At 35.4% G+C, this 576,716-nt stretch overlaps 7 protein-coding genes, 7 non-coding genes and 1 pseudogene across 27 annotated transcripts; 11 read left to right on the top strand and 4 right to left on the bottom strand.

Annotated features, from left to right (window-relative positions):
- The first annotated feature begins 11,611 nt into the window (after positions 1–11,611).
- Nop58 (NOP58 ribonucleoprotein) lies at positions 11,612–42,212 on the top strand. Of its 4 annotated transcripts, XM_027941895.2 has the most exons (15): positions 11,612–11,857; positions 18,531–18,607; positions 21,252–21,304; positions 24,824–24,945; positions 26,864–27,000; positions 29,491–29,555; positions 30,418–30,552; positions 31,297–31,442; positions 32,168–32,294; positions 34,328–34,491; positions 36,258–36,392; positions 36,814–36,875; positions 39,033–39,166; positions 41,199–41,338; positions 41,935–42,212. In XM_027941895.2, the coding sequence occupies exons 1-15, from the start codon at positions 11,813–11,815 to the stop codon at positions 41,983–41,985; spliced, it is 1,593 nt and encodes a 530-aa protein (XP_027797696.1). In that variant the 5' UTR covers positions 11,612–11,812; the 3' UTR covers positions 41,986–42,212. The 4 variants fall into 4 exon arrangements, with proteins under 4 accessions (XP_027797696.1, XP_071475000.1, XP_071475002.1 ...); XM_071618899.1 differs by lacking the exon at positions 21,252–21,304; XM_071618901.1 differs by lacking the exons at positions 11,612–11,857; positions 18,531–18,607 and adding an exon at positions 21,515–21,630 and having other exon boundaries at positions 21,262–21,304.
- LOC114097999 (small nucleolar RNA SNORD70) lies at positions 20,508–20,596 on the top strand. Its single transcript, XR_003583662.1, has one exon. It is a non-coding gene; the product is annotated as a small nucleolar RNA SNORD70 (small nucleolar RNA).
- Positions 21,409–21,495, top strand: LOC114097998 (small nucleolar RNA SNORD70). Its single transcript, XR_003583661.1, has one exon. It is a non-coding gene; the product is annotated as a small nucleolar RNA SNORD70 (small nucleolar RNA).
- Positions 31,495–31,578, top strand: LOC114098003 (small nucleolar RNA SNORD11B). The gene has a single exon (XR_003583665.1). It is a non-coding gene; the product is annotated as a small nucleolar RNA SNORD11B (small nucleolar RNA).
- On the top strand, positions 32,386–32,465 carry LOC114098001 (small nucleolar RNA SNORD11). Its single transcript, XR_003583663.1, has one exon. It is a non-coding gene; the product is annotated as a small nucleolar RNA SNORD11 (small nucleolar RNA).
- Positions 42,213–53,688: 11,476 nt separating the features above from the next.
- LOC114097935 (fatty acid-binding protein, heart-like) lies at positions 53,689–54,138 on the top strand. The gene has a single exon (XM_027942020.2). It carries the CDS (start codon positions 53,714–53,716, stop codon positions 54,113–54,115), a length of 402 nt encoding a protein of 133 aa, XP_027797821.2. The 5' UTR covers positions 53,689–53,713; the 3' UTR covers positions 54,116–54,138.
- Positions 54,139–98,269: 44,131 nt separating this feature from the next.
- Positions 98,270–271,137, top strand: Bmpr2 (bone morphogenetic protein receptor type 2). 4 transcript variants are annotated; one of them, XM_071618897.1, is made up of 14 exons: positions 98,270–99,595; positions 185,487–185,657; positions 186,520–186,690; positions 228,940–229,050; positions 229,689–229,780; positions 231,371–231,601; positions 232,716–232,830; positions 237,619–237,779; positions 238,541–238,688; positions 243,757–243,792; positions 244,731–244,867; positions 257,502–257,674; positions 261,048–262,327; positions 263,619–271,137. In XM_071618897.1, exons 1-14 carry the CDS (start codon positions 99,520–99,522, stop codon positions 263,864–263,866), a joined length of 3,150 nt encoding a protein of 1,049 aa, XP_071474998.1. In that variant the 5' UTR covers positions 98,270–99,519; the 3' UTR covers positions 263,867–271,137. The 4 variants fall into 4 exon arrangements, with proteins under 4 accessions (XP_071474998.1, XP_071474997.1, XP_071474999.1 ...); XM_071618896.1 differs by having other exon boundaries at positions 98,271–99,595; positions 263,616–271,137; XM_071618898.1 differs by lacking the exon at positions 228,940–229,050 and having other exon boundaries at positions 98,271–99,595; positions 263,616–271,137.
- On the top strand, positions 197,477–197,549 carry Trnam-cau (transfer RNA methionine (anticodon CAU)). The gene has a single exon. It is a non-coding gene; the product is annotated as a tRNA-Met (tRNA).
- Trnav-cac (transfer RNA valine (anticodon CAC)) lies at positions 256,185–256,256 on the bottom strand. The gene has a single exon. It is a non-coding gene; the product is annotated as a tRNA-Val (tRNA).
- A 39,043-nt stretch (positions 271,138–310,180) lies between the features above and the next one.
- Fam117b (family with sequence similarity 117 member B) lies at positions 310,181–401,464 on the top strand. 2 transcript variants are annotated; one of them, XM_027941871.2, is made up of 8 exons: positions 310,181–310,874; positions 365,890–366,041; positions 372,347–372,439; positions 373,836–373,949; positions 389,728–389,871; positions 391,579–391,804; positions 393,569–393,689; positions 397,532–401,464. In XM_027941871.2, exons 1-8 carry the CDS (start codon positions 310,268–310,270, stop codon positions 397,848–397,850), a joined length of 1,776 nt encoding a protein of 591 aa, XP_027797672.2. In that variant the 5' UTR covers positions 310,181–310,267; the 3' UTR covers positions 397,851–401,464. The 2 variants fall into 2 exon arrangements, with proteins under 2 accessions (XP_027797672.2, XP_071474996.1); XM_071618895.1 differs by lacking the exon at positions 397,532–401,464 and adding an exon at positions 396,215–396,388.
- LOC114097843 (transcription factor BTF3 homolog 4-like) lies at positions 321,631–322,112 on the bottom strand (annotated as a pseudogene).
- Trnaa-agc (transfer RNA alanine (anticodon AGC)) lies at positions 358,541–358,613 on the top strand. Its single transcript has one exon. It is a non-coding gene; the product is annotated as a tRNA-Ala (tRNA).
- Positions 401,465–407,946: 6,482 nt separating the features above from the next.
- Ica1l (islet cell autoantigen 1 like) lies at positions 407,947–475,497 on the bottom strand. The gene is made up of 12 exons (XM_071619366.1): positions 475,452–475,497; positions 457,479–457,647; positions 447,478–447,550; positions 442,994–443,117; positions 441,230–441,428; positions 439,134–439,259; positions 437,345–437,443; positions 436,015–436,100; positions 433,464–433,507; positions 413,722–413,982; positions 410,361–410,438; positions 407,947–408,481 (listed from the first exon to the last, which is right to left on the bottom strand). The coding sequence occupies exons 2-12, from the start codon at positions 457,638–457,640 to the stop codon at positions 408,366–408,368; spliced, it is 1,368 nt and encodes a 455-aa protein (XP_071475467.1). The 5' UTR covers positions 457,641–457,647; positions 475,452–475,497; the 3' UTR covers positions 407,947–408,365.
- A 9,061-nt stretch (positions 475,498–484,558) lies between these two features.
- Wdr12 (WD repeat domain 12) lies at positions 484,559–510,910 on the bottom strand. 2 transcript variants are annotated; one of them, XM_027941997.2, is made up of 14 exons: positions 510,776–510,910; positions 510,424–510,535; positions 506,334–506,428; positions 503,753–503,847; positions 502,512–502,618; positions 501,262–501,377; positions 500,447–500,601; positions 498,970–499,015; positions 494,900–494,985; positions 489,393–489,533; positions 489,174–489,279; positions 488,914–489,046; positions 486,965–487,037; positions 484,559–485,332 (listed from the first exon to the last, which is right to left on the bottom strand). In XM_027941997.2, exons 2-14 carry the CDS (start codon positions 510,462–510,464, stop codon positions 485,255–485,257), a joined length of 1,272 nt encoding a protein of 423 aa, XP_027797798.2. In that variant the 5' UTR covers positions 510,465–510,535; positions 510,776–510,910; the 3' UTR covers positions 484,559–485,254. The 2 variants fall into 2 exon arrangements, with proteins under 2 accessions (XP_027797798.2, XP_071474995.1); XM_071618894.1 differs by lacking the exon at positions 510,776–510,910 and having other exon boundaries at positions 510,424–510,654.
- Positions 510,911–511,226: 316 nt separating this feature from the next.
- On the top strand, positions 511,227–574,755 carry Carf (calcium responsive transcription factor). Of its 6 annotated transcripts, none has more exons than XM_071618889.1 (17): positions 511,227–511,275; positions 514,890–515,053; positions 522,882–523,000; positions 527,903–528,023; positions 528,515–528,742; positions 533,296–533,416; positions 534,443–534,572; positions 535,627–535,711; positions 538,053–538,242; positions 556,794–556,914; positions 559,172–559,315; positions 561,619–561,852; positions 563,565–563,727; positions 565,023–565,086; positions 569,260–569,390; positions 569,750–570,116; positions 571,926–574,755. In XM_071618889.1, exons 4-17 carry the CDS (start codon positions 527,946–527,948, stop codon positions 572,021–572,023), a joined length of 2,154 nt encoding a protein of 717 aa, XP_071474990.1. In that variant the 5' UTR covers positions 511,227–511,275; positions 514,890–515,053; positions 522,882–523,000; positions 527,903–527,945; the 3' UTR covers positions 572,024–574,755. The 6 variants fall into 6 exon arrangements, with proteins under 6 accessions (XP_071474990.1, XP_071474991.1, XP_071474989.1 ...); XM_071618890.1 differs by having other exon boundaries at positions 533,254–533,416; positions 563,565–563,601; XM_071618888.1 differs by having other exon boundaries at positions 533,254–533,416.
- Positions 574,756–576,716: the final 1,961 nt, after the last annotated feature.

The raw sequence follows: 576,716 nt of genomic DNA, 5'->3' as shown, positions 1-576,716 counted from the left end.
CCATTAGATCTCTCATCAGACAAACAAGAGGGAGTGCAGGGCTGGACATCTATGCCTCTGCCAGAGCAGTACTAACTCCAGAGATGGGAGGTCAAATCATTCCCACAGGGGAAAAAGGACCTCTTCCCCAAGGAACAGTAGGCTTATTATTGGGACACAGTTCTTCTACTCTAAAAGGACTTATGATAAGTCCTGGGGTAATTGATCCCGATTATGAAGGTGAAATAAAAATTATAGCCAGTTCTCCAAGGGGTATATCAGTAATTTCACCAGGAGATAGAATAGCACAGTTATTAATAATACCCAGCCTACATGATAAATTTTCCAGCCATACTATAGAAAGAGGTTCCAGGGGATTAGGCTCCACAGGTGTAGATTGGGCTATGCTTTCTTTAAACTTAGATTCTCGCCCCATGCTAAAACTAAATGTTCAAGGACATGAATTTAATAGACTACTGGATACAGGTGCAGACCTTAGCATCATCTCTCGTCAAGAATGGCCAAAACATTGGCCGTTACAACAAGCCACTCAAACGCTTCAAGGCCTAGGAGTGGCAACTAATCCCCATAGAAGTGCAATGGTATTAGATTGGAAGGATCCTGAAGGATGTGAAGGAACTATACAGCCATATGTATTGGATCATCTTCCTATAAATTTATGGGGACGAGATGTCCTAGATCAATTAGGTTTGACATTAACAAATAACATCAATCCAAATGCGCCCACTATTATGGCTAGACAAGGTTTTAGGAAAGGAAAAAGATTAGGAGAACAAGAACAAGGTTTAGCAGCACCAATACAAATAGACCAAGGAACAGACAGACATGGATTGGGTTTTTAGGAGCGGTCACTGAGACAATAAAAATTACTTGGAAATCAGAAAGACCAGTATGGGTTCCTCAGTGGCTCCTGACTAAAGAAAAGATACAAGCAGCCCATGACCTGGTCAAACAACAATTAGCGGAGGGACATATACAACCTTCCGTACCTCCCCATAATACTCCCATTTTTGTCATCAAAAAGAAATCTGGTAAATGGAGATTATTGCAAGATTTAAGAGCCATTAATAATGAGATGGTTATTATGGGACCTGCTCAATCGGGGATTCCTCAATTGTCTGCTTTGCCAAAAACCTGCTATGTTTTAGTTATAGATATTAAAGGTTGTTTTTTTTTCAATTCCAATTCATCCTGAGGATAGTCCACGTTTTGCATTTACTGTCCCTGTGTTGAATCATGAAGGTCCTGATCAGAGATATGAATGGAAAGTACTCCCTCAAGGGATGGCTAACAGCCCAACTATGTGTCAAATTTATGTTAACAAAGCAATCCAGTCACTTAGAAATCAAAATCCTGAACTACAAATATTTCACTATATGGACAATGTATTATTAGCACACAAAGATAAGAACACATTGCTAGAATGTTATGCCACACTTAACAAACTTATTAAAAAATTATAATTTAGAGGGGCTGGGGATGTGGCTCAAGTGGTAGTGCTCTTGCCTGGCATGCATGCGGCCCGGGTTCGATCCTCAGCACCACATACAAACAAAGATGTTGTGTCCGCCAATAACTAAAAAATAAATATTAAAATTCTCTCTCTCTCTCTCTCTGTCTTTAAAAAAAATTATAATTTAGAGATAGCAATAGATAAAGTACAATTAAATTTTCCAATTAATTATTTAGGAGTTCTATTATCCTCAAACATGGTCTGTCCACCAAAAATTCAAATACGAGTAGTTCAACTCAAATCACTTAACGACTTTCAAAAGTTATTAGGAGACATAAATTGGATAAGGCCTTATCTAGGCATACCTACAGGAGAGTTGGGACCTTTATTTAATATCCTAAAAGGTCCATCAGATCCAAATTCACCCCACATGTTAACACCTGAAGCAAGAAAGACATTAAAAATCATTGAAACATATATGGAAAATATGCATTTGGATAGAATTGATATAAGTTTGCATTTATTATTTATTGTACTACCAACAAAAAATATTCCTACAGGAGTATTTTGGCAAGAAGGTCCATTATTATGGATACATTTATCTTATTCTCCTAACACTATTCTTACTAGGTATCCTGAGGCTGTAGGACAATTAATACTCAAAGGAATAAAAGCAGCAAAGGAAGTGTTTGGAATTTCTCCCAATAAAATTATTACTCCATATACAATGGATCAAATTGATGAGTTAGCTAATGAGTTAAATACTTGGGCAATAATCATGTGTAAATCTAATGTTTCATTTGATAACCACTTACCATCCAATCCTTTGTTGTCTTTTTGGTCTTCTCATCCTGTAGTTTTTCCAAAAATGACCAGAAAAACACCTATCATGAATGCTCCAAATATATTCACTGATGGGTCAAATAATGGTACAGCAGCAGTAGTTGCCCCTGATCAAACTTTTACATTTTTAGTACCCAAACAATCAGCTCAAAAGGTAGAGCTTAATGAAGTATTACAAGCTTTTGTGATGTTTAAAGATTCTGTATTTAATTTATTTTCCGATAGTCAGTATATAGTTAATGCTATAGTATCCCTTGAAGATGCTGGTAGGATTTCCCCTTCCTCTACTGTTTTCTCTTTGTTTTCCACTATACAAAGTCTAATCTGGGACAGAAAAGATCCATTCTTTATAGGACATATCAGGGTACATACAGGATTGCCTGGAGCCCTTAGTTTGGGCAATGATTTAGCAGATAAAACTACACATGACATACATATTTTTTCTATGCTAGAAGAAGCTACAAATTTTCATAAATCCTTCCATGTCAATGCAAATACTTTTAAAAAGCATTTTAAAATAACTAAGGAACAAGCTAGACAAATAATAAAACAATGTCAAAATTGTGTGACCTTTTTACTACAAGTTAATCTTGGAGTCAATCCTAGAGGACTGATACCTAACCATATTTGGCAGATGGACATCACACACTTGCCAGAATTTGGAAAATTAAAATATTTGCATGTTACAGTTGATACTTCTTCAAGATTTTTGATAGGCTCCCTTCATGCCGGAGAAAAAACTAAAGATATTATAGCTCATTGCTTACAAAATTTTGCCACTGTGGGCGTTCCAAAACAGTTAAAAATAGATAATGGCCCTGGCTATACTTCTACCTCTTTAAAACAATTTTGCTCATCTTTTGGCATTACTCATATAACAGGAATCCCATATAATCCACAGGGACAAGGCATAATTGAAAGAGCTCATCAAACTATTAAAATGTACTTATTAAAGCAAAAAGAGGGAATTGGGAAGGGGTATATATCCCCCAAAGATAAACTTAAAATAACCCTTTTTACTCTAAACTTTTAAAATTTGGATTCATCAGGGCTTAGTGCTGCGGAAAGGCACATGTGTCCAAAAAATGTATAGAAGCCCAAGGTACTTTGGAAGGATATTCTAACAGGACAATGGAAATGTCCTGACCCAGTGATTGTCTGGAGTCCAGGGTCTGTTTGTGTGTTTCCACAGGGAGAACAGCAGCCGATTCGGATTCCAGAGAGATTAACTAAAGTGATTTCTACAGACCAAAAAGAAGATGATTTGGCTCAAATCCATAACAGCTGATATCCTTACATCTGCAACAGTGGTTCTCCCACACCTGGAGGCTAATGAATAATGAACACCATTAAAGCCTATTTCAAATGTAAAAAACCTTGGGGCTTGCTTGTGGGAATCTTCAGACCCATATGCAAGTTATAGGAAGAAGGATGAGATATCAAAAGAAGAATCAAACCCAGGTGGTAACCAGGATGCTTTTTTCAATATCTATTTTATTATTGCCCTTTCCCACATCATGAAGTTCTATTTTATTTTTTGAGCTCATACAGACCTAGGTTAATGTTTTTCTGATCAGTTCTATATTTTGACTGTGGAGTTTTTAAACATTGCAATGGAGATTTCACCTGTGAAAAGCTACAAGGCCTTTACTATTGTCTTATGTGTTGTATGTTATGTGTGCACATTTCTCTTTTGTATTGTATGTCTGTATGTGCATATGTGCATATGTCCATATATCATATATGAGGAGCGCTCATGAAAAAAATGGATCCGAATTTTTTTTATTCACGTGATTTAAATGGTTTAATTTAAATTGGGTAAACAGCTGTTGAGGATTGTTTTAATATGTGAACAAATAAGGAGGTTAACAGATCTGTTTGTTTACTTTCACCTTTCCTTTTCATTATATTTAATAATTCTGTTCAGGATAATGTAAATTTTTCAGAAAATTGTTTTCTTAGTACCTGTTGGAATGTTACATAATTTTATTTTAGCCATCGTTGCCAGAATTCCTATCTTCATCCCAGTGCCCGTGAAGACAAAGATAAAAACAAACTACAGCCTCTGCGATAGCTATCACAACAAACTGTATAAACTGATGCATCAATGAATAATGTAACTCAACAAGTGATGCTCAATCAAGGAGTCGATTTACTTTGGGAGAAAATGAACATATTAATAGATTCCTCTGCTTTGAACTGCTCCCAGAACTTACCTGGACTATGTATCATTTGTATGCATTGTGAACTATCTGTTGGTGCAGCGAATTGTGGTAGTGCTGGAGTATCTTTGCTGATGGTGTCATTGATGGTACAATTTTTCCAAAAGGAGCCATCAATTGGCTTGTTGTCGTGGCATTTCTGTATCCCTCTCCTTTCTGCTTGTGATGGTCGTTCAGCTAAATTCTGGGGGCCAACAGAGGTGAGGCAAAGAACCTCACCCCCCCACTGGTGCAAAGGCCAAATTTGGGGGCCAACAGAGGTGAGGCAAAGAACCTCACCACCCCACTGGTGCAAAGGCCTGTCCACAAGTATGCCTGTATGCTGGACCGGTAGTCAATGACGGGTAAGATCCAATTGCAATGGTACCAACCTAAGACAGGAGGCTGACACCTTGAGGTCAGTTCATCTGATGACGGGTATGGTCCATATGTAGTATTGGACAACCTAAGACAGGTACGGTCCCTAAGCCACATGCTTGATGTTTAATTAAACAGAAGGGGGGAGATGCTGGAATGGCCCCTGGAATTTTGCCAGAAGTAATGGTTGAGAGGCAAGCCATTAAGATGATGATAATTAAGTTAAGCTGTCTATAATTGCTGTGACTGGATGATGCTGGATTGAAACAGGCTGTGTATTTAATTGTATATAGACCCCTGCTGTCCGCCTCAGGCGCCTGCTACTTTGGAGTTCTTGCGGGGATTCCCGGGGAGTTCTTGTTGGTTGGTGAAGTTCCCGTGGAGGGAGTTCCAGTTGGTGTGTGGTGTTCCTGGGAGGGCCGTGTGGGTGGTGTGCGCAGGAGTTCGGGCAATAAAGGAGTTCCTGTTTGAACCTACAAGTGCCTCATGGCGGCTCGGTTATTTTGTGCACATCCGGACTGCGGCACATACCATCTTTCATCTACTGATATCAAATTCATTGTAGTTTACCATGACATGCTATATTAATGGTGTATGTTTAGTTATGGTTTGTTTTTGTATTTTTAAAATTTACTTCAAGCCATTAATAAAACCAAGGAAAGCCTCTAACTTTATCAAGCCTACGTTTTAGAGAATTTTTCTAACTCTTCATATAATTTTATTTTAGGAAGATAATGTTTGTCTTAAAATGCACCCAGGGTTTTTTTTTTTTTTAATAAGATGCAGGAAGACATACAAACACTGTCATAAAGGAAGAAGTTTTTATACTAGCAGTTTCCTAGATGTTGGAGGCACAGCATGTGATGCAGAGTCACTGACACCAGGTTAAGAGATGAAGTGAGAAGACGAAAGCTTGGGTAAAATATTTTATTGTGGTTTTCTCTGTAAGGACACAGGCAAGACAGGGTTAGCAAGCTGAGCATGTTTAAGATTGGACAGTCTGAATAAATCAGAGACCTCTGAGCTACCAGAATCATCCCTAGTTGTCTGATACCTAGACATCGCCTGAATTAGAGTTGGATAATAATGTTCCAGACTGCAGGAGTAGTTGGTGTTATGGTTTCACTATTAGGTGTGCCCCCAAAATTCATGTATAAAACAATGCAAAAACATTTAGAGATGAAATTGTTGGGCTACAAAAGGTTTAACCTAATCAGTGCATTAATCCTCTGATAGAGATTAATTTGTTGGTGATTGTGGGCATGTAGGTTATGGCTGGACTAGGTAGGTCCATGGGGGTGTGACTTTGAGTTATATATTTTATCTCTGCTTTCTGATCATCACACCTTGAGCCAATTTCCTCCACCACACCCTTTCACCACATTGTTCAGCCTTATCTCTAGCCCTGAGGAATGGAGCTGGCTGTCTATAGACTGAGACCTCTGAAACTGTGAGCCCCAATATAAACTTTTCCTCCTCTAAAATTGTTCTTGTCAGTATCTGTTTTGGGTTGAGGCAAGGAAAAAACTGACTAAAACAATTGGTTTGCATATCAAAGTCATGCTCTCAGAGAAATCCTTTACCATCTCTAGGAATTGGCTAACCCTGAAAGGAGCAATCCCTCCCTGGGTTCTCAAGTTTCCAAGATGTCAAAGCATCATTAAATTTTAAAAAATTAAATAATTAGTACATCACTATTCTCTTAGAATAGAAGACCATCTCATCCTACTACATTATCCCTGCCTTTTTTTCTATACATACCAGGGATTGAACCCCAGGGTGCTTAACCACTGAGTCACATCCCTAGCCTTTTATTTTTAATTTTTAATATTTATTTTTTTAGTTGTAGTTGGACACAATACCTTTATTTCACTTATTTATTTTTATGTGGTGCTGAGGATCGAACCCAGTGTCTCGTATGTGAGAGGCGAGTGCTCTACTGCTAAGCAACAACCCTAGCCCCTATTTTTAATTTTGAGATAGGGTCTTGATAAATTGCTTAGGGCCTTGCTAAGTTGCTGAGGCTGGTTTTGAACTTGTGTACTTCCTGCCTCAGCCTCCTGAGCCGCTGAGATTATAGTTGTGTACCACCTTGGCCCTTTACATGGATCACCCTTTTCTATTTAGCAAGACTCAAATCATAGGTCCTTTGGCCCATCTTCTAATTTCCAAATACACATAATTCAGATTAAAAAAAATCAAGACTTTGCCCACTTTTTTCTTCCTGTCCTTCTCTTCCTCTTCCTCCTTCTCCTTGCAGTCTCCTAAATTATTTTAAAGAAAACTCCAGACATCATTTCATCTCAGAAAGCATTGTTTAAAAATGGATAGTGTTGTAAATTACCACATTTTTCTAGGTAACTAGAAATAAAATGATTCTTCTTTTCTAAAAGAATAATTAGTCAGGTATGGAGGCACATACCTGCAATCCTAGCAACTCAGGAGGTTGAGGCAAGAGGATCATACATTAGAGGCCAGCCTGGGCAACTTACAGTGACCCTGTCTCAAAAAAACTTTAAAAAATGGGCTAGGGGTAAGACTTAGTGTTAGAGTGCTCCTGAGTTCAAAAATATTTTGAAAGAGATTATAAACTCCCGGAGGGCAAGGAATCTTTAAGGTATAGCAGAGATGGTAATGCCATCAGGGCTATACCATGATGTGACCAACAGAGATCAGAAACTCAGTTTTACCCATAGACCTAGAGTTGACTAGTTCAGAGGAAAGATCTTAAGAAACTGATGAAAGAATGTTACTATGTTTTAGGTGGTCAGAGATGAGATCTTCTTGTATTGCTTGGTAAGATTAAACAACACAGCTCACCCATATCCTCTGTGTTTTCTGGGTAGACTAACCTCCAGACTTTTACATCTGAATGTTGAAGAAACTTTTTAGCTAAAATAGGAACTAAATTGAAATAGATACCCTTGATTTACATAGAACCCACAGGGTAAAGTGAGAAAAAGACATTGAGATTCATACAAGGACTAGCTTGATGGCAGGAAGATTTCAGAAAATGCAGGACTGGAGAGAGAAATAATAGAGTCAAGTGAGGAAACCATCATGCATCCAGGGCGTGGTATCTATAATCCCAGCAGCCAGAGAGGCTGAGGCAGGAGGATTTCAAGTTCAAAGCCAGTCTCATCAATTTAGCAAGGACCTAAGCAACTCGGCAAGACCTGGTCTCTAAGTAAAATATTAAAAAAATAAAAAAGGGCTGGGAATGTGGCTCAGTGATTAAGTACCCCTGGGTTTAATCCCCAGCACCGAGAGAGAGAGAGAGAGACAGAGAGAGAGACAGAGAGACAGAGAGAGAGAGAGAGAGAGAAATGACCAGAAGTTTGATCATGTTTCTGTTCATCTTCCAACATGTGTTCTAATTGCCTCTGTTTCCTCCAAACACCCATGGGCTCTGGAAGAAAGGAAAGGGCTTTAGCCAAAAGAAAAAATGTCACAAGTGGCCAACACCTCTGAAAGAACAAGATAGGAAACACAAAAGTTGCTTCCCTGGAAGCTGGGGAGGTATGTGCAATAGATGATGATATAGATATGTGCTTGTATTTAGTAAAGCGGTAGCAGTTGACCAAGCATAGGACTGGAGGGAGTACTAGCAGATAATAGAGCAAAGGTATCAAAGCTATAGGCAGTAGGTCAATAATTATATGATACAAGTGATCGCCATGTCTATCTTCTGAGTATTCCTAAAGGAAACAGTGAGGGAGGTTGTGTAATGCTGGATTACTCAACTTTTCTGAGGAAAATGAGGGTATACCTATTTCTTAGTATAATAAGTATACCTATTTCTTAGGTTTGTTGCCTAGGATTACATCATATAACAAACACTTGAAACAAACATATCAGTTGTTACATCAATAAAAACGTTAATTTATTAAAATGGTTACAGTGACTTACAGTCACTCTAATGCAGGTCCTACTATTCTGGGAACATACCAGACACACTCCTGCATCAGTGTTTGACTATGACATTCTTTTTGCCTGGAGAACTCTTTCTCTAAATACTTTCATGGCTAGCTCCTTATTTCCCTAAAGTCATTTACTCTAATGTCACTTTATCAAGTTCTTTCCTGATCATCTTGGAATACTTTATTTTCTTATCCTGCTTTATTTTCTCTGTAACATAAAGTTTCATCTAATATACTATGTATTTTACTTTTGGTTTTCTGTTCCACTTCACTAGAATATAAATTCCATAAAGTATGGAGATTTTTAAAATGTGTATGTGTCCCCTCCTCACCAGCCACTGCTAGGTCTTTAGTGCCTGAAACAGAGTTAAGACAGTCAAATATCTGTTGAATATGCAAAAGATGTTCACTAACCAGAACATTCTCTACCTGATACTAGGCATAAGGGGGGTCTGTGAGCATAATGATATCTTTTATTATTCTCATAAAGTCTTGAAAAGTACCTGAAGCTTCTACTAGCCCCTTGAAATAATTTAAACCTTTGATTCATTCATTCTACTCACTCATTTATTCATTCACTAGTCACATTTAAATATGGCAGATACTAGCTATTACCAGGGATTAAGTGACAATTTTTTTAAGAGAGAGGAGAGAGAGAGAGAGAGAGAGAGAGAGAGAATTTTTAATATTTATTTTTTAGTTTTTGGCAGACACAACATCTTTGTTTTTGCTTGAGCCACATCCCCAGCCCAAGTGACAAATTTTTAAAAATTTTTTTAAAAAATATTTTTTAGGGAAGCGGTTCAATGGCAAAGTGCTTGCCTGGCATTGAAGCTGTGGGTTCAATCCCCATTCCGAAAAGAAAAAAAAAATTTGACAGATAAATGAACCCAAAGGGCTGGGATTGTGGCTCAGTGATAAAGTGCTCGCCTAGCACTTGTGAGGCCCTGGGTTTGATCCTCAGCACCACACAAAAATAAATAAATAAAATGAAAAAAAGTTAATAAAAATTAAAAAAATATATATTTTTACTTGTTGATGTACCTTTATTTTTTATTTATTTATATGTGGTGCTGACGATGGAACCCAGTGCCCCACACATGCTAGGCAAGCGATCTGCCACTGAGCCACAACTCCAGCCCACAGTGACAAATTTTTATGACAAACTTATATTCTAGTTGGAACAGAGATGGAGTTGAAGTGTACTGAGAAAACAGAAGAACCATGTGTCTCCTTACTGTCATTTCACTGTGTGAGGTATATAATATATATATATATATATATATATATATATATATATTTTTTTTTTTTTTTTTTTTTTTTTTTTCCTTGAAGCCCTGGGGATTGAACCCTGGGCCTCACACATGCTTGAAGCAAGTGCTCTATCAGAGCTAAACCCTAAACCCAGGAATAAAAGCCCTTGTTATCTATACTCATTCATATTTTATTTCTTATACTTCTCTATGCTATCTCCCCTTGACCTAGTACTATTTAATAAAGCATTAAGACTCTCGTTTTTCCCTTGCAAAAGGGAGTTTCCAGACAATTACTGCATTTGGCTGAGATCCAAATAAAAAATCAGAGTCAGCTCTGAAGAATCAAATCGAGGTGATTATGTAAATGGCAGTATGCAAGAGCAAAATCTAGGAGATGCATGGTGAAGAGATTTTATTGAGTAAGTGGTTTCATTTTATTTTAGATAAATAAATGATACAAAGCTTTACATGCAAGGAAAAAAATCTTACTTCCTGCAGGCATTCATTCATTAAAAATTTAGAATTACCTAATGAGATCCTAGTTCACAACTAGCACAACATAATGCTCTATATGAGCACACACACAAAAAAAATGTAATTTAATAGATTCCACTCTGTAGCAAATGGCGCTTTTGTTAAGGAGACAAGGCAGAAAAATATCATGAAGATAAATAAAACTATAGAGAAACAGTGCATCCACCTCAGCCCCCATTCGTTGAGCTATTTTGATTTTTCTTGACTCTCTGATCACACTGGATTATAGCTAAGGCTACAATTAATCACTTTGTCTTCTCTCTATATCCCCCATCCTTTGATTTTACCTCACTTTCATCTTTTCTATTACTCAAATCAGGATTCTTTTGATCCCAGGCTGTGGAGTTGGAGAAAAATCAAATCATTTAGTGTTCCGTAATCTTCAGCAGGTTTCAATTTAATGTTTACAGGTAATCTGAACATAGGCTTGGTAAATGAGGTAGGAAATTTTAACAACTATTGGAAAACCTTAGGTATTTAAACCCAGTCACTAAGAATGAAAGGTCCCAGAAAAGCAGATTACATTGAGACAAGGAGACAAAGTCTAAATTCATACCCTGGAGTCATTTTAACAAATACAGAAAAAACAGGAGACTTTTACATATATTTGAAAGAAATTTGTGCTATAAATCAGTTTGGGCAGACAGAGTAGACCAAGAATTCTCGCATATACCGTCATGGTGTCATTCGAGGCGTTCCCTTCAAGGTAAGGCTTGAGAGGGAGGAAATCTAATGGTACTATCTAGCATTTCGAATTCCAGATGTCTGAAACAGACTTGCACCGAGACGGCTCCACACTTCTTTAAAGGTGCGGGAAGAATTTAAAAATAATAAAACGCGAACACTTTTCCCTTTGATAACGCAGCCGGGTTGCAACAAAGCTCGTTTGGAGCCCTGAAATATCTCGCGATATTCTCGTGGCCCACTACTCCACCTCCTATGGCGGGAACATTCCGGAAGTGACTGCATTCTCTGCGGCAGTCTTCTGTCGGAAGTGACGTGAATATCCCAGAATCCTTGGAGGAAGGGACGCGCTTACCTGCGTTCCTCATGCAGTCCAACGTGGGACGTTTAGCCAGCGTGGTCTGAGCTTTCACGGGAAGGCGTGGACGTTTGTGCTCTAAGCTTCGGCTTAGCGGGCCTTTTTTGGCTGCGAAGTTGGTGGGTCTTTTTGCACTGGTACAAGAGCTCGTGGCGGGCTGCGCGGCGCCCTGACCTGGCCTCACTATGTTGGTGCTATTTGAAACGTCGGTTGGCTACGCCATCTTTAAGGTAGGTGGGAGATTGAGCCGTTGGAGGGGAAGGCCTGTATTGAACAAGCCAGAAGAGGGATAAAGGAGAGGCCGAAAGAACAGAGGATCGTGTGGATGCCTTTTAGGTTGCCGGGCTCGGAAAGGAAGTGAAAAGCCTGAGGGTCCGGTGTTGCGGTGAGCACGTGGCCCTGCCGTTTGGGCGACCCTTTCTGCTTTAGAGAATTTGGCTTAGTTGAAGAGGTGGACAGGAGCCGTGTTAAGGAAAGTTCTGTATTGTAAATTTAAAAAAAAGAAGGTTCTGCACTTATTTTAAAGAGATCGAGTTTTATTGGGTTCTTTGAGCAATGATGGAAAGCTTTTAAACAGAGGAGTAACCTGATGTAATATGTCTTTTGACGAAGGTTATTCTATGTAAAGACTATGTTACAGGGAGGGAAGCAAGGATGTATTTGCATTAATTAAAACAAGTTAAGATTGCTTGTGTTGAAAGTTATGGAGGGGAACGGTGAGGACAGGTAGGAACTGTCAGTTGGCTGATGGATCGCATGTGGGTTCTGGTTTAAGATGGTTAAGTATGAAGGCTCTTGGCCATGGCTGCTGGAGATTTGTGGATCTGGGGTATGTGAAACTTGCATTGTCTTTTAAACTTTTAAATTAAATTGTGTAGATGGTACACTTCAGAATTTCAGGTTTGAAGATTAGAGGAGAAATCTGAGCTGGTGATACCAATATGAGACTTGGTTGTTTTAATAGGAAAAGTTTGCACGGAAATGGTTTAACAGTGAGACATTTGTATAGTGGAATGTTATTGGGGTCTTAGAAGGAAAGAGCTAGGTTGAGTGCTCACCATGTGCTAGTCAGGAGCTTTTCAAATATAGCAACGAAAAACAGTTTTCATATTCTAAGTGTGTGTTGATGTAAGACAAAAGTGTTAGAACATGGTACAGTTTCAGTTGTCAATCAAAAAACTCAAAAGTTTGTATTTGTCGTAGGAATCCGAAAGTACAGAAAACTTAACTTTTGACATTTGAAAATATACTTTTATGTGCATTTGTTATGTCAGATACTTATTTTTTTAAGGAAACCAATGAAATAATAATTTAAAGCCAAAATACAGCTTTGCTTATTTTTCTTGTCATTGGAGTAATCTGTAAGTAATTGCAGTATTAGCAATTTTAAGGAACTTTTAGAGCCTTCGTTCCCATTAGAGCTCTAAAATGTGTTTATTTTGCCTTTCTCCAGTCTTTTGGAATCTAGATTCTTTTTTTAGAATTCTGGATATGCCCTAAATTCTCTTATTCATATGATCTGTCATATTTTGAATCAGTGTCTATCAATGAGTCTGGTGGATTGATTTTAATGCTATTCTGAACTGGATGTTAGGAGGAAGCAGGTTTGCACAGTCTACTGGATCCCTCTGATTGTGTGAAAGGGAATTGGTTTTGCAACTGTCTGATTTCTAGATGTGGGGCATAAAACTAAAGTATACAACCTTGTCTCTTGATGAGTTTCTGGTTTATATTAATGGCCTATAAAAATAAGTATTTTGTTACAGTTTTCAATGTTATTTCTCTGCAAGTTACTGTTCAAAATTAATGTGGTTATTGTAACCTAAAATCAGGCTTGAATATAGAAATACTGATTATTTTATGACTTTTAGCATTAATATTAGTTATTGATTTCTTCTGAATAAAACAATGTTCTGAAGTTAAATAGCAGCAATGATCACAATTTTGTGAAACAAATTATGTACTTTCAGAAGGTAAATATTGTATAACGTGAATTATCAAAAAGGTAGATATACAGTACATGTTTATTAGCTTCCCATAGCCTTTAAAAATACTGGGGTATAAAGTTATATTGGTTACAAGAAAATTCCTGTTTTGAGAATGCTTTAAGAAAATTTTTTCACCTCAAATTATGTGGAATGTTTAATATACAACCCAGTGTACACATAAATTCTATATATATAGTAAAAGTAATTTCAGAAGTTTTACTACTCATTAAGAAGATTATATAGGGCTTGGAGGTATGTCCTAGGTGTCCTAGTACAGGCCTTACATTCAATTTCTAGTCACACACACACACACACGAGTTTTTTTATATGTACTAATGCAAAGATTGTTATAGCAACTATTGTAGTTACTTTGGGGGCAGGGTACCAGAGATTGAACCCAGGGATGCTTAACCACTGAGCCGCATCCCCAGTTGTTTTTATATTTTATTTAGGGGGGGGTGGGCCTGGGGTTGTGGCTCAGTGGTAGAGTGCTCGCCTAGCATGCACGAGGCACTGGGTTTGATCCTCAGCACCACATAAACGTTAAAATAAAGATATTGTGTCCACCTAAAACTTAAGAATAAATATTAAGAAAAGAGAAACAGGGTCTCGCTAAGTTATTTAGGGCCTTGTTAAGTTGGTGAGGCTGCCCTTAAACTTGTGATTCTCATGCCTCAGCCTCCCAAGCTGCTGGAATTATGCCTGGCTATTAATTATAGTTACTTCTTTTTTTTTTTTTTTTTTAAAGAGAGAGTGAGAGAGAGAGAGAGAGAGAATTTTTTTAATATTTATTTTTTAGTTATCGGCGGACACAACATCTTTGTTTGTATGTGGTGCTGAGGATCGAACCCGGGCCGCACGCATGCCAGGCGAGCGCACTACCGCTTGAGCCACATCCCCAGCCCAATTATAGTTACTTCTATTATTGCTTATAACTAATATAGTTCTAGAATGTTAACAAAACTCAATTTGTGTCACTTGGGGCACAGCATAAGATGAACAGACAGCTGTTAGTATTGCTAAGCCCAGGCCTTTAGCTGTGCTGTCCAATATAGTAGCCACTAACCACATGTAAAGCTTTCATGCTTGTCATATAGCTAGTATGAGGGGATGATTTTTGGGGGGGGGGTCAGGGGTGAAGTGGGACTAGGGAGTGAACGCAGGGAGACTGTCTCTTACATGCTTACAGCTGAGCTGTATCCCAAGACCCACGCAGATTTTTTAAAATAAAAATAACTTTAATTTTAATGGTCACATTGTATAGTGCAGCTGTATAGCATAGCATTCTGTTTTTTCATTTTCTTAGAACTTAGGAAAATTTCTGGTGCGCATACCAAATGCTTGTATACAACAAAATTACTGAGTAATATATTTTTCCAGCTGTATTGAATATACTTTGCATGCTATATAACTCACCTGATATGTTTGTTTGTTTTAGTTGTTGATAGACCTTTATTTTATTTATTTATATGCGGTGCTGAGATTCGAACCCAGTGCCTTGCACATGCCAGGCAAGTGCAGTACTGCTCAGCCCCAGCCCCTCACCTGATAAGTTTTAGGGGGGAAAAAATGCAGTTGTGCCATCACCCCTGCATTCTAGGATGCTTCATCTCAGGAGCCTCTTCTGCCTATTTTCTTTTTTTAAAAGTTTTTTTTTTTTTAGATACACATGACAGTATATTTTGATATAGTATACATACATGGAGTACTGCCCATTCCAGTTAGGATCCCATTCTTGTAGTTATCCATGATGATGAGGAGTTTCACTGGTGGTTTATTCACATGGGAAAGTTATGTCTGATCCATTCTATTGCCTTTCATATTCTTATCCCCCATCCTCCTTCTGTGTTGGCGTCTGCATGTCAGAGAGAACATCCATCCTTTGGTTTTTTGGGGATTGGCTTATTTCACTTAGCATGATAGTTTCCATTTCCATCCATTTACTGACAGAAGTTATAAAGCCATTCTTTTTTATGGCTGAGCAATATTCCATCGTGTGTATATATACCACATTTTATTCATTCATCTGATGAAGGGTGCCTAGATTGGTTCCATAGTTTAGCTGTTGTGAATTGAGCTGCTATAAACATTGATGTGGCTGTGTCATTGTAGTATGCTGATTTTCTATATTAAGGAGTGGGACAACTGGGTCAAATGGTGGTTCCATTTCAGTTTTTCTGAGGAATCTCCATACTGCTTTCCAGAGTACACCCACCAGCAGTGTATGAGTGTACGTACCATTTTCCCCACATCCTCACCAACATTTATTGTTATTGTATTCTTGATAATTGCCATTCTGATTGGAGTGAGATGGGATCTATCTTCTGCATATTTTCAAGTTGATCCCAGCTGTAGGCAACCAGTGATCGGCTTTCTGTTTGTATAATTTTGTGATTTCATGTAAATGCAGTAGTATTTTAATCGTTGTGTTTGGCTTTTTGCACTTGGCATAATGCTTTTGAAGTTATTCATGTTGCATGTATCAGTTGGTACCTTTTTTTAAAATTTATTTTTAGTTGTTGATAGACCTTTATTTATTTATTTATATGTAGTGCTAGAATCAAACCCAGTGCCTTACACATGCCAGGCAAGTGTGCTACCGCTGAGCCCCAGTCCCAGCCCCCCAATTGGTACTTTTTTGAGTAATTTACATCTTACACTATTAAATTATTGATTTATCTTGTACACAAACAAGTTTCATAAAACATTACTTGTCCATGTTGTCTGTGATGAAGCAAAACTTTAAAAAATACCATCAACTATCAAGTAAAATAGAAAATCCCAAATAATAAGAAATGCAAATTAAGATAGTTTTTGGTGTACTGGCACTCTTTCCTAGTCAGAGATTATTTTTTGTCTGGAATAGAAAAGGATGCTCTGGTCATTTCTGGCACACTAAGGAATTTTTTTTTTCTTTCTTTTTACTGTAAGAATTTTCAAGTAGCAGGGGCAAGGTTAGTAATAAGCTTCCCTGTATCCTGTCACACAGCCTTCATAGACTCATTTTATATTAGTGATCACTCATCTCCACTAGATTGTTTTGGAGCAAATCTGGACATTTCATTTCATTTGTAAATATATGTGTCCATAAGATAATAGACATGTTTTAAAAATAGCAAGCAGTATAAATAGCAGTTCTAAAGATTTACATATATGTATATATATGTTTTAGTTATAGGTAGGCACAATACCTTTATTTTTATTTTTATGTGGTGCTGAGGATGGAACCCAGTTTCTCACGTGTGCCACTGATCCACAATCCCAGCCCCTAAAGATTTTTTTTAATGGTAATAGTAGTTATATACTGATTCTACTTAGAAATGGAAAATATTACTGTATTAATCCAAAATAAACTTAAGATGGATTTTGTTTACAGGTGTTTGAAGTTTTCTTATCTAAAATGAATGTTTATAAATTTGAGGCAAATGTAAAACAAATGTATTTTTTTGTTCACACAGCTTTTCTGTTTTTATTAGTAATATTATCTTCCATGTTACTTCATGGTTTGTTTTCCTTAAGAAAGTCTTTTCAAACCTTTTGGTTAGTCATGAATCACTGATTTTATGACATTTCCTTTGTTATTTTAACTTCAATTTAAGGGTGATGATATATCTTCTAATATGCCAATTTTGTTACCCAAATGTTATCTTCATATACTTTTCTTTTCAGCTAGAACAAAAAATGTGAATTGTATGAGTTATATCCCTTATTTGATACACATCCTTTTGACAGTTGGTGACCTTTGGATATGGTTCCTGCAGTTTCTGAATAATTTTTAAAAGTTGGGATTATTATATAAGCCTCCATTAAAAAAAAATTTCAGTAAATATTTTAGTGAAGTCATGAATTTTTGGATTCCAAAGCTTCATGTTTTGTAAAATAAAACTAGTGTAGTTTATAGTTTTTTCATACCAACAGTATACTTTGTAATGTTTACAGCTCCGTAACTTGTGGTTCCTTTAATATTTTCTCAGTTTGATTTATTTTGACCAACTTTTCAAATTCTGTAAATATATCTAGTTAAGCTGTGTCAGGTTTAATTTGAACAACAGATCTTTTAAAATTATCTTACTCATCTGAAAACTTAAGTTTTACACACTTTGCAGTATTGTTTCTTTTTTTCTTCCTTTTAAGGTACTAAGGGTTTAACTCAGGAGTGCTATACAACTGAACTATATCGACCCTCCCACCCCCCTACTCATTTGAAATAGAGGCTCACTAAGTTGCTGAGACTGGCCTTGAACTCACAGTCCTCCTGCCTCAGCCTCTGGAGTAGCTGGGGAATTGCAGGCATAGGCCATAGTGCTGGGCTTTTATTTACTGATTTAAGTGAAACTGATAAGATCTCTTAAAAGCAGTGTGGACACATCTGTCAACATAAGCCTATTTTACATGATCAATTAACTCTACTTCCAATCGCTTGTCTTATTGAATATAATGTGTAGGTACAAAGGTCTTTTTGTTTTGGTACTGGGGATTGAATCCAGGGATACTTTTCCACTGAGCCACATCCCCATCCTCTTTTTATTTTATTTCTTATTTTGAGACAGAGTTTTGCCAAGTTGCTGAGGCTGGATTTGAACCGGCAATCCTGCCTCAGCTTTCTGAGTTGCTGGGATTACAGGCATGTACCACTGCATCTAGTTCAAAGATAATTTTTTTCTGAAGCATTAAAAAGGAAAAATTAGACATCCTTAAAGCAAAAATCGTGGTATATTCATACAGTGTAATTCCTAAAAGTATGCATGAACTAGTAATTTGATCAAAAGTTTGTACTGGGTTAGAAACCTAATTCATTATTTCAGTTAGAAAAATAGCCTTCACCACCCTCATTTTATATGTATAGTACTTGAAGAATGTAGCAAATGCCTGCATTGGTCCATTTGAAGAAAACTATTTAAATATTTTATTGTAGGTTCTAAATGAGAAGAAACTTCAAGAGGTTGATAGTTTGTGGAAAGAATTTGAAACTCCAGAGAAAGCAAATAAAATGTAAGTAATCTTGAAACCTAGAATTTAACACTTAACATTTAAGATTGTGGCCCCCACGCCATTAGTATAGTGTTACATTCAGTTTTTTGTTTTGAAATCTGCTTTATGAATAATGGTAATATGAGCCTAATTATTATGGATGTTTTATTTGGAACATAGGCCATCTCAGCTTATTAGTATTATTTGCAGACTAGAGTGGACAGCACCCCAAAATGAATATTTTATAGGTATTTGAAAACAGTTGATTGAATTAAGTATAAATTTCTGTTAAAAGTAATTGTATAAAGCAAGGAATACTGATTTTCTTGCATTGATATTCAGATTTTTTTACTTAGCATATTCATTCTTTCTTTTTTTAAATATTTCTTAAAAAATTTTTTTTTACATGTCTTTATTTTTTTATGTGGTGCTGAGGATCGAACCTGGGTCTCGCCCATGCTAGGCGAGCGCTCTACCGCTGAGTCACAATCCCATCCCAGCATATTCATTTTTTTTTTTTTTAATTTTTTAATATTTATTTTTTAGTTTTTGGCGGACACAACATCTTTGTTTTTTGTATGTGGTGCTGAGGATCGAACCCCGGGCCGCACGCATGCCAGGCGAGCGCGCTACCGCTTGAGCCACATCCCCACCAGCATATTCATTCTTAATGACTTCTACTTCCTAGTAAAATAAAATAACTAGCTAATAAATTCTAGATAAAGTCCTGTCTTGGACTCCTCAAGATTTCTTGGCAAGAAAGTAGAGTATAACTTTGATAGCTCAACTGAAGAAATGAGTGGTGGGAGGGACAGCTGGCATTTCCTCAAGGTAGAGTCAATATAGTTATTCCACCATCTCTGAATCAACTTGTGAAATATTTGATAAATGTGTTCCTAGGAAGAACCTCTGATCCTCTTGATACTTGTGGTTTTGGGAGGGATCTGTATATGATTATGTCCATGGATGCCAACGGGTATTTGATAATACTTCTGTTATTGCTAACAAAAGGCAAAAGAGTAAAAGGAAACTTCTTTTTGGAGGAGGGCACTTCTGGAGATTAAACAGGAGAAACTTGCTACTGCTATGAAAGAATGTTAAACCCAAAGAAATGGCATACTAAACAATTAAAGAAGCAAAATATAGATTGTAGTATTAGTGGTAGAACCCCCCTCCCAAAATTAAAACAGCTTGAATGTCCATCAGTAATGATATTGTTGCATAAACTGTAGTATATAAATCTCTTCACAGTACAGAGTGATGTTCATGAAACTCAGAAAACCAAGCTTCAGGGTAATTTGTTTAACGTGATTTCATTTTTTGTAGTGTCTTTGTTTATATGCATTTATTCAAGTATTGAGAGACACAAACAAATGCCACTTCAAAAAAGAGACGTGAGGATAAGGTGGGGCAGAAAAAGATGAATTTATTACTTATTACTTTTCCTTCGGATTTTTATATTTTTAAGTGATTTTAAATTTTTTTACATATACGTTATATATATATGTATGTGTATACATATATATTTGTTTTGTTTGGTACTGGGGATTGAACTCAGGGGTACTCAAGCACCAAGCCACATCCTCAGCTCTAATTTGTATTTTATTTAGAGACAGGGTTTTACTGAGTTGCTTAGCACCTTGCTTTTGCTGAGACTGGCTTTGAACTCAAAATCCTCCTGCCTCAACCTCCAAAGCTGCTGCAGTTACAGGCGTGAGCCACCACGCCAGCTTTTTAATTTTTTTTTTTTTTTTAAGGGATCGGCATGTTCCCTTGTCAGGTAAGAAAATCTTATTTAACACTGTAATGTACAATTAATAATTATTAATAGTTACAATTTTTTGAACAAAACAGTTGTTTCAGGCAAATAGAAGACTGATTTTCCTTTTTCAAGGGTCGTACTTTTGCTGGGTTAAGGTAATTCATGGTTGTCAATGATGTATTCCAATTGAAACTGAATCTTAGTGATCTAGCTCAAATATTCGTCACTACCACTGAGACAACTATGAATTAACCATGTACATTTCTTTCTACATAAAATGTAACCCTGCGTATAAATGCATATGGGATAAAAGGGGCAAAACAAAAAGTTAAGGAAACAGATGTGACAAACTTGGGGGGGGGTACTGGGGGTTGAACTCGGGGGCACTCAGGGCCCCACTGAGCTCTATTTTCCCCAGCTCTATTTTGCATTTTATTTAGAGATGGGTGAATTCACAATCTTCCTGTCTTAGTCTCCCAAGCCACTGGGGTGGTGTGGGGCAACAGTAGACTTTTTAAAAGGTATTTGTACTGGTTAGACAAGTGAATATCTTAAGATACCTTCCTTAAGAGGGCTTCAAATATTTTTTCCTTGGGTCAGTTCTGTGTTGTATAGTAAAAGTCATCTGTGTCCATAGCAGCGGGGATTATGTTGAAGCTTCAACATGTTTGTTCTTGGCCTAAGTTTTCTTCAAAGTGTATAACTTTGTTTGTACGATTCTGGACATTACTAGCCCAACATTTAGAAGAACTGGTCACTTTAAGAAGAATATTCTAATTTTGTACCTTGATTCTCATCGACAATTTCTTTTATTGCTACACACTTTGGAACACCAACACTTTTTTCATGGCTTTTGTAGAATAGTGTGCTTCCATAATATATTTCTTTTCTTTTAAATTCTAGAGTAAAGCTAAAGCATTTTGAGAAATTTCAGGATACAGCAGAAGCATTAGCAGGTAAAGTAAGAGACTAGAAGCTTTTTTTCTTAATTTATTTTGGTGTTGGTAGTTTATTTTCCTTATTAAAAGGTTGTTTGCTTCAGTTGCCTGAGTTAACCTTATTCAATGTTGTCAATGATGCATTCTTAATGGAACTGAATTTAAGTGATCTAACTCAAATTCGTCACTACCACTGAGACAACATTGAGTTAGCTTTTTTCACCATAGGGCTGGTTTTCCCCATGTGATGAGAGGTGAGAAGTGGTTAAATTGATCTCCCTGTGGAAACCAGCAGCATAATGCTGAAGCACAATTCAGTAAAAGCTGTTCTGCAAGGGACCAAGGTAATGTGGTCAAGTACACAGCTCTCTGATAGTTTGATCCAAAGGTAAAGTTGAGACTAGCTGGGATTCACAATTAGGAAAAAAAAAGATAAGGCTCTCCAGGGGTATACATTCAGGTAAGCATATGAATATAATTAAAAATTGTAGGAAAACTAATAGTTTTTTTGTTTTGAGTAAACTACAGAGGGGCACAATAGTTTTTATATTAAGTTAACAAAAAAGAAGAAGGATAGATAAAGTTGCTGAAATTCTATATTGCAAATCAGCCAACTACTTGGGTGATAAAATTAGGAAATGAACATCTGTAAGGAAGAATATTAAAATTAAGAATTTGACAGATAAAAATAATTTATTCATCAATCATGGGAAAAGATATGATTCTGAGTGAAAATTGAAAATAAATGTGCTTGAATATTATTGGGCCACCTATCCTTGAAGAGGGTAGGCTAAATGAGGATCCAATAATGAGGCCAGTTTGTTTGTTTGTGTATTTATTTATTTTTGGTACTGGGCATTGAACACAGAGGTGCTTTAGCCACCAAGCCACATCCCCAATCTTTTTATTTTTTATTTCAAGACAAGGTGTTGTTGAGTTGCTGTAACTGGCCTTGAACTTGGGATCCTCCTGTTTCTGTCTCCTGAGTTGGTGGGATTACATTCCTGCACCACTGCCTGCCCTGGTTGTTTCTTTTTTTAAATAAGTAGTTCTAAGGCTCCTTCAGCCATATAGCACAACAATGATATTGTTGCCCTGGAGAATTCTTTAAAAGATCTGCTTAAGTATGGGTAGAATTTTGATAAAATCCCAAGCAATATTGTGTTAGCTATACTCCAACAGTAGGGGGCATTGTTTGCATAGATCATGATATTACCGGTTCCTCCTCAAATTGTGAAATGCTGCATCCTTGATCCCTAGTATCTTCTTGTGAATTCTTTTTTTTATATCATTGCTAATGTTTTGGAGATTTTTTTTTTTTAATATTTATATTTTAGTTCTCGGCGGACACAACATCTTTGTTTGTATGTGGTGCTGAGGATTGAACCCGGGCCGCATGCATGCCAGGCGAGCGCGCTACCGCTTGAGCCACATCCCCAGCCCTGGAGATATTTTTGACCAGCTGTTATTAAACATATTAAATGGATGAGTCAATCTTTGCCTAAATGCAAAGCAAGATTTTACTATTAATAGCTAATAGGTTTATCTCATAGTGATTCTCAAATTTGTACTCATTTAAAGTCATCATATGACTTTATTTTTTTTTTTAAGAATTTTTTTTAATATTTATTTTTTAGTTTTCGGCGGACACAACATCTTTGTTTGTATGTGGTGCTGAGGATCGAACCCGGGCCGCACGCGTGCCAGGCGAACCAGGCGAGCGCGCTACCGTTTGAGCCACATCCCCAGCCCCGATCATATGACTTTAAATAACAATATATGTTATCACATTGTTATTTTAAGTCATATCTCTGGCTAGGAAAGTATATTAATAGTAGAGTGCATACTTTGCATGTGTTGGGTTCTGGGTTCAATTCTTAAAACCACCAAAAATAAAAAAAATTAAGTTGCCCTGGTCTAATCTCCACAATGCAGAGATTGCTATAAATTGGCAAATTTTTAGATTCTAGGACAGCATCTGACTATACAGGATTTATAATCATGGGGTATATGAATTCGAGTAAGTTCTCTAAGGAATCCAGTCATAGAAACCTGTGGTACCTTTTCCTGTTTTTACCAGTAAGGGAAACATCCCCTTAGAGTTTTGATTTGCAGTACTGGGGATTGCCTCATTCCAATTTTGACATTGATAGCACCAAACTTGTATCTGTAAATGTCACTATGTATATTTTAAATCCCATAGCTTTAAAAATTAGAGTCTAATGGAGTGTGAAACCAAGATTCTGTATGGGTACCAGAAGTTCACATATGCCATTAGTATGGAGAGGCTTGTTTTTAGTCTTGCTTATGTTTTATATTAAATATAATAATAAATTTTGATATGGGGAAGATACGTATAATTATTAGAGTAGGAATTTTTAACTTAAGAAATGAGGATGAACACTAGGTTATAAATAAAAGATGATACAGAAGATTAGGAACAGGAAGCAAAAGTTAAATTTAAACTTTTCAATTAAGAAGTTTTTCTATTTATGTACATGTAATAGGTAGGTAGGTAGGTACGTGATGCTCAAACCCAGAACCTTAAGCATGCTAAGCAAGTGCTCTGCCACTAGTTACATCCAGTCTGAGGGTTTAAAACCTTACATAAGGAAAAAATATAAAGAAGACCTTTTTCTCTCTCTCTTTTTTTTTTTTTGTACTGGGGATTGAACCTAGCAGCCCTCTACCACTGAGCTACATCCTTAACCCTTTCTATTCTTTTTATTTTGAGACAGAGTCTCACTAAATTGTTTAGGGCCTGAGCCTCCTGAGTCAACTCGGGTTACTGGCATGCAAAGAAGACTGTTGTTAGAAGGATAGATTTTAAGGAATCAATGTAAAAATTATAAGAGTTTAGAAACCTGCAAAAGCTATGTGAGAGCCAGATGCTTTTTGTCCTCACCTTGAATCTTCCCAGATAACTGATGCAATGGACTTGTAATTCAAATGGATGACATGGAATCAGGAGGGAAGAACAGGTACCTGGCTAATGAAGGAAACTGCTTGACATTAGAAACTGGCAGGTCTTTCTTTCTGCTAGGCATACTTTTAACCTCAGACAAAGTGAGAAGTACATATGGGTCTGGAAGTACATATACTTATCTAAGGAAGGGCTTGTTAACAGGAGATTTACAGGCACAGGCCTGATGATACATCTGGTTTGGGGATTAGCAAAAATAAGGCTTCCCTCCACTCAAACATGCTTACACTGTTGCACAGCCTTCCTTTTTTCTAATACTCATTTTGATATGATTTTAGGGTATTTTGCAGTCAAGGACATCAAGCCAGTCTATCTGAAATGACAGGAGAATGAATCTAAGACTTTACTATCCTCTCCTAGAGTTTGTGAGAACATTTGTGTGACGTAAAGATAGAAACCCTTCCTATAAGATATGTAACCATTCACATTGATTGTTTCAGAAGTGACATTAAATTTAGGCCTTTCAAAAGGAAGTATTTTGCTTTAAATTTTAAAATACGTTCTTGCAGTTAAAAATCTGAGGTAACTCTTGTGTTTTTCTTTTTTCTAAAAAGCATTCACAGCTCTGATGGAGGGCAAAATCAATAAGCAATTGAAGAAAGTTCTAAAGAAAATAGTGAAAGAAGCACATGAACCTCTGGCTGTAGCTGATGCTAAACTAGGAGGAGTCATAAAGGTAAAGTAGGGGTGAGGGTTTGGCCTAATGATAAGAGTATGTGCTGAGTATGCACAAAGCCCTGTGTTAGGCCCGCAAACACTAAAATGAACATACGAATGAATGAATTTAAAGTCATGACTTTCTTTTATGCCTGCTAGTTTGATCTCACAGGATTCTAATTACAAAGCCTAGCCTTTGTAATAAGTTGTTTGTCGTAAGTTCTCATATTACATCTTTTTTCCTAAGCTACATAATAATTTCCATTAGTATTAGCAGAACCAAACATATATATATAAGTAGTTCCTGTTCATTGTAGAAAATACAGATTAACAAAAAAAGATTAAAATTAGCCCTATCCCTGCTACTCATAATCTCTTTTTTTAAATTTATATATGATATTGGAATGCATTACAATTCTTATTACACATACAGAGTACAGTTTTTCAACAAAAATGGGGTCATGATTTTATTTTTTGGGTGTTTATTAGAAATCTTTAGTAGGGGGATATACTTGCTAGAAATAGTGAGAGTGGAAGGAAAGACTGGAAAAATAGCATACCAAACTCAAAAAGTAGAACAGTGAGATCCATTCATGATAGATTGAAGTTTAGTAGTTAAAGTAAATATTTCTGCCACAGGCTAATTGTTGTGATCATAAAACATACCTCTGAATCATGAAGTCAGGAAAGAACTATGTGAAATGGTAGCAAAGTGCTAAGATTTAAGAGCTTTAGTAATAAGTCAATGGTTAATTTTAAGAAGTTCATTTAAATAGATTACTTCTAATACTATTGGGCAATGAGGTTTTCGTTGATGATTTCAGTCTCTCCATCCTTTGCATTGTACACAGGCTTAACTTTTTTTTTTTTTTTTTTTTTTTTTTTTTTGTTAAAGGCTATAACTTTTAGCACATTAGGAAGAAACAGACATTTTCAGTATCTTTATGAACTGAAGTATTCAAATTCCAAGTTGAGTTCTGAATGTAGACTTTGTACTCAAGAGAATGAAAGCCTGAGAGAATATAGTAAGCAGTACTTGAATCAAGTGTTCATACTTGTGGTATAAGAATACCTACAAAGGCATGCAAAAGGGCATATTGATGATGGGTATCTTTTAAAATTATTTTTATTACTTAGTAAGTTTTTATACAGATTATCATGTATAATACACTAAATTGTGGCAGGGGGTGGGGGGCATGGATTGAATCCAGAGGCACTTAATCACGAGTCACATCCCCAAGCCTATTTATTTTTTATTTTGAGACAGGGTCTTGCTAAGTTTCTGAGGCTGGTCTAGAACTTGCAATCCTCCTGCCTCAGCCTCCCAAATTGCTGGGTTACAGGTGTGTGCCACTGTACCCAGCTATATATTTTCTTCTTAAATGAGTTTTGCATACCTGTTAATATTTGCATGAGATAGACTAGAACTATGTAGACCTGTGTGAAGTAGTTAGCCAATACACTGCAGTATGGAAAATTGAAGGTGTGCAGGGGAAAAAAAAATTATCCCATTGTGGATAATTTGAATTTGGCAATCCTCCTGCCTCAGCCTCCCAAGCTGTTGGGATTATAGGCGTGTCGGCCTCATTACAATCTTACAAGTGTATTACCTTTATACTTTAATTTTGTTTTTAATTAATTACATTTGAAAGTCAAATAACAAAGTAATGAAAGATCCTCAAAGCTTTTTTTAAAAAAGGGAACAAAACTACTAAGTCAAATTATATTCATCATTTACAGCTTTTAATTCGATTAGTCAAGCTGTCTTCCAGGAAGTTTGTACAGATTTGACTTCTATCCACAATATACTCGAGTATTTATAAACATATAAGAAACTTCATCAAACTGAAAATGCATGTGCTCAAATCAGTACATTAACATATAAGAACTAATTTCAGGAAATCTCTTATTTATTAGAAATGTTCTTATTCTTGTAGGAAAAACTGAATCTCAGTTGTATCCATAGTCCTGTCGTTAATGAACTTATGAGAGGAATCCGATCACAAATGGATGGATTAATCCCTGGTGTAGAACCACGTGAAATGTCAGCCATGTGTCTTGGGTTGGCCCACAGGTGAGAAATACTGTAAATATAAAGTCAGTTACGTAGAACTGTTCCCAAAATGTTACAGATATTAACTTAATCCTCATATTAACCTCATGAGGAAACTAATATTGTGAAATAGTAAAGCTGATAAATGATAAAGCCAGGATTTGAACCCATACAACCTGGCCCTATTGCTGGGTTCTTAAAACTTCATCATAGGAATTATTTACCATTCTAATGTTGGATCCCTCATTTTATTTTATCTCTACCAACTCTAATACTGTGCCTCCACCCACTGCCACTTCCCAGAATTTTCAAATCTGCTATATTTCCTTCCATTTTGTATGTGTGTGTCAGTTTCCATTTTGTATATGTGTGTCAGTGTTGATTTTTTTACCGTTTTTTAATAATTTTTTAGAATAAGGCATCTTAATTCTCCCACGTTTAATGACAGGTTCATTATTGTGCACATTGCTGCTGTGCTATGTTCACAAAAAGCTTGATATTCTGGTGTACTAAAAATAGTTTGTGAAGAAAGTAAGAGATTATAGGTAGAATACTTAAAACCTATGCAACTGTATAGGTAGCACTATCAAAAATGATTCTATGAGCTAAGTTTGTAGATCAGTGGTAGAGGGCTTGCCTAGTGTGTGAGGCACTGGGTTTGATTCTTAGCACTGCACATGAATGAATAATAAAGGTTCATGAACAACAACAATATATTTTGAAAAATGATTTTTTCTATATGTGGTACAGCACAATTAAAAAGTCTTGTGAAGTTTATATTAAATAAATACTACATGCTGGGCATGGTGATGCACACTTATAATTCCAGCTGCTTGGAATGCTGAGGCGGGAGGATCGAAAGTTAAAAGCCAGCCTCAGCTAAAGTGAGGTGCTAAGCAACTTAGTGAGATCCTGTCTCTAACTAAAATACAAAATAGGGCTGGGGATGTAACTCAGTGGTAGATCACATCTCTGTTCAATCCCCAGTAATGCAAAGAAAGAATTATTACAATAAATAGTAGTCTCTAACACAAATTTTAAGAAGTGAGCAGAGGACTAGTCTAGCATTTTTGAGGCCCCGAGTTCAAACTACAGAGTAGGGACAGGGGTGAATATAGACTAATGAAAAGGTTGAAGCTGCTGTATTATAGACATAAGAGTAGAGACCAGGAAGAATTTTTAAATGAGCTTCTCTAAGAATAAGTATTGAAACTGAATCATTACCCAAATATAGGATTAAACAACAATGTGTATACCAGTGGTTCTCTTAAGGACAATTAGATGTTCCCTTGAGTTATTTGACTATCTAGAGATATTTTCAGTTATCGCAACTGATGCTGTAATAGAATATGCCACCAACATCTAATTGGTAAATATCAGGGATGCTGAAAATGTCCTACAAAGCATAGCTTGGCACCCTCCTATAAGTAATAATTATTGTCAGTTTTGCCAAGATTTTTTTTTCTTTTTATACTGGGAATTGAACTTGGTGTTAATCATTGAGTGACATCACCAGCCCTTTTTTATATTTTATTTAGAGACAGGGTCTCATTGAGTTGCAAGTGTCTCACTAAGTTTCTGAAGCTGGCTTTCAACTCCCGATCCTCCTATTTGAGTCTTCTGGAATTACAGGCATGCGCCACCATCCCCAGCCAGTATTGCCAAGATTAAGAAATTGTTCTATAGCTTTGTTTTTAGATGTTAAGAGACTATTATAAATTTTTTTAGTTGTCAATGGACCTTTTTATTTATTTATATGCAGTGCTAAGAATTGAACCCAGTGCCTCACACATGCTAGTCACGCACTCTACTACTTAGTTACAACCCCAGCCCTAGAATATTTCTTGAAAGAGGTGATATAAAGCCTTGATGTGCTACCAAAAAAATCATATGTGCCAATATGACTTTTACCTCTACACAGCATTATTTTGTTTGTTATTCACATATAAACTAATTCATGTTGCAGAAGTGCAGGTTGTAGCAAATGTGTGCTTTGTGATATTTCATAAGTGCATTTATATTTGACTTGGTTTCCTACTTAGAAAAGCTGAAAACAGTATAACTGAGGACAGAGATTTGGATTTGAATTTAAGATGTTAATTTTTCTCATTCCACCATCTTTTACCCTAAGTACATGTATGAAGACATGAATGGTGTGAATATACTTTGTATACAACCAGAGACATGAAAAATTGTGCTCTATGTGTAATATGAATTGTATTACATTCTGCTGTCATATATAACAAATTAGAATTTCAACATTTTTTTAAAGAAAGATGTTAATTTTTCTCATCACTGCTAGGAACTAAACATAAGGATACTCTACTACCCAGCTGTATCCCCAAACCGTTTTATTTTTATTTTGAGACAGGGTCTTGCTGAGTTTCCCAGGCTGGCCTTGATCCTCCTACCTCAGCTTCCTAAGTCACTGGATTACATGCATGCTCCAGCACACCTAGAATGTTAATTTTAAATGCTTTACTAATTTGCCATTTTCTCTCTCCTCCTCAGCTTGTCTCGATACAGATTAAAGTTTAGTGCTGATAAAGTGGATACAATGATTGTTCAGGCAATTTGTAAGTATAGTACATGGCAAGGTCTAATCTGTTTCTCTGTTCTTGATGTTTTTGTTTCTATGGAAGCTATTTGTTGAGAAAGGAGTTAAGCTATTACTGAGTTGATAGATCACAAAAATAGTAAAGAAGGAAATTACCCATAATTTGATTAGTATAGGATAACATGAATCACAGTATTAAAATGTAAATTGATGTGTTTTCTTCTGTAATGTGAAAAATGGGGTAGGATCTATTTAATTGTCTTTTTTACTTAGCTTTTAAATAATGTGTTATTCTCCACGGAGAACTGTTTTTAGTAACATTGTCATAGCTCTTTGAATCTTTAAAATTCCTATAGTAATTCTATTCCTTTATACATACCCAAGAGAATTGAAATTAGTGACTCAGGTTAGTCTCCTGTATTGTTATACCCATGTTTACAGCAATATGATTTACAGTAGCCAAAGATGGAGAAAAACAAAATATCTATTAACAGATGAATGGATAAATAAAACATCTGTATACTTAAAATGGAAGGTCACATCAGATACATTTTACAATGTGGATAAACCTTGAAATAAATGTAAAAGGGAAATAATACCGGATTCTACTTATGAAGTTCTAGAATAGACAAATTCATGGAGACAAAGTAGTATAGATGTTAGTAGGGGTTTGGGGAGATAATAATAGGCAGTTATGTTTTAATGGCTATTGAATTTTCAATTTCATATAATGAAAATGTTCTGGGAATGGAATGTAAATATGAGAGTGTACTTAATGCTACTGGATTGTAATTTTGAAAATGGTTAAATGTGAATTTTATTATACATATATTGTACTGTAATAAACTTTTTTTTTGTGTCCTCATTTTTATCTACTACAGCCTTGTTAGATGACTTGGATAAAGAACTAAACAACTACATTATGCGATGTAGAGAGTGGTATGGCTGGCATTTTCCAGAATTAGGAAAAATTATTTCAGATAATTTGACATACTGCAAGTGTTTACAGAAAGTTGGTGAGAAATTTGTATATCCTTAAAGACATTGAAAATAACTAAATTTGGTTGCATGTCAAAACAAATTTTAGTAACTTAATCTGTTTGATTTCAGAGTTAAAATCAATTTTTACTTTGACCTATACAACAGAGAAAATGGTTCTCTGAGTTTTTCTTTAAGTAGCTTCTTATGGTAAGCTAATTAATAATAGAGGCAATTGTAGACTGAGGGCATCCTATAGTATATTAACTGTATCTAGTATTTACAGTAATATAGCTGTCTATATTGTTGATGTTATATTCTGTACTGTGCAAATTGCTTGTCTCATTAACATTTTCAGAATTAATGGCCCCATCTTCCATATAAAATTGACATTAGTCCTGTACTTACTTTTGCTACCTTTCTGAACTTAAGTTTTTATGGAATGTTTTGTCTTATTTTTATCACAATTATATTTTGGAGGGAAATAGTGGGGAGAAATTTATCTCTAAAATCAAGCATTTACACATCAGGATAACTAGTAGGTATGACTTAGTTGTTTTTTGTTTCACTCAGGCATCCTTTTTGGGGGTGGTGATGGTGCTAGGAATTGAACCCAGGACCTTGTGCCTGCAAGGCAAGCACTCTACCAACTGAGCTATATCTCCAGCTCTCATTTAGGCATCCTTTACATTGGCTTATATCTACTTTTCTTTTGACTGTATGGTGGATTTTATGTAATTTGTTAGAGTGATTCTCCCTCATCCTCTGCAAACATTCTGTAGGTGATAGGAGGAACTATGCTTCTGCCACACTATCTGAATTTCTGCCAGAAGAAGTTGAAGCTGAAGTGAAAGCAGCAGCAGAAATATCTATGGGAACAGAGGTTTCTGAAGAAGATATTTGCAACATTCTGCATCTTTGTACCCAGGTAAATTGTATCCATAGTGAATCCAGCTGTTTCCAGCTTTATAATAATTTTCTGATGGCAATGATGATTTTTATTGTTATTGTTCACCTGATAAAAACATGAGGGTGTTCAGTCACTACCTCATCTGATGCCATCTTATTTGGTATACTTAGAAGGGGAAGTACATAGTGGAATGAAGTAATTTGTACTACTAGCATATTTATTAAGAAGCACAAGAAATATGGCTTGAGTTATTGGAGTTTGTGTTTATAGCCCATGATAATTTTTTGCCCCAAATTTGATAGTTATATACAAAAAATTTACAGATGACACAAATGTGTAGCTGATGGAATTTTTTGAAAACTATTAGAATAGTATTGACAAACTTTTTTTTTTCAGAAGCTATACTGTAAGTGGTTTACATACATTTGTTTAATTCAAAACTTACAGAAGTCATTTTATAGAAAACCAGTCTTAAAAGTAAATTTACCTAGGGTCAAGCAGTTCTTTGATAATTCAGGAATCCAGACCTTTTTAATTTGAGATTAGGGTCTCAGTATGTAACCCACACTAGCTTCAAGCTCCTAACCTTATATGACCTACCTGCTTCAGTCTCCTGAGTAATTAGACTAGAGGCACATGCCACTTTGCCTAAGCTGTTGTACTTGAGTGTTTTAGTCATGTAAATTTGACACTGTTTTTACTGATAGGTCTTTATTACTTACTCATTTTATTCCTTTTGTTAGGTGATTGAAATTTCGGAATATAGGACTCAGCTCTATGAATATCTACAAAATCGAATGATGGCCATTGCACCCAATGTTACAGTTATGGTTGGAGAATTAGTTGGAGCAAGGCTTATTGCTCATGCAGGTGACTGTTTTAATGTAATTTGTAAACATGAGTATTTAAAGTCATTTTTTCTGGATTTTGATCTTTACAACTATTAAAAAGTAACAGCCAAGTGTTCAATGATGATTTTTGTTTGCTGGATTTCCTTTTGGATAATGAAGGCATCTTTAGTCACTACCTCTTCTGAGACACTTGTGGTTCTTTTTTCAGATGTTTGCTCTGGTTAATCAGATAATTACAGAAGAATATAATTACTTATCATTTTTCATAATATTAAGAACTTATGAATCCAGGCACAGTGATACACTCCTGTAATCCCAGCTACTCAATAGACTGAGGCTGCAGATTACAAGCTCAGGGCCAACTTGGGCAATTTAGCAAGAACTTGTCTCAAAAAATTAAGTTAAAAACGGCTGGGGATATAGCCTGGTAATAGTGACTGTGGATTCAGTCCTCACTACTGCCCAAGAAAAGAAAAAGTCATGAGTTAAGAGTATGAAAATCAAAAGGAGATTAATAGAGGAAAGGGAATGGGGTAGGATGGAAGGAGGGAGGGGGGTAAGATCTGGGGAGTAATATTGGCCAAATTATATTGTTATGTTGCGTATATGTACAAACATAAAAATTTCATAATTTTATATAAATATAATGCACCAATAAAAAAGATGTGGAAAGAAAAAGTCATGAGTTCGGGAGATGTAGCTCAGTTGTAGAACATTCACCTAACATGCACAAGGCCCTGGGTTCAGTTCCCAGTACCACAAAACAAACAAAAACCCACATCAGACCAAGATGAATATAGTTCAGGCAATGTATATTCTTGATAAATTATGTGAATTTCATTGTTGAATATGCTATTTTAATGTATTTGACTTTCAAAGTGTTTTGAAGAATCAATTTATAATAAACTTAATGTGTATGTAGTAAAATTGTAAGGGTGATATGCTACAACAAAAATCACTGTATAATTGAATACCTTTAGTATAGTTGAAGTACCAATTTATTTTTTTAAAATATATTTTTAGTCATTGACAGACCTTTATTTTTTTATATGCGGTGGTGAGAATCGAACCCAGTGCCTCACACATGCTAGGCAAGCGCTTTATCACTGAGCCACAACCCCAGGCCCAATTTATTTTTATCCTATTAGAGACATTGTTATAATCCATCACAGTTCTTATTTATTATCTACATCAAAGTGTTTAAACTGAAATAACTCTCTTAGCTACGTTTTTAATGAGACATAATATTCCATTCAAGTACCCTTCACTACAGGATCACAATCATCTAGCCTGGTTTCCTTGGCTTCACCCAGTTTTGTAGATGTATCTAAACTTATGGTGGTAACACATGCATACAGAGATTAACAGAAATATGAGTTTTTTTCACTTTAAACATGTCTTCAGTAATTGAGCTCCTAACATTAACATTGGGTGTGTAGTGTTTTGTTTTTGTGGTACTTGGTATGCTCTGCAAGCATTAATACTACTAAGCTGTGTACTCAGCCCTTGTTTTGTTTTTTGATACAAAATATTCTTTGCAATATATCCAAGAAAGCAACTTAGTTTAGTTCCAGGCATATTGCTTCTTAATCCATATCTGAAATAAAGTTAAATGAAGTGAGAATATTTTTTCAGTTAATACTAGTGAGATATTCATATAGTTGATACTACCTAGTACATATCTAGAACAATGGAATATTTGATGTCCAAAATCTCAGGAAATGGGGGATAGATTGATGTGTGTAAATACTTGTGTTTATATATTAATCACTTGGGGAATGCTAATGAATATACAGTAGAAATACCATCTCAGGCAAATAAGTTTAAGTTAAGCTTAACCTTCACTTTGTCATAGACATCACAAATCTCTGCCTCAGAGTCAAATGAAGCATTAGAATTTTCAGGGAATTTATACAAGATTACATAATTCTGCATCATTTGAGAATTTTTTAATTTATTACTCTAGCTATAATAAACTATGTCTTTTATTTAATACATGGAATGTACATATCTGGTAGTGCTTTATTAGTGACTACTATTTATTTTTTGTAGGTTCTCTTTTGAATTTGGCTAAGCATGCAGCTTCTACAGTTCAGATTCTTGGAGCTGAAAAGGCACTCTTCAGAGCCCTTAAATCTAGACGGGATACCCCTAAATATGGTCTTATTTATCATGCTTCACTTGTGGGCCAGTCAAGTCCCAAACACAAAGGGAAGGTGAGTTACAACTTTTCTGAAGTTAAGCCTTTTCCATCTATCGTCTATCTATCTATTTTTATTTCTAAAAACACACATTTCTCCTGTAATTATAGTGCACATTCAGACTTTCTATTGTCTTTATCATTTAATTTTGTTTAAATTAAAAGCATTTGTGTGTACTGAAAGAAAAGATTAGAAGAAATAGTTTATTGGTCCATCTGTAGCCATTTTCTTTCACTATTATTTTTTTCCTAGGATTCACCTGTGGGTGATTCACAAAAGGATTTTGCAAGAAAGCCAGTCTAATGTTTATGAACTTTTTTTTTTTTTTTTGAGAAGAGAGAGAGAGAGAATTTTAATATTCATTTTTTAGTTTTCGGCGGACACAACATCTTCGTTTGTATGTGGTGCTGAGGATCGAGCCCGGGCCGCACGCATGCCAGGCGAGCGCGCTATCGCTTGAGCCACATCCCCAGCCCCGCATTTATCAACTATTAAAACTAATAGCACATAGGCAGGCATGGTGGTGCACATCTGTAATCCCAGCTACTCAGGAGGCTGAGCCAAGAGGATCCCATGTTCAAGGCCAGCAACTTAGAGAGACCCTGTCTCAAAATTTAAAATATGGGTTCGGGATGTAGCTTAGTGATATAGAGAACCTCTGGCTGGGTTCAATCACCAGCACTGCCAAAAGAATAATAATGGTAATAATAGTATGTACTTTCCTGTTTTACAGATATTGAAAACAGACTTAAAAAATTAAGTACTTTCAGTGTTTAAGAATTCCTAATTTAATAGAAATAACTAAAAATTTTTTTTCTTTTTTAGAGAGGTAATTTATTTTAATACTTATTTTTTCGGTGGACACATCTTTGTTTTATTTTTTTATGTGGTGCTGAGGATTGAACCCAGCTCCCAGCGGATGCCAGGCGAGTGCGCCACTGCCCGAGCCACATCCCCAGCCCCAGAAATAACTTAAAATTTTATAAACTTAAGAGCACAGTAATGGAAATAAAGTGTTCAATGAAACAATGTCAGTTTAAAGAAGTACCTGCGATAGTTAAGACTGTTATGAGAGAAATGAATATAGTTGTTCTAGGGGACCTCTTACGGCATTGAAATAGTATCACTGTGTGAAACTAAAGGTAGACATTGGAAGATTAGTTTTAGTTTACTTTATTTTATATTATGTTATTTTTGGTACTGGGGATTGAACTCGGGGGGCATTCAAACACTGAACCATATCCCCAGCCCTATTTTTAATTTTATTTAGAGACAGAGTTTCACTGAGTTGCTTAACACCTCACTTTTGCTGAAGCTGGCTTTTAACTTGTGATCCCCCTGCTTCAACCTCCCTAGCTGCTAGAATTATAGGCATGCGCCACCATGCTTGGCTAATTATTAGTTTGAGATAATTTTAAACACAAATTTATTAAAACGTGTTTTTGTCCACCAAAGTATTAACAGTGATGTATAACCAGTAAGCCATTATACTGTAGCAAAGATGAAGAAATACAGTAGGAGATTTGAGTTGTATGACTTATAATACTTTTGATTTTGATCTTAAAATGAGGTCTAGCAGATGTAGTTCAATGGTATAACTGCTCGCATACCATACATAAGGCCCTTGGTTTGAGTCCCCAGCACCCCCACCCCCTCAAAAAAAAATCTAGAATGAATGGTAATATGCTGATTTGGTATAATTTTTCTCATGAATAGCTGAGAATTTTACATCTGAGCTTGGGATATAGTTTGATTGCTTCTAACTTCATGTTTTCTATTAGATTTCTCGAATGCTAGCAGCCAAAACCGTTTTGGCTATACGTTATGATGCATTTGGTGAAGACTCCAGTTCTGCAATGGGAGTTGAGAATAGAGCTAAATTAGAGGCCAGATTGAGAACCTTGGAGGATAGAGGGGTAAGAACCATATTCCACTAATTGCACAATGTTTCCTGTGATTTGTTAATAAACAATGATAGTCTTATGAAACTGTTGTTTTGTGATCCACTTTAGTATGTGATATATTTTTTGTACCTGCTGTTAAGTTTCTCTTATTTTCCAAGAATTAATGTATTGAATCACATTTGTCATTAAGATATGCTGTTCAGAGTAAAGAAAAATTATCAGATATTGCTGCCTATTGGTCCACTGAACTTTCTAGACATAATGTATTATACAGATATTATGCTTGGGGGCTGGGGATATAGCTCAGTTGGTAGAGTGCTTGCCTTGCATGCACAAGGCCCTGGGATCAATCCTCAGCACCACAAAAAAATAAAAATTAAAAAAAAGATATTATGCTTGGAATTTCATTAGTAATTTCCATTTTTCTTCTCAGATAAGAAAAATAAGTGGAACAGGAAAAGCGTTAGCAAAAACAGAAAAGTATGAACACAAAAGGTGAGTATATTTAGGGGAATAGATGAACACATTGTTTATTAATTATCAACAGCATGCACATACATGGCCCCCTTACATCCCCTAATTTTTTTTTTTTTTTTTTAATATAGGGTTTCACTAAGTTGCCCAGGGTCCAGGCTTTCCTCAACTTTGCAATCTACCTCAGCCATTCACATAACTGGGATTATAGGCATGCCTCACTACAACCAGCAACAGCAATTTTTCAATTATAAACTTAAGCACCTAATTAGCTCGCAATCTTTTTAACTATTAAAAAATTATATACATTTATCGTATAAGTGTTGTTTTGCCAAGTATGTATATTGTGAAATGGCTAAATTAAGCTAACATGCATTAGCTTACTTTTTTGTGTGGTAAGACACTTAAAATTTACCTGCTGTGTTTGACAGTAGTCACCATGTTACACATCTTTTTTTTTTTTTCCTTCTCATTTAGTTTTTTTATACTCATTTCTATTTTTTTATCCCCAGTGCTTTATATTTTTTATCTTGAGACAGGATCTCGCTTAGTTGCTTAGGACCCAACTACATTTCTCAGTCTGGCCTCAAATTTGTAATCCTCCTGTCACGGCCTCCTAAGTCATTAGGATTAGGTGTGTGTCTCCATGTCAAACTCATTTCTACTTTCTAATCACTTCTAATTTCTAGTTTCTAACTTCCAGATATTAGTACTAAATATTTTTCGTATAAAATTCCTCTATGAATTATGCTATTTATAAAAAAGAAAGTTTATCTAGGATTAATCTACAAAGGAAACTCTTAAAAAGAAAGTCAAAGATGGAAGATAAGTTTAAAAATGGTTCATAGGCATGATGAAATACTCAGATCTCACTGTCAACAAGATTTGTGTATGGAGGGTTCTTTGGTTATCATTTGGTTTAATGCTCCATATTCACATCAGGTTGTGGTGATAGAAGTCAAGTGATACAACTGTTTTGGGAAACAAAACATTATGACATTATGTATCAAGATTCTTCAAAGTGCTCCTAGTCAGTCATTAACCTAATTCTACTTTGAAGAATTTTTAGTTGTAGAGGACACAATACTTTTATTAACTAGTTTATTTATATATGGTGCTGAGGGTCCAACCCAGGGCCTCACATGTACAAGGCACAACCCCAGACTCATCTGTAAAAAAAATTTTTTAAATATATTTTTAGATGCTGATGAACCTTTATTTTATTCATTTATTATGTGATGCTAAGAATTGAACCCAGTGCCTCACACATGCTAGGTTATGCTGTAATAATTGAACAGAGAAAGCAATATATAATTATGTATCTATTCATACATGCAGGTATTAAAAATACATGTTTGAAAATTTTTTCCTGTATACTTTGAAAAAGCCAAATGCATGCACTGTGGACATTAACACTTTAATTGTAAATTTCTAAGTTGTTTACAATAGCTGCATATTCTTTGCGGGAGTGGGATATTGGGGGTTGAACACAGGGACCTTCAACCACAGGTCTACTCCCTCAGATCTTCTTTCTTTTTTTTTAAACAGGGTCTAGTTAAATTTAAGAGACTTACAGTTCTCTTGCCTTAACCTCCCGTGAAGCTGGGATTACAAGCGTGCAACCACCATGCCTAACTTTTAAGCAATCTTTCTGTATCTATCCCCTTTTATTCCTTTGCCCTGTGGGATATTGTGATGAAGATATCTGTATAAATTTTGGTTTTTATTTTATTTCATTTAATTATACAACTTTCTCAAAATGGGATTCAGTTTTTACTTTCTTGCTAATTGTGGAGATGTTTCTCCATTTGTGGGGGGTGAGTTGAGGTACTGGGGATTGAACTCTGGAACACTCAATCACTGAGCCACATCCCCAGCCCTATTTTGTATTTTATTTAGAGACAGGGTGTCACTGAATTGCTTAGCACATTGCTGTTGCTGAGGCTGACTTTGAACTTGAGATCCTCCTGTCTCAGCCTCCCAAGTTACAGGTGTGTGCCACCACACCTGGCAATGCTTTTTACCTTTGGGAAAACTTAAGTCCTCATGAACGACATCAAATCCACTAAAATAAAGCTATCTTGTATGCTTGTGTATCATCTAGTGACATTCTCTTTTGTCTTGAATTATTTTAGTTACAGATATTTGTAGGGATTTTCTAAAATTCTTTTCTTTTAGTGAAGTGAAGACATATGATCCCTCTGGTGATTCCACACTTCCAACCTGTTCTAAAAAACGCAAAATAGAACAGGTAGACAAAGAGGGGGAAGTAACTGAAAAGAAAGCCAAGAAAGCCAAGATTAAAGTAAAAGGTTGGTTGAAAAATTTTAAATGCCACTTATGCTATTATGATGATACACTCTTGTACTTACTCTTACACTTAAAAATTACAGACTTTGTGAATCTTGGAATAGTATCCACCTTTACCATTGAGTGAAAGCCAGTGGTGTTTCAATATGTCATTATGTTCCGTGCGAGTAAGTGGAATCGTTAAAGGCATCAGATTTCATAGGAATGTGAGAACATAACTTCAAATACATACAATTATGTGTTTAACTAGGTTTACCAAAATACTTAGTTTCTTCTATGTACATTATTTTAGCAATTAAGAATTTTTAAAAAAGAATAAAGTGATTTCTAAGTTGGATGTTAAGATATTTTTTAGTCATGAAAATGACTAAATGAAAGTAGACTTATTAACATCAGTGGTTTTCTTTGTTATTTGGTTAATAAATTGGAATATTTGCATGCTAGGTTGCTATTATAGTGATATTTAATAAGTACTCACCAGACAACCAAACTGTCTTATGAAGTTGATTAAACCAGTGCCCCATTTGTTAGATGCACCTGTTTATTGAGTTCTTGCCAGTCTAGAAAGAGTAAAACACAGTATCTTTGTTTATTTTTAATATGGTACTAAGGATCAAACCCAGTCCCTCACAGTCAAGGCAAGCGCTGTACACTGAGCTACAGCCCCAGCCCTTCAATTTGGTTTCTAAATGGCTTAGTTGTCAAAAACATACTGTCATCAAGAATGGACACAGGCAATTATTTAAATTCCTTTTGTTTTCTTATTGAAAAATCAAGAAAATCCCTAAACTCATTGCTAGAATTTGAATCACTGAATTCTAAATTTTATCTCCCCACCTCACCAGTTTTTGTTTTTTTTTAAACGATAAGCTTTTCAAAATTAATGTGACTGGATCTTTGTGTATTCCTAATATTTTGCCTGCAATTTTTCCCATGCTCTAAGTAGCAGTTTTTGTTATTTTGGCTGTAAACTTCAACTTTTTTCTTATAATCCAAATCTATTCTGGCATCAGATCTTCTCTGTTCTACTTTGAAAATATGTAGTGGCCATAGAGGTAATACTTACTTCACATTAGTTTTCTGTTTGAGTTCTAAATTTCTACTCTATTCCAGCCACATTGACCTATTTGAAGTTTCTTAAATACCCCTCCCCAGATATTTGGAATCTTACCATTTTCTCTTCTTTCTCCTTGGAGTATTCCTTTCAGATATACCATCATTCATTTCCTTGTCTTGATGTTTGCCTGACCACTCTGTCTTACTGTCAATATGTAATTGCCCTTCTACATTCCTCTTCTTCCTGTTTTATTTTTATCCTTAACACTAATTCCTATTGTATATAGTATTATTTGCTTTGTATTTTCATTTTCCCCCTAAAATAAAATTCATAATAGAGGCTTTAAATTCCCGTAACAGTCCAGTAAGGTAAATATTTTTATTTGTTTGTTTGTTTATTTGTTTTGGTACCAGGGATTGAACCCAGGGTCACTTAACCGCTGAGCTATATCCACCCCTTTTTATTTCCTAAATGAAATATTTAGAATATTTTCCCTGAGTTTCTGTGGCTGGCTTTGAAACTTGCAATCCTCTTCCTCAGCCTTCCCAAGTTTTAGGTGAGCACAATATCTTTATTTTACATTTATTGGTGCTGAGGATCGAACCCAGTGCCTCGTGCATGCTAGGCAAGCACTCTACCACTGAGCCACAACCCCAGCCCATCTCTTAACCATTTCTAATGTAATTGCCTCCTTGCCAAAACAATGGCATTGGTAATCTGATAGCCTTTGTTTTAGTCCTAAGTTTTATATGTAACTGCATGATTAAGAGAGAAGTATGTGTCTCTGAGCTGTATCTGTATCATTTGTAAAGTTTATGGCATTAGAAAAAGTAGTCCTTGAAGGACATTTTCAATTACAAGATGGATATAAATATTGAATAGTTGACCAGAATGACCAAAAAAAACCAAGAAGATTTTGGGTGGATTGAGGTCTGGTTGAATGTTAATTGTTAGATCTTTGTACTTACCCAATTCAGTTGAAGAGGAGGAGGAAGAAGAAGTAGTACTAGTAGAAGAAGAGACATCTACCAAGAAGAAGAAGAAAAAGGATAAAAAGAAACACATTAAAGAAGAACCAGTTTCTGAGGAAGAGCCGTGTACCAGCACAGCAATTCCTGTATGTTTAAATAATTCCTGTTTTTTAACTAACCAGTACTGTCTCAGTGTGGGCAGAGTCTCCATATTTTAATCTCTTCTCTATGAGAAATGAGTAAGCATTTAAAAAAATGGTTTTCATTGATGGGGGAGTAAATAAAATTGTCTTATTTGTACTATTAATGCCCAGGTTTTTATTTTGTTTTCTTTGATAGAGGGTCCTACTAAGTTGCTTTGGGCCTTGAAGAGTTGCGAGGCTGGCTTTGAACTTGGTATTCTGCCTCTCAGCTTTGCGAACTGCTAGGATTGCAGGCGTGTGCCACGGTTCCCATTTTAAAGACCATTTTCCAAATTTATTTTCTTATTACAAAAAAGTTGGCTTTGAGGAAGGAAGAAAACATGATTTACTTTTTTTTTTAAGTGCTCAGGATTGAACCCAGAGCCTTATGCACATAAGGCAAGTGCTGGGCCACTGAGCCACACTCCAGGGTCATTTTTATATTTTAATCTTACTCCCAAATTTGTGTTTAAGGGACATTGATCTATTTTATAATGAAAAGTTATTCCTCATGCATACAATTGCAGCTCTTTCAAAAGCATTCTTGTTGCTTATTTCAGAGTCCAGAAAAAAAGAAGAAGAAGAAGAAGAAGAAAGACATTGAGGACTAATGGAAAAGGAAACAATTTTGGCACCTGGAAACATCATGCTTAAGATTCGGTTGGGAGTATGCCAGAGATGCTCTCTAAAATCATCAAGGAGAGGTTGAATGAAACAGTGATTAATCATCTCTAGCTTTTCACACTTGTGTCTTTATGTCAACTCTTGTTAACCTTATTATGTCAACATTTGTTAGAGTCTTTGATATATAAATAAAAATATTTTCTTTGTATTTTAAGGCAGGTCTGTGATCTTTTGACATTTAAGTAGTGAGTCTTTGGTCTTTTCTATATTTTATTTGACATCTGGTGATTATTGTTTTGATCATTATAGTTGAAAAGTTGTTAATGGTATGCTTAATTTGAAACAGTCTTTTGGAAGGCTGTAATTATGATAAGATGGACCGATTTAAGTACCTCATTATTACTTTTTTGGACTATTTTTCATAACCTACCCACCCACCCACGCTCTGTATTTGTTTAAATAAAGATTTGTTTCATGTTCAGATTTAAAATTAGGTGAACAAACCATTTCAGGGTCTCTTCTAGAAAAAGGAAGAAACTGTGTTTGTAACTTACTAAAACACCCTGGTTTAGTTTTCAGTACCAAAAAGAAAAACAATGTCACTTGGAAAACAGTTGGAGAGAAAAAAATGTCAGTAGAAATGAGGCATAAACTTACAAAAGAATGCTAGAGAAAGATCTTTACCTTTTTAAAATAGTATTTATTATGCCAACAGAAACTTGTTTTCTGTATCATCATGACAGTCATAAGTTTATCAAACTATTATATCTTGCCTCTTTATATCCTGTGGACATAATGCTGAAGTAAGATTCAATAAAAGCATTTGGCAGACAGAAGAAGCTAGAAGCTAGAGACTCTAGCTTTGATTTCTGCTTTTCTTGTGACCACAAGCAAGTCAATAACCCTACTTCAGATTCCTAGTTTGCTGTTAGCTTTAATAGTGCGGTTATTTTGCTTTGAGAAAACAATGTCGTTTTGTAGTACCCAGTAGGATGTGTCCCAGATTGTATGAGGCTTTTGTTTGTTTGTTTTGTTTATGGTTTTTGGTACCAGGAATTGAACCCAGGGGTGCTCAACCACTGAGCCACATGCCCAGTCCTTTTTATATTTTATTCAGAGACAGGGTCTCACTAAGTTTCTTGGGACCTTGCTAAGTTGCCGAGGCTGGTTTTGAACGAAGATCCTCCTGCCTCAGCCTCCTGAGCTGCTGGAAATACAGGCATGTGCCACTACACCTTTCATGAAAGTAATTCATTGATCTACCAAGAGTGGTATATTCAAAAGCTTTTACATCTGAAAAAAGTTTAGACTGAGAATGCTAACTAAAAACTTCTAGTGGTTTTGCATAGTTCTCTACAGGCCTGAGAAAAGCCTTAAAGTCTGTCTCATATGATCCTTAAATTTCAGCCTTTCTGTGTTAGGTGAGACTATAGGCTCATGCCACTGCACCCACCTATACCTAATTTTGGTGTTTTTTTTTTTTTTTTTTTTTATTGGTTGTTCAAAACATTATAAAGCTCTTGACATATCATATTTCATACATTAGATTCAAGTTGGTTATGAACTCCCAATTTTACCCCAAATACAGATTGCAGAATCACATCGGTTACACATCCACATTTTTACATAATGCCCTATTAGTAACTGTTGTATTCTGCTACCTTTCCTATCCTCTACCATCCCCCCTCCCTCCCCTCCCATCTTCTCTCTCTACCCCATCCACTGTAATTCATATCTCTCCTTGTTTATTTTCCCATTCCCCTCACAACCTCTTATATGTAATTTTGTATAACAATGAGGGTCTCCCTCCATTACCATGCAATTTCCCTTTTCTCTCCCTTTCCATCCCACCTCATGTATCTGTTTAATGTTAATCTTTTCTTCCTGCTCTTCCTCCCTGCTCTGTTCTTAGTTGCTCTCATTATATCAAAGAAGACATTTGGTATTTGTTTTTTAGGGATTGGCTAGCTTCACTAAGCATAATCTGCTCTAGTGCCATCCATTTCCCTGCAAATTCTATGATTTTGTCATTTTTTAGTGCTGCGTAATACTCCATGGTGTATAAATGCCACATTTTTTTTATCCATTCATCTATTGAAGGGCATCTGGGTTGGTTCCACAGTCTAGCAATTGTGAATTGTGCTGCTATGAACATCGATGTAGCAGTATCCCTGTAGTACGCTCTTTTAAGGTCTTCAGGGAAAAGTCCAAGAAGGGCAATAGCTGGGTCAAATGGTGGTTCCATTCCCAGCTTTCCCAGGAATCTCCATACTGCTTTCCAGATTGGCCGCACCAGTTTGCAGTCCCACCAGCAATGTACAAGAGTACCCTTTTCCCCACATCCTCTCCAGCACTTGTTGTTGTTTGACTTCATAATGGCTGCCAATCTTACTGGAGTGAGATGGTATCTTAGGGTGGTTTTGATTTGCATTTCTCTGACTGCTAGAGATGGTGAGCATTTTTTCATGTACTTGTTGATTGATTGCCTATACCTAATTTTGGTTAGCAAATTTGAATTATTTTCTATGAACCCACATAAAATAATCCTTTCTTAAAACATTTATTCTATGGCTAGGAATGTGGCTCAGTGGTAGAGAACTTGGTTGGCATGTGCACAGCCATGCGCAATAACCAGCACTACCCGAAAAAAAAGCTTGTGACTTGGATTCATCCTTTATCCCAACTCTATCACTTAGAATGACATGCAGTTTGGCCAAGTGTCTCAAACTTATATTGATCTGAATCAAGTCTAGGTTAGCACCCATGACAGACAGCATTTTTAGCAAGGTCTCAGGTAGTGTAAGTTGAAGGTGCATACAGTAGCCAAGTACTAGGGTAAATAATTTAAACTCATAGAACCTGTTTTTCTTTATCTGTAATTGGGTTGTTTAAAGGAATGAGGTATTTGTGAAGAGTTAAAAAATTCCTTCTGCATTACTTGACATCTTCAGTAGAACTCTTCTTACTATCAGCAATTGTTCCTGGCATAAAATAGGCTTTAATGTTCACTAATGAGTATATGGCTCATGGAGAAATTACTAATTTTATGTGTTATTCTGATTAAAGAATGCCCTTTCTGGTTTTTCTGCAGATGCCTTGAGAACAGCATGAACTTTTAAAAAAATAAGAATTTTTTATTTATTTTCTCATGTGGTGCTAAGGATCAAAACTAGTGCCTCACCTGTGCTAGGCAAGTACTCTACCACTAAGCTACAACCCCAGCCCCCATTAACTTAATATTAAGGGCATAGGTGGTTGAGCCAGTATTAAGGTTTTTAATCTGCTTTATCCTATGGCAACTCATCACCAAAAGTCAAAACTTAACTATTTTTTAATTATAACAACATTATAAGTACTTTTTTCCCCCTAGCACTGGGTATTGAACCCTGGGCTTTATGTGCATGGTGAACAACTGCTTGTAGATGCTAATTTATAGTAGATTTTGTTTTGTTTGGTACTGGGGATTAAATCTAGGGGTCCTTAACCACTCAGCCATATCCCTAGCCCTGTTTACTTTTTATTTTGAGACAGGGTCTCACTAAGTTTCTTAGGGCCTCACTAAATTGCTAAGGCTGGCTTCATTGTGGCACACATCTGAAATGGCTGGATTATAGATGTGTCCTATCATGCCTGGTTTCAGTAAGTTTTTGTTCAAAAACATTTATTAAAGCAAGTGTCAGATTCTCCTAGAGATCTTCTGGAGTATTTAATAATTTTGATGCTTGGGTTGGTTTTAAGGAGAAATTTTTTAGAAATGTACGAAAAGCTTTGGTAGGGATTAGATATACCCAGAGGACATGGGGGTAGGGGAGGGTTTAAACTCAGGCCCTCACACTTGCTAATCATGTGCCTTACCATTGAACTACAACCCCAGATTTTTTTTTTTTTTTTTTTTCTTTGAGACAGGATCTCAAAGTTCCCCAGACTGGTCTCATCCTGCTTCAGTCTCCCAAGTAGCTGGGATCACAGGTGTGGACCACCAAACCTGGCAAGAATTCTCATTTTTGACAAATTCCAGCTCATGATGGTTAAGGGACAGTACCTTTTCTAGGAGGATTTCTTTCCATTATCTTACCTAGCTCTGCAGTTCTCCAAACTAGAACCTAATTTTATGGCCAAGATACCACCATCAGGCCTCAATTGAACTGTTTTGCTGTCAATTGTTCAGAAGCACATTGGGACTGGGCACAATCTGACTAATGTTCTTCCTACATAGTTAAAGAAAACTTGGAATTATTGTTTCCTGTGTATCAGAATTTAGTTTTTGAATTTAATTCCTGTTTCTGTGAGTGTTCTGTGTACATTTTGTATAAAATGAGGAAAAACCAGTTGTTTAAATTTGTGGGCTCATTTGAAACAGCACGTAACAAACAGCAAAAAGGTCACATGTAATGCAAAATCATTTGAAAGAAACATTAGTTAGATAATAAACTTATGACTAGTCCCACAAATGTAAATGACCAAGCATATCCTTGACTTATTTTGGTTGATTATAAACAAGGACTGGTGCTTCATATTAGTTATGGTTTACATATTAGGTGTCCACCCAAAGCACATGTGAGACAATGCAATGACTGCGCTATGAGAGCCTTAACCCAATCAGTGAATTAATCCCCCACAGAGATTATCTGAGTGATTACTAAGTGGGTAAGGTATAGCTGAAGGAGGTGGGTCATTGGGGCTGTGCCTTTGATGTATATATTTTGTGAGCTTAGTCTCTCTCTGCTTTCTGGTGTGATGTTCCCAGTTGCTTTCCTCTGCCACACTCTTTGGCCATGATGTCCTGCCTTACCTTGGGCCCTGAGGAGTGGAGTCAGCCATCTATGGATCCAGACTTCTGAAACCGTGAGCCCCCAGATAAACATTTCCTCCTAATTGTTTTTGTCAGGTCTTTTGGTCACAGCATCAAAAAAGCTGACTAAAACAATATTCAAGCATCTCTACTATTTAGTACTTTTCTTTGAAGTTTAGTTTTGGGATTTTGTTTGTTGCCATAAAGCTTCAGTGAATGCCTTTTGTGCATTTATCATGTGCTTGTGTTTAAATAGGATAGGGCTGGGGTTGTAGTTCAGTTGTACAGTGTTTGCCTAGCATGCATTAAGGCCTAACTTCCATGTCCAGCACCGCAAATTTTTTAGATGTAAAATTATTGTGACAAAGGGAATAGATAAGTGTAAAATAGTGATAGTTTGCTCAAAACGTAGTAGTAATTTTCAGTCCAACCAACAATATTAGAAAGCCACTATTTCAGAAACTCATCTTTTTAAGAGAGTTGTCCCACCTACTCATTACACACTTTTAGACACAGCAGCATTTTTTTAAAATGGTATTTTAATCAAATGGTTTTAAACTGGATAGTGTCCTCTTAAAATTCTGTAGTCTAAGATGGATAAGAAAATTCTACTTTATCAGTACAACATTGAAATCATACTGAAGCTCATACACTCCCACTCAGCCTTAACTACTAACCCAAAGAGGGAATTTGTGACTAGAAAAAGGTATCCCTTCAACACTGTAATGCTGAAGTACCAGAAGATTTTGGGGAATATAAGTCAATGACTAGGAGGTGTCTGCCCCTGATTTTTTGGTTTTCTGCAGTGAACATCCTGCACTACTTTTAACAAGCAGTAATTCTGGTCTACCATCACTTAATTGGAAAATTCAAAGTAATAAGCCTAAAAGGATAATTAACATTTTATTGATTACTACTCTGTATCCAGCATTCCTCAAGCCCTTTAATTAACTTAAGTCTAACAACCCTTTCTAACAGATTCTATCATCTTGCCTGCTTACACATGAGGAAATTGATAACATGTTAAGGAACTTGTTTGATGCCATTTAAATCATTGGGAACAATGGGATATGGGAATATTGAAGGCATTTTGCCTCTAAGGCCAGTGGCCAGTGATTCTGAAAAATGCAAGCTACTCTTATGTTGGAACATTTTTCTTAGTAGCCTAAAGAGAATCTTATAATTTCAAAATAAATAAATAAATGGTTTGATTCTAGAAATAAATTGTGTGGGCTACCCTTGCAGAGACAGGTTGAAATAGCTGTCACCAGAGCTTTTTCAGTGAACCTGAGGATCCCAATGCTAGTATTTTCTATTCTGTGATTTAAACCAAACCCAAAGACCTAGCAGGCCACCAAGCAATAATAGCTTTGGATGTAGTTCCCAAGATCTGGCCTAGTGTGTTTGTACACCTGTGGTTCCACCGGTCAAGTCAGCCATTACAATGTCAAGTCCTATATCATAGCAGAAAATGCAGCCTTCAGAGTTGGAAGACACACTATTATTAGCATAGCTTTGATGACATCCCTTATAAAAGTGACCAAAGGTGAACAAATGCTCATAAACACTACAACCCCTGATTATGTAGATGTCACGATACTTAAGGAAATGAGACAATGGAAAATGACAATAAATTCCTCAAAAAATTTGATGTGTCTGTTAGTACCAGCAGAGGAGAATAGGAGATTTTAGAGGCCAAAGGAATCAGATTGTCTAGTACAGCTCTATCGCTGCAAATGAAGATTTTGGTCTGAAAGAGACCTTCATCACACTTTACCCAGTGTGCTGGCATATTCCAAGGATTTTAGGTTTGCCCTTTTCTCTTAGCAATATGGAGAAAATAGTTTGTCTTATAAAAAGTGTTGGCTGAGCATGGTGGTACATTCCCGTAATTCCAGCAATTTGGGAGGGTGAGCAGGATTGCAAGTTTGAGGCCAGCCTGGGCAACTTAGTGAGAACCTATCTCAAAAGGGCCTTGGAGATGTAGCTCAGTGGTACAGAGCTTTCCAGTCTGTGAGAAGCCCTGAGACCAATCCCCAATATAATTTTTTTTACACATTTAATTGAACATTTGAATCCATCTATTGGAATCGCAGAAAGCAATCAGATCAGAATATGTAACATTAAAATGGGGACAGGCTACTTATGATTGCTGCTTCAGAATTAAGGGGGGTGTGGAGGATATAGGACTACTGGTTTCATTATGTCATTATTAGTGTATATATTGCTTAGAAAAAAAAGTAATAATAATTTTTTTTTCGGTATTGGTGATTGAACCCAGGATCTCACAAAAGGTAAGCAAGTACTCTACTGCAGAACTACATCCTCAGTCCTTTTTAAATTTTATTTTGAGACTGTCTTCCTAAACTGTCCAGGCTGCCCTCAAACTTGCCATTTTACTGCCTCAGCATCCTGAATAGCTGGGATTAACAGGTGTGCACCACCACACCCATCCTGAATTCAAATTAAAAAAAAAAAAAAAAAAAATATATATATATATATATATATATATATATATATGTGTATATATATATATATATATATATATATATATATATATATATATATTTAAAAAGAAATAATGTGGGGAAGAGGGGCTTTTCTATATCAGGTGGGCAAAGTACAATCTGAGGTCCAAATCTAGGCAAAGCCAACTTTTACAAATAAATTTTTAATACTACATAGCCATGCCCATTCACTTCAGAAGTATCTATAGCTATATGTCTGGCTTGTGTTTCCACAGCAGAATTTAGTATTTATGAAGACATATAGCTCATAAAGCCTAAAATCTTTACTATATATTCCTTTATAGGAAAGATTTTCTGACTCCTGCTTTGGATTAAAAAGGAACTTGACAGAGTCAAATGCAATGTGTGAACCTTTATTTACTCTGGTTCCAAAAAACAAAAGCTTGGACAAGGCAAGTTTTTTTTTGTTTTTGTTTTTGTTTTAAATTTTTTTAAGTTGTAGTTAGACACGATACCTTTATTTTATTTTTTTTTTTAATTTATGTGGTGCTAGGGATCAGACCCGTGCCTCATGCATGCTAGGCAAGTGCTCTACCACTGAGGTACAACACCAGCATGAGACAGGGAAATTTTAATTTAAACCATGTTGATTGATTTCAGGAAGTTAGTTAACTTGTTTTGTATGTGGTAATGGTACTGTGACAATTGGGAGAATGTTCTTAGTTTTTAAAGATGCATTCTGTTGGAGAGAAATACCCTGTTGTCAATCATTTTCTAATGGTTTGGCAAAATTGATGAATATATAAATAGATGAAGCAAATATGGCAAGCAACCTGTATTCCCAGTGGCTCAGGAGGCTGAGATAGGAGGATCAAGAGTTCAAAACCAGCCTCAGCAAAAGAAAGGCGCTAAGCAATTCAGTGAGACCTTTTCTCTAAATAAAAAATAGGGCTGAGGATGTAGCTCAGTGGTTGAGAGCCCCCAAGTTTAATCCCCAGTACCCCGCCAAAAATGGAAAACAATTGTTGAAATATGTGGCATTTGGGTATATGGAATTCATACTATTCATTTTTTTCTGTATACTTTAAATGATCATAATAAAAATCTGATTTTAAAAAGCAAAAACATGGTATTTATTTTGCTTTAATTCTGAGTTCTTTGAAAACTTCCAAGGTCTTTATGACATTCTTGGCCAACAAGTATTTGGGACACTCACTGGGCCAGGCACTCATTAGATAGCAGGGAGAACTGGAGCAATTTCGCCTATAGGGAGTTCCCAGAATGAACCTCAGACCTCCAGCCATCCTAATGAGTAGACATGTTCTCATTTAAGCCCTTCTTGAGGAAGGGGGAAAGCAGGGAAGCAGCAGATAGAGATCTCAAGTAAAGAATTATGAAATTATGCAAAGCAGACAAACGCTATGAAGTGTAAGTTGTGTTATGGAAAAGAAACCATCCTTCTCCCCTCTCTTCTAGCCACAAGATACTACACATTTAAAATTAGAGAGCAGAAGAGAGCCATGCCAGGTAATAGAGCTGGAAATACAGCAGCAACACATTGTACTCCATCTCCCCACCCCAAACTTGTCCCTGGAGCTCTGGCAATTTGGTACTGACCTGGAGAGCTTTTCTGTGCCATAAAAATGAAGGGAGCCCATCAGGTGCATTCTTGGGGCCTCATAAAGCTACCTTTTTAACCTGAGCCAAGAAGGGAACGCCTTGGTTCCTAGCAGGGTTAAATGTGTCTGACTCCAGGAAAAGAATCAAGCAGACAACAAGTGCATCTATTTATATCTTAAAATCTGCTGGGCCAGCAACAAGCTAATAACCAACTGAGCATGATGGAGAGGCCACAAGATGGCTGTCAGAAAGGAAAGAGCCCTGCACTAGTGGTCAAAGAAAATAGTACATGTTAAAGTGCTGCATAAACCAAAAGTCGCTATGGAATGTCCTTGCTATTGTCATGAACTGATTTCACCATCTATTAATTTGTGTCCTTAAACAAGTCAACCTGTGCCCTCTCATTTCCCTATCTGTAAAGCAGACATAAATTTCTGTTTATCCAGGAAACATCATTTATGCAAAAGTTCCTTATAGGGTTGGGATTGTGGCTTAATGGTAGCATGCTTGCCTAGCTTGTGTGAGGCAGGCACCATATAAAAAAATAATTTTTTTAAAATTTGCAGCACCATATAAGAAAATAGTAAAAATAAAGATATTGTTCATCTACAACTAAAAAATATTTTAAAATAAGTAAATAAAGATATTGTGTTCATCTACAGCTGAAAATATGTTTTTTTAAAGTTCCTTATAAACTGAACACTTAAGTATTATTATTATTCAATCTCTGTTCTACTTAGAAAACAGGAAAATGCAAGAGTTAAAGATTCCAGGGGAGAAGTCAATGGGAGTATGTTTTAGTCAGGTTTTTTTTTTTTTGGGGGGGGGGGGTCATCGTGACCAAAAGACCTAATAAGAACAATTTTTGAGGAGGAAAAGTATATTTGGAGTTCATGGTTTCAGAGATCTCAGTACATAAACTACCAACTCCATTGCTCTGGGCCTAAGGTGAGGTTGAACATATGGTGGAAAGCAGCTCAGGACATGAAACCAGGAAGCAGAGAGAGAGAGACTCGTCTCTCCAGGGACAGAATATATATATCAAAAGCATGTCCCCAGAGACCCACTTCCTCCAGCCACACCCTACCTGCCTACAGTTACCACCTAGTTAATCCATTGAAGTGGATTAATGCACCAATTAGGCTAAGGCTCTCATAACTCAATCATTTCATGCAATTTTCTTGCATAGTTTCACACATGAGCTTTTGAGGGATACCTAATATCTAAATCATAACAGGAATTAGGTCAATTTTTGTGGTATCTAGCAGCCACCTGTTTATTATACTCATTTTCTTTATTTCTGGGCATACACCTACACTATTCCTCAGCCTTGCATTTAGATGTGGCCCTGTCGATGAATTCTAACCAATGGGATGGTAATGGGTGGCAGCCATGCTCATCACTTAAGGTCTGTTTCATAAAAAAAAAAAAAACAACATTACACTCCTTAAGTCTCAATCTTCAGATGCTGGCCCTTGCAGACACAGTGACTTTGGAGATACTGTCAAAGAAGATACAAGGTAGAAGAAGCCGGGTGCGATGACACACACCTGTAATCCCAGCAGCCCGGGAGGCTGAGACAGGAGACTTGCAAATTCAAAGCCAGCCTCAGCAGTGGCGAGGTGCTCAGCAACTCAGTGAGACTCTGTCTGTATAAATAAAACACAAAATAGGGCAGTGGTCTAGTGCCCCTGAGTTTAATCCCTGGTACCAAAAAAAAAAAAGAAGAAGCCTGGGGTCCTGAATCAACAGTAGTATGGAGAAGAGCTCCTCACAGATCAGGAGCATCCAACTTAGACTTTTGCTACGTTTGTTCCACTTACATTAGGTTGAACTATGTGAAATTGTCAATGTTTGACTACTTTTGACCTATAAAAATGGTAATTTTACATAATTCAACCTAAGACATTTTGGATTGTTTTAGGAGCATTGTAACTGTCATACACCATCTTTTTTTTTTTAATATTTATTTTTTAGTTTTCGGGGACACAACATCTTTGTTTGTATGTGGTGCTGAGGATCTAACCCAGGCCGCACGCATGCCTGGTGAGCGCGCTACCGCTTGAGCCACATCCCCAGCCCCACCATCTTAAACTAAATCTTTTTTAACAGTCACATTTTCAAAGATGAGAAGGAAAATTAGGATTCTTGAGTTCATGGATCAGAGATTGTAAACTGCCTACTTTGGGTCCAGATTTGTGTACAAAAATATTTTTATTTGCTTTATAAAATGTTGGCCCACATAGTTTTTAAAAAGTCAAATTGGAGCAAGCCTGTAATCCCAACGGCTTAGGAGGCTGAGATAGGAGGATGACAAGTTCAATCAGCCTCAGAACAGCAAGGCACTAAGCAACTCAGTGAGACCCTGTCTCTAAATAAAATACAAAATAGGGCTGAGGATGTGGCTCAGTGATTGAGTGCCCCTGAGTTAAATCCCCAGTATTAACAAAAAAAAAAAAAAAAAAAAGTTGTTGAATCAAATATATTTTCCTGTCATGCACTCAAAAATATTTTTGTCTGTTTTTGTTTGTTTTACACTTAGAATTAATGTAGCAAAGCAGGGTTGGATTGTAGTTCAGTGATAGAGGGCAGGCACAAAGCCCTGGGTTCAATTCATCAGTGCCCCCAAAAGTGTAGCAAAGAAAAAAATTCAAACCCAATTTTAAAAGCCCAAGGAACAAAACTTAATAATTAAATCATTAAGGTCTTCAGAGGGAGAGAGAAAATTATAATTATGGGGTGAGAAAGCACAACATGAAATTCAGAAAACAGGGCTGTCCCGGAGTCTACAAGCTTCTTCTCGCAGCTTGCTTCTCAGCCTAGCCCAGCCTCACCATGGTGGACGCCTTCATGGACACCTGGAAACTAGTGGACAGCAAGAATTTCAATGACTACATGAAGTCACTTGGTGTGGGCTTTGCTACCAGGCAAGTGGCCAGCATGACCAAGCCCACTACAATCATCGAAAAGAATGGGGACACCATCATCTTAAAAACACAGAGCACCTTCAAGAACACGGAGATCAGTTTTCAGCTGGGGAAGGAGTTTGATGAGACTATAGCAGATGACAGGAAGGTCAAGTCCAATGTGACGCTGGATGGAGGAAAACTTGTCCACGTGCAGAAGTGGGACGGGCAAGAAACTTCGCTTTTGCGGGAGCTAAATGATGGGAAACTCATCTTGACACTCACCCATGGCAGTGTAGTGTGCACTCGCACTTACGAGAAAGAGGCATGACCCACCAGCACTGTCACTGACTGTTCCTCTGTCAACTGGCCACCCCTGGACTCAGCACCACATTGCCTCATTTTTTTCCTCTAGCATTTTGTATAAACCTACTTTGGGGAATTCTTCTGGGATCAGGTGACACCAGCCTGGATCCCCAGTTTCCATTGTGTATGTATGTGTTTCTTTTCTTTTTTTTTAAACTGTATCCAAATATGCTCTAAAGTCAGTAAAGCAGAGCAGAGGCCCTGCAGTTGCCTCTGGTGATGTGAAAAAAAAAAAAAGAAATTCAGAAAATAGGAAAAAATTCAGTGATAGAGTATTTGCCTAGCATGTATGAAGTCCTAGGTTTGGTTTCACAAAATATAATACAAAAGGAAGAAGAAATAAAAAGATTAATAAAATTGACTATATTAAAACTTTTGGATAGCCAGGCATAGCAGCACCTGCCACATGGCATATTCCATTATCTAGAGAGTCTGAGGCAAGAGGATTGCAAGTTCAAGGCCAACCTCGACAACTTGGCAAGACCCTGTCTTAAAATTTAAAAATTAAAGGGCTAGGGCTAGGCGCAGTGGCACATGCCTGTAATCCCAGTGGCTCAGGAGGCTGAGGAAGAAAAATCGCAGTTGAAAGCCAGCCTCTGCAATTTGTGAGGCCCTATCTCAAAATATTTTTTTAAAAAACAGGGCTAGGGATGTAGCTCAGTGATAGAATGCCCCTGGGTTAGTCCCTAGTATCACAGACATTTAAAAAAAAAAAAAATGTGTAGGAAAAATACTTCTTGGTTAGCAAAAATACTGTAGGATAGTCAAAATATAAGAAATATTTTCTTTACTATGTAAAGAGAATAAGAAAATTAAGATGAAAAAAAGTAACAGGCAGTTCTAGGATAAAAAGTATACATAGATGAATGATCAAAGAATGTAAGAAAAGTTATACTTTGTTAAATTGCCAAATAAATAATACTCTTTGTTGTCCAGAGCACTGGGAGAATATTTCTTTTTTTTCTTTTTCTTTCTTTCTTTTTTTTTCTCAGCAGTACTGAGGCTTGAAGGGAGAATATTTACCTAATAGCTATGAAAAGTAAAAATACCAACCAAGCAATGCTACTGCTAGTTTTGTACATATATAATCACGCAAGTCACTAAAGCACTTGTTTATAATAGCAAAACAAACCAGAAACAACTATAATATCCCATAAATATGGCTAGTAGTTCATCTTATGACTAAAAAGTTTAGCCATTAAGGGACTGGAGTTGTGGCTCAGCGGTAGAGCGCTTGCCTAGCACATGCCGGGCCCTGGGTCGGTCCTCAGCACCACATATAAATCAGTAAAATAAAAGTATAAAAAACAAGTTTAGGGGCTGGGTCTGTGGCTCAGTGGTAGAGTGGTCTCCTTGCACGTGCGAGAATCTGGGTTCAATCCTCAGCACCACATAAAAATAAATAAGTGAAATAAAGGTATTAAAATACTTTTTAAAATTTAGCCGTTTAAAATACAAATGGATTTCCTAGATGAACTATTATAGTGGGAAAAGCAAAGTGCAGAGAACAGTATGGAACTAGTTTGTAAAATATTTTTTTTTGAAAACATTTTTTAGTATTGATTTTTTAGTTTTAGGAGGACACAGTATCTTTATTTTTATGTGGTGCTGAGGATCGAACCCAGTGCCTCATACATGCTAGGCAAGCACTGTACCACTGAGCCACAACCCCAGCCCTGTAAAATATTTTGAAAGATATGTGTACTAATTTGTCTTCCATTACTACAGCAAAATGCCAAAAGCTGAACACTTATAAAGAAAATAAGTTTATTTAACTTACAGATTTGGAAGCTGAAGTTAAAGTGGATGGCCCTACTTGTTTGGTTTATGATGAGAGCCTCGTGGCAGATGGAATCATGGCAGGAGTGTGTAGATAAATAGTGATCACATAAACAGGAAGCCAGAGGGTGGGGAGGATCTTGCATTTTTACTACAACCCCTCTTGAAAGAATTAACCCAAGAGGACTGCCTTAAAATTGTATCTTCAACATTGCCACACTGACCACCATGTGAATCTTTCAGGCATACACTCACCCATATCCAAACCATAGCAATGTGTATGTACCCCTATCCCTATGACCTGTGTACAAGAAACTATTAACATTTGCCACCTTTGGAGACAGGGATTTGAGGTTTGGAAATCAGAGGGTGGTAAGATTTTTGTTCTTTGTTCCCTTCCATAGTTTCATTAAAAAAAAAAAAAAAAATGCCTGTGTCATTGTCTCACATTTTCATTAAAAAAAAAAAAAAGACAAAAACATAAACTAGCCAGGCACGTGGTATAATTCCAGCAACCTGGGAGGCTGAGGCAGAAGGATTGCTAGTTAAAGGCCAGCCTAAACAACTTAACAAGAACTTGTCTCAAATGTAAAAAAAAATAAATAAAAATAAAAAGTCAGGGGCTGGGTTTGTGGCTCAGTGGTAGAACACTTGCCTATCACACGTGAAGCATTGGGTTCCACCCTTAGCACCACGTAAAAAATAAATAAGATAAAGGTATTGTGACCATCTACAACTAAAAATATTTTTAAAAAATAGTCTGGGGATATAGTTCAGTGGTAAAGCATTCCTGGGTTTAATTCCCAACAGCAAAAAAAATTTAAAAAATAAACAAAGCTATAGGCAGTGATGCTGGCTGTTCATCTTATTATTGCTTGTTTGTTTTTTGCCTGCAGAGTTCATGAGGGAATTTGTTGTTGTTTTCTTTTTTTTGCGGGGGGGGGGGGGAGCAGAGGTACCAGGGATTGAGAGAGGGGGTGCTTAATCAGTGAGTCACATCTCCAGCCCGTTTTTATTTTTTATTTTGAGACAGGATCTCTCTAAGTTGCTCAGGGCCTCACTAAATTGCTGAGGCTGGCTTTGAACTTTAGATACTCCTGCCTCAGCCTTCCGAGCTTCTGGGATTATAGGTATGTGCTACTGCACCTGGCTTGTTTTCAAGATGTGGTCTTACTAGTTTGCCTAGGCTGCCCTCAAATTCCTTAGCTCAAGCAATTCTCCTGCCTCAGCCTCTTTAGGCTGAACTGCAAGCACATGTCACTGAGCCCATCTAAGAGGCATTTTTTTTTTTTTTTTTGTAGTTTAGTTTTGTGGTTTCAACAATGTTATCAGTAGGGTTTTTCCAGTAAGAAACTTAGTTGGAAGAGAAGTATGAATGGACAAATTCTTTGAGTTGCATCAGTTCTCTGTACATAGTTCATAAGCTTCCAATTATTATTCTTTATACCTCAGGCCAAAACATCACTTATTAATTAATGCCTCATCTTCATTTTATAGCAGAAGAACTGTAATCTCAGAAGAGTTATGGTGACAGAATTACAACTGCAGCTCCCACCTGTTTAATTTGTTGAAGAAATATTATGTTATGCAATGCTGATTGGAATTAATGCAAATGACCTGATTTGATCTTACATGATCTGTAATGATTGAAACGAAAGCACAAATAGATATTTATGACTTTGCTCTTCATTCTCTACGTGCTCTAGATGTGCTTTTCTCTTTCTCACATTCTTCCTCAGAGTTTGCCTTCATTTCTCATCAATTCTTGTGATTGGGTTTTCTTCTCCCTTTCCAAATCACAGATGTTTTCCCACCCTGTGAAAACTAGGGACTGGCTAGCCAGAGCATTACTGTAATTGTGTTCTGGAGGAAATCCTTTCTTTTACTGCCAGGAATTTCAGGCTCCAAAAAGGGGGAGGTGGGGGTGGGGTGAGGCTGGCACACTGCCAGGTAATTGCCTCCTTCTTCCCTTTAGCCATCTGTAGGCGACTGGCTGGAGCCCGAGGGTAAAACCACATCCTCCAGGCTTGGAAGGGAGGGACTTTCAGGGATCCTGAGAGTTGAGTTGATCCTGGTCATTTCTCTACCATACAAGCAGGACCTCTATTAAACCACAGTCTAGCAAATTTTAATGCCTTCTAAAAGTAGAAACCATATAAATTCTGTTGATCACAGATCGCCAATGTTAAAAACCCAATCATGAAACCTTTTCTTTCACCTAAACTAGGGGTTGGGGTTGTGGTGTATCTTAATGGTAGAGCACTTGTCTAGTATATATGAGGCCTTAGGTTCAATCCTCAGTACTGCAAGAGTAAAATAAACCAAAGACTGGTTTTGCAAAGAACCAGTACATATTTTAGGCTTCACAGACCACATGATCTCTGTTGGGACTACTTACTTAATTCCATCATTGTAATGCCAAAGCAGCATTGTGATACCAAAACAAATGAGTGTGGCTATGTTCCAATAGAACTTTATTTATGGACACTGAAACATAAATTGAATTTAATTTTCATATGTTATACAACACTATTCCTTTAATTTCCATCCATTAAAAAATGGAAAAGCCTTTTTTAGCTCATGGGCCACGTAAACTGTGTATAGTTTGCTGATCCCTGATCTAAAGGAAGTGGTTTTCAAACTGCTTTGGCAACCCATCTGAGGGGGAGAAAGACTATCTTGGCTACAGAATATGCCTCCCAGGCTTCCTTTTTCCATTTTTTTTTTCTGTTTTGTATTTTGGCCTCCCAAGTTTTGCTTTATTTACAGAGTTTCATAGTTAAAAGTTTAAAAATCCCCTGATCTAACCAGAATCGTTTTTTTTTTTTAATTTCAGTCCAGTCCATTTTTTTTTCTTGGTCTTCCCTCAGTAGAGATGGAGAACAGTTGGTCATCTAGTTCATTTTAAGGACCTCTTAAGGAAGTTATCATGAGGTAATTGAAAACTCAAGCTTTGTCCTTTTCACATACTTCATAAATCTGTCAGATACCCCCCGCCCCCATCCTCTAATTCATATTGTTGCCCTTCTCTCCAAAGTCCTATAAAATTCCACAAACTGAACTGGGTCTGGGGGCATACACCTGTAATCCCAACTACTTGGGAGGTGCAAGCCGGAGAATTGCAAGTTTGAGGCAGCCTGGGCAATTTAGTGAAAGACCTTTCTCAAAAAGAAAGAGTCTAAGAGGGAAAATTAAAATCCTGGGGTCAGAATTCAGAAAATCTTGAATTGACAGGAAGAAAACTGGGAAGTAGGTGAAAGCAAGAGTCTTGGGATTGGAGCTCTGAACAACCAGGGGTGCCTCTGGATCATCCCCCATGCCTCTTTTATACACAAATAATGCAAATACGTTCATCACAGCAAATAAAAGAAAATTAGAATCACTCAGATAACTACTGTAAAAATCACGGGTATAGGGACTGGAGTTGTGGCTCAGTGGTAGAGCACTTGCCTAGCACATGTGAGGCCCTGGGTTCGATCCTCAGCACCACATAAAAATAAATAAATAAAGGTATTGTGTCCAACTACAACTAAAAAATAAATATTAAAAAAAAATCACTGGTGTATGTCATTCCAGAACTCTTTTTATATGAGCATACATATGTAAAAAAAAAAAATTATACTCTGTAGTGTCACCTGGACATCTCATGGGCTATTCAAATTTACTGTGTACAAAACAAAACTCTTCATTTTATCTAAGCCTGGTTCATTGACACTAATTGTCCACTTCAAAACCAAGTTGACCTTCCATCTCCCTCACCACCATTCCAAGTATCACTAACTTTCCTTGTTAGATCTTCACTTAAATAAAAATTATACTAAGTCACATTCTGACCCATTCTTTCTAAAACTGGTCTGATTTTTTTTTTTTTTTTTTATAAATACCGGGGATTGAACCCAACCCAAGGGCATTCTACCACTGAGCTATGTCTCTAGTCCTTTTTAATTTATCTATTTATTCTAATTTGTTATGCATGACAGCAGAATGCATTTCAATTCATAGTACACATATACGGCACAATTTTTCATGTGTCTGATTGTACACAAAGTAGACTCACACCATTCATGTCTTCATACATGTATTTAGGGTAATGATGTCCAACTTATCCCCATGCCCGCACCTTGTTTTTGTTTTGGTACCAGGAATTGAACTCAGAGGCACTTAACCACTGAGTCACATCCCCAGCCCTTTTTATTTTTGAGACAGGGTCTCACTAAGTTGCTTAGGGCTTCACTAAGTTTCTGAGGCTGGCTTTAAACTTGCGATCCTCCTGCCTCAGCCTCCTGAATTGCTGGGATTATACACACATGTGCCACTGCAACCCACAGTCCTTTCTGTTTTCTATTTTGAGACAAGGTCTCACTAAATTTCTCAGGCTGGCCTCGAACTTGTGATCTTCCTGCCCCAGTTAGTCACTGGGATTATAGGCATGTGCCACCACCATGCCCCAGCAAAGTCTGATTCATAAGCAAATATAAAACATGTTCAAAGACAGTCTTTATATTTGCATAACTTAAAATGAGGCCCCCCAATGAAATGTGCCCAGTGTCCCTACCAGCTGCCTGCTGGACTTGAAAATTGTCATTTTTCAGGGAAATCTGAAATTATGGTTTAAGGCCATCCTTAGTTCCTATGAAGTCAGATAAGACAGATGTTCAGGCTTGAGAGTTAATTTCAGAGGCTCCTAGGCTTCATGAAACAGAAGAGGTGCATCCTAGCTCTAAAATAAATTGGATACGAAGGTGTCAAAATATAATAATGCTGAATAATCATGGTAATTCAGAATCTAAGGAAGGATGATTTGAAAGTGGGCAATTAGTCTTAACTAACACTGGCTCCACTTCCCTTTATAGTCTGAGGAATCTGAGGGAGGAGGTATGCCCAGATGATAGGAACACTCTTAGGCTCTGCTGCACTAATAACAGTAGACTTTCTGAGCACTTACTACATATTAAGCATAGTGCTAAAAGCTTTGTTTTTGTTCTCTTTCTCACATGCCACTGTCAATGAGGCATATGTAAAGGAAGAAGACAGACTTAGAGTAAGTAGTTCATCTAAAACCACAAAGCTGGGCTGGGGATGTGGCTCAAGTGGTAGTGCGCTTGCCTGGCATGCGTGCGGCCCAGGTTCGATCCTCAGTACCACATACAAACAAAGATGTTGTGTCTGCCGATAACTAAAAAAAAAAAATAAATTAAAAAATAAAATAAAACCACAAAGCTAGAAAGTGCAAGAGCTGGGATTAGAGCCCAGGCCATGTGGCTTCAGAATTTTTTTTTTTTTTTTTTAGTCATAGATGGACACAATACCTTTATTTTATTTATTTTTATGTGGTGCTGAGGATTGAACCCAGTGCTTCACACATGCTAGGCCAGTGCTCTATCACTGAGCCACAATCCCAGCCCCAGAATCTTAATTCCTATGACATTTGGTTCTTGCTGTCAAAGATTTCCCAGTAAGGGCTATAGTCAGAGAAAAAAGGAGGTTACTTAGCAGGGCCACTCCTGTAGACTTGTAGGAACTAGGATTTCTACTCCAAAGGGAGCAAAATTTCTCAAGCCAAACTGTGACCCTACAGCTTCTGCACTTGAACAAAGGCCTGAAACAGACATCCACAACGGCTGGAGCTGTTGAAGAGATTTTGGATAGGGAGTGAGCTACCCTGAAGAAAAAGACCTGAAATTTGCAAGTTCCTCAATTTCCCTGTGTCCACTGCTATCACCGCCAGTTTTTCACCTGCTGTTCATCTCCTAATTTAGCAATCTATATGGAGAAATCTTTGGTATTTCAAAATATCAAATGTGTGCTACATTTAACACCATCTTTACATAGAGCATTTACTTTGACAATATATTAACCTTGCAAGTTCCCACATGACTGAAGATCATATTCACTCAACAATTATTTATTGAGTACTAACTGTGTTCCAGGCACTGTGTCAGATGCTGGGGATTTAATAGTGAGAAAAAAAAGTCCTGATTCTTAAGGAGTATAAAGGAGAAAGTAAGTGCACTTGAGAGGAATTTTTAACAACATATGAGTAATGATATGAGAAAGTTCAGGACTCTATGAAAACACATATCAAAGACACTTTCTGACTCAGAAGCCAGGGCATGTATCCTTGAGGAAACAAGTTTTGTTTTTGTTTTTGTTTTCTTTTTATGATGACTGTTCTTCATAGACTATCTGTTTACAAAAAAATTCTCCAAAAACTGGAAATCATTTTTAAAAGCAATTTTTAAAATTACGATGTTAAGTTGATCTCTACTTCTACAAAATTATATGACACGGGTCTTTTAAAGTTTTACTGCATTTCAAGATTGTTCTTGAAGAGATATTCTGCCAGACATCAACAAGATCATCCTGTTTAACCTTCCATACTCAGTCAGACCCTGCGTTAAGAGTTGGCATTAGGTAGGTCATTAAGTCTTTTCTCAGGGGAATTAATTGAGCCAACAGTAATTCTCTCTATTCTTTTCACTTCCTCTAGTTGTTTATGAAGAAGTGAACTTTAAGTTGAGACCTGAAGAAATAGGCATTAACCAAGTGAAGGAGAGGTAAAAGAAGATGAGCAGTCTAGGTAGAGGGAAGGTGGCTTTGCAGGAAGAAGGTAAAGAAACTTCCAGAGAAGGAGACTGCGATCAGCAGTTGGAAGGGAAAGTGGGATCCAGACAGAGGTCTTTTTATTGTTGATGTTTTGTTTATGAGATGTGAGAAGTTCACGTGTGTGTGAAAAGTACGTGCGTGTACAAGAAGTACTTGTGTGTTCCTATGCTAATAGGAATGAGCCAGTTGAGAGGGTGAGACTGAGAGATAACTATCCATAGCACAAAATCCAAAGAGGACATGAGAGAAAGAAAGACGGAAATCTCCTTTAACAGGTACAAAGAAAAGAGGAGTTGTGAATTTGGGTGGATTTTTCACTTGTCTGTGGAATTGAGTTGGATTCTTTTTTTTTTTTTCCTGGAAAGGAGAGAGATCATCTATTGAAATTAAGAGTTGTCTAAGAAATTGGAGATCTGGATGTTCGTATATGAATATGCAACCAGGGTAAGTTCACATCATGTATAACCACAAGAATGGGAAGTTATACTCTATGTATGTATAATGTGTCAAAATACATTCGGCTGGCCTAGCATGTGCGAGGCCCTGGGTTTGATCCTCAGCACCACATAAAAATAAATAAAATAAAATAAATAAATAAAGATATTGTGTCCAACTAAAAAATATTCTGCTGCCATGTATAACTAAAAAGAACAAATTTAAAAAATCTAAAAAAAGAAAAAGAAATTGGAGATCTGGGGAAAAGGGGAAAGGTTGGAAATAGCCACTGTGAAGTGTTGTGTTCATGAATGTAGAGGGATGCAGGTCAGCCCAGGTGTGCCACATTTAACAGCCCAAGTGTGGGTACCTGGGAAGCAAAACCTGGGAGTCTTCCAGGCCAGGAGTGTTTCAGGCAAGGGCAATGAAGAGACAAAGGGCAGAGGAGTACAGGGTATTGGCTAGAGAATGAGGGAAGATAGGGCCTAAGGAATGTAAGTTGGGGGGTCAATGGGCTAGTCAGCAGAGAACTAGGGCAGTGCGGATAATTGAGCAACTCTGCTCTAAGTATACACATATCTGTCCACCTCTAACCATTTCCATATTTAACCATTTCCATTACCTGTTGTAAACTACCATCATCTCTTTCTTGGTCCACTGAAATGACTTCTTCCTTCTTCTGTTCCTATCATCTTGTAACCCTCTCTCCATTCAAGTTCTAATTATCTTTTTAAGTGTAAATCCATGATACTGTCAAATCAGGTGCCTCCTGATGATGCACTGAAAAGAACATATCACTTCTGCAGATATGCTGATAAAAATACATAATCTGAATAGAATCTTGAGGAAACATCAGACATACCCAAACGGAAGAACATTCTACAAAGTGACTACATTCTTCAAAAATGTCAAGAAAAGACAAAGAAAGACAGAGGAACTGGTCTAGATTAAGGTGACTAAAGAGAACTAACAACTGGGTTGGGGCTATAGCTCAGTGGTAAAGCACTTGCCTAGTATGCATGAGGCACTGGGTTCAATCCTCAGCACCACATAAAAATAAATAAAATAGGGCTCGGGTTGTGGCTCATTGCTAGAGCACTTGCCTAGCACGTGCTAGGTCCTGGTTCAATCCTCAGCCCACATAACAATAAGTAAAATAAAGGCATTTTGTCCAACTACAATTGAAAAATAAATATTTTTTTAAAATTAAATAAATAATAAAATAAAGATGTCGTGTCCATCTACAATGAAAAAAAAATCAAAAAAAAAAAAAAGAGAGAACTAACTAAGTATAATGTCTTGTCCTGAATAGGATCTGGGACTAGGATACAAGTAGTCATAAGGAATATTAATGGGAATACTGAAATTTTAATATGACCTGCAGATTAGATAGTAGCACTATTTCAATGTTATATTTCCTGATTTGAACTAGATGCAGTGGTGCTTACCTGTAACCAATGACTGTCTCAAAATGAAAAATAAAAGGGCTGGGAATATTACTCAGTGGTAAAGTGCTCCTGAGTTCAATCTCCAGAACCAAAAGAAAAGACAATGAAAGGCAAGGGGTGGTGCCTGTAACCCCAGCTACTTGGAAGGCTGAGGCTTAGGCAGGAGGATTGCAAGTTCAAGGCTAGTATGGGCAACTTAGGGAGATTCTGTCTCAAAGAAAAAAAATAAGAAAGGGTGGGGATGTAGCTCATTAGCAGTACACACTTTGGATTAAATCCCCAGTAGTGAAATATTTATTCAATATATAAGAACAGAATGAAAGGAGATGAAGCCAGATGAAGCAGGGTCCACATCACAGGGACCCTGTAAGTCCTCATGAGGAGTTTTCATTTTAACCATCATGGGAAGCCATTATAGAGTTATAAGCAGGGGACTAACACAGTGACTTTTCTTTGGAAGAGATAACTTTTTCCATGTACCCTTTACTCAAATTCACTAATTGCTTACAGTTTTTAAATTTTATTTGTTTGTTTGTTCTAATCAGTTATGTTTGACAGCAGCTCTTTGATTCATTGTACACAAATGGAGCACATTTTCTCACTTCTCTGGTTGTACACAAAGTAGGGTTGTAAGGGTAAAAGAAATTGAAGTTAAAGTGTAAAAGTTAAAGTATAAAAGACCGGGCATTGTAAAGTTTCTAAGCTGCAAGGCCTGAGTTAAAATGTAAAGGACCAGGTATTGTTAAGTTCCTATGCTACCTGAAATTCCTGTAGCTGTTAGGACAATACCGGAACTGCCCAGTAAATATTCCCCCTGACCATCTGGTTGTTTAATAACCCAGGACCCTGTGCGATCTTGCACATAGGCATCGCAGGGCCTGAACCAATCAGTTTGAATGTGTACCCCGCTTTAGAACTGACCTATCACCCCCGCCCGACCTGTTCCCGCCAATGAATGAACTAATCATGTTTAGGAGTTGTTGTTTAATTTTTCCCGCGGTGTATGATGATTTGTTAAGGGAGACTGTGATGTATGTAAAGTCCCCGCCCTCCCCAAAAAGTGTACTTAAGCATTGCACAACCCCTGCTCTGGGCTCTGGGCTGCTCTCCTTTCTCTAGTGGGCACGGAGCCCCAGCATGCTGGAATCTCAATAAACCCCTTTTGCTGTTGCATGAGCCGCGGTCCCTTGGTGGTCTCTTCCTCCGACGTTCGCCGGACCCTTACAGGGTCACACCATTTGTGCAATCATACATGTATTTAGGGTAATAATGCTGGTCTCATCCCACCATTTTCCCCATCCCATCCCCCTCCTCTCTTATGTTTTAGCCTCATTTATTTGATTGGGTTGTGTGTGTGCGTGCGTGCGTGTGTGTGTGTGTCCTTTTCATTCTCTCTCTCACACACACACAATTTTATATACAATTTTTTTCTCCATCATTTGAGAGTAAGTTTCAGACAATTATGCCCCTTCACTCATAAATATGCTTCATGAATTTCCTAAAAACAAGGACATTTCCTTAGATAACTACACTTTTGTCAAAATTATAAAATCTTTCTTTTTCTTCTTCTTTTGCAGGGACACTCTACTACCAAGCTACATCCCTAGCCCTTTTTATTTTAAGTTTTTTGAGATAGGGTCTCACTAAATTGTCCAGGCTGGCTTCCAACTTGCAATCCTCTTGCCTCAGTTTCCTGAGTCACTGGTCATAGGTGTGTGCCACCACACAGTATATACTATACCGCTTCTATGTTTAGACACAGATTCGCAAATACTTGCCACCATGTTACAATTATCTATAGTCTTTGGTAAAGTAACCTGGTGTACAGATTTGTAGTTTGGAAACAATAGGCTGTACCAAGTAGCCTGAGTCTATATTAGGGTATACCAAATGAGGTTTATGATATTTGTACAGTGACAAAATTGCTGAATGATTTGTTTTATTTATTTTATTTTGTTTATTTATGAAGTACTAGAGATTGATCCCGGGGGCCTATACCACTGAGCTACATTCTCAGTCCTTTTATTATTTTTTTTTACTTTGAAACAGGTTCTTCCTAAATTGCCAAGATTGTCCTCAAACTTGCAATCCTCCTGCCTCAGCGTCCTGAGTAGCTGGGGTTACAGGCATGCTGCTATGTCACCTGATTAAATGATTCATTTCTCAGAACAGATCCCCATTGGTAATGGACCCATGACTACTCCTCCTCCAATTCATAGGGTTAATTTCCCATCATTCAGTTTGTTTTTCTTGTATTACCTCCTCAAAGGAGGTGACATTGCCCCATTCCCCAACCCTTTTCATTATCCAGTTATTTATTCCGCACCCCCCATCCATTTATGCCTCCTCTGATCTCCTATAAATCTCCAAAAACTGGGTCAGTTTCATCTTGTGTATCTCCCTATCCCTTGCACCTAATTAAGTATAAGAGGATGTGCTCAGGCTGGGTGCACAGCTCAGTAGTAGAGTGCCTGCTCGACCTGAGGGTTCGATTTCCAGTACTGTGTGAAACATACACACCCTCACAAGATGTGCTCAATAGCTTTCCAATGAATAAATGAACAAAGGAGAAAGGAGGCTGTGACCAGAGAGCACATTAGTGAAGGAAGTGGACCAGGAATGATGAGGTCCAATGAGTATAGGAGTGGGTGAGTCCCTGTCATGCAGTAGAGGCAGCATTCTGCATGATGAGTGAAGTAAATACCTATGAAATACAGGACAAAGATGTGTAAGAAAACCATACTATTTCTTTTGCTTCCCTACTTCCCTCCCTTCCTTGGAAGGAAAAGAAGCTGCCAAAGATCAAGGCATTTGTCCCGACTCATTTTAGAAACAAAACTGCGTCTGATTCTTTGCTGCACTCCCAGAGTTTAGAGGCTGGAAAATAGCCCAAGAGCGTCAAAATCCTGACTTTGATTCATAAACATGTTTGGAAAAAAAAAAAAGATGAAGAAAGAAAGAATAAATGGATGAAAGAATGAAAGAAAACCAGAAACTGTAGTTATGACCTAACCATAGTAAAAAAAAAAAAAAAAAAAAATCTCTTTGACTTCCATTGGTTTGGTATTAATGGAAGCCTTTTATCTCTAAAACTTTGTGCTTGTGCTGCCAAGCGGAGGAAGGAAAAATCGGGCAGAAGGCTCTGTGTGCATAATCATGCTCCCACTGGCCCTCACTAAATGCAGGGCAGAGCTCCGCTGGAAGGCTCACCCCCCTGATTCTAGGAGGCCCCAGGCTAGCCTGAGAAATCAGTGGGAAAATGTTCTCTTAGAAGTCAAATCCCAGCTTCTATCAGAAAACAAGGACAGATGAATAACGCCACAGGCAAGGACAGGCTGGCCCTTATGTTACTTATGTGAACATTTAAAAAAAATCTTCATAAATGCTTAGCCTGGAGTTCTTAGATCAAATGCTAATCTTTTCTGCCCTAAAATACAGTTTATGAAGTTAAGAGATCCTTAACTTTAGGCACTAAAGGGCACTACACCCTTGTAGCCTCTTTCTTTCTCCCTTGTTAGGACCATTTTAAGGGAGGAATAATTTATTTAAAAGTGCATTTTAGGGCTGGGGATGTGGCTCAAGCGGTAGCGCACTCGCCTGGCGTGCATGTGGCCCGGTTTCGATCCTCAGCACCACATACAAACAAAGATGTTGTGTCTGCCGAAAACTAAAAAATAAATATTAAAATTCTCTCTCTCTCTTTAAAAAAAAAAAAAAGTGCATTTTAACACCTGTGGCTCCCTCCAAAGAATTACCTTTTCTCTCATTTCCTATAAGGATTTTTTTTTTTCTTCTAGTACTGAGGATGAAACCCAGGGGTGCTCTGCCACTGAGCTACACCCCTAGCTCTTTTAAAATGTTTTATTTCAAGACAGGGTCTTATTAAGTTGCTGAGGCTGGCCTTGAACTTGTGGTCCCCCTGCCAAAGCCTCTGAAGTCACTGGAATTATAGGCATGAGGCACAGCACAAGTTTTATAAGGATTTAGGGCTAGGGAAAGAGCTCAGTGGTAGAGTACTTGCCTAGCATGTGTGAGGTCCTGGGTTTGAGCTCTAGTACTGGAAAAAAAAAGTTTTTAAAAATAAATTTTATTTTACATTAATATTAGGTTAATGAAAAAGTTGCAAAGGTAACATACTTCATATCCCTCATTGTTAACATATTATTGTACTATGGCACATTTTCACAACTAAGAAGCTAGTATTAGTCTATTAACTATTAACTAAACACACTTTGTTTGAATTTTATTAGTTTTTCCCTAATGTTCTTTTCTGTTGCAGATTCCATTCAGGGTATATTACATTTGGTCATTATGTCTGATCAGATATTTTGTAGAATTTCCCTCAAATCAAGATTCTCCAATGTTTTCTAACAGATTGTTTATTTTCTAACAGATTGTTTATTTTCCCTGATTATTTGCTCACTAATATCTGTACAAACACAGATATACTTATTTTACATTTTGGGTTACAGTCCAATACTATGTTATTTATTTTGTCACTCAGATTGTTCCAGCTTTTGCTTTCTAGAGCTCCTTCAGGTTGATCTCTGTGTCCCTTTGACACATTCCCATTTTAATAAAATTTTAAAAACATACAAATGAAAGATAATTATTTATCTTCTAAAGCACTTTATTCTTAACATTATATACATGGACTTGACCATTCCTCGATGAGTCCAAAAGAGATGTCATTTTAGCTGGGCATGGTGGCATACACTTGTAATCCCAGCAGTTTAGGAGGTTGAAGCATGTGGATCTCAAGTTCAAAGCCAGCCAGCCTCAGCAATTTAGCAATATCCTAGGCAACTCAGCGAGACCCTGTCTTTAAATAAAATATAAAAAAGGACTAGGGATGTAGCTCAGTGATCAAGTACCAGGGTTCAATCCCTGGTACCAAAAAAAAAAAAAAAGTCATTTTAAAAGGTAATGATTTTGTGCTAGGGTATTGGCTCAGCAGTAGAGCGATCGCCTAGCACGTGCAAGGTGCTGGGTTAGATGCTCAGCGCCATATAAAAATAAATAAAATAAAATAAAAAGGTATTGTGTTCAACTACAGCTAAGGAAAAAAACAAACAAACAGGTAATGGTTTTCTAGCTAGGCACAATGGTACACACCTGTAATCCTACGTACTTGGAAGGCTGAGGCAGGAGGATGACAAGTTCAAGGCCAGCCTGAACAATTTAGCAAGAACATGTCTCAAAATAAAAATTCAAATGGACTGGGTATATAGCTCAGTGGTAGAGCTCCCCTGGGTTCCATCCACAATACTTGGGCAGGGTGGTTGAAAGGCATTGTTTTCCTAATCTGATTGTGTTGCTATTTTAATGACTCATGGTTTACATTTAACTCCTTTTATTTATTTTTTATTATTATTTATTCATTTTTTATGATGCTGGGGATGGATAGAACCCAGTGCTTCATGAATGCTAAGCAAGTGCTCTACCAATAGTAATGTGGTTTTATTTATTTATGTCTTTATTTATTTTTTATTGGTACTGGGGATTGAACCCAGAGGTGTTTAACTAATGAGCAACATCCCCAGATCTTTTTTTTTTTTTTTTTTTTTTTTTGTATTTTATTTAGAGTCAGGGTCCCACTGAGTTGCTTAGGACCTTGCTGAGTTGCTGAGGCTGGCTTTGAACTCAAGATCCTCCTGCCTCAGCCTCCTGAGCCACTGGGATTATAGGTGTGCACCACTGTACCTGGCAGTAATGTGGCTTTTGTTTTTATTTTTGTGGTGTTGGACATGGAATCCAGAGCCTCATATTTGCTAGGCAAATGCTCTACTATCGAATCACACCCACAACCCTATCTTTAACCACTTTGATTCTTTTACTTGTTAAAAAAATTTACATTAGTGGGCTGGGGTTGTGGCTCAGAAGTAGAGTGCTCACCTAGCATGATTGAGGCACTGGGTTTGATTCTCAGCACCACATAAAAATAAAATAAAGATATTATGTCCACCTATAACTAAAAATTAAATATTAAAAAATTTACATTAGTAATCTGGATTCACTGTAGGAAAATTCAGGTAAGAAGAAGTGAACCATAATCTTATTATGTAGAGAAAATTACTATTAATACTTTGTTGTACACTTTTCTCATTTCTGGTGTGTGTGTGTGTGTGTGTGTGTGTGATTCACACATCTTGTTAGCATCTTTCCCAAGTTAATATATACCCTTAATGGATATTTAACTTGCTTTCTGCTTCTTTACTATTAGAAATATTCTTCTACATATTTAAATCATTAATTTGTGCCATAGCAACTAAACCAAACTTATTTCCAGACTGTCAAAGTTCACAAATTCCATTCTCTTAGGTCTTAACTGAAATTCTTTAGCATGATTTTTAATTTATTTATAGTGCCTATATTATAGGCTGCACCGTGGTAAATATCAAAGCAATTAAAGAATGTGATCCCTGCTTATGATATAAATATAGAAGCAGAAGACATAAATCTAAGATAATATATAATCAAATATGATGAAACATGATATGTAAATACTGAAGGAATTCCAAAGAAAGAAAAAATAGTTCCTGACTTAGCTGACATTGTGTCGCAGGTTTCCTTATATGTAGCAACAACTATGGGTGCTCACAGATGATTTTGTTCTCTTTTTCTGACCCAAAGCTAGAGTACATTTTCCAACCTCCACTGCAGTTAGGCTTGGTCATGTGCCTGCTCTGGCCCATGGAATGTGAACAGGAGTGGTGGTGGACACCACTTCTAGGTCCATGAAAACCTCTCAAGCACAATCCTTACTTCTCTGCCATCCCTTCTGCTGAGTGGAAAGGATAAAGAGAAGGACAAAGAAAAGGGTGGAGCCACAATGTGGGAAAAGCCTGGGTCCCTGAATGACTATTTGGAGCATAGCCCATTCTCCTCTTTACGCTGCTCCTTCTACCCCTTTCCTCTGTCTCTCCTCTCTTACTTCTTTCTTTCTCTCTTCCTTCCTCTCCCCCCTACCCTTCCACCAACCCATACTGGACTGTGAACAAGAGAAGTAAACTTTTATTAAACTGCTAGGTCTTCAGGGTTTATTTATTGTAGAAGCTGGGGTTCTTTACTTATATAACACACAGTGGAATATACATTTGGGGGATTATTTCCTTCCCTGAGATGTCCTTCTTATTTGAGAACATTTCCTTTTCTGCACAAATGGAAGTGGTTCTTTATAGTAATGAACCTTATCCAAAGAGAGGATTTCCTTGTTTACTGCTTGCTACAATGTTTGCTCAACCCTTTGCCCTTGGCCCCTCTTCTTCTTCTTTTTTTTTTTTTTAAGAGAGAGAGAGAGAGAATTTTAATATTTATTTTTTTAGTTCTCGGCAGACACAACATCTTTGTTTGTATGTGGTGCTGAGGCTCGAACCCAGGCCGCACGCATGCCAGGAGAGCGCGCTACCGCTTGAGCCACATCCCCAGCCCCACTTGGTCCCTCTTCTGTAATGCAACCCACTGCTGATACAAGTGTCATCCCAGTCTTTGGCATTGTCCTGCCGGAACTTTGGGGCAAGATGAACCAATGCACATATGCTGATGCTCATGTTATTTGCTGTGCCATGAGTGATAAAGTACTCTGCCTTTGACTCAGGAGTTTCATGTCTATTGCCAGCATTTGTGAAATAGCAACAGACTAACTTATTAACTTGCAAATAGCCTTCACAGTTCTTGTGCCTTCTTCTCTTGTTCCACTTTTGTACCTACCCAATCTCTGATGCTCTGGGGATAGGGTTACTAGACTCTTGGCATATTTAGAGAAACTAGGAACTTCAAAGGTCTAGAGCTCTTCACTCATGATTCATTCCACAAATATTTACTGAGGACCTATGCCAGCTCTATGCAACAATGAACAAAATAAACTAAGTGCCTTTACTTATGGAGACTGCATTCTAGTGGGAGAGACAAACCCATAAATAAATAAATATATTTTTATAGCAATAAATGATTTGAAGAAAAGTAATTCAGAGTAAAAGAATGGAGCTCTATGATGGGGTGGCCAGAGAAGGACCTCCAAGGTGATGTCATTTGAGCAGAGGCTGAAGAAAGTGAGGGGGTGAGACATGGGAAAATGGGAAAGTAGAGAAAACATTCCAGGCAGAGAGAATAGCAATAGTAAAGGCTCAGAGGTGAGAACATGTTTGGTGTAAAGCAAGAAGGGAAAGGTTAGGCTGATGGGTCAAAGTGGAGAAGTAGCTATGGTTCCCACCCCCGGCCCAAGTGGTACTAGAGACTAGGGGCTCTCTACCACTGAACCACATCCCCAGCCCTTCTAATATTTTATTTTGAAACAGGCCTCACTAAGTTTCTGAGGCTGATATTGAATTTGCAATCCTCCTGCCTCAGCCTTCTGAGTCACTGGGATTATAGAGATATGCCAGTGCACTTGGGCTAGTTTTGGATTTGATATGAAGGCCTTATAGGCCTTTTCATTGAACTTGGCATTGAACATTACAAGGAATTAGTAACACAGCAATTTCCCAAAGATCTCTTTCCTCTCTGATTTTGGCTTTTTTTTTTTTTTTTTTTTTTGGTACTGGGGATTGAACTCAGGGGCACTCAATCACTGAGCCACATTCCCAGCCCTATTTTGTATTTTATTTAGAGACAGGGTCTCACTGAGTTGCTTAGAGCCTTGCTTTTTGCTGAGGCTGGCTTTGAACTCACGATCCTCCTGCCTCATCGTTCCAAGCTGCTGGGATTACAGGCATAGTGTCCCTGGAAAAAGAAAAGAAAGAAAGGTAGAAGTGGAAATGCTAATGATTAACTCTCATCTTGGGGGAGCTATGGCTTACAGAAAATTTCTGGTTCTCAGTCAATACATGATGACAGTGAAACTGAGATTGATATTAATCTTAAGGGTAAATAAAGGGTGCTAAGTGATCAAGACTGATTTAATAATGGTGATTTTGGAGTAAAAGAGTAATAACAGTATTTTACCTTTATATAGCATCTCAGAGTGTTCAGTGCATTTCTGCAACCACTAATTTGATCCTGACTGAAGCAGTGAGGAATAAGGACATTAACACTCAGAAAAAGTGTTTTGATCACTAGCCCAAGGATCACTCTCCTAACTAGCAGAGCTGGACTAGAATGTAAGCATTTTGATGATGTCTGGTATTATTTTCATTGCACTTCTGGAACAAATCTGACCCTCAGGAGGACTGATGAGAGACTTATAAAAGAATCCACAGGAAGGGATATATCTAATAACAGAAAGTTCAAGGCAAAGATTATGAAAAATTATAGTGTTCTGAAAAACAAGGGCCCAAACCATGTAATGCTGGATGATTGTTTTTGAATTCCCTTGATTTCCTATCAAGTTGAGTCCTGCTCAGACATTGAGACTCGCCCTTTGTTTATTACTTGGCTTGAGTCACCATAGGCAGTTGATCACACAGCTGTAGTGTGCAGCCCAAACACCTCCAGGCTGATTTCTTCCCACCTCTACTTTATAAAGAAAATTTCTCAAGTGAGTAGGTGTTATTTGCCAAAAGAGAGCTTCACTTAAAAACGCCTAACTGGGAGCTGAAAAAAAAAAAGCTGTTGTCTTTTCTCAAGAAATCCTTTTTTTTTTTTTTTTTTTTGAGGCAGGGTCTCACTACTTTGCCAAGGCTGGTCTCAAACTCCTATGCTCAAGACATTCTCCCACCTCAGCCTCCCCAGTAGCTGAGACAAGAGGCGTGTGCCACTGTGCCCTGCTTGCTCAAGAAACTTTTAATAAACAATTAGATAAATTTAGGTGATGTTTTTTCTTTTTCTTCCTGCCCATTTGTGTTTATTCATTTTTTTTTTTTTTTTTTTTGTGGTACTGGAGATAAATCCAGGGTTGCTCTGCCCCCAGCAACATCTCCAGCCCATTTTATTTTTTATTTTGAAACAAGGTCTCCCCAAGTTGCCAAGGCTGGCCTTGAACTTGTGATACTCCTATCTCAGCCTCCCAAGTAGCTGGGGTTATAGGGATTTGCCACCACTTTGGGCTACTAAGTTGAATTTTTTTATTATAACTCATAAATTCTACATATTTGATGACTCTTCATATCCTTCTATTGTATTATAGCTTTTGTATTCAAGGGTCTTTGATCATTTTGGGGTCAACTAGAATACTTCTCAGTAACATCTTTCTGCAAAGTGTACATAGTATATTTTATGGGCCTTTGAATGAATGAAAACTGTGTGATAATACTTTCAGTTGTGCTGCTTAGGAAAACCAGCCTCTCTTGGTAAAGGATTCTTGGATCACAATAATTTTCCCTCAAAGTTTGCAATATTACTTTATCACGTTCTGGCACTTGGTGCTAACATGGAGAAGGGTGATGATATTGATGTTTTCTGTGAAGTTGGCTTTTAAAATAAAATGTCACCAGGCACAGTGGCACATGCCTGTAATTGCAGCGGCTCCAGAGTCTGAGGCAGGAGGATCACAAGTTCAAAGCCAGCCTCACTCAACAACTTAGTGAGGCCCTAAGCAACTTGGCGAGACCCTGTCTCAAAATAAAAAATAAAAAAAGGGTTGGGGATGTGACTCAGTTAAGGGTTAAGTGCCCTTGGGTTCAATCCCTGGTATCAAACAAGCAAACAAAAAGATAAAATAAAATGCCTCAATATTTCTTTCAGGTTTCTTTTTTCTATCCTTAAACTATTTAAAAATTCTGATTACAAATGTAAGATCGGAGGGCTAGTGGTATAGTAGAATGCTTGTGTAAGTCCCTAGGTTTAATCCCTAGCATCTCCAAAATTAAATAAATAATAATACTTATAATAATATACTTATAATTCTACATAGACTAGACAAAATTTCAAATTATGAAAGTTTGCAAACAATTCTAAGATATTTATTTTATTTTTTCAATATTTATTTTTTAGTTGTAGTTGGACATAATACCTTTATTTTACTTATTTTTATGTGGTGCTGAGGATTGAACCCAGGGCCTCAAACGTGCTGGGCGAATGCTCTACCACTGAGCCACAACCCCAGCCCCTAAGATATTTGATGGTCCTTAGGATCTTGCAGATATGGAAAACCATTGACAGTGTGGTAAAATATGAACACTCTAGCAAGTATACTCCAAACATTTCCAAAGAAAATGAATATATAAAGCTCCTCCATATATTCCAAAATAAGAAAACTTGATAATAATGAATAGCATTGTTTGGTTTGCATCTGGAATGTATCCCAAAGTCTCATGTGTTGAAGGCTTGCTCCCCAATGCAGTAATGTTCAGAGGTGGGGGTTTTAGGAAATGATTAGATAATGCAGGTTCTAACCCCATAAGTGGATAAATTCATTTGATGGATTAATTATTTGAAATAATTTGAATGGATTATTGGGATGCAGTGGAAACTGTAGGAAGTAAGATCTGGTTCGAGGAAGTAGTCACTGGGAGCATGCCTTGGGACGATATTTTATCCCTGGCACCCTGCCACTTTTTTGTAGTTGTAGATGGACAGAATACCTTTATTTTATTTGTTATATGGTGCTGAGGATCAAACTCAGTGTCTCACATATGCTAGGCAAGCACTCTGCCACTGAGCCACAACCCCTACCCCTCTCTCTCCTTGACTGCCATGAACTGAATAGCTTTTTTCTGCCACACCCTTCTGCCAAGATGTTCCGTTTCACTTCAGGCGCAGGCGCAAAGCAAAGAAACTGTCCAATCATGGACTGAAAACTGTGGAGCCATAAACCAAAGTGGATCTTTCTTCCTTTTAAGTTGTTTTTTTCAGGTATTTTGATTGTAGTGAGGAAAAGCTAACACATCTATTGAGTTATTTCTGTATACTATGCACTCCTCTAAATGTTTTACATGTATTAACTAATTTAAGATTTATCATGCCGGGGGTGGTTGTGTGTGCCTGTAATCCCAGCAGCTCAGGAGGCTGTGACAGGAGGATCACGAGTTCAAAGCCATCCTCAGCAAAGGTGAGGCACTAAGCAACTCGGTGAGGCACTAATCAACTCAGTGATCCCCTGTCTCTAAATAAAATACAATACAAAATAGGGCTGGGGATGTGGCTCAGTGGTTGAGTGCCCCTGAGTTCAATCCCCAGTACCAAAAAAAAAAAAAAAAGATTTTTCATAATCCTATGAGGAAGATAATATTAGCTCCATTCTTCGTATCAGGAACTTAAAACATTGACAGGTGTTTAGTTAGCTTTTATTACTATATCAAAATATCTGAGGTAATTAATATAAAAATAAAAGGTGTATTTTGGTTCCTGTTTTGGAGGTTCCAGTTCATGATCAGTGATCTAGAGACATCTTCCATGGCCCCACTTCCTCAAGTCCTAAAATCTCCCAATAGCATAACTGTGGTAGCAAGTCTTTAACATAGGAACCTTTGGGTGACATTTAATATCTAAAATTTAGCAACAGGTTAGTTAATTTACTCAAGGTCACACAATTGAGAAAGTGTCAGAACGCTTAACCATTAATCTATGTACCTCAACTGAGTTTTTGTGAGAGCTCAGTAGAAACAATTTTTAAACTCAGCGGAGAAAGTTCAACATTGTGCTATATCTAGGCTGGCCCATAAACTTGGGAATCCAACTCAATGTGGCTTCCACAGAGGTCATTCTTCCAGATTAACCATTAATAGAGGTCATAAAAGGAGCTTTGCTGTTCTACATACAGCCATCAATTTTTAGTTTTTTTTTAAATATAATATTTATTTTTTAGTTGTAGTTGGATACAATACCCTTATTTATTTATTTTTATGTGGTGCTGAGGATCAAACCCAGGGCCTCGCTTGTGCTAGGTGAGTGCTCTACCACTGAGCCACAACCCCAGCCTAATTGTTAGTGTTTTAAAATATATTTCTAAATTTTAAAAAACTCCTCTCACTGAGTGGTGTCCCTTGAATCTGGATGGGTCTCTGTGACTCCACTGTGACTATGTATAAAGAGTAGCTAGGCTCGATGACAAAAATGCCATGCAGCTTGCCATGCTCGGCCTTTTGGGATGCTCAGTTTTAGAATCTGGTCATCATATTGTGAGGAAGTCCAAGGAGCCACAAAGAGAACCACATGACAACCCCAAATGAGGTCCCATCTGACAGCCAGAGTCAACTACTCAGACATTTGAGTGAGAGAGGCTTTAGAAAATTCTGGTTTCAGCTGCCAAGTCAGCCTTTAAGTCCCATCACCTGAGTTTCCATACATCCTGAAGCACAGATGAGCCATTTCTACTGAATCCCTCCCTAATTACAGATTTGTGAACAAAATGAATTGATTTATTTCATTATTATGTATTTATTTTGCAGTGCTGGGAATCAAATCCAGAACCTCATACATGCTGGGCATACTACATCCTCAACCTGTCAGCCTATTTTTTTTATTATTATTATTGTTGTTGTTTTGGTATAAGGGACTGAACCCAAGGGTGTTCAACCACTGAGCTCCATCTCCAGCCCTTTTATTTTGAGACAGAGTCTTGTTAGATTGCTTACAGCCTTGCTAAATTTCTGAGGCTGGCTTTGAACTTGTCATCCCCCTGACTCAGCCTCCCGAGCCACTGCCATTACAGGCATGCACCACCACCTCCAAATATCTGTTCTTCAGAGTTCAAACCTTTTCTGACCATAGAAACATCAAGTGATTTATTTTAGGCCAATGGAATAAATAAAAAAGTTGCTATGAGTATTGAGTTATATGTGTAAAGCACTTAGAATAATGCTCAAAACATAAAAATTCCTCAGTGTGAATGAGAGAGCTGCTTTGGACCTGAGGACATTGCTGATTGGGAAAATTTGACCCAAAAGTTTTTTTTTTTGTTGTTGTTTTTGTTTTTGTTTTAAGTATTGAGGATTGAACCCTGGCTGCTTTGCCACTGAGATACAAACATCCCCAGCCCTTTTTATTTTTTATTTTGAGACAGGGTCTTGCTAAGTTGCAGAGACTAGCCTCAAACTTGTGATCTTCCTTCCTTAGCCTCTCAAGTCACTAAGATTACAGGTATGCACCATTGTACTCAGCTCTAAAAGTTTTAATGATGCACAAGAATAAGAAAACATACATGGTAGGATTGTTTACAAAGAAAGGGAAATTCTTGCCACGATAAGGTATGGTCAACTCAGCAAATCAAATGAGTATACAAATATGCATTGCCTAGGATCCTAAAGTATTATTGTTATTATTATACTACTATATGATGTATTTCAAAGTGTTAAATCCAACATTCTAAAATATATTCTACATGCATGCATTAGGTATTAATGCATTAGGTTTTAGGTGATATAAGGGAAAGTAATTTCAGAATCATAATTTAAGCAAGGACAGTTTAGCATTAAACTACCTAAACAAATTAAATTAATTCAATCAAATCATAAATTCATTTTTATATTACATTAAGATGTTTTATGAAGTAAGATGTAGAATTTGCTTATTAACTAAAATACCTTTCTTTTTGACTTTACCAAACTATTAGGGTTCTCTTATGCAAAAAAGAGTATACTACTATGTAAGAATTTAAATCTCAGTCATTTGACAAATGAACTAAAATGAGAGGACAGTTTTCAAGGTAAGGATGGTAAAACAAATAACATAACATCTGATTTACATTCTGGTTTCTGGATATGGGCACATTGCTAAGTTACATTTTTGTTTGATATTAAAGGTTCAGTATCTACAATACAACCAAGTATTGTGATGTTTGGCATCTTTAGACCACTAGGATAGAGAAGATAAGTATTTAGAGAGTCCCCAAATTCTGACTTTCTTTATTTGTTCTAAAGATGGGATCTACCTCACACTATATATAGAAACAACTTAAAATGGACCAAAGACCTAAAAGTAAGAACTAAAACTATAAAAACACTTAGGAGAGTCCGGCGTGGTGGCACATGCCTGTAATCCCAGCAGCTCAGGAGGCTGAGGCAGGAGGAACATGAATTCAAAGCCAGCCTCAGCAAAAGCGAAGCACTAAGCAACTCAGTAAGACCCTGTCTCTAAAGAATATACAAAAATAGGGCTGGAGATGTAGCTCAGGGGTTGAGTGCCCCTGAGTTCAATCCTCAGAACTGCCCGCCCCCCCCCCCCCAAAAAAAAAAAAACCTCTTAGGAGAAAACTTAGACATCAATGTACATGACCTCAGAATGGGCAATAGTTTCTTTGACATGACACCAAAAGTATAAGAAACAAAAGAAAACATAGATAAATGAGACTTCACCAAAATTTAAAACTTTTGTTGTTTCAAAGAACAACATCAACAAAGAGAAAGACAGTCCACAGGATAAGAAAAAATATTTGCAAACCTTATATCCAATAAGACTTTATATTCAAAATATCTGAAGAATTCAACAACAATAACAAAAATTAGCAAGGGATCTGAATACACATTTTTCCAAAGAAAATATCCAAATAGACAACAAGCACATGAAAAGATGTTCAACATCCTTACCATTAGGGAAATCTGAATCAAAACCACAATGAGAAACCACTACATACCAGCTAGGATGGCTAAAATTATAAATGACAGAAAAATATTTACATAAATGAATAATATATGTAATTGTGTAAATTGGTACAAACTTTTAAGAAAGCATAGAAATATGGATATATACATATGTATATAAGAAGACCTTGTTTCAAAATACAGTTCTAAAAAAAAAAGGGCTGAGTATGGAGTTGAGTGGTAGAGCCTTGCCTAGTGTATGTGAGGCCTTTTAGGTTTAATCCCCAGTACAGAAAAGAAGTATAAAAATAAATAAATAATATAGTTTGATGTACTATCTGTGTTTGATTATTGAATTGAGAGCTTTGTGTGGGGGTGGTTAGTACTACATAGATACTGTGAGGGATGAAATAATGAAAAAAAGAATATTATATGCTTTTGAAACATGTATTTTAAAAGTTGTATAACATCATTTCCTCTGCTAAATTACATTCTTGCCAAGTAGAAATTCAAGTTACACAAGCAAGAATCAATTTTAGCTTCTTCCATAGATGCCTTATCTATCTCTCCTAGATAAAGATCAGAGTGTCTTTCATATAGGAATTTCAAAGCAGTTTGAAGACTTTAATTAGGTCTCATAACAATTCTGTGAAGCGAGTGTATTTTATTATGTGTATTTTCCACGTGAGAAGACTGACAGGCTGAATGATTTCCCAGTATCCCTTGCTTCCTTATTGTTAGTGAAACTAATAATGTTATTACTTCATTAGCCATTGTTCTTTTTATTTATTTATTTTTTTGAAGTGATAAAGCAACTGTTTGGTTAATAGACCAAACTAAAATAATTGTTTACATGTCAAATATTTTTATTTTTTTTATTTTTTTTATTTTTTTTTTTTTTAATTTTTTATTGTTGGCTGTTCAAAACATTACGTAGTTCTTGATATATCATATTTCACAATTTGATTCAAGTGGGTTATGAGCTCCCATTTTTACCCCATATACAGATTGCAGAATCACATCAGTTACTCAAATATTTTTAAAACACAGTATTTTTATTGTTTGTACTACTAAGCAATCTGGAGTATTTTTAATTTATTCTATACCACAAAGGTTGATTGGAACAATGTTTTAAAATTGAATTCTATTTGAAAATCCATAAATAAACAATCAGAGATAGAGTCTGATTACAGTAACATCTAAAATCTGCTTTGGGTATTTCTTCAGTTACAAGAAATGTAGTGGCATGGGGTGTAACTCAGTGGTAGAACACTTGTCTCCCATGTCTCCAAGGCCCTGGGTTCAATCCCTAGCACACAAAATAAATAAATGAAGCACAATAAACAAAACAAGAAATGTACTTACAGATGAAGTAATGTGGTTCAGTGTGTAGGAGAGTGAGTTTTAGGATAAATGTCCTGGCACATCTTAAGGCTAAGACACAATGTGTGTACAAGGTTTTGTGTGGTGCTGGGGCCGTTCTACCACTGAGCTACATGCCAAACCCTTTTTTAAAAATTTCATTTTGAGTCAAGTTCTCACCATGTTGCCAAGGCTAGCATCAAGCTTGTGATCCTCCTGCTTCAGCCTTCCAGGCAGCTGGGATTAAGATACAGTCTTGAAAAAGACAGGGTTAAAATGCCTTTCACTTGTGCCAGGTACTTTAATCTATAAAATGATGAAGTAGTTCCAACCATTATACTTCTCATTTCACAGATAAAAAGAGAACCTGATAGACTTATTTAACATTACATAGGAGGTTTAAAAGGCAGGATTCTAACCATCAAATCAATAATGCCATTTGTGTGTGTGTGTTAGTTGGAGTGTTCTGCCTCTGCCCAGTTCTTTTTATTTTTTTTTTTAATTTTTATTTATTTATTTTTTAAGAGAGAGAGAGAGAATTTTTTAATATTTATTTTTTAGTTTTTGGCGGACACAACATCTTTGTATGTGGTGCTGAGGATCGAACCCAGGCCGCATGCATGCCAGGCCAGCGCGCTACCGCTTGAGCCACAGCCCCAGCCCAGTTCTTTTTATTTTTGAGACAGAGTTTCACTAAACTGTTGAGGCTGGCCTCAACTTTGTGATCCCCTGCTTCAAACTCCTGAGTAGCTGGGATTACAGGCATTCCTTTTGCCCCTGAGCCTAGCAATAATGCTTTTACTTTTATTATTTATTATTTTTATTTTTTGGTACTGGGGATTGAACCCAGGGGTGCTTAACCACTGAGCAATATTCCTAGCCCTTTTTATTTTTTATTTTGAGGCAGAGTCTCACTAGGTTGTTTAGGGCCTCACTGAGTTGCTGTGACTGGCTTTGAACTTAGAATCCTCCTTCCTTAGCCTCCCCAATTGCTGGGATTACAGGTGTACGCCACTGCACCCAGCTCAGTAATTCTATTTAATGCTATATTATTTTCACCTCCCCATGTTCCACCCTGTGCTTGAACCCTTGAATCAGTTGTGTGATCTTTTTTTTTTTTTTTTTTTTTTTAATTTTTTATTGTTGGCTGTTCAAAACATTACATAGTTCTTGATATATCATATTTCACAATTTGATTCAAGTGGGTTATGAGCTCCCATTTTTACCCCATATACAGATTGCAGAATCACATCAGTTACACATCCATTGATTTACATATTGCCATACTAGTGTCTGTTGTATTCTGCTGTCTTTCCTATCCTCTACTATCCCCCCTCCCCTCCCCTCCCCTCCCCTCCCCTCTTCTCTCTCTGCCCCCTTTACTGACATTCGTTTGTCCCCCTTGTATTATTTTTCCCCTTCCCCTCACTTCCTCTTGTATGTACTTTTGTATACCTCTGAGGGTCTCCTTCCATTTCCATGCATTTTCCCTTCTCTCTCCCTTTCCCTCCCACCTCTCATCCCTGTTTAATGTTAATCTTCTTCTCATGCTCTTCGACCCTACTCTGTTCTTAGCTACTCTCCTTATATCACAGTTGTGTGATCTTAACCTGTTATGTTTGTTCACTTGTTAGTTTTGCAGTGCTTGGGATGGAACCCAATGCCTCAGGGCTTCATGCATGCCAGGCAAGTGCTACCACTGAGCTATACTCCCAGCCTCTTGCCGTTTAGAACTGTATATTTATAAGTATATCACTTTAAGCTATTATTATAGCCAATTTAATTTTTGATAAAATTTTTTATGCATTACAGTGAGGCTTTCTATTTTTTCTATTCCTGTTTTTACTTTATTGAAATGTCTATTCTTAAGATAAATTTTTTCATGTACATTTTAAAATGAAATTCATTTAAATCATTGGGTGTTTGTTTGTTCTGTGGTGCTGGGGATGAACCCAGGTCCTCCTGCATGCCAGGCAAACCCCCTAACGCTAAGACACATCTTCAGCCCCAAGTCATCAGGTTTTTATCTTCATCAAACTGTCAATTTTATCTACGGCTATTGTGAACTTTCTTTTATGGCTATGATTTCCATGAAGTTTGATTTTTCTCTCTGACTCAGTCAAAACATTCATCAGGTTAAAATGCTGGGATCCACACTTTTTTTTTTTGGCCTGGGATTTAAGAACTCTGCAAGGGTGATTTCTTATGACAGACCTGCTCTAGCCCATCCATGGAGGCTCCAATGCAAATATATGTGGAAGTGCTTTGTAATTTGCAAAATTAAATGTATTTCACTTCACTGACTGTTAAAATAAGTCATAGAAACCCATCTTCCTGGAACTGTTCTGAAGGTGTTCCAGCACCTTCTTATTCCTGAAGTGACATTCTGTGCAAAAATGCCTGCAGACTTCTGCTGATTTCCTAAGGATATCCTAGCAAGGCAGTGACTTGTCATTTGTTTTCCATTCTGATCTCCTTACTTTTTCTTCTCTAGCCCTTACTGAAATGCTCTGTGAAGTATTCTTTTGCTATAATTGTTGCATGGGATTGAGTGCCAGCTTTACTGGCTGGCAGTTCTTTGAGAAAAATTAAAACAAACCTGTCACCAAAAAGATGATATCTCAGCAGGGGTCAGACGCACTTTTATTATGAGATATTCTCCTCTTATCGCAAGTCTGTCTCTTGCTTAATACTCCATTGAAAGAGTTTTAAGGGGAGTAGAAAAGCCACTGGTAATTTAAAGCAAAGTTTACAAATTCCAGGATCTGTTTTGAGACCTCAAATTTACAGGTTAAGGTTTTTGTTTGTTGTTTTTCCATCATACATCTTAAAACAGGATAAGATTTCAGGTATTATTTTCAACAAGCCAAATTGTTTATAATATGATAATATCAGGTAAAGGCCAATGGGAAAGGAGTGATCTAATTTCATCATCTTGATCTTCTCCTGCTTGTAAGATTAATATAAGGACTCTTTGTGTGTGTGTTGTGTTTTTATTCCCCATGCGGGCAATCAAACCCAGGTCCTTGTGCATGCGAGGTAAGTCCTCTTCCACTGAGCTATATCATTGTTCTTAGTAATTTAACAGTGCTACAAGATGTCTTCTAGTTGCTTTTTTTTTTTTTTTTGGTACCGGGCATTGAACCCAGAGTGCTTAACCACCGAGTCACATCCCCAGCACTATTAGTATTTTATTTAGAGAAAAGGTCTCACTGAGTTGCTTAGGGGCTTGCTAAATTGCTGAGGCTGGCTTTGATCTTCCTGCCTCAATCTCCCGAGATGCTGGGATCATTTTTTATTTATTTTTAAAATTTTAATATTTATTTATTTATTTTAGTTTTCGGTGGACACAACATCTTTGTTGGTATGTGGTGCTTGAGGATCGAACCCAGGCCGCACGCATGCCAGGCGAGCGCGCTACCGCTTGAGCCACATCCCCAGCCCGAGATGCTGGGATTATAGGCATGAGCCATCACACCTGGCTTCCAGTTATCAGTGTCAATAGCCAGTATCTCTTTCTTTCTTTCTTTTTAAGAGAGAGAGAATTTTAATATTTTATTTAGTTTTCGGCGGACACAACATCTTTTTTGTATGTGGTGCTGAGGATCAAACTGGGGCCGCCCGCATGCCAGGCTAGCACGCTACCGCTTGAGCCACATCCCCAGCCCCCGCCAGTATCTCATTGGAGGGTTCTTCTTCCTGCCCAGGATAATCTAAGTCACCCTAAAACTTAAAATCTCAAATAATTAGTGAATAACAAAACACACATATTCAGAAATATATTTACAATAGGTGAAGCCCCTGATAGATCTAGTCCTCATGGCTTCTGGAGTTAGACAAAGAAAAGATGGCTCCGGTGGTTTATTTAAGGGGGTACATCAAAGGCAGGCATAAGGTTTCAAGGGTGGAGTCTTGCTTCCTGATATCTTGTAGTCAGCAGGTTGATGGACATCTTGGCAGGTCACACCTGTCTCAGGTGCTGTGTGGGCCATGGAAGAATGGGATAGTAATTCACATTGTCCCTGGGCAATTGACAAGAGAAAATGTCCACTGGTCATTCCCAGACACCAGATGTCTCTGTCCACTAAATTTCCATGTGCAGTGACCCACATGCAACCTGTGGACCACTCCTGACATCCAGTTGCTTTTTTTTTTTTTAACAATTTTTAAAATTTGTTCTTTTTAGATATACATGAGAGTACAGTGCTGCTTTTTAAAACACTTTTGTTAAGATGTAATTCACATAGAACACAGATCACCCATTTAAAGTGGACATTTCTAGTCTTTACCGTATTCATAGAGTTGTGAACTATCACCACATCAATCTTAGAATATTCTCATCACCCCATACAGCAACTCTTTACCCAATAGTAGTGACTGACTCCCTGTTTACTACCAACTCTCCTCCACACCCTCCAACCCTAGGAAACCACTAATATAATTTGTAGATGTGAAAGGATCTTATTTTTGCCCTCTGGATGCTCAATAAATAAATGAGTCTGCAAAAAAAAAAAAAGATAATATATTCACAGGAGAAAAGGTATACAAGTTTATTACACGTAAGGGGGCATCATAAGAAAGTGCCCAATAATCCACAAGATGTAGAAGCTTATAAACCTTTGCTGGGAGCCATTAGCCAAGTAGGTATGACAATTTCCTTGCCAGCGTACCCCATGTTGCAGTGACATTGAATGTAGGTGACCTTGTTCAAGGACCAAGGCGGATTAGGGCGTTCCCGGTTTAGGTTCCAGGTTTAAGGTTTAAGATTATTCCTGCTGGGAATAGGGCGTATCCTGCTGCCTGAGTTCCCCTTGACTTCTCACGGGATTCAGACAGTAGACAGAAGCCCAGTGGGAGTGGATTTGGGCAGAGAACGTGGATTTCCCCAGAACGTGATTGTAGACGGCTGGTGTGAGTTCGGGAATAAAGAGTTGCTGTTTGAATCTACAAGCTGTGTGGTGGCTCGTGATTGTGTGCCCAGCCAGACTGCGGCATTTGTGCCCAGCCAGACTGCGGCAAACCTTCTTCCTGGGGGAGAGGGAAGAGGAGGATGTTGACAGTTTTAGAAAAGTAAATAAGTTTTCGGAGAAATGAATGGACCCTGAGAACAGACAATATCCTGGGATAAAGTTTGTCTGGGCTCTGAATGTGGTGTCACCTCTAGTTTTCCTTCCCATTAATCTCCCCTGGTTGATGAGGTATTTGGGGAAGGGATTCACAAAAAAGACTATACTTTGGAGGGTTCAGTCTTTAAAACAGGTAGGGGAACTTCAGAGAAAGCCCTCCCCTACATTTTCTGCTTTCCAGGTGCTCTCAATTAAAAGTCCAAGTGGCATATTTTGGCATATCATTTTCTGATCCCTGACAAATTTCTGTTTCTAGATTTGCCTATTCTGGTCTTTTCATATAAAAAGAACTATTTGCAGAGGGTCCCTGAACCATGAAGTTTTGACTTATCAATTTTATGATGATGCCAAAGTATACCTATATAACCATTCTGATTTTTACTTTCACTGCAGTATTCAATAAATTACATGAGTTATTCATCACTTTATTATAAAATAGTCTTTGTGTTAGATGATTTTGCCCAGCTGTAGGCTAATGTAAGTGTTTTCAGCATGTGTAAAGTAAGCTAGGCTAAGCTTTGCTGATCAGTTGATTAGGTGGATTCAATCCATTTGACTTACAACATTTTTAGCCTACAATGGGTTTGTTGGAATATTGCCCCCTGGTAAGTAGAGGAGCATCCATAATTTGTAACCTTTTTGTAATTTGCTTCTTTCACTTAGCATGTCTTTTGTTGTTGAGGTAAGTTCTTGCCATATTGCCAGCTGGCCTTGAACACATGATCCTTTTGCCTCAGTTTCCCAAATAGCTGAGATTACACGCATATACCACAGTGCCTGGCTAGCATATTTTTAAGTTTCACCCATGTTAAGGTGTGTAGCATGTACCTTATCCCTTTTATAGCTAAATAATCTTTCATTGCATGTCTATACCATTTTTATTTATCCATTTATCACTTGGTGGACATTTGGTTTGTTTCAACTTTATAGTTATCATAGATACCATATAGTTATCATAGTGCTACCATGAACATTTGTGTACAAGTTTTTATGTTGTTATCTATTTTTGGTTATGTTTTTTGCTTACAATCTGGAGATTGAATGGAGGGCCTTGTACATGCTAGGCAAGTGCTTTTGAGCTACATTCCCATTGCTAGGCATCTAATTTCACCTCTTTTGTTATATATGTAGAATTGCATCTTTTTTTTTTTTGGTCAGGGGGGTGGGTACCAGGGACTGAACTCAGAGGCCCTCGGCCACTGAGCCACATCCCATCTCTATTTTGTATTTTACTTAGAGACAGGGTCTCACTGAGTTGCTTAGCACTTTGCTTTTGCTGATGGTGGATTTGAACTTTCCATCCTCCCACCTTAGCCTCCCAAGCTGCTGGTGTTATGGGCGTGCACCACTGCACCCAGCAAAATTGCATCTTTTGAAGAACTGTAAAGTTGCTTTCCAAAGAAGTTGAATCATTTTGCATCCCTATCAGCAATGCATCGAGATTTTAATTTATCAACCTTATTATTCTTTTGATTCTGTTTTTTTTTTTTTTTTAATTTTAGCCATTGTAGTGTGTGTGAAGTGGAATCTCATTGCTGTTTTAATTTCCCTAATAAACTCATGGTGTTGAGCATCTTTTTTTTTTTTTTTTTTTGGTATTAGGGATTGAACTTAGGGGCATTCAACCACTGAGCCACATCTCCAGTCCTATTTCATATTTTCTTTAGAGACAGGGTCTCACTGAGTTGCTTAGGACCACCTTGCTTTTGCTGAGGCTGAGTTGGCCATTTATACATTTTCTTTGTAGAAATGTCTATTCAGATGCTTTGCCCTTTTTTTTTTTTTTTTTTTTTTTTTTTTTTTTTTTGCGGTGCTAGGGTTGAACCCAGGGCCTTGTGCAAATGAGCTATATCCCCAGCCCATGCTTTGCCCATTCTTAAATTGGGTTTTCACTTTTACTTCAGGAAATTGTTCATATCTTCAATTTATTTGAGAATTTTTCCTGATGTTTCTCTGCTCCTTAGGAAAATTATGCTTTATTTTCACTTATTTATTCATTCATTGAAATAAGCATTGAATAATTGAGGACCCAAGATCCATCCAATTTATGCTAAATCTTAGTGCTAAAGTCCCAGACCTTAAGGAACCCACAATCTCTATTCCTAAGGAGATAATTTGTAACACAATGCTATAAATACTATTGTTGATTTTGCAGTGTGAGATTTAAAACTGCTCAACAGTAAAACCCCTGTAGAGATACAGACAAGAAGGTTTTAACTAATGTTGCAGTAAGTACAATGGAGTTTTTTGTGTTAAGTGGAAAAAGTCATAGTATACCAAGTTTGGCTCTCATCAGTCAAAATAGTACAGAAAATGCTGATCACATCAAACATGAAGGCAGCTGAATGAAAGATGCTGGCATCACAGCAGAGTTTGCAGGGTAGAACAGGAGAAAGGTCATTTCCTAGGATTAAATAAAACAGGAACCTTTTGCAAAGCAGTGGCCAAACACCTCAACAATACACTGATAGAATCTTTATTTGATGTCATCATTCAGAAATTATAGGATTAGAAAATATCACTCTTCTTTTCCCCCTTCCCCCTACCCTGGGATAGAGCCCAGGGCCTCAAGTATGTTAGGCAAGCGTTCTACCACTGAGCCACATCCCCTCACTGTTTTCACAGATAATAAAGTCACTATCTTGGAAACCACCTTGCATTCTTAGCCAGACCTGCACGTGTAAAAATAGGACACACGAATGAAAATCAGCACTGGACAACACAAGAAGATAAATTCATATAGAAAACAGAACTTAGCCACGTATGCCTAAGGATTTCCACTATTGTATAATGACAAGAAAATGGAAATAAATATCAGAAGCTTCTACCTATCACTTATAGTTTGTTGCATATAGACATGTTTGTGTTGACTATATGAAAGTTCTTTTATAGTTTGTGTTGGAGTTTAGCCACTTGGTTAGTTATTTTTGCTATTTTCATTAGTTCTTGCTCTAAGGAAGCATTCTTTTTTAAAATACTTATTTCTGGGGCGGGGGATGTGGCTCAAGCAGTAGCGTGCTCACCTGGTATGCGTTCGGCCCAGGTTCGATCCTCAGCACCACATACAAACAAAGATGTTGTGTCCGCCGAAAACTGAAAAATAAATATTAAAAAAAAAATAAAGGAACTCACTTTGAGTCTTTAAAAAAAATACTTTTTTTACCCATCAGAAACAATCAGAATTCTGGTACTTGGAATAGTTTAGTTATACCCTTTCTATTCCACCAAGGGCTTTAGGAGGCTTACTAGAATCACACAATATGATAAAGTAATCATATTTTTTTTTAAAAGAATAAAGTTATAAATTAGAGTGCTACACAGAATGCTAACATACCCAGAAGGCTTCAATAAATATTAAGATATGGAGCTTATAATAAGAATCATCTGTGAAGCAACTGAGTTTTGATAATGAGCAGAGAGTTTATATATATATTTTTTTTCACTTCCTTACCTTGAGTATAACTTTTGTTCTGGACATTAAGGACTACATTTTATTTTTTTCCCCTTTGCCCTGAACTAATATTTTAAAATAATTCTTATTTTAAAAAATACATTGTAGGAAATTAACATATATAGAAAAACATACAGAAATAAAGAGCCAGACACTGTGGCTCATGCTTGTAATCCCAGCTCCTCAGGAGGTGGAGGCAGGAGGATCATAAAGTCAAGGCCAGCCTGAGCAATTTAGTGAGACCCCATTGCAAAATGAAAACTAAAACGGGCAAGGTATGGGGCTGGGGTTGTGGCTCAGTGGTAGAGTGCTTGCTTTGCACTATGAAGCACTGGGTTCCATCCTCAGCACCATCTAAAAAATAAAAATAAAAAAAAAAAATGAAGATATTGTGTCCATCTACAACTAAAAAAAAGGGCAAGGGATGTAGCTCAGTTGTAGAGCACCCCTGGGTTCAATCCCTGTTGCTAAAAACAAAACAAAACAAAACAAACTTATTTTAAGGAAAAGGTCATACATTCAAGTGGAAGAAGAAATCTACATTTTAAAGCACGGTTAGTTTTGTGTTTGAAAAATAAAAGCATCATATTCAGCTTGAAATATCTAATCAATTTTAACTATGATAATTCTAGATTAAGAAAGAAAAAAGTAAGTTTTGATATGGATATTTATGTGTTTTAGGAGCCTCTAAAAAAGGATGAATATGTACTTATCTTTCCTAGAATGAAGGTTATGAGGGTGTGTATTACAGTAGCTTCATTATTACACAAAAACTGCTCTTGAGATTATTTGTGTAATTTTTGCAAGCCGATAGTCCAGCACAGTTATTTGGAGGTCATTAGGAAGGGCCAGATAAATATTTATCAAAAGTCAGAAAAACTAGAATGCAAGGCCATAAGAAGGTCTTGTTTTTTAAATTCAGTGCATTTCAAATGCGTATACAACAGCCTTAGCCACTAAGTGAGAAAAATGTAGACATGCTTAATAACTGAAGAAAGTACTGGAAATGTACCAAACATTTGTAGAATGTGAAATAATAAAATATTCATTATGATTTTTTCCCTAATCCTCAAGATACAAATAACCTTACATAGGATTAAATATTTGATTTGTTTTATGTCCTCAATTGGCTGGCTTTTCACTTCAGTAACTATTGAACTTTTTCTGGGTATGTAACAGTATATGATTTAGTCACTACTATAAATCTTTCTAGGAAATAAGATTTTCACACATTAAATAATTATACATGAAATAATTAGAGGAAAAAACTTAACACTTTTATCACTTCTTGACAACATGTCATGTTAATCATACTGAAATAATAAGCTTTCAAAGATTAACACTGAGCTGGGCACAGTGGTGCATGTCTGTTACTCTAGTGACATGCAAGCTGAGGCAGGAAAATCACAAGTTCCAGACCAGCCTCAGCAATTTGGCAAGGCCTTATGTGATTTATCGAGACCCTGTCTCAAAATAAAAAATAAAAAAGGGCTGGGGATGTGGCCCAGGGTTAAGCACTCCCTGGTTCTCTCCCTGGTTCTCTCCCTGGTTCCAAAACAAACAACAACAACAAAAACAACAACAACAACAACAAAAAGCAGGAAACTATGTTACCTACTCCTCAGACAAGGGATTAATATCCAGAATATATAAAGAACTAAAAACATTTAACATCAAACCACAACAACAAAAACCTAAACACCTGATTAATAAATGGGCAAAAAGAACTAAACAGACATTTTTCAAAAGAAGAAATACAAATGGCTAACAAATAAATACATGAAAAAATGTTCAACATTTCTAGCAGGGAAATGCAAATTAAAAGTACATTGAGATTTCATTTCATTCTAGTCAGAAAGGCAATTATCATGAATACAAATAATAAATGCTGGCAAGGATGTGGGGAAAAAGGTACACTCATACATCGTTGGCGCGACTGCAAATTAGTACAATCACTCTGGAAAGCAATATGGAGATTACTCAAAGAACTAGTAATGGAACTACCATATCACTCAGCTACCTCCACTCTTCGGTATTTATTCTAAAGAACTAAAATCTGCATACTATAGTTATACAGCCACATCAATATTTATAGCAGCACAATTCACAATAATCAAGTTATGGAAACAGCAGAGATGCCTGTCAAAGACGAGTGGATAAAGAAAATGGCATATATACACAGTAGAAGTTTTACTCAGCCATTAAGAAGAATGAAATTATGGCATTTGCTCGGTAAATGGATGGAACTGGAGAACATCATGCTAAGTGAAGTAAGCCAGACTCAGGAAATCAAGGGTCAAATGTTTTTTTCTCATATGCAGAAACTAAACTCAAATAAGAAAAAAAAAAGTGATGGTGGGGAAGTCCTGTGAAAATAAAAGAGAGATTAGTGGAGTGGAAGAAAGGTATTGAGGGTGAGAAGGGATGGGAGTTTCACCTTTATGTATCTCTATAAAGCACTAATTAAAAAAAACAAACTGTACATAAATAGAAGAAAGAGCACTAGAGTAGTGGAAAAGTTATGGGGGAGGGAAGAGGGAAGAAAAAGGGAAATACTGGGGAGTGACTTGGAGCAAATTATATTCCATGCTTCTATTATGTTAAAATGAACCCTGATGTTATGTGTAACTATAATGCACTAATAACAAAAAAAACAAATAAAAAGTTAAAAAATAAAAATAGCAAACCATTTTTTCCTGATTACAAAGCTCTATCTAGTATTACAGAAAATATCAGAGTATAAAAAAATAAAAATTTAGGGCTGGGGATGTGGCTCAAGCGATAGCGTACTCGCCTGGCATGTGTGCGGCCTGGGTTCGATCCTCAGCACCACATACAAACGAAGATGTTGTGTCTGCAGAAAACTAAAAAAATAAATAAATATTAAAATTCTCTCTCTCTCTCCATCTATCTTAAAAAAAAAAAAAAAAGAGCTGGGGATGTGACTCAGTGGTTAAGTGTCCCTGGGATTAATCCCTGGTAACAAAACAAACAAACACAAAAACAACAATAACAAACAACATCCCTCTTCCAAAAAAAAAAAAGAAGAAGAAGAAGAAGAAGAAAAAATGGGAAGGAAAGGAACTGAGCACCTATAGGTAATGATCTACACACTTATTATGGTCTACTATCCACTTAGCACATGCCTACCTTTCAAACTTCATCTCCTGTGCTCCAATAATCTGGCTTCTTTTCCATTCCTAAACCATACCTGCATTGTTTGTTTTTTTTTTTTTGCGGGGGGGGGGGGGGAGTGAATATCAGGGATTGACCTCAGGGATATGCAACCACCGCCCCACATCTCCAGTCCTATTTTATATTTTCTTTAGAGACAAGGTCTCACTGAGTTGCTTAGCGCCTTGCTTTTGCTGAACCTGGCTTTAAATTTGTAATCCTCCTGCCTCAGCCTCCAGAACTGCTGGGATTATAGGCCTGTGCCACACACCCAGCTCAACATTGTTTTTATTATCTCAGGACCTCTGCCTATTTTCCAAGTCCAAAAGTCTCTTCTACTAGATCTCTGCCAAGCCATTGGTTCCTTTTCTTCATTCATGTCTCAGGTCAAGTCTCATTTGCTCAAACAGGCCTTCCCTGATGAGTCTTTCTAAGGTAAAACAGCTGTTTCTCTCATAGTCTCTTCTTGCTAAAAGACAACATAAGGAACATCCTAATGCGATACTCCCCCTCACCAAGATATTTATATTCTTGCATAATCCTTTCCCCTTGAGTGGGAGTAGAACCTGTGCCTTACTTCTAACCATTAGACTACGGCCAAGGTGATGGGATATCACTTCCATGATTGTTATGTTATGTAAGATTCTGTCCTTAGCAGAAGGAAATAAGATAGACCCCATTTTGAAGAAATAAACTATTATATTTTGAGAATGCCTGTGGAGAAGTCCACATAGGGAGGAACTGTGGGGGCCCTAGAAGCTAGAAGGAGCTCAAGTAAACAACCAGCATCTAAGTGATTAGATTCTTCCCCGTTAAGCCTCCAGATGAGAACATAGCCTGGATGACCCATAGATTACAAACAATCTCGTGACCCTGAACAGACAGCCCAGCTAAACTGCTGACAACTGCCTCATGGAAACTGAGACAACCAAATATGTTGTTTTGAGTTGGTAAGTTTATGGTAATTTGTTACCCAACAATAGAAAATGAGCATAAGTCAGTATCACGAGAGGATGAAAGGAAGGAACTTATCTACCTTGTTCCTAGCTTTATCTCTAATACCTACAACAGTGACTGGTTGACTGTTTAATATAGCCAGACTCTGTCTCAACAAAACAACAACAACAAAATTTGCTGATTACATAAATTGATGGTTGAATGGAGAGGATGGGACTGGATCCTAAGAATATGGTTGTTGGCTACAGGTTAAGGAATAATAGTTTTGAAGAGGAATACACATTTTTCTCCTCCTCCTCTCCTTCCTCTTTCTTCTTTTCTCCTTCTCCTTCTCCTTCTTCCTCCTTTTCTTCTCCTTCTTCATCTGCAACCATCTTAAAACAAATTAACCACCCAAAATTTTAACCACATATGGGCATAGAGTAGCTTGGAGACTAAATGAAAGGCCCTGTATCTATCCTCTGGAGGAATGTTAAGCTCAGTGTCTAGCATTCGCAAGGAAAAACTCTTAGAATATGTCCATAGAGAAGTCCAGAGCAAATCAAGTAAAAGTGTGGTAAATATTAGTTTTCCTTGGGATTTTTTCAAATGCTTGAGGAGAAGCTAGGGTTTTCTGCTGACAGTCACTCAAGATGGGAGGCTCAGATGATTTTGTTTTGTTCTTGAAGGAAAGGGTGATCCTAGGTTAGTTGAGCTAATTAAAATTTCAAAAGATAGATGAAAAGGAAAGGGAAAAGACAGGAATATAGATTTAGGTTTCAATAGCTCTTCTTATTTATTTATTTACTTTCCTTAAAAAGGTTTGAGAGAGATTTAAAGCTGTTTTCAAGTCTTGGGATGTCAAGGAGGTCAATCTTAATTTCATCTTCTTACCTCACAATTGGGTTTTCCTATCTCCCCATAAGTATACCTTGATCTGCCAAAAAGAGACTATACCATGTTCTCAGTTTAAGCCTAAAGATTAAATTCTAAAGTTCTAAGCAGCTTTAAGTTGTCTTCTGTTATTCTGATTTAGAAAGATGTCCCAGTGCTAACCTCTGGGCATCCATATTGTTTTTCTAGTAGAGTTAAGAATTTTTCTTCTACTTTTCTCTGATACTACCCCTTTATGGTCACAAGTTTATTCTTAGAAGTACTCAGTCTTTCTGGGCCCAGGTAACTCCTGTGTGTTCTCATTCATTTAACAGAAATTCTGCCTGAGTTCTTACTCCAATTCTTATTCTAAGAATCTGCTTAGTAATTCTGTCTTTTCCTAAAACCATGTCCATTTGCTTTTGCCAATCCTTCCAATTCAAAGGAAAGATATAATTCATGAGGGGCTGTAATACATAGTAAGGATCTATCAGTCTTGTTGGTGCTATTGGTCTGTTCTCCTGGATTTCTGTGTTGCTCCCCTTCGATATCTGGTTGAGGATAATACCATTCTATTTGTTGGACTTTTGGTGATTAGTGTACTAGGTATTATTTTACCCTTGGATATCATAGTAGTCATTAAACTATTCATAAGTATCCAGGTGCTCCACCTAGTATCATGGCATAATTGCCGTGTGACTTCAATGACCAATAAAATGTGAATGGAAGTAAGGACATTATTTTCTAGGTGGAAACTTTTTAATGGCTAGGGCAAGATGATGCAGCCCTAGGATTTAAATTTTCTACTGTGACAATTCTAGAAAGCATATATTCCAGTGAAGCCTCTATCAATCTGGGAATCTCAGTAACTACAATGAGCAGGGTCCCTGCAGTGGATATTATGCTGAGCTCCCTAGATCCACCCTTTAGATATGAAGCATTTTTTTTTTTTCTCCAAATACTGGAAATGTTGGTGGCTAAAAGCTGAGTCCTTCTCCGAGATTGTTCTGGCTAAGGTTAACTTCCTTCCCTGGGTGCAACCCATAGCCAGTAACTGGCTGCTGAAAGGGCATAAAGACCTAACCCCCTGACTCAATGAAGGACAATGCTGAAATTGGGTGAAGGATCATTTGCAATTGTATTATAGTTCAACTTCTCCCTCTACTCAATCTTGCCTCCTCAGTCCCCAAGGAGCATTACTCAATAACCTCCTGCATACAAATTTCACAGTTTTAGGGCTTGTTTCCTGGTGAACTTCATTCATGATAGGTTCCTTGATGACTTGTATCAAAGAACTAATCTGTGAGAAATAAATCTTTGTTGCAATAAGCTGTTTGTTGAAATTTCGGGGATGTTGTTACAATCTACTTATCCTGATTTAGTATAGATGCCAGACCTCACTGCAAGTATGGGTCCTTTGTTCTCACCTAAGCTTGACTTGTATTGTCTGTGTATGTAGTGGCTAAGTCATTGCCAAGTTCTGATTCTTTGATGTTTTTTTCTCACTGTAGTGAATAACTATGTCCCAAGTGAGATATTACAAAGACAACAAAAAGGAAAGGGTTTAATATCTAGTTGTTTACTAATTATTCCTACCAAGTTAGTGTCATGTATTTCTTCATGTGAATTTCCTAAGACCATTTTTCTCTTTTTTATATAATTTACCCTATATATGTATAAGGGTAGTTAATGTTTCTTAGGAAAATTTTGTGTAAACAAAAATAGAATAGGGCTGGAATGTAACTCAGGGTTACAGTGGGATGTAGCTCAGGGTTAGAGTGCTTACCTGTCATGCATGAGGCCCTAGTTTGCATGGAGCCAGGAGTTCCATCCCCAGCAAATAAATACTTAAGTTCTTGATCCCAATTTGAAGGAAAACAATATACTACCAATTAATAAACTTTCTGCCCTTCTAACATACTGAAATCCTGTTTTCCTGAGTGTTAGATATAATTTCTTGAAAGCCAAATGTTAAAGTAATACCAGCTTCTTATTTTAGACATTTTAGGCAAAATAAAATATAGTAAATAAAACTAATGAATCAAAGCATATGCTCCTCTCTTTTTAAAAAGGGATTTTACTATATAGAAAAACTTCTCTTTGCCTGAAGGGTAAACAGTATAAAAATATTTCAACTAAAAAGAGTCTTAGAGTTCTGTGCAAGTATTACTACAACCCCTAATTATAGCTGATATATATGATAACAGAAACCAGTTTAAGGAATGTGGAGATTTATTTACATCAAGTTCAGATAAAGAGATTAAAGAAGACTTGAACAAGCAAGCAGAGAGTGTGATTTTCGGAGTGCATTTATGAAGACCTCTTTGGAACTGCCCCTAGCTATAAGGAAAGACCAGCAAAACCAGCCTTCAGAATAACCCTTCTGCCTACTAAGAGAAGGGACGACTAGACTTCACCTCTTAAGATCGCCCTCCCACATAATTTTTCCACCTTGCAGCTAAGAATTAAACCCAGACTTCCGATCATGGCGCCAGACACATCACCTTCTCCCCTCTCCTCCAGCAAAATCCCACCCAAGTTGGCTGACCCTGCAAGGTGTTGGATGGAACTCCCTCCCCTATCCTGGTGCTTGAGTCAAACCAAATTTGCAAATAGGAAAACAACAAAACAAAACAAAACAACAACAACAAAACCTAAACAGACTACGGAACTGTGGTACCAACAGAACCTCCTGAATTCCAAGGGTGTGAGGGCTTGATCTCACTCTCTACCCGGAGGCATTAACTCCATTGCAATTTTCCTTCCATATGCCCTAAAAAGCCCCTAAAGACCCGCAGTCTTTGTGAATAAAAGCCCTCCCTCGGAGATGTGGAAACCGCGTTGCACAGACAGACGTGCACGTAGGGCAAGACGTTGTGTAGAATTTTCAGAGTTTTCTTTTTAGCTTAGCATCCTCGCAAATGCTCAATTATTCCTGTCAACTAAAAAGGACTAAGGCGGAAAGGTGCCTGAGGAAAACGCGGCGCCGATTAGAGCAAACACATCAGTTTAGGGGTGGTCTTTCCAATTCGGGCTTTTGTTTGAGCAGTAAAAGGAGACCAAGGAGGCCAGGGTCTCCGTTCTGGGAAAGGCAGGTCCGTCCGGATTCTTTGGGTTACGAAGAAAGAGGCTCTGGCTGCATGAAACAACGGGGGTAATTCTGCCCCTGAAGCTTTTCTCCAGGGGACTTGGGGCGACAGCGACGCCTCAGTCCAGCTAAATGTAGGAAGAGTTAGCCGAATGCTGGACAAAAGATGTAGTGTACGTACACACACAACTGTCTAACCATCCGCGTACGGAAGGCTTGTGTGTGTGAGGCAGAAGGGCCACTGCTGCCCGCGCGGGTTGCCAGCCCCACCCTGCCCTCCGCGGCTTTGGTAAGAGACACTGCGCGAGGCTTCGGATCTCGGGCCAGCCCGGGAGCCAGGGGCGGGGCCGGGCGGGGCCGCGAGCGCGCAGGCGCAGTGCGGCTTCGTCGCGCCGCCGCCGCCGCCGCCGCCGCCGCCGCCGCCGCCGCCGCCCGCGTTGCACCACAGGCCCGAGACAGACTGGGCCGGGAAGAGCTGGAGACTGAGAAGGAGGCGGTGGCGGAGGCGGGGCGACTCCGGTGACCGGGAGCGCCGCAGACTGGCAGCTGCGGCGACTCCCCCCTTTGTGTCTGGTCTGCTCCAAGCCACTGGAAGTGCTTCCCGGAGAGGCACGGGGTGTCTCGCCGGCTTGCTGCCCACCCTTTTTCCCAGCAACCTACATCAGCCCTCCCGCCGCCCCCCGCCCTCGGCCCGCGACGCCCGAGCTCCGCCCGGAGCCTAGAGCTGCGGGAGAACGAGGCGGCGGCGGCGGCGGCGACAGCAGCAGCAGCAGCAGCAGCTTCTTTCTCGAGGGTTTGTGATTCGTTCACAGGAGCCATTGATGGGCGAAGACGAAGCTTTCATGGTGGAATTCACGTCAGGCAAGATCGAGGGGCAGGAATAGCCTCAAGCGAGAGAGAAGGCGCGCGTTCGGCACGGAGAGAAGGGGCAGCTTTCCGTACCTCACCGCGACGCGCCGCCTCGGAGCTCGGGCCCTGCCTGCCGCCCCCCCCCCCCTCCTCGCGCCGACCGGCAGCCCGCGGCCGGGCCTGCGCGACCCTCGCGCGATTGTTCCGCGGGGTGTGTAGGCTTGGGCTTGCCCATGGAGGCAACCACCGTTTTCGATCTCGTCGAAGGAGAGGATTTGTTGTTCTCGAAATCGGAGTGAAGGAAGCACCGAAGCGAAACTTTAAAAGGAATCCTGCTTTCCTCGAGCTGCGGGCGATGCGACTCGGGCCGCCGGGCGCCGCTGCCGCCCGCCGGGCTTCGCCCTTCGCGGCAGTCCGGAACTTGTTCTGATCCTCGGCCCCCCATCGAATCCCCGCCCTCCACTCCTCTGCTCCTTGGATATGTTTTCTCGCAGACCTGGATATTTTTTTCATATCGTGAAACTACGAGGAAAATAACTGCCGGGATTCTTTCTGCTCCCCCTGTTTCTCCCCACGGACATGCCTTCAGTTTGGGGGGCCGAGGCACCCCCTCCTAGGCGAATGAAGCCCCCCAGTCGCGAGGGAGCGAAATGAAGGGAATTTCTGCAGCGGAATGAAAGCTCTGCAGCTAGGTCCTCTCATCTGCCATTTGTCCTTTCAAACTGCATTGTAATACGGGCAGGATAAGTCAGACGGGAGAAGACCAGCCTCCCTGCCGGATTTGTCTGCCCGTATTTACTTTCCATATATATATTTTTCCCCCTCCTGCTTCTTGACTGGTCCAGGGATGACTTCCTCGCTGCAGCGGCCCTGGCGGGTGCCCTGGCTACCGTGGGCCATCCTGCTGGTCAGCACTGCGGCCGGTGAGTAGCCCCGGGTAGCGCGTCCCGGCCACTTGCCCAGCGGTGGCGAGGGAGGGAGCCCTCGGAGGCCCAGGCCTGCGCTCGCCCTTCGCGACACGTCCCCTTGGGTCACTGTGGAGGGGATCTGCTGCCGGGTACCTGCCAGCGAAATCGCCTTTAGTGTTTTCGTGTAGTTTCATATCCTCACTCCCATATTCTCACCCCCATCCCCCTCCACTGGGGGGGAAAAAGACATGTTGGGTGTGGTATCTTGACATTTTTAGCTGTGAGGTAATGCAAGGAATAAAAATAATATTTTAATCACCAGTGAACAGTGTCTATTAGGAGATCTTTGGAAACAGAGCTGTAGTCCCCCCCCACACACACACAACAAAAAGAAGCGGATTTGGCTTATAGTAAAAAGAACATCAACTAAACACATACTTGCATTTATTTTTAGATTTCCACCACTCTTTGGGAATGCATGTTACTTTTCATTATTGAAAAATGTTACTGAATGAATAGAATTAATGTTGAGGAAACCAGACTGGGATTCTTGATACACTCTATAATATTATTCATTACTGTTACCATTAGTATTAATTTGCTACCAAATAATTGTTCTAGCAATTATATCTCCATCTTTTTAACTTGGACACACTCATTTAATGTGTTTCTGGAATTACTGTTGAGCATTAAGTATTTTGATCACTTTTATTGGTCACCTGTCATCTATTGACTTCCCTGTCATTGAGACAACTTTAACTTCATGTCACACTTCTAAGAGATTTGACTCCTGAAAGTACTTTGACATTTTACTGAAATGTAAAAGGAAACAGTCATCCTTTTCTTTGGCTATTTCTTTTTAAATTCTCAGCCACCTTAAGAAAAAGGCCCATGTTCACAATGCAACTGCATTTTTCAAGCAGTCTTTTGGTGATTTGCTTTTAGACATTTTCAGGAGTGAATTGTACATATAATTCTTAAATTTGACAAAGAATAGCCACATGGATTATGCATTTAAAGAAAACGAAGGACAAGAGTGTTGGCTTTCCAATTACTTTTCTTTTTACAAATGTGTAGTTTTCACATTGAATAAATTTCTCATTGCTTTGTTAGAGAGGTTATAAAAATCTGTTTTGGGAAAATACTGAAAGAAAATTTAAAGTTTTCTACTGTGCTTTTGGTATTACTGATTCATGTCCATTGTTAATTATGGTAAGTTAATTAGGGTCTGTATTTTATATTAAACTCATGAGCTTCTGAATCGAATATGTTTTGACACTGATTTTAATATTTTTAGTCATTGCAATTATTTTTCAAGTAAAAATGAACACTTTTTTCTCTAAATTTGTTATTTAGCTCTTTAAATTCTCTAGCCACAAGCCATGTGGTTCTTGTAAAATAAGAAGAATAAAAAAGGCCTTAAGCTAACCAGTCATTCTTTGAGCAGAAATTTCAGAATATTTTTGTTCTTTTTTAATTCTTTACCCTTTTGGAATGTAGATTCTCTTATAGTGACATGCTTATCATTTTATGATCAGAACTGACAAAAACAAGAGAAGAAAACATTGTTTTTAAAATAAACCATTTATATTTGGCAAAATAAATATTCTTAGAATAGTGTCCCTTTAAAGGGGATAGATTAATAAAAATGGTGTTAATCTTTTTTCTTTAGTATTACCTAGCACCTGATGACAGTGCTAGGAAGCTGGGTTTTAGAGCTGTAACAATAATAATAGTTAGTATTTATTGAGTGCTTTCTGTGCACCAGCACATTTTCAAATAGCTTTACTTTTTTTTTTTTTTATCCTCTTGACAATTCTGTACTGCAGGTTGTTATTCCCTTTTTAGAGAGGGAGAGAAAAGTACAGATAATTTAAATAACTAATTACACAGTCAGGAAATTATGGAGACAGGATTATAGCCTGCACTCTTACCCACCACATTAATTCTAACAGCAACAGAGGCAACAACTACTTCTCAGTCTAATTGGAACATGAAGATAGAGTAATGTTTCACCTTTTTCACCTTTGAAAAGTAGTGGGGACATTACAGAGAATAATAGTGTAGGCACTGGTTATGCAGATGTCATGGTTCTGAATGTATAAAACTTTGCCTGATATTGGAATGGCTAGTGCAGTTTTATTATTTTAAGTTCAAGGTGACCAGAATGGGTTTGGGATATATGGATGTCATGATGTAATTGGACAGATGCACATAATTCACCTGAATAGGAAAAAAAAAAATGTACTGGAATACAGAGCATATCCTTCTTTGGGAACATGGATAAATTATTTTTGAATTCCTCTTTCCTACTTACTCTATCTTCTTGGACTTCTTAATTCTTAAAATAGTTGGTATGCAAAAAATTAGGATTTATGAAAAAATAAGATGTACTTTGTTTATAAATGACTTAATTTTAACAAAATATAAGTGTTTAAGTGTCAGCTTCTGTAATGCATTTGAAATAATTCTCTTGACTAGATTTCAATTACATACATCTCCTTTGGGAGCACACATTGTTTCAAGTGAGTCATCTATTAGTATTGTTGAGCAGTTATTGAATATTGTTGAGTAACTGGAAGTTTAGTAATCTTAATTTCAATGTTTCTAGAAATGTGGACACTGCAACAGAATCAGTCGTGATTGAAAAAGTGATCTTTTTAGTCCTGTAGTCTAGTTGTTCTGAATGAATCTCTCTGGGACTCCAGAGAGTATCAGGTAAATTTGAGAATGAGTGCTTTATATCATCAGTCCTGATTAGATTTTTTAAATATGGTGATTCAGTCACCTCTTGCTGCATAATAATTTGCAATCACAAAATCTTAGTGGTGTGCAACAGTAAGCATTTCTTCTGCTCCACTTCTCTCATTATGGAATCCATGCTGGAAGCAGGGTAACATCTACCTGGAAAAAGCTTGTTATCAGTGCTGTGGCAGAAGTTGAAGAGAGCAAGCCCAACCCACCAGCACTTTTCCAGACTCTGGTTCTCTAACATCTCATTGGCTAACTAAGTCTTACTGCCAAGCCCAAGACAAGGGAGGAGTTGGGGGGTGTAGAAGTACATTTTTGCCTCTAGTTCCATTGCACAGGAATGAAGATTAAAACTTTCAATCTACCATTTGAGATGAGGAAGTGGTAGATTGAAGGGAAGAGGCTTTCCTTAACATTTGAATGGAGCTAAGCTCTTAAATAGGCTTTTGCATTAAAATGACACCAGGTTTGGTCTCTACAAAAGCTGTCTTGGAATGTGGCCTGTGGTATGCAGTATTGATGTTGGTGTGTCTATGAAATGTGTGGAAAGAGATGTCTGTGACAAAGAAAGACATTGTTTTTTTTTCATTAAAAGTGTGTGTGTGTGTGTGTGTATATATATATATATTTTTTTTTTCTCCTCCACCCTCCCTGCTTGGGGTACAACTCAGGGCATGCAATTACTTTACTACTGAGCTACATCCTCAGCCAAAGGCCAACTTTTTAGTAGTAAAGAAGAAGAGCCTTCATGTTATTGTTTTTATGTATTTATCTTGTCCTCCCAATTAGTAATTGTTTCTAGAGGATAGGTTTCATGTCATTTTGGCCAAGGAATCCAACCCAGGGCCTCTGGCATTCTATCACTGAGCCACCCCCTAGTGCTCATATCTTAAATTGTTTTGTATTGTTCCATATGGCTGTACACATAAGAGATGCTTAAGAAATACTTGGTGAATGAGTTATAAAAAGCAATTGGAGCTTATTGACTCAAAATATTAGTAACTTATTCTTTCTTTGACCTAGTTTCTTCAACTGTAGAGCAGTTTAAGTGGCATAGTGGGAAGACCACTGTCCTGAGTTAAGGCCTGGATTCTGACACACCTAACATAGTTCATTTAGTTCTAATTTTATGGGTTTGGACCACATTATGTTTCAAAATGCGAATTCCTGGATACCACTTTAAGTCTTAGTGAATCCAAGTACCTGGACATTAAAACCTAAGAATCCATATCTATGTACTCTTGAGAACTGGATCTAATTTTATTTCTAATTCTCAGCTTCTACAACTTAATTAATTATTTTTGGGTACTGGGGATTTAACCCAGGGATACTTTACCACTGAGCTACATCCCCAGCCCTTTTTGTTTTTTATTTTAAGACAGGGTCTCACTATGTTGCTTAGATCCTCACTAAGTTGCTGAGGCTGGCCTTGAACTTGTCTGAGTCTCATGAGTTGCTGGGATTATGGGCCTGTGCCACTGTGCCCAGCTATTTTTATTTTTACTTTTTGTGCTAATTATACCTTATTCTGGAGCTTTTAGTCACCATCAATACCAAACATTTCTTATTTGTATTTTAAGCAACTACCTTTTTCTTTTTACCATTTGCAGTGTTTTTAATTGCCTTTTTTTTTTTTGGTCTTAGGGTGATATATTACATAATGAAAAAGGCTTTATTGACCCAGTATTATTTATGTATGCTAATTTAGCTCATATTTTTATGTTGGTCATTTTATTCTCCTTCTACTTCTGTCAAAAGGAGAAATTACTTATTAGTAGAAAGAAGAGTTTTAGTAAATTTGGATGAGAATTACTGATGAAGTATAAAGGGATTAGTGTTAAACTTAATTAGACTAGACAATTTTGTTTTGATTTTAGTTACAAATTAATATTCAGTTGAGCCTTTTCCAGGTGGATAAACTGCATATAGTATTTGATCAATGTGTACTAGAAAAAAATAAATGTGGGTGCTGTGATATCTAGGAATTCATGATTTTTTTTTTTTTTTTTTGGTACCAGGGATTGCACTGAGCCACGTCCCTAGCCCTTTTTGTATTTTATTAAAGACAAGATCTCACTGAGTTGCTTAGCACCTTGCTAAATTGCTGAGGCTTGCTTTGAACTCGCAATCCTCCTGCCTCAGCCTCCCAAGACACTGGGTATTACAGGCATGCGCCACCTGCCCAAGTTAGGATACCTTGTTGGAATTTAAGTACACTAGTTTTGTTTAAATTCTTTTTTTCTTTTTTGTTTGTGAGATGGATATGATAAGAAAACACATAATTTATGTATAATCTGTGTGGAGTTAGAAATAAGCAAGTAAACCTAATGTAATAGTATATACCTGTAATCCCAGCGGTTTAGGAGACTAAGGCAGGAGGATTAGAAGTTGAGGCTAGTCTCAGTAACTTACTGAGGCCATAAGCAATTTAGTTAGATAGGTCTCAAAAAAATAAAAAGAGCTGGGATATGGGCCTGGAGTTGTGGCTTAGTGATAGAGCGCTTGCCTAGTATGTGTGAAGCACTGGGTTTGATTCTCAACACTGCATATAAATAAATGAATAAAATAAGGGACCATCAACATCTTTTTTTTTTTTTTTGGATCATTTACTTATTGAGAAGCATTTAATGTTTTTTTTTTGTTGTTTTTTTTTTTAGGAAAGAAACAGATAATTTAATAAATTCATTCTAATGATCATTAAAAATGAAAACTAAGCAAATAACACACCATCATATAGCTATTGGCATCAACTTCCTCTGATTTGGGATGAAATAATAAGTGGTGAATGAAAAACAATCGATTTTTATGTAGAACCATTATTAAAATCAATCATATTCTTTTTTTTTTTTACATGTGTGCTGCAGGAGGAAGAGCAGGAAGAAAAGATTAACATTAAACAGATACATGAGGTGGGATGGAAAGGGAGAGAAAAGGGAAATTGCATGGTAATGGAGGGAGACCCTCATTGTTATACAAAATTACATATAAGAGGTTGTGAGGTGAATGGGAAAATAAACAAGGAGAGAAATGAATTACAGTGGATGGGGTAGAGAGAGAAGATGGGAGGGGAGGGAGGGGGGATGGTAGAAGATAGGAAAGGTAGCAGAATACAACAGTTACTAATAGGGCATTATGTAAAAATGTGGATGTGTAACCGATGTGATTCTGCAATCTGTATTTGGGGTAAAATTGGGAGTTCATAACCAACTTGAATCTAATGTATGAAATATGATATGTCAAGAGCTTTATAATGTTTTGAACAACCAATTAAAAAAAAAAAAAGGAAGGAAAGTAGGAAGGGAGGGAGGGAGGAAAAGAGGGAGTTACATAATGGCGTGCATGGAGTTGTGTTGTTGCTACTGTTTTGGTGCTTGGTGGCTTCTGCTGGTGAAACTACAGTTCTAGATCATCTGGTTGGCAGAGAAAGGATACATATTCTTAGAGAAGCTGAAAAGAAGAAAGAAGGAAGGATGAAAGGAAGGAAGGAAGGAGAAAAGGAAAAAAATAAGAAAAGATTAATTTTAATAAATTTATCCATAATTTTATGATCAGAAATGTTTCAAAAAACATTTTTTTTAAAAAAATTTTTTTTTTTATATATTTATTTTTTTAGTTTTCGGCGGACACAACATCTTTGTTTGTATGTGGTGCTGAGGATCGAACCCGGGCTGCACTCATGCCAGGCCAGCGTGCTACCGCTTGAGCCACATCCCCAGCCCCCCATCAACATCTTAAAAAAAAAAAAAAAAAGCTGGGATATAGCTCAGTGGTAAAGTGTCCCTGGGTTCGATCCCCTCAAAAAAGAAGAATGTAATAAATGACAGGAACATTTTGGAATGCATTGCTTTACCAAAACTATTAGTATATAACATGTACTATTTGTTCTTAATTACATTAATTCATTGTCTGGTGGGAAGTTTTTTATATTCTAGACTGTTTCTATTTAAATACGTACCCAAAGGAGTAGCCAGAAGGGCAGGGGAGCACTAAGAATAAATAGATAACATGGAGGGAGAGCTGAAATATTTGCACAACCAACATTTATTATGTTTCCTGTGTGCAAGATTCTTTTCTAAATGCTGATACAAAGAAAATAAGAAAAAAAAGAAAGATAAATAAAAAATAAATTAAAAATAAAAACAAAGGAGGCTGGGGCTGTGGCTTAGCAGTACTGCACTTGCCTGGCATGTGTGAGACACTGAGTTCGATTCTCATCACTGCATATAAATAAATAAAATAAAAGTCTATCAACAACTAAAAAAACAAAAAATTAAAAAAAGAAAAAAAGTCTGCCTTCCTCCCTACCATCTCATGCTTCATAAGGATGATACAGAAGTTAGATATACTATTTGGAGCAAGGGTGAACACTTTGCAGACCTTTAGCATTATTTTCTTTCTTTCGTCTATCTTTCAGGATATCCCTGTGTCTTCTTGATCATCTCCACCCTCTTTTAGATGGACAGCATGCCTTTATCCTATTTGTTTACTTTTATGTAGTGCTGAGGATCAAACTCAGTACCTCACACATGCCACACAAGTGCTCCGCCACTAAGCCCCAGCCCCAGCCCTCCATCCTCTTTTACAATGTTTCTTCTCAGCTAGCCTTTTTGAAAGAGCACTGAAAATTTCCCACTTTCATATTTTGAACTCCTTTGCTCCCCTCTCCCTACAGTGTGTATTAGGTCAGTAGTGACTTCCTAATTGCCAAATCCAGTTATTTTTCTCTTTACTGAACTTGACAATTTTGGTTATCCCTTTCTTGATGATTTTACATTTCCCTAGTTCTGTATCTTCTCCCCTCCTTTCTCCTAAATGTTTACAAGTAAGTAAGCAGTTTGATCTTCATAAGTATATGGTTTGTTTGTTTTGTTTTTTTCAAATCCTGGGGGTTGAACCCAGGGCCATTAAGCTATGCTCCCAGACTTAGTATTTCAAGTTTAGCTTAGGTTGGGGGAAACTGTGCCGCATTCTAAATTTGTAAAAGCACTATTTCAAGAAAAAAAAAAATCTTTTGCAAAGACATTTTATATCTTGATTATATATGTTGAATTAGCACAACAAAAGTATAAAGAAAGGCTCTTTAGAAATATGCTTTAATGAAAATATAAGAATAGCCATGCATGATGGCTCTTACCTGTAATCCCAGGGATAGGGATGCTGAGGCAGGAGGATCATGAATTCAAAGCCAGTCTCAGCAATTTAGTGAGGCTCTAAGCAACTCAGTGAGACCCTGTATCCAAATAAAATACAAAAATGGACTGAGGATGTGGATCAGTGGTTAAGTTCCCCTGAGTTTAATCCCTGGTACAAAAAAAAAAAAAAAGGATTCCTAGAATTTTAGGGTTAGGAAAGGATCTTTTAGTGGACTTTAATTTTAAAATAAAAAGCTTCAGCTCAGTCTTTGACCCAGTTGTCATACCTTCTACATCAGTGATATCTAGTTAATGCCATTTAGACTTTAGTTTAATGTTTTTTCATTTAAAAAAATTTTTTTAGTTGTAGATGAACACAATATCTTTATTTTATTCATTTTTTTTATGTGGTGCTGAGGATTGAACCCAATGCCTCATGCGTACAAGGCAAGTGCTCTACCACTGAGCCACAACCCCAGCCCAGTTTTTTTATTTTTAAGCAGCTTTATTGAGATATAATTTACATACCATACAATTCAACCATTTAAGGTATGCAATTCAGTGATTTTTTTGTATATTTTAAAATTGTGGTTAAAATATGTATGTGTGTGTATGTATACACACACACACACAATATTTGCCATTTTAAACTGTTTTTGTGTGTGTGATCCTCCTGCCTCAGCCTCCTGAGCCTCTGGGATTACAGGCGTGTGCTACCGAACCCAGCAACATTTTCACAGTTCAGTGTCATTAGTTATATTTACAACATTACTAAAACCTTTTCATCACTCCAAGTAGAAACTTTTAAAAATATTTTTAAATTATAATTTTTTTTTTTTGTACCAGGGATTGAACCCAGGGGTGCTTTACCTCTGAGCTATATCCCACCCCTTTTTATTTTTTATTTTGAGAGAGGGTTTCCCTTTTTTCACTTGGAAATCCAGTTGTGCCAGTTCCATTTGTTTATGAAACTGTTCTTCCCCTGGAATTGGCAGTCTTGTCAAGAATCAACAGGGCAAGGCTGATTTAACTAAGTGGTATAGCATTTGCCTTCTATGCATGAATTCTTGGGCTCAATCCCCAGTACTGCACAAACAAAAACTAAAACAAAAATGACTAAAGTTTTATGAATTTATTTCTAGACTCTCATTTCAACTTGTCTATAGGTCTGTCCTTATGCCAGTATTATTAGTATTTTGATTACTGTTGCTTTGTAGTAAAATTTTGAAATTGGGATAGGTAAGTCCTCTGACTTTGTTTTTTTTCAAGATTGTTGTGGCAAATCAGAACCTCTTGCATTTCTATATAAATTTGAGAGTTGACTTTTCTATTTCTGCATAAAAAGCTGTTGGAATTTTGATAGGGGTTTTTGGGTCTGTAGACCACTTTGGGATTGACATCTTAATATTGAGTCTTCCTATCCATAAATAAGGAATGTCTTTCCATTTATTTAGGTCCTCTTTAATTTTTGTCAGTAATGTTTTCTAATCTTCAGTGTACAAGTGTTTAATTTCCTTTGTATTTTATTCTTTGGTTCCTTGAGTATTTTTTTTTTTTTTCAATTTGGTGAACTAACTCTCTCTCTCTCTCTCTCTCTCTCTCTCTCTCTCTCTCTCTCTCGTGTGTGTGTGTGTGTGTGTGTGTGTGTGTGTGTGTATGTGTGTGTATGTTTTGGTACTGGGGATTGAACTGAGGGGCACTTAACCACGGGAGTCACATTCCCAGCCCTTTTTTGTATTTTATTTAGAGACAGTGTTTCACTGAGTTGCTCAGGGCCTTGCTAAGTTCTGAGGCTAGCCTTGAACTTGGAATCCTCCTGCCTCAGCCTCCCAAGTAGCTGGGATTACAGGCATGCACAGCTGTACCTGGCTCTTGTTTTTATTCTTAAGTAATTGATAAAATAATTAATTTTTTAAATATATTAAGGCACTTAAATTTGTTACTAATAAGATAGTGATTTTGGTTGATTAACTATTTTCATTCTGAAAAGCTGAGAGAATAACATTAGCTAATTACTTAAATTTTACTTTATGTTGTTGAAGAGGATTTTGATTGTTATATCTACTAGACCTACTTGCCTAGTAGGTCTAACAATTAGACCTACTAGAATAGCTTAAAGTTTTTTATATCTTCTGATAGGTATTTTATTACTTTTTCATTGAAGTAAACTGAAATAACTTTTGTTAGGCATATGTGAATTAAAAATAATTTGTATAAATGTACTGCTCTTAAATAAACCATTAGGAATATCTTAGAATTTCTGTTTTGTTCTTATAGATAAGGTTTAGATGGAATTTGGCATGTGGTAATCTCTATTTAATAAATAATGAGTTTGTTTTCTGTGTTTTGATTTCCTGTTTCACAGTTGTACTAGTTAATGGGATTAGGCAATCTTGATTTGTTTCTTCTTTAATTTAATTAAAAGGTTTGAAGCATCTAATAAATATTTCTGTTATTTACTCCTTGTCATAACATGCTCTTTGGACAGCTCTTTTGAATAAAGATCTGTTGCTAAAAATGAAGAGAATTTTCTGTCCTTTAAACTTTGATAATTAAATTAATTTCTCAGGCTGGGGTCGTGGCTCAGTGGTTGCCTAGCATGTGTGAGGCACTGGGTTCGATTCTCAGCACCACATATAAATAAACAACTAAAAAAAGATATTAAAAAATTAATTTCTCATATCTGCTTTTGCTTTTGTAAAATTATTTTTAGTTTACTGATAATTTGTTTTGGGTGTTGTTGAGTCACATCCCCAGCCCTTTTATACTTTATTTAGAGATTACTAATTTGCTGAGGTTGGCTTTGAACTCATGATCTTTCTGCCTCAGCCTGCTGAGCTGTTGAGATTACAGGCATGTACCACTGTGACTGGTTGGTTTTCTGTTTCTTGATTGTACATATTCAGCACTTTTCTGAATCAGTAAGCCTTTTTTTTTAATATTTATTTTTTTAGTTGTACACAATACTTTTATTTTATTTCTTTATTTTTATGTGGTGCTGAGGATAGAACTCAGGGCCTCGCACATGCTAGGCAAGTGTTCTGCTGAGCCACAACCCCAGCCCGGTAAGCCTTTTTTAAGAAAATACTAATGATAAGGGTAAGTATTGTCTTTGATATAATCTGTCATATTAATTTTTTACCATTATGCATTTTTTAAAAAAGATTTTTTGGTTGTAGGTGATCACAATACCTTTATTTTATTTTTATGTGGTGCTGAGGATCAAACCCAGTGCCTCACACATGAGAGGTGAGTGCCCTACCACTAAGCCACAACCCTAGCCCCATGCATTTTATTTTTATGTAAGTCATTTGAGGTGTTGAATATTTGGCAGAGGAGTAGAAAAATATCCATAGAAAATATGATGTTCAGTCAGCCTGTGACTTTTTGTGAAAATACAGTAATGAATGAGATAAAATAAAAATGAAAAACATAGTAAAGATATAGAAAATATAGCAAATGAAATATTTAATAAAGACATAGTAAATTTTATATGCTGACCAAGCAAGTAAAACTCTTATGCCAGCATTTAAAAATGAAGTAAATGATAACCAAAAAGTCTTTTATTAATATTATAGAAATCTTATATTCTCACGTGAAATCTACTAATTAACTTTTTCATGTATGTAAAAATCTTAGAATATTTTTTAGTTTAGGAATCTTTGACCAGGTTATAAGTTTTTGTTTTTTTTAAATTTTTGATTGCAGTTTGCTTTAGTTTTTAATATTCATGTTTCCACTGAAATTTGGAGCTATTTAAGACTATACTGTTCATTTAATACTTGATAGCATCTTATAAGTGTTTTTAGTTTTGGTATTTTACTTCCCTTGGCATATTTATAAATCCCCCTGCCCCTGGTGCTCAGAATCCAACCCAAATCTCATGCATGCTAGGCTAGGCAAGTGCCATATTTATAAACTTTTTGAAGGAAGGTAGCTTTTGTATGTTTTTAACAGAGATAATTGTGCTATGCCTTAATCCCATGGTTCTCCAAGATGCAGTGTGCATTAGAATTACCTGGAGAATTTGTTGAAACAGAATTCAAGGCCCTACCCTGGAGTTTCTGATTCAGTATTTCTGGGTGGAGTTTGGAAGCTGGCATTTCTAACAAGTTCTCAGGAGTGATTGGTTTTGATAGTTTGAGTTCTATACTTTGACATTCACACATAATAAATGTCTGTTGAATGATGTAGGTTGAGCCAACACATATTGGTTATGGATGCTGTTCTTGGAAACCTCTCCCATAAGGATTTTTCTGAAGATTTAAGTACTGATTTATTTGGTGTAGGCTAATAATTCTCAAAGTTTGGTTCCTAGATTAGTGGCATCAATATCACCTGGGTGCTTCTTAGAAATGACAATTTTTTGAATCTGAGGCCTTTGAATAAAAAAGATCAGATCCAGTAATGTGTATTTTAGTTGGCTCTCTAGGTGATTCTGATGAACTCTAAAGCATAAGAACCACTGATTTATACAATGAATTTAGAGCTTCCATTCTTTTTTATTTTTTTAAAATTTATTTTTTGGCAGTGCTAGGGATTGAACCCAGGGCCTCATACATGCTAGGCAGGTGGTCTACCACTGAGCTACATCACCGGCCGTTTTTTAAAATTTTTTTTTACTTTGAGATGGAGTGTTGCTAAGTTGCCCAGGCTGGCCTTGAATTTGCAGCCTTTACACCTCAGCTTCCACAGTTGCTGGGATTATAGACATGTGCCACTGTACAGACAGGAACCTCCATTCTTAATCAGAGGTTTATATCAGAATCATCTAGAGGACTTTTATAAAATGTGCCTGGGTTTGATTCCCAGCAGTGCAAAACAACAACAACAACAACAACAAAACAACTACATGGCAAGAACATGTAAGGAGGGGAATCATTTCCAAGAGAACTAATAGGAACTGGGCTTAATGTTGCACACCTGTAATCCCAGTAACTCAGGAGGCGAATGCAGGGAGATCACAAGTTCAAGGCCAGCCTCAGCAATTTAGTCAGATCCTGTTTCAAAATGAAAAGGGTTGGGGATGTAGCTCAGTGTTAAGAGTGCTCCTGGATACAGTCCTTAGTACTAGGGGGGGAAACCTTAATAGAAAGTTTATGCACACGCCTAGAATCCCAGTGTCCAACACTCTATATTAATTCTGCTATGCGCATATTAAATCTCATTTAAAATGCATTACTCAAATTATCAAGATATAATGTAGAATTTGTATAATCATTCTCACCTTGAATGCGGATGGAGGATTTATGGGACATGATAAAGTATTGTGCCACAGGCATTGGCTATTAAAGTATTAGGGAGAGTTAAGTGTTCAGGGGAATAGGAAGATAAGACACACACTTATCTGTTTGTGTCAATACCACATTTGTTTCTGGAAGTTTAGATGAAAGTGGAGATTGAGAAATTTCATGTTGTTAAAGTCAGACTTCCTCTTATAGGCAGTTTTACCCTTATAATCTGTGTCAGAATACATATGATAATATATTTTCATTCTTTTCTAACAAGTGCAAGATAGGAAGATTTAGAACAAAATGTGACTTATACAAATGATAGACGTGTGAAGGAATATTTAAATGTTTGATTAATAATCTAAACTCTCCAATTGTTTCATTTAAATGAAGAAATAAATAGCTAAGACTTTTCTATCACTATTAATCTGTCTTCAGTCTTTGCCTTTGTAGGTTTATCTATGAACAAAGCTATATAATTGTACTAGGTGCTCCAAGCTAACTGTTTTTGTTTTGCTGTGCTGAGGATGGAACCCAACGCTTTTCAAACTACTAGGCAAGGGATGTACCACTGACCTACATAAAACCTCAGGCTAACCTTTACTAGAAAGTTTCATTTGTGTTTTTATTTGAAAAATACAAAAAGTACTAATAGCCCACAATCCATGTATTTCCTTTTAAATATAAAAAGTATATGTAATTTTGTATGGATGTGATTTTATAATATCTTTTAATTATGTCTTGGATTTTTTTAGTAACCAGTAGTATGTCGTAAGCATGTGTGTGAAATCTTAACTATCATTTTAATAGTTGTATATATTCCATTGAGTATATTTGTTATTATTTATTATTTCCTATTGGGAGGTGTTTAGGTATTTTCTGATTTTTTTCCCTCTAATAGTGCTTTATTGAATACTTCTGTGCCAACATCCTTTTTGTATTTGATTTATTTCCAAGTTCTCATCTTCACCTATCAGCTAGCTGCATTAGTCAATTTAATCATTTTTCTTCCTTGAAATACTATATTTTTTTTGATAGTTCCTTATTTTGCACCTGACCCCTAAATGTTTTATTGTCCCAAGATTCAGTCCTTGTACCTTTTCTGTAACTACACTTACTCTTTTAATGATCTTAAACAGTATCATGGCTTTAAATGGCATCCAGAGGCTAAGTTTTAAATGTATTTCTATCCCAGATCTTTTTCCTTCCTTGAAATCTGGTTGCAGGTAGCCAACTGTGTATCTACCATTTTCACTTGGGTAGCTCTTTTTTTTTTTTAGTATTTATTTTTAGTTGTAGTTATATACAATCCATTTATTTATTTATTTATTTTTATGTGGTGCTGAGTATCAAACCCAGGGCCTCACATGTGCTAGCTACTGCTGAGCCACAACCCCAGCCCATCACTTGGGTATCTCAAACTTAAAGCATCCAAAACTGAACTCCTGAGCTTCCTCTCCAGGCCTGTTCTTCCCATAAATTTAATTCAATTCAGCAAATTGCAGTTTTGTTTTTCCTGTTGTTTAGCCCTAAATAAGATATGTTTTTAGTCTCCTCTCTTTTTCACATTCACATTCACATTCAAGTTGATAACAAAATCTTTTGGCTCTACCTTCAAAATAATAGTCTGACTACTTTTTTACCCCTTCTACTGCATCTTAATCTAAAAGTCACAATCTTTTCTTAGTTGTAACTTTTCACTAGCCTGTTTCTCTGCCTTTTTCTAGTTGTAGTCTTTCAACATAGTAGCCTGGGTAACCATTTTCAAATATAAATCAAATCATGACATTTCTTTAATTTCTCCAGCACTTCCCCATATCACTTAGAATAAAAGTCATAATCATTTAAAATATTCTACATAATCTGGTCTCTACTGTTCATGACTTTATGTGCTAATCTGTCTTGCTTAATTTTAATTGTGCTTTTAACTTTATATAGAACTAAATTCAGAAAATCAAATGTTTTAAAAGTGGTTATATTTAAGATGCCTTATTTAAGTAATTTGACTACAATTAGTGAGTAAATACATATATTGGAGTAAGGGAGAGGTCTCGTGAACATTTTTTGAGACTTTAGTATACTTACTAAGTTCGTTACACACTACTATTTACTTTATTGTCACATTGCCCTCTAAACCCATTTTGTCCCAGTGACCCAGATGTGGAACACCTATAGATCTTAAATTGAGCAACAATATACCACTTATGATAACTTTGAAATAATTTCATTAAATTAATTGGAAATTTGGGACTTAATGGGTCTTAAAGTATAAAATATTTGAAATATTTTATTCATCTAAAAATCTTATGGCATTCAAATCATCATGAATAATTATTCAGGCTGAACTGTGTTTGGTTATAGTCTTTTATTTTGCTGTAAATGACAGCAGATATTTTCGGTTTTAGTTTTGTGTTTAACATTCAAATGTTGGTGGATAATAAAGCATTTCATTGAAGATTCAAAACTTCAGTTTTGGAAAAGAGCACCAGATAGATTAGAAAAAAGATGATGACATATTTAGTCAATGATAAGTTTTTCATGTGTTGTTAGTGATTAGAACCCCTAGGGGCTACTCTGGGGCGAAGAGTAACTTTTTATATTTAGTTACTACACAAAGGACTGTATTATGGTGATAAGAGAAGCAAGATTAACAACAGTCAAATGATATCTAGAGATGGATTTATTCATGTTACTTTTTGAAACAAAATTTTACATTTGACAAAACTAATATTTTCCTGTGACTAAAATGCATGTGTTAGCTTAATGAAATGTATCAAGAATGTTAGTCTATAAATACACTTTAGCTTTTAGCATCAAGTTGTATCCATTTATACAACTCTTAGGTTTATGAGAAACTTAGGTTTATGAGAAATTAAGTTTGTTGACTACTTGCTGCTAAGTCCCTTTTTAAAAAAATATTTACTTTTCAATCATAGTTGGACACAATACCTTTATTTATTTATTTATTTATTTTTATATGGTGCTGAGGATTGAACCCAGGGCCTTGCACATGCTAGGCGAGTGCTCTACTACTGAGCCACAACCCCAGCCCCTGCTAAGTCCCTTTTTAATTAAAAACAACAAACAACAACAACAATAAAGCAAGGTATTGAGCTGCAGATGTAGCTCAAAGTTAGAGTATTTGCCTTGCATGCAAGAAGCCCTGGGTTCAGTCTCCAGCACAGGGGGAAAAAAATTATTCTTAGACTGGCACTGAACTCTACTGTAAGTACATATAGTAAGGTATTTTATTTCATACCACCCTATTGATGAAAATAGAAATTCTAGTGTGTTAATGCATGGTTTATGGAACTATGCCAGTTAGATAGGCTAGGTTCTTCTACAATAATTTTCTTTTTGGGGGGCTCCTGGGGATTGAACTCAGGGGGTGCTCTACCACTGCTACATCTCCAGCTGTTTTAAAAATAAAAAAAAAAAAACATTTAAAAAAATTTGAGATAGAATCTTGCAGTTTCTGAAGTTGGTCTCAAATTTATGGTCCTACTGCTGGGATTACAGGCCTGCCACCATGACTGGCAACAATGGCTATTTTTTTTTTTTTCTTTGCTTACATTGTATATTCATTAAAGGTTTCAGGAGTACTTTATTTGTTGTTCAAGGATCTGGGCTGAAGAAAATACCATCTTGAAAGTTGCTGATTGTGCCAAAAGTAAAAAATAATATGTGAGGGTTTTTCATTGCAATTATGTTCTACCTAGAAATGATTCATATCACTTCCACCTAACAACTAAATTGTTCAATTTCATGGTCTTCCCTAACCTCTAAAAAGTGTGAATCCCCCACTCCCCGCCCCATATGTCCAGAAAGGAAATTTGAGGACCAATGACCAATGATGACTACAGGAAGTAATAAGATAAACTTGTGTTGACTTTGTTTTGTATTTTAAAACTTGTCTTTGCTTTAAGACTTTGATTTTATTTCTTGAACTTTAAAAAATCCTTAAATTGTAAGATCATTTCAAAAAAGATTTTTTAATGATAAGTATAGAAATGATAATGAAGTATAGAAAATAAAAAGATCCCTTCTCTCTTTACTTTTTCTCTAATCCCATTCCTTGGATATAACTATTGTTAATAGTTTGGAGCATAATATTCCATATGTAAGCATATGTATGTACTATTAAAAAATCTGTGTGAATACACACACACACACACACTTTTTTTTTTTTTTGTACCAGGGATTGAACTCAGAGGTACTAGTCCACTGAGTCACATCCCCAGCCCTATTTTGTATTTTATTTAGAGACAGGGTCTCACTGAGTTGCTTAGTTAGCACCTCACTGTTGCTGAGGCTGGCTTTGAACTCGTGATCCTCCTGCCTCAGCCTCCTGAGCCACTGGGATCATAGGCATGCACCACTGTGCTCTGCCCTAAAACAAGTTTTTAAACAAAATAGAATCACATATTATGTGTATTTTTTAAAATTATTTGTATAGGACAGTTCTAGAAGTAAGATCATTTAGTCAAATTTGGACATTTAAAATTTTGATATGAAAAATTTTCCCAAAAAAGATTGTATCAGTTTTAATTTCCTCCAGTAGTGTATGAGAATTTCCATTTTCTTTTACCTTTTCTAAGTAGAGTATCTTATCTAACTTTTCATTTTTTTGCCAAAGCAAAATAGTCATGTTCTGTTTCCGTTTTCAGGGCTTTAATTTTTAGTGGAGCCAAACTTTTTTCTATACACTTTTGGCCAGTTGTATGTATCTTAATTTCCTGTTCATATATCATATTAATTTTTCTGACTAGTTTTTATTATTTGGTTGATGTTTTATAAATATTTTTTGGCAATTAAAATCATATTTTTGTTCCCTTGTAACATCTAGTCCTGAGTTATCTTAGAAAAGTCTTTACCATATCCACAATTAACAAAAATTCTATCTTTTGGTTCTATATGGTTCTATTTTCTTATTTTTAAAATAGGTAATTTAATCAATCTGCAGTATTCTTAGTGTTGTACATATGTTAACTTATAATGAAAGTCTGAAGTAGATATTATGATTATTTACATACACAGATAAGGAATTTGTAATAAAGAGAATAAAATTGTTTTCTTTCTCAGTGCTAGGGGTTGAACCCAGGCCCTTGTGCATGCTTAGCAAGCCCTGAACTGCTGAACTATTCCCTAGCCTCATCTTTCATACTTTTAACTGACTGCCTCTTATGTAGCAAAGGTTGTCTTTTTTTTTTTTTTTAATGTACTGGGTGTTGAACACCGGGGTCCTTTACCATTGAGCTATATCCCCAGCCCTTTTTATTGTTTCAGAATTTGAGACAGGATCTTGCTGAGTTGCTTAGGGCCTTGCTAAATTGCTGAGATTGGCCTCAAACTTGGAATACTCTGGCCAGAACCTTCTGGGTTTTTGGGATTATAGCCACTGTCCTGGCCAGTCAAATTATCTTTTATTCGTAGAATTCCAAGAGGAGAAAGTGTATCATTTGGTTTGAAAGCATAATTTAGGGACAATTAATTTGAAAAGCATAAAATATATTTATGACACAATAGATTTTATGCTTTTATTGGTAAACAGGTGACTAATACCCGTTTCTTAAAATACCTTAACATAGGAACCCAGACATTTTTGGCTCTCAGAGCCTTAGTTTTTGTGATTGGGGATCAAATCCTGGGCCTCACACATGCTAAGCATGTGCTCTACCACTGAGCTAAACCCCCAGCTCAAGAACCTTACTTATTTTAATTTAAAAGTTTCTAAGAACCTTGGTTGTTTGGATTTCTAGTTTATAAAAGTTGAGGAAAGTCAGGTGTGGTGGTGCAGGCCTATAATCTCAGCAATTTTGAGAGGTGGGTTGGAGGATCACAAGTTCCAGGCCAGCCTCAGCAACTTATCAAGACTCTGTCTTAAAATAAAAAGGACTTAGGGCTGGGGTTGTGGCTCAGCGGTAGAGCGCTCGTCTCGCACGCGCAGGACCCTGGGTTCAATCCTCAGCACCTTTAAAAAAATAATTTAGTGAAATAAAGGTATTGTGTCCAACTATAAAATAAATATTTTATTAAAAAAAAAAGGACTGTGAATGTTACCTCAGTGGTAGAATGTCTCTGGGTTCAATACAAAAAAAAAAAAAGGAACATCAAATAGGTAAATAGATAACTCATATTAATGACTTACAATGCCACAGCATGTATATTCATTTAATGTATTCAGAACAAATTTGAGTTAGACCTTATTCTTTGCAGTTGATTTATGGAAATACATTTTAAATGTAGTTTTGATAGTGAAAATCTTGGGGCTATTATTTGAAGCAAAGAATTATATTTGAAAAGAGAATCTGAATAATGAAATAAGTGACTATCAAAAGGACGTTAACAGGTAGTCAGGAGTACTTTACTAAGAAAATGTACTCTGGGCTACATTTACCATTAGGAACTCATTTCTGGTATCTTTTTAGACCATTTTACTTACCTAAATCAGTAATTATAGAATTCGTTGTTTAGAAGATGGCTTCTACTAATGGTGTTGAGAGATTCCTGTGAGATTCAACTGAGTCATGTCCTTGGTAATTGTCTTGAGAATTGTGTTAGATAAGCAGTGACCTTCTGCAGCTGATAAATATTTCATTATTGCTTAAAGGAATCTGTTGAAAAATTTACCAAAAAATACTTGATATTTATAAAGTAATACTTGTATATGGAGAACTATATTAGATGCTATTGAGAGTAACACTGAAGAAAAACAGCTATTGTTTAATAGTAGTAATTTCTTCATTTATGAGTGTGTGTCAAGGACAATGCAGAGTATTTTTATTTTTATTTTATTTATGTATATTATATATTTACATATGTATATAAATATATAATATATGTAAACATATATAATATATAAATGAAATATAATGTGTGTGTGTGTGTGTATGTGTGTGTGTGTGTGTATTTCCTAATCCTCAGAATAGCTAAAAGGTAGGTATTTTTCCTATTTTAGAGTTAGGGAAGCAACCAACAGAATAAATACTTTGTTCCATGGTGTATATTCTCCACCCTGCTCCAAGCTGGGGATTGAACCCAGGGCCTCACATATGCTAGGCAGCTACGCTACCACTGCATTACACACCAGCTCAAGTATGGTTTATACTTTTAGTAATTACTAATTATCAAATTACTTATTGACTACCTCCTTGTGACAGGTATGAAGCTAAGTGCTTTACTTTTTTCTTGACTCATTACCATTGCTGAAATAGATACTGAGTAAATTTTTCATACATAAGTATAATGACAGCTAGAAAATGGCAGAACTGTATTTCAAGCCAGTGACTTCTTGTTTTCTAAAAAAATCTCTTCCTTCCTTTTTTTCCTTTCCTTCTTTTTTCTTTTTTTTCCACTGGTGCTGGGGAGATCGAACCCAAGGGTGGTATGGGCTATATCATCAGCCCTATTTATTTTATTTTGAGACAGGGTCTTGCTAATTTCCCCAGGATATCTTCAAACTTGGAATTCTCCTGTCTCAGCTTTCCTTGTAGCTGTAATTATAGGGGTGCACCACCATACCTATCTAAAAATCTCTATTCTTAACCAGTTTTCCTCACAAGACCTATTCATGTTATAAGGGACAAAAGTGATCACATTGAGGTGGAGATTCTGTGAATTTCTCTCTCTGAAAGCAAGTTAGGATAAATTGATTAATATCTCCATACCAATTATGTAATAGGAATGTTTGATTCATTAGTATAAAGATTTCTATGGCCCCATCTATTTTTTGAAAGTTAGCATGTATTCATTAAATATCTACCATGTACATGGGCTGGGGTTATGGCTCAGTGGTAGAGTGCTTGTCTAGCATGTATGAGGCCCTGGGTTTGATTTTCAGCACTGCATATAAATAAATAAAATGAAGATCTATTGACAACTAAAAAAATATTTAAAAATACCATGTACAACTGTGTTAGGATACAGAAGTATGAATTATGGTTCCAGTATCTGAGAAACTTAAGAATATAAACATGATGGTATACACTCAACTTGCTAAATTGTGGATTAAAAAAAAAAAAAAAGGTCCCAATTTGGTCAGATGTGGTGGCATAACTGTAGTCCCAGTTACTCCAGAGATCACTTGAGCTCACAAGTTTGAGACCAGCCTGGGCAATATAGTGAGACCATGTCTCAGAAACAAGCAAAACAAAATACAGATTCAACAACAATATATTTCCTTGATGTGAATGCTGTATAGTTTTCTTGAGCAAGAAACTTTATCAATATCTTAAATTTTTAGTATAAAAATATTTAGAATATGGTCAATAAATAAATTTTCCTTTATTATGAACTGTAAAAGCCACCATTAGAAAGACTATACTACCAATTAGATTATGAAATTATAGTGATTATAAGACTAATCTCAGTTTTAGAGATGTTAAAATGTGAAACATGTTACAACAAGTTAATTATTAACCGGTGTTGAGCTTTTAGAACTTTTGATCAATAATCTTATTTAGAGAGATCTCAGTAGTATGAGAAAATAAAATGATTCTCTGGCTTCAATATTTTATGACTGGATTTTAGAGAAAAACATAGATAATTTGTTAATGCTTCTTTACAGTGCAGTCATGTGATTTTGAGAAATTTCTTGTTCAGCTCTTTTAAAATGACATGTGGGGGAAAATCGTTAACTGTAAAAAAAAAAAAAGAGGGGGTATGTGAAACGAATTGAATGCTTGTAATGTACTCAGTATTCCCAGGTATATACAGTTTGTAAAGGAGCTGGAAGGCCATTTAGCCATTCAGGGAAGTAAGTCAGCAGTTTCCCTGCAAGGGAAACCATTAAAATAAGTTAGAAGAAATTAGATATTTAAGAAGACAAGTGTGTAACACTATTCAAATAAATTAAAATAAAATACTTATCTGCAGCATTCTGAATATTCTTGTGGTTTTCCCATGTCTTCTGGCATTTGAACATTGTTTAGTAGTGTTGTAAAGAGATACAGAATGTAGATTGGAGCTATTACATTCTGTTGTATTTATGAAGATTAGGTTAGGTTAAGAGAATACCATAGTATTGTATAGTCATGAACAACGCATCTGGATCCCTGCCTTCAGTGGCACTTGTATACTTATTGAGAAGGCAGATCATAAATAAGCTTGTTCATTTATGTATTTACTTATCATAGATTAAGATAAATGCCACAAGGTTGTATTAGAGGATAAAAGGGGAAGCCCACTTTAGGTTAAGGTGGTCAATGAAACCTTCTTATGAGGTAAGAACTGAAGAATTAAATGAACCAGATATATATGAAAAATTACAGGAAGAACACTCCAGGCAGAGAAACAAGATACGTAGGCTGGGAGGTAGGAAAGAGCTTGGTATTTTTCTGACTCAGAAAGGATACTGGTATGGGCTGGGGTTGTGGCAGGGGTAGAGTGCTCACCTAGCATACATGAGGCACTGGGTTTGATCTTCAGCACCACATAAAAATAAAATAAAGATACTAAAGCTAAAAAATAAATGTTAAAAAATAAAAAAGATGGCTGGGATTGTGGCTCAGCGGTAGAGCGCTCACCTAGGTACGGGCGCGACCCAGGTTCCATTCTCAGCACCACGTAAAAATAAAGGCATTGTGTTGTGTCCATCTACAAAAAAAAAAAAAGATATTTTCTCTCTCTCTCTCTCAAAAAAAAAAAAAAAAAAAAGAAATAAAAAAGAAAGAAGGGAAAGAAGGGATATGGTAGGGCTAGAGCATAGTGAGCTAGGGAGAATTGCATAACAAGTTATTAGGCAAGCAGGAGTCAATTCATGTGGGTCCTTGTAAGCCATGATAAAGATGAAAAGTTTTAATTGCATTCTGAGAAAATGGCAAATGCTTTTGAAAGATTTTATGCTGGGTAATTTTATAATCTAATTTTCATTTTTCAAAGATCAGTCTGGCTTATGGGTATAGAAGGATTGGAGAGGAGCTATAGGAGAAACAGGAAGATTGACTAGGCAGATGCAGTAGTCAAGCTGGACAAGTGTACCCATACTTGGTGGCCTATGCCTATAATCATAGCTACTTAGGAGGTTGAGGTATAGGGATCACAAATTTGAGGCCAGACTGGGCAATTTAGTAAGACTATCTTAGAATAAATTAAAAAGGACTGGGATGTAACTCAGTGGTAAAAGGCTTGCCTAGCATGTGTGAGGCCCTGGGTTCAATCCCCAGTACTTGGGGGAAAAAAAAATAAAATGGATAAGGTGGTGACAGTTGCCTTTTTCACCCTGGTGGGCCAGGTGGCATTTTTTTGTTATCCGTGCATGCCTACTTTTGTAATACAGTGTCTAGAAGACCATTTCTTGGATTTAGAGTGTATAGTTTAATTGGTTGAAAATCCTTATTTCCCTCAAGTGTTTATTTTAGATGTCTGGGTTATTCAAAGATGTTATGTACTACAAATGCATATTAGTGTTATTTATTTATTAGAAAAAATATAAGCATGGAAAGTACTTTGCCTTGAGTAATAATTCAAAGATTAGAGACCATGGTTCTGTCTCCTTTTATTACACAGGCACTAATTTCAACTTATATGGTCCTTTGTAGATGAGGACTTTCCTGTTTTTCCTGTTCTTGAAAGTCTATTATTGCAGTATTTGAAGACTGTCTCATTTATATTTTTATTTAGAGAAACGTTTGTTTTTTTTACTCCAGTGTGAACATATACATATTGTATCACTTTGAGATTTTTGTAGTTTTTGTTGATAGTCTTCTCTTCCTTGCAGTATCATAAGGAAGTGCTCACTTATATATCCTTGTAGTTCTTTGTTCAACTTTTCCTTATCTGTGATTATTTTCAAATAATATTGGAGTTATTTGGAGCTGCTAGTTTTCATACTTGGATTCTGGAATAAAATTGTTATGACTGCAGAATCTATTTTTTTTTGAACCCAGGGTCACTTAACCACTGAGCCACAACCCTAGCCTTTGTTTTTTATTTTGAGATAGAGTCTTGCTAAGTTATTGAGGCTGGCCTTGAACTTGCAATATTCCTACCTCAGCCTCCTCAGTACCTGGGATTACAGGGGTGCACCACCATGTCCCACTGAGATTAGCTTTTAAGAACCAGATTTTATCCATATTTGATTTTTTAAGGTAAGTGCAAATATCCTAAGGGCATAGCACAATAAATTTTCATTAGGTAACCGTTATAAGTGAAAGCATTCCTGTAATACCCAGTCCATTTACAGAACTTCAGAAACTGCATCTTTGTGCGTGTGTGTGACCATCCTGACTTCTATTGTAGATTAGTGTGGAATATATGAGGCTGAATATTTTTTCTTAAGTTGGTTTCATCGTATTTGAACTTTACTTACTGAAGTATCACTATGTAGGTTTTTCCCTCTTAATTTAGTCTAACAGTTAAAAATGAAAACTTGCCTTAGTAGAGAGAAGCAATTACTCAACTCCTCCCCTATTTAGCATAACATTGACTAGCTATCCAACATTTTTTTCCTAAATAACTCTCCTTTCTTTATTTTTCTTTTAGTTCTGCAATTATTGCAGTTATTATTATGCTTACTTAAAGGTTGAATTATCATTTATCTCTTGGGAAAGTAAGACAAATTGGAGATAATACAGAAGTTTGAAAGAAAACTAAATGGGAAGAATTGCTTTTTTTTGATGTTTTTGAAGGTGTAAAGCAAAATATAAAGATCATTAGATAATATAAGAGAGAACAAATAGAAGGGGGAAAAAACCCTGTTTCTTGAATTTCCCATGGCTTCAATGTTCCTAAGAGCCATGCTTAGAGAAACTTTAGAGGAAAATGAGAGTAAGAGCAAAGATGACACACAAGTAAGCAATTGTTAGTGTAACAATAGCAGCCATTTTCCGCCAAGTGTAAAAGTTTTATTTAATCAGGTGATTTTTTAAAAATTCTCATTAAAAAGACCTCAAATTCTAAGGTACAATAATTATTTGCAGTCTCAAAATGATGTTCATTATGGTTTATGTAGCTCATTATGTAAATCGCTCCACAGTACATAACATGTGCACCAAACAACCATTGGATTTCATTCAAGAGGGTTCACTGAAGTGTGATTGCTGAAAAAGCAACACAGTTATTGATGATTTTCTGGAGAAACATGTATGGTATATTTTATAAAGAAGATTAGTTTATAGTGTTTTCTTTTTCTTTTTTCTTTAGAGAGAGAGAGAGAGAGAGAGAGAGAGAGAATTTTAATATTTATTTTTTAGTTTTCGGCGAACACAACATCTTTGTTTGTATGTGGTGCTGAGGATTGAACCCAGGATGCACGTATGCCAGGCGAGTGCGCTACCGCTTGAGCCACATCCCCAGCCCTATAGTGTTTTCAAAAGCTTAAAATGCAGAGAACTAAGATGCTTGTCAAGTGGAGAAGATTTTCTATAAAATATTATGTTTATCTGTCAGCAAGAGGTCTGGAATTACTCCCATACAGTTTTATCAAACTATACATCTGCATAATATGCAAAAAAACTTTGAAGAATTATTGGCACATCAAACTTATTTTCTGATTAACTTTCACTCTGATGTATACCCTTTTTGGCTGCTTATTGTTCTGTTGGTGATCTTAAATCACTATATCCTTCTGTTTCTCTCCTCCCCATTGTCTTGCTTATCAGTAGCTTCATAACTGTCTTAAGAAAAGCAAAAAATCGAATTGGACCTAAGTAAATACACTTATCTGTCTTTTTCACACACACACACACACTCACACACACACATACACACACCTTGTTGCCCTTTGTTTTGTGTGTATAAGTGTGAGAGTACGTGTGTGTGTATTTTTTTCCCTTAACTTTGCAATTTAGCATTCAGTCTTAGTAAAACTAACTAAGATTGCATTCACAGTGTTATAAAATACAGTAACTGCTGGTGCTGAGTTGTTCTCAGACCGTTGGTAAGTTACAATTTTTATTTGATTTTAAATTTGAAGGTATTATAACCTGTGCTTTCTGCAGATGGAGATACCTGCAGAGACTTATTAGGTACCAGATTCTTTCTGAAGTCAAACAAAATAGTTTCAATTATAATCATTTACCATATTTTTGTATCTTAATCTGTTCAGGCTGCTAGAATAGAGTACCATAATTGGGGTGGCTCATAAACAACAGCAATTTATCACAGTCCTGAAGGCTAGGAAGTATTAAGATCAAGGCACCTAGTGAGAGCTTCCTGGTTTATAGATGGCTGTCTTCTCACTGTGTCCTCATGTGATACAAGGAATAAGGGAGTTCCCAGAAGTCTCTTTTATAAGGACACTAATCCACATCCCCAGCCCTATCTAGAGACAGGTCTCACTGAATTGCTTAGTGCCTCACCATTGCAGGTGCTGGCTTTGAACTTTCGATTCTCCTGCCTCAGCCTCTTGAGCCACTGGGATTACAGGCATGTGCCACTGTGCCCAGCTACATTGCAGAATTTCAACATGGATTTTAGTGAAACATAAACATGTGGTCCATTGTACCTTGCTATTTTGAACTTGGATACTTCACCATGTCCCCAGACCTTTTATTTTTTATTTTGAGACAGAGTCTTGTTGAGTTGCTTAGGGCCTGGCTGTGTTGTTGAGGATGGCTTTGAGCTGGAATCCTCTTGCCTCAGCCTCCTGAGAAGATGGAATTTAAGGCAGGAATTACAGGCGTGCATCACTGCACCCCAGTCCAACTGACTTTTTTGTTAGTAAAAGGTATTGCATTTTCACTTTCCACCAAGCTGGTCCTTTTTTTTTTAACTTTTTTTTTTTTTTGAGAGAGAGAGAGAGAGAGAGTTTTTTTAATATTTATTTTTTAGTTATTGGCGGACACAACATCTTTGTTTGTATGTGGTGCTGAGGATCGAACCCGGGTCGCACGCATGCCAGTCCAGCGCGCTACCACTTGAGCCACATCCCCAGTCCCAAGCTGGTCCTTTTAATTTGTTCATAGTTCCTATAATGTATAACTACTGCAGCGTTGGAAAGTTTGTTTAAAGTGTCTGTAAGTATCCTGCACCCTCAATGCTTAATTCTGTTAAGCTGTCAAATGCTCTCATTTTTCTTTAGCATACCATGAATGAGTCCCTAGGACACTGCTTACATGACTCTTTCTGGATTAATGAGTGTCACTGCATTATTGGTGGAGGTAGCTTCATTTTTAGACCTAGTGTTAGTGATGTTGGTGATAACCTTTTTTTATTTTGAAATTATTTCAGATTTTTAAAAAGTTGCAAGAATAATACAAAGAATTCTTGTATATTGTTACTTAGCTTCCCCAAATGTTAATATTTTACATTGCCTTTATTCATTTTCTCTACATGTACATATTGTCTTTTTTTGGAACCTTTTGAGAGTAAGTTACTGACATGGTACTCTGAAACTCCTAAATTCTTCAGTCTGTTTCCTAGGAAGCAGAGACATTTTCTTATATAATCACAGTGCAGTGTTTAAAATCAGGAAATTAATATTTCCTAATCTGCAGGCTGACAGACAACATTAATTGTTCTAATAATTTTTTTATAGAAAAAGAAAAAAAATTTCTGATCCAAAAAATTTTTTCTGATTGATTGATCCAAGAGATCAATCCAGGATCATGTGTTGCATGTAATGTCTCTTTTTTCTTTTAATCTTTGACAGTTCCTCAGTTTTTCTTTGTCTTTCATGATTTTGACATTTTTGAAGAGTACAGATTATTTAGTAGAATGTCCCTCAGTTTGGGTTTATCTAATGTTTTCTCATGATTAGACTCAGGTTAAATACATTGGAATACCACAGAAGTGACATTGGGTTCTCAGTGCATCACATCAGGGGGCACATGATATCAATTTTCCCCATTATGTTGATGTTAACTTTGATCATTTGGTTAAGGTGATATTTGCCAGATTAAATTTCTGTTTTTCCCTTTGTAATTAAAAAGCCACTTTTGAAGAGATATTTGAGACTATATGAATATCCTGTTTCTCATCTGACTAGTTTCAGCAGTCATTGATTATCATTTGTTGCCAAATGATAATTTTTCTAAATCTAATTCTGCATTGTTATTCTACTACAAGGAAAACCTTTCCTTTTTCCACATTTATTTTGTTTATATCAGTCAAATTTCTATTTTATTCATTTGCATGTTTCTTAAGTGAAGGAGACCTTTTTAGTTTCTTGTTAATGTGTGTGATGCTCACCTATTTCTCAAGGTGTTAAAATGATTCAATCAATTACATATGTGAAAATGTTAGTAAAATAAATTAGTTAATATAAGTTTGTAATGTCAATGAATTTTTGAAGTTTGAAACTGTATCAACAATATTTTGTTAGCTTGCAGCATCCTCACTGGGTGGCAAAAGTAGGTCTGAACTGATAAGAGCCTTTTTACAGTTTTTATCTAAGTGCAAATATTCATACTTTTTGCTGTAGAAATACTGATAGATTTAATTAGTTGGTCCTTATACAGATCCTGCTGGGAATGTTGTGTAATATATGGCATGCATGTGGTGCTTTCCTAAAATCGGAAAAAAATTCATAATTTACAACATATTTGGTTAAAAGGATCTCATGTAAAGTACTGAGGACTTAATATTTATAACATTTATATTTATATTATATTGAGGATATAATGTTTATATTACATGCTGTGTATTTGTAAGTATATTTTACTAAGCATTTATCACTAGTTGGTAAAATTGATGCTACTAATTACACTATTAACTGTTAAACAATCAAAGAATAGTTTTATCAGCATTTGCTTGAAGAGAAGAGAAAAGAAACCCAAGAACTACCTTTGCTATCAGGTAGACTTTCTTGTGCTATTTTAAATACAGTTATGGAGATCAAATTCTCTTGTGCTTTTCTTACTCATTTACTCATGAGCCTGCTGTTCTTTGTGTATAGTACTTTGCTATTTGTTGCTCACTTAGGCAGATTCAAAGGTTCAATTAATGCAGCTCTATAATATAGGACATCTTGCCTTTCCTCAACTGTGCAGTGGAGTTAATTAACATAGTATTCTTTGTAGAATTAAATTCAAATAGAATGATACAAAGACAGATTTTAATTATACCTTCACTGAAAAGTAAGTTCTTTTTAGAAGTCTGACAGAGGAAATAGTCTTAGATTTTAGGAGATGATAATAGCACACATTGCTATCTTTTCATAGCTGATGAGCATGAAGATTATATGGCATCTAATGGAAATGTTTAAATTTATGTTTTTTATTCCTATATGGTGATTTTCATAACAAGTAATACTTAAGCTCAGACTTCAAAATAAATTATCTAGCTCTTCAACAGATGAATGGATAAAGAAACTGTGGTACATACACACATGGAATATTACTCAGCATTAAAAGAGAATAGAATTATAGCATTTGCAGGTAAATGGATGGAGTTGGAGAATATCATGCTAAGCAAAGTAAGCCAGTTTCATAAAACCAAAGGCCAAATGTTTTCTCTGATAAGTGGATGCTGATCCATAATGGGGAGGGGTTTGTGGGAAGAATGGAGGAATTTTGGGCAAAGGGGAGGGAGGGAAGGAGAGGGGATATGGGGGCAGAACGATGATGGAATGAGATGAACATCATTACCCTAGATACATGTATGACTGCACATGTGATGCAACTCTACATCATGTACAACCAGAGAAAGGAAAAGTTTTGCTCCATTTGTGTATTATGAGTTAAAATGCATTCTGCTAACATGTATAAACTAATTAGAACAAATAAAAAAAGAAAGAAAAAATAAATTATCTAAGTAGTGTATAGTTTTAAAATGTTTAACTTGAGAACTAGTAATTCACTCAATTTTTATTGATTGTGAAACTCGCCCCCCTCCCCCAGTCTGGTACTAGGGGTTGAACCTAGGGTCACATATGTACTAGGCAAGCTCTCTTCCACTGAGCTACAACCCCAGCACTTTTTATTTTTCATTTTGAAACAGGGTCTTGCTAAGTGGCTCAGGCTGGATTTAAACTTGTGATCTTCCTGCCTTATCCTCTTCAGTAGGTGGAATTATTTAGGTCTGTACCACTGTATCCAGTGTGAATTTATTTTTCATCAGTAGTTTGTGTTCTTTTATTAATGTATCGATTTGAACTTTTCTTATTTAAATTAATTCTACTTCTACAGTCTATTCCAATCCTGAATTTTGAACTTCTTTAAGTTGGATGGCATGTGGTGATAATATCTGAAAGGAACATAGTTCTAAGAGTAAATTAAAATTGTATATGTTTTACTCCATTGGATGCAAATTTTTTTGGTAGCAGAAACAGTATGCTAAGAATAATGCTGAAGCATTTCAAGGGAAAAGTATTATGAAATGAGAATAGATACAGATAGTTTGTTTTGTTAATGAATTTTATAGATAATGTTTAGTAAGGCCAAATTTACCAAGTTTTAAATGCCAACTAAAATATCTTCATCTTGTATATAGATTGCTAATCCTTAATATGAAATATATATTTACTCTTTTCTTTGGTATAAGTCAATAAGATAATTCTTCATTATATATTTTAAATGTGCAATATTTTAGAGATGTATGTATGTAGTACTAGGTATTTAATCCAGGGTCACTCTACCTCTGAGCTATATCCCCAACCCTTTTTATTTTATTTTTGAGACAGGGTCTTGATAAATTGCCCAGGCTGGCCTGGAATTTGTGATCTTCCTGCTTTAGCTGCCCAAATTTTTGGGATTACAGAGGTATGCCCCCACACCTGGTTTTCAGTTTTATTTTTAAAGCAAAAGGGTGAACCTAGAATGTTAATCTTTACCTGATTTGTGAACAAAAATTTATTGAGATGTTCTAGATTAAGGAATCATATATCATCAAGTAAGGAGTCTCAATATAATCCAGCTTTTTTTTTTTGGTAGTGTCAGGGATTGAACCCAGGACCTTGTGCATGTGAAGTGAGCATTCTACCAACTGAGCTATATCCCCAGCCCTACATAATCTAGCTTCTTAACAAATATATATAATTTAATTTTTTGTTATTGAATGATTTTAGGACTACATTTTTTGGGGGAGGATTGTTCTGTGATTATGATGTGGTAAAACGCTGGAAATTGGGGCTGGGATTGTGGCTCAGCTGTAGAGCACTGGCCTGGAACGGGAGGGGACCGGTTTGATCCTCAGCACCACATAAAAATAAAGGCATTGTGTTGTGTCCATCTACACCTAAAACATAAATTTAAAAAAATGCTGGAAATCACAATATTTGCTTAAAATTGAACATGCTGCAAAAAGAGACCAAGAGTGCTTTTTGTGAAGAGTTCTATTGTTAGCACAATTTTGCCGGTAGGTCTTTTCTTTTTCTTTTCTTTTGGAGAAGGTTGTAGTGCCTAAAAGTTGCCAGGATTTCATTAAGCCAAAGATGTATTTTTTAAAAAAGTATTTATTTTTTTAGGTGGACACAATATCTATATTTCATTTTTATGTGGTGCTGAGAATGGAACCCAGTGCCTTGCGCATGCTAGGAGCGTGCTACCACTTGAGCCACATCCCCAGCCCCCAAAGATGTATTGTAGCCAGACGTTCAGTTGGTCAAGACTCCAAACTTCTCTGAAACCCACCCAACAGGAACAGTTGAGAAAAGAAGTCAGGTAGAGTGAGAGAGCAAGGGATGGTGGAGGGGAGGTGGAATAGGCATTTTTACTCAATTTTTATTTATTTATTGTGTCAAATAGTTTTAGCAGACTTTTAGAATAAATCTAGTCTTTAAGCTCCGTTTTTCTGTAGTCACATTCCTACCATTCTGCTCAGTTTTTTCAATTAACAAGTAATAATACTGATAGCAAGATTTGCATTTTTTCTTATATAACATTAACAAAGTAATTCTTTTTTAAAATTTAAATTAGAAATCAAATTAGAAATAATATCTCTAAAAAGTTAACATTTGGCTCATTTTAAGAAAGCAAAATTAAAGGCCAGTGATGTAGCCCAGTGATAGAGCTCTGGCCTAGCATGAATGGGGCCCTAGTTCAATCCCCAGTACCACCAAAAAAAAAGAGAAAGAAAGTAAGTTTATAACAGAGTAATATTATTTGTTTAGATTCTTTAGATTTTTATAATTTTATTTTTAAGAAGTTTTAAGTCTTCTGCTTATTTTATTTTAGATTTATGTGAATGTCACTTAAAAGTGAGATATTAAGGGCTTTTGCTTTCTATTTTTTACACTTCTGTGATAGTTAAATTTTATTTTTCCAAATCCGTACATCTCACAATTATGGTATTATATGTACAGTTTTGAAATGTAATAAAATGACTTATTGATACTCATTTCAGAGTTAAATTTTTGTTTTACCAGATATCTGGATTTATAGATGAGTGTCTGGTAGCAATTCATTGTTCATTTAATAAGTGAATAGTTAATGAACCTCAGATATTTGTTATATAGTGGAAAGCTAGAAAAATGATGTATTTCATTTTCAGGTTTATAGTTCAGAAGATCAGGGATTCATATGTGTATGTGTGTGTGTGTGTGTGTGTGTGTATATATATATATATATATATACACACACACACACACATACATATATATATACATATACTTTTTTTTTTTTTTTTTTTTTTGGCATCTGGAAATGGTAATGTAGCTTAGAGTGCTTACTTAATAGTTTGAGGACCTGGGTTCTATCCCCAGCACTGGAAAAAAGTTTTTGCAAGTCAAAATATTTCACTTAAATAAATGCATGTGTTAAAAAACACACTTTAAAAGAAATTTTTAAAAAGTAGATAATAATAATTTGATTAGAGTAGACACTGCTGAAAAGATGAGTTCCCTCTTGTTCCTTCCTCCCTCCTTTCCTTTTGAGGTGGTTGGAATTGAATCCAGGACCTCAAGCATGCTACACAAACATTCTGCTACTGTTGTATCTCCAACCCAAATGATGTTTTCATATACACAATAAATTTACCTCAAAAAAGGTTTCTCCAGGGCCTGGGGTTGTGGTTCAATGGTAGAGTGCTTGCCTAGCATGCACAAGGCACTGGGTTCGATCCTCAGCACCACATAAATGTAAAACAAAGATGTTGTATCCACCTAAAAACTTAAGAATAAATATTTAAAAAAAGGTTTCCTCTAGTGAGCTAGTGAGTGAATGAGTGTATGCATATATATGTGTATGTATGTGGACGAACACTTGAAAAAGAAACAGATTTCATAGGCAATGATATCTGCACTGTTAGTTTGAGTAATACATGAAGTCAGAAGTGTGGGTTATGGATTCCTGAGATAGACGTGGGTGTCCCTAGGTCACTTTCAGGGAATGAGAGGTTATATATTTCTTCATAGTTCTAAGATGTTATTTGTCTTTTTCATTATGTTGCTTATTTGTACCCATTATGCAAAGGCAACAGCAGATAAAACTTCTGACTCCTTAACACAAGTCAAGGCAGTGGCACCAAATGTAGAAATTTTCCCATTGTGTTTTTTGTTACTAAGAATTATAGTTGGAAATAAAAGCCAGTTTTACTTAAGAATACCCCTTAATTGAAACAGAAAAAATCATTAACTTTATTAAATGTAGTCCTTTGAGTTATATTTTGTGCAGCAAAATGGGAAGTATTTCTGCTGCATTCCAAAGAATGATTGTTATGAGCCAAAAAACTTGTGTGATTGAATTGAGGACAGAATAAGTTTTTTCATGGAATAGTGTCTATAGAGCACTTATTAGTGCATGTGTGAGGCACTGGGTTTGATTTTCAGCACGGCATATAAGTAAATGACAGGGTCTCACTGAGTTGCTTAGCGCCTTGATGTTGCTAAGGCTGGCTTTGAACACGGGATTCTCCTGCCTCAGCCTCCTGAGATGCTGGGATTGAACCCAGGTGCTCTTTATCATTGAGCACATGCCACATCCTCAGCCCTTCATTTTGAGACAGGGTCTATCTAACTTGATAAGGCTGGCCTTGAATTTGAGATACGCCTGCCTCAGCCTCCCCAATAGTTGGGATTACAGCTGTGCACCACCATGCCTGTCCTGACAGACATTTTCTTCAAAATAGGTGGTTTTTGTCATTTCAAGGAAATCAGCTCATAGAATTTATTTCTGGTGATAAAAATTTGAGCTTTCATATAAAATATTAGATTTTTGGAAAAAGTTTATTTTGTAGCAGGAGGTTACTACTTAAAGACTTTCTTGGGCTGGGGATGTGGCTCAAGCGGTAGCGCGCTCTCCTGGCATGCTTGCGGCCCGGGTTCGATCCTCAGCACCACATACAAAGATGTTGTGTCCGGCGAAAACTAAAAAATACATACTAAAAAATTCTCTCTCTCTCTCTTAGAAAAAAAGTTAAAAAAAAATTTACAAAAAAAAAAAAAAAAAGACTTTCTCATGAAATTAGTGGTGATATTAGCAAGTGTGGTTTTTTTAAAAAAATATAATGTATAATGAAATGTGCCCACATTTGGACTAGCTGTGTAGCACAATGAACCAGTGTTTTCTAAATGACCAGTGTGTAATGTTATAGAATTCTGTATTGGTAAAAGATCCTTTAAAAGAACAGTGGATTTTAGCTAGGTGTGGTGGTGCACACCTGTAATCTCTTGGCTTAGAAGGCTGAGGCAGGAGGATCACAAGTTCAAAGCCAGCCTCAGTGAGACCCTGTCTCAGAAAATGAAAAATAAAAAAGCCTGGGATGTGGTTCATTGGTTAAGCACTGCTGGGTACCCAAAAAAAAAAGGCAATAAAGACAATGAATCAATGGATTTTACAACAGTATGAAAAGTTCATCAGTATGTTTTTTGATTCAACTTTGTATCTAACTTTGAAGAAATCACTACTTGTCAAGTTTTGTTACAGTATTTTAAAAAAAAAGAATTTCCACACACATCTGAAAGGCTATTATATTCCTTCCTTTTCCAATCACATGTCTTCTGTATGAGGCTGGGTTTTCTTTCTTTCTTTTTTTTTTTTTTTTAATATTTATTTATTTTTTTAGTTCTCGGCGGACACAACATCTTTGTTTGTATGTGGTGCTGAGGATCGAACCCGGGCCGCACGCATGACAGGCGAGCGCGCTACCACTTGAGCCACAGCCCCAGCCCGAGGCTGGGTTTTCTTCAGATACTTCAACCATAATAATATCAGAACAGGTGGAATATAGAAACAGATATGAAAATCTAGATTTGTGTTTTTTTTTTTTTTTTTTTTTTGTGTGTGTGTGGTATCAGGGACTGAACTCAGGGGCACTCAACCACAGAGCCACATCCCCAGCCCTATTTTGTATTTTATTTAGAGACAGGGTCTCACTGAGTTGCTTAGTGCCTTGACATTGGTGGGGCTGACTTTGAATTTGTGATCCTCCTGCCTCAGTCTCTTGAGTCACTGGGATTATAGGAGTATGACACTGCGCCCAGCCAAAATATAGCTTTTTAAAGCCAAATATTAAAGAAATTTGTGAGAATGTTAAGCAGTGCCATTCTTCTCACTAAATATTTTTTATTTTTGAAAATGTATTTTTCATAAAATATGGTATTAGTTATTATATATAATATTTTAAAGGAATTATAAATATTGGAAAACAATAAATTTTAATTTCAAATATTGCAAAATTGATAAATGTGGTTCACATTACAACAGCTCTTTGGGATACTCAAAAAGGTCCTGAGACCCAAAAGTTGGAGAATCACTCTAAAACTTTCATGTTTAGAGAAGATTAAGCCTTCTGCCTTCTCCATTTGAACCCAAATGTAAAATTCTGTATTGAGGCTAACAGCATGAAAACAACTTTGAATAGTTATGAACCGTGTAAGTTCCCATGTGATTATAATTTGAAATGATTAAACTGAATAGTCTAGGAGAGTTTTTTACTCAGCCTGGATTGATTTCCCTCTCTTTTTTTCATACTTTTCTTAAAATAATAATTATAATAAAACAATTTCTGGGTGTTTAAAAGCTCTTAAAATTAATAATATTCCTACTTTTTAGTTAATTTAGTATGATATATCGAGCAAAAAGGACATTGGACCCAAAATGTTTGCATGCACATTCTTACTATGTCACCTTTCTGTATCTTAAATTTTCTCCCCTCTACCCCCACTTTTTTTTTTAACCTTGAAGGCCTTGATTTTAAAAGATACTTATTTCTATATGACTTGATAAATTATTTGGGTAGTATTTTAACTTAGGAATTAATCTGTTTCTAGTATTTCTGTTAATGCCTGGTTAGGCTTATGTTTGTTTAAAAAAAATTGTGTGGGTGTATCCTAGTGTGGTACTAGGGCTTGAACCCAGGGACACTCTGCTGCTGAGCTACATCTCCATCCTTTACATTTTTGAGACATCGTCTCACAAAGTTGCCAAGGCTACCTGGAACTTGTGATCCTTCTGCCTCAGTCTCCTGAGTTGCTGGGATTATAGGAATATGCCACTGTGCCTGGCTTAAAAAGTTTTTTTATTGGACATTGATAAATTACTATATATATTAATGAAATACAATGATATACATGTATATATAATGTGGAATAATTGAATCAAGCTAATTAACATAGTCATTACTTCAAATATTTGTTATTTATTCCTCAATCTAACCAAAACATTGTACCCTTTGACCAGCGATCTCCCCTTTCTCCCCAATCTCTGGTCTCTCTTCCTCTGTTTGTGTGTGTTCAAGTATTTTAGATTTCATATGTAGGTGAGAATATGCAGAATTTGTCTTCCTGTGCCTGGCTTATTTCACTTAGCATAATTTTCTCCAGATTCATGAATATTGTCACAAAAGGCATAATATCCCTCTTTTTAAAGGCCAAATAGTATTCCTCTGTGTGTGTGTATGTGTGTGTGTGTGTGTGTGTGTGAGAGAGAGAGAGAGAGAGAGAGAAAGAATATTTGTGTATCACATTTACTTTTTTTTTTTTAAGATTTCTTTTAGTTGTAGATGGATACTATCTATTTTTTTATTTTTATGAGGTGCTGAGGATCAAACCCAGTGCCTCATACATGCAAGGCAGGCACTCTACCACTGAGCTACAGCTCCAGCCCCACATTTTCTTTATTCATTGGTTCACTTATGTTTGATTCTTTAACTTGTCTATTATGAATAATGTTACAGTCAACACATGAGTACAGAGATCTTTTTGATAAACTGGTTTTAAATCTGATGACATATGCTCAGAAGTGTAACTCTGCTTTTAGTTTTTTGAGGAACTTGTACGTTCTTTTCCATAATAGATGTATGAATTAATAAGGCAGATATTTTATAGGACTACTTGAATAAAGTAATATTTTTACTATAATAATTTTAATAAAGTAGAAAAAGACTATTACAATTCAAGTTCTGTTAAAGGCAGTCTACTTTCCTCCCTTATCTTTTTAAAAAAAATTTTTTTTAGATGTTGATGAACCTTTGTTTTATTCATTTATTTATATGCAGGGCTGAGAATCAAATCCAGTGCCTCACACATGCTAGGCAAGTGCTCTGCCACTAAACCACAACCTCAGCCCCCTTGTTATCTTTCACCATTCAGGACTATGTCTGGGTACTTCTCAAATTCCATTTAGAGCATTGGTCCCTAGCTTTTTCTTATTTGAACACTAATCAAGTTTTGTGGTCCTGAAACCTGAAAAGAAAGTCAGATATAGTAGTTAGTATTTAACTTTTTTGTCATTTCCTCTTCTATCATGTTTTGATTCATTCATTAGAAGTCTAGACAAGGGAAATTTGAGTGTTGGCTGAGGGACTTCCTTATTTGTGGGGCCTGAGGCAAAATGGAAATGCAGGTTCTCTTGTTCAAAGAGTAGGGGAAAAAGTGCCGTTAAAGGTTCTAAAATAAAGCTTTTTCTTTGTTGTCTCTCCTTTGACTTGTCATATTTAAAAAGATTTATCTTTTAATGTCATTTGAAGAAAAATGAAATTTTAAAATGTAAATAAATATAAGAATATTTAATTCATTTTTTGGAATCACTGGAATTGCATAGTTGTACTTTATATATATATTTTTTAGTTGTAGATGGATACAATATCTTTATTTTATTTATTTTTATGTGGTGCTGAGGCTTGAACCCAGTGCCTCATGCATGTGAGGCAAGCACTATACCACTGAGCTACAGCCCCAGCCCAGTTGTACTTTTTTTTTTTTTGGTACCAGGGATTGAACTCGGGGGCACTCAACCACTGAGCCACATCCCCAGCCCTATTTTGTATTTTATTTGGAGAGAGGGTCTCAACTGAGTTGCTTATCACCTCTCTTTTGCTGAGGCTGGCTTTGAATTCGTGACACTCTTGCCTCAGCCACCTGAGCTGCTGGAATTACAAGCATGCACTACCGTGCCTGGCACATAGTTGTACTTTGTAAAACCTTGTACTTGCATGTGTAGTTTGAAAACATTTAAAAAAATCTTAATGGATACATATATCTGCCAATATTCTACCTTCAGTTTACTGATGATAAGTAAGGGAGAACTGAGACGAGGAATTTCTAATTATCCTATCTTTACCTTTCCTTTTATGTCGCCATATTCAGCACAAGTGGTTGGCTAATATAAGCAAGAAAAGTACAGTAGAGTTCCTTGATTGTTCATGTTTCACAAAATATCACTGCCTTCTTTCTGTGTTTTAAGCAAGTTTGGCTTCTCAGGGCTGTGAACAACCCCCTCCAATAACATTTGGTAAAATTTTCTTTGTACTCTGTGGCTGAGGAAGAGACTGTTATTCTTTTGAGAACCTTTGCTGAACTTTGTAGATCCTTGTCAGAAGGACCCCAGGTTGTAACCTGGGTTTAAGGAAATTGATTATATGCTGTAAACAGTTTTATAGGAATTTAAGAACCAGGCCAGAACAGGAGCCCCCACTGTTCTGTTTTCTGAAAAGTGAACACAGTTTCATGAGTGTGTAATATTTTGAGCAAATTAAAATTGCTCTCTAGGTACAGCTAATTTATCCATTATTGTTTTATCCTTTTTTAAGGGGCAGACTTTTCATGTCATGGTATCATTCCAAGTTAGGGTTAAGTGTTAGTTAAAGGTTATGACTTGGTAATTCAAGTGTTTCTTTGTCACTGATGTGTCCTGGCTGCTCTGCAGGAATAGCAAGAATGGCCTAATAAAGCTGTGGTGATGCTGTATTGATATTAGTAGTGGTTGAGACCTGGATTAGTGTAACTGAACTAATTATTCTGCATGTTTATATTTGTTGTATCCATTTGAATTACCTTGTTGATTATTATAAATGTTGGTGTGATCCATCTAGTTCAGATACTTCTCTCTAATGCTGTGTTCACATTTTTTTATCTACATAAAATTTTTACACTTAGTATTTTATGAAGAAAACAAGATTGAAAAAAATCATGTCTGTTTAACTATATGAAACCAATGTATAGTGCTGACTATAATCTTGTCTCGGGTGATAAATGAAGCGCTAAAAGGCATATACCTTCTATGGAGTGATTTTTTTTTACCTTTGCACTTTCAGATGGCAAAATAATTTCATTTCCTTAGGGAAACCATTGTCTATTGTTGCTTCTTAGCTCTATTAAATATGTGTCTAACTGTACCAGTAGGTTAAATTGTTTATCTTAAAGATTGGCATAGGGGTTGGGGTTATTGCTAAGCGGTAGAGTGCCTAGCTCGTGCTGGGTTCTGGGTTCGATCTTCATCACCACATTAAAATAAAAAAAAAATTGTGTCCAACTACAACTAAAAAATGTTTTTGTTTTTTTTAAAAAAGATTGGCGTTGACAAATTTTTGCTGGTAGCTTTTCATTATCACCAGATGTTTCTTTGTCACTGGTGTGTCCTGGCTGCTCTGCAGGAATAGCAAGAATGGCCTAATAAAGCTGTGGTGATGCTGTAATTGATATTAGTAGTGGCTGAGACCTGGATGTTGACTATACTGGCACAATGGTGTATAAAGTCTAGGGAGGAAACAAATCACCGTGAATCATAGCAGAGTTAGTGGATCTTTCTCAAAGCTCTCATTTAGTTAGATAAATAAATATAAAGTACTTAGCATTGTGCCTGGTACAAAGGATGCATGCGACAAGTGTTTTAGAAATAAATAAAAATTCAGATTTTTGTAAGAATTAGTACTAAATATATGAAGACTTTCCAGGCGCTGTAATCAGTCTTCTTTCTCTGAGATCTGAAAGAAGCAGGAAACAGGGCGTAGGACCTACAAGGGAACAGGAAGATTACCCATGTTTTTATTTCACATTCCACTTGAGCTATCTTGGAAACACAGAGGAAAGCATAAAACAATGGTTGTATAAGTGTGCGTGTGTGTATCACTGTGTTTATCTACTTTGTATTATATTATCATTTTAGGACACGGGATGGGGTATTCTATGTCTGGAATGTCTTGAATTGATTCATTAATGTCAGGAACCATGTGAGTGTTTGTCAAGGAGGCATGAGTTTTCTTTCCATTTCCAGTTCATTAACCAAAGAAACAAAATATTCTTAAATGTTCATTAAAACAATTATATTATCCCTAGAATAAATAAGTCTCCTCATAACCAGGATGTAGGGAGAACCCAAAAGTTATACAAATAGTAGCAAATCAGCCAAATTATATTATAAGTGAATAACATGTGAGCAAGAGATTGTGTGTGTGTGTGTGTGTGTGTCGGGGGTGAACTAGCCAGAGGTATTTTGGAAAACTAAAGCTAAAAACAAGTTTAAACCCAAACAGTGAACTCTAGTTAGTTTCTTTCTCTTAGAGCCATGAATTAGCAATTATGAATTACTGTTGGCAATTTAACTATATACTTGTATTGAACAAATAAGTAAAAATATTGTGGATCATGACATCTAGGTTCCTAATTCTCTTTTCTGGTCTGTGTTGTGAGGAGGATGTGCTTAGGATTGAACCCAGGCTAGCTTTATAAACACAGTTACATCCTCATCCCTTTTTATTTTTTATTTTGAGACAAGATCCCACTAAGTTGCTGAGGGTCTTGCTAAATTGCTGAGGCTGACCTTGAATTTGCAGTCCTCCTGTCAGCCTCCTGAGTCCTTGTATTACAGGTGTGTGCACCATTGAGTCTAGTTCTAACTACCTTTAGTGAGATGACTGAGTAGTTGTGACTCTATAGTTCTGCTCAAGTCATAGTTTCTAATAACATTCTCCAATTAAATAAAACAGCAACAATAAAACCCTGGAGAAGTGGTGATTCCAGGTCTAGGACAGAGAAAATCAGAATGAACCTGGAACATTTAATGGTATCAGAAAGTAAGGAAATACTAAAAAAATGATGGCACATGGAAGGACACAGCCAGCTCTAAGAGGTACTTCCACTGAACAAAGATAGGACAAAAAAGTATTGCAACAGAGTAAAAGAAATGTCTGAGAGTCCATACAAGCATAAACAAGGGAGGATAACTCTCCTTTAGAATTTTTTTAAAATATTTTTTTTCGTTATTGATGGACTTTATTGTCTTATTTTTATTTAGTGTTAAGGATTGAACCCAGTGCCTCATGCATGGTAGGTGAGCATGCTACCACTGAGCCACAACCCCAGCCCCTAGACATTTTTTAAACATCAATAAACTTTATCTTTTAGGGAAGTTTTACATTCATAGTAAAATTGAAGGATAATTTGTTTATATGGTAGAATTCCAGTTAATAAATATAGAAGGAATGATAGAAATAGAAAATAATCATTAGGCAAACACCCTCGCATGTTCTTTGTTGCAGGCAAGAACCAATAAATAAATTAATGGGTATGGGCTGTGGATGTAACTCAGTGGTAGAGCACTTGTCTAGCGTATATGAAACCCTGAGTTTGATCCCCAGTAGCACAAAATAAACAAATTAATTAATTAATGGATAGGTGAAAAATAATTAATTAATAGATAGGTGAAAATGTGGTAAAAAACATGGTATGTGAGACACTCAATATTTACCCATAAGACACTTATTAAAGTGTCGAAATCTAAAGACACCACCCTATGTGACACATTGACATCTTTGAGAAAACAAACTTTTAACAAATTGAGTCTAAAGTTTATGAGCAATTAATGAATCAGGTAGCATCCCATCTAAAGTTTTACAAAGGTTTTTGGATAGCTGAGTATAAAAGGCAGAAAATGACTATAGAAAGTAGAAGCAAGGATCAAAAAGTGGGTTGATCATTACAAAATTACTTTCCTTATAGGGTTAAAACAAAGGACTTGTTAGCTATCACAGTAGTTCAGGTAAATGACTCTCTTCTGATTGGTTGCTGTGGATCTCCTGCTTTTCGGAAAACTAGCCTGTTTTAAAGTTCAGTTGGATTATGTAGCACCTACCAATGAGTTATTCCATTTTGATTTTGTTTTGGCTTGATCTATTGGGGCTTAATGCAAGAGCTAAGCCCAAAACAATTCAGATGCCTCCTGATACAATGCATTGAGAAAGATATAACCTTACTTCTATAGTGTTCTTTTTAAAAATTTTTTTATTTTTATAACTTTATTATATGGTGCTGAGGATCAAACCCAGTGCCTCCCATGTGCTAGGCAAGTGCTGTACCACTGAGCCACACCCCAACCCCTCTATAGTGTTCTTTCCAGGAAAGCATAATCTCTGTCTAATCGTGAGAAAACAGGCAAACCAACATTAGGGCACATTTTGAATTATTTACTAGAACTTTAAACAAATCTCAGTAATGAAAAATTGAAGAACTAAACCATATTGGAGAAGATTAAAGAAGTATAACAGTTTGTGGGATTTAGAATTGTATACTGAATCAGAAAAAGAACATTAATGGGAAAGCTGATGAAATTTAATAAGATTTGTTAATTGTATTGTATCAGTGTAAATGCCCTGGTTTCCATATTGTACTATGATTAATGCAAAATGTTAATATTGGGGGCAGCTGTTAATATTAGAAGCAACTGTGTAAAGATTATACAAAACTCTGTATCTTGTAATTTTTCAGATATTATCAGAATAAAAAATATTCCTTATAATCCTAAAGAAATTCAAGGTGGTATAAGGAGTTCTTGATGAGGAAGAAAATGATGAAGTTCCCAAAATTTATGGCTACATTTAGGCAGATTAATTCATTCTTGACACATTTCCCTTAAAACCATCACGCAAGGTGTCTTTTCCTCTGCAAGACTCATTATAGATAGATAGTGAATTCTCAGTTAAAATATTTTATCTTGGGGCTGGGGATGTGCTCAAGCGGTAGCACGCTCGCCCGGCATGCTCGAGGTGCTGGGTTCGATCCTCAATACCACATAAAAATAAAAATTAAAGATATTGTGTCCACCTAAAACTAAAAAAAAAAAAAATAAATAAATTTATCTTTACGTATGTGGTCTTATATTCAGTTCAACTTAAAACATTGGATTAAGATCCTAAAGGTCATAAGTAGAAAACAGAACAATACTATAGATAACAAACGATGTTTGTGGTCAGTAATTTAGAAATAACTCTACTCCTTTACCTTAAGATATGGTTCCAAAATATAGAGGATAGGTCTCATTTGTAATTTATGTGCTGAATATTCAGTGTTCTATTACACTAAAACCACCCTGTGTTGGCACCTTTTTGTCCCCCCCCCCTTTTTTTTTTGGTGATGCTGGGGATTGAACCCAGGGCTTTGAGCTATACTCCCAGCCCTTGTCCAATATCTTTGGCTCCTGTTTTGAAGAATGGAATTTTGTTGGAGTCTGCTGATATGCAAATAATCATATTCTGAATATTCTCTATAGTGGACCAACATAATCTACTTACTAAAATGTTATTTAGGGCTGTGGATGTGGCTCAAGCGGTAGCACGCTCGCCTGGCATGCCGGCGGCCCTGTTGGATCCTCAGCACCACATACAAACAAAGATGTTGTTTCCCTGAAACTAAAAAATAAATATTAAAATTCTCTCTCTCTCTTTTAAAAAAATGTTATTTAAGTGTGGAAATGGACTGACTGTAAGATATATAAGGCTCCTTTAATACCTACTACCTCATTTTGAAATGGCAAATTTGTTAACAGGGCTACTATCCTATAGGCTTTGAGCCAAATAAGGTAAATTTTCTTACCTAGATTGTATCTCAAGTTTGTTACTATTTGAAGTCATATAAAAATATCTATTATGCCCTGAGGGACTTTGCTGAGAATAAGATTATTACCACCATGAATTTTAGCAGTATTTTGCAGTATTCAAAATGTTCTCACAAGTTTTTTCTCATATGCTAGTTTCCACCCCGCACCCCGTGGTTCGAACAGTAGCCCTATCTATCATCACTTAAATTATGTTCTTTTGTAATCTTTTTTTTTTTTTTTTTTTTTTTTTAAGAGACAAGGTCTTGCTTTGTTGACCAGACTGGCTTCAAATGACACTCACACAGCCTCCCAAGTAGCTAGCACTATAGGCACATACCACCATGCCCAGCTTCTCTCAACAAGAAATTTTAGTTTTGTTAATTTTATTATCAGGGGATAATAAATCTTAAAGTAAAACTAGAGTTTAATCATTAAACACAATTTTAGAATTTTTTTTTGTAGAAACTTATTTTTTTATGTTTATAACATGGTGGATTCAACATCTTAAGTAATTACGATTTCATTGTTGTAAGATTATGTAATTGAAGTAGGAAGTAAAGAAATATTATTTCAATGTCTAATATCATATATGTGTATGTACATATATATACATCACTGATTCTCATTGTTTATGGATTCTACATTTGCAAATTTGCTAAATTTCTTTTGTAACTCCCAAATTAATAGAGTGGTTTTGTGGTTATCTGAGGACATGTATAGAACTGAAAAACTTAAGTTACTTGAAGCACATGTTCTCAGCTCAGGTTGGAGAAAGCTTTCTTTTTTCTTTGTTCATACTGTAAATGAGTGTCCTTTTTATGGTCTGTAATGCTATGCTTTTTTCATTTTGGGGCTTTTTGCTATGATTTCACTGTTCAAAATGGCAAATATATGTAGTGCTGAACTGTTATCTGGTCTCCCGTTGCAAGAAGGCTTTTCACCCCCTCACCTTACACACTGGGGATGGAACCCAGGAGTGTTAATACCACTGATCTACATCCCCAGTACTCCCCCTCCCTTTTTTTCCTTTTTGAGACAGGGTCTTGCTAAGTTGCCCAGGCTGGCTTTGAACTCACAACCCTCTTACCTCTTGAGTAGCTGGGATTATAGCTGTGTGCTGCTGGGCCTAAAACAGGCTTTTTCTCTTTGTGAAGAAAATATTTGTGTTAGATAATCTTAATTCAGACATGAGCTACATAGGTGAGTGATGGTACTGTTGGCCATGAGTTCAATGTTAATTAAGCAACAATTTGTATATATTAAATAAGGTGCCTTTAAACATAAACATAAACAACTTCATGTACTGAGCTAAAGATGAAATATGACTGAGGCTAACAGGAACCTAACCCTGCATTTTTCCTAGGAGCAATGATTCAGTGTTTACTAATTCATTGTTTGCAGTCACCTTATAGAACATATAAGAATAAACTGTGTGTATGTATGATATATATGTCTAATCTAATATATATTACATATTATATTTTGTTAATTACATATTAAGATGTTATTTATTATATTAAATATAGTTATATGTGATACATTTATCTATTCTTCCAGAAGCATCTAAACCCTTATAGATGGGGAAGATGAGGAGAGACAATGATTTGTCTAATATAAAAGCCACAGGGACTGGGGTTGTGGCTCAGCACATGCGAGGCACTGGGTTCAATCCTCAGAACCACATTAAAATAAATAAAATAAAGTCACGTGTTCAACTAAAACTAATATATATATATATATATATATATATATATATATATATATATATATATATATATATATAAAAAGCCACAATTCAGGGTCTTGTTCCAAAAAGCATATGTAAATGTATCTTGGTACCTAATAGAATTGTAGGAAATAACAAGATTTCCCTCATATTTTTCTATTTGAAAATCAAATTGCCTATTTCTATTTGAAAATCAAATTCAACATTATTGGGATTTTGTTTGTTTGTTTTAATAGTTTGCTTTTTTCTTCAGTAATTGATTTACTTAAAATTATAAGTACTAATTAAGGGAACTTTTTCTAGGCAGTTTTTGTTGTTTCTCTTTAGTGTCTTAGGTTTTCAATTTTCACAGACAAATGCGAAATACCAGAGTTTCACTTTCTTTAAAGAAGATCTTACATGTTTATTGTGTCTAATGTCTTCAGAAGATAAGAGTATCCTGTTGATTCTTTTTTTTTAATACCTTTATTTTATTTTTATGTGGTGCTGAGGATTGAACCCAGTGCCTCACGCATCCCAGCCCCTCTTGTTTATTCTTTAATTTTTCACTGTTGCTTTTTTCCTCAAAAGTTAATATGAGGAATTAGAAAAATCCTTGTTTAAAAAAAATAAAAAGGAGGGGGTTGGAGGTTTAGCTCAATGACAGCTTGCTCAGCATGCTTAATCTTGGCAGACTCAATCCCCAACACCATTAAAAAAAAAGAAAAGAATGGAATGGAATGACATGCATTTGTTTCAGAAGAAATCCGAAGATTTTCCTAACAATACTTTCCCTTCCATTTTTTCCTGAAATTAGAATTGAGTAATTTATTGCCTAATGCTGTTTATTATTTGGAATAATTAGAGCCATTAAGATGTAACTAACTGGGTTGGGGTTGTGGCTCAGTGGTAGAGCACTGGACTAGCACATGTGAGGCCCTGGGTTCTATCCTCAGCACCACATAAAAATAAATAAATAAAATAAAGTTATTGTGTTCAACTACAACTAAAAAAATAAAAATAAATTAAAGAAATTAAAATTTAAAAAAAGAAAGTCATTGGTCATGATCAAAAGTAAGTTGATATTAACATCTATTCAAAATACATTTAGTCAAAGGAATACCGAGCAACTAGAAATTAAACTTGAAGGGAACATTTTTACTAAATAGGATAGCATAACTAATTAAAATAATTTACACAGAGAAATTTTATCGTTTTCTTTGACACATTTATACTCTTTTCTAGCATCATTTCTAGTTCTGGCTTCTGGATTTAAATTGGAGTCTGGACCTGCTGGTATTCCTGAATATGCATTTATAACTATATCCTGCCTGTAGTAAACATCTGTAGAAGGGGGAGAAGTTTTAAAGACACTATTTAGCATTTAAAATATATATATATGTGATCCAATTAAAGAAGAAAAAATGTTATCAAGCTTTGTTTAAAAACAAGAAATGGTGTTACTGTATTTCTTCCTTTTTTTTTTTTTTTTGTGGTAATGAGGGTTGAACCTAGGGCCTCATGCCATGCTAGGCAAGCATTGTACCATTGGGCTATATCCCCAGCCTCTCTGTTTCTTTTAAAACCAAGCAAGGATATGTTTGCAGTGTACAGTTACCATCACCAAAGGGTTTTCACTCAGAAATTTCAGTCTCTATTATTGTAATACTCTTAGCACTTTCTATGGGGTTTGGTAGTAAAGCTGTCCCCCTTTTAGCAAGTTTTACATGATTTGAGACTGAATGGTGCTTAGAGAAGAATTTTAGGAATTTGGAGATAGGGAGGTGAGTAGAACCAGAGTTGTCACAGACAAGAATCTTTTCCTTCTCAGTACCTCACCCCCAGCATGCCTCCCCCAAACAGCTCCACCAAGAGATTCATAGATATTGGGAAAACAGGAATGGGGAGAATTGTTAATTTTGGAGCATGGAGGTGAGGAGTAGTCCTCAATAAAATGATAGGTTTGTATACAGAAAATAACATGTAATATCATTTAAAAGTTCATTAAGTATTTTTCTTAAGTTCTGTGCGGGTAGCATAAATATTTTCAAAGAAACGTGAATGATATCTGCTATTTAACTTATTCTATAGCTAATTTAAAGTACTTACTAGAGGTTTTTTTAGTCATTTCCAGTATCTGATCTTCAATGAAGTTTGTATATTATTATGATATAATATTGATAAGGAGCTAGATATTGTTAAGAAAGTAGCAATAAAGATATGAGGACCAGGTAATGACTCAGGGATGGTTAGTAAAGGTGTGTCCAAATTCATTCTTTGCTGTATGACCTCTTTCAAAAACAGCAACAAGTGAGATTAAAAAATAATTTGGGTAGGCTCAAATTCAAGTTAACATCCCAAAATAGAAAAGCAAAGTATTATATGCAACCAAACTCTGGGGCCAGAAGTTGCCAGTGGAGCAAGAACTAGTTTTCTGCAGGATTAGCAGGGTCAACCTGTGACCTTGTGAGAAAATGAGAACCATGCTCCCTCCTTAAAGACAGGGGCTCACTTGCTCATACTCACATGTTCCTCTCTCTCTTTGAAAGGAAATAAACAAACAAACAAACAAACAAAAAGACCACCTTGCTTCTTGGGGTAAAAACCTTTTTCATAGGCAGTGGATCTAAGGTATAAGAAAATAAAGACAGGGCTGGGATTGTAGCTCAGCAGTAGATCGCTCACCTAGCAAGGGCGGGACCGGGCTCGATCCTCAGCACCACCTAAAAATAAAGGCATTGTGTTGTGTCCATCTACACCTAAAAAATAAATATTAAAAAATAAAGTAAAGACAGTCGCTCTTATGACCAGGGACCAGTTTGTCCTGTGATTCCATTTTTAACCTCCCCAATGTCTTCATTGAGTTGAAGTCTCAAAATCTCATTGTAAGACCTATTTCTGGACTGAGAACAAGGAATAGATATCAAAGAGAAGCACCTGGAAATGTGCTGGCAGAGGTGGTAAGTAGAATTGAAGAGAGGGAGAACAAACAACAAATCTGAGCCTGAAAACTCATATTTCAAAATATAGGGGGGAAATCTAATTCTGAGGAAGGTCATTAGGAATGATACAGAACTGACACATTTTTGTTTTGTTTTATTTTTTGGTACTAGTGATTGAACCCAGGGTGGTTTACCAGTGAGCTAGCCCTTTTTATTTTGAGATAAGGTCTTACTAAATTGTTTAGGACCTTGCTAAGTTGCTGAGACTAGCTTTGAACCTGTGATCCTCCTGTCTCAGTTTCCTGTGTTGCTGGAATTACAGACATGTGCCACAGTACCTGGCTTGACACACATTCTTACATGTGGGAAAAAAATTTTTTTTTCATGTGGAAAATTAAAGCTTTGAGAAGAAAATATGTATCACCTTGAACTTGGTCTAAAAGAAAATTTCTTTAAAAAGTCACAGAATAATAATAAAAGAAAAATTAATAAATTGCATTTAAAATTTCATATAATAGGAGATACTACAAAGTGAAAAAGCAAAGCTACAGATTGAGAAAGATATTTTATTTAAAAAAAACATGTTGGTACTGGGGATTGAACCCAGGGGCACGTAACCACTGAGCCACATCCCCCGCCCATTTTATTTTTCATTTTGAGATAGAGTCGCTGAGTTGCTGAGGATGACTTTGAATTTGTGATCCTTCTGCTTCAGAGGCCCAGCCCCTGGGATCACAGGGAAAAGATATTTAAAACACATCATCAAGTAAGAATTATCATGTAAAATATGAAAAACACTTTTTAAAAAAGTAATATTCCAATGGTAAAATGGGAAAGGATTTGAATAGGCAATTTACAAAATAGGAATCTTAAATAATTAATGAATATCTGAAAAGAAGCACAGTTAGTCAAAGAAATGCTAGAAGAAGGTATAAAAATTTTTGGACTTTATCACATGAGCAATTAAATGTTGTGATTAGAAGTAATGCATCACTTAGAATTTGAGTTATAAGAAAGAGCAGAATGTGCCTGCTGACCCATAGGACATGAGCATGAACAAGAGAGTGGGGAGAACCTCTGTTGTTTAAAGTCACTGAAGTTTTGTAATTCTGAACTTGTTATTGTATATAATCAGTTTGTTTTTACTGATATAGAAAGAATTAAATGGTTTAAGAACTGAGATGATGGATAGACTTTGAAGTACATGTCTTGGTATGAGTGAATTTTCTTACTATGAGCATGTATTACCTAATTTAAATAGTAAAATTGCTCATATCTAGACCAGATTAAGAGATGATGTGGACAAACCTATAAAGAGGCTGTCAAAGTTGTTCAGGCAAGAGATGATGACAGTTAAGACTAGCATGGTACATTGGATGGGGAACGGTATATATAGGTTGAGTCTAGAGAGATATTGCCTAAGCCACAAATAGAGGAATGATCTTTGGTTCTTATTTCCTGAACTCTCATGTCTATATATCAGAGCATCCAAGATGATCCTATTATTTCTAAGGTAATTATCTAACATTATCTAGAGATAATTATGGTATATGTAATATATAGAAGTTATTTTCTGTATCTTAACAATAACTTGCTCAGGAAGCTGAGGCAGGAGGATCATAAGTTCAAAGCCAGCCTCAGCAACTTAGTGAGGCCCTAAGCAACTTAGCAAGACTGTGTCTCTAAATAAAATATATAAAAGTACTGGGGTTCAGTGGTTAAGTGCCCCTGGGTTAAATCCCTGGTAGCCAAAACAAAAAGGAAAAAAAAAAAAAAAAGCAACAACTCTTGAAGGATTTTTCTTATTCCCATTGTATAGGTGAGGTGTTTAAAGAAGCTAAGGAACTATGTACAAGAACTAGCGTTAATTTTTTTTTTTTTTTGGCATGACGAGAGCTCTGTGTTAATTCTACTTGGTCCCATAAATATCTCTGTAATTCATTCCCTTACTGTTTTTCTCTGTCTTTGTCAGTTCTCCCCCTATACTACTGTAGTAGCTTTCTAACTGATGCAGTGCTCCTCTCTCTCCCCAATCTGGTTTTTATGTTCTGCCAGGGTACTTTTCTAAAATACAAACCTATTCACTTTATTCCCCTCTTAAAGTTAATCATGGTTCCCTGTGGCCTACAAATGAAGTTCAAACTTATCATGGCACATCCATCATCTGTTCCTACTTACATTTTCAGCATAATTTCTTACTACCCTCCCTTCCCCATTCTGCATTCCAGTGCTTTTGAACTATTTATGGTTACTGGAACTTAACATTGTCTCTCCAAACTTTAGCTTATGATATTCCTCTTGCTTTTAATTTCTTTTCTTTTGTTCTGTTTTATGAAACCTTAGTTATCTATAATAATTCAACTCAAGCTATATGTCTATGATATTGTCATTTCTTAGTATTCTTTGATGTTCTGTAGAGGGATGTAGCTGTGTTAGATTTGTCAAAATTTTCTTCTCTTTCTTCAATTACTACATTGTGCTTTGTCTCTCTTACCTGTTAGACAGTGGGGTCCTCGAGGGTAGAATTTGTTTCTTTAATTCATGGTGAATATCTTTTTAACTTTAGTCCTAGTATAGTGTCTGGCACAATAGGGATTATTATTCTACTAGAATAGGTGGGCTAGGTAACAGAAATTTGTTTTCTCACAGTTCTGAAGGCTGCAGGTCTGAAACAGGCTGTCAGATTCGGGTGAGGACTTCCTCTTCCTGTTTTAAAATGGCAGCCAGGTGGTTGCCAACTCACCATGGCCTTTCCTCTGTGTGTCAGAGTGAAAACAAAGAAATCCTTCTTGGTCTTCTCATAAGGTTTACAACTGTAATTGGAGATAGGTAATTAAGGTTAAATGAGATTGTAGGGTGGGAATCTTAATCTAGTAGCATTGGATTAAGGAAGAAAGCCCTCACCAGAACCTGATCATTCAGGCAGCCTGTCTCAACTTTCCAAAACTAAGAAAATAAATTTTTAATTGTTTAAGCCACCTATTCTATGGCATGTTGTTGTGGCAGCTCAAGTTGACTAATACAAATACCTTTTATGCTTGACACTCTTCTAGGGGCTAGAGTTAAAAAGAACTCATTATGAGTTCAAAAAATAAATTCTGCCTGATCCCATTGTCTAAAAGGTGAGAGAAACAAAGTATAGCATGGTAAACTCTAATTTGGGAGAGTTTTAGTCTATAATAGCATGCAATATTTGTTAGATTTCTTTTGTTTTATGATTCTCTATTTACATGATTGTTTTTCCCATTAGATATACAGTTCTTGAGAGTAGGGGTAGTTTACTATTTTTATATTTTTTTGGAGTTTGAATATGTGGGGTTTTTTTTTTTTTTTTAAGGAATTGTTGAGCTGGGTATAGTGGTATAATCCCAGTGGCTTGAAGGCTGAAGCAGAAGGATCACAAATTTAAAGCTAGCCTCAGCAACTTAGCAAGACCCTGTCTCAAAGTAAAAAATAAAAAAGGGGCTAGTGATGTGGCTCAGTGGTTAAGCGCCCTTGGGGTCAATCCTCGGTACCAAAAAAAAAAAAAAAAAAAAAGTTTAATGAGCTAAGTTAATTACAATATTGAATGAAATTGTTGATTTATGATTAAGTCAGGTGTCTAAGTAGGGCACAGTTTGACATTACTGGTAAAGCAGTTTGATCCATTCTTTTTTCCCAGTTTGCCAAATTGATGGGTCATTTGGCAATATATACAAAGCATTTTATAAAATAATAAATTGACACACTTTATTTTCAGAGTATTTTGATGCTGCCAATGAGTCTACAGAATAACCCAAGGCTAACTGGGCACTGTGGTGCACACTTACAGTCTCAGTGAATTGAAAGGCAGAGACAATAGGATTGCAAGTTCAAGGGCAGCCTGGGCAACTGAGCAAGACCCTGTCTCAAAATAGGAAAAAAAAAAAAAAAAGGGGGCTGGCGATGTAGGTCAGTGGTAAAGTGCCCCTGGGGTCAATCCCTAGTACCATAAAATAAGAAAAATAGTAATAATACAAGCCTAGATTTTTATTTTTATATTACTTTTCAGTAACCATGATTCATTGACTTAAATCTCTTTTGAGTTTCAGTTTTTTCATCTGTAAAATGTCTGTATTACAATTTGGGTTATTTAAATGACCTTTAAAGTGGAACATGTGGAACATTCACTTATTAAAAAGTTCTAAGACTACAAAAAAATATACAATGAAAAGTCTTTACAACCATTGGTCTGGCTCTAGCTCAACGGTTCCTTGGACAGAAAATTTACAACCATTTTTATTAGTTTCTTATGTCTTTTTAGAAGTATTCTATTTATGTATAAGTACCAGTACTTAACTATAGGTATATGGGGTATTGTTATTAAAAATAATAAATTGTATAAAAGAATAAAATAGTGCAGTACTCTTCAGTAGATTTAAAATGGCAAATGTTAGTTTCCTTTCCCTTCTTTTTTTTTATGTTTATTTTTTAGTTTTCAGGTGGACACAATATCTTTATTTTACTTTTATGTGGTGCTGAGGATCGAACCCAGCCCCCTGCGCATGCCAGGCAAGCCCGCTACCGCTTGAGCCACATCCCCAGCCCTCCTTTCCCTTCTTTAACATGATTTCTTCAGGACTCAGGCAACCAGAAAATTTGCGACTTATTTTCATTTATAGTTTAAAATACTGTTAACTTTTAGATCACAAAAAATTCACATGTAAGTAGAAAAGTCATTAATATTTAACATGAGTAATGGTTCATTTCTTACCAGTTATTGAGATTATTTTTCATCATGCTGTTTAATTCCATTGTCACAGTGGTTTTAACCAGGGGTAATTTTGCACTAAAGGACATTGGCAATATATGGAGACAGTTTTGTTGTAGTGACTAGAGGTTGATATTGGCATTTACTGGATAGAAGGTGAGGATGCTGCTAAACATCCTACAATGCATATGACAGTTCTTACAGCAAGGAATTATTTGGTCCCAGATACAAGTAATGCTAAGATTAAAAATCCTGAATTTGTGTAAATAATAATGAATTGAGGATAAGTGATGGCTTTTCTTATTGTTTTGAATTATAGTCTGTGTTGATTCTTTATTTTGTGATTTTATAATTTTATTTTTTAAATTAATTTTTTAAAATTTATATGTGACAGTGGAATGCATTACAATAAGTGATCTTAGTTTAAATGTTATCTAATGTGCAACAGATGTGGACATCTGTTATTTCTTAGAATGTAATCTTAAAATATTTAAAGTAATTTTATTATATAGTGTTGGCATTTGTTTTGCAAGTTTTCAATTTAGTTAAAAATATATTGAAGGCAGCAGAGATCTGTTTTTTCTTAAACTAAAATGATAAAGCAAAGTGGTTCTCAATCGTTCAATCGAATTTTCAGCTTTGAGGTTTGACCTGGCCCTGTTCCATAGCAGTTTGAGGCTGAAAATCATCTAACCATCTGCCATCTGGTAAGATGGCATCTGTCTAGGGTATTCTAAGAGTGTTGCTTTGCCAGATCTAGAGGCAACAAGTCCCATGTCTAAATCTCGGTATTAGTCTTATATTAGTCAGTATTCTCCAGAGAAACAGAACATATATGTTTAAGAGGAACTTTATTATGGAATTTGACTTATGTGATTATTATTATCCCATGATATACCATCTTCAAGCTGAAGAACCAAGAAAGCTGATAGTCTAATTCAGTCTGAGTGTGAAGATCTGAAGACCAGAGGAATCAATGGTATAACACCTAGCCCAAGGCAGGAGACTTGAGAATGGGCACATCCTGGTATAAAGCCCTGAAGTCCTTAGGTCTGCCATCCAAAGACAGGAGATGACCCTGCTCAAGATGCATGAAGGAATTTATTCTTTTGCTTTTTAAATTCTATTTAAGTCCTCAACAGATTGGATGATGTCTGCCCACATTGGTGGTGGTGGTGGAATCATCTTTATTCAGTCTGTTGATTCAAATGCTGATCTCTTCTGGAAACATCTTATAGACATATCAGAAATAATGTTTTACCAGCAGTTTGAGCTTCCCTTAGCCCAGTCAAGTTGACACAAAAAATTAACTATTACCTAACCATTAGTAATATAATTTTTCTTTGGAAATTGGCAATTAGATGGTGAAGGTGAGATCTGTTGGAAGTGAAGTCATGAGGGTTAAGTGAAATGAACATCTCTGTATTGAGTGATAAAGTTTCAAGAAGATGAGAGTTTCAGGGAGAATATGACAGATTGGATATAGTGATATCATATTGTAATATTTGGCTTAACTTTTGCTTTTAGAATCACAAACTTCTAAAAATGCAGGATCACACAACTAGTAACTGCGAGTGGGATTTAAACAGATGTAGTCCCAAAGTCCAGACTCTTAACCTTCATGCTGCATTGCCTCTCATTATCATCTTTCCACTCCTCTCCCCTCAAAGATGACCCCTCACTACATTAAAAGAGGAAGAATAGTTTGGGGAATGGTGAGAGAGGAAAGATAATCAATTCATTTTGAGAGATGCTGAGTTGTTTGAGACAACTATGGATATTCCAAGTTGAAATGTCTAGAAGGTTATTTGATTTACAAGTTTGGAGCTAGGGAAAATGCGTAAGATTGAGATTTGCAGGTCATTAGAGAACTATTGGTATATGAAGCCAGTGCATTGTTCTAGGGATAAAGTATTGAATGAATGAAACAATGTTCAGAATAGAACCCTGGAGATTACCAACACTTAGAAGATCCATAGAAGAGGAGTGGCTTGCAAAATAGATATAAAAATAACTAGAGATATAAGAAAATTAAGATTAAAAAATCAGGTTCAAAGCCAACAATGAATGTTTGCCTTTTAATGCTAAACATCTTAGGGATAATTAATAAAAAGATTAAAAAGTGTCCCTTGATGCTGGGTACAGTACTGCCTACCTCCAGTCCCTCTACTTGGAAAACTGAGGTTGGAGAATGCTTGAGCCCAAGAATTCAAGACCAGCCTGGGCAACATAGCAAGACTCTGTCTCCAAAAAATAAATAAATAAAATAAAAATTTTTCCATTGAGTTAAAAAGTTATCCTTAAGTTTGTTGCAGTGTAGTTTATTCACATTTAAGATACATAAACAAATTTCTGCTTATAAATAGTTTCTCCTACATATACACAATAGAATGTTACTCATCTATAAAGAAGAGTGAAATTATGGCATTTGCTGGTAAATGGATGGAACTGGAGAGTCTCATGCTCAGTGAAATAAGCCAATCCTCAAATCCAAAAGCCAGAATACTCTCTGTGATATGCAGATGCTGACTCACAGTGGTGGGGGGATGGGGGGGTGGCTCATGGGATTGCACAGGGAGAAGTAGGGGAAAGTGAGGGGAGATGGAAATTAAAAAGACAGTAGAATGAATCAGGACATAATTTCCTATGTTCATATATGAATACACAACCAGTGTAACTGCACATCATGTAGAACCACAAGAATGGGAAGTTATACTCCATGTGTGTATAATATTTAAAAATACATTCTGCTGTCATGTGTAACTAAAAAGAAAAAATAAAAAAAAGTCCCTCTTAAAACATTCATTAATTGAAGAACTTTTTAGAAAATAGGGTAATCTTTCCATTTCTATTTTAATTACTTTCTTGTAAAGGGCATGGTAGTGCTTGGGTTAAGATTATTTTGTACAGCACTATACAGTCTTATGCAATAATCCTGGTAGAAACTGGACATAAGCTTGTGCATGACTGTTAGTAGATAAATGGTCATTGTTGTAAATTGAGTTATATTCCCCAAAAAGTATGTTTAAGGCCTAAACCATTGATACTGGTACCTGTGAATATGACCTTATTTAGAAATTGGGTCTTTGCAATGTAGTTAATTTGAAGTTGGGGTTGGCACTAGTTCAGTATGGTTGAGGTCCTGATAAGATAAGAGGTGGAGACAGAGACATATAGAAGGAATAAGATATGATGGTGAAAGTAAGAGATATTTATAAGCCAGGGAATACCAAGATTGTTGGCTAAAAGTTAGAAGAGTCACAGGATTCTCCCTTCAGGTTTCAGAGGCAACACAGCTATACCAACACCTTGATTTTGGACTTCTACCTTCCAGAACTGTTAGACAATGCATTTCTGTTGTTTTAAGTCACCCAATTTATAGTACTTTGTCACCACAGCAGTATGAAACTATTACATTTATATTGTTATCTTTAATGATAATGAAGAATATTAACAGGATTGAAGAAAATTCTGAATTATTAAAAAATTTATAGAGTCTTTTGAACAAAGTTGCCTGATCTTACTGTTTTACCTAAATCCAGTAACATCTAAGGACTTGTAAGAATTCCTGACAAGGGAGAGACTGATCTTCCCATTAACTATAGAATTATTAAATCAGACAAATTGCCTGTCAGCCAGTGGGGAGTTTTTGATCTGAATCATAAATAGTACTTTTTGTATTTTACATTAACTTGCTCTAGTCTAAATTAATGTTTCTTTGTTGTGATTGTTTTGTAGTGAATTTTGTTGTTTTTATGTGCTCTACTATTTTAGTTAGCTTTTTTGCTGCTGTGATTAAAAGACCCGACCAGAATAATTTTAGGGGAGGAAAAGTTTATTTGAGGACTCAGGATTTCAGAGGTCTCCATCCATAGAAGGCCGGCTCCATTCCTCAGGGCTCGAGGTGAGGTAGGATATCATGGCAGAAGAGTGTGGCAGAGAAATGCAGCTCACATGATGATCAGAAAACAGAGAAGTCTCCACTTGCCAGATACAAATATATATCCCAAAGTCATGCCCCCAATGCCCTACCTGCTCCAGCCACACCCACCACTCTTCAGTTACCAGTTAATTCCACCAGGTGATTAATTCACTGATTGGGTTAAGGCTGTCATAACCAAATCATTTCTTCTCTGAACCTTCTTGCATTGTCTCACACATGAGCTTTTGGGGGACACCTCTCTTCCAAACCATACCATTTACTTAATAAATGTTCTTTAAGTCATGGTTCAGTTCTTCTTCTTCTTCTTCTTTCTTTTCTTTTTTTTTTTTTTTTTTTTGAGGAAAAGGAAAAATAAGGTTTATTGCTTTGCTAGTGAAGGAGAAACACAAGGGACTCCTGTCCCAAAGGCTGTGATTCTGCCCATCAGCAGGAACAAGGGTTTTTTTAAAGAGGTGATTCAGAGAAAATGAGATTAGGAAGGAGAGATCAGGAAGGAGAAGATCAGGGAAAAAGAAGGTCAGGGAGGAGAAGGTCAGGGAAAAGAAGATCAGAGATAGAAGATCAGGAAAAAGGTTAAGGAAAAGATCAGGCAGAATATCGGGAAGGAGAAGATTAGGGAAAAGAAGATCAGGAAGGACAGGGAGGAGAAGATGGTTCAGTTCTTTCAAGAAATGATGTAGTTTGTGGACAGCCAGCAGTTCTGCTCAATGAAAAGATCATCAGGTTTCTTTGTTTACCATATCTATCATGCCTTCAGGTTTTCTTCTTTAAGATGAAAGCTGTGACCATTTTTCATGTAGAAAATTCTGAATCCTTTAAGTTTAGAACTCCTGAAGTATGGATTAAGACAAAGGTCAGTTCGTAATAGATAGAGTCTCAATTATGGTGGTTGTGGTAGAACAGACAATAGGATTTGGAAGGAGGAGATTTTGGAAGGAGGAGCAAAAATGTTCTTTGTGGTGACATTTTTCCTGATAGGAACCATGGTCTCAGTCCTAAGGTTTTCTTTCTAGAGTCCAGGGCCTACTCTAAATTAACATCTTGGTATTTTCAATTGTAGTGTTAATTAAAATAGTTTTTCTATTAGAAAGGATAGTTGAATTTTCATCAAAGACTGAAATTTTTAAAATTTATTTTCTGAAGAAAAGTAGTATAGGGGTGGAGACATCTTGTTGCAAATCATGAGAGTATAATTTAAAGGAAATTATTTGCAAGTGTACCTGTGTTTCCTGAATTCAAAGCATGTTGTGTTTATTCTCAGTAACATTTGTAGATGTGACTATACATAGAGTTTATAGCATAATGATAAATAGCAGACACATTATTAGAAGTATCAATTCTAGGAAATGATTACCCATCTATCTTTTGTGTACTTATGCTGGATGTGCATGTGTGTTAGTACTACATCATTGTAAGGAATGGAAAATCACTCCCCCAAACCTACCTGCCCCCCTAAATTCTGTGTGCGTGCGAGCGTGCGTGCATGTGTGTGTGTGTGTGTATTTGGTGCTGGGGATTGAATCCAGGGCCTTATGCATGTGAGGCAAGCACAGGAATAGGAGTCAACTTTTTTTTTGGTATCGGGAATTGAACTCAGAGGCACTTGACCCCTGAGCCACATCCCCAGCCCTATTTTGTACTTTATTTAGAGACAGGGTCTCACTGAGTTGTTTAGTACCTTGTTTGGCTGAGGTTGGCTTTGAACCCTCGATCTTTCTGCCTCAGCCTCCCAAGCTGCTGGGATTACAGGCATGTGCAAGCAGGAGCCAATTATTTATTTAATTTTAAAAAATTTAATTTGTTTTACATGACAACAGAATGCATTACAATTCATATTACACATATAGTGCACAATTTTTCATATCTCTGGTTGTACACAAAGTAGAGTCACACTATTCGTGTCTTCATACATGTACTTAGAGTAGTGATATTCATCTCATTCCACTGTCTTTCCTACCTCTGTGCCTTCTCCCATCTCTTCCCTTCCCAGGAGTCAATTTTAATTTGATCCACAGTATAGTCATTTAGCAGCCAAAGATTACTGCAAAATCCTTTGCAATCAACAAAGCCAGTAGGACTGGGGAATTCAATTGAGCAAATTATGTTAGGTGCATGTACAAATACCACATAATGAATCCTACTATTATGTATACTTATAATGCACCAATAAAACTAATTAAATAAAAAAGCCAGTGAATTGGGAACCATGAGTTTTTCTTTATTCCTATTTTTATTTTTCCCCATTCAAAAAGATACAGTTTCTTTTCTCTGCAGTACTGGGAATTGAACCCAGGTCCTGACACATATTAGGCAAGTGCTTCACCACTGAGCTACATCCCCAGCCTTCTAAAATTTTGAGACAGGATCTTGCTAAGTTGTCCAGTCTGGCCTTGAACTTGCCATCCTCCTTCCTCAGTTTCCTGAGAGCTGGGATTATAGGCACCACCACACTCCACTGTGTCTGGCTTCTTTCACACTGTACAACATCCTCAAGATTCATCCATATCATAGCATGTCTAATATTTCATTTCTTTTTATTGCCTAATAATTTTACCCAATAGTATCAATATACTACATTTTATTTGTTCATTCATCATTAGTTGATAGGCATTTTGTTGTTTTTACTATTTGGCTATTATGCATAATGCTATTATGAAATTCATGTAAGAAGTTTTTGTGTGGACTTGTTTTTATATGTCGTGGCTCTGTATCTAGAAGTGGAATTGCCGGTCTGTATGTTTGAGGTACAGGAGTTGTTTTTTTTTTTAATATTCTGGATAGTAGTCCCCCATTAGATATATGACATGTAAAATTTTTTACCCTTCTGTGAGTTATCCTCCCTTTCTGGATGGTATACTTTGAAGCACAGAAATTTCAAAGTTTGATCAAATCCAATTTGTCTTTTTTTCCATTTGTTGCTATAGTTTTTGTTGCCATAGATAAGAAACTGTTATCTAATTCAAGGTCACAAAGATATACACCTATATTTTCTTCTAAAAGTTTCATAGTTTTAGTTCTTAAATTTAGAGTCTGTGATTAATTTCATGTAGAGGATCCAACTTCATTCCTTTGTATGTGGATATCCAATTGTCACACTACTGCTGACTGCAAAGGTTAATTTTTACCCCATGAATTGTCTTATTATCCTTGTTAAAAATCAATTATAGGGCTGGGGTTGTGGCTCAGTGGTAGAGCGCTTGCCTAGCAAGTGGGGGCCCTAGGTTTGATCCTCAGCACCACATAAAAATAAATAAATAAAGGTATTGTGTCCAACTACAACTAAAAAATAAACATTTTTAAAAAAATCAGTTATAGGGGCTGGGGTTGTGGCTCAGCGGTAAAGTGCTTGCCTAGCACACTAGTGCGAGGCCTGGGTTCGATCCTCAGCACCACATAAAAATAAATAAATAAAATAAAGGTATAAAAAATCAATTATATATATATATATACACACATGTATATGTACATGTATATATATATAAATTTTTGAACTCTCAAATTTTTTTCCATTGATGTATGTTTTTCTTCATTCTGGTGTCACACCATATCACAGTATCTTGATTTGTTGATTTCTTTTTTTGAAATCAGGATATGCAAGTACTCCAACTTGTTCTTTTATGATTGTTTGTCTATTCTGGGACTCTTGTATTTCCATATATTTTAAAAGTAGTTTGCCAGTTTTTGCAAGAAATGTAACTAGTGTTTGATAGGGATTGTATTGAATATGTATATCAATTTGGTGAGTAGAAGATCTTAACAATATTGTCTTGAAATCTCTCAGAACAAAATGTCTTTCCATTTGTTTAAATCTTTTTGACAATGTTTTATAGTTTTGGTGTGTAAAGCTTACATTTCTTTTGTTAAATTTATTTCTAATAATTTATTTTTTTGGTACTATTATAAGTGGAATCATTTTCTTAATTTCACTTTTAGATGGTTCACTGCTGGTGTATAGAAATATAATTGGTTTTTGTATATTGATCTTGTATTCTGTAATCTTTCTGATTAGGTCTAGTAGTTTTTTTTGTAGATTCCTTAGCATTTGCCATATGTAAGACCATGTCATCTGCAAACAGAGATGGCTTTACTTCTTCCTTTCTAATGAATTCCCTCCCTCCTTCCCTCCCTCCCTTCTTTCCTAATTTCCCAGGATATTATTGATTAGAAGTGGAGGTGCCAGCATCCTTGTTTTGTTCCTGATCTCATTGGAAAAGTTTTTAAAAAGTTTTTTTTACCATTAAGTATGATATTTGTTGTACATATTTCATAGATGCCTTTCTCAGTTTGGGAGGTTTTCTTCTACTCCTTGTTTGTTGAGTATTTTAGTCACAAAAGGTGTTACATATTTCTTAAGACATTGAAAAAATTGATTAGTATTTATATATTTTCCCACATAGAAAATATTCATAATACTGATCTTTCAAAGTTTTCACCAATCATTTTCTCTCGTCTACTCTAAGAGGAAAATAGGTAGACATAAGAGTTATTTGCAATAAATTATATTTTTTGAAATTCAAAATACTCTTGAATAGTTAATGATATTCTTTATTAAAAATTACTGGGGATGTAGAGAAGTAGCATGCATGAGGCCCTGAGTTTTATCCCCAGCACTGCCGAAAAGGAAAAAAAAAACTTTAGAAATGTGTTGAAATGGATTTTTTAGGAGATTCATTCATTTTTTAATCCCTTTTTAAATAAAAGGGATTATTTTAAGTGAATCTTGAGATTCTTATCCTAGTCAAATTTCAGTGATCTGTGATTTTATAGCTCATATTTATCATATGATTTTCCAATATGAAACGTCTTACTCAGCAATTATTCCATTTCCCTCCTCAGAACCTGTTTCACTCCAGTTATAGGCAACTACTAATCTATTTTCTATTTCTATATTTCTACCTATTTTAAACAATTTATATAAATAGAATCATACAACTTGTGGTCTTTTATGACTAGCTTCATGTTCATTAACATTACAGTATACATCTATATTTTCTTCCTTGTTTTTCTTTACTGTTGCAAAAAAATGTATAATATAAAATTTACCCTCCCACAATTTCGAATATACAGTACAATATTGTCAACCACATGTTCATTGCTGTGTAACAGATCCCCAAAATCCCCTATCTGCATGACTGAAATTCTATATTCACCAAACTCAACTCCCCATTACCTCTTCCCCAAGTCCTTGGATACTACCGTTTTACTATCTGTTCCTATGAGTTTGACTGTAGGTACTTCATATAAGTAGAATCATTCAGTATTTGACCTTTTGTGACTGGCTTATTTCTCTTATAATGTCCTGGATGTTCATCCCTGCTGTAGCATATGACAGGATTTACATATTTTTATTGTTGTAGTTTTTGTTTTTGGTGCTGGGAATTGAACCCAGGATATCACACACGCTAAGCAAGCACTCTACTGTTGAGCCACACTCCCAGATCAGTTTATTTTTTTAAAATGACTGAATGATATTCTATTATATGTATATGTCACATTTTGTTTATCCATTGATAAACATTTAACTTGTTTCCATCCCTGACTATTATGAATTATATTGAAGTAAATATGGGTGGTATAGACAGTATTGTGCCCTCCTCAAATTTATATGTTGAAAGTAAATTCCAATGTGACTATGTTTGGAGAATTGGACCTGTGAGGAGGTGATGAAGGTTACATAAGATCATAAAATTAGGTCTCATCTATTAGGGCTGATTCCCTTTTAAGAAGCACAAGATACCAGATCTCTTTTTTAACACCATATGAAGACAGAGAGAGAAGGTGGCTGTCTGAAAGATGGGAGGTGGGAGTAGGTGGGGAAGGGATGGGAGTCCTCACCAGGAAATGATGGCCAGCACTTTGACCTTGGCCTTCCCTGATTAGATTTTAGTACCCAGTCTATGGTATTTACAGCTCAAGCCGACTGGATATAATGAGTATACAAATGGATCTTTGAAATTCTGTATTCAGTTCTTTTGGATATATACCCAGAAGTAGAATTGTTGAATTATGTGGTAGTTCTCTTTTTAATTTTTGAGGAACTTCCATACTATTTTACATAGCATTTTACATTTCTACCAACAATGCACCAGAGCTAGTTTGTCCACATCTTTGCCAACACATATATTCTGTTTTTCAGATAGTGGACATTCTATTTGGTATGAGGTAATACCTTATGGTTTTATTATGCATTTCCATGATAATTAGTGATGGTGAGCATCTTTTCATATGCTTTTTTTTCCATTTTTATATCTTTGAAGAAATGTCTATTCAAGTCTTTTGCTCATTTTTAATCAAATTATTTTGTTGTTACTGAGTTATAGGAGTTCCTTATATATTCTACATATTAACTCCTTATGTGTGTGTGTGTATACATATGTGTGTGTATATATATATATATATATACACACACATATGTATATATATACATATGTATATATATATAGCTTATAAATAGTTTTTCCCATTCCGTAGATTTCTTTTTCATTTTGTTGATTTTTTTTCTTCGTTACATAGAAGTTTGTAAGTTTTGTTTGGTTCCATTTGGTATTCCATGTGTGAAATCACTGAGAAATGTAATATTACAAAGGTTTTCCTCTAGGAGTTATATGGTTCTAGGTCTTACATTTAAATCTTTAATATATTTTAACTTTTTGCATATACTATAAGGGTCCAACTTCATTATTTTGCATGTGGATATCCATTTTCCCAGCCATCTGTTGAAGAGGCCACCCTTTCTCTGTTTTTAGTCCTTGCATGCTTGTCCAAGGTCTTTTGACCATATGCAAGGGTTTATTTCTGGACTTTCTGTTCTGTTGGTCTGTATAACTCTTTATGCCAGTACCATACTGTTTGATTTCTATAGCTTTTATGTGTTTGGAAATCAGAAAGAGTGAGGCCTCCAGCTTTATACTTTCTCAGGATTTTGTTTAGGATCTGTTGAGTTAACATATGAGTGCTTCATTTCTTTTTAGTATCAAATAATACTCAATTGTAGGAATGTAACCACACATTTTATTTTACATTTACCAACTGATTTGGGTTGTCTTTACAGTTTGGCTATTATGAATTATGCTGCCATGAACATTTCTGTGTAAGTTTTTATGTGGGCCTATGTTTTCAGTTCTCTTAGGTATGTATGTAGAAGAGTAATGCTGAATTATTTGGTAACTTTATTATTAACCTTTTGAGGAACTTCGAGATTGTTTTTCAAAGTGGTTGTACCATTTTATACTCCCAACAGCAATACTGAGGTTTCCAATTTTTCTATAACCACACCCAAACTTGCTATTGTTGGCTTTCATTTAGTCTTCTAGCATAGGTGCTACTGTAATTTTCTTTATATAAAAGATAAAAAAAATTTTCAAAATTGGTACCATAGAAAAAGTACTTTTTATGTTTATTCCTATTTCCAAACAGGTGATACTTTCTCTGCCTACTCCTTTGAAGATGTATTACATTGTAATTCCCTTCAAAACAGCATTTTCTTCCTTTAGCACTATTAACATCTTTTGCCAAACAAATTTGTGTGTGTCGGGTATGGGGGGCACATGGAGATATATGTCCATTGTAAGATTTTTAGCAGTTTCCCTGACCTGTGCCCACAAATGTCAGTGGCACCATACCCAACGGTTGTGACCACCACAAAATGTCTGCAGATCTCTTCAAATGTCTCCTGGGAAATAAAATTGTACCTGGTGGAGAACTTTATCACTTTAAAGAGAAAGATAGTTTTATTCTTCATTCATATATTTTTATTTGACTAGATTTTGCTTTTTTTCCTCATTAACAGTTATTTAATTTTGCTCAGCAAAATTTTAATATTTGAAATGTACAAAATAAGTTATTGCCTTAAATTCTTGCCAAATAATTCTTAGGGGAGTATTTCCTCAGTGAATTTGAGCATATATTCATAGAATAGAGATAGACCGTTTTCATTTTATTTATTTACCTTTTCTTAGGAAGTTTGTTTTTGAAGTAAAGATTTTGGGGGAGCAGTTAGAGTTTTGAAGAAAATTTTAGACTTTTATAACCAGAGGCATTAGATGAGACATTAAATACAATTTAGATGAGTTAGATGAGACATTTAAAGACATTAAAGATCAGAAAAGTTATGTATTTTGTTTCAAGTAAGCTTGTAACCTGATTGGTTACATAGATAAGGCTGAAAAATACATGGTTTGATTTCTTTGGGAAGGAAAGAGATTTGCAGCTACTGCCTCCTCCTTCCCTTACTCCTCCTTCTCCTCCTCAGTAAACTTATTTAATGCTAAGGTATGGAAAGTTCATTTATAGTCACACTTTGCTTCTCACATGAAAATAAATGGTAGGTGGATTATAATGATTAACATAAAAAAGACAATGAGAAAATAAAATAAATTTTATTTATTTACCAGATCTCTGGAAGGAAAAGACCTTTCTATATTTAGGGTCATTGAAAAATAAACTCAAAAGGAGATCCTGATAGATTGACTATATAAAAGTTGGATCTTTTGCATTTTAACAAAACAAAACCTCTATGTTCTATTATGTCATCTGGAAGAGTTATTTTCCAGTTCAGTACTTTATCCATTGTACCATGGAAAACACCTTCCCCCCAGTTTAATTTTTTAAAATTATTTTTGGAGTGAATCATTTTATGAGAAATATATTTGTTCCTATATTTATTCAGGCAAGGATTTCATGTGAAAGATCAGCTGGATACAGTAAAAACCTAGAGTTTACTTTTAAGAATAAGGTATCCAGCAGTATGAATATTCATTTATTTGTATTTCAATATAGATATTGTAGGTATCCACATTATCTCAATAATGTTTGACCAAATAATATGGTATAACTAGGTCTTTTTTAAAAAATAGTACTGGGGGATTGAATTTAGGGCTTTGCACATGTTGAACAAGTGCTCTAGCACTGACCTATGTCCCCAGGCCTGGGCAACATTTTACCAGTACAGTCGATAACAACAATTTATCATCCCCACAATTTTCCATTTTGCCTGTTTGTTCCTGCTCCCACCCATCAGTCCAAAGAATTATCAGTGTGTTTTGTCTCTCTCTAGTTCTCTTTTCAGTATTTTATATATGTGAAATACATTTATAAAGTTAACTAATATAGAATTAACTTAAAAGTATATCTTCTGCTTTTTCATCTTAAAAATCACTTTTGTAATGCATTCGACTTTTTCATATTTGTCTCTAGTATTTCATGTGTGCATGATGGGATTATATATTTTTAGAGACATTTCATGTTTCCCTTTCTGGTCTTAAACTCATGATTTCAATTAATTTTCCTGCCTCAGCTTCCCACATAGCTGGGACTATAGGCACACCACTTCACCCAGCTTATTGTGCTGTCTTTTGTGTTTAGTTCATTCTTTTTATTGCTAAGTAGTAGTATTTAGGCTACTATGAATAATGAGGCTATGAATGAATCTTATATGCTAGTCTAGATATGAACATGTGTTATCATTCCTTAGAGAACTTTGGAATGAAATTCCTCAGTTGCATGGTAAGTATATATTTTTATAAGAAATTGCTTAAATTTTTTGTAAAGTGGCTATAATATTTTTCATTTTCAGTAGTGTATTCCAGCTCTTCCTGGATTTGTTTTTATATAAAATTTATAAAGATTTTAGTAAGTTAGTGTAATCTTTTTTTTTTTTAGTTATAAATGGACACAACACTTTTATTTTGTTTATTTACTTTTATGTGATGATGAAGATCAGACCTAGTGCGTCATACATTCTAGGCAAGCACTCTATCACTGAGCCACAATCCCAGCCTCAGTTAGTGTGTTCTTAAGTGAAACTCTTTTGGGTGCAGATGTTTTGTGGAGGTTGCCAGTATTTTTTAGAGAATTACAAAAGTGATCTTGTTACTTTGGATCAAATAGTCAACTCTTTTACTAAACCTTCTTTTTTTTAAAAATTATTTTTTAGAAGTAGTTGGACATAATACCTTTATTTTATTTATTTATTTTTATGTGATGCAGAGGGTCAAACCCAGGGCCTCACACGTGCTAGATGAGCGCTTTACTGCTGAGCCACAATCCCAGCTCTTAACCTTCTTTTGCACTTTTTAATCTTCAAAATCAATCAATCTCTTAGGAAACTAGATATTTTTAAAAGAATTGTAAATAGTGACAGACTAGCTGTGTTGCATCACCATGTATTTCATAACATTATACAGATCCCTTTTTTATAGGTACCCCTCAAGATATACAAATATAATTTTATACAGCAACTTTAAGCTAAAAAATTAATATATTGTGGAGGTCATTATATGTGTAAAATAATTTAAAATTTCTAAAATTTTCTATTTGCTTATTTTTTGAATTGAAAGTATAAATCATAATGATGGGCCTATTAGGGCTTCATTTTTATATAGTATCAATTTAATTAAAAAGTATTAACAGTAATATAATTTAGTTCTTCTAGAAATTTTTTTGTATACATACACACATAAATTTACAAAAATGAAGTTGTTTTGTCAGCATTTAATATGGTCTTTTCAATTTAAAAACAAATTATAGGTTTTCCCCCCAATTCAGCAAATCAAACCTAAACAATTTTTTGTGGCTGCATAATGTTTTGGGATGTACTATAATTTTGATAACCTGAATGTTTATTGATAGAAAACTTATATATACACACATATATATAAATTTACCATTATAAATAATGCTCCAGTAAGTGCATTTATACATTTTTGTATATTAGTTCTTTATTTCCTTAGTATAAAATTTTGAAAGGGAATTTGGGATCTTAAGAGTAGGTACATTTAAGGGCTGGGGTTGTGGTTCAGTGGTAGAGTGCTCGCCTAGCACATGCGATGCCCTGGGTTCGATCCTCAGCACCACATAAAAATAAATAAGTAAAGATATTGTGCCCGACTAAAAAATAAATCTTTAATTTTAAAAAAAGTTTTTACTGATTTTTAAAAAAATAAGTGATAGTGGAATGTATTACATTTGTTATTACACATAATTTGTTATTACACATAATTTTTCATATCTCTGGTTGTATATAAAGTATGTTCACACCAATTTGTGTCTTCATATATGTACTTTGGATAGTGATGTCCATCATATTCCACCATCCTTGCTAACACCCTGCTCCCTCCCTTCCCCTCCCACCCCTCTATCCTATCTAGAGTTCATCTTTTCCTCCCATGTTCACCGTCCCTACCCCACTATGAGTCAGTCACCTTATATAAGGGAATATATTCGGCATTTGATTTTTTGGGGGATTGACTAGCTTCACTTAGCATTATCTTCTCCAACTCCATCCATTTACCTGCAAATGCCATGATTTTATTCTCTTTTATTGCCGAGTAATATTCCATTGTGTATATATGCCACATTTTTTTTTATCCATTCATCTATTGAAGGGCATCTAGGTTGGTTCCATAGTTTAGCTATTGTGAATTGTGCTGCTATAAACATTGATGTGGCTGTGTCCCTGTAGTGTGCTGTTTTTAAGTCCTTTGGGTACAGATCTAGAAGAGGGATAGCTGGGTCAAATGGTGGTTCCATTCCCAGTTCTCCAAGAAATCTCCATACTGCTTTCCATTTTGGCTACACCAGTTTGCAGTCCCACCAGCAATGTATGAGTGTGCCTTGTTCCTCACATCCTTGCCAACACTTATTTTTTTTTTTTTTTTTTTAAAGATAGAGTGAGAGAGGGAGGGAGGGAGAGAGAGAGAGAGAGAGAATTTTTTTTAATATTTATTTTGTAGTTTTCGGCGGACACAACATCTTTGTATGTGGTGCTGAGGATCGAACCAGGGCCGCACGCATGCCAGGCGAGCGCTCTATCGCTTGAGCCACATCCCCAGCCCCAACACTTATTGTTGTTTGTCTTCATAATAGCTGTCATTCTGACAAGAGTGAGATGATATCTTGGTTTTGACTTGCATTTCTCTAATTGCTAGAGATGATGAACATTTTTTCATATATTTGTTGATTGATTGTATATCCTCTTCTGAGAAATGTCTTTTCAGGTCCTTGGCCCATTTATTGATAGGGTTGTTTTTTTTGGTGTTCAGCTTTTTGAGTTCTTTATATATCCTAGAGAGTAGTGCTCTATCTGATGCGTGAAGGGTAAAAATTTGCTCCCAAGATGTAGGCTCTCTGTTCACCTCACAGATTGTTTCTTTTGCTGAGAAGAAACTTTTTGGTTTGAATCCATCCCATTTATTGATTCTTGATTTTAATTCTTGCACTATAGGAGTCTTATTAAGGAAGTTGGGGCATAATCCCACATGATGAAGATTAGGGCCTACTTTTTCTTCTGTTAGGTGCAGGGTCTCTGGTTTAATTACTAAGTCCTTGATCCACTTTGAGTTGAGTTTTGTGCATGGTGAGAAATAGGAGTTTAATTTCATTTTGTTGCATATGGATTTCCAGTTTTCCCAGCACCATTTGTTGAAGAGGCTATCTTTACTCCAGTGCATGTTTTTGGCACCTTTGTCTAATGTATGATAAATTTAATTTTGTGGGTTAGTCTCTGTGTTCTCTATTCTGTACCATTGGTCTACCATTGTTACCATTGACACCATTGGTCTTAAGAGTAGTTACATTTAGGGGCTGGGGTTGTGGCTCACCGGTACACGTAGCATATGCAAGGCCCTGAGTTCCATCCTCAGCACCACATAAAAATAAATAAATAAAGATATTGTGTCCAACTAAAAAATATATTAAAAAAAGAGTAGTTACATTTAAAAGTTTTATTTTATATTTCGCCAGTAAGGTTATAGCAAAGTATATAGGTAAAGAATATTTCCAGCACCAGGTAAGGTGGTGCCCATCTATAATGCCAGCAGCTCTGGAGGCAGAAGCAGGAGAATTGCGAATTCAAAGCCAGCCTCAGAATTTAGTGAGGCCCTAAGCAACTCAGTGAGACCCTGTCTCTAAATAAATCATTAAAAAGGGCTGGGGATGTGGCTCAGTGGATAAGTGCCCCTGGGTTCAATCCCTAGTACGGAAAAAAAAAAAAGAGAATATTTCTAGGATATTCTAAAATTCACTCCTCATTTAAGAGTAGTCAGTAGGAATGACACCTTTTGCAACATGAGTGTTAAAACTTAAGCCAACTACAACTAAAAAATAGATATTAAAAAAAACCTTAAGCCATCCAAAGTCTTCCTATGAAGTTCTTATTTACTTATTTGTTGATGTGCTAATGACATCTGCTTACATCACTGAATATAAACACCTTGAAGGTAGGATACTGTTTTATTCCCACTGTATTTCCAGATTTAGAAAATTGCCTGGTACATAGCAGGCACTTAATAAATATTTGACTTTTTAATGGCTGATCATTATTGAAGCCTCCAAGATATAAAAGCCTCTGATTAAAGGTTTGGGTCTGGCTTATCTGCTTTTGTGTGGTTTAGCTTTGCTCTGAACTAGGGGAGAAAAGAATGTTTTATTTCTGTTTTAAAGAACCAAGATTAACTGACTTGTATTGTCATCTTAGAATTGATTTGTGTGTGGGGGGATGGGGGATGGACATGAATCACCTTTTGGTTGCCTTTCTCTTTAGGCATCTGTGCAGAAAAGGGTTAAAATTATGGGCCTGAGACTGCTACACTTAGAAAGAGCACTATTTGGCCTTTGGCTGGCATCTGGGAATTTAGACTTAGAAAGTTTTCCCACCATTCCTAACCAATAAAAGTAGTTTACTATACCTGAATTGTTTGTGCAAAAAAATATGGTTGATGTTGAACATCTCTTTTTCTTTGGGGGTGGGGTCTGGCATTTTGGTATGTGCTAGGCTGAGTATCTGTACATGACCAACCCTCCAATAAAAATTTTGGACACTGAGTCTTCGATAAGCTTCCTTAGACAATATTTCACATGTTGTCACTATTCAGTGCTAGATGAATTAAGTGCATCCAGTGTGGGTCCAGGGGGAGAATACTCTTGGAAGCTTGCATATTATTTTCTCCAGACTTTGACTCTTGTGGCTTTTCCCTTTGCTGATTTTGGTTTGTATTTTTTTTTTTTTTTTTAAATATTCTTTTAGTTGTAGATGGACACAATATCTTTATTTATTTATTTTTTTTATGTGGTGCTGAGGATCAAACCCAATGCCTTACACTTGCAAGGCAAGTTCTCTGCCACTCTAAAGCCCCAGCTCCTTGGTTTGTATTGTGTTACTGGAATAAATTATAACCTTGAGTACGACATTGTGCTGAGTTTTGAGACTCAGCATAGCAGATTTAGGAAAATCCCAAAAGCCTTACGAAGATTTTAATCATTTTCCAACTGTGCTCTTTCTCTGATATTGTGGAAATGCTCAGCAGAATGACAGTTTAATGTGGTGTAATCTGGATATAGAAATATATAAATTAAGGCATAATTATTTCATTTTAATAGGATTATTTTCTTTACAAAAGTATTTTTTGTACTGTCAGAAAATCAGGGACTTTACTTGATTTTTATTATCTGCAATTTTGAGTTTATACCAAAATTAATGGGGATATTTTGGTTAAATTAAGATACTTTCTCCTTTGTACATTTCATAACAGAATTGTAGTGATTCTCTGAAATCCCAGTTTTGTTTGTCCTGAGAAATTTGTTTTCTGGGAAAGGGATATTATTGCTTCAGTTATTTGCTCCATTTCTGCAAGGTTCCTGTTTTGTTTATTTTAGATAGTTCATTTTGACACTTAGATAAACAGAAGCCAAACATGCAGCATACCCAGAATTAGTCCCTGAACTTTGTTCCAGGGTAAAGATAAGGCATTTAGACTTTTGCAGTACAGATAAATATATCACAGCTACTGGAAAATGAGTGTTATGTGACTCTTAGATTGTTTAGATATAGAATGATAATGAATATCTTTAAAAATTCCTGTCAGCAAAACTAAAGGAAAAATTTATATTCATCCATAGTACCTACTTTTAAGAGGATTATAGATTAGATACAAGATTCTGGGACATAGTAAAATATCTCTTTGTGTTTAACAGATGTTCTAAATAGATGATAACCACTAGTAATCATTTCTTTCATTTTCACATTTTCTTTATTAAAGAAATTGACTTCATTTTTATTTGACATGTGTATTTTCTGCATTCTCTAAACCAGTTTTCTTATTAATTTGATTCTTCAATTTGAATCTGCCTGGAAGTAAACATTTTTTTTTTGTTTGTTTGTTTTGTGGTACTGGGGATCTAACCCAGGGACATGCTAGGGCCTTGCACATGCTAGGGCCTTGCATATGCTAGGTAAGTGCTTTACCACTGAGCTACACCCCCAGCACCCCCCCCCCCCCCCCCAGTGGCCTGGAACTTACTATCCTTCTTGCTTGCCTCCTGAGTAGTGAGTGTTACAGGTGTACGTTACCACCCCAGCTAAACTGTCATTTACAATTATAGTATCTGTGCCTGTCAAATCTTTCCAGTATATAAATTAGCTAACATCAGAGATTTTTTTGTAGATTTAATGTGAAAAAGCTGTTCTCTTCTATTGTGTATAACTTAGAAAGTTTTAGACTTATGGATCTAGCTTGGTTGTTGGAAGTGTATGTAGGGTTGTAGCTCAGTGGTAGAACCCTTGCCTAGCACTGGTGAGGCACTGGGTTTGATCCTTAGCACCAGGTTCTATCCTCAGCACTGGGTTTGATCCTTAGCACTGGGTTCGATCCTCGGCACCACATAAACAACAAGCACATAAAAAATAAAGGTTAAATTCTAAAAAAAAAAAAAAGACTTCCCTATTGATTGAACAAACTTTCTTCATTGTCTTTCCTAAGCTTACAGTTTTTTGGATACCCATTTATCAAACTTTTTTCCAGCTGCTACCTGGTAATTCACTTCTACAAGCCTGACACTTCTTTAGCTTGTTTTTAGTTATTTGGCAAAGTTATCTATATTTTTGCATAACTTTTAATAAACATGAATATCATAGCTCTGTTTATTTCTTTTTCTTTTATTTAAGAATCCACTCTCTTTTTATTATTATTATTATTATTTTTAGTTTTAGATGGACACAATATCTTTATTTTATTTGTTTATTTTTATGTGGTACCAGGGATCCAACTCAGTGTCTCATGCATGCTAGGCAAGTATTCTACCACTGAGCCACAACCCTGACCCCAGATCTGTTTATCAAATGAATAAAAATAATAACAAATTAAATATTATTTAGATTTTTTTTGGGGGGGGGGACATGGGTTTCACTCTGCTTCCTTGACTAGTCTTGAACTCTTTGGCTCAAATGAATCTTCATCCTCCCAAATAATTGGGACTTTAGGTTCATTCACTGCATGGCTAGCATTCTTAGATTGATTGTATATCTGAACATTATTTGAAATTAAACTAAAAAAAAAGTTTAAGTTGTTTTGTATTTGGCATTAGAATATTCACATTGTTAAGAAAAAGAAAACTCGTGTGTGTGTGTGTGTGTGTGTGTGTGTGTATATAAATAAATAAATCTGTTAGCATTTGCAATTAGTTCAGTCTTCCTAGGTTAGAGAGGAACTAAAATCAAACTTCACCTCTGAAAGTCTACTCCTGAGAATGAGCTGTGCAGTTGACACAAAAATGTTAATTCCAGGATAAAGAAGAAATAAGAAAATAGAATTTTGAATCAGAGCAGCAGTTCATTTGACCAAGTAATGATTGGCTGGATTCTATTGTCTGCCTGTGGTAAAGAAAAGAAAAAAAAATCAAATCCCTTTTCCATCCTCTTATTTTGTAAAACATGTCTACATAACTTGGATTATTATGTATATTTTAGTTTTCCTGTCTTCTTTTTTTTGTTGTTGTTGTATGCCTTCCATTTGTATCATAGTAAGAATGGACAGACAAGTCAAGAACAGTTATTCAACTCCAGTAGCAGTATTCAAATCTTTTCACACCATTGTAGAAAGGATATGTGGTGGGCAAATTAACTTTTCCTGACTTCTTAATTTTTGTGTTTCGTTTCTAATTTTAATCCTTTTAGTAGCAGGTGTTGTAGCATTTCTTTCTTTTTTTCTTTTTTTTTGGTGACAAGAATCTTGCTGTGTTGCGCATGCTGGCCTCAAACTCCTGACTCCAAGTGATCCTCCCACTCAACCTTCTGAATAGCTAGGATTTACAGCTGCATGCGCTAATATGTATGGCTTAGTTGCATTTTTAATGTAAAATTCACATTTTTTATTTGAAAGCTTATTTGACAAACACCTGATTCCACCTCCCCCCCTTGGTGCTAGGAATTGAACCTGGGACCTTGCACAGGCTAGGCAAGTACTCTACAACTGAGGCATAACCCTAGCACTGATTATTTTTAATATAGGGAAAAAGAAGAGAGAAAGTTGGATGGACAATCTTTGATCTTTGGCATGCTTCTAGGAATGGCTGACCCACACAAGAGTTTTATATTCAAGGGTCCTAGGCATCAAAGGGGAAAGATTATGCATTTTGTTCTCTTAACCTTATTACAAAGGATTAGTCTTTGTTCAAATAACAGCTACAATAACAAAAATTCCCAAATTATAATATCTCAGATATTTAATGCCATAATTATCTGATATTTTGTCATATTTAATTGCATTTACAGATGAGGACTACCATGAATGATTCTGCAATACAAGATTTCATGGTACAAGACAGTTTATTTTAGAACTACTTTATTGAAGGAAGTTAGGAACTTTGCATTTCTCTAATTGCTAGAGATGATGAACATTTTTTCATATATTTGTTGATTGAATGTGTATCCTGCTGAGAAGTGTCTGCTCAGCTCCTTAGCCCATTTATTGATTGGGTTGTTTGTTTTTTTGGTGATAAGATTTTTGAGTTCTTTATATATATCCTGGAGATTTGTGATCTATCTGTGCTTGTGGCAAAAATTTGCTACCAAAACGTAGGCTCTTTCTTAACCTCATTGAGTTTTTCTTTTGCAGAGAAGAAGCTTTTTAGTTTGAGTCCATCCCATTCATTAATTCTTGATTTTATTTCTTGCACTTTAGGAGTCTTGTTAAGGAAGTTGGGGCCTAATCCCCTGTGGTGAAGATTTGGGCCTATGTTTCCTCTATTAGGCGAAAGGTCTCTGGTCTAATTCCTAGGTCCTTGATCTACTTTGAGTTGAGTTTTGTGCAGTGTAAGAGATAGGGGTTTAATTTCATTTTGTTGCATATGGATTTCCAGTTTTCCCAGCACCATTTGTTGAAGAGGCTATCTTTTCTCCAATCTATGTTTTTGGCATCTTTGTCTAATATAAGATAACTGTAATTATGTGAGTTTGTCTCTGTGTCCTCTATTCTATACCATTGATGTACAAGTCTATTTTGGTGCCAATGTATTTTGTCAAATGCTTTCTCTGCATCAATTGATATAATCCTTATGATTCTTATCTTTAATTATTAATGTGATGAATTATATTTTTTGATTTCCGTATGTTGAACCAACCTTGCATTCCTGGAATGAACCCCACTTGATCATGGTGCAGTTTTTAAAATATTTTTTTGTATGCAATTTCCCAGAATTTTATTAAGAATTTTTGCTCAATGTTCATCAGGGATATTGGTCTGAAATTTTCTTTCTTTGATGTGTCTCTACCTGGTTTTGTATCAGGATGATATTAGCTTCATAGAATGAGTTTGGAAAGGTTCCTTCCTTTTCTATTTCATTCAATAATTTGAGGAGTAGTAGTATTAATTCTTTTTTGTAGGTCTTGTAGAACTCAGCTGTGAATCCGTCTAGTTCGGGGCTTTTCTTGTTTGGTAGGCTTTTGATGGCATCTTCTATTTCTTTGTTTGAAATTGATCTGTTTAAATGTGTATGTCCTCTTGAATTAGTTTTGGTTGATCATATGCCTCTAGAAATTTGTCAGTGTTTTATTGTTAGTTTTTCTATTTTACTGGAGTATAAATTTCAAAATAGTTTCTAATTCGTCTTCTGTATTTTAATAGTGTTTGTCGTGATATTTCCTTTTCCATCACAAGTTTTAGTAATTTGAGTCTTCTCCCTCCTTTTCATTAGGGTGGCTAAGAGTTTTTCAATTTTATTTATTTTTCAAAGAACAGCTTTTTGTTTTGTCAAAGTTTTTAATTGTTTCTTTTGTTTCAATTTCATTGATTTCCCCCCCTGATTTTAATTATTTCCTGTCTCCACAACTTTTGGTGTTGGTTTGTTCTTTTTACAGGGCTTTGAGATGTAATATCAGGTGGCTTATTTGTTGACTTTTTCTTCTTTTAATGAATGAGGTTAATGCAGTGAACTTTCTTGTTAGCACTTTCTTCAGAGTGTCCCATAGATTTTGATAAGTTGTATTGGAATTCTCATTTATCAGGTATTGGGGTAGGTTCTCTTTCTAATTTTATCTTTGATTCCTAGTTCCATTCCATTATGGTCAGATAGACTAATGCAGGGTAGTATCTCTCTCTCTCTCTTTTTTTGTATTTGCTAAGACTTACTTTTTGGCATAACATATGGTCTATTTTGGAGAAGGATCCATATGCTGCTGGGAAGAAAGTATATTCACTCATTGATGGATGGAATATTATATATATGTCTGTTAAGTCCAAATTATTGATTGTATTATTGAGTTCTGTAGTTTCTTTGTTTAGTTTTTGTTTGGAAGATCTATCCAGTGGTGAGTGAGGTGTTTTAAAGTCACTCAGTATTATTGTGTTGTGGTCTATTTGGTTCTTGTATTGAAAAGGGTTTGTTTGACCTACATAGATGCCCCATTGTTTGGGGCATAGATATTTATGATTGTTATGTCCTATTGATGTATGAATCCCTTAAGCAGTATGAAATGTCCTTGTTTATCCCTTTTCACTAGCTTTGGTTTGAAGTCCAGTGTATCTGATATGAGGACGGAAACCTCTGCTTGTTTACACAGTACATGTGAGTGGTATGTTTTTCCACCCTTTCACCTTCAGTCTGTGGATGTCTGTTCCTGTGAGATGAGGCTGTTGAAGGCAGCATATTGTTGAGTCTTTTTTAAAAATCCAATCTGTCAGTCTATGTCTTTTAATTGATGAGTTTAGGCCATTCACATTCAGGGTTATTATTAAATTATGATTTGTATTTCCAGACATTTTGATTTATTTTTGTTTTTTAACTTACTAGGTTTCTCCTTTGATTGGCCTTTCCTTTGGTGTAGTTCCTCCCTTTACTGATTTTCATTGTTTTTCATTCCTCCTCCTGGAATATTTTGCTGAGGATGCTCTATAGTACAGGCTTTCTCGCTATAAATTCTTTTAACTTTTGTTTATCACGAAAGGTTTTTATTTATAATCATTAAATCTGAAGCTTAATTTTGCTGCATATAAGATTCTTGGTTGCCATCCATTTTCTTTCAGAGCTTGGTATATGTTATTCCAGGACTTCCTGGCTTTGAGGGTCTGGGTTGAATAATCTGCTGAAATAAGAACTGGTCTCCTCCTATATGTGATTTGATTTCTCTCTCTTGTGGCCTTTAAGATTCTATGCTGGGCTGGGAATGTGGCTTAAGCGGTAGCACGCTCGCCTGGCATGCATGCAGCCTGGGTTCGATCCTCAGCACCACATACAAACAAAGATGTTGTGTCCGCCAAATACTAAAAAAAAAAATAAATAAATATTAAGATTCTCTCTCTAAAAAAAAAAAAAAAGATTCTATGCTTATTATGTATGGTACGCATTTTCATTATAATGTTGCCTTGGTGTAGATCTGTTGTAATTTTGAACATTTGGTGTCCTATAAGCCTCTTGTATTTGATTTTCCAATTCATTCTCATGTTTGGGAAATTTTCTGATATTATTTCATTGAAGAGATTGTGCATTTCCTTTGGTTTGAATCTCTGTGCCTTCCTCTATCCCAATAAATATTATATTTGGTCTTTTGATGCTATCCCATAATTCTTGGATGTTCTGTTTGTGGTTTCTTACCATCTTCACTGTGTGGTAACTTTATTTTCAAGATTATATACTTTGGGAAGGAGACCCTCATTGTTTTTACTTATAAGAGGAGGTGAGGGGAAAGAGGAAAAAAAAAACAAGAGAGAGAAATGAATTACAGTAGATGGGGTAGAGAGAAAAGATGGGAGGGGAGGGGAGGGGAGGGGGGATAGTAGGGGATAGGAAAGGCAGCAAAATACAAGAGACACTAATATGGCAGTATGTATAAACGATGATGTGTAACCGATGTGATTCTGCAATCTGTATTCAGGGTAAAAATGGGAGTTCATAACCCACTTGAATCAAATGTATGAAATATGATATGTCAAGAGCTTTGTAATGTTTTGAACAACTAATAAAAAAAGAGTAAGTCATTAATTGACTTCTAATGCCATTAAATAGTTTTGCCTAGTTTTAATATATATGTATATTAAAATATATATAAACAAATTATGTAGTTTGAAAAAAAAAAAACGATTATATACTTTGTCTTCTTTATCTGACATTCTGTCTTCCAAGTGATGCTTTCTATTGAGTTTTTATTTGGTCTATTGTTTCCTTCATTTCAATGGTTTCTGATTTTTTTTCCAGAATCTCTCTTGAAATAATCTTTTGCTACCTGTATTTGCTTCCTTATCTTTTTGTTAGTGTGATCAATGATTGCCTATAGTTGCTGTCTTACCTCTTTGTTGGAGTGATCAGTTTTTTCCTGTATTTGCTCACTTAGGTCATTCTTTAATTCACAGATAATTTTAATTATGTATATTTTGAACACCTTCTCTGACATTTCATCAACTACACTGTCCATGGATTCTAGAACGTAGTATCCTGATTTGTTTGGGGCACTTTCTTCCCTTGTTTTTTCACGTTGTCTATGTGTCTTCCTTTCTTGCAATGCAGATCTGAGGTATTATAGTTTCTACCTTGTAATCTTGTAGTGTTCATGTAAATTACCTGTACCTCACCTTGGTGTTGGGCTTCCTGTCCCTGGCCATTGTCCTGCGATGGATCCTACTGCAACTAAAGGTGGTAGGAGCAATAATGGAGGTAACTCAAGATAGCAGTGTGGATGACCCAAGATGAATGCAACCTACTTTTAGAGATGGGGCTGAAAGGGTGGGCCTTACAATGTTGTTGGGCTTCCTGTTCTGAGATGCAGCTGCTTCTAGGCCCTGTCTGTTGTCTCAAGGTGGAGGCTTCTGTGTGGGGAGGGCTATGACGATGGCTGCAGTGTCCTGAGATGGAGGTGGGGTAGGCCTGGGTTCTCAGGTGGGCTGGTGGGGTGTGGTGGGCCTGACCTGGGCTTGGGCTCTGGAGTGGGTCTGCTGGTCAGTGGGATAGATCTGGGCCTAACCTGGGCCTGAGCTTCTGTGTGGGTTGGCCTGAATATCTTGATTGGGATGATATATGACAAAAATTGTGTAGAGGGTACACTCACACTAACGAGTACATGATAATTGGTGGAATTTAAATAAACTCTCTTGGTTGTGCTAGTATCAGTATTCTGGTTTTGATACTGTATAGTTATTATATACAATTGATATTGAAGAAAGCAGCATGGGACTCCCCTAAATGATTCTTTCTAGTCTCCTGCCTGTGAATCTGCAATTATTTTTTTAAAAAAATTTAATGTTAAAGTTGAAATGTAAACGCTATTTAAATTTTTGAAATATATAATACATGATTATATTTCATGAACCTTCAGACAATAATAACAGTATTTGGTTAAAAAAAGGAATACTACAAATAGTTACTATTTTCATAGTAGCAATTTTTTTCCTTTCTCTCCTCCTTTCTGAAGGCAGGTAAATGGTATCTTTTACTGTTTGCATGATGATGATGCTGATTATGTCTATAATGACAGTTAACCAATGCAGAAATGATAAAATTATGCCATACCATCACACCCTACTTTCTTTGTATAGTTTCATGTCAGTTGAGTGGGAAATGCGGAATAGCTGTCACATCTGTTCCTGGAAATTAAATACAGCATATTATTAGCAAGTATTGATCCAGGATGTTTTCATTTCATTCTCAATAATTTGGCTATACATGTTGGGGGAAATAATAAAATACTATAGAAAAATAATATACCATTTTCAGCTTCATTTTTAGTAAAGTGGTAGAAAGACTAGATTATTATTGCTCAGATTTTGTAATATTTGAATTAGAATATGGTATTGAATACAGTGCATATTGATAGGAAAACTTTCTGCCTTTCACACTGTCAGGGGTAATTGCTGTATTAAAATAAATTAAATCAGTTTGTTCTTTCTCTTAGAACTAGTGAAGTAACCCTATAGCTTGTTAAGGGAGACAGGCATGTAAGCAGATAAAATACTATAATACCCTGTGGTACAATGCTGGGACAGACATGAACTTTGGGAGTGCAGAGCACATAATATAACAATTTGTAGATTTCACTGAGAAGTTGATATTAAAGCTGGGTCTTGAAGATGAGTCTTAAGTTTTTCCAGAAAAATGTCATTCTGAATACTAAGAACATTATGTAAAGATCATTATGTATAAATAAAGGTCATGAAAGGCCTCAGCATGTGAGTGTGGTTGGGGATGGAAATTGAGGAGTGGAGTGGTAAGAGAAGTAGATTGTGTGTCCCAAGGATGACTTATCCATTAGGCACAGTAGACCTCCTGCCCATAATATTTCTGGAAGCTCATGAGATGTTTTATTTTTTTTTAATCTAAAGAAAAAATAAACTTTTAGGTTGAAGAAATGTTTATATTACCTTTTTTTAATATTTATTTTTTAATTGTAGTTGGACACAATACCTTTATTTTATTCATGTATTTTTATGTTGTGCTGAGGATTGAACCCAGGGTCTCCCATGTGCAAGGCGAATGCTCTAAGGCTGAGCAACCACCCCAGCCCCACATATTATCTTTATGAAATATAATTTGAATGTCTGTTATGGGGGAAAGGCCCATGAAAACAAAAATTCCTAGGACCCACGAAAGTAATTTTGTGGCACTATTGGGTCTTGATTATGAAGACCCTTATATGCTAACCAAGAAGTTTGGATTTCTAGGAGCATCAGACAATAAATTAACAGATTTTAAGTACAATCAGCATAGTCTTTTGTGACAATGCCTTTATCAGCAGTTTGGATGAGAGTATTTCCAGTTTATTGTGGTTATGCTCAACAAAATTGTTTTAATGTTTATATCCAAATTTCACCTGTTAAAAATTAGAAGAACATGAGCATGGTGGTGCATGCTTGCAATCCTAGCTACTATAGAGATTGAGAGAAGCTTACAAATTTGAAGACAGCCTGGGAAAGTTAGTGAGACCCTCTCTCAAATCACTTGGTCAATCAATCAATCAATCAAGAATATTTTTAAAAGATTGGGGATGTAGCTCAGTGATACAGCCCTTGCCTATCTTGCACAAGGCCCTGGGTTCAATCCCCACTACTGCAAAAAACAAAAACAAAAAACCAATAATTTCTCTTTCAAGACCCATGTCTAAACACTGATTGTCTAAATATGTCCCTTAAAAGAATTTATTGACAGTATATGTCTAATCAAAATTTTTCTAGTTATTGACAAATTTAGACTACCTACATATAAATAACCAGTCTCTGTATGTAATCTGTGATGATATAATTTTTCTAGACTATACTGTTTCTAATTGTAGTCTTAATTTCATCCTTACTTTTCCTACATTATTTATGAAGAGTTCAAAACCTTATTATAGGTATGTGTCTGAGACTGATTCCAATAAATGGCTTTTAGAAAGCTACGGACACTGGTTTACAAAATGAATTTTTCTTGGTTTTGATTAGGCTAGTAAGTTTTTGCAATCTTTATGTTGGTTAAGAATCATAATTTGAAAGTATTATTTTTTTAATATTTATTTTTTAATTGTAGTTGGACACAATACTTTTATTTTTAAATTTTTATGTGGTGCTTAGGATCAAACCCAGGGCCTTGCACATGCTAGACGAGTGCTCTACTGCTGAGCCACAACCTCAGCCCAGAAAGTATTATTTTTAAAATAACAAATATAATTGGCCTACACTGATGCCCTCATCACCAAATAATTTCTTAGAAATGCACTGAAATTATTTTAAGAAAAATAGTTTAGGAAAATAGAGATGTTAAAGATTGTACCTTTATTGCTTTAATATTAATGTAGCTTTTTTTTTTTTTTTTTTTTTAATTAGGGGTGGGGAGTAGTTAGGAGAGGTTGGATTATTTTTGGTTTTTTGTTTATTTGCTTTTTGGTACCTGGGTTTAAACCCAGAGGCGCTTAACCACTGAGCCACATCCCAACCCGTTTTATTTTTTGAGACAGTATCTCACTAATTTGCTTAGGGCCTTGCTAAATTGCTGAGACTGGCTTTAAACTTGTGATCCTTCTGCCTCAAGTCTCCTGAGCCTGTGGGATTGCAAGTATCTGCTACCATGCCCAGCCAGATTTATTTTTTGTCTAGCTCTATAACAACTTTAGATTTCTGTCACCAAGTTATATAATAAGGGCACTAAAAATTATATATGTGTCTATTTTTCATGTATTCTTTTACAAAGATATATCTTTTCTTTTTATTCTTGAATAAGGCATGTTTTGATCTACCTGCTTCCAGGTACAGTCCGATCCCTACTTACTTACTCAATATTCAGTATAAAATCCTAGTCGAAGAAAGTAGCAGAAGAGGAGAAGGTGTAAAATTAAGTTTATCTTGGTTGTGGAAAACTAAAGTTATTAAATTCATAAATTTATTCTAAACTTTCTAACAATCAAGACAAAAAAAAGAAACAGTAGATTATGTAACTTTGATGTCTAGTAGGAAGTAAGAAGGATTTTTACCTGCGCAGGATAGGGAGAAGGAATTATGCCTCATGGATAGATGCCTTTCAGATTTATAAGTTTTTTGTTTGTAGTTAAATTTCATAACTGAATCTTTGTGTCATATGTAAACATATATTTAGTTTTAATTTTTATAATAATTAATTTGGTAAAATTTGACAATTAGGGGATAACCTAAGGAAATGCTGTTCATTGTTAAATGGAAAAGGTAATATAGTAAATATGATTAAGCTTGTTGTTAAAAGAATTAGAGCATGGACCAACTTGATAAAAACTGTGGTAGAATCATTAGACTAATGTCCTAGAATTTGTTTTTATAAATAGGTAGCACTATATATTTTGGCTATTTAGTTGATACTAGTAAATAACTTCTAGAGGACTACCTAAAGTGATTTTATTTTATTTTATTATTTACTTATTTTAAATTTTTATTTGTTCTTTTTAGTTATACAGTATAGTAGAATGTATTTTGACATATCATACATACATGGAGTATAAATTTCCATTTTGTGGTTGTACATGATACGACGTTTTACTGGTCATGTATTCATATACAAACATAAGAAAGTTATTTCCAATTAATTCTACTGTCTTTCCCATCCCCAACCCTCCTTCTATCCCCCGACTCCTCCCTGTCCAATACAGGTGAAACTCCATCCTACCCTATCCCCACATCCCTGTCTATTGTCAGTTAGCATCCACATATCAGAGAGAATGTTCTGCCTTTGGTTTTTTGGGATTGGCTTATTTCACTTAACATGATAGCTTCTGAGATGAGACGAGATCAGGCGCATTCAGGGGGTATGGCCATAGACCACTTAACATGATAGTCTCCAGTTCTGTCCATTTACTGGCAAATACCATCATTTCATCCTTTTTTATGGCCGAGTAATATTCTATTGTGTATATGTGCCACATTTTCTTTATCCATTTGTCTGTTGAAGGGCACCTAGGTTGGTTCCATAGTTTAGCTATTGTGAATTGAGCTGCTATAAATCTTGCTGTGGCTGCGTCACAACAGAATGCTGATTTTAAGCCCTTTGGGTATATGCCAAGAAGTGGATAAGTGTGTCAAATGGTGGTTCCATTCCCAGTTTTCCAAGGAATCTCCATACTGTTTACCAGATTGGTTGCACCCATTTTCAGTCCCACCAGCAAAGTATGAGTGTACCTTTTCCTCCACATCTTCGACAATATTTATTGTTTCTTGTACTCTTGATAATTGCCATTCTGACAGAAGTGAGATGAAATCTCAGTGTAGTTTTAATTCACATTTCTCTAATTGCTAGAGATATTGATCATTTTTTCATATATTTGTTGACTGATCGTATTTCTTTTTCTGTGAAGTGTCTGCTCAGATCCTTTACCCATTTATTGATTGGGTTATTTGCTTTTTTTGGTGTTAAGTTTTTTGATGTTTTTATATATCCTGGAGATTAATGCTCTATCTGAGGTGCTAAAGTGATTTAAAACATACAAATCAAGTCTCATTTTTGTTTTTCACTAATTACTGTCTGTGATTTGGTCTATCCAAGTAAGATGCTTGAGGGCTAGAACTCTACTACTTGTGAATATTCTTTTGCCTACCCCAATTCTTTAAAAGTACTTTCCATTATAGGAAATATAGCAGTTTTATGTGTATATATATATATTGGCTTAGACACTTTCATTTCTTCTCCAGAATTTTAGTTTCGTTCAGAAGCATTTATTTTAATAAATTTTAATAGATCATTTCCATTGCTAAAATTCTTGTGAATTATGCCATAAGAGTAGATACATAAAATGAATAGAATGAGTCAGAATCCCAGGAGGAATATATTGGCCAAGTGGATTAGATTAGTCTTCTGACTGATCAAACACATTGGCAAAGGCTACTTTAAGTAACTAAATAAAGATCAAATGTTGCATTTGATAACATTTTACTTCTTTGGGATTCTCACCAATGTTGATAAATGTTTGTTAGCCAGGAAGTTGTGTGACAAATATTGAATAGAAATCAGTTAAATTATTTTATGTGCACAGAGAAAAATGAATTGGTATTAAAATTACATTAGTTTGTCCCTTCAGTATGAAGAACTGTTGAGCAGTTCTGGCTGTTGATATTTTAAATAGTGGAAAGTAATTTTTTTCTTGCTCACCTAGTAGATTTAGTTTTATAAACAGATTTAATAAGGTTTAATTTATATACCATGAGATTTACTCATCTACATGAACAATTCCATGTTATTTATTTAGTAAATTTATAGATTGTGTAACCATTATCTAATTTTGAAATGCATGTCACTCCAGAAAGAAACCATGTGCCCATTTTATAGTCATTCTTTGCATCCTTAGTATACCATGCCTAATAATTTAACTTTCTGCAATACACTATAAAACACGATCAAAATGAGTATTGTAGAATTTTCCAAAAATTTTAGGCCTGTAAGTTTGTGTATTTCAGCATTGGAGATTGAACCTGGTGCCTTGTACATGCTCAACAAGTGTTCTATCACCAAACTATGTCTCAGCCATGTTTTTTGTTTGTTTTAAAGATCGTTTTAGAGCATGGACATTTTCTTTGATGATATTTCCTTGTTTGGACACCAAATTATTTAATAGAAGAAAGAGCAGTGTAATAATATGAGGAAAAGAAGATTGTTTTTGGGAAATGAGGGTTTTTTTTTTCATATTTGCTTCTTACTTGGGTGTTACAAATTAATTAATTACCAGAAGGAAGTTATCGAATAAAGTAAAATTTAAAAATAAAATATTTGAATTTGAAGGATTCATTAGGGAAAATTATGTCATTGAAATAACCTGGCTTTTATATAAAGTTTTATAGAGATTATAACAAATTAATTCATCATTGTTATTCTCTTTATTTTAGCTTCCCAAAATCAAGAACGGCTATGTGCATTTAAAGATCCATATCAACAAGACCTTGGGATAGGCGAGAGTCGAATCTCTCATGAAAATGGGACAATATTATGCTCAAAAGGTAGCACCTGCTATGGCCTTTGGGAAAAATCAAAAGGGGACATAAATCTTGTAAAACAAGGCAAGTAATGCTTTTCTTACCTGACATGGAATTTCATACAATTGAAGTTTATCTAAAAATGTTATAAAAATAGATTAAGATCTTCTTCATAAAAATAATAAATTTAAAAGTATGTCTTGAAGTATTCCCTGAAAATATTTCTAACCTCTATATAATATTTCATTTTCTTTATGTATCACAATTTACTTACATATCATTCTATTGTTGGACATTGTTTTCACTGTAATATATACTGTTGCAGTAACAACTTTGAACATAAATCTTTGTATCTGATTGTTTCCCTCATGTGGATTTGTTAGATTATAAAACACATCATGGGCTGGGGATATGGCTCAAGTAGTAGCACGCTCGCCTGGCATGGGTGAGGCACTGGGTTCGATCCTCAGCACCACATAAAAATAAAAAATAAAGATATTGTGTCTACCTAAAGCTAAAAAATAAATATTTAAAAAAATATATGAGTATTTTAAAGACTGTATAAAAAGTGCCAGGTTGCTTTCTAAAAATGCCATCATTTGCATTCCTTTTAGCATTGTATGAGAGTGTCTGTGTTACTGAATCCTTGTTAGGATTGCATATTATTATTTTTTAAATCTAGAACTATTTAATTGGTTACCTTACTATGGTTTTAATAATTCTTAAATTAATGATGCAATAAAACATTTTGTTCATGTTTTTCCCCCATGAAATGTCCATTGTTTCCTTTGCCATTTTTCTGTTTGTCTTTTTATTGATTTGCAAGACTGTCTTATAACTTCTATATTTACTCTTAGATTTATTGCGGTTATTTCTTAGTTTGTTGTTTTCCTTTTAGTTTTGTCAAATTGTTTCCTAACTTGTTTTTATTAATACTGGTTTATAGGATGTTGGTCTCACATTGGAGATCCTCAAGAGTGTCACTACGAAGAATGTGTAGTAACTACCACCCCTCCCTCAATTCAGAATGGAACATACCGTTTTTGCTGCTGTAGCACAGATTTATGTAATGTCAACTTTACTGAGAATTTTCCACCTCCTGACACAACACCAATCAGTAAGTAGTTAAAGTAACTTATCTTTGTAATTCCTTTCTCCAGAGATTTTGAAAATATAAAATAAAAATTCAGGGTTGATAGGAGTGGGAGACTTGCAGCATCTTAAAATGATATATGGCTAACACTTGAAATCCAGAGATGCACCAGAACTGGCAAGACATCAGTATATTATCAAATAAGTTTGAATCAAAATATAGTACTCCTAAGGAGGGGAATTTGACAATACTAAGGAAACTGTAGCTGGGCTAAGTGGCAAGTGCCTGCAGTTGCAGCTACTTGGGAGGCTAAGGCAGGAGCATCACTTGTGCCCAGGAGTTTAAGGTCAGCCTAGAGAGACTCTTGTCTCCCCGCAAAATCCCAGAAAATTACATGGGTGTTTTCTCTTCCACCCAGCATTCCCATTTCTAGAAGCTTATTTGAAAAGATAAATCATTAGTAGTATGAAAATACATAGACACAGTTATTCATTGTGGTATTATTATTTATAACTAATTAATATTGGAAATTACCTATGTAGTTTTTACTTTTGGTATAATGTCATTAGCTACATATGCAGAAAAATTATATGCAAAAATTTAAATCATTTTAAAGGTAAAGGAACTAATATAAGTAACTTACAAAAGCATTATTTGAGTATATATATATATACACTCTTTTGGGGAAGATGATATATGAAGGGTTAAGAGGAGAATTAAACAAATCTTGAACTCTTTTTAGAAGGTTTTTGTTTTAGTAGTATAGTCAAAGCAATTCTGAAACAGTGTAGGTGTATTGTAGTATTATAAATATATACAGTAGTGTTCTTGGGAGCCAGGTTTCTTATTGAAGAAATAGGGATAAATAGTTACCAAACAGGGGAAGACAGAAGAGAAGCCTGTGCAAATAGATTATAATTCTGGTTACTGATGTGGACTTAGGTCTTTTAAACTATACTTGTTGGTATGTTAAATACATATATACATGGTTGTATAATAGATATGCATATTTGTATATATTCGTATGTGTATAAATTTATTTATATATACACACTAATTTTTTGACCTTTTTGTTTTTGTCTACTTTTCTATTTTTGTCTTCTTTCTCTCTTTCTACCTTTTTTTTTTTTTTTTTGTGTGTGTGTGTGTGTGTGGTGCTGGGGATTGAACCCAGGGATTGAACCCATGTGAGGCAAGCACTCTACAACTGAGCTATATCCCTAGTCCCCTTTCTGCCTTTCTTGTTTTATTTTTTTCTTTATTTTTATTTCTTTCCTTCTTTTCTTGACCTTCTTTCTTTGAACCTGGGACTTCACACATGCTATGCAAAAGCCCTGAGTTACATTCTCAAACTACATATAAAGCATTGCTAAAAAGGACAAAAAGCCAAAGTACCCCAGTAGCAGTAATAATGTTTAATGGCCATATTTTTGTCTCTAATACTATCCTTCACTAGAAGAACTAGGGCTCCTTGAGAGAACAACTTATTCTAGGATGCAAGCAGGGTAGTAGTTTATGACAAGCATGAAATAGAAAGTATTGCCCCCAAATATAATGGATAAGCCTATCATAAGAATGCAGGAGCTGGGGCTGGGGTTGTGGCTCAGTGGTAGAGTGCTTGCTTGGCACATGTGAGGCCCTGGGTTCAATTCTTAGCATCATATACAAATAAATAAATTAAATAAAGGTCCATCATGAAAAAAAAAAAGAATGCAGGAGCCAGCTTGAAATAACTTCCACAGGCTAAATCTGGGGCGACTTTAGTGCTAAAATAATTAAATATAGTAATGAATTATGAACCATTGGAAGGAAAATGAATTCATGAGTAGAATGTCAAGTGCTAACTGGTAAATATAGGAGTGTTGGAGTTGGCAGATCTGGGGTTAGGGTTGTAGCTCAGTGGTATAGCACTTGCCTAGAACATGTGAGACACTGGGTTTGATCCTCAACACCACATATAAATAAGTGAAATAAAGGTATTTTGTCCATCTACAACTAAAAAAAAATAATTAAAAAAATCACACAAGAGTTATCAAAGGATTGTAAATCAAGAGTTTTAATGAGGAACCAGGATATTTGTATTGTTTAAAAGTGTCTCCAACATAATTGTAAGGGGAAAATTCAGAATATATAAGTGGAGAAATTGGATGACACCTTGAACAGGTCATGAAAATTAACATAATTAATGAAGGGCAGATGGACATCCACAGTACTTAGGGGATACAACATTATTATAATGTTATATTCTGGCCAAAAATGGATATCCTGAATCTCTATTACCAAAGTCAGGGGAGGTTATATATTTTAAAATTGTCTCTGTCATATATGACAAAGAAAAGCTATGGAAAAGGTATACATTAAAAGAGATTTAAAAGACTTGACAGATAAGCAGTACACCTAATTGTCCTTCTGAATGGGGAAAATATGGTAAAGGACATTGTTGGGTCATTTGACAAAAATGGATGATTAGAGATCAGTTTATTTAAATATTAAATTACTGAAGCTGATAACAATACTATGGTTTTACAAGAATACATCATATTCTTAGAAAATATTCTTAAGAAGTATTTAAAAAATAAAGGGCCATGATATATATAACCTACCATCTAATGATTAAAAAACAAACATAATATGCATGGGTGTGTATGTGTGTAGAGAAAGAGAATAATAAAGCAAATGGGGGTAAATGATAGCAAAGAGTAAATCTGTGTTAAGGTTTGTTTACTCTTCATCATATTTTTGCAAAATATATTGTAAGTTTTAAGTTTTTCAAATAAAAAGTTTGAAAAATTTTAAAGCTTTTTAAAATTTAAATATAGCACTTTGTAAGAATTCTCTCAGTCAACAAATATGGTGAGTCTATACTCAAAGACCTTCTGTTTGGGATTATTTCCTTTGATTTATTGATGAAACACTAAACTGAAAGCAGTAGAACATTTCTCTATGCAGACCATTAGCTTTAAAAAACATTTTTTTGGGTTGTAGATGAATAAAATACCTTTATTTCATTTATTTATTTTTATGTGGTGCTGAGGATCGAACCCAGTGCCCTACACTTGCTAGGCAAGCACTGTACCATTGAGCCACAACTGCAGCTCTGACCGTTATCTTTTATTAGGAGATTATTCTGAATTGGGTACATTAATTTTCCTCTAATTTTCATTTGTACATCTGCCTAGATGAAAGAGGTGAAGTACATTTGTATATCATTTTCCTCAAAGATCTTTACATTTATATTACATTTTAGATTACTACCTGGATCTTGGTTTCTGTAATCTTTTGATTTAAAAGCATGAGTATTGCCAACTAGGAATCATTAATTCCCAAGAAAAAGGCAGAGTGTTTAAAGTGCTCTAATTTGGGAGCATTAGCACAGTTTATGTATTTTATTCTTTAAACAACAGTAACAAAATCAAGTTAGTTGAAGTTAGCAAACAAGGTGAATATTGGCTTTTGCATTAATTTCAAGGAAAATAACACTAAAAATAATCACATTTAGCCTGCAAGTGCTAAGTGTTTAACCAAAATAATAAAATAGTTTTAAATATTGAAATTTAAAGAAAAAACCTAAAATATAAAATTGAGAAGCAGAGCTTTTTGTTCATGGCCACATAATAATAAGTAAAAAGTTTGCTGATGGTGATTTTTTTTCTTCTTTCAAATTTTATTTTAAAAGTGTATATATTTTAAAACTACTAAAAACATAGCATAAAGTTATCAGAAATAGAAGAAGAATAATGTAGGATGACTATTGGTGGGAAAGGATACATATTTCTACATTTTTGAATTGGTTGAGTCTTTAAAATGGGCATGTATTTGTGTATTACTTATATAATTAAAGTATCACCTGCTTGTTAATTTGAAAAAAAATAATAGAAAAATGACCATATGCCTGTGGTACCACCTACTCTGGAACCTAGGACCCCACCTCAAAAACAACAACAACAGCAAAAAAGAAAAATGACATAAGTAGAAAGGAAATAAACAATTTCCAATAGTCTCTACACCCATATGCGATCATTGCTAATATTTTCAATATTTTTTCCCAATATTTTCTTTTTAGTTTTTGTATAGCTGTATTAGTAGTATGTATTTTACATTTGCTTTTTTTGTTTAACAAAACAAGTATTTTCCAGATTATTATGTTTCACAGTTGTTAGTTTATAGTTACATAGTATTTCAAATCAACTAGATATTTTCCTTGTCCCTCCTCTTGCTTTTGGGCATTTAGGCTTATTTCCAGTTTTTTATTCCAATGAACATCTTTGTATGTACAGCTGTGTGTAGCATTATAATTCCCTGAATTGGTATTTCTGTAGCCAAAAGTAACAGTGTTAAAGTTATGTATATATCATTAAGTTGCTTTTCAGGTAACTGAAATAGTCACATACATCGGTGATGTATGAAAGTGCACATTTCATCATATCTTTAGCAGAAGTAGTATTACTAAAATAAAACTTTATTGAGAGCATTTTGCAAAATGATTTTCAGTTTTTATTAGAGATTCATGTTTATTTTTAGTTGTCTCATATTTAGTGTCCATTTATAGTATTGTTATTTAAGAATTTTTAAATTTAATTTGTTTTATATTGTGCCTGTTATAGGGTACCATTGCATGTATGTTTTGTGTAATGTTTGAATCAGGTTTAGTGTATCTATTTCCTTAATGATTATTTTTGAATAAAGAAGCAAACTAACTTTGAGAAAAATGATTTTTAAAATAGTCTGAAATCTGGTCATCTAACCCCTTTGTCAGTTTGCAGAATCTACATTTTAAATGATAATAATAAAAATATTTTAATATGCAAAATTTTTGTTTATTGCAAAATCTTTGAAGTTCAACTCTTCCTAATGAAACACCTTTAATATCTATCTTTCAATAAAAATTTAATGCTCATTTTATAGTGTGAAAATTATACTTTAATTAAGGTACTAAAATATTCATTACTCAATCTTCTGAGAACAGTATTAATGAAACATTAGCTCCACACCTCACATATCATTTTTGTGATGGATTATAAAACCTCGTTTTTGTACAATATTTTATACTTTCAGAGTTCTGTCACATAAATTCTTTTTTTTTTAATTTTTAAATTTTTTTTTTAGAGAGAGAGAATTTTAATATTAATTTTTTTTTTTTTTAGTTTTCGGCGGACACAACATCTTTGTTTGTGTGTGGTGCTGAGGATCGAACCCGGGCTGCACATGCCAGGCGAGCGCGCTACCGCTTGAGCCACATCTCCAGCCCCACATAAATTCTTTTAAGATGTCATCTTAATATTTAAGTAGTTCAATCAGAAATTAACCCTTCTGTCCTAATGAATAGGCTTACTATTCAGGAGAAATGGTCAATGAAGTGGTTGTATTTCTCAAGCAGAGCTGATTACAGCTTATTTTTCTTTAACTTTTTGCCTGTCATTTCACTGGTAGACAACAGTAAGTGTCAAGTGTTCATATATTACGCTCCCTGCAAAAATTTAATTTTTTTTAAAATTTGAATTTCAAGCTCTATAAAGGGTTACAAAAAATTGTACAAAGAACTATCCTTTACCCAGATTTACCTGTTGCTAGCATTTTGCTTTATTTTCTTATCATTGTTCTACCCTGTAGATACATATACATTTTATTATTTTTTTCTGAACATTTTCAAATAAGTTGCAGGTATTACATCTAAATTTTAACATGTTTTGTAATTGTCTCTTTACCTACCTTTTCTACTAAACTTTGAAGTGCGTGGTGATAAGGACTTTTTAAAATGCCCTTTTGTCTTCATAATGACTAGTGCAGTGTTAGGAACATGGAGGGCAATAAATGTTTGTGGGATATGTATTAATTAATATGTAAATTCTGAAATATTGTCAAATGCTGGGAAGTAATGTTTTCTTTTTAATCTGTCAAGATTAAATAGATCCATACAGTGGATCAGTAGTTTTTGAAAGCTGGTCACTGCCTGACTCAGTGGCACACACCTGTAATCCCATTGACTTGGATGCCAAGGCAGGGGGATTGCAAGTTTAAGGCCAGCCTAGGCAACTGTCTCAAAATAAAAAATAAAAAGAACTTGGCATGGTGACTCATACCTGTAATCCCAGCAACTCAGGAGCCTGAGACAGGAGGATCACAAGTCAGACTCAGCAGCTTAACAAGACCCTAAGCAACTCATTGAGACCCTGTTTCAAAATAAAAAATAAAAAAGGATGGGGATGTAGCTCAGTGGTAAAGCACCCCTGGATACAAGAAGAAAAGAGAGAGGTAGGGTTGTAGCTCAGTTCAGTGGTAGAGCACTTGCCCAGCACATGTGAAGCACTGGGTTCCATCCTCAGCACCACATTGAATGAATGAATGAATGTACGGATGGACGGACGCACGGACGAATGAGTTGTGTCCATCTACAATGAAAAATATATTTTAAAAAAAGGAGGGCTGGGGTTGTGGCTCAGTGGTGGAGCATTCACCTGGCATGTGCGAGGCCCTGGGTTCAATCCTCAGCACCACATAAAAATAAGTAAATAAATAAAGGTTTTTTTTTTTTTTTGTGTGTGTGTGTGTGTGTGGTTTTTTTTTGTTGTTGTTTTGTTTTGTTTTTTAAAGGAAAGCTAGGGGAAGGAGAAAGGGAGGGGAAAAGGGAGGGAGGCAAGCTGGTTGTTGTCTTCAACTAAAAGGGCAAATGCAGCAAAATAGTTTATGGAATAGCAAGTGCAGATAAAAACAAAAAACTAATTATTAACTCCTTCATTTTGATTCATATTTAGTTCCCCTTATCCCCACCTCAAAAAGGAATCATCAGTTTTCAACTTTTAAAGTAAAGCGAAATATAGGAAAGTTTTCCTAAGTAGTTGCTATTATGTGATCTCATTTCCAAACAAGCCTACTTGTTATAGCTTGTTTTATTACTGGTAAGGAAAAGGGTTATAAGTTTAATGGCCACATAATGAGGTTATATTCTAGGGAATAGCAAAGGGCATTTAATGTTCTCTGTTAAATCCCAATCATTTCCCTATTGTTTTCAGCTGAACAATTTACTTCCTTAGTTCAGTCCATTCATTGCTGTTTGTTGGAATGACATCTTTCTTATCAAGTATTCACTTACACAGTCACAACCCAACTTAGCAGCCTTCTTACCTCTATAACCTATATGTTCAGTGGTCAGACCAAGTAACAGTAGAAGAATATATGACTCACTGAGCATTATAGGTTAGATTTCTCTTGAGAAAAGGCCTTTCTTCTTTCAAGTTCAGTTGACACTGAAGACAATAAGGTACTTAGTAATAGAAACTAGAGCATATAATAGCAGTGATCCTTGAGAATGATACAACAGGAGTTTTTTGGGGAAATATGACAGACCAACCACATGACCATAAATGAATATCTGTAATTGTGCTGAACTAGGGTCTCACATTATAATCAGTCCTATCTGTAAATCTCCTATCTTGTGTTTTTGTAACTCAATTATAATTTTTCAAAGATTTTCTTTTTTCTGGTGAGTCTATGTTTCAAAGTTGTTTGTCTCTCTTAAGGGAAATAGGTATTAAATATGACTGCTTCCATTATATGGGAATGTTAAAAAAAATAGAAGCCAGTAGTTCTGAACTTGTTTAGTACAGTAATAAGTAGACCTACCTTTAGACAAAATGATGTAATTAAGGAAGATTAGGTTCTTTACTTCCCTTGAGATCTTATTCTCTGACCGCCCCACCCCTTTTTCCTTAGAAAACTCTCTACTGTGCCCAGTGCCCTGGTTTGAATCTATTAACTTTTTCAGTCACTTTCTTGCTTTCCCTCCCATCAATTCATCCTGTTCTTAGTCCTGTTTCCCTGGTCTTAAGATGCTGGTGGTAGATAACCATTTACTGGGTCTTTATTCATAAAATACTTGCATTAAACTTAAGATTCTTAAAGAATGTTATTACAGATAGGATAAATCTAGTAGTGAAACTTTAATTTACTATTCAGATTGTAGATTATGCAGGATTATAGAGTTATTAAACAGACTGAGCAGTCTCTTTAAAGTAAACCTTTAAAGGGAAGATTTAATATAAAATCTTCTCTAGCTGATCTAGTTAAGAAGTTAACAAGTGAACTCTTACCTCATGAATAATATTTTGAGTACCCAGTATGTCCCAGATACTGTTCTTTTAGTGTTCTATATGAATTAATTTTTTTTAATTTAACCGTTATAGAAACATTGTGAAATGATTACTACATATTCTTATTTTATATTGACTCCACTGAGGCAGATATGTAAACCTAATTTACTTAAAATTGCACATTTTATAAGTCACAGAGCAGGATTCAAACCCAGATGTTCTGGCTCCAGAGTATTTGTTATTAACCATTATATTCCATACACAAACAAGGGACCCATTTATGTTTGTTTCGTTTGGCTAGGGAGAATTTTTTTGAAAAATTCAAGGACCCTGCATGATGTTCACCATAATCTATACATGATTAAGTATTATAAAATATTTTCTATATTCACATGACATGTTATTTTATTATTTAATATTTTCTTCAAATTATCTTATTAAAATTTGTATGTATTTTAAAAGGAAACTTCCCATCATTACTGTAAGTGGAAAGCCAGCATCATAAGTAGATAGCAACTTTAAAATTTATTTAAGAATAAAAGTGATGAAAAAAAGAAGAAGAAAAGTGATGAAAACAAAACTATATTAACTAGCTAGAGATTGCTTGCTTAAATATCTGAGGCTTGAAACTTTCTCTGTGTTAAAAAGAAAGGATAGCAAATGTTTGACAAGTCATGAACTTCTACCAGGTTGAGATTTTTCTTCTCAATAATAAGAAAAGAGAAAGAAAAACTTTCACTAATACAGGTCCATGTACTACCTAAAACCAGAAGTCTTGACTCTGCAGAGCTGAACTAAATATATTTTGAGGTATCTTCCAATCATGAGTTTTTGTAGTACCTACTCTGTTTAAAAAGAATGTCAGTCTTTAAGTAAAGATATTCATATCTACAATATTCTTTTATTTTCTTATACCATTAAGAAATTTTTAAAAATGTTTTTATTTTAGTTGTTGATAGACCTTTATTTTATTCATTTATTTATATATAGTGCTGAGAATCAAACCCAGTGCCTCATACATGCTAGGCAAGTGCTCTACCACTGAGCCACAACTCCAGCTCCCATTAAGAAATTTTTATGCTTATGAATTCCCAGAGTTTTAAAGAAATGTATAATTATTGCAAACTTTAAAAACTTATTAGAACAATTTTGTGAAAAGATTTCTAGAATTGATATAGTTAATGTTTCTACCTATAAAACCAGTAGTTTTGTGTATTTTTAAAAAATTAAATAAATCTAATTCATTCTATGGAGTAGTTTTTGGTGAAAGTCAGGATATAAATGTAGAATATTTTCATTTTCTTTTATTTAGTTATTAATAATTTTGATGGTCAGTTCAAATTGATGAGAAACAAAGATCCAAGTTGCGTCTAAAACTAGGTTTAAGAAATTACATTCTAATTTATTCTGTGCTCTTAAGATTAGAAATGTTAATTTCCGGTATCTGGCAAGAAATGTCTTAATCTTATACAAGCTGGAAAAGCAGGCCTTCTTTCAAAAAAGCTAATATTGGTATAGGACCACTGGTGGGTTAAGAGCTATTGTGCATTTAAAGTATTTTTTTCAATGTTACATTTTGTTGTTATTATTTGTTTTTGTGGCACTGACATTTGAACCCAGGGCCTTGTTCATGCAAGGCGGGCACTCTATGGTTATATTCTCAACCCACTTATTTAGTTTTTATTGCTTCTGTGACAGCATTAAAGTGATTGAATAAACAGAAAATGAGAAATAAGGATGGCTTAAAGTCCTCGTTTATTACATCAAGAAGCAAAACAAGGTGTTTTTTTAAATATTTTTTGTTTTGTTTTAGATGGACACAATATATTTTATTTTTATGTGGTGCTGAGGAGCGAACCCAGTGCCTCACATGTGCTAGGCGAGCGCTCTACCACTTGAGCCACAACCCCAGCCCAAGGTGTTGTTTTATGCTTATTAAAAGTATTGATATAGAAGAAACAGAACAACATAAATAAAAAAAGTATCCTTTAGGAAAATATGAATTCTTTAATGTAGTAGTAACAAGATTATATATTTGCACATTATGTGATGTTGATCTGATACTTTTCATTCTGCAATTTTGCTCGCTGTGCGTTATTGAATGCCAATTGCATCCTGTACCACCTATGTGTCTTGCTCTCTGCTCTCAAAAAGTAATTCTTTTTTTATGTTTGTGTTTTTAAAAATTTATATTATTTTACGGACAAAGTAAAACATGTTGACAAACCTGGCTTTTGCTAACAAACTCAGTGGAAGCTTTTCATCTGCAAAATTTAAGTCCCAAGCATGTTTGGTGAAATTGAATAGTATTTTAAAATAAGTGTCTTCTGAAAATTAGATGTAGATCAAGAAATAATTTCCATGTCTTTATTTCAACAACTGCAATTTTTCTTGTCTTTAAGGATTTCCAATTCTATGTGTGTTCCTCTTTTAATGACTTAACTGTGCCCAATTTTTTTGTAAACATGCTCTCTGCCTACTGAACATTTTCTATACATTTTCATATAGAAAAACTAATTATCCATTTAATAAATATGTAATGGTTTCAGATGGAAATATACTATGGTCCTCTGACATGAAAACACTTCAAATACAGTCAGAAACAAAATGAAGCTAGCCATAATTTAAATAGCAGAGGTTGTTAAAATAACATTAAGTCGTAGTTGGCTGAGAATGTACTGATAATTGCAAAAATATTGTTAAAAGTACTTCTTGGATGGGCTGGGGATATAGCTCAGTTGGTAGAGCGTTTGCCTCATGTGCACAACGTCCTGGGTTCAATCCCCAGAACCACCAAAAAAAAATAAATAAATAAAAGTACTTCTTGGGCTGGGGCTATAACTTAATGGCAGAGCACTTGCCTAGCTTGTGTGGGGCAGTGGGTTCGATCTTTAGCATAAAAACGAACAAATAAATTTTTGTCCATCTACAACTACAACTAAAAAAAAATTACTTCTCAAATTGTTTCTTTTTAAAATGTACATTCTCTACTAGCCATAATATGAAATTATTTCAATCAACTGCTAAAAAAAAAAAAAGAGGATCATCAAATGGAGAGAAGCATAGTCACTTGATTCTTTGGGAAGCTATACTGAATTAAGAGCATAGGCTATCAGTTCAGTGCCTGATAGCCTAGGATTTTTCTAGGAGAGAACTGTCTTTAAATCTTTTTAGAAACTATTACAAATATCTTTCCTAATTTCATATTACTTTTACCAGAAAGAACGCTTTGTTGCTAATTTTTATTTCTTATATATTTGAACTTACATTCTGTGATTTTTTTTTTTTTTAGTTGTGGATGAACACAATACCTTTATTTATTTACTTTTACGTGGTGCTGAGGATCAAACCCATTGCCTCATATGTGCTAGGCAAGCATTCTACCACTGAGCTACAAACCCAGCCCTGTGGTTTTTTTACTCAAAGTTTTGCTGTTCTCTTTCCTATGAAATATACAGTTCCTGTGCTCTTTTATGTAGTTGAGAAACAGAACAAAGATAGTATTCCTCTATCTTTCATACCCAGGAAAAAAAAAAAGTGTTGTTTATTCTTGAACAGAGGATATTCTGCTTTATTTTTCTCAAGTGTATGCTTTTTTGGGGGATACCAGGGATTGAACTCAAAGGTACTCAGCTACTGAGTCACATCCCCAGCCATATTTTGTATTTTATTTAGAGACAGGGTCTCACTGAGTTGCTTAGCACTTCACTGTTGCTGAGGCTGGCTTTGAACTTGCTATCCTTCTGTCTCAGCCTCCTGAGACGCTGGGATTACAGGTATGCACCACTGCACCTGGCTTCAAGTATATTATTTTAAAGGTGTTTAGCAATAAGTAAAATATAATTGACCTTATTACTCCTGGATTCTGCATTTTTTCTGTTAATTGCTAAAATGTATTTGTAACCTCAAACCAATACTTGTGATGTCTTCATGGTCATTCAGAGACATGTGCAGGGTAACAAAAATTTTGATTTGCCCTAGGTACACATTCCTAGCTGAGGTCAAACAAGGCCATGCTCTGCCTTCTTCTTTCAGTTCTCATGTTGTAAACAAATGCCTTTTCACAGTAAATGTAGTGCCACTTTTTAAATTTTTTTCATTTTTGTGCTTTTTGTTGATGATTTTAAGGTTTAAAATGGCCCAGAAGCATGATTCTGAAGTGCTTTCTAGCATCTCTACGCAAAAGAAGGCTGTGATGTTCCTTCAGGAAAATGTGTGAGTTTTAGTTAAGCTTCATTCAGGCAGGAGTTCCAGTGCTGTTGACTGTAACATAAATGTTAATGAATCAACAGTATACTATATATTAAATAAGGTAACTTTAAAAAATATAAAAGAAGGCTATATATTGATGAGTTGATGAAATTCTGTGTTTTAGTTAGAATTTTTACTGGTGTGACTAAAAGACCTGTCAAGAATCATTTTAGAGGAGATAAAGTTTATTTGGCTTATGTTTCAGACTTTCCAGTCCATAGACGGTCAACTCCATTGCTGTGGGCCTGAGGTGAGGCAGAACTTTGTAGCAGAAGGGTGTGGAGGTAGAAAGCAGCTCCTGATATGGCAATCTGGAAGTAAAAAGAGAGAACTCCGCTCACCAGGGCCAAAATATAAACCCCAAAGGCATAACCCCAGTGTTCTCTTTCCAGTCATACCCCACCTGCCTATAGGTATTGCCCAGTTAATTCATATTAGTGGATTAACGCACCGATTAGGTCAAGGCTGTCATAACCCAGTCATTTCTCCTCTAAACTTTCTTGCATTGTCTCACACATGAGCGTTTGGAGGAATCTTATATGTAAAACATATAACATATTGTGACTAGGAGTTCATAGGATTCTTTATTTTTTTCCAAAAGTAGTTGTTCAGTATTTGTGTGTGTATATGAGCCTTTATAAAATATAACCACTGCAAATAATGAAAACCAAATGTACCTATATTGTAGTTAGCAGTTCCTGACATGACTCACATTGACCCCTGCTTTCTTTTATAATCCTCTTCCCCTGAATGGGGGCTAGACCTAATGACTTGATTTTACCAAACAGAATGTGACAAAAGTGATGGGTTCTCATTTGTGTATGTAGATTTTTAAGACTATGTCTGCTACCTTGCTGGTATGCTTTCTTTAACTGTCCTTATATGTTTATTGTAATGATGAGGAGCACCTGACAAAGAACTGAGGTCAGCAACCTGCTAAAAGCCAGCAAAAACAAAAAACAAACAGAGGCCTAGTGTCTGACAGTTTGTGAGGAACTGAATCCTATTGACAATCATAGAGTGAGCACAGAAGCAGATACTTGAGATGAATATGGCATTGACCTACACCTTGATTGCAGACTTGTGAAAGATCATCTTTGAAGCACTTAGCTAAACTGTGCATGGATTCCTATAGAAACTAATATAATAAATTTTTTACCTAAAGACTTATTAAAAAAAAAAAACCAGCAGTGTAAGTTCCCAATAAAATTGAGTGGAAGGTACAGAGATTTCCTATATACTCTGTTCCCACATGCATAGTCTTCCATGTTATCAATATTCCAATTAGAGTGGTGCAAAATATGGTTAAATATTTGTATGTATGTATTAAGACCTCTAATCATATGCTTTAGGTGGGGTGGGCAATAACAAGCAGCACTGTACTTTACCTGTTGACCCTGTTGGCAGCTTTTCCCCCTATTTTAATTGTTATTTTCACCTTCATCTTCTTTTTTATTTTATTAGTTGTTGATGAGCCTTTATTTATTTATATGTGGTGTTGAGAATCAAACCCAGTGCCTCACACGTGCTAGGCAAGCACTCTACACTGAGCTACAACACCAGCTCCCTTCTTTTTTTTTTTTTTTTTTAACCCTTTCTATTTGAAAATAGTGGCCACAATTCCTTCCTTTGTATTCCTGCTTTTTCACGTGAAAATTTCTGAATATGGAGAAAAAAATTAAGAATATTAAATTACATTTTCTTACATTTCTGTGTAGATTCAATAAATACTAACATTTTCCAAATTTTCTTCTTATCTTTCTGCCTCAGGATAGATTTATAGTTATACATATAGGTATGCATACATTTGTTTTTGTTGTGGTTGATGTTGAATCATTTGAAAATAGCTGTAAATAACATGTATTTCTTAAAAATACAAGACACGTACCATTGTCAAATTCAAAGAAAATTAGCAACATTTATATTTTCTGGATCTATTTATGTTACAGATTATAAAATTGATGTTTTGTCATTCTGTCCCATTTATTGGTTGTCATTCTTGTGTTAAAAATATTTTTTAAAAGTATTACTGTGGACTTGTATATTTTTATTTTAATGTTTAAATTACCCTGAATTTGGTTAGAAAAGTCCCTTTAAGCTGGTCCTATATCCATTTTTTCAATAACATTTTTTTGAGATATGGTTCACATACAAGATACAAGATGTTAATGTATACATTTAGTATACGTAATTCAGTGTTTTTTCATATATTTACAGAATTGTTCGAAAATAGGCTCCACCTATTTCCAGTACATGTTCATCACCTCCCAAAAGAAACATTAGCAGGCCATTATTATGCATTTTCTATTATTTCTTGCCCCGCAAGCCCTAGCAACCACTCATCTACTTTTTGTCTGTATGGATTTGCTTGTTTTTGTCATTTCCTGTGAAAAGGTATGTGGGATTTTTATGCCTGACTTTTTCCACTTAGTTAGTATGGTTTGTATCACTGTGAAAAATATCAAAGAAAAACAGCTTAAAGGAGGAAAGATTTATTTCGGCTCTCAGTTTCAGAGGTTTTAGTCCATAGTTGCTTGGTTGCATCACAATGGGCTTGTGGTAAGGTAGAATATTGGTAGCAAAGCTATTCAACTCTGGATGGCCGAGGGGGGTGGTATTGAGGGATTAGGGGCTACGGATAAGATTTACCCTTTAAAGGCATGTCCCCAATGACCTACTTCTTTCAACTGGGTACCACTTCCTAATAGTCCATTTAACTACAGATTCATCAATGTAAGCATACATTGATGAAATGAATGCCCTCATCATACAGTTACTTCCCTAAAGTCTCACCTTTGAACATTGTTGCACAGGGGACCAAGCCTTCAACACCTGAGCCTTTGGGGAGAAATTTTAGATCCAAACCATAACACAGAGTATGTTCAAGGTTCATCTGTGTTTTAGCATATATTAATATTCATACTTTTTATGGCTAAATGTTTCATTGTATTAATACACCACTTTTTATAATTTATCTACCAATTGATGAATATGTGAGTTATTTCTGATTTTGACTGTTATGAACATTCGTCTACAAATTTTTATGTAGATATATGTTTTTATTTCCCTTGGTCATATACTCAGGAATAGAGTTGCTAGGTTTTATGGTAACTATATTTAGCTTTTCATGAATTGCTGTACTATTTTCGAAAGCAGTTATACCATTTTATAGTTCCACGAACAATACGTAAATTATTCAATTTTTCCATTTTCATGCCAACATCTATTATTGTCCATATTTTTTTATTGGTTGTTCAAAACATTACAAAGCTCTTGACATATCATATTTCATACATTAGATTCAAGTGGGTTATGAACTCCCATTTTTACCCCAAATACAGATTGCAGAATCACATCAGTTACATATCCACATTTTTACATAATGCCATATTAGTAACTGTTGTATTCTGCTACCTTTCCTATCCTCTACTATACCCCCTTCCCTCCCCTCCCATCTTCTCTCTCTACCCCATCTACTGTAATTCATTTCTCTCCTTGTTTTTTTTCCCATTCCCCTCACAACCTCTTATATGTAATTTTGTATAACAATGAGGGTCTCCTTCCATTTCCATGCAATTTCCCTTTTCTTTCCCTTTCCCTCCCACCTCATGTCTCTGTTTAATGTTAATCTTTTCCTCCTGCTCTTCCTCCCTGCTCTGTTCTTAGTTGCTCTCATTATATCAAAGAAGACATTTGGCATTTGTTTTTTAGGGATTGGCTAGCTTCACTTAGCATAATCTGCTCTAATGCCATCCATTTCCATGCAAATTCCATGATTTTGTCATTTTTTAGTGCAGAGTAATACTCCATTGTGTATAAATGCCACATTTTTTTTTATCCATTCATCTATTGAAGGGCATCTGGGTTGGTTCCACAGTCTAGCTATTGTGAATTGTGCTGCTATGAACATCAATGTGGCAGTATCCCTGTAGTACGCTCTTTTAAGGTCTTCAGGGAATAGTCCGAGAAGGGCAATAGCTGGGTCAAATGGTGGTTCCATTCCCAGCTTTCCCAGGAATCTCCATACTGCTTTCCAAATTGGCCGCACCAATTTGCAGTCCCACCAGCAATGTACAAGTGTAACCTTTCCCCACATCCTCGCCAGCACTTGTTGTTGTTTGACTTCATAATGGCTGCCAATCTTACTGGAGTGAGATGGTATCTTAGGGTGGTTTTGATTTGCATTTCTGCTAGAGATGGTGAGCATTTTTTCATGTACTTGTTGATTGATTGTATGTCCTCCTCTGAGAAGTGTCTGTTCAGGTCCTTGGCCCATTTGTTGATTGGGTTATTTGTTATCTTATTGTTTAATTTTTTGAGTTCTTTGTATACTCTGGATATTAGGGCTCTATCTGAAGTGTGAGGAGTAAAAATTTTTTCCCATGATGTAGGCTCCCTATTTACCTCTCTTATTGTTTCTCTTGCTGAGAAAAAACTTTTCAGTTTAAGTAAGTCCTATTTGTTGATTCTTGTTTTTAACTCTTGTGCTATGGGTGTCCTATTAAGGAATTTGGAGCCCGACCCCACAATATGTAGATCGGAGCCAACTTTTTCCTCTATCAGACGCAGAGTCTCTGATTTGATATCAAGCTCCTTGATCCACTTTGAGTTAACTTTTGTGCATGGCGAGAGTAGGGGATTCAGTTTCATTTTGTTGGATATGGATTTCCAGTTTTCCCAACACCATTTGTTGAAGATGCTATCCTTCCTCCATTGCATGCTTTTAGCCCCTTTATCAAATATAAGATAGTTGTAACTTTGTGGATTGGTTTTTGTGTCCTCTATTCTGTACAATTGGTCCACCCGCCTGTTTTGGTACCAGTACCATGCTGTTTTTGTTACTGTTGCTCTGTAGTATAGTTTGAAATCTGGTATCGCTATGCCGCCTGATTCACACTTCCTGCTTAGAGTTGCTTTTGCTATTCTGGGTCTTTTATTTTTCCATATGAATTTCATGATTGCTTTATCTATTTCTACAAGAAATGCCATTGGGATTTTGATTGGCATTGCATTAAACGTATAGAGAACTTTTGGTAATATCGCCATTTTGCTGATGTTAGTTCTGCCTATCCATGAACAGGGTATATTTTTCCATCTTCTAAGGTCTTCTTCTATTTCTCTCTTTAGGGTTCTGTAGTTTTCATTGTATAAATCTTTCACCTCTTTTGTTAGGTTGATTCCCAAGTATTTTATTTATTTTTTTTGAGGATATTGTGATTTCCAGTTTCATTCCATTATGATCAGATAAAATGCATGGTATTATCTCCACCCCTTTATATTTACTGAGGGTTGCCCTATGGCATAATATATGGTCTATTTTTGAGAAGGATCCATGTGCTACTGAGAAAAAAGTATATCCACTTGATGATGGTTGATATATTCTATATATGTCAGTTAAGTCTAGGTTATTGATTGTGATCTTGAGTTCTATAGTTTCTTTATTCAACTTTTGTTTGGAGGATCTGTCCAATGGTGAGAGAGGTGTGTTGAAGTCACCCATAATTATTGTGTTGTGGTCTATTTGATTCTTGAACTTGAGTAGAGTTTGTTTTATGAACGTCGCAGCACCCTTATTTGGTGCATAAATATTGATAATTGTTATGTCTTGTTGGTGAATGGTTCCTTTTAACAGTATATAATGTCCTTCCTTATCCCTTTTGATTAACTTAATCTTGAAGTCGATTTTATTCGATATGAGGATGGCCACCCCTGCTTGGTTACGAGGACCGTGTGCGTGGTATATTTTTTCCCAACCTTTCACCTTCAGCCTGTGTATGTCTTTTCCAATCAGATGTGTCTCCTGGAGGCAGCATATTGTTGGATTTGTTTTTTTAATCCATGTTACCAGCCTATGTCGCTTTATTGGAGAGTTTAAGCCATTAACGTTTAGAGTTACTATTGATATATGGTTTGTACTTCCAGCCATGTTTGATTATTTATCTTTTTTTTTTTTAATTTAGTTTGTTTCTCCATGATTAGCTTTCCCCCCGCCCTCTGTCTTTACTGAGGTACTTCGCACTGTTGGTTTTGGTTATTGTTTTTCATTTCTTCCTCGTGTAATGTTTTGCTCAAGATGCTTTGCGATGCTGGTTTTCTGGCTGCAAATTCTTTTAACTTTTGTTTATCATGAAAGATTTTTATTTCGTTGTCATACCTGAAGCTTAATTTTTCTGGATACAAAATTCTTGGTTGGCATCCATTGTCTTTCAGTGTTTGAAATACGTTGTTCCAGGATCTTCTCGCTTTCAGCGTCTGTGATGAAAAATCCGTTGTTAACCTTATTGGTTTACCCCTGAATGTAATCTGCCTCCTTTCTCTTGTAGCTTTTAATATTTTCTCTTTGTTCTGTATATTGGATATCTTCATAACAATGTGTCTTGGCATTGGTCTACTGTGATTTTGTATGCTCGGTGTCCTGTATGCATCGACAATTTGTATATCCGTTTCCTTTTTTATTTCTGGAAAGTTTTCTATAATTATTTCATTCAGCAGATTGCTCACTCCCTTGGTTTGAACCTCTATACCTTCCTCTATCCCGATGACTCTTATGTTTGTTTTTTTTTATGTTATCCCATATCTCTTGGATGTTTTTCTCGTGATTTTTTACCAGCCTGTCTGAGTTGGCTAGACTCTTTTCAAGATGATATATTTTGTCTTCATTATCTGACGTTCTGGCTTCTACTTGCTCCACTCTGTTAGTGATATTCTCATTTGAATTTTTAATTTGGTTTATAGTTTCCTTCATTTCTAGAATTATTGTTTGATTTTTTATAATCTCTATCTCCTGATAAAGATGCTTATTTGCTTCTTTTATCTGTTTATGTAATTCACTTTCAATGTGTTCTTTCACTGTTTGAATTTGCTGTCTCATATCCTCTTTAAGATTCCATTCCATCTGTCTAAGGTATTCCTTGAGTTCTTTATTTGGCCATTTTTCTGATGCCTCTAGGTCCTCCTGAATATTTAGGCTGTCCTGCATTGTTTGTACTCCTTTTCTTCCTTGCTTTTTCATGCTGCTCATGTTACTTCTTGTTCTGTTTGACTGCTGAGTTACTGTTTACTCCTATAAATTTATTTGATGCTGTTGCCGCTTGTTATCTCCTCCGCCGCATTCTGGTGACGTCAGTTCTCTGCCTATTGTCCATATTTTGTATTATACTACCTTAGTGGATGTGAGGTGGTATCTCATTTTTGTTTTGGTTGCATTTACCTAATTATTGATAGTGTTGCTGTAGTTTGAATCTGGCCTTTTTCTCAAAGGCCCACATTTTAAAGGTTTGGTCCCTGCTTGATCAGTTAGGAGGTGGAGGAAACTTTTGGAGGTAGGCCCTACCTAGTGGGACATTTTAGGTCACTGGGGGTGTACTCTCAAAGGAATTCTGGAACCCCGTCTCTTCCTCTTCCGACCCCCCCAAAAAAAAATAAAAAAAGAAACACCATGTCCTGGCCATAAGATGGCCAACTTTGCTCTGTCATATGTACTTGCCTCCCCACAGGACCAAAAGCAATAAGGCCAACTGAACATAGATGAAACCTCCAAACTGTGATGCAAAATAACTTTTCTCATTATAAGTTGACTAACATAGGTATTGAGCATCTTTCCTTGTACTTATTTTCTTTAGTGAAAGTTAATTCAAATGCTGTGCCCATTTTAAAATTGTGCCTTTGTCTTTTTATTGTTGTAAGAGTTCTTTTTGCATCCTGGAAACAAATATCCTGTCTGACATATGATTAGAAAATATCCTTTTTCTGTTCTCTTGCTTGTTATTTCACTTTCTTGATAGAACACTTGGAATTACACAAGGTTTAAATTTTGACAAAATTTGGTTTATCTATTTTTTTTCCGTTTGTTGTTTGTGCTTTAGAAGTCTCATTTATTTATTTATTTATGGTATTGGGGATTGAACCCAGTTTACCATTGAACCACATCCCCTTTTTATTTTGGATAGGGTCTTGCTAAGTTGGTGAGGCCACACTTGAGCTTGTGACCCTCCTGCATTAGCCTCCCACGTCCCTGGGATTATAGATGTGTGCCACCATGCCCTTGAAGTCATATCTAAGAAACCATTTCCTAATACATAGTCATGAAGACTTACTTCTTAGGGTTTTATAATTTAGGGTCTTATATTTACATCTGTGATCCATTTTGAGTAAATATTTGTATATTAAATAAGGTATAGGATTTCAACTTTATTCTTTTGTTTGATATCCAATTTCCCAGTAGCATATATTAAAAAGACTATTTTTTCCCCATTGAATTGTCTTTGTACTCTTGTCAAAAATCAATTGGCTGTATACATGAGGGTTTATTTCTGAACTCTCATGAATTAGGTGAGTAAACACAGGCCTCTGCTGTTTTCAGCATTTTGTAGAATGAAAAACAGTTCCCCAAAGATATCTGTGAGGTTACCTTATTTGGGAAAAGCATCTTTTTGTATATATATGTGATTGATTATTAAGGATCCTGGGATGGGTGATTATACTGGATTATCTGGGCATGTCCTTATAAGAAAGAGATATTTGGCACACACACAGAAGAAGGCAAATGTGACTAGGAAGACAGAGTTTAGAATGATGCACCCACACAAGCCAAGGAATGCTGGCAGACACCAAAGGCTTGGAAGAAGAAAGTAATGGACCTTCCCCTTAGAGCCTCTGAGGGAATCGCAGACACTTTAATTTGACCCAGGAAACTTAATTCAAATTTCTGTCCTCTAGAACAAAGACTTTAATAAATGCATTGAGTTGTCTGCAGCTACATTAAATTTGGAATCCTAGCCATATGAGAATCTGGAAAATGTAGGGTTTATCTTCCTAGCCCCTGTGAATATTAGGAAGGCACAGTAGAATAAAGGCAGAATGGATTTTGTTTGTTTGTTGTGGTGCTGGGGATTGAACCCAGGGCTTTGTGCAGAATGGATATTAAGGAGCAGTTTACCATATCCCTCAAAATATTTTTCCTCAGTGACACAATGTAAATTTCTGGTATTATGACCCTTATAGAGAGGAATCAGGAAGTAGACCAGAGTGAAAAATGGATGATAGAGGGTGTTTCACTCCAGTTTGAATTTTTGAGTCTCTCTCATTATTTTTTTTCCTAAGAACCAGTCACAGTCTAGTTATGTCATTGCCCTTCTGTGCCCTGAATTTTATTTTTCATCTGCTCTCTGCTCCTTCCTGCAGACACATTTTAGTGTTTCTAGTCCCTGGACTCTGATGATATGTCTCTCTAACACACATACAAACATCTTTGGGATATTGTCATGCACTTCCCTTTTTCCTACCACCCTACTGCACCTTCATGCTTGTGATTCAGCATGTGTATCTGCTCCTACTGTTGGCAGCATAGGGTCTTTAGAAAGTTTTTAAACAGCTTCAAAATATCTGAGCAACATTTCTCAAGCATTTTTTGTTTGTGTAAATTTTGGAGAAACAAATTAACTGACTTAGCTCTTTTACATGGCATATAATACAGTAGCCTGAATTAACTCTGCTACTTAAGCATTTTAGAGTCGAAGCACCCAAGACATACAAACAATTATGTTGTTCTAATATATAAAAGTCTTATCCACTAAAAAATTATGGCATGGTAATAAATAAACAATTAGCTATGACACAGGACATGGTGATTATGTGATTTGACAGGTGTTAAAATTGTTTAGTAATATTCTATGAGCATAATCCATGTGATTACAGATGGCAGAACAAATATTTCAGATAATCACAGAGACCTTCCAGGAGTATAGTTGATATTACATGTGCTGTGATGATTCTGATTCATTTATATATTTTGTGATTAATAACTGTTTGAAAGTGTTGGGATAAATTGCATCCTATATTTTTCTTTTCCTGAATCCATTAAATGGAAAGAAAAACCGAGAGAATATATCCAGCAGATATTGGAACTGTATCAGATTTTATTTTTTAATCATTATATTCCTCTGGAGTTAAGATATCTAAATTCCCAACCCAGAATTTCCATCTCTGAGGTGTGTATAGAGGGGTGTGGGCTGATGGGGGATAGGAGAGTAAAGGAAAATTTTCACTGAATATCTTGAAGTTTTCATGTCAGTGTATCACCTACCCCAACATATTAAAAAGATGTTTAAACTTCAGAAATATTGTAAGTGCAGAATATATCAAGACCTAATCTGGATTAATAATATTATACATCAGAGAATGGAATTTATACCGAAAGATTTATTTGCAGATAGTTTCTTTTTAAATATATTTTTAAGTTGTAGATAGACACAATACCTTTATTTTTATTTATTTATTTTTATGTGGTGCTGAGGATAGAACCCAGTGTCTCACCCATGCTAGGCGAGCACTCTACCACCGAGCCACAACCCTAGCCCTTGAAAGATGTTTTATTGCGCTTGAAAGAAATGTGTGATCCCACGAGTAAATAAATACAAGACATTTTTTTAAGACTTACAAGGAAGGACGGTAGAAAGGGACAGACATTATTGGCCTATGTACATGTATGATCACACTACTGGAGTGACTCTGAATCATGTACAGCCAGAGGAATGAGAAGTTGCATTCCATTTGTGTACTGTATGTCAAAATGCATTCTACTGTAAAATCAATCAATCAATTAATTATTATTTTTTTTAAAGACAGGAACTAAAAAGAACCGTGGTAGTGGGGTTTGGGGGAGCACAAGAGTATTCCCAACAGGTTGTTTGGGACCCATTGGTCAATCTTCCAAACTAGTGAGTCACTGATATGACATTCTCTCACTATTCTAGTGTACTTATTTCCAGTGTGATCTTATCAGTGCTCTCCACATTCATTCATTGATTCATTCATTCAGTAAGCAGATATTGAATAATGTTATGCATGTAAGTCACTGTGTAAATGTGAGGTGTAAGAAATGATACACTTTGTTTTCTTATTCTCTTTATTAACCTCATCTATGAACTTATACCTGTTGGGGATGGGAATATAGGGAAGAATACGGAATGGGCAGAAGTCATATCAGTAATTATAATATTATGAAATAAATGCTAACATTATCTATTAAGCACTTTATTTTTTTTAAATTTTTTATTGTTGGTTGTTCAAAACATTACATAGTTCTTGACATATCATATTTCACACTTTGATTCAAGTGGGTTATGAACTTCCATTATTAAGCACTTTATAAATGCTGAAAATTATATTATTGAGTTTTATCTTCGTGTGTACATATATACCCTTAATGTTTTAAAAATTAAAAATTGTCTTCTGAAAAAAGTGAGATCCATCCTTAGATTTTTTTTTTTTTTTTTTAGTTGTAGATGGACATAATACCTTTATTTTATCTGTATGTGGTGCTGAGGATTGAACCCAGTGCCTCACACATATGAGGCAAGCACTCTACCACTGAGCTACAACCCCAGCCCTCTCTTAGATCATTTTTTAAATTGTGATAAAATACATGTAATGTAAAATTTATCATCTTAATCAGTTCAGTAGTAGTAAATACATTTATATCGATGTGTAATGTATCTCCAGAAATCTTTTTTTTTTTTTCCTTGCAAAACTGAAACTCTGTACTCATTAAAAAACTCTCTGCTGTTCCCTACCTGTAATCCCTGGAAACCCTCTCTCTTCTACTTTGTCTTATGAATTTGACTACTCTAGTTACATCAAGTAAGTGAAGTCATACAGTGTTTGTATTACTCTTAGGCATTTTGTATACACTATTTTTTTGTTACCCTTAGACATTTTGTATATACTATTTTCTTTTCATATTTGAAAGAGAAAGTTATTTGAAAGTAAGAGAAGTTATTTAAAAATTGAAAATTGTACAACTAAGGGAACAAAGGCAAGGAGTATGAAATTTAAAAAGTAAAACTCAACTGTAATTAAGAAATTTAAGTCATGGTAGATGGAATTTCCTAAACAACCTGAAGAAAAAAATCGGTATATAATTGGGCTAGGAAAATATGCTAAAGATAAAGGTAGATCAGAATTGCAGTTTAACATTTATGTACCTGACAAAAGGTACATAAATTATTATTTTATATCTTAACCCACAAAACAACTGAAGTGCTATGCTTTAAATAAATAAATGTGATTAATGTTTCTAATGTTAAAAATTTATGCTAGGCTGGGGTGTAGCTTAGAGGTAGAGTGTTTGCCTAGCATCATCATTATTATTCTGTAGCTAATAACAGGTTTCTAGGCAGTACTTGTAGACTCCTTTGTTTAGGTATCAATATGTTTTCAATTGTGAGAAATACATGGGTAGAACCAAAAAATTTTATTCTAAGCTCTTCCTAAATATAAAATTTTAGAATCTTGAAAGTTATATAAATTCACATACACCTGTGTCAGATGTCACATGGACAATAGTAGATATACTCATTATTTGTCAGCTATTGCAAATGATGCATCATCAATAAGCCAGTCTTTTATTTGGGGGGAGGGAGCATCAGGGATTGAATTTGGGGGCACTCAACCACTGAGCCACATCCCCAGGCCTATTTTGTATTTTCTTTATAGAGACAGGGTCTCATTGAGTTGCTTAGTGCCTTGCTGTTGCTTTGAACTTGTGATCCTCCTGTCTCAGCTTCCCTAGCCACTGGGATTACAGATGTGCACCACAGTGCCCTGCAAGAAGCCAGTCTTAAGCTTGGTGGCTTTAGCAGTAAACATTTATTCTCATGATCATAGATCTGTAGATCAATTATTATTTGTCTGATCCAAGACTAGATTCAACTTCAAGTTACAGGGTCAGTTCACATCTTCTCTGAATCCCAGGATCAAGGGGCAACATTTCTTCAGGACCACTTCTAGTAGTTGACAAGCTCAACTACACAAGCATTTTAGATTCCTGCTCACTTTATATTTGTTAACTTCCCATTGGCCTAATCAAGTCACATGACCAAGTTCAAAGTCAAAGGACTGGGAAGTATACTACCTAAGGCCAAAGCAAAAATGTGGATATATTTCTATCACAGGAAAGTGAGAATTTTAGGAAGCAAAAAGAATTTACCTTTTAAACTTAAAAAGTATACACATGCACACATATACACACATTCATAAGAGGTGGTACTAAATACATAGAGGCTAATGGATATTTTTAGCAGCTATCTGTTACCACCTCTTTATTGTGCATGGTATACATTCCTCAGTTTTTTAAAAATAAAACTATTATATATAAGAATCAACATGCAAAATGTTCCCACAATGGCATAAATAAAAATATTTCTCCTTCTGCTGACTTCCACTGTATTTTAATTATACAATCTTTGTCTGTTTTATTTTAAAACTGAGATAGAGTTGGACTAAAAATAGAACTTTCTGTATATGCCAGAATTTCTCCAGTGCTTCTAAGCAGGACATGTGGGTGCCTGTAACTTTATCTTTCTGTCTTCACTATCTAAGGAGTGTGGTTTGTAGGAACTGAGCAAATACTTGTAGGTAGTTTTGGAGAAAATAATCAATAATGATCTGGCAGAGACACAATTCCTTTTAATATCTTTTCATTGAAGATCAAATGTGCATGTGTAGTAGGAACCTTTTTAAAAATTGTTGGACAGGTTAAGATAGGTGCTTTTGGAGGTGACAAAACAATGTGGGTTAAGAGGTTAAGGATTTCAGTGATTTTAAAAATGAATTAAGGGTGGCTTTCTGAGCAGTGTTTATTTCAAAAAGCTCTCCATAGTTTATGTTTAAGGCATATTCCCCCCCCACCTCTTAATTCCCATCCTTTTCTGTCCTCTCTGTTCCTTACTGTATGCTCATCTCCTGTTAACTCTTGCCTTCTTTATTGCTAGCTACTACTTCTGCCAAAACATTAGAAACAGCAAGAGGGTGTACAACCTATTCATTTGTCTGCTTTGTTTAATATTTTTCTCTTGGCAACAACCAATGGATACCTTAAAGTACTGAATGTTATTGAAAAACCAAATGTATATAGTTGTGAAATGTAGTAGTTATTATATATGGTGGTTTTTAAATTATTGTTTTAAATCCCCAGACTGATTACAAGGAAAAATAACTACATATGTTATATACAAAAACAACTTTGAATAAGTTCAGCCATGTACAACAACATGGTTAAATGTATTATTGAACAAAAGAAGAAAGGCATAAAAATTCTATTTGTGTATTCAGAAACATGCAAAATTAAGCATACAGGATGGTAGTACTATTAAGAAAAGCAAGGAAATTATTACCACAAAAGTCAGGATAGTGATTATTTCTGGGATTGATAAAGGCTGTTAAGACCAGGTAGGAGGCTTGGGGATCTTGGGTGTTCTATTTCTTGGCCCAGGTGGTAGCTACATGATTGGTTTCTTCATTAACTATACATCTATGTTTTTAAACACTTTTTGTTTATGTGGGTTATATTTTGTAATTAAAAATAGGTTTATAAAAGAGAAATAGTTATGCAAAATAACAAATTAGAACAAGAGAAAAAAACCTAGAAAACAGATAAGAAATTTAAAGGAAAAAAACTAAATCTTTTTCTCCAACTAAATATTTTGCTTTCCTAATGAGAATGAGTAAAAGTTACTGTCATAATTTTTTTAAAAATTTTTTTTAATATTTATTTTTTAGTTTTCGGTAGACACAACATCTTTATTTTATTTTTATGTAGTGCTGAGGATCGAACCCAGCACCCTGTGCATGCCAGGCGAGCGCGCTACGGCTGGAGCCACATCCCCAGCCCTACTGTCATAATTAAAAGAACATAAAATGCGGAAGGCAGTACTTGAACAATATAATTTATATTTTGTTGTCCAATTGGTAAATTATAAGGTGTAACTTTCAGTTTTTATAATCAAATTATTTCATGGTCGTTTTCTGGGAATGCAGGTCTTCAGTATGAATTCTGGATTTACAAATATCATTTATAGAACACTTAAGAAAATTGACTAGGAATCTTTAATACTTTGATTTGATTCTTATGAATTTTGTGAGTTTCCTGTAGTGTGAATTTTGCTTTGTTTTATTTTAAATAATGAATTATTACAGTGACTAGATTTCCATTTTCCGAGTGTAAATTTAGGCTCAAATTGACTTTTCTTTATTAGGTTTTTGAACTAAGAAGTATTAAATAATTATTTTGAGCAGTTGTTTGGTGTAACAAACTCTTTATTTTATCATATCTAAAAAATAAAATTGAACAGAATAGAAACAGTTAAGTCCTGGTAGAATTATACCAAAATATTTTGGGAGCATATTTAATGTTTTTTTTTTTTTGTTGTTGTTGTTGTTTTTGTTTTGGTACTGGAGATTGAACCCCCCAGGGTTTTTTAAACCACTGAGCCACATCCCTAGCCTGTTGATTTTTATTTATTTATTTATTTTTATTAGTTACACATGACAGTACAATGATCTTGACATATGATACATTTGAATCAAATGGGGTGTAATTTCTCATTTTTCTGAGTGTATAGGTTGCAGAATCACATTGGTTGTACAGTCACGTATATACATACAGCAATACTAGTATCTATTTTATTCTGCTGCTCTTCCTATCCCCCCTTCCCCTCCCCTCCCCTCCCATCACTTCTCTCTACCCAATCTAATGTGACACACTTCTTTTTTTTTTTTTCCCCTCACATCATCAAACATGTAAGCTCCTTCCATCTTCCGTGCAATTCCCCTTTTCCCTCCCTCCTCTCTTCCCTGTTTAGTGGTAATCTTCTTCTCATGCTCTTCCTCCCTATCCCATTTTGAGTCACCCCCATATCAGAGAAGACATTCAGCATTTGTTTTTTAGGGATTGGCTAACTTCACTTAGCATAAAATGCTCTAATGCCATCCATTTCCCGAAAATGCCTGTTGATTTTTTTTTAATATATATTTTATTTATATTTTAGTTTTCAGCAGACACAACATCTTTGTTTGTACATAGTGCTGAGGATCGAACCCGGGGCGCACCCATGCCAGGCAAGCGTGCTACCGCTTGAGCCACATCCCCAGCCCCAACCTATTGATTTTTTGAGACAAGGTCTCACTAAGTTGCTCAGGCCCTCACTCTGTGGCTGAGACTGGCTTTGAACTTGTGATCCTCTTGCCTCAGCTTCTCAAGCAGCTGGGATTACAGCCATGTGCCACCGTGCCCAGCCTTTAATGGTGTTTTCTTTGTACTTCAATGCAGTTTTTAAAATATAGAATAATTTACAGATTCTCATATTTTTGTGTGTGTGCTTAATGAAATTCTTAATGTGCTTTTTGTACTTATTTGATTATTTTATTCCAATCACATATAATTATCTATTTTAATTCATTCCTTTTTTAAAATCTTTTTTAGAGGGACACAACATCTTTATTTTATTTATTTTCTCTTATGTGGTGCTGAGGATTGAACCCAGTGCCTCACTCATGCTAGGTGAGCACTCCACCACTGAGCCCCAGCCCCAGCCCTAATTTATTCCTTAATAAAAGAAATCATGCTGAAACTCAGTCTGACAAAACAGCTATTTACTTTTGCAATACTTCAGATTGAACCCAAGAGTGCTCTACCATGAACTATACCTCCAGCCCTTTTTATTTTTTATTTGGAGCCAGGGTCACTGTGTCAGGCATGAAATAGCTATACATTCTAAAGAAATTAAAATTACAAATACTTAATGAAGCTAAAAGTTAAACAGGACATACATTATCTTTTCTTTTATTACCTTTTTTGTTTGTTTAACTTCAGACTATCGTTTGTTTTTATTATTATATTTAATTTTTTTTTTTTGGTAGATGGACACAATACTTCATTTATTTTTATATGGCGCTGAGGCTCAAACCAGTGCGTCATACCTGCTAGGCAAGCACTCTACCACTAAGCTACAACCCTAGGCCCTATTTCTTGTTTTTTTCCCTGTTTTCCACCATTCCTTTTATAAATCAGACATAAATATGCCTTGATTCAATTAGCGAAGTATGGTCTGATTGTGTTTACTTGTTTATTTGCTTGTTTTTTTAATAATCTAAGATCTGTTGAGAATGTTTAAGGAGACAAATTAAATTTAAACTGCTCTCAGGATTAAATATTTGAAAAACAAAAGCAAATGAGAAATCTGCCCTTCACCATTTGTTTTTAGGACACCAAACATAAACATTAATCTGATTATGATTCTTGTATAGTTGCCATCCCAAACTTATTAATTAAATCAACTTTGTTTATTCTGTATAAAAATATTTGTCCAAAACATTGGGCTGCATGCTATATCATTAGTACAGAAATGACATTTTAGTAACATGTATTATTTTGCTAGCTAATTCATTGAACTCTGATCACATTAATTGCTTTGAGATATTCTTCTCTGCTTTTATGAAAAGTAGATTGCTTTAAAAAAACCCCAGCTAATCCTTAATTTGCCTTTCTCCACTGAGTGGTAAAAGATTAAGGAGCTGACATAACCACTAGTATGTTTTATTTAAACTTCCCTTTGCCCCTTGCTGCACATATAACAATGTTGTTCTTTCTTTGACACAGACCCAGACAAAGGCTGAGTGTAGTAAGGAAGCAGACAACACGCCTCCAGTAGTAGCCCCGGCCTGGCTCCAGGATTTGTAAACAGAAACATCCCAGGCTCCAACCAGGCAGACAGCAGTTCCCTGTCTGTTCAGCATTCAGGAAGTGCTTGCTTGTACAAGCCCAGCCATTGCACACAGGCATACATACCAATGTTTATATTTGGCTGAGTATTTAACTGAGAAAACTAATAGGGAGGGAAAAGAGGGTTTATTAGAGCTAAGGGGAAAAGACAATTAAAGTATAGCATATATATAACTACATGATATAAAAAGGATTTTTTTAAAGAAACAACAACAAAAAAGAATTTTTTAGTTAAAGACCTCTTTTATTGAACACAAGTGTGAATACACATACTTAAATATTTTTCCTGGCAGTTTTTCAGTGATATCAAATTTTTAAACCATGTGACATAACCTGGAAAGTTTTTAATTTAAAATATTTAACCATTAGTTTGGTATTTAACATGTTTAAAATCTATTATGGCATTTTTTTATCCTCTCTGTTGTATCAATTAATAATTCATATTTTAGAGTTTGAGTTAATTCATTGTAAAAGTTATGGTATATTTTCTTTTGTAAATTTGAGAATAAAAACAAAGATTGCCGAACCTTCAAAAAACATTAGAAAATTCATATAGAATCTTGACTTTAAGTCACCTACTATAACTACTTTATATTTTTATAGTTTAATGCATTTTAATAGTGCTTACAAGAACAGCACAAAAAACAGACATTAAAGGCATATACTTGCATGTAGCACAACTCAGAAAATTATAGTGAATGAATAGAATCTACTGATGATAAAAATGCTACAAACATCATTTAATTGTTGTCAATAAGAAATTTACTTATTTAAAAAAATCTGAGTGTTGTAATTGTCCAGAAAAATTTAATAGGTTTCTTTTTGTAATTGTTGAAGTTGAGTGCTGAACTTATTCACTGAAATGTTTTGACTTGTAGTAATGCTTTATGTCCCCACATTTATATAAAAATTTATGCACAAATGAAAATAGAAAAACCTCCAATACCTAATTTCTGCACCTATTTTTCCATTTCACAATCATATATGTATTGACTCTAAGGGGGGAAATATATAATGTTCAGAACTATAACAATATAAAGAAAAATTGGAAGTCAGACAAAATAATAATTTTTAAAAACCTCAATCTGAGAATCCCCACTGGATCCTGAAAGTATGAGTGTGGACTAATGGATGTTCACAGTGATGACTCTCATGTTTTAGATGTTTACTATAATATATTTAGTTTAGGAAAGCAGGAAAAATTTGCTCTGTATTTTTAAGAACATATTATGATGGAAAATGGTACAAAGTAAGAAACATTTAATTTCTAAGTATTCATTTGCTTCTCTTTCAATAGTTTTTGCTCTCCTGTACTAACAGAGAAGAGAAGTTGGTTTATGGGTGAAAATGATAAGGAATTTAATTGTTTAAATGTCTCTAAAATATTCAATGGGAAATATAAAACATATTTGTTAAAGAAACTCTGTATCTGAATGAATGCAGTTATTTAATGCAATTTTTAAATTCATGTATTCCCAAAATCTCTCCAACTGGTATATGCCCACATCTAAAGAATTTTTATTTTCCTGGTATGCCTGTTTTTTCCTATCCAGCTCTACAGTTTGAGTCAGGCTGAAGGCAGAGACTTCACTCCCTACGTTCAGTTTCTAAGCTTGTTCAAAGCTTGTAAATGCCAGGTCTTCACCATTGGTTTAGATAATCAGTATTTGACTCTGTCACTAGTGCCATAAGAATGTCTTCATTCAGGCCATGTGGAGAATGTAGTAATTCACATTTCTATCCTAGTAATATTTCTCATGGTTTGTCTATATCTGACATGCACAGGAGAAGACATCACTAAAGGTGATCTTGCCTCTTATGCCAAATAAAACCAAACGTTGTGTTCTTTTAAAGCATGTTCAAATCATGCCTTTTACAACCATTTTCTATGACTTGGCTATCATTTTTTTTAAAGAGAGAGAGAAAATTTTTTAATATTTATTTTTTAGTTTTCGGTGGACACAACATCTTTATTTTATTTTTATGTGGTGCTAAGGATCAAACCCTGCGCCCCGCGCATGCCAGGTGAGCGTGCTACCACTTGAGCCACATCCCCAGCCCCTCGGCTATCATTTTTAAGAGTGGCTTTTGTAATCTTAGCTACTTCAAGTTTCCTTCTTGGTAAGACAACATATGATGACTGCAAAATCTATTGAATTCTAGAATAGGAAAAAAAGAGGGGCTTTTATTTAGATTGTTAGCTCCCCTTCACTTTTTTTCCTAATAGGTGCTGTCCACAAAGAACTTGGCCCCATTTGTTTTAGAGATAATGCCATGTTAATTAATTTGCAGAATAGGATTAGGGTCTTTTGCAGAAGATAACCTATTTGATCATATATTTTTATACTAGTAGATACTTTGTAATCTAGAAAAGTCATTAACAAAGTCATCAACATTTGTAGATAATGCTGAACAGATTGTTGTTTGAACAAACATACATGAGGAGCATTGACTTACAATTGCATTTATTCCTTGCAGAATGTGTTGGCAATTTTTTCATTGGTTTCAGTAGTAATTCCAAGTTTCAGCTCATAAAGAGCATACAATACCTCCAATACTCAGGGATGCTTTACCACTGAGTTACAACCATACTCCTTTTTTATTTGAAACAGGGTCTCAATAAGTGTCTGAGTGACTTGTGATCCTCCTCTTCCTCTTGAGTCTGCAGTTGACACAAGCTTCTGTTAAAGGCAAAAAGTTTCATAGCCTAAGTTGTTACTATTATTATTATTTAAATTATTTTTAATTTATATATGACAGTGTAATACATTATAGTTCATATTACACATATAGAGCACAATTTTTCATATCTCCGGTTATATACAAAGTACATTCACACCAATTTGTGTCTTCATACATGTACTTTGAATAATAATGTCCATCACATTCTACCATCATTTCTAACCCTATGCCCCCTCTCTTCCCCTACCATCGCTCTGCCCTATCTAGAGTTCGTTTATTTCTCCTGTGTTCCCCCTCCCTACACCACTATGAATCAGCCTCGTTATATCAGAGAAAACATTTGGCATTTGTTTTTTGGGGGGATTGGCTAACTTCACTTAGCATTATCTTCTCCAACTCCATCCATTTACCTGAAAATTCTCTTTTATTGCTGAGTAATATTCCATTGTGTGTATATGCCGCATTTTTTTTTTATCCATTCATCTATTGAAGGGCATCTAGGTTGGTTCCACAGTTTAGCTATTGTGAATTGTGCTGCTATAAACATTGATGTGGCTGTGTCCCTGTAGTATGCTGTTTTTAAGTCCTTTGGGTATAGACCCAGCTGGGTCAAAAGGTGTTTCCATTCCCAGTTCTCCCAAGAAATCTCCATACTGCTTTCCATATTGGCTGCACCAATTTGCAGTCCCACCAGCAGTATATGAGTGTGCCTTTTTCCCCATATCCTTGCCAACACTTATTGTTGTTTGTCTTCATAATAGCTGTCATTCTGACTGGAGTGAGATTAAATCGTAAGAGTAGTTTTGATTTGCATTTCTCTAATTGCTAGAGATGATGAACATTTTTTCATATACTGGTTGATTGATTGTATATCCTTTCTGAGAAGTGTCTTTTCAGGTCCTTGGCCTATTTATTGATTGGGTTATTTACTTTTTTGGTGCTTAGCTTTTTGTGTTCTTTATATATCCTAGAGATTAGTGCTGTATCTGATGTGTGAGGGGTAAAAATTTGCTTCCAAGATGTAGGCTTGTATATTAAATCATTCACTGTTGTCTCATAGATCTTGGATATTTTTGTTCTTTACCCCCTCTGTTTTTCTCTTTGTAATTTAGTGTGGATAATTTCTGTCAGTGTATATTCAGGTTCACTGACTCTTTTGTCAGTTGTGTCCTCTCTGTTAATAATCACATCAAAAGAATTCATATTTATTTACATATTTTAAAGTCTGATAAATTCACTATCTGAGATATTTCTGGTTATTTCTACATCTATTGACTATTTTCTTTCTTAATGACACCTTAGTTTCTTTTTTTTCCCCTCTATATACACATTTATTTGCTACTGAAAATTAAAACAGCACATCAAAATTTCTTTTTATTGCAACTCAAATTTTTGAAAACCAGAAAATCTAATTATCTACTCTAATTATTACACTCTAATCAAACTATCCAATATTCTCTTTACATCTCTTCCAGTTCCTGAGTTTTATTTCAGATTTCAGGCTTTTAAAATCTCCAGGAAGACTTGAGACCTATTGGTACTTCTTTGAGTCAAACAGAAAAGTAAAACTAAAGTATACTGAAATCATTTATGCACATTTTAACTTCTCAGATTCCTTATAAATTACTGGCATTAAGGCATGAAGGGATCCCTAACACACACACACACACACACAAAAAAAAAAAGTATGCAAAAGAATAAAGACATCTCAGAACTCATACATAAGCTATTCAAAATCATTGGTATGCAGTCTAAGCATAGAAAAGTGTTCCTAAAATTACCATCATGAAGAACAAGTACAATTTATGCCTATATTGACTCTGTTTCCTAATCATACCCTATTCTAGCATTCTCAGAAGGATCCCATCCATGATATACGCAAAAACTGCAGGTACATTTGAATGGTACACTTCGTGATTCATTCTGAACTTCCTTAAGATTGTTGTCTCTTTCTTGTTTTTGAAGACTTAGGAGATGTCTCCATCTTTCCACATGGTCTTTCCATGCAGATAACAATGTCCGGACTCCTCGACGCCTGTTGGGAAAGCCCTTTCTGACCTCCTGTAAGACCCTCTCACTCCTGTCAAGTGGTTGGGGTGGACCTTCTGGCAGAGGGGATGGGCATTTAGCACAAGTATTCAGAGTTAAGTCATGAAGTTTCTTTACTAGCATTGAACTGACCGGATGAGAGTCCACTGAATTTTCTTCATTTTCAGACATCGGAAAAGACTCCTGGGTCGAGGTTGGGTTAAATTTTTGCACTGGGTCCATTGGGAGGTGAGCAAACCCTCAAAAAAGTTGCTCCCACTGTTGCTTGGGAGGAAAAAAAACTGTAGCCCTGAGACTAAAACCTCAAACTTTATCAGCTGGTGAGACAAGTGGAGCCAATCTAATACACCTTATTTTCTTGCTACATTACACATCTTTTTATTTTTATAACTAAAACTAAATATTGCAGATAAAATCAGAGTAGAGTTTAAAGTAAATAATGCTTACATTCAGAAAAGAACACATTCCTTTTTGTCAGAAAGAACGTAGTCATAGCTGAGCTGGTTTGGGGCTTTATTATTGCCTTAGTTTAATTAGGTTCACCATAGATTCCAAATGTTTCGAGGATATAACAAACATCCTGTTAGCAAGGTTTGGGATCTGAATGCCTGGAGGACTTCTCTCATTTCTTGGCTTTGCCCTCAGGGTTTAGTAAGCCCCTTACCATGGCACTTCAAAAAGAACTCTCAAACTTTCACCCTTTGTCCAACTACAGATAGATATGATCTTATAGTTGTAAGGATTTGGAGTGCCTAGAGGATTGTCTCAGTTCTGCTGTCTATAGACCTTTTATTTTTTCTCCTGTTCTTAGAGTTTAACAGGTACTATATACCTATGCCTTAGGGTGTTTTCTCAGCTTTCCTGTCCTGCTTGCATTCCTACTTGGGACTACTTGGTGAAGGCCTGCTGAAGAGTTGGCAGGTGATGGTTAGCTCTTTTTACATCTGGGGCCCCTATATACTCTTAGTTGTCATGCCATCCTGTACTCAGCCTTTACGAAATTGTGATGTTAAGTTGTTTCTTCTTACTCGCATCTATGATGGTGTTTTCCACCCGCTGGCTCACCTAGGTTAAAAGCAGTTCTGAAGGCTAGATTTCCAAGATGAAGGTGACAGGGTGGTCAGGTTCTAGTGAGGCCTCTCTTCCTGCCTTGTAGATGGCCATCTTCTCACTTTGTCTTCACATGCTGGGGCAAAGAGAGTGGGTGGAGAGGGGAGAATAAAGAAGACAAGAAGGGAGAAAGGGCTTTTTGGTGTCTCTCCTTATAAGGCACCAATCCCATCATGAAGTCCCTACCCTCATGACCTCCTCTAAACCCAATTAACTCCCAAAGTATCTCTCTCCAGATCCCATCATATTGGGAGTTAAGACTTCAATATATGAATTTTGGGGGAGAGGGCATAGTTCAGTCCATAGCACAGACTAATGGAAGATATTAATTTTAGGAGAACCTGGTACTAGAGGGGGGAAGAGTCAATTGGGAACTCTTAGGACTTTCTTAGTAATTTTTCTATAAACCTAAAACTATACTAAAAAATAACATCTATTAAAAATAATAATAAAGGTAAGTCTAAAAATTAGTAATTTTTACTTAGAAATAGAGTTGTGGCTCAGTGGTAGAGTGCTTAACTGGCATGTGTAAGGCCCTGGGTTTAATCCTAAGCACCGCATGTATATAAATAAATAAAAATTTAAAAATAAAATGAAAAGATCTATTGACAACTAAAAATAAAATAAAATAGATGAAACCAGTTGAGCATTGTGTCCACACACCTGAAGTCCCAGCTACTGAGGAAGCTGAGGTAGGAGGATCATAAGTTCTAGCCTCAACTTAGTGAGACCCTGTCTCAAAATAAAGAATGACTTTATGACATTTGCCAGAAAACGGATGGATCTGGAGATTATTATGCTAAACAAAATAAGCTAATCCCCCAAAACCAAAGTTGAGTGTTCTCTCTGATACGTAGATGCTAACACACAACAAAGGGGGAGGGGAAGAATAGAAGTTCAGTTTATTAAGCAAAAGGGAATAAAGGGAAGAGAGAAGGTTCAGAATAGGAAAGACAGTGTAATAATTCTAACATAACTTTCCTATGTACATATATGATTATACAACAGTGAATCGCTACGTCATGTTCAACCACAAGACTGGGATCCTAATTAGAATAAGATGTACTCCATGTTTGTATAAGTCAAATTATACCCTACTGTCATGGATAACTAAAAAGAACAAAAATAAAAAATCAAATAATAAAAATTTAAAAATAAAAAGGGTTAGGGATGTAGCTTGGTGGAGAGCACCTCTGGGTTCAATCACTAGAAACAAACAAAAAATTTTATTTGCTATGCACAGCTTAACAGAATGCTAAAAATAACAAGACATTCTTTCAAATCCGTTTTCACCATAGAACCCCTTGTGATCTTCTTTCCCTTTCCTCTCCCTTCTTTGAATTTCTCTACTTTAAATGGCACTATTTTTGTTACTTCTGTTTCTTCTTTTTGTCCTCCATTTTCCATTTCCCATCTTTTTTCTCTTTTGATCCTGATAAAATAAAATGTGAGCCAAGTGTGGTGGCACATGCTTGTAATCCTACCGGCTCCAGAGGCTGAGGCAAGTTCAAAGCCAGCCTCAGCAAAGGTGGGGCACTAAGCAACTCAGTGAGACCCTGTCTCTAAAAAAAAATACAAACAGGGCTGGGAATGTGGCTCAGTGGTCAAGTGCCCCCAAGTTCAATCCCTGGTACATAAAAGCAAAACCAAAACCATAATATGAGCATTATTTGCCAGTGTTTAAAACAAAATATCAAGTTTTTTGTTCTTACTTTGAGAACATTCATTTTCCTCCTTAAAAAATTTGTTAAATTAAAAACAAGGTATGACATTCCCCTTTGTCCATGGTTTTATTTTGCAAGGTTTTAGTTGCCTGTGGTCAACCATAGTCCAAATATACTAAATGGAAAATTCTAGAAATAAACAGTTCATAAGTTTTAAATTCTGTCTGAATAATGTGATAAAATTTAACACCATCTCACTCCATCCCAGGTGAGACACGAATCATCCTTTTGGCCAGCATATTCACAGTGTGTGTGCTCCTACCTGCCTGTAGTCACTTAGTAACCATCCTAGGTCCCAGATTGACTGTTGCAGTAGCACAGTGCTGGTGTTTGAGTAACTCCTATTTAACTTAATAATGGTCCCAAAGCACAAGAGTAGTAATGCTGGCAATTTTGTTATGGCATATTGTTATAAACTATTATATTTTATTATCAGTTATTGTTTATCTCTTACTGTGCCTAATTTATGAATTAAACTTTACCATAGGTGTGTACACATAGGAAAAAACATAGCTTTTATACAGTCATTTTTCAGGATCACCTCACAGATGTCCCAAACATGACTATATGTACTATGAAATGGTGTAATTATTTGCATATAATTTGTGCACAGTCTCCTGTATACTTGAAATTGTTTCTAGGTTACTTATACTATGTAATACACTGAAAATGCTATATGAATAGTTCTTATACTGTATTTTTAGGGACTAATGACAAGAAAAATAGAATGCACATGTTAATTACATCATCATTGGTCTAGCTAGAGTAAATTAACAAGACTTGACATGAACAATGCTCACATAGGAGCTGGGGAAAGACTGAATATCTGTGAAATGGTCGGAGGCCATAGCAGGGTATGTGTATATACTACTTAATTTATGTGGATTTAATGTAGTGGTTGGTGTTTAGCAAATTGAAGTTTTACTCTTTGGAAATTTCTGGAACCTCTTTTGAATATACCCTATGAATAAGGAGAGCCAACTGTATAGTGTTCTGTGCTATCAGAGATTTTAGGCACCCAGTAGGCATCTGGTAATGTATCCCCCAGGGATAAGGAGAAACTGTTGTATTTGACAGTTTTAATAATAAGAAAAGATGAACAGTAAGCACATGAAATATTTGTGTATACTACTTAAAGTGTTAGTTAGTTTTGTGTGTGTTTGAGTGCATTGAAAATAAAATTTCTTGGCTGGGGATATGGCTCAAGCGGTAGTGTACTCGCCTGGCATGTGCCCGGCGCGGGGTTCCATCCTCAGCACCACATACAAATAAAGATGTTGTGTCTGCCAAAAACTAAAAAAAATAAATATTAAATTTTCTCTCTCTCTCTCTCTCTCCCTCTGTCTCTCTCTCTCTCAAAAAAAAAAAGAAAAGAAAATTTCTGGGCTGGGGTCGTGGCTCATTTTCCTAGCATGTGTAAGGCATTGGGTTTGATTCTCAGCACTGTATATGAATAATTAAATAAAATAAAGGTTCATCAACAACTAATAAAAAAATTTTTTAAAAAGAAAATAAAATATCTCTTGGGTTAGGAAAATTCTGAAATGAGTTCATTTAATTTGTTGTTGTTGTTTTGGTACTGGGAATTTAACCCAGAGGCATTTAACCACTAAGCCTGTCTCTAAATAAAATACAAAATGTGGATGTGGCTCAGTGGTTGACTGCCCCTGAATTCAATCCCTGGTACCAAAAAAAAAGACAGGGTCTTGCTAAGCTGCTGAAGCTGGCTTTGAACTCGAGATTCTCCTGCCTCAGCCTGTCAAGCTGCTAGGATTATAGGTGTGCACCACAGCACCTGACAAGTTGAGTTTTTTCTTTTTTATTGAAGTAAAATTCATATAACAGAACTCACAATAGTAAAATGAGCCATTCAGTACATTCACAATGTTGTGCAACTATCACCTTTACTTAGTTCCAAAACATTTTCATCTCCTTACAAGGAAAATCTTGTATCTAATAACCAGTTCCTTCCTTTTTCTTTTTCCACCATTGCTAGCAATTGCTAATCTGCTTTTTGTCTCCACAGATTTGCCTTTTCTGAATATTTCATATAAATATTTCATAACATGTGATCTTTTGAATATCATTTGTGTGGATAATACCACATTTTGTTTATTCATTTGTCAACATATGAACATTTGTGTAAAAGTTTTTGTTTGAATACCTGTTTTGAGTTCTTTTGGGTATATGCCTGAGAGTAGAATTTTTAGGTATAATGGAAATTCTGTATAACATTTTTCCCCCAAAACTGTTTTCTAATGTATGTATATCATTTCATATCTCCACCAGCAATGTATGATAGTTCCAGTTTCTCTTCATCCTTGACAAACTTTTTTATTTTCCTTTTTTAATTGTAGCCAGGCTAGTATCTCGCTATAGTAAGGTAAATTTTTATATGTAGCTTTTCTGCATATAACTTACTATATATGTTAAAATTATTTTAAGTTTTATTAATTTATGTTAAATTTTTAAAATAAATATTCAACAAATTGAAATATTTCAGTTCTTTGAGTCTTTTTAGAAATATTTTTGTGACATTTAAATATGTAACTGTACTTAATTTGACTGAGATAAATTCATTTAGAACAGAAATACCCATCAGAGGAGTTCTCTGCCATAGAGGTTTCTTACTTTGCCATAGAAACTTATAGTTTAAATATGGCATATAATTATAATGTCCAAATCAAGAAAGTTTTAAAATATAGTATGCTTTATTTTTATTGAATATGAAGGATGATTAGCTGGGTGTGGTGGTGCACATCTCTAATCCTAGCAGCTCTGGAGGCTGAGGCAGGAGGATCATGAGTTCAAAGCCGGCCTCGACAATGGCAAGGTACTAAGCAAATCAGTGAGACTCAGTCTCTAAATAAAATAAATAATAGGGATGGGGATGTGGCTCAGTGGTTGAGTGCTCCTGAGTTCAATCTCCAGGACCCCTTCACCAAAAAAAAAAAAAAAAAGATTAAATAAGGAAATTAGTAGTCATTAAGCCCAGCCTCTAGTGAGTATCACCAAACACTGTATGAATGCCTCTGGTAAAATAATTAACAGCTATTTCATAGGTAACTCATTTAATTTTAGACAGCCCTATTTGTAAGTCATAAGTTCTGTATTCTGTGCCATAGACTTGTCTTGAATGTTCATTAATCGAATCTCATTATTCTCCCTAGCTATTCAAAACAAAATACTTCCATTTTTCCACAAGAGACAGCTGAATTCTCCCAAGTTTTTTTTTCCCTCTCTCTCTTTTCTTTATATTGGACACTTTCAGTTCTTTGTACCTACACAATTCAGAGTCATTTATCTTTATGTTCTACTTGCTTTATTTTGGACACACTGCTTTAGTTTGTGGACATCTATCCTAAAGAGATTTGTTCTAGATATGATCTGACCCACAGAATTAAAATAACACATAACGTGTTTACATTGTAATTATAACCCTTGATATAGAAATATGTGTCCGCATTCTGCAAGTGAGTAAACTTATGTTCGGACAGATGAAAAAAATTTCTCAAGTTTATGCAATAAGTGAAAGAAATGAGTTTAAGGGGACTGGGGTTGTGGCTCAGTGGGAGAGCTCTCGCCTAGCATGTGTGAGGCACTGGGTTTGAGCTTCAGCACCCCGTAAATAAATCAATAAAGGTATTGTGTCCATGTACAACTAAAAAAAAATACTAAAAAAAAAGAAGTGAGTTTATGTCTAATTCATATTTAATTGCCTGCAAAGCCATATTCTTTTCATTAATATTAATGATGTCATATTGATTAATATACCTAACATTAATTGCATAGATAATATATGCTTGACACTGTAGACTCCCATCTAAGCCTCAATTGACATACAAGGTACATTTTTATAAATGAGAAAATGGAGGCACTAAAAGTCATAATTTTCAGAATCCCACAGAATGAGTTGTCTGATTCTAAAGGCTGTACTCTTAAATATTTTACTATCCCCCGAAAATATTATATTATCCTGTCTATGCTATTCCACAATGTAGATGTATCAATAATTAGGAGCATACCTAACAGATTTTACAGTGTTTTCAAGTCTAAGATAATCTGTATCAAGGCCAGTCTGGGCAATTTAGTAAGACCCTGGCTCAACATGAAAAATTTTTTAAAAGGGCTGGATATATATTCAAGGTGTGTGTGAGATTCTGAGTTCAATAATACTGGGGGGAAAGATAATCTTCATGATTAATGTATTATTTTTCTCTCATTTCCTTTCATGCAAAAACATAACTGGTTTGCTTATCTATTGATACAGCCTTTCTAAAGAGCAGTCTGTCAATATTTAATAAAGTACTTTTATTTAAAAAGAATGACAAAAGGGCACAATGGTGCATACCTAGCTACTGTGGAGTCTGAAGCATGGGGATCAAAAGTTTGAGGACAGCCTCGACAACTCAGAGAGCCTGTCTTCAAAATGATAAATACAAAAGACTGAGGATGTAGCTCAGTGGTAGAGTGCCCTTGGGCTCAATCCCCAGTATCTCCAGAAACAATGTTCTTTTGTTTTAGTTTCTATAAATAGGAAATACTATATCTATACTCTTCATTGTGTTAAAAAACTTACATATTCCCGTATGTATTCATGTATACATAGTTTTAACTGATTTGCAGGCTTTTTTCAGACCATAAAAATAGGCCTTAAGCATTTGCTTGGAATGTTTAAGGTTAGGCTTATAATACAACCATCTGTAATAAACCTCTCATTTGAGCTTGTGAGCCATAAATAAAATTTCATGAACTAGATAAAAAAAAAAAAAAAAAAGAATGACAGTGTTTTAAAATTTGTTTCTTTTAGGTCCACCTCATTCATTTAACCGAGATGAGACAATAATCATTGCTTTGGCATCTGTCTCTGTCTTAGCTGTTTTGATAGTTGCCTTATGCTTCGGATACAGAATGTTGACAGGTAAACAAAATACCACTTTTTGTCCTATCATTTATCAAGCATGCTATTAAATCAGAATTTATTTTCTTTTATTTAAATCTCAAAAAAAAAAATAAATAAATAAATCTCTATGCTTAATGTTAAAAAAAAACCAAAACTCTGTGCTACTGAAACTCCCATTCTGTCTTCAACAAAAAATTTCCCCAGTTTTTGGAAAAAGTTTCAAATTCAAACAAAATACCTGTCACCCAATTTCAACAGTTATCATATATGAGCAATATTGTTTCATGTAAATCCCCGCTCACTACCCACTTCCATGCCACTGAATTATTTTGAAGCAAATTAAGGATACCATTAATATACTTTAGGCTTAATGGGTTGTTTAGGAAATCATCAATCACTCATTCATTTAAATAATGTTAATAAAATCTTGAAAGTTTCTACACTATTTCTTAGGGTTTTAAACTTTAAATTAAGTAAGTCATTATGGGAGCATCACTTAGAATTTAGCTTTCATGTTGTTTATTATTCATCTTCATTTATAGATGAATAATTCTATTCCTTCTGCAGCTTTTAAAAAACTGTAACACAGTAAAAAGTGTAATAAAGATATAATTTTAAGAAAACTATGTTAGTAACGCTTTTTCCTGTTCTTATAGGAGACCGTAAACAAGGTCTTCATAGTATGAACATGATGGAGGCAGCAGCGTCAGAGCCCTCTCTTGATCTAGATAATCTGAAACTGCTGGAGGTAAGGTTGTTCTTAGATTGTGGACTGTTATAATAATTACCAAGTTTTGTAATTATTGCTAAGTTTCATTTGGTAATATCTCAGAAACTACTTTAAAAGTCTTAATATTATGAGTGGTTTTATGATTTTTATTAGAGATGACCTGATAACTATGGTCCCCAAACTAAATAATAGATATGATAGATTTAACTATATAAAAACATTTTAATAATTTTCTTTTTGCATAAAAATATAGTTAAGAAAGTTAAAAAGTCAAATTTGAAAAATGTTTCAATACATAAGAAAATTGATAAACAGCTGTTATAAGTCAATTTGAAAGAAAAGATGCATAAAAATGTACAGAAGAGATGAATTGACAGTTTAGAAAAGTAAATGTGGCTAATAAGTAGGTAGTAAGATGTCCAGTTTACTAGACTGAAAGAAATACCAATTAAAACATGGAATATGCTGGGCACACTAGTGCACATCTATAATCACAATCGCTCTGGAGGCTGAAGCAGGAGGATCGTGAGTTCAAAGCTAGCCTTAGCAACTGGCGAGGCTCTAAGCAACTCAGTGAGACCCTGTCTCTAAATAAAATAAAAAATAGGGCTGAGGATGTGGCTCAGTGGTTGAGTGCCCCTGAGTTCCATCCCGCCCCCCGCAAAAAGAAGGAACATTATCTAGGATTGAGTGAAAGAAACTTTACCAAACATTGCTAATTTAATTATATTTTGATACAGCCTTTGTGAAGAACAGGCTGCATGTGAAGTTTTTACCTGGAAATAATGATATATAACACATGTTTTTAAATTAATAAAGATAAATTCTCAACCCATTTCAATAAAAAGTGAGAAAAATCCCCAGAAACCAAAAATGAAGAGAATAGGTTACATTTTGCTGGTTCTTTGTATATTGAGTAATTTTTTATTGCATCCCAAATATTGTGACTATTTTATTGAGAGACCTGCACTATATCTATCATGTTCTCCTAAAGTGTGCTGATTTTTACTTATTTTAGTAAGTAACACATACTATAAACTTGTCTCTTAGGCAGAAGCTCAAGTCTTGGTTCAGTTATTTTATCTTTAGCTAGAATCTGTCCCACGCATCCATCCTTTTCAGGATTCTATCTGCACTTTGCAGAAGCTATAGTTGCCCCAAATTACATTCTCTGGTTCTTAGGTCCAGAAAGATTATATATTTTCCCTTGTCATTTTAACTCTACTGCACAGAGCTGATTGAACCCTGCATCAAGCTAAAAAACAAAAATAGGGAGCTCATCCTATGCCATTTTTCTCTTTTAAATCTTGAGGTATTTTAGAGTCTACCTCCTTTTACTTATTCTCCAGTGCCTTTAGATATTTTGTTTGTTTGTGTGTTTGTTTTTATTTTGTCCAGAGTTTCCAGTTGTTCTGTGAGACAACTAGGTTGGGTAGGAACTTCCTCAGTCATACCAGATACAGACTTCAGTAGTTTCTTGATAATGGGGTAAACTATTAGCAATAGAGATGTGTAGCATACTACATGAATTTGTGCTTCATTATTTAAGTTTGCTTATTTAATTTTGATGTGAATTAATACTTTGCCTTTTTAAAAACAACTTCACAGCTGATTGGCCGGGGTCGATATGGAGCAGTATATAAAGGTTCCTTGGATGAACGTCCAGTAGCTGTAAAAGTATTTTCTTTTGCAAACCGTCAGAATTTTATCAACGAAAAAAACATTTACAGAGTGCCTTTGATGGAACATGACAACATTGCTCGCTTTATAGTTGGAGATGAGAGAGTCACTGCAGATGGACGCATGGAGTATTTGCTTGTGATGGAGTATTATCCCAATGTAAGTTCTTTAGAAGAAATAAACAATCATTGATACTAGCTGTCAGTCAGACTTTCAGGAAGACCACCATAATAAGCATTGCTAGTACGCAAATTCATTATTAATGGTCTGCAATGAGATAAAGATCCTGTGCCATAATTTGAATCAAATATATCACTAATTATACTGTTTATTCATTTCCCTCTCTCATTCTCTCATTCTCTCCCTCTCCCTTCTTTTCTATTCTTTTCTCTTTCTGTAGCCAGGTTTTCTCAGTGAAGGAAGCAGTGCTTTGATTGTCATTCATTCTGGTGTAAGCTCCTTATCTCATCAGAGACTGGTAGTGGTTTGTGGATAAGCACTTTGAGTAATACAGATAAGGAGAGTACCCCTCAGTATCCTGAGGATTGTTTTCAGAACCACTTCTACCCCCTGCAAACATACCCAAACTGGAGATGTTCAAGTCTCTTATATAAAATGATGAGTAGGATTTTTTTTTTTAACATATAACCCATGAACATCATTTCTAGATTACTTACACAATAAATGCCATGGTAATAGTTGCTATTCATATTTTGTTTAGAGAATAATGACAAGAAAAAATAGTATGTACATGTTCAGTACAGATACAATTTTTTTTTGAATTTTTCTTTTTTATGGTGCTGGGGGTCTACTCAAAGCTTCGTGTATGTTAGGTACCACTGAGATGTACCCCACAGCCCCTGAATATTTTTTTATCTGGGTTGGTCAAAATTATGAATGAAAAACATGCAGATACAGAGGACACATTATATATATTTACAAAATTTTTCTGTTTTCTATTATAAACCATTTATAGTTTTGTATTAGTAACAGATATTTTTCAAATTAATTTGATAGATCAAAAAATTTAAAAGGAAATAATCATTCATAATTTTAAATATGAATGAGACATGAAAAATTGATGCTTAAATTCTTTTTTCTTCTTTCTTCACATAGAAATGCCTTACTATTTCTTTCAAATTTCTCTAAAATGGTTCATTAAATCTTCATGGAATCCTAGCCTATGCAAATCCTTAATAAGGTTGCTAACTTACCTCTTAATGGTAAAATAAATTTATTTCAATTTTTTAATACATTTTCTTCCTCTGTAAAGGGATCTCTTTGCAAGTATTTGAGTCTCCATACAAGTGACTGGGTAAGCTCTTGCCGTCTGGCCCATTCTGTGACTAGAGGACTGGCTTATCTTCACACAGAATTACCACGAGGAGGTAAGATAATGAATAAAAGATTAATAACACATGTGGGTTCAAAATTTTAATCCTATCTTCAAAGTATGATTTGTATTATTAGGCATTTATTATTAACCAATTGTTTGAATTATTCAGCATGAGGAAATATTTGAAATCAAAGTATAAGAAAAAAACTTAAAGACTATCTAGAGGAGTCATGGATTCCATTAAGAATTTAATTAAAGCTCTAGTAATAACCATGGGAGAATACTTACAAAAATATTCTTTTGGGCTGGTAATGTAGCTTAGTGGTAGAGTGTTTGCCTGGCATGATGCACAATGCCCTAGGTTTGATTTCCAGCACAGCAAAAAAAAAAAAAAAAAAAAAGAGTTGTGGACCTTGGGTTAAGAACTTCTTAGCTAGGCTATATTTTCCTTATTCTGTTTATTTAAATGAATTAAATGTGTAATTACTTCTTTTGTTCTATTATCACATAGGTCTTTATTCAGTAGGTTGATCTTTATTATACTTAATGTGTATTTTTATATATCCATGCTTCTACTAACTAGAATTAGATTTGGCTAAATCTGTGAGGATGGAAGGTGGGAATAACAGTAGTTTCAATAAAACGTTTTTTTTTTTTTTTCTCCTGATGTAAGAATCTAAAGGTCTGGGAATACAGCTTAGGGATAGTGCTTGCTTAGCATGCATGAGGCCCTGGGTTCAATCCCCAGCCCGCGCACACACACGTACACACACACACACAAAAAGCTACCAAACCATCCAGAATTGGATTGGTAACACCATGGTACTATCAGGGCCTGAGGCACTTATATTTCTTTGCACACCATCCTTAATAGGTAGCTTTCATTTTCAAAGTTATCTCATTGTTATGCTGTATCCTAGGTAGGGAAAAAAAGGTGGGGAGGGAAGAGGAGATAAATGGATTTGTTCTCTTCTATCTCCATAAGTTCCACTGTCATGTTCATGTTTTGTTTCTCAGAACTAGTCCACTCTTAGCTGCAAAAGAGGCTGGGAATATTGTTTTTATTTTTTAAGTTTTACTGAGTGCATTGCTGCCTCAGATAATTAGTTGGCTTCTAATACTAAGTAAGAAAGGGAGAGTACATGACAAGATGTCAGTCTTTGCCAGTGTTTCAGAACTGTATTGTATTTTTTGTCACAACTACAGTCTTCCTCAGCTTTTATGCACATTTTTGCTAGTTATTGAAAGCATCTCTTTTTAATACGTTTTCTTTTTCACTTTACTTCAATATACATCTCACATCACAGGAACCCCTAAATTAGCTTGGCTGTGATAATTCTGTCTCTGTACTTTCTTAAGCTTTCATCCCCTAGCACATTTTCTTATCAAACTGTAACCCTGACATTGTTTTTCAATCTCCTGACCTCTTTAATGAAGAGAACTTTAATGTATCAGTTTCTTAGATCTTTGTTCCACTGTATAATAGCACAGATCATCTTTTCTAGCTAATGCTTCATATATAAATAATTTCTCTTGAATAATTTATTAGTTCATTTATCTAGACATCTTGATATTCCTGAGTACAGAATTGACCTATGTTATTGTCTATGTCAGCAACTTGATGCACTTACTCTAGTGCTTTTAGCACATTAACCATTGGGCTGTGTGTTCCCTTACTCAATTAAATATTGCAACCCCTTTTAAAAGCTGGCTTAGCACAGAACTTAAAATACCATCCTAATTCCCCTTTCAAGCTTTGTATGATTCAGCAAGGTTTCAAGTCAAACATTGGCTGAAATTAATAAGCAGAGCTGTTACTCTCAAACATTAGCTAATATTATCACTAGTTAACTTTTTAAAAACTTCATGTAATATAAACATAAAGCTATTTAAATTTATTGCTTAAAAGTGTTCCCAAGTATACAGTAATATTTTAAAACACTTAAAGTGTCCTTTCAGAGAATTTTATTCTTCCCAGTATCTTCAGATATAATTTTTTTGCTTAGAGTATAAATTCCTTAGTAAGAAATACTACTACTACTACTACTACTACTACTACTATTATTATTATTTCAATTATTTGTTGCTTCAGAATAATAAGGAGTTGAACCTGTTTATTTGTAATTAGTTTTCCCTGTGAATTTTTCCTTATGATAATAGCAATGTGTGCTTGTTGCCCAACCAAAATCTAATATACAAAAATATGTATAAATTATTCAGACTTCACCATAAAATTACTAAGCAGTTTGTGTTTATCCTTCTGGGTCCTTTGCTCTGTATATATATATATGTGTGTGTCTAAATATCCACAGAAAATTTTTTTGGTTCAGGTTTAAAAATATATATGTATTTTGTAATATATTTTGTAACATGTTTTATAAATTATAAAATATATGAAAGTATAATTAATAGATATAAATATATATACACACAAATATATTTAAAGTAATATTATACTTTTCTTTGACATATTTGCCTAATGCATTATTATGCCCAAGGCAAAATCATTGTATATTCTGCCCCTGGCTTACACACTCAAAAAGGTTAAAAAGAATACTTAGGGGAACTTAGAAGGGGAAAGTCAACTCTGTAGTTCTACCCTTTGCTTTGGTGCTGAGTCCTCTCTTCTCTCTTTTCCTCTATCTTCCCTACCGCCTTTTTTCTCTTACTCCGTTTCCCTACCTTTTCTTTTTCCTTTTTAGTAATAGCAGGAAATAACTTGTCACATATTCTTCCTCATTAGCTTAGTTTTCCCTGAAGTATGAGATCTTTAAATATTGATTTGATATTAGTATACATCATCAAATGTTTCCATAAAGTTTCCTATATAAATATTAGCTCAAGATTATGCCACTACTTCTATTTAGTTTTTTTCAGAGTATAAGAGATGTGGCTATTACAGGAATTGAGTAGAAGCCAAGTTAAATATAAGCTATGGGAGACTGGAACAGAAAGTGAGAAAGGAAGAAAATGAGAAAGAAATCAACTCTTAGATGAATAAATTTAACTCCTATTTTTTCTTCAAAATGTTTTGTTGAAAATAAAAAATTTCAAAAAAAAAGGAAAAATGGAACTATGTCATTTGCAGAAAAATGGATGAAACTAGAAACCGTTATGTTAAATGAAATTAGCCAAACTCAGAAGATCGTGTTTTCTCTCATATGGAAGCAAGAGAGGGAAAAAAGAAAAAAAAGGTGGTGGGTGGGGATCCCATGAAAATCAAAGGTACATTAGTAGAGAAAAGGGACAAGGGGGTGGGAGTTGAGAAGGGAGGATGAAGTGCTGGGGAGTGATATTGGCCAAATTATAATGTGTGTATGTACAAATATGTAACAACAAATCCCATCATTATGTACAACTATAATGCACTAATAAAAATAAGTAGAAAGAGAAGAAAATGTTTTGTAGATTTAGGTTTTTTTTTTATTTTTATTTTTTATATTTATTTTTCAGTTTTCGGTGTACACAACATCTTTGGTTTTTTAGTATGTGGTGCTGAGGATCGAACCCAGGCCGCATGCATGCCAGGCGAGCCCACTACCGCTTGAGCCACATCCCCAGCCCTAGATTTAGTTTTTATATCAACAAAATGATCCTCTGTAATTTCACTGTTGATAAATTGCATTTGAATGCTTACTAATGGAAGTAATATGTCTATATACTAAATCTAAATGCAAATACTAAATGCAATCATTCGATAATTGACTTGATTATAATTGTTATTGACTTGATTCTAATTGTTCTTTTTCTCTGTATACCTAGGGAAATATTTTAAATTTCAGAAATTGTGACAGAGAGCTATATTTTTTTAAATACAAGGTTTATACAATGTTTCCCTATATATAGAGAAAAAATAATATAATGTTTTAGATGACAGGCTTAGGTTAGCTTCAATCTTTCAATCAGCAAGAATTTACTATTTACTCTGTGCCAGGCCTTTTTAAGTTCAGATATAATATGTTCTCTTTCTACTTTCATATGTTCTCTTTCTACTTTCATGGAGCTTATGGTGTAGTGTTAAGGTTAATTAAGAATAGAATCAGTATAATACTGCTTTACTTCTGTAAAATCAAAGAACAAATTTTCATAACTTTCTAGAAGATACCAGCTTCTCTACTTGTTCTCTTGGTCCATTGTAAATTATTTCTAGTTAGATTTGAAGAGCTGAGGTGGGCTCAGAGACATGGCAAAATCTCAGGCAGAACCGGGATGTGCTGTCACAGGTTTCACCTATTAAGCTATAGAAGAACACTCTAAGGGGCTGGGGCTGGGGTTCAGTGGCAGAGCACTTGCCTGGCATGTGTAAGGCACTGAGTTCGATCCTCAGCACTGCATATTAAAAAAACAATAAAAAGGTACATCAACAACTTAAAAATTTTTTTTAAAAAAGAACACTCTTAAGACATGAAAATTTTAGAACCACATTAGTTTTTTTATTGATCTTTGTTTTTGTTTTAGACAAGCTGACTTTTTTGGTGTTTATGCCAATTTGTCAGATATACCTTTCTATATTGCCTCCTTTTGCTGCCCTAGAAAGGAAGAGAAAAAACAAATTTGTGTTAGAATTAGAAGCAGCAGCATGTTTATTGTTAGATTAAGCTGAATATTTACTGCTTAATTACCTATACATGCAACAAGTGTTGTGTGGTAACATACATTATAAAATAGTGATAAGTGAGTTAAAATTTTGGTTTCTTATGCTTTTTTTTTTTTAATTAGAAAACTAAAGGGCAGAAAAATAACATCTTCTATGTTTATGTAGTTTCTGTTACTTGTATATTCATTTCATATTCAGTAGTTCTGTTTAAGCCTTAATAAATATTTGAAATTGTCCAAACAGACCATTATAAGCCTGCAATTTCCCACCGAGATTTAAACAGCAGAAATGTCCTGGTGAAAAATGATGGAACCTGTGTTATTAGTGACTTTGGGTTGTCCATGAGGCTGACTGGAAATAGACTGGTGCGCCCAGGGGAAGAAGATAATGCAGCCATAAGTGAGGTGAATGTATACAAAAAACATCACACTAACATACTTTGAAATTATGTTCAGGACAATTATCCTTATAAACTTCCAGTTATAGAATATTAGGAATTATAAAATTAAGAAATACCAAATACATTGCATAAAAGACCTTTTAAAATTATCAGTTCATTTTGAAAATCACTGTCATTCTAAGTCATTTTGACAAACATTAAGGAGTATGCAGGAATTGATTTTTGAAGCAAGAGTAGAGTTCCCAATTTTGATATAAGATCGTTCACTATCTGACAGTCACTATTACAATGTTAAACATATCCTTCCTTACCCTTTTCTCTGTATTCACATACACATGTCTATATATACATACATGTATTTTTGTGACTTTTAAAAATATTAGGGGGCTGGGGCTGTAGCTCAGTAGAGCACCTGCCTTGCATGTGTGAGGCACTGGATTCGATCCTACACATCACATAAAAATGAAGGAATAAATAGAGATATTGTGTCCATCTACAACTAATGTGTATGTATATATATATATATATATACATATATATTTAAAATATATATTATATACACAATGTTTTATAATTTTCTTACTATGCCTTAAGTTTTTAAAATTGATACACATGGGAATTCCTAATAGCATTTGCTGAAATGAATTTTCCACAGTTCAGTTGTTCAAAAAGGGCACAGTTGAGATAAATTATTTATGTCAGTGACATGCTTAGGGTCAAATAACACCACATTCTATTTCTGAAAGTATCACTCTAATTTATCAGGTTGGCACAATTAGATATATGGCACCAGAAGTGCTAGAAGGAGCTGTGAATCTGAGGGACTGTGAATCAGCTTTGAAACAAGTAGACATGTATGCTCTTGGATTAATCTATTGGGAGATATTTATGAGATGTACAGACCTCTTCCCAGGTAAGAACTGCTGTCATAAGTTGATGTATATTTTGAAGTGAAACTGTTATATCTCTGTCTCACATATATTAAGTAACTCAGTTTTTATGGAAACATCTTTTTTACTTTTGTTTAAACCTTTAGTTCATTGCCATCTAGTGTTCAGAGACATTATTAGAAGATGTGAATCAGAACATTGTTGTTTTTTTTTGTTTGTTTTGTTTGTTTTAAAAAGGACTACAAGTTTTCATCTGAGTACAATTTGAATTAATTGCCAGTAATGTTTTTTCTATGTTAATCTCTGCTTTAGGTGTTGTCTTTTTCCTGATGGACTCTATGAACATTGAGATAAGCTACATTTGTTTCTTGAATTGACATTTATAAGGAATTAGAAGCAATGGGTTATTTGTTTTTTTTAATATTTTGTGATGTGATTTTTTTATTATTAATTGTTCAAAACATTACATAGCTCTTGACATATCATATTTCATATATTTGATTCAAGTGGGTTATGAACTCCCATTTTTTCCCCGTATACAGATTGCAGAATCACATTGGTTACACATCCACATTTTTACATACTGCCGTACTAGTGTCTGTTGTATTCTGTTGTCTTTCCTATCCTCTACTATCCCCCCTCCCCTCCCCTCCCATCTTCTCTCTCTACCCCATCTACTGTAATTCATTTCTCTCCCTTGTTTTTTTCCCCTTTCCCCTCACTTCCTCTTATATGTAATTTTGTATAATGATGAGGGTCTCCTTCCATTTCCATACAGTTTCCCTTCTCTCTCCCTTTCCCTCCCACCTCTCGTCCCTGTTTAATGTTAATCTTCTTCTCATGCTCTTCCTCCGTGCTCTGTTCTTAGTTGCTCTCTTTATATCAAAGAAAACATTTGGCATTTGTTTTTTAGGGATTGGCTAGCTTCACTTAGCATAATCTGCTCTAGTGCCATACAATGGGTTATTTGTAAACACATTTTCTTTTTCATTCTCCCCTTTTTCCCCTACATCTTCACCTCCCTCCCTCTCTTCTTTATTTTCTCCTCCCGTATTCTCTTTCCATTTCCCTCTGTCTTTCTGAACTTCTCTTCTTCTCCCTTCTTTCAGTGAAGGAATATTCATTTAATATGATTGCTTCTTTGAGGTTTACTTGAAATAGTCAAAGTGATTTATAGCTTTTCTCCCCTTGTTAGAATTTTACATCATCACTATTATCATATAAAAACTTTATCAATCTGTATATCCCATTCTCCTGGATACTATACAAAAAGATTTGATATATGCAGTCTTATAGGAATAATACCATGAAAAGCATAGAAAAGAGAGCTAGCATTGGACAAATTTATGAAGTAGATCTGTTTAATAAAAACAAATTCATAGTGAGGTTGAGTTGTTTTTGCTTTAAAGGCATTAAGCATTAAAAATTAGTCTATAATTCTAAATAGAAAATGAAATGAATTAATGGTTATTTAAATTAACTATAGGTCATCCAGTTACTACCCAGAAATGTGTGTGTATGTGTATGTACACGTGTGTGTGTGTGTGTGTGTGTGTGTGTGTATATATATATATATATATATATATATATATATATATATATATATAATAGATATATATAATATATTTCCGGCTCTTTATATTTTTGACACAGAGTCTCACTAACTTGCCCAGGCTGACTTCAAACTTAAGGATCCTTCTGCTTCAGCTTCTGGAGTCACCAGAAGTACATTCTAGTTAATTAGAAGTACAGAGTCTCAATTGAGGCATTTTTCTGAAAACAGCAATAATTGTCATAATATCACAAGGATTCTATTTTTAGAATTTTGGCACAGGTTTTTTTTTTTAACATTCTAATCTAGTATTTTGGTTTCAGAAGCATGTCTGACTAAAATGATCTTTCATCAGTATTAGTATACTGTCACCAGCAACATAATTTTTAAAATTTTTACTAATTTTTCAATAATCAAAGAATGACTATTGCTTTTGATCTTATAAATAATGAAGAGTGCTATCAGGGGCTGAGGTTGTAGTTCAGTGGTAGAGGGACTTGCCTTGAATGTGCAAGGCCAGCACCACATAAGCATTAAAAAAGGCAATATCAGATGTTTGATGGGGAATGACGATTAGGTCTTATTACACAAAATTGTTTTAACAAATATGTAGGATGGGTTAAAATAGAAAAGAACTAGAAATAATTAAAATTGAAAAAAGAAATGGGGTTTATTGTTCAATGGGTAGAGAGTTTCAATTTAGGGAGATAGAAATAGTTCTAAAGGTAGATGATGATGTTTGCACAACCGTGTGAATATAATTAATGCCACAGAACTGTACACTTAAATATGGTTCAAAAAATGGTTCAAATGCTAAATTTTATGTATATTTTACCATAGTGAAAAGTAAAAATAAAGGAATAAAAAAAGAATTGCTTTAAGATATCTTATAATCTCACTATGGAAATGGTGAAGGAGTAGTACATCTGAGAGCAAATGCAGAGAAAGCTGTATTAGCTGTTAGAAGAATTGAGAAGCATTCAGAGGTCTGAGAAATAGTGAGGATAGCAGCCACAAGTTTAGGAATAGATCTTGGTTTATATTAGAAGGTTAATTTAATTGTGGATGTGTTTGGACAAGGTATTGATAAACAACTGGAGAATTTATTTATTTTTAACTTTGAGTGTGTGTGTGTGTAGTTGTAGATGGATAAAAGACTTTTATTTTATTTATTTTTCTTTATGTGATACTGAGGATTGAACCCAGGGCCTCACACATGTTAGGCAAGCGCTATACCACTGAGCTACAACTGCAGTTCCTTAAGAGTTTATTTTTAAAGACCTTAAAAAAAAGATATTGAGAAAATTAAGATTAAAGTAATTCAGTGGTAGAGTACTTGCCTAGCATGGGTTCCCCAGCACCAGAGAGAAAGAGAGAGAATTTATGAGTACATGTACTCCTATAAACAGAACAAATGAGAAGAGAGAAAAATTGGTTATTAAAGATTGGATATTGGGGCATTCCCCCACTAAGAAGATAAATGATCAAAAAATAATAAGAAAACTTAAAAATCATAGTGTCTTTTAGAAGTCAATGTTAGAAATCTTTAAGAACTAAGATTTATGACAATAAATGTAATTCAAAGTCAAGATGAAATAGAACTGAGGAATGGTGTTTTAATTTGAATGGGAGGAGGTCATTGGCATTTTTTAGAGGAGTTTCTGTGAAATAGAGAAGATAACAATCATATTACAGGGGATGTAGGAAGAAAATTGTTAAGAAAGCACAAGGCACTTTGAAAAAATTTTAACAATGAAATGGGGTGGAAGTTGAAAGAAAAAATGATCATATAAATTCATTAATAAACCTAGAGAATAGCATATAATAATTATAAAATTCTAACAAGACATTTTAAATTTTTATGATATACCTCAAAATGCAGTACATACTTTATTATTAAATGGAAACATTGTTTAATAAAGCTCTCTATATAAAATATTAGTAAAATAAATGAATTATGTGTCCTTATTATAAAGGAAGCTACAAAGTTTAAATAAAGGAAAGGGAAGGAAGAAAGAATAAGAGAATGTAAAAGGAAGAAAGCAAATAAGTATAATTTGAGAAGGGAACTAAAAAGTCTCTAACTGGTAGAGACCTAATTAGCAAATGGGGTGAGAAGCAGGGAATGGTATGGGATAATGTTGAATTCTTGATCTGTCCTGGACACTTTGAAAGAAAATGAGATTGTAAAACTTCCCTTGAGCAATTCAATGATTATAAAGTTTTAAGGAAATCCAGTGAGTCTATTATCTCCCATGACAAGTTTGTTATTAACATTCATTTTTGTGCTCACATTAAGTTAGCTCTAAACAAGTATCTATTGAACAATTAGATGTATAACCATGAAGATTTAGTAGATTTTTATTGCTGATTTTTAAAAAAAATTTTTTCTGGTACAGGGGCTTGAATCCAGGTATATTCCACATCTGCGATGTATCCCCAACCCTTTTTAATTTTATTTCAAGACTGGGTCTTACCCGGTTGTCTAGGCTATCCTCCAATTTGCAGTTTTCCTGCTTTAACTTACCAAATAGATAGGTTTCACAAGTGTGCACCACCACACTTGATTTCTTTGATAATTCTTAATGTCACTGCATTCATACAAGATTGCACATCAATCTCATTTAGCAAGTTTTCTAGTTAAATTTGAACATAATTGAAACAAATAAGTAGAATTGTGTATTTTTAATTATTTTACTAAGCCAACATTTGAAGAATAGCAGCTAATAAATAATACTTGAAATATATGTGTATGTATGTGTTCTGTGTATATCTCAAGAGACATATATACTATATACTAGTAAATATATTGTAGTTCACAGATGACATGAATTGAGGTTTTATAATGAGTTTCAAGGAAAAAATGATATGCTAACTGGCATGATTTAACAGATTTGTCTCTCAAGTTCAGTGTTAATAGTAATTGGTCAGAACTAAGTATTGCTTCAGAGTTCACAGTATGAAAAAATATTACTTGTATTTATAGGTAGTATCATATTCTAATAACTTGGGCTCTGCTGTATAGATTACGGAAATTATAGAATTAATCAGTAATTTTTTAATACTGTTGAAGGAATTTATGGATTGTTTTGAAAACATAATACAAGGGGCTGGGATTATAGCTCAGTGGTAGAGTACTCACCTTGCATGTGAAAGGCACTGGATTTGAGCCTTGGCACTCCATAAAAATAAACAAATAAAGGTATTGTGTCCATATACAATTAAATATATATATACTTTTTATATATACTATATTTTATAAATATAAAATATATTGCAGTTCACAGATGGCATTTTATATTTTTTTAAAGAGAGAGAGAGAGAATTTTTTAATATTTATTTTTTAGTTTTCGGCGGACACAACATCTTTGTTTGTATGTGGTGATGAGGATCGAACCCGGGCCGCACGCATGCCAGGCAAGCACGCTACTGCTTGAGCCACATCCCCAGCCCTATATTTTATATTTATATTTTAGTATATATATATTTTTTTAATTGCATATGGACACAATACCTTTATTTTGTTTATTTTTATGCAGTGCCAAGGCTCAAACTCAGTGCCTTAGACACACAAGGTGAGTCCTCTACCACTGAGCTACCATATGTGTATGTGTGTGTGTGTGTGTGTGTGTGTGTTTGTATGGTTAAATGAGTTTTCTGAAGTAGAGATGCTCTCAAGATTAGAACCAAACTGCCCTAATCCCCATCCTGGTGTTCTTCCTTCTAATTTATTAGGTCATTTCAATAGGCTGGGACAGGGATGAGGATCCAGGAAGTGTCTAGTTCTCCTGGTTCTTTGCCAAGATTTCCACTAGACCATTGGTTTTCAAAGTGTTGGTCCCAGGGGTCTTCTGTATGGCACAGTATGTTTATTAATAAATTTAATTTTATCAACATTTTATTAAGTCAGGTGCAGTGGTGTTTACCTGTAATCTCAGCACTCAGGAGGCCGAGGCAGGAGAATCGCCTGAGTCCAAGAGTTCAAGACCAATGTGGTCAACTTAGCAAGACCCTGTCTCAAAAAGAAAACGGAAAGGGCTAGTGTTGGGGCTCAGTGGTAGATCACTTGCCTGGCATATGTAAGGCACTGGATTCAGTTCTCAACACCACATAAAAATAAATAAATAAATAAATAAAATGTATTGTGTCCATCTATAACTAAAAAATTAAAAACAAAACAAACAAACTGTCCAGAGGTATAGGTATAGAGCTAGAGGTATAGCGCAGTGGTAGAGTTCATTCTTAGCATGTACAAGGCCCTCAGTTTGATCCCTAGCACCAATTAAAAAAAAAAAAAAACCTTCTTGTCATTGAAATTACCATTTGATTTCTTAAAAATGTTTGAGACTATTCTCAGTATTTATTAATAAAGCATTAAACCTATAACAGGATTTCTAAATACCTGAAAGGTTTTAACATGTACAATTTCTTTTGCTTACCTTATCAAAAATACCCCTATCATTCTCACTTATGATAATAGAAAATATTGTCATTCTTTTCTACACACGCACAGGTGAATCTGTACCAGAATATCAGATGGCTTTTCAGACAGAAGTTGGAAATCATCCTACTTTTGAAGATATGCAGGTTCTTGTATCTAGGGAAAAACAGAGACCCAAGTTCCCAGAAGCCTGGAAAGAAAATAGCCTGGTAAGAAAAAATTATTTTTTTACTAGATATATTTTAATGTTCTTTGAAGCAAAAATAGACAGTTAATAATGTTAATAGTTTTTAGAGTTTTCTAATACCAAAAATCCAACTTACTTGATTTTTATGATGTTATATGTTATCAAAATTTTTTATATACAAAAAGTCCCCAATTTTGGTTCAGTTTTAGTTTTTTCCAAATATAAAATACTGTTTAGAGACTAATAATGTGTCTGAAGTTCACTAGATTGGGTAACAGCTAGAATAATTAATATGTTAATATTTTAAACATTATTAAAATTACATCTTATTCTCTTTAGAATAATACCAAAAACATTAATTAGTGCATACTTACAGACTGATAAATGGCTAATAAAAATATGGTTTAGCACTAGAAAAATTAGGGATAACAGGAACATATCTTAACATCGTAAAGGCTAAGCCCCAGGCCAACATCATTCTAAGTGGAGAAAAAATTGAAGGCATTCTCTCTAAAAACTGGAACAAGACAGGGATGCCCTCTTTCACTTCTATTTAACATAGTTCTTGAAGTACTGGCCAGAACAATTAGACAAACAAAGAAATGCATAGGAAAAGAAGAACTTAAATTAGCACTTATTTGCTGATGATATGATTCTATACCTAGAAGACACAAAAAGTTTCACTAGAAAACTTCTAGAACTAATCAATGAATTCAGCAAAGTAACAGGATATAAAATCAACATCCATAAATTACAGTCATTTCTGTATATCAGTGACAAATCCTCTGAAAAGGAAATGAGGAAAACTACTCCATTTACAGTAGACTCAAAACAAATAAAATACTCGGGAATCAATTTAATGAAAGAGGTGAAAGATCTCTACAATGAAAACTACAGAATGTTAAAGAAAGAAGTTAAAGAAGACCTTAGAAGATGGAAAGATCTACCTTGCTCTTGGATAGGCAGAATTAATATTTTATCAAAATGGCTATACTACGAAAAGCACTATACAGATTTAATGCAATTCCAATCAAAATCCCAATGACATTCCTCAAAGAAATAGAAAAAGCAATCATGAAATTCATCTGGAAAAAATAAGAGACCCAAAATAGCTAAAGCAATCCTTAGCAGGAAGAGTGAAGCAGGTGGCATCACTTTACCAGACCTTAAACTATACTACAGAGCAATAGTAACAAAAACAGCATGATATTGGCACCAAAATAGACTGGTAGACCAGTGGTACAGAATAGAGGACACAGAGACAAACCCACACAATTACAGTTATCTTGTATTAGACAAAGGTGCCAAAAACATACATTAGAGAAAAGATAACCTCTTCAACAAATGGTGCTGGGAAAACTCGAAATCCATATGCAACAAAATGAAATTAAACCCCTATTTCTCACCATGCACAAAACTCAACTCAAAGTGGATCAAGGACTTAGTAATTAAACCAGAGACCCTGAACCTAATAGAAGAAAAAGTAGGCCCTAATCTTCATCATGTGTAATTAAGCCCCAGCTTCCTTAATAAGACTCCTATAGCACAAGAATTAAAATCAAGAATCAATAAATGGGATGGATTCAAACTAAAAAGTTTCTTCTCAGCAAAAGAAACAATCTGTGAGGTGAATAGAGAGCAAATTTTTACCCCTCACACATCAGATAGAGCACTAGTCTCTAGGATATATAAAAAACTCAAAAAGCTAAACACCAAAAAAACAAATAACCCTATCGATAAATGGGCCAACGACCTGAAAAGACACTTCTCAGAAGAGGATATACAGTCAGTCAACAAATGTATGAAAAAATGTTCATCATAACTAGCATTTAGAAAAATGCAAATCAAAACTATTCTAAGATTTCATCTCACTCCAATCAGAATGGCAGCTATTAAGAATACAAACAATTAAGTGTTGGCGAGGATGTGGGGGAAAAAGTACACTCATACATTGTTGATGGGACTGCAAATTGGTGCAGCCAATATGGAAAGCAATATGGAGATTTCTTGGAGAACTGGGAATGGAACCACTATTTGACCCAGCTATCCCTCTCCTCTGGTCTATACCCAAAGGACTTAAAAACAGCATACTACAGGGACACAGCCACATCAATGTTTATAGCAGCACAATTCACAAATAGCTAAACTGTGGAACCAACCTAGATACCTTCAGTAGATGAATGGATAAAAAAAAAAATGTGGCATATATATACAAAGGAATGTTACTCAGCAATAAAAGAGAATAAAATCATGGCATTTGCCTAAATGGATGGAGTTGGAGAAGATAATGCTAAGTTAGCCAATCCCCAAAAAACAAATGCCAAATGTTTTTTCTGATATAAGGAGGCTGATTCATAGTGGGGTAAGGAGGGGGAGCATGGAAGGAATAGACAAACTCTAGATAGGGTAGAAGAGTGGGAGGGGAAGGGAAGGGGGCCATTGGGGTTAGAAATGATGGTGGAATGTGATGGACATCATTATCCAAAGTACATGTATGAAGACACAAATTGGTGTGAACATACTTTATATACAACCAGAGATATGAAAAATTGTGCTCTATATGTGTAATATGAATTGTAATGCATTCTGCTGTCATACATAAAAAGATTAATAAAGTAAAAAAAATGTAGTCAAGTTTAAAAATCTTCTTACTAGGGGCTGGGATTGTGGCTCAGTGGTAGAGCTCTCATCTAGCATGTGTGAGGCCCTGGGTTCGATCCTCAGCACCACATAAAAATAAACAAAATGAAGGTATTGTGTCCAACTACTTCTAAAAATACAAATTTTTTTTTTAAAAAAACTTCTTATTAAAAATGTAGTTCACAGGATTGGGGATGTAGCTCAGTGGTAGAGCGTATGCCTAGCATGCATGAGGCCATGAGTTGGATCCTCAGTACCACCAAGGAGAAAAAAATGTAGTTTACAGTAATGAAGTTTCTTCAAAGACTCTTGTCATTTGAGTAAATTATTGTTAAAAATCTGAAAACATCTTACCAATATTTATGTATTCACACTCATTCATAAGATTGTTTTATATGGGTAGGATTAATTTATAATATATGGTAATTTCTGAAGTTTATTTTTTAACTTATAATTTTTAATGTTATCAACTACATATACTATCTCATTTTCTCCACTTAGTCCATATTCTATTGGACATTTCAATCTTCACTCCTTTGAAACCACTTCTTCATTGCCCTCTGATTTCCAGTCTTGCTAATGAGAATTCTGTTGTGAGCCTGTCTCATTTTGTTGCTTTTTGTCTCATGTTTTTTTTTTTTAATTTTTATTATTGGTTGTTCAAACATTACATAGTTCTTGACATGTCATATTTCACACATTTGATTCAAGTGGGTTTGTCTCATGTTTTTATCATCTTATTTCCTCTTTTATATAATCTTTTAAGACTTTTGCTTTATCATTGAAATTGTGAAATTTCATATTATAATTATTGTACCCTTTATTGATGAGAGTGACCTGTTTTTCCCTTTTAAAAATAAGTTTTATGGGGTAAACAAAAAAAATTAAACAGAAAGTCATAAGAAAGAAAAGGGGAAAAAACACCCTCCCTTACTACCACTGTTATAACTCCCCTTAGCAATGTTCTGGGCTCCCTTCCCCTTCCAGAGATTACCATTGTAACTCAAATGCTAAATTTAGTCCTATTTGATAAATTTTCTTTCATTTACCCTCTCTCAGTTTTGTAATATTCCATCTATTATTAGATAATTTATATTTTTGTCTACAGATTTCTCTAAAATTTAAATAAAATAAAAACAGAATTTTGCTGAATTGTGATTATATAAGTACTTACTGCTAACAAAATATTGTGCTTGGACTCAGAATATAAAAGTCCTATATTGGATACTGTAACCCCCTGCTGCTTTAGGGAGGATATTTCAGAAATCATCATCCAGTGGATTATCTTTGATTTCTTGTCATCTTTCTTTTTCTTTCTCTTTCTTTCTTTCTTCCTTTCTCTTTCTTTCTTTCTTCTTTCTAGGATCTCCTTAGAAGTAACATTTTTAAAAATTTCATGTCATTCTCTTTCTTGCAAATTGTTTTTTCTTTTTCTTTCTTTTCTTTTTTTTTTTTCCTTTTTGTTGTTGTTGTTTGTTTGTTTGGTACCAGGATTGAAACCAGAGGCACTTAACCATTAAACTATATCCCCATCTTTTTTATTTTTTATTTCGGAACTGGTCTCACTGGGTTGGGTCTCACTAGGTTGCTTAAAACCTTGCTAAGTTGATGAACCTTCTATCCTCTTGCCAAAGCTATTGGGATTAGCAAATTATTTTTTCTTTCATGAATTTTCTCAAGTAATTAGTGTTAGTACTTGCATTAGGTGGTAAACATTATGAGTTCTTCCATGTTCAAAAATGTGTCAGTCTTGGGGCTGGGGTTGTGACTCAGTGGTAGAACGCTCGCCTATTGCGTGCGGGCCCCTGGGTTTGATCCTCAGCACTACGTAACAATAAATAAATAAAATAAAGGTATAAAAACATGTGTCAGTCTTGACCTCACACATGAGTAATAATTTGGCTGAGTAATGGTTTCAAAATCAAAATGAACTTCACACCTTTGAAACCACTTCTCCATTGCCCTCTGGTTTCCAGTCTTGCTAATGAGAATTCTGATGTGAGCCTGTCTCATTTTGTTGCTTTTTGTCTCATGTTTTTATCGTCTTATTTCCTCTTTTATATAAGCTTTTAAGACTTTTACTTTATCATTGAAATTGTGAAATTTCACATGGATGTATATTGACATGAATCTTTTCACTCATTTCACTTGTCACTGAATGGATTTTTCAGTTTGAAAATTCAGAACTTGTTCGGCTGGTGACACATGCCTGTAATCCAATAACTCTGGAGGCCAAGACAGAATTGAATGTTCAAGGCCAGCCTCAGCAATTTAGCAAGTCCCTAAGCAATTTAGCAAGACATGTTGCTAAACATGTATCTAATACATGTTTAAAAATGTCTCAAAATTTAAAATATGCAGGGCTGTGGCTGTAGCTCAGTGAGAGCACTTGCCTTGCACGTGTGAGGCACTGGATTCAATCCTCAGTACCACATAAAAATAATAAAGGTATTGTGTCCATCTACAACTGAAAACATTTTAAACAATATGCATAACCTGGGTACAGTGGTGTACGCCTGTAATCCCAGTGATTTAGGAGGTTGAGGCAGGAGGATCATAAATTTGATACCAACCTTAGCAACTTAGCAAGGTTCTGAGCAACTTAGTGAGAACCTGCCTCAAAACATAAAAAGACCCAGGCACAGTGGTACATGCCTGTAATCCAAGCGGCTCAGTAGATTGAGACAGGAGGCTCCCAAGTTCAAAGCCAGCCTGAGCAAAAGCGAGGCGCTAAACAACTCAGTGAGACTCTGTCTCTAAATAAAATACCAAACAGGGCTGGGGTTGTGGCTCAGTGGCTGAGTGCCCCTGAGTTCAATCCCAAGTACCCTGCCCCCACCAAAGAAACCATAAAAAGGACTGGGGAAGCTGGGTGCAGTGGCACAAGCCTGTAATCCCAGTTGCTAAGAGGGTTGAGAGCCCCTGGGTTCAATCTCCAGTACCCATACCTCAAAAAAAGGGGGGACTTAGGGATGTGGCTCAGTGGTTAAGCACCCCTGGGTTCAATCCCTGGTACCAAAATAGATAGATAGAAAGATAAATCAATCAGTTGGTTGGTCTGGTGATGTAGCTCGATGACCAAATGCCCCTGGGTTCTATCTCCAGTACCCATACCTCAAAAAAAGGGGGGACTTAGGGATGTGGCTCAGTGGTTAAGCACCCCTGGGTTCAATCCCTGGTACCAAAATAGATAGATAGAAAGATAAATCAATCAGTTGGTTGGTCTGGTGATGTAGCTCGATGACCAAATGCCCCTGAATTCAATCCCCAGTACGAAAGAAAATAAAATTCAGAACTTTCCTTAATCAAAGGATTTTTCTAATACTTGTTTAAAAATTTCTTCCTTTCCATTTCTTTCTTCTGGAATTCTCATTAGGCTAATACTGGACCACCTGACACTCCAGGTCTCAATTTTTCTTGTGCTTACCATCTGTTTGTTGTTGTTGTTGTATCTTTCAAATTACCCATTTATTTTTCATTGTTACAGTTACATCAGTTATCTATTAAAATTTTAATTTCCACTATCATATTTATAGTTTTAGAAATTCATATCACTCACTTTTTCCTTAGCAGTGTGTTCTCATTTTAAGAAGGTAATAATAATTTTATTACTTCTGAAGGCATTATGTTTTTATAATTTATCTAGATTTTCTTAAAAGAACAAAAGGTGAAAAATAATTTATTATTTTAAGTTTTAGATTGCCTTAATAAGGTTAGAATATTTTTGTTGTCATGTCAGAGAGAGGATAAAGATATCCATACAGATGTAGATTGAACATTTATCTTTACTGGTCATCTTTGTCAGTAGATTACCCTTCAAGATTGGCTTCTGTTGCAAATGAAATTAGTCTTAAGTACCTGGCAATTGTAGAGCCTTGTTTTTGCCTCCTAAGTTGCTGGTATTATTTTTTCTTTGTTTGAACTTTGTTAGAATTTTTAGTTCTAAATTTAAAGGCTTTTTAAAAAAATTTCTACAACTTGAAACTTTTAGACTGACTCATCTCTATTTCTTTGTTTCATATTAGGGGAAAAGAAGACCTTCCTATGAATTTTATCTAAAACATGTTTAAAAATTTCAGAAAGGTATCCAGGAAAGAGTTTCCAGAGAAAATCCTTGTTACGTACACATGCTTAAGATTGCCTAACTGTCCTCCCTGCTATGGAAACTGAGACAGATCTTTGAGAGGTCCTTGATAACAGTTGAGAGGTTAAATGCTTTGCCAGGATTCTTTAGATGTGCCAGCCTCACACATTTTCTTTAAAGAAAAAAATCTCTTGTGAAATTTTATTCTAGTAAATGTAACCTCATCTTCCTTAAACTGTTTTATTTCACCTCAACAAATAAATTCTATTTTTTAAAATTATCTGTTAGCAACCCTACCATTATGGAATGTGCATCATATGCATGTTTACCTTAAAATTTTTAACCTTCAATTTAGACTCAGTTGCTAAGTAAGGGATCTGTAACACTTGGTTCATTTCCAGGAAATCCATTTAAACCTAATATGCTATAGTCAATAAAATGCTTCTCTGCATGACAATCCAGTACCAGAGTGAGGTAGCAAGTATGTAATTTATAAATAGAGAGAAACAGATCTCTAAAAGATGTTTTTTTTAGTTGCACTGCAATTAAAAGCCATTTTAAACTAAAAAAAAAAAAATCAAAATCTTCTAAATATTAATGTGAAAATTTATGTGTATGTTTGTATATATTTGTGTGTGTTTTTATTTATTTAATTTTCTTTCAGTGCTGGGGATTGAACCTGGAGCTTTCTACCATGGAGCTACATTCCCAGTCGTCGTCATTGTTGTTATTATTATTATTATTATTATTATTATTATTATTATTTTGAGACAGGGCCTCACTGAGTTGCTCAGGCTAGCCTTGAACTTATGATAATCTATTATTTTTGCCTCCTGAGTTGCTGGTATTATGGGCATGAACCACCGTATTCAGATTGATTATTAATCTTATTGAAGATTCCTTGTATATTTCTAGTCTCTTCTCTTGATGTCAAAATTCCCTCTTTGTTTTTTGACAGTTTCACCATAATGTATATCAGTATGGAACTTTTTGACTTAATCCTACTCTGTCAGATTTCTTGGATGTGTGCATAGATGCATTCCTTTTATTATATTTGGGGAGTTTTGAGCCATTATATCTTCAAATATCCTGTCCCCTTCTTTCTTCTTTCCTTCTAGAACTCCCATTTTGTGTATATGAGTAATGTCGGTAGTGTCTCACAAGTCTCGAAGGGTCTGTTCCTTTTTTCCTTATTCGTCTGGTTTCTGTTCCTCAGACTGAATAATTTTATTTTCCCTATCTTCAAATTCTCTGATTCTTCTTCCTCTTATCTCTGCTCATATCTACTATTGAGCCACTCTAGTGAATATTATAATATTTTTTTAGTTTTTATCTCTATTGTATCTTTGTATTCCTTTTTTATAATTTATTTTTATTGCTATTCTCCATTTATTGAGACATTTGTTTTCCTGATGTCCTTTAGTTCTTTTCCATGGTTCCTTATATCTTTGAGCATTTTTTAAATAGTTAATTTAAAGCCTTTATCTAGTAACTCCAATGTATCCTTCCTCAGAGATGGTTTTCATTAATTTCTTTTCTTTTTTCCTGTGACTGGGCCGTACTTTCTTATTCTTTGCATGTGTCTTAATTTTTTGTTTAAAGCTAGACAGGAAAAAAAAATGATGACCAGAAAAGAATAAAAAATAAAATGCTCTCCAGATCTTTGTAGATTGGCTCTCTATTGGGACCTTCCTTTAATGCTTATGCAGGTCTTTTTACAGTTGTGCTGTAGCTTTCACTTCCTCCTAGAGCTGAGCCTAAAGATCACCTGCTATGGAAGCTTATTGTCTCCATGGGTCTCTTCTCCCCAGGCTCAGGTAATGGCTTTCTAGGTGCCTCAGTGTGTAAGGGAGCTTTTCAAAATCCTTATTACTCAAAATGGACCATTATGCAATAAGTATATGCCCAGAAATTAATTAATTTTTTTCTTTTCTGCAGTTACAGCTAGATCACAGAGCAACATCCCCCATCACAAGATTCTTCTGTTTAGTTTTGTTTTGTTTCCAGTGCTGGGGATGGAACCTGGGGCCCTGTGTATGCTAGGCAAGCACTCTGCCATTTAACTGCACCCCCAGCCCTCAAAATTTCTTCCACGTTAAGAGTTCAGATTTGTTTGTTGCAGAACACAAATTGTGAGGAAACATTTAAAATGTCACGAAGATAGCTTACAAGAATTTTAGCCTAAAATATTTTTCACAGATCAAATCCTCAGATCAAAGATTACATGGGATTTTTACATATACTAGAAATATGTTGGCATGCCTATAATCCTAGTGGCTCAGGAGGCTGAGGCAGGCAGTTCCTGAGATCAAAGCCAGCCTCAGCAAAAGTGAGGTGCTAAGGAACTCAGTGAGACCCTGTGTCTAAATAAAATACAAAACAGGGCTGGGGATGTGGCTCAGTGGTTAAGTGCCCTTGAATGCAATCCCCAGTACCCTCCCCTCAAAAAAGTGTTGGTTTATCTGAAGTTCAAGTTTAAGTTTTGTATCCTATATTTTTGTTTGCTATATCTAGCAACCCCTTGCCTACAGCCATATTTTTTTAAAAGCAGGTGTTTTAAAAATACAGAAGTATAAATATCAGAGCAGGGGCTGGGGATGTGGCTCAAGCGGTAGCGCGCTCGCCTGGCATGCGTGCGGCCCGGGTTCAATCGTTCAATCCTCAGCACCACATACAAACAAAGATGTTATGTCCGCCGAAAACTAAAAAATAAATATTAAAAATTCTCTCTCTCTCTCTCTCTCTGTCATTCATTCATATATATCAGAGCAAATGAAAAGGGTGAAGCTTAATAAAAACAAATCCAAAAGCAGGTCTGGAAGGATTTTTCAGTGGTTGTCTCCCAATGTATCCAAAGTCTGTTTTCTTTTTTTTTATTCTAATTTGTTATGTATGACAGCAGAATGCATTACAATTCATATTACACATATAAAGCACAGTTTTTCATATTTTTGGTTGTATACAAAATAGAGTCACACCATTTGTGTCTTCATACATATACTTAGGGTAATGATGTCCATTTCATTCCACCATCTTTCCTTCCCCCATGCGCCCTCCCTTCACCTCCCCTTCCCTTTGCCCTGTCTAGAGTTTGTCTGTTCCTCCCATGCTCCCCCACCCAATCCCATTATGAAACAGCATACTTATATCAGAGAAAAACTTTGGGTATTTGGTTTTGAGGATTGGCTTACTTCACTTAGCATTATTTTCTCCAACTCCAACCAGCAAATGCCATGATTTTATTCTCTTTTAATGCTGAGTAATATTCCATGTGTATATACCACATTTAATTTATACATTCATCTACTAAAGGGCAACTAGTTTGGTTCCGCAGTTTAGCTATTGTGAATTGTGCTACAATGTGTTTATACATTGATGTGGCTTTGTCCCTGTAGTATGCTGTTTTTAAGTCCTTTGGGAATAGACCAAGGAGAGGGATAGCTGGGTAAAATGGTGGTTCCATTCCCAGTTCTCCAAGAAATCTCCATACTGCTTTCCATATTGGCTGCACCAATTTGCAGTCCCACCAGCAATGTATGAGTGTGCCTTTTTCCCCACATCCTCGTCAACACTTATTGTTGTTTGTATTCTTAATAGCTGCCATTCTGACTGGAATGAGATGAAATCTTAAGAGTAATTTTGATTTATATTTCTCTAATTGCTAGAGATGTTGAACATTTTTTCCTATATTTGCTGATTGAATGTATATCATCTTCTTGACTCATTTTTTGATAGGGTTATTTGTTTTTTGGTTTTAAGATTTTTGAGTTCTTTATATATCCTAGAGATTAGTGCTCTATCTGATGTGCGTGTGGTAAAATTTGCTCCCAAAATGTAGGCTCTCTGTTCACCTCACAGATTGTTTCTTTTGCTGAGAAGAAGCTTTTTAGTTTGAATCCATCCCATTTATTTTTTTTAATATTTATTTTTTAGTTTTAGGTGGACATATATCTTTATTATATTTTTATGTGGTGCTAAGGATCAAACCCAGTGCCTCATGCATGCTAGACAAGCACTCTACCTCTGAGTCACAACCCATTTATTGATTCTTGACTTTAATTCTTGCGCTATAGGAGTCTTATTAAGAAAATTGGGGCCTAATTGACATGATGGAGATTGGGGCCTACTTTTTCTTCTATTAAACTCATCGTCTCTGGTCTAATTCCTAGGGCCTTGATCCACTTTGAGCTGAGTTTTGTTTATGGTAAGAGATAGAGGCTTAATTTCATTTTGCTGCATATGGATTTCCAGTTTTCCTAGCACCATTTGTTGAAGAGGTTATGTTTTCTCCAATATATGTTTCTGGCACCTTTGTCTAATATCAAAGATAACTGTAATTATGTGGGTTTGTCTCTGAGTCCTCTATTCTGTACCATTGGTCTACCAGTCTCTTTTGGTGCCAATGTCATGCTGTTTTTGTTACTATTGCTCTGTAGTATAGTTAAAGGTCTGTATAGTGATGACACCTGCTTTTCTCTTCTTGCTAAGGATTGCTTTAGCTATTCTGGGTCTCTTATTTTTCCAGATGAATTTCATGATTATTTTTTCTATTTCTATGAGAAATGTCATTGGGATTTTGATTGGAATTGCATTAAATCTGTTGTGTGTGTATGTGTGTGTGATACTGGGGATTGAACCCAGGGCCTTGTACATGTGAGGCAAGCACTCTACCAACTGAGCTATATCCTCAGCCCATGTATTAAATCTGTGTAGTGCTTTTGATAGTATGGTCATTTGACAGTATTGATTCTGCCTATCCAAAGAACAACACAGATCTTTCCATCTTCTAAGGTCTTCTTTAATTTCTTTCTTTAGCATTCTGTAGTTTTCATTGTGGAGGTCTTTCACCTCTTTCGTTAAGTTGGTTTCCGAGTATGTATGTATGTATGTATGTATGTATGTATTTATTTATTTATTTATTGGTGCTGGGGATTGAACCCAGGGCCTTGTGCATGAGAGGCAAGCACTCTACCAACTGAGATATATACCAGCCAAGTTTTTTTTTTTTTTGAGGCTATTGTAAATGGGGTAGTTTTCCTCATTTCTCTTTCAGAGGGTTTGACACTGATAGAAATACCTTTGATTTATCGGTGTTGATTTTATATCCTGCTACTTTGATGAATTCATTTATTAGTTCTAGAAGTTTTCTGGTGGAATTTTTTGGGTCTTCTAGGTATAGAATCATATCGTTAGCAAATAGTGCTAATTTGAGTTCTTCTTTCCCTATCCATATCCCTTTAATTTCCCAAAGTCTGTTTTCTTGAAGTGAATTAAAACCAACTTTCCCACAATGAATGTCCCATTATGTATAATTATAATGCAATATTTAAAAAAGAAAAATAGAAAACTTTCCCCAAAGGAAGACTATTGTTCATTGCAGATGTATGGGAATACTACAGAATGGAACTATTTTAAGTTTTAAGGTTGGAATGAAGCACATTTGACTAGGAATAAAGGTGAGAAGGTCCACCTACGGACAGAAGATGGCCAAGTGGCCAAAATCTATCAAACTCAGAATTTATCTTTTAAGTAGAATTAGTGGCTATCAATTGAAATAAAACAGTGTCATAAACTTGTGGCCGTAAAGAAATATCTATAACAGATTATAGCTTCTTAGCCTTATAGATAATTTTTCAAAGAGTTAAGTTAAAGCTTACTTGCTTCCTTGCTCCTCAGCTTCTGAGAATTCTTCCAAAATTTCACTTTTTGTAAAACACCTTTATAAATCTCTGAAGTCATATAAATTAAAAAAATAATAATAATATAAATAAATAAATAATAAAAAATTAAATAAATCTCTGAAGTCTAAAATATAGCTTTGTACAATACTGGTTTTAAAGAACCTGATTTTTCTTTTATCTCATGGTATAAACTAAAAAGCTTGGTACATTTTATTTAAGACATAATGTTTGACATGTACTTTATGTTACAGGCGGTGAGGTCACTCAAGGAGACAATCGAAGACTGTTGGGACCAGGATGCAGAGGCTCGTCTTACTGCGCAGTGTGCTGAGGAAAGGATGGCTGAACTTATGATGATATGGGAAAGAAACAAATCTGTAAGCCCAACAGTCAATCCCATGACTACTGCTATGCAGAATGAGCGGTAAGGCCCTGAGGGGTTTGACAACTATATCAGTATTAGAAACTTAGACCAAACAAAAAAACAGGAAATAAATACTGCTAAGCCAACCTAATAAGGCAGTGACTAACTCATACTTTGTAAAGTTTCGATTTTTCTTTTACTATCTCCATTTTTCTACTGAAAAACATTTATTTGGTATGAGTACAAGATGGAATCTGTATTTTTTACACCTGAAGATAAAGAAATTACCCTTTTTTAAATATTTATTTATTTTGAGAGAAAGTGAGAGAGAGATCTTTTTTTTTTTTTTTTTTTTGTAGATGGACACAACACAATGCCTTTATTTTTATGTGGTGCTGAGAATCGAACCCGGGTCCCGCGCGCACTAGGCGAGCGTTCTACCGCTGAGCCACAATCCCAGCCCTAATATTTATTTTTTAGTTTTAGATGGATACAATATCTTTATTTTATTTTTATGTGGTGCTGAGGATCAAACCCAGTGCCTCACGCATGCCAGGCGAGCGCACTACCACTTGAGGCACATCCCGAGCCCTGAGATTACCCTTTTAAAAAAAAAAAAAAATTTAGAGGGCTGGGGATGTAGCTCAGTTGGTAGAGTGCTTGCCTCACATTCACAAGGCCCTGGGTTCAATCCCTAGCACCACAAAAATAAATAAATAATATATATATTTTTAAGTTGTAGATGGACACAATACCTTTATTTTATTTATTTATTTTTATGTGGTGCTGAGGATTGAACCTAGTGCCTAACACATGCTAGTTGGCAAGTGCTCCACTACTGAGCCAAAACCCCAGCCCCGAGATTAGTAATGCTTCAATTTTCCTGAAGTAATGAAAGTAAAATAATTTTATAGTTCAAAAGGTTTATAAGTCTTTCTACATATTGTCTAATATACCCAGTATGTTATTATTCCTTCTTCCTCTGAGTTTTTTTTTTTTTTTAATAAAGGATACCGTGAACCTGCCTATATATCTAACTGTTTTACTGAACACTGAGGTTTGAAGACTTCCTATCCAATACTCGTTCATTTTTCTTTTTTCTTTTTTTGCAGGGGGGATACTGGGGATTGAACTTAGGGGCACTCAACCACTGAGCCATATCCCCAGCCCTGTTTTATATTTTATTTAGAGACGGTGTCTCATGAGTTGCTTCATGCCTTGCTGTTGCTGAGACTGCCTTTGAACTTACGATCCTCTTACCTCAGCCTCCTGTGCTGCTGGTATTACAGGCATGAGCCACCATGCCAACTCCAGTGCTCTTTCTTAATAAATTCTAGCATTCTTTCTGTTTTGCCATGAACATTGTTTTATGAGATGTTTCCTTTGTTAGAACTATGAATTTTTAGTTCTAAATTAAAAGGCTTTAAAAAAAATTCCTACAACTTGAAACTTTTAGACTGACTCATCTCTAGTTCTGTGTTCCATATTTAGGAGGAACAGACCTTCCTATGAATTTTATCTAATACATGTTTAAAAATTTCAGAGAGGCATCCAGGAAAGAATTACCAGAGAAAATTGAGATTAAAAATATACTTCATTGTTGAATCATTTTCTTTGCTATTTTCTCTTCTTCTCTTTTCTAAGAGGAATTTGTATTATGAACTATTTGTACTACTTATACATAGATCAAATCCATTTCGGATATTTTATATCAATAAGTCAACAAAGGGGCTTGAGTTGATAGCTCAGCGGTAGAGCGCTTGCCTTGTACGTATGAGGCACTGCATTCGATTCCCAGCACCACATATAAATAAGCAAATAAAATAAAGTTCCGTAAAAAACTTTAAAAAAATTAAAAAAAAATAAGTCAAAGAAGGTAGAGACTAGTACTTCTTACTATAAATTCTCTCACTCTACCAATATCTGAGGAAGGCTTGTTCCCATCTCTTTTTGTTCTAATTTTCATTCTAATTTTCTAATATGCTGTTTATACCTGTTTGAAGAGTCAGCTAAAGCTTTTACATTAAATGCTTTTGAACTTTTCTTGAATAGTAAGAAGAAACTCTTGATGCTTCCCTTTGGCCTTTCCCCTGACTCCTGTGTATTCAGCTCTACTCTCTTAAGTATTGCTTCTCATCTCCAGTGTCTGTTATAGATTCCCCTAAATCATAGTCCATTCCATATTCATTCTTATTCTAGGTTTTATTTTATTGCATCTTAACCTCTATACCTACTTAGCTTTCTTTTTTATGTATATATATATTTTTTACTAGTTGTTGATGGACCTTTATTTTATTTACTTCTTTATATGTGGTGCTGAGAATTGAACCCAGTACCTCACACATGCTAGGCAAGCGCTATACCACTGAGCCACAACCCCAGCCCTAGCTTCCTTTTCCTGTGACTCTGTAACAGCCTTTTCTTCTCTGTTTTCCTGTTATTTCTCTTATAACTTCATCAGACTTCTATTATAATACCTCTTTTCCTTAAGCATCTGCTTCTCTCCTATAATAGTTTTATCTGTTAATGTTCCCAATATTTGTACCTTTATTGTTTTAGTTAAAGCTATCCCTGGTTTTATTTTAGTGAGATCTTATATAATTATAAATGTGTTACAATGCACTGGTCAAAAACCACCACTTCTGAGGAATGATAATGATTGTGACAAACCCTTGATAACTAGAGAGCAGTTTTGAATCTTTGAGCTTTTTGTTTAAATATTTTTAGTTATAGATGGACACAATACCTTTATTTTATTTATATGTGATGCTGAGGATCAAACCCAGTGTCTCACATGTGCTAGGCAAGTGTTCTACCACTGAGCTACAACCCCAGCCCTTCTTTGAGCTTTTGTCTGAATGTCATTTGATCCTTTATCTGCCTCATAGCCTAGGCTGCAGGACTTTCACTGATTTTGCTTAGACTACCCCAGAAAAAAATGTTCTGTTGCTAGACTGTGCCTCTTAATTGGAACTCTTTGAAGCAACCTAAAAACTTATTAGTTTTATCATTTGGCTAATATAACAATTTATAACATATTTGTTGAGTAAGCAGTGGATATTGGGTTATGAAAATATGAAATAAACTTATGCCATGGTTCCTTCTCTTAACAAAACATAATGTTTAGTTGTATAAGTATATAGTTTGTAAAGGTATATTTGGTAATGTTTTAAAATTATAGGGGATATTTTTAAGTTGACTCTTAAACCAAAATTAATGAGCATCTATAAAAGTCTAGATTCATATAGATTTTTCAGTAGTCTTAATTCACATAAAATTAGCATTTAGCAGGTTATTAATACTTGATTATTTTATTAGACCTTTTAAGTAATATAAGTTAGCAGCTCAGCCTTTAAAATCAGTGGTTTTACTTGAAGAGATTATTTGTCGTAAATGTACATTCTCAATGTCACACTTTTTTTCTTTCTTTAAGCAACCTGTCACATAATAGGCGTGTGCCAAAAATTGGCCCTTATCCAGATTATTCTTCTTCCTCATACATTGAAGATTCTATCCATCACACTGACAGCATTGTGAAGAATATTTCCTCTGAGCACTCAATGTCCAGCACACCTTTGACTGTAGGGGAAAAGAATCGTAATTCAATAAATTATGAACGACAGCAAGCACAAGCTCGAATCCCCAGCCCTGAAACGAGTGTCACCAGTCTGTCCACCAACACAACAACCACAAACACCACTGGTCTCACTCCAAGTACTGGTATGACCACTATATCTGAGATGCCATACCCAGATGAAACAAATCTCCATGCCATAAATGTTGCACAGTCAATTGGGCCAACCCCTGTCTGCTTACAGCTGACAGAAGAAGACTTGGAGACTAACAAGCTAGACCCAAAAGAAGTTGATAAGAACCTCAAGGAAAGCTCTGATGAGAATCTGATGGAGCATTCTCTTAAACAGTTCAGTGGGCCAGACCCACTGAGTAGTACCAGTTCTAGCTTGCTTTACCCACTCATAAAGCTTGCAGTAGAAGTGACTGGTCAGCAGGACTACACCCAGGCTGCAAATGGCCAAGCATGTTTAATTCCTGATGTTCCACCCACTCAGATCTACCCTCTCCCTAAACAACAGAACCTTCCTAAGAGACCTACTAGTTTGCCTTTGAACACCAAAAATTCAACAAAGGAGCCCCGGCTAAAATTTGGCAGCAAGCACAAATCTAACTTGAAACAAGTAGAAACTGGAGTTGCCAAGATGAATACAATCAATGCAGCAGAACCTCATGTGGTGACAGTCACCATGAATGGAGTAGCAGGTAGAAACCACAGTGTTAACTCCCATGCTGCCACAACCCAGTATGCCAATGGGGCAGTTCCATCAGGCCAGACAGCCAACATGGTGACACATAGGGCCCAAGAAATGCTGCAGAATCAATTTATTAGTGAGGATACCCGGCTGAATATTAATTCCAGTCCTGATGAGCATGAACCTTTGCTAAGACGAGACCAACAAGCTGGCCATGATGAAAGTGTTCTAGATCGTCTTGTGGACAGGAGGGAACGGCCACTAGAAGGTGGCCGAACTAATTCCAATAACAACAACAGTAATCCATGTTCAGAACAAGATGTTCTTACACAGGTTGTTTCAAGCACAGTAACAGATCCAGGGCAATCAAAGCCCAGAAGAGCACAGAGGCCCAATTCTCTGGATCTTTCAGCCACAAATGTCCTAGATGGCGGCAGTATACAGAGTAAGTGGAGGGATCATGGACCATCTCTTAGGTATTCTTTGAAGCCATTTAAATAGCTACATAAAATCAGATTGTGTTCCAACCAGTGACTGTTTACCTTTATCACTTTGGGAAATAGAAATAAACCATTTGGTTAGGCTTCAAAAGTAATTGGACTATTGTAAGAAGAAACAATTTTATCATAAATAATTAAAAGGTCAATGTCACAATGGAAGAATTCCCAATTTAATATATGCTTTATGTGAATGCTACTTTCATGCACTTATTATGAGCAGATAGGATTAAATAAATACCAATTTAACAGCTCTAAATAACATTATGCCATTATAATTTTTGATATATTTTTTACACATATTAGCGTCTGTTATACCTACATTTTTATTTTAACCTTAGTAAGTCTTAAAAGTACATAGAAATTTCAGAAAAGCGATTATGAAGAAACTATTAAAGTTGTTCTCAGTTGCTTAGTGTTATCTTTTTCAAGAGTTACATGTTGAATTCCACCTGTACTTATGGTATTGTACTATGGGCAACAGGACAACTTAAATAATAAGTTGATGCTTGGGTTTGGGCCCTAAAAGTATTACAAAACAAGATAGGAAAGCTCACTAAAATTTCTAACAGTCATCATTATACAAAATGGTTTGTCTTTAAACTGTCAATACATAAGGAAGAAAAAAAAGTCATGTTTTATGGTTGTTACAGACTATAAAATGGGCTGCAAGAAAGATACAAGTCCCCCAAAAAACCAATGTAGCCCCTTGCTTAAGTGGCTTGTGTTATAGACCAGTCGACACACCCTTATTGCAGGGCTCTGTGTCAATAAAATAGCTTGCCAGGTATGGGAAGAAAGAATTACTGGACAATTTGTACCCTAATATTTCTGTCCTTCCTCTGAAAAAAATATATGCTTAGATGCCTTTAAAATCTGATCTACTTTGAGCAGTAACTAGAATAATTTACCAAATTGGGATCTACCAAAACCAAAGAATTTGAGAAAACACCTAAGGACTTCTGGATTTTCTCCATTTATACTTGTGTATTTTCTATGTTTTATTTATTTCTCTGTAATTCAGTCAATTACAAAAATGTTTGACATAAAGAGTTTCAAAATGAATTGGTTAAATTTTGCCTAGAAAAACATTGCCTGGCATTGTGAATTTCAAGAAATTTGCATTATCGCCTTCTATAGATATTGGCTTGACCTCCCCTTGAAATTCAACCCTAACCTTTTACTTCTTAATGTTTTCTTTATACATAGTTCATTTTTCCATACTTTTATTTTCAGTAGGTGAGTCAACGCAAGATGGCAAATCAGGATCAGGTGAAAAGATCAAGAAGCGTGTGAAAACTCCCTATTCTCTTAAGCGATGGCGCCCTTCCACCTGGGTCATCTCCACTGAACCACTGGACTGTGAGGTCAACAACAATGGCAGTGATAGGGCAGTTCATTCCAAATCCAGCACCGCCGTTTACCTTGCAGAAGGAGGCACTGCCACAACCATGGTGTCTAAAGATATAGGAATGAATTGTCTGTGAAATGTTTTCAAGGTTACGGAGTGAAATTATTTTTTGCATCATTTAAACATGCTGAAGACAAAAAAAAAAAACTGCTTTATCCTCCTGTCAGCACCCCCTCCCACTCCTGCAACAAGGACTTGCTTTAAATAGATTTCAGCTATGCAGAAAAATTAGCTTATGCTTCCATATTTTTTAATTTTGTTTTTTTAAGTTTTGCACTTTTGTTTAGTCTCGCTAAAGTTGTATTTGTCTGTTATGACCACAGAATTATATGTGTGTGTATCAAAAGTGGTCTCAAAATATTTTTTTAAGAAAAAAAAAGCAAAAACATTGTATTGCTGATAATCAGTTTGGACCATTTTCTAAAGGTCATTAAAACAGAAACAAATTAAGACAGGTTTGCCTGCAGTGGTGTCTGGTATCCATGTTTTATTTCTGGGCACAAGCTAGTTTATATGTTGATATGTTCTTAAACATATTATCTGTTGGACATTCTTTTCTCTTGTATTTTGTTTGAATGTGCAATAGTCTGTAGACCACAAATAAGCTTTCTTGTAAGCGCTCTTCCTAATGGGGCACACATTCTTCCATAATATGAACATTTTTCTCCCCTCATTCTTCCATAATCTGAACAGTTTTCTCCCCTATCTCCCATGCTTTTTGTAGGTCAGTTCTGTGACAGTGAATTTTGCACAGAAGAAAGCAGCTACCTGATTTCTTGCTTTCTCTCTCTTTTTGGAGAATGCAGAAACATTGTCTGAAAGGGCTCTGTAGAAGAAACTACCAAAACCCATTTTGAAATGCCATATTCTTTTAACCTTCCAAATCTTAAACATATCCTTCTGGGCATTTTAACAAGTATATTTTGATTCTGGTTTTGGAAGTTCATAAAAGAGCAGAGAACAAAATACAAGAAATCAAATATTAGTCTTTTATCTTTTAATTTTATTTTTGTATGTACATGTTCCATATTCATTTATTTAAGAAATACATTTTTATCAGAAAACATTTAGAGTTAAACTTACATGGAATTTAAGTAAGTAGGTGGTTAAGACATTATAGTTTTATAATTTCATTCTCTGAATAGGCCATCTTTGACTCAAAAAAATTACATTTTTCTTTTATTATAACTTCAAAAATAATTCATAGTTTTGAACCTGTAGTACTTTATTATGTTCCCAAGCAAAGCCTAGTGACTTTATGTGAAAATTATTTCCTTTACCCATGACCTAAAACACTGTGTAGAAAAATCATTCAACTGGCATGCCAAATCTCTATGGCAGGAAGGAATACTGCCAAACTTACCTTTCTTGAACAGGCTGAGATTTACCCTCTCTCTCTTTGCAAAACTGTGTATTTCATCCGTAGTCCTCATTTCATAATTTCTCCTGTTGCTAGTTTTTCACATAATCTCTGATATGTGAGCAGAATTTATTATTTATATTGCATTAGAATACACCTTTTAGTGATAGTAAACCCTTAAAATAATATTGTTTTTAAAGCTTCCTTGCTTCTTTGATTACTTATAATTTTTTCTAAAATAACAACCTCTGCATTTTTTTTTTTAAATTAAGCACTTTCTTTCAAATAAGGGATTTTTTTTCCTAAACAAATTATATACTGACAATTTGAAAACAGTGATCTCACTTATTTTTTTCAGATTCATGGAGTACTTAATATAACATTATCTGATTAAGTTCTAAGATTTTTCTGGGACATAAAAAGTTAAGAGAAAAACATAAATCCCCAAATTTCTGATTTAGGTTCTTACCTCCTGAACAAAATATTTTCTCATTCATACTCTCTGTCTTGAGCATTTAGTAAAAGACAGCTTAAACTTCCCAGCTGGCTGTCCAAAATACTTGTGACTTATTTGTATATAAGCCTTCTTATTGCCATCTGCTGTGATGTTATGAGTTAGAGATTACAACATTTACCATTTATTCAACTGGATTGCTGATTACAGGTCTTGATTCTTAGAATTAAGATTATTTTTAGTGCCCAGGATTTCCACCTTTTGTGTTTTATTGGACCTTTCTTGTGATTCAGACCTTTAACATATTTTTTAGTCTTCTGGCATATAATTTTTTTCATAAAGCTATTATCTTTTATCTTTGTGACAAATTATTTGTAGTTTTTCCCAGGAAATTTTCATTTAGTTCTCTTGTCTTTAAAATGCATTTCAGAATAGTCTTTTCAAACATTTAGGAGACAATATTGAATCAAAATAAATTATATTCCATCTCCAAGCATTAAGGATAAATGACTATCTGAGGTTTTAACTGACCTTTTCCTATCAGACAAAGAGTTCTGTATGCTCTAGTAGACTTTCTATTTGGGCCAGTCCACTTTAAGTTTTTCAACATTTTTTAATGTTCAATAATAAAATGCTTTAAAAAATAACTTACCCAATTAAAATAACTGCATAGTTTCCATTTCATGCAAACATGTTTAAAACAAGTTTCTTTCCCCAGTTATTTTAGTCAACTGTTGAAAAAATAGGAGAGGTAGAAAGTACGGATCATATTAAAAATTTAGGTTAAATTATACATCAGACTTTTAGAATTTTTGTAATATATAAGGAAGAAAATCACTTTAAATGATTTAAATTATATAATTGCTAATTTTATTCATGTAACAATAAATGTTTCTTAAAGCTGATAGTTAAATGCTATCACAAAATTTTGCATTTAGAAAAGAATTTGGGTCTTTTTAAGTAAAGGGCCACTGAATTTGAAAATATGAAAACTTATTTCACTAGGTATTAATGTAACCTTAAAAGCATCATGCTAGGTAATCATACTAGGTAAGTCTAATATCAGTTCCCTTAACAAATCTAAATTGTATACCAGAATTAAGTAATTAAAAGACCTTGATTTGGATTTTGTTTACACTAAATTATTTAAATATAAATCCTAAAACCTTTTTCTTTTTTTTTACATTTAAATATTTTCTAAAACTTTTTTCTAAATGCATAATTGGGAAAGAAAAAAAAAACTATTCCTGTAGAAAGTATGAAAAGGCACATACAGAATACTGAGAGATATATATGGTATTTAATCCTCACAGTGACCCAAATGAGCTAACGTTCCCACTTTACAGATAAGGAAAACAAAGTTAAGAGAAACTAGATAATTTGTCCAAGGTTCACATCTAGTTACAGACAAAGATGGGATTTAGCCTGTGTCTGCCTCTCTACATCTCTTATGTGTAGCACATTGCCTACATACTGTATGACAGGTTATGTATTGTACTGACATTTTTAAGAAATTTAGTCATTATATTCCAGCACAATTATGGTTTGTATTTAAGCCAAAGCAGACACCTTAATGATTTTAACAGTTAGGCAACCATAAAATGTATAGACTTGCCTATGCCTTTTGTTGCTTAAGACATAATTACTAGTTCAAAACAAAATTCAATCTTAAGTTTGCCACCTTAAAATAATTCACCTAACTCCTAGCTTTCTTATATTGCAGAACTAAAGGTAAAGTAAATTTTAAGGGAAAAGTGAAAGTAGCTTTGGGAACATTTTCCTAAAATGATTCCATACTAGATTTGGAAAAATTAAATTAGCATAGAACTTCAATCTCATCAATCCTTTGAAATTTTTAATCTTTGAAATTTCTGCATTTAGTGACTTTAGAAAATTTGTTAATCCAGAGAACTAATTGAATAGGATATGGGAAGGATACAAAGATAATATTATCTTTCACAAAGTAATGTAGCTTCCTCATATGTATTTACTTGTTCTAGAAAATGTACATTGATTCTGAATATAAAAATAACTAGAAAAGAAGAAACACTACTCAAGTAAGTATGTGTTTCAGTTGGAATTATCACAAAATTGGCAAATCTTTTTATGTAAAATATTTACAAGTTTGTCTTCTAAAGCCAAGTTAGGCCACAGCTATTATACTGAATTTTTAGTCTCTGTAAATATGTCTCCTGAAAGTCATTTAAAAAAATTGAATATGTCAATAAACTTTTTATTTTCTTTTTTTCATACTTACAGGCATGAATATTTCACTGGAGATTGTTAACTCTTAGAACTTGATGTGACGTTATATTTCTATACTACATTTTATAAATACATGTTGAACTTACTACCAGTTATATGCAGGTTATTTTACATAATTATTCACAGATTGCTTTATATATTACCTTATCTTCTTAGCAAACTGTACTCTTATAATCTGCACACTTGATTATCTAGACCAGCCATTCTAGAAATTGAGTAATAACTCCTACATACACCCCAGGAGTCTCTTTCAGACTGGGCTATTTCTAAATATTCATAGCCTTGATTGATAGTGGGTTTTTTTTCCAGCAATGAAGTTGCATTTTACCTTTGAGATTATGAACTATGCAAACTGCCCCAAACTACCTTACATGATCCCTTCCTAGATATATTCATTAAATAAATCTGGCAAATCACTGTTGGAGCTAGTTACACAAAAGTTATTATCCAAAGAAGGCTTTTCTGCATGTTTCCAGATTAACATATGAGAGAAGAGGATATCACAGAGAGTGCTCTAGTGCACCTACCCATTACTCTCCCTAAATTGCCACATGGTTTATGTCTGGTTTACTCTGTCCCTCTGCTATCTGACTTGCAGTTTTATGTGTCAGAAAAGTTTTCTGCATGTCTATTCTGTCTCCCTCTTGCTTCATTTTTAAATCCATTTCTTTACCCAGTAGGAAAAAAAGAACAATTGGTCATCATCTCCAACACTGTTACTCTAGTATACTTCAGACTTCTCAGTTAACATCTAAATCTCAGTTCTTCAAACAAAATTGTTTCAATCTCTTTAGCTTTCCTTCTCAGTTCCATTTTAATGACCTTATATTTAAGAGCACATAAAATTATATTTTACATTCTACTCAAATTAATTACTCCATTTAAGTAATAGTTCAGTAGTTTTATAGAATTGAGAGTTAGTTATCATTTGACATCAGATTCAATCATCAGACCACCAGCAAATCAGCACTTAATTTTTATATTATCTAACATTTTCTATTGTGAAGTTTTTATGATTTTATATTTTCATTAATTATAACTAAAAAGCCATGCATACAGAATTGTATATCATTTTGCCATTAAAATTTTTAACTTACATTGCAGTAAGCTTAGTATTTATTAAACCACAATGTTTTACATTTCTTTGTATCAGTTGTTGTGTTGAACACTAAACACAAGATTCATTTTTAAAAACAAACCCTACAAAAATCAGGTATAATTCTATGAACATTTTTGTAGACCACTTTTGAAATACTTATCATTGTTTTGCAACATGGACTGGACTATAACAACTTTCCTTTAACTTTTATGTGACTGATTAAAGTTGAGTGTTTGCATATAAAGAAAAATTTAAACATTTATCTCATGGCAGATACATTTGAAAGTAAATAATTTAGGAGAATTTATGCTGTGTATTAAAATTATGCCCCAAATAAATCTTTCATATCTTTAAAAATTCCAATTCCGTTATTACTGTGATGTTTATAGCTTTGTTATTAAACCTTGTGAACATATGCATTTATTTTAAAAACTTAATTTGACAACCACATTAAAATCTGAGTAAGAGAAGGAATCTTTAGAAATAAAATTACTTCATTAGGGTGTTCAGTTTGTGATTGAATATTTAAGAAAATTGCTGTATTTAAAATTACAACTTTATTTTTTTTTCAGTTTTAAAAGATAACATGGGTTTTTTCCCATTTTATTTGTACTTTTAGGTTTCAGAAACATCTTCCTGTTTTAAAATCACTTTATAGACATAATATTACTTAAAAACTCAGGGCCCCTTTCATCTTTTGTATACTGAAAAAGTTCAATTGGTAGCAAACAAGCAATTAGATCCAGTTGAATATTTAAAGTGTTTGTTGCACAGTTTATTTAATGACTTGTGTTATTATTTGACTTACTTCACATAGACGTAATATCAGATTTCTTTAATCATAAAAACTTGCCCAGTTCTGTAATTACTGAATAAAAAGAATGACTCAACTAATTAGCTACATGTTACAACAAATTTAGGCCTTAGAGTTGAAGTACTGGCTTAAACCTTTCTGTTCATTGATTAAATGGCTATCCATGATGGGACAAATCATTTTATTTTGTTTTTTTAATAACAAAGTAATTCCTCTGAAAATTTTCTTAAGAGGTAATTTAACATTATAAAATTTTCTTCTAAAAGTAAACTATTGAGTTTATAGCTTTAGTAATAGCTTGAATATTCTGAGAGATAATGATTCTGAGAGATAATCTATGGTAATCTATCACATTGTCAGAGCCAAATAGAATTTTTCTTTGAATCAGATAAGCTCAAGCTCTAAAATGGTATGCTGTGTTTAATTCTAGCAATGAAGTTGTTTATAATCAGTCTCTCGTCTCAGGATCCCCACCTTGTTACCAATCCTCTTAAGTATGTAAAAGAAGCTTATTTTTAAAGAAACTTAATAGTAAGGAAACTAAATTACTAAAAAAAACAGCTAAAAAATTGTTAGATTCTGGTTTATCATTGAATTGCTTGACTTCTGTGGCTTTTCTTATTCTGGTCACATTTATTTAAGCAATTTTTGTATGCCTTGTTATTTCATTTCCATAGAGATTATATTGTATAAGTGTTTGTATAAGCTGGAATCATCCTTAGTTTTCTGTTGATGATTTTTCAAATGAAGATACATGGATAATTGTAAAATACACTAACTCCTAGGGTGTTGTAGTAGCTGAAACATGGAAATGTGTAGCTGCCATGCTTTTTCTGAATGGACAGGAAAGACATAAGCTACAGAGTATTCATTTCTGAGGATGCTTTTCTAAAAAAAAAGAAAGGCTGAAAAATAATGGCACTTCCTCAGAACCCTCTTTCTTGTTAACGGGTATCTTTTGTTGGTGTGTTTTGCTCTTACATTACAGATAGAATATCATATTATGAATTTATGAATAATTACTTTCAATTATTTTGCTTTTGTATTAGCCGTCTGAGACCTTGCTATGCTGTACAAGTTGTGTTTGATGGATCAGTGTGAGTATGAAATAAAGCAAATCACTTTTCTTTTGTATTATCTATGGATGCCACTATGAAAGCTGACATTAAGCCACTAAAGAGTTTTCTATGAATAAGTGTAAGTAAATGCTTTGATATATATAAACCTAAATAAAAAGATTGTATTGATACAAAGACATTGGAGAAGGAGATTTTAAGACAGTTATTTAGGTTTAAAAAGGCTTGCTGTAAAATGGTGCATTATTCCATTTATTAAAGATCATATTAATGACAACAGTAATTGTACTTTTTTATTTTATGAGTTCTCTAGAAATTATTATTACTAGTATGATATTTTAGGTATTTTGCACTAGAATATTAAATGTTCAACCTAATATATCTACAACTAACTGTGACACATTAAAAAAAACCCTGAAGTTAGAATAATACTTGCTACTTTCTGGCCACCTACAGTATGCAGAGTTCAATCCTCAGTACACCAGACAAACACACAAGGCTGGGGATGTAGAGTGCTTGCCTGGCATTCATGAAGCCCTCAGTCATCTTCTGCTTTATTCTATGCTGTTTCTTAACGGTGAAGTTTTATATTTGCAACTTGTATTTTATTGGAATGATATTATTTGCTTTTTTAAAATTGACTAATTATTACTATACTGAGAGATATCAGAAAGTATGTTCTAATTTCTGCCCTCCAGGAACTTATACCTATTATGGAGGAGATAAGGTGCCTAACCAGGAAATGGTTACTTCCAAACAAGGTGATATTGTAAGTGCCCAAATATGGTAAGCCGTATGCCCAATGTGTGTTTGAAAAGCCAAGGAGGACTTCAGCTGAGAAAATGATTATTGAGCCAGGATCTTGAAAGGATGAGTGGGATTTCAACAGGACTAATGAAGTAGAGATAAAAAAGAATGTGGACTAGAAATAAAACAGACTAAGTAGAATTGAAGTTTTGAAAGCCTTCCCTGGATAAGTCACACAGAAAGTCAATTTGTTCTCTTTGAATGCCTCATTAGATCAACTTGAATAATCACCAAGTATCATAGATAACCAGTTCAATAAACATTTATTTACTTCAAAATAAACAATTTAGCAGGGTGTGGTGGCACACACCTGTGATTTCAGTGACTCGGGAGGCTGAGGCAAGAGGATCACAAGTTTGAGGCCAGCCCCAACAACTTAATAAGACCCTGTCTCAAAATAAAAAGGGCTGGGGATATAACTCATTGGTAAAGTACCCCTGGGTTAGATCTCCAGTACCCACCCCCCCAAAAAAAAGAGTAGTTCTGAAGTTACATGATATTTAAAGAGAATAATGTATCCTAGTAAATTAAGACATTTGGCATTTGGGGGTGGTCCTTTCACTGCTCTGCAAAAATGAGTATTCAAGTTGCCTTTAAAGGCCTGGGTAGGAGTAGCTCAGTGGCAGAGTGTGCTTAGCATACACAAAGCCATGGGTTTGGTCCCCAGTCAAGCCTGTCCTAAAGTGAAAGATGGTAGAAAGATGGCAAGGAGGTGGGTGTTCATTGTAGATAAAAGGTCTTAAGAAAAGCTACCCTTCTTTTGTCAGGTGCTTCCTTCTCCCATCAAATCCTCAGTCAGCCAGCTTAATTTCCCAACTATAGGATTCTTCTCCCCTTTCTACTTAGTTAGGAAGGAGGCAAACCCCTATTCAAAGAAACAGGTATCGTTTGATTTTTTTTTAAGTTGTAATAAATGGAACAAATGAAAGTGAAGTTTTCCTTTGCTTCCCTACCTCCCCAATGATAATTAAACTCATTAATCATTTATGTCAGATATGGAAAATATGCTTAATGTCCTAAGGAAAAAATATTTAAGGAAACTCATCAGTCTCTTTAGATGTCATACGACTTCAGAACTACCCAGTTTTTGAAAAGTTAATGTTTCATTTATTTATTTTGAAGTAAATAAGTTTATTAAAGTGGCTTATTCATGACATTTGGTGATCCCTATGAGTCATATCTTCTCACTTTTAAAAAGTATATGAAAAAACTACTGTATCTCTCTTCTCTTAAATTTCATTGTCTCTTCTTACCAGGTCACTAGGTTCAAGTTTCTACCTGAAATTCCAACTTGTCTGCCTGCAGTGGCTATATACCTCTGGAACCTTATCTTCCTCCGTTTCTACTATAGTTTACAGCTATGTGTTTATTTTATTTCCTATACTAGATTGTCAGCCTTTTGCATCAAGAGCCTTTTGCATCAGCCTTTTGATCAATTTTCTCTCTTTAAAGTACCAATGTTTAATTTATGGGTATGCTGATATCAAAGTCTTTTTTCCCCTCATTTTAAAAGTACATTCTCACTTATCCTGTATTAATCAGGCTTTTTAGTCTATCTGGTTACTCTTTGTGCTTGGAAGTAATTTAATTGCAGGTCATTTCATAAGTTATTTTATGGGCTTGGTGGCACATAATGGGAGTTAAAATTGTACAAAATGATAAGCCCTGAGGAAATGGGTAGGTTGCTGCCTATGACTACAAAGAAATTTAAATAAACAAGTAGCAGTATTACCTAAAATCTACATTCAGCACCATGACTGTAAAAAGAGTAAGTTTAAAAATTAGGTTCTTTAGGGCTGGGGTTGTGGCTCAGCGGTAGAGCACATACCTTGCATGTGCAAGGCCCTGGGTTCGATCCTCAGAACCACATAAAAATAAATAAAATAAGGTTTAAAAAATAGGTTCATAAGTAAAATGCTTTTTTTTTTTTTTTAACTTGTTTTGCTCCTTACCTTTTCAATAGTGTTAGTGAAACACTAAAGTCCCCACTCCTCTGGTGCCCAGCAAGCAAATCTGCATACTATTTTGATCACTAGGTGGCTCTCTTACTTCATGTTCTAATAGCTGGGCCTCTCCATTCTTTTCAAGGACTAAACACTTCTGTTATCAAATTTGATTCTTAATGATTTCTTATTGATTAGGAATTCTTGGCAGGATACTTTATCAATACTATTTATATTTTAAAAGTCCATTGCTTTCCACAGGCTGAGATTTTGTGTAGGCAAAAAGCCTACAGGGTTACTACTCTCCAGAACAGCACATATAAAAACCGCCTGGTTTTTAATAAGCATGATCTCAAGTGCATGTACAAATATGTAACAACAGATTCCACCATTATGTAAAACTATACCACACCAATAAAATATATGGGAAAAATAGCCAGGCACCGTGGCACACGCCAGTTTCCCAGCAACTCAGGAGGCTGAAGCAGGAGGATCACAAATTCAAAGCTAGTCTCAGCAAACTTAGCAAGACGCTGTCTCTAAATAAAATGTAAAAAGGGGTGGGATGTGGTTCAGTGGTTAGGCAACCCTGGATTTAATCCTTGATATTTCCACACACACCCCCCCGCAAAAAAAAAGGAAAATATAAATAAACATGATCTAGGTACCCTATGACTTCACTTTAGTTTCATAATGAAACATAATTTATAATTTCTGAGACATTGAAAAGGCATCTTTCAAGGAACCCTAGCATTTTCCAGGATTCTATTAAAGTAGCAGAGATCTATGAAGATACTTTATTTTAAAAAAAGAGTTTGGTTTTAGATTTTTTTAAGATCCATTTTTGTCTTTGGCTTTATCAATATTTAATTTTTTAGGAAACAATTTCTGATTACCTTATTATTTTCTCTTCTCTACTTTCTATCTTAAAATTGCATTTTACTAAGATTAAGAACCATTGAAGCTGGGCATGGTGGCGGCACCTATAATCCCAGTAGTTCAGGAGTCTGAAGCAGGAAGATCACAAGTTCAAAGCCAGCCTCAGCAATTTAGCAAGCCCCTAAACAACTCAGTGAGACCCTGTCTCTAAATAAAATATAAAAGAGGGCAGGGATATGGCTCAGTGGCTTAAGTTTTTCTGGGTTCAATTCCTGATACCAAAAATAAATAAATAAATAATAGAATCATTGAAGAGTGTATTACTATAACAAAATACCTGAGGCCATTTAACTTAGAAAAGATTTATTTTGGCTCACAGTTCTGGAGATTCTAGTCCAAGATTGGGCAGCTCCATTACTTTGGGCTTCTGGCAAGGGTAGCATACAGGAGCACACAGCCAAGTGAACCATTTATATCAAGCCAGGAAGGAGAGGAAGACCGAGAGACCAGAATCCCACAATCCTCTTCAAGTGTATCCCCCTAATGAACCAAGGACCTCCCGGGAGGCCATACCACTTAAAGGTTCCACTACCTCCCAATGGCACCATGCTGGGGAAAAAGCCTTATGGACCTTTGGGGGACAATCATCCAAACCATAGCAAATAATCACCAGTGTTATTCTATTATCATAATAAAGACAGAAAGTTACCATCTTTCTAATACTACAAAGTTTTTGTGTCTTCAAGTTCCCATTAAGAGGCATTAAGATGCCTCCAGATAGTAAATCCAGTTACCAATTACCTGCTTTACTAAAGACAAAATGCAGTAGGAAAGATTGAGACGTCACTGGTCTATCCTGATAAACCAACATCCCTCAAGTGATCAGGGAGCGTTGAGCTCCTAGATCACATCTGACTCAGCTATTAACTTTTGGTCTATGGAGGGAAAGTTCCATTCTTTCAAAGAGATTTACACAGAAATATTCCTCAGCCCAAAGAGATCTGAAGAATTAAAAGAAGAAAACAGAACCAGGATTCTTCAATTAAATTTATTAAAGTTCTGGAAATAACCTCTCCTAAGGTATGTAGAATTTGGGTTAATCGGGTTCTATCTAGACCTTCCTCTCAATTACTTTTGATTTTATCTGTTATTGACATAACTGACATATAACAGAGAATACTTAACTGACATATAACAGAGAATACTATAATAGAGAATCTCTATTCTTTAGGAAAAGAGTAATATAATGAACATAGGGCTAAACTCAGCCAGCCAGCTGTGTTTTGTTTGGCCTGCAAAATATTTAAAATTTGTTTTTATTTGAATACCTTCTAGTTGGGACGTGGGCTTTCCCCAAACCCAGCAACTCCTGATTGTCATACTCAGCAAGATTTACCCATTTATATTACCTTCCAAATCTTTTAAGCTTTTGGTTGTACCTGCTCCAAGAAATTTCATCTCAGACATAGTGTGAATGTAAGGTCCTAGAAGAAATGCTTGGCATTTTGAAATGAACTTGAAAGGAGAGCGAAAAGCTTTGAAGAAGGGGAGCTTGTTTGCTCTCTCTGCTTGGTGAGCACTTTTTTCTTCCATAGGAGTTCACTGGTACCTAGTCTTCTCTGTTCCTCCTGTTGAAACCTACATACATATAGGGTCCAATATTCATTCATGGGGTAAGTGACTACTTTAAAAAAAAAAAACTATCATCCTGACCTAATACAGCTCACCTTAACCCAAAAATAAACACTCAGGAGCTAGAGATATAGTTCAGTGTTTGGGCATTTGCCTAGCATGCACAGGCTTTGGGTTCAATTCCCAGCACCACAAAAAAAAAAAAAAGAAAGAAAGAAAGACTATTCAATATATAAGCATCACCAAGCAAAGAGGTTCCCACAAATCACTCTATTTGCCAACTCTGCTTAGTTGTTTTTATAGGAGTTTTCTTTCCTAAAGTTTTTTTAAAAAGAAGAAGAAAGAAAACAAACTTGGATGGGGAAATTGTCAGGAAAAGTAGAGAAAAGAAGGCTGAGACAAAAGGAGTTTAAAATAGCCATTCTTTTAGAATGGCAGGATTTGAGAGAAGAGGCATTGAGAAATATGCACTCTAGTCAAACCTCTTGCTTTAAGGAAAACTGAGTCAGGGCAGTGCAGAGCTGTATGTCACTGACTGTCTCAGAAGCTTCCCTATGTGCCCTCTGCCTTGCTGGCACTAACTGGTACTACTTCATACTAATTCTCACCTAAAATTTTTCTGTATGTAACTTTGGACTGTTTATTCTTTTAATTACTTTTGTCAAAACAGCAAGTGATGTGCTTTTGTCTATGTTTTTGTGATTTTTAAAATTTGTTCTTTTTAGTTATACATGACAGTAGAATGTATTTTGACATATCATACATACATGGAGTATAACTTCCCATTTTTGTATACATGATGTGGAGTTATACTGGTAGTATATTCATATATGAACATAGGAAAGTTATGTCTGATTCATTCTACTGTCTTTCCTGTTCCCAACCCACTCCCTTCCTTATATTCCCCTATATTCAATTGGTGAACCTCCACTCCCACCCCCCACCTAACGTGAGTCAGCATCCCAATATTAGGGAGAACATTTGGCCTTTGGCTTTTTGGGATTGGCTTATTTCACTTAGCATGATAGTCTCCAGTTCTATCCATTTATCAGCAAATGCCATAATTTATTTATGGTTGAGAAATATTCCATTGATGGCTGAGAAATATTCCATTGTGTATATATATACCACATTTTCTTTATGTATTCATCTGTTAAAGGGCACCTAGGTTGGTACCATAGCTCAGCTATTGCCAATTGATCTGTGGACATTGATGTAGCCATGCCAGTATAGCATGCTGATTTTAAGTCCTTTGGGTGTATACCAAGGAGTGGAATAGCTGGGTCAAATGGTGGTTCCAGTCCAAGTTTTCTGAGGAACTTCTATACTGCATTCCAGAGTGGTTGCATCAATTTGTAGTCCCACCAACGATGTATGAGTGTAACTTTTGCTTTTGTCTATTTTTAAAGTTAATGAAAAAAATCTCTACTACAGTTTTTTCTTCTCCAAACTACAAAATCCCTTCCTGTTTCCTTTTAGCTCTTTCTCCTATATAATTCTTATATGTTCTCCCACTTGTTTATTGCTTAACTTTCCCTGATTTGTTTACAGTGGGAACCCAAGTTTGACATTTAGTAGGTTCAACTTTAGTACACAATGGGTAGGTTATGATTTCACTTTGGGAAAGGTTATTGATGCTACTAATCCTGTTAAACTGGGTTTTCTAGACCAAAACATGACTAAGATTCAGGATAGAATTCAAAAGGTATATGTTCCATTATACAGCATAAGTGTGCCTCTTTTTGAATAAATCTGCTATCTGAAAACCTGGCTTTATAGAACAAAAGCAATTCTTCAATGAAAGGATTCATCAATTCTTTTCTTTAAATAGGTTTTCCTCTGGTACAAATAGTCTTTTCAATAACAACTTATCATGCAAAGCAACATGTACTTGTGTAATCTAAGATAGTGAAAAGAAAACTATGTGCAAATAGAAGCAATATAAAAGCTACCAATGTTATAGAAATTAATTTGTCATTGGGTCAGGTAATTATTTTCTGCACCTTTCTTAATAAGACTCCACCCAAAAGTATAATGTGAAGTGTTTCATTTTTATTCCCCTAGTCAAAGTATACACCCCTTCCAATAGACAGTAGGTAATTAGAAAGGAAATTAACTCCCCAATTCAGATAAGGTAAAAGAACACATATGAATATCACTTCCTTTTTAAGTTTCAGAAAAATTAAAATGTTTTAAACTCAGCTTTTTCATTTTTAGGATGTGTGTGGGTGTACACACTGGGGATTGAACTCGGGGCCTCATGCTTGTGCAATCTACCGAGTTGGACCCCAGGTCTTTTAGGATTACATTTAGGGATTATATTAGGACTGGGAATGTAGCTCAGTGGTAGAGTGCTTGCCTGTCACACGCAAGGTTCTGGATTGATCCTCAGAATGGCAGAAAGAAAAAACATTACATTTAACGGAAACAAGAGGGAACTTCCCTTATAATTCAAACAGTTTTTCAAAATTTTCAGATAAGCCCGAATTTAGGCAGCACTGGCATCTCAAAGATGTGAGCCAACCCCCAAAGCCCCTTTGTAGCTGGAATTAGGAAGCAGTATTTCCTTGCCACTGTGTGTGTGTGTGTGTGTGTGTGTGTGTGTGTGTCCTCATCCTCGTCTGCTTTTGGAAAAACATTGGGAACTTATTTTCCTTGAAACACAGCAGGCTTACTAATACACAGATAAAGGAAGGGGGGGTGGTGTGAGTAGGCTGCTCACTGCTCTTTGTTGGAAAACAAAACAACTCCCCACCTTTCCCCAGATTCCCCTCTGTACTCATCAGTTCTAAATTCTTAGTAAACTCAGGATTCTGCATTTCTGATATTAGTGGCTTACTTCACAGAGTTTATAGGTCTTTTTTTTTTTATGTGTGTGTACTCAAGATTGAACCCAGGTTCATTTTACCACTGAGCCCCACATCTCCATCCCTTTTTATTTATTTGAGAATAGGGTCTTGTGAAGTTGTTTAGGGTCTTGTGAAATTGTTTAGGGCCTTGCTAAATTGCCAAGGTTAACTTTGAACTTGCAATCCTCCTGCCTCAGCCTCACAAACCACTGGGATTACAGGTGTGTACCACATCACACCTGGCAGCATATGATTTTAAACATCAATATGAAACTAAGGAATTACCAAATTCTATTTAGTGCTGGGATTCCAGGTGTGTACCACCATCCCCAGTTAAACTGTTGCTTTGTGATGATGATTTAGGTAGAACCTGGACTTCATTGTCACATTCTGTGTAGGTATGTTTTGCCTCTTGAAAAAAAATTGATTTGTCTGGCCTTACATCTTGTAAAATGTAGGTAGGTTTGCCAGCTAAAAATAAAATTGTCATCAGTTTTAGATAGTGAATAGGCTAGTTGTTTTGGGAATAGATTAAATCTTCTTTACTTATCATTCAATTAGTATTGTTTTAAAATTGACTAATCCATACATTCAATAGTATATCTTTTTTTTTTTTTTTTGCAACACTAGAGACTGATGATTGATCCAAGGTCCTGGTGCATAAGGCAAGCACTCTACCACTGAGCTACATTTCCATCCAACCCTTTTATTTTATTTTGAGATAGGTTCTTGCTAAGACTGGCTTTCAACTTGTGATCCTCCTGCCTCAGCCTTCTGAGAAGCTGGGATTATAGACATGCACCACTTTGCCTATTTTCAACAAATATTTCTTGATCATCACTTTTTTTTTTCTTTGTACTTGAAAAACTAGAGTGGATCATTTCTTTGCTCTCCTCAATACAATTAATAAATTAATATTTTAAATTATTAGTATTGTGTCCTTATGTGTGTGTGAGGTTCTGGGGATTGAACCCAAGGCCCCACATATGCTAGTTCAGCATTCTACCTTGCTACATCCCGTCATAACTACTTTCTCTGTGTGTGTGTGTGTGTATGTGTGTATAGTGCTGAGGATTGAACAAGGGCCTTGTGCATGCAAGACAAGCACTCTACCAACTGAGCTATATCTCCAGCCCCCCAACTAATTTATTTTTATTAAGAATAATAAAATGACATGAATACTAATAACGGTCAGAAAAGAAACAAGAGTAAAAATTTCTTTTTTTTGAAATTTGAATATATAATTTGGGCAGTAATAAATAGATAACAAAATAAATATTACAGTGTAAAAAATATTTTATTTACATTATTTTTTTTTTATCAGGGATTGAACCCAGAGGTCATTAACCACTGAGCCACATCCACAGCCCTTTTTTATATTTTATTTAGAGAGAGTCTTTCTGAGTTGCTTAGGACCTTGCTAAATTGCTGAGGCTAACTCTAAACTCTATCCTCCTGCCTCAGCCTCCTGAGGCAGGGAAGGGATTACAGGTGTGTACCACCTCACCCAGTTTAATCACATTAATTTTTAAATACAGTATGCATATATATTAGTCTGTTGCAGAGATGACTCATGGTATTTTAACTTATTAAATAACAAATAATAATAATAATTTTAAAAGACTGCATGTCACCCCACGTGCAGTGGTGCACACCTGTAATCCCAGTGGCTCCGGTGGCTAAGGCAAGAGAATCGAGAGTTCAGTCAGCCTAAACAATTTAATGAGGCACTGGGCAACTCAGTGAGACCCTTTATCTCTGAATAAAATACAGAAAAGGGATGGGGATGTGGCTCAATAATTGGGTGCCCTTGGGTTCAATCCCTAGTGCAAAAAAAAAAAAAAAGTCAGTTTTTAAGATATCCATATTTAGTAAAACATGTATGCACTAAAACATGCACTAACCAAACCAAAATACCACATCTTGCAGTTTGCACTCTATTTCACTGTTTTAAATTTTAAAGACAAATAAAGCTTCAAATGATCACATTGTGACAGAAGGGAAATCATTCTGTTTCTTAATTTCTCTATTTAAGTGCTAGCAAGCATTTTTCATCTATGTTTAAATTCAAGAAGAATGCATAGCATCACAGAAATCTGAGATACAAACTACTCACAAAGTGAGCTAGAAAAAATCTGAGATATAAACTACTTACAAAGTGAGCTAGAAAAATTCTTTCCCCAGAATTGGGAGATTGAACTCAGGACCTTGTTAATGCTAAACAAATATTCTTTCTTTTTTGGCAGGGGGAGGGGAGATTGAACTCAGGGGCACTCAACCACTGAGCCACATCCCCAGCCCTATTTTGTATTTTATTTAGAGACAGCGTCTCACTGAGTTGCTTAGCACCTCACTGTTGGTGAGGCTGCCTTTGAACTTGATATCCTCCTGAGTCAGCTTCCAGAGCCACTAGGATTACAGGCATGTGCCACTGCTCCCAGGGTACAAATGTGTTACTTTAAATCTTAAATTATTGAAACTCACTAAATAACAGTAATTGCTGCAAAATTCAGATCAACAAAATAATTTGGGAGGAAGAAGTGTTAGTACCAGGGATTGAACTCAGGGGCATTCTACCATTGAGCCAAATCCCCACTCCTATTTTTTTGTATTTTATTTAGAGACAGGGTCTCACTGAGTTGTTTAGTGCCTTGCTTTTTGCTGAAGCTGGCTTTGAACTCGTGATCGTCTTGTCTCAGCCTCTGGAGCTGCTGGGATTAGAGGCATGCACCACTGTGCCTGGCACTGACATTGTTTTGAATTCAGGACTTATAGTGATAATAAAATTGCCAGAATGTCATATAGTTAGAATCATATGGCATTTTGATATTGGCTTATTTTCATTAATAATATGCATTTAAAGAAATAAGTGTGGCAGCTTCTTTCTACTTAGTGCTAAGAAATATGTAGTGCTAAGTAATAATGGATGTATTATAACTTGTTTATTCTTAGTTGACTCCTTAATTGCTTCTAAATTTTGGCAATTATGAATAAAACTGCTGTAAATATCGGTGCACATCGGTGTGGATGGACACAGCATTTATACTCCTTTGGGTAAATAGCAAGGAGAGAAATCACTAGATTATATGTATGTTTAGTTTATAAGAAATCAGCAGGGGCTGGAATTGTAGCAGCAGTAGAGCAACTTGCTTCATACGTGTGAGGCACTGGGTTTGATTCTTTGTACCACATATAAATAAGCAAATAAAATAAAGGTCCATCAACAACTAAAAACAAAAAAAGGAAAGAAAGAAATCACCAGAGTGTCTCCTAAAGTAACTGTACCATTTTCTTTCTTTTTTTTTTTTTTTTTTTTTTTTTAGTTATCGGCGGACACAACATTTTTGTTTGTATGTGGTGCTGAGGATCGAACCTGGGCCGCACGCATGCCAGGCGAGCGCGCTACCGCTTGAGCCACATCCCCAGCCCCCCCCCCCTTTTTTTTTATTTTTTACCATTTTCTTTTCTACCATTAATGAAGAAGAATTTCTACTGTTCTACCTGCTTGCCAGCATTTGAGCCCCCAGAAACTAGCAAGACCCTGTCTTAAAATAAAAAATAAAAAGGACTGGGGATGTAGCACAGTGGTAGGTAGTACCCCTGAGTTTAATCCCTTGTACCACACACACACACATACAGACAGATACACACAAAATTAAGTTTAAGATCTTAACTAGTTTTTTGGTTTTGTTTTTTTTCCCCTGAAAATAATATGTAGTGCTAAGTAATGATGAAAGTATTATAGCTTGTTTATTCTTAATTGACTTCTTACAGGCATGTGTTGCTTAGGTTGGCCTCTAATTGCTGGGCTCAAGTGATCATCCTTCCTTAACCTCCTTAATAGCATGGACTCTAGGTAGTTTAGATATTAACCTTTTTTCTTCTTTGCAGTATTGGTGGTTAAATGCAGGGCCTTCAGATGCTAGTCAAGTGCCCCTTATTAGCCATTTTTTTAAAAAATTATTTTTTAGTTGTAAATGAACAAAGTACCTTTATTTATTTATTTATTTTATTGGTTGTTCAAAACATTACAAAGCTCTTGACATATCATATTTCATACATTAGATTCAAGTGGGTTATGAACTCCCATTTTTACCCCAAATACAGATTGCAGAATCATATCGGTTACACATCCACATTTTTACATAATGCCATATTAGTAACTGTTGTATTCTGCTACCTTTCCTATCCTCTACTATCCCTCCTCCCCTCCCCTCCCATCTTCTCTCTCTACCCCATCTACTGTAATTCATTTCTCTCCTTGTTTTTTTTCCCATTCCCCTCACAACCTCTTATATGTAATTTTGTATAACAATGAGGGTCTCCTTCCATTTCCATGCAATTTCCCTTTTCTCTCCCTTTCCCTCCCACCTCATGTCTCTGTTTAATGTTAATCTTTTCCTCCTGCTCTTCCTCCCTGTTCTGTTCTTAGTTGCTCTCATTATATCAAAGAAGACATTTGGCATTTGCTTTTTAGGGATTGGCTAGCTTCACTTAGCATAATCTGCTCTAATGCCATCCATTTCCCTGCAAATTCCATGATTTTGTCATTTTTTAGTGCTGTGTAATACTCCATTGTGTATAAATGCCACATTTTTAATTTATTTATTTTTATGTGGTGCTGAGGTTCAAACCCAGTGAATCACATGTACTTGGCAAGAGCTCTGCCACACTGAGCTACAACTCTAGATCTGCTTCTTAACCATTTTTAAGTGTACAGTTCAGTGATATTAAATATATTTGTAATGTTGTGCAACCATCGCTACCACCCATCTCCATAATTCTTTTCACTTCATACAACTAAAACTCCAGCTAGGAGCAGGGGTGCATACCTATAATCCCAGCAATTTGGGAGGCTGAGGAAGACGTGTCACGAGTTCAAGGCCAGCCTCAGCAACTTAGTGAGGTCCTGAGCAACTCAGCAAGACCCTGTCTCAAATTAAAAATAAAAAGGGCCGGTAATGTAGCTCAGTGGTAAAGCTTACCTGGGCTCAATCCCTGGTATAGCAAAAGCAACAAACAAACAAAAACAAAAAATAATCAAAACTCTACAACAATTTCATTTTAATTCAGTCAAATATGGAAATCTTTTAAAAAATATTTTTACTTGTAGATAGACAACAATACTTTTTTTTAAATGTGGTGCTGAGGATTGAACCCATTGCCTCACATGTACTAGGCAAGTGCTCTATCTTGAGCACTTGAGCTCAATCAATACTACTGAGCTACAACTCCAGCCCCCAAATATAGAAATCTTTTATGTTATGTTAGCCTCTTTTTCCCTTTTTAAAAATGAGTATGCACCTCAACATTGTAATATATATATATATATATATATATATATATATATATATATATATATTATATATATATATATGCTAAATCCAAGGCCAACATCATTCTAAATTTAGAAAAATTGAAAGCATTCTCTCTAAAAACTGGACCAAGACAGGGATGCCCTCTTTCACCACTTCTATTCAACACAATTCTGGAAACTCTAGCCAGAGTAATTAGACAGAAGAAAGAAATTAAAGGGATATGAATAGGAAAAGAAGAACTCAAACTATCCCTATTTGCTAACAACATAATTCTATATTTAGAACACCCAAAAAACTCCACTAGAAAACTTCTAGAACTCATAAATGAATTCAGCAAAGTAGCAGGATATAAAATTAACACCCATAAATCAATTGTGTTTCATATATCAGTGATGAGTCAATTGAAAGAGAAATTAGGAAAACTATCCCATTTGTAATAGCCTCAAAAAAGTATTGGGAATCAATCAAATAAAAGAGGTGAAAGACCTCTACAATGAAAACTACAGAACACTAAAGAAAGAAATTGAAGAAGACCTTACAAGATGGAAAGCTCTCCCATGTTCTTGGATAGGCAAAATTCACATTGTCAATATGGCCATACTACCAAAAGCACTATACAGATTTAATACAATTGCTATTAAGCTTCCTATGATGTTCTTCATATAAATAGAAAAAACTGTCATGAAATTCAATTGGAAAAATAAAAATAAAAAAAAGCAATCTTCAGTGAAAATAGTGAAACAGGAGGCACCACAATATCAGACCTTAAATTGTACTACAGAGCTATAATAACAAAAATGGCATGCTATTGGCACCAAAAGAGACATAAAGACCAGTGATACAGAATAGAAGACACAAAGACAAATCCACATAAATACAGTCATCTTATAGACAAAGGTGCCATAAACATACATTGGAGAAAATACAGCCTCTTCAACAAATGGTGCTGGGAAAACTGGAAGTCCATATATAGCAAAATGAAATTAGACTCATATCTCTCAGCCTGTATAAAACAACTCAAAGAGGATCCAGCATCTAGGCATTAGGCCAGAGACCCTGCATCTACTATAAGAAAAAGCAGGCCCAAATCTCCATCACGTAAATTTAGGAACCAAATTCCTCAACTATACTCCTAAAGCCTAAGAATCAATAAATGGGATGGTATCAAACTAAAAAAGAAAGGAAACAATCAAGAACATGAAGAGAGAGCCTACAGGAGAAAATCTTTGTCACCTGCACCTCAGAGCATTAATCTCTAGGATATATAAAGAAACTCAAATAACTAACACCAAAAAACAAATAACCCAATCAATACATGGGCTAATGAATTGAACAGGTACTTTACAGTAGAAGAAACATGAACTGTCAACATGTATATATAAAAAAAGTTCAATATCACTAGAATTAGAGAAGTGCAAATTAAAACTACACTGATATTTCATCTCACTCCAGTCAGAATGGCAATTATCAAGAATACAAGCAACAATAAATGTTGGTGAGGATGTGGGGAGGAAAGGTACACTCGTACATTGCTGGTGGGACTGCAAATTGGTGCAACCACTCTGGAGTATGGAGTTTCCTCAAAAAACTTGGACTGGAACCACCATTTGACCCAGCTATATATACCCAAAGGACTTAAAATCAGCATACTCTAGTGACATGGCTACATTAATGTTCACAGCAGCTCAATTAACAATAGCTAAGTTATGGGACCAACCTAGGTGTCCTTCAACTGATGCATGCATAAAGAAAATGTGGTATATATACACAATGGAATTTTACTCAACTTTAAAGAAGAATAAAATTACGTCATTTGGTAAATGAATGGAACTGGAGACTATCATGTTAAGTGAAATAAGCCAATCTCCCAAAACCAAAGGCCAAATGTTCTCTCTGATATGCGAACACTGACTCACAATAGGTGGTACGGGAGAAGAGGTTCACTGGATTGGATGAAGGGAGTAGTGGGGAAAAGGCAGGGAGGAGAAAAATGGGTAAGACAGTAGAATGAATCAGACATAACTTTCCTGTGTTCATATATGAATACACAATCAGCATAATTCTACAACATGTACAATCACAAGAATGGGAAATTATACTTCATGTATGTATGATATGTCAAAATACAGTCTACTATCATGTATAACGAAAAAGAATAAAAAAATATAAAAAATGAGTATGTTTACTGTTATAGAAACAATATGTGTTCCTAATAGAAAACTTGGAAAAACACATAATTAAAAAAAAAAGAGGAAAAAAAAACTATGAAAAACTCTGGCCTTGCTGGGCATGGTGGCCCATGCCTATAATCTCAGGGCTCAGGAGAATGAGGTAGGAGGATAGCAAGTTCAATGCTGGTCTGGGCAATTTAGTGAGACCCTATTTCAAAATAAAGTAAAAAGGGATAGGGCTCTTTGGTTTCAGTAGCAGAAGCAAGATGATGAAGGGAACTTCATCATTTGGAAAGTGTCCTAATCAGAGGCACATATTGTTCACTGCAGCTGTGGCTCTAAATCCTACTACCTTCAGAAGTTGACCTGTGGCAAATGGGGCTATCCTGACAAGTGCAAGAAAAGTATAACTGGAGTTTGAAGGCTAAAAGATGAAATAAGACCAGACTGGTCACGTAATACACCTAAAAATTGTAAACTGCATATTCAAGCATGGATTCTGTGAGGTCACAACTTCTAAATCCACGAGGGGCTTGGCTTGGGTAGTGGCTACATTATCCAGCTCACCTTGAGAGTTGCAAGGATTAACCACCCCATAAATGTTAAGGTTTTAAAAAACGTTAACAATGCCAGATGAGTGGCATACTCTTTGTAATCCAGGGACTCAGGAGGCTGAGGCAGGAGGATCACAAGTTCATACCTATCCTCAGCAACTTAGTAAGGCCCTGAGCAACTCAGCAAGACCCTACTGGGGATGTGGCTCAGTGTCTAAGCACCCCTAGGTTCAATCCCTGGTACAAAAAAAAAAAGGGACAGGAATGTAGCTCAGTGGTAGAAATCTTGCCTAGCACATGCAAGGTTCTGGTTTCAATCCCCAATACTGCAAAGAAAACCAAACTGAAACAATGACAACAAAAACTCTGGCCCCAGGAAGACCAGTGGCCTTGGGAGTATCTAGAAAGTGCACCCTTGGCTTGGATCATTTGACAAAACATCTCAGACTCTGAAAAGAGATACTTGCCCTTTGACTCAACAAGCCTTGTTTATAAATGTATTACAAGGAGATAAGTGGCTATGTGTCCAGAGAATTAAAAACAAAGATATTGCAAATTGGAAAATAAATGGAAACAGTCTGTACCATATTAGTTTGCTAGGCCTGCCATAACAGAGCAACACAAACTGTATGGTTTGACCCATTTTGTTCCATCATCCCAGATGTGGTACACCTAGAGAAACTTAAGTTGAGCAACAAACATACCTCTCAAAGTAACTCTGAAATAATTATTGTGTTTTTGGAAGTCTGTTGTTTTTGAGAAACATAATAGTTGAATGATAAGAATGTACACGTACGTATTTCATATATGTATGCAACTATGTATAAAGGATTTATGAGGGCTAGGGTTGTGGCTCAGCAGTAGAGTGCTCGCCTAGCATGTATGAGGCCCTGGGTTCACTCCTCAGCACCACATAAAAATAAATAAATAAAATAAAGGTATTGTGTCCAACTACAACTAAAAATATTTTGTTTTTTAAAAAGGATATATGAGGCCTCTCTCCTTGACTTATATATTGTCGTCATCTCCCTGTATCCTCATGTGGTCTTCTGTCTGTAAATGTCTCTGTGCAAATTTCCTCCCAAGACATCAGTCCTATTGGATTAGAATGCACTAATGACCTCATTTTAACTTAATTCCTTCTTTAAAATCTTATCTCCAAATACAGTCACAGTCTGCAGTTTTGGGGATGAGCATACAATTCAGCCCATTAATGCAACCTCATTCCAGAATTGGGAAGCAAGTAAATTATGATACATTCATACAAAGGTTCAATTACATATTTTATTTCATGTATGTATTTTTTTAATATATTTTTTAGTTGTAGATGGACATAATACCTTTATTTTTTTTTAACGTGGCACTGAGGATTGAACCCAGAACCTTACACGTGAGAGGCAAGCATTCTACCACTGAGCTACAACCTCAGACCCTTATGTATAAATTTTTGATACAGTTGTTCCCTGGTATCCATGGGGGACTGGTTCCAGGACCACCACATATACCAAAATTCATGAGTGCTTAAGACACTTGTTTAAAATGGTGTAATATTTACATATAACCTACACATATTATGTGTATTTTAAATCATATCTAGATTATAATATGTGGTAGAAAGTAAATGATATGTAAATAGTTGTCATATTGTATTATACATGTTCAGTACAGATACAATTTTTTTTATATTGGGTATTAAAACCTGGAACACTTTACCACCAAGTTCCATCTCCAGCCCTTTTTATTTTTGAGACAGGGTCTTGGTAAGTTTCTTAGGACCTCCATGAATTGCTGAGGCTGGCCTTGAACTCACAATCCTCCTGCCTAAGCCTCCTGAGTCATTGGAATTACAGGTATGTGTCACCGTCTGACATGCAAATTCAATAAAACAAACAAACAATAGTTGAGATCTGTAGGTGGTTGAATCTGTGAATGCAGAACACATAGTGACACAAAGCCAACTGTACTGCCATTAAAAATGTTCTGAGAATAATACATAAACATGAAAGAATTTTATGACATAAGATATCAGTGAAAAGAACAGGCTTTAAAATAACATGAATATTACTCTCTTTTCATGAGTAAAATACATAAACAGATACAAAGAAAAACGGTTGGAAAAGTTGATTACAATTGGGGAATCATATGGATGATTTTACTTTATTTTATTGATTTATTGCTTAACTGTACTTTTAATATTCCTATACTAAGTCTGTATACTATTTTAAAAGACCTCTCCCAGCCCCTGCAGGCATCTGTGCAGATACAGAAAGACAAAAGAGGGAAAATCTGCCCCATGCCAAAAGCATGTTTTAGAGAACTGTTCTCTTGTGGTGTGGTTTTCCTCTTAAGCCATTTCTGCTTTCAGTTGCTAAGGTGAGTTTCAGTGGGATTTGAAAGTTTATTCGGTGTTTTGTATTCTGTGTGTGTTTGTGTTTGTGTGTATACGCGCGCGCTCGCTGGGGAAAGAATCCAGTGGCACTTTACCACTGAGCTACATCTCCAGCCCTTCTTATTTTTAATTTACAATCCTCCAGCCTCAGCCTCCTAAATTGCTGGGATTATAGGCATGTGCCACCCATTAGGCTTATTCGGTTTTCTCTTTTTTAATATTTATTTTTTAGTTATAGGTGGACACAGTGCCTTTATTTTATTTTTATATGGTGCTAAGGATTGAACCCAGTGCCTCACGTGTGCTAGGCAAGCACTCTACCACTGAGCCACAAACACAACCCCTTATTTCAGTTTTCTTTACTGCTACAATTTTTCCCTATAGTAATGAGCTAACCATTTAATGTGCAGTGAAGTGCTCAGTATACTTTTATTCCTTTTTGCAAGCTGACAGGAAGATTTTTGCCTAATCATAAGACATTGCTGAAGCAACAACATTATACTGAATGATTAATCTTGATTTAGGATTTATGATCAGACAGGCTCTCAACTCTATTTTCAAATTTGCATATAAAATTTAAACATGGAGTGGATTCCCAAAAAAAAGAGGGGGTACCAGAGCCTTGATATATGTGATTTCTAGCTTTGGTGGCACAAGTTCCTATTCTTATCTTATTCATGGAAGAATTGACTGCAGACATTTTTCTTCTTCTAAAGGTTTTTATTTTTTTCAGAGGCTGACTCTACTGCCCATTATTTTCTTCAAGGCCTGTCCTTCCTTCACTTCTGTAGTTTGGATAACTTATGCACAAAATAGGTATTGTTCAAATAAAAGGGCAATACCTAAGTTAAGACATAATAAAGTAATTCAAGGTTACCTGAGTACATGTCTCCACATTCTGTGCTTTCACTTTGCATAACATACCTATGTGGCCATTGGAACTCTTGTTCATGAACTTTGTATTCTGTGTGTGTTTGTGTTTGTGTTGTGTTATATATCTAGTCACTCCTCTGATTTTTACATGGAGAGGTGATGAATTTAGCCATGTTGCACCTGTGTATGTGGTGTTATACAATAGCAGAACTTGAAAATTTTATCTTACAATAAAGGGGATATCAGAGTTATTAGCACCTTACTAATAACTCTAACAAGTCTTGAGAATGCCTCTAGAACTGAGAATTCTCTGCAGAAGTGAAAGAGTATAAATTTGGGGAGTGTCATGAGATTCACAGAAGAGAGAACTATATATAGTGAAGGTTAAGACAAGTTCCAGGACAGCAACCCTGATTAGGAACAGAAAGCCATCAAAGAAGACATAGTAGGAATAGGAGGAAAGATAGAGGAAAATGAGGATTGTGCAGGAAATGTTCTGCAAATAATAGAGTTTTAATAAAGAATGGATGGAGTACCTACAGAGCATGTGCAAAACCCCTGGTTTGACCTCCACTGTATAGAAAGAAAACAAAGAATGAAAGGACTACAGTGAGATAGGTCTCAAAGAGAGGAAGAAGGAACAGGTCAGTAGGCTGCAGACAATCTTTGAGAAGCTTGGTTGTTCAGAAAGTGAATTAGAAAAGGCTGAAAATAAGTGTTAGTTGGCTGAGTGGAATTAAGAAGATGAAGGAAACTTTTCATGAATTTGTTAGTGACATGAAGGTAAATAGTGAATTATGCTAGAAGAAAATCAACTTTCAGAATTTGTGCTCAGATTAAAGTTTTTCCAGTTGATTTTCTTAATGATATGTTAACATTCCATCCTTTTGTTTTATATCATATTCTTTAGGTTGTGCTTCATAGGCCACTTCTTGTCTTCAGTTTCCCAAACAGGTGTTTCCATAGATATATGCATTTTCAGAGCAGAGTAATGAGCATGCCCTCCAGAGTCCTCCCATTTTGCTTTGATCCAGGATTAAATTTGAGGTGATGATTATTTACATCTATTGTTTACAGGAGTCTTGGTGAACAGCATAGATAGTGCAGCATCTAACTGCACTTTTGTCAGAAAGTATGAACTAGGATACTTTTCTTCAGATGAGTTCTTGCAGTGACCTCTTAGCCCTTCACACTATAATAAGGGAGTTGGTGAGGATGTAAGAAGGGAAAAGAAATTGGGACATTGCAGAGGCCCCTCTTACCCAAACCCTCTTGAATCTTGTTTGATCTTTTGTCAGATAAGACATTAGATAAGACATTATCTATGTATAAAGAAAGAGTCCCATAGCTATGTCTTTTCTCCAGGCTGACAGCTCCTTGAGAGCATAAACCATGTGTTCTTTGTCCTGAATCTAGCACAGTGTCTGGCAATAAATATCTGTTCAAACAAATTCATAGTCAGCCATTTACTTGCTTACCACTATTATTTTAGAGATAGATACCTTTCTGTTACTAATATGGGATACAATAAAATTCTATTAGTGTCACAAGTCTTAAATACTGATCTAATGTTATTCTAAAATATTAGACATGAAAGAGACCTTAGAAATCATTTAACATAGGATGGCTTCATTTTGTGAATGGGAAAACTGTAGCCTAGAGTTGTTAAATACTTTTCAAAGCTACTTAGTGGCAAACTAGTGCCAGGAGAATCCAGGTCCTCCCGACTCTTTTTGTTACTAAATACCTCTAAGCCATTAAGAAGTCTCCTTTTGCTGGGTGTGGTGGTGCAGGTCTGAAATCCCAGTGACTCAGAAGGTTGAGGCAGGAGAAGTACGCACTCAAGCCAGCCTGGACAATTTAGCAAGATCCTGACTTTTTTTTTTTTAAGTTGTTGATAGAACTTTTATTTTTATTTATTTATATGTGGTGCTGAGCAAGTGCTCTACCACTGAGCTACAACCCCAGCCCCAAGATCCTGTCTTAAAATAAAAATTACAAAGGGCTGGGAATGTAATGCTTAGTGCTCAGTGGTAAAGCACCCTTAGGTTCAAATCCCTAGTACCACAAAAACAAAATGAAAAGGAGATTAAAGAAAGAATGAGGAGGAGGAGCCTGCTTCTGCCTTAATGTTATACTTCTTCTTTTCTTTACTTCTCTTTCATCACATGCTTTTTTTCTCCTTACTTGGACATGAGATCAACATTCCAATCAGAGAACCTGGAACTTTTGAGAAAAACAAAGAGTTGTTGTGTTATGGGCCATCATGAAGGAGGTAGAGGCATCGGAACTTTATTTTTCTGTAGAGGTATTATGTTTATTGACTTTGACTGTGAGAGCCTCACCCAGGTACAGGCATCTTTTCTGCTCAGTGGATGCACTAGAAATTCAGGAGACCTGAGCTCTTGTCTTGCCTCTGTCCTTCAGAAAGGTACTTTTCCTCTCTGGGCCTCATTTTCCCCATTTGTAAAAATGTAGAACTTGGACTTTGTGAGTTCTAAAATGCTTTTGGCCACAAAATCCTACGATTCTACCTTGCTAATTAAAAGGATTTAAAATTTTTTTCCACCTTTAAAATACAAGCCACACCTAAACCCCATGGAATTTGATCATCCTTACCTTTTTGTGTGAATGTTGACAGGCCTTTTCTGCTCTGCTTGGTATAACTGGAATGATTTAGTTTTCATTTCAATGGTTTCAATGACTATTTTCCATTTGTCATTCCACCGTACAAGTAATTGGCACAATGGCTAAAGGTGATCTATGACTCAGTTCCTTTGGGTCCCTTTTCAAGTGTTACTTTGAAATGTCTGGACCTCCTCTCCACTGTCACTCACTCATCCAGACTTGCATGGTAACCATGGATCCAATCTTCTTTTGCTTTGTGTGAAACTGAGAGAGGTTATAGGATCTCTTCATGATCAGGGATTCAGGGAGATGTCTGGAAGGTGGAACATGTTCTGAGTAGAGGGAGGGAAAGCTGCCAGGTTGTTAACTCTGCTATGGTAGAGACTAGGAGTTGCAACCTGACTCTTCTCCCCATGGTGGGGTTACCTACTGGCTTTGTACTGCCTCAGCAAAGTCCCTATACATATTCTGGCAGCCTGTCCTTTGCCTTCTTCTGTTTTATGTGATTATACACCCAGGAATGGAAAACCAAGAGATCAGCTTTCTGGCTGCTATTGAAAGAATGCCTGTTTGTCGGAGGCAGAGACCTGCCTTATCCTGAAAATTACCCTGATGCAAAAGCTGCAGAACACATCATTATTTGTTACCTGGACTTAAAGAACGAAGGTCTAGTGTCACATTACTTGACCTTCAACAGGCCCTTCTCTCTTGGATTGACTGTTTCACACTATCAGTCTGTCACTCAGTAGCATTTCTGAAGCACTTGCCTTAAGCATGAAGGGAAGGTCAAAAAGAAAGAGAAACCATGATCTCTGGCCTTGAGGACTAAAAATTGCTGTGAAAGAATTAAGAATGTATAGAAACACTAATTGCTATATAAACAAGTGTAAATTAACACAAGCAGAATATTTCCAACATGGATAGCTGTTAACTGACTCCACCCTGAGCGGAGTCAAAAGACGATTTTTTGGAAAAATAATCAATGCAAATTTAATTGAATACATGAGCATACTTAGAGAACCTAGGGACAATTGTTAAAAGATGAAATGATTAAAGAAAATTCCACTGTGTCATACTCTAGGAAAAAAAAGACGTTAACAAAAGATCGCATGGTAAGCATGTAAAAAAGGCTTGGAGAGGGGCAGAAAGAGGCATTTAAACGGGAATCTGTAGAAATACACCTAAAACCAATATAAGAGATCTGGGTCTGATAAAATTAGTGGCAGAGAGCCATAAGAGGCTCTTGAACGTGGAGGTGACATGTGAAATTGTCCGAGGAAGATTCATCTCCCTGCTGTGTGTGAACTAATATGGAAAAGTCCGTGGCAGAGTCCAGGTTAGAGGTGCAGCTGTGGAGATGGAGTGGAGATGGGCCTGTCAGCAGCACTCCTCCAAGGCTAGGCAATAGTAACAGCCAAGATTCACTGAGTGCTTACCATGTGCCAGTCAAAGGACCGAGAGCTTGTTATATGAATCAACAGGTTCAAACCTCAATAGAACGGTGTGAGAAGTTAAATCTTGCTCCAGATCATGCAGTTGTAAGGGAGGAACTGGCATTGAACACAGGCACTCTGGCTTCAAAGCCACTATGCAGGACTGCCTCCCTGAAGTCAAAGACCAAGGGAAACTACCTGAGTACAGGGGCTGAAGGCATGACCAATATGCCTAGATTCAAGCCCCTGGATTGCATCCTGTCTCTGGCATTTAGCATGTATTCTTGAATGATCCACTTAAAATTCTATCCCTCCTTTTCCTCATTCATAATCATGGGGATTATAAATAATATTATAACCCTTATAGGGTTGCTATAAGGTTTAAATGTGGTCTAGTGTGTATAGTGGTTGGCCAGTGCCTGACACACCGTGAGAGTTCACTAAATGCTAACTACCAATACACTCATTATTCTCATCCTGTCTTAGAACATCAAGCCCCGGCAGGCTAATACTGTAACTGCCAGACCATGGAGAAGGGGACGTTTGGGTTAAGATTATTTACCATCCCAAATTCTTCTGTTCTTGAGTTACAGAAGATTTGGGATGGGTAGAATTACAGTGAGGGAAAAGATGAGAATCTGGGGGTAGTTCCTAAGAGAAGAATGAAATAAAGAGCTTGAAGAAAAAATGTTAGAAGTGAAGGAACCTGAGACTTTGGTTAATGTAGAATCCCTTGGGTTGAGGGCAAGGAAGACTGGGACTGCCATTTTATTAATAATTTACATCTTGAGCATGAATTCAACTTCCCTTTTGGTTTCCTCTTTTTCATCCTCACTATTAATAGACTATGCACAGATTGAGAAGTAATCTATGTTGCAACACTTCCTTGGAACTGTATTACTTAAAATGGAGTCATTTGAAGGACTTTGCTTTAAAGAATACAAAAATACCAGTTGCATGATAGGTGGTTGTCATCATTCATAGGTCAGCGGGATGTTAATCCACTGACACTCTTCTCCTTAAGAGAGGTCTTCAAAAAGAGGTTTTTGTGCCTCATGTGAAATAACTACTTAGAAGCTGAGTCAAACAAAGATTCTTGTTTTCTACATACCAAGTCTGGGCAGGCCTATGCTTTCAATACATCAGAGGAGTCAACTAAGCTCTTTACTCCACGGGAGGGGCAAGTGGTTAAATTTTTACATGTTAATTTCCTAAATCATCCCACTTGGTGCCATGGCTCAGTTACTTTTCTCAACTGACTGTGGACAGTATTAATAAGGATTAAGCTATATCCCACTGTGTGTAACTGGAGGTAATGCTCTTGCACTCTGCCCTTCTAATTCATTCTGTATTCTGGTGTGAATAAGTGATACGGAGAAAAGATAGTGCTAATCAAGTGACATTAGTATTCTGTTTCTGTTTGTTTACTAGAGGTTACTTTTTTTTTTTATTAGAAATTACTTTAAGAAAGCTGTGACCAAAGATAATATCGAACACATCTAGTTGCATAAAATGAACATTTTTTGAAAAATGCCATTGCCACAGTATTACAGAATAAGGTTAAAAAGTTCATTCAAATGCATGAAAATTGGCAAGAATAATTATCCTGCTTATGCTATCTTAAATTTTCAGACAATCAATATGTAGAAAAATTTTAAATTTTGTTTTAATATTTCTTAATGTATACTTCTTAGAAATAATTTTCTTTTGAAAATAATTTTAAATGGAATTATTTTTGATAACTACTAATTAAAACATTTTTATTTAATATAATAAATATGCTAAGTAGTTACTTTTTATTGGTTCTTTTTAGTTATACATAGCTATAGAATCCATTTTGACATAATTATAAAAGCATGGAATTATAAAAACATGGACTGAATTGTTCAAATTCAGTTCCCAGTACCTCTTCTTCTCCTTCCCTCCTCCCACTCCTTGCTCCTTTCCCTTTGTTGTTCTTTCTGCCATTTACCCATAGTTATTGTTTAAATTAATTTTTTATGGAGGTACACAATGGTGAGAATCACTGTGGTATATATGTACATAGAAAAGTTATGTCAGATTCATTCTACTGTCTTCTGTTTCTTTCTCCATCCCCCCACCTCCCCTTTGTCTACTCCATTGAACTTCTATCTCCCCACCCCTCTTTGTGGATTAACTTCCACATATCAGCGAAATCATCCCCCCTTTGATTTACATTAGTGTTCTTTTTTTTAAAAATAACTTTGTTTTTGTATGTAGTGCTGAGGATTGAACCCAGTGCCTCACACGACCCCAGCCCCTACATTAGTGTTCTTATCATCATTTGCAAGTATTTATTGACAATGATAGAGTATTTGTAAAGAGCCCAATATCTGGTACATAATAGAAGCTCAAATTTTGTTGCCTAAGAGCTAATGTTTGGACTATATATTTGACAACATGCAGCATTTAACTGTATGTCGGTAAAGCAAGACTCAACTATATCTACAGGGCAAAAGGACAAGAAGGAATGAATTAAGTGCAATATTATTTGGACATTTTCTTTCTTCTGCTTCCCACTGTTAGGAATTCCCAGCTCTGGTTCAGTAGTCATGAAGTGATTGCTGTTACGCAGCAATGATTGGTGTCTGTGAGCTCATGATGAGTGGTTATTATAGAATTTAAAAGGGCAAGGCATATTTCATGGACCAGTCCTCAGCTACCTTCATCAAGCTGTCACCATAGAGACAGAAAACTTAAAGACTTCTTTACAATCATTTTGGAAGAGAAATGTCTATTTCTGGCTGAGTTTTGGTCTCTCTGGAATGGAGTTTATAAAGAAGTTCTTACTGTCTGCTATGTAGTAAGGAATTTAAGGAGAGAATATGGAGCAACCTTATGGGGTAAGATGATCAGCAATTAAAAAAAAGAAAAAGAAAAACCTACTTAGATAAGCATGATGCTAGATCCTACAGGTCATTTATGACCTGGATATAACTCAGGTACTCTAGAAGTTACTCATCTTCCTGCCCTATGACCTTCTTCTCTCTGGAGTATGATTGAGTAGATTCTTTCTCTAACTATTCTCATAACCTGTAGGGCAAACACCACCTTGAGGTTGGATCTCCTATAAACAGTTAAGTCATAAACTCAGATATCAGTTACCAAAGATCATGTGGTTTAGGCAGCTGTTTTTAACTGATAATTCCTTCAGTTCTTATAGATAAATAAGACCAAGGACCTCTTTGTAGGTTTACATTTTTGCCTCTATAGCAATACCAATCATATAGCTTCTTCAGAGAATTTAATTTTGCTTTCTAGAAAAATTAGGAATTTAGTCTTTAAAATGGCCTATATTAGCATTAATTATGAAGCCAGGTAGGACCCATGAAAAAGTAGAATTTATTTCAGTCTGTTTTACCTCTTAGAACAATAATTCCATAAGGAAAGTACTTCATTAAATTCTGCTGACATTTAAAGCTTATAAAATGGGTGTGCTTGGTTCTTTTTAACCACATTAAACTTTTTTTCTGTGGATGATTCCAAAATTGCATTGCAATCTATCAAATTTTAAAATGTATACTTTTGTAAATCACATTTCACTTCAAGGAATTTCCTCCAGAAAAAATATTCCCTTAAATGAAAGTCCATGTTGACCTTGAAGCATTTGCCCTAATTCCTTCATTTGGCTGCAAGACTATTAGGAAAGAGATTGGCAGATTCTCTTCTGTAAAATTCAGCATCACAAAAAATAACATTTGAGGGTCCTACAATGAAGCAGGTGTGTCTTTGTATGATTATTCCAAAGTGAAGCCCAACAGGGGACTAGGCTAGTGTGAGTACACACAGCTAACATTTGAGGAATGTCTCAATTATGAAAGCAGACACCAAAACAAAGGAATTTGGGGAAAACAGAAACAATACAGGAAGATAAATCATTTCCATGATAAATGAATAACAATGGGATGCTATAATGAAAAAGAATAACCAGGACAGGTACAGTGGTGCACACCTGTAATCCCAGTGATTTGGGATGCTGAGACAGGAGGATTGCAAGTTTGAGGCCAGCCTCAGCAACTTATTTAGGCCCTAAGCAACTTGGCAAGGCCCTGTTTCAAAATAAAGAACAAGGACTGGTGGTGTGGTTCAATGGTAAAGCACTTCTGGGTTCAATCTCCAGTACCAGGGAAAAAAAAAGAATAGACAAATACTATATGATTCCACTTATTTGCGGTACTTAGAGTAATCAAAGCCATAGCAACAGACAGTAGAGTGGTGGTTGCCAAGAGCTGGGGCAGTGAAGGGGATGGGGATATTATTTCACTGGATATACAAGTTTTAGTTTTGCAAAATAAAGAGTTCCGGAGATGACTGCACAACAATATTAATGTATTCAATACCAATGAGCTGTAGATTTAAAATTGGTTCAGATAATAAATTTATGTGTATTTTACCTTTTTAAAAATACTTTTTAAAAAGAGGAATAGCTGGTGAATAAAAGGAGCTTTTGGAAATAAAAAATATGATTACTGAAATAAGAAATTCATAGAAGGTTAGGAGATGAAGACAAGGAAATTTCCCAGAAAGTATAAGATGATATATAGGGGTTAGAGTTGTAACTCAGTGGTAGAGCGCTTGCCTTGTATGTGTGAGGCACTGGGTTTGATTCCCAGCACCACATAGAAATAAGCAAACAAAATAAAGGTCCATCAACAACTAAAAAATATTTTTTTAAAAAAAGATGATGTATAGATGTAAAATAGAGGACAAAGTTAGATTAATTAATCCAGGAATCCCAGTATTTCCTGGAAGATGGAGGGAGGAGGGCAGATGGAGAATGCACTGGGAAGAAGAAATAGAGTATATTGGTCTCTGATATAATCTGATCAGAGTCCCAGGAGCAAACCTAATTCACCCAATGTGGTTTGGATAAAGAGATTTTTGTGAAGGTACTCCCTACAGAGCAGTAAGCAGTAAGTAAGGACTAAGGAACAAGCAAGAGTCATGGAGTTTCCAGAGACCAGCAATAACAGGAAGCTATTGCACTCCCAGGGTGGAAAGGGCAGGAGAGGTAGTATAAATGGACTCCTGGAAGAACCCGAGCCAAGGAGGAAAGATCTCCTAGTGAAAGATAGTCTAATACCCAGAGAGATGGCTCTGCAAGAGGGATAAAGAGGGGGCTGGGGGTGTGGCTCAAGCGGTAGTGCGCTTGTCTGGCATGCATGCGGCTCGGGTTCGATCCTCAGCACCACATACAAACAAAGATGTTGTGTCTGCTGATAACTAAAAAATAAATAGTAAAATTCTCTCTCTCTCTCTCTCTCCCTCTTAAAAAAAAAAAAAAGAGGGATAAAGAGGGACAAATGGCCCTACTAACCAAAAATTAGCTGGAAAGGTAGGGTGATGCACTCTGTAGTCCACAGGGACTACATTCTCAGGCCAGGGCAGGGCAGGGTCAGCATGTGACAGGCAATAAATTATCAAAGAGTAATACAGTGTCACTTTCCCATCTGAAAAACATCTGGTGTCCATCCTAGGGAATTAAAACAAAACAAAACAAAACAAACAAACCAAGGCTGATATAATGCACAATGAAATGTCAGAAAACCATTAACAAAAGATCCTAAAAGCTTCCAGAAGAGATCATATATAAGGAATCAGAAATGTGAATGGCATTGGATTGGTCAATAGCAACAGTGGATGCTGAGTGACAATGGAGCAATGACTTTGAATTTCTAAGGAAACATTATTTTTGAGCCAAATCATCAGTCAAGTATACACATAGTGGGATAGGAAAAAGACTTTTGCAAACATTTACTGTCTCAAAAAATTTACTTCACACACCCTTGCTTGGGTAGCAATTACAAAACTAAGAAGTAACCAAGCAAATAAAAAAAGGAAGGTACTTTTCTCAGAAGATGATATACAATCAACAAATATATAAAAAATGTTTATCATCACTAGCAATTAGAGAAATGCAAATCAAAACTAAGATTTCATCTGTCAGAATAGCAGCTATTATGAATACAAACAACAATAAGTATTTGTGAGCATGTAGGAAAGAAAACACTCATACACTGCTGGTGGGACTGCAAATTGGTGCAGCCAATATGGAAAGCAGTATGGAGATTTCTTGGAGAACTGGGAATGGAACCATCATTTGACCCAGCTATCCCTCTCCTCGGTCTATACCCAAAGGACTTAAAAATAGCATACCACAGGGACACGGCCACATCAGTGTTTACAGCAGCACAATTCATAATAGCTAAACTGTGGAACCAACCTAGATGCCCTTCAGTAGATAAATGGATAAAAAAAGTGGCATATATACACAATCGAATATTACTCAGCAATAAAGGAGAATAAAATCATGGCATTTGCAGGTAAATGGATGGAATTGGAGAAGATAATACTAAGTGAAGTTAGCCAATCCCAAAAAAACAAATGCTGAATGGTTTCTCTGATATAAGAAGGCTGACTCATAGTGGGGTAGGGAGCAGGATCATGGGAGGGACAGATGAACTCTAGATAGGGCAGAGAGGTTGGAGAGGAAGGGAAGAGGTATGGGGTTAGAAATTATGATGGAATGCGATGGACATTATTATCCAAAGTACATGTATGAAAACACGAACTTATGTGAATATACTTTGTATACAATCAGAGATATGAAAAACTGTGCTCTATATGTGTAAGAAGAATTGGAATGCATTCCAATTCTTCTTAAATAAATAAAAATAATAATAAAAAAAGGAAGGCCCTGGGTTGAGGGAACATGGAGTGCATGCACAGTCAAGACGTGAAGGAAAATCCCAGGTTGGGAGCTGTGTAGAAGACCCAGAACTACCTAGTTACCTAGTTCAGACAGATCAGGAGGAAAGAAGTCTCCATTAATATTCCTTTAAAGGTGGTGGTGGGGGGAACACACACAAAAAAACAAGTCATTCATCATTTTCAGAGAGGTTTAACAATTCTTTTGGGGGTTTGAGAATGGCAATGAAAATAAAGCAAATAATTTACTTTTTAAAAATCAGCCTTCTAGGAGCTGGGGTTGTGGCTCTGGCAGACCACTTGCCTAGCATGTGTGAGGCACTGGGTTAGATTCTCAGCACTGCATATAAATAAATAAAATAAAGGTCCATCGACAAGTAAAAACATATTTTTTAAAAAATCAGCCTTCTATGGGTGGGGCTGGGGCTGTAGCTCAGTGGCAGAGTTGCTTGCCTAGCACATGTAGGGCACTGGGTTTGATCCTCAGCACCACATAAAAATAAGTAAATAAAATAAAGGCATGCTGTCCATTTACAATTACAAAAAAAAGACTAAAAATAGATAAATAAAAATAAAAATAAGCCTTTAATATCCAGTGGAGCACACCTGGAATCCCAGTGATTCTAGAGGCTGAGAAGGAGGATTTCTTATAAATGGCTGGGCTGGGGTATAGCTCAGCAAGACTAAACAATTTAGCAAGGCCCTAAGCAACTTAGCAAGACCCTATCTCAAAATTAAAAATAAAAAGGGTTGGGGATGTAGCTTGGTGGTTAAGCGCCCCTGGGTTCAATCCCCAGTAAAAAAAAACCCAAAAAACAAAAAACAAAAAACGTACAAACAACAACAAGAACAACACATCAGCCTTCTAATAGTACTTGATTTTTAAGCTGTGTACATACAGCCTTTCCCCAACTTTGGTGCTGGGGATTGAACTCAGGGCCTCATGCATGCTAGGGAAGTCCTCTAACACTGAGCTATGCCCCCAGCCCACATATAGCTTTTATATAATATTTAAATGTAAAATGTTTACACAAGAATGAAAACATATTAAGTGTAAAAATATTATACCACTGTGATAGCAAAAAGTGAAAATAATCTAAATATCCAACAGTAGGAGATTGTTTAAATTATAACACTGCCAAATGATAGAATACCATACCATGTGCGCCCCCCACCCCCACCCCTGCCAACTATCCTCCTGTACTGGGGATTGAATATGTGGGTGCTCTACCACTGAGCTACATCCTCAACCCTTTTTATTTTATTTTGAGACAGGATCTAGGTAAGTTACTGTTGCTGGCCTTGAATTTGCCTCAGCCTCCTGAGTGACTGAGATTACAGGAGTATGCGACCACACCTGGCCAACATTGTGTATTCTTTGAAAAGAATGTGAATCTAGATATATATTGAGTTAAAAGTGTCCTATATATGTTTAAGGGACAAACAATTCCCTAGGTTTCAAAATTGTATTCATGTCTGGGATGTAGCTCAGTGGTATCACATTTGCCTAGTGTGCGTGAGGCCCTGGGTTCTAAAACCAAAACAGAACAAAAATATATAATATTATAATAATTCATAATATGATTCTATTTTATAAAGTAAAAAAAAATTCTTATAAATGGCTGGGCTGGGGTGTAGCTCAGTGATAGAGCACCTGCGTATCATATATGAGGCCCTGGGTTTGATTCTCAGCACTGCAAAAACAAAACAAAACAAAACAAAAACCCTTATAAATGTATATTACTTTATACATGGAAAAGTGGAAAAACGAAAGATTGGGGTCTGTGGAATTTTATTTTCTAATTAAAATTTTTATACTTAATTATTTGTAATGAGGATGTATTTGTCTCAGAAAAATCAGCACAGACAAATTTCTAATAAAATTACTTTGAGGCTTAGAAATCAATTTTTCCATAGCATCAGTTAACAATATTCATTCATCTCAGATTATTATGTGTGGTATTGGAGAGACAGAAATGAATAAAATATATTTCCTGCCTTTAATTTTATCATACTCCAGTGGAAAAGTTTTTAAAGTTCAGGAAATAATATTGAGTACCTGGCCCCATATGCCAGGCCTTTGAAACAAGAGAGACAGGAGCTTAATTCATAATTTACTGAGTACTTACTTCCTATGTCAGGCTCTGTGCTAAGGCAGGTAAGTAGTGGCAGATCCTTACATGGTCTCATTTGCTCACAAAACTGCAAATAACATCCACATGCTGAAAACCCTCAGAGTTATACCACCTGGCTTGAATTTGAGTCTCATCCATTCAACTGTCTTTTTGATGACTGTATTTATTTATTTGGTACTGGGAATTGAACCCAGGGTGCTTTACCACTGAATGACATTCCCAACCCTTTTCATTTTTTTAATATTTATTTTTTAGTTGTAGGTGGACACAATATCTTTATTTCGTTTTTATGTGGTGCTGAGGATCAAACCCAGTGCCTCACATGTGCTAGGTGAACGAGCACTCTACCACTGAGCTACAACCCCAGCCCCGTTTCATTATATAATATGTATATATGTTGTAGGTGGACATAATACTTTTGTTTTATTTGTTTATTTTTATGTGGTGCCAGGGATCAAACCCAGTGCCTCACACATGCAAGTGCTCTATCACTGAGCCACAACCTCGGCACCCCCTTTTCATTTTTTATTTGAGACAGGGCCACACTAATTTTCTGAGGCTGGTCTTGAACTTGCTGTCCTCCTGCCTCTGCTTCCCAAATCACTGGGGTTACAGGCGAGTACTACTTCACTAGGCTTAATGAGTCATAGAAAATTTATTCAAAAACAAACCCTCAAACTTAATATGTCCAAATAGAAACTGGTTTTAACACCAGGGCTGTTCCTCTCTCCACCCTGGTTCATCTCTACAAACAGACCATCTTTCACCCTGGTGTTCAAGACAGAAACCTGGAGGACTTCCCCAATGAAGTTCTCTGACTCTTGATCACCACCTAGAAGGTGGGTCTTGCATCCATCCACTTTTTTCCTTCTTTACAATTCTCCTTGTTTATACTTCTTGGCAGCAAGCTCCTTACTATTTTCCTTGCTGTTTCTTGTTCCTCTCTAAACCATTCTCTCTACAGTAGCCAGAAGGGATTCCCTGTATGGAAGCAATAGTAACAAACCCCAAACCAAACCAAAACAAACTAAGACAAATAAAACTGAAAATTAGTTAATTTTTTCATCCCCACATCTTCCTGGGGAGACTCTGGGCTCTGAGGCTTCTGTTGTGCTGATCTGTATTAATTGGCAGAAATGCAGAATGATGAAGTCAGAAAGGAGATACACACACACACACACACACATACACATATATATCACTTTAGTAAAGACATGGCATTTTTCAAGGAATAATTATGGACCTTAGTAGGTAAGAGAATGAGGACAAAGAAAGAAAAGTCAGGTCCAAGTCTGGCTTACTTTTTTGACAATAATATCTAGAGAAGAGAGATTGGAGACTGATGCTGTGTTATGATAAAAGGGGAAAAAAAAAAAACCTTGGAGACATAGATTAAGATTTTTAAAATTATGTTTACTGATTTATGCAAAGAAATTTCACTTCATGCTTATCCCATAGATTTCATAAATATTAGGTTGCTTTACTTTTCTATTTTTGATATCAGTTGTTTCAACAGTATGCTGATACAGGCAATGAGTGGGCCCAGATCTATTAAAAATAAACCATAGTACTTTGAATAAAATCTGAAACCCTTACCAGTGTCTAAAAGTCTCCGCATCATGTAGCCTCTACCTCTCCAGTCTCATCTCTGAACTACTCTCACTTTTGCTGACACTGGCCTTCCTTTGGCACGTTAAGCAAATACTGTTTTCCTTTCTTGGGCTCTAACATAGCTTTTCTGTTTGGAATGTTCTTTCCATGATGGCTTATTCTTTCAGGTCTCATCTAAAATGTCACCTCTTCAGAAAGGACTTCCTACCTACCTTAGCTAAATCTCTGTTGTTCTCTTTCATAGTACTGTATATTTTTTTTTATAGAACTTTGCAGTTGTTAATTCATTCACATATGTGGTTATGTGCACGTTCATGCACATGAGTTTTTCCTTGCTCATCACCTCCAGCAGATGTAAGTTCACCAGGACAAGGAGCTTATGGGTTTGTTCATCACTCTAGAGCCATCACAGTGCTCTGCACATAGAAGTTCATCAATGAGTTGTTGAGTGAGCAAACAAGCTTGACACTGAGAACGAACCAAAGATGCTGAACAAATAATTGTGTTATGATGACCACAACTTTTAGACCCCGGTAAGTGTTTCAGATTTTATTCGAAGTACAATGGTTTATTTTGAATAGATCTGGGCCTACTCATTGCCTATATTAGCATAGTGTCTCATTCAAATGAAACAACTGATACCAAAAACAGAAAAGTAAAGCAACCTAATATTTACTGAAATCTATAGGATGAGCATGAAGTGGAATTTCTTTACATCAGTCAAAAAACACGATTTAAGAAATCTTAATCTACGTCTCCATAGTGGTCATGGTGTTACTGTAAACTTAATTTTAGTGGAAAACAAGACAATCTAGTCTTCCCTGATCTAAAAATGGATTAGATCAGGTGAGAAGAGTGAAGTGTTCCAGGCAGAGGAAGTAGCAAGTTTAAAAGCCTCAGGATTGGAGTATGGGATATTTGGAGAAATGAAAGAATAGCAACATAGCTAGAGCCTTGAGAGGAAGAGGCAGAGGTGAGTGGGAAGTTATGGTAAGTCTCAGGCTATGGACTTTGTTTTAAAGGAAATGAAAAGGTTTAGGTAGTGAGTAAAGTTATTAGGTTAATGGGTGGGTTTCTTTTTTAAAAAATTATTTTATTAGTTGTTGATGGACCTTTATTTATTTATAATGTGGTGCTAAGAATCTAATCCAGTGCTTCACACATGCTAGGAAAACGCTCCACCACTGAGCCACAAACCCAGTCCATTTCTTCTTCTTTTTTTCCCCAATGCTAGGGTTAAACCCAGGGCCTTTACATATGTTAGACAAGTGTCCTACTATTCCCCACCCCAAGTTTGTGTTTTTAAATAAACAGAATAATATGTGGGGAATGGGTTATAGGTGGGGAATGGGATGCTTGGTGAAGTAGGGTAGGGTATATTGTAGAGATGATCTAGGAAAACTCGGTAGGTGAATGAATATATGAGAAGAGAGAGGTCCAGATAGAGGGGACAGTTAGATCTGGAGAATAGTGTTAGATTCTAGGAAGTTGTATGATTAAGATACAGCAACTCACTGGCCTTACCATAAGGGTAGGGTGTAGGGTAGCGAAGATCTACGAAAACTGGGTAGGTGAATGAATGTAAGAGTACAGGCCAGAGAAGAGAGAGGTCTAGATAGAGGGGACAGTTAGGTCTGGAGAATAGTGTTAGATTCTAGGAAGTCATATGATTAAGATACAACTCACTGGCCTTACCATAAGAAAGAGCAAGAGTCAAGATGACTTCCAGAGTGTTGATTTAGACCATAGAGTAGAAGGTTGTGCCAGCACCAAGATAAAGAAAAACTGCACTGCAAGGGGAGCCAGTGGGAGGTGGATGAGTGGTGAGGATGATGATAAGGCTTGTGGTACATGTGAAATATATAAGAGAAGATACCAAGCAGACAGTTAATAGATGGCAGTGTGAGGGTCAGTGGAATTCTGGGCACAAATACAGTTATCAGTCTAGTGAATGAGTAAAGTGAGATGTGTATGTAGGGTCCTAAGGTACCTCACTATTTCAAGATCAGTGATAATGAGCCAGCAAGAGTGAGCTGGAGAGGTAAAGGGAATATGGGGAATGTGTGTGGGGCTACAGAAGGTCTTAATGACATGGTCTAAGATGAAAGTCTGAGTAAACTAGCAGTTAGATTTTAAGAAGAGTAACACTAAGCAATGTAAGTTCTGTTAACTCACCTGTTTTCCTGGATATCATATATCAAAATTTCTAGGGGGAAAAACACCTCTCCAAATCCTACCTTAAAAATGACTATCTAGGCCTAGTATTGTGGCTCAGTGGTAGAGCGCTTGCCTAGTACCCATGAGGCACTGGGTTCAATCCCCAGCACCTGGCCCCCCACAAAAAATACTAAATAAAGGTATTGTGTTCATCTACAACTAAAAAAATTTCTTTAAAAAAGGGCTATTTTCATGTATTTTATCATCTAGTATTTTATATGCATAAACATTTTTGCATTGTTGCAACTACAATGGATACATAATTTTGATTTTTTTTCCACTTTAAGTGAAAGGAATTTATGGCTTTATAATTATCATTTTAGTAACTGTATAATGTTCCATTCAATCACATTTTAGAGATTTTTATGAAAGGATATGTCTGATTCTATTAAAACTATAGGAAAATAAACTTTTGTCACTATAAAATTCTTCCCTACAGCATGATCATTGTAAAGAGTTAAGCAAATACAGGAGCAAAATATTATTATTATTATTATTTCAGTACTGGGGATTAAACTGAGGGCCCCACAAGTGCTAGGCAAGCACTCTACTTCTGAGCTACACTCCCAGCCCCTCTTCTGAATTTTAAATACACACAAACCAATTTCTATATGTTGCCTTTTGCCTACAACTTCATACAGTTACATTTCAACCTTGAAAAGAAAATGGAAAATTTGAATTATATCCTAAGATGAGCAAGGTTAAACTAGAGGAAGACATGTTTATTTCATTGATCCTTGAAATACAAGGACTTTCTTCATAAACTAGTAACAAAGATCAATATGTCACCTTGATGCACACTGTTTGCTTTGACTCTTTCACAACAGATAAGGCAGTCAAGGGCAAAAGTAAATGATGCTTTTATTCATTGCTATTAAACCTTAAAAACAAACTAAATTGTTCCAAGGTATCCAAATTTCCAAGCAAATTCCTAAATTTTATTTATATTTTTTAGCCTTCTTTACTGATTTCATGCTTTCAAAGCTTTTACATCCTCACAAATATCCTTTAGTACAAATTGGCTGAAATGATTAATACTTGCTTCAGCTGAAGTGTTCCTTCTTATTTGTTTAAAGATAACCCCTAAACTGATGAATGAACTGAACTGTCACATGATAAGAAAAAGGCACTTAGGATTTGAGTTTCTTGTAGGAAAGGGTGAAACAATTCCACCAGATCTCATGACTCAGTCAAGGACAGTTTTACTCTTTGATCTAATAAACTTCTCTTTTAGAAACCAGTTATTTAGCTCAGAGAAGCTAAAAGACTCTTCTTGCCACCAACAGTCTTTAATTTGGTGATATTCAGAGTAACTGAACAGAGAGCCTAGGATACTAGAGCTGCTCGATTCCTTTTGGCTTAACTCAGTTACATAAGTATAAAGCTCCTACTTTGTGCAAGACAAAGTACCATGTACAGTATCTATAACATTCTTACTTAAAGACATGTCTCCTTCTCATTAAGATCAGACTTAATATTGTATATGGGTCTTGTTGGCAGTTTCCTGTGTTCCTCTTTAGTGAGCAACTATTTTGGTCTTCCCTCCAGGTTGTTGAGAATATGTAGTAATGCCAGGTCTATCCAGAGTACCAGCCAACTTAAGGCAGGTTCCTGGGCTAAGGACTGGGTTTCTTTTTGTGTTGCGGGGAGAGAGGAGGAGAAAGGGGAATGGATGGTAAGGAGAATTATGAGCCTCTGAATCATTTGAGATCCTAGAAATGTTGACTACCTTCTATACACCACGTTCTCATTGAACCCTTGGTTAATTATCAGAAGTGTATGAAGGAGACTATATCATTCAACTGCATTTTACAGATAAGGAAACTGGCTGGTGACCACGGTCAGAGTAAATGCTGGATCTGGGATCCAAATCTCTTTTCTAGGTCTTCAAAGGCTTTCTGCTACAGTGTATAGGGACTCAGTTGGTGTATAGGTCTATAGCCAATCATACAGTACCCATCACCTTCACATTTTTACAGGACAAAATCTATCTAGAATGTCTATCTAATAAAGAAGCAAAGAGAAAAGAAGTCATGAACATGCCTGTGAAGGGTGTGGGTCTACCTTTTTCCTTTTTTGTCTTGATGAGGAGCCCCTTAGGTCATTTTAGAACAGGCTTCAATGCCTGCCATCTGGATTCTGTACCCATATCACAAAGACTTGTTTCCTTCACTCAACTAAAATATGAATGGCTGTCCTAGTTCCGTCTCAAATAATAGTTGTGAAGGTCAAATAAGGCACTAAACTGTAGCAGACATCCTTCCAAGATATTGGGAAATATGAAGTAGCTACTTAAATTCCTGATTACTTGAGTTACTTGAGAAAGCAATAGTATTTGGTAACTGAACTTAATTGATACTATCTAAAATCACATTCTAACCAGCAAATTTAATCCAAGATTTGGCCCTTTGTAGAGTTTTTTAAAGACAAGGAAAAAAAAAAAAAGAGTAGGGTATAAAATGCCAGTAAGAATAATTAAATTTCTTACTCTTTTGAGCCCTACCCCATAGATGAAATGAGGACAGAACAAAAAGATTTAGAAAAAAAGCCAGAGAGAGACACGCGTATGTGTTAATACACAGTACATAGTACTGTGGTAAGGAAATAAGTTATGGGGTAAAGGCTTCAGACTGTCCCTGGGGACCGCTCCCGTTCTGGGCAGTCCCTTTGGCAATACTCCAGAGTCTTGAGTCCCAGGGCTCCCCCCAGCGGTAAGGGAGAGACGCGTGTGATGAGGCGCGCACTTACGCGTACATTCACAAGTACACATACACACACACACACACGCACACGCACGCACGCACACACACGCACGCACATACGAGGCCTGCGTCCTCCGCTCCCCCTAGCCCCGGGGGGCGGGTCTCTTTCTCTTTAAAGAGCAGACGGTCTCCGCACAAACCCAGGCTCTCTAAGGCCCCGGGGGCCCGGGACCCGAGCCGCTCGCAGCCAATGGGCGCGGTGGAGCGGCTCGAGCGCGGCTGACGCTGCACCAATGGGCGCCCGCGGGGGGCGGGGGCAGCAGAGGAGACACTATTGTTGATGAGGAGCAGCGGCGGCGGCGGCGGCGGCTGCACCACCTCGTTACTGCCGGCCGCGGCCCAGTCTCTCCCCCGCGCCCCGGAGTCCGGCTTCGTCACTTGGTGGCGGGGACCTTCCCTCTGGCCCCAAGAATCCTCCCCCTGCAACCCAACAAGAGAAAACCCCCCTCGTCTCGCCCAGTCACCGGGGAGGGGGGACCATGTCCCAGCGGGTGAGGCGCAATGGGTCCCCCACGCCGGCCGGTGCCCTCGGGAGTGGTGCAGTCGCCACGGCTGGGGGACCCGGGAGCCGCCTGCAACCCATGAGGGCGACGGTTCCATTCCAACTGAAGCAGCAGCAGCAACATGGCAGCCCCACGCGGAGCAACGGCGGCGGCGGCGGCAACAACAACGGCGGCTGCTGCGGTGGCGCCTCAGGCTCCTCAGGCGGCGGCGGCAGCGGCGGCGGGGGCCCGCGCACCGCCTCCCGCAGCACGAGCCCCACGCGCGGCAGCGGGAGCGCGGCCGCGCGCACCAGCCCCACGGTGGCCACGCAGACGGGCGCGTCCGCGACGTCCACGCGGGGCACCAGTCCCACGCGCGGCGCCGCGCCTGGGGCTCGTGGAAGCCCCCCAAGACCGCAGCCCCCGCCGCCGCCTCCGCTGCTGGGTACCGTGTCGTCGCCTAGCTCGTCGCCCACCCACCTGTGGACGGGCGAGGTGAGCGCGGCTCCACCCCCAACCCGCGTCCGGCACCGGAGGAGGTCCCCGGAGCAGAGCCGCCCCTCCCCGGAGAAGAGGAGCCCGAGCGCCCCGGTTTGCAAAGCGGGTACGTATCGGGGCCGGGAGGCGAAGGCAGGAAAGGGTTCAGGGGCTCCGTGCCGGGACTGCGGCGTTTTAGCGGAGCCCGGGGCGGGGGCGGGGCAGGGGGCGGGGTGGGTGACCCCACTCCGGGAGTTCGGCCTTGCCTTTGCCGGGTGCGGGGTGCCCAAGCCGCCGCCCTTTGCCGGCCTCATTCATCCCTCCTCCGGTCCGGCGCGGGTCCCGGGCGGTGGAGGTGGCAGCTGCTAACCTTGTATGTGTTAATGATAAACCTGGGTTTCTCTTTTCCGCTGGTTACTGCTTATCCTCCCTTGAGGGTGAGGCTAGAAATGGTTTGTCACTTTGTTTTAATGACGTGATTAACGCTAGCATAGAGGATGTATGCTGCTAAGTGTTTCTGTTGAACAAAACAGTTTCAGATCGGGAAATTGCAGTCATTTGAACAATGGTCGATGGATCACTGAAGAGCCGTGAGGCTGGAAGCGTTTTTTTGCATTTCGTAAGACTTGATAAATGGATAGCAAGAAGTGACAAGCAGGATTCTTTTAGAAGGCTTATGGATTTTGTCTTGAGGATCTGGGTGTATTTCTGATACGTTGATTTTGCGTTTTGGATTTACAAAACAAAATTCATCGTTTCTTTCCCTTCTGTTATTATTTGGTGGACCTAAAATTTGTTGTTCTTACATATCTGACAGCTTTCTTGGGAAATGTCCTGAGTGAAGCTGTTCGTTTCCAAGTAGTCATTCAAAAAGAGTAGTTCAAAAGAAAAGCAAAGTGTGGAAAGGAATAAAATCATTTGGCTGCCTTTCCATCAGAACCTAGTGAAAAAAGACACTGGTGGTTTTTAGTTATGCCGTAATACATGTGCCTACATATACCTTTGTCTTCATCTGTTTGGGGGAATTTCTGTAGAATCTTATAGGAAGAATGTTTGGGAATTTCAGGAGACTTAGTACAGTACTTTCTAACCAAGTGTCAGATGAAGTGGTTTCAGAAGTGGAAAGAGTAGGATGAATCTGTTTTATAAAAGGTTTTAGATAATAGTTTTTGGGGAGAATTGCTCTAGAAAATGATCAACAGTAGAAACAGAGCCCTTTTTAAACCTTTTGAGAATGCAAATTGCTTTTAAAAAACTTTGATTGTTGAATGAGAGTACTAGGATTTTCTGCCTCTCCCTTCTTATTGAACTCCTACTGAGTGATTTTCATACAGATTCTCATTTTATCCTTCACCATAGCCTTTGGATAGGTTAAGTAACAAGTGGCAGAGTTGGTATTTGAACTCTGGTTGGTTGTATTTCAAAGACCAAGTCTTCAGATTTTATTAAGGAAGTAGTTTCATGAAACCTGAGAAATATATGGCACACTGAATTACATATACTTAGTTTTGTGGCAGTTCTTATCTGGTGAACAGGATTGCTTCAGTTTGCCTTTGGCCTTCTGGAGCCAGAATAGTGCATCAGGTGGAAGGGAAAGGGCTACTTAAGTAGGCAATAAGGTGGAGAAAGGACCTGGAGCCCCCAGTCTGGTAACAGAATCGGGATATCCTGTCAGCTATTTGATACTCAAAGCAGAGAAGCAGCCTGAGGAGACGTGGGCTAAATTCAATATTGGCGAAGGTGGAGGAAGGTGCTTTTTTCATCTGGTTTCTGGGAGGCTGTTTCCTGGGATGTCAGGCTCCTAGTGTGCCCATTCCATTTTGCATGTTTTCCAAAGCTTCATTCCCCCAGATGTGTCATTCTATAGAATATTTATGCTGTACAATTAATTATCATGATTAACCCTCCCCCCATGAAAACGTACTCTCCTGGTGTGGCACTCTAAACCAAGTGTAAGGGATATTGCTTGTTATTAAGTCTTACTCAAATGTAAATGTCTGATAGCTTCTTTCCTGGAATGTATTTTTGTTTCATCCTAAGGATCATCTGTGCAGAGTGGGAAACATTTTTCCAGATTTTAATTCTTAGCACATGCTATGATTAAATAATTTGCTGTTTTGTATGACTAACTCTGGAAGAGTCTTTAGTTACTGGAGTCTTTTTGATTAAAGGGCAGTTATCAATTTGCAAGCTCAATGGAATGTGAAAGTTCTTACTTTAGAAGGAAAGGGTCTATTTCATATAGTTCTTTAAACCTCATGTGACTCAACTTCCAGATCAACCTGTTGGCTTCTAGGTGTCTTATTAGATGAGCTGGATGTCATAATTTTTGTTAGGGCTCCCTGAGTCCCTAAGTTGAAGGTCTTACTATGTGTATGTACCTTGTTGCCTCATTCTTCTGGGGTTTGAGCTAATCATTCTCTAATCTAGAACTTCCTTCTCTTTGCTATGATAAGGTAATCTAAGCATCCACCCCTGATAGATATTTTAAACATTCCATTGTCAGTGCTTGACTTCTCCATTGCAAAGTGGTTTGTCATTAGGAACCCAGATATGCTTAGTGAAGGTAACTAGGCAGCAGCATTAACTGTGGTTTGTTTTATGCCTTCCCTTCTTTTGCCTGATTTAGTCTTATTCAAATTTCAAATTCATATTTTTAAAATAAAGAGGTGGCATAACAGGAGAGTAGGCTTTGGGTGAACAGTCTGGGTTTAATACTGTGTTCTATTACTTACAAGCCAAGTGATATAGGGAAGTTAAGAACTTTGTAACCCTAAACCTACTTAACTGTAAAATTGGTGATGATATGTATTTCACATGATGCTAGGGATAAATGAAAGAAAAACAGCATAGTAGCTCAGAAGTTTTTGTGTATCATATTTGTCTTTTATTGTTAGTGGCTGTAACAACTTGCCGATATAGCCTCAGTTTTCATAGTTGTATGAATTTTTTTTTAGTTTTTTTGATATAATGCATATGTGGGATACAGTGTGATGTTTTAATATATGTATACATTGTGGAATGATCAGATTAGGCTAATTAATTCATCTGTCACCTCAAATACTTAGGGTTATTTGTGGTGAGAACATTTAAAATCCATTCTTTTATATTTGTGTATTTTAAAATACATAATCCAGTAGACTCAAGTTGAAAATCTGCCTATAATTTTTGACTCCTCCAAAACTTGACTGAAAGCCTGTAGTTGACTGGAAATTTCATTTAAAACATAGTGAATTAACACATTTTGTGTGTTATATTTATTTATATGGTGAAAAATACATGAGAACCTCAAGATATTACTTTTTACTGCTCCCTGCAATTTACCAAAAGTTGAACTGCTCAGGTGTAGAGGATCAGTGTCAGAGTGTGTTTACTCAAAACACTTGAGCTCACCGAAATAGCAACAGCATGTAGCTATGAAATTATTACAGTAGTACAGTAATACTAAATTTAATTTCATGCAGTTATGATTTAATACTGCATCCTCACCTTTGTTTACATTTCTCTTCACTGAGAATGGGGCCATATTTACTCTGTATTTGTGTACTAATTTTTGGTAAATGTTTTTAACTTTTTGTAATAGGCTTATGAATATTATATGGTAGAGGTGATAAAAATAGACTATCTATAGGTAATAGTAAAGTATATGGGGACATCTGTATTGTATGCATTTGTGACATATCTAATACAAAAAAAGTTTAAACTTTTTTTTGTATTTCTAAGCTATGCAGTCTTTCTGTGAATTGTTTTCAAATTGTTCTAGAATCCTTCAAAAATCATTTTGTTTCACACCTGAGCAGTTCAAATCTGTGTTTTTCAGGGGTCAGTAGTACAGTATTATTAACTGTGGTCACCCTCATACCTTATACTATGAATCTCTTCCACACGGTCATTCCTGACTTGTGCCCTTATAATGAACTCCTAAGTGTAAATGTATTTTCCTGAGCTCTGTGACTCATTCTAGGAAATTGCCAAACCTTGGGAAGGGATCATGGGAATCTCTGATTTATAGCTGTTTGGTCAGAAGTAAAGGTGGCCTAGGACTTGTAGTATCTGTTGGGGGGCAGTCTTATGGGACTAAGTCTTTAAGGAGTGGAGTCTGTGCTATCTCTGTCTAGTTAGGATCAGAAATGAATTGTTTCTTGACCATCCATTTGGTGTCCAGAGAGTCAGAGAATTGCTGGTTTTCCTGTTGGAAAATGCCCCAGGGTATTTGTTTAAAAATGCATATTTTCAGGCCCTACTATGGACCTTGCAAATCCCTACCCATTCCCTGCACCCCTTCTCTCAATTTTGCTGTACTCTAAATTGAAAAATAGTCACTAGAAGTCCCCAAAGAAAATAACTAGAAGACTTATTTAAAAAGAAAAGTAATTAGCCCAGTATTTGTTATTTTTGTGGTGCAGCTGGTATATTGATAGCAAGATGTGTTCTTGGGAAGTTTTTCCCTTACTCTGCATATATAAAGTTGTGTGTGAATTTGATGGTTTATTGGGGTTGGGAGAATGCTAAGAACAGCAATAAAAGATGCGCTTCTCTGGACTAACAAGCACAATTAGTAAGTAGGGTACTAGAACTTTGTATTTGTGGCATTTTGATGTCTGTTTTCTAGCACTTTATGAAGTACAGAACTCTAAAAATTCAGGGCTCTAACTTAATTTGGAGGGCTGCTGCTAATTTCACACCTTAAGGGAATTCTTTTGGCTTGTGATGTCTGTATTTTACAATTGAGGTTGATGCATTATAGAGGTTTACTGTTAGGTCTCCATTTTGGCTAATAGACTTTTCACTTATTAAGTTCAGTTCTGTAAGTTTGATTGAACTACCTTATATGTTACTGATTAGGCAGTACCAAAGGTATTTTTAAAAAACACAGGAAACTCCAAAGACTAAAACTAGCCATGTAAGTCAGGTACATAGTATATAACATGATGAGTGCTGAGGGCTCATAGTGAATAATTTTATAGGAATGGGTATAGAAGTTTTCTGACAAGATGGCTTTTGATTTGAGTTGGAAAGGGAGGAACCAGAACTTTGCAGTGCAAAGTTGAAAATGCACATGTCATGTTAAGTCCTGTATGGCTTAAGGGTAGAAAGAAGAGCCAGTAAAGAAGCCTGAGAATGTGATAGAATGTCAAAGGAAAGATTGTATTTCAAGGAGATGTTAAAGATTTTCACATGCTATGAAGAGAACAAGTAGACTGAGCTTATAGAATAGGTTTTTTTTTTTTTGTACAGGGATTGAACTCAGACACTCACCACTGAGCCCCATCCCCAGCACTATTTTTGTATTTTATTTAGAGACAGGGTCCCACTGAGTTGCTTAGCACCTTGCTGTTGCTGAGGCTAGCTTTGAGCTCTCGATCCTCCTGCCTCAGCCTCCCCCGCCACTGGGATCACAGGCGTGTGCCACCACGTCTGGCCAGAATAGACTTTTGAATTGGCATTTAGGTCAGTTGATGATCTTTTGAGTAGTATGTTGGTTATGAGTATAAATTACTCTTATGTCAGTGAAAGGAAGTAAAGTGACAAATCTGGATGAAGGGTTGTGCTGAGTTTATTTACAGGATGGGGAAAATTTTAGCATATTACTGGTTTAGGAGAAGGGTTCAGAGGAGAAAGATTACAAGAGAAAATGATAATAGTAGATGGAGCAAGATCATGGAAAATGTGAGAGGTAGCAATGGGATCCAGTGTGTGGAGAGTCTGGAAATCTCAGAAACAACTAAGGACCCTTTTTTTGCTGTGGAAAGGAAGGGCTAAGGCTGTGGTCAAGGTGATGGATAACTCAGCAGTGGAAGGGAAGGAAGTTGAGAAAATCAGCTGTTTCCATTTCCAAACTACTGGAAGAAAACAAGTAGTGTTCTTAATAATGTATATTTAATTTTTTTTTTTTTTTGCAGATGGACACAATACTTTTACTTACTTACTTTATTTATTTTATGTGGTGCTTAGGATTGAACCCAGTGCCTGCCTCACGCATGCTGGGCAAACAGTCTACCACTGAGCCACAATCCCAGCCCCTTAATAATGTGCTTCTTAAATTAAGAGTTTATTTTTATCAAAGTGTATGTAATTTAAAATATCAGAATGTTCCCCTGCTACAGCTCTGTCCCCTCCCTACTTCCTGTCAACAGAGACAACCACTTTCAGTTCTTAGGACTTTCTTTTAGTGTTTATTAAGTAATTTCTAAATATTTTATAAAATGCTTTATACTCTTACTTTAGGAAGTTTATTTCATTTCATTTATTATACAGTGACTTCTTGCTATGAAAAGTGTAGACTTCACTCTAATCACAATCCTCCCTATCTTCCTATTGTGGTTACAGCAGCCTTTTGGTTAATCAGTATTAATGTTTAAAGTATTACAACTATGGGCTGGGGTTGTGGCCCAGTGGTAGAGCGCTCGCCTACCATGCATGAGGCACCGGGTTCAATCCTCAGTACCACATAAAAATAAAATAAAGATATTGTGTGCACCTATTACTAAAACATAAATGAAAAAAAAGTATTACGACTATGTAGGTATTGTTCATATCAGAACCTTGGGGTATGCTACATTTATATTTCCTTTATAACGTTTTATGGTCCTTGAAATTAAAAATGCTTTGTTTTTTTGTTTGCTTCATTTTCTATGTACTTATCTCAGTTTCATCCCCAAACTTTTGATAATGGAAACTTTATATTAATTATTTAAAAATATATCAGGGACTGACAAAATACCTGATTTTTTGTTTTGTTTGTTAGTCAAATAAATACTCTTACTATTGAGTCACATCTCCATCCCATGTTTTGGTTTTTTTCCTTGGAAACATCTCTTTTGGAGTCTTTCATCCTTATATTCCAAACTGGACCATGAATCTCTAGGTCTGTGGTTTAGTTGCTGTCTGGGAACTTCTTTGGAAATTCCCATCACCTCTCCTTTTTTTTTTTGTACTGGGGTTTGAACCCAGGGGCACTTAACCACTGAGCCACATCCCCAGCCTTTTTAAATATTTTATTTAGAGACAGGGTCTTACAAAGTTGCTGAGGCTGACTTTGAACTCATGATCCTCCTGCCTCAAACCCTTGAGCCACTGGGACTACAGGCATGTGCCATCGTGCCTGGTGTTCTTCTCCTAGTTTCTGTATCTTCTTTTGCTGGATTTTATGCTCCTATAATTTTTGAGAGATGGCATTTGGGAGGTATATGTTCTGTAAGCAGATATGTCTTTATGTTTGATGGTTGAGTATAAATTAGGATTCTTCTACTTAAATACTAAAGCACTTCAGATCAGACATGTGTCTCAATGATAGAGCACTTGCATAGCCTGCTGGAGGCTCTGGGCTCAGTCCCCATTATCACAAAAACAAACCACTTCATTCTCCAGTTTCTAGAATTGCTGTTGAGAATTCTGTTGCCATTCTGATTCTTAATCCTTTGTATGTGTTCTCTCTATGAAAGTGTTACTATCATTGTGAAATAAGGAACACCTTAATGTGAGGTGTTCTTATTGTTTGATTGTTTTCTATTCAGTGTGCTGTTTATTCTGTGGGCAATTTTTAAAAAGATTTTTTTTTCTTCCATCATTTCTTCTATTATCTTTATTTTCTCTTTTTGGAACCCCTGTTATCCAAATGAGATACCTCTTGAATTAAACCTACTTAAAAAAATTTCTGTTCTAGTTTCCATCTCTTTTTGTTTTCCTTTATAGCAGATTTATTTTATTTTGTATCATTCTATTGAATTTTACATTTTGACTAGCGTATTTTTCGTTTTTCAATAGCACTGTTCTTGCTGTCTGACTGAAAATATTTATAAAATGTGTAAATACCCTCAAAGTTTTCTTTCACTTTATGCATTGTTCTCAGCTCTTTTTATCTTGATCTTTGTCTTATTGGAAACTTTCCATAGTTTTCTATTAATATTTAAATAGAATACTAAAATGCTGATTAGGTGCTTTGTGGGTTAGCCTGAGGAATCTTTTCTGTAGCCTTGATAAAATTTGTACTCCCAATGTCTTCTCTTGAGCCAGTTTCCCCAGTAGGTAGGAGGGTCCTTCAATGTCAGGTCAGGATATATCTGGTGTCTAAGTCCAGAGGCTGTCTAGTTATCCGCTCCAGTTTTTTAGGTTCCCCCTCTCCTCTGGAAAAACTCTTTTAAAATTTTAATTTCCATTTCTCAAGGAATCCATTTATGACCAGTAAGTTGAGATATAATAATCTAGTAATATATGAGTACAGACTGATTTCTTCGTGTTTATTTGGCCAACTTATTAGCTTATTCATTTTGTCTGGTTTTCTTCTCTTTACTGGTGATAGTGTCATTACTCTTCTAGTTATAGCAGTAGTATGGCAAGTGAGCAGGCAAGTAGAGAAAACTTCAGTTTTATGTCTTTTAAAGATATTTTTATATCAGTTGGGACCTATTTTTCTGGATTAACTGTTTTTTACAATTCCTTTTTATGTTTTTTTTTGTTTGTTTGTTTTCAGGTATACTTTTTTTACTGTGTTCTTAGTGGTTGAACTTTGGAAGAGACGGAAATGTTCTGCGTCTGTATTATCTAATATTTCATGTTAGAATCTTATGTTAATATACTTATGATTTCCTCCTTCCCATCCTTTGCTATCATTGTCAAATATTTTGTTACTTGTCAGATATTTTATGATCACTGTTATAGACTTTATAATACCTTGTTAGTACTTTAATTGGTTATCTTTTAGAGCAATTAAAATAGGAAGAAAGTTTTTATATTTACCCGCATTTTTCTATTTTGAGCACTGATAATTTCTTAAGATAGGGTAGTTGTAGTATGAAAAAGGGCTTATTGAGAAGCAAAAGATTGATAAGGTTTGTTAACTGATTAGATTTGAGGGATGAGGAAGATGAGAGCATAATGGCTGAGATTTTGAACCTCCTTGGGTGGTTGGGTTAATGTTATCATTAGCTGGTTTTATAAATGATGTTATATTCTGTATGCAGCAGAGTAGGCCATGAACTTTTGGAGCATAACACTAAATATTTTAATAATCAAAAGCAATATAGCAAGCAGTGTGGAAAATTTGGAAGGTAAAAAGAAAATGTTCATGGGCTGGGGATGTGGCTGGCTCAAGCAGTAGCGCGCTTGCCTGGCATGCGTGCGGCCCGGGTTCGATCCTCAGCACCACATACAAAGAAAGATGTTGTGTCCGCCAAAAATTAAAAAATAAATATTAAAAAAATTCTCTCATTCTCTCTCTCTCTCTGTCTAAAAAAAAAAAAAAAAAGAAGAGAAAATGTTCATTATTATTTTTATATATTGCCTTCCAATTTATCATTCCTAAAAGTTTTGTAATTATTATTTTACTTGATGTTCTATTGGATCTACTGGATTATATCTAGTAGTTTTTGAAAAATCATTTTACATTAATTTATTTTTTCATTGTGCATGTATGTTGATATTTTAATTATAAGGACAAGTGATGTCTATTTATTTTATCTTAGAACCTACTCTCACTTTGTGCAGAGCAGCTTATAAGATCATGAGAGGGAGTCCTTAACTTTATGGGCTTTAGAATTTAAGACAGACAATATAATATTTAAGGGTTAACAGTAAAAACAATAAAATATCTGATATTGCTAAGAAGAGCAAAAGCCTCACATGACGATCTTGAGTCATAGTGCTTTTGTTTGCAGTCAGGAATTGCTAGGTGACTTGTAGGATAGAAGTCGCTTTGCTAGTATTTTGGACTAGACAAGAGGGAAGTGAAGGGAGAGGAAGGGGGTAAGGGAGTAGGAATGATAGTAGAATGAATCAGACATTATTATCCTATGTGTATATATGATTACATGACCTGTGTAACTCTACAACCTGTACAGCCAGACAAATGAGAAGTTATACTCCATTTATGTATGATGTGTCAAAATGTGTTCAACTATCACGTATAACTAATTAGGACAAATAAAAAAAGATTTTAAAAAACCACTTCTAAAAAGCGATTGCCATTAATGCTATCCTCAAGAATTCCTGGAACATCTACTCCTGGAAATTGTGCTGGGTGCGCCCTGTCCTACTACAGAAATGTTATGTCTCAATTGTGTAAGGAAGATTGGACATTCTACAGTTTTGGACATTCTCTCTCCCTGTTGAACTTTTTTTAAAAATCCTATGGCCCAGTGACTTATGGTATCTTTTTTTTTTTTTTTTTAATGTAAAGGTTTGTTTTATTTCTACTGGGGGAAGGAAGAGGATAAATAGAACTGTTTTCCAGTTTGCTGTCCACTGTATACACACATATCCACATGCATATATATAAATTTGTATATCAAAAATACTCCCAGAAAACCAAGAAGTAAAAGCCAAAACACCCTCGTCAGATTCACACCCTGTTGTCACAGCAGCTTGGGAGGCTGAGGCAGGAGGATCACAAGTTCAAAGCCAGCCTCAGCAAAAGTAAGGTGCTAAGCAACTCAGTGAAACCCTGTCTTATAAAATACAAAAAAGGGGTTGGGGATGTGACTCAGTGGTCGAGTGCCCCTGATTTCAATCCCTGGTCCTCCCCACCAAAAAATACTTAAAAAACACCCTTATACTGCACCAATACTTCATATTTTGACCAAAAGAAAAGATCCTGGGAAGAAGTGCAAAATCAAATGACTGAAAAATGCTGAGCAAGCAGCATTATTAATATACAAAATATTTATATTACTGAACTAGTAACAGGTGATGTTCTATGTGTCTAAAATTTGGAACCATATAGCTAGATTTAGCCCAAGCCAGATTCAAAATTCAAAATAATTAGCTTTATTCTTTTTTTTTTGTTATTGTTGTAGATGGACACAATACCTTTATTTTGTTTATTTATTTTTATGTGGTACTGAGGATCAAACCCAGTCCCTCATATGTTCGAGGCAAGCACTCTGTCACTGAGCCACAATTCCAGCCCTAGCTTTATTCTTTGATGCTTCATCAAAATTTTTTATAAGATCTGGAACATTGTCATCCTATTCATTAATGTCTTCTGGTTCTTGTGCTTTACTGTCAACACTTGCCATAGGAACTGTTCAGCTAATTTCGTAAGGCTTGTTAAGCTGTCAGCACCAAGCTGACTTAATATTCCAGGAAACACTTCTGTGATTGGTTTGGCTTCTGCATGACCAGTAATTGTGAAGGTATTAGCAGACAGGGATGTTGGACTTTGGGATTGTTGAAATGAATAACTGTCCCATCATCTTTAATCATGTTCAACTCTTTAATACAAGCTGTATTATTCACAGTCAGTTTTTTTTTTCAGAGAAAGAACTCTGAAGCTTTTTGTCATCAGCGGTAGCCGTTCTGTATACCACCTCTCTTCGAGCTGTACCCTTGCCCCTATCTGCAGTTTGGCTAACTTTTATTGATACATGCTATTGGTAAATCTGAAGCAGGGAGGGTCCTCCAACACCAGCAGGCAGCAAGAGCAAGATCTATGGTGTCTTTTATAATTAATCTGTTTCTGTCTTCTCTCAATTCAGGAAGGGAGAACTTGCAATCTTTAATTGAGACTGGGTAAAAGTTTCATTGAACGAATGGATGACTTTCTATGAGAGAATATGGTAGGAGGAGAAATGGCAGAGTGGTGTTGAGAGACAGTGACTTTTGTCCATTTCCTATTGGTTTGGAGGTCTTGGGTACCATTGGATGTTGTCTATACATCTACTTGCTAACTGTATTTGTATGTGTTAAAATTCATCCTTTTTGATATGTGAATTTTGACAAAAGAATACAATTGTGTAAATATAACTATAGTCAAGATATAGAATATGTTGATCACTTCTAAGGTTTTTCTCATACATTTTGAAGTCATTCTCCTTCATATCTAGGTCATATAAATTGATTAGCTTTTATTTTTTTTTTCAGAATGTCATGGAAATGAGTTGTAGAATACCTAACCTTTTGAGTCTAACTTCATTCATGTAGCAATACATAGTTGTTGCATATATCAGTAGTTAATTTCTTTTTATTTTCAGTTGTATTTCATTATATGGATGTACACACTTTGTTTATGCACTTGCCAGTTGAAGGATATTTGGGAATTTGCATTTTGGAGCTATTATGAATGAAGCTGCTGTAAGCGTTTGTATGTAGTTTGGGGTTCTTTTTTTGGTGAACATAGTTTTTATTTTGTTAAACATCTAGGAGTGGGGGTTGTTGGATCATATGATAAGTGTATGTTTAAAAGAAACTACCAGCCAGGTATGATGTTATACACCTATAATCCCAGTGTCTTGGGAGGCTGAGGCAGGAAGATTGCAAGTTTGACGCCAGCCTCAGCAATTTAACAAGGCCCTATGCAACTTAGTGAGACCTTGTCTCAAAATAAAAAGAGGCTGGGGAATTTACTTTAGTAGCAGAGCACACCTGGGTTCAATCCCCAGTTACCCCCCCACAAAACAAACAAACAAACAAACTACGATTTTCTCAAAGTGACTTTTTGCCAATATTTTGTTAAGGATTTTTACACCTATGTTCCTGAGGGATATTGGATTATAATGTTCTGTTCTTGTAATGTCTTTGGTTTAGGTGTCAGAGTAATCCTGGCTTCATAAAATGAGTTGAAAAGTATCCTTGTCCTTATCTGTTTTCTAGAAGAGATTCTTTGGCATTGATATTATCTCTTTCTTAATTTTAATTAAGTTGGAATTTCCCTAGTGAAATCATCTTGGCCTGGAATTTTCTTTGCTAGATTTAAGATATCAAATCAGTTTAATAGATACAGGATTATTTTGATTATCCATTTTTAATACATTTATTTGTTTATTTTTTAATGTGATGTTGAGAATCGAACCCAGTGCCTCATACTAGGCAAGCGCTCTACCACTGAGCCACAACTCCAGCCCTAGATTAATTTTTTGAGAATTGAACTTTGGTACATTTGGTCTTTCAAGGAATTGGTCCACTTATGTACATGATGTTGTGATGTTTCATTATTCTTTTAATTAAATCTGTGGAGTTTGTAATGGTATCTCCATTTCTTCCTTTATTCTTGTAGAAATTTGTTTTTATTTTTCATGGTTAGTCTTGCTGTAAGTTTATCATTTTTATAGAATTTGTCAAAGAACCAGCTTTTGGTTTCATCAGTGTCTTTAATATTTTGTCATTTCATGAATTTCTGCTCCTGATTTTATTATATTCTTCCTCTTACTTGACTTGGCTCTAGGTTTTTTTTTTTTTTAAATATTTATTTTTTTATTTTTATGTGGTGCTGAGGGTTGAACCCGGGTCCCTCCTGTGCTGGGCGAGCGCTCTACCACTGAGCCACAATCCCAGCCCCAAGTTTTTTTTTTTTTAATTTTTTATTGTTGGCTGTTCAAAACATTACATAGTACTTGATATATCATATTTCACAATTTGATTCAAGTGGGTTATGAGCTCCCATTTTTACCCCATATACAGATTGCAGAATCACATCAGTTACACATCCATTGATTTACATATTGCCATACTAGTGTCTGTTGTATTCTGCTGCCTTTCCTATCCTCTACTATCCCCCCACCCCTCCCCTCCCCTCCCCTCTTCTCTCTCTGCCCCCTCTACTGACATTCGTTTGTCCCCCTTGTATTATTTTTCCCCTTCCCCTCACTTCCTCTTGTATGTACTTTTGTATAACTCTGAGGGTCTCCTTCCATTTCCATGCATTTTCCCTTCTCTCTCCCTTTCCCTCCCACCTCTCATCCCTGTTTAATGTTAATCTTCTTCTCATGCTCTTCGACCCTACTCTGTTCTTAGTTACTCTCCTTATATCAAAGAAGACATTTGGCATTTGTTTTTTAGGGATTGGCTAGCTTCACTTAGCATAATCTGCTCTAATGCCATCCATTTCCCTGTAAATTCTATGATTTTGTCATTTTTTAATGCAGAGTAATACTCCATTGTGTATAAATGCCACATTTTTTTTATCCATTCATCCATTGAAGGGCATCTAGGTTGGTTCCACAGTCTTGCTATTGTGAATTGTTTTTAAATATTTATTTTTTAAATATTTATTTTTTTATTTTTATGTGGTGCTGAGGGTTGAACCCGGGTCCCTCCTGTGCTGGGCGAGCGCTCTACCACTGAGCCACAATCCCAGCCCCAAGTTTTTTTTTTCCCCCTAGCTTATCAGATGGAAGTTTAAATTATTAATTTGAGATCTTTTTTATTTTTTAAGTGTTTTTAAAATTTTTTATTTTTTTTAGATATACATGACAGTAGATGTGTATTTTTGACATATTATACATACATGGAGCATAACTTCCCATTTTTGTGGCTGTACGTGATGTGAAGTTAACATTCATATATGAACATTCTTCTATCTTTTCCATCTCCTCTCCCTTCCCTTTATCCCCCTTTATCTAATCCAGTGAAGTTCTATTCTTCCCTCCATCCCCCTTATTGTGGATTAGCAACTGCATAACAGAGAGATATGGCCTTTGGGCTTTTTTTTTTTTTTAATTTTTTTAAAAGAATTTTTTAAACATTTATTTTTTAGTTTTAGGTGGAGACACAATATCTTTATTTTATTTTATGTGGTACTGAGGATTGAACTCAGTGCCTCACACATACTAGGTGAGTGCTCTACCTCTGAGCCACAACCTCAGCCCCATTTTTTTGTTTTTGTAAAAAGAATATTTTTTTAGTTATTGCTGGACCTTTATTTTATTAATTTATTTATATGCGGTGCTGAAAATTGAACCCAGTGTCTCACACATGCAAGGCAAGTGCCCTACCAATGTGCTACAACTCTAGCTCTGGCCTTTGGTTTTTTGGGATTGGTTTGTTTCATTTAGCATGAAAGTCTCCAGTTCCATCCATTTATCAGCAAATGCCTTCTTTATGGCTGGAAAATATCCCCTTGTGTGTATACATATACCACGTTTTCTTTATTCATTCATCTATTGAAAGGCACCTAAGTTGGTTCTATGGCTTAGCTATTGTCAATTGAGCTGCTATAAACATTGATGTGGCCATTGTCATTATAGAATGCTCATTTTAAATCCTTTGGGTATATGCTGAGAAGTGGGATAACTGGGTCAAATAGTGGTTCCATTCCAAGTTTTCTTTTTTAAATTTAATTAATTTTATCTTATTTTTTACACAAATGGAGCACAGTGTTTCATTTCTCTGGTTGTACATGATGTAGAGTCATACCATTTGTGTAGTCATACCCATACATAGGGGTAATAATTGTCCATCTCAATCCACCATCTCCTCCTGCAACTCCTCTGCTCAATCCAAAATCCTTTAGTCTTCCCTTGGCTTCTCCCCCAACCCCTTTATGGATCAGCAAACATTGAGCCTTTGGTTTTGGGGGGATTGGCTTATTTCACTTAGTTCGATATTCTCCAGCTCTGTCCATTTACCTGTAAACGCCATAATTTTATTATTCTGTAAGGCTGAGTGATATTCCATTGTGTATGTATATATCACAATTTCTTTATCCATTCATCTATTGAAGGGCATCTAGGCTGTTTCCACAGTTTAGCTATTGTGAATTGAGCTGCTATGAACATTGAGGTGGCTGCATCTCTGTAGTTCTTGGGTATAGATCAAGGTGTGGGATAGCTGGGTCAAATGGTGGTTCCAGTCCAAGTTTTCTAAGGAATCTCCATTCTGCTTTTTAGAGTGGTTGTACCAATTTGCAGTCCCCACTAGTGATGTATGAGTGTACTTTCTCCCCCACATCCTTGCCAACATTTATTGTTACTTGTATTCTTGATAATTGCCATTCTGACTGGAGTGAGATGAAATCTCAAGGAAGTTTTAATTTGCATTTCTCTGATTGTTAGTGGTGTTGAACCTTTTTTTAATATATTGCTTGACGGATCATAATTCTTCTCCTGTGAGAAGTCCCTGTTTAGTTCTTTTGCCCATTTATTGATTGGGTTGCTTGTTTTTCTGGTGTTATGCTCTATCTGAGGTGCAGGTGACAAATATTTTTTCTCATTCTGTAGGCTGTCTCTTTATGTTCTTCATTATTTCCTTTGCTGTGAAGAAGAAGCTTTTCAGTTTGATACCATCCTATTTATTGATTTTCTTTTTCTTTTTTTTTGTCCCAGGGATTGAACTCAGAGACACTTGGCTACCGAGCCACATGCCCATACCTATTTTGATTTTATTTAGAGACAGGGTCTCACTGACTTGTTTATTAACACCTCGCCGTTGCTGAGGCTGGCTTTGAACTCACTGTCCTCTTAAGCTGCTGGGATTACAGGCGTGCACCATTGCGCCCGGCCCATTTATTGATTCTTGATTTTACTTCTTGCACTTCGGGAGTGTAGTTGAGGAATTCAGTTCCTAAACGGACATGATGGAGATTTGGACGTAATTTTTCTTCTAATAGGCGCAGGGCAGGGTCTCTAGAGACCTTCTTATCTAATAATGGCATGTAATGGTATACATAATTTGCTAGGCAGCTTTTAGATGTATCCCAAAACTTGATATGCTGTAGTTTAGTTTTAATTTACTTCAAAATATTGTCTAGTTTCCTTTGAAGCTGCTGCTTTGACCCACAGATTATGTAGAAGGGTCTTGTTCAATTTCTCAATATTTGGTGGCTTTCCAGATAGCTCATTTATTAATTGGATTCCATTTCAGAGAATATATATATATGATCTCTTTTCTTATAAATTTGTTAAGGTTTGTTTTGTATACCAGGATGTGATACACTTCAACAGATGTTTCATGTGCCCTTGGGTATTCTGAAATTTTTGAGTGGAGTATTCTAAGCCAAATTAATAGTGGTATTTAGGTCTTATATATCTTTGCTGATTTTCTGTGTATTTTACCAATTACTAAGAGAGAAGTAATTGAATTCTTGAAATAAATTCGTTGATTTTTTTGTTTCTTTCAGTTCTGTTAGGTTTTGTTTCTTCTATTTACAAGTTTTTTTAAAAAATGTGTATTAACATTTAGTATTGTATCTTTTTTGGTGAATTAAACTTTTTACTATGTCATTCTTTCTATCACTGGTAATTTTACTTGTTTTTTTTTTTTTTTAAATAACTTCCTTCCTTCCTTCCTTCCCTCCCTCCCTCCCTCCCTTGTGCCGAGGATCGAACCCAGGGCCTTACACATGTGAAGCGAGTGCTCTACTGCTGAGCCATAACCCCAGCCCCGGTAGTTTTCCTGTTCTAAGTGTACTTTGATAATAGTATTTATAGTTCCATCCTTTCTATATTGTATTTAAAGGGCTGTCTTGTAGACAGCATGTAGCTATCTGGGTCTTATGTTTTTTAAAATATTTTTTGTAGTTGTAGATGGACAGAATACCTTTATTTATTTTTATGTGGTACTAAGGATCGAACCCTGTGCCTAATACATGCTAGGCAAGTGCTCTGCCACTGAGCTATATATAGCCTCAACACTTAGTCTTGATTATCTCTTTAATTAAGCTATGTTAGACGATTTACATTTAGTGAATTATTGGTATGTTTGGATACAGGTTTGCTTTTTTTAAAAAAATTTTTCCATTTCTTCTTTTGTTCTAGTTTCTTCTCTTTTCTACCTTTTTTGAATTGCTTCACTATTTTTTTTTTTTTTTTTTTTTTTTTTGGTACCAGGAATTGAACTCAGTGGCACTTGACCACTGAGCCACCTCTCCAGGCCTATTTTGTATTTTATTTAGAGACAGGGTCTCACTGAGTTGCTTAGCGCCTCACCATTGCTGAGGCTGGCTTTGAACTCACTATCCTCCTGTGTCAGCCTCCCAAGCTGCTGGGATCACAGGCGTGCACCGCTGGGCCTGGCTGCTTGACTGTTTTTTAGTAATTCGTTTTAATATATGTACTGATCTTCCTTCCTCCCTCCCTCCCTCCCTCCCTTCCTTCCTTCTGGTTGAACCCAGGTACTGAGCCACATCCTCAGCCCTTTTTATTTTTATTTTGTTTGAGACAGGATCTCGCTGAATTGCTGAGCGTCTCACTAAGTTGCTGAGGCTTGCTTTGAACTTGCAATCCTTCTGCCATAGCTTCCCAAGCCATTGGGATTATTGGCATATGTATTGATTATTTTGGCTGTATCTTTTTGTATAGATTTTTTTGTTGGTGGTTGTTATGGGTATTACAGTATACATTTCTAACTTTTAATATTCTCTTTAAAATTAATGTTTAACACTTCAGGTGAAATGTGGAAATCTTAGAGTTATATGTCTCTTTAGCCTCTTTCATTTATGTTGTAGTCGTACTGTATATTACATCTTTATACATTGAAAACCACATTAGCATTATAATTTTTTTGTTTTGATACTAGGGATTGAACCCAGGGGCACTTAATCACTGAGCCACATCCCCAGTCTTTTTAAAATTTTTTTTTTTTATTTTAAAGAGACAAAGTCTTGCTGAGTTGGTCAGGGCCTTGGTAAGTTGCTGAGACTGGCTTTGAACTTGCTATCTTCCTGCCTTAGTCTCCTGAGCCTTGCATTACAGTTTTCCTTTCAATAATTATTTTAACGGATTTAAGGAGAGAAAAATAATCTTTTACATATTCATGTATTTATTATTTCATTAGCTCTGTTTTATTCCTTTAATTCTAGTTTCCCTCTGGTATCATTTTACTATTTTCTGAAGACCCACATTTTAACATTTGTTTGAGACAATTTTTTGCTCTTGAATAAATTCTATTTTCTTTAATCCAGAAACATCTTCCTGATAGACTTATTTTCAGTGAATATAGAAATCTCAAATCTCACATTCTTTTTTAAAAATATTGTTTTAGTTGTTGGCAGACCTTTCTTTTTATTTATTTATTTATTTTAAAACATTTTTTAAGTTGTTGATTGACCTTTATTTTTTATTTATTCATTTATATGTGGTGCTGAGAATCAAACCCAGTGCCACCTGCATGTTGGATAAGCACACTACCACTGAGCTACAATTCCAGCCCTTATTTATTTATTTATTTTAAATAACGCTTTATTTGTTTTTATGTGGTGTCGGGGATTGAACCCAGTGCCTCATGCATGCTAGACAAGCGCTCTGCCACTGAGCCACAACCCTGGCCCCTATTTATTTATTTATTTTTTAAATATTTATTTATTTTTTTTAGTTTTTGGCGGACACAACATCTTTGTTTGTATGTGGTGCTGAGGATCGAACCCAGGCTGCATGCATGCCAGGCGAGCGCGCTACCGCTTGAGCCACATCCCCAGCCCTATTTATTTATTTTTAATATATATTTTTTAGTTGTGGATGAACCTTTATTTTTATTTATTTATTTATTTATACATGGTGGTGAGAATCGAACCCAGGGCCTCACACATGCCAGGCAAGTGCTCTACCACTGAGCTACAATCTCAGCCCCAAATCTCACATTCTTTAAAAGTGTGATTTGTTGTCCTCTGGCGTCTGTGATTTCTGATGAAAAATCTGTAATCATGAGAATCGTTGTTCTCTTATAGGTTATTTTTCTCTAGCTACTTGGAAGAATACTTTTTACTTTAGTTTTGATATTTAGCAATGTGATTATTTGTAGGCATAAATTTAAATTCTTTGGGTTCACTGAGCATCTCAAATCTGTAAATTTATGTTTTTCATGAAATTTGGCAAGTTTTCAGTCATTATTTTATTAATTTTTATCTCCTGTACTATTTTCCCTCTTGTACTTATGTGACTCCAGTGATAGGAACCGTTTGGTATTCTCTCACAGCAACTTGAGGCTTTTTTCATTTTTTTTTTCTATTATTTTTCTACTCTTGTTCAGATTGGGTAATTTCTGTTGATCTATTTTTAAGTTTACTAAGTCTGTGTTCTGTCATGTTCATTTTGTTGTTCAGCCTACACAGTGATGTTTATTTTATTTTTTCCCTTACTTGTCCCCTCCCCTCTTTTCCTTAGGGTTGAGAATCAAACCCAGGGCCTTCTATACTAAGCAAGTGCTCTGCCACTGAGCTAAACACCTAATGGACAGTGATTGTTATTTTAGTTACTATTTTTTCAGCTCTAAATTTTCCATATATATTTTTTAATAATTTCTGTGTGAAAAGTTTTCTTTTCATTAATTTCATATGTATTTGCCTTTACTCCAGGGATCTTGAATATAATAGCTGCTTTAAGGTTTTTGATAATTCCAAAATCTGGGTCATCTTAGATTTGGTGTCTCTTGCATTTTTGGATATTTTGACTATTATACTCCTCTAAAGAGTCCTATCAGAGACACCTGGAAAATGTTGATTTTTTTTTTTCTTTTAAAATGTAGGTCAACCTGGTAGAATTCAAACTATATAGCATCATGCTATCTTCTGTGGGTTGTGGTTTTAGTGTCAGTTTAGTTTTCGAAGTGAGGGCTCCTTTTCCTCCAGCTCCTCCTTCTCCATGGTTTATCTTCACATTCTGTCTCCCTGGAGCCATTCTCTTACTAAGGATTTTAAACCTTTCTGCACTATCACTCACTTCCTACAACTTGGTCTGTCTCTAGGCCAGAATGGTGACAGCAAGAAGAGGAAGAAATAACCTTGTTTTTTCCTGCACTCTTCTAATCACAGGGAGTTTTCTTTTACTGACTGTTCTATACAGAAAGAGTTTATATGTCACTGTGGTTATTGCTACAGGAATGTAGTTTTGTGACTGGTACTTGCCTTGGGCCAGGGCAAGAAATACAAAAGAGAACTGGGATTCCCCCTGCATCCTCCATCCTGCAGAGGGGCCCCTCTCCCAGTCGCTTAGCCAGGAAGAAAGATTCTCCTAGGCCTTTTCCCATCCACTTCTCCTTTTAGTTCCAAGATGCGGGCTGCCCTTGAATCTCGTCTGGACATATGGGAAGGGAAAAGCTTAGAGAATCACTTCCATATCAGTTCTTCAAGTTTTTATTTTGTTCCCCAGTTTACTTGCTATTATTTATTTTTTTGAATCTCCAGCAAACTTCTATATATTCTGTGTAGTTTCTAGTGATAATCAGTTCTAGAGATAGTGTGTTTATTTAGTTCATATTAGCCAGAACTGCAGGCATTTCTTCCTCTCCAAGTTTTAGTTTTAGAGATTTATTCAGAAGTCTGTGAATAATATAAAATATAGTGAAACTATGGTTGACATTTGTGGAATACCTTCTGGATTACAACTACAATGCTAAGTGCTTTGCATTAACTTAATTCTTGCCTTGCTCTTTTGTGTGGATATTATCACCATTTTAATGTAGAGGTTAATTTGTTAGTGGTCACATAGCTTTTAAGTGGTGGAACTAGTGTACAGACCTGGGCCTTTCAGACCTCAGAGCCTCTTATTCATTTACTGTGCACAAAATTATATTTTTAGCTTCAGATTAATGAAGCATTTGAAATAGTCTTTTTACATTCATTTTTTTTATAACTTACTCCTTCCACTTAAAATGTTGGAGACAATTTCCATGTTAATAGGTGTACTTCTTCAACCTTTTTGTTGCTATATGGTATTGTTAGATGTTCCTTTGCTGTTACAAATAGTGCACAGTGAACATTAAAAGTGAGCTATTTTACCTCATTTTCTGATTGGTACTAGAAATATTGAGTTAATTGTGATTTGAATGTGATCAAAAACTGAACTTTTGGATTCTGAGTGTGTACTTGTGATAGTGTTCTATCACTAAAACAAGATACCTAAGAGAAGTAACTTATAAAAAGTTTGTCTCAAAGTTTTGAAGATTGCAGTATGTGATTGACCCTGTTGGTTTTGGATATTGGTAAGACCACATCATGGTGGGAGCACTTGGCAGAGCAGAACTACTCACCTCATGGTTAGAAAGCAAGAGAATTAGGAGGTGGTCAGAATCCCAGAATATCCCTTCAAGAGTACATCCTCAGTAATCTAAAGACCTTCTACTAGTCCCCACCTCCCAAGAATATCACCCTGGTGGCAAGCCTTTAAGACATGGGCCTTTGGGGGCACATTCAGCATCCAAACTATACAGCAGCACTTGTGCTGAGAATGCTCTGCTATATATCACTTAACTGTGGGTAATTCTTTTTTTTTTTTTTTTTGGTACCACAGATTAAACCCAGGGGTGCTCAACCACTAAGCCACACCCCCAGCTCTTTTTTATATTTTATTTAGAGGCAGGGTCTCACTAAGTTGCTGAGGCTGGCTCTGAACTTGAGATTCTCCTGCCTTACCCTCCTGAGCCACCGGGATTACAGGCATGCGCCACCACATCCGGCTGTGGATAAATTCTTTATTGGGCTACATTTCAGTACAATTTTACTGGCTTTTATTGAAAAAATATTTTTCATTACTAGCTAACATTATTTCATTTGTTGTTTCTTCTAATATTCCCTAAGCTATTATGTACATTATATATTAGATACTTTGTTGGATTATTAAATTCATATGACATTGACATTGGATATTGAGTATCCCCCACCTGTTTTTTTTTCAGAACTGGGAATTGAACCCAATGGGTGCCACTGAGCCACATTTCCAGTGCTTTTTTATTTTGAGACAGGGTCTTACCAAATTGCCAAGACTGACCTTGAATTTACTATTGTTCCTGCCTTTACGTCCCAAAATAGCTGGGATTGCAAGTGTGTGCCATGATGCTTTAATGTTTTTGTACACCAGAAGTTTGTTCAGAAGCCACATATGACTCCTTTATCCCTGTTAAATATTGTGAAAACATGCACTGATTCAAGAGCTACTAGGTGGAAATATGTGGACAGCACTGTGTGAACTCATCATTATTTTAAAAAAACAAAAGCATGTTGAACCACAGGTTCTATCAGTGCAATCCAGAAAACTATTTTTATATGCAGATAATACATTTCAGTTTATTTATATGTTTCCTATTCGTTTTCACAAATAATGACTAATTATCCCATGATCTTTCTTTAAAGATGTCATTAACTCTGATAATTTGAGTACATTTAATTAATTATCTTTTTGAAATTGTATGTTTTGACCCAAAGAATATTTTGATTCCAAAGTTTTGACTGTATTCTTTTCACTGTCCTTGGCACTGGCAGTGGCATTATATTAGACAAAACAAAAATGTTTGAAAGGATTGACTTGGCAGCATTATAGAGCAGTCTGGAAGGTCCTTGAACTATTTAGTGATTTGTGTGGCTAATGGCGTTTTGTGGAAGATCAGTTAGCCCCCAAATTGGCATCAGGTCTAGGGTCAGGCAAGTAAAGCACTTACTCTGGATACAAACTATAAGAAGATACCAAAGAGCTCAGCAATTGAAATAAGTAGTATTTCATTGAAGTATTTTTAAATACAAAATTTTTCAAAAATGTGTAAGAAATTACCAAATGTTTAGCTAAGATCTGACAGGGTCAAGATTAAGTAAGGTGAGTCATGCAAATGTAGGATTGAATCCTGTCTTTAAATTTTTGATAGTTTGTTCATTATGGATAATTAATCTCAAATTATTTATTTAGTAAATTTGTTCCCAGGATGAGTGCCTCATTTGCCTTATAATATTAATCCTGACTCACTTATAAGACATGAGTCTGCAGGAATTGCTTATGAATTTCTCCATGAATCAGTGAATTAACCACAAATTTAGCAGCTTAATATAAAGCACATTTATTAATTCGCAGTTCTAAAGGTAGAAGTGAAGGCAGGAAGGGGTCTCCAGTTATTTTCTCCAGGGTTTCACAGGTCAAAATCAAGTATTAGCTGGGTTGAATTCTTGGCCAGAGACTTTTGGGAAGAATGTTTTTCCATAAACTCATTCATGTTGTTGGCAGAATCCAGATCCATGAGGTTGTAGAACTGAGATGCCTGTGTTCTTTTTTAAATTTTTGATACCATTGATTGAACCCGGGGTGCTTAACCACTTAGCCATACTATCCCCAGCCCTTTTTATTTTTTGTTTAGAGACAGGGTCTTGCTGAGTTGCTAAGTGCCTCACTAAACTGCTGAGGTTGGCTTTGAACTCAAGATCCTCCTGCCTCTGCCTCTTGAGTTGCTGGGATTACACACATGTGCCACCTCGCCTGGAGATGCCTTTGTTCTTGCTGGTTGTTAGCTAATATTTATTCTCAGCTCTTTGAGACTACTTTGAGCCCTTTTCCACATGATCCTCTCATTTTTCAAAGCAAGCAATCCTGTCTCTTTCTGATTTGCTCTTCTGCAACAGGCCCAGAGTGATTAGATTAGGCCCACCTGGGTAAACTTCCTTTTTTTAAATTCCTCATTTACTCATTAGTAACTTTATCTCTGCAAAATCTCTTTTCGCATATGACACAATGATGGGTGTGATTGTGCATCAAATTCATAGTCCTGGGGATGAGGACACAAAATCTTGGGATTTAAGAATTTTGCTTACTGCAATCAATTAAGAAATCAGGGGCTGGGGTTGTGGCTCAGGGGTAGAGCACTTGCCTGGCATGTGTGAGGCATAGGGTTTGATCCTCAGTGCCACATAAAAATAAAAAACTAAAAATAAAGGCATTGTATTCATTAAAAAAAGAAAGAAAGAAAGAATTCAGTAGAAGCTATTAGATTTACCTATTCAGATGTGATAAAAAACTTAACTTTTGGATTCTGTGTGCCACAGTAAAACTCACTATTCTCATAATTAATATGAATCCAACAACAACAACAAAAAAATTTAGTTACCCACTCAGATGTACCTTTGTATTGACATATTACAAATAAAAACATCTGTAAAAAATGTATAATGGCAGCATTTATTATTGACTAAAGTTTGATGGAAGGATACATAGTCTTTATATAATTTGTATTTGTACAATTTACTCTGATAAAATTGGGCATGACAGTATTTGTTACAAAGGAAAAGTCTTTGTGTGTGTGTAGTTCTAGGGATTGAACCCAGGGACAGTCTACCACTTAGTTATACCTTCATCCCTTTTTTATTTTTTATTTTCTATTTTTAGACAGGGGTCACCAAGTTGCTGAGGCTTTCCTCAAATTTGCAATCTTCCTACCTCAGTCTTCTGAGTTACTAGGACTACAGGCAGGTACCACTATTTTGGCAGGAAAACTTTTGATGATAGAGGATCTACTGAAAAAATTTGATGCAAAAAAAGAACAAGAACAAAAACAAAACCATACTGGGTCTTTATTGCAAACTTCAAATAAAAAGCAGTTGAACGGAAGGAAATTATTTTAGGCAAATAAACATGAAAATTAAAATAATTATTCACATATGGTTTTTAGAAAATTAATAAAAAATAAGTTGACACGATGAACTTTTGTACTGTAAAAATATTATGTTGATAGCAAATTTGTTGGTATTATTCATTAACACATACATATACATACTGTGCATGTGCACATAACTCCAGCTGTGAAGATGAAAGGGGCAAAGGCTTGAAGAATGAAAAGCTTACCTGCCACGTGTTTTTTAGGGAATTGTAGTTGATTGTATACATACATACATTTATATTCCAGAAAAATGTGTAGTGTGATACTACTGAGTTTCTAGTGGGTGGAAAGGGGTAGTGGATCACAGATAACTTCCACATTCTACTTTATTCACTTCTCATTTATTATTGTTTTTAAACATTATCTTTCATTTCTATAATAAAAAGGCTAATCAAAAACCTATTTGTATTATACAAGTGATTTAAAATGGAGTTAAGTGTTTTTTAAAAAGGATTAAAAACAGAATAAAATTATAACAACTCAGACTTGCTCCAGGACTCTATTTGGATTATTTTAGTAAGCTTTTAAAGTACCTTAGAAAAAGCTTCATTTGTGTTTTCTCTGTTTTTATAAGAGAAGTGATGGTGTTGTGTTCTTGAGTCTAGTTGTTATAGTGAATTCAATAGTTACATCTAGGGGAACAGCTGTGTTATGGTGTCCTAGAATGGAACATTTTCTTTTATGTCTTAGGTTAATCTCAAGGTGAACCTTAGCCAGATGGCCTTACAAGGTAGTTTAAGGGGCTAAACTAAATAATGTAAGCAGATTATCTAGTTAAAGAGGCGTGCTGTCTGTGTTTATTTCTGCTAGGTTTCAGTCTTTTGGGATGCTGACTGGTAAAAATATAATTGATAGGTGGGGAAGTAGATATTTAGCATGGCTGAACCACTGAAAAGAGCAGTGGATGAAGTTACCAAGTGAAAACAGTATTATTAAAAGTATTATGAGTAAAGTAAAAAAGCATTATTAGTAAAAAAAAAAAAGTAAATTATTAAATAAAAGTATTAGTAAAAAAGAATCATCAGTAAGTAAAAGTATTATTAGAAATAAAATTACTCTTATGTCATTTGTGTTTGTGTGTATGGTCAAAACAACTAGGTTCTAAAATTTTTATTGGGCAACCCAGCTTAAACTAAGTAGAATGAAGAAATCTCTGTTAATACCGAAGAACATGGATAGATGTGGCCACAAGAATAGAATGGATTCAGTACTTTTAATAAAATCTTTCATCATTGGGCACAACTACCTTATATGTAAACTTCAGTTTTTCTAGAATCAAAACATTTAGGAAGTACCCTTTTTTTTTTTTTTTTAAGAATTCTGTTCTCTTTTTAAGGGATAATTAGTAATAATTCTCTTTTGAATAAAGTTTGTTTTTTTATATTGTTTATTGGTGAATTATACATAACGGTGGGATTCATTGTTACATACTCATACATGCATGCAAAGTGACAGTATATTTTGTCCAATATCATTACCCAGTGTCTCCCCTTTCCCTCCTCTCAACCCCTACCTGGTCCCTTTCTCTTTCCTCCTGATTTCCCTTGGATTTTCATGCAACCACTCTCAACTTTTTCATAAAGACTTAGTATTTAATATTTCAGTTGCATGTAGTGGTGTATGCCTGTATTCCTGGTTATTTGGGAATCTTTTTGTTGTTGTTGTTGTTTTTTGTTTTTTAATGTGGTGCTGAGGATCGAACCCAGTGCCCTGCGCATGCAATGAGCAATTCCAGCCCTGTTTGGGAATCTTAAGACAGGGAAGTCACAAGTTTGAGGCTAGCCTGTCTTAAAATAAAGAGGCTGGGTTGTAGCTCAGTGGTAAAGTGCCCCAGGATTCAATCCCCAGTACTGCAAAAATAAATGAATGAATGAATAAATAAATACAACAAAATAAGCAAATAAAGAATTTAGTATTTCAAATAATTTATAAATGTAGGATTTCCACTTACGTCTGTTTAATTTTAAGGCCTATGTTTTTAAAATTTTGCCATAGTATTATGTAACATAATTTAGCTAACGTGAACCTATTAGAAATAGGTATGGTACTAAGCTGGATATTTTGAAAGAACACCAAAATAAGGTATAACTGATTCTAGAAGTTCCTTCTTACAATTCACAGATTCTGGTTGAAGCATAGAGAATAAACACAATGATAAATCAATGGGCAGGAATAATCTGGAAAAATTGATAGAATTGGTTGGAAACAGGGCATTTTAGATGGAAATGTTTTTAGCCTTTTTAACCCACATCCTGATTTTGTAAACACAGATATTATGCCAAGATGTTGAAAAGTAAAGCAGCTGTGATTCTAGAAGGGGGAAAAAAAACCTTGAATCTTAAAAAACACATTTTTTTTCTGTACCAATTATGTGATCAGTATGGGTGGATCTTCTTATTTGCCAACAAGTTTTTCAATGCCACATAGTGTGAAAATCCACAAATTGTGCTTTTTGTTGTAAGACATGCAATAAAATGTTAGTGTCACAAAATAATCAAGAGAGGATAAAGTTTGCTTATTTTGGGGGGTAAACCAGAAGATGTTTTCTCCTTAAAATTTCCAGATGATTTTTCTGGAAGTTACTTTGTTAACTGATCAAACTTGAATTATAAAAACAAACAAAACAGCAGCAGCAAAAACTGTCATTGGAGGTACTTTGACAAATATGGAACATAACTAAGAAAAAATGTTCTTCATATTGTTTCAAATGGGAGGTTTTCAGGTATGTGTTATGAAAGTATTTCCTTAATCATCTTTCATAAAACATACTTGTTTTCCCTTTTTTGAAGATCTGTATCTGAGTACTTTATCTGAGTACTTTATTTATCAAAAATGAAGCAAGATGGGCTGGAGTTGTGGTTCAGTGGTATAGGGCTTGCCTAGCATGTGTGAGGCACTGGCTTCCATCCTTAGCACCATGTAAAAATAAATAAACAAAATAACAAAATAAAGATATTGTGTCTATCTACAATTAAAAAAATATATTTTAAAAATGAAGCAATGTTAAAGCAAATTGCTTTATCCAGTTTGTTGGATTTTTCCTTTGGTTAACGTGATATTTTTCTAGACTTCTGTTTCATAATGCCAACCCAGCTTAAACTAAGTAGAATGAAGAAATCTCTGTTAATACCGAAGAACATGGATAGATGTGGCCACAAGAATAGAATGGATTCAGTACTTTTAATAAAATCTTTCATACGGGTCTGTCTGTCAGCTTCTTTCTGACCTGTTGTCTCGATTAACAAGTATTTATTGAAGTACTATTTTAGTTGACATGTGCTAGACACTACTTTAGTTGTTGAGGGAAAATGATGAAATAAGACAAGGAGCATACTCTAAAAGTAGCTCCTCAAGGAGCATATTCTAAAGTTAAAAAAAATTAGTTATAGATGGGCACAATATCTTTATTTTTATTTTTTTATGTGGTGCTGGGGACCGAACCAGGGCCTCATGCATCCGAGGCAAGCACTCTACTACTGAGCTACAACTCCAGCCCAAGGAGCATACTTCTTAATGCAGGGACTTTCTTTATATACCTGGGAACAGGACCACAGACAATCCCAGACTTGTTTTCATCTGTAAGAACCCACAAGGCAGGAGGGTAGCTGCTATACCAATTCTAGCTAGAAAGTTTCCAGCAAAAGACTGTGTTAGATTGTATGCCTGTTTCAGAATCAGTTACTGTACCCAGAAGGATGAAGTATTGTTATTAACTTAGCCTAGTCATGTTGTACTCCCTGTTCAGGGACTAGGGTTACCAAAAGATGTGGGGGACCTAGAGGAGTGAGTATATGGGGGCAGGCAAATGTAGTAGCTATTCCATATTGTTTGCATTTTGAAGTTTGATTTCTTATATTTAAAGCTTCAAATAAATTTGCCAAATATGCCAAGGTTTACTAATTTTGAAAGTTTGAAAGTATTGGTCTTTTTCTTAGTTTCAAGTTCTAAATCTAGGATTGTTGTGATCTTTCGGTTGGATGTCCAAAGAGCCAGACAGATAACTTAATGGTTTAGCATATTGTGTCCCATGTAATTGGCCATATTGACAGAAGAGTTATATAGTTGTAGAGTCTAAAGACATAGTTTTGAAAATCAGTGCTACATGGTGTTTCAGTTTGGATTCTACCAAAATAAGACTCAGAGGCAAGAACCATTGGTGTCAATTCATTTAAGCTGGGTGCACGCCTGTAATATCAGAGGCTTGGGAGGCTAAGGCAGGAGAATCGAGAGTTCAAAGCCAGCCTCAGCAAAAGGGAGGTGCTAAGCACCTCAGTGAGACCCTGTCTCTAAATAAAATACAGAATAGGGCTGGGGATGTGGCTCAGTGGTTGAGTGCCCCTGAGTTCAATCCTCAGTACCCACCCCCCCAAAAAAAATAATAATGATAATTCATTTAAGGAATGATCCTAGGAAAGGATGTTAGAGAAGTAGGAAAGAGGGAAGGGTTGAAAACCTATAGGAAGCATTAATAAGTAGTATACCACAGTGGCTAACTGAACTTTAGTCCCACTTAGCACCTTCTGATAGATGATAGGGAATATACCTTAAATAGAATTGTCTCAGTCAGGAGAATTATCTGCTACCTCCTCTCCTTCATTGGTTGAAGTTTCTGGGAGTGTTAACTCTAGGGCATTTGTGCTTTCCCCAAGCTACGATTACCCCTTCAGCTAGAGAGAGCTGTCAGACAGAGAGAGACAAATGCTGAGACGTTGTCTACGGAACTGTCTATAGAAACTGCAGGTGCTGTCTACAGTGGCTGTGAATGGATGTGGGTGGGGGCATTGATAGATTGAGCTATATATGATGAAAGATACAGTATATCCTCAAAATAAGTGAAATTTTATTGATAAATCACAAGCAGTGTAAAATATAGAACAATCAGTTATTCACAAAATTGAGGTTTATTATTTTTATCAAAGTCATTAATGCCAAACAGCTAATAAAGAAATGCAGTGGAGTTTCTTAATTTCCCCTTTAACTGTTTTTGGCAGCACTGGTGTGTAAGGTTTTGAAAGGATTTCCAATGGCTAATTTTTCTAAATGATTAAAATTGCTATTTCATATAAAATTTTGACAATTCCATTGATGATAATATGTTCTTAAATCCAGTCTAAACTTTTTTAAAAAATAAAAGTCTCATCATATGGGAATTTAGATACAGTGCTTTTGTGTACTTATTCGCATTTTCAAACATGCAGTGCTGAGGAAGTGGTACCACCTTACTTTTGTCCTGTGTAAGTGAAAATCCTCTGTAGTTTCAGCTGAACCAATGAGTCCAAAGTAGGAAAAACCAGACAGTAAAGAAGGCTCTGTTAATATGAGGCCTCACTCAGTACCAGGTATTTTTATGTCTCTTCTTTATGTAACTCAAAGTCAAATTTTACATTTAAATGAAATCTTGTTGCAATTAAAAACAAGGCCGTACTATATCTACTAATATGGAATGATCTAAGATTTGTCAAATTAAAAAAGGAAAAATGTAGAATACATAGGTGCACAGTATACCTACAGTATGTACAAAGGTATGTGTGGTATGTATTATTTGAATAAAAATATATACACATATAGTACATTTCATATGTTAAATGCATCCACATGTATATATTTATTATTTATGCATATGCTCACATAAATATAAAGCTGGTATACTAAAGCCAGTGCGCACTGCTTGTGATGATCAATTGTGTACATCTCTTCCCAAGTTCTGGACTGGTGACTTTTATTGGTTTTATGAAATCAGTCATGATGTGAGTACTTATACCATGGAAATCAATAGATTAAAAAAAATTAGGATGATTTTGTTTTTATTTTTCCAGCAAGCTGGTTCATAAACATTTACTAGTACCTCCTATGAAGATATAAATAAAAAATATCTCTTGAAGGATACACAAGAAGTTGCTAACTTCAGATTCCTTTAGGAAGGGGTAGTGGGAGCAGGAAGACAGGCATGAGATTGAGATCATACACTTTCAGTTTTGTTCCAAGTAAGTGAATTATTTATTCTAAAATAAATATATAATGCAACCAGAAAATAAAAACAAAACATAACAAAATCTTGTTGTCTTCAAAACAGAAAAGGTTTATTATAATTGTGTTACAAAGGATTTTAGTATTGTTTTGGTTTCTATACTAGAGAGTGCTATAAAAATAATAGATATTTTTAAATCCTAAATAGGAAATTGTAATACTAAGCGTACTGTTTTGGAAAAAGATATTCCCCTGCTGTCAGTCAACTTCCAGATCACTGGAGCGATAGAAAAACCATGAAGAAAAACTCAGGGACATGATGCCATTAGACTTCATACTAGGAAGCAAACCTTTTCTATAAAGGGCCATATAGTAAATATTTTGGAATGGTGACTAATACAGCTCAGTAATAATTTATCGTCTCCTGTTAGTTGTAGCAAGAAGGCATCTATAGACAATATGTAAATAAATGAATATGGCTGTTTTCTAATAAAACTTTCCTTACAGACACTGAATTTTGGATTCCCTGTAATTCTCTTATGTCACAATGTTATGGTTTGGATATAGGTTCCCTTAAAAATCTCATGTATTGGAAACATGATTTCTAGTGTAGTAGTGTTCAGAGGTGAAAAGATTAGATTATGAGAGCTGTAACCTCATCAATGGATTAATCCACTTAATGGATTAATAACTTGAATAAACAACTAGGTGTTAACTGTAAGCAGGTTGGCCATGGCTGGAGGAAGTAGGTCACTGAGGGTGTGTTCTTGGATTATATCTTGTCCCTGACTCCACATTCTTTATCTCTCTGCATCTCTCTTGGTTGCTATGAACTAAGCAGCTTTCCTTTACCATAATGTTGTGCTTCACCTGGAGCCCAGAGCAATTGAGTAAACTGGCCATAGACTGAACCTCTGAAATCATCAGCCCCAAATTAATTTTTCCTCTTCTAAGTTGTCCTTCTCAGGTATTTTGGTCACAAAGATGGAAAGCTGATAGCACACACAAAGTATTCTACTTTTTCAAGCATTTTAGAAATGTGAATAACCATTCTTAGCTAGGTGATCCATGGGTTTGCTGACTTCTGTACACGTCAGTATTATGACAAAGGAGATTCTTTCTTAAGGATCTTACAGGCTACCATGAGAGAGAAGATGAGTTCAGTAACAGTAGATCAGCTTTCATCAGGGATGAAATGAAAGGAAAAGATATCTTTGCCATATGGGTCAGACTCAGAGGACTACAGTATTATGACTTTTTGATATAGAAACTGTGAGGCTTTTTCATCTAACCATATATCTTCCCTCTATCTATGTGGCATGATCACACTGATCATATATTTATTTATTTAGCCAAAGTGCCCTTTTCTGTCTCAGGCCATTTATATAGTCTTTTTCCTGGGCTGGAAAAGCTCCCACCCTAACTAATTCATTGTTCATTCTATAGGTCTCAACTTGTTGACACTTTCTATTTCACAAGCCCTTTAGAAGCCTTTAAAATGAAAGTTTTTTTTTTTTTAGTATTTATTTTTTAGTTGTAGTTGGACACAATACCTTTATTTCTATGTGGTGCTGAGGATCAAACCCAGGACCTCGTATGTGCTAGGTGAGCGCTCTACCACGGAGCCACAATCCCAGCCTAAAAGGTTTTTTTTTTTTAAACATTTTTTTTAGTTGTAGATGGACACAATATCTTTGTTTTATTTATTTTTTTATGTGGTGCTGAGGATTGAACCCAGTGCCTCATGCATGCAAGGCAAGTGCTCAACCACTGAGCTATAACCAGTCCTAAAATGAAAGTTAATATTCTTTTTCATATCTTCTATCAGTAGTTTCACAATATTCTTGCAGAATTTTTATGTAGTGGTACAAACATTAACATATACACACGGTGTTAATCAGCTTTCCATTACTTTAACAAGGTACCTGAGATAATTAATGTATAAAGAGAAAAAGTTATTTTGTTTCATAGTTTGAGGTTACTGTTCGTGATCAGGAAGACCTATTGCTTTTAGGCCTCTGGTGGGGCTGCCAGATGGCAATAGTTGGGGAGTATGTGGCAGGAAGTAAGAGAGAGGAAGAGAATTGTGTTCCATGATCCCCTTTGAGGGCACACCCCCAAATGACCAACTATAGCACTCACATTTGTGTGGAGTGAATGTGTATATATGCATACATATATCACATCATACATATTTACTTCATAAACTTGACAAATTTAGTAAAGTGATAGCATACTGTATACAAAGTTATACACATTTTTATTGTTAAACTTAAGAGAGTTTTTTTACATACAGAGGTCCCTCGGGTGAGTGGGATTATGTTTAACTTTTTGTGATATATAACTTTATTTTTAACTGCTGACAGAATTTTTATTTGCAAGATAAAAAGTGTTAATAATAAAATAAATCTATTACTGTATGCCTTATTGTAAATGAGAGAATGAACAAGTGCAACAAAAACATTCCAATAGTCTTCTCTCTGAGCCTGACAGCAGGACTATTCAACCTGTAATTTATTGTTGTATATAACTTACTTGGAACCTCACTCATTTTACTGAAATTATATTCCATACATGTGTATTATAATTATTTGAATGCATAAGAAGTAAGTGGCAGAAGAAGAAGATAGGGAGGTATATATGAAGATTAATATATGAAATTATTTTTAAGTATGTTTGCTGTACCAAGGAAAATTCTTATTTTAATTCTAATCTTCACGTCTTTTTTTTTTCTTCTTCATAAGTCTTAAAAGGAGTATTATAATGTCCCCATTTTAGAGATAAAGAAACTTAGAGGACAGAGAAATAACAGGTCAAAGTTTTTAATCCAGACAATCTGGCCATACATAGGGTCTCTGTTTTTACCACAATATTCTGCTTCTTTCTAGTAGTACTAGGAAATAAAGTTGGAAATATAGCTGGGGCAAATTTGGAGGAGTTTCAAGTGCTTGATTAAGATTATTGATTTTTTGTTTTGTTTTAGTTTTCGGTAGACACAACATCTTTATTTTATTTTTATATGGTGCTGAGGATTGAACCCAGTGCCCCGCGCATGCCAGGCGAGCGCGCTACCGCTTGAGCCACATCCCCAGCCCTGATTTTTTTTAAAATGCTAAATATTTGAGGTAATTCATATGTTAATTAGCTTGATTTAGCTATTCTACAATGTATGTATATATGTTTCAAAACATAATATTGAATTGTAATGCAAAAAAATTACTTGTATAAAGACATGAATTGGCGTGAACATACTGTATATACAAAGATATGAAAAATTGTGTTCTATATCTGTAATAAGAATTGTAATGCATTCCACTGTCATGCATTTAATAAAATAAAATCAACAAAAACCCATCATATTGTATACCATACACATAGTTTTTGTCAATTAAAATTAATAAAAGTGAAAATATATCTTTAAAAAATTACAGATTTTGGACTGGAGTTGTGGCTCAGTGGTAGAGTGCTCACCTAGCAGCATGAGGACCTGGGTTCGATCCTCAGCACCACATAAAAATAAGTAAATAAAATAAAGGTATTGTGTCCAACTACAACTAAAAAATAAATATTAAAAAAATTACAGATTTTATTCAGTGCATACTGCAGAGTCATTGAAAACCTTTCAGGAAAGTTAGTAACTTGAACAGATGTGGCAGAGTGTAGAGTAAAAGGAAAGGAGGAGAAGCTGAAGACAGACTAGGTTGGTGGAGTTGTTAGAGCATGAAGTGATGAAACCTGAAATTAGGTTCAGAATTGCTTATAGCTCACGTCTGGACATATAAGGCCTTTCTAAATAAATGTCTTATACAAGGGGGAGAGGAAGTTCAAGTTAATGGTATGAGTGTTAACAAGTATAGCATGGTAAGTGCACTGATTGTCATTAAGATCCCAATGTATTTTTTGAAATATGAGACTTAAATTCTGTTTATTTTTTTGTATTTTTTTTTACCAGCATTCTTTGTAGAGGTTAACATATGTTTATTGATTGAAAATGGATCTGTTTATTTTAGTCTTTTTTTTTAATTCTTTGAAAGAGAAGTGAAAGAGTATAATGGGAACCCAGAAAGGAACTATGGTACACTTATAAACTATAGTAGTATGAACTTTGGTTATAGTTGGCTGATGTATATGCTAGAGGGTTAAGTTCTTTCTTCACCATAAAGCATTTCCTCTTATTGTTTGCTTTGGATTTTAGTGAAGAAAAATTTCTCATGCCTTCTCTAGAGTGATGAATTAAAGCCTAGTCATTCCTTCTATCCTATTTCTTACAGCTTTTACTTGATTTTTCTCTTTATAGGGAACCTTCTTGAAAGAATTGTCTTAACATATTACTTCCTTTTCGTGCTTCAGACTGTTAGTCAAAGTGGTTTCTGCCTAATGACTTGACCCAGTTGAAATGAATCTTGAAACAGAATACAATGTCCTACATGCTAGGTGTTTCATATATTTTTTTTCTCTTTAACCCTTATGAAAGTCCAGTGCAGTCTCTCTCTTTGTCGGTTCCTGAAATGTTCTTGTTTCTTAGTTTCCATTCAGTATTTATTTTTTTTCTTATGCTTTATCTTCTGTGTGCCCATTTTTTTAACCTATCTATACATGATTACTTCTAAATTTCTCCTATCACAGAACTCTAGACACACTCTTATATATACTAACATTTAAAACTATCCATTAAGTTTTAATTTGATCTTCTGTATCAACGTTAGTAGACTTGAGGCTGAACTAATTATCTCCTAGTTGCCAAAGCCTGAAACTGGGAATATAGTGATATAAGATACATTTTTATTTTGGCTCTATATTTCACTTTTTCATTAATCCTGGCAACCCTATTTATTTTACTCATATGGTAAGAGAAGTTCAGAACCATTAAAGAACTTAACTAGGTGACAATATAATTGATGTAGTGGGATTTGAACCAGGACAGTGTGATTTTAAATTCCACACTGTATAACCTCTGCTGCACTCTGTTTCCCCTCCCTTCAGGATGGGCATAGCACACAGGCACCCCAAGAGGACCCAGTACTACTGATCCCTTGAGTTGTTCTGAAACACATCTTTCTTGATTCTGATTGCCATATTCACTTGGTTTATTGCAGTAGCCACTTGACAGTCTTCTGTTTCTTCTCCATCTTACTGCTATCTAGAAGTTTCTTCTAAAATGCAAATCTGATTGTCGTTTCTCTTATTGCCTTCAGGATAGAAGCCAAATCCTTAACGTAGCGTTTAAGACCTTCTTCGGTCACATTGTTTAGTCCTTTTGTTTTAGCCATTATAAAAGTACATATAATTTCTAGATCTATAGTTCACCATTTCTTTTTTTAAAAGTTGTTTTAGTTATAATTGGATGCAAGACCTTTATTTTATTGATTGATTGATTGATTGATTGATTGTATGTGGTGCTGAGGCTTGAACTCAGTGCCTCACATGTGCTAGACGAGCACTCTACCACTGAGCCATAACCCCAGCCCCTATATTTCACCATTTCTCTTTTCTTCTTTAGGCATGCCTGTTCCTGCTCTATTACTGTCAAATTCCCATATTTAAGAATTGGGTCAACTTGCATAAAATTTCTGCTTGCTCTTTTACGCATTTCTTCCCCTCTTGAGTACCCCTCATTTATGGTCTCTAGCACCTTACACTAACTTGTGTTAGGTGTTAGGCAGCCTCTGAAATGGTTTTCAATTGGTCCCATCTCCTGGCATTTATGTGTTTGTGCCTTTGTATATTACCCTCCCCTTAGTGGGGCTTAGTTATCCATATCTAACAAAAAGATTATGGAAAAAATGATGGATTGTTCTGACATGAGGTTACCAAAAAGATTGTCTTGTTTTCGTGCTATTCTTTTCTCAATTGCCTCTCATCCTATAGAGAGGCCCTGGTAGCTAAGAACTGATGTCTCTGGACAAGAACAATTAGCAAGAACCTAAGGTCTGCCCATATATGAATGAGCTTGGAAGCAGATCCTCTTCCACTTGAGCCTTGGCAACTGCAGCCCCAGCTGTTGATGTGTTGTTTGTGTCCTTGTGATAGACCCTGAGTCAGAGGCTTCTAATCAAATTGTATTTGAATTTCTGGTCCCAAAAATCTGTAGGATAACACATGTTCATTGTTTTGAGCCACCAAGTTTTGGGGTACTTTGTTATGGAACAGTAGTTAACTATTACAGATTTTGGTACCTGCAAGGGGGTGGTGTTGCCTTAACAATTATGTAGAAATGTGGGGGTGGCCTTGAGAATGGGTAGAGGTTGAAGGATTTTGTCAGTCATGTTAGAGAAATTTCCTTATACAGACTTAGTATGATTCTAGACTTTGAGGAAGTTGTGGGCAGGGACTCAAAAAGAAATGAGAAGCATATTGCTGAAACTGGAGTAAGGGAGATCCTTTTTAATGTGGATGCAGAAAGCTTAGCAACATTTGCCTTCAGTAGCATGGAGTAGGAAATGTGCTAATTAAGTAGATGAAGTACTAAGAAAATTTCCAAACACAGTGTTAAACGTATTACTGGATATCTTCTTGATGCTTATAGTAAAATGCAGGAGGTGCCTTGTGAATCCTTTTCCAACAGTGCATATCACTCTTATAGTATTTAGCATATTGTGTTATATGTACTTAATTATCTGCATTTCTCACTAGTCTGTGAGTGACCTTTCAATATAGTGGTTTAGATGTTGCTCAAATTTAGTTTTAAAGAGATTTACACTCAAGCCATGGCTCGGCCTCTTATAAATTGTGCGACAGACTACTTAACTTACTTTCTTCATCTGGAATGTAGAATGATCTATGATAGAATATAAAGTCTTAAAGGCCCTATATGTTTACTTTTGTGCTCAAGACTATATTATAGAAGAATCTGCACTGATAGTAGGTGCTTAATATTTGTTGAATTGATGAATTATTGTGTTTGTTTGTTTTTTTTTTTTTTTGTGGTGCTGGGGATTAGAATCCAAGGCCTTGGGCATGTGAGGCAAGCATTCTGCTAACTGAGCTATATCCTCAGCCCTGTTGTGAGGTTTTAATGAAGTGATGTGTAGAAAACAATTAGCACAATGCCTAATAAATATTGTTTATAGTTAGTTCTATTTAATTATTTCATTTTTATCTTCATTATGTAGTCCTTAATGCATAGAAAATGGTACCATGAGTATAACAACTCAGCAAAAGATTTGTTTTTAGTTCTCGATGATAAGTCAGGAATCAATAATTGAGTTTAAATTATGATTTTCTTTTCTTTTTTGGTACCAGTGATTGAACTCAGGACCACTTAACCATTAAACCACATCCCCAGCTCTTGTTTGTATTTTATTTAGACACAGTGTCTCACTGAGTTGCTTAGGGCCCTGCTACGTTGCTCAGGCTGGCTTTGCACTTGGGATCCTCCTGCCTCCCCAGGTGCTAAGATTACAGGCATGTGCCACTGCATCCAGCTTTAAATTATGATTTCTTGAACATAGTGAGAATTCTCTTTCTGGCCATGATGGGGAAATAATCCTTTTTACAGTAAACAATAAGAAAATTGAACAAAAGATACAACTGTTTTTAGATTTGGACAATAGGCACTTGTGGGTTATGTGATTCCTGAGAAAAGGAAAGCATAGAAACTCTATGATTGCTCTTATTTCTGCCAGAATACACATTTCAGACCATATAAGGTGGATCTCAGTTAGAGCATAATGGGTGTGGTTGAATTGATGAGATAGAGATTAGCAGTTGTAGTGGCTAGAAGTTTCATAGAAGAGCGAGTTGTGTAGATCAAGAGCTCTAGAAATCTACATAGGGGTTTCCTTTAGCCTTTGCTAAAGGAGTATATAGACTCTGTATACTGTAAAAATCCAAAAAGCTGGACAAGGAATAGCTGAGGAGCTCAAAGTCGGGGAGTTGTTCGCATACTGACCAGGTAGGGTAATATTTTCATTATCCAGTAGAGACTCCAAAAGTCTATATCATTGTCTCTCAGCAGTAGAATTAAATTAACTTAGAAAAAGGACTGTCTTAAATAAGCTTAAAACCAACTTCAAAGATCAAGCTGATCTACAGATTTTATAACTGACTTTCAGAACAATGCCCAACAATCATTAAAGGAAGATAACAAAATCCACATACTTCAAAATATAATAACAGCATCCAGTATTCAGTAAAATAATTTACTAGAAGCAAAAAAATGTAAACTACAATGAGGAAAAAACTAAGTCATTAGAGACAGTCTAAGAAGTAACAGGAGATTAGCTGGATATAGTGGTTTACAGTGTAATCCCAGCTGAAGGCTAAGATGGGAATTGAGACCAGCCTGGGCTACATAGCAAGACCCTGTCTCAAAAAAGAAAGAAAGAACAACACACGATGAAGTTAGCAGGCATACTTTAAAACAGACAATACATGCAAAAAAAAAAAAAAAAAAACTTAAAGGAAAATAATTTAATTCAAGGTAGAAATAAAATATTAAAACATTGGAATTTCTAAAGATGAGAAATAGAGTTGAAATAAAAAATTGACTAATTAGGGTTAATAGTAGATAACAGCAATTTTTATCGGATGAAAAAGATCAGTGAACTTGAAGGCATAGCAATAGAAACTACTTAAAAATTAAACCCAGAAGAAATACTAAAAGAAAGAATGAACAGAAACTCTGTGATCCATGGGACAACACAAATGTGATTGTACTCTCAGAAGGAGGCAGAAATATAGTTTTTTTTTTTAAAGGCTAAACATTTTCACAGCTTTATAAAAATTGGTTTATAAACTTAATTGATTCAAGAAGTCAGTTAATCCCAGGCGGGCAGAATAAAGAGAAGACCATACCAAAACACTTCATAATCAAATAGCAAAAAACTAGTGCTAGGGAAGATTCTAAAAAAGGTAGATGAAAGGGACTTTCCTTTTTTCTTTTTTTAGTTGTAGATGGACCCAATACCTTTATTTTATTTATCTACTTATTTATTTTGCCGGGGGGCAGTGGAACCTGAGATTGAACTCAGGGGCACTCAACCACTGAGCCACATCCTCAGCCCTATTTTGTATTTTATTTTGAGATAGGGTCCAGATGAGTTGCTTGGTGCCTCACTAAGTTGCTGAGGCTGGCTTTGAACTTGTGATCCTTGTGTCTCAGCCTCCCAAGCCACTGAGATTACAGGCGTGCACCACCGTGCCTGGCCTTAGCTATTTATTTTTATGTGGTGCTGAGGATGGAACCCAGTGTCTCACATGTGCCAGACAAGTGCTCTATCACTGAGCTACAACCCAAACCCTCCCCCAAAGGGCATTTTATGTACAAATGAACCCCCCCCCCCCGAAAAAAAGATGACCAATTTGAAACCCCCTCTCCCTGCAAAAAAGATGACAGATTTTTTTTGTGAGAAATAGCAGAAGGCAGAACAAAATGGAATGTCATCTGTTGGAAGGTAAAAATAAACCTGCAAACCCAAACCCTATAGAATTTTATACCTGGCAAAAATATCCTACAAAATGAGGATTGGGGTGTGTGTGTGTGTGTGTGTGTGTGTGTGTGTGTGTGTGTTTGTTTGTGTATGAGCATGCACATTAGTTACTAGAAATAGAACCCAGGGGCACTGTAGCACTTAACTATATCCCCAGCCTTTTTTTAACTCTTCATTTTTTTAAAAAAATGTTTTTGTAGTTGTGTATGGACAGAATGCCTTTAGTTTTGTTTATTTTTATGTGGTGCTCAGGATCAAACCCACTGCCTCTCACATGATAGGCATTCCGCCTGCCACTGAGCTACAGTCCCAGCCACTTATTTTTCATTTGAGATAGGGTTTCACTAAAGTTACCCAGGATGGTCTTGAAATTTCAATCCTCCTTTCTCAGCCTCCTGGGTACCTGGGATTACAGGTATGCACTACCATGCCCAGGTGAGGGCTACTTTTTTTATACATAACAAAATCTGAGAGAAGCCTGCGCTATAAGAAATTTTAAAGGTAGTTCTTCATGGGGAAGGAAAATGTTATCAGGTGGGAACTTAGCTTACAAAGAAATAAACAGTGCAAGAAATAGCAAATGATTAAGAGAATTTTTTAGTTATCATGTGATTTCTTTAAAAGATAATTGCATTAAAGCAAAATGGTAATAAAATATTATGAATTTTAATGTGTGCATAAGCCCGTGACAGTCATTCCACAAAGGATAAGAAACAGCAAGGGAAATATGCAGTCGTAAGGGTCTGTGTTATATGTAAAGTGATATTATTTTATTTGAAGGTACACTGTGATAAGTTAAAAGATGTATATTAAAAATCCTCAGGGCAGTAAGGTAAAAAATAAAAGAAATATGTCTAATGGGTTAGTAGATTATTAAGCAGGCAAAAATTATGATGGAAAAGAGGAAAAAAGAACAGAATAGATAGGACAGATAAGAAATAAATAACAAGATGGTAGATTGGTATGATAATGTAATATTAATTGGTTTAAACATTTCAATTAAAATAGAGATTGCCAGACTGGGTGTAACCAAAACCAAGATCCAACTGTGTACACTTTAAAAGAAAGAAACAGTTTGAAAATATGAAGATGGAAAAAGGTGCATTATACAAAATTGAATATTTGAAAGCTGGAACAGTGATTACTAGTTAAAGTAGGTCTAGGGTTATAGCTTCCCTAGTATGAATGAGGCCAAGGGTTGGATCCCCAGCACTGCCCCCTCTGCTGCCCCCCCCCCCAAAAAAAAAACAAAAAACAAAACAAAAGAAAAAATGTTGACTACAGAATAAGTAATATTACCAAGGAAAAAAAAGAGGAACATTTATGCTATAGTTTAGATGTGGAATGTCCCCCAAAAGCCTGTGTGTTGTTAAAAGCCTGATCCTGGGGTAGTGGTATTGGGAAGTGATAGAGCCTTTAGAAGGTGGAGCCTAATGGGAGATTTTAGGTCAATAAATAGCATGCCTATGGAGGGGCTTATGGGACCCTGTCCTGTTTTTCATGTGCACCTCAGTAATGAGGTGAACAGCCCTCCACTACCACCTGCTCCTACTATGATACACTGTGCTGCCACAGGCCTAAAATAATGGGGCCAACCAGTCATGGACTGAAACCTCCAAAACTGTGAGCCAGAGTAAACCTCTCCTCATTTTAAGTTGATTTATGTCAAGTATTTGTTACAGTAATAGAAAGCTGATTCAACAGAATTTCCTAATGATAATAGGATGAGTTCATCAAAAACAAATTAATTCAAATTAGTTGCAGAGTTTTAAAATCCATGAAGTCAGAGTTCAACATTTATTTCCTAGTATTAGTAGACAGAAAATCACTTGGGATTTAGAAGACTTAGCAACATTGTCAACAAATACAACCTAATTTTCATTTATAGGGCAACCAAGAACGCTATACATTCTTTTCAACTGCACATGAAACATTCACCAAGATAAGCCATATGCTGAGCAAAGACTTTCATAATGAAATCTAGTATTACTGAAAGGAATGAAATCATTTGGAATATATTCTTTGACCACAACAAGATTAAATAAGAAATCAGTAATAGAAAGATGCATGGGTTGGGGCTGGGGATGTGGCTCAAGTGGTAGCGTGCTCGCCTGGCATGCGTGAAGCACTGGGTTCGTTTCTCAGCACCACATAAAAATAAAAATTAAGATATTGTGTCTACCTAAAACTAAAAAATAAAATATTAAAAAAAAGATGCATAGGGCAATCTCCTCAATATTTAGAAATTGGAAAAAAAATCTGGATAATCCATGGGCAAAGAAAAAACTGACAAAATATATGGAACTAAATAGTAATGAAAACACAGCACAAATATGGGGGGATACAATTAAACCATGTTTAGAGGGACAATCATAAATGTTCCTTTAATAATTTATATTATTCAATATAATATAAATATTTTATATTTAAAATAGTTTGAAAGAAAGACCTAGAGTAATAATCTCACTTCTAAGAAGCTAGAAAAAGAACAAATTAAATTCAAAGTAAATAGAAGAAAGGAAATAATAAAGATAGCTATCAGTGAATTAGAAAAGTATTATATAATTAAAATCTGTGAAATCATAAGTTGGTTCTTTTTTAAAAAAAACATTTATTTTTTAGTTGTAGGTGGACACAGTACCTTTTTATTTTATTTTTATGTGGTGCTGAGGATCGATCGAACCCAGTGCCTCATGCATGATAGGCGAGAGCTCCACCCCTTGAGCCACAACCCCAGCCCCATAAGTTGGTTCTTTGAAAGGATATAGTTTATTTATAAGAGCTGGGGTTGTAGCTCAGTGGTAGAACACTTGCCTGGCACATGTGAGGTCCTCAGCACCACATAAAAATAAATAAGTAAAGGTATAAAAAAAGAAAAAAATTAATTGCTAAGGGCTGGGGATGTGGCTCAAGCGGTAGCGCACTCGCCTGCCATGCGTGCGGCCTGGGTTCGATCCTCAGCACCACATACAAATAAAGATGTTGTGTCCGCCGAAAATTAAAAAATAAATATTAAAATTCTCTCTTTCTCTCTCTCTCTCTCTCTTTAAAAAAAAAAAAAATTAATTGCTAAGCTATGCACAGTGGTGCAGGCCGGTAATCCCAGTGGCTCAGAAGGCTGAAGCTGGAGGAATGTGAGTTCAAAGCCAGCATCAGCAAAAGGAAGGCAATAGATAACTCAGTGAGACCTTGTCTCTAAATAAAAAAAATGTAAAATAGGGCTGAGGATGTGGCGTGGTGGTCGAGTACCCCTGAGTTCAATCCCCAGAACCGCCTACCCCCCAAAAAAATTGATTGATAAATCTTTATTTAGATTGGTGAAGTGGGAAAGGATACAAATTATCATGCCAAGAATGAAAAAATAGATGTTACTACAGGTCCTACAAAAGTTAAGAATATAATAAAGGAACATTGTGGACAACTTTATTCCAGTAAATACACCAACCCAAATGAACTAGACAAATTCCTTAAAAGAGGCTATTCAAGGACTGAAGTTGTGGCACAGGGGTAGAGTGCTTGTCTAGCACTTGTGAGGCACTTGTGTTCCATCCTCAGTACCCCATAAAGAAATAAAGTCATTGTGTCCATCTACAATTAAAATTTTTTTTTAAAAGAGGTTATCAAAACTGACAGAAGAAGAAATAGAAACAAATGTCATTGTATCTAGTAGAAGAATTAAATTGATACTTTTAAAAAACCTTCCCATCAAGAAAACTCCAGACCAGATGATTTTAATAGCGGATTCTGTCAAACTTTGAAGAAAGAAATAATACTAATGCCCATAAGTCCTTCCAGAAAATGTAAGAGATAATATCCCAACTCATTTTAGGAGGTAATAGTATTCTAGTAACAAAGCTACATAGTGACACTGTAAGAAAACTGCAGATCAGTATCCTTCATGATTACAAACACAAATCTTTTAAACAAAATATTATTAAGTCAAATCCAGAGTTTATGTTAAGTATGCAAGTTTGATAAGTAAAAATTCAATATACAGTCAATCCTTACTATTTGTAGATTCTGTATTTGCAGACTTACCTATTAGCTAAGATTTATTTGTTAACTGCAAAGTCAACACTGTGGTGTGTTTGTAGTCATTTGTGGACATGCATGTGCAATGGAAATTTGAGCATGTTTCAACATGCATGTTCTAGCTAAGATCAAACATAGAACTCTGCTTTCTTTTACCTTTCATACTATAAACAAATGTCCTTTTCAGTCTATTTAGTGTGACTGTTTTTTTGCTTTTTGTTAATGATTGTGTTATTAAGATGGCCCCTAAGGATATTGTTAAAGTGCTAACATTTTTTTTTAAGTGCCAACATTTTTAAGCAGAAAAATGCATTGCACGAGGTTATTGAGTGGTTGAGGAAAATGTTGTGATTAGAGGCCCACAGGAATATAACAGTATATTTCCCCTAGAACTGATGGTTTGGTATTTGCAAATGCAGTGTTCATGTGACTTTTTAGACTATGACTACTACTGACAATGAGTTATTTCATTGTTATTTAAGAACAAAGAAGGAAAGCCACATGATATTTCAATTTCTACAGAAAAAGTATTTGGTAAAATTGAATATCTTTTTATGTTAAAGTAATAAGTTGCTTGATTATACCATATATAAGTATATAATATAAGCCAATATCCAGTATATTTCTTCATAAGATCAGTAACGAATCAAGGATGACAATTCTTATTGCAGTCCTAAAGTTTATATGAAACTGCAAAGACCAAAACAATATTGAATGATAATAAAGTTGATGAACTTATACTATACTGCCTGGACAGAGATACAGATCAATAGAACAGAATAGAATATCCAGAAATAGTCTACATACTTCAATGAAGGTGTCAAAGATAGGTCAGTGAATTGGGGGTCTAATCCAAAATCTATTTGCTTATAACAATGTCTTGAAATGTTTTCTTCTAGCTGTTCCGTAGTTTGGAATTTTGCATTTAGTCTTTGAACTATTTTAAGGTTTTTTTGTGCATAGTGAGAGATAGGCGTCTAATTTTATTCTCGTGCATATGAATATCCAGTCTCCCAGAACCATTTATTGAATAGACTGTTCTTTCCGCAATGAATGTTTTATACTATCATATACTTGCTGTGGTTTGAATGTAACCACATGAATACTAACATATATACATATATATACGTTTATGATATATATTTCATAAATATATGTGCTGTGCTTATGATATTACATAAATGTATTGGGATAATACATAACTTTCCATGTTTACATACTGGAAACTTCATATTCTATTTAATACTGTTGTAAAATGGGGATTAATAAGGGATGATTGGATCATGCAGACTCTCCCATCGGGAATGAACTATAATGTCATTATCCAGGGAGTGGGAAGTCCCCATTCCTGCTTTCTCTCATGTATGTTTTCTTGCCGTTCCTCCTCCACCTTTTGCTGTATGTTGCACAGTAAGAAGGCCCTTGCCAGATGTTAGTGTCATATTCTTGGACTTCCTAGCCTTCAAACTGTGAGCTAAATAAACTTCAATCAAGTATTAAAAAATTGTATTTTCAACAAATCGTTCTGGAACAAATGAATATCCATTATCAAGAGGGATAACCCTTAACTCTTTCCTCAAACTCTACACAAAAAGGAAGTTCAAATGGATCAGAGATCTAAATGTGAAGGCTGAATTTGAGAAACTTCTAGAAGAAAACAGGAACAAATCTTGATCCAGGGATCTACTCCAAAGATTTCTTAGGACACAAAAAGTATGAACTAACTTTCTGTTTTATCGATTTTTAAAATTTCGTTGATTTCTGGCTCTTCTACTGCTTTTTGTGTTGATTTGTTCATCTCTTTCTAGGGTTTTGAGATATAACATTAGGATATTATTTGGTGACTTTACATTCTTTTGAAGACTGTGCTTAGTGCAATGAACTTTTCCTCTTAAAACTGCCTTCATAAATAGTGTCCCAGAGATTTTTGTTGTGTTGCTGATATCATTTACCTCTAAGTGTGTGTGTGTGTGTGTGTTTTTTTTTTTTTTTTACTTCATCCCTGATTTCTTCTACTATCCATGGGTTATTCAGTAGAGTATTATTAAGTCTTCAGGTGTTATTATAGTTACCACTCAGTCCATTCAAATGGAAATGGGCTGATTAGGTTACAGATCTCTCAGTTCAGTCATTTCACCTCTGAAAATTCTTGCACTAACACAGGAGCTTTTGGGAGACACCTCAAATCCAAACTGTAACACAGTGGAAGATTCCTCAGCAATAAAAAGAAATGAACTGTTGATATGTGCAACAAAGATGATTGTTACAGGCATTATACTCAGTGAAAGAAGCCGGGACACAAAAGAGTACATATTACATAATTATATGTGTATGACTCTTTGGGAATACTTAAAATTTTAATTTATGTGTCACCTTGGGTACAGCAATCTGATATCTAGAATTTTTTCAGAGATAGTTGTATGTCATTGAAAGTGTCCATCATTATGGGATTAAATTATGGTGTATCCATCCAATAAAATGGCATATATCTGCACTTTAGATATATAAGAAACTCAAAAAACTTACCACCAAAAAAAGAAATAACCCAGTCAATAAATGGGCACAGGAACTGAACACAGGCACTTCACAGAAGAGATTTGAACAGTCAACAAATATATGAAAAAAATGTTCACCGTCTCTTATTAACTAGAGATATGCAAATTAAAAATACTTTGCTAGTGAAACTGCAGATTGGTTCAACCACTCTGGAAAGCAGTATAGAGATTCCCCAGAAACTTGGAATGGAACCACTGTTTGATCTAGTTATCCAGAGGACTTAAAATCAGCATACTGCAGTAATGTAGCTATATCAATGTTTATAGCAGCTCAGTTGACAGTAGGAAAGCTATGAAACCAACCTAAGTGCCCTTCAACAGATAAATAGATAAAGAAAATGTGGTTTATATACATAGTGGAATATTTCTCAGCCATAAAGAAAAATGAGATTATGGGATTTGCTGGTAGATAGATGGAACTGGAGACTATCAAGCTAAGCCAAATAAGCCTATCCCCCAAAAAACGAAAGGCCAAATGTTCTGATATATGGCTGCTAACACACAGTGGAGGTTGGGGGGAAAATCGAAGTTCATTGGGTTAGACAAAGGGGAATGAAGGGAAGAGATGGGGAATAGGAAAGACAGTAGAATAAATCAGATGTAACTTTCCTATGTTCACATATGAATGCCAATGAAAATCCACATCATGTATAACCATAAGAATGGGATCCCAATTAGAATAAGTTATACTCTATGTATGTCAAAATACACCCTACGGTCACGTATATCTAAGAAGAACAAATTTGAGGTCTGGGGATATAGCTCAGTTGGTAGAGTGTTTGCCTAGCATGGACAAGGCCCTGGGTTCAATCCCCAGCATCACCACCGGAAAAAAGAAATTAAAAAAACATAGCATATATTTTATTAAAATAGTGATGTGAGCTGGATGAAGTGGTGCATGCCTGTACTCCCAGCAACTCAGGAGGCTGAGGCAAGAGGATCCCAAGTTCAAGGCTAGCCTCGGCCACTTGGGCTCTAAGCAATTTAGGAAGAGCTTATTTATTGCCCTGGAAATATAAAATGAAAGTGTATAAATGTAAGACAGCTTTCTGGAAATAAATACAAAAGTGTTTGTGGAGATTGGCCTATTGGGAATTTTTTCTTTCTTTATGTATTTGTCATTTTCATACTTGAAAAAAATAAGTGTTTTTCTTTCTTTTTTTTTTGAACAAATGAACATGTCTTATTTATCTTTTCTGCTTGTTGATTTTGTGGATAATCAGGAATATAGCTTGATCAAGTTCAAGTTTTACAAATACCTAGTCCAATTCAACAAGCTCTATAGAACCTGTGTAAAGTAATACCTACAGGCCATGATTTGGGATGGTCTCCTGCCATTGTAATTATGTAGGAACCAGTTCAACTGGTTGGTACTGGTAGTCAGAGCCTAAAGCACTGACTGAAATTTTCAGTGCCACACCCTGCTGTATGTAGGAAACCTCTCTGAAGGCTTAATTTTTAAAAAATATTTATTTTTTCGTTGTAGTTGAACACAATACCTTTATTTTATTTATTCATATGTGGTGCTGAGGATCGAATCCAGGGCCTCGCATGTGCTAGGCGAGTGCTCTACCGCTGAGCCACAACCCCAGCCCTGAAGGCTTAATTTTTAAAAAAGTCACATTGGAGTTGTCATTTTTTATTTACCTTGAATTAAAAAAAAAAAAATCTGAATTTCTTGCATAGAACCCTCTTGTTGATAGAAGACAATAGCATTAGAAGTCATTCTCTTCTCTCCATTTCTTTTCAAGTTCACCTCATTTAGGATAAATGATCTATTGTAGTTGACCAAGAAAATTGATTTTTCATTGACCATTTAAAGAGATACCTTCTGTGTCAGGTACCAGCTAATCATGGGGATGGGAGGAAAATAAGTTGATACCCTGCAAAACCTCGCAGGAATAGTCCAAAGACCTTTTCAGTGAGCCATGCTGCAGCAGTACATAGGAGAGGCTTTTGACCTAGCTTCTGCTGATATGTTTCTTGGGCTTGAGTAGCTCTTTGAGGAAGATTTTTTCCAGAGGAAGTAACATCTGAACTGAATTTTAAGGTTGTGCGTGATTTAGCCAAACCAAAGAAAAGGATTATGAGGGTGATTTAGGTAGAGAAGACCTAGAGGGAAGCAAGAGCATGGCATAGGCTGCAACTCTGTGGACTTGGTAGGGATTGAGACAATGTAGGCCCAAAAGTGAAATTGATGATGCCAAGTCCCAAAGTGTTTTGTCAGCTGTCAGTCTCTTCCTGTGGACTGCCTTATAAATATAGTCTTTGACTGGGCATGGTAGTACACACCTGTAATTCCAGCCACTTGAGAATCTGAGGCAGGAGGATGACAAGTTCAATCCCAGCCTCATCAATCTAGCAGTACCCTTTCTCAAAATAAAATATAAAAAAGGGCTAGGAGAGTATCTAGGTAGTAAATCACCACTGGATTAAAATACTCAGTATCACAAAAATAAACAAATGCAAGCTTTGTTCACTTAGGCTGGGAATCTTCCCATCTTTTCCTCTTTGAGGTTCCCTCCCCTCTTGTAACCTCTCATAATTAGGGCACAAAATCATATTAGTTTGGGGAACTTGGATGGAAATGGTATAATGACAAGCTAGGTGTATAAAATGTTCTTTACTGCAGGCTATAACTTATTTTTATTTTTTTTAGAGAGAGAGAATTTTGATATTTATTTATTTATTTTTTTAGTTTTCGGCAGACATAACAGCTTTGTTTGTATGTGGTGCTGAGGATCGAACCCAGGCCGCACGCATGCCAGGCGAGCACACTACCACTTGAGCCACATCCCCAGCCCTTATTTTTATTTATTTTTTTGATACTGGGGGTTGAATCGAGAGGTGCTTTACCACTAAGCTACATCCCCAACCCATTTTATTTTTTTATTTTGAGACAAGGTCTCACTAAGTTGTTGAGGCTGACTTTGAACCTGCGATTCTCTTGCCTCAGCCTCCCAAATCATTGAGATTGCAGACATGCACCACTGCACCTAGCTATAACTTATTCTTTATATTTTCTAGGACCTAGCACTGATCACGGTTCTGAAAATTTTTAAATGAATGGGTTAAATGAAGGAAGTTCAAAACCAAAGATGTTTAGTATTTTTATCTGTGACCATGTATAACTCTTCTGTTCTCTGTTTCCATTGTAGAAGTAATAATTAATAATAATTCTAATAATCTTGGGAGGCCTGATGAAAAACTCAACTCTTGGATAGTTAAAAATACTTAAATTGAAATTAGACCTATTTGTAAGGTTTGTTTGTTTAGCACACTGCTGGGAAACTGAAGCAATAACTGGGATGTAAAAAGTACCTGACAGGGCTGGGGTTGTAGCTCAGTGGTAGAGCGCTCGCCTAGCATGTGCGAGGCCCTGTGTTCAATCCTCAACACCACATAAAAATAAATAAATAAAATAAAGATATGTGTCCAACTAAAAAACAAATATTTTTTTTAAAGTACCTGACAGCTTTTAGCAATTTGATTTTAATGATACATACCACTTTACATCGTTATGTGTGCCCCTTTTCTGCTTCTAGCTTAGAACAGTCTTCTTGTGACTATCCCAGTAGGGATTAATTTTTTTAGGTAGTGTGAGTATGTGTATTTATTGCTTTTCAAGTTTCAGAATTAATAGAGGACATGTTTTCTTGAACTTATGGATATGTACTACATGTGTTTATCTTCTGTTGATTCAAAACATACTGAAAAGTAGTCTGTAAATGGAGAGATGGTTAGTATTTATAACAAATTGGCATTGTTTTGGTGAAATAATTGTAATTTTGAAAGCCTATTATGTATTTGAGACATACTGTGAAGCAGCTTTTGTGATTATTGGCAACACAGCTATTGTAACTATTATCTTAATGGAATTGAATCTTTTTGTTATGTGGGTCACATTACCAGCAACTAAACTTTCATACTTGTAACTATGTAAGTCTCTTACTAAAACAATAATGTAATGCAATTTGAAGACAGGTCTTAAAAAATGTCTTCACATGTACAGGGAATAACGGGCAAAGTATTTGCCATTATATAAAATTAGAATAGTAGCTTTGTTAATGTAATCGTATACATACATTTATTTAATATTTTTAACAATAATATTTAATATTCTGTTTGGTTTGATATTTTAAGCTTTGTGTGGTAGCATATGCCTGTATTCTCAGGCATATTGTGAAGCTATGAGGATACCTCATGAGGTTTTTGCTGCACATACATAATTCTCCCTTTACAGTATAAAAGCAGTTATATATAATATATAAATGAATATTGCTGTGTCCCAATAAAACTTTATGGACATTGAAATTTGAATTTTATTATTATTATATATCACAGAATATTATTTTTATTTTTTTCAAAACCATTTAAAAATGTGCAAACTATTTTTAGCTTGCCATATAAATAAAACAGGTATAAACCAGATTTTGCCTGTGGCCCTTAGTTTCCCCAAAGCCAGATATTATAAGCTATGAAAAGTTAAAAAATCGAATGCATTCATTTATATATGTTTCAGCATTTTATTATTTCAAAAAATCAGTAACTTAGTTTTAAATTTTGTTATTTATATCTTTTCTCTGACTATAAACGCCCTACAAAAAATTCAAACAGTACAGAAATGCCTATAGAAATTAAAACCCTAATTCTTTTCCCAAAAGGTTAGTTACATATTTTCTCCAGATTCTTCCCATGTTTACTTCTAACTACTTTTGTAAACAAGAGATGAGATTTTGCCTTTTGTAGATGTATGAGGACTTGCGTAGTTTATAATCAATGATTCTGTACACCAGAACATGTCAATTTCTGTGTTTATTCTTTTGAATGGCCTATAATATTACACTATATGACTCTAATGTATTCAATTTTCTTTTCATTTTGGACATTTGTTGTATCCTGTTTATCCTGCAATTCATTTTAAGTGTTCTTTATAAGTAAGTAGAGTCTTAAATGTGATCATTAGTTTTTTTGTTTTGTTTTTTTTAAAATATTTATTTATTTAGTTTTCGGCGGACACAACATCTTTGTTTGTATGTGGTGCTGAGGATCGAACCCAGGCCGCACGCATGCCAGGCGAGCGCGCTACCGCTTGAGCCACATCCCCAGCCCCGTGATCATTAGTTTTGAAATAACTTTAATTTCACTCTGAGATTTGAGGAGTCAGTCTTAAAAGATGTGCACACTGAATATAGTTTTAATGAGGTCCATTTATTTACAGAACATGTTTTCCACTTTCACTGCTAATTCTAACCAGCCTCACTCTTCTCTTACAGAAAATTATATATAGATTCATTTGCAATGGTTAAACCACATGTGTGATCTCGATTGACACTTGATGATTATTTATCAAAACTTGGCATTATTTATCAAAACTTGGCACAGGGATGTGGTGGCACTGGGTTCGATCCTCAGCACCACATAAAAATAAGTAAAATAAAATAAAGTCCGTTTATAACTAATATATATATATACTTGACATTTTATGGGGACTGGAGTCGTAACTCAGTGGTAGAGCATTTACCTAGCAGGTGTGAGGTGTGAGACCCTGGGTTCAGTCCCCACTACCACCACCAAAAAAAAAAAAAAAAGGCCTGAATGTAAGTTTTCATAAATGAAAAATGCAGAATTTAAGTTTTCATAAATGAGAAATGTTAATCAAGTTAGTTATTAACTAGAAATTGATGTTTGCAATGTTTTCATTTCTCTTTTTTATATAATCTTTCCTTATATATTACATTTGCTTTATTGCCATTCTTTTTCTATAGTAATTCACATGACTATCTTTTTTTTTTTAATAATTTTTTTTTGTAGATGGACCCAATACCTTTATTTTATTTATTTATTTATTTATTTATTTATATGTGGTGCTGAGGCTCGAACCCAGGGCCTCACGCATGCAAGGCAATCGCTCTACCACTGAGCCACAACCCCAGCCCACATGACTATCTTTTAGTCAACATTCATGTATTGGTAAATACCCCTTTTATTTACTCTGAAACTTACTCATTTTGCAAAGCTTGTGGTTGATTCTTTCAGTTGATTTGGTTTATGCATTCCTAGGGTAATCTCAATAGCAAGGGATCAATGAGCTTTATCTTGAAAGCTGTCTTTTTAGCTGGCAAGTTTTCACAAGGCAGTTGTATTATTACGCCATCCTCTGAAGGTTCTGTTGATGTTTGGAGTAGGATAATAACTAGGCACTATAAATATTGTTACTAATGCTATGAAAAATTGTCACTAATGTTTTTTGGCCATGAGTTTGACTTCCTATGTGATTTTTCATTATTCCCTCATAGTTCCCTGAAAATTATAAAACAAGATTTTAATTTATAAACAAGAAAGAGATTTAGGTAGACATTTATTGGATGCCAGGGATAATGTGGTTCTAAAGAAAATTACTCCCCCCACCCCTAGAAATTTTGATTTGGTAGGCCTAGAGTTTTGATTTGGGGTCCCCGAGTATACCTTTTTTAGGAGAATGCTTAAGTGATTCTTTGGCTCTAACACATACTTTGAAAAACTTTAGGTGTGTGTCTATACTAATTGAGACTGTTTATATCATAGCATCTGGTTTCCTATACTGAAGAGCAGGAATTGTCCCATTCTTTGTTTCTCTCATAGATAGAAATCTGTTAGGCGTAGAACTGGAGTTAAGCCTTCAAACCCTCCCTCTCACCACAGGGAGGCAACATGAATATAGTGGAAAGAAACCTGATTTCAGATCATGGTATTACTATAACTAGCTATTGAACAACAAGCAAATAATTTCTCCATGTACTTAGCCTACCTCTTTTCTCCACCCCATTTAACAAATGAGGATAATACTATTTCACAGAATGTGCTTAAATGAATGATACACAAATGTGAGGAAAGGTAATAATGATTACATTGGGGCCACATCTCTAAAGTCCTTTTGACATTCTGTGATTGGTTATATATTTAAATATAATATAGAACTGATATTCTTTTCCTCTTTCCTTTTCCCTCTAGTAGGTGTTTCCTTTCTCTGGAGTATTCCTTTCTTGTGTCTTCTGTGTGTTCTTTAGATCTTCCCCATTACTTCTTAATACTTGCCCTCTCTTTCTTGCTGTGGTCTAGCTAGCCCTCACAACCTGCAGGTCTCTAATAAGCTGCATGAGAAGGGAACTAAGTATGATTCTGATTCTGAAAATACACAGCTCCACCCAGTTTAGGGTCACAATAGTCAAGGGCATTTTAGACCATCAAAAAGCAGCTCAAGAGTTCTTAGAACTAGAGAGCATTAGAAAAAAGTTATCGGGCTGGTCACGGTGGCACATACTTATAATCCCAGCTGCTTGGGAGGCAGGAGGATTGCAAGTTTAAAGCCAGCCTCAGCAACTTATCAAGGCCCTAAGCAACTTAGCAAGACCCTGTCTTAAAATAAAGTGGTTAAGCATCCTGGGTTCATTCCCCAATACTCCATGACCCCACCAAAAAGAAGAAAGTTAACAGGTAGCACTTTGAAGCTGATTATTGACATATATGTTCATGGTATTTATAAAGTGCCAAATTTTAAAGCATTACTCCCTAGGCTAAAATAGAGTCCCTTTTTTTTCCCCCTGTCCATTCACCCTTATCCCAATTCTCATATTGTTATCTAGTATTTTAGTTTTTTTAAACTGCTTAGTTATTATTTTTACAGTATATATTTACTTATGTTTATCCATTAGTTTGTTAATTTATTTGCTTGTCAGTGCTGCTTCTTAAACCCTGATCTGGTCTTTTCGATCTTCTTCTTTTGGTGGTACCTTTCTTTAAAAAGTAATATTTTTCAGAGGGTGTCTTTGCTTGGTAAATCTTGTTAGTCATCTGAGAATTAATGTTTCATCCTCACTTTTGAATAATATATAGCTAGATATAGAATTGTAGATGGATAGTTTTTTCCCCTGGTTATGCAAAGTTATCCAACTATCTTCTGCCCTGTTATTTTTTTGTATTGGAATTAAACCCAGGCTATTGAACATTAACTTGTTCCTTTTTGTTGCTTATTTTTGTATATTTAAGTTGGATAACTTCTATATAACTTGTTTTCTTCCTAAGCTATTTTTAAAAATAAATATATATTTTTTAAATCTAGGTGACAAAACGCGACCTCCTTCCTCAAGCCCCTCCAGTATTATCCGTCGCACTTCTTCCCTGGATACGCTTGCAGCTCCATACCTAGCTGGGCACTGGCCTCGTGACAGTCATGGGCAAGCTGCACCTTGCATGAGGGACAAAGCTACACAGGTAGGTTTATTATAATTCTTATCTTGAAGTGTTTCACTCTGAAAGTCATTTCTCAAATTATTTGTTCTACCCTTTGTACAAATTCCTGAAACATTTGTGTACATTAGGATTTCCTGAGAGGCTTATCAAAAGGGCACCTAGATTGGTTCCATAACTTGGCTGTTTTGATTTAAACATTGATGTGGCTGTATCCCTGTAGTGTGCTGATTTTAGCTCTTTTGGATATATACCAAGCAATGAGATAGTTGGGTCATATGGTGGTTCCATTCCTAGTTTAAGGATCAGTTTCTTTTATTCTATACCTAGGAGTGGAATTACTGGGTCATATAGCAATTCGTTACTATTTTTACAATAAACGTTTACCTTTTAGAGGAACTGTCAGATTGTTTTCACATTAGATGCACCAGAAACACTTGGGATTTAGTTTCTTTACATCTTTACCAGCACTTTTTATTTTCCCTTTAAAAATATTATTATAGTCTCCTAATTCGTGTGAAGAGGTTTTGATTTGTGTTTTTGTATATGATTAATGATGTTGAACAATGTTTTTTTGTTGTTGTTTTTTGATACCAGGGATTGAACCCTAGGGGCGCTTAACCACTGAGCCACATTCCCAGTGCCCCCTTCTTTTTTAAATATATATATGTATATTTTATTTTGAGACATAGCCTCACTAAGTTGCTGAGGCTAGCTTTGAACTTGGTGATCCTCCTCCCTCAGTCTCCCAAGCTACTGGGATTACACCACTCCTGGTTTGTTGAGCACCTTTGTATGTGCTTTTTAGCTCTTTGTATATCTCTGTCGAGTTCAGATACTTTCCCAATATTAATAAAAACAAGTTATATAGAAGTTATCCAACTTAAATATACAAAAATAAGCAACAAAAAGGAACAAGTTAATGTGCAATAGCCTGGGTTTAATTCCAATACAAAAAATAACAGGGCAGAAGATAGTTGGATAACTTTGTATAACCAGGGAAAAAAACTATCCACCTACAATACTATATCCATCTACAATTCTTTTTCCAACTTCCTTACCTCAGGCTTATTTATCTTATAGGTTGTTTATCTTGAGTATGTGATTGTGATTTCTTTCCTATTTATTATGGCATACACCAGTCATCTTTTTGCTTTTAAAATTCTTATTTTCTCTTAGAATTTTCATGTCTCAGAGGCTTTCTTTTCACTGTTGCAGGTTGATTTCCATATTTTATAAGATTGCTTTATTTTTGAAATTTATGGATTGGCTTTTCAAATTTGTGGAAAAGATCTATGTTCAGAAACTTTATAAGATGGCGTATAATTAAAATCTACTAAAATTAAATATTTGGTAAATTAGAAACTAATACAAAGTCAAATTATTGAAGGTAGTTATTTATAAATCTACAAACTTGTTTAGGGGTGGTTGTTTTATTTTGTTTTGGTACCCGGGGTTGAACTCAGAGCCACATCCCCAGCTGTATTTTGTATTTTATTTAGAGACAGGGTCTCACTGGGTTGCTTAGCACCTCTCCATTTTTGAGGCTAGCTCTGAACTAGCGATCCTCCTGCCTCAGCCTCCTGAGCCACTGGGGTTACAGACATGCGCCACTGTACCCAGATAGGGGTTGTTTCTTTTATTGCAAGAAAAATCTGGACTTTATTGCAGAAAAAAAAAAAAAACAATGTTTGCTAGATAAAATTAACACCAAAAATTAAAATCTTGATGTTAAGGAAAAACTGAAGAGATGGAACTATTTTTGTTTTTAAATTATTATTATTTGAGTAACAGTTGCTGTTTTTAATAAAACCTCCTTCCATTGGCTGAAAGAATATAATACTAGGAGGAAAGGAAAATGTTAAATTTTTTTCCCCAGACTTAATTCCATTGACCTCAGAATAAGTTCTGTTGTTGCCTCTCAGTAGCTTTCTTGGGTAAGCCTAGGATTCTAAGAGGCCTGTTTCCAGACCTTGTTTTGTTTTTAAAGTAGGATCCAATCCAAAATTTATACATCATATTTTATTTTTCTTTGATCTTCTTTAAGAGCAGGACATTCTAATACTTTTTTCTTAATAATATTGGGATTTTAAAAATGAATTATCCTACACATTTTTTTTTTTTTAAAGAGAATTTTTTAATATTTATTTTTTAGTCTTCGGCGGACACAACATCTTTGTTTGTGGTGCTAAGGATCGAACCCGGGCCGCATGCATGCCAGGCAAGCGCGCTACTGCTTGAGCCACATCCCCAGCCCTATCCTACACATTTGTAAATGAACTTTTTCCTTTTGCAATTAGCAAGTAGTTTGTGGGATAATTTTTGGCACATGAATATCCTGTTCCCTACTAACTTTTTAACCTATCAGTTTTAGTATTCATTGATGATCCTTCAGTTATTTATTTTTTTTTTAGATTGCAAAAATGGTAGAATAAAAAAAAAAAGGGAAAAGGTGATTTTCTTTTCTTTTTCTTTTTTTTTTTAATTTTTAGTTGTAGATAGACACAATACCTTTATTTTTATGTGGTGCTGAGGATCAAACCCAGGGCCTCATACATGCTAGGCAAGGACTCTGCTGCTGAGCCATAACCCCAGCCCAGGTGATTTTCTTTACACATACAAAGTACAATATTTTATACTGTCTTCTGCAACCTTGTTTTTTAATTAATGTATTAAGGGTTATTCTATCTATAGAGATTCTCCCTTTTCTTTAAGGTTTTTTCCCTCCTTTTTATATAAAGAAGCATAAGCCAACTTCTTTCCCCCAAGCTCTATTTGAGAAACTTAGCAAGTAAGACCCGTGTTAAATATGAAACTGTTAAACCCTAGATGCAAGTATATGCAAACAGTTGTTTAAGCAAACAATTCTTGAATTTGGAACTATATCCACAAAGTAGTTCTTCATGATCATTTTTAGCACAAAGTTAATATAGTGATATATGTGAAAATTATGTACATGTATGAATATGAGTCAGTGAAACTCACTTTTCTGTGTAGTTATTATGTACCAATTAAAATGAGAGTTGTTTTTTTATTTTATAAAAAATTTTAAAAATTAATATGGAAATTTTAAGTATAAAATTAATATGGATATTTAAATGTGGAGAATAGTTTCCTATTCTTGCTTTGCCCTCTTTGCTTCATCTCTCACTCAGATGCAAGCCCATAGACTACATTCAAGAATCAGGCTTTGTTTCTTCCCACTTAATGTTTATAATTCCTGTTATCACTTACATTTGATTAGAACTCACAAAAATATTTTTATAAAGTAAAAATTACTGTTTCTATCCTGTTTTTAAGTGAAATTATTACTCAGCCATTTTTTTATCATATTTCCATGACCATAAGAGATTAAAAAAGAAAAAAAAAGTTTGAATACTTGACATAATAGAATGAAAATTGCAGCTAACACTTATTGAATATTTTGTCCGTGGCATTGGGCTTAAAAATTAAACCTTTTTCATATATTAACTCCTTTAATTCACCTATTACTTTAGTGGATAGATTGTTATTCCTGTTTATAAAATGGAGAAATTAAAAGTCATCCTATATGATAAGTAAGATTACAGAGACATATAACTGAGGTGGATGGGACTTAAACATGTGTTTAACATCAATATATGAACCATGCATACTGTGCTGTATTTTATCAAGAATGATTTAAAATTAAACAATTTCTAGTATTAAGATCATTCATTACCTTGATTTTGGCTTTAGTTTGATACTTTCAATTAAATCCAGGGGCACTTAACCACTAAGCCACATCCCTAGCCCTTTATATTTTTTACTCTATGACAGGTTCTCGCTAAGTTGCCAAGGCTGGCATTGAACTTGAGATTCTCTTGTGTCACCAGGTTTATAGCTATACAGCACCCCACCCTACATGAGTTGGTGTTTGTGACGGGTGTTTTAACAACTGACTACAGAGCCAGTGGACCCTCACATGAAAAATCATAAAGCACAATAAGAGTTACTATCCCTGAGATGACTTATCAATTGATAATCCTGAACTGAAAGTGGAGTTTAGGATGGAACAGGGCATTCAGTAGTAGTGGGCAGTTGACTGAATTACAGTCCTTTCTTCTGATTTGGTTTTTTTTTTTTTTTTTTTTTTTAATATTTTTTATCTGAAATTGGATGCAATACCTTTTTTTTTTTTTTTTAGAGAGAGAGAGAATTTTTTTAATATTTATTTTTTAGTTTTCGGTAGACACAACGTCTTTATTTATTTATTTATTTTTTAATGTGGTGCTGAGGATCGAACCCAGCGCCCCCCTGCATGCCAGGTGAGCACGCTACCGCTTGAGCACATCCCCAGCCCAATCCCTTTTTAAAATTTATTTTATGTGGTGCTGAGGATGAACCCAGGGCATCGCACGTGCTAGACGAGCGCTCTACCGCTGAACCACAACCCCAGCCCTCTGATTTGGTTTTTAAGGTTCGTTGTCAGAATGGAGTCCTCTTAGTTACAAAGGGATCCAAGCTTGGGCTTGGAACATAATCTAGGAACATAATTTATATTTAGGAATTTATGTTAAGGAAAATAATTTCTTGATTTTGGAAAATTTATTTTTTTTTGTCTTTGTTTGAAACTAGACCATTTTATAATTAGTAATTGGTAGGTTGAGTGTAAAGGATACCTAAAACTGTGAGTAAAATTTTTTTATTACTACTTGTTGATTTGAATGGGCTATATATGTTTATGTAGTACGAAATTAAAGTGGTCCAGAGGGGTCTATAGTGAAGAATCTTCCTGTCACAGGGCAGCCTCTGATAATCAGTTTCTTTGTTTACCATGTATTTTCTTCCAGAGATAACATATTCTTCTAGCTGTCCCATATAAAGGCAATTGCTATACAGACCATACTGAGCCTTAAGGCTTTTCTTAACTGTATCTGGAGATTGTTTAACATTTTTACTTTGTGAATTTTCTTACTTATTTTTTATAGCTACAAATCTATTGTAAAGATATGCTACAATTTATTTAGTGAAGTCTAAATAAATTCAATGTATTTATATTATTTCAGTCTTTCAAGAACGCTGCTGTAAGGAATCATATGAATATGTCATTTTGCACATTAAAATGAATATTTCATGGGGCTGGGGCTGTAGCTCAAATAAATAAATAAAGATATTGTATCCATCTACAACTGAAAAAATATTTTTTTAAAAATGTATATTTCATATGTTTGCAGGATAAATTACCAAGTTATCAAGCAGTATGTGTATTTATAACCTTAATAACAGTTGCCAAAATCTCCATTCATGAAGGCTGCACTAACCTTGAAGGTGCACTCCCACCAGCAATGTAGGAGAGTTTGTTATCAAATTGCCCAGTTTTGCTAAAGTTTTAACTTGCATATCTCTTATTATCCATGAAGTTGAGTATTTTTTCTTTTACTTTTTTTTTTTTTTAAACCATGGCCCCTGCAATTTATTTTTATTTATTTGGAGATGTGGTCTTGTTCTGTTGCCAGGCTAGTCTTGAACTTGTGGCTTCAAATGATCTTCCCACCTTAGCTACCCAAACACCTGGTAATACAAGCATATGCCAGTATGTCTAGCAAAGCATATTTTCGTGTGCCAAGAATTCATGATTTATCATTTTTAATTTCTGATACATTATTTTCAGATTCCAGATTTAGTATAACCTAAAGAACATTTTTTTTAAAACATTTATTTTTTTAGTAGGTGGACACAATACCTTTATTTAATTTTTATGTAGTGCTTGGAATCGAACTCAGTGCCTCACACATGCTAGGTGAGCGCTTTTTCTCTGAGCCACAACCCCAGCCCCCTAAAGAACATTTTTTAAGCTATTCTCTGTACATTTCTAAAGCAAGAGTAGACAGTATAAAGATTAAGATTGTGAGCTCTGGAGCCAGGTTTATTTCTTGGCTCTCCCACTTCAATCTGTGAGATAGGCAACTTATCTAACCCCCCATTGTCAGTTTTCTTATCTGCAAAACTTCTAGAAATCTGTACATGTATTAAATCAGATAAAGCATAAGAAAACATAGTGCCTAGCACTTAAGAAGAGTGGAAGAAGATTAGCAGTTATTAGCATGCATCTATACTTTGTTCAATAAATCTGTAATAATAATAGTATATGAATAAGTTATTGGTAACTTAGTAATAAAAATGAAATATGCTAAATATAATTGGTGCTGGGAGAATTGTGGGTACTTTGTGGTATTTTAAATGCTTTTTAATATCTTATTTTTTTTTGGTAAGAAGAATGTATTTTGTAGTAGAAAAAAATGTGACATACATTGTTATTAAGTGATTTTTGTTAAAATGCTCTCCACCCCTCTTTTTTTCCATTATAGACAGAGAGTGCATGGGCTGAAGAGTACTCTGAAAAGAAGAAAGGATCTCACAAACGCTCAGCATCCTGGGGCAGTACGGATCAACTTAAGGAGGTCAGGAAGGTGTTCCAAGGAACTGGAAATTTTATCTTTCATTTGGCTAGTTCTTTAAAGTTGTAGGCAGCAACAATTTGTCATTTTTCATTGATTTTTTTTTAATTGAGAGAGAACAACAGAAAAAGTAATTGTATCGATTGGATATTGATTGTTGATGGTTGTTTTTTTGGTACTGGGCATTGAACCCAGGGGCACTTAACAACTGAGCCATATCCCCAGCCCTTTTTTTGTATTTTATTTAGAGATAAGCTCTCACTGAGTTGCTTAAGATCTCGCTAAGTTGCTGAGGCAGGTTTTGAACTCTTGATCCTCCTGCCTCAGTTTCCTGAGCTGCTGGGATTGTGGGCATGAACCACCGTGCCTAGCTTGGATAAAGATTTGAATAGGGAAGTGTACACATTACTTACCTGATTATGTGAGAACTTTTTGTTTTTGGAAGGAGAGTCCATAACTGTCAATACAGTGTAAACATCAGATTTATAAATTATAATGATACAGCAAATTCATGTTTGTTATTTTTCTGTAATGTTTCTGAAATTTAGTAATTCAGTTTAACCCAGTTGATTATGGTTCTATGCTGTGATTACTGTTTCCTTTGCTTATAATTAATGACATTTGCATTTTACACATAATGTGTAAATGAAAGAAAAATTCAGTCAGAGGATAATCATTGAAATTGCATTGGTTATTTAAAGATTATATCTATGAATACATTTCATGGCTTGACTAGATCTTTAAATGCTACTTAATTTTTGGAGCCATTAAAAGTTAGGTATTTAGTAAAGAATTCTGAATCCAAGTTGACTTATGGTAAGAGCAATGAGAGAATAATTGCTGTTCTTTTTGAATTCTTAAAGTTGTAATTTATTTGGTGCTGAAAACTTATTTGCTTAGTACTCAGGAAGCTTGAAGACTGAGAACAATATGTGAATATAGTTCTTTTTCTTTTTTTAATATCTATTTTTCAGTTGTAGTTGGACACAATACCCTTATTTTATTTATTTTAAACCTTTATTTTATTTGTTTATTTTTATGTGGTGCTGAGGATCGAACCTAGCTCCTCGCATGTGCTAGGCGAGCGCGCTACCGCTGAGCCACAATCCCAGCCCTATTTACTTATTTTTATGTGGTGCTGAGGATCGAACTCAGGGCCCTGCACATGCTAAGTGAGTGCTCTACTGCTGAGCCACAACCCCAGCCCATGTTCTGTTTCTTTTTAAAAGAAATGAATTGTGTGTATGTATAAAAATTGTACAAGAAATTGGATATTGCAATCTGGTTTTTAATGTTCAAATGACTTACTAAGGGTAGTTTTACTGGTTCTTATTAAGCAAGGATATATTTTTACTTAGTGTGGAAATAACTCTGGTATACTTGTTTTTCTCTTTTTCAGATTGCAAAATTACGCCAGCAGTTGCAGAGAAGTAAACACAGCAGTCGGCATCATCGAGATAAAGAAAGACAGTCTCCATTCCATGGCAACCATGCAGCTATTAACCAGAGTCAGGTAGGAGCACAGAAACCACAAAATCCAGAAAAGAAATTTGTTCTGGTTATTTGTTACTTTGAAGGTGATTATTTAAAGCAAAAATGTCCAAAACATGTTTAAAACAATAATTTAAATACTGACTTGACAACCTTTATAAAAGAAAACAATATTAAGTTTACAAAAATGATATTTTCTTGTAGTGTAAGATCTGACTTCTAAATGCTGATTATATATTTTGATTTGCCATAGTTTGGTCTTTACTGATTCACTATGTTGGAGGCAGAATAATGCAGAGACATTACCACTGGTTATGGAACAAAAACCCTAGATGATGAGTAGCTTATCCTTTCTAAATTTCAGTTTCCTCATCTGAAGATTGGGAATAATAATACCTGTATCATGAAGTCTTTTGGAAAGGAAAATCTTTGACCACTTTAATTCCTTACATACAGCCCCATGAACTACTTTTGATGGCTTGGTCAGGGAACACTTCTTTTTGACTGAATTGAAATTGGCTGGAGTCTTTTGGCAGGACATGAGCAAGTTCATTTCAGGTCCCATGATTGAATCTTTTAAAGTGAAGGGTTGGGAGTGAAGGAAACTAGATTCAATTTTCTTTCTCAACAGTGAGGCAGTAAACCCTGGAAACTAGACAGCTTTTAGTTCTGCAACTTTCATATCATTTTTTTTTTTTTTAAGAGAGAGAAAGAGAATTTTAACATTTATTTTTTAGTTTTCGGCGGAGACAACATCTTTGTTTGTATGTGGTGCTGAGGATCGAACCTGGTCCGCACGCATGCCAGGCGAACATGCTACCGCTTAAGCCACATCCTCAGCCCTTTCATATCATTTTTTAGGACTGGAATTGGCAAACTATGGCTTGCAAACCAAGTGGTCCACCACCTGTTTTTTGTAAATAAGGTTTTATTGGAACAAAGCCATGTTCATTATTTGTATATTGTTTATGACTCCTTTCTTAGTACAATATCATTGAGTAGTTTTAACAGACTAGCTGGCTCACAAAACCTAAAATATTTATTGCTTGGTCCTTTATAGGAAAAGTTTGCCAACCACTTTTATGGGATGAGTTTCTAAGGATTGCTAAGTATATGTGGATTGTTCCCAGTAGAAAGTATGAGTAACGGTATATATATTTTTTAATATTTTTTGTCTTAAAATATTAATATAGCGGTCAATTTTTATTTTTTTACAAATTTATAGGCTGATTGGTAACTTTATTCCATATATAAGATATTTTAAGGGTTTGGTGGTATGGCTCAGTAGCAGACCGATTGCCTAGCATGTGTGAGGCACTGGGTTCAATTCTCAGCACCACTTAAAAATAAAGAAATAAATAAAATAAAGGTATTGTGTTCATCTACAGCTAAAAAAATATATTTTAAGCTGGGACTGGGGACACAAAATCCCAGCTACTTGGGAGGCAAAGACAGAAGAGTCATAAGTTTGAGACCAGCCTGGGCAACTTGGTGAAAAAAATCTGTCTCAAAATAAAAAGGGATGAGGATATAGCTCAGTGGTAGAGCACCCTTGGGTTCAATCCCTAGTACTTGGGAGATAAACACACATAATTAGACATTAACACATTTAAAAACCTACACAAACTGGATTTATTTCTGAAGAAGCAGAAATGTAAACTTTTCAAAATATGTGAAAAATTTATATTATAATTAAAATTATTTTAATTAATATTCCAAATTTATCAAAATTGGAATATTAATTAAAAACCACACCTCTTCACCCTCAAAAGACTGAAGACTTAGATGGTTTCACAGATCCATCCTTCCCCTCCCTCTAATTCATCCAAAAATAACTTGGTATGTATTTCAGAAAGATAAAGCAAGCCAGTCTATATTTTTACTCCAAGTAAAGATTAAGATGAAATTTCATTGAATTAAGGGGTGTTAATAGGAGTTAATAAGTTTTTAAGTGAATTAAGTTTCACTATAGTTAATAATTTCTTAAAACTGTCCAAAACTTTTTTCCTTGAAACTTGAATTTTTTTTATTAATAAGTGATATTAAAGCATACAAGAAATACATGTTAATTCAAAAACATGCCTTTGCAGAAAAAGTAAAGCCTAGAAAATAGAGCAACTTGAAAAATAAATTTATCTACCTTGAATTTTGCACACTTGACACATCAAGCATCTTGACCTCTTACCACAAATAGGACACATATGCATTTCGATAGTTATGACACCTGGTATTCATGTTGAATTAAACCTCTCAAACTATAAACATGAAAAATTTTCAATTGAGTTATGGATATGGCTTTGTTTTAGTAGCTTTTCTTTCTAGTGCAAAAGCGTAGACTAATGTGTACTTTCAAGACCATTCATCCATTCACCCTGCATTTATTAAATATTTATCTTATGACTGGTACTGTAGTACTCATTAGGGAATATAGAGATAAAGAAATACTGTCACATCCTCATCAGTTCTCATTGGAGAGAGATAAGGAAATAGTTAATTAGAAGATTGTGTGTTAATAGGGTTTAGAGTGGACTGAGAATGGCTTCTCAGAGAAAGTGTTGTCTAGCTGATTCCTGAAAGATAAGTAGGAATTAGCCAGTGTTCTAAAACTAGAAGTAGTCTTGGTCCTGGTTAGGGGTAGTAGTAAAAGATGAAGTTGGAGAAGTAAATAGCAGCCAAACCTAAAAGGCTTCATGTCCTGGTTGTTAACACATTGGGATTTCATCTTTGGGACACCAGCAGACCATTTTTTGAAATCTAGAAGATGGACACATGATCAAATATGCATTTTATAATGGTCATTATAGGTTCAGAGTAAAGAATGAATTTGCAGAAGGATAAGTTTAGAGGTGAGGAAACCATTTAAGAATAGGACTTAGTAATCCAAGTAAGAAATGTTGGTGACCTCAAGTAAGGTAGAAATTTTGAAACTAGTGAAAACAGATAAACTTAAGTGATATTTAGAAGGTGATAAAAAAATAGTTGAACTCTGTTGAACTGCCTACTGAATGGCAAGCACTCTATTCAGTGCTTGTATGTAGTGTAGGTGTTTAAGTCTCATCTTTTGGATTGTATCTCCAGTTTACAGACTAGAATATCAATGCCAAGAGAGATCGGGTATCTTGTCCAAGATCACATGAGCTGGAATTGGGATTCTGAGCTACACATTCAGTCCTCAGAATTTTGAGAATAGGAGACCAGTTCTAGCCTTTACGTACAATTTTAAATATCTGCCTCAATACCAGTTACAAAAATAACTCAAAATAGATCAAAGACCTATATGTAAGAGCTAAAACTAAAAGCTCTTAGAAGAAAACAAGCAAAAATGTTTGTGATGTTGGATTAAGCAATGGTTTCTTAGGTATGACACCAAAAGCACAAGTAAGTAAAGAAAAAGTAGATAAATTGGTTGTCTTAGTCAGCATTTTCATCACTGTGGTCAAAAACACCCAACAAGAATGACTAAGAGAATGGAAAGTTTATTTTGGGAATGAAAGTTTCAGAGGTGTCAGTCCATAGATGGCCAACTATACTGCTCTGGACCCAGGGTAAAGTGGCAGCAACATCATGGGGGAAGGACCCAGCAGAGAAGAACTGTCAGCTCATGGCAGGGTCAGGAAGCAGAGAGAAGGGGAAGGGGGAACAGGTAGTGAGATAGGGAGGAAGGGGCCAGAGGGAAGATGCACCCTTCCAGGTGATGTCCCCAATGGCCTTCCTCCTCCAGCCATGCCACATCTGCTTAAGTTACAACCCATTTAGTCCATTCAAACTAGAATGGACTGGTCAAGTCACAGTTCTCATGTTCTAATCATTTCACCTTAAATATTCCTGCATTAACAGGAGGTTTTAGGGAACACCTCACATCCAAACCATAATATTGACCTTCATTGAAAACTTTTGTGCCTCAAAGAACATCAAAAAGAAAATGAAAAGACAGGGGGAAATATTTACAAATCATTTATCTAGTAAAGAAGTGTTATCTAGAATATATAAAGAACTATTGCAACTCAATAGTTGCAATTTAAAAATGGAGAAAGTATCCAAACAAAGAGTTCACCAAGGAAGATACACAGTCAATAAGCATGTGAAAAAGGTGTTCAATATAATTTGGCAACAGGGAAATGCAGTTCAGAATTCCAGTGAGATATCACTTTCTTGGGGGACGAAGTGGGGGTGGGGGAGGCCGCACTCAACCACTGAGCCACATCCCTAGCCCTGTTTTGTTAGGGGATTTGTTTTAGAGACAGGATCTCACTGAGGTGCTTAGCACCTCGCTTTTGCTGAGGCTGGCTTTGAACTTGCAATCCTCCTGTCTCAGCCTCTTGAGCTGCTGGGATGAGGTACCACTTGATACCCACTAGGATGGCTGTAATTTAAATGACAGATAATGCCAGGCACGCTGACTTACACCTGAAATCCTGGCTAGTTAGGAGGCTGAGACAGGAGGATCACAAAGTTGAGATCAGCCTGGGCAATTTAGCAAGACCCTGCCTCAAAAATAAAGTTTAAAAAAAAGGGCCAAAGATATAGCTCAGTGGTAGAGTGCTTGCCTAACATGCATGAGGCCCTGAGTTCAATCCCCAGTTCCCAGAAAAAGATAGGTATTAACGTATTAAAGAGGATATAGAGAAAGTGGAATCCTCATATTTTAACTGGTAAAAATGTAAAATGAGGGGCTGGGGTTGTGGTTCAGTGGTAGAGCACTTACCTAACGTGTGAGGCACTGGGTTCAATTCTCAGCACCGCATATAAATAAATAAATGAAATAAAGGTCCATCAACAACCAAAAAATTATATATTAAAAAAATGTAAAATGATGCATTTGCTTTGGAAGAAATTGTAGCAGTTCCTCAAAAGACTAAACATAGAATTTCCATATGACCCAGCATTTCCTCTTGTAGGTGTGCAGTCAAAAGAATTGAAAACATGTTCATCCACATAAAAATTTATACAGTGCAAAGAAATGTTTTTGAATAATAAACATTATTTTATGCAGCATAGTTCATAATAGCTCACATTTAGAAACAAATGTTCATCAGCTGAAAATTAGTAAATAAAATATGATGTATTCAAATAGTGAAATATGAAATATTATTTAGTCATAGAAAAATGGAGTGTCAATATATGCTACAACATGAATTAACCTTGCAAACATGCTTAGTGAAAGAAGCCAGACACAAAAGGAAATCTTAAGGAAATTCCAGATTAGGAGAATAGGCAAACATGCAGTGACAAAGGGTTCATTGGTGATTGCTTTGGACTGGAAAATTTGGGGGACAAATGGGAATGACTGCTAATGGGTAAGGGGTTTCTTTTGATGTGATTTGGAGATTGACTATAGTAATAGTTGCACAACTCTATTCATAAACATTTTTTAAAAAAATAGTCAAGCACTTTATTTTTTTGTTTTTGGGGGGTGGGAAATTTTGGTGGTGGGTTTGTTTTGAAGTGTCATGGGTGGAACCCAGAGCCTTTTGAGTGCTAGACATATTTTCTACCCCTGAGCTATATTCCCAGCCCTCATTGTACACTTTAAATAGGTAAATTGCATGGGATTGTAAATTGTTTTTATTTTATAGATAAAACTATTATTAAAAAATCTACCAACAAAAGAATACAGATAAATAATAAATATGTAAAATATAATTGCATAGAAATGTTTAAATTGTATTCTTAAAAGGAATATCAAAGGTAAACTAAAAGGTCATTTAACAGTGTAAAGATTGAATACATTGCTCCAAGATCAAACCATTGAGCTTAAAATCTAGGTCCTGCTGCTTGCTAGAGGTATGCAGTTCCTCAGATTTGCTGCATAATAATATTATCTGTTCATTGTGTTGTCCTGATGACTAAATGAAATAAAAATATAAACTTGGCAGTTCTCAGCACATACTTCTTGCTCAGTATGTTAGGCCATTTTAGGCAACACCTTAATGTAAAAGAAGTGAACAGATCAGTTGGTTTCCCTGCCAGTTTCTTATTAAACTTTTTTTATGCCTTTATTTTATTTACTAGTATTTATGTGGTGCTAAGGATTGAACCCAGTGCCTCACACATGCAAGGCAAATGCTCTACCAATTGAGCCCCAGCTCCTTATTAAACTTTTTAAAGCTCTTAAAAATGTATTCAGATGCTTATTTAAAAACTATAAAAAGGGCCTGGGGCTGGGGCTTAGCAGTAGCACACTGCCTGGCATGTGTGAGGCACTGGGTTCAATTCTCAGCACTACAGATAGATAAACAAAATAAAGATCCATTGACAACTGAAAAATATCTTTAAAAAATGAAAATTGCTGCTGTGCAGTAGAATCTTTGTATGCTAGCCCAAGATATGTGATTGAATTTTAAGATTTGACCAGTTGGAAACCAATAGATAGTTCTGCTATGACTTTATTATAGAACATAGCTGTAACTTAAGAACTTGAAGGTGTGGAACCAGATGAGAGATAATGATCCAGGAAGATAGAAATAAATAGTGACAGGAAAGGAAGAATGAAGAGCACCTGGAGCCCCTGGACTAGAAGCCCCTAGGACAGGAATGCCTTTTTTCAGATTTTTTTTTTTTAAAGTAATCATTCTAAACATCAATTTTCATCTCTCTTTGGTTTTATTAGGGATTCCAGTTCATTTATCTCTCATGAATTTCTGTTGAATTACTTAACAGATCTTTTTCCTGCTTGTTTATGAAGGCTTTTTTTTTTTTTTTTTTTTTTGCACTAGGGATTGAACCCAAGGGTGTTTTACCACTGAGCTACATCCTCAGCCCTTTTTATTTTTTATTTTGACTCAGTCTCTCTAAGTTTCTGAGACTGGCCTTGATCTTGTGATCCTCCTGCCTAAGCCTCTGGCATTTCTGGGATTATAGACCTGCATCACCACGCCTAGCTCAAGGCAGATTTTTATCCTTCAAAGTTTAGCTGTTTCTCTCCCCTACCCAGCTGGTGCTTCAATAGATATTCTTCCTGTCTTTCCTGACTCAAGTGTGTGTTGTACTATAGATATTATTCCCATACTTGGAAACAATGCAACAGACATTTAAGTTACAATGTAGATTGACCTTAGGAGAGTTAGTGTTGACCAATTCTTAATTTTTATACAGAATATAAAGTATATAGAAATGTGGAGAGTGTAAATGGAAAATGTAACTTGAAAATGGTTGTCTTCCTAATTAGAAACTTTGTAATTGACTGGAATCTACTGGCGCCTTTCCCCCCCTCCCCCATACAAGGGATTGAACCAAGGGCACTTAACCACTGAGCCACATCCCCAGCCCTTTTTAAAAAATATTTTGTTTAGAGAGAGGGTCTTGCTAAGTTGCTTAGGGCTCACTAAATAGCTGAGGCTGTCTTTGAATTTGTGATCCTCCTGCCTCAGACTCCTAAGCTACTGAGATTATAAGTAAGTGCCACCACGCCTGGCTGATGGTTTTGCTTTAAGGAGAAAATCATAAACTAGGAAAATGAGGTACTTGTTCTTGAGGCTTTCAAAGTACAGATCTGTTGAGAGATTTTTTACCTTAGCACAGTGAACAACTTTTATAATTTCTGGAGCTGTTCAGAGATGAGCCCTTAGTTAATCTGATAACCCACGAATATTTGAACATACTAATTTATATTTAATTTTTTAAAATTTAGGAAGCTTTTTAAAATTTTTATTGATGCATCATAGTTGTACATAATGGTGGGATTTGTTATTACATATTTGTACATGCACACAATAAAACTGATGTATATTTAGAAACACAAATTTTAGTCAAGAGTTGTGGTACATGCTTGTAATCCCAATGATTTGAGAGGCTGAGACAGGAGGATTGCAAGTTTAAGGCCAGTGTCAATTACTTTGAAAGTCCCTAAGCAATTTAGCAAAATAGTGTTTCAAAATAAAAATGGGACTGGGGCACACAGCTGTAATTCCAGCGGCTTGGGAGGCTGAAGCAGGAGGATCACAAGTTCAAAGCCAGCCTCAGCAATGGCAAGGCACTGAACAACTCAGTGAAAGCTTGTCTCTAAATAAAATACAAAAAAAGGGCTGGGGATGGGGCTCAATGGTAGAGTGCCTCTGAGTTCAATCCCTGGTACAAAAAAAAAAAAAAAAAAAAAAACCAGGGGTTGGGGATGTAGCTCCTCTGGTTCAGTTCCCAGTACAAAAAAATATATATATAAAATTTTGCTACTAAATCCCTTAAGGAGCCCTTAAAATGAAAGGTAAAATTTTAAGTATAATCATTTTTGTATTTTTAGATAGTTTAGAATGTAGTTTATCTAAGAATTGGAATTAAAGGAATATTACCTTCTATTTCTTGAAATAGCAATAATATGTTTAATGTAGAAAATCTTTTCCAGACCTCTAACTGGATTAGTTTTAATTTAATTATATAACTATTGCTAATTAATAAGTTATGGTTAAACCTTTGTTTTACTTAACCTAAAATGGTGTGTTGGCTTTACAGAAACGGCTTGCTCATTCCTTCCTTCCTGCCTTCCACACTCCCTCTTTTTCCTTCCTTTCTTTCCTTTGCTTTAAACAAATTAAATGATTGACAAGTAGTTGGTGATACATATATTATATTTGAGAAAAACTTCAGAATGTGTGGAGTGTGATTTCTTTTGCTACCTTGAATTGCAGTAGAAAATATCAGCAAACTAACCAGATGTGTGAAATACTGGTTACTACACTGGCAGGTTCCTGTGTATATGTATTCTCAGTGTGATAACCAGAAAGTCCTTAAGCTTTCTGCACTAAATAGGCTTACTAATACATCTCTTCTTTGTCTGTTTCTGTGATTTAACAGTTATAAAATAAATACATACCTATACCGCCTGATGCAAGATCTTATTTTTGTCATGATAATAAGAAGAGGAATTTGGGGCTGGGAATGTGGCTCAAGCGGTAGCGCGCTCGCCTGGCATGCGTGCGGCCCGGGTTCGATCCTCAGCACCACATACAAAACAAAGATGTTGTGTCTGCTGAAAACTAAAAAATAAATATTAAAATTCTCTCTCTCTCTCTCTCTCTTTAAAAAAAAATAAGAAGAGGAATTTAAGTTTAGAACTGAGTACCATCAATCAGTGTGAAAAATAAAAATTCTGTTTGTATTATATATACTAATAACTCCTGAGCTCTTTTTCAGTCTGCTTCCTGCTCTTCTGGCACAGGAAGAGCCCAGGAACAGATGAAATGACTGCATGACAGAATCATTGTAAGATACTTTCCACTCCTAACTAGTGAGGTATAGGTTTCTTTTTCCCTACCACTTCGTTATTTCCTTTTCCATTTTCTAATACTACTAATTTGAGAAAGGTTTACTCCCTTCCTTGACCCACCAAGAACCAAAATAGAGTGTTAGCATCACTGTCCCAGTGCCTTATCCCTGAAGAAAGTACATATATTCAATTGGGAATGCTTAGAGCCTTTGTTAGACTATACATCAGAATTTTATTTCCATTGGAAAGGAAAGATGATGAGAAAAGATGAAAAAGTTTTCCTACCATATGTCAGTGACTGTCCTTAGGGATATGAAAGACTGATGGGGAATAAACAATCTCAGTGACTCTTGTATATAATTCACTGAAGTTAAAAATAGGAGAGTGAGGACCTGGCAGTGAGGAAGCAGGAGGAGTGTAGAGAGTGCCGATAATTAGGAGATGAGTAGTGTAGAGGGGTAGCATTTGCTACTTGCCTTTCTCTTTTTGTCTCATCTTGTTATATCACCAGTTCTGTCATGGGATAAACCAGTACTGATAGGGCTTATGGGAAGTGAGGAAGTTACTGGCTATGAGCCTTAAAATGGAAAGAGTGAAAAAACAGGAACTCTAAAAGATAGGTAGCTAAGACTGGTTGACATTCAGTTGTGCTCATCTGTAAGGACTATATCTGACAGTTGAAGTGTACACACTAAGTCATTTGTGAGCTGCTTTTTGAAAAAAAAAAAATTTGCCACTTTTTATTATGTCCTTCAGCAAATAACTATAGGCAGATTCCTAAAGATACAATATTAAGGCAGACAAGTTATGATGGTATAATCCTGTCAACTTTTTCCTTTATTTTTTCAATTAAGGTAAAATTGACAATTTTTGGTTGGTACAGTTCTGAGAAATTTTTTGAATAAAGTACTGGGGATTGAACTCAAGGATATTTTACCACTGAGCTATAGCCTCAGTCCTCTTTATTTTTTTAAGTTTTGAAACAAGAGTCTCACTAAATTATTGAGGCTGACCTTAAACTTGCGATCCTCTTGGCTCAGCCTCCCAAGTTGCTGGGATGGAGACATGTACCACAGTGCCCAGCTCAGTTCTGTGAATTTTTTTTTTTTTAAAGAGAAAGAAAGAGAGAGAGAGAATTTTAATATTTATTTTTTAGTTTTTGGCGGACACAACATCTTGGTTTTGTATAGTGCTGAGGATCGAACCCGGGCCGCACGCATGCCAGGCGAGCATGCTACCGCTTGAGCCACATCCCCAGCCCCAAGTTCTGTGAATTTTAATGTGTGTGGACTATACTACCACCACCAATCAAGCAAGCAAAAACATTCCCTCATGTTGCCCCTCTGTAGTCACACTTCTTCCATCCCTAACCTCTACTGATCTGCCCATCACTCTAGTCTTGCCATTTTGAAAATGTCACATAAATGGAATCATGAATAATGTAATCTTTTAAGACCATCTTTTTACACCCAGCAGTAGTGAACTTGGTTTATCTGAGTTGTTTCTGTTACCTAGTAGTATTCCATCACGTGGATGTACCATAGATTGCCAAAGTTGAAACCTTGTGTTGAAGAACATCTCTTTGTGATTTTAATTTGTGTTACCCTAGTGAATATTTTTTTTCATTTCCCCCCATCTGTATATTCTGTTTGGTGAAGTGTCTTTTCAAATCTTTTGCCCATTTTTAAATTCATGTACCTGTTTTCTTATCACTAAGTTTATATAGTCTGGATAAAAGTCTTTTGGTGGGTGAATTGCATATATTTTCTCCCAGTCTCACTTGTCTATCCATTTTCTTAGTATCTTTCACAGAGTTAAATTGTGTGGTGGTGTGTGTGTGTGTGTGTGTGTGTGTGTATGTATGCAAACTACTTTGGGTGATGCTCCGTATATCACTGTTTTTGCTCATGGGAATTACTTTTGGTGTCATGTCTTAAGATAATTTTTTTTTTAAGGATAACTTTCAGACTTGAATCAGAACAACCTACTTATCACAGTACTGATTTTCCTTTTTTCTTGCTTATAACTTGTCAGTGGAAATGAGATCATCTTTAAGGGAAATGGGAAATTTGTCAAGAAAAAAAATATTTACACTACCTTGGAAAATATTTTTATTAATTATCTAAGGTTAGTAAAGATTCATTAGAGAATTTATGATTATCACAGGATAGGAAAGTACTGAAGAGAATTTGGCAAATTTAAGAAGGTAAAAGTGAAAAATAACATATAGTTTCATAGAATATAGCTGACTGTTTTCAGTATTTGTGGTTATCTATAGTTTGATAGAACCTTAAGTTCAGCCCCAAATCCATGACTCCATGTTACCTTCTCAGAGCCTAATTTTTAAAAAATGTTTAGATGTGGGTGGTAGTAGAAGCATTTTATAGAGCTTTTATAAAAGCAAATAATGTGTATAAAATGCTTGAAACAGTGCCTGGGACATATTAAGTATTTGATAAATGTTACTTGTTTTAAAATGTAAATATCAATCTTTATAAAACCATTTTCCTTGTTAACATTAAAGTTAGCATTTAGATAATATTGTTGAGTTTTTTAAAACAATGTTGTTGGGTTTTTTTTGTGGGTGGGCTACCGGGGATTGAACTCAGGGGCACTTAACCACTGAGCCTCATCTCCAGGTACCCCCATTCCTTTTTTTTTTTTAATTTTGAGACTGAGGCTGTCCTTGAACTTGTGATCCTCTTGCCTCAGTCTTCCAAACCACTGGGATTTCAGGTGTGCCCCACCCGTCAATAGTTGATAATGAATTTTAAATTAAGTATTTAATTTTGATTATGATCAATACTCTAGAATAAATATTACTTCTGTTATGTTACTTTCTTTTATTTATACGTACATTTAAATACACATATGAGTATGTATGTAGTTTTGAATTCTAGAATGTAGTGGACCCTTTGTATCACTATTGTGTACAGCTCATTTTATAGCTCACAGAGCAAAAATCAATATGTACCTTTAGTGGTTGATTCCATTCACATCAGGAAAGATGTATAAAAGATCAACTATACTAAATCTAAAATAATTGGTTTTGGTACCTGTTATAAATAGACACAATACCTTTATTTTCTTTATTTTTATGTGGTGCTGAGAGTTGAACCCAGTGCCTCACATGTGCTAGGCAAGCACCCTATCACTGAGCTACAACTCGGCCTCTGTTCTCTACTGTTAATTGATTTATAGGTATGGAACATTCTGTTACCTTGCCAGTGGCTTTTATAGCTTGTTCATGTTGGGAAAATTTCACACGGATGTCATATTGCTTAAAGGCTAGACATTTTAATAGCCTTATAGATTATTTGATTATACCTGCTTTAAAATTTTCCTAGATTAAAAAATTATATGATTATCTAGATTTATGCTAAATAATTTTCTGGAAAATTTAACTCCCATTTATGTTAAAAGTTCTCAAAGGAGCTGGGAGGCTGTTGCTTAGTGTGGAGCATTTGCCTAGCATGCATGAAGCCCTGGGTTCAATCCTCAGTACCATCAGTAAAAAGAAGAATGCTCAAGAACATAAAAATTAAGGAATACTTTCTTAATATATACACAAACAATATTTAATGGGTAACATTAGAAACATACCTACTAAAATTAGGAATGAGGTAAGGATTCTCACTGTCTTCACTTTTGTTCATATTATATTAGTGACATGGTGTTAGCTAATGCAGTGTGAGTCACCATTTGTGATACAGAGTAGGCAACTGACTGATAATTGTTTAAAAATTTCACCATTACTTATGCCTAACAATGTATAAATTAAAGGAATGAGACCTTTTTTAATCTATGAAGCTTAGCAAAAGTTAAGAAAAAATAAGCCTAGTGTTTATAGTTTGGTAAAAAATGCATTTTCATACAATGCAGATAGAAGTGTAAGGAATAAAAATATTTTTTTGTTCTGCTTATGTTATGGATCAAAGTCCTGAAGATCTCTCCTGTTTTTTACACCAAATGTTCCTCTACCAACATATAGCTTGTTTCCAGTATTTGTGGGGATAATCTTTTTCTGTATGAAATATGAAATATGTATATGGTCTGTTGTACATGTATTGATTTTTTATTAAATAAACATTAGGAAATAAAGGAAGAGTGTTCTTTAACTCTATGTTTTGGCAAAGCATCCGGGTATGTAAGGCTTAATTCCAATAGGAGGAATAGTGAATGTTAAGAAATTAGGTGTGTGTTTTTCCTCCAATCCATAGTATTTTTATTTTGGTTTGAGGAAAGAGACAAACAAAAGAAATGTAAGAACTACATTGAGTATTAGCTTTATAGTTTTCTGTTGGTAAATTTGCAAAATAATTCTATCATTCATCTTCTAAAAGTCTTACAAGTGGTCTTACCTTGCAGATTACTCTGTGTACTTGAAATTTGTAGTTTAACTAACTCCAGGTTATATTACAAATTTAAAGTTTTGTAAATTTGGAGTGTGTGTTAAAGTTTTATTTTCCACCAGTACTTGACCTGTGACACTGATTGTGATTTAGCCACTGGCCAAGATGGATGTAGAGTTGTCACCACTTAAGAAAGCTGAAGGGGATATAATCAGGACACATAATCAGAATAAAATAGGCCAAGATAATAGATCTATGGATATGGCTAGCCTTTTTCTCAAAAATATCATTTTGGAAATTATTTACAGTGAATCAGAGATCTGCACGGTAGAATATGGCTCAAAGATAAAGGAGTTGAACCTTCTTTTTTTCCCCCTGGTACCAGGGAGTGAACCGAGGGATGCTTAACCATTGGGCTACATCACTAGCCCTTTTCTTAATATTTTATTTTAAGATAGTATCTTGCTAAGTTGCTTAGGGTCTCACTAAGTTGCTGAGGCTGACTTTGAACTTGCGATCCACCTACCTCAGCCTCCCAAGCTGCTGGGATTATAGGCGTGTGCCACCACACCTAGCAAACATATTTTTAATTTTATAAATTTTCTTGAAAAACAGAACATGTGTACTTTTCCATGTTCTTTCCTTTGGTAGTGGATGCTGAGAGTGAAAGAGGGAAGTGAAAAAGGAGATGGAAGTAAAAAGGAATAAATATGAGAAGCTTAAGAGTATAATGAGGGGGAAAAAAGGGAAAGATGAGTTAGACACCATATGTAGAAGTCAATAAATGAGACTTGGGAAAAATGTGAAAAGACAACATTATTTAAGAAAAAAATATGTAATAGGGAAAATAAAAAGTTAAAATTGGAGCTGCTTTTTACTGAGCATCCATACCATTACAGGCCAGGCACAGTGCTAGGTGTCCCCTCATTTCATCCTCAAAACTATGAGGTAGGCTGGTAGAGCACTTGTCTAGCATGTGCAATGCCCTGGATTTGAACCTGAGCACCACAGAATAAAAACAAATCACAAGGTTGGTTGCTGTGTCCCACCTTGCAGATGAGGGCCCAATATTAACCCAGCACCAAGAGGTGTGCTTCAGAGGACAGTTTCCCTGTGGCCTACTTTTTTTTTTTTTTTTTTAATAGTACTGGCAATTGAACCCAGATCCTTGTGCTTGCCAGGCAAATGCTCTACCACAGTTACATCCCCTGTACTCCTTGACTTTTTTCTCACAAATTTTCTGTGAGTTACAAGTATTCTTATTGTGTTATTCTGTTGTTATCATTATTAATTTTAACAGTGAATGAGAGTAAAACTTGAGAAAAATAGACTCAGTGCTAAGTTCTGAATCAGATAACAAAGTTGTCCATTGAATGAAACTAGTGATAATTTACTAGAGGCCCTGTTAATCTTTGTCTCCTTTAGCTTCCCTGAAAGAGATTTTTCAAAGAAACTTTCCTAATTGAAGGATGGATTAGTTCCCTTTCTTTAGGAGATAGCAGGACAGTGTGTAAGATGATCTTCTAACATACTGTTGCAAAACTTTGGCAGATAACTCCATAATGCTTGTTTCATATTTTATTTTGAGTATCTTATCAGTAAACCAAATAATATCCTATAACTATGTAATTATGTTTCTTTTGAGAAGTAATGCTGTGATAATGAAAACATTTTAATTTTAAAAAATTAGATACAGGCTTTGGAAAAGAAGAAAAATGCATTGTATCATTTTTTGAACAAAACACATTAAAAATCATCCCAAAAAAGCTACAAATGATTAAATTTCATAGGAAAGTTATTTTCAGTTTTACAGTCTTGCTGCTATACTTTGGAAGTTGTTGATTTTCCAATCAAAATTTTTTTTTCTTTTATAATAACTACTTTTTATTTCTTTCCTGAAATATAGATCATCATGGTACTTAAAGTTATCTGAACTGAAATCTGAACTCTGTTACAGTCATGAAAGAATTTCTGAGATTGACATTCTTGTAATATTTTCCTTTATCCAATTCCCTTTCCAGTTTATCATGGATGTGAATAAATTTCTAAAATTCTACCTTGATTGTCTTGGATTTTGGCATAAATTACGTTTCATGTGTAACTAAGGAGCAGGTCTGGTAACTCACTTTTTGTTAGGCCTGTAACTTTGGTTTGTTTTTTAATTATGTTAACAGGAAGTATATTCAATCTAGAGAATTAAAAAGTAATGTTAAACTTAACTCTTTTCTTCTCTACCTCATTTTCTTAAGGCTCCTGTTCCAAAGAGTGCCCTTATTCCAGTAATTCCTATCACCAAATCAACAGGTTCCCGGTTCCGGAATAGTGTGGAAGGACTGAATCAGGAGATTGAAATAATAATTAAAGAGACTGGGGAAAAGGAAGAGCAACTTATAGTAAGTAATCTTGTATCTTAAAATCACCCTTACACATGAACTCTTCTAGTTATTAAAAAATTCACAATTTTGTTTTTCATATTTACTTAGGTTTCTTGCTTTTCATTCAAAGAAATTGAAAAATTATTACATATGAAAAACTCTGACCTTAACAAGCATTTGGAAATTTTTCATTTCTTTGCATGTTATAGAGGCAACTGATCTGATTTAAATTAGGATCCTTAAACAGAAACTGCTTTTTATTCATCTGTATTTAAAAATCACAAGAGAAGCAATGTATTTATCATTAAACAAAGATTTAGCTTACTAGTTTAGAAGAAAGGTTATAGGACAGTGAATACTGTATAAGCATGAAAATACCAGTTCCTTCTTGTCAGTTGCTGTTTGTTTTTGGTTGACATGCCTGGGTTTACCTTCATGAAACACCGGTAGAAATTAGCTTACCCTTTTTACTAGAATGCACAGAAAAGGGGTTCATGTATAAAACACCATGTGAAAATTTACTATTTAGACTTTAAATACCTCTAAGCCTCTATTATTCAGTGAGGGAATTATTAGGGAGCCAGAAGTAATAAGTTTTTGACGTTTAAGATCCTCTTGAGAAAAAAACTATTAGTTTAGCTTCTTAGAGAAAACACAACTCACCACAAACTCTCTTCCATTCTGTGTGAGCGGTTACACTTTCCCTGATGTAATAAAAGTAAATTAATCAAAGGTATACAGGGAATTGGTTATCCTGCTAAGTGAGCCACACAAACTTTCTTCTGAGTGTTTCCTTGATTTCAATTCCCTGTAATTAGCATTGCTTTGATTAACCTTTCCTTCAATGAGGAGGATTTAAAAAAACAAGCCAGGTGTGGTGGTGTACATCTAGTGGCTGGGAAGGCAGAGGCAGGAGGATCTCAAGTTCAAAGGCAGCCCCTGCAACTTAGTAAGAACCTGTATCAAATTTTTAAAAGAATGTATAAAAAGGCCTGGGGATGAGAATGTAGCTCAGTGGTTAAATGCCTCTGGATTCAATCCCTGGTATCCAAAAACCCCCAGGAAAACTCTTTGCATGATGTGTGCAGGAGGAGAAAGGAGGTCAAAGGGCCTGTCATCATCACTAGTTCACACTATGGATAACCTTTTCCTCTTTTTTAGGGAACCAGATGTTACAGCTGATTTTCTCCTCTTTTTACTATGATTATTCTTTATAATTTTAAAATAATATTAAGGGAGTTTGGGATATAGCTCAATGGTAGAGGGCTCACTAGCATATATGAAGCCTTGGGTTCATTCTCCAAAATAAACACATACATACAGGCATCTATCCATCTGTCCATACATACGCTTAGGGTTGGGGGTATTGCTCAGTGGTGGAGCTGTTGCCTGGCATGTGCAAGGCCCTGGGTTTAATCCCCAGTACCACAAAAAATAATAACATTTAGTACTAGGTAGATAATTCAGTGCAATTTATATATACACCAAGCATTGTCTTCCTGCTGTGTGCCAGAATCTGGGAAGATAATTTTTTCACCCAGAATGACCAGTGGGTAGAGTTTGATTAGTCTTGATTTCACTAATGAGCAGCACAAAGATACAATAATAGGAGAGAATTTGATTTGTGAGTTTCTGGCACTTCAGGAAAGGTTGACCTTTGGTACATAGCTGATGAATTTCAAAATCATTGGTAAATATATGTATATTTTTAAATTTTTATAATAGCCACAAGATATTCCAGATGGACATCGTGCACCTCCCCCCCTGGCACAGAGAAGTAGCAGCACACGTAGCATCGACACACAGACCCCTGGTGGGGCAGACAGGGGAAGCAACAACAGCAGCCGTTCTCAGTCTGTGTCCCCCACCTCATTCCTTACTATCTCTAACGAAGGCAGCGAGGAGAGTCCTTGTTCAGCTGATGACCTGCTTGTCGATCCCAGAGATAAAGGTATAATACTGGTAGAATTTGTCACTGGATGATGGCTGCATATCTGTCACCTATGCAGGCTTTCACTCTGTTCATTTTCTATCAGAACACACACACTGGATGCTGCCCAGAGTAATGGTGGCGTCAAAGCACAGGTTTAAAACCATGAGTTTGCTGTGGTGCTTAGGTGATGGTCTAGTTGACTGGGTTTATGGGTTTTTATTTATACTTTTAAATTTTTTTTTTGCACTTGTTAATTACAACTTCCTTGTTACTGAGTAAATGAACATTTGTTCTATAGAGCATTTTGTTCTCTGTCACCTTATTCTTCATGATGTTATTACCTTGATACTTGTTAAGTAAATGTGAAGCCTTCAAGTTAGTGATTTTTAGGATCTGTATTTTTGATATTTCTAATAAGTATTACAGTGATTTTTTAACAAAAGAAAGATGAGTGTTTAAAGGAAATCTGAAGTGAAAAGTTGGAGGATACTTTATACCATAAAAATAACATGGAGACAGAAACAGTTTGAATATTAAGTACAAATGTCCTACCTTCTAAAACAGATATGATAATTTTATCTATCTCTATCAGGGCAATATTTTGTTAACCCAATTCTAGTTACTATATGCACTTGAAAGCAATAATATGACATTTATTTGTAAATTCTGTTGTTCAGTTCAGTAGTTACTTATTTAGAACTCTCTACATTACCAGTATGTTGAATGTCCTAAAATGCCTCATTGTTATGACTAGACTAGTCATTACTACTAATTGCCTAAATCATTGAAAATACAGCAAGTACAGAAGTTGGAAGATTTGCTAAAGTCACTTCAAACTCTGGAATATTATTTGAAACTTTTTTTGTTATCCTCTAGGTCAAATAGATGGCTATTAAAATGTGTCCCTTGGTTTTTTTTATACTTTCTGCTTTTGCATGTAGGAATTCCATAAATTATGTGTTCTGATTTGTTTAGAATTTTAGGAGACTAGTGAACGGTTGGCTTTTTTGAATTTCTTTTATAAGAAAAAAAGGTCACAGTGCTACTGCCAGCAAGGAATTTGTAGTTAACTAACACAGATTAAAAATTTAGGACCATTATGTAACATATCAGGAATTCTAAGTTTTATAATATAAGCTGAGGACAATAGCATTGAACAGGAATATCAGAATAATGAATATCAGAGTAATTTGAGAAAATTTCAAAATATTTGTGGCAGACTTTGAAGGAAATTTTGGAAAAATGAATAGATTTGCCCTTTTAGGTGAGGGGAAGCTTATAGCAAAGGAAGTGTTTGGTATATATTGGCTCTGACTACCTGGAGCAAAGACTGTGACAAGAGGAGCAGAGAGATCAAGTTGAGAGACTGAAGGCAGGCCAAGAGTTGTTGATGGTAAGCAACCATTGAAGAACCATTCCAGACACTCGTGCTGGGAAAAGATGGAAGTAGTGTTTGAGTGTATTTCTGTGAATAGAACAGGAATAAGGCAGCCAGCTAGATTAGTGTTCAATACCAAGGATTAAGTGATTCAGGCCTAGGCTATAATTATAAATGGAAAAGAAGTAAAAATGCTGTATTTGTTTATGTATTTATTTAATAAACATTAATTACACATCCCTTTTAATAGGGGTTGTGTTAGATATTGGGGTGACATTGATGAATAAAGCACTGTTCCTGCCCTCAAATAGTACATGTGTAGGGGAAGCCAAGAATAATTAAGTATAGCATGATAGTATATTTTTGTTGTATTTCTTAGTAATTCAGTGTGTCATTTCTTGCAGAGAATGGGAACAACTCTCCTTTGCCCAAATACGCAACCTCACCAAAACCTAACAATAGTTACATGTTCAAAAGGGAACCTCCTGAGGGTTGTGAAAGGGTCAAAGTCTTTGAAGAATGCTCGTAAGTATCCCCTTAAAAAATTTTTATTATGAGAATGTTCAAATAAATTGAAAGAACAGTGTAGTCATCACCCACATATCTTCCACCCAGATTATGTGATTAACATTTTACAATCTTTACTAAAAGAAACCACAGTACTCCAACTTAACCTCAATACTATTGTCATACTGAAGAAAATTAACAGTAGTGCTTAATACCTTCTAACATCCAGTTATTATTCAGATCTCCTCAGTTGTCCCCAGAATATTTTCTGTGGTTGTCATTTTTGCACTTGTATCCAGTCAAGTTCACACATTGAATTTAGCCACATGTTTAGTCAAGAGAGACCATGGAGATTTCACCTAGTGCAAGTCCCTTATTTCTAGGATTTAAGTCCACTTCAGTTTTTGCTCACTTTGGTCTCCAGTTCTGTAAACACTGTAAACAATTTTTAAATACTTTGCCAATATAGGAAATAATTCTTTTACTTTATAGAATTAATTATGTTATTATGATGAAGATGAGGTAAGAGGCAGGGTTTTTTTAGTTTTTGTTTTTTGGAGATGTGGAAATAAACTCGGTGTCTCATGCATATTAAGTACATACTAAATCTGTACATAGCAAATACACTACTGAGCAAACTCCCAGCTCCAGAAACAGAATTTTTATCTGTAGCATCTAATACCCTTCATATTTTATCTTAAATATTTGTGTTGACTGGTACTCCAGTTAAGTACTTCCATCTTAAACCCATATTTCACCCAGAAAGATACAGCCTTGTGTTTTCAATAACTGAGGCCTCTTGCTTTCCAAGTAATAGTGATGGGTGTGTGAGATAAGCACATTAGAGATGAACATTGTTTGGGGATAAGATGACAGTTCTTGCCCCTTACTCTCCAACTCACTGTGGCTAAGAGCTACCATTTTTGCTTTTTCTTACTGTGAAAACTAAAAGTACAATATGGAGGTAGTCCTCCAGTTCACCCAGGTTGAATTTTTTCTCTCATCAACATCTTGGGCATCCTTTTGTTTCTCTTATGTACTGTTCTGTCGGTGCTTCTTTTAACACAAATTCTGAATAATCTCGTCACACAAAGAGCACTGTCTTTGAATCCCATCAGCTCCTCTACCAGGAAACACCAGCTGTCAGTCTCTTATCTGCTTCTGTGACAGTAATTAAAAAATCTTGTGTTAGCAACTGCTTATTTTAGTCCCCCCCCACCCCCGCACTATGTCAGTCTATAAGTTTTAACTGATGCCAGCAGAGTTTAAGTATTTTTGCAGATTTACTCTGTGCATCCCTGCATCACAATCTCCTGGGGAATTTGTTGAAATGGCAGATTCACAGGCCTTAACACAGGCCTAATAAATCAGCAAATGTGGCAGTAAAGCCTGAGTTCTGCATCTTTAAGCATCTCAGATGACTTTATGCTCAATTTGAAAATGGTGGCTTAGACCTTTTCATGAGAGTTCTTAGGAAGTGGGATTGTTCTAGGACTAGGGGGTGTAGCTCAGTGATAGAACATTTGCCTAGCCAAGAAGGAGGGAGGAAGGGAGGGAGGGAGGAAGGAAGGAAGGAAATGACTTTGAGTATTTGTTATATAGATTAGTGTCATATGTTATCTGCCTTAACACTATTACATGAGGACTTATTGAACTATTTGTATCTCTACCATACTTTGTATCTCATGGGAGAGGGAAAAAAAACAGAAGTGTGTTTGTGTGGATGGATACACAGATAAAATAAAACAAGGTAAACCCTAAGACATTACATGTTTTATGGCATATGGATCTATTATTAGAAGGCAAACCTACCCTTTTTTTCAATATAATGTTTACTATTTTACTGGTAGAGATGAACATAAAGATAAAGAATGTGTAGCACACAAAAAACTATTAATATTTTAATTATGCTCCAAAGACTAATTAGTAGTAGTAACCTAAGGGCAGATTTTTTAGAGGTGATTTTAACCTTCTGTCAATAAAACAAGTTACTCAAGAGTTTAAAAACATTAGTCTCTTCTTGTCATAGCTATGTCAAAATTAGAACAAAACCCAGTGGACTCACAAACATTAAACTAAGGTAGTAGATTATTGCTTCTAATTTAAAAGTTTAGCTTGTTTAATTATTGTTTCAAGAATACTCTTACTTTTGATTTAAAGTAGTAACTCTGACTTGAACTGCAGTTTGGGATTGGAAAGAGGTTATCTCTGGTTTCTAGAAATCTGTTTACTTGAAAGAAAATAGGTAGTTAGATTTGGGCGCAAAAAGGCAAGACCACATTTTGTTGTCTCTACATACTCTTTTTGATAACTGCACATATGAGAGCCTTGCCAAATGTACTCAGTAAGTTCTTTTTAATGAAGTTAAATATTCTCTTGCTTGATCCCAGCTAAATCCTTGACCTCAGACTCATAGATAATTATGGGCTCTTTGCAGTATAGAGGTATCTTTTAGTTATATCTGTGTTGGAATAACTGCTTAAGGAAAAATAAAACTTTAAAACCAGCTCTGATTTTCTCTTTTAAATTTACTATGTCTTCAGCTTTTTTATTAGGAACAAAGTGATGACTGAGTTGGGGATTAAAATCAAGAGCAACACTGAACTTCACCATCCTTCAGCCAATTCCCCCAAATTCCTTACCCCTGCCCTTTGTGCTCCCAGTTCCTTTCTTAGTAAATAAAGAACTTAATCCCAAAATCCTTGGTACAGACTGCAGGTTCTCTTTCCATGGCTTCTCCCCTTTTCTCTGTCCCCACCCGCTCCCTCAATCTATGGGAAGGGCAGCACATCAGACTGGATGCTTAAGAGAGCCCAGAATAGTGTCAAACAAGAACCTTTCAGGAAGGGCGACTGGGGAGTGCAACTTGATAAAATGAGGGCTCCAGGAACCTGGGCTACCAAAATGGGGCCTGGAGCCAGAGAAAGTATATCCCCTTTGCTGGTTGTTTTGTTAGAGTTATGTGCTTATGGGGTCTCCATGAATCAGGGCACACACTTTTCTCTTTCCCTTCCAGTTTATGGCTTGAAAACACAGATGAGTCCTGTTTCAACCTAAGTGTTCATTTATTCAGGTTATTCCATTCTTGATTTCACTTTAATTTTGTGTCACTTCCATGTTGTGTTAAAAAAATTAATTTTTTAAGTATTTTTAATTTTTATGGAATACCATTAATACCAGAAATCTACTTTTCAACAATTTGGGATAATTTTCAAGATTATCTGGGGACAGCGAAGAATTTTGCTTCAGTGAAAACTTCGAAAGCCAAGGACTATTATTTTGATTTTGCATTTACATTGTGTAAATGTAAATCATGGAAACCATCGTAGTCAACTCAGTGAATTACTTGAGAGATTCTTTTAAGAGCACTTGAAGAGAAAACACATGCCTGTCAAAGTTTAATCCTTCAGTGGGGGAACTTAGTAGAAGGTAGATATTGTGTATCATTAATTTCCTTGTGTTCTCCTTTCAGAATAGTGCAGACTTTGGAAAAATCATGGTAATGGAACACATTTTTATCTTTAAATATCTGGCTTTTCTTTAGCTTTAGGAAATTATTCCTCTTGGTTATCTCAGGTCTTCCTTGACATGCAGTTGGTCATCAGCCTGAGCCCCCCACATGGTAATAGGGCTGTCAAGGAACTGAACATGAGTGATGAATGGTGCTCTTCTGGGATCTAAGATACGTATTTTGAATTATGCCTAAAAACACTTGGGTCCTTGACATTTGAAGCTTTTCACATAGCTTCAGTTTTGTGTTCCCTTTATGTATCTATGAGTTATCTGTTTTTAAAAAAATTAAAGAGGTTTTTTCCAGTGTTAAGTGACTTAATGTATTGGGTTGTCTGTTCTGTGTCTAGACCAAAACAACTTCATGAAATTCCAGCCTTCTACTGTCCTGACAAAAACAAGGTGAATTTCATTCCTAAAAGCGGTTCTGCTTTCTGCCTCGTCAGCATCCTCAAGCCACTCCTTCCCACACCAGATCTTACCCTCAAGGGCTCTGGCCACAGCCTGACAGTCACCACTGGCATGACAACCACTCTGCTTCAGCCCATTGCTGTGGCCTCCCTGTCTACAAATGCAGAGCAAGACCGAGTCTCCCGAGGAACCAGTACGGTCTTGCCATCAGCCTCCCTTCTCCCACCCCCAGAACCAATCGAGGAAGCCGAAGGATAGGCCCCAATGCTTCATGGCCATGGTTCTGGAAAATGGAGAACCTCCTCAGATCGCTTGACTATGATGGCAGCGTGGGCTCCCAGTTGGCTGTGACATGCTCCAGCTTTCCAGTGATAGTGAGGCTTCTGGAAGAGAGCAGCCCCTCTGACTGCTCTGCCCCACTCAAGAAGGCCAGCCCTCAGTGCTTAGCCTGCTTTTTCTTAAAGCACTGAATGAAATAAGAAAGTCTCATTTGGAAGGACAATATCACATTGTTTTTGTTTTCAAATTAGACTTGTTTAAACACACACACACACACACACACAAAATCTGATCCCTGAAAACATGATTCCTGAAGGGAGACGTGAATGATGCTGCAAGAACCATCTTTTATATGAAAATGACTATTTTATAATGCCAATGTTACATTTCTGAAACGTAGCAAACAGGATGTTCAAAAGATTCTTTGGTGGCCTCTGTTTCTTGTTTCCCTTTCTAGATGTGTACTTTTCTCAGCTGTTTTCAGCTTTGGGACCAAAGGGATTGTTGACATTTTCCCAGCAGTCTTAATCTCATGACTATGTTCTTCTCCCAAATAAGAATTGATAATAAGTAAATGCATTGAGCAAGTATATATAAAAAGAGATACAAAGCAATATTCGTACATTATGTGATTTATGTTTTTTGATGTCTAAAGTTTGTGCTTTGGGTGAAATATTTGTAAAACTGCTGTTTTCTTCACTTACTGTACACATTTCACCATGTGGTCAGAAAAGTTATAGTCTGAAGATAAATGCTTTAATATGTTCTCACCCATGTTGGAACTTGGTTTAAGAGTCGTGAGCCAAAAGGAAAACTACCCAGTGTTAATTGCTAAATAGGATTAAGGAGCCCTTTGGTTTTCTGTGAAGTGTGTATTGCGCTATTGCCCTCCTTTGCCACAGGTGTCATTCTGCCTTTAGTCATCACTGTATCATAGTCCCAAGAGACCCTAAAATGGCTGTGCATGGATTTCCTCCTTTGCTTTTGTGATGTTGTTGTCTTGTGGATTTGGTCAGGGTCAGTAGTTTGCCAGGAGTGTAATCCATTGAATAGTGATCCTTAGCCACAGAACCTTGAGACTGACTTTTTCTTTATGGTGGTTGGCACTGAGATTTATTGCCTACAGATTTTGCTAGTTTCCTCTCAAATACTCCACACAGTGGAGAAAACAGATAAGAGCTTTGGAGCATAAACAACACTCACCTTGAAAAATCCATACTGTTTTGGATTTGGGCTCATCCTTAGACAAACCTACTGCCAATATCACAAGACAACAGTATTTCATTTCTGGGTATGTGGTAGTAAAATTAAGGAGCAGCTCTGTTTGAGAAATGAATTTCAGCAAAACAGTGTCAATTAAAAAGCATCCTTTAAATATCTTCATTTACTATGTTATGATGCAATAAGTTACTGTTCCTATACAAATTATAGGCAGAAAAAATTTAAGTCCTCTTTGCAAAGGGTTACTGTGTCAAAGGTTAATATGTCAGCTTGTCCAGACAAATTCCATCAAGGAAAACCTAGTGGTAGCAATAAATCTTCTGAAAGGACTTTTATTTGTCTACCTTTACACATCTAAGCAATTTAAAATATGCCCTATTAAGTTTAAAATGTATTTAGGTAAATCAGATAATTGCAAACATTTGAGATGAATCTGTCAGGTTTTAGTTGATAGGACTGATGAATTTGGGTACTTTTTCCATCTAAAATTTAATTTACTAGGAACTAGTAAATTGTGGCTTTTAAATCAGTAAAAACTCAGTTATTGGGGGTCTTAAATTTTCTGGTTGGTTGGTTGTTGTTGTTGTTTTTTTTTTGAGTACCTTGATTGTTTGCCTTCTTTCTTATGCCTTTTGACTTTGCTCTTTCACCAGTGAGTATCTGCTGTATTGGAAACTGAAATCAGGTGAGTTGATATGAATCAGGAAGGAGGTAGTTAAAAATAAGGTTTTGGTTTTTTTTAAACCACCAGGTTTTGTTGTTGTTTGTTTGTTTTTACCTGAATATTGTTAAATATGTGTTCTTTCCTCCACCTTACACTTCTTTCCTTTTCTATCTCCAAGGGTGTTTTACAACAGAATGTCACTTTGTTAACAGTATATCTTTTTTATATTTGTCAAATTCACATCTTTCTGTAGAGTTTCAAATATCCTTAATCTGAAGTAATTAAAATCAGAGCAGAAGAGTTGTCAGATTTACTATTAACTGTCTTGTTAATAGAACTTCTAGTCTAATGTTTGGTTGTAAAGAAAATGTGAAATTTACAGGTAAATTAATTGTATGACAACCAGACACATTCCCTGGTTTGGGCATAATGCAGCTGAGATTTGGTGGGGAGAACTTCCAAGGTACAAAACAACTCTGCCAGTGCCAAAGGGCTAATTTTTAAGCATATAAGCTTTATCACATTCTTCAAAAATATTAACTGTAGGTCCATCTGGCTGTTTTATTTAACCCTTAGTTACTAGGTGGTTCATTTCTTTAAAATGGGTCTTATCTCAAAGAATGCACAACATTTTATCCTAAAATTACAATTCATGATTATTGTATTTTTTAGAAAAACTGAACAGAAAGTAAATAGAATACCTTCAGTGGGTATGTAATTTTTTTCAAATTAAATTCACTTTCACTGCAGAAAAAGAAAACTGGGTGGCATGTGTCTTTCAGCAAAAGGAGCTATTATCTAGTTATTCACTTTGTAGGTCTTAATTATATTTTTACTCTTAATTTCTTTCTTGTGATGATAAAACATATTTACTGTTTCTGATCATGACTAAGTCTATTACTTATCATGGCTTTTGTGAGCAATTATGTTTTAAAAATACCAGTTTTGCCTCTCTGGTTAAATATGGTGAATGTGGATGCCAAAATTATTTTTTAACCAATTTCTTCATTTTGCTTAAAATGTTTCATATACTTGGAACCACAGGCCAAATCAGCCTTTTAGAAGGTGCTATTGCTCACTTTGGAATATCTGGCAACACGAAAGGCAATTTTTTTTTTTTTTTGAATAGTGGTTTTTCACTGCAAGAAAGTATTTTTAAAATGGCAGAATTTATAGCCTTCTCTATGTGCAAGATAATGACTAAGTTGTCAGGATTTTATTTTAAGGAAAATAAAAGAAAAATGAAAAATTGCCATTACTAAATATACTTTGCAATTCTAATCTTCACATTCATTCCTTAATGCTTGTATTTTTAGTGTTTCAAAATTGGACCAGTAGAATGCTGAATTTGCAAAAATAAAGCTAATAATACTTAACTCTGCACTTTAAGGTTTACGTTTTGCTCTGCCTAAATGAGTGATAAGCAGAGTAGCCCTGAACAATATTTTGTTTATACAGTCCTGTTGAAGAATATAATTTATGTTTTATAAGCTCTGCATCTTTCATCTGTTGACGCTGTGTAAATCTTTTTAAATGCAATTTTTAAAAATTTTGTTTTCTAACAAAATTCTCCCAAAAAGAGCATTTCCAATGGTAATAGATATTGTTACTATGTACTTATGTATTCCCTGTACCTGAACACTTGTTGCTGCCTCACAAGAAAATAGAACTTTTATGTTAAAAAATAAAGTCTGTTCTTGAGAGTTTTTTTCCTTTGTATTTTTATGAATAGTGTCTCAAATTAGATTTCTTTTCAGACATTTCTAGTCTGACATCATAAACAGTATGTATGTTGTTTTTCACAAATTGATATTTACAAAAATGTGTTTGTTAAGCAGCAGGTTCCCTGGTTACCCTTACTTGCTCTAGAACCAAAGGTATCTGATCATTATGGTAGGTGCTAAGCAAACATCAAAATGTAAGCACACCAACAGATATATTTGTTTACAAGTAATTCAGTACTTCATAGTTTATTAGAGATGATTTAGCTGAGTAGTCGGTTTCATTTTAAAGTACCTAAAGAGGGTTTTTCAAAATTTTTTTATTAAATCATACTCTTCCTCTGTTTCAGTGGTTTATATATACAAGACAGTTGTTTGGGGTGAGGAGAGCTGGTTAGATGAACCCAATTAACAGCAACCTGTAATCACTTAGAAAGCCCAGGTATGTTTTACCTGAAAGTAATTTGGTCATCAAACCACTGCATTATAAATTTTTAATAACTGTTTCTAGGCTGGGGATGTAGCTCGGTGGTAGAGTACTTGCCTGGCATGTGAGAGGCCTTGGGTTCAATCCTCAATACTTCCAAAATAAATTAGAGACACACAAACACACACGTACGTACATACTCACACACCCACATAATTTCTAAAGGAAAAAGTTAACCAGAATTTGGAGATAACTAATGTATATAATTTATTAGTACCAAATGCAAGGAGAATCAAATTGGCACACTGTTTCTTTCCTTTGGTCTTCTTCACTTCTTTGAAGAGGTTGAGAGGAGCAAATATGTGAAATACTTTTGATATTCTCTTCATAGCGTTTTCCTGCTAAAGTATCAAATATCAGAGTTTTTTCCCTTGTTAAGATTAGGTATGCTTTTTAAATATTTCTGAAAATTTATAGTAGGACATGGTATGACATCATACCAGTAAGTAAACTTTGCATCTCTATGGTTCAGTGTTTTTCAAAGTGAAATGAATTAAATGGGTCCAATCAACTTTTTTAAAAAGGAAGCAGGATAGAAAACAATATATTCATATAAAAGGAGAGTATTTTTTTTTTTGTGTGTGTGTGTGTGTGTAAAACTTAAAAGAGATCCTTACACATGTACCAGATTGTAATGTAAAAAGTGTGTGTTACTTAGGATTATAATTAAAATGATAGGAAAAATATTGCTCTAGATACAACTTCTGTGATGGTCTAGTATCATAATGCAGAGAAGAAACTTGGAGTCTTCAAGACATTGTCTCCACTTCCTTTTATTAGTATTTCCAAAACTGCTGGTCTTACTAAAACACACAGAATACTTGTCTTTCAGTTTTTTTTTTTTTTTTTTAATGGTATCAGAGATTGAACCCAGAGGCATTTAACCACTGAACTATAAATCCCCAATCTTTTTTTTAAAAAGAGATGGGTCTTGTTAAGTTGCTTAGGGCCTCAGTAAGTTGCTGAGGCTGCTTTTGAACTTTGGGTCCTCCTGCCTCAGCCTCCCAAGCTGCTGGGATTACAGATGTGTGCCACTGCAACCAGCCTCAGTATTTTACATCTTCAAACTAACAGTTTACCTCCATAAATTCACCAATGTGGATTAGTCCTGCTTAACCATCATATTTTGCAGAAGAGCATCATGGAAGTTGTTATGCTAGAAAACAGGAGTGTAAGCACCAACTTTAATCCCGTGTCTTAAGCAGCTATTTTTGAGATCATTCAGATGATTCAATGAGAAACAGAAGGTTCTGGATTTAGGGGCACAGTTTGGGTACCAGTCCAGGCTCTACTGATAAATGACCATGGATTCAAGGCAAGAAACAACTCTCTTTGTACCTTAGTTTTCCTATATTTATGTGATGAAATGGTGACAATAGTGCTGTCACTTAAATTGAGTGGTAAATATGAAAATAACTTAAAAAACTACAAGCAAACATTAGTTATCTTCCCCTGTATTTTGCCAGGTAAGTTTATTCATTCCACAAAAAAGCCACGGGGTTTTGGTCATCTCAAGTCCCATAAAATGGATTTTAGCTTGTAAAGCATAATATACTCAAGGTGTTGACAGATTGTACTAAAGATTTAAAGATTGGTAATGCTTATGAATAGCTTGCCAGGTGCAAGCACTTGTTACAATAAACCTATGAAGTCAGGGACTGCTGTTTTCACTGCCTTACAACAAAACTGGAATTAGGTTAAGTAACAGACATCTGGAGAATATCAAAGCGTGTTTTTGAATGAAGTCTGACTCCAGAACTCTTCTTAACCACTAAGCCTTGTGCTCTTTATTCTGTACCAGTGACATTGGTAAAATATAGGTCTTAGTATCATTGCAGATTGTGTCATTAGGTCATTGCCCTGTTTGTTTTCCTTTGTGGTTCTCTTTGCTCTAGGTGCTGGCAGCCTTGCTCAGAAGGCCAAAGAAAGGAAACTGGTTGGGCAGTTCCTGACTAAGGAATTTAGTGACAAATCCTCAAATGCTCCACCACTGAGCTACATCCTTAGCTCTTCTAGTTTTTAAGGTTGCTATGACTGCATAAATTAAATTTTTTTTTAAATCTGGGGAGAGATTTAAATTAAAGAGGTAGAAACTAACTACAATCATTTTTGGTAAGTACTTTCCTTTGCCTGACTTGTTGAGAAAGACCTGAAGGTAATTTTTATTTTATTTTTTTAATTTTTTTCCAGCACTGGGGATTGAACCTGGGACCTTGCACATACTAGGCAAGCAAGCGCTCTACCACTGCACTACATCCCCCAGCCTTAAAGGTAAATTTTAAATCTCAACATAGTCTGTCCATTTTGGGGAGCAAAGACAATGAAAAGGCTGGATCACAGTGCAACAAATGTGCCTGAATGTACTACAGAACATAAAATATATGGTATTAATTGTGATGTTAATAGCGTTTTCTTTATGCACAGCAAGGCTGTAGGTATTACTTTGAAATGGGAAGAAAGGAACTTCTGTTTTGACTTTTTTAGGTGGTAGTAAGGTACGGTCACAAGAGGAGATAGGAGAGACAGAAAGCAAAACAAAAACAAAAAGGTTTAATCACAGGTCTGAAAGAGACAGTCACAGCACACCAAGCGGGTCACCTGGGAGACAGCACCGTCGGAGGGGAGGTGCTTTACCAAGCAGGTGGAAACAAAGAGGCCAAGACGAATGGGCAAGTACCTTGGGAGCAGGAATAAGTACACCAGAAAAGGTATGAGGGGATTTCAGTGTGTAAGTATTTCTAGTAATGGTCATGAAGAATAGGAAACGGGGACGCCTGTATCACACTGGTGCACCTGCTTTCCTGGTCCAGGTGCTCACAGCCTGTTTGTGGGAAGGTTGAGGCAGCAAGAAGTTTTAAAGCGTTCAATATAAATGCAAAAATGTACACTACAAAATCTTACCCATTAACACCAGCCCCACCTTTATTTCATCTTGCATTCACTCTTTGGCCGACGATTGGTCTATTTACACCACTGAGTAAAGAACCATGTCTTGACTTGAAATGCCAAGGACAGGGTTGTGTGGCAGCTCAGTGACAAAGCACTTGCTTAGCATGCATGAGGCCCTGGATTCCAGGGCCAGCACTACACACACACAAAAATACCATGGACAGTTTTTATTGAAGTCTCTAAGTCTTCTTTTAAATGGTATGTGAAAGCTAGAAGAATGTATTTTATGTTGGGCTTCTGGATATGATTCTAATAATTTTTCACCCCAACCTGTTTGGTAGGTTTTCTTTGCCATTTAAATTCCTTACTACTGTATTGCTTTCAGTACTACTGAATTAGTGAAAATTGTAAAGTTTTAGTTCCTTCCTAATTTCTATGTTCCAAGATTGTGGGCTGCTTCATTGTTCAGAGGAAAGACTAGAGGGCCCTGCCAATACTATGGATGACAGAAATACCTGGATCGGTTCTGGCACCCTCTTTTTAAAAAATTCCTGCCTTCAGTAAATTAAGTTAAATATTATGGCTTATATTTCATTGGTTACTTCTAGGCTCAAAAGTTTGAGAATTTGTTACTAAAAGTATTTATACAGAGAACACACACTCTTTTGTTTCCCATACCTTAGACAACCCCCCTCAGTTTGAGGTAAATCAGTCTTAACAAGGTCATGAATTGCTGTGGTTTTATTGTCATTCTGAATTCTCTTTTCATTCTTATCAATTTCATTTGTGAAACCCTGGGGTGAAACCCATGTTTTAAAATAGGGAAACAAAAATTGGATTGTATCGAACATTTCAGGAAACAAACTTTTTTGTTTTATGCCACCTTGCAATCTTTATTAAAAGAGGCTCAGAAAAATAGAGCGCATTTAAATTTCCTTTGTTCTATTCCTCGAAGACGTTTACATTTCTAGATGATCTATAAAGACAGTTATGTGAAATAAGTATCCATAGTTGAAATACAAAAACTTCTTTTTCAGTGTGCAAATACTAGAACCTATTTTGTCTAAATAGTATGTTTCTAATCTTTTTTAGAGCTATGTTCTGCAATTAAAAGAAAGATTTAAAAAAAAAATACAAAGTTCCAATGATATGTGATCTTATGCCTTGGTATTCCTGCCTCTCCTATAAACTGTTAAAAAGAGTTAAATTTTAGTTCTGCTGGGGGGCTTTTCTAAGCTTCAATGCATTATCATCTGGTAGAAAGCAGAAGATAGGTTTTTCCCTCACTTAATATAAAAGGTATCCCTTTTGAAAGAGCTAGTCTTGCTCTACCCTAGGTTTAGGATTGATTCATTCTTATTTGAATGAATCTTCTAGATTAAATTTGCTGAGGCAGTTAGTGTTGCTTCTGGGTTAAATGGCAAACTACATGCTCTGTTGAAAAAGGAAACAGCTGAACAACAGAAACCCTTTGACGTTTCAATGTGGGGTCACATTTGCTCTTGGAAAATTGAGGTTGTTATCCCTTCACATGAACTGTGTGGGATTTAAGCTCCTGGTTTGTAGAGACCACTGGTTTTCCAACTCATTGAAGTATCTTTGTTTATACCAGGTGATGGGGACTGCTTTCCATGAATGTGAGAGACATGTACTACTAATACTTGCACACCAATGTGTTAGGCTACTACTGCTGAGTAAGATGGCACAAACCTAAGACAATAAAAATTAGCATTTTTTTGAGGCAATCAAAGTTGAAAGTTAGTCACCATGAGTCACTGTGGGCATAGAATTTAGATTGTGATTTATAATCATTATCTTGGTGATTAAATCTTGGCAAAATAATGACTTCTGCATTCTGAAAATTTTCACTGACTAAAAAGGAAGAATTAAAAAAATGCTTCTGTAGAGATAATAAAGCTCATTAAAAACAGATAAATATAGGAAAAATGTGAAAAGATACTAGGAAAGATTTCATACTTTTTTCCTGAGTCCATGTTTCTGGCCCTCGGATAAGGTTTTTCTGGCCTGTGCAGTTGTTGGCCATAGTAGAGGTTTTCTAGAGAGCTCCTGGGCATTTAACTTTGTATGTAGGCCAGACTGCTGTGGATGGGAGGTGGGCTGCATTTTACCTACTCCAGTCCATTCCTTAAAAATGTTTACCATATACAATGACTTAGACATTACCAGCAGCTTTCTTCTAAATAAGCCTGTTTAGAATGAGAAGCACATGAAAGCTACTGTGAACAATTTAATGAAAAATGTCTTCTTATGGTGTTGCAATGCATTGGTTGGCAAAAATAAAACAGTTGGAAAATTGCCTCAAAACTAAAGGGCAGGGGGGAAAAAAAGGAAATTGAGCGATGTGTGTACAGTAGCTATATTTTCACCAGCTTTCACTAACTTCCATTAAATAGCTTTACCTCCAGAACTTAGGTTCTAAAACTAAGTAATAGTTTTTGCTTAATAGTCAAATAGAGCCTCAGATGATGTCTCCCACAGAAAGGGAGCAGTGCAAAAATAGGACACTCCTCTATTGATCATGTAGAGTTTTCTGTGTCTCTGCCAGAAAATATTCTGGGTTGAATTGTGTTAAGAAATATGGGGTAACTATTGCAAAATGTGTATAAGGATAAGGTGTTTAAAATTGAAGTTTTTAAGTAATTTCAGGAATACCATTGCCAGTTTGTTAGCGAATCTTGTTTTCTTTTCAGGAAGAAAATGAATACTGCATATTACTCTATAGCAATATGTGAAAAATCAGGCCTAAAGATATTTGTACAATGTCTTGAATCTTGCTGCATATTCTTGTGGTTTATGAAATGGGTAGATTTTTTTTTTTCATTTCTACAGAGGATAAGCTTGACAAATTAATCATCTTGCTACTTCCCCCATGAAAATTTAATAAATGAATTAGGGGTGTCCATGATTTTGTATAAATGAAAGGTAACTTTACATTTTAGCCTCCAGATGGAGAAAAACAAGTACAAGTTTCTCTGATTTCTTTAAAGCAAATTGAGTTCTCAAAGCTTACTCTACCTTTCTAATCAAAGACAAAGCTGGTCTGGTGCTATTTTCCACAACAGAAATCCCCTCCCTGTTTTATTTAAAAACCAACCCCAAACCACAACCCAATTTACATGCTGTCCTTTATTCACATATAGAATTCTCATAGCCAGCAGGGCAACTTAAAAACACTTTCAAGAGGAATAATCCCAAGTCCTTTTTGGCAGAATTACCCTGTCATTTTGACATAGATTTTGGTATCTAAAAATTGCAGACTCAGTGGTTTCTAAAATTTTCCACATAGTATCAACCTCTGCAAATCCAAGATACTACAGATATACTTAATCTATTCAAATGTGGACCTTACCATCTGTGTAAAGTCAGCTGACAGGTGTTATATTCACCAACACCATGCTTTTGTGTGTGGATTGCAATATAAACCTTTTCACAAAAGCAATATGTTGCAAAATTGATGTCGCAAGACCCCCAAAATGACATTATAATTTCAGTCAAGCATTAAGAAGTTCATCATCTGAGTGTCCAATGGCATCTGGATTTGAAAGTGGATCCAAGTCTGCAAATAGATTGAACCAGGCTGACATGTCTTGGTTACCACTGTTGGGGGCTATTAAAAAAGAAAAAAGGAAACACATCAAAGAGTTTCAACTTTTTGAAGTCATATTTTTGTCCCACATTTATAATTATTTAAATTATAATGAAGTAGATTATTCTTTTAAATAAAAAATTAAACTGACCATAATAATCAATTATATTTCCTTTAGGATAAATTAGCAAAGATAATGCAGATACTTTATGCTTTACTGATTCTACTAAAATTGAGTAATTGCATACTGCCCTGTGAAAAGACTTGAGAAGAGTAAAATGGCAAGCAATAATTACTACAGTCATTTTAGAAACATTTAATTTTAAGATAATTTATAGAAGGCTCTATTTTATTTATTTATTTTTATGTGGTGCTGAGGATCGAATCCAGGGCTTTGCACGTGCTAGGCAAGCGCTGAGTCACAACCCCAGCCCCTAGGATAAGGTAACGTTCTTTTCACAGGACAACAGAGGAACAATTTGAGCACCAAAATGATTACATAATGACTAGGAAACATTGAAAAACCATGAATCTATACTGATAATAAATGGGAAAGAAGAGAGGTCTCTTGTTTATAGCAGAGTAGTGAGAACCAATGAAGGAAATAAATTATATCAAAAGACTTGAAAATTCGATCTATAAATGAATAGATTACCAAATAGGGTGTACCCACTCAATGGAATGTTCTTCAGCCTTGCAAGCCTGTCCTACATGTGCTACAGGATGAATGAAACTTGAGGGCATTATACCAAATGAAATACCTGGTCACCAAAAAGCAGATTGTATTATTCCACTTGTATGAAGTATCTAAAGTGATCAAACTTACAGAAAGTAGAATGGTGGTTCCCAGGGGCTCAAGGAAGAGGAAACGGGGAGTGTTGCTGCGTGGGTACAGAGTTTCAGATTAACGTGATGAGAAAATTCTGAAGACTTGTATTCATACTCATGTGGACATAAATTATGGAACTAGTAGTGTTAAAACTGGTTGGGAGGGGCTGGGTTTATGGAACAGCGGTAGAGCGCTCGCCTAGCATGTGCTAGGTGCCGGTGCGAGCCTCAGCACCACATAAAAATAAATAAATAAAATAAAGGTATTGTGTCCAACTACTACTAAAAAACACATATATTTTTAAAAGATATTTATTTTTTAGTTGGACACAATACCTTTATTTCACTCATTTATTTTTTACGTGGTGCTGAGGATCGAACCTAGGGTCCCGCACATGCAAGACAAGTGCTCTACCGCTGAGCCACAACCCCAGCCCCCAAAAACACATATATTTTTAATGGTTGGGGATGGGTACAGCACAATGGTAGAACCCATGCTTTGGATGACTGAGGCCCTAGGTTCAGTCCCCGGCAATACAAACACCCCTAATTAAGATGGTAGTCATCTTAAGTGCTTGAATACATTCTTTGCCAGTAGGCATCCTATAATCAAAAAGCATCTTCTGGGATGGGGGTGTAGTGCACAGCAGAGTGCTCCTCTAGTGTGTGTGAGGACCCAGCACAGCCAAAAACAAAAACAGAAAACACATCTTTTGGGCTGGAGATATAGCTCAGTTTGTAGAGTGGTTGCCTCACATGCACAAGGCCATGGGTTCAATCCCTAGCACCACACACACAAAACAAAACACATCTTTTATTCCTAATGGTATATCAACTGCCAAGGAACCTGAAAACAAAATATAACAGATTACAGTTCAAAAGTTAGTATACTATGACAAGTTCACAATTTCTAGTCTGTGCTTTCAATGTGAAGGATAGCTTTCATTTTAATACTAACTCATTATTGACAAAATATTTTTCTGAACAATGTGAGGCAAAGACTATAAAAGTGATCCTTTCTAAGTTTATCCAAATTCAACTGTAATGCAGTGGGGAAAAATAAAGAACTTACATCTCATTAATTTCTTTGGACTCTGTGAAGGCACTGGCAGGTTATCAGTATGTTCTGATCCTTCTTGGGAGACCCAGCCTAGGGGGAGGGAAGTAAGAATTATCTACTGCTAACCAAGTAGGAAGTAATATCAGAAAAACAAGAAAAGGTAAAAAAAAAAAAATCTTCCAGTCTTTGTACCAGAATAAGATTCTGTAGTCTAAGATTTAAAAAAAAAAAATAAATAAAACTAAAAATTTATCTACAATTGTATATTTTATTCAATCATTCAAGTTTAGTCCCAGAGAGAATTGTTAGACATCCTTATATTTTCAAAGTGGTTTGAAATAAATATGTAGGTTTTGGGGTGGAGGAATGAAAATGAAGAAGGTACAGAAAGATGTTCAAAGCAATTGGGAAGAGAGGGCCTGAGAATTAGAATGTTGAAACCTATAATATAGTTATACCCTTGGATTTACTAATTCCATTCCTAGAAATTTATCTTAAGGAAATAAGATAAATTTTCCCTTTTAAACTAGGGAAAAAGTGCATGCATGGATATGTTTATTACAGCATTATCTGTAATAGTGAACAAACAGAAACAATAAGGAAAAAATTCATCCAGATTATGGCACATAAAGTAACAAAGCACTATGTAATTTAAAATTATCATTATGGAAACTCCATAGAGCACAGGGAAATGTTTGCTACAACATGGAAAAATATTTATGCTTTAATTGAAACGCAGCACTAGAAAGAATTTAGATTATCCTACCTAGTCCTTCCTTGTGTAAAAGAGATCATCTGAGGCTCGAGTAAGATGTTTTGATTTGAATGTCCCCTCCAAAACTCATGTTGAAATGTAATTGCTATGGTGATAGTATTAGGATGTGGGACCTTTAAAAGATGGCTAGGTTGTAAAGACTCTGCCCTTTTTTTAAAAATTCTAATTTGTCAATATATGACAGAATGCATTACAATTCATATTACACATATAAAGCACAATTTTCCATATTTCTGGTTCTATACAAAGTATATTCACACCATTCGTGTCATCATACATGTACTTAGGGTAATGATGTCCATCTCATTCCACCATAATTTCTACTCCCATGCCCCTTCCCTTCCCCTCCCAACCCTTTACCCTATCTAGAGTTCATCTAATCTTTCCATGTTCTCCCTCCCAACCCCACTATGAATCAGCCTCCTTATATCAGAGAAAACATTTCATCATTTGGTTTTTGGGATTGGCTAACTTCACTTAGCATTATCTTCTCCAACTCTATCCATTTACCTGCAAATGCCATGATTTTATTCTCTGTTATTGCTGAGTAATATTCCATTGTGTATATATACCACCTTTTCTTTATCCATTCATCTACTGAAGGGCATCTAGGTTGGTTCCATAGTTTAACTATTGTGAATGGTGCTACAATAAACATTGATGTGGCTGTGTCCCTGTAGTATGCTGTTTTTAAGTCCTTTGCATATAGACTGAGGAGAGGAATAGTTGGGTCAAAAGGTGGTTCCATTCCCAGTTTTCCAAGGAATCTCCATACTGCTTTCCATAGTGGCTGCACCGTTTTGCATCCCACCAGCAATGTATGAGTGTACCTTTTCCCCACATCCTCACCAACACTTATTGTTGTTTGTATTCTTAATAGCTGCCATTCTGACTGGAGTAAAATGAAATCTTAGAGTAGTTTTGATTTGCATTTCTCTAATTGCTAGAGATGTTGAACATTTTTTCATGTATTTGTTGATTGATTGTATATCACCTTCTGAGAAATGTCTGTTAAGTTCCTTGGCCCATTTATTGATTGGGTTATTTGTTTTTGTTGTTGTTGTTGTTTTTTGGTGTTGAGCTCTTTGAGTTTTTTATATACCTTAGAGACTAGTGCTCTATCTGATGTGCAAGTGGTAAAAATTTGCTCCCAAGCTGTAGGCTCTCTATTCACCTCATTGATGGTTTCTTTTGCTGAGAAGCATTTTAGTTTGAATTCATCCCATTTATTAATTCTTGATTTTAATTCTTATGCTATAGGACACAATACCTTTATTTTATTTATTTGTTTGTTTGTTTATTTATATGTGGTGCTGAGGATCGAACCAGTGCCTCGCACATGCTAGGCAAGCTCTTTATCATTGAGCCGCAACCCCAACCCCAAGGCTCTGCTCTTATGGTGGGAGTGGGTTAATTGTCACAGGAGAAAGCTCCTGACAAAAAAGGTAAGTTTGGCCCCCACCTTCCCTTTGCCTTGAATGCTTCTTACCATGCCACCTTCTGCCATGGCCTGATGTACCAGATACTGACATTGGCTCTTGCCAGCCTAAGCAACTTAGCAAGACCCTGTGTCAAAAATAAAAACTAGGCTAGACGGACGCAGTGACACACTCCTGTAATCCCTGCAGTTCGGGAGGCTGAGGCTGAGGATTGCGAGTTCAAAGCCAGCCTCATCAACTAAGCAAGACCCTGTCTATAAATAAATAAATAAATAGGGCTAGGGATGTGGTTCAGTGGTTATGTGGCCTGAGTTAATCCTCAGTACCAAAAAAAAAAAAAAAAAGTGAATATGCATTACAGAAAGGTTTTATCCTCAAGCCAATGGTGCTTCATTTTTAGAAAATCTAAAGTAGACATTGGAATTTGCTTCTTGGGAAATAACTAGTGGAACTGGAAGATCTATTAGGAGCTCTCTTGAAGCAAGCTGGGAAACCAAATGAGTCTCTAAATAGCTCTGGTCATGGAGTAGAGAGGAAGCGTGGAAAATTTGAAAAATGTTTGAGAACAAAATGAGTAGGACCTGGTAATCAGTAAGGATGTGGGAGCAAAATGACTCCCAAGGTGCAGAGATGGACACCAGACAGTGGTGCTGCAGGTGAGCAGCAGGAGCCCTTGTGACAAAGCAGGTGATCCTTTCTTCAGGTAGATCTGTACCCTCAGCCTGCTCCAGCATCCTCCACCCCTGCTGCCTTGCCCAGAAGGCTGCCCTGCAGTCAGCCACCAGAGCTTTTTTAAAATTTCTTGCCAACTTTGAACCCACAGGAAGAAAACACACCAAATCTTACTTGATGAAAAAAAGTCCCGGGGTAATTTAGTAGGCCAAATATTATAAATCAGATACCTGGGAAAATTGATGAAGACATGTGGGTTTGGTGGAGGTGGCAAAAAAAAAAACCAGCCTTTCTTTTCAGTCTTGTTGACGGATTCCAGTGGTGACTCTATTTGATATATTTCCATTTGACCAGAGTGACTGCAGATTTTATCTAGTAGCACTGAAGTTAAAATCCATCTCCTTGTTCATTCTAGCATCAAGTACATAATTTTGCTTCACAAAGATAAAATAAGGCACATGTATCAAAATGTTTCATAGATACTCACTGTTGAAAGCTCCAGCAGCATGAAAGCCAAGATCAAAGAGCTGTGAAGGAAGGAATCGAGAGGAATGAGCGAGAGGCTCAGACCCCACAGAAGGCTCCTGGGACATGAGACCGGCACTGGGGCTCCCATAGGAAGTCTGGCATTCTTGGGTGGATTCACTAGTACTTGAAGAACCAGGACTTAGGAGATTGTTCAGAAATGAGAATTCCTTCTCAAAATCTTCTCCTTCCAATGAATCAACAGGTAAATCTTTCACAACCACTGATTGAAAATAGAAACAGAAAGCCTTTTTTTTTCCAGTTTAAAGAAATGACAGTAGGACATACAAGAACAACGAAACAAATTTATCCTATTTTATTAACAATTTTCTAATCAATTTCATCATTAGTTTATGGGACGGTTGGGGGCAGGATTTAGATCAAAAAGGTTACATTTTTACAGTGAAGATATAACACAAATATCTACATATAAAATAAGCTATCACCTATGATAGACAAAAATGATGAGAAGAGATACAAGGAGATAGTAACAAATCAATAGGAGATTTTAATATGCCACACTCAGTAAAACACAGCTAAGAAGGACAAAAGATGAGTAAAGATATAGAAAACCCAGACAGCATAATCAATAAGGGGGTTATTTTGGATGTACACAAACCCTGAGACTAGAAACAAACCTTCTCAAGCACACATTGAAAATGCACAAAGCTAGGTATAGTGCCCCATGCCTGTAATTCCAGTGGCTCAGGAGGCTGAGGCAGGAGGATCAAGAGTTCAAAGCCAGGGGATGGGGTTGTAGCTCAGTGGTAGAGCGCTTGCCTTGCACTTGTGAGACTCTGGGTTCAATCCTCAGAAACACATAAAAATAAACAAAATAAAGGCATGCTGTCCATCTACAACTTAAAAAAAAGAGTTCAAAGATAGCCCTACTTTGCAGGGACCCTAAGCAACCTGGCAAGACCCTGTCTCTAAATAAAATACAAAAAAGGGCTAGGGATATGGCCCCTGGGTTCAATTCCCAGTGACCCTCCCCAAAAAAATCACAAAAAATGATCAACTTAAAAATCAGTTCTTAAAGTAGAGATATTATAAACAACAGGCTTTGATTACAGTGTAATAAAATGAAATAATTTTAAAATGAAACTAAAAAAGGGCTATAAAACTAAAAGTCTATGAAACACTCTTGGTTGAAAGGGGAACAGACTTTCTGAAATACAGTGAAAAAGTATTTCCTATCATAATCCATGAGACACATAAAGAGCAATGAACAGAGGAAAGGTAGCCCTTAAATGCTTATCAATAAAAATGAAAGCAAGGGGTTTCCATCATGACAGAATAAGAAGCTCAACCAGCCTACACCTCAGTGTAACTGGTGAAAGTTGGTTTGTTTGTTTTGTTTAATTTAATTCTCTAATCTTTTGAGACAGTGTCTCACTAAGTTGCTTAGTGCCTTGCTAAATTGCTGAGGCTGACCTCAAACTCAGGATCCTCCCACCTCAGCCTCCCAAGTTACTAAGATTACAGGCATGCATCACCATGTCCAGCTTACGGGGTGTTTGTTTGTTTGTTTGTTTTAAAGAGAGAATGAGAGAGAATTTTTTTTAATATTTATTTTTTAGGATCTGAACCCAGGATTGAACCCAGGCCACACGCATGCCAGGCGAGTGCGCTACCACTTGAGCCACATCCCCAGCCCTGTTTGTTTTTTAAGCATTTAAAGTCTCTGGAAATTGTCCCAAGGACATAAAAAATATGAAAACATTTGACTCAATGTTTTAGTCAATGTTCTAGTGTACTAGAATTCAAGAGGAACAGGGAGACTCTGGTGTTTGAACTGAGAACCATTCCCTTCCTATTCCTCCCAACTTGGCCAGATGGAAATTCCACTCCAGTTTGGTATAGCCCAAAACACAGGGTTCCCTCTCCCTCAGTGCTCAGTTAAAGGATACCTTCCAGGAGGGGTAAAATGCCAGCTTTTCACAGGTTGCTCCCAGTTGCCTGTTGTCAAACCTGTCCCATGACTGTAGTCAAGAGTGGAGACTCCCATCTCCCACCCAGACCCACATGTCAGATGGAGACTCTGGAGTTAGGCATGGCAAGCTAAGGATGCTAGGGCCCTGAGCACTTGGTCCTGTGTGTAAAGTTGTAGTTTCATGAAGCCAAAAAGACCTCAGACTCCTGTCATCTCTCTTCATCTAGCATTCAACTTGTACAACAGGTTTATCACAGAGAAGCATGCCATTGTCCCCACTCCTAGCTCAGTCCCTCACTCAGAGATTTTCTTTAGGGGAGAGAAGCAGACCACAAAAAAGATAGCTCCTAACCTCTTCACAAAAGAACTAACTTTATTCTCAACAAAGTATGGAAATGTTCAAGCCAAAGAATGCTCTAGATAACGAAGGCTGTGAAAAGCAACTGGTGGTTGCATTGGACATTCAGGCTAAACTGTAGGCCAGTTAGTTTGCCTGAAAAAGCCAGCTAACATCAGAACAAATTTCAAACATTGACCTTGAGAACAAGTCCATATTTGATTGTTTTAATCTGTGGAACAATTTATGCTCAAGGGTATTTTTTAAATTAATAGAGCAATCAGCTATAAATGACAGCTGGGTATAGTCAGAGAGAGACTGTCAGAGAACTCTACTGAAACTGTCATCACAGGGCCCAACCTAAACCTTATAATGTGTCCCACTAGTGGGGGTGGGAAAAGAGGAAGATGAAGAATAGATTCCAATAAAAGAATTCAACCTCTTGGCAAATGAACAAGCAAATAAGTTTCAGAGGGGGAGTACCAATACCCAAAGTTACTTAAATATATTATTTAAAATGTCTGTTTTCCAACAAAAAGATGTGAGTCATGTACAGAAATTGGAAAGTATGATGCCTAAATCAGCAAGAAGGCAGGCCACAGAAGCTGCAGGTGAGACTGACTAGGTGTTAGATTTAAAGACAAAGACTTCAGAGTCACACTTATATGCAGAGAAATAAAGGAATCCATGATTAAAGAAATAAAGGAAATGGATTGGGAACAAGATGGTGGCTGTCTGCTCAACTTGAACGACTGTTTATGAATAATCACCATCACAAGAGCTAAGAAAGAGCCAGATGGGAAACCACAATGCCTGGTTGTATTATGACAATAAGAAAAGGGCAGGAAAGAGTTTGTCATGTCATCCCTGTCCCAACTCCATTAAGCACACACAGGGGAGATGCCCCCAGCTTGGGGGAGAGAGAAAATTTTAGTGCAGGCCTCTGATTACCAGGTCTGCTGTGCCAGACAGGATCCCAGAGTTCCTACCCTAAGACCAGTATCTGCAGATTGATCCTTTGGATCCTCCTTAGTCAGATGTCCAAAAGGACTGCCTCCATCAACTCTTTGCCACCCTCAGACATAAGAGCAAGAAGCAAAGCTCCAGCCACCAGGGCACAGGGCAGGAAAGTGAGCATAGGACTTTGCCTCAATGCCAGGCTCCTCTTTAGGCTAATGCTCACAGACGAGTCTCTAGACCTACACCTGCATCAGGTAGAGACCTGACTCTGGTAGGACAGACATATTTATCTTTTACCCCACGTCACTGGCAATCACACATGGGACTGGCACCCAAACTTAAGACTGTGTAAGTTCCTATGGCTGTGCAACTTGGGTATTATGTGGCTTAGTGTCATTCAGATGGCCATGGGGCTGCCTCTGCCACCCCTCCCAACTTTGGGCACACAGCAAGGAACAAGAGGCCAGCCACTATGGAGTAGATCAGCAAAATGACACAGAACTGTATTTTGGAACTTAGTTGCTGAGCTAGTAAAACCCAACATTGGGGAAGATCCTAATGGTCTCTGTCTTCAAGCCAGTGCCTATGGATGAAGCCTGTGAACCTGACCTATTGCCAAATAAAGACACTTGGCCACTGATGATCAGATTTATATACCATCCAGAATCAACCTGGGGCTAGCTGCAGCAGTCTTGGGCTGTAAGTTCACTATAGCAGGAAGCCCGTAGCAGCCTACATCTTACTGTGCTGGTTTCAGCAGACAGTGGGCTCCAAATATGATCTAGCATTGCAACATTGGTGACCACATGCACAGAATAACTGTCTGGGACAAGAAAAAGGAGGAAAGCACCAAGTCACTCCCTAAAAGCCTGGGACTTGCTCAGTGAGGTTCAGAGCCAGACAGAGTCCTGTGGTGTCTTCCAACAGACCAGTGAATATGATTGAAGTGTCTGGGCCTATCCCAGGCCCAGGCAGAGGTTTGTGAGAAAAGAACACTTTATAGATACTCCCCAACCACGGACTTGGGACAAACTGGGTTTGGGGCAACCATCAGTGCTACAACAGAAAAACACCAATAAGAGACTTTTAACAAACTTAAGATACTGGGCACCATCTAGAGCTGAAGTAGTGGAAATGTCCACAGGTTCAAAGATTACTACAATGCTTAGAAATTCTGGAGGGACAGACACAAAGCTAGATTATGAAGACTGGAATATCCAAGGCAATGTGCACCAAATGTTGTATGTCAACAATCATCAAGAACTTCAGGGAACACTGACTGCACCTGATGAACAAAATAAGGCACCAGGAAGGGATTACAGCAATTGATATTTGAAAACTCTTGGACAGATAATTAAAAATAACTTTTAAAGAATTTCAACGAGGGGCTAGGGTTGTAGTTCAAGTGTGGAGTGCTTGCCTCATGCATGACATGTGAGGCACTGGGTTTGATCTTTAGCACTACATAAAAATAAATAAATAAAGGTATTATATACATCTACAAGTAAAAATATTTTTTTAAAAAAGAATCAACAACAGGCAGGGGATATAGCTCAGTTGGTAGACTGTTTGCCTCACATGCACAAGGCCCTGGGTTCATTCAATCCCCAACACCACAAAAAAAAAAAAAAAAGAGCTTCAAGAAAACACAGAAATGATTCAATACTTTTTTTTTTTTAACCAAGGATTGAATCCAGGGATATTTAACCACTGAATCACATCCTGGCCCTTTTTATATTTTATTTAGAGTCGGGGTCTCACTGAGTTGCTTAGAGCCTCAAATTGCTGAGGCTGACTTTGAACTCGTGATCCTCCTATGCGCCAAGGTGCCTGGCATGATTCAATAGTGTTAAAGAAATTTAACAGATTGATGTAAATTTTTTGTGGGGGGTACCAAGGATTAAACTTAGGACACTCAACCACTGAGCCACATCCCCAGCCCTATTTTGTATTTTGTTTAGAGGCAGGGTCTCACGAGTTGCTTAGCACCTTGCAGTTGCTGAGGCTGGCTTCGAACTCATGATCCTTTGGCTTCAGCTGCCTGGGCCACTGGGATTACAGGTGTGCACCACCACACTTGGCCAGATTGAAGTAATTTTTTAAAAATCAAATCCTTGAGCTAAAAAGAACACTAAGCATATTTTAACATCTTGCATGGTATGATAGTGGAATAAATCAACCACAAGAAAGAATTAGTGATCTTAAAAATAGACTATTTGGAAAAACACAGTGGGAGGATAAAGAATAAAGGGAAAGAAGAAAGTTATGAAAACTTTGGGATAGCATTAATACAGCAAATATTTTTGAGTTGTGGGGGTCAGAAGGAACTTGAGAATGCCAAAGGAATAGAAAGTTTATTCAAAGAGATGATAACTGAAAATTTCCCAAACATAGAGAAAGATACAACTAGCCAAATATAGGAATGTCAAAGGTCAACAAAAATTCAATTCAACAAAGAACCAAAGAATACATAATAATCAAGTTATTCAAGGTTGAAGATAGAAAAGATTTTTCAGGGCAGCAAGAGAAAATAAGGATGTCCCAATGTGCTTGATTGCAGATTTCTCAGAAGTGTGAAGGGAAAAAACTGGTAATCAATAATACTGTATCCCCCAAAAGCTATCCTTTATATATGAAGGAGATATAAAGATATACCCAAACAAAAGCAGAGAGAATTTATTATCACTATACCTGTCCTATAAGAAATGCTAGAGGGAACTCTTCAAACTGAAAGAAAGAGATGTTAGTGAATAAAAAGAAAATACCATACGATATAAAACTCATTGGTAAGAGTAACTATATAGATAAATTCAGAATGTTCTAATGTAAACATGATGTATAAAACTCTTCATATCTTTAGTATGAAGACTAAAGAGCAATTAAAATACTGTTAAGTACATTAATATTTTAGGCAAAAGGTGATATAGAAAGATATATAGAAAGATAACTGGAACATCAAAAATTCAAAATGTGGGCTCAGTGGTAGAGCACTAGCCTAGCATGTGTGAGGCACTGGGTTCTATTCTCAGCACCACATATAAATGAAAAACTAAAGGTCTGTCAACAACTAAAAAAAAATTCTTAAAAAATTCAAAATGTGAAAAGGCATAAAGTGTAAGTGTAGATTTTATCAGTTTTTAAAATATTTTTTCTTTTCATATCCATGTGTTCAATGATAAATTGCCATCATTTCAAAATGGTTTGTTATAAACAAAATATTTTTCTAAACTTCATGGTAACCACAAAGCAAAAGTCTATAAGTGACACATGAAAAAGAATAAGGGATCAAAACATTTTACTGCAGAAAATCAACCACAAAAGAAGATGAAAAGGAGGGAGAAGGACTATAATGAAACTAGTAAACAAGTATCAAAATGATAGTAGTAAAACCTTAATTATCCAAAATTACCTTAAATATAAGTGGATTAAATTTCCCAATTAAAAGTTACAGAGTAACTGAATGGATTTTATTTTAAAAATGACTCAACTATATGCTGCTTACAAGAAACTCATTTCACCTCTGAGAATACACATAGACTGAAAATGAAAGGATGGAAAAAATATTCCATGCAAATGTAATCCAAAAGAAAGCAGATATTGCCATATTTAGCTAAATTAGGCTTTAAGAAGCAGAAAAAAGGAGATAAGAAAGGTCAAAAGAGAATTTTTACATCTCACATTCTTCAATGAATGTATCATTTAAACAGAAAATCAACAAACAGCAGATGTGAACTGAACCCTAGACCAGTGAATGTAACAGACATCTACAAAACATTCCATTCAACAGTGACAGAGTACACATCTTCTCAAACGTACATGAAATATTCACCAGAATAGTATTCACCAGAATAGATCATATGGTAAGTCTCAGTTTTGAAAACTGAAAAAAAATATTGAGTATATTTTCTAACTAAAATGCAATGAAACAAAAAAATAATAACAAGAAAAATTTGGGAATTGTGCAAACACATGGAAATTAAACAATTTATTTCTAAACAACTAATAGATCAAGGGGAAAAGAAGGAAATAAAATTTTTAAAATATGATAATGGAAACACCACATACCAAAACCTATGGGCTATAGCAAAAGCAGCACTAAAAGGGAATTTTAGAGTAATCAGTGTCTGCATTAAAAAAAATAGAGTTGGGGTATACTTCAGTGGCTCAATGGAATAGTCTCAATCCTCAGCCCCTCGACCCCCAATATCTCAATCTATTGCTGCATCTTAAGGAACTAAAAACAAACTAAACCCAAAATTAGTAGAAGGAAGGAAATAATAATATCAGAGCAGAAATATTTTTCTATATATTCATGTCTATTTTCTATATGTATATACAACTGACACCAAAGAAATATAAAGGATCATCAGAGATTATTATGAACAAATATATATGCAATAAATTTGATAACCTGGAAGAAATGGATAAATTCCTAGACACATACACCTTACCAAAATTGAAACAAAGAAATAGCCTAAACAAACCAATAATGAGTAATGAGATTGAATCAGTAATAAAAAGTCTCCCATCAAAGAAAAGCCTAGGATGAGATGGCTTCACTACTGAATTTTACTGAATATTGAAAGAAGGTCAGCTGGGCACAGTGGCACATGCCTGTAATCCCAGCAGCTAAGGAGGCTGAGGCAGGATGATCACAAGATCAAAGCTGGCCTCAGCAACTTAGCTAGGCCCTAAGCAACTTAATGAGACCCTATCTCTAAGTTAAAAAAAAAAAGTACCCCTGAGTTCAGGTTCAATCCCTGCTACCAAAAAAAAAAAAGAAAATAAAAAAAAAAAGGACCGACTGATACCAGTTTTTCTTAAATTATTCCAAAATATTGAAGAGGTGGGAACTCTTCCAATCTCATGTTATAAGGCCAGCATTACCTGGAAACCAAAACTGTACAAGGACAGACAGACAAACGACACATAAGCTACAGGCCAATATCCTTGATGACTACAAATGAAAAATCTTCAACAGAATACTAGCAAACTGTATCCAATATTACATCAAACTGTATCCAGTAGCATATGAAGAAGATTTTTCACCAGGATCAAATGAGATCCCAGGGATGCAAAAATAGTTCAATACGTGCAAATCAACAAACACGACAGAACACATCTACAGAAGGACAAAAACCAAATAATTATAAGCAATATCTGAAAGTTATACAGGTAACCTTTAATAAATATAAAGATGTCTTTAAGTTTAAAATGTCTCAACACCATCCACTTTCAGCTTAACATTTAATGTGATCACAATAAAATCATCAATAAGCATTTTCATGAAGCTATTTAACATGATATGCGTACTGCAAAATAAACATGCAAGAATATCTAAGCAAATAAAAAGAAGGTATACTACCCTTACCAGATATTAAAACATATAAGAATTTTTCTATAATTAAAATCTGGTACATTCACATGCCAATGAAAAATAAAGTCCAGAAATGCATTGAAGTTCAAATTTAGCATATAATATTACCTCAAATTGCAAAGACAAAGATGGTAGTTTTAAAAAATTAGGTAAAAAATAACCATTTTTAAAGAGGAATATTTAATCCATCACTAACATCATACACAGGAATATTGTGTTAGTATTGCATGACATTGAATAGACAAATTATATTCACTTATTCAACAAATATTTACTGAATGCCTATACTGCTGAAAGGTAGATACACAAGACAGTAAAACAAACATAGTCCTAGCTGTCTTTACAGTTATGCAAATACATTTAATTTCCATTGTGTTATAAAGTAGACATAATGATTGCATTCTTTTTTTTTTTAAAGACAGAGAGGGAGAGAGAGAGAGAATTTTAATATTTATTTTTTTTTTTAGTTTTCGGCAGACATAACATCTTTGTTTGTATGTGGTGCTGAGGATCGAACCCGGGCCGCACGCATACCAGGCGAGCGCGCTACCGCTTGAGCCACATCCCCAGCCCATAATTGCATTCTTATGTAGAGACCTATGCAATTTCTAATATTAAGGAAATAAATGCTAAATAAAAATTGAAGAATTTTAAGTAATAGAGTATTCATATGTGGCAAAATTATAACATTAGCATTTTCAGAGTTAGAAAACCAAGGTAATTAAAGTTCTCTCATTTGAAAATGTTTTTCCTTGTAATCTTCAGTTCCCAAAATAAAAGTATAGACAAAGTAAGTTGATCAAGTATTACCCTAATACCAAAACCAAACTAAAATTTGGTTTAGTTAAAAAACTACAGAGCTGTATCCCTGATGAACACAGGTATAATAATCCTCAACAAAATACTAGCAAACCAAATCTAACAGCACATTGATAAGATTATATACCATGATCAAGTGAGATTTATCCCAGGAAGGCAAGGATGGTACTATATAGGCAAATCAATTAAGTATAATACATTACATCAATAGAACGAAGGATAAAAACAATATGATCATCTCAATAGCCGCAGAAAAGCATTTTATAAAATTTAATATTCCTTCATGATAAAAAACTCTCAACAAATTAGCTATAGAAAGAGCATACCTCAACTCAGTTAAGGTTATATGACAATGCCACCACTAATATCATACTAAATGGGGAAATAGTGAAAGGATTTTCTCTAAAATATGGAACAAGACCTGTCTACTTTCACCACTTTTACTCAAAATGGTACTGGAAGTTGTAGCCAGAGCAAGTAGGCCAGAGAAAGAAGTAAATTGCATCCAAATTGAGAAGGAGGAAGTCAAACTATCCTTGTTGGCAGACAGTGAATTATATTTAGAAAAACATGAAGACTACCAAAATATTGTTAGAACTGATGAACAAATTCAGGAAGTACAGGATACAAGACCAACATACAAAAACCTCTAGTGTCTCTGTATACCAATAACAGATTAGCTGAAAAAGAAATCAAGAAAGCAATCTCATTTACAATAACCACAAAAATAAAATACCAAGAAATGATTCTAATCAACAAGGTGCCAGAACTCTAAAATGAAAACTATTAAACACTGATGAAAAAAATGGAAGAGAACACACATACAAAAGAAGACATCTCATGGTCATAGAGTAGAAGAATCAAGTTAAGTGTTCATACTACTCAGAGTGGTTTAGAGATTAAATGCAGATCCCTGGCTAATGCAATTTCTACCTAAATACCAATGATATTCTTCACATATAGGAGGAAAAAATCTTTATGGTACCAACCACAAAAGCGAAAGCGGTCTTGATAAAAAGAACAAATAAGGAGGCATCACAATCCCTGACTTCAAAAACATACTATTAAAGCCATGGTAACTGAGATAGACCAATGGAATTGACTAGAGAAACCAGAAATAAATTCATGTGTATTCAGCCAAGTGAAGTTCAACAAAGGCACCAAGAATACACATTGGAGAAAGCACAGTCTCTTTAATAAGTGGTGTGTAAAAAGTGGGATATTCATATGCAGAAGAATGAAACTAGATCCCTATCACAATATACAAAATCAATTCAAAATGGATCAAAGGCTTAAATGTAAGGCATTAAACTATGAACTACTAAAAGAAAATGTAAGGGAGGTGCTTCAGGATAAAGATCTGGGCAAATATTTTTTTGGATTGACCCTTCAAAAACATAGGTATAACCAGCATGGTGGCACACATTTCTAATCCCAGATGCTAGGGAGGCTGAAACGGGAGGATTGTAAGTTCATTGCCAGCCTCAACAACTTAACGAGGCCCTAGGCAACTTAGTGAGACCCTGTCTCAATAAAAACTAAAAACAGGACAATCCCACTACTGGGTATATATCCAAAGGAAATAAAATCAGTATGTCAAAGAGCAATCTGCACTTGCATGTTTATTACAGCACTAGTCACATTAGCCAAGTATGGAATGAACCTAGGTGTCTATCAACATATGAATGGAAAAGGAAAATGTGGTAAATATATGTATATAATAGAGTGTTATTCATCTGTAAAGAGGAATGAAATTCTATCATTTGCAGCACCACTAATGGAACTGTAGGTCATTAAGTGAAATAAGCCAGTTACAGAAAGACAACACATTTGAGAATAAAATAGTGGTTACCAGAGCTTGGGAATAATGTTGGGGAGAAGGGAGGGAGAGAAGGCTTTACAGATATAGAAGTGCAATCAGGTGGAAGAATAACTTCTAATGTTCTATAACACAGCTGGATAACTATGGTTATATCAACTAATTGTGTTTTTCAAAATAATAGAAGCTGGGCATAGTGGCACACACTTGGGAGGCTGAGGCAGGATGATTGAGCCCTTGTCTCAAAAAATAAAAAACTGTAGCTCAGTGATAGAGCACCCCCTATATGCAATCTCCAATACTGAAAAAAGGCTAGTAGAATTTTTAAGTTCTTATCTCTAAAAAAAGGAAAAGTGTTTGAGGAGTTACCTGACTTGATCATTATACGCTATTTACATGTATTGAAATATAACTTTACTCCATAAATATTTACATTTATTATGTCAACTTAAAATATTTTTAAATGATAAGTTAATCAAGAAGAAATTTAATAGGCTGAGGCAGGAGGATCACAAATTTGAGGCCAGCCTCAGCAACTTAGTAAGACCCTATCTCAAAAATTAAATAGGGCTAGGGATGTAGCTCAATGATATAGCACCCCCTGGGTTTAATCCCTACTATCTTTAAAAAAAAAGAAATTTAGCAAGCTTATTTAATGTAATATTTTATAATAGTTATATCATTTCTTTTTTAAAATTGTTGTATGATTTTTTAAATAGCTTTATTTTATTTTTATATGGTGCTAAGGATTGAACCCAGTGCCTCACGCATGCCAGGCAAGTGCTCTACCACTAAGCCCCAGCCCCAGCCCCAGCCCTAATTATATCATTTCTAATCATTCAAATAAGATTATAACTCATGTAAAAGGGAGATAAAAATTTTAAGGACTCATATATATACACATATATAATTATATATCACATTTGTGTGTGTGTGTATACATAAAAAACAAGTAAAATTGTAATAACTACAGGTGTTCAGATCCTTCATTTTATCTATGACAACTTGAAGTTAAAAGCTTTCCCATTCCCAAGACAATTCCTTTCCTGGTAAACCTTTTTTTTTTTCTTTTTTCCTTTTCCAAGAAAGGACCTATTCTTATTCTACATTCTTTGAGAGGCAGTTTTCTATTTTGTTCTGCCTGACTTCCATACCTCTGACACTCTGATACATACAATTGTGTTCATTTTATGTTGAATTAATGGATATGGTATATATTTTTACCTTCATTATTTTTAAATGAAAATTCATATGTATCCTGTACCACATGTTGTTTTGAAATATGTATATTCTGTGGAATGACTAAATTGAATTAACATAGGCATTATTTTACATACTTAATTTTTGTGGTAAGAACACTAAAACTTCACTCAGAAATATTCAAGAATACAAAACCTTGAATCTTCTTATTAGCTATAGTCACCATATTGCACAATAGATCTCTCTCTCTCTCTCTCTCTCTCTCTCTCTCTCTCTCTCTCGGTAACAGAAATTAAACCCAATGGTGCTTTACCACTGAGCCACATCCACAGATACTTTTATTTTTTATTTTGAGACAGGGTTTCACTAAGTTGCTTAGGGCCTCCTCAAGTTGCTGAGCCTGCCTTTGAACTTTCGATCCTCCTGCCTCAGATTCCCAAGCCTCTGGGATTACAGATGTGTGCCACTCAGCTGGTCAACTTTTTAATCAAAGGTTGCTTTATTCTTGCAGGGTATAGCAATAAGCAGCATGTCTACATTTCTCACCTAATCTGGGGCATGAACAGCAATGGTTCTCACATGAAGGGAAAGTTCAGATACAAGCTCTTAAAGACAGGATATTTTCTCAGGATCAAAAACTAAATCCTGGGCTGGGGTTGTTGGCTCAGTGGTAGAGTGCTTGCCTAGCATGTGTGAGATCCTGGGTTCAATTCTCAGCACTACATATAAATACATAAAATAAAGATCCATCAACAGCTAAAATATATAAATTATACACACACACACACACACACACACACACATATATATATATATATATATATATTTTTTTTTTTTTTTTTTTTAAAGACTGTATCCTCTCTTGTGTTTTCCTTTTTTATGTTTTTGACATTTAAAAAGTCAAACATACAAGCTGGGCATGGTGGCACATGCCTCTAATCCCAGTGGCTTGGGAAGCTGAGGCAGGAGGATCACAAGTTCAAGGCTAAGTTCAACAACTAAGTGAGGCCCTAAGCAACTTAAAGAGAACCTGTATCAAAAGGGTCAGGGTGGGGGAGAGGAAGTGGGGGGGCTGGCTATGTGACTCAGTGGTTGAACACCCCCAGGTTCAATTTCTAGTACAAAAAAAAAAAAAAAACCCATAGGCAAAATCACTGCTAAAAAACATGTTTCCCTTGTTTTGAACTTATACTAAGACAAATACAAGTATTCCCTACTGCTTCATAGGGAGGCAGTTCTTGAGTCGGTTTTTGGAATAATCTTTCCTTACTTCATTTGCTACCCAGTACAAACATAATAGACCCACACCCTTAAAAACAAACAAAAAAACAAACAAGATTTTGATATCTTCAGCCATTACCAAGGCCATTTTAAAAAATGAAATGTAAATTTTTCCTCCATACAAGTGTGGAGAGTGTTGTGTATGGAGAACTTAGAGGATTTTATGCATCTAAGGCCAGGGACTAATATGTCTATTACACAGTTTAAGATATGACAAAAGAATATAGGCAGAGTAGAAAATACTAGAATAACCAAAATAATTGAAGGGGAAACAATTCAAAAGGAAGGTTTAAGGAATTTAATGTTAGCTTTATGATAAAGAACCTAAAGGATAAGTTAGGTTTTTAAGTTCTAATACATTATAAAGATGTTGAAGAAGTACAGAAAAATGCAAAAAAAAAAAATTGACTTTATCAGCAAAGATTTTAGTTGAACATATGAAAAGGAGAAGGAAAATCTGGGAATGGGAAAGAGATTCTAGAAGTAGCCAGAGAAGGAAGTAAGAAGGAGCATCAGAGTTGATGGGAGAGGAACAGGAATGAATGACAAGAGAAAGGCAGATTAATTGTATGTCCTCCTCTGAGAAGTGTCTGTTCAGGTCCTTGGCCCATTTGTTGATTGGGTTGTTTGTTCTCTTATTGTCTAATTTTTTGAGTTCTTTGTATACTCTGGATATTAGGGCTCTATCAACAAGTACATGAAAAAATGCTCACCATCTCTAGCAGTCAGAGAAATGCAAATCAAAACCACCCTAAGATACCATCTCACTCCAGTTAGATTGGCAGCCATTATGAAGTCAAACAACAACAAGTGCTGGCGAGGATGTGGGGAAAAGGGTACACTTGTACATTGCTGGTGGGACTGCAAATTGGTGCAGCCAATTTGGAAAGCAGTATGGAGATTTCTTGGAAAGCTGGGAATGGAGCCACCATTTGACCCAGCTATTCCCCTTCTCGGTCTATTCCCTAAAGACCTAAAAAGAGCATGCTACAGGGACACTGCTACATCGATGTTCATAGCAGCACAATTCACAATAGCAAGACTGTGGAACCAACCTAGATGCCCTTCAATAGATGAATGGATAAAAAAAATGTGGCATTTATACACAATGGAGTATTACTCTGCATTAAAAAATGACAAAATCATAGAATTTACAGGGAAATGGATGGCATTAGAGCAGATTATGCTAAGTGAAGCTAGCCAATCCCTAAAAAACAAATGCCAAATGTCTTCTTTGATATAAGGAGAGTAACTAAGAACAGAGTAGGGTCGAAGAGCATGAGAAGAAGATTAACATTAAACAGGGATGAGAGGTGGGAGGGAAAGGGAGAGAGAAGGGAAATTGCATGGAAATGGAAGGAGACCCTCAGAGTTATACAAAAGTACATACAAGAGGAAGTGAGGGGAAAGGGAAAAATAATACAAGGGGGACAAATGAATGTCAGTAGAGGGGGCAGAGAGAGAAGAGGGGAGGGGAGGGGAGGGGAGGGGGGGATAGTAGAGGATAGGAAAGGCAGCAGAACACAACAGACACTAGTATGGCAATATGTAAATCAATGGATGTGTAACTGATGTGATTCTGCAATCTGTATATGGGGTAAAAATGGGAGCTCATAACCCACTTGAATCAAAGTGTGAAATATGATATATCAAGAACTATGTAATGTTTTGAATAGCCAACAATAAAAAATTTAAAAAAAAAAGAGAAAGGAAGAATCACACCAGCAAGTTTTATAAGCCATAGAAATAATTCAGGGGAATTGAGAGATCTGTTAAAGAATCCTCAAGGAAGTATACTGTTTACAATGAGGGTAACCTCCCTCCTTGTCTTTCCCCAAATCTTCAGTAATGGTCTGCTTTACTCCACTGTGTGTTTGGTGATTAATGTGGGATTTGGATTCATTTGATTTTCATCCTAGATACATGATACTAGAAAAAAACAAGTATAAGAATGAGGAAGGGCTAGTTCAAAAGATTAGCTTTATTCCACCTAAGAACTACCACTTGAGTGATATCTCATAGCATAAATGTTTGAAGGATTTCAAGTTCCTCAACATAGTGCCTAAAGTTACTCAAAGTGTGGAATGTTTATATTTTCAAGAAAATTTTTTCCAGTTTCCACTTTTTTAATATATATTTTTTAGTTGTAGATGGACACAATACCTTTATTTTGTTTGTTTATTTTTATGTGGTGCTGAGGATCAAACCCAGTGCCTCACACATCCTAGGTGAGCACTCTACCATTGAGCCACAGCCACAGCCCTCTAGTTTTCACTTTTATAAGTAGTGCTAGTATTATTTGGGTCCCAGGGACGCTGAATATTTTTAAAATGTTATTATTATTATTACCTGTGCAAAAATGCTACTTGGAATTTTAGAAGATAAGACACTCAGAAGGACCCTTGCCCCCCCCAAAAAAAGAATTCTCACTAAAATTATGAAAAACACTTTTAATGCATATCTAGACTAAATCCAGATCTAGGAAAGATGAGCAGCAAGCAAAGAGGAAAGACAGATCCCCTTTCCATGTTGACACTGTTCTCTGGAGACAAAGCCTTCAACACAAGAAAACCAAGCTGATCCCAGAATTCCAACACTGAGCTGACAGGCTCTGAAAGGAGGTTAAAGGGGTCTCCAGGCTATGAATATTCCTCAACTCTGAAACCAAGCAATATAAGCAAATACTTGTTACACTTCCAGGATTCTCACAGATTGAGAGCAAATAAAAATTAGCTCATAATCAGAAATCACTAAACAAACTACCACAAGAAAATTAGAGGACGTCAAATATTTGTATTTTTAAATACAAATATGAGTCAAAAAGCAAGAAAGAGCAAAGGACTATAAAAACCCACTACAGAAATTCATAGAAAAACCAAATAGAACTTTTAGAAATAAAATGTATAGGGGGAAACTTGCTGTATACATTACACAATAGACTGGAAGCAAGAAGAGAAAATTAGTGAAAAACAGATCTGAATAACTTACCTACAGTGCTGTGTAGAGTGAAAAGGGAATGGCAAATATGAAATAGAAGTTAAAAGATATAAGGAATTAATGAAAGGGTCCACCATAAGCTTACTGGAGTGGAGGAAGGAAAGAATAAGGAAAATAGAAAAGAAGCAATATTTTAAAAAATAATGTTTAAGCCATGCATATTTTACCAAACTAAAAAAGTAAGAATGGTTGAGATAAAAGACAGATTTAAGGAATGCAATTTATATACCATCACAGATTAAAACAACAACAAAAATTAATATATCTTGGCACATTGTACTAAAAGAGCAGAACACCCAAAACAAAGAACACATCCTAAAAGTAGCCAAATAGAAAAGTCAAAGTCACTATACAGGAATAATAATCTGATTAACATTTTTTCTTTTCCTCAACAAAACCAGTGGAATGATGGAACAGTAATTTTTGAAATTACCAAAGTTCTGGAAGAAAATACTAACCAACCTAAAATTGTTTGCTGAGCAAACTCTTTCAAAAGTGAGAAATAACAATATATCCAGGTATATATAAGCCAAGTTTACCACCAATATATCTTCTTAACAACTTTTAAACTAAAGGGCAGATAAGAAGAATGAACTCATAATGAAGATTTGAAATATATGAAGAAATAATAAGAAAGGAAAATATTGGTAAATCTAATATTCATAAAATAATTTCTTAATTTGTGAAAAAGAGAAATAAAATATTAATACTTAAAGAGCTGGTATGGCAATAATTGGGATTAGTATTCTAAGGTCTTTTGAATATTCTGGGGAAATTGAAATATTGATGAACCTTGGACTTTATTAGGTAAGCAGGCTAAAATTAGACCACAAAAGATGGAAATAAAATGTATAACTTTCAAATCAGTTCATGGAAAAAAGAAAGAACAGAGAAAAATTTTAAAACAAACAATAAGAACTTCAAATATTAAGCCAATACCAGAGATAAAAGCATGGGAGTGAGTGATAAAACAAATAGAAAACAGAAGCACAGGTCCAAATATAAATGAGAAACCACTGGGAGGGTGGCATACACCTATAATCTCAGCTACTTGAGAGGCTGACACAGGAGGATTGTGAGTTCAGCGCAGCCTGGGCCATTTAGTAACACTCCGTCACAAAAGCAAACAAACAAAAGTAGGTCAATGACTGGCTGGGGATAGGAATAGGAATACTGCAAATGGGCATAAGGGATCTTATTGAGGGGATGAAAATGTTGTAAAGCTGATTTATGGAAATGGTTGCACCTCTCAGTAGTAACTAAAAACTACTTGTATACTTAGAATGACTGAGTTTTATGGTATTTAAAATATACCTACACAAAGTGTTATTTGGAATGGTTTTGTTTGTGGGGTTTTTCATTTTGTTTTGTTTTTGTTCCAGGATAGGACCTAGAGCCTCATGCAGCTTCATCACTAAATACAACTTGACCCCATCTAGTGGTCTTTTTTTTTTTTTTTGGACAGGGTCTAGCTTTGTTACCCAAACTGACCTCAAATTCCTAGGCTCAAAGTGATTCTCCCACCTCAGTCTCTCCAAGTAGCTGGACTATCAGATCAGCGTGGACTACCACACTCAGATTAAAGGTGCTTTTTCCAAAACTTGTGTGATATATGAAAAGTAAAAATGATAAAGAACCAAAATTAATAAAACAGAAAACAAAAATTCAATAGAGAAGATTAACAAAGCTATAAGTTAGTTTATTAAAAAATAATGAAATGAGTAAACCTATAACAAGATTAAACAAGAAAAAAGGAATAAAGACCAAATGAATGTCTGGAACTTAAAAGGGGATATAATTACCCACACAGCAGGATTTTAAAGATAATACTATGACTGAAGAGTGAAATTACAATAATGTTCAGTATATTTTCTTTATGACTTTTAAAGAATATTCTCTATTTTTTAGGTACAGGATATACACAAAACCATAGTTAACCTTTTGAACATAAATTTTGAAGCTGTGTTACATATATAAATTCATAATTATGGCTTCTTAAAATATTTTATCCATATAATCTATTTATGTACATATTTGAATATACATAAGTACCTCTCATTTTTATTGCTATGTGCTATGTAATTTGTAAATATTATCTCTATCCTTAATGTTCCTGTTAAGGTAGGCACAAATTACTCATATTTCAGATGATACAACTGAGAGCGGCATAAGTGATTTGCTTTCAAAAACTAAGGATTCAGGGCTGGGGTTGTGGCTCAGTGGTAGGGTGCTTGCCTAGCATATGTGAGGCCCTGGGTTCAATTCTCAGCACCACATAATAATAAATAAAGGTATTGTGTCCATGTACAACTATAAAATATTTAAAAAAAAAACAAAACAACTAAGGATTCAGCCAGGCACAGTGGCACACGCCTGTAATCCCAGCAGCTTGGGAGGCTAAGGCAGGAGGATCGAGAGTTCAAAACCAGTCTCAACAACTGCAAGGGGCTAAGCAACTCAGTGAGACCCTGTATCTAAATAAAATACAAAAAGGGCTGGGGATTTGGTTCAATGGTTGAGTGCCCCTGAATTCAATCCCCGGAACCCAAAAAAATTATTCAAATTCACTTTTTCTATACTCTTTTTTTACCACAGTGATTCAAATATGTTGAATACATATGTATATATATATATACATGCATATATATGTATCAAATATATGTATATACACACATATATGTATATATACATATATAATATTTATTTTAAAAATAAGAACACAAATTTAAGTGTGAAGAAAACTTGAAACTTAATCATGCAGCCCTGTAAAATAGATTTCTGCATTTAAAAGCACCTACCTAAAAAAGACTACTAGACCCTCTAATTAGGCACTCCTTGAAAGATAACATGAAAGTGTACAGAACAAAAACTTAGCATTTTAAAAAATTGAATGGATATTAACACAATCTCTGTGTTAAAAATTGGGATAAACTTTTAACATCTAATTTGACCATTACAAAGTAAAGAATTTACCATCTCACCTGGTTCACTCCCAAAGCTTGCTTCCTCTTCTGACAAAACTACCCTGAAGTAAAGAAAATACATGGATTTTAGTTAAAATACATTTGGAATTCATATTCCTCAGTTTAATATGGTTTAAAAAAACTTTTATCAGGGGAGTTACTGGGGATTGAACCCAGGGATGCTTAAACAGGGATCCTTAACCATATCCCCAGCCCTATATTTCTAAAACTATTTTATTAGAGACAGTTGCTTAGTTAGTTGCTTAGTGCCTCACTAAATTACTGAGGCTGACTTTGAACTCTTGATCCTCCTGCCTCAGCCTCCCAAGCTGTTGGGATTACAGGCGTGTGTTACAGCACCTGGCATGGTTTAAAAAAAACAACTTTTTTAAAGTCAAGAAACTTAAAAACACTTATCTGTAGATCTCACAAAACTTACATCTGAGAGTATTTTCTGTTTTAAAGATCTCTATGCTTTCAGTAATCACTTACTGAGTATCTGTACATCAGCATTGCAGGAACTGTGCTAAATTCAAGGTTGAGCATCCTTAATTTAAAAATCCAAATGTTCTTAAATCTAAAATTTTTGAGAACATGATACCACAAGAGGAAAAATTCGACACTATGTCCAAAATTATTAAAAATATAAATTTCCTCAGGTAATGTGTATGAAACATATATGAATTCATGTTTAGACTTAGGTCCCATTCTAAGATATCTCATTATGTATATGCAAATATTCCAAAATCCCAAAAGTTATGAAATGTGAAACACCTTTGGTGTAAGCATTTTAGAGAACTCTGTAAGAAGTTTTATTTTCAAGTTTTAGAGGGTTTTGTTTAAGAACTCTTAGGAAATAAATGAAGGGAATGAAGAATATTCCAGAAAAAAGTAGGGGAGTTCTATTTTAAAGAATAAAGTGATGTTTGTGAAAGAAGAGACATTTGCCTAAAATATCCTCAGTCAATATTAATTTTGGATGTTTAGGGCTTCTATCTAATGTGTTGATTTATAGAATCCATGTAATAATAAAAAAAATGAGATAAAGAGATTGAATACAGATTTAGCCATTATTCCTAGAGCATAATCTCATAATTGCTAGTATTAGATGTATTTTAATAAGTCTTTAAAGACACTTAAAAAGCAATATAATATTTATTTGCAAATACTAAAAGAAATCCTATAAAGCAGAAAGATATTTAACTTGAAACAAAATTTCCAATGACAGTTATGTGTATATTTTTCTTAAACAACTTAGATGGAAGAGAAGGTGAAGTGCTTAGGAATCTGTTAGTTAACTCAAAAAGATGTTCTCATCATCTTGAAGATGCAAGAGAAGCTTCTGAATAAAACTTCCATGAAATATGAGAATAAAAATACTAGATTAATATATTTCATTTAGCATATGATATTTTTGTTATTTTTTAAAAAACTGAGCCCAAGGTTTCCATACCACCAAGCTACATCCCTAGTCCTTTTTATATTTTATTTTGAGACAGGGTCTCACTAAGTTGCTGAGGCTAACCTTGAACTTGTGATCCTCCTGTCTCAGCCTCCTGAGTTGCTGGAATCATAGGCGTGCTCCACCACGCCTAGCAGCATATGATTTCAAATGTCAATATGTAATTAAGGTAAGTTTAATGTACAGCTAAACATTTACTAAACATTGATCTAAAACATTTATGTATTTAAGTTAGCTAAAAATTTGGTTTGGGGGCTGGGGATATATAGCTCAGTTGATAGAGTGCTTGCCTTTCATGCACAAGCCCCTGGGTTCAATCTCCAGCACCACTACCAAAAAAAAAAAAAAAAAAATCGGTTTGGATTTCCTATAGAGAAAAATGGGGAAATGCCTTATATTTAGGATCACCTTTGATTCAGCAATAATGGTTTGTAATTATTTGGGCCTAATTTCTGAGTTTGTTGTTATATTGAGTCAATCTGCTTAAAATAATTGTGGCACTCTGAAAGAGAAACAGGGGGAAGATTTAATAAGAGGGAAACAGGTAATAAGAAGGATGTACGTAACCAGTTCCAGTCCTATCTGTGTTGTTATAAAGATAGATTTTCCCCCCCAGTACTGGGGACTGAACCCAGGGATACTCTACCACTGAGCCATATCCCCAGTCTTATCTATCTATCTATTTATTTATTTATTTTGAAACAGGGTCTTACTAAGTTGGCCTTGAACCTGTAATCCTCCTGACTCAGCTTCTTGAGTTGCTATAGATTTTTAATAGCTTTTCTCACAATTGCTGGCCCTTGTCCCTTGCTTCTCTCATGCTGTCCCTGCAACAGAGGTACTCATGGCTCTTAATATAAGACTCCCAAATGACAGAATCTGGAGTATCACCACAATTTGTTTAGTACTCCTGTTACTTCCTTTACCTGTAGTGTTAAAAATGAGGGAAGAAAAAACAAAACAAATGTTTTGAAACAACAAATGTGTTGTTTGTAAAAATGAGGTAGAAATAAGTATTAATGAACAAGAGAAGAAACAATTCTTCCCACATATATCATAGGATGGTGTCCAGGACTTCCCTTACAGTATACAGATTTGCTGGCTTACTTATGGAGGTTTTCAGTAAGAAAACTGCCTTCTATTTGTTCTTCTTTGTGATCTTCAGAAAGTTTCTTTGGAGTATCTTGTAGTCTCTAAAGATAAGAAATTCAATGTTAAGTAGATGGAAAGAATCTGTTTCTCTTTGCATGCAAAATTAGAATAAAAACTCTAAAAAACAATATAGAAATAGTTCTGAACTAGAGTGAGAAATATGGTAAATATGTGCTAATGTGATTTGAACTGAGCCCCACATATGTACTTGTTTATCCTGGCTGCCTGTGGTAACCGCAGACACTGTGATGTGGACTAGAGACAGACTGGTTTAACAACTATAGAAAAAGTAAAACAAACTTTAAGGGCATCTTTGGGGCTGGAAGATACCATGTCAGAACATAAGATAAAAATCCATCCCAAAGCCCAGTAATATATGGTTACAGGATATGAACCCATTGCAAATATTATATTCAACTTGAAGAAATACAACAGCAACCCATTTCATGCTCTACTGAAAACAAGGCACAATGGCAAGTTAAAAGGTACTGAAATCTAGGCTATCAGAACTGAAGAAATGACTATCACAGTGTGACTCTTCTGGATGAGCCACACGCAAAGATGACTGTAAGACATACAGATGTCAAAAGCTCTGTAATCATAGCCAAAAAGCATCTTTCACATGTAACTGTTTCAGAAAGAACTGATCTAATATGTTAGTAGTCTCTTGCGTTGCAAGAGACATTACACATAGTAATGACCATAACTGGCATATTTGGGGCATCATTAACCATATCTATATAAGAGTAAAACAAGGAAATTTGTCTTTTAAACTTCTTTAGTTGAACATGATCAGTTCCCATCACTTGTTCCCGTTAAATTTTTCCTTCTATAGCCTTTAAAAAATCTCCTTTGCATTTTAATTTTCTTTTCACTCGCCCACATTCCCTAATACCTTGAATCTGCCAGCAGTATTTCCATGGCTTTTAGTCTTACTGGCAGCATTTGGAATAAGGCAAGTGCTGATCCTTGGCTGAAAGAGTGCAGGAAAATGTTGCCTGATATTTTATAAATTTGAATTGATATTTTATAAATTAGGGCTGGGGATGTGGCTCAAGCGGTAGCGCGCTCGCCTGGCATGCGTGCGGCCCGGTTTCGATCCTCAGCACCACACACAAACAAAGATGTTGTGTCTGCCGAAAAAAAAAACTAAAAACTAAATATTAAAAAATTCTCTCTCTCTCTTTAAAAAAAAGAAATTAAACTTAGCAAAAAATAGTTTCAATGTTATCACCCAAATGAAGTATAATAAGTCAAAGCAAGAAAACAGGGGGAAGAAATGTACCTTGAAAGCTACAAAATCATATGGATGAAAGCCAACACAGCCCTCACAGATTTGGGACATCATTTGAGCTGTTTTCTCCCAAAATCCAAGTAGTGTTCTCTGCAGAAAAAGAAAAGGTGACACTATAGTTCTGCTTCTCCTCCACGATCAGTTCTGTGCTCTATTTCCTCACTAGTGTAGTATATGAATAGTTGCTGCACAAGAAACAGCAGGCACTAAATTCAATTGTTCAAGAAAAGTTGAACTATAAATCATAACTTTACATGAAAGTTAGCACCAATGTCTGCATGCATGTGTGCCTATTTTTTAAACAGCACTGGAATGCACACTAGAGCCTAGAGAGTGACTGCAGCTAAAAGAAAGAAAACTAATGGATCAGAACACCTGAGGAATCCAAAAGCAAAATGTTAAAAGCATGGAAATGCCAATCACTATAGAAGGATAGACATAATGTATAATCTTTATGTTGCTATCATATAAGAGCATCTTTTTGAGAAAATATTTACCACTAATTTGGCTTTTCATTGAGGGTTCAAGAAAGATTTGTTCCAAAAATGTGTTGTTCTCAAGCTAACTCAGGTAATTGAAAATTTTCGTTGTTGCTTCAGTGTTTGTATTCAAAGTGAAGGGAATGAGTGGAGAAAATAAAAGAACTGAACTAATAGTTATTGGGTTACGGCATCATGCTTCACAAATAGTCATGCACTTTTTATTTTCAAATGCATCTTTTTTTTTGGTACTGGGGATTGAACTTGGAGGCACTTGCCCACCAAGCCACATCCCCATCCCTATTTTGTATTTTATTTAGAGGCAGGGTCTCACTGAGTTGCTTAGCACCTCACTTTTGCTGAGGTTGGCTTTGAACTCACAGTCTTCCTATCTCAGCCTCCCAAGCTGCTGGGATCACAGGTGTGTGCCATCATGCTCAGTTCAAATGAATCTTTCTTGATTCCTACATTCCATAGTTTTGAACTGAATTAGGTAGATTCCCTATAGAGTTAATACCTATTTCCTTTAGTTTTATTATTATTTTCCTATGTAAGTACAGTTCATTTTACTTTGCTATTTACAAATATACATTAAAGTCAGCAACTGCTGCTTATTAATATCTAACTTATTCATTATGTGTTATTTATGTGTGATTTGGGGTAATTAAAGCAGAAGTAAGACCTCTGAGGAGAAAGCTATTTAGGATGGTAATATGGCAGAATGAAAAAAACACATGACCTAGAATTAGAAAAGTTATGTTTTTCCACCGAAAACTGAAAAATAAATAATAAAAAATTCTCTCTCTCTTCTCTCTTAAAAAAAAGAAAAGTTATGTTTTTGAATTCAATATTGCTATTTATTTTAATTCTCATAGGTTTCACTTTTCTCATCCATAAAATGACAGAAAATCTTTCAAACTTTTGGAGCCACAATATCTTTCCTTCATATGAAAGTTTATGTAGAAATTTAAAGTGAGAAATTGAAAAGCTCTAGTTGAATCAAAGCTAATGGGGTCTTGTATTTAGCCTTCTCAACATTTCCATTTACAGGTAAGTGGTCCCCTCTCTCCCTAGAACACCAAGGAGAATAATGTGAAGCTACAAGAGTAGATAATCTCTAAGGTCTTTTTCAGTTTAGGACTTTATAATTTTCTGACTGTTGTAACCTCAATGAGTCAATTACAGCAGATTCAAAGGAATCTGATCAACTATAATTTATTTGTACCCTTTAGACAACTTTTAAAAAGGAATCTCACCACTCATCTTTACTGCAAGGGCATGCTGACCATGGAGGTGGGTACCTGGTAGGTAGTGAGTGAATGAGATAACATATTGCAGCGACTAGCTCCAAGTAAATCCACTTTCTGACAAACATCCATCTTTAATTTGTCAAAAGAACTTTTGCTATTTCTCACTTGGATCTGTACCTGTAATCACAAAAATGCTATTATTATCTATAATACAGATATAAATATAGCATACAAGTTCATAATAAATGTTTTCAGACACATGAAATTGTAATAAAGGATACCAATTCCTCTGCCCAGTATTATTAATATTCCGTGATTAATGAAGACTCTAAAGAACTGTAAAAGATTCTTTCTAGTAGATATCTTTAGGTTGAGAAAGTATGAGATGATAGATGGAAATTATATAGTTAATAAGAAAAAATCCAAATAAAAAGAAAGACCTAAGATGTTCAGGATTATGGACAGTATTTGTCTACATGCAGAAGAATAAATGGAAATGGGACTTAATTAAAATATTGAGAAGCATTAATAATATTTCTGAATCATGGAGCCATTCATAAATTTAAACTCAGGCCTATTTCTTATACAGAGAGTGAGTCAGGAGTGATTGAGTAATGTGAACACTCAACTTTTAATTCATTTATTCAATGAATATTTATGAGGTATCTATTACATGCAAAGTACTTTTCAAGGTACTAGGATATTATGATACTTTCCTACCATCTCTGGGTAGAAAGGCACAGGAAAAAAACATAGTAAATAAATATACAATATAATCTCAGGCTGCAAAATAGCAAATAAGTTGAAAAAATGGGTGACTACTTTTAATAAAATTGGGCAAACTTTGGTGAGTTTATGCCTCACATTTCAATTGAGACAAAAGATGATGAGCAGGCTATGCTGAGACGCAATGAAGAGTATTGCAGGACCAGGGAAAAACAAGGACAAGGGTTCTACGAGTGGGAGAGGGCAAAGAGCTTATCAAGTTTTCAAAAAAGGAAGGCATAGGGTAGAGTATATTCTTCTTGGAGCACTGGAAGCAAGCACAGGATGAGACGGTAGAAGGACCAGGGATCAGACAATGCAGAGCTTTTTTAGTTCAGATAGGAATTTGGATTGCGTTCTTGTTTTTCTTTTTTAATTGAAATGAAATTCACATAACATTACAAGTAACCATTTTAAAGTGTACAATTCAGTGGCATTTAGGGCATTCACAATGTTGTGCAACCACCCCCTTGCACTGAATTCTAATTGTCAAGGATTGTAACAGGGATGGAATAAAAGGTTTCTGGGGCTTGAGGTCATGTGTTCACTTACTTTACAAGGCTGTTGGGAGTAATCAATGAGGCAAACCACTTACAATAGCTGGCACAGTATACAGCTCCATCAATAGTAAATATTTATTATAGCTTCTCTATGAAATGAATGAATGAATGAATGAAATTTAATGTCCAGGCATAGTAAATGTAGAGGATATGGTTTATAATAAGCTTATTTAGCAAAAACATTTGTCCATACATAGATAGTTGCTTACAAGGTTTGTGGTCAAACTTTGTATTTTGGCAGAATGAAAAATTTAAGAACCTTCCCTTTTCTTAAAATTAATAATTTTACACAAATTTTTACTTAAATTAGATATTTTTTCCTCAGTAATAAACAGTTTTCTTCCTACAAACAAGTTCCAAAAGTCCAGATAAAGAACATTTAAAGTGTAATTAGGTTATGAGGGGGATAAAAAAGATTAGTAAAAAGACTGATGAGGGTGCTGGGGATGTGGCTCAAGCCGTAGTGCGCTCGCCTGGCATGCGTGAGACACTGGGTTCGATCCTCAGCACCACATAAAAATAAAATAAAGATATTGTGTCCACCTAAAGCTAAAAAATAAATATTAAAAAAAGAGAACACACACACATTAAAAAAAAAAAGACTGCTGAGGTAGGGATACCATGCCATTCAAAGAGTAAAAATAGAAGAATAACAACCTTTTATACTTTAACCAAAATCTCCACACAACCAAGAATTCATAATAAAGCATATGTTTTTAAAAAACAGTCCAGTATTAGTATATAATCATATTTTATAATCTTCATTCTGTATCAGTTCCATATTTTATGTAACTAGAAAAGGAAAGTGACATATTTTCATACTTTTCTGAACTTTTCCACTTGTTTCAAGGTGTCTGGGTCCAGTTCTTGGGAGACATCTTTCATCCACAGGAGAGCTCCTCTGTATTCTGTGCGTGCCTGCTCCATCCTATTAATTGTCATCAAGGTATCTGATACTGCCCTTTGACTGAAGGTTGTTACTTCTTGCTTAAGACGAGACAGAGGAGTACACAAGGCCAGTCTGGTGACAGAGAGGTAAGAATCAGAGGGTTGTACATCCCACATGTAAAACAAAAGTTTAAACCAATCAATCAAAAAGCATTGTGCTATAAATATTAGTTTATAGTACAGGTATGAAGACACAAATTGGTGTGAATATACTGTGTATACAACCAGAGATATGAAAAATTGTGCTCTATATGTGTAATAAGAATTGTAATGCATTCTGCTGTCATATATAAATAAAAAATTTAAAAATTAGTTTACAGATAGGAAATTATCAAGATGGCTAAAGAGATAGAGAAAGCAAATAGAAATAACATAGCCAATTTTGAATAATTAATAATGATATTTTGTACTTCCTTTTTTACTTAAGAAAATCTATAATGTTTGCAACATTGTGGATATTAGTTCATGCATAGATAATCTGCCAAGTAACCCTACCATTTAGAAAAAAGTTCTCCGGGAACAGAGAACCTGAATTCATAAAACACAATCCAATTCATACACAGCCTTTTATTTGGAAAGTTTAGGAAAAGCCTGGGTGCAGAAGATCAGATAAAATGCTAGAAGAATTAATGAGTATGGAATTCTTAGCATATGAGGATGAGGTAAAGTACTTAAGAAACAAAGCAAATTCAGCTCCTCCACACTGCTTTTGACTTTATGGCACTAGAGGGCCCTATACTGAGTCTCTGTCTCACTATCTTCAAGATAGACTACTGCACTGATGTGGTGGCTTTGAAATAAAGCCACTTAATCTGGACATCATCTTTACAGGCCTAAGAAGGCCTGTTTTCATTTTTCTTCTGAAATTCAAAAATTCAGATTATATTAACAGGAGATTCTTTGGGGCAAGTAGCTTTATGCTAAAATATCGTGAAATGATATATAGAAAACAAAAATTAAGAAGAAAAAATTGAATTCCACTTAAAAGAATAGTCTTAATGTTCTTAAAGATAGTATAATATCAAAAAAGTGAAAGAGGGCTGGGCATGGTGGCACACACCTAACCCTAACCCTAACCCTAACTCAGGAGACTGAAGCAGGAGGATTGCAGGTTCAAATCTAGCCTAAGCAACTTAGCGAAACCGTAAGCAACTTAGTGAGACCCTTTCTCAAAATAAAATATAAAAAGGGCTGGGGATGTGGCTCAGTGGTTAAGTGCCTCTGAGTTCAATCTCTGTACCAAAAAAAAAAAAGTGAAAGAAGGTGTGGGGTAGCTCAGTGGTAGAGCACTTGCCTATCAAACTAGAATGTGAAAAGAAAAAGTGGAAATATTCATATTTTAAATGTTAGCCATTCTGTGACTCTTACATTAAGTCATTTACGAAATAGAAATATAGGCCTAAAGGCTATTTCTAGGAATTAAGCAATGAAGAACATCAATTTTAGAATAGTTCTTTTAAATACAAAATTAATAACTAAGAGCTAGGCATCAAAACAATTGTATACTACAATATGCTTCTTTTTTCCTTAATTCTTCATTGGAATGACCTTTCCTTTCCAAACATGCAAACTTAAGACATATGTCAAAATTGTCAAATAGATTATAGATATAAACATGATGAAAAGCCATGGGTAAACCTTTGCTTGGCAGAAGAACAGAGTGCCTTGCCAGTGGCATCCATCATTTTTCCAGCTTGAGTAGCATCCCGTTCTGCTTGAAACTTTAAAAAGAGCCCTAGCTCATTTTCTTCCTCTGATATAACTAGAGGGAAAATATAGTATAGTTAATTATTTCATTCCATCAATTATTTAAAATACACACAAAAAAAAATAAAATTCTCACACCAGTAATTCTGATATTAAGAATTACTTGGGGAGTATAAGAATTACTTAGGAAGGAAGAAGAAAAGACTTATTGTAAAAATGAAAATTCCTGGGCTTCATTTCCAGAGAGTCTGATTTTATATTTCTGGAGATACACATTTTACAAGCATTCCAGATCATTTTGATGCAGTGAATTGATAGACCTTGCTTTGGGAAAACTGATCTTTAGTGAAAAAAATAAAACAAAAAAAAGGAAGAAAATTACATTTTCAAATGTGCAGAAATACATTTTAGACTCATTGCCTTTTACAAAGTATTTTTTCCTATTTATATAGTTGTTGATTTATTAGTGATTCTCATCCTTAGTATCTCAGACCCACAAATGTCCACAGTTCTGCTGCAGAAACCCTAAAAGTTTCAGGCTAGCACCTGTCAATAATTATTGGTTACCAGAGTAATTGTGTAGAAACTTTTGCTAATTGAATGAGTATTTTATCACTGTCAGATCTTTTCTTTTTCTTTTTTATTTGTTCTTTTTAGATATACATTACAATAGAGTGTATTTTGACATATTATACATACGTGGAGTATAACTTCCTATTGTGGTTGTGTATGATGTGGAGTTACACGGGTTGTGTATTCCCATATGAACATAGGAAAGTTATGTCCAATTCATTCTATGTCATTAGCTGTCAAATCTAATAATAAAAAAGTAGGGGGCTAGGGTACAGCTCAGTGGTGGAATGTATGCTTAGCATGCTCAAGCCCCAAAGTTCAGTGCCAAATCCACATAAAAAAAAAAAGAGGAGGGGGAGAAACAGAACTTGCATTTACATGTCTTTTTAAATCTCATTTTCTAAAATTCCACTTTTACTTTATCTTACAAAAATGTCAGATTAGAAGTAAACCACAAAACAAAAAAAGTTGTCCCTCACTATAGTTTTAGAAACAATTATATTGTATAAAGTGACACTCTAACCACAATAAGATAGATAAGTGGGAAAAGTTATAAAATGTCCAATTGAACAAAACAAAACCAAATGTCATACCTACTCTCACCTTAGTGCACTGCAGAAAAACTGAAGTTTAAAATTTTAGGTACGTCCCCATGTTCCTCTGAGCCAGCAATAGAATCGGCCCTTCTCATCTACAGATTCCCCAATCCTGCTGCTTCTCTCTGTGATATTTACAAGTGACTCTAGAACATGGTAGTGTCATGGGGGGTGACTGTACATTCTCTGGTATCCTCTTTAATAAAACCATTTATCATATTATGAACAACTCACCTGATCCAGAGTAGATTGGAACTGGGGGGAGTCATGTTAATTTAATATTCTGATTAATTGAGAGATGTACATTTCCTTTGAGTCAGAAATTTATAAATGTACCTCAGTGAAAACTACTAGGAAAAATACTCATTTTTGTATGATGATTCAGAAATATCTCTGAGAAACTAGTATACTTCATTATAAAGTATCAAGTGAATATAAGCATCACTGAGTCTTATCTTTATCAATGCAAAAAAACAGGGAATATGGTTGAATGTGTGCTGCGAGTGTGTTGTGCTGCCTGCAACATCTACTGAGATCCCACCCTGATATGTTCTTCGCCTAGTCAAGTGATTTCCATAAATATTTATAACACTGGAGGTTGGGGTGTAGCTCAGCAATGGAGAACATTCTGAGCATTCATCATGAATTCCTAGAGATTCCATCCCCAGCACCAAAAAAGAGAGAGATTTATAGCACTGTACTAATTTACTATTTGTGCCTGATGTAATTCCCATATTTGTCTGATGTTAATCCTAACAGAAGATGTATTAATACAAGAGTCTTCAAGAAAACACATATTTATATACAATTTCAAAGAGAAAGTACATAATGAAATCTACATATGTGTAATCTCTTCCTTATTCTGAAATGTTCTGTCAGAGTGCTAAAAGATCTAATGATTTCAGGACAAAATTTAGGACAAACAAACTTGCCAATATTTCTTGTCATCACTTCTATCACAAGACTTCTTTGGTCCAATGGCTGTAACAGCTTTTAATTGCTTGGTAAAATATACTATCCCAATAATCTGACCCCAAACTTCATTTGCTCCTTTATTCCCCTATTAGTCTCAGTTAGAAACTCTTCTGCCCATGCATGCTCTTCTCATTTCTTAAGCTCATTCCCTAGATGCCAAATCTTTTCTCCATATATTCAGTTCTATAAACCCTTGAAGTTTTACCTCAATTCCCATTTATAGAGTTGCATTGCTCTATTCCAGTTATTTTTCACTTATAGGAATTCAGAGTCATGTCTTTATTTCTATACTGAACTCATCTCTTAATTTTTACAAAAGTTGTTTCTCCCAACTATTTCCTTGGGAAAAGCATATAGCCTTACACATAGCAGATACTCATAAAATACTTGAGTAACTATGCCTTACTGAATTTCTGTTCTTTTCTGAATTGTTGGTGATTGAACCCAGGGCCTTATGCCTGCTAGGCTACCAGTGAGTCACATCCCCAGCCCTGGATTTCTTTATTTAACGGGATGGTATATGAGCTTTGATTATAAAGTAGTAAGATTAACTTACATAGCTTCATGAGAAATCATTCATTCACTGAGCAAATATTTATTGAATACTGAGTAGATTCTAGATATTGTTTATAGGCTTCAGGGACATAAAAATAAAATAGACAAAGTCCTGTTCTTAAGGAAAGCATATTCTAGTGGTGAGAAGAAAAACAGCAGATAAAATATAGAATGTTAAATAACAGGGAGTTATGAAGGAGAAGGGGTACTGTATTTTAGATATGGGGTTTGGGGAATTCCTCAATATAAAGATGACATTTGGTCATACCTAAGGGAAGTTACGGAGTCCACGGTAAAGACATGCCTGCTGTGAAAGAGATCAATATAAGTTCAAAAAGACAGGTTTTAGGAAATGTGATCAGAGAGGTAACTAGGATCATAGGGGTAGCCATATCCAGTAGGCCACTGTATTTAAGCAGGAAAAAAAAATCCAAGACTGAGTTCCAACCCAATGAGGTCAAGGGGAAAGAAGAATCCAGCAAAAGCAGAATGAGAAGAAAAAAACAATTAAGAAGAAAACCAGGGAAGCGTGGTGCCTAGAAGCAGAGTGAAGAGAATATCAAGCAGCAGATAATAATCAACTGTGTTAGATGATATAATAAGCCAAGTAAGGACTGGTCATTGGGCTTACCTCTTCATAACCTTGATAAGAGAAATTTGGTGGAGTGGTAGGGATGAAAACTAGAGTGGGTATAAAATTAAGCAAACAGAAAGGAATAGACTGCACACAGTTATGCCAAATTTTTCCGTATGAGGAGGAGAGAAATGGGCTAACTCTGAGAGTAAGTGGGGGTCAAGAAAGAAGCTTTTAAGTGATGGAAACAAATCTACTTAAGACTCTTGGCAAGAAAACAATATCAGCATGGTGAGAAGATGCACACCTGTAGTGTCAACTACTTGGAAGACTGAGGCAAAAGGATCACAAGTTCCACACCAGCCTGAGAAATTTAGAGAATGAGACCAATCTCAAAATTTAAAGAGGGCTGGGATATAGTTCAGAGGTAAGAGTACATGCCTAGGCACTGGGGTTGTGACTCAGTGGAAGAGCACTCACCGGCATGGGTGAGACATTCAGTTCGATCCTCAGCACCACATAAATATAAACACATAAAATAAAGGTATTGTGTCCATCTACAACTAAACAAATAAAATTAATTTTAAAAAGTACATGCCTAGCATGTGTGAGGCCCTAGGTTCAATCCCTAGAACTTTAAAAAAGAAAAGAAAGAAAAATGAACATCACTTTTGAATCTGTGTCAAAGGATTTGATGAACTAGGGAATATGAATACTAAGGATTTTGGGAATAGGTCACTATGAATGTTTGTATTTTGCCATTAAAAACTGCTCACAGCGGCTGGGGTGGTGGCTTGGTGGTAGCGTGCTTGCCTAGCATGCGTGAGGCACTGGGTTTGATTTTCAGCACCACATACAAATAAATAAAATAAAGGTCCATCAAAAACTAAAAAATATTTTTAAAAAACTGCTCACAAAATAGTTCAATAAGCCACTATTTTTCCATTAAATGACTTGTTTTCAATAATACAAACTAGGGGAGTGATATTGGGCAAATTATATCATTATATTGTGTGCATGTACAAATATGTAACAACAAATCCCACCATTATGTGCAACTATAATGCACCAACAAAGAATGTAAAAAATGCAAACTAATATTAATTTTCAATGGGAATTATCAGGTACCCATGATGTCATACCGTTGAGTCTTAGCTGATATTTCTCAACTATCTTCAGAAGTTCAGTGCACGTCTCTTGAATGGAGTGAAAAACCTTGAAATACAAATTTTATTAAGACACTTTAAAGAACCATAAACAGATATAATTTATAAGAACTTCAAAAGTGGAATATTATGTCTATTTTATAAATATTATGTCTATTTTCCATGGCTGTGACATATTTTAGCTTTGGTTTTACTTTTTATAAAAAAGCACATTTGGATTTCACCCATTGGATTTAGAAAAAATGATGATAAATACATGGGCTAAATCTGTGTAATTTATCCTCCTCTCAGCTGCAACCATCTAAACACCAAACAAGATGTATCCAATATAAATAAACTGCACCAAATACTGCCAACCACATATGAAAAGAGTATAACCTAAGAATGTGTTAACTCCGAATTTGGCTTTTTCCTAACATTGGTATAAACAAAACAGTGCATTAAACTTACTATAAAAATAACACATGGGCTGGGGTTGTGGCTCAGTGGCAGAATGCTTTCTTAGCATGTGTGAGGCACTAGGTTTAATTCTCAGCATCACATATAAATAAATGAATAAAATAAAGGTTCATCAACATCTAAAAAATATTTTAAAAAACAACATATTACAAGCTCAGGTGTACTGTTATGGTTAGGATAACAATAAAGTACTATACATTTCAGAGAGCTATATGAAAGGATTTTGTGGGCTGGGGCTGTAGCTCAGTGGCAGAGCGCTTGCCTAGCATGTGTCAGGCATTGGGTTCGATCCTCAGTACCACATAAAAGTAAACAAATAAAATAAAGGCATTCTGTCCATCTACAACTACAATAAAATTAAAAAAAAAAAAAAAAGAAAGGATTTTGTAAGTTTTCACCATAAAGAAATGATAAATGTTTGAGAAAATAAATGTTCATCCTGATTTAAACATTATGAGTTATATACATGTATCCAGCATTACATGGTACCCTGTTAGTATGTATAATTTTTGTTTTTATGTATTGGATAAAAATTAAATTTAAAATTTAAAATAATATTTTACAACATCAAATATAAATTGATTTTGGATTATTTTTGTTTGAAATTTTCTGTGGATATTAATTCTTTCGGGCTGGGGTTGTGGCTCAGCGGTAGAGCACTTGCCTAGCTCGTGTGAGGCCCTGGTTTCCATCCTTAGCGCCACATAAAAATAAATAAAATAAAGGTATTATGTACAACTACGACTAAAAAATAAATACTTAAATATATATATATTATAAATTCTTTCATTAGCACTGTTGCTAACTGCTAACAAAAAGAAATAAAATATCTAGTAGACTTTCATTTGAAAGTTAATCATGTTGCCCTTCAATAGATGAATGGATAAAAAAAATGTGGCATTTATACACAATGGAGTATTACTCTGCATTAAAAAATGACAAAATCATAGAATTTACAGGGAAATGGATGGCATTAGAGCAGATTATGCTAAGTGAAGCTAGCCAATCCCTAAAAAACAAATGCCAAATGTCTTCTTTGATATAAGGAGAGTAACTAAGAACAGAGTAGGGTCGAAGAGCATGAGAAGAAGATTAATATTAAACAGGGATGAAAGGTGGGAGGGAAAGGGAGAGAGAAGGGAAATTGCATGGAAATGGAAGGAGACCCTCAGAGTTATACAAAAGTACATACAAGAGGAAGTGAGGGGAAAGGGAAAAATAATACAAGGGGGACAAATGAATGTCAGTAGAGGGGGCAGAGAGAGAAGAGGGGAGGGGAGGGGAGGGGAGGGGAGAGGGGGTAGTAGAGGATAGGAAAGGCAGCAGAACACAACAGACACTAGTATGGCAATATGTAAATCAATGGATGTGTAACTGATGTGATTCTGCAATCTGTATATGGGGTAAAAATGGGAGCTCATAACCCACTTGAATCAAAGTGTGAAATATGATATATCAAGAACTATGTAATGTTTTGAACAGCCAACAATAAAAAATTAAAAAAAAAAAAAAAGAAAGTTAATCATGTGATGGGCTGGGGCTGTGGCTCAGTGGTAGTACACTTGCCTGGCATGTGTGAGGCACTGTGTTCGACTCTCAGCACTGCATATAAATAAAAAAAGATCTATCAACAAGTAAAAAAATATTTTTAAAAAAGTTAATCGTGAAAATTTGAGCTGAAAATACATTATACACATGATATAACTATTCACATATCTCTATAAATTTAGGTTTCCCAGGTAAATAAGCCAACATGGATTTCAGAGTACAGTCTCCTCCTCACAAAATCTTCTTACAGTGAAGAATTTTTTGTTTATTATGATAGTTTATTCAAAAGATCTTGGCTCTGTGTTGTAATATCAAGCCCTAATCTTTTGATTACCAAATAAGCTCCCAATATCATTAAATGGCCTGCATATCCTATCTCTGGCCCAATTTAGCCATAATTTAGATACCTGATCAAACCCAGGGAATATTTTTTTTTAATTTTTTATTGTTGGCTGTTCAAAACATTACATAGTTCTTGATATATCATATTTCACACTTTGATTCAAGTGGGTTATGAGCTCCCATTTTTACCCCATATACAGATTGCAGAATTACATCAGTTACACATCCATTGATTTACATATTGCCATACTAGTGTCTGTTGTGTTCTGCTGCCTTTCCTATCCTCTACTACCCCCCCCTCCCCTCCCCTCCCCTCTTCTCTCTCTGCCCCCTCTACTGACATTCATTTGTCCCCCTTGTATTATTTTTCCCTTTCCCCTCACTTCCTCTTGTATGTACTTTTGTATAACTCTGAGGGTCTCCTTCCATTTCCATGCAATTTCCCTTCTCTCTCCCTTTCCCTCCCACCTCTCATCCCTGTTTAATATTAAAATTCTTCTCATGCTCTTCGACCCTATTCTGTTCTTAGTTACTCTCCTTATATCAAAGAAGACATTTGGCATTTGTTTTTTAGGGATTGGCTAGCTTCACTTAGCATAATCTGCTCTAATGCCATCCATTTCCCTGTAAATTCTATGATTTTGTCATTTTTTAATGCAGAGTAATACTCCATTGTGTATAAATGCCACATTTTTTTATCCATTCATCTATTGAAGGGCATCTAGGTTGGTTCCACAGTCTTGCTATTGTGAACTGTGCTGCTATGAACATCGATGTAGCAGTGTCCCTGTAGCATGCTCTTTTTAGGTCTTTAGGGAATAGACCGAGAAGGGGAATAGCTGGGTCAAATGGTGGCTCCATTCCCAGCTTTCCAAGAAATCTCCACACTGCTTTCCAAATTGGCTGCACCAATTTGCAGTCCCACCAGCAATGTACAAGTGTACCCTTTTCCCCACATCCTCGCCAGCACTTGTTGTTGTTTGACTTCATAATGGCTGCCAATCTAACTGGAGTGAGATGGTATCTTAGGGTGGTTTTGATTTGCATTTCTCTGACTGCTAGAGATGGTGAGCATTTTTCCATGTACTTGTTGATTGATTGTATGTCCTCCTCTGAGAAGTGTCTGTTCAGGTCCTTGGCCCATTTGTTGATTGGGTTGTTTGTTCTCTTATTGTCTAATTTTTTGAGTTCTTTGTATACTCTGGATATTAGGGCTCTATCTGAAGTGTGAGGAGTAAAGATTTGTTCCCAGGATGTAGGCTCTCTATTTACCTCTCTTATTGTTTCTTTTGCTGAGAAAAAACTTTTTAGTTTGAGTAAGTCCCATTTGTTGATTCTAGTTATTAACTTTTGTGCTATGGGTGTCCTATTGAGGAATTTGGAGCCCGACCCCACAGTATGTACATCATAGACAACTTTTTCTTCTATCAGACGGCGCGTCTCTGATTTGATATCAAGCTCCTTGATCCATTTTGAATTAACTTTTGTGCATGGCGAGAGAAAGGGATTCAGTTTCATTTTGTTGCATATGGATTTCCAGTTTTCCCAGCACCATTTGTTGAAGATGCTATCCTTCCTCCATTGCATGCTTTTAGCCCCTTTATCAAATATAAGGTAGTTGTAGTTTTGTGGATTGGTTTCTGTGTCCTCTATTCTGTACCATTGGTCCACCCGCCTGTTTTGGTACCGGTACCATGCTGTTTTTGTTACTATTGCTCTGTAGTATAGTTTGAAGTCTGGTATCACTATACCGCCTGATTCACACTTCCTGCTTAGAGTTGTTTTTGCTATTCTGGGTCGTTTATTTTTCCATATGAATTTCATGATTGCTTTCTCTATTTCTACAAGAAATGCCGTTGGGATTTTGATTGGCATTGCATTAAACCTATAGAGAACTTTTGGTAATATCGCCATTTTGATGATGTTAGTTCTGCCTATCCATGAACAGGGTATATTTTTCCATCTTCTAAGATCTTCTTCTATTTCTCTCTTTAGGGTTCTGTAGTTTTCATTGTATAAGTCTTTCACCTCTTTTGTTAGGTTGATTCCCAAGTATTTTATTTTTTTTTTAAGATATTGTGAATGGAGTGGTTGTCCTCATTTCCATTTCAGAGGATTTGTCGCTGATATACAGGAATGCCTTTGATTTATGCGTGTTGATTTTATATCCTGCCACTTTGCTGAATTCATTTATTAGCTCTAATAGTTTCTTTGTAGACCCTTTTGGGTCTGCTAGGTATAGAATCATGTCATCTGCAAATAGTGATAATTTAAGTTCTTCTTTTCCTATTTTGATGCCTTTAATTTCTTTCGTCTGTCTAATTGCTCTGGCCAGTTTTTCGAGAACTATGTTGAATAGAAGTGGTGAGAGAGGGCATCCCTGTCTTGTTCCAGATTTTAGAGGGAATGCCTTCAATTTTTCTCCATTCAGAATGATGCTAGCCTGAGGCTTAGCATAGATTGCTTTTACAATATTGAGGTATGTTCCTGTTATCCCTAGTTTTTCTAGAGTTTTGAACATAAAGGGATGCTGTACTTTGTCGAATGCTTTTTCCGCATCTATCGAGATGATCATATGGTTCTTATTTTTAAGTCTATTGATGTGGTGAATAACATTTATTGATTTCCGTATATTGAACCAGCCTTGCATCCCAGGGATGAATCCTACTTGATCATGGTGCACAATTTTTTTGATATGTTTTTGTATCCGAGTGGCCAGAATTTTATTGAGGATTTTTGCATCTAGGTTCATTAGAGATATTGGTCTGTAGTTTTCTTTCTTTGAAGTGTCTTTGTCTGGTTTAGGTATCAGGGTGATGTTGGCCTCGTAGAATGAATTTGGAAGTTCTCCCTCTTTTTCTATTTCCCGAAGTAGCTTGAAAAGTATTGGTATTAGTTCCTCTTTAAAGGTTTTGTAAAACTCTGCTGTCTACCCATCCGGTCCTGGGCTTTTCTTAGTTGGTAGTCTTTTGATGGTTTCTTCTATTTCCTCAATTGATATTGGTCTGTTTAGGTTGTCTATATCATCCTGACTCAATCTGGGCAGATCATATGACTTAAGAAATTTATCGATGCCTTCACTATCTTCTAATTTATTGGAGTATAAGGATTCAAAATAATTTTTGATTATCTTCTGTATATCTGAAGTGTCTGTTGTGATATTGCCTTTTTCATCCCGTATGCTAGTAATTTGAGTTCTCTCTCCTCTTCTCTTTGCTAGCATGGCTAAGGGTCTGTCGATTTTGTTTATTTTTTCAAAGAACCAACTTTTAGTTTTGTCAAGTTTTTCAATTGTTTCTTTTGTTTCGATTTCATTAATTTCAGCTCTGATTTTAATTATTTCTTGCCTTCTACTTCTTTTGCTGTTGTTTTGCTCTTCTTTTTCTAGGATTTTGAGATGAAGTATGAGATCATTTATTTGTTGGTTTTTTCTTTTTTTAAGGAATGAACTCCAAGCAATGAATTTTCCTCTTAGAACTGCTTTCAATGTGTCCCATAGATTCCGATATGTTGTGTCAGTGTTTTCATTAATCTCTACGAATTTTTTAATTTCCTCCTTGATGTCTTCTATAACCCATTGATCATTCAGTAACCTATTGTTCATTCTCCAAGTGATGTATTCTTTTTCCTTCCTTCTTTTATCGTTGATTTTCAGTTCCATTCCATTATGATCAGATAGGATGCATGGTATTATCTCTACTACTTTGTATTGTCCAAGAGTTTCCCTGTGACATAATATATGATCTATTTTTGAGAAGGATCCATGTGCTGCTGAGAAAAAAGTGTAACTGCTTGATGTTGGGTGGTATATTCTATATATGTCAATTAAGTCTAGGTTATTAATTGTGTTATTGAGTTCTATAGTTTCCTTATTCAACTTTTGTTTGGAAGATCTGTCCAGTGGCGAGAGAGGTGTGTTGAAGTCTCCCATGATTATTGTATGGTGGTCTATTAGACTCTTGAACTTGAGAAGAGTTTGTTTGATGAACATAGCTGCACCATTGTTTGGGGCATATATATTTATGATTGTTATGTCTTGTTGGTGTATGGTTCCCTTAAGCAGTATGTAGTGTCCCTCTTTATCCCTTTTGATTAACTTTGGCTTGAAATCTATTTTATTTGATATGAGTATGGACACTCCTGCTTGTTTCCGAAGTCCATATGAGTGATATGATTTTTCCCAACCTTTCACCTTCAGCCTATGTATGTCTTTTCCTATCAAATGTGTCTCCTGTAGGCAGCATATTGTTGGGTCTTGTTTTGTGATCCATTCTACTAGCCTGTGTCTCTTGATTGGTGAGTTTAAGCCATTAACATTTAGGGTTATTATTGAGATATGGGTTGTTCTTCCAGCCAGCCATATTTGTTTATTTATGTTACTAAACATGGTTTGTTTTCCTCTTTGATTATTTTTCCCCCCTTTACTGTCCTACCTCCCACTGTTGGTTTTCATTGTTATTTTCCATTTCCTCTTCCTGTAATGTTTTGCCAAGGATGTTTAGAAGAGATGGTTTTCTAGCTGCAAATTCTTTTAACTTTTGTTTATCGTGGAAGGTTTTAATTTCATCCTCCATCCTGAAGCTTAATTTCGCTGGATACACAATTCTTGGTTGGAACCCATTTTCTTTCAGTGTTTGAAATATGTTATTCCAGGATCTTCTAGCTTTCAGAGTCTGTGTTGAAAGATCAGCTGTTATCCTGATTGGCTTACCCCTAAATGTGATCTGCTTCCTTTCTCTTGTAGCTTTTAAAATTCTCTCCTTATTCTGTATGTTGGGCATCTTCATTATAATGTGTCTAGGTGTGGGTCTCTTATGATTTTGCACATTCGGCGTCCTGTAGGCTTCTAGGATTTGGGATTCTGTCTCATTCTTCAAGTCTGGGAAGTTTTCTCGTATTATTTCATTGAATAGATTGCTCATTCCTTTGGTTTGAAACTCTGTCCCTTCCTGTATCCCAATGACTCTTAAATTTGGTCTCTTGATGTTATCCCATATTTCTTGGATGTTCTGCTCATGGTTTCTTAACATTCTTGCTGAGCTGTCTATGTTCTTTTCAAGTTGAAATACTTTATCTTCATTGTCTGATGTTCTATCTTCTAAGTGTTCTACTCTGCTGGTAGTATTCTCAATTGAGTTTTTAAGTTGGTTTATTGGTTCCTGCATTTCTAGGATTTCTGTTTGTTTGTTTTTTATAACCTCTATCTCCCTGTATAGTTGATCTTTTGCTTCTTGGATTTGTTTATGTAATTCATTGTTGAAGTGATCTTTCATTGTCTGATTTTGCCGTCTGATGTCTTCCTTGAGACTCCAGATCATCTGAAGCATGTATATCCTGAATTCTTTATCTGACATTCCATCTGCTGCAGCTATTACCTCTTCTAACGTTGAGTTGACCTGCATTGCTTGTGGTCCTTTCTTTCCTTGTCTCTTCATACTGTTCGCGTTCCTTTCTACTTGGTGAAACTGTTGTGCTATTGAATTTTCCCCCTATATATTTATATTGGTCTTGTATAGTTGCAAAGTCTCCCTCGCAGGCGCGGGCGGCGGCTCTGCCCCTCCTCCAATTGGGGCAATGTGCCTACCACGCCGGCAGGCCACTGGGCCTGCTCTGCCGGTCGGTAGCAGGTCCGCCTACCTTGCAAGCGCAGGCGGCGGCTCTGTCCCTCTGCGGGCCGCTAGGCTTGTTCTGTCGGTGGTCGCAGTTCTGCCTACTTTGCAGGCACAGGCAGCGGCACTGCCCCTCTGCAGGCCTCTGGGGCTGTTCTGCCAGTGGGTCGCAGGTCCGCCTACCTTGTAGGTGCGGGGGGCGGGGCGGCTCTACCCTTCCTCAGGCCACTGGGCCTGTTCTGTCTGTCGGTTGCAGGACTGGCCTGTTCTGATGGTGGTCACAGTTCTGTCTACCTTGCAGGCGCGGGGGTAGGGGGCGGCTCTGCCTCTCAGCAGGCCGCTGCTCCTCTTCTGCCGGTGGGTTGCAGGCCCGCCTACCTTGCAGGAGTGATTGGAAGCTCTGCCCCTCTGCGGGCCACTGGGCCTTTTCTGTCGGTGGTCACAGTTCCGCCTACCTGGCAGGCGCGGGGGGTGGGGGGCGGCTCTGCCCCTCAGCAGGCCGCTGGGCCTGTAAACCCAGGGAATATTAATAATAAGCATGAAAATCTTGCATGGAAAATATCATCAATTTTTCATGTAAGTTCAGATATGTGTGAATTGAATTTTGTAGCGGGTCTTCGCAATTTAAAGATATTTTAAATGCATATGGAAAAAGATTAGAAAAGAATACCAAAAAGATAGTTCTCCTAGAATGAAGTGATTTTGGTTAGTTTTTCCCACAGAGTTCTTTACAAGTTTTATGTACTATTGCTTTTTATTTTTACAATGAAAATATTTCTTGTTCTTTAAAAGATAGTGTAAATGTGGAAGAAAGTTCTTGATTGAGTCCAAATATCTGTCTAATGGATAAATTTTCAATAATTATATGTCATCCACAGATTTCCTAGGAATGTAAAACAACAAAAAAATATCTACTCCTGTGGGAGTACTATGTGGAAAAAGTGACGATTTCCCTTAGTGTTAAAACATACACTACTGTATACTACAGTATAATAAAATCCCTTCATTTTTCCACATTTATTACTGAATAGTAAGAGGAATACTTTTTAACACAAATAGTAACAGCTTGTTCATCATCTCTTTCCATATTTGTTATGGCAATACTTTATTTATTTGCAGAATTAAAATACTTAGTAGAACAAGATCTATTTAATTATACCTATATTTTTAAGGATCCCAATATAATGGTTAGATTCATAACAACACCTGCTTGGAAATATTTTTAAGAGTTATCTTAAATTAGTATATGCACATGAAATTAGTAAATCTAAACTTACAAATCCAGAATTATTTGTTAATTTACTTGAGGCTCTTTTATAGCTTAATTATTTAAAAGTATAAAATGTTCACAGGTTTAAAGTTGTTTTAGTGCAATTATTCCTTTTATTTTAAATGAAAAACTAAACTAAAAAAAACTATTATGAACTACTTCAATAACCTTATTTCTTAATAGAAAAACTCTTTATCTTAATTCACTATTTGATTTTAATTAATTTATTTCAGTGAGGTATAGACTTCACATCAAAGTACTACAAAATATTACTACAGTATATAAAATATGTTATATATTATATATACATAATATACATAATTACCAGTTGGGAATTTAATTCATTAATATTTGGCTTAAAAACTATAATATGGGTGTCAGAGAAATTACCTAATTCATGATTTTTTAAAATATTTTATTTTTTAGTTGTAGTTGGACACATTACCTTTATTTAATTTATTTATATGTGATGCTGTGGATCGAACCCAGGGCCTTGCATATGCTAGGTGAATGCTCTACCACTGAGTCACAACCCCAGCCCCACCTAATTCATGATTTATCTAATTTATCTGTTCTACAAAAATTCTTCAATTGTGAGGATTGTGACCTCTTATTCAGAAGCTCTGATTGACAGTTGACTACAAATAAATGCTCTATGACAAAATTTGCCTTTATCCTCTTAAGCTCTTTGGTATAAAAGTTTGTCACAGACGTCCTTCTAGTCCCAAAAAATAACCAGTTAAATTTACCTCAAGTTTAGCATCCAGTTCAGCATCAGATGCCACCACATGCTCATCTTCCTTTTTTCCTGTTGCTTTAATGAAGACCTGTTTGGTTTTCCAGTATTTTTTTTGCATTCTGCTGACTACCGACTGGGTATCTTCTGATCTGGGTTGTCCAAAAGAATCCATGGAGTAACTAAAATAAATAGACTAAAATTAGTGGGTTTTTAAAAAATATTTTTATAGTGGATGGACACAACACCTTTTTATTATGTTTATGTAGTGCTAAGGATCTAACTCAGTACCTCACACATGCTAGGTGAGCGCTCTACCAACTGAGCTATAACCTCATTCCAAATTTTGTTTGTTTGTTTGGTACTGGGGATTGAACTTAGAGGCACCTAACCATTGAGCAATATCCCCAGACCTTTTTATTTTTAATTTAGAGACAAGCTCTTGCTAAGCTGCTCAAACTTGATCCTCCTGCCTCAGCCTCCTGAGCCACTCAGATTACAGGCATACACCACTGCACCCAACAAAACCAAATTTTTTTTAAAAAAACTTCTCAATAAACTATTTTGTCAATTTAATCTAATTGACAAACTGAAAAAGATTATTAAATAGAATATAATGCTCACAAATATGGTAATGCTTTCTTTGTATGGTTTCAATTGGTTATAATTACAGCTTGATAAAAGAACAGGCAAAAAGATTAGTGACACATTAATTTTGGTTGGGAAATAAAGGTGATAAAACTTATGATTTTATAATAATTCTAGAAATAATTATATTCATTTCACTAATCTTATTAATAGAAACTTATTAGCATCTAAATTTTGCTTTTCTAATAATACTGCAAAATGAAGAAACTTGTGTACATGCCTTTATTTATTACTATTATTTCCTCAGTGAAACTTTCTGTAGTTTTAACTACTATGTTATAACTATAGTTTAATACATATTCTCAGATATGCCCTGCCTAAAAGATCACTCCAAGAAATACTCTAATGTCCTGTAAGCCAACAAAAATAAAAGCCTTAGATATAGAGAGGTGGTATGTTATAAAAGGAACAGAAATGGATATCACAAACCATCAACATAAAAATCAGATGCCTAAGTAGTTATTCTTAACAAAGCATGATTATACATATAAGGAAATGCAATTGTGAAAAATTTTCTTTAGAAAATGTAAAAAAAGGACTAATAACAGTTTGACTCTAAAGCCTATTTATTCCAATAAACTGTGGGAATAGAAACAAAAGGGAGATTTGTGACTCACTCATCACTTCCAGGAGTATCAACAGATCTATTGTATTCCGTGTGTGGGTAAAGAAGTAGCGTTTAATTTTCTTTTTATTTTTAAGTACTTAATACTTAAATAAAAATAGGATGTCTAATTTTTAAATTACTAGGGGGCAAAACAAAAGAGCAAGAAAAACTTCAGCAAAAAAGCAAAAGTAGAAAAAACAGGAGTAAAGAAACATAATAAACAGTGTAAATCAGGGGGCTGGAAATACAAACAATATTATTTAAAATGATAACTGCAAATTTCCCTTTAAATACATAGTCTAAAATTTAAAAAATCCTATCATATGCTATTTGAGATCCACCTAAAATTAAATGATAGAGAAGGAATAAAAATAGATGTAGATTAAGATATACCAAATAAAACAAAGAAAATTAAACTAGCCATATTAATATCAGACAAACTAGATTTCAGTTAAAAGCATAAAACAGCACAAAAATGATCTGTAAGTCCACAGGTGGCAGCTTTCCACACACCTCCAGGTATTCTCCTTTGGCTGTCCTGCTAGGTTCCTGGTTAGTATAGATTGGTAACCGTTTAATTGCTGATCCTTATATGTTATCCTAGATAACTTGGCTGGACATAATCTGAGAAAAGAGAAAGAATTCAATCTTGGGTACATAGGAGGCTTGGGGTTGATATAAGTATTATATTGTTCTGATATAGTGTCTTGAGGGAAACTTGCATTTTGTCCTCTCTCATCCAGTTTCTTTCTGCTTTCAGTTTCCTCTCCAGATTTTATAAATTTTTGGCATGAGGATCAGCCCAATTGTATGACAAACTGCTGATCTCTTCTACTAAGCTGACTGTAGGCTTAAGCCCAATCAGTTAGGAAGACAAAATGCTAGGGAGTGGGCTGGAGTTGTGGCTCAGTGGTGGAGTGCTTGCCTAGCATGCGTGAGGCACTGATTTCGATTCTTAGTACCACATATAAATAAATAAAGGTCCATCAACAACTAAAAAAAAAAAAATTTTTTTTTAAATCCATGTTGATGTAGTTCAAACAATATATTCCTGTCCTCTCCATTCTCTCATCTCCTTTTTGAGTGAGAACAAGTAAGTACTTTGTCTGATTGGAAGTTTGAGAATAATAAACTTGACTCCTCCTTTTTTATCTGAAAGCTATGGTACTTCCTAAGAGTACGCACTTCCTGGCAAGGACATGAGAGTGGCTGGGAGGGTAAATCTGCAGAAGCTGATAATTGTATATTTGTGGTTTTTAAACTAAGACCACTGTTAAATCTACTTGCCACTAGGGGTGGGTTAGGCAGAAATCAAAGTCCTACTGAGTTAAGATATCAGATAATAGAATTTAAGGCTGGCAGAACTACCTAAGTTTAAGAGTTTTATCCTTGTGAAATATGATATATCAAGAACTATGTAATGTTTTGAACAACCAACAATAAAAATTTTTTTAAAAAAGAGTTTTATCCTGGAGAAGAGAAAGACAATGAGGAAGTGATCCCCAAAAATCTGTATACAAAGTCTTCCTAGATTTTTGCTGATCACTAAATCAGTAAGTGGTAGGAGAAATACCAGGAGTCCTGACAAAAAGCCAGGGGCTGAAAGATGAAATAGTTAAGTGACAATTTTAGCTGCTCTAACCACAGAGGAGACAGAGTTTGAGAGCTTGAGTTCAGCCAATTTAACTTCCTTCTAAAAACAACTTTTTTTTCAGAGAAACAAAATCTCTGCCAAACACATCATTCAAAATGCTAAGGAGCCAATAAAAAACCACTGGACACACTAGTATGAAAAATGTGATCTGGGTATGGTACGCCTGTAATCCCAGCAATTTGGGAAGCTGAGGCAGGAGGATCAAAAGTTCAAAGCCAGTCTGAGCAGATTAGTGAGGCATTTAGCAACTCAGTCAGACCCTGTATCTAAATAAATATTAAAAATGGCTGGCGATGTGCTCAGTGGTTAAGCACCCTGGGTTCAATCCCTAGTGCCCTGCCCCCCCCCTCAAAAAATGTGATCCCATGGCTAGGAGAAAAACAGCAGTCAATAAAAACAGACTGCAGGGCTGGAGCTGTTGCTTAGTGGTACAGTGCTTACATTTGTGAGGCACTGGGTTCGATCCTCAGCACCACATAAAATAAATACATAAATATTTTGTGTCCACCTACAACTAAAAAAAAAAAAAAAGAAAAAAAACAGACCCCCAAGCCCCAAAGACTTCCCAGATATTGCAATTACCAAACATTTAAAAGCAGATATTATAATGTATGCAAAGACTTAAGATAGGATGTGTACACAAAAACAGAAAATATTAAAAGTAAGTGATGGTCTCCACTTAAAAGTTATTAATAACTATAATTAATAATTGAATGGATAGGCTTAGGAACAACAGGAAGATAGCAGAAGGAGTGAAGTTGAAGAAGAGAGAGATGGTGAGGCAGAAGGAGAAAGATAGAATGGGGCAGGAAAACATTCAAGGAAATAAAACATCCCAAAATATATGAATGACTTTAACTTAGAGATGCAATGAGCTATGCAAACCCCATGCAAGGTAATACAAGAAAATTACAAATAGGTCCCTCATATACAAAATGTTTAAATCCAAAAATTAAAAAAAAAAAAAAACAAAGACAGCAAAGGAAGTCAGTCTTGAAAACAGAAAAAAATTAGCATATTATACACAGGGAAAGAAAATTACAAACGGAACGTGAGTTCTTGACAAAAACAACAAAGTTAAACTAAATAGGACATATTTAAGGTATTAGAAACAAGAAACATCTGCTAACTCATAATTCTACATCTGTTGAAACAGGCTTTAAAAATAAAAGCAAGGGGTCTGGGTTGTGGCTCAGTGGTAGAGCACTTGCCTCACACGTGCAAGACCCTGGGATTCATCCTCAGCACCATATAAAAATAAATAAGTGAAATAAAAGTATTGTGTCCAACTACAACTAAAAATAAATATTAAAAAAAATAAATACATAAAATCAAGGTACCCTTTTCTTGGGATACCTGTCCCTTCGGAAGCTCTGCTTTCTATTCCTCTAATAAGTCCTATTACCTTGCTCTTAAAGTAAATAAATAAAAATTTAAAAATAAATGCAAAGTAAAAACATTTTCAGATACCAAACAATTCCTTGTTTCTAATACCTTAAATATGTCCTATTTAGTCTAACTTTGTTATTTTGTCTTTTAATAAAGAGATAAAGACCTAAGAGAAATCATGGTCAGAGAACTTTCAGAAATGCTAATAGTCGGGCTAGTTGTGATTTAGCTCAGAGAGAGAGCATTTGCCCAGCGTGCATGAGGTCCTGGGTATGATTCCCTACACTGCAAAGAAAAGAAATGCTAACAATCTATCATGAGTGAATAAATAAGGAAAATGTAGTATATGGAATACTGCTCATCCATAAAAAAGAAATTGTCTTTTGTGACAACATGAACAAACCTGGAGGACATTATGGTAGGTGAAATAAGGCAGGCACAGGACGACAAAACAGCACGGTAGCAACTTCCAAGCTTTCCGATTCTGTCATCATGCTGGACTTTTGCTCTGACCTTTATGCCTCCCCTTTATTAAGACCCTTGTAACGATCCAGAAGAATGTCCCCATCTCAAGATCCTTAATCAATCATACAGGCAAAGTCTCTCTTTCCACAGAAGGTGACAGTTTCACAGATTTCAGAAACTAGGACAGGAACATCTTTGGAGGACCATTATTCTGGCTACTACTCTCTATTAATTTTCACCCTTATTTAGCAAAAGGACAGACTCGAGTAAATTCCTCAGGAAAGGTAGCTGGAAGAAAAAATGCATAAGTCCTTGTATGCCTGAAAATGGCTTTATTCTTCTCTTCTATTTTAGAACTGGAGAAAGGTCTTTTTCCATTGTGTTTCTAACATTGGTTTCATGATGGAAATTTTCATGCTAGTCTGATTATTGTTTCTTTGATAGTGATCTGTATTATTTCTCTAGAATTTTTTCAGTATCTACTTTTTATCCTCAGAGGTTTGAAATTTCATAATGATTTATTTAGATTTTCTCCGAAGCAAATCACTTCAAATTTATGGCATAAAATAAAAACATTTTATTATGATGATGAAACGTCTGGGCCACAGGTAGTGGAACATGCTAAACAGATAAAGTTAAACAACTGATTATCAGGGGACTACTGCAGTCACTTAGAGGTTTCATTCATGTCTTTTGGTCTCTGAACTGAGATGATTCCAGACTGAGCCTACCAGGGAGTGACAAGTGGAACTTTGTGTATGGCATGGGATTTTTATAGCATGACAGTCTGTTCTAAGAGATCATCCTGGGAGGAGCTTTGAAAGATGGTGGTCCATTTCTCTTCAGATGAGTCTTTTTTTTTTTTTTTTTTTTTGTACACAACAACCTATTCTTCCTTTTGCTTAAGGGGAAAACATCTGCTATATTCTTTTCACTTGGTATTAGGGGTATGTGAGAAAATTGACTGAATATTTAATTAGTTCTCCCATTGGCATCTGGTAGATCTGCCAGGGAAACTAGCTGCCTGATCTATAGCAGTTCACTTTATGTGTATTTTACTCTTTCTCTATTCTGCTTTTTCAGTCAGAACTCTTATAGTTGCTTTCTGTATTCCAGAAATGCTGAAATCTCATGTGCTAAAAGTTCCTTCTGCATTTTGTTCAACTAAATTGATATGTTTTTGTTTTATTTGCCTGCTTCAGTATCATTTCAGTGAGAAAGGGGATAAATGTGTTCATTCTGCCATTTTTAAAAACAGAAGGCTCCGTTATTTATGTCTTTGATAATTGGTTACCCTCTCTCCTGGAATTAATGTCATACATGTATTAGACCTCCTTGATATGTCCTTTAAGCCTTGTCTCTTTGCACTCATTGGTTAGGTTAAGCCTTTAGTTCCTGGTCACACAATCTGTCCATAGTGCTGCTCACAGCATGACACCTAAATTTCCCTAAAATGAATAATCTTAAATAGAATGATACTATGACCAATCTCTGAGATATTAGAATGATTACAGACTAGTTAAAATTTACAAATACATGGAGACACCAGAATTGGTGAAGAACTAAAGTGGCTGAAATTTCCAGTATAGTCCCAGTCAGGAATTGAGTTCCTTCCATATATTAAATACCAGCTTTGCTCTAGGTTTTACTTGGCACTGCAGTAATAAACACCAATAAGATACTGATATGGGAAAATCCAATTAAATGAAGACCTACACTTATCAAAAATAGAATATGGCAATTACTTATCACTATTGAATTACAGTTCCCAAAATCCCATACTAAGCAGAAAAATTGTCCACAAAGAAGTTATCATCCTGAGTATTCTTATAAAAAGACTAAAGCTTAATAATTTTTCAAAAAGAATTCAAAATTATATAAAAGATACTTTTTCTAGAGGGGGCTTAAGATATTTAAAAGTTCTGGATTATTTTAGGACTACTAGTTACCAAAAGAATAATCATTATACTTATAGAACTCATGATTTTATTTATTTATTTATTTTCAGTGCTGGAGATCAAAACCCTTAGTTTTGGGGTTTTTTTTAAGATTTTTAGTTGTAGATGGATACAATTCCTTTATTTATTTTTTTAAAAAAATTTTTAGTCGTAGAAGGACACAATACCTTTATTTATTTATGTATGGTGTTGAGGATTGAACCCGGGACCTCACACATACTAGGCAAGCACTCTACCATTGAGCCACAACCCCAGCCCAATACATTTATTTATTTATTTATTTATTTATTTATTTATTTATTTATTTTAATGTGGTGCTGAGGATCAAACTCGATGCTTCACATGTGCTAGGCAAGTACTCTACCCCTAAGCTACAACCCCAGCCCTCTTAACAGTTTTTAAAACATTTTCACATACTTTATTTCCTTTGATCCTTATAGATAGCCTCTGAGAGTAAGAAATGGCAAATTTTATTATTCTAGTTTTGTTTGTTTTGTTTTTGGTACAGGGGATTGAACTCAGGAGCACTCAACCACTAAGCCACATCCCCAGGCCTATTTTGTATTTTATTTAGAGACAGGATATCACTGAGTTGCTTAATCCTTCACTTTTGCTTCGGCTGGTTTTGAACTCATGATCCTCCTCCTCAGTCTCCCAAGCTACTGGATTACAGGCCTGCGTCACTGTGCCTTGCTTACTCCAGTTCTTGTAGAAGAAGACAAGGCTTATGAAACAAGGGAACTTCCTCAAGGATATAGATAAAGAACTTCTTGATATTTTGCATACATCCAAGTCATTTGACCCTCTCCACATACACAAAGTAGTGTTCTTTTCTATTTTGAAGGTAGCAAACATGTGATTAAAATTTTCTCCTATCTCTTAGTTAACTACAATATCCTGTATAAGTTTCCAAATTTTCCAGTAATCTACTTCCAAAAATCTATAGGTTTCCAAGAACTAATTTGCTACATTTGTATAGAGTGGTATAAAAAATATAAACAAGTCATTAACAAAATCCAGTGCTGGAGATAAAAACCCTTAGCTGAATTTCTGGTTACAATAAAGATTTTATAGAAGTAGTCTGTAATTTTAGTAGTCAACACAATTTTAGTCTTTAAGGAAGAGGCTATATAAAAAAGATAAATTAGATATTATTTTTTTTCCAAAAATGATATGAAGCAGATTGTTATTTACTTTTTAGACTTTGACAGATTGAGCAATTACTATAAAGAAATAAATTTTTGTGTGTGTGTGTGGTACTGGGGATTGAACCAGGAGAGCTTTACCTCTGAGCTATATCCCCAGTTCTGTTCTTTTTTTTTTTTTTTTAATATTTTTTAGTTTTCGGTGGGCACAATATCTTTACTTTTATGTGGTGCTGAGGATCAAACCCAGTGCCTCATGCGTGCTAGGCAAGCACTCTATCACTAAGCCACAACCCCAGCCCATCTGTTCTTTATTTTCAGACAGGTTTTGTTAATGTTGCTGAGACTGGCCTCTAATTTATGATTTTCCTGCTTTAGCTTCTCAGGTACCTGAGATTACAGGCCATGTGCTACTGTCTGACAAAGCTATAATCAATTTATTTATATACTTCAGTCAAATTTCAGAAAGAAAAAATAGCCTATGAGCAGCTTTTAAAATAGATTATTAGAAAATAAGATTTGAAAAATGTTAATGAAATCAATGAGACCATTCAAAATATAAACAATATATTAGGAAAGAAGAGGAAGTAAACAAGGGAAGAAAATATTATTTTATCTCCTTGAAGGAATGACTGAAGTTGTACTTCAAATGTTCTTGATTCAACACTAAGTCTTTATCTTAAAATAATACTAAAGCTAGGGGCTGGGGTTGTGGCTCATCCACAGAGCACTTGCCTAACATGTGTGAGGCACTGGGTTTGATTCTCAGCACCATATAAAAATAAATAAAATAAAGGTATTGTGTCCAACTACAGCTGCTAATCCTATATGAAACTTTAGCTTAATTGCAAATTTAAGGCCAGTACTTCTCTCAACCCTCTATGGCCAGTGTCCTCAGGTGCACAGCCTTGCATGTTATAAGGCTCAAATGAGCTAACATGCAAAATTGCTTTGGAAAACAAAGTTGTACACAAAACAGTTGGACCTCCATATCTGCCAGTTGCACTTCTGCAGATTCAACCACTCACAGGTGGAAAGTATTTGGGGAAAAAATTATATCCATACTGAACATGGGCATACTTTTTTCTTTATCATCAGTCCCTAAACAATAAAGTTATACTTTCACAGCATTGTATTGCATTAGGTATTGTAAGTAATCTAGAGTTGGTTTAGAGTATAAAGGAGGATGTGCACAGGTTATATGCAAATACTTTGTCATTTTATATAAGTAGCTGGGATTACAGACATGTGCCACCATGCCCAGGTAAGATCCTAAAGGTTTTTTTTTGTTGTTGTTGTTGTTGTTTGTTTGTTTTCAGCAAGCTCTCCTTTATTCTGCAGTGAAGTCAATCAATCAGGCACTGAAGGGCTCATTTTCTGGATATGGAAATGGCCAGATCCCAAAGTTTTAAGAAAGAAAAAACAGTTCACAAACAAAATACTGGGACTAAGTATAAGGGTAGATGTCTCAAAAGTAGCAAAACAAACTGTAAGACCAAAATCCAAACTGGAAGAGCACTAAAGGGAAGCTCAAGATGACAGCCAGACAGAGCAAGCAGTTCATAATCCAGAAGGAAGATGAATGACTCTGGAAAGGAAATCTCCAGAAGAAAAGCACAACTGAGTTTCACATACTCAAACTCACACAGCAGACTTGTTAGAGTAATTGGGGGAAAAAATCAATGGTATATATTCCAAAATTAGGTAATAAAAGACAAAGCTATTACACCAACAAAAATGAAAGAATGTTAGAGAGGAGGTATGGGTACATGGGCCTATTGAGTTGTCTCAGGAGTTGAAAGTCCATAATAATGGGAGTTCATAACCCACTTGAATCAAAGTGTGAAATATGATATGTCAAGAACTATGTAATGTTTTGAACAACCAACAATAAAAAAAAATTTTAAAAAAAAGATCTCCCCAAAATCAAAGGGAGATCAGTAGAGGACAGGGACAAAGGAGGCGGGGAAGCAGGGAGGGAAGTGGGAGGTGCTGGGGGTGATATTGGCCAAATTATATTGTTATATTGTTGCATATACAAATATGTAACAACAAATCCTATCAATATGTATAACTATAATGCACCAATTAAAAATGTGAGTAAAAAAATAATATAAATGTCTACCTTAAGAAAGTAGAAAATAAAGGGCAAATTAAATACAAAAAAAAAATGAAAACACTTAACTTGATAAAAACTATAATTTAGGGGAGGAAAATGAGGAAGAATGTTGGTGAAGGACAGCTAAATCCTCACTTACCAAAAGAAAAGTACGTAGATAATGCCTAAAATTAATATATCGAAAGGTAACATATAGCTGGGTGCAGTGGCACACACCTGTAATCCCAGCAGTTTTGGAGGCTAAAGCAGGACTATTGAGAGTTCAAAACCAGCCTCAGCAACTCAGGGAGACCCTAAGCAAATCAGGCAGACCCTGTCTCTAAATAAAACACAAAGAAGGGCTGGGGTTGTGGTTAAGTGGTTAGTGTCCCTGAGTCAATCCCCAGTACAAAACAAAAAACAAAAAAACACCACCAAAAACCCAATATATAAACATATGATTTAGAAGTATGGTGGGAAATAATCAGAGGAAACAGAGGGATGAAGGTGCCACTGGAGACTAGAAGTAGGCAGAAGTGGGAGGACTGCTTCCCAACACTAAAATCCTTTAATCTTATTTGACTTTTAACAGTCACATGTACAACTTAAATGACAAATTATTTTGGGGGAAAAAAAAAACCCCGAGTGTTAACTTTAGTAATTAAAACAGAATGGTTGGTACTGGTACCAGAACAGACAGATCAGTAGAACAAATGAAAAAAAATATCCACAAAGAGACCAAAAAACACGAAAGAATTTATCATATGATTAACATATTAATTTTTTATGGCGCTGTATCAAATTATCATACAGTTCATGACTTAAAACAGCACAACTTTATTCCCTCCCAATTCTGAAGACCAGAAGCCTGAAACCAAACTACTCTTAAGCTGTGCTGCCTTAGAGGCTCCACTGGAAGATACTCCTTGCTTTCTGCCTCTGGCTTCATATTGCCTTCTCTGTGTGTTTTTAATCTTCCTCTGTCTTTGTGATAGTGTTTAGAGGAATCTGTTTTTTTTTTTTTTGGTGGTGCTGGGGATTGAATCCAGGGCCTTATGCATGCAAGGCAAGCATTGTACCCACTGAGCTACATCCCCATGTGATAGTGTTTAGGACCTTCCCAGATAATTAAGGATAACCTCATTTCAACATCCTTAATTAAATCTTATCTGCAAAAACTTGACCTTGTTGGGGCTGGGGTTGTGGCTCAGCGGTAGAGCGTTCCCCTAGCATGTGCGAGGTCCTGGGTTCGACCCACAGTACCACATATAAATAAATAAAATAAAGCTATCATGTCCAACTGCAACTAAAAAATAAATATTAAAAAAACCCTTGACCTTGTGAGCTAATATTCCCATATTCCAGGGATTAGATTTATTATCTTTGGGGGTCACCGTTCAGTCCACTGCAGTCAAAATGGCATTTCAAATCTGTATAATAGGGATATGTTATCCAATGAGTGGTGTTAGAACAATTTGCTATCTGTTTGATAAAAAATTTTTCAATACTTAAGTCACCATAAGAATGATTAAAAATTTAAATGCAGGGCTGAGGTGTGGCTCAGTTCCAGAGTGCTTGCCTAGCAAGTGTGAGGCACTGGGTTCGATTCTCAGCACCACATTAAAAATAAATAAATAAACAAAATAAAGGTATTGTGTCCATCTACAACTAAATTTTTTTTTAAATTTAAATGCTAAAAAAATACTTAAAATGACACCATGAAAAAGTGTAGGTAAATGTTAAATTTGGGATCAGAAGTCTTTTCAACATGATAACAAACATGATAATCATGTAGAAAAAGACTTTAGATATCATAGAAGTTTTAAACTTATATATTTAAAATGCATAAGTAAAATCTGAAAACAATCTAACTGGGTATAATAACATGTAAAGAGGAAAGGGTTAATATTTCTTGAGTAGCTCAGAATTAACCACTGAAAAATAAGGACAAAAGAACAGGTAATTCACAAAAGAACTTCAAAAATTCAATGAATATACAAAAATGTTACTTAATCCCTTTTATAACTAAAGAAGTATAAATGAAAGAATAAAAGTCTGTCAGATAAGCAATGATTAAAAAGTTTAAGAGCTTCTGGGAAAGATGACAGAATAAATGTATATTCGCCTCTTTTCCCTTAATTAAATACAAATAAATAAATTTTCCCAAAATTAAATGCTAATAAATAAATGCCAGATACAATGAAATTCACATCAAATTTAAAGAGAACATCCAAATATGACACATAGCTCCTTTAATTTCAAGCAGATTCAGTTGGGCAACTTGAGACAAGTACTGAAGAACCACACCAATAAGTACTCAGTAAGTTGAAAAGACAAGTCCTTGAAGGTGCAACAGCCAGAATTAGAGAAAACAGAAACATTCTACTGGGTGCCTATCTCCCTATCACCCGATAGCAAAAAGGCTACTTAAAAAGGGATCCTGATGTTTAACATGGGGAATACATCTTTTCAACTCTTCTGGTTTCCATGAGGAAGGTCTTTCCATGCCTCTTGCCCCTTCTCCCACTGTGAGAAACCCGACTGATGAGTTTACCACTGGTCTACATACCACAGCAGGGTAGAACTTCTATATTTTTTGACTGGTCAGAGCTAGATTATCAAAAGTCTTAAAATTGGAAAATATAGTCCCATTTTTAAACCTGTCACTCATCACTTGTATCCTATAAAAGGCAAAAGTCTCAGAGTATTTCTTCTAAAGATTTAAATTTTCATTTCAGACGGTATTTCAAACTCCGAACTGGGGGACAGAAGGATTAGAAGCCCACTGATGCCACCTGTGTTAGTTTTGCATCTCTGTAACCATAATAGCTCACATAAACAACCTGAAGGAGGAAAAGTTTATTTTGGCTCATGTTTTCAGAGGTTTCAGTCCATGGTTAGTCTCTCCATTGCTCTAGGTCTGAGGTGAGGCAAAGCATCATAGTGGAAGGGCATGTCAGAGGGAGGCTGCTCAGTTCATGGAAGCTACAAAGCTAAGGCTGAGCAGCATTGTGGGGGGTGGGGCAGGAGCCCTGGGTGCTGGGGAAAGATAAACCCTTCCAGGGCACATCCCCAGTGACCTACTTCATCCAACTGTGTCCCACTTTCCAGTAGCCCATTCAGTCATCAATGGATTTAATTCACTGATGAAGTCAGGACCCTCACCATCCAATTATTTCATGAAAGTCCTATCTCTGAATACATGAGACTTTGGGAAACTTTCCACATCTAAACCTTAACATCATAAATGTCCTCCAACAGATCTCTCAATACTAAAGCTAATATTTTAATCTCTATCTGCCTAACTCCTTTGGTTCTCAGGATGGGGCTGGACAAGTTGGATTGTGTATTGGACTCCCTAAAACCCCCAGTGGCCAGGATAATTTTTATTTTTCCTATCTTGAGACAATGGGGGACTAAGAGGAAAACAGAAAGCTGGTAGTCAACCTTGCACAGCAGACTAAAGTAAACTAATCACAGATCTACCTGCCTTACCTGACTGTGTAATCAATGATTAACCCATGCTGTGGAAAAGAGCCGAGAGACAGCATGTGAGGACCGTGGCACCTAGCAGCCAATTACTGAATGGAAATAAGTATCCAGTCTCCTACCTCAGACTCCAAGGCAGTTATTGAAATTACCAGGTAAGCAAGGAGGGGTTTAAGATAACTACTTATACCTTTCTTGGGGGGAAAGGCAGGCCAGAATAGAATTGGCCCATTCAACAAGAAACACCATGAAGAAGTAGCAATGTAAGAAAAAGGAAGTCCTACCATAACATGAAAAAGATAAAATACATATTCATGAAAATTGTTCCATGAAATAGAAGGATAAAGAATGGTTCTGCATGCAGATAAATAAAATATAACTCTATACAATAGATAAAAGACAACTGAAAGAAGCAAGAGATAAGAGACAAAACATACTACTGAACTTAAAACAACTACATGCAGAACAGATATTTCATAAGACCAATTTAACATGGAGAATGGGTCTGGGGAAATAATTAAAAAGTGAAGATTACAGACAAAAGGGGTTACATTTGAACGAGCTGGTTAGATAAAACAAGGATGACAAATTTGAAAGGTAAAAAACTGAGATCTAATGTAAGTAACACTCCTGGATTAAGACAGATATTTGGAATAGCAAAATATGCAAAGGTATAGAGCTGAAAATTAGAAGGGCTCATTATGTTAAAAAAAAGTCTTCCTTGATTGAGATATATCATGGAATGTTGCTAAATTTTAAGAGAAAAGAAAGAATGCTCTTAATATCTGAGCAGAAACAGGACCATCAGAAAATTAAGTAATTTATGCTGGCATCAGACATTGCCTCAGTTATACTAGGTAGTAAAAGTGAAGGGCTGGGATGTACTCAGTGATAAAGAGACAGTGATAGTGATGGCCTGGGTTCCTCCCCAGCACTACAGAAAAGACAGTGAATGCTATGTATAGTGCTGAGGGAAAAAGAATATGACATGGAATTTACCAATCATGTGGAATACAATTTTAATGGGTATATAACATTATCTTGTGTGGACTGCATAATTTATTTAACTGACTTATCAATGGATATTTAGATTGTTTTCAGACTTGATAGTATTTCAAACCAGGCTACAATGAATAAATATGTATTTATATTATTTAAAATACTTATATTAGATAAACTTCTGAAAGTATAGAAACGGAAACACATGGTATATGCATTTAAAAAATCTTCATTTTGCTGAGTTGACCTGCACAGATATTTTTCCATTCAGCATTATTTTTCCAACAGCATATGCTCACTTAGTGTCTCTGTATCACATATTGGTGATTCTTGCAGTATTTCAAACTTTTTCACTATTATTATATCTGTTATGATGATCTGTGACCAGTGATCTTTGGTGTTATTATTGGTTTTAGGGTGCCAGAAATAGCCATATCCATATAAAACAGTCAACTGTTGTGTTTTTTGACTGCCACACCAGTAACCCCTACCTCTACCCGATGGTCTCACTCTCTTTCCTCAGGCTTCCCTATTCCCTGAGACAGAATAATATTGAAATTAAGACAAACAATAAACCTACAGTAGCTCTAGGATTCAAGTGAAAGGAAGGGTCCGAGGTCTCCCACTTTAGATAAAATGCTAGAAATGATTAACTTAGTGCAGAAGGAAGGTTGGAAGCCAAATAGTCTGAAAGCTAGACCTCCAGTAGCCTAGCTGTGAATGCAAAAGAAAAGTTCCTGAAAAACATTAAAAGTGCTACTCTAGTGAACACACAAATGATAAGAAGCAAAATAGCTTATTGCTGAAATTGAGAAAGTTTTAATGGTCCTAGATAGAAGATCAGACCAGCCGCAACACTTCCTTAGCCAAAACTTAACCCAGAGAAAAGCCCTCACTCTCTTCAATTCTATGAAGGTGGAGAGAGGTGAGGAAGCTGCAGGAGAGAATTTTGAAGCTAGCAGAAGTTGGTTCCTGAGGTTTAAGGAAAGACTCCGTCTCCATAACATAAGGTACAAGGTGAAGCAGCAAGTTACCCAGAAGACAACTGATGCAGGGGCTAAACTCAACAACAGATTTTCAATGTAGATGAAACAGCCATCTATTGGAAGAAGGCACCTAGGACTTTCTATTAGATAGAAAGGAGTCAATGCCTGGCTTCAAAACTTCAAAGGACAGTCTGACTTTCTTGGGGGGGGGGGTGAGGGTGGAGGTAATGCAGCTGATGACTTTAAGTTGATGCCAGTGCTTTTTTACCCCTCAGAAAATGCTAGGGCCCTTAAGTATCATACTAATTTACTTTGCCTGTGCTCTATAAATGGAAAATTAAGCCTGGGTGACAGCACATTGGTTTATAACACAGGTCTTTGGTTGGATCCCCAGCAAAATAATAAATAAAAATTAGAAAAATACTAGAAAGAACTATCACAAAATGGTAACAGTGGCTAATGATGGCTGTTGTAAATATACAGTTACTTGAAGCTTTTTCTATCACAAATAAATTAGAAAAAAATTAAATTCTAGCATTATTTGCAAATGAGTCAATAATGGCAAAATAAGATATATAGAAGATGACTGAATTTAAGAAGTCTGAAAAGTTTTGTTTCAGGAAAGAAGACAAGACTTAAGGGATGAATGAAAAACAGACAAATTTAATAAGAGATTAAGGATATTATTAAATGACAAAGCCTGGTTCATGTGAGGAAACTTTTCTAGTTCCAGACATATTTGAAAGTCTTTCACACATCCCATCTGTTGTTAAAGAACATTTAAAAAATTAAAGTTTTAAAGGAGGTACAGTGAGTACTGAAACAGGTAAAGTATAAAAGAAAAAATTTATTTATTTATTTATTTTTAAAGAGAAAGTGAGAGAGAGAATTTTTTAATATTTATTTTTTAGTTTTTGGCGGACACAACATCTTTGTTTGTATGTGGTGCTGAGGATGGAACCCCAGCCGCACGCATGCCAGGCGAGCACGCTACCGCTTGAGCCACATCCCCAGCCCAAAAGAAAAAATTTAAATTGTAGAATATACTACACAATAGAACCGCAAAGTATCTGTATAGAAAAAAATAGTACATTATCTATTTATATGTAATATTTAATATTTTGATATATGGTTCCAGTTCATCATTGGTATAAATTTTGTATTGTTTTATGATAAACATTTATAATAAAAATAAGGCTTCCTACTTTTTCCACCAGTCTCATGTTTGCAGTTTTTGCCCTTTAGACTAGCTGATCGCTGAGCACCCTCCTAAATCTAAAATCATAATGAGGAGTTGCCTGGAAATTATAATTAATAGTAATTAGAAGAGTGCCAGCACATAGCTGTCTCAATGGCAACATGTGTAATCATTTTGCACTATTAAATCAACATAAAGAGCTCAAAGAATATGTTAGGCACAAATAACAAAAAACTATTTTAAAGCGTGGTCATATAAAAATACATGACATTAAATGTTTATTTAGCTGATAAGTGTATACTTAACTCCTACCAAAGAATGAGGAACCTGTGGCTACCCCATAAATATTGATGGGATGATGATTAAAGCAATATCGCCTTACACAGTACATTGTCGAGTCCAATCAAATAAATCAATACATAATACTTAGAAAAAGAACCCAAACCACGGAGAAACGTTATCTTCCCGACAGCTATTTTAGTGACCCACAGTTTATAACAGCTTTTATGCTTTGTGCACTAAGATCATCTATTACATGGAAAATAATCCCACCCCTCTACTGGCAAAGCACAGCATCGCGGGTTAGTTGCGAGCGGGATCTCCCGCCCCCACCCCTTTTCTCCATCTTTCTTAGAGCATCAGGTATCCGACCACTGACATCATGGCCCAGGATACCCGACACAGGAGCTGGATCCGTGCGGTGGGGATGGGTTCTCCTTATGGGACCAGGGGATTAATGCGCGGACCCCTCCGAAGCAGGTGCATTCCGCAGTTCACTCCAAACCGCACATTTGCTTATGTTTTGTTTTACCGATAGATCGCCAATTACTTTCTAAGGAAGACATTCCCATAATAAAATAATAATAAAATAAAAATAAAAAACATAAATGTTTTGAACTAATAATAAAAATTTAAAAAATAAAATAAAATAAAACAACATACAAACAAGGCCAGCAGTAAAGCACCTGAAGGCTGTGAGCATCTGCCTCTACAGAAGCGCTCTCCACCTTCAGGAGAAACCACCCAACCAAGCCTTAGGCCGCCGTGCTCCTTCTCCACGGGCGAGCGTGGGCAGGCGCCCCGTCCGCCCGAGGGGACCCCGCCCCGTCCTGGGCCACTCGGTGCGGTGCTGCCCCGAGTCGGCCCGGAAGAGCGCGGGTCCGGGCTTCGCCCAGGGGGAAGGCCGCAGGGCCCGGCCCTCGAGGAACCGAGGCGGCCAGCGAGGCCCCGGGGACCGCGTGCGGGTGTCGCCCCTGCCTCCCGGCATCGCCATGGGAACCCAGGATTTGGCCTCCGGGCCGGACCGCAACCCCAGAGGGAGGCGATGGGAGGGAGGCCGCAGACGCTCACCGCGACGCCGGAATCGCGCCGCGCTGGTCCTCCGCCGCCTCGGGTCGCGCTCGGCCGCGCGGACGTCCGTCCCGGCACCCGTTCCAGCCGCCGCCCGCGAGCCCGCAACGCTGTCGGGCCGCTCCCTCAGCCCGTGCCCTCCGCACCGGAGCGTGGAGGTGTCGAGCTCCGCTGTGGGAGGCGGGAGATTTAAACCCGGCGGCCGGGCGCGCGCGTGAGCAGCGCCTCCCTCTTCGCCTCGGCCCAGGCGTCCGCCGCCCCTCGGTTCCGCTAACCGCACGGAGGCCGGGCTCGGAGGGCGCCACTGTCCGTCCACTCGTGAGTGAACTTCTGGCTTCTCTCTGTGCCTTCTTTGCCCAAGTCCTCTTACCAACTGGCGAGAACGTCACAAGGAACTGACTGTGAGACCTCTGAGGTGGGGGTAAGTGGAAGGAGTGCTCGGCTTTCTTTCCGAGCCCCGCGCCCTCAGCAGGGTCCTTCCCTGCCTCGCTGAGCCCTCACTGCACCAGCCCGGCCCTCGGCTGCGGGGCCTGCGAGGCTCGAAGCTCGCCTCGTTCATGGCCGAGTCCGGAGGTGCGTTCTCAAAACCAGGGCTATGCAAGGGGGAGAGTTTCATGTGCTGGTTTTTCTTATTTTAAATATTTAAAGAGTTCTAAGTTCACAACTGATAATAATTTAGCTCCAAACGCACATATAGATAACCATAATTTTTGTGTGATTAACAAGTCTTTAAGAGTAAAAGATAAATTCTGAGCCTAAAAGTCTCAAAAAAAAAAAAATGGAAATAAAATGGAGTTGGAGAATATAATGCCAAGTAAAGTAAGCCAATCCCCCCAAATCAAATGCTGAATGTCTTCTCTGATATAAGGATGCTGATTCATAATGGGGATGGTGGGGAGCATAGGAGGAATAGACAAACTTTAGATAGGGCAAAGGGGAGGAAGGGGAAGCGAGTATGGGGGTAGGAAAGACAGTGGAATGAGGTGGACATCATTACCCTAAGAGCATGTATGAAAACACAAATGGTATGACTCTACTTTTGAGAAATTGTGCTCTATTTGTGTAATATGAATTGAATTGCACTCGGCTGTCATATATAAACTAATTAGAATAAATAAAATTTAAAAAAATTTTAAAAGGAAATGAGGCAAAAATAAAATTGCATTATTGGTGGAAGAAAATTTAATAAGCTCAAAGTGCTTTCTTTTTAAAGGTGACTAAAATTGTAAAATGTGAATTCATTGTAGGGGGGGGAACTAGATGATAACTAAAGGTGTGTAAGATTATTGAAGACATAAAGATGGGGTAAGAAGTGCTCACTTTAACACCAGAAAAAAAAGTAGTTGTGGAATAGAAAAAAGGGAACTAGGGTTGGCTGGGGTTGTGGCTCAAAGGTAAAGTGCTTGCCTCCAATGTTCCTCGGGCCATCAGGAAATAAATAAAATAATAATAATAATAAAAGAATAGAAAAAGGCAAACTACTTATAAAGGGTCAGTTTGGAATGAAAATGAATTTAGATTGTTATGCTATTTGAATCTCAAGGAATAGTTGAAATTATATGCAAAATTTTGGTATGTCATTTTTTTTGAGGAAAAAGTCCACAGCTTTTCTTGGATTATTTTTTAAATACTTTTATTGTTTTACATTATAATTACACATTATAGTAGAATTTCTTATTACACATTCTCTTCTACATGGTCAATTTCATTCCCTAGTATCTCCCCTTTCCCTCATTCTGGTCCCCTTCCTCTACTCTATTGGTCTCCTTTATATTTTCATGAGACCCCACCCCACTTTTTTTTTTTCTCTCTCTCTCTCTTTCTAGTTTCTATATGTGAGAAAACATACCAACCACACTTGACTTTCTGAGTTTGGCTTATTGTGTTAACATAATACTCTCAAGTTCCATCCATTGTCCTGCAAGTGATATAATTTTGTTCTTTATGGCTGAATAAAACTTCATTGTGGGTATATACCACATTATCTTTATCCATTGTGGACAAAATCCAGATTCTTAAAAAAGAGTAAAGAAATTAGCATTTGGCAAACATGCATGATTACTATACTTCTTTGGGATGCTTTTCCTGACTCATAGTTTGGTGTCCTTCCCACGGGTCACATCATGCTTTTCATTCAACACTTACCTGTATTGTACTTATCTACCTGATTTTCTTTCCCATTAGATGCTGAGCTGTTCCAAAGCTGCTCTAACTTTACACATTTCCACAACCTTATCTCCTAGTACTGTGCCTAATATATACTAGGTACTGAATTTCATCAATGAATAAATTGAAAAATGGTTAATTGACAACTGAAGGATACAGTATAAAAATCTAAAAAGAACTGCACATCTTTCTTCCAAAGGCATAAATGACTAACATAGTAAGCAAAATAACTTAAAATGTTGCCATGCTTATGGTAAATTCCTGGGATATTTTAGGCAATGCTGTTCCAGTGGTCTGCAATTTATTATAAGAGAATGATAAGCTACCATTTTCTGCTTTCATCTGAAACAGAGAAAGGTCCTCCAGGTAACACACCAGAAGTCGGGACAGTGGCTGTAAGCCAGGCCTGAAGGTTTTGTTCACTTAATTGGGTAAAATTATAGAAAGATACATGTTTCTAGGATACCATAAAGTGTAGCATTAACAGATAATCAGTTTTTCTTAATAAATCACTAAGAGTCCAAGTGGTGACTCAGGATTGGAATGATTTTGGCAAACAATGCAGCTACTGATGCTCCTACTGAGCAGGAATTAGGTCTTACTCATGATGTTCATTGTTTGTGGAATGAATAATAATCTTCCTTTAACTGTTGGATTGATGATGAGATGTTTAAATGATTTGTATTAGTCCCTTAATAAATAAAGTAGGCAGCCCAGTAGTTAAGTTTTAGTGTTTCATTATTATTTTAGAAAATTAAAAGATTAAAATGCTTTTGAAAGGATTTAATTTCATTTAGAAGTACATTTATAGAATTGCCATTTCACTACCAATATATAACATACTTACACTAGCATAAACAGTATTGTCTTCCATCATATACTTCAATAAGCTAACTAGAAAAAATCTTAGATGAATTGGTATATGGGGCTTCACAAACGGGATCCAAACCATTCAAAGATCTTGAAAGAATAATGATCTTTATTTTTACATTTGCAGTATGAGGCAAACCTCTCCTTAACCTCCCCAATGAAGCCTCAATTGATATTAAGAAATTAAAATTATTCTACCCTTTGTATAGTTTTACATTAATCATCTATGAAGCTGAATATCATAGAAATTGCTTCATTTCTTCAAGATCTTCCATTTTCTTTGCAGTCTGTTGGATCTTACCAAGGAACTTAGCATTACAGGTTAGTGGCAAGAAGACATGGAGAGCTATCTTCCCATAACAGTAACTACTTTAATGCAAGCTAAACACGTTCTCCCTACCCTACATTTTGTTTTTTTTCATGTAAGGCTAGAATTAGACACAACATTACTAAGATGGCTTTTTAAAAAATGTGAATTATTAGAGACACTTTTAAACTGTATTATGCCCCCCTGAAACAACCATTGAATTAGGTATTACTAAGACACAGGCATGTTATTTATATTTAACTGTACATAGGATTGCTTGACGTGTTTCCAAATTTTCTATCAGATTGTATCTAACAAGATCAGTTCTCTGTGTTCTTTATTACTCGAAGGTATGTCTCCTAGCTCAATCATAAATTGGCCATGTACACTCACACCAGGCACTTAACCTGTCTGGACTGTGGCTTCTTTTAATAACATGAATAACATAATTCAATTATATGAATGAATAACAGGGTAATTTCTAATGTTCCTTTTTGCTCACATACAATTATGTAATACAGAAATGGATCTTTATACATTATTACTATAATATGTTTAGTGGTACATTAAAATTTTTCTTTCTTTTTTGGTTGGGCTTGAGATTGAACCTAGGGCCTTGTGCATGCTAGGCAAGTACGCAACTGAACTATATCCCTAGCCCCCCAAATTGGATTAATTTTAAAGACAAAAACACATAAAGCTGAACATTTCTTTATGGTAATTTAGTACCAATAAATGGCATTTAAGTTTATATATAACCATTCTTTTACGTAAGTGAAGACATTTTTACACTTATTTTTTAAAAATATTTTTAGTTGCAGATGGACATAATACATTTATTTTATTTATTTTTATGTGGTGCTGAGGATTGAACCCAGTGTTGCAAACATGCTAGGCAAGCTCTCCACTACTGGGGCACAACACCAACCCCCACACTAATTTTTTATACTTACAAAAACTGCATGATGTAAGAATTGGTTCAGTGGTAGAGTGTTCATCTAGCATACCCAAAGCACCCAGGGTTCCATCCCCAAAAAGAAAAGAAAAAGTAATTGATAATATGTGGACAATCAGCCCTCCAACCAACTTTAGATAGAAAATGTTCAGAAAAAAATTGCATCGGGGCAGGCAAGATGGCACATACCTGTTATCCCAGTGATTCAGAGGCTGAGGCAGGAGGATCTCAAGTTCCAGGGCAGCCTCAGTAATTTAGCAAAGCCTTAAGCAATTTACAGAAACATTGTCTTTAAAAGTGGGTTGGGGGGCTGGAGAAGTAACTCAGTGGTAGAGACATCCTGGCTTCAATCTCCAGTACCAAAAACCAGAACAATGATAACCTTGCATTTGTACAAATTTTCTTTCCTTGTCATTATACCCTAAACAATACAGTACAACAATTATTTACTTAGCATTTACACTATATTAGGTGTTGCACTTGACCCTTGAACAAAATGGATTTGAACTGTGGGGTCCACCTATATGCAGGTTTTTTAATGTTTATTTTTTGAGATTTGTGGCTTAAATTAAAAACAAAACAAAACTGTGTAGTCTAGAAATACACACACACACACACATATGGTAGGTATGTCCTGAATTCATAAGATATACATAGATAATAGCCTATTTTTTTAAATATTTATTTATTTTTTTAGTTTTCGGCAGACAACAACATCTTTGTTTGTATGTGGTGCTGAGGATCGAACCCGGGCGGCACGCATGCCAGGCAAGCGCGCTACCACTTGAGCCACATCCCCAGCCCCCAATAGCCTGTTTTTTTAAACCATTTCCTACCATAAAATACAAATCTAAAACAATTAGCTTATTAAAACTTATGCAAATACACATACATTGTGCCATTGAGTCAAAGGGAATGTAAACACACATAAGGATGCAGTATTAAATAACTGTAAAATTAACTGCAGTACATACTGTATTACTATAATAATTTCAGTCACCTCCTGCTGCTATTGAAGCAAGCTCAAGTATTGTACCTGCTTAAAATCATAGGATGTTAGTAATATTATATCCAGTACACTGTACCTTTCAGTAAAAAGTGATCTCTCATGGTTCTCCTGTAATTTTCACTGTATACAAAACATGATATACAAAATATTTATTAACTGTTTGTTATTGGTAAGGCTTCCAACAACAGCAAGCTGTTAGTAGTTAGGTTTGGGGAAAGTCAAAAGTTATATGTGGATTTTCAGTTGCAACAAAGGAGCTACCCCTTTATTGTTCAAGGGTCAACTATATAAGTAATCTTGAGATGACGTGAATGTGGGAGGACTAATAAGTCATAGGCGAATATACCATTTTATGTAAGGGATTTGTGTATGGGAGAATTTGGATATCTGTTGGAATCCTGGAGCCAATGAAGAGACCAAAGGGCAACTTTTCTGTTTTAGAGTTTGAGCTCTAAATTCAGCTAAATTGGAGTTCAAATCCTGACAGTGGTATTAACTGATGGGATGACTTTTCAATAACTTAACTCTATCTATAAAATAAGTAATTCAGTACCTACATCAGCAGATTAAGATAGTTTTATTGTCATTTTTCATAGACATGAGAAATAATTTACTTCCTTAAATTTGCAAAATTGATGGAATTGATACTAGAACAAAGATATCCTAATTCTAGTAAACCAACCAACAAAAAAACCACTTTACTGTTAGATATATTTACTTCATAACAAAACATTAACATGATTATGTTTGATAACTGAGGTCACAATCGTCAAAATATTAAAATTGAAATAATTCAAAGGCCCTGCTGATTTTGTACCTGGCAGTTGGATTAGCAAAACTGGAATTTTACTTGCCTCTTGAAACCTGATTCTCATTAGTGACTATTAATATCATTGAAAAGATATAAAATGGATATTCCTTACAGTCTTAAATGTCCCATTTTCTCCTTTAAAAAACAGAGTTTCAGTTATATCAATAATTAATATTTTCCTTAAATTTGTTTTATATAAGCAACTGTGACTTTTCAAAACTAAAATACATCAAAAGAATTTTAGGCTGTGGGGACAGATTTCAGTGTTGTTATCAGAAATTCTCAGATGGTATTTGTTTTGTTTTATAGGGATGCTTGTTCAATTATGCAATTATGTATATTTTATATCAATTTAAACATTCATTTGTTCTTTCCCCTGATAATGCTAGAAGGCATTTGGACATATTTTTATGCATTGTTGTTAACAGCTCCAAAATGGAATTCTAAATTCAAGGGAAAAGGATATATAAGGCAAATATTGGTTCTTTACCCAGAAAACTGTTTTTCTACATCCAGTGTAGAATACAATTTTTTTTTTAAATTTTTTGTATGGACACAATATCTTTGTTTTACTTATATATATATTTTTATGTGGTGCTGAGGATCGAACCCAGTGCCTCACACATGCTAGGCAAGTGCTCTACCACTGAGCTACAACCTCAGCCCAATAAAAATTTCTAAGGAATAAAAATCTCTAGATAATCATCACAGCGAGATTTTGTTTTCATATTTTCCAATATAAAAAGATCATTCTATGAAAAAGATTTTGAAGGTAGTTTGAGAATAGACTTCCTCAGTACATGAAGAAATGTTATGACCACTTCCTTCCTCATAGTATTTGAACTCAATAGTATTTATTCTGATACTTCTGTCTCTCCTTCTGCTAGAAATAACGTATAGCTTCATTCTGCCCCTCAATTATCTGCCTGACTTGGACTCAATGTCACTCTTCTTAGATGCCCTTCTTTTTTTTTCTTTTCTTTTTTTTTTTTAAAGAGAGAGCGAGAGAGATAGAGCGGTACAGAGAGAGAGAATTTTTTTAATATTTATTTTTTAGTTTTTGGCGGACACAACATCTTTGTTTTTTTTGTATGTGGTGCTGAGAATCGAACCCGGGCCGCACGCATGCCAGGTGAGCGCGCTACCGCTTGAGCCACATCCCCAGCCCAAGATGCCCTTCTTTTTAAAAAAATTTTTCTTATAGATGGAAAAATGCCTTTATTTTATTCGTTTATTTTTATGTGGTGCTAAGGATCGAACAAAGTGCCTCACACATGCTAAGCAAGCACTCTGCCACTGAGCTGTAGTCTCAGCCCTAAGATGCCCTTCTTAACAGCCAACTTGCTTCCCAGAGCTAATTGCTGCTCCCTTCTCTAAGCCACCTGTCTACCTCAGGCACACAGGACATTGTTGTAGCTTCATTTTTAATGATTATCTCCCATGTAAGAGTGTTATTTTTTTTAAAATGTAGTGTACAAAACATATCTTATACTCTCGTGCTTTTCCCTTTTCTTGTGCCCCAGCAGAGATTCAGGTGTAGAGTAGTTCAACTTTTTCCCTTGAACTGACTTGTTCAATTAGGTATACTAAGCCTATGTTTTGTTGTTGTTTTTGGTGGGGGTGATGGGTATTGAATCTAGGGCCTCACAAATGCTAAGCAGGCCCTCTACCTCTGAGCTAAATGCCTCTAATCCCTAATTTAATCTCTAATTAAAACCTAATTTTAAATTTAGAAAGTTTACTATTAAGTAGTAAGAATAGTAAGAAAAGGAATTCTTTATGAGATGAGGTAAGAGAGCAGTTATCAACATATTATGAACTACATTGCTGTGGCAAACAGCATAAGTAATCCCCTGTGGTCACCTTCTCCCAGTACTTGGAAAGCAGCTCCAGTCTTTTCTCCAAGTGAATCTTAGGAGCAAATGAGTGTACCCACCTCTGTAACACCAGCCTCAACTGGAAGAAAAGGGACCATTGAAAGGCAGACTCCCAATTTTTGAGGAAAAGGAGGAGCAATATGTTATAAGAGGACTGGACCTTCTAGGCTTCTACTGGCCTCTCATATTCTTCCTGTTTAGGGAATAAGACCTAAATTTTTTAGTTACCCAAGGAGAGAAGTTTAGCAGAGATCAGAGACAATCCTTGTTAAGAAACTTGGTCACTTTCATGTTATATCCATCCCAAGGGGAGAATGCCTTATCTGTGAGTGTATCCTGCTACGGAACCAGAAATGAGAATAGATGAGGGATTGGTTATATAAATGCCACTTCTTTTTCCACTGCATCTGATAAATAGGCCTATTTACCTTTACTTTAACCACTTAGTATATACATATTACATTTGGATGAATTAAGAAAGACATTTAAAATAACTGTCCCTTAAAACTCAAAGACCATCCAAAACAGGACTATGAATTCATTTTTGTCCTCTCACAAAGATTATATATATAAATGTCATGTCTGCAGTCTCTGGGATATATATATATGTCAGCAAAAAATGAGAAAAACAATGACATTGTATGTGAATTTTCTGGCTGACTTTATTCAGTTTTTTTTTTCCTCCATTAAAATACACATTAAGAAATGATGTGATAACTGGAGCTCTAGCTCTTGGTATGTATGAAATGAGGACCATATCCTAAGGGTGAAAGGAGGTGGGGTCCTAAGGAAGGTGGAACAAAACCACTATTCAAGCCCTGCACTGCCTCTGGACTTCTACATACAAGAAATTAAACTCCTAATTGGTTCAATCCACTATTAATTTGGCTCTCAACTGCAGCCAAATATAGATGTTGTTTCCCAGGCTTCAACAGGTACATCATTTGAAATGTACTGAATTACAGTCCAATAATGAGACAAAACTGATTCCCGTATACTAAAAGGTTGTAAGTTTGAGGTCTCTGTCTGAGGAATACCAATCCATTAAAGACTGAAGTCACATTTTAAAAAGACATTTGTATTTGGTATACAACATACATAAAGACAAATGCTAATGTTATAAAATTTGTAGAATGTTTAATATACCAAGCAAAAGATTTTGTCTGGAGAATATATTCTTATCTTTACATGAAGTTTGGTTAGGGAAAGAGGAGATTCCTGGTTATCCTGAAATTTGTATGCAATTTCTAAAGGATCTGACATATCTTTAATATGAAGTTCTTCATCTAAAATAACTCAATGAAGTCTTAATAAATTGGCAACATCTACATTTTTTAATGTTCTAAATATGTACAAAGTCTTATTTTCTTATAAACACTACTTGTTTTACCAAAAGGAAATTAGATTTCCATTTCTTTTCTTGTAACATTTTCTATTAATCTTTCTAAAAAGATGCTAACTAAAGAACCCAAGCTTCTCCAATAGAAATAAAAATATGGCCAATTAAGTACTCTAGTTCTAATAATATTCTTTTATAGTATTTCAAAAGCAAATATTAATTCAAACCAATAACTGTAAAAAGAAGTTTAAAAAATCTCAGTTTAATTTCCACAGTCTGTAGGGTAGAGAATACAGGCCACATTTTATTTTATACACACAAAATAAAAACAATGAGTAATATGTTAGCTTTCATGAAGGGTGAAAACCATAAACCTTAATCTAAAAGGCTGCATCTGCATCAGCGTAATCTGATGATTCTCTACCAATTTCATTTACAGAATGCCTCTATATCAAGTCATTATTCACTTTCATGCCCCCACATGGGAAGTGGTAGGGGAATATTTGTAGGAATACAATTTATTGTCTGCACCTCCACTTAGAAGTAGCTGTATAGAAAGAGAGAAAAATACATAAAAACATAAGTACAGTTATTCCATATAATAGCTAAGCCTAAACAATTATTCCATATAATAGCTAAGCCTAAATAACCACTAATAATTTGCTTAAAAAAACAAAACAAAACAGCTAACTAAAGAACCCAAGCTTCTTCAACAGAAATAAAAATATGGCCAATTAAGTACTCTACTTCTAATAATATTCTTTTATAGTATTTAGAAATTAAAGATGAGCAGTTAACTGACATTGAACATTAGCACTTATAGGGACCACTTACAGAAAATTTCACTACTATTTGGGTTGAGTACCCCTAATTCAAAAATCTGCAACTTGGGCTGGGGAGGTAGCTCAGAGAAGAGGGAGGACCTGGGTTCAATCCCCAGTACTAAAACAAATCAAAAGCAGAAATCTATACTTCAGAATACTCCAAAATCCATGTTTTGAGCACAAACATGATGCCACAAGTGGAAAATTCTGCACCTGACCTCATGTGATAGGTCACAGACAAAACAGGCATACCAAAATACATTGTATAAAATTACCTTCAGGATATATATATATGTATATATATATATGAAATAAAAAACGAATTCTGTGTTTAGACTGTGTCCCATTTCCAGGATAACTCATTTATGTGCAGATATTCCAAAATCTGAAAAAAATCTGAACTTTGAAATGCTTTTGGCAGCAGGCATTTCAGATACTCAGCCTGTATGATGATACAGGACACTAAAACATCAAAAATGATCATTTGAATTTGGTTGAGGGACAGTATGCTATTGTACTTTCTACGAAGCTTTTGTCAAGATATGTAATAAAATAGTTTGAAAATTGATACAGTTTTCCTTACTTAAGAAAAACAAAAGGTTTTAAAGGACAGTGCATTAGTTGTTTGCAAATGGATATTGCAAATTATTGAAGTAGCCCTGGGACCTGTATTTAGAAAGAATTCTTAGGCAATAAGACATTATGTGTATACATACAAAATTAAATGGTAATTCTTTAAACACGTTTTATAATTCATATTTATTACATAGGATTTTTGTGACTAGTAAATACTTTGATCCAGTTAGTCTGAAATAGTGAATTTATGGACTTAAAATCTCTCATTAAGAATCTCATGAGAAGGGCTGGAGCTGTGGCTCAGTGGTAGAGCGCTTGCCTAGCATGAATGGGGCCCTGGGTTCGATCCTCAGCACCACATAAAAATAAACAAATAAAATAAAGGTATCCTGTCCACCTACAACTACAAAAAAGTTTTTAAAAAAGACTCATGAGAGGAGCTGGGGTTGTAGCTCAGTAGTAAAGTGCTTATCTGGCACATGTGAGGCACTGGGTTCGATCCTCAGCACCACATAAAAATAAATAAATAAAATAAAGGTGTTGTGTCCATTAAAACTAAAAAAATATAAAGATACTCATGAGAGAAAAGAAATTGCTTCAAAATTTCAAATTTTACTATTATCAGAAAACAAAATAGTTCCTTGAGATGTGAGGTTTTTTTATTGTGGAACAAAATTATAAAATGATATACACTGAAACTAATAACTTTATAAACACAAATACCATATTTATTCTAATAATATAGTCTCCTTTTCACCAAGTAACTAATGAATTCTTACCCCTGTGTCTGTCCAGTCCACACTTAGAACCTTATCTTCATGAGCAGCCAGATCATAGAGAGGAGCCTTACAACTAAAAGAGGAAAATATTAACATGCTATATATATTCACAGGATTAAAACAAACATTTATGAATAATCACGCTTTCCTGAAAATTTTACAGGATTTACCATCCTTGCCTGAATAACCATTTAATCTGAGTCTTAACTCAACCACCTTTACTATTTTTCCTGTATAATCAGCAGACTACAGAGATTTATTACAACAAATATATTCAGGAAAAATATTATTTAGTTTTAAAGATTATTCATAATTAGGCCCATTTCACACTTCCTTCACTATTTTTCTTTTATACCCAAATCATGGCTTGCTTTTTTTTTTTTTAATATTTATTTTTTAGTTATAGGTGGACACAGTGTCTTTATTTTACTTTATGTGGTGCTGAGGATCAAACCCAGTGCCTCACACATGCTAAGCGAGCACTTTACCTCTGAGCCACAACCCCAGCCCCAAATCGTGGCTTTGTATACACTTTATCTAGTCATTTCTACCCTGATAACTTCTATATTTATATTTTTAGCCCAAACTTCTCCCTTGAGCTACACATGTATATCCAATTGCCTGACAGTTGGATGGGCACAAAAAATTTGAAACAACAAATCAAAACTTCTGATATTCCCTCATATATCAATTAATTGTTCTATCCTTTTCCACCATGGTTAAGTGGCACCATCAGTCACCTAACTGCTTAGGCAGAAAATGAGAGCATTATCCTGATTCCAATCTTCACATTGAATCCATAAGATAGTAATCCTGCCTGAGCCATCCTCAACATACACCTAGTACCCAGTTATTTATCTGTAATGCTGCCACCACAGTTCAAGTCACAATTATCTGTGTCTTGAATTATGATAGCCTCTCTGCTTTCATTCTTGCTCCCTTGCTCAAAACCCTCCAAAGCATTCCAATCACATTTAAAATAAAATCCAAACTCATTACCATGTTTTAGCAGGTCACCAGTAGCTGCTTCATGTCCTGCCACTCTCCTCTTTGCTTACTTTACTCCATCAACACTGGCCTTCTTGCTATTTTGCCAATATGCCAAGATTCTTCCACCTTATCTGTTGTTCCCTCTGCTGTGATATGTGCATGGTTCATTCCTTCCCACTATTAGCTCACTACTGCAATATCAGAGGGATCCTCCCCCAAGAAGTGTTCCTTTATTCAGCTACTTTCTTCATAGAACTTACTACTATCATCAGAAATTATGTTAACTGCAATGTAAAATGTTTAAAATGAATATAATAGCTTCTAGGTGTTAACAGGTCATGTATCATAAAACACTATTATAATATATTACAAAGCAGATTTAAGGCCAAAAACAACAACACACAAACAGGCATTTAGTTAATGCATCTTTTCTACTTGTAAAGACATGTAAATAAGTTCTGTATGCAGTTTTTTTGGAGTGTGCTCGCTCATGCTCGCTCGCTCATGCTCGCTCTCTCTTTCATGCTCGCTGTCTCTCTCTCTCCCTCTCTATTATTATTATTATTATTATCATAGCACTAGCCTATAAGTAAAGAAATATACCTTTAACACATAATTATCTTTATATTTTTAATTTTTCTATTAACATAATTTATATTAAGGTTCAAGACAATCTTTCTAAACTATTTTTTCCTGTTTTATAACAAAGTCAGAAAGATAGATTATAAACTGATTTTTGTATTTTTTGATAAAAGATAAAGCAACATGGCATTAGTTTTTTTCAGAATGCTAAAAAACAACATACTAAAAATCCTTTGATTCTAGCTTTTTTAAATATCAGTATTTTTTAATATTAGGTAGTAAAACCAAGAGCTTTTTTTCCTAACCCTTCCAGGCAGTTTTTTTCATTTTATAATAGTAACTGATATCTTTGGTTTATCTAGAATAAAAGCACTTACCTTCTTGTATCCCACAGCTTGACAATGTTATCTAAAGAGCCTGAAATCAGCTGCTGTTCATGAGTAGGAGACCACTTTACGGCTGTGACCCAGCCTGTGTGTGAGGTCAGGGATAGTGACACCAAAGAACCATCTGAACAAAGCAAAAAAGATAACAAGTACTAAATTTTAGAACAGAAAAGTAGGCAGAACAAACCTAAAAAATATTTGGAGAAATCCTTTTTTTTTTTTTAACATGCCCTAATATTTATACCACTCACCTTTGGTTCGGGGATCCCACAGTCTTATATGCCTATCTGTGCTTCCAGAAGCTAAACGTTTACAAAGTGGAGAATAGGAAATACAGTTAAACACTTTATTTCCTGTCTGAAAAGGAAAAGAAAAGTACACTTGACTATGATAGACTAAAAGTAAGCATTTCTAGAAGTTTTTGTCACTTAAAATATCAAAGTTAATCAGAGGAGTACCGAAATCCTTACCAAAGTTGACTTAAGACTGCCAGATTCAACATCCCATACTTTAATTGTGTGGTCCCAAGATGCACTGCAGATTTCTTCAGCATCTGACCAGAGTACTGAGGAAATTGCTTCTGTATGGCCAGAGAGGGTCACCATGGGAGTCTAGAAATGGAAGATCACCCCCAAAAAAGGGAATAGCATTTTCATTTCAGAGTAATTAGAACAATAGTAGTAGTTATTAACTTCCAAAGCCATATGCCAGGTATTTTTACCAGGTGTTTTAGTTTTGATATCCTGCTCTATTTCTTCTTTGTAACAATCCTCCAAGGTGGATATATCTGTTCTTATTTTATACATGAAGATACTGAAACTGAAATAATTGCCCAACATGATACAGCTTGTAAGTGGCAGACTTGAGTTTAAACCCAAATATATTGTATTCTGACTCTTCCTCATCTGTTCTACTTTTCATTTTAAGCAGTATTAATATTAACACTAATTTAACTCTCTCAATGAATAAACATAATATTAAAGTCCTGTCCCCAAATGGCCCTGAACTGACCCAGTCTTTCCTCTCTTCTCCTATCCTGTAGTTCTCAGAATAACAGTAGAATATGCTGGGAATGTAACATCCTGAGATATGGATGGACTGACCGGAACAGCCTGGGCTCAGTTCCAGCCCCCCCTAGAAACAGGATGTCCTTCAAAGCATTGCCCAGTAGGTCTCATGACCTGTGGATATAAACCCCAAGTGTTGCTGCTTTTTGGGATTCGTCACTGTGGTGAAAGTGGGGCACACTGTTAAGACTCCATCTACCTGGGCAGCTTTCTTGGGAGATTGACTCACAATGGATCCTAGGCTTCTGTTGGCCCTTGCTGCTTCTTTGTAAGTGATAAAATCTATTTCATGTAACTTGTGGCATGTGAATGTGTTCTGTCTCACTGGACTAAAGCAATCAGTAAAACTGCAGTGGATGGAAGTGTATAAACTCTTACTTCTAGTGGTTAGCATAGTGATGATCTTTACTGTCCTCTATGCAGTGGGGTTGGGGGGGGGGGCTTCCTCGGTTGGGATCTGTTATTAATGAACCTGCTTCACAGTTAGTGAAAAAAATTTTCAGGTCAGAAAGACCTAGGTCTGAGTTGAGGTGCTGCCAATTTCTACATGATTCCTCCAGGTAAATTAATCTCAAAACATTCTTGGCACTCCACTTCCTCAGCATCTTTAAATCCTATTTGTTTTGTTTGTTTGATACCAGGCATTGAACTCAAGGTCTGCTTAACCACTAAGCCAAATCCCCATCCCTTTTTATTTTTTATTTTGAGACAGGGTCTCACTAAGTTGCTTAGAACCTTGCTAAATTGCTGAGGCTGGCCTCAAACTTGGGATTCTACTGCCTCAGGCTCCTGAACTGCTGGGATTATAGGCATGTGCCATCACACCCAGAAGTTCCATTGTTTAATCTTTAAATGATGTCCATTAATGAGTACTCCAAAATCTCTAATGTCTTTTCCAAATTAAAACCCCCAAATTACGTATAGAGCCTATAAGGAATATGTGAGAAAGACAAAAAGAATTCTGGAGTGGGAGGCAGTTGGTCTCCTTTTGTAACTGTTATAGTTAGATTTCTTAAATATAACCTCGTCTGTAACTGGAAGGGTTATGCTAGATCAGGAAATAGACTTTATTAGTAAAATGCCAGAAAATAAATATTTTAGACTTTGCCAGCTACATGCAGTTTCTGTTGCATATTGTTATTTGTTTTTATAATCCCTTAAAAATGTAAAAAACATTTTTATAGCACTATAATATAAAAAGAAGTATACATAATATAAAAAATAAACCCCAAATGGTTGTTGGGCTGTGTTTGTCAATTCCTGGACCAATTATACAAATATTGCTTTTCTGGCTCTAAAATTTTCCTAAAAAAAAGTAAAGGAACCTGATAAAGAAGTAGGAATAAGAAAGATAATCAGAAGCTTATAGGATAGAAAATGACAAGGTAGAAAGAAACAACAGGTAAACTATAAATAATAAGCTATCCCATTCTTAGATGGTAAGTCAAAAGAAAGGAAAACTTATGTTCACATAGAAACCTGAACATAAAAAATATTATACTGTTTTATTCATAACTACCTACCTGGAAAACAACCCAACTATCCTTCAACTTACGAATGATTAAACCAACTGTGGTATATCCATATAACAGAATCCTACTCCACATCTAAAAGGGACAAACCAATGATACCCTCAACAACATGAGTGAGTCTCAACTACCTTATATGTTAAACAAAAAGGGCCGATATAAAAGACTATGCACTTTGTTATTCTACTTCTGTGACATTCTAGAAAACTTGTAAAAACAGAGAATAGATCAATGGTAGTGAGGGTATGGAGGTGAAACTACAAAGGGGCAACATGAATTTTGTTGGATGAGAGACCCTTCTGTATCTTGGTTGTATGACTGATCAAAAGCCAAGAGCTGGGTTGGGTAGTAGCTCAGTGGTATAGTGCTTGCCTGCACCTGTAAGGCACCGGGTTTAATCCTCAGCACCACATAAGGAAAAAAAAAAAAAAAAAGCCAAGAGCTATAACCAAAAGAGCATGTTTTATTTTCACTCTGTAATTTTTTTAAAGAAGAAAAGTCAATATTGGTGTTATTACTATAAACAAAGTGAAGCAGAATAGTACCAGAGGGAAAAAAGAATTATAAAGGAAGAAATTTTATGTTAATATATGAAGCAAATGACAACTAAATGATTGACAACATTATTCATATTAATACAATTCAGGTACTGGAACAGAATGCAGAGGTGACTTTCAATATATGTCTTATTTTTAAAAAATCCAAAGTTTTCTATAATTTCTAATTACAGCAACATTTTCACTATAAAAATTAGCACTTTTCTGGCATTATTTCAAACAATAAATTATGAATACATGTATTTAAGCCCTATAGAAAGCTAAATGAAAAACTGAATATACTATTATTTCTCTCAAATGAACAATGGAAGCAATTTTATAAATGCATTCCTCTAAAAATAAAAGGTATTAACACAAGGCAGTGAGTGATATAAAATATCTGTAATTTATACATTCATTAAAGAACATGAGTCTAGAATATATAAAGAACTCTTAAAAATTTAGAAAAAGATAGACAATATACTTCTTTTATTTTTAAATTTTTTTTCTTAGTTGTAGTCAGACACAATACCTTTATTTTATTTATTTTTATGTGGTGCTGAGGATGGAACCCAGGGCCTCGCACATGCTAGGCAAGCGCTCTACTGCTGAGCCACAATCCCAACCCCAATAAACTTCTTTTAAATGGGCCAAAAGATGAACAAACGTTTCACATTTAAATATCAAAAGGCTAGGGTTTAAATTAAGTTCCACTAAACATCACCAAAAAATGGGTAAAATAATACACTTTTCTTTATTTATTTATTTTATTAGCTACACATGACATTACAATGATCTTGGCAATTCATACATTTGAATCAATTGGGGTATAATTTCTCATTTTTCTGATTAATAATACACTTTTCAAAAAGTAAGTTAATGTGTAGCCAAGTGTAGAGGGTTGCACCTGTAGTCCTAGCTACTAAAGTGAGTTAATATATGTATATGTTACATGGTAAAATAGTCATGGCATTGACCATATCAAGTGCTGGTGGGAATATGGAGTAATTTGAACTTTCATTTACTGTTAAATGAAGTGAAAATTGACATAGCCCATTTTGGAAAACTTTTTGACAGTATCAAACATGCAGAAAGCCAAATATGTGCATACCTTGTGTGACCCAGCAATTCTACTTCTGCACAGTGATCACACACATAATCCCAAAGCCAAGTATAAAAACTTTCTTAGCAGATTTATTCATTGTAGCCTCAAATTGGAAATCAACCAAATGTCCATCAAAAGAAGAATTTAAAAATTGTGGTATATGAAATTTAAAAATAGGTAAAACTAACTAAGATGATATATGTCAGAGGTGATTATCTTTCAGTGTCTATTGACTGTGAAGTAGACTAGAGGGAATTTTCCGGGTGCTGGTAATTCTCCATATTTTGATGTAAGTAGTGATTACTTGGGTATGTACCTTTGTAAAAATTAATTGAGGTGTACATTTAAGCTGTACACTTTACTACATGAATGTCAAACTTAAAAAGAAAGGGAACAAACCTACCTTTTCAATAAGGAATTTTTATAACTTAAGAAATCTTTTTCTACTCAGATACATTCCTTAGAGATTTGATCAGAGAAATACATCAATAGAAATTACCACTGAATGCACTATTTAATTGGTACAGCACTTCCAGCTTTAATTTGTCCTACAAGAGTAAGGAAAATAAGTACTTGCCAGATCTTTCCTTTTGCAATTCAGCAGTATATTTTTAAATGTATTAAGAAGTTCTTCATTACTACTTTCAGTTGGAACCAGTGAGTGTATTGTTTATTGCATCTTAATGAGTTTGATGAATCATTTATGATCAACTTCATTTCTCATTTTCAACAATATTTGTAAGATATCTTATTGGTGACTACAGAAATAAAGTGCAAATATGTGCTTGATTACTGCACATTCATTATAAATATTAGAAAATAAATGAGAAATGTTTTCCTAAACCTTGCTCAGTATTTTCTTCTCATTAAGTATATAAAAACAAAGTAGATCACATTATGACACATATCTTCATAACAAAATAGAATGAATTAAGGATCTGGATGAAAAGTCAAACTCATGGAAGCAAGAGCAGACCTGTGATTATCAGGGGCTGAAGTATAGGAGAAATTGGGAAAAGTTGGTCAAATGGTAAAAATTTTCACTTATGAGGTGAACAAGTTCTGTGAATCTAGTGTATAGCAAGGGTGATGATATATTACTGTGTGCACGTGCGCGTGTGTGTGTAACCATTATTTTACACATTCTGAATGTAGTCAATCTTTATTTGTAAATTGAACATTTTTTTAAGTAAAACAAAATCTGGATGAACTGTTCAAAATCTGGATGAACAGTTCAATTTAATGGGATCTAAAAACTAAATGATAGAGGCAATTTCCAAATTAAACTCCTAGTGAATTAGGAGATATGACTTGCATCCTTAGTAGGAATTATATCCTTACTATGTGAAATAAATAATATTGAAGTCAGGTAATTAGTTGCTTCACTTAACTCTAGTGCAAGATTTAAAAACAAAAGATCCTAATTCAGAGTGTACCATGAAATCAATTACAATAGCTCTATAATCCGCCTACCAAGCTGTAAGCCTAACTCAATGCTACAAAATTCCATGATTCAGATAAATGTAGCAATAGTACAAGGTTTATAAGAAAAATTTACAAATTTACTGAAAGAAAGCTTAATGTTTTTCACCTACTGAAAGCAATCATCTTTTTTTTTTTCTAGTAGGTTTATAAAGTGAAGAAGATAAAACAAAAGAAAATACAAATAGGAAACGCTGTTCAATTACCACATATTTATTAAGACAGATCTAAGAAATTACAGTCAGTTCTACTACTTACCCTTGTTAGCCCCAATTGTTCTGTTTTCTGTTTCTTTCTTGGTCTATTTGTGGATTCCTCCATTTCATCTTCTTCATCTGTGGGGACTGCATCAGAGAGAACAAGATTTAATATTGGAAAAACGTTGTCAATATTAATTACAAACTGTTTGAAAGAATTTTTTGCATCTCTGGGTATATAGTTTTTCAGTATTATCTAAGTTCATTAGGAAAAGGATTTTTTTTTTTTAATCATTTTGGGAAACAGAAAATTATACATTAAAAAAAAATACCTGGATTACTAATATCCAAAAATAAGAATAAGATCACCATTATGAAAAGAAATCACTTTACCATAGCTATGAAAAATTACTTACTATTAGTTCTAGGAGTTACAACCAGATTGTACTTACATTACACAGGAAGTACTAAGATAAACAATGTTAAAATGAGATACATTCAACTATAACGCACCAATGAAAAAATGTGGGGAAAAAATGGACATACATTTCAGTCATCTTTATTCTCCTTGAGTATTTCATTTTTTTGAACAAGGAAAAGTGATACATAGTTATTTTTTGTTTTGTTTTATTTTGGTGATACTGGGGTCAAGCCCAGGGACTCACATGTGCTAACTAGGCAAGTGTTCTACCACTTGATAACTATCATTATGACTGGTATGAGAAGAAATCTCACTATAGTTTTGATCTACATTTCCCTAATTGCTAATGAATGTTGAACATCTTTTCATGTATTTGTTGCCATTTGTATTTCTTTTTGAGAAATATCTGTTTAATTAATTTGCCATTTATTAATTGGGGCTTTTTTTGGTATAAAGTTTTTTGAGCTCTTCATATATTCCAGATATTAATCCTCTATCAGAAGAGTAGCTAGCAAAGATTTTCTCCCATTCTGTAGGTTCTTTCTTCACATTCCAAACTGTTTCCTTTGCTTTGCAAAAGCTTTTTAATTTGATGCTGTCACATTTATTAACTATTGGCATTATTTCCTGAATTTTAGGGGTCCTATTGAGAAAGTCAATGCCAGTGCCTAAGAGCTGGAGTGTTGAGCCTACATCTTTTTCTAGGAATTGCACAGATGGTCTAATTCTGAGGTTTTTGATCCATTTTGAGTTGATTTTTGTGCAGGGTAAGAGATAAGGGTCTAGTTTCATTCTTCTACATATGGACAACCACTTGTCCCAGCTCCATTTGTTAAAAAGGCTGTCATTTCTTCAATGTGTTTTTGGCACCTTTGTCAAGTATCAGATGAGTATAGATATGTGGCATCCCACTTATATTGGCATTCCACACAGATTTGTCTCCGTCATCTATTCCGTACCATGAGTCTGTTTCTGACAGTACCATGCAGTTTTTGTTACTACAGCTCTGCAGTATAGTTTGAAGTCAGGTATTATGATGCCTCCAATATTGCTTTTTTCGGCTTAAAATTGCTTTGGCTATTCTGAGTCTTTAGAATTCCAAATGAATTTTAGGAGTTCCTAGTTCTTCGAAGAATGTCAATTGTATTTTAATAGGGAGTGTATTGAATGTGAATATTTTATGGCCATTTTAACAATATTAATTTTGTCTATTCATGAACATGGGAGGTCTTCCCATGTTCTGTGATCTTCTTTAATTTCTTTCTTCAGTGTTCTATACTTGTTGTTGTAGAGGGCTTTCATCTCCTTGGTTAGATTTATTCCTAGTTTTTTTTGTTTTGTTTTTGACGCTATTGTGCATGGAATTGTATTCCCGATTTCCTTCTCAGGACATTGTTGTTGGTATACAGGAAAGCTGTTGATGTTTATATGCTGATTTTTTTTAACCTGCTACTTTGCCGAATTCATTTATTAACTCTAGAAGTCTTTTGGTGGAATGTTTTGGATCTTCTAAATGGTATCATCTGCAGAGAGTGATAATTTGACTTTTTCCTTTCCTATTTTTATCACTTTTATTTCCTCTGTTGCCTAATTGCTCTGCTAGAATTTCTAGGAATATAGTAAATAGCAGTGGTGAGAGTAAAAATTCTTGTCTTGTCCCAGTTTTAAAGGAAATACTTTCAGTTTACCCCCATTTACTATGAGGTTGGCTTTGAGTTTTTCACACAGAACCTTTCTGATGTTTAGTAGGTTCCTTCTATACCTCGTTTCTTCAGTGTTTTTATCATGAATGGGTGCTGAATTTTGTCAAAGGTCTTCTCTGCATCTATTGTTCTTAATTTTGTTTATGTGATGAGTTACATTTATTGATTTGTATCAAACTATCTTTGCATCTCTGGAATAAAACCAACTTGGTAATAATGTATGAACTTAATATGTTGCTGAACATGATTCGCTAATATGTTAAGGAATTTTTGCATCTAAGTTCATCAGGGATATTGGTTTTCTTGCCTTCATGTGTCCTCATCTGGTTTTGGAATAAGAGTGTTACTGGCTTCATAGAATGAATTGGAAGTATTCCAACCCCTTCTGTTTCATGGAATAATGTGAGGTGTACTGGTATTAGTTCTTTTTTAAAGGCTTGATAGAATTCAGCTGAGAATCCACCTGGTCCCGGGCTTTTCTTTGTTGAACACAGTTGTTTTTTGTTGTGGTGCTGGGGATTCAACCCAGGGCCTTGTGCATGCAAGGCAAACATTCTACCACGTGAGCTATCTCCTCAGCCCCCTGGTTTTTGGTTTTTAAAAATCTTTGTTACATATCATCGGACAGGTAGCACACCCAGATTGAAAACTACAGATTTTAATGTTTTGTAACTCTAATGAATATTAATCTGCTTTCCCTAATGTGATTATAAACCCCTAAAAGTGATAGCTAACATATAATATCTCATTTATACAGCTCTATCAAAAAATACCACAAAAGGAAAAATTTCTAAACTAAACTGCTTTCTTCCTCAAATTTGTTTGCTTTCATCATTTTTATAAAATCTACTAAAATGGATCTTATACATAATTATTTAGAACTGGTTAAGTTTTTCTTGATTCCTCTTAATTCTGCTTTCTGAACGGTATGGAGGGTATTATGCTGTAAAACAGCAGTTCCCTCAGAAGTAATATTCTGGTCTTTTTACCTGTGCAATTAATAGTTCTAGTTACAAGATTTTAAAATACAAATATTTGGATGTGTGCTTTTCCTTTTTTTCTTCCCACCAGTATCTCTTATTATCATCAAGACATCGTCCTCTGAGTCTTTCCTCTCCTCCAACTGCTCCTTTTAATCTGTTTTCCAAGTAAGAATATTAACCTTGATATTACCAATTTCATTGAAAAAATTTTTGTTAAAAAGTAGGGCTGGGGATGTGGCTCAAGCGGTAGCGCACTCGCCTGGCATGCATGTGGCCAGGGTTCGATCCTCAGCACCACATACAAACAAAGATGTTGTGTCCGCCGAAAACTAAAAAAAAATAAATATTATTAAAAAAAAAAAAAAAAAGTAAACCAGAGGCTGGGGTTGTGGCTCAGTGGTATAGCCCTTGCCTGGCATGTGTGAGGCACTGGGCTCAATCCTCAGCACCACATAAAAAAAATAAACAAAATAAAGTTAAAAAAAACAAAAACAAAAAAACTACACAGAGATTTCATCTTTTTTTTTTTTTTTTAAAGTATACCAGCTTAACTAATAAATTCCTCTATCTCAAAAGTCACTATTTTTTTTTCTCTTTTTCTGCAGTTCTGGGATTGAACCCAGGGCCTTGCAAATTGTAAGCAAGTGCTCTATCACTGAGCTACATCCCCAGACCATTCTTTTTAAAATGACTTAAAGTGAATAAAGATTATTCAAAAGATATTTTTGTTTATTTCCATGTTTCTTAATAAGAGAACTGTGTGAGAATTAAAGTGATCATGTTCCACTGCACCACTGTTGATGCTTGGGGCAATTCAATCTTATCCAATAAATAAGGGAGAGATAGGGTAAAAAACAAAGTCTTAAAACACACAAAAATATTCTAATATGTCACTATAATATATTCCTTTATACATATCCTAAAAAACTCTGTTTATGTTTATGGCAAAACATGGTGTAATAAGTCCTCTCAATTGAATTCTTAAAACATTAATAAGTCAAAATAATAGGAATATTTAATTTACCTGTAGACCAGATCTTTAGCATCTTATCCCAGGAACCACTGCAAAACTGAACAGATAGAGATGAAGGGGAAAAACATGTGATAAAACTCATATTTGCCCTGTTTTTTCTGCTATTTGACTTGAAAACTGACTTTGCTTATTTAATCTCGGTGGAACACAGGCTTTGATATCCTTTACTACCATGGTATCATCTGCCCAGCTTCCTAGTCTCGTGGGACCTGCTGTATTCTTAGTCTCCACAGCAGTCAAGGGAGTTGCCATTATTATGTGCTCTGGTCGTGTTTACTTAGATCAGGGTGAGCAACTGACCTACACTGTACTAGTCATTTTTCCCCCATTTAGAACCTTTAAAAACCCCTATGTTCCAAGAACGGAAGTTTGTCTTTCTTCAGAGACAGAGAATATAGGATTATAAGACCTGGGAAATGTTTACTATCATGTGGAGAAAGCCAATTTTGGGCAAGAGAGAATAAAGTTGACTTAAGAAGACAAGAAGGTGAGGATATGCTAGCCACATTCAGGCTTCCATTCCACTAGCTCCTGAGGCTTAAGTGCATCATCACCTTCCTAATGATATGGTGGTTCACTCTTGTTGGACATCATAGGTCCAATAAGCCTAAACCAGTTTATGATGAGTTTCTGCCTTTTATAGTCAAAAGTCAGTGTATGATTAATTCACCTAAATTTCAAGTCCATAACATGTAAACTTTCTGTATGGCTCAAAATGCAAAATCAAATCTTTACCTTTAAATGTATCAAATGTCCTCTGTTATTCTAACTGGCAAAGAAACATGGAAACACTCTTAAATCCAGAATACTTTTTTCTTTTTAAATATTTTTTTAGTTGTTGATGAACCTTTATTTTATTTATTTATATGTGGTGCTGAGGATTGAACCCAGTGCCTCACACATGCTAGGCAAATGTTCTACCACTGAGCCACAACCCCAGCCCAAATCCACAATACTTTATGTGGCTTAGGAAACTTTCAAATTTTAAAAGGGTTTTTAAAACCTCATAAGTCAATATAGTATTGCTCTTAGGTTTGTGTCCTTTTTAACTAACATTTACCATTTTGTCATGATAAAGAGTACATCAGCATTAATAGTAAAACAAACTCTCTTAACATTATTAATGTATGCTACAGCTCAGATTATTGTTTTAGGTATTTTAAATTGATGACAGCATTTAGTGAAGCTGATTAATTACTATGATTAAAGAAAGAAATTACTTGTTTAACTGACTTCTTAAGTATTTTACAGTTTATTTAAGGTTCTAAACCAGTGCTATCCAGGCTAGGGGAGAAATCTTTATATCTCTTATTGCATGAGTATTTGCTTAGGGTTTCAAATCATATTCTTTAGCCACTGATTGTTGGGAAAGTATATGAATTACGGGGAATTTATATAGAGAAAAAAAGTTTAGTAAAATGCTTAAATTCTACTTTAACAAAGTACTAATAACTTAGTAGTTACTTACTTTAGTTCCTGAGCTATCAACAGCTATAGAATCCACACTTCCAGCATGACCTCTGCAACAGTGTAGGGCTTTCACTTTGTTTTTCTCTACATTCCACTCCCACAAGAGAATGGTCTGATCCATAGAGGCACTCAGTAGTAAGCAAGACAAACTATCTGAAGAAAAGAGAACACAATAACAAGAAACAAATTAGTACAAAATTTATATAATCATGTTCTTAAACTGAAAAATTCAAAATTTTTGGTGGATTTAAAATATAAATGCACATAGGAGGGTTTTAAAAGAAAGTTAATGTATACACCTATAATCTTAGAGACTTGGGAGACTAAGGCTGGAGGATCACAAATTTGAGGCCTGCCTCAGCAACTTAGTGAGATCCTGTCTCAAAATAAAAAAATTGAAAGTGTTGGGAATGTAGCTTCAATTTTAGTATTGCAAAAAGATAAAATAATGATAAAAATAAATTTAAAAAAATAAAGAAATCTAACATGGTATAAAAGGAAAGAATCTTTAAAATTAGAAGATATGCATTTAACACACTCAAGAAACTCAAAAATATATACTACCTAATATAATGTTAGAAAAGATTCACTGCCATCAATTTATGGACTTTTTTAAAAAAAATGTCCTTTTCTTCTTGAACCGTGTTTTTTTTTTTTTAAAAAAAAAAACACTGTGTTTTTGAAAGATCTTATAATAACTATGGCATGAAGCATTTCATACCCATTCTACTCTCCAGTCTTAACCTGCTCTGAAAATGGGATATTTCCAAATTCCTTTCTAGTATTCCTCTTAGTTTCAGCAAAAAGTCCTACCTTTTTTCACCCAGGCCACATCTTTTACAACGTCTGTATGTCCCACAATTGTCATTATTGACTTTCCTTCCAAGGACCAGATTCGAGAAGTCTTATCATAAGAACCAGTCAAGATCCTATAAAGAGGAAAAAAATTCTGTGAACTTAATAAAGAGGCTTTTTCAAGCTCTGAAAATCAGTTATGTTTCTATGGCAACTACAAAATAAATGGTGGAGATTATATTTTTAAATGGTTTTTATTTATTCATTATTTATTTGTTTGTTTATTTTAGTTGTCAATGGACCTTTATTTTATTTATTTACATGTGGTGCTGAGAATCAAACCCAGTGCCTCACACATACTAGGCAAGTGCTCTACCACTGAGCAACAACCCCAGCCCTTAAACGCTTTTTTAATATGAAGATTTTAAAATATATCAGATGTTATATTATATTTTAGAGTTTTCCTGACCTACTAATATAGCAACTGTGAAAACCCTATATTTCACTTTTATTATTATTGAAAATACTAGAAATCCCAGGGAAACTATGCAAATAGTTTATAAAGCCTAATAGTGCTTTGTAATTAACCAGTGAAAAGCATTAAAGAGATAAACAGGGCTGGAGATGTAGCTCAGTGGTAGAACATTTGCCTAGCATGTACAAGGCCCAGGATTCAATCCCAACACCACAAAAAGTAACAAAAGCAAGAAAAAATATTTAAAGTAAAATCAGTAAAAACATGGCTTTGTGTAATAATTCCAGAGACTCATTTTTAAAGGTAAGATCCTCCTATGATTCACTCTTGAGGTAGTCTTCTACAAGTAAGTTCATTACGGATTTACTCTGAGCCATCTATATTTTCTTACTTGACTCAACTGTGCCGACTGTAGCCCTAAATTTTCATGATCTGCATCTTCATGGTAGTAGGCCAGGAGATCTGTGGCTATGAAAGTTACTTTTCTTTTAGGAAATAAATTATATCCCTGGTCGTAAAAGCAACATACTCAAACCCAGTAAATTAAATACTTTAAGACACTTGTATAAAAAATAAAGGTCACACCTTGAAACAGAAAAGAAACCTACCAATAAATACCAGTTTTCTTTTTGAATACACTGAAGGCAAAGATCTTTCTGTCTGCTGTGATCACTGATACACATATAACAAACTTACTCTGACAAAGAACAGGGAGTTGGAAAAAATATTCATATAGTGGATTTAAAAAGACTTAAGAAAGTAAGAAAAGAGAAGAATATTCATCTATTAGTACCATTCCTCTGCTCCTTTAATTGAACTGATCCAGTCATCATGGAACATGCATTGCTCTGGCTGGGGTGCAGTGTATTTCTCCACATATTCTAGTTCCACAACCTCTTCCTAGTCAGCAAGAAACCAGAAACCAGAAATCAATTGGTGATTTGGTTTTAAAATATTACTATGAAGATAAAGGAACCCCCAACTTAATGTATCTCCTTCATGTTAGTCTTCTTTATAACCCAGAAAATTTGGAGCCACTGAAAGAGTAAAAAACTTTACAAACAGTGTGCTACGAATAATATTAAGAAATATATTTCTTAATATATATGGGGTTGTGGCTCAGCAGTAGAGCACTCACCTTGCACGTGCGAGACACTGGGTTCAATCCTCAGCACCACATAAAAATAAATAAGTGAAATAAAGGTATTGTGTCCACTACAACTAAAAAAATAAATATTAAAAAAAAAAGAAATAGCCTTGGAAAAATTATGCTAAATGTGGGTGGAAAAACATGAAAAAACTTCAAAATAAAAAAAGATAAAAGCCTACCATTTAATTGGTAGAGTTCCTATTTAGGATGTTGTAATAGTTCTAGAAATGGGCAGTGATGATGGTTGCATAATATTGTAAATTTACCTGATGCCACTAAATTGTGTACTTATATATTTTACCACAATTTTTCAAACCAAAAAAATTGTAAAATCAATTGTAAATTATATATTCAATTATAAAAACAATATCAAGGAGGGACTGGGGTTGTAGCCCAGTGGTATAGCGCTTGCCTTGCACGTGTGAGGCACTGGGTTCAATCCTCAGCACCACATTAAAAGAAAAAATAAACAAACAAACAAAATTATTAAAAAAAAATTCCTTAAAAAAAAAAAAAAATACCAAGTCTGAAAATTAAAAGGGGAGGAAGCACAATAAATCACAATAACCTAACAGCCATAGTTTTTATATGTACAAAATTATTTTGTATTGCTGTATTAGTATAAATATATTTGCTACTCCCTTTCTTGGCATTTCTTTCATAAATATGAAGAACATGTTAATTCACCTGCATTTTCTTGAATAACATGTTCTTATAAGAGGTTTCAAAATTAAATATATAGAAACAGAAGTTCTGATTTCACAGAAGAAAACAATAATCAAAACAATCTTGGGGATTAGAGATAGATTCAGACTGCTTCTACAAGGAGTTGCAATATCTGATAATGCTTTAAGCAAAATACAGAAGGTAGTACTTGAACTTACTGATGAGATGTTCTCCAGTTCCATGTGTTTGAACAAGGGCATTCGCAAAAACTGGCCCTTGATAAGGAAATCAAACTCCACATGTTTGTGGAACTCTAAAGAAAATACAGAATAAAATTATTTGCATTCTTAAGGTCTGAAGTATTATTAATAGAGATATACAAGAATCCCCGAAATAAAAACATACACATTAACCCACTGTGGCCTGAGTTTCTCTAGAATTTCTTATAGCACATCAGACAAATGTATTTCAGTAAATCATGTGAATTTAAGAACAATAATACTTTGTTCTGTTGGTATAAGATTTTTCTTACTATTGCTGCTGTAATTGTTGTTGTTTTATTATTATATTATTATTATCATCATTACTGGTATTGGGCACTGAAATTGCATCTTCAAGGTTTTCTTTAATGTGTTACACTATCACCTATGTAGCCAGTAAACTAGCCATATGTAAAGTTTGGTGAGATTTCTAGTTTCATTTTTTTGGCAAGATTATTCGTAGGCATGTATTTCCTCTGCATCATAGGAGGATGCACATAACATTAGTTCTGTCTCTTTTTAAGATGTTATGATCCACCTTTGGACTCAGATGATGTCAGTTGGATCCAAAGCATCATAATGTGCCCTGTCAGCTATTAACCTACTTAATGGCCATAGCAGCTAATGGTAATCACACTTATATCCCTTGTTTCACTTGGAGTCAGGAACTAGTAATCTAATTCTATCATTCTTTCTATACTTGTTAGCTATAATCCTTCTAAAAGAAAAATTCCCTCATCAACTATTTGGTTTGCTGTGTTTTAAAAAATCTTAAATCTGAATCATTTGTATCTTCAACTCAAGAGCAGTTATTGACAATTATTCAATTTATATTATATAAAATTGTCATTTTATATATAAAAATGACAAATATTTAGTCTGTAAGTTCAGAAGTTTATAAATCAGAATTGTTAAGCATTCACAATTAAAGTAAAGAACTGGATCAACTGCAAGTGCTACAAGAGGCCAGGAGTAATAGCACACTCCTGTAACCCCAGTGACTCGGGAGAACAAGGCAAAAGGATCACAAGTTTGAGGCCAGCCTCAGCATGTTGTCAAGATCCTGTCTCAAAATAAAAAATAAAAAGGGCTAGGAATGTAGCTCAGTGGTAGAGCATTCCTGAGTTTAATCCCCAATACTGCAAGGAAGTAAACAAAAATGCTACGTGAGTATCTTTGAATCAGAACTGTAACTTGCTAGCAATAAATATATTACAGGCCCTGAATATCCCCAACTTAAAAAAAAGGCTGTTCAAAAACATCTTATCAAACTTCACAAAAAAATTATGGGACTACTTGAAGATGAAAAAGAGGCAAATATCAGGCATAGTTTATAACTCTTATCTACCCATTCTTCCAACTAAGGCATTCCTCTAATAGAAGAGCTGCTTTGCAGCATTGAAAACAACTGAATAAAAACATGCTTGCCTCTACATGGTACTACTTTGACAAATTTTGTTTTTAAAGATTACACTTTATGTGGCACAGTGGTAGTGCATTTGCCTGGCTTGTGTAAGGCACTGGGTTCGATTCTCAGCATCACATTACGAATAAATAAATAAATAAATAAATAAATAAAATAAAGGTTTGTCAACAACTAAGAAAATATTAAAAAAAGAACACTTTATTTTATTTTTCATTTTTTATGTTCAGTTTTCTGTTTTATGTAATGTTCCTTTACTTAAAAAAAAAAGAACATACTGAAAATTTCAAATGTATAAAAAAGTAGAGAACAATAAGCCCTTAAAGACTTATCATCCAACTTCAACAATTAACAACTCATAGGCAATCTTATTTCATCCATATTTTAATGCTCATTATGCAGCTTAACAGACAACTTATTTGTTCACATATGCTTAGTATTTATCTTTAAAATGTTTTTACTTGATATTCTTGTATGTAAGATTTTTTTTTTAAGATGGACACCATATCTTGACTTTATTTATTTTATTTATTTGTATGTGGTGCTGAGGATTGAACCCAGTGCCTCACACATGTGCGAGGTAAGCGCTCTACTGCTGAGCTATAACCCAGTCCCTATATCCATTACATTTGTATGACCTCTGAAAACACATACACACACAAATACCAGTATTATACTGGCATTTTATTATAACATAACACAAATACTCAAATTCAGATACTTTTGTTTTGCTTTGCAGCTAAAGAGATGTGCAGCTTTGAGCTTCACTAGCAAGTGGGACCTAAGCACTGAGACACTTATTTTATGCCTACATAATCCACCCTCCATGTCATGGTGATACTGCCTTGAGTATCTCTGTATCACAACCAGTATACTAAAATCTTTATTCTTAAATTAAAACCACCTTACCTCCATATTGACTTAAAAAGCAAATTAAACAGAAATATTTTTTTTCCTGAGTATTTTTCTTTCAAAGTATCATGCAGCAGGAAAATCTGTATGTTACAATTTATATTACTGTTACAAAATTCATATATTGAGCCAAATAAATAAAAACGTATCTTAGTGTAGCTATTAGTACTATGCCCTCTGAACTTCAAAAGCATATATACCCACCATTTTTGGCCTCCAGCAATTTATTGATGATGTTACTAAGGTCAGCAATTTCAGAGGTGGCAGGAATTGAGAAGGGAACATCATCTACCACATATCTATAAAAAGAAAACAATATGTGAAAATCAAGTCAACAAATATTTTAACAAGTGTGTATTTATTCATTCAACAAACATTTATTGGATAACTACCACACTGAGTAAACAAAATGAATGAAAATATGTCTATTCTCTAGTGAGGTTAAAGTCTGGTAATCAAATACAATTAGTTTTGTAAGAACAATGGTATAAATGATAATGGATGCAAAATGAGAGAATAAGAAGTGATAAGTCATTTCAATCAAAGAAAAGGAGTGATGTTGCAAGGTCTGAAAGGATGCCTCAAAATCATTCTTAAGCCACATCTAGAAAAGTGATTTTTGCCAGAGGAGGGAGGAGTAGGCATGAAAAGTACACAAGAAAGTAGGGAGAAGAGCAAAACAATAGCTAGGAATTGTTTCTATATCAGAAAGTGTGATTTTGCTTTAGGCACTGACCAAAGATAAGGCTATGCTAGTTTATGAAATAGCTTTTACTGTTTTGAAAACACAGCATCACTGTAGCAGTCCAAGTTACAGAATATCATCAGAATTTTGTTTAGCTAGATCTTTCTGGGTGTGCAATGGAAACTGGATTAGGGGGGTGGGGATATAGCTCAATTGGGAAAGTGCTTGCCTGGCATGCCTAAGGCCCTGGGTTCAATCCCCAGCACCACAAAAAAATAAAATAAAATAAAAAAGAAACTGGATTAGAGGAACAAAGGAGAAGAAGCAGATTAGGAGACTCATAAGAAAGAATGTGGGAAAATATTTGCAAACATATATCTGATAAGAAGCTTGTAGCTAGAACATACTTAAAATTTGCAAATCTGTAATAAAAAGATAATTTAATTTTTTTTAAATTGGCAAAGGATTTGAATAGATGGTTTTCCATAGAATATATAAAAATGGCCAATAGGCTCAGAAAAGATGTTCACAGTTATCAGAGAAATGCAAATCAAACCATGAAGAAATATCACATGATACTAGGGTTGCTGGAGTGCAGCAGTCTGGCTGGGCACAAATAACCCGGAGGTCACGAGCCACTTGTAGATTCAAGCAGGAACGAACTTTATTCAAGAACCCAAGTGAACTCCCCGGGAAATCAACGGGGGAACTCCCCGGGAAATCAACGGGGAACTCCGCGAGAACTCAACGGGAACTCCCGAGGTAGCAGGAGCCGCCCTATTGCCGGACAGCAGAGGTCCATATACACAACTGAATACACAGCCTGCCCCAATCCAGCATCATCCAGTTACAGCAATCAGCCATCATCCCAATAATTATACACAGCTTAACTTAACCATCATCATCCGAATGGCTCGCTGGCGCTACACCTCAACCACTCCTTCTGGCAAAATGCCAGGTGCCATCCTGATTTGGTTGTGGCTCTCAACACTGGAGAAAAAAAAACAGCTAATAAAAGATACTGATAAGGTATGGAGAAACTGGAACCCTCATATATAGATGGTTGTAATGTAAAATAATGTAGCTGCCTTGGAAAACAGTCTGACAGTTTCTCAAAAAGTTAAATGTGGAATTACCAAATGAAAACATATGTTCACACAAAAACTTGTAAGTTAATGTTCGCATAAACACTATTCCTAATAGGTGGAAACAACCTAAATGTTTAACAAATGGACATGAATAAAAAATGTGATATATCAATACAATGGAATATTATTTGGTCCTAAGAAGGAAAACATACTATAGCATAGATGAACCATGAAAACAACATAGTAAGTGAAAGAAACCAGTCACAAAGACCATGTATTAGGTGGGGTGTGTAGCTCAGGGGTAGAGCTCTTGTCTAGCATTCTCTAGGCTTTAAGTTTAATTCCCAACACCTAAATAAATAAGCAAATAAGTAAATAATTCCATTTATAAAAAACATCCAGAATAGACAAATCTACAGAAACAAATAGTAGGTCTGTGTTTACCTAGTGGTTGGGGCTGGGATGGTGGGGCGGGGTGAGGATAGCTAAAGGGTGATGAACGTTGACAGAGGTGATGTGGCACAACTGCAAATATGATACTGGTGGTCCTCAAACTACCCTTGGAATAATAATACCTATATATTTACCATGTCCCAGAAAGCAGTTATTCCAAAAAGTAACAAAACATAGAATTAAAATTTTTGCTTCTTCCTTTTACTATTTTGATCAATAAAACAGGGAGGGAAGAATAATGTGATTCTCTTTTACACACGTGCATACACATATACAGTGAATGTGAATTTCATATGTGTGTGTGCATATACGTGTGTGTGTATATGTATATACACACACATGATATTTACCCATTTATTTCTTTGTTTAAAATACAGTGATCTATTATTATTTCTTACAACTTTCTGTGAATCAACAATTATCTCAATAAAAATGTCAATTAAAAAATACAATGGCAACTGAGCATGGAGGCGAACCCTGTAATCCCTGTGGCTCGGGAGGCTGAGGCAGGAGGATCATGAGTTCAAAGTCAGCCTCAGCAAAAGGAAAATGCTAAGCAACTCTGTCTCTAAATAAAATACAAAATAAGGCTGGGGATGTGGCTCAGTGGTTGAGTGCCCCTGAGTTCCACCCCTAGTACCCCCCCCCAAAAATAATAATAATGACAGTGGCTATGCTAGTGCATTATCACATTCCTTGAGAAATATTAAGGCTAAGTATATAAATTAATGTTCATTAATGATATGATTTATATATACTGTGAACAATATAAGAGTGAAAATGAGGGGCTGGGATTATGGCTCAGTGGTAGAGTGCTTGCCTCCCACGTGAGAGGCCCTGGGTTCGATCCTCAGCACCACATAAAAATAAATAAATAAATAAAGGTATTGTGTCCAACTACAACTAAAAAAAAAAAAATAAATATTAAAAAAACAAAAAAAGAGTGAAAATGATTTAAAGGTTAACTCATAAAAGTTATAAACACTAAATCAAAGGTATAATCTTAATTCAAGAGGGAGATTTCTAAATTATGCCTGACATTAGCATAATACAACAAACATATGTATATACATATATATATCATTTATCATTAGCACCAGAAAAATTTGACCAACATTGTTGACTCAGTCAACCCAAGAAGTTTAAGACATGGTTTCTGCATTTAAGGGACTTACAATATTAATAGTGCAACATACACCACAAGGTAGTACATAAGTAGATTTCAAATATGTTCTACAAATCTAGGAATCATTGGTAAAAATCGCTTTGTACACACAGGCGCACACACACAAAAATCAATGGTAAATGTTTGTATATAAATGATATTTACACACACGTAAGTACATTTTATAAAAAGAGTATAGCATACAACACAATATACACTGAATTGACTTCAGTTCTACCAACCCTCTATTCAGAGATCCACTTTCTACCCTGGTTTATAAAAGCATTTTCTATCACCTACTTAAAAAGAAAATAAAAAACAAGGAAGAACAGTAGAAGAAAGAGACCAAGGGGAAGGAGGAGGGGAGAGAAAGGGGAAATAATGGAGAATGATATCGGGCAAATTATATTTTTATATTGTGTGCATGAAGAAATAATGTAACAACGAATCTCACCACTAGGTACCATTATAATACATCAATCAGAAACATAGGGGGGAAAAGGCAGTTATGTTTTCAGAAGCTGTGAAACACCACTAGCAGCCAGCTTGTAACGACACGGCCCTTTTGTTCACTGTTCAAATTATGCATATGGTGTGCATCATTCAGAAAGCAAACCCGAAGCCCTTCAGTTTTCTCCATACACAATTCAAATTATATGGAGCCCAGGAAGCGAGCAGGAAGGAGGTGATCTTGGAGACCCTCTGAGAGGTTCCTGAGAAACCCTTGCAAGGCATCACTTCTGAGGAGACCAGGGGCTCAAGTTAGGAGAACAGCAGGAACAAAGGGAAAAAACGGTGGCGGGGAGTAGCTGACAGCAAAGACAATGACAATCAGGGAAAAACAAGAACACAAGGTCGTGCCTGGGAAAGAGGCTAGTCCCGACGGCTGGGCCGCTTACTTACTTCTTGTTGTCAGTGTAGAAGCGTGTCTGGAGCTGAGCCATGGCGAGAAGACTTGCCCTCGAAAACGTATGAGTTAGCAGTCAAACAAGAGGTGCTCTTTAACCTCTTAATACTACAAAAAGAGATAATTAAAATTAGTCTGCACGGGTAGGCGTGAACTGCGGTTCAAGCCTGATTTCGGCTTTCTTCCCCCGGGTTTCCTCAGCAGAAGGCACCACGAGGTTCACCTTCCACACAGGCCCAGCCCGCAAACATCAAATACCTATTCCTAGATTTAGGAATCACCGATTGGTAAAGCACAATCTTAAAAGCAGAGTGCCCCCTTAATCTTTTTTTAGATTTCTTCCCATACCTTTAGGCTGTGATCGATTAGGAAGCTTGAGAAATTTCCAACTCAAATCTGTATTTTAAAATAAAACACTATCGTTAGACTGGATACTTCAAACGCAATTGTGAGATACTACAATTCCCAGGAAGCAGCGCGTCTGAAACGCTGTGACCACTGGGAACTGTAGTCTTGTTACGCTGTATCAAGATCTCTTATTTGCATTAAATCCTCCTGACTCCAGCCAGATGTTTATTAAACTTCCTCTAGTTGACTAAGGTCTTGCCAAGTTCCTTTTCTTATGTAAGTTCTGAACCACAACCTGACCCACCCATGACTTTTCCCGAGTTCTCACCACTAGCCTCGGGTTCGCCAAGGCGGAAATACGAAAAAAATAACGTTCTGAAAAGAAACCCGCGACGGTGGCCGATAGTGGTCTCACCGCGTGGGACCGCACTGCACCTCCCGGAGACGTGCGCCTGCGCATTGTGCTGGTCTCCATGGCGGGGCCTCGGAGCCAAGACGAGGTTGAGTAGACTCGTTTTGAATTTTCTCCCCCTCTGCTCCGGCGGACTTCCCTCCTCGCCTTGTGGGGCTTTCGGCGGCGGCAGGGCTGGGGAACTAGAGGTTTGGCAGAGTCATCTGCGCTGACGGACTGGATGCTACCTCCCAACCCCCCTTTCTACCTCCTCGCGTCACCTCCTGACCCGCCCGGGCTGGTAGCAACTGCCGGCCCCCGCCCCTGCCGCAGCCGGGCACTGACGGCGCCCTTCATTCTCTTTCTCGGGGCTTTTTCCGGGCCCTCCTAGCTAGGCCCACTACCACGGGCCCGGGAGGGGGCTCGCGGGCCCCAGGGAGGCAGACTGGAGAAGGAGGAGGTTAGGTGTCTTGAGGGTTGCAAAGCCCCAAAACGAGCCATCACTGCCAAGGACCCGCGCCCCTTTGGCGGGAGCGCCCTGCGCGTGGTCTCCCACGCTCTCTTGCGTCCGGCTTTTAAGCGTCTCCCCTCCCCACTTTCTCAGCCTTTTTATACCTTGTGTTTAGAAGAAGAAAAGCTTCTGCCCACACCTTCTCCCCCTGGCTTTTTTACTTTTTGTTTTGAAGTTACCCAAAGCCTTGACTTGGTCGCAATGATCCCAGTAATTACTCTAGTTCAATATAGTTGTTTCTCTGAGGTAGGCTGGATGGAGATGATACTCTCCAGTTCCCAAAGTCACATTTTAAGGCATTCGCCAGCAAAGCTCCAAGAGGGGGTCTTCAAGAGAGAACAGTTTAGGATCAGGCAGAACTGGATTGCAAAATTTGTGGGCGGAACGGTATGTGTGCTGGTGAAGAAAACTAAAGCTTTCCTCTACGTTACTTAAAGATGTATTAGATTAAGTAGACGCCGAATATTTAAATCAGCTGTAGGAAATTAGAAGTAATTTAAACAGTTGGGAGTGAAATATAATCTTTTATTGGAGAGCAATGGCAATAAAACCACGACTATTTTCAGCTTACTCACTTTTATAAAATATGTACCCTGGAACCAGAATGCCTGGGTTCCATCCTGACTGGTACTTAACTAACCTCTCTGTGCCACGTTTTAGTCAACTGAATGAATTAAGATGCCATATAAATTCTCAGTAAATATTAATATCATATTATGCATTCAAGTTTAACTAGAAGCTTTGCGTATGTGAGCAAATGAGAGAAATAGCCACTTGGATGGAGGAATAAAATGAGAAAACCTTTACAGAAGTCCCAGAAAAACACTTGTTATGATTGAGCTTGTAATGATGTGGATTTACACGTTAAATAAGTTGAGGTATCTGAAGCTTGAAACACTTTCTTAACTGAAATCTTGTGGTATTTGTTAGTAACATCATTAGTTAAAATATCTTGGAAATTTTAAACTGTCATTAATCTGAAATTCAGCAAATTAAGAATAATAACTGAGCCAAATAATTTGCACTTCGTTTGAATAGAAAAATATGGGGAAGATAAAGAATATCAATATAGAATATTCTTAAGGAAATAAGACTTCGATTTGCAGATTGGAAGTCTTGAAAATTCAGTAAAGTACTTATTTCTATTGAGACTTTAAGGAAAACTTAGCTAATAAGTGTTGCAAAAATAACTGAATACCCCATATGATGTTTTGGGTTTTCTTTCAGCAGTGATTTATGTGTCATGTTTGATGTCACCTCCAAACAGTACCTAACATAGCTAATACTTTTGCTTTGAATGTTTTTCTTAATATCATTTAGTACATTAATGGCAAGCTTTGGGTTCAAAACAATTTCCTATGGAATTAATTTTTTGTAGTCCTCAGACACATTGCTATCTGGAGAACCACAATTTGGAAAATACATGTTTTTCTTTTCTGTCCTATTTGTGTGTGTGGAGGGTCCCCTACTTGGTCGGTTGTAGAATTAAAAGAAATCCTAAGATTTCAAGTGGCTTCATCCTTCAGTCATCCTGTTTGGGAGTTTATTCTCAGATCATTGTTTTTAACAGACGAATTTCATTTTATTTATTTACTTAGTTTTGGTACTAGAGATTGAACCCAAAGGTACTTTACCATTGAACCACATTCACCACGCTTTTTATTTTTTTAATTTTTTTAAAAATTATTTTTTGGGGCTGGGGATGTGGCTCAAGCGGTAGCGCGCTCGCGCCTGGCATGCGTGCGGCCCTGGTTGGATCCTCGCACCACATACAAACAAAGATGTTGTGTCCGCCAAATACTAAAAAATAAATATTAAAAAAAAATATTTTTTGGTTGTTGTTGGACCTTTATTTTATTTATTCATATGTGGTGCTGAGAATCAAAACCAGTGCCTCACACATGCTAGGCAAGCGCACTTCCACTAAGCTACAACCTCAGCTCAAATTTTTTTCAATTTTGAAACAAGTACTCACTAAGTTGCTTAGGGTCTTGCTAAATTGCTGAGGTTGACCTTGAACTTATGATCCTCCTGCCTCAACCTTCAAGGTTGCTGGGATCACAGGTGTGCACCACTGTGCCCAGCATAACCAATACATTTTAATACACAGAAATCTAAGGGGGAAATTCCACAATAATTAAGTGATAAGACAGTTTTTTTGGAAATTACACCTGAAAAATTACAGTTTAGAACAAATAGAATTGCTGTTGAACAAAATGAAAAAAAATGTTAGTATCCTAAGTTCTTTTCATCTACTATGCATTCACTATGTAAACAATAAAAATGCCTTTCTCTCCATAAATAAAAAACTGAAGCACCAATTTTGTTTTGTTTTGTTTTTGGTACTGAGGATTTCTACTGACCTAAATCTCCAGCCCTTCTTATTAAGTTGCTTAGGATCTCGCCAAATTGCTGAATCTGGCTTTGAACTTGCAGTCCTCCTGCCTCAGCCTCCTGATTCACCGGGTTACATGCACTACCACACTAGGCTCTAGTTTTTTGATATAAGATAAAATCTACTTTTGTAATGTGATATGATAGTATTCTAGATAGCAGTTTGCCAGAAAAAAAATGAATACTGTTTTCTGAAGTCTGATCATTAACTGGCTTAACTCCAAATTTAATAATTTTTTCTTTCTTTTTTTCATCCAATCCCAGTGCTTCTTACTTAAGAAGTAAATTTATAGCGCTGGAATGTGGCTTAGTGGTAAATCACTTGCCTACCAGCATATATGAGACTCTGGGTTAAATTCCCAATACCACCAAAAGGAAGGAAGCAAAAAGAAAGAAGTTTATCAGTACTAGGGTTGGGAGTAAGAGAGAGAAGAGATTTTAAAGTTTCTTGTGGCTTGGAAAGATAGTCTGTTAGTAAATGTTTTCCTTGAGGAAATAGATGTAAAATATATAAGTTGCTGCAGAGGTCTGTTTCATTTGTTTCTGTAGAGTGAGAGTTGAAATAAAACCATAGTCTGGATTCTTAATTTTAGATAAGAAGACAGGCACAGAGGGGTTAAATCACCTACTCTAAGACACATGTAATTATCTGTAAAGGCAGCATGGTCTTTAGTTCTCTTCAACTGAGAACTACCAAGTGGTTCTACCAAGTGTGGCTGGTAATAGCTACTTTTTCAATAAAACCTGCGTAATGAAATCTAGTAGTTTTATTTATGTATAGAAAAATGAAATATACATTGAATAATTTCTCGTTACAGAGAAAATGCTGCTGTGAAGACACAGTTATAACTTTCACATAAATGAAGCTACAACTGTTATTTAGTGACCCCCAAAAGGAAGAACTTTGGTGAACATGAAAGAACATTCTGGGGGTGGCAGAATGCTTAAGGACTGGAATTTAAACTTGAGCCACTGCCTGAAGGTAATCATTTTATTTTTAATTTAAGTGAAAGCAACAGCTTTATAAGTTAACTATTATCTCTTACATATTAATGAAAAAGTCAAATTATACTTTGTTATAGGCAATTGTTCTATTTATGGTTACCAGTTGGAGAAAAACATTTTATACCTAGTTAATGTTGTTAGTATTTCACTTTTCAAAAACTTTACATTGAATTAATTGGGAATTAGTGATAATAAATTATGCATGTACTGACATCAAGGATAGATGGGGAAATTGGGTATTTTAAATCATTCTGCAGTTGTCAGGACTGAGGAGAGTAGTAGAAATTGTTGGAAGAAATGAGAAGGAATAATACTTTTCACTACAAATTATTTTTCTGAAAGGATGTTCATAAAGTTAGAACTGCTTTTAATCTCTATTTCAACAGTGGATTAGGTATTCATATTTAAACCCATTTTTCTATATGGGAATTGCTTTAAATAGAATTTTCCTTCTATAACCACAGAAAGTTTGTTTAAATTATAATTGCATTTTGCATTCCCATAAGAAAATCAAGTTATTTTTATTTCATTGACAAAATCCAAGTCTGGGCAAAATTTTCAAAAAGTGGTTTGTTTGACAATCTTCCGTTGTCAGTATCACTACCCCTTTACTAGTGTACTTACCTAGGCTATTCATACTTCCTTCAGTCTTCACATTTAGTTCAGGACTGTCAAATCCCTCAAAGTTCTTTCAGTCTATAGTTATAATTGCTTCCTTACCTCCAAATTAAACTCTTCACTCCCTCAGAATAGCTGTTTCCAACTCATCTTAAAAGGAAAAAAAGTTTTTCTTCTATAAATTTATGCAAATTTGAGGCTGGGATTGTGGCTCAGCGGTAGACCCGGGCTCAATCCTCAGCACCACATTAAAAAAAAAAGCATTGTGTTGTGTCCATCTACACCTAAAAACAATAAATATTAAAAAAAAATTATGCAAATTTATTAATGGCTAATGCTCTATCTAAAGTATTTTTAATAGAAAATGTGTTTTAATTCCCATACAAGTTTTATTAATGAAATGTCAGTGAAAAGACAAAAAGGAGATAAGGTGGAAAACATTTTTGAGGGGCTAGCTGTGGGATGGGGCACCTGGAAAGAAACAGAGTAAGCTTTTGCAGTTCTTTTCCCTAAACTGTTTCCAGTTTTTACAATTCCTTCCCAAGTCCACTTCTGAATCTGTTCTACAGAATGTTTTCTCAATGGCTACTGTTAGACCTCTAGCTTTTGGATGAGATCAGACAGATTAGTTTACTGACAGGAGAGCTTTTTTTGTGTTAGGAACTTCCTCTAATAAATTTTTACCAGGAAAAGTTGAAAACAAAAATGAGCAGAGTTTATTTTATTAACCTATCAAAAAAAATGATTTAAAGCTATGGAGTTTTGACTAATAGAGGAAGGTGGGTGCTTTGTCTATGACTTCAAAAGATGGGCTTTGGAGTCAACACATATAGTTTGAGTTCTTTGTTACTTCTTAAATATAATCTTGGGAAATTTACTTAACTTGCCTGAATATTATATGCAAATTGGAGCAAGTAACTGAATCAAGGATATTTTAAAGGTTTAAATAAAATGATACAGGTAAAACACTTTTAACATAGTGCCATATTATGGATAATCTTCTAAAATTTGAACAGTGAGCCTCAATAAAAGGATTATAATAATAGGTCTTCCATCATAGGATAGTAGAATGGTAATAATTCTACCTAATAATTATTAAGCATAGAGATATTCAGGTAATATTAAACTATTTTATAGCTATGGTAATTAAATTCATAATTGCTGTTGACCTACCACACTACTGTTTATGTTTAAAAATCAAAATAAAGAGCTCCCTAGAATATTAAGAAATTTTTAATCTTAATGTCATCATGTTTAGACAGTATGTCAATATACTTGATTTATTTTAGAAAAGTTTAATTGTATCCAAATTGTATGCTAGACAATTTACTTTAGAAAGTTGAATTGTATTCTTGACAAATATTTCAGTTTTAATAAGTTCTTCAGTAGAACTTCATTTTCATTTGAATCTAACTTTGTAAAAGTTTTCTCTTAAAATAGAACTCTCTTATTTTTCTGCTCAGTGCACATTAAAAGTCAATCAATAAATAATATTTAGGGTTGGGGTCGTGGCTCAGTGGTAGAGTGCTCACCTAGCATGCACAAGGCACTGGGTGTGATCCTCAGAACCACATAAATGTAAAATAAAGATATTGTGTCCACCTAAAACTAAAAAAATAAATATTTTTTAAATAAATAATATTTAAATAAAATATCAGGATAATCAACTATTAGACACAAAAACCTTAAAACTGGCTGGAATTTTGAAGATCACCCATACTAAATTCTGATTTTAAACTGAAATTGAAGTTCAGAGAAGTTAATAATTTGGATTTTTTTCCCCATTAAATCCAGGTCAATTTTATATTCATTCTCTACTACATTTAATGAGATGTGTGAATTTTTTAAATTAAGCAGTAATAATTCAATAGAACTTATTAGTTATTTAAAAGTGTAAAGTTTTTGCAAGTTTTCAAAGATGATGTAGAAGTATGTTTAGAAGTTCATTTAGAAGCTTCATACTAAGACCATTTTTTTTTTGTTTCAGTTTTTCGTACTGGGGATTTAACCTTGGGGCACTTTACTAGTGAGCTACATCCTTGGCCCTTTTTATTTTTTAATTTTCAGACAGGGTCTTACTAAGTTGCTTACAAGGCCTTGCTAACTTGATAAAGCTGGCCTCTAACTTGTGATCCTCCTGTTTTAGCCTCCTGAGCCGCTGGGATTATAGGCAAGTGCCATTAAGTTTTCATTACATCAGTGAAATGATTAGAATTTTTACCTTCAAAAAACAATGGATTTATTTAGTTTAGATAGGTGAATTTACATATGTAATAAAAAAATGAACATTTATTGAATACTGACAATGTGATGGGATTTATGCCAAGGCCTTTCCATACATTATTTTATTTAATGTTCACAACAACCCTATGAAGTGGATATAATATTATTCCTAGTTTGCAGATGAGAAAACTAAAGCTTAGAATGATTGCCCAACTTGATAACTAAGTGTAAAGCTGAAATTCAGGGCTAGATCAAATGACTACAGAATACTCCAACAGATTTGTGCAGTTTTACTAACTGACCCTTTCACTAAACACTTCTGGTTGGTTGGTTTATTTATTTTTAAGATGGAGTCTCTCTGTTTTTCTCAGGCTGTCCTCAAACTTGTGGGCTCTATCAGCTTCCAGGTTAGCTAACTTGATAAAGTTGGCCTCTAACTTGTGATCCTCCTGGAACTATAGGCTTGTGCCTCCATGTCTGGCTTTTTCTGTTTTTATTTCAAGTTTTAGAAAAAAAAAAAAAGTAGTTTTGTGTATACTTGAACTCCAAAATTGTTCAGAGTTTGACAACTTAATCAAAAATTTCAAGATAACTTTAGAGTTTATATATTGTGATTTGCTATTGGCTTTATTTCCCAATCACTCTAATTCCTGTTTTTGTTTTTAATTAAAAGCCTTTATATTTTTTTAACATTGTTTAGGCTTATAGAAAAATTGAGCAAATAATAAGACCCCATCCCCTACCTCACCACAACACACAGCTTCTCTATTATTAACATCTTGCATTAGTATGACACATTTCTTAATTGTCAAACTAATTCTATTGATACATTATTATGAACGAAAGTCTATAGTTTACATTAAAGTTTACTCTGGGCTGGACAGTTTTGTGTATTTTGATAAATACATGATATCATGTATAGTATCATAAAGAATTATTTCAATCACCATAGAAGTCTCCTGTGTTTCACCTATTCATCCGTTTTTCTGCCCCATTTATACACCTAACAACCTCTGTCAACCACTGATCTGTTACAGTGTGTATAGTTTTCCCTTTTCTAGAATGTCATATATTTGGAACCATAATGATATGTAGCCTTTCAAATTGGCTGCTTTCATTTAGAAACAAAAATAGGCATTGAAGTATTCTCTGTGTCTTTTTGTGATTTTATATTTCATTTGTTTTTGGCGGTGCTAGGGATAGAACCTAGGGCCTTCCACATGCTAGGCAGGTGCTATACCAGTAGGTACACCCCCAGCCATTTTTTTTTTAGAGTCACCAAGAAAACCTCCATGGGCTAGGGATAGAGCTCAGCAGTAAAGTACTTACCTCACATGCACAAGGCCTTGGATTCTATCCCCATCACAGAGACAAAAAAAAAGTTTCATTTATGGATATGCCACAGTTTATTTATTCACTCACCTAGTCAAGGACATCTTGCTTTGAAGTTTTAGTAGTTATGAATAAAGCTGCTGTAAATATCTGTGTATGAGCATTTGTGGAATACAAGTTTTCAATTCCTTTGGGTAAATACCTCGTAGTAGAATAGCTAGATTCTATGTGTAGCTTTATGAGAAACTGCAAATTATCTTCCAAGGGATCTGTACCATTCTGCATTCCAGCAGCAATGAATGAGAATTCCTGTTTTTCTGCATCCCATCCAGCATTTGATATTGTCAGTTGTTTTATTTTAACCATTCTAATAAAATATAAATGTTAATAATGGCATCTTATTGTTAAGATTTAGTTTGCCATATGCTGTTGGACATCCTCCCATGTGTTTAATTGCCATATGCATATCTTCTTTGATGAAGTATTTCTTCAGCTCTTTCAACCATTTTAAAAATTGTATTCTTTTTCTTATTGTTTTTATAATTTGTTGTATATTAGGGATACAAATCTTGTATTCTTTTATAAATACTTTCTCTTAGTCTATGGCTCATCTTCTAATTCCTTTGACTTTTTCCCCACTGAAGTCAGAAATTTTTAATTTTAATGAAGTCCAGCTTATCAGTTATTTCTTTCATACAGCTTATCAATTATTTCTTTTATAAATTGTGCCTTTCATGCTATATTTGAAAGTTATTGCCATGCCCAAGATCATCTGGGTTTTCTCTTATATTTCCTCTAGGAATTTTGTAGTTTTGGACTGTACATTTCTTTTAGTCAGCTTTTTTGCCACTGTGGCCAAAAGACCTGACAAGAATGATTAGAGGAGAAAAAGATTATTTAGTACTCACAAGCTTAGAGGTCTCATTCCATAGACAGCCAACTCAATATCTCTGAGCCTGAGTGATACAGAATATCATGGCAGAGGAAGGCAGCTCAGGACATGGCCGTCAGAAGCAGAGAGAGCTCTGCTCACCAGGAACAGAATATAAACCCCAGGAGCATGAAGTCACACCCTACCTGCCTATAGTTACCACCCAGTTAATCCATATCAGTGGATTAATCCCCTGACTAGATTAAGGTGCTTTTTTAAATTTTTTTTTTAGTTATTTTTGGACACATGCCTTTGTTTTATTTATTTTTTATGTGGTGCTAAGGATCAAACCCAGAGCCTCGCATGTGCTAGGCAAGTGCTCTACTGCTGAGCCACAACCCCAGCCCCTAGATTGTCTTTTATAATCCTATCATTTCACCTCTGAAAATTCTTGTATTGTATAACATATGAGTTATTGGATAACAGCTCATATCTTTTTTTATTTTTTATTTTTTTGGTACCAGGGGTTGAACCCAGAGGCACTTACCCACTGAGCCTCATCCCCAGCCTTTTTTAAATAGTTTATTTAGAGACAGGTCTCACTAAGTTGCTAGGGCCTTGCTAAGTTGCCAAGGCTAGCTTTAACTTGTGATCCTCCTGCCTTAGCTTCCCGAGTCACTGGTATGACAGGCATGTGCCACTTAACCCAGCTACACCTCATATCTAAACCATAATATTCTTCCCTTACACCCAAAGCTTATGCCCACCTCACAATGCAAAATGCATTTAGTTCATTTCCAAGAGTTCTTATAGTCTTAACATAAGTTCCAGCATTGCCTGAAAGTCCGAGTCTCCTCTGAGACTCAAGGCAAACTCTCAGCATGAGCCCCTGTAAAAATCAATATCCAATATGTAATAGCACAACAAAGTAAACATTTCCATTCCACAAGGGAGAAATAGGGGCATAGAAAAATGGGACCAAAGTAAGACCAAAATCCAGTTGAGTAAAAAAGTCCTGTGGCCCCACATCCAGAGTCTAGGGCACATGGCATCGTAATGTTCTCTCCAAAGGGCTTATGTTGCCTCACTCCTATGGCCTTGCTGGTTGCAACCTTCATGATCTCTCTTGTGGCTTATTTCTGCTCGATTCCTGCAACATTTCTTGGCAGATATTCTATGATACAGGCATTTCTTCATCTTGGGTGTCTCCACTGCAGCTTTGGCTTCCTTTTCACTTTTTCACATATCACATATTCAACGGCAATCCACAAGGACTCCAACCTGCTGCACTGTGTTTCACAGTGCAGACCTTCCTTTGAAATCTTAGAAAACACTTCATGGTCCCTACCTCCAGCATCCTTCATTCTTGTAAAACCAGCTTCATGTTGTTGACACCAAGGTCTGCTGCCATTTTGAGCAGTAGCCAAGTCAAACTGGGACAATTGCATCAGCAACTTCTGAGTGCCTGCATGTCTAAGTATCATGAAAAAACTTCCCGTTCTCCCATCCCCAGAAATCAGGTGCCCTTATAGTCTTTTCTGAAAGGAATTTTTACTTTTTTTTTTAGTTATAGTTGGACAATATACCTTTATTTTATTTATTTTTATGTGGTGCTGCTAGGTAAGTGCTCTGTCCCTGAGTCACAACCCCAGCCTGGAATTTTTACCCTTGGGCCTGAAATGTGCTGATGTCAGCTTCTGGAATGCACATTTTCCACATTTTTACATCTTTGAAATTAATATTATTTATAACTAGTGGTGTATTATAGTCTCTGTTGGCCAAAGAGCAGGTTCTGCTATGTCTTTACCCATACAATAGCACCAGTATCAAAACTTAAAAGGATGAGTCCCAGCCACTTAGTGACAGTGGTGGAATGCTATTTCAACTTTTGAAACCTAACAGCTACAAGGAAGGGTTTTGGAGGGGAAAAGAAGGCAGTTATCAGCCATGTTTCATCAATACTTCCAAAACTGGATTAAAAAAGATTTGTTCTACATAATTGCAAAGCCATCTTAAAAGCTCAGTTTTTTAAAGATAAGATTAAGGGGCTGGGTTTGTGGCTCAGCGGTAGAGTACTCGCCTCGCATGTAAGAGACCCTGGATTCGATCCTCAGCACCACATAAAAATAAATAAGTGAAATAAAGGCATTGTGTCCAACTACAACTAGAAAATAAATATTAAAAAAAGATAAGATTAAGTTCCTTAAGAAAAAATTGAATACCAGTGAGTGAATTGAAGTGATTGCAAGAATTAGATTCTAAATGCAAAAGGATAACTTAGATTTTCCATGTATTTTCCCCTTATGTATTTATATGCACTATTTAGTTAAGATAGTTTTCTATGATAAAAATGTTTAAGTTTAAAAAGACCCTTTCAATAATTATGAAATAAAACTTTCAAGTGATAAGAAAATATGTATCATTGTTTCTCATCTTTTTTTCTTTCTTAGTGGTTCGTAAAATAAGGGTACACTTAAATTCAGTGGCATCTGGGGCTGGGGTTGTCAGCGGTAGAATGCTCACCTAGCATGTGCGGGGGCTTGAGTTTGCTCCTCAGCACCACATAAATAAATAAATAAAGGTATTATGTTCAGCTACAACTAAAAAATAAATATTAAAAAAAAATTCAATGGCATCTTAGATTGGATGTAATACAATATTTTTATTGTACATTGCTGGATTTTGTTTACTGATTATTTTATTTGGATTGTTATATTTATATATTTATGATTGTTTTAAAACAGATTTTGTTTCTATTCAGGTATGGTGAGGCCAACAGAACAGGAGTCGATTGCCTTTGAAAAGATAGTTTATTACTCACAGCTTCCAAGAGGAGAGGGACATGCCATACCACATAGGGCCACACAAAACAACACAAAGGTTGGTAGCAATTAGAAAGTGGGAGACTACAAAAAAAAAAAAAAAAAACCTGAATTGTGGTTTTCAAGAAAAAGAATGGGCGAACAGGGCAAGCAGACCAAGTAGGTTTAATATTGGCTAGTTTTAACCATTTCAATGGACTTAGGTGTATTGGCTGTCCCTTCTTGTCTGATACCTGGCCCTAAAGTAATTAGGACAAGGAAATAGTGTCCCAGAGGGTAAGTGCCCCATAAAGGAAGTTGATCTGGGTGTTTTGTGTCTGGATTAGTTAGTTTGCATAGAAAGGGCACGTTTATAGGAGAGTCTAGAAATTGGTTATTCCTGGGAGGAGGAGTTCTTCCAGAATTGCAAGGACCTAGTGCATATAGCAATTAAAATTGTTCTATAGATTTTCTTCCTTGTACTGTCTTTGTCAATTTTGTCATGTAGGTTATAAAATAAGTTTCGAGTAATCTCTCTTTACAATATAGAAGAGTATATATAAGATTGGAATTGTTTTTTTTTAAAAAAAAAAAAAAACATCGTTTTTTAAAACTTTCTTAAAATGTCTTGCCTTGGGTTTTTGTGTGCGTGTGGGTGGGAACATTTTTCACATTCAATTTCTTTAATGTATATAGGACTGTTCAGTTGTTACAATTCTTCTGTAATCTGTTTTGGTAAGTTATTTTTTTTTTCTAGGAATTTATCCATAATATCCCTATCTTTTGTAGTTAGTCCCTTTTTTTGTTGTTTTACTGGCATTTTTTGTCTTTCTTTTTTCTCTCTTGCTAAATCTTTTTCTCTTTCTCAGATAATCAACCTGTGGCATTATTGGCTTCTCTTTTTTAAAAAATATCTATTTTTTAGTTATAGGTGGACACAATATCTTTTTATTTATTTTTATGTGGTGCTGAAGATCGAACCCAGTGCCTCACACATGCTAGGCAAGCACTCTACCTCTGAGCCACAACCCCAGCCCCATTGGCTTCTTTATTGTGTCTTTATGGTCTATTTCATTGAATAGATCTCTTTAATATGGACTTTCTTTGTATGTGTCTGCATTTGTATTTCTCACCTTAAAAGTTGATCAATTAGTTCATTTTTTTTCCCCAAGAAAGTGGATTAAATAAATTTTTATTTTTTAGTTGACAAAAATTATATTTATTTATGGTACAACATCATGTTTTCATATATGTATAAATTGTGGTATGGTTAATTTGAGCTGGTTAACATATGCATTATCTTGTATACTTTTCTGTGTGTGTGTGTGTGTGTGTGTGTATGTGTGGTTGTTGCGATAGAAACCAGGGCCTTGTGCGTGCTAGGCAATTGCCATACCCACTGAGCCACATCTGTAGCCCTGCTTAACAGGCTAAAATCACCAAGAATCTAGTTTACAGCAACTTTCAAATATTACAATTTATTTTTACTAATTATAGCCATTGTAATGTATAATATAGATCTCTTGAACCTTTTCATCTCATACAATTGAATTTTTTTTCCTAAAATAAAATTTTAAGGCTACAAATTTACCTTGAAATTTTATGTTAGTTGTATCAAACAAGTTTTTAATTATTTTATTTATTTATTTTTATGTTGTGCTGAGAATTGAACCCAGTGCCTCACACATATTAGGCAAGTGCTCTATCATTGAGCCATAACCCCGGACCCTTCCAACAAGTTTTGTTACATAATATTTTTATTATGTTTCCAATCTAGTATTTGAAGTTCTCTATGAGTTCAGAGAAACACGTCCTTTAATTGTCAGGAATGGAGTTTTAAGTATGTCCAATCAATCAAGCTTGTTCTGTTTATTTTCATGTTTTTTGTTTGCTTAACTTAAGGTAGTTATAATGAACCATTGTACTTTGACAGTGCATTTGTTTATTTGGCCCTAAATTATATTCATTTTTAAAATGTTTTCAAAGGGAAATTTAAAAATATACAGAAGTAGAAACAAACCAATGCCTGTTAGTCATTTATCAATTTTATTTGTTTTTATGGCACTGGGGATTGAACTCTCAGGGGTGCTTTACTACTGAGCTATATTTCCAACCCTTTTTAATTTTTATTTTTAGGCAGACTCTTACTAAGTATCCCAGGCTGGCCTTGATCTTGGAATCCTTCTTTCTCAGCTTCCAAAATTGCTGGGATTATAGGTGTATGCCACTGTGCCTGGCTCTCATTTACCAGCTTTAACAATTATTACTGTATGGTGGTCTTTTTTCATATTGTACTACTTTATCTGACCTTGATGTTCTTTGAAACAAATCCTGGACATCATAACATGATATAATTTTATCCATAAATATTAACCTTACTGTATTATCATTCATATACCTTAAAAACACAGCAAAAATTACTTAATATTGTCAAATATCTGTTCACATTCATATTTTCCAGATTGTCACACATACAAACATATTATAATATGTCTAACTCTAACAATATATACCTAAATATAGATTTTTTTAAATGTATTAAGTATGTGTATAATATATATATAACTGTTCTAGTGCAAATGAAGTGGTATCTTACTGTTTTGATTTGAATTTTCTTATGACTAATGACACCAATCTTTTTTTTTTTTTTTCATGTGCTTGTTGGTCATTTCAACATGGTTTTTTTTTTTTACCATGTTCCTTAAAGAAATATCTTTGCCCTTTTTATTTATTTATTTATGGTACTGGGGATTGAACCTAGGGGTTTGCTTCCTCTGAGCTACATCTCAAGACCCCTTTTTTTGTTTTCCTTCTTAAATCAGGGTCTCACTAAGTTGCCCAGGCTGGCCTCAAACTTGGGAGTCCTCCTGCCTCAGTCTCTGGAGTGCTAGGATTATTGGCATGTGCCACTGTGCCTGGCCAGCTTCATTGTTTTTCATGTGGATATTCACTTGTCTGCAGCACCATTTATTGAAGAAAGTGTCTTTTTCCATTTAATTCTTTTGGTGTCCTGTCAAAAATAATTTACTCGTCAATATAATAATTTGTTTCTGGACTGTCAGTCCTGTTCTATTGATATATAATTATCCTTATGTCAGCACCATGTTTTTTTTTTTTTTTTAAGTTCTTTTCATTAAACCCAGGACCTCACAGATAATAGGTAAGTGCTGTACCACTGAGCTACTCCCCCAGCTGTAAAATTTTTTCTTCTTTAATTGTGTTCATGAATGTTTTTTAGTTTCAGTGTATAAGTGTTTATAATCTCCTTGGCTAATTTTATTCCTATGTATTTTATTCTTGTTGATTCTCACAGCTTTTGCTTTTCTTTTTTTTGAAAAACAATAGAGTGGACAGCCACACAATATTTTAGGTCAACTTTTTAGTTTTTTGTTTGTTTGTTTGTTTGTTTATTTGGTTGGTTGGTTGGTTTTGGTACCAGGGATTGAATCCGGGGGTGGTTTCCATTGAGCTACATCTCCAACCCTTTTAATATTTTATTTTGAGACACGATGTCACTAAGTTGCTTAGGGCCTTACTAGATTGCTGATGCTGGCTTTGTTTCTTAAACCTCTTTGAAAAAATTTTATTCTCAAGTAATATAGTGAACAAAAATTTTTAAAAGAGTGGAAAACTATTTTTTAAATGCTCTTCTATAACCCAAGAAGTAACTGTACGTTGTTTTGGAATTTTTATAATAAATTAGATTAAGATGCAAGTGATTATTTAAAATCCTAAAGGGAGAACTGAGGATGTGACTCAGTGGTAGAACATTTGCCTAGTATGTGTGATGACCTAGGTTCAGTCCCTGGTACCAAAAAAATAAAACAAAATTCTAAAGAAGAAGCAATTTAAAGATATTTATACTTATATATCAAAATAGGACTGATTTTATAACCTTACAAAAATCATCTCAATTGAAAATTACTAGGTCTTAATGATGCAGAAGTATTTTGTATACATATTTCTTCATTTTCCACGTTTTGCCAAGCTAATATTAACTTGTGTGATTATATTGTAATGGTAAGAAATGTATACAGTAATTCTTCCTTACCTGCATGTTCATTTTCCATGGCTTCAGTTACCTACAGTCAACCATGGTCTGAAAATATTAAATGGAAAATTCCAGGAATAAACAGTTCATAAGATTTAAATAACTTGTATTACAGGATATTGTTTGTTTAAAGCAGAGTCTTGATTTGTTGCCTAGGCTAGTCTCAAACTCATGATCTTTTTTTCCTCAGTCTCCCAAGTAGTTGAGATTATAGATGGGGCCACCATACCCAGCTGAGGATGTTGTTAAAATTGTTCTATTTTATTATTAGTTATATTAATGTCTTCCTGTATAAATTATGTTATAATTAAATGTGTATAAATTAAATATTATCCTAAGTGTGTATGAATAGGAAAAAATAGCATATATAGAGTTTGATACTATCTGAGATTATAGGCATCCCCAGGGGTATTTGGAATATATTCCCCATAAATAAGGGAGGCTTTTGTGTACATAATTCCCATCTACACAATCTCTTGAGTAGCTGGGATTACAGACATGTGCCGCCACACCTGGATCAGACATCTTTTCTAAAATTATATAATATGACATACCCAATTTATAAAGTTAAAAACCTTTATTTGCATTAAATCATTCTGAAGTGAATAATTTAAAATTATTTGTAAGGGTGTAGGAACCCTCCTACACAAAAGCAATTTTAATAAGCCAGTATAGGGGTATAATTAAGAATAGGATGAGGAACTACAAAATCCTAATCTTTACTCTTTCTTGAATGTATTCTAGACAGAATTCTTTGCCAAGTCATTTAACAAAAACATTAACTTTATTATTAATAGATAATCGTAATAGAAATGATTTTACCTAAATTGTATAAGGTACCACAGTAGGGAAAATGAGGGATTTGTTTAAGATAAAATATTCCATAAAAATGTTAAATGCTCAGTTGATCATGTATTTAAACTCTTTCAGCTACTAAACAGTAGGAGAAAATGGAATTGAGTATGATGCCAGCATGGAACAGTCTAATGATTCATTAAGAGTCAACTGTAATGATGGTGAAGAGTCAAAAACAGAGGCTCAGGAATTTGAGGTAGAGATTCAGCTGGGAATTTTTTTCCTCTCTGAGATAAAACAAGATTCCATTCATTAAGCAACTTTTTATGCTTAACAAAAGTTATTATATTTAATGGTTTAAGAATCGTAATGTTTAGTTACCCATATATTCTGTCATACGTTTAATTTTATGAAATAAATTTATTAAAATAAATTTTATTAAGATAAAATTGACCATGAGAATGTATCCTAAAATGATATATAATTTAACATAGATTTTTCTTGCATACAAACTTTTATGAGTATGTTTAAGCATTACTTTAATAAAATTGAGATAAAATGAAAATTAAACATTCACTTGAGAAATACCTTATGTGAATTGAAAACTCTTGCAAAATAAAAATGAATAATTAACTGAAAAAATAAGTTACCATTTTTATTATACACATTCATCTTTTTTAAAAATTGTAACAGTATATTTTACAAAGACTAAATTGTTTTGTTTTCTTTTCTTTTTCTTTACAAAAGCATCTAACCTGTATGGACTCTAGGGATTCTTCTTTTGGACAAAATGATTCTCCTACAGTTTTGCCCATTTCTGATCCTCAAGCAAATAATTCACTCATTTCACAGAATATACAAGGGCCCCTAACTCAGACACAGACTCTTTCTGCAGAGGAGTTCCATCTAGTAGATCAAAATGGACAATCTGTTCCATATGAACTTCATTCACTGGGGGATTCTAATGCACAAATGGTGAGTGTACTTTATAAATAACCACTTTTATGCTATTTAGCAAAATGTATTAATTGATGACCTTGTTTTCTTGACACTATTGACTTACATTGTGTTATTGTGTTAATATTGTACTAATGATTTGGGGGGGATACTGGGGATTTAATCCAGGGGGCTTACCACTGAGTATATCTCCAACCCCCCCCCCTTTTTTTTTTAGACAGGGTCTTTCTAAGTTGTTTAGGGCTCCTCTAAATTGCTAAGGCTAATCTTGAATTTGTAATCTTCCTCTCTTAATCTCCTGAGTTGCTGGGATTACTTAAAAGATGTGCACCACCTCTCCTGACTGTGACTTTTCATTTTTTATGTAAGGCTTTTAAAAGCTTTTCTTTCAGGACTACAAATAGTATTCAATCAGTCCTTCTCAGCCACTTACATCTGGGCGTACTGATGCTTTGAGATAAATTGGAAATTCAGCATAATCTGTAACTAGAGCTAAGTGCCCACAAAACTGACATTTTTCACAATATATGCACTAGATTGTACTCAAAGTTATTGGTTTATCAACATCTCACTCATTGATTACATGCAACATGCTGATTTCTCTCTTAAAGAAAAAGAAAGCAATGGAGATACCATTGGTATACTGGAAATTAGACCCACCCTTCCTGATATTTGTAGGTAGATATGTATGTGTTGCATGAATAATAATGCTTACAAATGAAAAAGATAAGAATGCTGATTTAAACCATTAGTTAAAAGTATTTTTGACCAAGTTACATAATTTAAGTAATTGAAATAAAAATTCTTTTTTTAAGGGTGAAAAACCTATACTTATAAACATTCACCCAGTATTTTTTCTTAATAGTCTTATTTTGATTATTTAGTTTTGTTTATGTGGTGCTGAGGTTCGAACCCAGTGCCTCACGCATGCTAGGCAAGTGCTCTACCACTGAGCCCCAGCCCCAGACCCTGAAATAAAAATTCTTGAGAAAAACTTATAGTTAACTCTGTTTAATAAGAGTATAGGTAGGGGGTGGGGTTAGGCTCAGAAGTAGAGCGCTCAAGTAGCATGCATGAGGCACTGGGTTTGATCCTCAGCACCATATAAAAATAAAATAGATATTGTGTCCACCTATAACTAAAAAATAAATATAATTTTTTTTTAAGAGTATATATAGGGGCTGGGATTGTAGCTTAGTGGTAGAGTGCTCACCTAGCACACGTGAGGCACTGGGTTTGAACCTCAGCACCACATAAAAATGAAATGACAATATTGTGTCCACCTACAAGTAAAAATTAAATATTTTTTAAAAAAGAATATATACATAAATAGTACTATGAAGAATAATATGTTTCATCTGTTTGCCTAAATTTTCCATATCTTCACCAATGTATATTTGTTACTTTCATAATAAGAATTATTATTTTTTTTTTAAGAGAGAGAGAGAATATCTTTTTTGTAGATGGACACAACACAATGCCTTTATTTTTATGTGGTGCTGAGAATCGAACCCGGGTCCTGCCCATGCTAGGCGAGCGCTGTACCACTGAGCCACAATCTCAGCCCCAAGAATTATTTTTAAAAGCATAATAACTTCAGTTATATATTATACCACAGGGAAACAGCCATGTTACCTAGAACTAATCCTTGTTTCTGTTCCTAGAGTATTCGAGAGTTTATGACATTTTGCTTCTCCCTGAGTCTGCTAAATTGAGTTTAGATTCTTGAGTGGATAGTAATTGATGGGGATGTAGCTAAGTGTAGAGGACACCTTTTTTTTTTGTTTGTTTGTTTGTTTTGTCCCTAGTGCTAGAGATTGAACCCAGGACTTTGTGCATGTTAGGCAGGTGCTTTAGGACTTTAGCACTGGACTTCTCTAAGAAGTCCTTTTTGTTTCTATTTAGACTTGATATATTTCTGAGCCTATGCCAGGACTGGAAGGGATAAGCTCCTAAAACCATACTGAATCACCAGCAGAGGTTAAGATACAACAAATAATTTATATGTGAAATAATGGCATTTTATTTTATTTTAATTTTTTTCTTTTTGGCAAGGGTACCGGGGATTGAACTCAGGGGCACTGAACCACTGAGCCACATCCCAGCCCTATTTCATATTTTATTTAGAGACAGGATCTCACTGAGTGGCTTAGCACCTTGCTTTTGCTGAGGCTGGCTTTGAACTCTTAATCCTCCTGCCTCAGCCTCCTGAGCTTCTGGGATTACAGGCATGTGTCACTGCACCTGGGAAAACAATGGCATTTAATTTTTCATGTCCAGAAGATCAGAATGTGATATTCTGGGAAACTTACTGGAGCTTTATGCATTATTTTGTTTGCTTTAATTAACTATTTTATTTGTTTACTTATTTATTTTGAGACAGTATCTCACTATATTGCTCAGGTTGGTCTGGAACTACTGGGCTTAAACAGTTCTCCTGCCTCAGTGTCCTGAGTAACTGGGACTACTGCAGTTTTAGGTTCACAGTCAAATTAAGCAGAAGGGTCAGATATTACTGCATAAATAGCCCCTGTCCTCACATATGCATAGTCTCTCTCATTATCAACATCTCCCATCAAGTGGAACTTTTTGAAAGCAATAGAATTTTTTCAATATGATTATTTTTATTTAGAAGCTATCATGGAACTAGTAAAGATTCTGTGATGAATAATTATGAAATAGATGAGATTTTGGAGTAAAGTAGTGTTGATATTTTGAGTTTGTTGGAACTATTATACACAAAGAGATCATTAAGTATAAGACTACTCAGCTAAGATTAATATTTTTATTAATTTTATTTATTTTTATGGTCTGCCTCAAATAGATATTGCCACAGATGACTCTTTAAACTTGTTTGTTTTCATAGCAAAAATTAAATATAATTAGTTATTTTTTTAATTAGGAAAATAATGTTATAATCGCCATTGTTAAATTACATGAATTGGAAATAGTTTTTTAGGTACCAGGTGAAATAAGCAAAAGAGAGGGTAAATGAAAGTGACTTTCACTGTGCTTGGGAAGCAGTTTCAAAATTAACACCTGTGGTTGTTCCATAGGTGTTTTAATAAAAAAATTTTCATATGATTAAGTAAATTATGAAAAATTACATGTATTTAATTTGATTTAAAATAATGCAGCACTTTTATTTTCTAAGAGTGAAGGAACTCATATTTTTTCACAGGTGTTTAATCTTGTAAGGGGAAAAAATTTAAAACAATATTATTGCTCGTGCCTTTTAAGTTCAGCAAGATTTTTTATATTGTTTGTTTTTGCTTCAAATATTGAGAGGCAGTATGGAGTAGTGATTGTTTATAAGGAATCCAATTACTTGGATTTGAAATTTAACTTGCTTCTAAAAGTTTAGTTTACTACTAAATAGTTCTGTGTAATTTTGCATGCATTATATAACCTCTATTTGATAGTTTCCTCATTTATAAAGTATATATAGTTAACATATATGTGATAAGGATTAAAGGAGGTAATTAATATATCTGAAGTCCTGTCACTTAGTATGCACTCAACAAATGTAAGCAGTTGTTATCACCAGAGTTTACAACTGCTTTTTCATGTTGAAGTAATAAGAGGTATGGCAAGATATTTTTATTTCAAGAAATTTGATAAACACTGGGGGGAAGAATAATTTCTGGGAAAAATTTATGATTTTGTTTAAAGTATTTTGCTGAAGTTTTTCCCTCCTAATTCATTTTTTGTCTAATTTAAATTCACATTTTTTTCAAATGACCCTTTTAAACTTAGGATGCAGTCTCCATCAAACATCAGGAATGTTCTCCTGTTCTACATAATAAGGAGTAAATCTAGGAGAATGGGTTTCAATGATTTAAGAATTATCTGTACCAGAGAGGTCAGAAGACTGAGTAGTACAGTAAAACTGCCAATAGGAAACCAGTATTAGGTAATAAAGTTTATACGTAGTCCAGAAATGTATTTTCAGTAGTATATTAGCTATATTGTCAAATGGTAGACTCCAAATGTTTTTCTTCAATTTCACGTGCCTTTTTAATTAATACTCCTCTAAATTTGAGACAGTGGGTTCAATTGTTAAACTAAAATAAAAAGTATAATAAATTCCTATGGGGCACTCCATAGTGTTCTTTATGGACCCAGACAGGTATACAAGTGCAGAAATAAAAAATAAATCTCGTTTAGTTAGACATCTAACAAATTCACAGTTTGAAACTAATGAAAATGACTTAAAATATATAACAGGTAATTGCCACACAAATTTGTTAAATGTGTTAAGTCCAATCAGAGCCTTGTTCAGATTACTGGGTAATTGGACCTTATGCATACACTATAATGATTAAGACCATGGGTGGTTAAAAACATAGGCTGTTGGGTCAAATTGCCTGTTTTGAATCCTAGCTTCAATATTTATCACTTGTGAGAACTTGGGAAAGATTTTTTGTCTCAATGTTTCATCTGTAAAATGGGGGAAATAATATTGATCATAGGGGTAGTTATGTGTTTTAATAATTTACTTAAGTAATCATTCTGTTAAACCACTGTAGGCATATGCATTTGTTTTTGTTTGTTTGTTTAATGCTTCCAAGATGATCGTTGCTAGCCCATCAGAAAATGGACAGGTGCTCCGTGTAATTCCATCTACCCAATCAGGAATGGCACAAGTGATTATACCACAGGGGCAGCTTGCAGATATAAATAGTCCTCAGGGTAAGTAATATTGGGATATAAGGGATTTGAGAATGTTTTAAGGCACAAATATATAGTATGAAATCATCTTATGAAAGTCAGTGTTAACATTGATCTCTTTAGGTAAGATTATGAACTGAATAATTAGAAAAAATTTCTTAGCTCAAATAAATTTCAAGTGCATTTTTCAACTCCTGTCTAGGTTAGCTGTCTATTTCATATTGGAATTCTATGAAGCTGGTTGACTCCTGCTTCCTCCCAAATGACCAGTGAGCATAAAATAAATTTTTCTTAATTATAATAACAACAATAATAACAACAACAATAACAAGAATACAGTGTTTAGTTACAGGAAGTTTTTACATTTGCATTTTTATCAATATTTTGTTAGTTATGTGATTCATTACTTTCTTAACTATAATTTTTTTTTATCCTCTTTCCTTTATTCCTTCAAATTCAGAAAGGAGAATCATGCTCCCCATTTATTTTCACATATTCTTTCTTTACATGTTTGATAATATCCCTATTAGTTCTCTTCCTTTTGTTTCCCTCCCTTTTCTATCTATTTTAATCTCTTTTCTAATATTATAGCTACATTGTTTTGTTGCTCCTTCCTAGTTAATGATGTAAGGTAGATATATTTACCTTCTTTTTATGATTCTTTGTCTTTGTTAGCAGTCATTAAAAGTTAAGGAAAAAACATAGTTTGCAAAAACCATTATAAACACAGTATACAAGAAAGTTTTACATGTTCTTATTATATTGTAAAACTCTTTAATATAACAATTTTTTACCACTTTTATATCCTAGATGTACAATATAAGTTCCAAAAATTCAATTATAAAATTTCAATAGTCAATTTTACAAGTTAAATATAAATAGGAGTATCAGACTCATTCTCAATAAAGCATCTTAAGTTTTGTTATCTTTAGCTTCAGAGCACTTCTTTCTTTTTCCTATTATAAACATTTAAGTTCTACCGTAGGTACAGTCTTATGATATTATTCAAGATACTGATGTCACATTTTTCTTGTTCTTTTTGTTAAGATGTCTCTGAAGAGAAACCCAGTGATAGAAACTTACCAGCTGTAAGAGTGGATGCTCCAGCAGACAATACCAGTAGTTACATTCTTCATCCACAAGCATCTCTCGGTTTGCCCAAAAAATCAGCAACCAGGTGAATCAGTGGGAAAGAGGAGCTCATCTTTTGATATAACCATGGAAATCCTTTTTAAAAAATTATCACATTTAAAACTGGCTGACAATAGAAAAGATCAGAAATTCAGAAAAAAAGAGACTCTCTGTAAATGTTTCTAACTATTCTAATGGCTTCTTGCAAAGAACAAGGCTGCTCTAGATGCCATAAATGTCAAAAATGCTACTCTTCCTCAGTAATACTTGCCTGTTATCTTTCTAAGTAACATGAAAGTGTCTAATAGAGTTTTTAAGATTGAAGATATCCATTGTAGAATCTAAACATCTTTAATGGTTTCATTACACTTTTTTAAAAAAAATTTATAGTTATAGATGGTCAGAATTGCCTTTATTTTATTTATTTTTATGGGATGCCAAGGATTGAACCCAGTGCCTCACACATACTAGGCAAGTACTCTGCCACTGAGCTATAGCCCCAGCCCTCATCACATTTTTATCATGCATTTCCTCTTTGTCAAAGTTTGCAAATCTTTTTACTAACGTTTCTTTTAGTTTTTATTTTTGCCTTAAAATAACACTGCTCATAATTTAGAAAAATATTTAAGGTATATTTTTATGTATCTCTACATTAATTGTTCTATGAAAGTGTTTTTGAAGTAAGACAATATTTATGACACCTAATCTTAGATCTTATATAATATTACTCTTAACATGTCACCTGAAGATATTTTATTAGCTCCTTTTTTTATAAATAGAAAATAATTATATAATAAGAGTACAAAATAAGATTTGGAAGAGATATGAAATAATTAAATTTGAGGAGACTACAGGTACGTGGAAGAACAAACTTTGGCCTTTCGGCTAAAAGAAAATAGCAATTATTAAGGAAAATAATAATTAATAAGTCATCTAATAAGTCTGTAGTTATTGTTATAATTTTTTATTGATGATCTTAATATGTTATTTTTAACACTGGCTAAATAGATGAAGCAATTGAATGTGTTTTGTGTGTAGATATGTTTAGAACTATATGTTTATATATATATATATATATATATATATATATTCCTTCCCAGAATGCTTGAAGAACCTTTGCTGGCTCCTCTTCAACCACTTTCTTCTAACACACCTATATGGGCCTGCCGACTTAGAAGCTGTGAGGTGAGTTAAAAATAATCCTTACCAGGTCTGGGGATGTGGCTTAATGGTAGAGCGCTTGCCTCCCATGTGTGAGGCATTGAATTTGATTCTCAGCACCAAATAAAAATGAATAAGTAAAATAAAGGTATTCTGTCCACCTACAAAAAGAAATAATAATAATCCTTACCCAGAGTTATTTAACTGGTTATTTATCACATTTCATCCCAAAATGCTCACTTTCAGATATAGCTAATAAAGCTGTATCTGTTATCCCTTGTCTATGTTTATATTAAATAAGATATCATCTATTATCCTTTAGAAATTTTAAGCTTTTTTTGCAGGGGGTCAAGTACTGGGGATTGAACTCAGGGGCACTCAACCACTAAACTACATCCCCAGCCCTATTTTGTATTTTATTTAGAGACAGGGTCTCACTGAGTTGCTTAGTGCCTCACTTTTGCTGAGGCTAGCTTTCAAGTTGTGATCCTCCTGCCTCAGCTTCCCGAGCTGCTGAGATTACAGGTGTGCACCACTGTGCTTGAAATTTTAAGCTTTGTAAAGCAAAGGTTATATAAATCCCTTCACACTTCACTATTGTTCCTTCTCTTGCAACTCTCTTCACCTGTCTTCAATGAAATTTCACTATCATTTTCCTCTATTTTAAATTTTTGGACTGTTCCTTCACTTTCTTTGCTTGTACTTACTTCATGTTAGAAATTCTTCAAGACTCACTTTGGCCTTCTTTTTTTTTTTTTTTTTTAACATTTTATTTCTTGGAGGACTTATCTGTTTTGTTGACTTTTAAGTCTAACATTTATAAAATGATTCCTAAACCTGTCACCAGTTCCTTAATTCTTGCTCTTGTTTCAAATCTCTGGCTTCTTAATTGAACCTATATTTGAATTTTACCTCAAATTCACTGTATCCCAAACTGAAATCATCTACCATACCATTACTAGCTCCTAAATTCTCTGTTTAATGATAAATACCATTTCTTAGACACTCAGGTACGAAGTTTTAGACTAATTTTCTTCCTTTCCCATAGGGTCTCAAATAGATTAATAGGTACCTACTTGGTTATTTTAAAAGTTTTTCCTTTGGGGCTGGGATTCTAGCTCAGAGGGAGAGTGTTCACCTCACATTCTTGAGGCACTGGGTTTGATCTTCAGCACCACATAAAAATTAAAAAATAAAGATATTGTGTCCACCTATAACTAAAAAAATATTTTAAAAAAAAAGTTTTTCCTTTAAAGATTCTTTCCACCCCACATTCTTCCATAGACATTGCTATTTTGTACTTAGTCACAGTTAGAGACTCCCCCTAGTCTCCTTGACTCTTCCATTTCTAGATCTTAATTTGTATTTTTCTAAAATAACATTATTTTTTATTTTTTTAGTTGTGGATAGACACAATACCTTTATTTTATTTATTTGGTTTTTTGAATGTGTGCTGAGAATCGAACCCAGGGCCTCGCACTTGCTAAGTGAGGACTCTACCACTGAGCCACAACCCCAGCCCTAAAATGACTTATTTTAAAATATTGCTTTCATTGTCTTTTCTCATTACCCAATAAGGTCAAACAGGAATTTATCTCAGAGAAGGATCTTCATAAAAAGAATATTGAAGCTGTCTGAGGATGTAGCTTAGTGGTGGAGCCCTTGCATAGCATGCTTGAGGACCTGGATTTTGATCCTCAGCACCACAAAAAAAAATTCTTATGTAATGAGAAAATTATTTTGCAGCATTTTTATAGGAGATACAATTTTCATAGGGTCTCAAATAGATTAACAGGATCATTTCAAAAATAATCTTAGTTAAATGAAGCCCCACAGGCTGGAGTTGTAGCCAGGGGTGGAGTGCTTGCCTCACACGTGTGAGGCACTGGGTTCAATCTTCAGCACCACAAAAAATAAATTTAAAAAGGTATAGTGTCCTTGTACAACTAAAAAAAAAAAAAAAAAAAAAATTTAAGCTCCCCAAGGACTAGTACTTTGTGGCTAGTTTTATGCTTATCTGGATTTCATCCAGTAGAATTTTAAATATATGGAAGAATGGGCACATTACATATTCTTCAAGCTGTTTTCTGTCAATGTTATTTCCCTAAAACAAGACTTTTTAAAGATGCTGTGGCAGTGGATTTGGCATTATATTCCTTAATACTCTACCTGAAGAATATCCATCTCCTATACTGGTTGAATTCAGAGCAGACCCACTAGTCGACTAGTGACAGATTAGTGACCTGAGTGAACAAAAGACATTCTCCTATGAAAGCTGATAAGTCTTTGGTCTTGGACAACCATCTCTATAATTTACCATATTTGCTAATAATTTTGTTATTTAATTTCTTTCTACCACATGCAGAAAATTGGAGATTCATACCGTGGCTACTGTGTAAGTGAAACTGAATTAGAAAGTATCCTAACATTTCACAAGCAGCAAACACAGAGTGTTTGGGGGACCCGCCAGTCTCCAAGCCCAGCCAAGCCTGCTACACGCTTGATGTGGAAATCCCAATATGTTCCATATGATGGAATTCCATTTGTCAATGCAGGTACTTTTTAAAATAATTATTTTAAAAGATTCATTAGCAGCTATAGTCCACTATGATAATGTGATTTTTCTCTGGTGTTACAATTTCATTTTGGTAGGTAACAACTGAATGTTAATTGATGAAAATGTACATTAAACTAAAAAGAAAATTTATATTAAATATAACCAACTACTTGGGCTGGGGCTGTAGCTTAGTGGAAGAACATTTGCCTCACATGTGTGAGGCACTGGGTATGATCCTTCGCACCACATAAAAATAAACAAATAAAATAAAGCATTCTATCCATATATAACTACAAAAAATTTTTTAAAATATATAACCAATTACTTTATGTCATAACAAGTGAAGAGATGCTGCTTCCTTTATATATTATGCTTTTAAATAGAAAATAAAAATATTGATATTGAGTAGACCTTTTTAATAAAATATAAAAAGATATTCAATTATTTTAAATATGCATATCTATTGTGGTTCCCTCCTACAATCCATATAGTCTCTCCTTTTTTTCTTTCTTTTTTTTGGTTCTGGAGATTGAACCCAGGGGTGCTTACTGAACCACATCCCCAGCTCTTTGTATGTTTTATTTAGAGATAGGGTCTCACTAAGTTGCTTAGGGCCTCACTGAGTTGCTGAGGCTGGCTTGAACTCAAAATTCTCCTGCCTCAGCCCCCTGAACTGGGATTACAGGCAAGCGCCACTGTGCCTGGCTTTCTTCTTTCTTAATTTGTCTTTTAGTACAAATCTGTATTCATTTTATATAGCTTATAACCCTGGAGTTACTATATAGGATTTGTATATTGTCTGAATTTAATATATAGAATTCTGATGTTAAAGTTCTCAAGCATTTGGTGTGTTACAGTATTCTTAGATACTGTGTAGTTTACTAAGGTAGTAGAGTTTCAAGCAGTCTCTAGATAACTACTGTAGGACTAGTCACACTCCAAAGAACATAAAAATAAGTGATTTAATTCAAGATTATGGGAACACTAATATAACTATAAGAGTTGCAGTCTCATCCTGGACCTCTGAGATTAATAGGAAATATTTAAGTCTGGGGGTATAGCTCAGTGATCCAGCACTTGTCTAGTATTCATGAGGCCCTGGTTCTATCCCCAGCACTTAAACAAAAAAATATTTAAGTGAAGATAAGATAGCTACTACTGCCTGGGTTTCATCAGTATTCCAAAAAGAAATGAAGCATAAAAATGAAACTTGGGGGTTCTGGGATGGTGGGTCAGTGGTAGAGCACCTGCCTAGCTTGCGTAAGGCACTGGGTTCAATAGAACTCCATTGACAACAACAAAAAATAAATAAATACATAAATGGACCTGGGGGCTGAGTCCATTTATTTAATACTCTACCTGAAGAATATCCATCTTATATACTGGTTGAATTCAGATCAGACCCACTGGTTGACTAGTGACAGACTAGTGAAAGACTAGTGGTAGAGCACTTCCCTATCACATGTGAGGCACTGGGTTTGATCCTCAGCATCACATAGTAAATAAATAAAATAAAGGTATTGTGTCCAACTAAAATAAAAATGAACCTGAAGTAGCTCAGTGCATAGGTCAGCATGCATGAAGTCTTGGGTTTCATCCTTAGTATTGCATAATAGAAAAAAAAAAATAACAAACTTGAAATCATGAAGTTCTCCTTTTTCCTTCCCTTATTTTAATCTCCTTAACTCTATAGAAAGCCATTACATGAAGTTGGTTTGTCTCTTTTTTTTTTAAATAGTTGTAGATGGACAACCTTGGTTTGTGTCTTTTCAATTTAAGTGTTTATATATTTATAATTACAATAATGTATTTTATTTAAAAATATATAAAAAGGTAAACTATAGATATTATTTTGCAAAATTTTCACTCACCTTTGTATTTTGAGATCTATCCATATTTATGCTTATAGATCCTAGTTAATACAATTTAATTAAAACTTATAATATTCTAGTGTATGACTATTTTTCCATTAGCTATCATTTAGTTTGTTTTCAACTTTTTGCTATTATAAAGAATGCAGGGGCTGGGGCTGGGGCTCAGTGGCAGAGCGCCCGCCTCGCACATGTGAGGCACTGGGTTCAATCCTCAGCACCACATAAAAATAAATAAACAAAATAAAGATATTAAATCCATCTATAACTAAAAAATATTTTTTAAAAATATTTAACTTTAAAAATATTTAACAGTAGTTAAACTTACACAATATATGTCCTCTAATGAAAAGTATAGTTTGGGGAGTGTATACCTGAAAGTAGAATTGCTGATTCTGAAGTATGCCCTTTTCATCTTTGCAAGATTATCTCTAATTGCTTTCTGAAATAATTACTGTGCTCTGAAACTTCTGGGGCCAGATTAATTTTAAAATTCTGCATTTTGGGAATGTAACAAGCTAATGTTATAGAACACTCCTTGTAAATGTCCTATAGAAAACATCAAATATGGGGCTGGGGTTGTGGCTCAGCGGTAGAGTGCTTGCCTTGCATACACGAGACCCTGGGTTCAATCCCCAGCACCATATAAAAATAAATAAGTGAAATAAAGGTATTGTGTCTAACTACAACTAAAAATATATATATATATATATATATATATAAATATTTAAAAAAAAAGAGGGGGCTGGGGATGTGGCTCAAGTGGTAGTGTGCTCTCCTAGCATGCATGAGACACTGGGTTCGATCCTCAGCACCACATAAATATAAAATAAAGATATTGTGTCCACCTAAAAATACTAAAATAATAATTATAAAAAAAGAAACCATCACATAATCAAATAATAATTCCTTAAGGGTAGTCACTATAAGTGGAATAAGAACTATAAATAGCTTTACATAGTTTAGATCAGGTTTTACAGTCAATTGAATTCCAAAAAATACTGTTTTCTGAGCTTTTTAGATTTGCTTATAACTAATTTTCATTCGTGTCACCAATGTATGAAAATTTTTCTTTCCCACATTTAGTCCATGACTTTGCCAGACTTTAAAAAATATTTATATTACGGAACTTTTTGTGTGTGTATTAATGTACACACACATTAATATACATAAGATGACATAAGAAACCCCAAGACTCAATTCTAGATAGGGCAGAGAGTTGGGAGGGGTAGGGAGAGGGCAGGGGGTTAGAAATGATGACAGAATGAGATAGACATCATTATCCAAAGTACATATATGAAGACACAAATTGGTGTGAATATACTTTATATACAACCAGAGATATGAAAAATTGTGCTCTATATGTGTAATATGAATTGTAATGCATTCTGCTAATATATATTTAAAAAAATCAATCAAAAAAGAAGCCCCAAGAGTCTATGCAGTGGTCGTTCATATCTGTAATCCCAGCTATGTGGAAGACTGAGGCAGGAATATCATGTTTGAGACCAGCCTAGGCAACTTAGGAAGACCCTGTCTCAAAAATAGAAGGGAGGGGGTTAAATCTAGGACATAGTTCAATTACAAAATATTTGCCTAGCATGTACCAGGCCTTTGGTTCAATATCCAGTACTGGGGGGGAAGAAAAGGAAGAAGAAATCCCCAAAAGTATGAGTATCTTATCTATTATGTAGCTTCAGCTTCAACTATCAGCATATGGTCAGCCTCATTTCATCTATACCTCTACTCACTTCTTTATTCCCCCAGATGGTTTTACAGCAAATTCCAGAGATTACATCATGTATAATTACTAAAGCACATAGTATGCTATAAATTTCTTTTCATCTAAAGATTTCTCTCTTTTCCCCTCAGGCAGTTTGTCCTGTAGAGTTTGCTGTATTCTGGATTTTGCTGATTCTGTTTCTGTGGTGTAGTTTAACACATTCTTTTATCTCCCATGTTTCTATTAACTGTAAGATTTAGAACCTTGATTAAATGCAGGTTTGGTTTTGCAAGAATACCTCATAGGTGTGCTATGTACTTCAGATAGCTACCTATGTACCTATTTGTGGTGTTCAGACTGATCAGTGAATTATTTTGGAGTATTGTTAAACATTTTTATTTTTGCTAATCTGAGGAATGTGAGATAGTATTTTACAATTATTTTGATGAGCATTTCCTTGCTTATTAATTAAGTTGAACATTTTTTATTTGTACAGTTATTCTTTCTTTCCTTCCTTCCTTCCTCCCTTTCTTCCTGCCTATTCATAGACTTTGCCAAGTTTTCTGTTTGGCTATTCCTTTAATTTCTTTATAAGTGTGCTATGTACTTCATATAGCTACCTATATGAAGAGAGAAGAGAGGGGAGCACTCATGGCTGGGTTGGAGCAAATCCCATGTTAACTGCCAGGCCACAAGTTTCAGGCAGTGAAGGGGACTCATGCAAGTGGCAGGGTTAGGGTTAGGGTTAGGGTTAGGATTAGGGTTGGGTGTGCTAAGTACTTCATATAGCTACCTATGTACCTATTTGTGGTGTTCAAACTGATCAGTGAATTATTTTGGAGTATGGTTAGGGTTAGGATTAGGGTTAGGTGTGCTATGTACTTCATATAGCTACCTATGTACCTATTTGTGGTGTTCAGACTGATCAGTGAATTATTTTGGAGTATGGTTATAGTGAGGGTTAGGGTTAGGGTTAGGTGTGCTATGTACTTCATATAACTATCTATGTACCTATTTTGTGGTGTTCAGACTGATCAGTGAATTATTTTGGAGTATTGTTAAACATTTTTATTTTTCCAAATCTGAGGAATGTGAGATAGTATTTTACAATTATTTTGATGTGCATTTCCTTGTTTATTAATTAAGTTGAATATTTTTTATTTGTACATTTATTCTTTCTTTCTTTCCTTCCTTCCTTCCTTCCTCCCTTTCTCCCTGCCTATTCATAGACTTTGCTCAGTTTTCTGTTTGACTATTCCTTTAATTTCTTTAGTTTTTGAAAGGATTTCTGGTTCTTTATATTTTCAATTGAAATTCTTTGTTAAATGTATTATAAAGTAGTATTTCTCTTGGGGCTGGAGTAGTGGCTCAGTGGTAGAGCACTTGCCTAGCATGTGTGAGGCACTGGGTTCAATTCTCAGCACTGCATATAAATAAATAAAATAAAGATCCATTGACAACTTAAAAAAAAAATTTAAAGTAGGATGTTTCTCATACTGTTAGCTTTCTCCTTTTACCTTAAGTAAAAGGAGAAAGTTAACAGTATTATTATTTTTTTTTTATTGGTTGTTCAAAACATTACAAAGCTCTTGACATATCATATTTCATACTTTAGATTCAAGTGGGTTATGAACTCCCATTTTTACCCCATATACAGATTGCAGAATCACATCGGTTACACATCCACATTTTTACATAATGCCATATTAGTAACTGTTGTATTCTGCTACCTTTCCTATCCTCTACTATCCCCCTCCCCTCCCCTCCCATCTTCTCTCTCTATCCCATCTGCTGTAATTTAATTCTCTCCCTTGTTTTTTTTTCCCTTTCCCCTCACAACCTCTTATATGTAATTTTGTATAACAATGAGGGTCTCCTTCCATTTCCATGCAATTTCCCTTTTCTCTCCCTTTCCCTCCCACCTCATGTCTCTGTTTAATGTTAATCTTTTTCTCTTGCTCTTCCTCCCTGCTCTGTTCTTAGTTGCTCTCATTATATCAGAGAAGACACTTGGCATCTGTTTTTTAGGGATTGACTAGCTTCACTTAGCATAATCTGCTCTAATGCCATCCATTTCCCTGCAAATTCCATGATTTTGTCATTTTTTAGTGCAGAGTAATACTCCATTGTGTATAAATGCCACATTTTTTTTTAATCCATTCATCTATTGAAGGGCATCTGGGTTGGTTCCACAGTCTAGCTATTGTGAATTGTGCTGCTATGAACATCGATGTGGCAGTATCCCTGTAGTACGCTCTTTTAAGGTCTTCAGGGAATAGTCCGAGAAGGGCAATAGCTGGGTCAAATGGTGGTTCCATTCCCAGCTTTCCCAGGAATCTCCATACTGCTTTCCAAATTGGCCGCACCAATTTTCAGTCCCACCAGCAATGTACAAGAGTACCCCTTTCCCCACATCCTCGCCAGCACTCGTTGTTGTTTGACTTCATAATGGCTGCTAATCTTACTGGAGTGAGATGGTATCTTAGGGTGGTTTTGATTTGCATTTCTCTGACTGCTAGAGATGGTGAGCATTTTTTCATGTACTTGTTGATTGATTGTATGTCCTCCTCTGAGAAGTGTCTGTTCAGGTCTTTGGCCCATTTGTTGATTGGGTTATTTGTTATCTTATTGTTTAATTTTTTGAGTTCTTTGTATACTCTGGATATTAGGGCTCTATCTGAAGTGTGAGGAGTAAAAATTTGTTCCCAGGATGTAGGCTCCCTATTTACCTCTCTTATTGTTTCTCTTGCTGAGAAAAAACTTTTTAGTTTGAGTAAGTCCCATTTGTTGATTCTAGTTATTAACTCTGGTGCTATGGGCGTCTTATTAAGGAATTTGGAGCCCGACCCCACAATATGTAGATCGGAGCCAACTTTTTCTTCTATCAGACGCAGAGTCTCTGATTTGATATCAAGCTCTTGATCCATTTTGAGTTAACTTTTGTGCATGGCGAGAGAAAGGGATTCAGTTTCATTTTGTTGCATATGGATTTCCAGTTTTCCCAGCACCATTTGTTGAAGATGCTATCCTCCTCCATTGCATGCTTTTAGCCCCTTTATCAAATATAAGAAAGTTGTAGTTTTGTGTATTGGTCTCTGTGTCCTCTATTCTATACCATTGGTCCACTCACCTGTTTTGGTACCAGTACCATGCTGTTTTTGTTACTATTGCTCTGTAATATAGTTTGAAATCTGGTATTGCTATACCACCTGATTCACACTTCCTGCTTAGAATTGCTTTTGCTATTCTGGGTCTTTTGTTTTTCCATATGAATTTCATGATTGCTTTATCTATTTCTACAAGAAATGCCGTTGGGATTTTGATTGGCATTGCATTAAACCTATAGAGAACTTTGGGTAATATCGCCATTTTGATGATGTTAGTTCTTCCTATCCATGAACAGGGTATATCTTTCCATCTTCTAAGGTCTTCTTCTATTTCTCTCTTTAGGGTTCTATAGTTTTCATTGTATAAATCTTTCACCTCTTTTGTTAGGTTGATTCCCAAGTATTTTATTTATTTTTTTTTGAGGATATTGTGAATGGGGTGGTTGTCCTCATTTCCATTTCAGAAGATTTGTCACTGATATACAGGAATGCCTTTGATTTATGCGTGTTGATTTTATATCCTGCCACTTTGCTGAATTCATTTATTAGCTCTAGTAGTTTCTTTGTAGACCCTTTTGGGTCTGTTAGGTATAGTATCATATCATCCACAGATAGTGATAATTTAAGTTCTTCATTTCCTATTTTTATGCCTTTAATTTCTTTTGTCTGTCTAATTGCTCTGGCTAGTATTTCGAGAACTAAATTGATTAGAAGTGGTGAAAGAGGGCATCCCTGTCTTGTTCCAGTTTTTAGAGGGAATGCCTTCAGTTTTTCTCCATTTAGAATGATGCTAGCCTGAGGCTTAGCATATATAGCTTTTACAATGTTGAGGTAAGTTTCTGTTATCCCTAGTTTTTCTAGTGTTTTGAACATAAAGGGATGCTGTACTTTGTCGAATGCTTTTTCTGCATCTAACGAGATTATCATGTGATTCTTATCTTTAAGTCTATTGATGTGATGAATAACATTTATTGATTTCCGTATTTTGAACCAGCCTTGCATCCCAGGGATGAATCCTACTTGATCATGGTGCACAATTTTTTTGATATGCTTTTGTATTTGATTCGCCAGGATTTTATTGAGGATTTTGCATCTAAGTTCATTAGAGATATTGGTCTGTAGTTTTCTTTCTTTGAAGTGTCTTTGTCTGGTTTCGGCATCAGGGTGATGTTGGCCTCATAGAATGAATTTAGAAGAGCTCCTTCTTTTTCTATTTCTTGAAATAACTTGAAAAGTATTGGTATTAATTCTTCTTTGAAGGTTTTGTAAAACTCTTCTGTATATCCATCCGGTCCAGGGCTTTTCTTGGTTGGTAGTCTTTTGATGTCTTCTTCTATTTCCTCCTTTGTTATTGGTCTGTTTAAATTGTGTGTATCTTCCTGACTCAATCTGGGCAAATCATATGACTTAAGAAATTTATCGATATCTTCACTATCTTCTATTTTATTGGAATCTAGGGTTTCAAAATAATTCCTAATTATCTTCTGTATTTCTGTAGTGTCCGTTTTGATATTGCCTTTTTCATCCCGTATGTTAGTAATTTGAGTTCTCTCTCTTCTTCTCTTCGTTAGCATGGCTAAGGGTCTGTCGATCTTATTTATTTTTTCGAAGAACCAACTTTTAGTTTTATCAATTTTTTCAATGGTTTTTTTTTGTTTGTTTGTTTCGATTTCGTTGATTTCCGCTCTGATTTTAATTATTTCTTGCCTTCTACTACCTTTGCTGTTGTTTTGCTCTTCCTTTTCTAGGGTTTTGAGATGAAGTGTGAGTTCATTTATTTGTTGGTTTTTTCTTTTTTTGAGGAATAAACTCCAGGCAATGAATTTCCCTCTTAAAACTGCTTTCATTGTGTCCCATAGATTCCAATATGTTGTGTCTGTATTTTCATTTATCTCTAAGAATTTTTTGATTTCCTCCTTTATGTCTTCTGTAACCCATTGATCATTTAGTAACATATTGTTCATTTTCCAGGTGATGCAGGATTTTTCCTTCCTTCTTTTAACATTGATTTCCAGTTTCATTCTGTTATGATCAGATAAGATGCATGGTATTATCTCCACACCTTTATATTTACTAAGAGTTGCCCTATGGCATAATATATGGTCTATCTTTGAGAAGGATCCATGTGCTGCTGAGAAGAACGTGTATCCACTTGATGATGGTTGATATATTCTATATATGTCGGTTAAGTCTAGGTTATTGATTGTGTTATTGAGTTCTATAGTTTCTTTATTCAGCTTTTGTCTGGAGGATCTGTCCAATGGAGAGAGCGGTGTGTTGAAGTCACCCATAATTATTGTGTTGTGGTCTCTTTGACTCTTGAACTTGAAGAGAGTTTGTTTTATGAACGTTGCAGCACCATTGTTTGGTGCATACATATTGATAATTGTTATGTCTTGTTGGTGGATGGTTCCTTTTAACAGTATATAGTGTCCTTCTTTACCCCTTTTGTTTAACTTAGGTTTGAAGTTGATTTTATTCGATATGAGTATGGCCACTCCTGCTTGCTTCCGAGGACCATGTGAGTGGTATGATTTTTCCCAACCTTTCACCTTCAGCCTGTGTATGTCTTTTCCTATCATATGAGTCTCCTGAAGGCAGCATATTGTTGGATTTGTTTTTTTTAATCCAGGTTACTAGCCTATGTCTCTTGATTGGTGAATTTAAGCCATTAACGTTTAAGGTTACTATTGATATATGGTTTGTACTTCCAGTCATGCTTATTTATTTATTTATTTTAATATGGCTAGTTTTTCCTTTTTGGTTATTTTTTTTCTTCCCTTTACTGAGTTACCTCCCACTGTTAATTTTGGGTGCTGTTTTTCATTCCTCTTCTTGTAGTGTTTTGCTCAAAATGCCTTGCAGTGCTGGTTTTCTGGCTGCGAATTCTTTTAACTTTTGTTTATCGTGAAATATTTTAATATAATTGTCAAATCTGAAGCTTAATTTTGCTGGATACAGTATTCTTGGTTGGAATCCATTATTTTTCAGCGTTTGAAATACGTTGTTCCAGGATCTTCTCACTTTCGACGTCTGTGATGAAAAATCAGCCGTTAACCTAATTGGTTTACCCCTGAATGTAATCTGCCTCCTTTCTCTCGTAGCTTTTAATATTCTCTCCTTGTTCTGTATGTTGGATAGCTTCATAATTATGTGTCTTGGAGTTGGTCTATTACGGTTTTGTATGTTTGGGGTCCTGTAGGCTTCCAGGATTTGGCAATCCATTCCATCTTTCATATCTGGGAAGTTTTCTAAGATTATTTCATTCAATAGATTTTTCATGCCTTTGGTTTGAACCTCTACACCTTCTTCTATCCCAGTGACTCTCTCTTTTTTTTTTTTTTTTTTTTGAGGAAATCACTTATAGCATGTTTATTTCATAAATTGATATAAGATTCAATGAAAGACTTCAGCATTATTAATGCACATTTTATCAAAATTCCATTAAGTCACAATGTGAGATACAGTATTAAAATCTTATATAGCTAAGGGTTTTTAACAATGAATTATAGGCACCCCAAGCAAGTATGTAGTTCCAATTATTCATTTACTTAACTTCATTCATTCATAATATCATAGTTGATAAATACAACACATCAGAGTGTCTGTTTTTGAAAAAAATTGTTTGGTGAATTACTAACAATGCAGCATGCAATTTTTATTTATTATTGGTTCATCATACCCATATCTTACCCACATAGTAAGATTGTTATAATATTCCATAAGTTGTAGCTAAAAACATGAAATACCACATACCATATTGTACAGATTATATGAATGCTCTTATTATTTCTTCATCCTTTTCACAAATATTTATCAAGCATTTACTATATGCTAATGAGAATAAAGTTCATCCTAATTATTTCAGATATTTGAAAAAAAAAATGCAAGACCTCATTTGAAAAGGGCAATATAGATTTCAGAAGTGACTACTGTTTCTCTAATGAATAATGTGTTTAGAAATCTGCTAAGGTCTTGGGATATGCAAATATATTTGGGGTGCATCAGAGAGTGCATATGAAAAAAAAAAAACATACTATTTATCATGTTATATAAATGAAGTGAAATATCATACCAAAAGGTTAAAAAAAATTAACTTTTGGGAAAAAAAGCAAAAGTGTGCACTAGTATTTGAAATAAGGTAATAATAATTTTTACTATAATTAGTTGTTTCTGGGTATCATTTCACTCTTTAATTATCTATGCATTTTGTTAAGTACCCCTATAGGTGTTATTGGAAAATATTGGCATTCAGTGAATAATGCCACCAATTTTCTGTTCTGCAATATTAAAGAACTATTTCAGATTTATTGCAATGAATAGTTTTGCTTAAAGGTAACAGTAGTTTTTCAATGTAGAAATTACTAAGATAAATTTGGGTGTTCTCAAAGTCTATAACAACCATATTTGATGAACTTTGTGTCATAGTGTATAAGAAAAGTTGCTTCCCTGCCGCAAACCAGACATCATTGAAATAACCTTGTGTAGTATCAGCATATACAAGTTTAGATGAGGACTTTTGCATCTTTTCTCCTTTTACTTCCCACCTACAACATGGCTTATTTTTTATAAGCAAATTTCTATACTTGTTCAACCTCTCACACATCTCAGAATTCACTAGGAGGGATCCATGACAATCTAGAAATAAACATATGTGAGATAGTGTATAGATTAATATATGAAAATGTTCAAGAAAATATTGATCTGGTCAAGGGATGGTGCAGCAACTATATAGAAAGCTAAAAATTGAAATTGAAAGAAAGATAATACTCCCAAGAATTACTAAGAATAATGTAGTCTTTGGAAGCAGATATTTTAATAGGAAGCTCTTGAGACTGATGTCCACTGCATCTTTCTTATGAATATTTGCTCTGGTTTTGAGGGCCACCCCGTTTTAGCCAGTCCACATTTGGCTTGATATAGCATATTCAGAAAGCTCACCATTTTCTTTATATACCTAGGCATGGTTTACTATACATCCATTGAGTTTTTGCACAGGCTTTCCCTTTCTTTTAATATACCTAGCCCATTAGTCTTGTCACATTCAAATTTATTCATTCTTCAAGAAGTAGTTTAATTGAATTCCCTATTGTCTTTAAAATAAAATCTCCACCTAAAATAATTTCTATATTCTAAAGCATTTTATTGTAGTATCTAGAATCTTTATAAATACTAAGAAATGACATTCTATGTCTCATTTTTACCATTTTCTTTCTCATATTACTTTCATTATTAATTGAGTATGTCCCTCAAATGCTCATGTGTTAGGAACTTAGTTTCCAAAGGGAGAGAGTTGGAAAATAGTAGAATGTGTAAGAATTGAGATCTAGTAGATTCTGTTTAGATCATTGGGGGAGATGCCCTTGGAAAGAGTTAATGAAATTTTCATGGGATACAAGATAGTTCCTATTAAAGCAGATTGTTACAAAAAGAGCAAGTCTTCTTACTGAATTTCTCTGACTTTCTGTCTCCTTATGTTCTCTCTACCTCTCAAATGAGCCCTCACCATAATGCCATCTCATGTGTAATGCAGGTGAAGGGGCTGCCACAAGAGCTGAGAAGATTCTGGTACAATGCACTTAAATCTTCAGAAGTATGTACTCAAAAAAAATATTTATTTATTTATTTATTTATTTGTTGAGTTGGACAGAATACCTTTATTTTATTTATTTATTTTTATGTGGTGCTGAGGATTGAACTCAGATCCTTGCATGTGCTAGGTGAGCACTCTACCACTGAGCCAAAACCCCAGCCCCTCAGAAAATATTTTCATGCATTTATATCTCTTTTTATACATTGGCCTGGTTCTGGTATTTTTCTATAGCATTATAAAACAGACTAAAACCAAAAAAAAAAGACTTTGAGTCTAAGGCCTCTTACTATGAGAGTGAGTAGAACATCTAAGAATATATTTTAAAAGCCCTGGTATAGTTTAGATGGTAATGGCTTAGCATTTATTATTCTTATTTTTTTTTTTTATATTTCAAAGGTGATATCTTGTATTTCTTATATTCCTCATGGTGCTTAGGTTAATATATTGCTATTAATTTGGGACTCAACAATGTGGAATTGATTCTGTTTTACTAAACAAAAGCAAGAGTGGCTCCTTAAAATATAGCAAAGACTCTATGAAAAAATTTTGATTTTTAATGGGAAGAATTGCTATTGATCATAGAGAGAATTTGAATACATGGCTCCATCTTGATGATACCCATTAATCAGAAACGGTCAGAACTGACAAGATCAAAATAATTAGAATACCATGAATAAAGAGGCAGATTGAAAAAATAGGTTTGTCTAGCACCATTTTGAGTCTTCTATTAGAGTACAAATTATAGTATTTTTTTACCAGTGAAAGGACTCAAACTCATGTAGCTGCATTTTAAGCCTCATGTATTCACCCAAGTCATATAGGTAAAAAAAATGCACTATAAATTGGGCAGGATGGTTCATGCTTGTAATCCAAGAAAATTGGGAAACTGAGTAGTTTCAGAAGTTTAAGTTCAGCCTCAGCAACTTAGTGTGGTTTCAAGAAACTTAGCAAGACAGTCTCAAAATTTAAAAAAGTGGGGAGAGGGCTTAGGAATGTGGCTCAGTGTTTAAAAATCCCTAAATATAAACTGAAATACAGTTTAAATAAACTGAAATACAGTTTAAAATGTTACAATTTATTGTTAAACATCAAAAAATAGATTTCATATAATTCTTTTCTCCAGTATTCAAAAATGAAAATAGAATCCTCCAAAAATCAGTAGTGTTTAAGAAACATGTGGTTAAGAAATGTTTTTTTTTTTTTTTCCCATTTGTATTCTCTCTAACCAGTATGTATCCACAGGTGCTGAGTATTGGTGAATAAATTTTGGAGGCATTGTCACATTGTCAATTTTCACATTTCAAAACTTTGTCTCTTCTATGGTTATTGTGGTGAGGATTAAATGTTGACTCTTTCTTAGAGGAATGGTACGATGGTCTCAGTTGTAAAGCTTCTCTCCAGTGTGTTTTATCTGATGTCTAATAATATATGATATATAATTTAAAATGTCTCTACATTCTCTACATTTATGTCTTCTTTCCAGAATAAATAGCTTAGTGATGAAAAAGAATTGATTTCTTATTAAAAGCTTTGCTACATTGTTTTCATTTGCAGGGGTTCTTTTCTGTATAAATTCTGTTGTTAATGAGGTTTAGTTTTTCTTTAAAAGTATTATCACTTTATTTACATTTCACATTCACCAGGGTGTCTTCTGCTGTGGTGAATAAAGTTTTATTTTTTATTAAAAGTTTTGCCACTTATTCACATTTTTAGGGCTATTCTCCAGTGTGAATTCTGTTGTGGCAAATAAGGGTTGATATTTGAGTAAAATCTTTGTTACATACTTTGCATTTGTTAGGCTTCACTCCAGTGTGAGTTCAGTTGTGGCAAATAAGGTGTGATTTCTGACTGTAAGCTTTTCCACATTCATTACATTTGTAGGGCTTCTCTCCAGTGTGAGTTCTGCTGTGCCTAAAAAGTTCTGGTTTTTGACTAAAAGCTTTGCCACATTCTTTACATTTGTAGGGCTTCTCTCCAGTGTGAGTTCTCCTGTGGGCAATAAGGTGTGATTTTTGACTGAAAGCTTTGCCACATTCTTTACATTTGTAGGGCTTTTCTCCAGTGTGAATTCTCCTGTGACAAGTAAGGCCTACTTTTTGACTGAAAACTTTTCCACACTCTTTACATTTGTAGGGCTTCTCTCTAATGTGGGTTCTTCTGTGGTAAATAAGACCTAATTTTTTACTAAAAGCTTTGCCACATTGTTTATATTTGTAGGGGTTCTCTCCAGTATAAATTCTCTGATTGTGAACAAGGTCTGAATTTTTATATGATTTCTGGTGTTCACTCTCACTTGTAGTTTTCCATATTTTCTCTTGTTGTAAACAGTCAAGATTACAACTTCTATATTTTCCACTTATCACATTGTGAAATATATGTTTTATGCCCTTTTCTGTTGAATATTCTTGAGTATCTTGAGGAGTCATGGCAAGGAAGGCAAAGTTTCTATAGTTCTCTAACATTACATCTTTATATAAGTTTTTCTGAGCAGGCTGAAGGCATTCCCACTCCTCTTCAGTAAAATCAGTGGCTATATCCCTGAATGTTAACAGTACCATTTCCTGGCTTTCAGGGTTCTCAGATTTCTCCCTGTGGTTTGTTTTCAGCTTCTGCATAGCACAGACACCTGGGCTCTGGATCCAGGACAGAAGCCTACAAAAAGATTGAAAAAATGGTCTCCCAGTGACTCTCAAGATTGGTTTTTTTATGACATCCCGTATCTCTTGGATGGATTGCTTGTGATTTCTTAGGATCCTTTCTGTGTTGACTATATTCTTTTCAAGTTGATGAACTTTGTCTTCATTATCTGATGTTCTGACTTCTATTTGATCTAGTCTATTTGTGATATTCTCGTTTGAGTTTTCAATTTGGTTTATGGTTTCCTGCATTTCTAGGATTACTGTTTGATTTTTTTTTTTAAATCTCTATCTCCTGGTAGAGCTCATTCTTTACCATTTGAATTTGATTATGTAATTCGTTTTCAAAGTATACTTTCATTTTTTGGACTTGCTCTCTAATGACTTCTCTAAAATTCCGTTCCATCTGAGTTAGGTATGCTTTCTCTGTCCATTTTTCTGATGCCTCTAGGTTCTCCTGTGAATTTAAGTTGTCCTGCATTGTTTGTAATCCTTTTTTCCCTTTTTTTTTTTCATGGTGCTCACGTTACTTTCCAACTCTGTTTAAACAGAGTGCTGTGTTCTCCTTTAAATTTTTTTGGTTTTTATAGTTCCAATATCTCTCCTTTGTGTTGGGAGACAATGTTTAGAGATGTTGGATTTAATTGTGATTTAAGGGAAATTCATTAGTTTCATTAAAGGCCTACAGATTTTGATGGCATATAGAGAATTGAGGTTTGAACTTAGGATTTTATGTTGAGGTCGGGCGATTTGATGGTATGGAGGTTAGTATATGTTAGCTTCTTTGGGGGGTTGCTCAAATGCAGGCGGATATTAACAAGAGAATAGACAGGAGTACTTGGGGGTAGTTAAGGGCTTAGGCGGACTATAGACCGATTCGTAGTATTCATCTATTTGCATTTAGTAAATTGTACGTAATCTGGGTGGTCATGCTTAAGAGGAAAGATGGGGAAAAGGTAAGGAAGCAAACCAAGAAAAAGAGAGGGAGAGAAGAAAGAAAGAGAAAAGAATAGAAAAGAAAAAGAAATGATAAAAAAAATAATAAAATGCAGTAAAATAAAAATTACAATTTAAAAATTTAAACAATTAAAAAAAGAAAAAAAAAAGGCACTGTTAGGCTTCTATTTTCTTCGCTTCCAGTAGGTGGTGCTGTGCCTTCCGGGCCTCCCCCCCCCCGCCCCCGCCCCCGCCCCCGCCGTGTCTCTCAAAACCTGTTAGCTTAGGTTTATTCCTATCTCTAGTCACCTAGCTTCTCCTGCCAGCCAGGCCTTTCCCAGTGTGACACGTCTTGGCAGTTCAAGCTACACTCTGGGCCTGCAGTTTCCTGGATGTGGAGCGCGGCTATTCCGGAACTGGCCCCTATTGTTTTGATTCCCTCCGCTAGCCCCTCCTCCGAGAGCTGGCGAGACAGGTTTCGTTTTCGCTGCTGGTAGGAGGAGGGAGTTGGAGGTCAGGTGCCTTTACCTTTCCCCATGCCTCTATTCACGGTCACTCAGTTAATCACGCCCCGGAAAGCCGGAGAAAGATTTTATGCGATTTCCCCGCTGTATTGGAGATGTGCTAAATGCCACACACCTGTTCTATCGCTAAACGTGCTGCAATCTGTCAAAAACTGGCGATTGTGATGTCAGCTCTCCAAGATAGTGGCTGCTGGCTTCCTCGGTGGGCTGTCCGGTGTGGAGGACAGAACTGGACCATTTCCTTCCCCGTCTCAAACCCAGAACTCAGCCCGCAGCACAGTGAGGGCACAGCCAGCAGGACCCCACAGAATCTGCAGCACTGTTCCTCTGCGTTGCTGGCACGCCGTTTCCCGGCCCGCTGCAGTCTCTAGCAGCGGGGCGGACCGCCGATCAAACAGGCTGAATCTCCAGGTGCACGGTTCACTCGCGATTGAGACCCAGTAACCGATCCTCGGGCAGTGGAAATCCTTCCTCTAGGTTTTGGTGCACCCCAATTTTGGTGTAAATTCCTAACAAGATAGCTTTTGGCTGTTCTAACTCGTTATTCACCTGCGCAGTGACGCGGTACACGGGGGTGATGCACTCTATTCGCCGCCATCTTCCGTCTCCTTCTACTTTTATTTATATATTATGTTGGTTGAAACGTGTACCTCCAAAGATCAAAGGACTCTGTCAAAAAGCAAATGTTTATGGTGAGGTCTGTAGATAAAACTGCACTCATTTAAGACTAGTGTTTCTTATTTTTTCTTTTTTCTTATTTTTTTTTCCTGCCTTGCCGCAGTCTGGCTGGGCACAAAATCACGAGCCACTCAAGCAGGAACAAACTTTATTTCCAAAACTCCCGCAAATCAACAGTATTATTAGTAATAAGATTTAAATTTGACATCAGCTTTATCAGTATTTTTGTTGACTTTTTTATTTTATATTTTGAAAGTCTGCTATATCCTATAGTAGAGTAGGATATTCAACTTAAACTCTTAAGCTATATAGTTTTCATTTATATTTATTTGTATTATAGCTATGTAACAAATTATCCCAAACTTGGTGCCTGAAAACTACAAACATTATCTCAGTTTCTAAGGGTCACGAATCCAAGAGCAACTTAGCAAGATGGTACTGCCTCATGAAGTTAGGGTCTTTTAACTTAATATCAAAAATAACATACTGGGGCTGGGGTTGTGGCTCATCAGTAGAGCACTTGCCTAGGGCGTGTGGGGCTCTGGGTTCGATCCTCAGCACTATGTAATGATAAATAAATAAAATAAAGGTATTGTGTGCAACTACAACTAAAAAATAAATACTTTAAAAAAAAATAACACCCTGCCCCTTCTGCCACGTTCTCTAGAAGTAAGTTGATAAGTCCAGTCCACGCTGGGTAGAGTGGGTGAATTACACAAGGCAATGAATCCTAGGAGGCAGGAATCCTTGGGGCCATCTTAGAGGCTGCTTACTATAGGATTCTAATAGCCAAATAAAAAGAAGAAAATAAATAATTATAAAAGGAAATAAAAATTTTAAGAGATATCATTATTAACCAAATCTAGCGTTTGCTAATTTCTATTTACATAAAGTGGTTCATTTTATTATTACTAAAAATCATGTGTCTAAGTTATCAGTAGACATTCAGTAAATGTGATGTTTGCCAATTTTCCTTACCGTAATTACGGATATTTGCTAAATTTTATAATAAACTTTTTTTTTTTTTTTTTAGAGAATTTTTTTAATGTTTATTTTTTAGTTTTCGGCAGACACAACATCTTTGTTTGTATGTGGTGCTGAGGATCGAACCTGGGCCGCACGCATGCCAGTCGAGCGCGCTATCGCTTGAGCCACATCCCCAGCCCTATAATAAACTTTTTTAAAAATTTTTGTTTTAGTTGTTGATGGACCTTTATTTTGTTTATATGGTGATGAGAATTGAAGCCAATGCCTCACACATGTTAGGCAAGCTCTCTACCACTGAGCTGCAGCCCCAGCCCTATAATAATAAACTTTTAAATTTGTGTTTGTACATCTTGATAAAACATACTAATGTTTTCTTTCCATTAATTTGTATAATTAAAAATATAGATTTTAACATTGTCTTTACCTAATTATTTTTAATCTAGTGTATAGAGTAGACACTTGAATTAATATCAATAGTTGGATTTGGCCTACAGGGAGTAGAGCTGTGGTAATGGAGTGTCAGTACGGGCCAAGAAGGAAAGGTTTCCAGTTAAAAAAAATCAGTGAGCAGGAAAGCAGGTCATGTCAGCTCTACAAAGCTACTTGTCCAGCCAGGTAAGCTTAATTTTCTTTTATTTTTCATTAAGTCCTTATTTTTTAATTGAAAATATGGGGATATTTATTAAAATTAAACAAGGCCAAAAGGTATACAGTGAATCCGAAGTTCTCTCTCACTTCTGCTCTGTGTCCCTCTTTAAGGCCAGTTTGTAAAGTCATCTTACAAAGGTATTCTGTGTGTATCTCACCTTTTATCCCCATAAATATTTTCTTCCCTTAAAGTTGGGTGATAGTATATCTTCTTTACTACTATGAATTCACATTAATTTATTTACAATCTGAAAGCCTATAGTTATATCTAGTGCACAGATATTGTGCTACATACCACTGTGAATGTAATGACATGTACAAAAAATATTCTTTCTTTTTAATGCTATGTAATATTTTCATTTGTGGGTGCATTATTTAATTAATTCTCTAATGATGGACATATGCTATGAAAGATATTCTTTATTGTTGCATACAAATCTGTAGTTAACAACATCATACATATTTTTGTACTTGTACATGCTTATCAGTAAGATAAATTCCTAGAAATGAAATTACTGGAACAAAGTTATATCATTTTAAAATGTTGACAAGTATTGCAAAATTGTTTTTTAAAGAGATTTTACTAATACATTCATACCAGTAATGTATGAAATTAACATTGTAAGTTTTAGATAGAACATGGATACAAGGTAGTCATTACTCTAGGTGAGAATGAAAAATATGAAGCAATGAAAGATTTTAACTAATATTTTTCTTTTAGATATTATAAGTATTTAAAATTACTAGCAAAGTAAAATTTAAATGATAATATGTATAGTGGCATATGCCTGTAGTCCCGACTACTTGGGAGATTGAAGTGGGAGGATTATTGGAGCCCAGGAGTTCTAGGTCAGCCTGGGCAACATAGCAAGACTCTGTGACTAAAACAGAATAAGACAAATGATAATATATAATGGTTGGCCTTAGTTGATCTTTGAAACATTATTAGCATAACATCTTATATTACAAACTTCAGCATTTTCAAGAAGTTTTAAAACACCATTTAGAGGCATTTCATATTTAATTTCATGTTAACTTTATGGAATAATCAAGCATGACTATAAGATAAAAAATGCATTTTAAATATAAGCAATTCAAAAACTTAAGGTTTAACTGGGAAGAAAACCTCTAGATGTAAATAACTAATTTTATTCTCCATCATTCTCTAAGTACTTTTAGGGTACTTCTGGGTACTGTGCCCAGAAACTATTTGGGGTGTCAGAAGAAGGAGGAAATTCAAGATGAATAGATTTTACTTAATCCCACACAACCGAAAGTATTATTGGGGTGGATCAGGAAACAAATTGTTAAGAAAACATGATAGGGGCTGGGATTATAGCTCAGTGGTAAAGTGCTCGCCTAGCATTTGAGAGACACTGAGTTCGACCCTCAGCATACATAAAAATAAAATAAAGGTATTGTGTCCACCTACAACATATAAAGATTAAGCAGCTTAAAAAAGAGAGAGAGAACAAGATAATATGAAATGTGTGGTTAGCTACCTGTTGTAGGTTCTCAGAAAAGCAATCTATTCATGCAAACTCATAGCAGGAAAGAAAGTGCATTCTAACCTGGATGCTGAAATTTAGATTGAATTTGGTTAGAAAGTTAGAGGGAAGATATTGCAGTCTATGAGAACCATATAAATAAAGATATGGGACAATTGCATATACCATATCAGAGGAGGACAGGACATGGAGAAGATGAACTTCACGGGACAAGAAATTTCATACTTGAAGTAATTGTAAGATTAGGTAAATAAAGTAGAATTATTCAGAATGCCTTCAGTGTTGCCAAGAAATTTATACTTGATTAAAAAACAGGCAGATTCTTCAATAGAGGAATACAAATGTGAAGAATTATTGAGGTACTGATGTATCAAGTGAATATAAATAATGAAAACTGGAGAAACAGCAGTCTACAAGAAGGCCATTAAAGCAGTCCAGGCATAAGGTAATTATGGCTTCCAGGAGAATGAGAAGAGGCAAATCAAAAAAAAAAAAAAAAACCTAAAAATACTTGGTTATTTTTATTCAAGTCTTAATTATTGTTAATTTACTAAGTATCATGCACTTAAAACATGGCCTATCTTTTATAAGCCTCTGGATACTTTCTAGATAAATTGAACTTTCTCTAAATTTAAATGTTTAAACATTGGTTGATAAGTTAGATTTTCTTGTGATTATAATATAATGAAACTGATTTTTCTTTATCTTAAATAAAGGATTTACATTAAAAAGGTACAGAAGTTTCCTGAATATAGAGTACCTACAGACCCCAAAATTGACAAGAAAATAATCAGAATGGAACAGGAGAAAGCTTTTAATATGCTAAAGAAGAACTTGGTAGATGCTGGTGGTGTTCTTAGGTATAACATTTATATAATTCTTTTATTTACTAATTAATTAGCTCCATTTCCAATAATTCTTTTGTAAGATACATTATATTGTTTTTCAATTATTTCACTGAGAAATGGTTTTAGGGCCAGGGGTATAGCTCAGTGGTAGTGCACTTACTTAGAATGCACAAGGCCTAAGGTGTGATCCATAACACTGCAAGAAAAAAGAAAAGAAAAAAAATAAATAAAAAGAAATTGTTTTATAAGGTAGACATCTCATTTTCCTTGCATAATTTGTAGAGTTTTGTAATATTATAGATAATTGTAGATAATTTGAACCAAAGAATTATACCATACACCCATATGTAACGCCCCTCATAAAAGTAACAAATACATATTTAGTAATATGTTTTATTATATATTTAGTATTTTGTTTCAGATACTTATTAAGAGTAGAATTTGTAACCAATGTAGCCACCCATCTTTGATTACTCTGGCAGCCAGAAATGAATTCTAAGCCCTAAATATAGAAATTCAATTTATCCTTCAGATTTTAATTAGGAAGAAATAATAGCTTTCTTGCTTACTTTCCTTTGTGTCAATGTAGGTAACACATTATGAGATCAAGTGTAGGGAAAATAGTTTTTGCGTGACCTTAGTTTTTCTTTTTTTCCTTCCTGCAATGCTAGAGATCAAACCCAATGCCTCATGCATGCTAGGCAGGTGCTCTATTGCTGAGCTACACTTCTAAACCCTTGTGTGATCTTTAATAAAAACTTTTAGGTGTATGGAAGTGAATTGAGTTAGTTAGATCCTTCAAGTTGGAGAACATTGTATGTAACTTAAAGTAGACTTCATTTTATTGAATATCAGAATATAAGAATTTTGTGCCAAAATATTTATTAAAACAGTATCCTACCAGATCAGTTTATTTCCTAGTAACTATTTTTATACTGATGTTCAGTAGACTTATATTCACCTTTTAGTTCATTTTCTTGCTCATGGAGCAGGAGGAGCTGGGAATGTTGTAGCCACAGTATATTAAGCTCCTGTGGGGAAAGATCTTCCCATACAGTTCAGTCTTGATAGACTCTGAATTAAAATCCACTCTGGTTGATTGATGGGTGGTAGGGAAATGACAGAAATGTAATATGGAACAAATGTTTGATAAATGGGAAAACACATAGTTTAAAGACTGATGACTTACAATGTTGTCTCTGTATTTGGGAGTAAAATTTGCTTAATATGAAATTTATAGGCTGGGGTTGTGGCTCAGTGGTAGAGTGCTTGCCTCGCATGTGTAAGGCACTGGGTTCGATTCTCAGTACCGCATATAAGTAAATGAATAAAATAAAGGTTCATCAACATCTAAAAAAAATTTTAAAATTTATAATATCCTTTTCGTGTATTTTTTAAATCCATGCATCATCCTGCCATAGTGAAAGTCTATAAAGATTTATAAAGATTTTTATTTAATTGGGTCTAAAGGTAATCTTATTAAGCAGAATTCATTTTAAATTATATTCAATATAAGACAAGCACAGTGACACATGCCTATAATTCCAGTGATTCAGGAGACTAAAGCAGGCGGATGGCAAGTTGAAGGCCAACCTCAGCAATTTCAAGGCCCTAAGCACTTTGTGAGACCGTTTAAAATCAAATCTTTTTTTAAAAGGGTTGGGGATATAACTCAGTGGTAAAGTGCCCGTGGGTTCAACCCCCAGTCTCCCCAAAATAACTTTATTCATTATGGCATAATCATATATAATTTTTCTTAAAAGAGTATTCCTTCTCTTGATGAGTTTTTGTTTTCTTCTTGGTGAATGTTTTAGCCAGCTTTTTTGCTTCTATGACTAAAGGACCCAACAATTTTAGGAGAGGAAAAGTTTATTTGAAGGCTCATGGTTTCAGAGGTCTTAGTCCATAGAAGGCCGGCTCCATTCTTTGGGGCTCACAATGAGGCTGAACATCATGGCAGGATAGTGTAGCAGAGGGAAACAGCTCACATCATGATCAGTAAGCACAGAGACTGACTCCACTCTCCAGACAAATTATATATTCCAAACATATGCCCCAGTTCCTACCTCCTCCAGCTACACCCTGCCACTTCAATTACCACACAGTTAATCCCTACCAGGAATTAATTCACTGATTAGGTTAAGATTATAACCCAATCATTTCTCATCCAAACCTTGCACTGTCTCACACATGAACTTTTGGGGGACACCATATCTAAACCATAATGATTAACCTAATTATGATTCCTGCATTTATCTAATAATATTAAATAATTTTAAAATTTAAATTTAATAATTTAAATACTTTCTTGTCAGGTGGTATGTACAGTTACCTACACAGCAAGCTCATCAGTATCACGAATTAGAGACTTCCTGCCTCCCTTTGTCACCTTCCCCTTTTCCTGTGTCTTCTCTTGAAGAAGAGGAAACTACAGTTAGAGATGAGAATTGTGCATTGCCATCACGTCTGCATCCTCAAGTAGCCCATAAAATTCAAGAATTAGTATCACAGGGAATAGAACAAGTATATGCAGTAAGGAAACAGCTAAGGTATAGTAGATGCAAATTGTTCTTTTGACATTTTTCATTTTTGCTTGTTGTTTTAAATAATATACTTCAGATTACAGATATTTTCAAGGATATCTGCTATTTGAGTAAATAAGTAATAGAGCTTATTAGCTTATTAAAATACTCTTAATTAGGAACTTATAATTTTCCATTGTTTTCAAGCCATAGTTAATATGGCTTATTATAATTCTTTATAACTTTTGAGATACTTCATATTGGACAGATTGGACTATTTTTAAATGATACATGAATTGAATTATATATTTAGAAAAAAAAACTTTTGTAGAACCAAAGATTTTAAATCCTAGGCCAGGATATTTATTTCAAACTATTTAAAATGCAGTTATATCTTATTATAATAAAAAATTTGGATAGTTCTTTAGCTAATGAAATTTTATTTGTAGTACTCTGGTCTAATTTTATTGCTACTTTATTGATACTCTGGCCTAATTTTATTGATAATTATTATTATGTTAATACTGTTATTATAGTGAACATTTTAATTTACTTAGTTATTATCTTGAATATAGGAATCTTTGGAACAAAGCCAAATTTGGTAAAATCACCCACTGTTTACCAAACCTAGGCAATAGTATTTCAGACTATTTGAAATGAGGTTCATTAAGAACAGTAGAATAACCAGGCACCACGGTACACGGTTATAATCTCAGTGACTCAGTAGGCTTAGGATCATGAGTTCAAAGCCAGTCTCAGCAAAAGCAAGGCACTAAGCAACTCAGTGAGACCCTGTCTCTAAATAAAATACAAAGTAGGGCTAGGGATGTGATTGAGTGTCCTTGAGTTCAATCCCTGGTACATACACACACAAAATAAAGAACATTTGAAACAGGGCCAGGGTTGTAGCTCAGTGATAGAGTGCTTGCCTAGTAAGTATAAGGCACTAGGTTTGATCCTCAGCACCACATAAAAATAAACAAAATAAATGCATTGTGTCCATCAACAACTAAAAACATTTTTAAAAAAAGAACAGTCAGATAATACAACCCTGCAGTTTGGCCCATTGCATATAATGCTCAAAGCATATGTATGATTTTTTGTGTGTATTATGATTTTTTTGTGTACTTATTTTTTATATAATTACATAGCAATGTTGCCTTCCATTTCCATCTTCTCTTTTGTCTACTTGTAAAATTTGAGCACATGATACTTCATATATTAGTTGATGCCTTTGAAAGCAGTATAACATGATCTTTATGCATATAATTTGGATTTGGCCCAAGCTCTTTTACTTACTAGGTAGGGGCATCACTTTGGGCAAATTATTTAACTTCTGCATTCTTCAGTTCCCTCATCTGTGAAGTGGGAATTAAACTGTACCTATGACATAGGATTATAGTAAAAGTTAAAGGAAATGCTTGGTTAATACTGTGCCTGACACAGTAAGCATTTAAAAATATTAAACTTAATTTGAAAATAATGGTTCCTTTAAATTAAATTTATAAAATTGTTAAAGCTCACTCTGATGTGTATAGGTATTTAACCAATGAAAATTTAACTTGCATGAATTTTATGATTTAATGTATGGAAAAATTTAAAGTAGGAAAATATAAATGGTTATAGAACTTTGAATTATACTTTACAGAAATTTATGCTAAAAGAGAACTTTTCTCTTTTGATCTACAAGTATATTACTAAATAGTTTATATTCTTGTTCTATTTTATATTCTCCACAGGAAATTTGTGGAAAGAGAACTGTTCAAACCTGATGAGGTACCTGAAAGACATAATTTATCTTTTTTTCCAACTGTAAATGATATAAAAAATCACATCCATGAGGTACAGAAATCCTTGAGAAATGGAGATATGGTATATAACTCAGAGATTATTCCAGCAACGGTATGATCACAACCACAATTCTTTGTTTTATGAGAGAATCTTTCTCAGTTTCTCTAGTATTTGTCCTAATAAAAATGGCTACTATTAGACCATCTGAATAACTATGACTTGGGAAACAGTAGTGACTTTTTTTTCTTAAAATGTAAACCATAAATTATCAGGTGGTAACTGCAATTTTGTTTAAATTATTGTCACAAAGAGAAGAAACAGTAGATTTCCAAATCTGAGTATACTAAAAATAGTAATCTTCACTTTAAAATCAATATTTTTTTCTCTATGGAAATTATTTTATACCTATTTAGTAGGCTTTTATTGAGTACATTCTCCCCCATTTTGTATTTATTCATTTATTTATTTTGAGACAAGTCTCACTAAATTTACCCTAGCTGGTCTAGAACTCCTAAGCTGCAATGATCCTTCTACCTCAGCCTCCCAGTGCTGGGACTGCAGGTGTACAAAACCACAGTTGGTGCCCCCATTTTTTTTTAAAAAAAAAGGGCAAAATTAAATAGTTCAGACTTGAATGCATAAAGTGATAAATGTTAGTTCCATATGCCAAATATGAATATCAATTGTACTTCATAGTTTAAAACTGTATTTTCCCCAAATACTAGTCATTTCCAAGAAAATTTTACTACAATTACCTAAAAACTACTAATTACATTGCAGGCAGTGACTATGGCATTAAAATTTGAGTGGCATCCTTTGTTCTCCTAACTTTCCAAATTCAGCAACTGAACATATTCAGAATTTTTTTTAATTATTGATGGACTTTTACTTTATTTATTAATTTATTTATATGTAGTGCTGAGAATCGAATCCAGTGCCTCACACATGCTCTACCACAGAGCTACAACCCCAGCCCAATAGTCAGAATGTTTTAAAGCTAGAACTGCTATTTTTTTAAAAATCTTTATTTTATTTATTTATTTTTTATGTGGTTCATGAGGATCAATCCCAGGGCCTCACACATGCGAGGTGATCACTCTACCACTGAGCCACAATCCTAGCCCCAAGAACTGCTATTTTCTTGCTATCCATACTTTCAATTTTCCTTTCCAAAACTCAAGAAATAAAACAGATTTTCTATACAAATAATTGCTGTCCAAACTTGGGAACCTAATATATTTGTATAGTAAAGTATACTTGTGCTTTGAGAATATGAACAAGTAGAGAGAGTAATAGAATAAAACACAAATATAGTTTGACAATAAAATATGACAGTTGTATGAATGATTTAAGTTTTTTTCATTATTACTGCTTTATTTTCATTTAAATAAATATTCCTATTTCAGCTTCAGTGGACTACAGATAGTGGGAATATTCTCAGAGAGACTGTGACAGTTACATTTGCAGAAGGTATGTTATCTTGAATGCCTTTAAAATATAAAATTAAATGATGTAAAAACTGGAAGAAACTTAAAATATTATATGATCAAATTTTATAGATAAGGAAATCATTACCCAAAAGAGCAAAAAGCAACTGTGAGATTTTTCAAAATATTTCTGGCTATTTAAATTTCTCTGATATTTAACACTTAGGCTTCTTTTTTTTAATTTTTTTTTTTGTTGTTGTTGATGGACCTCTGTTTTATTTGTTTATTTGTTTATGTGGTGCTGGGGATTGAACCCAGTACCTCACACATGCTAGGCAAGTGCTTTACCACTGAGCTACAACTCCACCCCTAACATTTATACTTCTTTATGACTGAAAATTAAGGCTGATTACCAGCATAGTAAACTATAATGCTATATAATTCCAATAGTAATAACCATAAGATACCTCGATCTTGGAACTATTGTTTATTTTGAATGTTTTGCTTTTTCTCATATGTTCTTATTCCTTTTGTCTTTCAGTAGTCTAAACCTATTTCAACCCTTTTTTGCATGTGTTCTATCTTCTGCATGGCCAACTCCCTTTATTACTCAAATAACAATCTCCAGTTTTAAGTGCTTCCTTAACTTCACCTTCAGGGAACTACTCATTCTTTTTTATATTTACCTCTGCATTTAACATAGAAAGCTATTGTTTACATAATTATATTCTTGTAATTTGAGCCTTTCAGAGAGAAGGATTATATTTTATTAAAATTAACATAACTATTGCCTAGGAATAATGCCTGCTAAACAGTTAGTACCTAAATAAATGCTTTAGAATCAATTAATGAATAACCATATATAGTATAGTGTTTTTTATTCTTTTACTTATTAATCTTTGCCTACAGAATGGCTTTGAAATTTTTTAGCATTATTCATTTATTCTATATATATTTAAGTCATTGTGCTAAATGCTAGACATAAAAAATATTGGGTAAGTTTTCTACTTTATGAAACTTAAAGTTTAGCAAGAGAAAAAGAACATTAAACAAGTATATTCTAATTAATTACTGTTTTGAAAAGTACCATGGAAGAATTGTGCAAAATTATGTGGGACTAGACTAGTGATATAGACAGAACAAAAAGTTGGGGATTGACACTTAAAAGTGTCACTTTTAAGAACTGAAGAATGACTAGAAGTTTGCCAATCAAAGGAATTACATTTGTGAAAACCAAGCAAGAAGAGCTTTGTCACATTTCAGAAACACATTTAAGAAGGCTGGTGTGGGTTTAGCATAGACAGTGCTTAGAGTTAAAACTATATAAGCAAAACAGATTTAGAAGGCCATTTTACTAAACTGATGAAAATGTGTAGTAAAATGTATAGACTGCAGCTGGTTGTATATATACTCGGAGGAAACAAATTGGAGAGTTATTTTAAAAGTAGAATTTAAAGACCATGGTTATTGATTGAATAATTGGGGATAGGGGACAAAAGAGTTGGAATGATCTAAGATGACTTCTGAATTTGTACTTTGAGCAGTTGACTAATGATAGGATTTACTGAGCTTAGGCAGAAGAATAGAGTATTGGTGAAGGAAAGGGAGAGGAAAAGGTATCAGATTTAGAAACTTGAGTATCAAAGCCATTTCAATAGAGTGGATTAGGAGGAAGCCATATTAGAGTTATTGAAGAATGAATGGAAGATAAGTGAAGGAGTAGAGATAATGTGAACCACTTTTTCAAGAATTGTCTATAAAGAGAGTATGGGTTGAGAGAAGGTGTTTTTAAGATAATAGAGACTTGCAGACATAGTAAAAGTGGTAGAATGGGAAGTTGAGATTTCTCTCTTTTGGCTTCTCTTTTTAAGTACAAGTGAGGGTAAGAATTAGGAAAGATCTTAGGAAGGGTGGTATGAATTTGAGGGACATGGAGATAAGAAATTATTCTGAATAGAGTAAAAGAATTGCTGAACATTCTAGGTGAAGTTCTAGTTGAGGTTGGTATCAGCACTGGTAGTGAGGTTTTTTTCAGTGGCACTGACTTTTCGTTCAGAGTTGAGTTTCAGCAGCAGAATATAACCAAAGGCAAAGGAGTTTATGATACTTGTAAGAGAAACTAAAATTATAGACCATGGAATCTAAGCCGGATGGGGAAAGAATCTTATTAAGGAAAAGTAATGGATCTGAAGAAAATTCAGGGATCAGTTGACTAGAGTCACATGAGGGTGAAGAATTATTGTAGCAAAGTACTTGTGTAAAATGCCTGGAAGAATTAAGATATTGTTCAGAGAATGGAATGTTTAAATATGAGATTTTAAAGGTAGAATAGTCTAGAATATTCTAGAGGTACTAGTAGAGGTAGAGTAGTATCATACTAATGGGCAGCTGTAACAGAGTCAAGTAAAAGGACTTTAGAAATGAAGAAGCCAAGAAATATGAGAGAACTGAAGATTCCTCTGAAGAAGGATTGATTACACTGATTCTGTAGATGAGGAAACTGAAATTTACAAACTGAGTTTTATAATATGTTGATGGTAATCCAGAAAAGCCAGAACTTAATCTGGCTTAAAAGTCCATCCTTATCTGACACAAGGACCAGTTTTTAAATTTCTCAGTTCTAGATGGGTCTGGCAATGCACATCCATAATCATAAAGAATCAGGAGGCTAAGGCAGGAGGATCAAAGTTCAAGGCCCTCTCTCAAAAAATAAATAGGGCTAGGATGTAGCCCAGTGATAAAGTACCCCTGGATTTAATCCCCAGTATCACCAAGAAAAATAAAATCTATTATGGAAGCCCTAAAATTGTAGGGTTTTTATTATTGTTATTTCCATTTGTTTGTTGAGACAGGGTTTTGGTAAGTTGCACAGGCTGACCTCATACTTGCTATCTGCCTGCCTCAGCTTCCTGGTACCTGAGTTTACAGGTGTAAAATTGTTTTTTGATATTAAGGACATTAATATATTTGAGTTAACATAATAAGAGCTACATTAAAGGGCTAGGGCTGCAGCTCATTGATAGAGTGCTTACCTACATGTACCAGGCCCTGAATTCAATCCCAGCATATAAATGAATGAATGAATGAATGAATGAAAGAAATGAGAATGACTCAAATTCCATAAGGACAATTACTTTTAAAACTAATAAGACAAGTTTTTACTTTTATTCATTTATCCCAAAATGAGTTATGGATTAAGAAATTTAATAGTATTATTATTGAGGACCTATTTGTGCCAGGCATTGTCCTAAGTTTTAGGACTACAGAAGATGAATTAAGTTTGGTCCTTGTAATTGAGAATCTCAATAGGCTTTACATATCTAGAAAACTTAGGGTGTAGACTAGCATTATAGTGTGAAGAATGGACTATATTAGAGTTCCAGATGCAGAGTCTTTCCAGGAAAAAATATATTTCTAGATCCCAGATCAGATCTACTGAAATGAAATTTATGAAGGTTAAGGTCTAGGGGTGTAAGGCCCTGTGTTCAAACCCCACCACTAGAAAAATAAATGGAGATTGAACCTAGGCATTTTTGACAGTTTTTTCATAGCTGTGACCAAAAGACCTAAGACAATTTTAGAGGGGGAAAAATTTATTTGGCACTCAATATTTCAGAAATCTCAATCTATAGATAGCCAGCTTGGTTGCTCTGGGTCTGAGATGAGGTGTAAGAGTGTGGAGGAGGAAAGCAGCTCAGAACAGGGCAATCAGTAGCAGAGAGAGCTCCACTCAAAAGGGACAAAATATAAACCCCAAAGGCATGTCCTCCATAGACCTTCCTCCTCTAGCTATACCCTACCAGTCTTTGGTTATTACCCAGTAATAATATTACCCAGTATAATGTACCCAGTACATTATAATGTACTGATTAGTTTAAGGCTCTCATAACCCAATCATTATACCTCTAAATTTTCTTGCATTGTCTCACACAGGAGCTTTTGGGGTCCACATTATACTATACCATAATACTAGGAATATATACTTTCTAAATTTTCCTTAGAGATTCTGATGATCTATCTGCCTGGTTCTGGAAATAATGGGCTAGCTGACTTTATTTTTCTTTCTTTTTCTGATAATAATGATTTCTTGAAGTCTTTTGCAAATCTTTGATCTTGTTTGCTATTCACTTCTGATAGAAAGGGTTGTAATAAAGCATAGAATCCTAGAAGCAATAAAAAATTTTTGTTTTAATAGTTTGTATTTTATATAATTTAGGAAATTCACCAGGAGAATCAGTTACCACCAAAGTGGAAGCAAATCAGGCTGGGTCTTCTTTGTCTCCAGAACCAACCCACTTACTCTCCTCACTTTCCTCATTTCAGCCCAAAATATTTACACAATTACAGGTAAGATAGCCAAATTTGGGGCTCTTTTTTCTCCATGTCTCTTCTTCTAGTGATTTTAGAAAACTGTTATAGCATTATAATGATCAGATATTTCTTCATTATTAATTTCTTGACTTCTTTGTATTAAGATGATAATTCAAATAGTCTTTTTTGAAAAAGTTTGAAGTGAACTATGCATGCAGTCAAATTTAGTTATATTATTTTTCTCTTGGTTCTTGTTTCTGTCCTCTTAATATTTATTAGCAACTATTCACTTATATTTTATCTGTGTCAGTTTTTTGTCAAAAGAGTAGTATCATATGAAAATATTATACATTATAAATCCAAATATTTTGATATAAATTTTTTCTATTTAAAAGGGTTTGCAGTTACAACCACGATTTACCTCTCCTGATGGATCACCAGCTTTGGTATCAGTAAATAACCACCCCTCTTCCAGTCCATCAAGACTTCTGGATTCGGTAGAAAATGATGTAATGAATAGTAATTCTCTACTTCTTGGTCAAAGTCATAGCCTTCAAACAGATACATGCCTAACCCAAAATAATAGTACTGCCTCTACCATGGGTAATCTCCCAGAACCAGATCAAAATCTAGTTGCAGTGGATCAGCTGGTGGAAGTTGAAGATATTGAGACGGAGAATCTGGAAGGAAGTATCCAAAGGATTCTCTTGCGAGATGTGCAGACCATTCCAATACGGATTATAGATAACCACCCAGCTCTTAGTAAGTTAAAATCAACTTATGATGTAACTTTTTTTTAATCTTTATGAACTACCATTATTATATCACACTACAGAAAAAAAAAATACTATCATTTCTACCCACCAGGTCTATAATATTATATAACTGAAGTAAAATTATGAGAGAGAAGGGGGATATTTCATTAGCATGAGTTTAAGAGCTTTTAAACTTACAACTTCATATTTCTCCTTATTTCTAGTTATTTAATCCCTTTGAAGTTATTGTTCCCTAATTAACTTTTTTTCCATGGGAAAAAAAAAATCTCTTGATGTGAAATCAAAAGATTGTTCTAGAATGCTTTAAAAAATTGATAAAAACATAAAATATGGAAAACTGTTTTAGTGCAAAAAATGATATATGTATACACAAGTAAAAATAAAATGAAGTGGACAGATACAAAGGGTAAAATGAAAATTTTGAGTTATAAAGTTACATGTTCTGAGTTCTATGGAAGGTGAAAGGGAACTAATAAAACTTGGGCACTTGGTTTAGTCCAGGACCTTGTTATCTTCACTTTATTACTAACCAAGTTGATTTTTTAAAATATTTTTTTAGATGTTGATGAATCTTTATTTTATTCATTTATTTATATGTGGTGCTGAGAATCGAACCCAGTGCCTCACACATGCTAGGCAAGCACTTTGCCACTGAGCCACAACCCCAACCCAGTAGTAAACTCTTTTAACTTCTACTTGACCTGTGTCACTTCACTTCATACAAATTGTTCTGGACCAGTCACTTTTGTGGTCAAAGACTTGCAGTTTACTTTGAAGAGCAAAAATCTTCACAGAAGTTATTCTTAGAACATGTATTTTCCCTCCATCTCAATTCTTATTCTTCTGGGTAAAGAAAACAGTGACATAGTTCCTTTCAGAAAAAGTCATTATCTTTTAGATTTGTTGAAAGCATTACTTTTAAAGAAAATTTATCCAGAGGGCTGTGGCAGTTATAACTGCTGAGTAACTTAAGTAAATGTGAAGAAAAAGAAATATATGTGAATTCTTCATGAGAAGAATTATACAGATGAGTGCTCAGGTAAGTGAAGTAATTGCCTAAAGTGCACATCTAGTAAGTGACAGAGCAAGGATTTGAACCCAGATCAGTCTTGCCTTTCAAAGCTTTCTTCCATTCAAATGTTTCCTTCCTCTGTGTTGTGCCACAATATTTCTGGGAGTACTGATCTAGATTGTTTTAAAGAAGACCCTGTTTGGAGCCAAATTTGCATGATTTATCAAGTTAGATAACAATCTTGAGGGACTATATCACCTAGATATGAGTTCTTAGAGTCACTCAAATTCATCCTATGCTAGTTCTCTGTGTCTCTGGCTAAACTCTTATACACCTGCATGTGCAGACAAAAATTAGATATGTTGAGCATGCTTCTATGAGAAAATATGGTCCCCTTAACATGTTACCTAATAGCAACTGAAAAACCAATATTCTTGAGAAAGAGAGAAGAAAATTTGATGTTAGACATTCCATCAACACTTATCAGTAGTGCTGTTTGTATGCTACCGTTAGATTAACTTGGTTATAAGTGCTTTCAAATCAGAATGGTAAATGGATTCTGAAATGTTTCAGATAAACATATAGTTCACACACCTAAATCAGAGCTATCATCCAAGATGTGGCACTGAGTTTTCAAATATACTATTTTTTCTGAATTGCAGCTTGGTTCTTTTTCCAAACTGTTGTAGCTTTTTGCTTTTCTTCTAATTCATATAATTCTAAAGATTCCAGTGTCAAAGTATATTAACCCTTTGGATTTTTCTTTTATGTTTGGTTTTAAAGTTGAAGAAAACCCAGAAGGTACTATTTCTATGAACCAAGTTAAACAAGAACCCAAAGAACCAACATTGTCCTTGGAAGCAAAAAAAATTGGACTGTAAGAAATTATCTGCTACATAAATTATTGAAGCTTTTCAGAATTTACAACTCTGGTGACTTCTGATGTTTTAGAAAAGAAGGTGAATATTATTAAAGCACAGCATTGTGATAACTGGACTGAAGACTGATGAGCAGCTTTGATTTAAAACTGGTATTTTTGTTGCCAAGTTCATATTTTAACCTGTATTAAGAAATATTTTGCCCTTCTTATTTTGTGTAATTGTTATGCTTTTTGGTTATCTAATAAGTCGGTATTTCAAAAGATTGTTTGAATTTACCCATAGTAATTTAGTCCAAACATGAACACTTATCTAACATTTCTGGAAATATCCAGTTTGGTTCATGTAACACAAAAAAGAATAACAAAAATAATAGATGAATGTATGTTTATGTTACGAATTTTAAAGTTGTAAAGAAATTTAATTAACAGACAGGTGAGAGAATATTTGTAGTCTGTATTATTTGGAAAGATAAAGCAATAGATTTTATATAATAACACAAAACCCAGCAATCAAGTCTGTGAAAACCATACAGTTACATTTTAGCCTCTTCCCTTTTAATTTTGTATTTTTAACTACAAACCAATAGCATATTAATGGTCATCTAATAGAAATTTAAATGACTTGGTAAGTACTGAGAATTTTAACTAGAATTAATCAGATAAACAACAGAAATCAGTATATGTTGCATAAACTTATACTATGCTGCAGGTAAAACAGTATTAATGGGTAGAAAGATGAAGAAATTGAGAGAATTTGGAAATAATAATAGAACTTCTTGGGGTTTAAAAATAATTTGAGAAACTTTTTGTTGTTAGTAGAGGTTTTGTTTTTGTTTTTGTTTTTTTTCCCCTTTAGTTTGAAGATTCAGTTTAGATTAGAAAAGAATTTAAGTAATATTTAGATTGTTCTAATGCTGGAGTTCTTACTGAATCAATAGTATTAGAATTCAAAGTATTTCAGGACAAGTATTTATAGTTTAAAATTTAGTTCATATTTAAAACTTTAAAATATCTGATCTGGTGTATTTGTTAAGTATATTTACTTCAAATACCAAATAAGTACTAATCAGTATATTCATTATAAGCAACTGTTTTCTGAAAGATTGGCAAAATAGAAACATCACCCATAGCTGTCAAGAAATAATCTCTAGTCAGGCATGTTGGCACATGCCTGTAATCCCAGCAACTTGGGCGGCTGAGGCAGGAGGATTGCAAGTTTGAAGCTACCTAGCCTCAGCAAGTTAGCAAGGCCCTAAGCAACTGAGAACCGGTCTCAAAATTACAAATTTTAAAAAGGACTAGCGATTTGGCTCAGTAGTTAAGTGCCCCTGTGTTCAATTCCTGATACCAAAAAAAAAAAAAAAAAGATATCAACCTCCAAAGGCTTGTTTTTCCAAAGACCATATGTAGGCATAATTTTATTTTTTAAAAACATAAGAATTTCAAGTAGATATTAATGTTTCATATTCAAAGCATGCAGAGTATAATATGAAAGTTAACCTTAATACTTTACGTGATTATAAGTCACTTTTGGCTTTTCTAAGTCCAGTCTCTCATTCTTGATTTACTTCGTTTGAGGTACATGACATGTATCTAAATGTAAAGCACTGATATTTTAGAAATAAGTGGAATTCTAAAATTGCTTACTTTTTAGATTTATATCCTATTCAATATAAATTTTATTATTTATATCCTATTTAATGCAAAGTAATATTTAGTTATATGTACAATTTTAGTAAGAATTGCTTTTCTTTTTCTTAAGAAATGAAAATATTTGTCAGCATTTGTAGAAGTAGGCTGCTAAATTTGATTCTATTATGCAGAGTTAAACAATTCTTAGTTACCTCAAACCCACATTTCTGTTAGTGTATGTGTATTTAAAAGGAATAAGTTTGAATTTATTTACAGTTTAGAGTTGCACAGTAGGTAATACTGTTTTTGTTTGTTATTTCTACTTTTTATGGAAACTTTTTCAAGATTTTAAATAATATATCTTTATCTTTCAATAATGATAAATGTGTATTATTTAATATTTCACCCTTTAAACTATATTGTATTCTTTTGGAGACATTCCTTTCTTTTTTGATGTTGAGTTGCTAAGGAGAAATGCGTGTTAAGACACAAACTCTGATCAGTTACCTGTGAGGATGAGAGAGATGTCAGAGGATTCCAACTTTGGTCCTTGATCAAGAACAAAACATAGTTAAAATATTACTCTTACTTCATTCTGTGTGATTATCTCTTCTGATAATGTTTTTTATGAGAACAGAAAGTTACAGTGCATCCTTCTGACAAACAAAAAACAAAACAACCTATAAAAACTAAGAGAGTGAAGAAATGTTTAAATTCCTTATTGTATACTCTTTTGGGTTTTAGGTAGAAACTGGAACTATGAGTATTTTCATGTAAGTACTTTAATGAGTAGCTCTTTAAAAATCATTTCTGGGAGATTTTAAAAATTCATTTATCCTCTAAATGCATGATTAGCCACAACATGTCAGTATTTTGTTCAAAGGTGCTTAGCATCACGTTTTGAAAACAGTTTACATATTTTAAATGTCTAATTATTTTTTAATTCACAGGGTATTAAGTACAAATGTGTAAAATTTTTCATTATTTGTATTTGGCATTCTCCTAACAGCTCTACAGCAAAGTTTGATATATGTTCTTTCCTGTCATATTTTCAAGGTGTAATATTCTGTGTAAGGAGTCAGACATTCAAATTAAGCAGTTAAATTTCAGTTACAGCTCCTTTTCTATCTATTGTAGTTTCATGTTCCAGCCTCCTGACTATTAATTGAAATAAACACAGGATTGATGGTTTCCCTCAATAGCAATTTTCTGTGTAAGCAATTAGTATAATTAAAAGGAACAGTTTAAATATCTTATGCAAGTCAATATTTTCCTACAAGTCACAAAACTGATGGAAGACAGGTTTTGGGGATCCAGTTCTGAATTATTAGAGTTTCTAATTTTGAGGCCCACCAGCTTGTGTTTCATCTTCTTTATATCCTGTCAAAAATATATACTTAATCATGTGGGTATGAAAAAGATGTTGTTTACTTTGTGCCTGGTTTTAAAAGAGGTTAAAATGTGTGTGTATATATTGTAACGATGTATAATGTCCTTGTTATAATGTAATTTTTTCATTAAAAAAGTCCCTTGATGTTTTTCTTACACTTGTTATTGTTTTTTTTAATATGCATTTTTATGGTAGTTTTTTTCATCTTAAATAAGATGCTGAGTGAACACTTTAATACCTGAGAATTTTGGCTAGAGATTTATGTATGGTTTGGAACCTAAAAGTTTTTAAGCATAACTACCAATACCTTCTATTTACATTTGGGGGTATACATGCATTTAGTGATCTGTTAGCCAGGCATCAACATTTTAAAATGATTTGCATAACATGGTGTGATACCTCTACCATTGAAATCATGGTGCCAAAATACATACAGCTTTGTGCATTGCAAAAGATAATAGAATTATATGATTTTTAGCGAAGGGATCATTAATTATCCTCCCTTTGCTCCCCACCCCCTTTATTCCACTCCTTTCCTGTTTTTCAGGAACATAGAAAATCTTTTTTTTTTTTAATTTATTTTTTTTATTGGTTGTTCAAAACATTATAAAGCTATTGACATATCATATTTCATACAATAGATTCAAGTTGGTTATGAACTCCCAGTTTTACCCCAAATACAGATTGCAGAATCACATCGGTTACACATCCACATTTTTACATAATGCCCTATTAGTAACTGTTGTATTCTGCTACCTTTCCTATAACATAGAAAATCTTAATCTCTCCAGAGAGAAACTGAATTGGCTCTTGCCCATATGGCAGCTAGTTTAGGCTTCAGACATCTTAAATGGTATACTGTTTTGATATCTGAACAGCTGTAACTCAACTTAACTATAAACCCAAAGCCTTAGTATACTTCTACCAGATACATGTTAGCTGTCAATTCCGTTGTTATACAGTACAAGTTTTCACTGCTGATCAAATCCTTAAAACTTTTAGAAATAAAATTGTAATTTAAGAAAAAACTCAACTTGTTAATGGATGTTAAAGGGACTCCAAAGAAAAGCAAGGAAATTGTGTGCGGTTAATATGGAAAACCTAGTTATAAGAGTAATAAAACCAGAGGACAGAATAGAAATCATGTTGCAGGTGGGATTTTATTCTTAAATATATTTATTACAGTATAATTAATAACAACAAATTGTATATATTTAAAATACATAACTTGTTAAGTTTTCATATGTTTACAGCTGTGAATTGATCACCATAATCAATCATAATGAACATAGGTTGGGCATAGTGGCACACATATAATCCCAGTGGCTCAGGAGGCTGAGGCAAGAGGATCTTGAATTCAAAGCCAGCTTCAGCAACTTATCAAGGTGCTAAGCAACTCAGTGAGTCCCTGTCTTTAAATAAAATGTAAAATGTGACTGGGGTTGTCACTCAGTGGTTGAGTGCCCCTGAGTTCAATCCCTGGTACCCCACCCCCCAAAAAGGATAATGAACATATCCACCATCCCCTAAAGTTTTTTGATACCTCTTGAAATTGTAGTATGAAGCCTTTTTGGTCTAGATTTTCTCACTTAGTGAAGTTATTTTGTGACTCATCTACATTGTAGAGTGTATAAATAGTTCATTCATTTCACTGCAAAAAAAAGTTGTATTA

This window comes from Marmota flaviventris, chromosome 11 (genome assembly GCF_047511675.1).
Source record: "Marmota flaviventris isolate mMarFla1 chromosome 11, mMarFla1.hap1, whole genome shotgun sequence".
NCBI classification, from domain to species: domain Eukaryota; kingdom Metazoa; phylum Chordata; class Mammalia; order Rodentia; family Sciuridae; genus Marmota; species Marmota flaviventris.
This window is presented reverse-complemented; position numbering and strand designations above follow the sequence as displayed.

Coding starts and splice junctions, on each gene's coding strand:
- Fam117b (XM_027941871.2), top strand. CDS start 310,268: ATGTCCCAGCGGGTGAGGCGCAATGGGTCCCCCACGCCGGCCGGTGCC. Junction 373,950..389,727: donor CAGCTATTAACCAGAGTCAG/GTAGGAGCACAG, acceptor CATTTTCTTAAG/GCTCCTGTTCCAAAGAGTGC. Junction 389,872..391,578: donor AAAAGGAAGAGCAACTTATA/GTAAGTAATCTT, acceptor TTTTTATAATAG/CCACAAGATATTCCAGATGG.
- Wdr12 (XM_027941997.2), bottom strand. CDS start 510,464: ATGGCTCAGCTCCAGACACGCTTCTACACTGACAACAAGAA. Junction 489,047..489,173: donor GTGGGATCCCCGAACCAAAG/GTGAGTGGTATA, acceptor TGCTTTGTTCAG/ATGGTTCTTTGGTGTCACTA. Junction 485,333..486,964: donor TGGACTGGACAGACACAGGG/GTAAGAATTCAT, acceptor CTTTCTATACAG/CTACTTCTAAGTGGAGGTGC.
- Carf (XM_071618888.1), top strand. CDS start 527,946: ATGGAACAGTCTAATGATTCATTAAGAGTCAACTGTAATGATGGTGAA. Junction 528,024..528,514: donor CAGAGGCTCAGGAATTTGAG/GTAGAGATTCAG, acceptor TCTTTACAAAAG/CATCTAACCTGTATGGACTC. Junction 535,712..538,052: donor GCCGACTTAGAAGCTGTGAG/GTGAGTTAAAAA, acceptor TACCACATGCAG/AAAATTGGAGATTCATACCG.
- Ica1l (XM_071619366.1), bottom strand. CDS start 457,640: ATGGATTCTTTTGGACAACCCAGATCAGAAGATACCCAGTCGGTAGTC. Junction 441,429..442,993: donor TGTTCTTCTGCCAAGCAAAG/GTTTACCCATGG, acceptor CTCTGTCACCAG/ACTGGCCTTGTGTACTCCTC. Junction 436,101..437,344: donor ATGATTTTGTAGCTTTCAAG/GTACATTTCTTC, acceptor TCTTATCTTTAG/AGACTACAAGATACTCCAAA.
- Bmpr2 (XM_071618896.1), top strand. CDS start 99,520: ATGACTTCCTCGCTGCAGCGGCCCTGGCGGGTGCCCTGGCTACCGTGG. Junction 185,658..186,519: donor CATAAATCTTGTAAAACAAG/GCAAGTAATGCT, acceptor ACTGGTTTATAG/GATGTTGGTCTCACATTGGA. Junction 186,691..228,939: donor TCCTGACACAACACCAATCA/GTAAGTAGTTAA, acceptor TGTTTCTTTTAG/GTCCACCTCATTCATTTAAC.
- LOC114097935 (XM_027942020.2), top strand. CDS start 53,714: ATGGTGGACGCCTTCATGGACACCTGGAAACTAGTGGACAGCAAGAAT.
- Nop58 (XM_027941895.2), top strand. CDS start 11,813: ATGTTGGTGCTATTTGAAACGTCGGTTGGCTACGCCATCTTTAAG. Junction 31,443..32,167: donor TTCTGCATCTTTGTACCCAG/GTAAATTGTATC, acceptor TCCTTTTGTTAG/GTGATTGAAATTTCGGAATA. Junction 32,295..34,327: donor AAGGCTTATTGCTCATGCAG/GTGACTGTTTTA, acceptor TATTTTTTGTAG/GTTCTCTTTTGAATTTGGCT.